The sequence below is a fragment of the Arvicola amphibius genome, chromosome 1, assembly GCF_903992535.2.
Source record: "Arvicola amphibius chromosome 1, mArvAmp1.2, whole genome shotgun sequence".
In the NCBI taxonomy this organism is placed as follows: domain Eukaryota; kingdom Metazoa; phylum Chordata; class Mammalia; order Rodentia; family Cricetidae; genus Arvicola; species Arvicola amphibius.
The window spans coordinates 135070330-135647045 of NC_052047.1; the positions used below are offsets into that span (position 1 = coordinate 135070330).

The 576716-nt window shown below is 45.4% G+C and overlaps 3 protein-coding genes and 2 pseudogenes across 6 annotated transcripts; 3 read left to right on the forward strand and 2 right to left on the reverse strand.

The window, feature by feature from the left end:
- Positions 1 to 11558: 11558 nt before the first annotated feature.
- Positions 11559 to 72534, forward strand: Zranb1 (zinc finger RANBP2-type containing 1). 2 transcript variants are annotated; one of them, XM_038314567.2, is made up of 11 exons: positions 11559 to 11620; positions 27446 to 27610; positions 28991 to 29841; positions 51892 to 52079; positions 56154 to 56307; positions 58819 to 58890; positions 59545 to 59743; positions 67445 to 67565; positions 68501 to 68630; positions 68808 to 69037; positions 70011 to 72534. In XM_038314567.2, the coding sequence occupies exons 2-11, from the start codon at positions 27570 to 27572 to the stop codon at positions 70227 to 70229; spliced, it is 2205 nt and encodes a 734-aa protein (XP_038170495.1). In that variant the 5' UTR covers positions 11559 to 11620; positions 27446 to 27569; the 3' UTR covers positions 70230 to 72534. The 2 variants fall into 2 exon arrangements, with proteins under 2 accessions (XP_038170495.1, XP_038170513.1); XM_038314585.2 differs by lacking the exon at positions 27446 to 27610 and having other exon boundaries at positions 11566 to 11620.
- On the reverse strand, positions 70730 to 207716 carry Ctbp2 (C-terminal binding protein 2). Of its 3 annotated transcripts, XM_038314543.2 has the most exons (12): positions 207589 to 207716; positions 207069 to 207279; positions 164473 to 164577; positions 110165 to 110324; positions 87355 to 87509; positions 86986 to 87130; positions 83057 to 83263; positions 78012 to 78226; positions 77522 to 77652; positions 76925 to 77052; positions 76395 to 76512; positions 70730 to 74456 (listed from the first exon to the last, which is right to left on the reverse strand). In XM_038314543.2, exons 4-12 carry the CDS (start codon positions 110220 to 110222, stop codon positions 74276 to 74278), a joined length of 1338 nt encoding a protein of 445 aa, XP_038170471.1. In that variant the 5' UTR covers positions 110223 to 110324; positions 164473 to 164577; positions 207069 to 207279; positions 207589 to 207716; the 3' UTR covers positions 70730 to 74275. The 3 variants fall into 3 exon arrangements, with proteins under 3 accessions (XP_038170471.1, XP_038170480.1, XP_038170462.1); XM_038314552.2 differs by lacking the exon at positions 110165 to 110324; XM_038314534.1 differs by lacking the exons at positions 110165 to 110324; positions 164473 to 164577; positions 207069 to 207279; positions 207589 to 207716 and adding an exon at positions 98963 to 100649.
- Positions 207717 to 222473: 14757 nt separating this feature from the next.
- Positions 222474 to 234513, forward strand: LOC121676999 (annotated as a pseudogene).
- Positions 234514 to 275296: 40783 nt separating this feature from the next.
- Positions 275297 to 276046, reverse strand: LOC119822261 (annotated as a pseudogene).
- Positions 276047 to 508181: 232135 nt separating this feature from the next.
- On the forward strand, positions 508182 to 509022 carry LOC119826905 (60S ribosomal protein L7-like). Its single transcript, XM_038348426.1, has one exon. It carries the CDS (start codon positions 508182 to 508184, stop codon positions 508959 to 508961), a length of 780 nt encoding a protein of 259 aa, XP_038204354.1. The 3' UTR covers positions 508962 to 509022.
- The last annotated feature ends 67694 nt before the right edge of the window (positions 509023 to 576716 follow it).

Below are 576716 nucleotides of genomic sequence, written 5' to 3' on the forward strand. Positions count from 1 at the left end.
TGTGCCTGAATATAATGTATGTGCACCATGGGCATGCAGAAGCCTACAGAAGTCAAAAGAAGGTGTCAGATTGTCTGGCCCTGGAGTTAAATGCAGATGTGAGCAGCTGTGTAAGTGTTGTGAACCAAACCCAGGTCCTCTGGAAGCACAGTAAGTGCTCTTAACCAGTGAGCCATCTCTCCAGCCACAAAACACTTGTCTTTAAAAGTAAATAAGATTAATCCCTAAAGAAAATGTCCGGGTGAAGCACAATTAATAAAAACTCAGAGGCAGAAACTGGGGTTCAACCTGAAGACCAGCAAAGCAAAGCAGCCAGCCACTAGCTCTTACTTTGACCTCAGTCCAAAATGGCGATCCTGCCTCCAGGAATCTCAGAATAAACCTGAGCCTGAGAGCGGTTTCCTCCCATTTTATAATCCTCTCTAGGGCTGGGATTAAAGGTGTGCACCACTGGGATTAAAGGAATGCACAGCCTGGTTTCTATGGCAACTAGTGTGGCTACTGGGATTAAAGTCTGTGTTACCACTGCCTGATCTGTAAAGCTGACTGAAGGGGCTGTTTTACTCTCTGATCTTTAGGCAAGCTTTATTTATTAAAATACAAATGAAATGCCCCTACATCTGGGTGCTCACAAAAACGGTGTAGGAAGCAGATCATGGGATAGTGATGTGACTTAAGTCTGAGGTACAGGAGGAGTCCATATGCTGCCCATCTCTCTCTATACAGATGTCTATGTTGGCATCTATCATTTAGTGAAGGTTTATTCTAGAACCACTTCAGTTCAGCCACTGCAGATGAAGGCTGGGCCTGATAATGGCATGAAGCACAGGCTAAGCAGCTGGCTTACCGAAAAGCTAGCCAGGTCTTCCCACATTCACATTTTCATCAGAACTCAGAGACCATTTGCTTTTATGTAATAATGATTTTACATTTTTGCATTTTGTTTCATCAGCTGCTTGCTGCTTACTATCTGAGTCAATGTGGTGTGTGTGCGCGCGCGCATGTTTGGATGTGTATTTGCAGGGTTTTTTCTTGATCATTTTCTACCTTACATATTGTGCAGGGTTTCATGATGAACCCAGAGCTTGCTGTTTTGGCTTGTCTGGCTAGCCACAACGAAACAAGTGAGTTGCCATGTCCACCAGACATGGGTTCTGGACATTCAAATTCTGGTCTTCAAGCTTATGCGGCAAACTTCTCCCTAGTGAGCCAGCCACCTCCCCAGCCCCATCAATGATTTTTGTTTAAGGATTTATTTTTATATGTATGGGTGTTTGCCTGCATGTATGTCTTTACCACTTGTATCTAATGGTGGCACTGGATTGGATTCCTTGGAATTGGAATCATAGATGGTTGTGAACCACCATGCGGGTGCTGGAAATTGAACCCGAGTCCCTTGGAAGAGCAGTCAGTGCTCTCCAACCCGGCCCTCCCATCCGTTATTTTTACTAAGTAAAAGTCGGATATCAATTTTTGGAATTCTGTTAGCATGTTGGAATTATGAAGCCACATTCCACACAGAGATAAGTACTTCTTTCTCTGTCATCTGGAACTTTTCTTGCTCATATTTGGATATGAAATGTGCCTTACTAATGTTTAGATTCAACAGCTCTTGTGATGAAAGTGTTTCCTGATTTTCTTGTCTACTTTTCAATTTCAGCTGATTTATTTTCAAATAGAAACAAAATTCCAAATCTCTTTCCACGGGGCACAGACAGAACAGCAATCTTTGGACAGGGATTATCTGGGTTAGTGTTGATAATCTCAGAAGTCATTGTGAATAGCATACTATTTTGTGTAACGCAATGCAACACGCTATGGTACAGCTCGCGAGCCAGGCAAGGGGCTGGAAATTAAAACACACACACACACACACACACACACACACACACACACACACACGGGGGGGGGGGGGAGGGATCATCCTTGAAACAAGAACACCAAGAATGCCCCCTTGAATCAAGAATGCTAACTTTATTGTGTTTCAGGGCAGATTATATAGGATCTCCCTGTCCAATGGCCATGCCCTAACTCTCAGCGGCAAGCACACCAGACACCACTCTCCTGCTTGGTGCTCAGAGCAGCTGCAAGTACAGGAAAACAAGTTGTTTGCAGAAAATTCAGGGTCTGGGGTTCACAGTCCCCAACAGTTTTGCTTTGTTTTTCGATACAGGGTTTCTTTGTGTAGCTTTGGCTGTACTGTAACTCACTATGTAGACCAGGCTGGCCTTGAAATCACAAGGATCCACCTCCCTCTGCCTTCCTGAGTGCTGGGATTAAAGGTGTGTGCCACCACCACACAGGGCAGCATATTCTTTTTAATATATGAAATTATATATTCAAATAAAAATTTAGGCTTAGGACTGGCTTTTAGAGTGAATACACCATCATTTTAAAGACTGCTCATGTGGTTATTTCCATTTTATCCACTGTATGTATATATACACATACATACATACATATATACATATATATATATATATATATACACGCACGCATGAGCACACACACACGCACACACATACAGACACGTATTACAGGCACATATTTTCCAGCAATGATGATACAAGGAGATGGAGTAAATCCTATGCATCAGGACAGCTGACAGCAGGCACATGTGAGTTCTCAGTTTATTCTCCACTAAGCTGATTACCTAGTACAGATTTGATTTGACCTCAAAATCTGCCAAACAACAGAAGGCTGTCCCTACAGCCTGCTGTGCCTGGGAGAGAAGAGGGATAATGTCCTCAAAGGATGTGCTTAAATGTGAGTTTCCAAGTATCCGACTCCTAGTGTTCACGGGTTTGCCTTTTTATTGGCTGGTTCTTCTCTTTCCTCCCTTAGAGGAGTGGTGGGGTTGTACTCAGGACTACACCTGATGCCTTCCTTTCTTCTCTCTGCACAAGTGCGCACAAATAAATGCACCAGGCAAATATGCACATGCCACATACATCCACAAATACACACATGAATAAAATGTTAAAAAATTTTATTGATTGGAAGTTTGAGGCTAGCCTGGACTACATCAGATCGAGGCTAGTCAAAGCAACAGACCTTGTTTCAGGGGGAAAAATTAAGTTCATTTGCTTATTCAATAATTTTATTTTTAATACCTGTATGTACTATCCTAAATGTCCAGGAAATATCAGTAATCATCAAAACAGCTAAACAAGGGGGAAGGCATTTTTATTTCATCACAATAAGTTCTAAATGTTGTGTGAAGACTAGCAGGCTGGAGTTCACTATAGAACAAGTCATGCTTTATTTATGTGAACAACTGAGTGAGCTGTGCTGGACAGAAAGGTGCATTCAACAAATATTTATAGCCATTATAAATCTGCCATATCAAAGGTCACAAAATTCTGGTTTTCATGATTCCATATTAACCCTGAGGCTACTAGGCAGGCCCTTCTCTTTGGCCCACTGTTTGAATGTGCATACTGTTTCTGATTAAATCATTTGCATGAGTCATTTTAGTTAACCTAAGAAATACTGGAATGACATCATATATTGCTCCAAATATTTTGAGACAGCTTTAGCCTGCATTATTTCTCAAATGACCGAAAGGAAAGGGATGAAAAATAGCCAAGATTTCCTAACTGCCCTGCTTTGGAATTACTTTTAGCTAATTTGCCACTGCATCATTTGGCAAATGGCAGAATATTTTCATTTCCATAAGTGTTACATGATAAGACATGCGATGAAGGATTACATTAAAAACTAATACTTTTACTCTTTTTGGTTTTTTGAGACAGGGTTTCTCTGTGTAGCCCTGGCTGTCCTGGAAACTTACTTTGTAGACCAAGCTGGCCTTGAACTCACAGAGATTTATCTGCCTCTGCCTCCTGAGTGCTGGGATTAAAAGTGTGAACTATCACACCTGGCTCAATAGTTTTATTCTTATGTATGCATTCATATCTGAATGTGGTATTTTGTAGTGATGAGGTGGCAGGCCGCTTCCTGCTACCCAGTTAGCTTTACCCAAAATAATTACATGGAAACTGAATTCTTTTAAACACTGCCTGGCCTATTAGTTTCAGCCTCTTATTGGCTAATTCTCACGTCTTGTTTTAACCCATATTTAGTAATCTGTGTAGCACCACGAGGTGGTAGTTTACCAGGAGAGATCTTAACCTGCATCTGTGTCGGAGAGGAGAGGCATGGCGTCTGCCTGACTCTGCCTTCTTTCTCCCACAATTCTGTCTACTCCGCCTACTTAATTTTCTGTCCTATTAAAGGGCCAAGGCAGTTTCTTTATTAACCAATGAAAGTAACACATAGACAGATGACCCTCCTCCATCAGTATTTGTACATTATGTATACACACATATGTACTCTTATTATGTGTGTGCATGTGTGTAAGCATGAATATGTGCTTAGGATGAGAGATGTCAGCTTATCAGTAGTAAAATAAAAAAAGGCTTATTAAAAACAATTGGGCATGCTGGACAGTGGTGACACATGCTTTTAATCCTAGCACTTTAGAAAGCAAAGGCAGACAGATATCTGTGGGTTTGAGCCTAGCCTTAAACAAAGTGAGTTCCAGAACAGCAAGGGCTGTTACACAGAGAAACCTTGTCTTGAAAGCTCCTCTGCCCACCCACCAAAGACATTAAAGAGAAACTGCCTAAATGGAAATATTAGTTATCAAAAAATATTTTTAAAATGTTTTAAAAATCCTGTAATATTCATTCATATGCCTCAATGAATTATTAAATGACAAGACCCAGGGGCAGGTCATATGGCTACCATGGCTTTGCAGCTTTGAAAATAAATCATATTTTGAGATGGTCACAACCATAAGGTAATTCCAGACTGAATCTATGCTTCTAGGTGCCAAAGTCATAGGAGTGCTAATGCTATTGTGGTAGATGATTGTGCTGATAAGTGATGTAAATTCTACATCTTGATTAATCAAGATATATTTTCTTCCCATCCAAGTTCAGGGTCCACTAGAGGGCATGAAGACCCTTGGGTTAGGCAATGTACCCTCTATCTGTTAGCTCCCTGATAGAGACAGCCTTATTTGTCTCTATATTGCCAATTCTTTTTTTTTTTTTTTAAATTTAAGTGCATTGGTGTTTTGTCTGCATGTATGCATGTGTGAGGGTGCCAGGGACCCTAGAACTGAAGTTACAGACAGTTCTGAGCCACCATGTGGGTGCTGAGAATTGAACCGGGGTCCTCTGGAAGAGCAGTTAATGCTCTTAACCACTGAGCCACCTCTCCAGGCCCCTACATTGCCAATTCTTGATACAGTGTCTGTTATAGATAGATTCGTTCTCCAGTAACCATTGTCTGATTAAACAGAACAAAGAAAACAAAGTAGTGCTAGCCAAGTACTTGTGAGGACTGCACGGATTCTGTTTACCTCACCCACATCTTCAGTAACTGTCAGGGAAATTGTATTTTGTGTTTCCTTCCTTCCTTCCTCTTCCCCCCACCCATTTTCCCACTCTTTCTTTGAGACAGACAGGCTCTATGTAGCTGTCCTGGAATTCACTCTGTAGATCAGGCTGGCCTCAGACTCACAGAGATCCACCTGCCTTGCTTCCCAAGCGCTGGGATTAAAAGCATGCACCACTATGGCCGGCCACACTTTATGCCTCTCTGTGGAAGAAGCTGGGACTCAAGAGACCAGGGAACAGATACAGATGAGAGTATATTTCGAACTCAGGACTGTTCAACTCCAAAGCCTGTGCTTGTGCCACTCACAGCTCCAGGTTCAGATGATAACACAGGTTCAGATGATAACACAGACCCTGGCATGCTTTGTCGTTTCTTCCCGCCTTCTTCCTCTTCGCGCTGTGCTGGCAATCAGGTTTTCATCAACAGTGGTAGACAAGAGATCATCTATTGAATTGCGCTCACTTAAGCAGAATCAATAAAATGGCAGAGATTCTCTCACAGCTCAGTGAGTCCGGCTTCTGTGGACACCTGGCCAGAGTTATTAGATGCGTTTTTAGCCTAGCCGCAAGGTGCTTTGTTCTTACTGCTATAGAAAACCCAGGGGAGACACACCAACGCAGTGTGCCAGGAAGCTGTTTTATTGGATATATTCAATAAGCCCCAGAGGACACAAGTTCAAAAATAGGTCGCTCCTCCTAGTACCCCAAGATTGGGGTTTTATACGTGAAAAATTTGGGTCCTCTTTCCACATAATTACATACCCTGTGCCTGGGTGCTTTAAAGCCCTAGACAGTGACGGCTAGAAAGAGAAAAGAGGCGGCAAAGGGCTCCAAGGGAGACATATGGTCAATCTTTATGCATGAGAATACATGCCATATGCCTGGGCTGGACCGCAACCAGTTCACATGGTTGTTTCCTGAGGTTCTTTCTCCCAGTCCTCTAGGGCTTCTGTTTCCCCCTACCACACTATGACTAATAATTCCCTCCCATTAGGTGAGACCTGCCGCAATACAGGTGGAGGCAGTCCCAGGGGCCAGTAGGAAGGGGTATCCATGATGTACGTAAATGTATGCACATTCACCCGAGGAAAGGAATGCACAGGTCATGACTCAAGTGGCGGTCAGATGAAAACATCAGGTGTTGGCTCTCACCTTCCACTTTGAGGGGCTTTGTCTGCCTCTGCCGTAGCCATGCTAGCCGGCCTATGAACTTCTGGGGGATTCTCTGTCTGTCTCTTCCTCCCATCTTGCCTTGAAAGCACTGGGATTACTGATGTGTGATACTACATCCAGCTTTAGTTAGCTTCTGGGGATCTGAACTCAGGTCATCATGCTTGCGTGACAAGTACTTTTATTACCCACCAAGCCATTTTCCCAGCCGCAGGCGAGCTCATTTTGTCTGATGTTTCACAAGTTTATTTTGTGTGCTCAAAGGAGACTTTATTTTCTGTGCCAGTTTCTGGCTGGTATCCAGGAAGGTACTAGTTTCCCAAAATGCAGGGTCTTTTGTTACAGATGCCAACACTCAACAAAAAAAGACTGCTCTGAATTTGACTTCCCTCAGGCTTCCAACAATCCCCCTCCACCTTCTCTCCTTTGTTTGCAAAAGTGCAAAGATGTGCTGAAAACAAAACATTTCCCTGGGCCTGGTCCCTCCGCATGGGCGTCCCCTGCCTTCCTCTCAGGATGGTGGTCTGTAAACCCAAGCATGGCTTTAGCTTTTGAAACTTGGCATCTCTCATCATCCTACTGAGAACTGTTCCCTATAAGGTCAGTGAAGCTGTTTGTCAAGTACACTGACCTTTTCATGGTTCCAATTTTCAAAATCTGCATACTTAATCCTGTTTTGGGAGCCATGTATTGAGTTCACCATATCTGCTGCTTCCAGAATGTAGCACATTCTGCAATGTCCACCTTTCTGACTATTCCTTCTTTTTTCTGCTGGGAGCGTCCTTTCTTCCCTACCTCTGGGACTTCACAGTAACTACTCCCTAGACAACTCTGCTGTTTGTGTTCAGGATCAGCCTAGTATATTTCCTTGCTTCTAACAAGCCCCTGCCGCACTCTTCTGAGTGCTGGATCTGTATACAGCTGATCTGAGGAGGGTGTCTCCCTGCATCTAGTTCCCCCTGTGAACCTTGACGTTCATACCACAGTCATGCGGTTCTCTGACTTCTGACTCTTTCTGTTGCTTCAGTTTAAGGAACTGGCAAACTATAAATAGAAAGATTCTTAAACAAAACCTTTTCTAGTGAGCCTCATTATTCATTGTATTCCACTTCTGTCCCTCCTTCCCACTCCCAAGGCTACTCAGGTTTTAGCTCCTTGTCTCCCAATTGTTTTTTTTTTTCTCCCTGCTTCTATAGTTTCCCCCTCATTTGTATTCACAGACATTCCAGGAAGGTCGTTCTCACATGGCACCTTGTCATGCAAAAGCCTTTTGGTGGCTATTAAAAAACACTTTAAGCTGGTCATGGTAGTGCATGCCTTTAATCCTAGCACGCGGGAGGCAAAGTGGGTCCCTGTGAGTTAAAAGGCCAGCCTGGTCTAAATAGCAAATTCTAGGTCCGCCAGGGCTACGCAGCGAGACCCTGTCTCAAAACAAAAAAAAAAAAAAAAAAAAAATTACCTTATTTCTAATTATATGTGTACGTGTGTGAGCATATACACACGAGTGCAGGTACTCCTGGGGCCCAGAAGGCAGAGCTGGAGTTCCAGGTGGCTGTGAGCTGAACAGTATGTGTGCTGGGAACTGGACTCCAGTCCTCTTAACTTTGGAGCCACCTCTCCAGTCTAGGCTTTCTACTATTAGTAGAATTTAGAAATCCTCAAATGGAAAACAAGCCAAACATGATGGGATTGTATTTTCAGTTAGCTCAAAAAAAACACCAACAGAAAAGGTACAGTAAACAGTATTAACCCTATTCATTACCAATGGCAGTTTTAAGAAATATATTACTTCATTTTTTAAAATTATTTCTCAAACCACAAATATACCTAAGAAAATGGCAGTTTGATCTTTGCCAAATAGCACAAGCCAGTCTTTTTCAATTTTTAAATTACATGTATGAGTGAGACTGTGCATGTGTAGACAAGTGCCTGTCCTGGCACACATGTGGAACAGGACAACCCATGGGAGTTGGTTCTCTTCTTCTACCATGTGAGTCTCAGGGACCCAACTCAGGCCGTCAGACTTGTATTGTGTTTACCACCAGAGCCAACTCACAAGCCTCCAAATTGTTTTTCCGGTTTTGTTTTTCTGTTTGTTAGTATGTTGAATCACTTAGTTTCTATAGGTATGGGGTCCCATGTGCAGACTTTGGGGGAAGGATTCCATGAGTAGTTTTCAAACCTGGATGCACGTTAGAGCAGCAGACGGATATTTAAGACCTATCGATGCCTAAATTCTCCTATTAGGGAGCCTCTCAATAGGACTCAACAGGTGGAGCCAACATCCATTTAAAAAGCTGTACCATGGACACATTAGGTGTTGCCAGGGTTGAAAACTAACACATTCCCTTTTGTGTATGTTCTTGTGGGTATGTGCAGGCCTCGGGGCAAAGGTCAACCTAGATGCCATTCTTCAGAACACCCACCTTTGTCTTTTGAGACAGGATTTCTCACTGGCCTGGAACTTGCCTGGAGCTAGTTCTGACCGGCTGGCCATGGGAGCCCTGGGATCCTCCTGTCTCCTTCTTTCTGGCACACACTTTGACTCTTACATGGATACAGGGGTCTGAACTCTAAGCACTTTACGTACTGGCCCACCTCCTCAGTTCTGAGAACTACTAGATTCCTATCAAGTGTCTTTTTGTCTTTAAAGCAGTTTTTTGACTTTGTTCTTCCTTTCGATTTAATATTTAAACTTTAATATATTTAGCAATTCAATTTGGAAATGTACTTATTTTTGACTTAGCCTCTTTCAGTGCTATACTTCTTGCCACTAGGCTAAGCCTTTCTTGTGTGCTTATTCCTTGGTGCACAGATTTTTTACTAGACATTTACTAGATTGAATTTAAAAACGTCCTCCAAGTCATATGGCTTTTTCTTACTAAAATAATATATAGCTCAGACCCCTCATGTGAGAGATGCTCATTTGTAGGTAAAATGCTATGAAGCTTTCGTTCGGGGACGCTGGAAGTATTCACAAGTGCTTAAGGAACTATTTCCAAAGTGTTAGCTGAACTATTGTTCTTACATAAGAACGTGGTGGTATGATTCTATCTATCAATGAGTTAATTATATCCTCAGAACGTGGTGTTTTATAGGAAAAAGGCTATTTCCATTTAAACTGAGTTCATGGATAAGTTCTTCAGTAAGATAGGGGTTGTTGGGGCTAGAGAGAGGGCTCAGAGGTTAAGAGCACTGACTGCTCTTCCAGAGGTCCTGAGTTCAATTCCCAGCAACCACATGGTGGCTCACAACCATCTATAATGAGATCTGGTGCCCTCTTCTGGCATGCAAGCATACAGGGAAGGAATGTTGTATACATAATAAATAAATACATCTTTTTTTTTTAAAAGATGGGGGTTGTTGAAGGTGATGGAAAAGGAAGCACTTTAATGTTTGTGGAAGATGTGGGGGAGTGGAAGCTATACAAGACATCCTTTGCTGGCCACTGTACAGTTGTACATATATCTTATCATTTTATGCAAAGAACTCAGAATACCATGGACAGCTTTACAAAGTGAGCTCCCACCCAAGTTTGGAAACATCAGACTTCAAGTAACATGGTCATCCTCTTGTACCTGATATATCCAAAACAACTACCAAATGCCCTCCCAGAATGTTGTAAATTTCCTTCAACATACTATTTAGACATCTTTTTAATTATGTGTGTGTGTGTGCAAGCGATTGTGGGTAGTGGAGGATGCTCCCCCTGGAGCTGGAGTTACAGGTGGCTGTGGCCACTCAAGTGTCTGCTGGGAACTTAACTCTAGTTCTTCGAAAGAGCAGAAAGGGCTCTTAAATGCCGGCCTATTTCTCCAGCCCCCATATTATTTCTTTAAAAAAAGCACATTTACTTATCGTGTGTGTAGACCAGAGAACTGGGGGTACTGGAAACAGAACTCAGGTCGTTGAGCCTGGCACTTTTTACCCTCCGAACTATCTCTTTGGCTGTCAACACACTACTTCTAAAGCAATTTACACTTTAAAAAGTTTGAGAATGAAAAAATGCTAGGTGAAGCCGAGCATGGTGGCGGCACACCTATTAAGTCCAGCACTCGGGAGGCGGAGGGAGGAGGTTCAGGAGTTCAGGGCCAGCTTCAGCTATTTAGTGGGGTTAGAAGCCGACTGGGCTAAAAGAGACCCCCCCCCGTATCAAAAATAAATAAATAAATTTAAAAAAGATGCAAAGCAGAGCTTGTCATCCCAGTACTCTCGGAAAGGCTGAGGCAGAAAGATTATTAGATTATTAGGAGTTCCAGGTCAGCCTGAGCTACAGCATGAGAGCCTGTCTCAAAATACTGAAACTCAAAAGAAAAAAGTTTTAAACCGCGTAAGAAAGCGCAAAGCAGCTTCCCAGTGGCAAGCAGCTCATTTCTGAGATGCAAGATTCGCGCTTGACTCAGAGCTCTGGCGACTCGCTGCAGAGCACACGGCGGCCCCGCGTACCTGCCGCCCGCCTCCCTAAGGTATCCCGCACCGGCATCCAGGGCACTCGCCACTGCCGAGCACGCTTCGCGCGCCCGCGCGCGCCGCGGCCTCACAATCAGGACGCACGCTGCTGACGTCAGCGGCCGCGGCCCGCCCCCTGAGCCGGGAAAGAGGCGTCCGTCTATTGGCTGGGTCTCCGGCGGCCTCGGGACCAATCACAGGACGGCGAGCAGCAAGGTTCAGTCCCTGACGTTGTGCGGTCGCCGCGGGGTTTATTTAGCTCTAGGGTCCTGACCGCCGCCATTCGAAGTCCTCAGCGCCCGAGGCCGTCCCCTGTCCGCTCCGCCCCTGCCCCCGAGCCGCGGCCCCCGCCTCCGCGTCGCCTCTCCGCCCCTCTGGCCGCTGGGAGCCGCGCGCGGGCCCGCGGAGAACATGTCCTGACTGAGGCGGGAGGGCGGAGGCGGCAGCAGCGGGGTGGGCGGCGGCGCCGAGGGAGGCGGAGAGGGGCCGGGCTCGGCTCGTCGCCGCGGGCCGTGCGGGAGTCGCCGCCGCCGCCGCCGCCGCGGCCGCCGGGCGCCGCGCGTCAGACGGGGAGGAGGAGCCGCGGCCGCCAGGTAACCGGGCAAGGGCGGGGGGCGCCACGCCACAGGCCCCTCGCGGGGTAGCCGCGGCCTGACGGGGCCTCGCGGGACCCAGGCTGCCGAGCCTCCGGGCGGCAGCGTTGCGGGAGAGCGCATCGCAGGCCGGGGAGTGCCGGCTGCTGCGCGTCCATCTTGGGCTTCCCGGAGCGGGGACAGCCCCGGAGACTGAGGGCGAGTGGCCCGCCCGGGTTGTTTACCGACCTGAGTTGGCCGCGGTCGGCTGCCTGGCTGGCGCTGCCCTTCTGCCCGCCGCATTCCGGCAACTGGGATTCCTCCCGAGTCCGAGTGTGTGGGTCTCTTGTTCCACTCCTCAGTAGGCCGTAAACACCCGGATTCGTCGCTATAAGTTGGTGCTGGTCTCCAAACTTGTATTTTGGTCCCTTGTCCGCTTTCTCTCCGCCTCGTACAGTGGCCTCCCGTTGTTGCCATTTTTAAGCAAATCAGGGTGAGAGTTGAAGCTTCGGGTGGCGTTGGGCACCTGAACTCCGCTCCTGGTAACGATCCCTCAGTGCAACCACCTTATGTTTTTGTTGTTGTTGTTTTGTGTTTTGCTCAGATTTGGCCGGTCATTGCACAGACCAAAGAGCTGTAACGCTTGCTTTAAGCGCCGGGGACTGGCAGTTTAGGTTAAGCAGGAAGTTTGAACCCGCCCATTATCTTGGAGACACCCTGGTGTTTTGAAACCACCTTGCTTAGAATTTTGTACCTCAGCCCTCTATTTCCCCTTTCGGTTACCCCCGACTCACTGTTATTAGTGCGTCCTATTGCTCCCAGTGTTTGCTCTCACCATACGTTTGATCTGTGATGATGTTAATAAACGTGATGTACAAGTACTTGGATGTGTTATATAATGGATGGCTCCTGTGCCCCGTGGTCTCTCCTTTAGTTGACTTTCTGTCAACTTTTGCAGCATCCATGGTACTCTTGTTGATCAAACGTGGTTCACTTGGTATACGTAGAGAAGCCAGGGGAGACCGGAGGATCTTGGTTTGACAGGGGCCATTAGAAAGTCGTCTGAACTAAACTTGGGAAAAGTAAAGCTGGATCCTGTTATTAGTTTTAATTAAACGCAGTAACTATAAAATATATTTAGAAGCCTGCTCTCTCGATTTTGAGGCATTTAATTTTGTACCTATTTTTAAATTGGTTTGTGAGGGGTTAAAATGTCTGTCATGAGACATTTTACTTTTTCTGAAAGGATGTTATTTGAATGCCTGAGAGATTTTTACTTGTTGCTATTTTAACACCATTTATTAGTGCTGTTGAGCGTTGGGACACCATTTTATTTACTCTTGAAATGTGTTTGGGATAGTATGATGAACTCATTCTTGGTAGTGTATTTTAAGATAATGGCCTTGATCCAGATCAGCGTACTGCCCATCGTTTGAGGATTAAGCTGGGCATGGTGGTGCACTCAAGTCTCAGCACGCAAGAGGCAGAGGCAGGTGGATCTCTTGAGTTCTGGGCCAGCTTGGTCTACAGATTGAGTTTCAAGACAGTCAGGACTACACAGAGAAAACCTGTCGCCCCAGAATGAAAAGAAAGAAAGAAAGTCTGAGGATTAATATAAATCACTTGTACAACATTTGAGGTAACTTGATTCATGTGTAATTGATACAGTGAGAGCCATTTTATATATTTTATATTTATATTGATTTTATAAAGTTTAAACGTTAAATGTAGTTTCAAAAGTAGGGTGCTAACTTTTGTTTTTTTTGTTTTTTTGGTTTTTCGTGACAGGGTTTCTCTGTAGCTATGGAGGCAGTCCTGGAACTTGCTCTGTAGACCAGGCTGGCCTCGAACTCACAGAGATCCACCTGCCTTTGCCTCCTGAGTGCTGGGATTAAAGGCATGCGCCACCACTGCCCGGCTAGGATGCTAACTTTTTATGTAACTTGGTTCGGTTTTATTTGAGCATTGTGATGGCTTTCCCCTCTTCCCGAGAAATACCCTCTTGTTTGAACACTTGTTCTCCCAGTTTGTGGTGGTTTATCTGTGTTCCGCTTATGCCTTGTGTGTGTGTGTGTGTGTGTGTGTGCGCGCGCGCACACACACACACACACACATACATATATAGTATTTAAACACACTCACCTCTTACCAGAATATATAAACCTACAGAAATGCGTGAAAAAAATTCAAACTCCTTACAGTGTTCAAATTTCTCAGTAGTCTGGTTTTGTTATATCCTTTAGTCTTATTTTTTTTCTTCCCTATGTGAATCTTAGTCCAGCCAAACTTGTTTTTTCCTGTGAAGTCTCTCCTGTTGATCTTTATTTAATCCACCCTTTTTGTATTCATGGTTCTCACTGTGGGCCAACTTAAGTGCTAAGAACTCTCTTGAAGCTGGCAGTGGTAGCACCTGCCTTTTATCCAGCACAGAGGCAGAGGCCAGCCTAGTCCACAAAGTGAGTTTCAGGACAGCCAGGGCTACAAAGAGAAAACCTGTCTTGAAAAACAAAATAACAACAACAAAAGAACCCCCTTGAGAACTTGACCTGGAGGGATATATTTGCTCATTTCTTGTGTAAAACTTTCTACTTTTTTTTTGTCTGTATTTTTTTGTTTTGTTTTGTTTTGTTTTGTTTTGTTTTTCGAGACAGGGTTTCTCTGCAGCTTTAGAGCCTGTCCTGGAGCTAGCTCTTGTAGACCAGGCTGGTCTCGAACTCACAGACATCCGCCTGCCTCTGCCTCCCGAGTGCTGGGATTAAAGACGTGCGCCACCACCGCCCGGCATTTTGTCTGTATTTTTAAAGGTCAAGTGAGTTTATCTATGGAGACAGTGTAGTTGGCCCTGAAAATATGGTCTAGTAAAAGTATTTCTTGTTATAGGGTATTCCAGGATATACAGTTTATATGCTTTCTACTATTGGAGTTTCTGGGATTTTTGGTGACTTATTAGACAAAATATTTGAAACTATGGTCATGTACTAAAAAAATCTTTGGTTGGTATGCTTACATCTGTTAACAGTTTTTTTTTTTTTCTTTTACGAGTACAAGTTGTTGGTATTTTTCCAGTGACTGTTATATTATTCAAACGAAAATCTCTGGTTTCCTTCACTGAGTCTGAGGCAGATACTTGGCTTTGGATTTGGTACTAGTGACAAGAAGGGAAGTCATTTTGTATTTTTATGCAAATTATTTGGGGAGGAGCAATAATCTGTAGTCTCAGTTTGCATTTTTTTAAAAAAAAATTTATTTATTTATTATACAGTATTCTGTCTGCTTGTATGCCTGCAGGCCAGAAGAGGGCACCAGACATCATTACAGATAGTTGTGAGCCACCATGTGGTTGCTGGGAATTGAACTCAGGACCTCTGGAAGAGCAGGCAATGCTCTTAACCACTGAGCCATCTCTCCAGCCCCCTCAGTTTGCATTTCTAACCTCATATGCTGGTATGTGTATTTGATCAAAAGGCTAGTGACCCTGGGGAATATGGGATGTTGCTCAGAGCTAGAATGCTTACCTAACAATACAGGACCCTAGATTTGATTTCTAACACTATAAAAATAATAAAAAGATAGATAAGCTTTAGCTTCATTAAATACAAAGAGAAATAGAAGGAAGTTAATTATATGTCCTAAACAACAAAGCAAAGAAGTGGTTTATTTAAAGCAAAACAACAACAAAATCACAGCCATTCTATACTGTCCTCTGAATTCCAATTGCAAGTGTGTTATTACAGCTTAATGTAGCACTAAATAAGGACCCTTTCCTTCATCTATACAACAGGGATTTTGGCATACATTTAAAGAATACTGTCTCAAAATAATGAGCTTATAGTTGAGAATAATTAGATTTAAAGTTCAGTAAATTTCAACATATAGTAGGAGAAATGGATAGCTATATTTCAGAAAAAATTAAGTTACTCTGATTCATCTAATATTTTTATAGTTTAGCTCTTTTAAAAAATATTTATTTATTTATTTATTCACTTATTTATTATATAGACAATGTTTTGCCTGCATATATACCTGCAGGCCAGAAAAGGGCACCAGATCTCATTATGGGTGGTTGTAAACTACTATGAGGTTGATGGGAATTGAACTCAGGACCCAGGAAGAGCAGCCAGTGTTTTTAATCTCTGAGCCATCTCTCCAGCCCTATAGTTTAGCTCTTAAATTTTTGTTTATGGTCAGCCAGGTGGTGGTGGACTCATTCCTTTAATCTTAGCACTTGAGAGGCAAAGGCAGGTGGATCTCTGTGAGTTTGAGGCCTGCCTAGTCAGCAGAGTCAATTTGAGGACAGCAAAGGCTACGTAGAAAAACCTTGTGTCAAAAAAGAAAAAAAGTTTATAAATGATATGAAGTAAGGAATTCAACTTAATTATAGTAGGAACGCTAGCTTGTCTAGGTTTCAGTCTCATTACTGGTATTCGTCTATGAAAGTGCTTTTTACAAATCCAAGTAGCCTATTGACTTGGTGAGGTTACATTAATTCTTTGAACCAGGTTGTTGGTTCAATTATTTAACTCACTTGTATTTTTAATTCTTTCTACTTATTTTATCTATCTATCTATCTATCTATCTATCTATCTATCTATCTATCTATCTATCTATCTATCTATCTATCTATCATCTATTTATTTATTATGGCTTCTTAAGACAGGGTTTCTCTCTGTAGCCCTGGTTGTCCTGGGGCTCACTCTGTAGACTAGGCTGGCCTTGAATTCAGAGATCCACAAGTCTTTGACTTCTAAGTGCTGGGAATAAAGCCCACCTGTTTGTTTTTGTTTTCGTTTGAGAGGGTCTTAGTGTTTCACGGTAAGCCCAGAACTTGCTGTGTAGACCAGGCCAGCCTTGAACTCAAAGTCTGTCTGCCTCTACCTCCTGACTGCTGAGATTAAAGTTGTGTACAATATGCCTGGCTCAGTGTATTTTGTAGATTTGTGCTTCTATATTCATGAACCTTTTTTCTTTTTCTTCTTCTCTTCCTTTCTTCTTTGAGACGGTTCTCATGTAGCCCAGGTTGCCCTAAAACTTGGCAAGGTGGATTTCTGATCTCCTGCCTCCGGAATTACAGGAATGTGCCATCATGCCCAGTTTATACTGTGCTGGAGATGTAACCCATGACCTGTTAATGTTAGGTGAGCTCTCTATCAATTAAGCTACATACCCAGCTGTGTAGTACTCAGCTGTTGAGAAGACAGCATTTTACTACTTCATGTTCTGAAATATCCTCATCTGTGGAAGGTTAGGATTTAATTCATGGTAGTATAGTTTGTGGGCATATGACAGCATTAGAGACAGGTTTTGATATTGCTCTGGGCTGTCATGTAGTAACAAATTAAATATTAGTTATGTTTTTTGTTTGCTTTTTTATTTTTTTTAAAGATTTATTTATTTTATTAAGTATACAGTGGTCTGCCTGCATCCATGCCTGCAGGCCAGAAGAGGGCACCAGATCTCATTACAGGTGGTTGTGAACCACCATGTGGTTGCTGGGAATTGAACTGAGGACCTTTGGAAAAGCAGGCAGTGCTCTTAACCACTGACTCATCTCTCTAGCCCCTGCTTTTTGTTTTTTGAAATAGGGTTTTTTTTTTTTTTTTTGTGTAGCCCTGGCTGTCCTGGAAGTTACTCTGTAGATTAGGCTAGCTTTGAACTCACTACCAACTACCTCTGCCTTGCAAGTGCAGGGTTAAAGGTGTGTGCTACCATTGCCCCAGCTAGTTGAGTTTTAAAATTTGAGTATTAATTCGGTGTATTACAGTGGAAACAGGGAAAATTTATTTTTTTTCATTATCTTTGGAAATAGGTCTTTGCAAAATTTATTAGTTTTCTAAAGTGAGTTTTATCCAGAAGAGCAGAGGCTTTGCTCATTAGTGTATTACTATGCTGGAGAGCACATTATTTGGCTACCTGTTATTTTTACAAGTAAGAGGATTTGGACTCCAACAAATATGTTGGATATGCTTACTGATCACATAGGCAGTCATTGCTTTAAAGTGTGGTCATTTCTAGGTTCTGTAATGTCTGTATATGTCATTTAGTTAGACTTTTTCTCACTTGATTGAATGAAAACAGAAGGCTTTTAAAATTTTTATTAATATAGCATGTTTTTGTTGTTTTTTTGAGACAGGCAGGGTCTTACTATGTAGTTCTGGCTGTCCTGGAACTCACAGAGATCTGCCTGCTTTGGCCTCCTGAGTCTGATCTTCTTTTCTTTCTTTCTTTCTTTTTGTCTTTCTTCTTCAATCTGGACTGTTAATAGATTAGTCTAAAGTCAAACTGCCTGTAGTGTGTCCCCACGCGCCCCCCTTCTAGGTGTTAAATTTAGTGTATTTTTTTAAAAATAAATTTTAGGTTTTCCTTACTTGTTCAACTTTTTAGACATCTTTTTCATAGTTCTCAATCTAAAAAGGAAATACTGTGAATAAAATGTGTCACCAAGTTTTTGTTTTTCAAAATGTTTTTTTAGGTATTGCTGTTGATAGTCTCCACAAGAAACTCAGGCAAGTTAATAATGTACAAGTTTCAGATAGTAGGAACATGCAACTGAGTTTGTATGCTTGAATACAGAAGGCTTGGGTTCAAAATCTGCATCTACCACTTAGCAGTTTGTGACTAATTATTATTATTGTTATTATTTTATTTATTTTTTTGTTTTTTGAGACAGGGTTTCTCTGTGTAACAGCCATGGCTGTCTTGGAACTGACTCTGTAGGCCAGACTGGAGATCCACCTACTTCTGCCTCCTGAGTGCTGGGATTAAAAGGCATGTGCCACCATCGCCTGGCATGATTTTTTTTAAAAGGTAGTTAATGTGCCATGTCTTCAGTTTTTAAAATTGGACACAATAATAGTTCTGAGGAGTGATTGGTTAATATATGTAAAATGTTTCATAAAATGCTTAGAAAGGGTTATTAGCTATTACTGTTTACTTGTTAAACAGGGCTAACTTTGGCAGAATTGTGAAATAGACAAAGTTGGCCTAGCTATTTACTCACTTCTAACGATTGGAACAAACAGTGCTTTCAGTCTGTTTTTTTTTTTTTTTTTGCACTTTCTGCATGATGCCTTTTGCTGTCTTTACAGTGAAAGAAAAAAAACTTTATTCTGTTCTTACTACTTATCATACTATAGATATCTCTTTTTTTAAAATTTATTTTTAAAGACAGAGTTTCTCTATGTAACAGTCCTAGCTGTCCTGGAACTCTTTCTGTAGACCATGCTGGCCTCCAACTCACAGAGATCCACCTACCTCAGTCTTCTGAGCGCTAGGATATAAAGGCATATGTCACTACTGCCTGGGTTTAGAGTACATTATTAAGCAACAAATTTAAAGTAATTTTTTTTCTTTGAGATACAGTCTCATTATATAACCCCTGGTTGGCACTGAGATTACTATGTACACCAGACTGGCCTTGAACTCACGAAGGTCTGCCAGCTTCTGCCTGAGTGTTGGGTGTAAAAATATGTGCCACTACACCATATTTTTTATTTTTAAAACAATTTTATTTTACATACCAATCCCAATTGTTACTTATATGTTTCAAATGAATAACAGAAGTTGAATTGATTTGAGAGATTGGTATTTTTGAACCAGATACTAAATGTGAGTTGGCATTGTCTTGGAGTATTTTTGTTTCTGCTACCTTTTCACATATACTTTTATGTGAAAGTTCCAGCTTTCTACCTCCTTCCCCTGTCAGATAGTCCCTTTTGTGTCTGATAAAAAAATGCTATTTAGTGAGCTAGATATTCTTTTCAGTGGCCTTCTTCTGGGTGCTTTGTAATTTAGGAGTAATCTGTTTTCAATCTCAACAGAGAATAGAATAATGAAAGAAGTTTTGAACATGTTAAGCCTGTTCATAGTTCTTAGAAAAGCCTCATTATTTTATGATTCTTGGGATGGGAGCCAGGATTTCAGGAATGCTAGACTGAATTAACTACCATCCTGCTTTTATTTTTACTTATTTATTTTTGTTTTAGAGACAGAGTTTCTCTCAGTAGTCCTGGAATTCAGTCTGTCCACCAGGCTAGGCTTGAACTCACAGTGACCCACCTGCTTCTGTCTTCAGAATGTTGGGATCAAAGGCATGTATATCCTCTTTTTATTTTTAAATGCTGAATTGGCAATGTACTCTAAAGGTTAATTGTCCATTCCCATACACATCTAAGAAACCTGTAATTTTTCATTTCTATAGTTTCCCTGAGTACAAGGAGAATGTTTTATCTAGTTATATCTGTCCACTATTTCTGAGTTATAAATTTTGTTTAAGATTGTAATTTGGGATACATGATTCTAGTTATGGTAAAATTGATTTTACTATAGCTGAGGTACATATATGTAGTATTCCTTACCTTCTTTTTTACACTGTCTACAATTGAAATGCTTAGAGAAAGTTGATTTTGTATTTAAAGAGACAAAGTTGGTATGTAAAGAGAATTTCTAAAATGTCTACGAAATGGATAAATAGAAACGTCACTGTTGTTATAAGCTAGATTGGATACAATTATAAATAGCTGTGTCTTCTAGGTTTTTTTTTTTTTTTTTTTTTTTTTTTTTTTGGTTTTTCGAGACAGGGTTTCTCTGTAGCTTTGGAGCCTGTCCTGGAACTAGCTCTTGTAGACCAGGCTGGTCTCGAACTCACAGAGATCCGCCTGCCTCTGCCTCCTGAGTGCTGGGATTAAAGGCGTGCGCCACCACCGCCCGGCTTCTAGGTCTTTTTTTATTCTTATCAGTGGATGCTAACTCCTATTTATTTAAAAGGGGGAGCCTGTCATAATGATTATGTTTCCTCCCCTAGTTAATGCATTCTTTTTTTTTTTTAAAGATTATTTATTTTTATGTGCGTTGATGTTTTGCCTGCATGTATGTCTGTGTGAGGGTGCCAGATCCTCTGGAACTGTAGTTACAGACAGTTGTGAGCTGCCATGTGGGTACTAGGAATTGAGCCTGGGTCCTCTGAAAGAGCAGCCAGTGTAGCCATCTCTCCAGCCCCTAGTAATGCATTCTTATCAGATTGAAATGGTAAATTTTAATGGGGCTGGAGAGATGGCTCAGTGGTTAAGACCATGTACTGCTCTTGCAAGAGGACAGGAGTTGTATTCCTAGCACCCACAATAGGTAGCTTACAACTGCCTGTAACTCCAGTTTCAGAGGACACATCTGGCTCCCAAGCGTGCCAGCACTCAACAAGTACACTCGCATAAATAAAATATTTAAAAGAAAAAGGTTTTCTGGAATGAAGATAGATATTCTGGTTGTAGTTGGGGTAATTGCCTCAGTTAAGTACTGGCACAGTGCTGGTATGGCCAGTGTCATTCTGATAGCTGCTTTTTTTGTTGTTTTGTTTTTATTTTTCTGAGATAGGGTTTTTCTGTTTAACAGCCCTAGCTATCCTGGAACTCGCTTTGTAGACTAGGCTGATCTCGAACTCAAGAGAGATTCAAAAGTATGCACCACCACACCTGGCCTGTGAGCTGTCACACTTAACATGGATTTATTTTATACTACTTTTCACACTCTTGAGAGGACTTTTAGCACATTTATTTAGTCTTAACAGGTGACTCTGCCCTAGGTAACAATGACTTATATCGAGGAAGGGCAGCTCTTTCTGAGATCTACTGGTTATATATTGTTTTTACATGTATGAAGTATTTTTAGAAGATACTGGGACTATATATAGCCCAGAGTACTTGTCAGCACGTGAGAAGCCCTGGGCTTTATTCTTCAGAACCACTACTAAAAATTAGTGAATTGTAAAAAAAATTGTACTTGTACCAATAATGTAGCACTACCCAAATAACTCATGGGTTGCCATAATAGTTCAGGTTTTTAATACAGAAGTCTGGTGTAGAATGACATACTTTCAAGTATCAAGGGATGAAATAAGTATTTAATGAACAGTTTATTCTTAGTAGTCTAGTCCCTTTAAACTGTTGATAGTTAAACTGGGGCTTAAAAACATGAAATTCTGATGTAGAATTCAGTTTTGGATATGGTAAGTTTGCAATGTATGTTAAATAGTTGAATAGATGTTCTGTAGGTAGCTGGATTCATTAATCTGAAGTTGGGTAGAGTGTCAGACTGGAAATAGAATTTGGGAATCATCAGATATAGGTAGTTTTTAACACCCACAGACTGGGGCCAGTGAGATGGCTCAGGTATAGGCATTAGCTGCCAAAGCAGATGACCTGAATTTGATATCTGTAACACCCATAGTGGAAAGAGAACTGACTTCTGAAAGTTGTTCTCTGACCTACATGTGTACTACACACAAACAAACAATAAATAATAAATGTAAAAATGTGAAAAAAAAAACAACCCAGAGATCGATTGAAATTCCTAAAGAGAGTGAGTTGGTGGTTAGAGCCCCGTGTCAAGGAACTCTTTCTTAGTGAAACTCTGAAATCAGAAGTAAAAAGAAGTCAGCAAAGATTGAGGGAGAATAGCTAATGAGAAATACAGAAAGCCAAAGGCATGTCTTGTAGTCTAGTGAGAACAGTGCGCTTAGTTGTGGGTCACAGAGCCAGAAGGCTTCAGATCAAGCTATTTGACAAATTTTATGGTTGCTTTATTTTTTCCATAAGTTATTCATATTCCATATATCAAAGTGGGTCAAAATGTTTTATAATTTTATTATGGAAATTTTGTTTCTATTGTAAATTACATTTTATGCATATAGTTTTTTTTGAGACACTGTCTCTGTGGCCCAGGCTGGTCTAAAAGTTGACATCCTCCTGCTTGTTCTTTTCCTAGAGCTGGGATTTTTGGCATGTGCCTGCACACCTGGTCAATATTTATATTTTTATAAATTAAAAGTTATTTTATGTGTATAAATAAAGTTTTGCCTGCATGTATATTGTATCTCTGTTCACCACTTGTGTGCATGGTGCTTGAGGAGTCCGGAAGGGGAATTTGAATCCCCTGAAACTGGAGTAACAGATGGTTGTGAATCACCATGAAGTGTTGGGAATGAAACCCAGGTCCTCTAGAAGAGCAGCAGTGCTCTTGATTGCTGAGCCATTTCTCCAGCCCATTTTTTATATTTTGATGGCGGATAGAATGGAAGGATGACACAGAAAAGATCATGATTTTCAGTGAAACACTTTAGATATTTTGTGATACATACATAACTTTTGTGGGAAGATAAGGGGGAAATAGGTGTAGCTAGCTTTTGTCAGTTTATAATCTATCTAGCTAGGAATCTTTCTCAGCTGTATCAAATATGAACCCCAGCCTAAATAAAGCCTCAGGTAGAAAGGTGGTACTTCATTTGCTTTGTTTAAATCAGCTTGATTTGAACTTTGAAATCTCGATATGAATGTCAACCTCAGTTCTTTTTTTGTTTTTGTTTTTTAAACGTTGGCGTTGCATATTTTACTTTTTCTAGGTAAAGTGTTGTCTTTCGTTGTATTCTGTTGGGTTCCTTCTGGTTTCTCTGGTTCTGCTACCAGCTGTGGGCTCCCAGTGCCTGTGGCTTGGAACTTCCTCCTCCTAATAGTGCTGGATGCTGGAAATTAAACTTGGCCTTGGAACATGCCGGGTATATCTTCTATTACTCAGTTATGTCCCCAGTAGTTGGGATTTTGAGACACAGTTTGACTGTGGCTCAGGTTGGTCTTGTGCTTGTTATCATTGTGCCTTTTGAGTCCAAATGCTGTGATTATAGACGTGGACTATCTTGTTCAGCTTTTTTCCAGGTCACAGACTGATGTTATCTGTATATTGTTGGTCTTATAAAACACAGTATACTGGTCTGTAGGCTTTGTCTCAAAAATCCCTGAGATGGGGTTTTTGAAATGTTTGCTGCCCTGATTGAAAATTGGTGGGAGTGAATGATGTAAGAAAAACTTCCAGAAATTAATCCTAAGAGGAAATACAGTAAGACCAATTATCAATCAAAGTATGATTGCTTGATATGACCTTGGAGTCATCTGAGAGCTTCCTATGATCAGAGGTAACTGAGTTTTAAGGATGAGCTTATCTAAGGCAATGACTCATGTGTATATCTTTGGGAGTGATAACATGTCTATAAGTTGAGGGTACATGTAGTGTATTTGAAAGTGAGTGAGTGAATGGACTTGTGTTTCAGTAGGGAACTGAGAGCTTATATTAGAGAAAGCTTCAGAAAAGAGGATTGCTATTATAACAGTCAGATGGATGTATTTAGAAAACAAAGATGCTTAGGATGCTATTATGGTAGTTCTGACCTGAACCTAGGAAGGATTGATGCCCGTGGGATGGAAGCAAATAACTGATCAGATGGAAACCATTGGAAAAAAAAATTCCATAGAAGGCAGAATTTGAGGTGATTCTGAGATTCTCATCTGGGCTCAGGGATAATGAATGGTTTCATTTGTAGAAACTGGAGAAGTTGTGATAGGATTGCCTTATGAGAAGAAGGGAAGAGGTTTAATGGGGTTTTGATAAGTTATCTGAGCCTTGGAATGGGATTAGATTTGTAGTTAGTGGGTTCTCCATGTCATCAGGATCCTGCTGTAGTACCACTGTTTTTCCTGATGATTGTGAGGAAGATAGTGATTTAGAAAGATGAGAAAAGAGAAATTGAGTGGGAGTCAAGCAGTGTTTTTTCTCACCTTCTTGTTCATTCATTCATTTATTTCAGGACAGAGTTTTTCTCTGTAGTCCTGGCTATCCTGGAACTCACTCTGTAGACCAGGCTGGACTCAAATTCAGAGATTCACCTCTGCCTCTCAAGTGCTAGGGTTAAAGGTGAGTGCCACCACTGCCTGGCTCAAACAATGTTTTTAAATTTTTTTTAATTTAAATAAATTTTGTAATTTAGAATTACTTTGTAATATTATAAGAGAACTTGAAAATCGTGTGTATGGAGTGCCACCTTTAATTTTCTATAGTCCTTTAAGATGCCTTGTGAGCATTTATAAATCTCCACAGAGTCATATTTATTAATAAGTACATATGTATAGTTTATGTTAAGAAAGTTAATTAATCCTTTTGATTAGTTTATCATTTGAAACTACTGGCAACTGAGTTTATATTCTTAAAGAGTTTGTGCTTGATTAGGGTTATTTACAAGTTTTTTCCTTTTTTTTTTTTTTCCTTTACAGTGGTGCAGGTGACCAAATCTGGAGTTTTTGGGCATGCCAGGCCAGCACTTCAGCACTAAACTACACCACCATCCCATTTTATAAGGCTTTTAATAGAGGGTTGAGATTTGTAGTATAGTACCTTTTATTTTGAGGCATAAATTAGATGTGACTTTGTTTCTTAAGTGCTTAGTAATACTTCATAAATAATACTTAATCACTAAGCAGAATAATGTAATTTAAAATTATTTTATGTGTGTTTTGCTTGTACGTACATATGTGTGCCACATGTTTGCCTGGTGCCTGTGAAGGTCAGAAGGTGTTGGATCCCCTGGAATTTGGTTTACAATGGTTGTGAGACACCATGTAGATGCTGGGAACTGAACCTGAGTCTTCTGCAAAAGCACCAATGACTCTTAGCCAGTGAACGCTCTCTCTAGTCCCAATAAAGACTTCTTAAGAAGAAATGGGCATAATTGTGACTCTTAAGACAAATGTTACTTGGTTCAAGTGCAACACATACAGTTCTGTGGAGAAAAGAATCCAAGAGCTAAAAAAATCCTTAAAAATCCTGTTATGCAGATTTTATTGTTCCAGTTTATTGAAATGAGTCCTTGAATAGAAGTTGAAAACCTAGATTGCATGCAGAATTAGATTTACTAAGTTAAATAACTTCACTATAATACGTTACCATGATATTTAATTACAGTCCTTTTTCAAAATATAGCATTAACTCTTAAGAGCTAGGGGGTTGGAAGATAGTTTAGTGGTTTAGAGCATGTACTGTTTTGTGAAGTACTTGAATTTGGTATCCAACTTTCAACCACCCTGTAATTCCTCTTCTGGCCTCTGCAGGCACCTGCACTTAAGTGCACACACACCCACACAGACACACAGATAAACAAATTAAAAAGAAAACTGTCTTACAAAACCCTCTTAGAACTATTTGCCTTGAAAATAATTTTATATACCTCATGTGACAAATCTGGAAGAAAAAGGATACTTTCTGTTAATTTAACTCCCTGGAGTATGTATTTCTATAAAAAGTAGTGTAGTGTGCGTCTCTTTGTTTTCCTTAAATTTCAGTTTGGAATTGCACAGTTACCTGTATTTTTAGGATGGACAGGGATATTAAATTGCTGTTTGTTCTTCATTTATGATAGCATTTATGATGAACAGTCATGATGATAATTATATAGTGCTGAAATTTAACACAGGGCCTTGCGTATGGGTGATATGCCCTCCACTGAACTCTGCTTCCAGGCTAGTCTTGATGTGATTATTACTATTTTTGAATTTTATTACATTAAAAATTTCATTTTGTGTGCCTTTGTGAGTTGTATACTTTGGCTAGCATGGGGAGGGGGGCAGAGGACAGCTTGTAGGAGTTCTCTCCATCTACCATGTGGATCCCAGGAATAAGCTTAGGTTGTCAAGATTGGAAGCAGGCATCTTTACCTGCTGAGCCATCTTGCTCCAATATTGTGTCAGTGACAGTTTTTTGTTTTTTGTCAGCCTTGAAAGTTTAAGTATGTTATAACAGTGCCCTCATTCCATGGAGATTAGTTAAAGTAAGATAACTGGTTGTTAGTTGAACATGCAGTACAAGCACATAAATTAAAGCAAGCACGGATTTTGAATGTAAATATTTTAAATGAAATACCATAATTGCTTTAGTATATGTTTATTATGACATGTGTAACTTTCTGCATGCTCACTATAATTTCCAATTTGGCGTGAATAAGTAATTTATTTACATTTCATTTCTGAAAAATAAAGGAACTGCCTAATGAATATGAATACTGCCACTATTGTCCACTTTATGTATGCTTGTATGATTATAGTTCCCTGCCATTGAACACACTTTCAGATTGCTGTTAGATCGTGTACAGTCAGTGTGTATAGAAATTTAAAAATCTAAGCAAGGGGCTGGGAGGATGCCTCAGTTGGTAAAGCATTTGCTTTACAAGCACAAGGACCTGAGTTTGGTCCCTGCACCCAGGTAAAAAGTCACTATTAGTGTGCTTTTGGAACCCCAGTGCTGGGGAGACTGAGACAGGAGGATCTGTGTCTCACTGACCAGTCACTTTAGCCAAGTTGGGGAGCTCCAGGCCAGTAAGAGAGCCTGCCTTTAAGGAAATGGATGGCATTACACACACACACACACACACACACACACACACACACACACACACACACACAAAATTTAAAAATGCCCAAGCAAGATAATTTAAATTACCTGGTTATGAAGTAAGGGTTGAAAAACACAAATACAATTACAAGAGAAAAAGATTTCAAAACAAATTATAAGTAATTACCTTTTTTTACTTATTTGGATCATCTTACCTTTTCCTTTACAGTAGTACAGATTAGAATTGACTTAGCACTGCTCATACTCATGATAATATTGTTGGTTGTATTAGTATATGCCTACAACCACAGGCATTTGGGAAACTGAAGCAGAACTGCAAGTTTGAAGCTAACCTGGCCTATATGTGGAGACCCTGGGTCCAAAAAATGAGGAGACATGCATGTGCACATGTGCCTGTGCCCATAAACAGCACATTATGCAGAAAACTTTCTCATGTTTAATTTGACTGACCAACCCAATAAACTAGCTGCTTTTATTGCTGTGTTAAAGTAAAATTCTAAATATAATAGTCCATTATTAAAATAAGTAAGTGTAATTAAAATACAATTGGTTAAAATTTTGGCTTTCTAAAAATACTTTTGAATATAGAAGGCTATAAGTGAAATTCAGTTTTGGTCTCCTTTACAGGAATAGCTATTCACAGTCAGACAGAACCACTTACACGTTTTGCAGTATCTCCTGAGGAAGTCAGAGTCTGAGCCAGCATGAAGATTGACTCTTGTCTTTGGTCTGATTTATCTTTATTGTAACCATGTGCAAGGTGGAGGTTATAGCATGGAAACTAAAATCTTAGTAAGTGTGATTTTTATTTTAGCTATTAAATAGCATCCTTTCTATGGTGAAGTTGTCCTCTTAGCAAAGGTCACTCTGTATATGGGGTGTAGGTTTGATAGGCAGGAACAGAATAATATACTTATAAAGTAATTTGGCTTTCTAAGGTTTAGATAGAAGGAAAAATACTTATCATCCTGCCTAGGAATCTTTTCTATTTCCTGGTTAAAATAGGTTATGGGGGAGGCACTAAATTTAGAACAGATTGAAAAATTGAGAGGTTGTATAGTGTAATTTAAGTCATTAAAATATCATTAAATTTGCCATATAAACTGTTTCACTTATGAATTAGTTGTCATTAAATAATAAAGTCTTCATTATAGTGCACTGTTAGTAAGCCCACTGTAGAGCCCTGGGAATATTTGACTGACTTGTCTCTCACTGTGTAGCCCAAGCTGTCTTCAGTCTCAAGATCCTTCTGCTTCAGCCTTTTAGGTGCTAGGATTACAGGCATGTGTCAGCACTCCCAGCTTCTAGGACCTTTTAGATAGCAAGTATGTTTTTAATATTAACTTTTAGTATATATTTTTCAAATATCAAATATGGACATTCAAAAATAGATTGATACGATTATGCTAATAGTTTTTTTAAAAGACATTTGTCCATTTGAATTTCCTGAACATACAGATGATATGGAGTTTTTCTTTTTTTCTTTTTTCTTTTTGCTCAAAATGTAATTAGATTTTGAGAATATAGAATATTTCTAGTTTATCACGCTATTTTGTTAATTGTGATCAGTGCTTTTCAACATCTTTCTTTGCTAATTAAAAGCAGTGAATAATTAACACTTTCAAGCTATTTTTCTCCCTTAGCAAAGATAATTAGGTAGGACTTCGATCTTCTGAATTAATGGATCAGATATACTATAAATAGCATGATCCACACTGTTTGTAATTTGAGAGTGGTTATGTGTTTAAGGTACTATTTGGTTTGTGTTCTTTCCCTTGCCTACAGGTCTTTTTAACTTCTAAATTAATGGTGGCAGTTGAGCTGAAATTGAGTAATTTCTATTAGTGACTTACCTATTTTTATCTTCTTCCCCTGTAGAACAAGTCTGTATTCATCTCCTCTTGTCACTTTAAGTAGTTCAAAATAAACTTTCCTTAAGTCCTGAAGTCTAAGAGCTTTTTTGGGAATTTATTGCCAATAGCTCTCTGAAAGAGAACTACAAAAGTAGCTACAAAAAGAATTCTACAAAAGTAGATTAATCCAATGAGAAATTTTTAATGTATCTTTTAAGAAATAATTATTTTCTATGTTAATTTTTTTATTTTGGGACATATTTTCAGAGGTGGAATTATGTTTCTATTATTTTAATAACAGTGTCCTAATTATTTATAGCTTCCTGCCTGACATAACTCACTTCAAGAAGTACACAATGTCAGAACATGGGATTAAGTGGGCCTGTGAATATTGTACCTATGAAAATTGGCCGTCTGCAATCAAGTGTACTATGTGTCGTGCCCAGAGACCCAGTGGAACAATTATTACAGAAGATCCATTTAAAAGTGGTTCAAGTGATGTTGGTAGAGATTGGGATCCTTCCAGTACCGAAGGTGGAAGTAGTCCTTTGATATGTCCAGACTCTAGTGCAAGACCAAGGGTTAAGTCTTCATACAGCATGGAAAATGCAAATAAATGGTCATGCCACATGTGTACATATTTGAACTGGCCAAGAGCAATCAGATGTACCCAGTGCTTATCCCAACGTAGGACCAGGAGTCCCACAGAATCTCCTCAATCCTCAGGATCTGGTTCAAGACCAGTTGCTTTTTCTGTTGATCCCTGTGAAGAATATAATGATAGAAATAAACTGAATACAAGGACCCAGCATTGGACTTGTTCTGTTTGCACATATGAAAACTGGGCTAAGGCTAAAAAATGTGTTGTTTGTGATCATCCCAGACCTAATAACATTGAAGCAATAGAATTGGCAGAGACTGAAGAAGCTTCTTCAATAATAAATGAACAAGACAGAGCTCGGTGGAGGGGAAGCTGCAGTAGTGGTAATAGCCAAAGAAGATCGCCTCCAACTACAAAACGGGACTCTGAAGTGAAAATGGATTTTCAGAGGATTGAATTGGCTGGTGCTGTTGGTAGCAAGGAGGAACTTGAAGTGGACTTTAAAAAGCTAAAGCAGATTAAAAATAGGATGAAAAAGACTGATTGGCTATTCCTCAATGCCTGTGTGGGTAAGTTTTTTTTTTTGCATTATTTTGAGTGAGATAGGAAAAGGTATTAAAAATGGCTTGAAAAATAAAGGAGGGTCAGTATTACTTCGCATTTAACTCATTTGGCATGATATAGTTCAAGTATACACATATAAAGGTCTGTATTTTTTTCACCTTGTCTGCCTTGTACCAAAGTGCACAGTTGTGTACATGCCTCTATCAACTTCAGAGAAAGCTTTTAAGTAAAAAAGACTGCTAGCACATCAGTGAGAAAGTATATACCTGAAGTTTAAAATTATTGCTCTTATTTATTGTAACAAGATGTGACAGAGGAACACCAGCTGCTGTTTCTGGATGTTTGTAAACAGTGTGAGCATCTTGTGATGATACAGGCTTTAGTCAGAAGTTAAAAATATCACAAAAATGTGTGACTCCAAGAAGTTGAAAATGACCTTGAAATTGCTGATGTTAACATGAATGTCATGTAGTAAATATTTACACACTTGGTGGAACTGATTTCACATGGCCAGCTGATTCCATAATTTAGATTATGATTTTATGTATATTGTGTTTTCCTGAAGAAACACATAATATTGGGTGTGGTGTTTGTTCAGAGATGTTAAAGGACAGAGATAGGTGGGAGGAGGATTTTCTCCAACTACTAACTTGATGAATTAATAATTTGTGGTATATTCATAAAGGTGTTACTTAATTCTGTTTTGTTTTGAGACAGGGTCTCTATACAGCCCTGACTGTCCTGGAACTCACTATGTAGACTAGGCTGGCCTCAAACTCACAGAGATCTACCCATCAGAAAGTGTTACTTGATTCTTAAAAGTTCTTTTTTTTTTTTTTTTTTACACCCCATTCCCTCAGTAGATTAGGTTTTCGGATTTCATTTAAATTATTTCCATGGGTTACTTACTTTGACATTTACTTTTGTTTAGAAATGTTTAAGTAATTTGTAAGGTTAAACTTGGTGTGGAACAATAGCATCTCCCATGTGATTTATCCTTCTGGAAGTAGTCCCATGAGTATGGAAAATGTAGAAATCTAAGAAACAGATTCTCAAGAAATCTAAGGTTTCTCAGGGCTGGAGATATGACTCAGTACTAGAGCACTTGTTTTCTCCCAGAGGTCCTGAGTTTGGTTCCCAGCACCCATATCAGATGGCTCACAACCATCCCTAACTCCAGCTTCAGGGGGTCCAATGCCTCTGACTTCAGGGGCACCTCCACCCAGGTGTAAATAGCTACACACACACACACACACACACACACACACACACAATTAAAAATAAGAAAAATCTTTAAAACAAAAGAAATGTGTAGGTTTTTTATTTTTTTTAAAATTTCACGGTTGGTTTGCCTGCTTTTATGTCTGTGCACAACATGTGTGCAGTTCCTTGGGCAAACCAGAAAGGCAATGAATTCCTTGGGACTGGAATTACAGAGAATTGTGAGTTGCCGTATGAGTGCTGGGGATTGAACCTGGGTCCTCTGGAAGAGCAGCCAGTGCTCTTAACCCATCTTTCAGCTCTGAAATCTGAAGGTTTGTTTTGTTTTTTGTTTTTAAATTTATACTGTCAAAATGTATGTTCTAGCAGCTTAGCCTCTGGAGTTTAGTCATAGTAGCACTTAGCAACTAGTCTAATTTTTTACCCATTGAGCCATGAACCATGTTCTGTTTACTTCACTGTCTTATTTCATCCCTTTTCTTAGGGGTTCTTTACTATTTTTTTCCTTTTGGGGTTAGATTTATGTATTTGGTACCTCTTAATACATTCATAATGTTATACAGTCATCTTTGCTTTGTCCTAAAACATTTTTGTCACCTAAAGGGAACCTTTTACCCATTAGGAAGTTAACACCTCCTTCCCATCCCACCAATCTGCTTTTTGTTAAAATGGATTAGCATTATATTATTGACCTTTAGAATGTGTCATTCATATTAATGAATTATGACCTTTTGTGTTAAGTGTGATTGTCTTAATTACTTGTATGTCTTTGTAATACTTAAAATCACATTTGCAGTTGTAGTTTATAGTCTTTGTAAATCACATTTGCAGTGGTAGTTGCTATCTGTATTTTAATCGTATGGTTACAATACAAATAGTGTATATAAATTTACAGATGGAAATGAACTAACTTCTTTACCTGTTTGAGGGGTTATAGAATTCTTTTAGGAATCAGGAGTTTATAGTGTCTTAAGTTAGAGGATCCCAGGATAAAAAATGTATTTAAATGTGTTGTTGTTTTTTTCTCTGTAAACACAAGGTAGAGCAATTGGCATGTTTGCTAGTATTTCATTTTTTTTTTTTTATAGCTATTCACTCTGTTTGGTACTACCATTTATTTTATTTTACATATTCTTAATTCTTTTGAATTACTGTCCTGATTTCTGCATTTTAACAGCTATGAGCTCATTTTTAAATGATCGAGCAAAATTGTATGGCCAGTATGATCTGATCTTAATTCATTTACAGGTTCCTTTGTAGGAACATGAAGGCCTGCTTGTCGGGGTTTCTGTCCTGCCTGGTTCCCACAGTCGTTAGGTCCCAAAGAAAATCACACAGAGGTCTCCATAAGTTATAAACTGATTTGGCCCATTAGCTCAGGCTTCTTATTAACTCTTAGAACTTATATTAACCTATTATTCTTATCTATGTTAGCCACATGGCTTGGTACCTTTTTCAGCGGGACAGGTCATGTCTTCCTTCTTCTGTGTCTGGACAGGACTGCGGAGGAATGGGCTTTCTCCTTCCCAGAAATCTCCTGTTCTCATTGACCCGCCTCTACTTCCTGCCTGGCTACTGGCCAATGAGCATTTATTTAAAATATAATTAACAGAATATAGACAATTGTCTCATACCACTTTGTTGTTAAGTTGTATTGGTCTTTGTGTATGGCTCTTGGTAAGGTAGATTAATAATTAGCCGAATAATGTTTTTAACTATAAGGTCAAAAGTTATGACCCTGTGTCTGTTGGATAGTCCTAGCCTGAAGTGTAAATATCATTCAACTACATTTACTTTTTAAAAAGCTTGTTTACATTGTTAGATTAATTAAGAAGACAAAACCACCTAAACAGTAAGGCTGATAGAAAGGTGGTGGCATGTACTGAAAAAGGTTGTTTGAGACAGAGTTTCTCTGTGTAACCCTTGCTGTCTGGAACTAACCCTGTAGTCCAGGCTGGCCTTGAACTCAGAGATCTTCCTTCCTCTGCTCTCCAAGTGCTGGGATTAAAGACTTGTGCCACCACCGTCCTGCATGTTCCCCAGGTTTTATTAGATGTGAGTACATTATGGGTTATTGATATTTTGTATCAAAAATCATCTCTAGACCAGGCATGGTGACCCAACCTTTCATCCCAGCACTCAGGCCAGAAGCAGGTGAGTTCCTGTGAGCTCCAGGCCATCTAGGACTACACAATGAGACACTGTCTCCAAAAATGTGTGTGTGTGTGTGTGTGTGTGTGTGTGTGTAAACAGGGATAAATTATATCCTGAATGTAAATTATGAGATGTTCTCACTTAAAATTGAAAAAGATTCTCAAAGTCAGGCTAGCTTTGAAGTTGATAAAATAAAATTGAGGAAAGTTGACTTATTGTAAAAGCATCAACAGTGTTGAACAAACAAGCTTCTGTGGTTATTGGACGTAAGTTTCACATAAGTCATGTTATGTTGTGAGAGAATGTTGGGGGGTGACAGTGCCCATTGTGTTGTCAGTAAAAGTGTTACCTGTGGCTGCCTGGATGGTAAAAGCAGAGTTCTCTTGTTTTCCTTGCTAGATAGCATGTACTTAGAGCATAGAGTAGAATACCTAATCAGTCCACAGATTTGTTCTGGAGTTGTGTTGAGACTGATTCTGGTGAAATTGTGCTCTAATTTGTGATTCATGTCAAAAGACACAAAGCTTCATGCAATTCCTAAGTTAAATCTGTGCTTATAGCACATGTACTTGAACCCTAGACTTATATTATCTACCTACTAAAATCTCCCCTAGAGTGTTTTACTATTTTAAACTCACTGCAAGGCCAGTGAGGGATCCTCCTTACTCTTTTTCTTTGAGACAGGATCTGACTGAAATGCTGATCCTTCTGCCTCTCCCTCATGGATCTGAGATGAGAAGTGTTCACCATATCTGGTTTATGTGGAACTTTGTTCATGCTAGAAAAGTACTCTTTCAACTGATCTACATCCCCAGCCCTCATTCTCTCATCTTGATCAATGACAGTTCATTTTCCAGAAGCTTTGGTTAACCCTTTATTCACCTATACCATATTCTCTCCTATTTCTTAATTACTTTAAGTCAAAATTTATTTTTATTTTATTTTGTCCCCCATGACGGTCTTACTACAGTATTCTGGCTTTCCTCAAAGTCACTGTTTAGATCAGGATGGCCTAGACCTCACAAGTGCTGGGATTAAAGGTGTGATCTACAGTGCATGGCTTATTTTCATTTCCATTGTATGTCTGTGTGTGATGAGTGCAGATGCTCACAGAGGCCAGAGGTGTAAGCTATCCTGGAGCTGGAGTTACAGGTGATTGTTTCCCAGCGTGTGTCCTGGAAGCTGGGTTTGGGTCTTCTGTTCTACTCTTAATCACTGAGCTGTTACTCAAGCCCTTCTTTTACTTAATTTCTCTTTGTCTGAAAATCCTGTTGATTCCACCTTCAGAATGTTTAGAATCTGGTCATTTCTCTTTACTCTGATCCAAGGTATGTTGTTGTCTTACTTTGTTTCTTCTGTCTGCCTGTCTGGTTGTGTGGATGGGTGTATGTGCAAGTATGTGATTTAGGAGGCCAGAGGTTGATGACAAGTATCTTTCTTGATCTCTTTTCCACCTTGTTTTTTGAGATGGGCTAGACTGACTGTCTAGTTAGTGCTCCTCTTGTCTCCCTCACTAGTTCTTGAATTATGGGGCTTTTTCATGTGCTGGGCATCTCAACTCAGGCCTTAACGCTTGAGTTGCCAGTGGCTGCCTGAGCCATGTCTCAGCTGCCTTTTTAATTTTCTATTTCTTTTTTTGTTTTTGTTTTTAAGATGAGGTCTTTCTATGCAGGCTTGGCTATCCTGGAACTCACTATTTATACAAGGCTGGCCTCTCACTCACAGATATCTGTCTTCCTCTGTTTTCCAGTACTGGAATTAAAGGTGTGTGCTACCATGCCAGTACTTTTTTTTTGTTTGTTTGTTTTTGTTTTTGAAACTAGATCTCAGGGCTAGAGAGATGGCTCAGTGGTTAAGAGCACTGGCTGCTCTTCTAGAGGTCCTGAGTTCAATTCCCAGCCACCACATGGTAGCTCACAACCACCTGTAATAAGTTCTGGTGCCCTCATCTGGTGTGAAGGTGACCATGCAGGCAAAGCACTGTGTGTGTGTGTGTGTGTGTGTGTGTGTGTGTGTGTGTGTGTGTGTGTGTGTGTATAAAAGAAACTAGATCTCAATCAGCTCAGGTTGGCTTTGAACTGACCATGTTGGCTTTACTGGAATTCCTAATCTTCCTGTTTCTATTTCTGAGCTCTGAGCAGTAGGAGTGCTGAGATAATAGCATGCAGACCATTTCTGGGCTGATTATGATATACACATGTGTTCCAGGGTAAGCGCTAAAGTTTTTCAAAGTCCTACAAGGTAATCTTTGCACTCTGGCACCCCACCCCCACCCCAGCCACCACCAACAATACATTGTTTAACCTGGGATTTATCTGCTGTCATACTTGGCTCATAGCAGTCTGGCAACCATTTCTCTTTATCTTTCATTCCCTCCATTTTCTCCCTTTCTTTCTCTTTTCTTTAGTATTAGGGAATTGAACCCAGGGCTTTGTGTATGCTAAGCAGGTGCTCATCCCTTGAGCTAGTCCTCTTTTTACTTTTGCTTTTGAGATAGGGTCTCAAAAAGTTGCTCAGACTATCTTTGAACTCACTATGTAACCCAAAGATGACTTTACTTAGGATATTCCTGCCTTCAGAGTGTCTGTGCCAATGTACCTGGTAGCTACTTTTATTTTTTTTTCCTTTTCTTTTTCTTTTTTCTTTTTTTTTTTTAATTAATAGACCAACCTCCAACTTTCCTCTGTCTGGGTCACAAAGTTTATTAAATTGCCTTCTTCAGATCTTTTCTCTACTAATTCATTGATGCTGGGATATTAATTGTAGAGGGATGGATATTTGCAACTTGTCTATTGAAGTTTTTTTTCCAAGGAAGTCAGTTGGTAAAATTGTTTATTAGTGGTATTTTCCTTTTTCTATGGAAAGTAAAACTTACACAATGTAATAAATCTTATGTTATTAAAAAATCTTAGTTTTGAAATATATATCTAGTTAAATGAAAAGGATATTGTATACAATGCAAACAAAATTAGGTTAAATTACAGTGAAGAAAGGCTAGTTTTTTTTAAGAGATTGCAGTATTGTCTATTAGGTTGGCATAAGGTTATTATATCAAGAAAATGACCATGTCAAAACAAAATTAAACTATTAAAGATACTTTTGGTACATTGTCTCTCTCTCTCTGTCTCTGTCTCTGTATGTCTCTGTGTCTCTGTCTGTCTCTGTGTCTCTGTCTGTCTCTGTGTCTCTCTCTCTCTCTCTCTCTCTCTCTCTCTCTGTCTGTCTGTCTGTCTCTCTCTCTGACAGGGTTTCTGAGTATAGTTTTAGAGCCTGTCCTGGCACTCGCTCTGTGGACCAGGCTGGCCTTGAACTCAGAGACCTGCCTGCTTCTACTTTCCAAGTGCTGGGATTAAAGATGTGCTCCACTACCACCCTGTTCCAGTACAGCTTCTTTATTAACCAATAAAAGCAACACATAAACAGAAGGACTAAGAGTCTGCAATACATTCTGCAGGACACAGAAGAAAGTGACTGACAAACTGCCAATATAGGCAGAACTGTCATTGACATTTCCTGCTTCATGGGAAAGTCTTCCAGATACTATGGGCCTGTAGGCTGAAGATGGATGCTCCAATGTTACAGAAGAACTTTATAGGTGACTGTCCGCGCAGCGAGATGTCTCTGTAATTTCTAGAGTTTGGTAGTTGCTTACAATGTACTTCCTGTTTCAGGGCTTTGTGCTGGTGATTCTTGACTATGTATATGATTATACGATACAATATATGTGTCATTAAAAGAATAAAGATTTTTTTTTAAGAAAAAAAAAAAAGGCCGGGCGGTGGTGGTGCACGCCTTTAATCCCAGCACTTGGAAGGCAGAGGCAGGCGGATCTCTGAGTTCGAGGCCAGCCTGGTCTACAAGAGCTAGTTCCAGGACAGGCTCTAGAAACTACAGGGAAACCCTGTCTCGAAAAACCAAAAAAAGAAAAAAAAGGGACAGTAACTGGATGTAGTAGTATGTACTTGTAGTCCCAGCACTTATGAATCGGAGGCAGGAAGATTGCCACAAGTTGGAGGATAGGCTGAGCTACATAATGGACTGTAAAAGGATGTGCTTAGAGTCACTGTTAATCTAAAACAAACAAAATTAAAAAGCTTTATTAAAGTAAATTATATATATTGTGGGCCAAACTGAAGCATTGATAATTGGGCTTCTTTAAAAAAATAAAAATCATTGTTCTTATTTTCTCTCCTTATTCCTAGTCTTATTTTAAGACAGCTACCTTTCATCATGAAACTTTTCAGTCTGTATGAAAGTTACAAGCAGAGTACAGGGTTACATAGCTGTGCCTTGGTTTTTCATTGTCTACTTTGTTAACATTTGGTGCTTATCCTCTCTTTCACTGGCTTGTTTCTCCCGAAACACTTGAATTAGCCAAAGACATATGACACTTTGCTCCTCAATCTTTTAGCATGTATTTCCCAATAACAAGGATGTTTTTCCTACACAGTTACAGGATATAATTATGCAGGAAATGGAGTACCGAAGTCCACATTCACCAGTTCCTCTGAATGCTTTGCCCCACCCTGTTGAATCAAGGCAGATGACATTGTGTTTAGTTGTTTTGTCTGTTCAGTTTTTTAGTTTACAGCAGTGTCAGTTTTTTTAATATTCTTTCATGACATTAACATTTTTGAAAATTTCAGTTTTGTAGAATGACTCAACTTGGAATTTTCTGTTTTTCTATAATATAGATTTAGTTAGGTATTGCTTTTAGGAGAGGGAAGAGTACTACAGAGGTGAAGTTATTTTAGCTGTGTTTCTGATATCTCTGAATAATGTCTGTGTATCATTGTCTTTATATTTTGAGATTTATTTATTTGTTTATATGAGTGCTTGCGTGCTTATAGGTTTATACTATATGTGTATGGTGCACAAGGAGACCAGAAATGGATATTGAGTCCGCTGGAATTGGAGTTATAGGTGATTGTGACCTGCCATGTGGGTGCTGGGACTAAATGAACCCAGGCCTTCTGGAAGACCAGTCAGTGCTCTTAACCTTGAGCCACCTCTCCAGCCCCTCATTGTCTTAAAAACAAAAACAAAACAAAACAAAAAATAAGAATTTAATTGGATAAAGTACATAAACATTTTACCATTTTAATCTAATTTAATTTTTGGTGCTGGGAGTCGAGTCCTGGTGTATTCTGGACACACAGTCTGTACTGAACTACCCCTTGCCTCACTCTTAGTGGTGTTGCTTTTACATTGCTATGCAGCCACCCACCCGTTTCCACCTCCAGGACTGCTTCCATCTTCCATTACACCAAACCGTGACTCTATTTTTCCCATCCAGCAACTGCATTCTACACTCTGTTACTTAACTACCCTAAGAACTGCACATGAGTGGAATCATAAGGTGATTTGATCTTTGGTAACTAGTCCATTTCAGTTAGCACAGTGTCTTTTAAGGTTCATACATTGTGGCATGTGTCAGTTTCCTTCCTTAATTTTTAATTGCTTTATATATCTTTGTGTATATGTGTGTGCATGTGCCTGTGGGCCATACAACATGAGGTAGAGGACATGTTTCAGGAGCCATTTTTTTCCTTAATATGTGGGTCTCAGGTTGTCAGGTTTGGCTGCAAGCATCCTTAACTGCTGATCCATCTTGCCAGCCCAAGAATTTCCTTCCTTTTAAAGACTGAATAATATTCTATTATATACATATGTCATGTTTTATTTATTTGTGCATGATTTACTGGGCATATTTATTATTTCATCAAATTTAGATGTTTGGCCTGGCTTGGTAGTCCATGCATGTATTCCTAGCATTTGGAAGGTAGGGCTGAGGCGAATAGATTGCTTGAGTTAACCAGCATATTCTTTGTAGTAAGTTCTGAGCCAATGTGCTCTATGTAGACACACACAGTGGTGGTGGGGAGAGAGACTAAAACGTTTTCATGTTTTTGGATTTGGGGTAATGGCTCAGTTAGGAGAATGTCTGCCCAGAATCCCTTTATTGGGACATCACACACACCAGGCATAGTGGCTTATGCTTGTAATTCCAACTCAGAAGTTCATGGTTTCCAGATGTGTAGTGTGTTGGGATGCGTGAGACCCTGTTTTTATCTTTTAAGAACTAAATATATGGGCAGTAGGTAAAAACACTTGTTGCTCATGTAAACCTGGAAGGAGAGAACAGATTCCACAGAGTAGGCATTGTGTGGCAAATATATTTCTCTTCTCTCCATCACATATACACAACATACTAGTTAATAAAAATTTTAAAAAGAACTAAATCTCCCTCCCTCCTTCCCTCTTTCCCTCCCTCCCTCCACCTCCCTCTCCCTCTCTCTTTCCCTCTCCCTCCTCACCCTCTTTCTCTCTTCCTCTAAGCCTAAGTTCTTCCTATTTGTGCTCCCTGCTAGGAATTCCCACCTAAACCTCCTCCTTCACTATTGACCATTAAGCTTTTTTTTTTTTTTTTTTTTTTTTTTTTTTTTTTTTTTTTTTGGTTTTTCGAGACAGGGTTTCCCTGTAGTTTCTAGAGCCTGTCCTGGAGCTAGCTCTTGTAGACCAGGCTGGCCTCGAACTCAGAGATCCGCCTGCCTCTGCCTCCCGAGTGCTGGGATTAAAGGCGTGCGCCACCACCGCCCGGCGACCATTAAGCTTTTTATCAGACCAGCCAGGTGCCTTAGCAGGCAAGGTAAACCATCAACACACTTTTATATAATTAAACAAATGCAACACATCTACACATCTTTACATAGTTAAACAAATATTCTGCAACATAAACAAATGCGACATACCTTAACATAGCTGAACAAATGCAACATATCTTTGTATAGTTAAATAAAAATATTCTGCAATACTCTGTGTGTGTGTGTGTGTGTGTGTGTGTGTGTATAAAATTGATTTTTATTGCATTGAGCTCTACATTTTACTCTGCTCCCCTCCCTGCCTCTCCCCTCATTTCAACCCTCTCCCAAGGTCCCCATGCTCCCAATTTACTCAGGAGATCTTGTCTTTTTCTACTTCCCATGTAGATTAGATCCATGTATGTTTCTCTTAGGGCTTTCATTGTTGTCTAGGTTCTCTGGGATTGTGATTATTGGCTGGTTTTCTTTGCTTTATGTTTAAAAACCACTTATGAGTGAGTCATTCTGGATCTGGGTTACCTCACTCAAAATGATATTTTCTAGCTCCATCCATTTGCCTGAAATTTTCAAGACATCGTTATTTTTTTCTGCTGTGTAGTACTCCATTGTGTAAATATACCACATTTTCCTTATCCATTCTCCAGTTGAGGGGCATTTTAGGTTGTTTCCAGGTTCTGGCAATGACAAACAAAGCTGCTCTGAGCATAGCTGAGCACATGTCCTTGTGGCATGGTTGAGCATCCTTTGGATATATACCCAAAAGTGGTATTACTGGGTCTTGAGGAAGGTTGTTTCCTAATTTTCTGAGAAATCACCACACTGACATCCAAAAGGGCTGTATCAGCTTGCACTCCCACTAGCAATGCGGGAATGTTCCCTTTATCCCACATCCTCTCCAGCATAAGTTGTTGTCAGTGTTTTTAATCTTGGCCATTCTTACTGTTGTAAGATGGAATCTCAGAGTTGTTTTGATTTGCATTTCTCCGATGACTAAGGATGTTGAACATTTCCTTAAGTGTCTTTCAGCCATTTTAGATTCCTCTGTTGAGAGTTCTCTGTTTAGGTCTGTACTCCATTTTTTATTGGATTAAGTGATCTTTTGGTGTCCAATTTCTTGAGTTCTTTGTATATTTTGGAGATGAGACCTCTGTCTGATATGGGGTTAGTGAAGATCTTTTCCCGTTCTGTAGGCTGTCTTTGTCTTGTTGACCGTGTCCTTTGCTTTACAGCTTTTCAGTTTCAGGAGGTCCCATTTATTGTTTCTCTCCGTGTCTGTGCTGCTGGGGTTCTATTTAGGAAGTGGTCTCCTGTGCCAATGTGTTCAAGTGTACTTCCCACTTTCTCTTCTGTGAGGTTCAGTGTGGCTGGCTTCATGTTGATTTCTTTGATCCATTTGGACTTTGCATAGTTAAACAAATATTCTGCAATACTCTGGTTATCGCATGTACACACATAAAACTTGTTAAGAGTCAAAGCACAAGAGCTGGAGAGATGGCTCAGTGGTTAAGAGCACTAACTGCTCTTCCAAAGGACCTGAGTTCAATTCCCAACACCCACAGGACAGTTCACACCTGTCTATAATTCTAGTTCTGGGGAATCTGACACCCTCACACATACTATATATACAGGCAAAACACCAGTGTACAATAAATAAATAAATCTTAAAAAAGAGTCAAAGCACAGAGTGAAAAAATCCATTATAGTTGAACTGTAGAATAAAACATGGGAGAGATAATCTGTAGGAAAGGCTGAACTATTTGAGGCCTGTTCACCTGGATAAGGAAATTGAGTTCTCAGTGTCAGGGCAGCAGCAAACCTTTGAAACCTCTGAATGGAGTGCCTCCATCTAAGTGATGGTTCTGGCCACAATATAGGGAAAAGTAAGTGGGACCAACCCTTGGGAGGAGCAGGCCAGAGGTAGAACTGGCAAAAGTTGGAAGACTTTATATCGTACTGAGACGAGGAGGAGTTAAAATAGCCGGGCTTTTGATTTGGATAGTAGTATAGCTAGAATATAAGAAAGAACAGGGTAATTTTAGACATATGAGGATGTCTCATGTATATATTGTGTATAAGGGCCTGAAACTATTGGGCAGAATACACCATTTAGTTTTACATGAATGGTTATATTGGGCAACCGTGAGTTAAGCTGTGGAACCTTCTCCTGCAGTAGGAAATAATGGGGACTTTGCTGTTTGGTGTTATTGACTGAGAAACAGCTAGCTTTGTGTTCTTCTGGATGAACTCAATATTTTAGAACATGCTTCCTCACTTGATGATTCACTGTTTTACTGGATTACCAACTCATAGCCCTCATATCATATATCACCAAGGATACCTATGAATGTGGCCCAACACAAATTGCAAACTAAAAATATTCAAAAATGTTTTTGTGTGTTATTTTTTCCCCACCTCCCCCAACTTGATTACGTGGTTATAAGCTGCTTGAACTCTGTAGATGACAGTGCTGTATCCTAGCGTCAGAAGGTTAGATACAACTGCCAGACCTTTCTAAAATGGTATAATTTTAAACAAAGTCAAGATACCATTGGGGCTGGAGACGTGGTTCAGTGGTTAAGAGCATTGCCTGCTCTTCCAAAGGTCCTGAGTTCAATTCCTGGCAACCACATGGTGGCTCACAACCATCTGTAAATGAGATCTGCTGCCCTCTTCTGGCCTGCAGCCATACACGCAGACAGAATATTGTATGCATAATAAATAAATATTTTTTAAAAAAGATACTATGAGGGTGTATGGAATCGATTTTTGTTGTTGTTGTTTTGTTTTTTTGAGACAGGGTTTTTCTGTGTAGCACTGGTCATCCTGGAACTCACTTTGTAGATCAGACTGGCCTTGAACTCAGAAATCCACTTCTGCTGCTTCCCAAGTGCCTGTGCCACCATGCCTGGGATGAAATTTTTGTTGTTTGAAAGTCAGAGAACTTTTGGATTTGACTGCAGTGGTGAATATGGGTTTGGCATATATCTCTATATAATTTTTAAAAGGATGCTTTAAGAATTCTCCGTTTAAAAAACTCTAGTTGTTTAGTTCAGTAATGTTTTAGGTTATCTTAAAATTAGAAGTCATGTTCATTTCTCTAACTTAGTAATATTTGTATGTACTTCTGATGGCTTGTCCCAAAGATGATTTCGTAATTTGTTCCTTTAAATTCTTCCATTTTTGCGTTTTTGTAGCAATTGTTTCTGCCCATCAAGATCCCCTTTCTTATGAAAGTATCTGTGAGTTCATATATTTACCCATGACTTTGTGATTTATATTTTCACAATAGTTGGGTTAATAGTCTGAATATAGTTTATTTGATATAGTTCTATAATTATTAATAGATTACTTAAAAGATATCAGGAACTTTTTTTCCTTACTTTATTGAACCTCCTATTTTTCTAAAGAGTATGTTTTAATAAACATTGGGATTGAAAAGAAGTTAGTCTTGATTATAATTAGATTTAAGAAATTATTTTCAGAGTTGGAGAGATGGCTTAGTGGTTAAGAGCTTTTGCTGCATTTGCTAGGTTTAGTTCCCAGTATTTACATTGTAGCTCACTACCATCTGTAACCCCAGTTCCAAGGGATTCAATACCTTCTGGCCTCTGGCAGCAGACATGCACATAGGATTTATGCATTTAGGCATGCAGGCGAAACACTTATATACACATAAAATACAAATGAATAATTAAAATTAATTTTTTTTCAATTTCTGATTTCCTCTTTCTGTCTTCTATTTCTCCGTCTCTCTCTGTCTCTTTCTCTCTCTCTCTCTCTCTCTTTTTTTTTGGTTTTTCGAGACAGGGTTTCTCTGTGGCTTTGGAGCCTGTCCTGGAACTAGCTCTTGTAGACCAGGCTGGTCTCGAACTCACAGAGATCCGCCTGCCTCTGCCTCCCGAGTGCTGGGATTAAAGGCGTGCGCCACCACCGCCCGGCTCTTTCTCTCTCTTGAAGATGCCTGTTCTGAGATACTATGCTTGGAGTAAAAATGGCTGGTCTGAGCTTGTTACTTTTGGTTATACATGTGAAAAATGCAACTAGGAGGCAGTTTGTTTGGTCTGCTCAAATTATTTCTGTAGTTGTCACTGCTTGTGCCTGTTTGAAGGCACGGTTAAAAACATAATGGGTTTTAAAGTAAAATTCAGCTTTTCATCTTGGAGAGATGGCTCAGTGGGTAAAAGTGCTTCCTGTGTGAGAGTGTGAGGACCCAAGTTCAGATTTCAGCACCCATGGAAAAAGCTAGGAATGGCCACAATGTGTAACCTGTCTTCTGTATAACTCAGGATTGTGGGCTTCCTGTCTTAATGAGCCTATCTCCAGGTTCTGTGAGGGAACTCGTCTCAAAGGAATAAGGTGGAGAGCAATAGAGCAGGGCACTTGATGACATTTTCTGGCTTCTGTAGACATACATACACACATGCATACTCACAAAAGATGCAACTCTTATTTGAGTATTAAGAGTTCCTTGCAAAAATTTGAGCCCAGGTTTATGATTAAATTATATCTAAGGATATATATAGATATGTGCACGCACGCGCACACACACACGTATGTGTATATATATATGTGTGTGTATATATATATGTATATATATATTTTTTTTTTTAAAAAACATGGTTACTGGGTGGGAGAGTTTCTTGTTAATATGCAAATCAATTAAATAATTTAAGCCTTAGGTAGAGGAACTGCCTAGACAATACAGCCAGCCATGTCTGCATCTTTCTACTGACCATTCTCTAGGACATTCTGAACACTACCATTTAAAACTAACTTTTCTCTTTAAGGGTTCCTGAAATTGTGCCTGCTGTCTCCAGGTCCACCCTGACCCCACAGCATAAACCATGCTGTGATGTTACACAGCTACCATAGAACTCCAGGGTAGTGTTGAGCTGGCCCATGTGGGTTCAGGTAAGTCCTGGCTTTTTTTTTTACCATTTGGCATTTTTTTCAAAGTTAGTTACCATTATGATTTTATATCATAAAGGAAAATAAGGCAAAACTTTGAAAACTGTGCCATATATGGGGGAAAAATAAGTCTATTATTTAAACATCTAATGAGCCAGCTCCAGATGCTAACCAATGGAGTTCCATAGTAGCTGTGAAGTCCCCAGTGAGTTTTTGACCTGTGGCTTCAAAATCTGTTAAGCTCACTCTGGCCCAGTTACAGGACAACATGATGTAAGCTTTCCTGCTGTAGCTGCCTCTTAAAGATTTTATTTGGTAGCTAGTAATATGTTATATGCTTTCATTTACTTAAAGACTACATAAATTAAAATTTTCATTAACATTTTCCTTATCTCTAATTGCCAGTAGTTGAATGTATAATGAAACTGGGGGTCAGTTTTTAGGCTGCTGGTTGGTTTGGAGTTAGTCTCAGAATGCTTCTAGTTGTCTTTACTTGCCTTTATAATAATACAAAGGAGGAGGAGCAAGACAGAACATGTAGTGACAGACGTGTGGGCCATGTCCCGCCACCCGGCTAGCTTTACCTGAAATAACAACACACAAACTGTATTCATTTAAACACTGCCTGGCCTATTAGCTCTAGCCTCTTACTGGCTAATTCTTACATTTTGCTTTAACCCATATTTAATAATCTGTATAGCACCACAAAGTAGTGGCTTACCAGGAAAGATTCAGCACGTCTGACCTGGTGGCTGGCTTCATGGCATCTGTCCCAGAGAGGAGAGGTATGGCGATTGCTTGAAGCATCTGCCTCACTTTCCTCTTCCCAGCATTCTGTTCTGTCTACTCCACCCACCTAAGGACTGGCCTATCAAATGGGCCAAGGCAGTTTCTTTATTAACCAATGAAATCAACTCAAATAGAAGACCCTCCCATATCATTTCCCCTTTTTCTGTTTAAACAAAAAAAGGAAGGCTTTAACTTTAACATAGCAAAATTATATATAATAAAACAGTTATCAAGTAAGAATTACAGTTAAAATATTTATATCTATTTTATCTTTTATCATAATGAAGGAAAACAACTATAACTATCTATTCTTCAACTCCATCAAAGACTCCAGAAGGATATAATATTACCTAAGCAAACAAGAAATAAGCATCTTCCAAAACTCTAGAAATGACAGAGACATCTTGCTGCCTGGACAGTCACCCAAAGTTCCTCTGTACCGTTGGGGCATCCATCTTCGGCCTACAGGCCCATAGCTTCCAGCAGACTTTTCCATAAAGCAGGAAATTTCAAAGACAGTTCAGTCACTTTCTGTTGTGTCCTGCAGAATGCCTCGCAGACTCTTTCATGAATCAGGACCCCCGAAAGATCATCTCACCTTTAGGCACGTTCAGCAGTCCTCTCTCTGAGGGTTCTCTGTGTCCAGTTTATAGAGCAGTTTCTTGCCCAAATGGCTATCAAACTCCATAAGGAGCCTCTTCAATGCCCATCTTCTTCTTGAAGTAGATTGGTGCTGCCAGGAGCAGATGTGTCTCATTGTCATGAAAAGCCCTAAGTTATTAAAACATTTAAAATGCCATATTCTGTAGTCTTTGAAAGATATGAAGAATGTCTATCTGAAATATATCTATGTACATCTAGAAAATCTAACACGACTACAAATTTGACTATTATAGATGATTATCTATTAACCTATATTTCCTAATTATACATTACATTCTTGAATGAACTACACAATCACAATACCATAATCAAGAGCAGAAATACATACACATATAACAAAATTGACCTTAAATCTCTATCAATAAAGCAAAATCTATACCAATGCAAATTATTCATATCTATATCATATCGCCCTTTAAATGTAAAAGAACATTTATAAACAATATTTGGGAATATGGGCGCAGTTATTTCTCTCCAAACTGATTCCTGCTGAATGGGGGCGCTGTTAATCAGATCTTTCATGGTGTAACCTGTGTGCTAGGAACATCTCAGTCACCAGTTGAGTGAAGTAATTTTTTGAGGGTGTTCACAGCAACCTTTCAGGAGGGTGTGGTCTATCATACCACATTGGGATAGAAGCAATCCACAGTGTCTCATCCTCTGTGAAAACAAAAGAAGAATCTCTTTTCCAAAGTATTATATCCTTAGATCCAAATTTTGAAGTCAAGATATTTTCAAAAAATCTATCTTGGATTAGTTCAGCAGCATTTATAAATAATTATCTTTTAGCAGCTGTTGCTCCTTCCTCAGCATTAAAACAATTCAAAGAGAACATAATAGTATACAGTATCAAGAGTCTCTGTGTATTTTCCATCTTTGTGTGGCTTTACTTAACCTCTATTTCATTATTTTTACTTTTATTTTTTGAGACAGGTTCTTTGTATATCTTTGTCCTAGAATAACTCTGTAGATCAGGCTGTCCTTGAACTCTCAGAGATCCATCTGTCTCTGCCTCCAAGGCATTGGGATTAAAGGTGTGTGCTACCACACCTTGAAGTTACAGAGGTCAATCTACCTCTGCCTTCCAAGTGTTGGGATTAAAGGTGTGTACTACCACACCCAACTTTCTTTCTTCTTTTTTTACCCTAAGAACGTTAACCTTTAGCCTGCATATATTTTTAAGACATTGTAAACCTTTTAGACGTTTTCTTCGACTTTGAATCTTTCTTTTACTATATATCTCTCTTTTGTGACCACATGAGTCTTTAATTTACCAAACAATATTGGTAGGACTAAAGCCGTGACTTTGACAGCTAGATCCAGCCCATTCCTTAGCTTTCTGTGATTCCAGCCTTGTGGCTGAGATACCTGCTGTAGCCATTTTTATTGCCACAACTGGCATTTCAAGGTCCCTGCCAGCAAGCAAGCTGCAGCATTCTGCTCACAGACCACAGTCAGTCAGACTGCCTGCCTGAAAGAGTCAGAGTTTGCCCTGGCAGGACGACCCAGAAAGCCAGCATTTTAAAATGGCACAGCTTTTTTCCTGCTATGGCTGAAAACCGAAAAACACGCGTTTAGCTTTTCATCAACACCATTTAAGTGTTTCGTGGTAGGACCTCTTAAAAGAGCTGCAGGGTTTTGCAGCTAAAGCTGAGTCAGGAAGCTTCTCTTAGATGAGTGTTTGTTTGCCTCTAGCAAGCAGAACAGACCCAAGAATGAAGCATCTGCCTCACTTCCCTCTTCCCAGCATTCTGTTCTGTCTACTCCACCCACTTAAGGGCTGGCCTATCAAATGGGCCAAGGCAGTTTCTTTATTAACCAATGAAATCAACTCAAACAGAAGACCCTCCCACATCAAGAACATACAATGTAAGTTTGTTAAATTAAAGAATACTGAGGCTTCAGTTACTTTTGGAGACACTGTGAGTGATCAGAAGCCTAAAGAACAGGTATAGATTTTAGAATGGATCAACTCCACCACCCACAGCCTTTGTTCTGTAAAGTTAGACTTTAACACTTAACATTTATTTGCTGCCTTTTTCTGCCTTACTGTGCTTCTGTACTTTTTCTCTTACTTTTATCCTTGATGTTAGATGTTGCTAAAAATGTAAAGAACTTGGGGACATCTTTGTGATTGTGATACCTTCCCCCTCCCTAAGCAAAAAAAAAAATGTGGTAGTTAAAGTTTAATTGCATGACACAAGTTAGGTCCTTCTAAATCTCAAACCTACAGTGAAAACTCATGTAAGAAACTCTAAACTTGATTAGTAGCTCTTTCTGAACACTAATAAAATTTAACAAAACTTGGACAGTTTCATGATGTTCTTATGAACTTTGATCTGTAATAAATTTACCAGTTCTTGAAGCTGTGAGCTCTTACGGTTAGTGAACGCTACACACACACACACACACACACACACACACACACGCACGCACACATATGTATGTGTGTGTGTGTATATGTATATATGTATATATATATATATATATATCCAAAGCATAAACAGTAAATGTTATTAAAAAGAGATATTTTGTTCCTTTTTGTGTTGAGAAGGTTGGAGTCTTATTCTTTTGCCTCCTCCTCCAGTTTCTGTTTTGTGGAACAACAGCATAGTCCTGCTTGACTTTAACAAAAATTGGGAAGAGAGAATTCAGTATTTTTGATGTTCAAGTCAAATGAAAATTCTGACTGGTTCTGTGTATTTTGGTTCTGTGTAAGTGACTGAGCTTTCTATGGTATGATACATATAACATGGAGTTCAGCATTTGAAATTCTGGATACTTTGAAGACAGGCAGGCAGTAGTAGTGTCAGTTGTAGTCCCAGGCTTAGTTTACACAGTTCAGTGTGCTGGTTGGTCTGATCTCCCCACCCCATGTGCCAGTGCTAATTTCAGACATTCTTCAGAAATATTTGTGAGGAAATGAATTCTTAAAAGAACTCCTAAGACATCAGCTATACAGAGACTTAGCTAAAGAGTGAAGGCAGTTATTTAGAGGATATTTCCTTCTTCTAAACCAAAGAAAGTAGTTACTTGATATTTAGCTTTAGATTGCTTCACATTTGTGCTGGGGGGGGAAGCATTTTAACACACAGCAATTTCATACATGTCTATACATCTGAATACATATGCACAAATCTTCCTCTTTGTCTATTCAGATAAATTGATCAAGCTCTTGGGTTACTTTTAGAATTTGGAGCATTTTATGTGTAATACGTAGTTTTTTTAGGTTTTAAACCAAAAATCTGTAGAAGTTTAGAGATGCAGTGTTTTCCTTTCCATGTCAGGAATCAAACTCAGTGCCTTTCGATTGCTAGGTATGTGCTGTACCACTGAATTAACTCCAGTCCTGGTTCTGTCTCTGATAGGACTGAAGGAGAAAACAGTTGTCTTTGTAAAGAAGCATTGTAGGGTGGGTTATAGTGGCACATGTCTGTAGTCCTAATACTTGGGAGACTGGGGTAGGGGAATTGTCTCCAGCTGGAGGTCATTCTTTGGTACATAGTGAGTTTCTAGACTTGGGCTGCACTGTGAGGCCCTAGCAAACAAAATAAGATAAAACACCTATAGAAACAAAAGGAGATAGGGTGAGTATAACTAGTTCTAAATATTACAAATTGCATTGAATTATTTTTAGACTTTTTTGTATATTTGAATATAATTAGAAATAGGAAACTCTTTAATGATAGATGATTTTAATAAGCAGCACTACTTATGTCTGTTCTTGAGCTTTGTGCTTCGGGAAGATGTTATGTTGTCTCATGCTAACTCTACTACAGTTTGGTCCTAATGACTTCTAGGGCACTTTTCTTCACAAGGATGTTTTGAAAGCCTTTATGTTTAAAGTAGATGAGGGCCAATTTTTATAGTTGAAATGTATTGACCCAAAATACAAACTAAAATTTCTGTAAGAGGCATTCTTAGTTAATAACATGAGGGTTTCGGCTGGTTTTGTTTTTATGTTGTTGGGATTGAACCTAGGTCTTCATATACGCTAGGCAAAAAAAGGGTCTACCATGGAGCAAGCTTTACTCCCAGCCCCAATATAGTGGGCTTTTATTTATTTGTTTGAGTTGGAAAGCTGCACTCTTGTTACTTAGGCTTGTTATGCTCTTAGAATCACAGGATCTTCCTGTCTGAGACACCTAAGAACAGGGACTACATAGTCTACAGCATCATTTCTACTTTCTCATGAGCCCTTAACTTGAAAAATTTGTATGTGCATGTTGTGGGTATGGTGGGGATTTAGATTTGCAGGAAAGATCCATAACTCTTAGGAGTTTGAAAACTTTTAAAGCTGACCTTCATTCCTCACAGATGTGATTTAAAAGGATTTGGGGGAGAATAAGCATCAATGTGCTTAGTGTCTTTTGTGCTCTTTATTGCACTGTAGCACAGTATTCAGGATGCAACAAATATCCAGTGAGTGTGGCAATTAAATGGTCAATTTTAAGATTGGTTGTCTTTAATAAAGAGAGGACTGTTTCATTGTACTAGGTATAAGGAGTGTCTTTATCTCAGTTCCTAATTCAAAAAGGTATTAAAATGCCTTTTTAAAAATACACTAAGAATATTTTTAGTTAATCTTAGCATTTTACTCAGAAGATGGACTTTATTTTTTCTGATATAACTTAGGAAGCACTGAAAAATAGTTGGTCTGATAATTTGTTTTACTGTATTTATTGAAAGCTAATATACACTCTCATCCCCTCCCCCAGGCTGTTTATTATCCATATTGTTAAGTAATTACTAACAATAATTTGTATTAAGATTAATAAAATGATTTAATGGGAATGGAAAGTTTATGGCTTTGAAAAAGTGTTATTTTTTGTTCCTGCTCCTAATTGTTTTATTTTAGCATATTTAAAATTGTGTAGTATAAGTTTTAACAGTTATCATTCTCCGCCCTTTCTCTCAGTGTATAGACCAGAATGGCCTTACAGAGGTCTGGTTGCCTCCGCCCCCCACACGCTGGGATTAAAGATGTATACAACCCACTTTCTTTAGGGATATTGCTCTCTAACACAATGGAATTCACTGTGTAGCCTGGGCATGTCGTGAACGCAAGTCCTCCTGCCTTTAACTCCCAAATGGAGAGCTGTAACACAGTTGTGAACTGACACATGCAGCCATTTATGAACAATTTGTAATGTGTATAAGGAAGTCTTGACTGTGGGAGATTCTTAATTCAAAATGCTGTTAATTTTTACTTAAAATGAAAATTATTTTAGAGCTACACAGCAGTGTAGAAAGCGCAGTTTTTGTTTTATTCTGCTTTAAAAATTCAGGGTAAAGGGCAGAAATAGCCATACACTAAATGGAAGCACATGTGCATCTCTGGGTTTTGCCATCAGGATGAATGCAAAGACAATAATGGCTCATTTTTTTCTGTGAAGTCTGGTTTCTCAAATTATGTTGTCCTTATTCATTTTTAATCCATTTACTGTATTCTAACAGTTCTTTAAAGTCTGCCAGAGTATGGAGCCTAGCCATGATGGTGAGGTAAGTGCCAAACTAGGCAGTTCTAGTTCTAGAAAGAAAATTTGAAATGGTAGGGAAATACTAATTTTCCTTATTTTCTCTAGGACATGTAAATGATGTCCCAGGATTCAGGAAGTACAAAGGAATGTTAAAGAATTTAGTGTGGTTACTTCACCTGTATATGCCTTTTGAAGAAAAACAGATTTAAGTGCTTTTCTATCTTGGTGCTTGTTTTAGGGGTGGTGGAAGGTGATTTAGCAGCCATAGAATCATACAAGTCATCAGGAGGAGACATTGCACGTCAGCTCACTGCAGATGAAGTACGTTTGCTGAACCGTCCTTCTGCTTTTGACGTTGGCTACACCCTGGTACACCTGGCCATACGCTTTCAGAGGCAGGATATGTTAGCAATATTACTTACAGAGGTAAGTGTGGCATTTTGTTTATTGAAACCAGGACTTGTATGTGTTTGGTAATGTTCTTTTATATTGAAGAAATAGGTTCTTTAGTTGTTGTTGTTTTTTTTTTAATTCTGTTTTTTTTATTGCTATACTGTGGGTTGAATGTAGGACCTTGTACATACTAGGCAAGTGCTTCACTACTCAGCTATATCCCCAGCCCTAATTTTTTATTTTTAATGTCACAGCATTTCTCCAAATTCTTAAATGTTTTTTAAAGGATTTATTTATTATGTATACACTGTTCTGCCTGTATATGTCCCTGCAGGCCAGAAGAGGGCACCAGATCTCATTAATGGTTCTTGTGAGCCATCATGTGGTTGTTGGGAATTGAATTCAGGACCCCTGGAAGAGCAGTCAGCACTCCCAACCTCTGAGCCATCTCTCCAGCCCAAATTCTTAAATGTTTTAAACTTTTTTACTTGTTGTTAAAAATTGTTTTAATTTTAAGAGATTTTTTTTAATGATTTCAAGATTGATTGATTTATCTATTTATTTATTTTTTTTAGTGTGTGAATGTTTTTTGTATGTGTGTGTATAATTTGAGTGCAGTGACCTTGGAGGTCAGGAGATGGTGTCTCATCCCTATGGAGTTGGAGTTATAGTTGATTGCAAGATATCACATGGGTGCCAGAAACCAAACCCATCTCACACTCTGCAGGAATAGCTTCTTAACTACAGAGCCATCTCACACTCTAGCCCCTTCAATTGTATTTTAAAGGGCACTCCTTCCCTGATGTGGTAGGTGCTTGTTTTGTTTGTTTGTTTAAAAGATAGGATCTCATTAAATCAGGATGAGCATTGTAGGTAGCCAAGGACTACTCCTTGAACCACTAATCCTGTCCATTTCCCAGTTGCTTAGATTGTAGGCCTGTTTTACCATTCACACACACACCCCAATACCTGCTTTTGGTGGGGAAGGTGTGGGGGAGTTCAGGACAGGGTTTACAGCTCTGACTGTCCTGGAACTTGCTTTGTAGACCAGGCTGGCCTGGAATTCTGAGAGATCTGCTTGCCTCTGCCACCTGAGTTCTGGGATTAAAGGCATAAGATGCCACCATCTGGCTCTTTTTCCCTTTTGTGATGAGAATTATGTGTTGCCTAGACTAGCCATGATCCCTATACATAGAACATCTAGCCTCGAAATGCATATTCATACAGTTTCCTGAGTTGACGGAGCTACTGATGTACACCACTGCTCCCAGCAATATAGCCTTTTGAAGCAGGACTTTTTTCCATAATATTTGAGTCATTGGGTTTGATTAAAACACATAGGAACTTACTTTTATTTTTTCCTTCAACTAAGAAATACTTATTTAGTGCCTGTGTTACATTCCAAGCTCTGTGGCTGAGAAGATAGAATTGTAAGGGTGTTGTTGACTCTTCCTTTATTGAGTTTCTAGAGAAGTGGATAAATGAATGGGTATTTCTGTATAGTGTGAGTAAATGACCATTTGAGTACTTACGAAAGAACTTGGGAGGTATCTTCACTTCCTGCTTAGCAAGTCACATTTCATCAAGTTTCCCTCTCCCTCGCTCTTGCTCTTCCTTTGGCCTTGCCTTCTTCCCATCATAGTATTGCAAGTATACTAGGCTAGCTCGCAACTTGCTATGAAACTGAGGATAACCTTGACTTTTTAACCCTTCTTCCACCTCCTGAGCACCGGAATTACAGGCTTGCTCTGCTGCACCTAGTTTGTACTATGCATGGGATGGATCTTGTGCAGAATACAAGGCAAGCAGTCTGCCAACAGAGTTATACCCCAAACCCCATTTCATCAGATTTCTGGAGGAGGAATAGAAGTTAGCATGTGAAGTAAGCTTGGTGGAGAATTGATTTAAGTAAACTATTTATGAAGGTATAAGGGATTATATCCATGTGACTGTGATCCCAGGGATATGACTTTATTATTAGTTTGAGACTTTATGTTTCACAATAGGAGAAATAGAATAAAAGTACAGAAAGTCAGATAATGTGGATTAAATTTTTGTCAATACACATCTGGGTATGCTTTATATAAGTATATAAATTGAAACTTTATATAAGTATATAAATTGGAACCATTATATACAGATACTGTATGGGAATTAAAAAATATGCCATATAGGTGAAAATTTGATTTTATTGGCTAGCCATTATGTTTACTGTAGTAAAATTCTAGTATCATCAGGGGAAGAGGTTGGATAGACTCAGAGAAGGGAAGTTTACCATAAGGGAGGGTAGAAAGGTAGGGTGTGAATCTGACATAAGAGGGTATGTCTATAAAAGAAAGCACCGAACCAAGTTCTTTTTTTTTTTTTTTAAAGATTTATTTATTTATTATGTATACAACATTCCTTCCATGTATGCTTGCATGCCAGAAGAGGGCACCATTTCTCATTATAGATGGCTGTGAGCCACCATGTGGTTGCTGGGAATTGAACTCAGGACCTCTGGAAGAGCAGTCAGTGCTCTTAACCTCTGAGCCATCTTTCCAGCCCCCGAACCAAGTTCTTTTGGAATGAGAAGAGAATGTTGATTGTAAGATATGGGTCAAGATTTTCACTGAGTTTTTTTGTCATGGACTTATGAACTCCTGGAAAAATGGCATTTTAGTGAAGAAAAAAATAACAGTGGAAGTCTAGTTATTGAAATACAGCTATCAGAATAGTTAACCGTATTTGTGACTTGTAAGATTTTTGTGTGTGTTGGCCAAGTGGTGGTGGCACATGACTTTAATCCCAGCACTCAGGAGGCAGAGGCCGGTGGATCTCTGTGAGTTGGAGACCAGCCTGGTCTACAAAGCAAGTTCCATGACAGCCAGGGCTGTTACACAGAGCAGCCCTGCTTCGCAAGGGGAGAGGGAACGGAAATGAGAGGGGAGGGGAAGAGAGGGGGGAGAGTGAGCGTGCACTTGTGTGTGCATGAGTAGCTGATGCTGGCTTAGAATTTACAATCCTCCATTTCCTGAGTGCTAAAAATTAAAGACATTGTAAGAAAATTTCTTATAGTTTAGGCCACTAGCTTAGGAAAAATGAAAGGTTCATAAACTCCATGAATCTTCCAGTCTTTGGACTCCAGGTTAAGTACAACTGGCCTAAGGGAGGATGGTTTGAGGTTTGAGAATGGTGGTGAAGGGAATGTTTCACGTTTCTCTTGAAATGTATTCAAGGTTCATTCCAAGTTTTTTTTTTTTTTTTTTAAGAATTTAGGGTATTCGTGTTAGCAGTGAGTGTTCCTGACAAATAGTAATTAGGAAAATACCTGATAATTGTTTCCTGTTTTTGTTGTTGTTTTTTGTTTTGTTTTTTTTCTTCATTTACTTGAACTTTGAGTTTCTGAGTTCATGGAGCTAGAATGTAGTAAAAATTTTCATAGTTACTGGCAGTCAGTGAAATCGGTGATAAAATCAAAATAAGGAGTCTTGTAGCTGTGGTAATTCTGCTGAGCTAACAACTCTGGCTCCTCACTTTAGCAGCAGTAATGCATAGGTGACATCTTTAGCAAAATACACTTTCAGTAGGTTCCTGTAAGGCATGCTGCTCCAGGTCACAATTATGGTTGGAATGAGGTTTTTAGTAAGCTTGTTCTCATCAGATTTGTAACAGCAGAGAACAGAGCTGATTGGCTCACTCAGTGTCCACTTCCACTTACTAACATATCCTTTCAGTGATTTAAAGAGTTTCCCTAGAAATGTTTTTTTTGGGGGGATGGGGGTGGGTTGAGATGTAGCCCCGGCTGCCCTCTTAATTCCTGGTCTTCCCACCTCAGACTTTCTAGTGATCATGATTACAAGTGTGCACCATCATTCCTGTTCCATACACTAGATGCAGCTGGAATGCTAGTTGGAATCTGTACCATTTGTTGCCATTCCACACTTCATAACTGGTTTGAATAGTTGTCCCATTGTTTTAAATATCCACTGGCAAGGAAATAATACCTAGTATATTTAAGATTTAAAAAATTGAATTGGGGGTAATTTTGCTAATTTAAGTGCTGTTATGTTTTGTTTCTATTCATGATAAATAAGATACAGAAGGAAGTTTCTTTCTGTATTTAAGGTGTCTCAACAAGCAGCAAAGTGTATTCCAGCAATGGTGTGTCCTGAACTGACAGAACAAATCCGGAGAGAAATAGCTGCTTCTCTTCACCAGAGAAAGGGAGATTTTGCTTGCTATTTTCTGACTGACCTTGTAACATTTACATTGCCCGCAGGTAACCCCAAAATTTATTATGAAAAGCAGTCTCTGTTTTCTTACAGTTATTTTTTTATATAGAGGTAAAAATATGTTTCTGTGAGAAAGCAAATAAGTTGGTTTTTAACATTTTTATATTTTATGTGTATGAGTGTTTTGCCTGCATGTATATCTGGCACCACATGTATTTCTGGCACCCACGGAGGCTGGAAAAGGATATTAGATCCCTGGAACTGGAGTTAGAGACAATGGTCAGCTGCCATATAAATGCTGAGGATCAAGTCCTCTAGAAGAGCAGCCAGTGCTCATAACTGCTGAGCTATTTCGCTAGCCCCGTAAGTTAGGAACTTAAGATTTGACTGTTTTGTTTCTGCTTGAAGTCACGCATGCAAGAACTGTTTCTAAGCAAATACTTTGATGATTAGAAGACAGTAAATGATTTTTGTTATTGTTGTTGGCTTTAGTTTAATTTGAAGACAAGTTCTCTGTAGTTCATGTTATCTAGAACTTGCACAGATCCCTTGTTTCATCTATATGAGTGCTGGGATTATAGGTGTGAAGCCACCATTTACCATTTCTTATGTGTCCTTTTCTTGAGACAAAGTCTCATTGTGTAATTCTGACTAGGCCTTGACCTTGCAATGTAGACCAGGCTAGCCTTGAACTCACATCTCCCTCTTGAGTACTAGGATTAAAGGAGTATGCCACCACATCTGGCATATTAAAAACAAACAAATATACATATATAATATATATAGACATACATATGTATTTATTCATTTTCTCATTTTATTTAAGAATATTCTTTAGTTTCCTATTTTTAATTTTCACATCTTTCTGCTTTGAAACTATATATACCTATTGGCTACTACTAAGAATTGGGATACATTCATACATACATACTTAAATGCACATACACACACACACACACACACACACACACACACACACACACGTTAGGTTATTTGAATTAAAAATAATGGAACCTTTGAATATGTCACTGTTTTTCATCCATTAATTTCTACTGTATTTATGAAGCGTTGTTAATGTTTTTAATTTTCTTATAGTTGAAAATGTCTGGAGATTACCTTTTGTGAATTGATATTGAATAGATACAACAAAGAACTTTTTCTTTTTTCAAGTAAAGGTTCTATCTGGTACCTGAGTGTTTTCAATCTTTTGTAATCAGAAGTATTTATAGGTGGGAAGGGTTAATAATGAAGCCTTTGTTTGGTTTTGTTTTTTGAGATGGTTTTTCTGTATCGCTGGCTGTCATGAAATTGATCTGTAGATCAGGCTGGCCTCAACTCACAGATATCCTCCTGCCTCTGCCTCCTGAGTGCTGAATCAAAGGTTTGTGCCACCATGCCTGGCTAATGAAGCCTTTTAGAATCAGTAAATTTCATATAATATACTGTATATTAAGCTTATCTCAAGGTATTAACTTAAAAAATCATTATATTTTCTTATTGTGTACATGTGCTAGCCATGGTATGTTATTGAGGTTAGAGTACTACTTACCTGAATTGGTTCTCTCCTTCCATCATATGGGTCTTGGGGATTTGAACTCAGACAATCAGACTTGACATGTGACTTTTCCTTCCAAGCTATCTTGCCAAACCATACATAGGTTGTTTTTTGTTTGTTTTTTAAAGAATTGAAAATACCATTTAAAAAATTAAACTTAAAAAACAGAAGAAACTTTAAAATTAAAAAATATATTTAATGTATAAGTATGAATATTTTCCTTGCATGTGTACATGTACACTAAGTGTGTGCCTCAGAGGTCAGAAGAGGGCATCAGTTTCCTTGGAACTGGAGTTAAGAATGACTATAATCCATATCATGTAGGTGTTGTGACTTGAACCTAGGGTCCTTTGCAAGAGCAACGAGTTGTCTTAATCATTGGGCCACCCCTCACCCCCCAGGGGCTTTTAAGGGTAATGCTTTTTATACAGTAGAGTGCTCTATTAAGTAACCTAAATAGAATCTAGAGTACTTGAGGAAGGTTACGAAAATATTGTGTGTCAAAGTGCATGGTTCATTAACTTTTATGAGAAAATTCTTAAATTTGCAAATAACAGGTTTAAGACTGGCAGTGGTGGTGCACACCTTTAATCCCAGTACTTGGGAGGCAGAGGTCAGCAGATCTCTTGAGTTCAAGGCCAGCCTGGTCTACAGAGAGAGTTGCAGGACAAGCAGGGGTACACAGAGAAACCCTATCTCGAAAAACCAGGGGGGGAAGGGTTTCTACAAAAAAGCACCCCATATGAAGAAAAATAAAAATAAAAATCTATAAGTATTTGTTTACACATTATTTTTATATTAACTTTAAGAATATTAGTAATGAAACTCAGAAAGGAAATTTTATAAAATTATATAAATATATATATAGTCATGTTACATACAACATTAAACATAGATATCTGACAGCTTCAGTAGAAAAGAGGTGTTTTTATTAGAAACTAGCATTTAAATTATTAAATATGAGAATATGAGAACTGCTTTTAAGCCTGATTTTTCTGTGCAGATATTGAAGATTTGCCTCCAACAGTTCAAGAAAAATTATTTGATGAGGTGCTCGATAGAGATGTTCAAAAAGGTAAGTAAATGATGAATAGTGTAATTTACCCTTTATCAAATCAGTTACCTGTTTCATTTTTATTTATTTTATAATTTATTTATTATGTATATAGTGTTCTGCTTGCATGTATGCCTGCAAGCCAGAAGAGGGCACCAAATCTCATTATAGATGGTTGTGAGCCACTGTGTGGTTGCTGGGAATTGAACTCAGGACCTCTGGAAGAGCAGCCAGTGAAGTGCTCTAAGACTCTGAACCATCTCTCCAGCCCATTTCATTTTTTATATAGTGTAGGAAGTGGTTCATTTTGTAGTTGTCTTGCCTTGTTTTAAATTAAAAATGTAGAGTCCTTAAGAGCAATGTCATAGTGGTCTCATATGCAAGGTCCTGGATTTGACCTGCAACCCTGAAACCAACAGTGCAAAACAGAAAAGACACTCACAGCCTTGGCCTGTGAAAGAGTGAACAAGTATATAAATTAATTAAAACTCCAAAACCTTTGGTTTTCTACTACTTACTCTAGAATGAATATATTTTTGTATTTGTTAAAAAAGATTGTAAAGGATTTGAAAGTTAAATAATTTATTCCAGAGCCACAATATGCTTAACATTTTTAGAAAGTTTACATTAATTATGTAGGCATGAAAATGAACATATTATTTAAATTCCTTCTAGAGCTAGAGGAAGAATCTCCAATTATAAACTGGTCGTTGGAGTTGGCCACACGTTTGGACAGTCGATTGTATGCACTTTGGAACCGGACTGCCGGAGATTGTTTACTTGACTCAGTACTACAAGCTACCTGGGGCATTTATGACAAAGACTCGGTGCTTCGGAAAGCTCTGCATGACAGCCTGCATGACTGCTCACATTGGTGAGCTGGCACCCTTTTCTGTTTCAGTTTAGAATTGCTTTTGCTGAGTCATTCCCTTATGATAGTGGGTTACTTTTCTGCTCATATATAATTGTCCTTTTAGGACTGTGTGTGTGTCTGGTACACAAGGAAGCCAGACTATTGGACTCCTTGGATCAGTTTGAGTTGTCGTGTGGGTACTAGGAATTGCACCCAGGTCCTCTGAAAGAGCAGCAAGTACTTTCAACTAATGAGCCATCTCAGCTATTGACAGTGGTGGTACTCATCCTTAATCCCAGCACTTGGAACACAGAGACAGGTGAATCTCTGAGTTCAAGGCTAGCTTGGTCTATATAGTGGGTTCCAAGACAGCCAGGGTTACATAGAAAAACCCTATCTTGAAAAACAAAAACAAAAGCCGGGCGGTGGTGGCGCACGCCTTTAATCCCAGAACTCGGGAGGCAGAGGCAGGCGGATCTCTGTGAGTTCGAGACCAGCCTGGCCTACAAGAACTAGTTCCAGGATAGGCTCCAAAACCACAGAGAAACCTTGTCTCGAAAAACCAAAAAAAAAAAAAAAAAAAAAAAAAAAAAAAGAAAAGAAAAAAAAAAACAAAAACAAAAAACTCCCAACCAACCAAAAAACTATTAAACCATTTCTTAAATTAAAAAAATTTAAAAGCTTTATTTTTAATGATGTCAGGAGTGGGGAGGGAGAGAGAAAGGGGTGGGAAGAATGTGTATCTGCCTATACAGAGGGGTGTGGTTGGTTGGATTTTGTGATGGCAGGGTTTTTGGTGTGTGTGTGTGTGTTTAAATAGGTCTGTATAGGTCTGCCTTGTAAGTTTAATGTGATTTCCCTGTAAGGTGGGTAGATTTTCTGGTGCTGATTTTAGCTTCTTAGCTGGAAAGCCAAATCTGAACTGTGGTAAATCTACCACCTTGAAAATCTGCTTTTAAAAGCAGCCTGGATCAGGGCATAGTGGTACTCCTGTAACCCCAGTACCTTGGATGGAAGTGACAGGAAGACTGAGTTCAAGGCTACCTTTCAGCTGTGTATGAAGACCCTGTCTCAAAAAATTTTGCCTCATATAAAATCAAACACATCAACCAAGGCAGCTTGGGAATTTTCCTTTGATAGTAATTGACTTATATGACTGAAAATAAATTGTGAATTTTAGTAGTTGATTTGCTCCTTTCTCTAATTGTGAAGCTTTTATTTTTAACTCTTTAATTTTTAAGACATTTGAGGCTAATAATAGTAGCTTTGGGGCTTATTCTGCCTGTTTCTTAATATTGACAAGTGATCTTCTGATATATTTTAACTGGACTGAGTCAAGTTCTGTTGTCTAGTGCAAGGGTGGGAAGAGGTAATAAGAGAGCACAGAAATGAGCTAGGGAGGTGCATTTCATTTCAATAAGACAGCATGAGATGCTTAGCATTGTGTCATTGCAGCAGAACTCTCAAGTAGTCTTGATTCTAATGGATGCTTTAAAGTGAAAACCTGGAGCTATTAGGTGCACAGGTCTCCTGATATAAATCATGCCTTGATGCTGTCTTCTAGAATCTGCCATCCGATACCTTTGTTTGGTGTTTTAGAGTTCATATTGAAAGCTGAGTTGAAAGCACAGGTTATAGAATCTCCTTCTGCTGTCCTGGGAACAGGATGGGGATAAAGATTATAATGGACTGCTCTTGATTTGGGGTTCAGTGATTAGTTTGCTCTTTAAACTCTACACATGACTATTACATGGCACAATGAAACTGGAGGACAAACTTGGGTCCTGATCTAGGTCAGGAGAGGAGGGGCCAAGCTAACACTTGGATAGCTCTCCCTCTTTAAAGCTGTTCTTTACTGAGTTGCTAATTTGCATAGTCCAAATCAACCAGGGACTATTGTCTTCAGTCCTTTAAAATTCCTAGTGAGAGCCTAGAAGGCAATGTTCTATTATGTGACTTGTATTACTTTTTGGTTAAGCTGTTTTTATGTCTTTATGTGTTTGTAGCTGTGCACTTCTATTGGATATCTGTGATCTGAGTTGGTTAATGTTCTCAAGACTGAATAGATAGTATTGTCCTTGCTTTTATCTTACTTTCTTGTTATTTCGAACAAATAACCCGGTGTTGTGTGATGGAACTTTCCTAGGGAGATAACACCTGTCTATTCACTTCAGAAAAGGAGCCCACAACAGAACAAAGGACAGTCCAGCTTGATGAACCAAAGAGTTTTTTATTGGGGCGGGGGAAGGGTTTTAGGAATATGGGTGAGGAATTACTTATAGGACCAGAAATGACCAAAACCCAGCTCAGCACGGGTGTCAGCTCATGGAAATAAAACCTGAAGCACACTGAACAGCCTATAGGCCACTCAGCAGGTCTTTTCCAGGAGGCTCAGTAGGTCTGAGCCTCTTACAGCAGTTTGCCTGGTCTCTGCTTCTTAGAGATTCTTAAAGATTGCTAAGTCTTCTCTTAGCAATCTTTACTGTTTATATACTCTTGGAGACAGGGCCTAATGAATCTAGTCAGTTTCAGGGACTTTCTGAAGCTATTTTGAGTTAACTACCTGTCCTAATAGCTTCCCAATAGTATTTCACCTCTCCTTAGAACATCCTGTTGTTTCACCTACCCTCCAAGATGAAAGGTCGTTCATCACAGAGGAAAGTGCTGCACAGCACCTAGACAAAAGCAATTTGAAGTGTTTATTTGGTTCATAATTACAGATTAAAGTTCATCACTGTAGGAAAGTCAGGGTGGCAGGAGCTTGAAACAGCAGGTTACATTATACATAGTCAAGAGCGGAGAACAGTGAATCTGCATGCATGCTAGTACTTATCTCTTTCTGTACTCTCTACAGTCCTGCGTCCTGCCCAGGGAACGGTCTTCCCAACCCAGTTAACACAATCAATATAGTTCCATATAGGTGAGCCTTGAGGATCCCTCATTGAGTGAGACTCCCTTTCCAGGAAATTATAGATTGTGTCTAGTGGGCAGTTAAAACTATTAATTATTTCATTGAAATGTCTATCCAGTTTCTCAGAGAAACAAATAGGGGTAATTGGTCAAAAAACAGAAAAATCATTATAGATCTTTTAGAGTCATTGCTGTTTATTTGGTAGTCATTTTGAGTTGGTTATATTTTTCAGTGTAGACTGCTGCAAATGCTGTTGGATGTATAGATGCATATATGGCTATGCCCTCTCTGGATACATATAGTTAATACTGGGCTGTCATGAATATTACAAATATTCAAAATGCATTCAAAATACTTAAAAGCAAGACTAAAATATCTAGAAATTCCAATTTATAATACATTTTCTAAAACAGTAGCTTTACTGAAGTACTTTTGCCCTCAATGTTTAAAGCATATTGTTCACTGCTTATTATTTAATTTATAGCTGTAACACCCACCACTGCAGCAGAATTATAATAAAGGATTTATCACCTCAAAAGAGAATTCATATCTCTTTTAAAAATTTCCTTCTGCTTCTCAATCTCCAGCTGCAGGGAATTATTAATCTACTTTCTATACCTGTATTTTTCTCTTTTTTGGATATTTCATATAAATGGTATCTCAAAATAATGTGGTCTGTGTCTAAAGTATATTCCATAGTATAGACAATATTTTTATTCATCTGTTTAACAATGGAAGATTAGGTTGTTTTTAGGTTGGCTCTTGTAGATAGTTATGCTGTGATATGTACACGCCTCTGTGGAACAGTGTATTTTTGTTTGCTTGTGTAGGTACCCAGGAATGAAATTGTTGGGGTATATAGTAAATATATATTTAATGTTTTAAGAAATGGCCAAACTATATTTCATAGTGTCTAGACCCTTTTAAATTTCTATCACCATATATATTATATGAATAGCATGCTTTTTTCACATCCTCACCAATACTTTATTGTTCTGATTATAGTTTTTCTTGTGCACGTGAAGTGCTATCTTTACTGTCACTTGATTTGTATTTATTTCATGTTTGATGGTACGGAATGTTTTCTCATGTACTTAGCGCTCATAAATCTTTGGTGAAATCTCTCATTTCCCTGTTTTTTCTAATGCCTTGGTGTTTGGTGCTCAGATCAGGACTTCAGGCATCCTAAGCAAATCTCCTACCAAGCTAGGCCCCAGCATTCTTTGTTTGCTCAATCTTCAAGAGTTGTGTTTTCTGCTGTAGATATACTTTATGTTTCAAGTCCCTGTTTAGATACATGATCTGTGAATGTTTTCTTCCATCCATGGGTTTTATTTTCTGATTAATGATATCTTTGAAGGACAGAAGTCATTTTTTTTTGGTTTATTGAGACAGGGTTTAGTCATTTTTTAAATGTAAATTTATTATTTTGTGTGTATGGGTGTTTTGTTGCATGCATGTCTGTATACCACATGCAGCTTGGAGGCCAGAAGAGGGTGTCAGATCCCCTGGGACTAGAATTACAGATGGTTATGATGGGGTGCAGAGGGTCCCATCTGGATACTTTGGAAGAGCAGCCAATGTTCTTAACCATTCAGCCCACTCTAGCCCTAAAGAGTCAAGGGTTTTTTCTTTTTTGGTTGTTTTTTTTTGCTTTTGTTTTATTTGGTTTGGTTTTTGAGACAGGGTTTCTCTGGGTAGCTTTGGAACCTGTCCTGGAATTTTTTCTATAGATCAGGCTGGCCTCGAACTCACAGAGATCTGCCTGCCTCTGCCTCCCGAGTGTTGGGATTAAAGGCATGTGCTACTACTACCCATCAAGTCATGGTTTTAATAAGTCTTGTTTGTTCCTATTTTTTAATTATACATGCTGTTGTTGTCACGGCTAACATCTTTTGTAGTTGGTCCTTGATGGTTAGTGTTTTGTCAGCTTGACACAAGATAGTTATTTCAATTGAGAATTTCACTTGAAATAAAGTCCCTGCCAGAGTGGCCTGTGAAGCATTTTCTTGATTAAAGATTAATATGGGTGGGCCTAGCTCATTAGAGGCAGTGCCACCTCTGGGCAGGTGCTCTTGGATGCAATAAGAAAGCAGACTGAAGCCGGGCGGTGGTGGCGCACGCCTTTAAACCCAGAATTTGGGAGGCAGAGGCAGGCAGAGGCCAACCTGGTCTACAAAAACTAGTTCCAGGATAGACTCCAAAGCTACAAAGAAACTCTGTCTCGAAAAACCACAAAAAAGAAAAAAGAAAGGAAAAAAAAATAGACTGAGCAAGCCAGTAGGCCTTAATGCTCATTGGCTTTTGCCTCAGTTCCTGACTTGCGTTTCCGTCTGGGTAACCCCATCCCACCCCCGATAAAATGTGACTAAGAGTTAAAAGATGAAGGGAAACCCCTTCCTTCCCAAGTCACCTTTGGCCATGGTGTTTATCACAGCAATAGAAACCCAAAACTCAAACTAAGACAAGGTCACAAAGATTTGATCCTCTGTTTTTATCTTTAGAATTTTATAGTTTTAATTTTTGGAATTTAGGGCTTTGATCTGTTTAGTTCTGTAGAAATCTAATTGTACAGTTTACTAAAAAGATGTTGTTCTCTATTTTTACTTATTTTTTTCTAGACTCTTGGTTTTTCCTGTCAGAAGTGTGAATCCTTTGACTTAGTACTTGTATGAAGGAGTCCTATAGCTTTTTAAAATTATTTTTCTGATATAAACTTTAGGATCTGTTTAACAATTTTTACAAAAAGCCAGCCACAATTTTGATTGTAATTCTATTGAATGTGTATATTAATGGCAAGAATATTGTCAGGTTTGATAGTATTGAATCCTCGAATCCATGGACAGGGATTTAATTTTTTACATATTAATCTAAACTCGCATGGTGCAGCTTGGTTATATGTTAGGTTTAGGTTGTCCTTATGTGCCCACTAGCTTCAGGTATTGAGAATTTTGTCTTGGGCTGGGACCCATGGTGGAAGGAAAGAACTAATTCCTGAAAGTGTTTTTTGACTGTATGGTTCTATACACCCACACACAAATAGACAAAGTTTAAAAGATATTTCTAACTATACATCTTCACTTTGAAAAAAAATTTTCTTTTTCTTTTTTGGTTTTTCGAGACAGGGTTTCTCTATAGCTTTGGAGCCTCTCCTGGAACTAGCTCATGTAGACCAGGTGTCCTCAAACTCAGAGATCCGCCTGCTTCTGCCTCCCGAGTGCTGGGATTAAAGGCGTGCGGTGAGTTTAGCAAAAGTGTCTATTTATTGCCCTTCAAACATTCAAATGGAATTCTGTGAACACTAAGCAATTGTGAAAGAGAAGTGCATATATTTCTTTTTTAAAAATGTTACGTTAGGTTTTGAATATAAAAATGCTTAAAACTTATTTTTAGATTTTTCATTTTATGTATATGAGTGTTTTTCTTACATGTATGTCCATGCAGCACATGTGTACCTGGTGCCCACAGAGGTCAGAAGAGGTCATGGTAGCCCCCTGGAACTGTTGTTACAGACAGTTGTGAGACGCTGTGTGGGTTCTAGGAATTGAATTTAGGTCTTCTGCAAAACAAGTACTCTTAACCATTGAGCCTGGAAATATTTTTAATCAATTAAGGATTAAATCTCTGAAATGTTATACTTTAGAAACTCTGAAGTTTGTAAGTTTAGTTTTTACAGAACCTTTTATTAAATTAAAGATATGGTAAACTTTTTGCTGCTGCAGCAGCTTTACGCGTCTTTTCCTACCCCCCACAGAATTTAAATGTATTGGAAGAAAATGTGATCATTCAAATTTAAATGTCTTTCTTTACTTCAGAGGTCTTTGTTTTTTGTTTTGTAGGCTGCATGATTTTAGTAAAATTTGTGTTTGCCTAGTTTATTATATGAAAGCATTTTAAAGGATTATTAATTATAAAGAAGGAATTGTTTTTCTAGTTAAGAGTAACTTTTGGATTAGTACTTAATGAGATTTTATTGACATAAAGCTGGTGACATTTATAGTTTTGTTTTTCTGATAAGGGATTTTATTACAGGCTAACCTAAACCTCTCTACATAGCTAATGATGATTCTTGAGCTCCTGAATCCGCTATGTCTACCTCCCAAATGTTAGGATTATAGGTCTATCCTACTAGAATTCATGTGATCTTGATATTCTTAAGAACATGATGGAATATTTCAAGGCATTGTATATACATATAGTGTTACATCACTGGAGAAATATGCTATCTTTGTGTTTAATACTGCAAATGACATTTTGAACACATTGTTTTACAGAGACAGACTCACTGCATAGCCCAGGCTGGCTGTAAATTCTGTATTATTGAGATTACAGATGTACAGCACCATGGCGGGCTTTGAGTTTATTAAACTAACAGATACTCTTAATAGCAATAAAACTATTTTCATCACTTGTTTATAGTGTTAGTTATAGAGTTTCTGGTTGGAGATATGCTAAAGATGTCTGTTTCCAGAATGCAGGCATTAATTTCTTTTTTTTTTCTTTTCTTTTTTTTTTTTTTTTTTTTTGGTTTTTCGAGACAGGGTTTCTCTGTGGCTTTAGAGCCTGTCCTGGAACTAGCTCTTGTAGACCAGGCTGGTCTCGAACTCACAGAGATCCGCCTGCCTCTGCCTCCCGAGTGCTGGGATTAAAGGCGTGCGCCACCACCGCCCGGCCAGGCATTAATTTCTTAATTGCCAAAAAAACCCAAGCCAAAACAAAACAAAAAAAAAAACCTACACTAGAGATTTGGAGCAGTATACTGCTGGTTCAAAGTTTACTTACCATGATTCCATTTGACATTTCCTTGGTAGGTTTTACACACGCTGGAAAGACTGGGAATCGTGGTATTCCCAGAGCTTCGGTTTACATTTTTCACTGAGGGAAGAACAATGGCAAGAAGACTGGGCATTTATACTCTCTCTAGCTAGTCAGGTAAGGTTGCACCAAGCTTTGATTTTTTTTTTTTTTTTTTTGAGAGGTAATCCACATGCTCTTAAGTTGTTCAGTCAGTCTGATCAGACCATGCTGAGAGCAATGTGATGTGAAGGAAAGATGCTTTCCCTGCTGGGTTCTAGGTCAACTTGGGTTCTAGGTACTGACTACAGAGCTCTGTATCACTGCAGAACTCTGCTGCTTAATTAGGGGTAATAACTATCCAAAACAAGACCTTCCGATGACTTGTAAGCATGGTATATCTGGAGGCTTTGTCTGTTTTACCTTCCTCCACAGTAGTTCCAGTTGTTGGGTTCAGATAGGATGGAACTGAGCTGTCCAGCTTGGAGGAAGAATGACATTATGCTGTTCCCTCATGACTGCATTTATGAGTTAAGGGCAAAGCGCAGTCTGGCTTACTCTGAACAAATAGCCGTTGAGAAGGGTCCACAGTGAATAACTTACGAAATGATGTACCACATGGTCATGTGCCGTTAAGGGTGGCTAGAGTTGGGGAGGATGGACCTAAATTGGTGATACTGCCATTTGAATTTGTGCACAGTAAAGCTGTTTTCAGAACTTGGTTTTAAGTAGGACTTTCTCAGTAAATTTAAATGATGTCATTTTATGAAATGTCCCTTGCTATCTGAACCTTTTTCTGATATTGGAGAGTAAATCTAAGATTGGATATCAAGGGATACCTTGAGATAATTGTTGGTAAGTTTGGATATGAATGATACTTATGCATAGATACCGGAGGATGCTATTAAAATTCTGTTGGACTTTGCAATTTGGGGAGTCAACCTCTATGACAAGGTTTTCTTCTTGGAAATGGATTGAGATTGAGAAAGTATTGACTTTTACATAGCAGTTTTCCAGGACTAGTAATAAATACTTTAAAGAGAAATTGTCTTTTCTTTTTGTGGTCTTTACAGCCCGGAGCAAGTTTGGAACAGACACACATTTTTGTACTCGCACATATTCTTAGACGACCAATTATAGTTTATGGAGTAAAATACTATAAGAGTTTCCGGGGAGAAACTTTAGGATATACTCGGTTTCAAGGTAAGCCATTCCTCAACAGCACTCTAGTAGTCTTGTTTGTAGTTTCTAGTTGTAGCGTCAAAGCACTCATTTACGTAGAAAAGGGTCACAGTAGTCCCCGAGTTTCAAAAGCAGTGGGAGTGGGGGTTGGGTGGTAGATAGGCACTTGCTCCTTGTGCTCTTGTGTTTTTTTTCTAGGAGTTTATCTGCCTTTGTTGTGGGAACAGAGTTTTTGTTGGAAAAGTCCAATTGCTCTGGGCTATACAAGGGGCCACTTCTCTGCTTTGGTTGCCATGGAGAATGATGGGTATGGCAACCGAGGTGCTGGTGCTAATCTCAACACGGATGATGATGTCACCATCACATTTCTGCCTCTGGTTGACAGTGAGAGGAAGCTTCTCCATGTGCACTTCCTTTCTGCTCAGGAGGTGAGTAGCATATTGTCTTCTCAGGAACCAACCTCCTGTGCCTTCCAGTAGTGGTGGCATATTAGTGCCTTCCAGTTGTGTGTGAAATGATAGGAACTGTTTTTTTTCTTCTATAAACACTAGTCAGAAACTAAAACCAACCTGTTCAAAAATTGGAAAGGCAGCAGGCTAGTTACTGGACTTCTAATAGAGAGTTAGAAGGAGCATGTCATGGCTTTTGATAGATTTCTACAATTTTGGGGGTGGGAGGGGAGACAGGGTTTCTGTGTACACCTGGTTCATCCTGGAACTCTTATAGACCAGGCTGGCCTTGAATGTCAAGAGATCCAGCTACCTGCCTTTGTCTCCCAAGTGCTGGGATTAAAGGAGTGCACCACCATGGCCAGTAGAGTGTTTTGTTTGTTTGTTTTGTTTTTTTAAGGCATGGGGCAAGGAGATGAGAGGGAGACATGACCCTTCGTCTGAGTGAGCTAGGGAGTCCAGAAACATAGGGATCTATGGGAGAAGCAGCAGTGTAAACCAGGCAGTAAGGATACATAAAATAATCCCCAGAAAGCACACATTTTAAAAAATTGACTTTATTTTATATTCTAGTAATGACTGACCACAAAACAGTACAGTACCAAGGAAAAGAATCATAGACTATAACTTGTACAATTCTAGCCCAAATGCAATTTACCCAGGAAACTTACCTTGTCATGTCTGAAGCTCATACCTTTCTTTGTACTTTCTACAAGGGTCATGTCAAATAAATGACTTTCTTGGGTGTTCGCTCTAACCCAGCTTTTAGGAGGAGGCTATTTTCTTATTTAATTGTAACCACACACACAACAAAAAACCCTCCTGTTTTTTAATGATAAACTAACAAAAGGTTGAAGTTCGCTTTTTCATTATCACTGTAGCTTCATGTTATTTCTACCAAGTATCTGACTTGCTGTGCTAACTTTGCCTTTTCTTCATTTTCCTCTAAAAGCTAGGTAATGAGGAGCAGCAAGAAAAACTGCTCAGAGAATGGTTGGACTGCTGTGTGACTGAGGGAGGAGTTCTAGTGGCTATGCAGAAAAGCTCCCGGAGGAGAAACCACCCGTTGGTCACACAAATGGTAGAAAAATGGCTTGACCGCTACAGACAGATCCGGCCTTGTACATCCCTGTCTGATGGAGAGGAAGATGAGGATGAGGAGGATGAATGAAAAGAAAACACACCTAAGGAGCAAAAAGACCAATACCATCTCAGATATGAGGTGTTTCCAAAATTAGTGTGGTATTCTAAGCAGAATATACAGCATGGAGTGAGCCACACCCTGCAGGATCTGCTCCCAAGTATCTTTCTGCTCAACACCCACTGGAAATAACGAGTGCATCTGCATGAGGAGATGGAGAACTTTGGTTGAACCACAGTTTGTTTTACAAACAAAAAAAACCCCTCACCAAACCCTAATTTTATTGACAGAACTTTTTCTTTCAAATTGTAAATCTATGAATGTAAAGCATGTGGTTGTGTAAGAAGTCGTGTACTAGGAAAGTGCACCAGCATCTCCATGTTACTGAGAACATTTCCCCAGCATGGGCACTCATAAAAAGCACATGGCAGATAACATTGTTGAAATTAGAACCTGACATCCTGCTCCCACCGTAAAAGACCCGTTGTTTCAGAGATTTGGAAACTTTGTACAAATTATCCACGGCAAGATAAAAATAAACAAGCCTTTATTTTTATTAATAATTTAGTTCCTGTTGTGCCCAATAAAATAAAAATCAAATCCTTAGGAACAAACTGCAAGAAAAACTAGCAATTTTTTGAGTGAACTTTTACATAGAAATTGTCTTGTTTTGGTTTCTGTTTAAGTTTCCTGATTTACCCCATTCATTATTTAAGTATTTATTTGTTTGGATGAGTGCCCTGTAAAGGGGGTTCTTACTCGACTCTGGGCAGGTGCATTTGTGCACTTATTCCCTGGAGGGATGGAATAGAAGCAGGCTCACTTGCCACTGGGTGTCGGATTGTGTGACAGTCACTTGGACTCAAACCTGTTCTGCTCCCAGGTGGCCATGCAGAGGGTCTTCAGAATTGTCCTGTCTTTATTGTCACCTCTGCTCTAAAGCAAAAGCTGTATTAAGGGCATGCCTTTGCTTAGGCTGATTGGGAATACAGTTCAGTACAAACAGAATAAAGATTTTTAAATGCAGTAAGGTGGTCAATGCATTGAATCATCAATTTCTCTGTGTAATTCAAGACTTTTTGCATGTTGGTTAGTTGTAGCCATTATTTAAACTTAAAACTATAATCTTAGAAAAACTTTATGGACTTATTTGACCACTTCAGGTATGTATTAGTACTGGGTAAACATTTCTGACCTATCTCAGGAACACGACACATAGTGTCCTGCTAAGCACTTAAGACTGATGTCGCAAGTAGTTGCTACAATAGCAAACACACACTTTATTGAAAAGGCTGTGAAACCTTTTAATCTTGTTTTCTGATGAGATAGTATTGAAGTATACACAACCTTCAGTTTGCTGGAATACTAAAAAGAGAAAAGTACCTATGAGCTGTTATGTCTTTAGTTCTTTTCCTTGTGAACATTCAATAAGGTGTTCCCAAGATGAAAGGTCATTGATGCTGCATGCCAAAACTGGGAAAGTAGTTTTCATAGTCGGTGACCCCATATAAATGAACTGTGGTATCAAAAATGGTAAATGTTCCAGTGGTCAGTGTTTTCCTAGAAATCGACTATTTGGTTTTCATTTTGGTCAGTGAATGATAACCAAGTCTATAGAAGGCTGCTATTCTGTGTACTTAGCATCCGCAGCATCTGTACAGCTGAATTTTCAGGAGGCAGAGATCGAGTTAAGCAAAACCTCCTCTTTCAAATGAAGAAGCAACAGAGTAAAGAGGAGAAAACTGGCCTCCGGGTGGATTTGCTTTACACCCAGACCTTGTGGTGCAGAGTCAGGCTCAGGACTGAGCCTTGTTCCGTGTACTGTGGTTTCGTGAGTGTCCTTTCCTAAGTTCCCTCTGTATTTATTTATTTATGACCAGCGACTCTGACCACATATAATTTGATGGGTATCACATTCTTCCCTGTGGGAAAGAATAAGAGATGGCTCCATTTCTTAGGCTCAAGACAGGAACGGGACTTTATGTTGTTTCTTTCTGTAGCAGCCTGGCTGGCTGTGAGAGGCCAACACATTTGGAAAATCAGCGCTATGTTAAGCTCTTGAACTATACCAACAGCCATAATTATTGTCCCAAAAAAGTGTATACATTTGTCAAAGATGATTAAACATGACTGGGTGACAGGTGTAGGTATCTTTAGACTGACTCTGAGCAGTAATACTTTTATAACTGTGTGGACTTTGGTTCTTTTTCTAGGCTGAAACCAGTACTTTGTTTTTATTCTGATGTTGTTGTTCTTTGGAGTCAGTTTATATATAATTATTTCTAAGGACTGTTTGAACAACCATGATCTAATTAAACAAAACCTAGGCACACCATGGATTCAGATTTGACTTCTTCTGTTTCTAACCTTTAGACATACTGTGCCAGACATAAAGAAGGTTAATACTGCTGTGTAGACAGTTGGGACCTCTTTTCATCCATATTTCTGACAAGACACATGATTGTCAAGGGCGTGTTCTTAATACCATTCTGCTTTCCACATGTGGTCATTTCATAGGGAAGTTAGGATGGGGAAGGACCCCCCTGAAAAGAAGTTTGAGGAAGTATAAACTTGGAATTGTGGGACTTAAAAGCTATTTTAAAATGTAAGTAGAACTTCGAAGTTCTCAGTTCGTGGCCACAGTGATAATTATCTTGTAACCCCCCCAAACCCCCAAAAGATAAGAAGACTCACATCCTACTTTCGAGCATATTAAAGTCAAAAATTGAAAAATTAACCAAAGCACTGCCTCATCTTTAGGATAGCCTACCTAATTTGGACTTCTCTGAGGTCAGACACTGTCACCACAAGAGTTGGAAACTGGCTGAATTGATTGACCATGTGATGACATCTCAAGGGCTTTTATATAGGTGAGATGTACTTAAATGTCAGGACTTAACAGAAATTTTAATTAGGTTTTATTGAAAACTGCACTGAACGCTAAATGTCCACCTTTACAATAAACAAATACAGTAACGATAAACTCACACTAAAACAAAACATACTTTTGATAGCCATTATTTTTCTGTTTGGGACAGCTTTAAAGTTTTTCTTTTGTCACAAAAACAGGAATGTACCTATACAAAGGCTCGAAATAGGCCATCTTTAAAAACAAAAAGGCAATGATTCACAAAAGACTATGAATAGAACATGTAACTAGCTGATACAAATCTAATAGGATTTGTTAAAATCAGTCACATCTAATAGCACATCTGAAGTGTTCTTGTATAAAATATCACGTGAAGAAAAGAATTTATCAATGTCTAAAAAAGTGGGTTTGTTCATAGACAATCTGACAAGTTACCATAAAAAGTGTTTCCTGAGACATAAGGAAATGCAACATTATTCTTCTTGAACCCTTCTCGTCCAAGACTTTCCACTCAATAAAATAGCTGAGGATCTGAAACTGAGAAAATATATTTGAGTACAAACAGCTTGTGAAACTTAATACTTTTTTTCTTTTTGTTCTTTTCCTTTTTTTTGTTTGTTTTGTTTTTGTATCATCAGAGGGTTTTACTGAACTCACAACCAGCTTTGCCCGCTCAGAGTTGAGAACTTCTGTACAAGAGCTTTTACTTCTTCAACCCTGTGCATGTAGATGTCTGCACAGGCACACAACGTCCTCCCCATCTTGTCAAAATTAATCTTCCTACCGGCAAAGGAGGCAACCAGCCCCTGTAGACCAAAGGGACTAGTCTTGATGGGGAATTCCTCTCAATGTTTTTTTTATTAATATTCGAGCTTTTGATGCAACATCGAGAGCAAGTTGCCCAGGACTTGCTATGCCCAAGGGACTGATGAAGGAAAGCTCTATTTATTCTTTGTGATTTGATGCACAGATGAAAAACTTAACACACAATAACAGAAGTTGGTCGTTAATAAATCACGTCCTAGTCTTTCCACACTTCCAGAAGCAGATACCATCTTCAGTATTCTAGCTCTTGTAGCTTTAACACTGTATCAGTGATGTCCAGGATCAGTTTTAAAGACCGCCAAATTCCTTTTCCTTAGTTAATCTGTTTGCTACTGTCTCTTGGTCCCAACTTTATCTGAATGATTACCTTCAGCATTCTCTGCTATTGCTCGTTGGGGTGCTCTCGATTGTCCCCATGTTTTGTGGGCTGATTGGGGGAGGGAGCTTGGGAAGGATGTGCCACTGTGGGGAGGTTGTGAGTCACCGGGATGCCTCCAGGGATGATCCCTTCCATTGCTGCAGGAAGCCCTCCTGGAGCCACCCCAACGATGCCTGGTGGATACCTGAGGGACACACGGAAACAAGGCCTTAAGTCCGGGCTAGATTTACCAAAATTCTTAGCCTTTCTCCACTTCCAATCAGATAGCAATAGCACACAAACGTATGTTATTATTTCCCCCAAAGCAAGGTCAAACTAGGTTTTTATATAGACCTGTAGAAACTAGTTAATTTTAAAAACTGTTTTAATCACAGCTGGGTTGGTTTTTTGGCATTTAGACCACAGGAAGGTATCTGCACATACTACTAACCTTTGTGGATTTTGTTTAAAATAACAACAAAAACCTAGAAATACCAAAACACTCTGTACAGGTTGGACTCAAGGTTGTTTTTGGAAAATGCCAGTCAAGTGAGGTAACCATGATTGATTTCCCTGCAGATTTCACAAAGTTCTCCAAGTTCTACGGGCTAAATTCCTAAGTCCTCTCATCTCTAAAGTACTAGTAAATGGGAGAATGGCCAATCTGTCTCCTCTACAACCACCATGGCTTTTCCTCAGACTTCTGCTTCCAGAACTGAGAAAACCATGTGGTTTGTTAGCCACTGAAGAAACTGATGTGATGGTTGAAGTCATAAGACAGTGGCTCCCAAGGCTGTTTGGTCCTGTGCCTCTCTGAATGTGCAGACATGAGGCACTATGTGCGTGAGGATGAGCTGCATACAGAGCATGCTTACAGAGGTACAATGTGAATCAACGCATAAACTCCGGAGACCCATCCTTCAGTAACTGAGGTAACAAGGATGGCATCTCACACCTCTCCAGGCCTTTGTTAAGAGCCTTCTAATCTCTGACCCTTTGCCGCCCACGGAAGATTCTAGAGGGCCAAAAAGTCTTACTAGTTAAAAGAATTGAGAGTGGTTCTTAGGGGTATGTACGAACATGTATGAACAAGGGTTCATGGTACTGTAATGTGCACAAAGTCCATGTGAGGTCAGAAGCTAAGAGTGTCCTGGGCTGGTGGCTCACCAGACTCAAGGCAGGGGCACATGTAGGTTTTCACGAGGCTAACCTGGATTAGAGTGGGACTATGTCACAAAAAAACGAAACCCCCTCAGATAGACTATAGAGATCCATGTGACCTATGTGCATATACATAGCTTCTTCAGAGCTTTCTTACATATATGTAAACCAGATCCTGTCTTTCCTTAACTTGTTCAAGTACTAGGAATAGAACAGGGAACAGGCAACAATGTCCTGCCATATTTCTAGCCGTTGTGGTTGGAAGTGGAAATCATTTAACATTACAGTGCATAGAGATCAGCCATGACAAAGGATCATTTGGCTCCAGATGGAAATGTTGCTAAATGTTCACAGAGGCAGGCTGTAACTTCTTTTCCCTTCTATGTTCAATGGAGTTCATTTCCCTAGAAGGGCAATCCTGGGAAACCCACAAACGACACTGTTGCTTCCTTTAAGGGTACCTGTTCCATATTAGGTTTTCTTTGGTCAGAAGAATCAAACCCGAAAGCGGAATCATTAACAGTTTCCTTCAGACTTGGTTTCATTATTCAAGAGGAAGCTCAGTTTGCAGGGGGCTTAATGGAGTTATCACCTTAACTTCTAGACAACTACTATGGAGAGTCTTGTGTATACTTTCTGCATGGAGTTTGCTGGGCTGGTCATGGGGCTATGAGTGCACATATAATCCCATAATCCCAACACCCAGAAGGCTAAGGAAGGAAGGTCACATGTTTGAAGCCAGTTTGGGTAACACAAACATACTGTTTCAAAAACCAGACCTAACAAAAAGCAGCTCCTCCCCCCAAAACACCCTGGAGAATTCATTTATTCCAGGGATTTAAGGTACTGAAAACAGAATACAATATACACTGGAAGGGCTAATCTAAGGACCCAGGTTACATCAGCTACCCAGGTCTGGGCTTTTCTTGCCTCCTTTTCTCCCTAAGGACATGATGCTACTAGGCCCAGTTCTCCTTCTCACCTGTATGTGGCACCATTGAGCTCGGGATGAATTGCTTGCTGGTCAATGACTGACCAAGGAGCTGAAGTAACGAAGAATTCTTTGTTGACACAGTTTCGCAAGCTTTCTGGGATGCGACCTGGAGTAAGCGGGTTATGATTAATTATACAATTATACGCATTGTTTTACAAGCATGTGTTCAGTGTTGTGTGCACACCATGGCACATGCCTGGCAGTCAGAGGACAACTCTGTGGGAGTTATTGTGACTGAACTCAAGTTTGGAAGCATGTTCCTTTAGCAGCTTGAGATATATATATATATATATATATATATATATATATATGACCACAAGACTTTCCTACTTAGTGGTTTCTGCCCAAGCCACTAAGAGGGCCTTCTTCCTGTCTTCTGCTACCCTCTGTAATTGAGGAGCTGGATTCCTCTTTGAAATTTAGCTCTTAGTTCATATAAAAACTAATTCAGCAGATACTTTGACCCAGCAGGACTAGAGACACTGGCACCATAGTAAGAGGGGGTGGAGGCGGCTCACCTGTGATTGCTCGGCGGATCTCTGTGGCAGCTGCTTCCCTCATCTCTAGTGATGCTTGTTCACTGTACCAGGCTGTGTGTGGCGTGCAGATGAGATTTGGTGCGTCTTTCAACGGGCCCTGAGCGAAGCTGGGTGAATGGAAATGTATTCAGTAAAAAATGGGAGAAGTTTAATACAATTACTACTCATTATGGAAGGCCCCGAGGCCATTCGAAACAGGAGCTGTGTACGTTAGCAGAGAGCAGGGAAGCCCTGTGTCAGATTTCATTACAAAGGAAATTGCTGAACAAGTCACAACTATGAGAGCAGGTGTGCCAGACGGGGGGCGGGGGCGCCCACTTTAGGGATCCCTTCCAGTCGGAATGAGCGCTCCAGTTTGGTCTACAGATCAGACACTGCCGTCTTGCTCTTTTGCCTCAGTCCTCTCTAATGTCCTCTGGGGAGCTTTTCACAGTACCGCAGCGTCTCCAGCGAGCCTACTACACAGCACTCGCAGAATCCCCTACCCGGGTTACTCATGTTGCAAAGTGTGTCAATTCCAAGCGCTGGGCCGGGTTCCTAGTAGGAAGCTAGAAGCATACACAGCCACACACATACCTAAAGGGCTCAGATTCGTGCACATCGAGGGCTGCTCCTCGTATCCTTCCCTCTTTGAGGGCCTGAGCTAAGGCTTTCTCATCCACCAGACCTCCTCGGGCTGCGTTCACAAGGAATGCTCCTTGCCTCATCTGCGGAAGCAAAGGAACTGGTCATACGGTGGGAATCTGAAACGGAGGCTTAAAATAAATGTATGAAGTGGCAGGCAGTTCAGGGGCTGGGAAGAAATGGAGGCCAGGATATTTCCCTTCTTCACGGGGCTACGGGGTATGGAAGGTTGGAGCTGTGCCAGTCAAGTCATTTGGCTGCCTGAAGGGATGGATGGGAGCCCAGCTGGGCCATAGCCCCCATTACTGCTTCGTCCCAGGGACACTTCTCTGCACAGCACTGTGCCCTTGAACCTGCGTCCATCCCTTCTTGTGCCCAAGGCAGGTGCTGGCAAACTCTGTCAGAGTGTAAGCTAGGTCCGACAAATCTGCTTTCCGGTTACCTGCTTAATAGTGAAGTCGTTGATGAGGTGGTGGTTATGCTCATTCAGGTTGCAGTGCAGGGAGACACAGTCGCTCTGATACAGCAAGTCCTGCAGGGTGTAGACCCTTTGCACGCCCAGAGACCGCTCTATCCCATCCTGTAAGTAGGGGTCATAAAATATGACGCTGAATCCAAAGGCCTTGGCTCGAACTGCAACTGCCTGCCCTGTGCGACCTGTGCAGAGACAGAATATTTGGGTGAGTAAGGCCTGCAGATCCTGTGTGCTGTCCCCTTACCCTACCCAGCGACCTGAGATATTATCGTCCTTGCTGGGCAAGTGCTACCAAGTTTCCATGCCAAGGTGGCTTTTAAAAAATATTTTTTTAAATTATTATGTCTGTCTGTGCTGGCTAGTCTTGTGTTAACTTGACACATGCTAGAGTTATCTGAAGGGAGGGAACATTTTCAATTGAGAAAATGCCTCCATTAAGATCCAACTGTAAGGTATTTTCTTAATTAGTGATTGAAGTGGGAGGACCTTCACATTGAGGGTGGTCCCATCCCTGGGCAGGTAGTCCAGGGTGAGATGCCAGTAAGCAGCACGCCTTCATGGCCTCCGAATCATCTCCTGCCTCCTGCCCTGCTTATGAGTTTCTGCCCTGACTTCCGCTGATGATGAGCATCGGCAGAAGTCTAAGCCCTATCTTTACTCCCCAACTTGCTTTCTGATCGTGGTGGTGTCACAGCAACGGGAATCATAACTAGGACAGGTTAGTCCCAGGACAGTGCGGTACTGTTGCGACAGACCTGACCACGTTGTTTTGAGGAGGACTGTGGAAGTCTGGGTTAGAAAAACCATCGACTGTTGAGAACTCAGCCATTTTGTAGGAGCTTGAGAGATAAGAATGTTGAGAGGGAGGAGCCTGGCAATGGTGATGCACACCTGAGGCAGGTGCTTCCAAAAAAAGAAGAAGAAAGAGGAGGGAGGAGGAGGAGATGAAGACAAGAAGGGGAAGAAGAGGAAGAGGAAGAGGAAGAGGAGGAAGAGGAGGAAGAAGAGGAAGAGGGAGAAGGAGAAGGAGAAGAAGAAGAAGAAGGAGAAGAAGAAAAGATAAAAAGAAAGCGGAGAGCAGGGCAGATGACGGAGACCTGGCTTTGTCAGGGCTGTTTGCTATTTTGAATGAAGTCAGCTGTAATGAACAAGAAATCACTGAAGTGAAACCTTTGCTTTGCTGGGAAAACTGATGCTGGTTACCTGCAGCTAAGAAATGAGTGGTGCTTGAGACCAGCATCATGAAGGTGAAATCTTCTAGGAAGTGTTTCCTAAGAGTCAGCACACAGAAGCTGTGTTCTAGAAGTGGCCGGGGTCGTCTCTCACACTGGCAGTTTAGACTTGGCACTGTGAGAGCCACTGTGGAAAGGGCAGCCTCAGGGGCAGGTGAAGGCTCATGGGCTGAGGGGTCATGCAGAGGAGCTGAGGTTTGGCACCATGAAGTGAGACTATGAGAGACTTGGTGAAAGCCCAGCTGCAGCAGAAGACCCCAGCGTTTTGGAGATGCCAATACCATGGGAGAGCCACCAACAACAGTGGCAGCAGCGGAGTGGGTCACTTGTGCTGGCTAGTCTCATGTCAACTTGATACAGGCTCGAGTTATCTGAAGGGAGGGAGCCTCAATTGAGAAAAGCCTCCCTGGAGCTGGAGTCAGAGGTACCGTGAGCTGTCGGTGCTGGGAGCCGCACCTGGGCCCTCTCCTCCGAAGGAGCAGCATACACCCTTAGCTGCTAAGCCACCTCTCTAGCCCCAAAGGACATTTTCAAACCAATATCCAGTTAGAATGTTCTAATGGATGTCATGTGCCCTTTCCTTAGGTCCAGACACCACCAATATGCTCCTGGTCCTGTTATTTCTCTCATGTTTGTTTATGTGGCAGGCTTCTGAACATGCCCGTCATTCCTTGATGCTCTCAGAATGTGAATGTAAATGGTTCTAGCCTAACGTCTGTTGGATTTGCCTTTACGGGGTATGATGGTCTAAACACCATTGCCCTAAGGCCTAATGGACTGACTCTGAAGCCCAGCCCCAGCACGGGGTCCAGGACTCTCCATATTATAAAGGACAGTAGGACAGGAAAGGACTCCGAACCCCAAATGGCCATTTTTTTAAAAGCTCAAAGTCACTGATCCCAGCAGCACTTCCTGTTTTATATTTTTTTTCCCCTCAGAAACAAAATGGTTTGAGGGATGTTGGATTGGAATTCAACTAGGCAGACTACAAAGTATACCTCATCTAAAACCCTGTTCAAGTCAGGTGCAGGGCGCACACCCTTAATCCCTGCACCTGGAAGGCAGAGGCAGGCGATCTCTGAGTTTAAGGCCAGCCTGGGCTACAGAGAGAATGCTGAGGACAGGAAGAGCTACGTAATGAGACAGTGTCTCAAAAACAAACAACAAAACCAAGTCAGGTGGTGGTGGTGCACATCTTTAATCCCAGCAGGGGCTGGTGGATCTCTGTGAGTTCAAGGCCAGTTACAGAACAAGTTCAGGGCAGGCTCCAAAGCTAAACAGAGAAAACCTTTCTCAAAACCTAAAACCAAGCTGGGTGGTAGAACAAACTTTAGGAGGCAGAGGCAGGCGGATCTGTGTGAGTTTGAGGCCAGCCTAGTCTACAAGAGCTAGTTCCAGGACAGGCCCCAAAGCTACAGAGAAACCCTGTCTTGAAAAACCAAAACAAAAACAAAAAATAAAAAACAAAACCAGAATCAAAACCAACAAAACCCATTCAGATGTGTGGGCAGGGTTTGGTGGGACAGCTCAGTGGGTGAAGTATACTCCGTGGGAGGTACACACCATGTAGTAAAACACATAATAAAATGTTATGAAAATGAGGAAGGTTAGAAGGGCAGATGCACATTCATGTTTAGTCTGGTAGCCTTCTCTTTCTCTCTGTGATGTGTGCTCTAACGAGGCCACTCTGACAGAGAGGGACAGCTGCGGTGTCAATGTCATCTCCCTTAATGTCACTGAGGACACAGCTGACCAGGAGCTGGACTAGCCATGTGTATGTGTGGCAAAGGAGCAAGCAGGCCTGGGCAGTGGGAGGAGGCAGGGAGCGTGGCCGTGACAGGGATTCAGTGACATCCTTGACATGGATTGAGGACCCCATCACGTGGCCCATACCTAATCGGATAAACAAGTCCTTCTAACTGGGAGTGCGGCCTCCGATATACTGGGATCTGAAGCCTGTGAAGGTCCAGGGCCACAGAAGGTGGCCGAGGTGCCTGGATCATCAAATCAGATCCTAACACACCATGCTGACACAGCCATTCTTAGTGGGAGTGTGTTCATCAATCACACAGAACTTCTCACTGCTTTCTACCCTGACCCAGAGCGCTTCCGCCTAAAACGCCACCAACATCCCAGTCCCTGTAGATGAAAGCCCAAGGGCACGGGCCACATATAAAACAGCAGTCCACGCAGACAAGTGTGGCCCATGTGCAAAAGTGACACGGTGTGAAACACTCCGGACTTTAATAAAGCACCTTTCTTTCAACGCTAAATTAAAAACAAAAGCAAACAGTGATAGACAAATATCTTGACATTTTTTTTTCAATGTGGTAAGCAGCCTAAGAGAGCTGTTCAGTCCCAGCTTCGGGCTCCCCTGAGGCTCCCCTGCTGCTTTTCAACAGAGCGATGGAGGATGTTCGTGGTCCCTACCAGGCTGGCGGCAGCTCTGGTTAGCTGCAAACAGCCTTCCTCCTGTCTGTCCACTCAGTTGGGGAGGTCGGGGGATGGACAAGATGTACACGCAGCCAAAGAGACTACAGCAGCCATGAAGGCAGGGGAGCCAGTAGGGGGGCACGGGAAAGCTGAAACACAGCATGCAGCCCAACTACATTCAAGTAGGAAGCACATGCGATGAGCCTATTTGAAGGCCCTAGAATGGGGGGGGGGGCACGCTTCCCACCTATTGGCTGCCTGATCAGAGACTATCCCAGGTCCCAAGAAGGGCTTCCAAGAGCAGGTGGCCACTTAAGAGGCCCAGGAAGCACAGGCGGGTAGCAGCAGAGGGTGTTACAGTGTTCATACACGGTCCCTGCATTTCTGAAGCGGAACACCATGTGAAAACACCAGAGGTATCCCCAGCATCTGATCGCTCGAACTCAGACCCTGCCTGCCCCAAAGGTGGGGGGTAGGGGTGGGATGCTCTGCAGCACGATGAGCAACCCTGAAGTCACCCAACAAATTTTTGCTCTTTCCAAACTCCCTCTCCAAAGCCCCGACCCTCACTCAGCCAGCTCTGAGCTAAAGGTGACGCAAAGTGGGAAATTTTTTTGGAAGCCAGAATCAAACTATCCCGTGTGTTCCTCATGGGGCCTTTGAGTCTCAAGAGGCAGCAACCATGTATCCCCTGCTCCCACCGCATGCTCTAGTTACAGAGCCAGAAATGGAGGCAGAGAAGCCAAACAGTTCCCTGAAGGTTATGGCATTAGTTAAGTGGTGGCAACCAGCTAGGGGTCCTATTGGAGCCTGTGTGGATAGCAGCAGTGGCTCGTGTTTACCTCCTAAGCCCGTGTCTACCACCGCTTAAACTTTCCTTGGTCCCTTACCACACTTGCTGGAGACTCCCAGGGCCTCTGCTCAAGTATCTCCACGGCAACGACCAGGTCCGAAAGATCACGTCGTGTCCCATTCTCACAAGAGATTTCCAAGCCCACAGCCCGGCATTACCCTCAGGCTTGAATCTTTAAGTGACTTCACGTTACTGCTGTGGGGTGGCATCTGTATTTCAAGAGCCTCCAGGACCTATGACCCAGGTTTGCCGGCTCAACCACTAGTGAGTGACACACAGTATACAGTCAAACCCTTCCTCTGCTTCAAGGTCTCCCAAGTGCACGCCTTCCCCGTGACAGCAGAGGGTGCACTCCTGCTGTGCACGGGCCAGCAACAGACACACTCTTGTAGAAAAGGCCCAGATCTCACCTCCGGCAAGTTCTCTGATTCTTCTCGACCCCTGCCGCCCACCCCTACCCTGCACGCACCACATCCGTCTCAAGAGGCACATACCAAAGCCGATGAGGCCCAGTGTTTCCCCTCGGATGCGAGCAGCTCCTGAGGCAACCTCACGGATCTGTTCCACACTTTGTACCCGTGTGCCTTCTCGTAGGGCTTGGTACAGCCACGTGTTTCGCCGGTACAGATTGAGGATGTGGCAGACGGTGGAATCGGCTGTCTCCTCCACTGCAGCGGACGGGATGTTGCAAACAGCGATCCCTGAAAGGGCAATGGCCAGGTCCAGAGATGAGCAAGGCCCCGGGATTCCCAAGTCCCCTGCTTAGAAATGGAGAAGTACGCCAGGGTCCAGGGCTGGGGCAAGGGTTCGGGAGGTCATCTCTCATGCTCAGGAGCCCTCGCCACTAAACCCAGACCCAACATGGCTTTTAGGTTTAAGTCTTAGCTCACAGCGGTCCAACTCCCCTTCTTTCCAGCTCTGGTGTGAGGTCCAAAGAGCCCTGGAGCAGGCAGAAAGCAATTGGATGCTTCAACCCCATGTCTACCCTGGCAGGACTGAAGGGTGGAGGAACCAGAAACCCAGACTCTTTCCCAGGCTCACTCTGGAGCTGGATGGGTCAGAAACTGGATGCACCTTATACACCCTCACATAAACACTTAACACCCTACTCACTATTAACTGTTTATACACACAAGGCAAACATGCTGACACACACGGCTAACCCTAACTCTGAAGGCTGGAGGCAGGGGGATCTCAATTTTAGAGTTATCCATGGTCCTAAAGCTTGCGATTTATCAGATTCTGGCAGAAAACAGGGAGGCAACCAGGGGAACTTGCTAATGAGCCTTTGGCCTGAGGGCAGCTGAGGCCACCTTCTACTCCTCAGAGAACAAACCTGATCCATCAGGAAGGGGTCAGCAGGGGTGTGGGCACTGAGGGTACTGAGAAACGATAGCAGCTTTCCTGCCACTCTTCAGGCCAAGTGGAGGGCCCAGTTCTTAGGAGAAAGCAGAGGCCCCGAGAAGAATGCGAAGCCCTAAGCAGGCTCAAAAGTGGCCAGACAGGGAGCTCTAAGCAGTGGGGCAGGCATTAGCCACCCTGTTGCTGCAGGTGCCATCTGGACAGCAAGGTGCAGCTACCTTCAAGGTGGCCTCGGGCTCAGTTAGCTTTCCAAGACCAGGGAATAGGAGGCTAATCAGCTAGACAGGAAGGAGATCGATCGTCCCCTAAACAGCCTTAGATCTGTGGTGTTATGTCTCACCCCGCTACCGTGGCTGCCCTGGGGTCCAGCGGTGAGTGACTGCCTCACAGGAGAACAGACAGCATGATCGGGTCATCCTCGCTGCCTGGCTGCAGAGGACTTTCCTGGGCTACAGGCATTTGCTAAGGGGCCTCGGTTGTGGGAGCTATCTTTCCTGTGAGATGAACAGAGGGCCCCGCTCATCTGGAATGACTCGGCACACGATCTCAGGCTATTATTAGACTGGAATGACACGCAAGAAACCTTAGGCACTAGGGACAATTTCCAGTCCTCTGAGAAAAAGCCCCGTGGAAGTTAAGTTAAGGTAAGTTAAGTCAGATTCTGCTGTGAGCCCAGCAGTGGCTTGTTGCTTAGCTGACCAATGACAAGCAGTGCAGGCAGGTCCCCATATGATATGATAAAGGCGGGGGGGGGGGGGGGAAAGAGTTCCGTATAAAGGCAGGAGGTTTTCTTGGCTGTAGCACCCATCACGTGGAGAGGCAGAACCCACATCTGTAAGCAAGTGTAATTATAAAAGGGCATTATCACTGAGGTGGTGGGTGCAGCAGAGTTCTGTCGACACGGTCTCCCCAGGGTAACCGTCAAGTGCCAGTCCCATACGGTTCTGACGTCCACACAAGGCCAGCTTATGTTTTCAATGAGGATATGAAGGAGGCACTATAAGTGGCTCCAAATAGCGGAACAAGCTTCTGAGGAGAGACCAAGGGTGCTCCTCTACCTTTCTTATGCATGTTCTCTGCAGCACCGGGGTCAAAAATTGGTTTCTGAGCCTGCCCCACCCTGTGTCGAGCCGATGACGGGCTGCACCTCTGGTTTACAGAGGGCTTCACACGAGACCTCTACTCTAATTACCTGCTAGGTCTACTGTAGACTGCGCCCTTCCAGGAACAGGGCACACCAGCCACCTGATGTTCTGGTCTGACTACCTCAAGGGGGCTGCTGGCTGACTGACAGGGGCCATATATATTTAGAGATAACAGACACTATTGGAGGAAAGGTCTCCTGAGCAGCCACCCAATCACAGTGGACCACGACAGTGACACACAGTGCTAACACTCACGTCCCGTTTGTACTTTTCAAAGCTCTGGGCCATAGCACTCTGAGAAAAGGCTCCTTTCTTTCTGGCCCCAGGCAGGCTGACCACGGACAGAAACTGTGTGTGAGAGGCCATGGGCTAGACAGCCATGTGTCTTCCTAACTCAGTGAATTCAGCTTTACTCCTGACAGATACATGTTCTGTTTTGCTTGAATGTTTGCTTGTTTTCTAGAGTTTCTCTATGCAACAGCCCTAGCCTGGAATTTGCTTTGTAAGACCAGGCTGGCCTTGAACTCACAGAGACCCACCTGCTTCTGCATCCCAGAGAGCTGGGATTAAAGGTGTGCGCCGCCGCTGCCGCCACCACCACCACCACCACCCAGCTCAGATACACGCTTGCTCAAGTCTCCAAAACTTTTCTCTTTTTAAAGACAGTGTCTCATTAAGAGCTAAGGTTAGCTTCAAACTTGCTATGCAGACCAGGGTGACCTCGAACTCAGATCCGCCTGCCTCTTTCTCCCCCATGCTGGGATTAAAGGTGCATACCACCACACTGGGGCGCATTTATTTTTTAATTATTAAACTCAAGTATGTGGTCTCACATCTGGCACACCAAGTTTCTTTGCTGCCAAAGAGGGGCTCAGAGGAGCTGTAACTAACAATGGGCATGGCTGGCCAGGCTGGGGGCATAGGAAGCCATCACCATCACCCAGGACCCTTAAGAGAAGCCTGGACTGAATCTGACTGCTTTTCCTTTACCTGAGATATCTACCTTCCCCTGTGAGGCTCTCCCACAAATACACCGGAGACATAGACTGATATCGCCAGGGTACAGCATCCTTTGCCCCTTTCTTACCCTGGGGCTCAGGGCCCTAACTGCTGCCCTAAATGTAAAGAAACTGGAAACGAAAACAAGCGCCCACTTCTCTCAGAGCTGCGGGCTCAGACTGTGAAGGGAAGTCAGATCGTATCAGGGCTGCTGAGGCAGCCAGCATGGCGGGCACATCCCTGGGCGATGGGCAGAGCTGTCAAGTCTAGCTTCAGGCCTGCTGCAGAGATGACTGTGTGAGGCACTGCACACACCTGGCCTTCCTGTCTGAGGAAGATTTCCAGGAGCCCTTGCAGCGAGGCAACAGCGGGTGGCAGGCCCATGCTAGGAGCATTACCAGGCCAGGCTGCTCTGAGCCATCAGCACTTGAGTTTCCAGTTCCTCTGAAGTATTTCAAATTTCTAAGCCTCATGAGTAAAGAGGTGGCATACTTCAGGAACAGACCGAATACCCTGACTCTGAGGCCTCTCCCAATGACCCCCTAAGCACAGCCTCTGCTGACAGTGTATAGCGATTCTCAGGGGTGGACAGAGAGTCCCCTGTGCCATTCAGGTACTCCACCTTCCTGCTTGGCTTCCTACCCACCTCCTGTGGTTTCCTCTGGGAAGACCCCGGGCCCGGGGAGGTGGGTCATGATCTGTGTGTTTTGGTTTTGCTCTGTGAGAGGAATTCACCTGTCTTTCTTATCTCGTCAAGATCTTCCAGTCCCTGAACCTGCTTGGATCTGGGCAAAGCTGGAGACGTTGGAAACACGAGCCTCCCTCAGGAAGCAGCCGAGGACAGCTGCCCTGCCTTCTGCCCATCCCCTGTCCGCTGAGCACGGCTCCCAGGCAGCCAGCACGGCTCTGTGACTCACCGAGCTCACCAGCAGCCTTGATGTCCACGTTATCATAACCACTGCCAATTCGCACGATCACTCGCAGAGCCTTGAACTTTTCCAGGTCTTCCCTGGTGAGGGTGATAGTGTGGTACATCATGGCACCCACAGCCTCATTCAATACCTGTGGGCAGGGACATGAGTTATGGTCAGAGCCCCTGGCTACCCACAGAGCTTTGGTGAGCAGAATTATTAAGATGGAGACACGGTGGAGTTAAGTGCCCGAGGGTGGCACAGCGGGCTAGGGGCATCAGGCGCTCCAAACATGGCATTCCTGGGTATGACAATGTTTAATGACATCAGGTGGCCTGGAGGGACCCAGGTGGGGTGGGGTGGGGTGTCACGCACCTTCTCATGGATTTCCTGAGTGGACTGTGCATCGCAGAAGGCCACAGTGGCCAGGTCCTTCAGGATGGGCATTTCCACAGTACAGTCTCTGCCATCCAGCAGTGCCACAAGGGGGCGGGGGTGCAGGGGGCCGTTCATGATCTGGGGGCGGATACCTATACGGAGAAGAGAAAAGGCGTGGTGAGTATAGTACGGGGAGGGCGTGAGGGGACACCCTGACCACCTCAGTGGTCAACGTCAAGGCAAGCAGAGAGCACACAAGTCCGGTGGAGCCAACTGTGATGTTCAAGGCAGGACATGACACAGCATCATCAGCTAAGGGCATAGGATGCAGGGGTGGTAGTGGCGTTCCTAGATCACAGGTTTAATGACTGTAGGTGACATGCTAGGCTCTGATGTGAACTCACCCAGAGGAGCAATGGTATGGCTCGCTTGAATTGCTCCATTAAGTCAAACTCTGGGCCAGTGAGATGGCTCAATAGGTAAGAACACATCTCCAAAAGGAACACAGGTTAGGCACACTGGTCACTTCCCCCCCAGGCCATTATGGAAATGGGATAGGGATGGTCCTAGTCCATCACTACGGTACCCAAGTGCATACGATTCTCTGTTGAAGTCTGCTGGCCCCGCAGGATGCATCCCAGCTCGGGCACTGTTCCTCAACTGTCTATACAGCAGACAGGGCAGATTCTGACTCCCAGTGTTGTGAGCTGCACCGCATTGAGCTGCCATGTCGTATGCCACCTTTTTGGGGTGACTTCTGGCTGTGACCTTAGCTGCGGTAGGTTCGTACGATTCAGGGTAGGGGGCGTGAGAATTAAAAATGTTAGGTGGAACAGAGATAACAAAGAGTCACAGAGACACAGGATAGTATCAGGAGGGCCACTCAGCGAATACTCAATTTTTCTTTTCACTTCTGAGTTTCCCTGTGTTTAATTTCCCATACACGTTTATACCCCAATACAGAAGGGGGGAGAAGGCAAAAGACTGCTTTAACATGATACAAAGGACAACTAGAACGGTTACTTGCTTCAATAGTTTGGAGACATCAAGCCAAATGCCACACACCATGGAGAGGGAGGTCTCTGGCCAGGGCTGTTGCCTCTCCCTCCTCGTGCTGAGGCTTGGGCAGTTCGGGCCATTATTTGAAGCTGGGCTATCATCTCCTTCCTCCTAGTCAGCCATCCTCTCTCACACAGGCTGTCCAAGGTATGGTAGATTGTGGCAGTTCCTGCCAGGGGAACTCTCTCAGATGCTATAGGGAACATGGACTGTTGGAGCCACACAGCCTTTTCGTGACCATTAATGTACCTAAAACGGGAGCTTTTTTTTCTTCTTTTTTTTTGGTTTTACGAGACAGAGTTTCTCCGCAGCTTTTTTTTTTTTTTTTTTTTTTTAATATAAGAGCCTGTCCTGGAACTAGCTCTTGTAGACCAGGCTGGCCTCGAACTCAGAGATCCGCCTGCCTCTGCCTCCCGAGTGCTGGGATTAAAGGCGTGCGCCACCACCGCCCAGCTAAAACAGAAGCCTTTTGCACAAGCGTGCTCACTTTCAGGCTCCACCTCCTTGCTGTTGAGTGTTTCCTTGACTTATGATTGATGTGGGAGGAGGGCCCAGCTCACTAGAGGCTGGAGCACCACCGGGATGGTGGTCCTGGATGCGATGAGGAAGGCAGGCTCAGTTCATGGGAGCAAGCCAGCAAGCGGCATTCTTCTACGGCTTTTGCTTGAGTTCCTGCCCTGGTTTCCGTCAGCAACGTGATCTGAGTTGTGAGTGAAAATAAACCCTTTCCTCCCCAAGCTGTTTATAGTTATGTTTTAACACAGCAATTGAACCCCAAGACAACCCTCCCAACCAAAGCTCCGCTGTCTCTGAACTGCTTGGTAGGGGCCTGGGCAATCCTCTTCTATCATGCAGGCTCATGAAGCTGGTCACACACTGTAACGAGTAGCTGAGGAACGACACGCTCTCATGAGAGCTGTGTCCAGCTTCCCCCAGTACCCTCACCGCCACTGCACGTGGTGAGATCCTCACACTATACCCGCACAGTCAGGATAGACAGTGAACCCAGGGCAGAGAGAATGTTTCTGTCCTGATCTTATGAGAACAAGCCACATTGACAGGGAATCATGGATCATCTCAGACGGAAGTGCGGCCAGATTATGATGCACTCCTGGTGTGCACCTGCTACCTGCCTGAGACTGATGGACACAGCAGGGTGCCTGAGTGGTCCCACTGGTAATGGCAAGGTAGTAAACAGAGTACACCCCAAGTCTTCACTGGTCCGTGGGTTGGTTCTATAAGAAAACAACTGGCCTCAATATTCCCTCGACCCCTAGAAGGTCCAGGTGAGATCCCCAGAGATGGCCACTGTCCCCAGGTCACAGAAGGGGAAGTGAGGTGACAGTTGTTCATATATTCATCCTGTCAATCAGTTCCAGAGCGCCATCTGCTAACCAGATGCACACTCGAGCTGAGGTATAGAAGATCCTGATACAAGCCTGCCTTCTTTTTACTAAGGAAAGGAGGTAAAATGGCCAATTCCAAAAACATGGGTTGAGGGTCTGGCAGTATTGGACCACACAGGTCAGAACTCCTTCCCCAGTCCTCCCAAGAAGCTTGGCTTTGTAAGCTGCTAGAGGGGTGGTTACATTGTACCGAGCCAGAAGTTCAGGGTTTAAGTAAGTAGTCATTTACCCCACCTTGCCAAGGAACACGGTACCAGGAACAAGCCAGAGATCTAGAGCCATCCCGTACACCTGGAGTGGCTGAGAGCCACCATTTAAGATGTCCATCCACAGTACCAGAGCATGTTATCTGTTACCCGGGTAACAGACTCCAGGTTGCCTAGTGATCAGTTCCCTCCTGATTGGTTTTTTTTTCCTTTTGGTGAATCCCATCCTTTGTTCTTTCCCTTGGCTGAGGGTCCACAGTACACTCAGGACACCTCAGTCAAGGCCTGAGGTATGAATCCCAGTGGAGAAACCTCTGATAGCAAGGCAAAAGGGGAATGGTGGGGGCGGCAGAGACCTGTTGGTTAGGGAAGGATGCTGAATGGGGTGGCAGGGTAAGTAGCAGTGATAGCATGGAACCTGGCAGAGTCGCTGAGGACCAGCTCTGTAGGAACCACCTGGCACTGGGTATGAGGTGGGGTTCGGGAACCTGTCCACTGCTATCAGGGACCACAAATCAGAGCTAGAGCCCCAATGGTCTCAATACACAGTCAGCTCCCAGCAGGCCTCTCTCCTGCCTCTTTCAGCAGTTCGGACAAACTGCACCCTTTTTAGGTGCACGGGTGCATCTCAGTGTAAAACATTTACATTAACACGACACACAAATGACCCTCATAGGTGGGGATCAGTCTTCAGGTTGGCCCCTGGCCTGGAACCACGGCTCATTCCTTCAGTAGCTAGGGGAATTTGGGAAGGAAGCCCAAGGCACAGTACTTAATGAGGATTCCTTCCAAAATGGAGTTTAGGATCCCGGTTACCAGACACTGCTCACGGCTTTTCCACACAGCCAAACCCTAAGACGGACAAGGGCCTGGCAATGCCGCCAGCCTCCCACTCACTGGGGAAACACCTGATAAGAAGGTGTCCAATAACTATGCAAAATAATTATGAGTCCCTCTGCCACCCCTCCACAGACTTGCAACAACTAGGATTGTTATGGGAACGGAGGCAGTGCCCCCTATTATATGGCCACTTTCTAGTGGGACCTAACCCTCCTGGCCCGGCATAGTTTCTTCATCTCTAGAAAGTCAGGTGAGAAACCAGAGCTAAGATGTGACGTGTGTGAGTGTGTATACCAGAGGCTTGGGTTTTACAATGCAAAACCAAAACTGAGGCCCAGGTCAAGGTGGGTGGGGGTCAAGGGTCAAACAAGCTCCAACATGTGGCTCAGCCTTAAAGCACCCAGCATATGTCTGAGCAGAGAGGAAGATGCCTCTCTTGTCCTGCCAACACATGTAAGCACCTTGTAGAGCCGTCTTCCAACCTGCCAGTGTAGGGATACACACAGCAGCAAGAGGTACTAGGAGCAGTAGAGCCTGCAGCATCTGGAGCAAACAGAACCCTGCTCCTTGCTGGGAAGCCTGGGAGAAACTTAAAGGCAACCGTTCAGATGGGATGTCTTGCTAAGAGTCACTACTTTATGTCACACCTTCTGAAAGGTCAGAGAAGAAGACCACTGTGATTAGGAAGTTCAGCTGTTGTTGGCATAGCTCTGAGCTCACAGGACTTGTGGATTCTTCGCACCAGGGCACAGGGCACCACAAGGCCTGCTGAGCTCTCCCTGCCAGGCGCTAGTGACCTTGACTCCTCTTGTAATGAGGAAAAGGAGCATGAAGGTTTACCCACCACTAAATAAGGTGAGCCTGGAATGAAGCAGGGCTGTGTGGGGACAGTCCCAGGAGGACGCAAGGACCAGCACATGCATAAGACACCACAACAGCTGCACAGTGGGGCGGTGGCCTGCTTAGAAGATCCCATAATCCCCTCAAATCTGAGGACTAAGCTGTGCCGGATTCTGAGACAGGCGTGCTGTAAAACGCCTAGGATGAAGACTCACTGGCTGAGAGGTCACCAGTACTTCTAGAATAATGCTGGGGAACAAACACTAACAAACGCACCCCGGAAGGGCAAGGGCAAGGCCCCATGAACAGGAAGAGATGGCTGATAAAGGACTGGCCCACTGTTGCTGTATAAGCCCCGAGGAGCTAGCTTGTCAACAGGCTTTCCCAGGAGAAGCCGAGGCCTTCTTAACTCAGGAGCTACAGCGCTCTTTGCGTGAGACTCTAGGAGGGCCATAAGAATGTTCCACTAAGCAGGTTGGTTTTGCTTAGCGCATCTTGTATCTTACTGGGTTCCAGCTCCAGTGAAGTGTCCAGGCCCTCATGATCAGTCACCAGGTGCATGCAGATTGCTGCTCCAAATGCCTGGGTCATTAGCTGTGGGCCCTGCAGGCTTCCTGTGACTGCAGCTAACCCAGCTTGTGTTTGGGCGTGATGCCTTGCAGACTGCAAGTAGAGTCTCCTACTCTGGTGGGGACATTGTTGTGTTTCTAGCTCAGCAACAGGAGAACAAACTCAAAATCCCCGGCTTCCACAAAGAGACCAGCAGCATCTGCTGTTACGTCAACTGGCTTCGCCCAGAACCCCGGGACAGACACCTCTGCAGCGTGTCCGGAGTGCCTGGACAGGGAAAACGACAGGTACTTTCTCTTTCCATGACAGCCTCGCCTGCGTGGATCTGGGACTGGGGATCTGTCACCTGCCAGTCTCCAGCAGCTGTGGGAGCTCTGAAATGTCTCCTAACGAACTCCGCTTCACAAGAAGCCAGCCAGTATGGAGCACATCTCTGCCGGCCACAGACTCGAAGAACATTACCAGATACTGATTGGGAAGGTATGACAAAAGGCACAGCCAAGGAAGGGCACGGGCTCCGCTGGTGTTTTTGCTAAGATGGGCTCCGTCTCTTATTTCCCTGGTGGCCTGCCTCACCGGGGTGGTCCTTGGGCACCAAGGACAGAAGATGGACATTGGGCGTGTGGACCCAGTTATCTCTAATGAGTTAGATGCTCAGTCATGGACTTTCCCACTTCCCAGCATGGAACACAGGGCCCTGGAGACCCCTCATCTGTCCTCTGGGAGGAACATTTGTCTATGAGCCTACTTCAATCAGTTGGTTTTTCCTGCAACCTTGCTCTGAGATCCCATCACAGTCCCTCACATCTGAACCTGTGCTGCCTCAGCCTCTTATACAGGTGGTCATGACACCCAGCTCTGCCTCAGCCTCTTGTACATGTGGCTGTGACGCCCAGCTTGCAGCTGCAGAATAAAATCCAGGACTTGACCAGAGATGAATCTTCAAGGCTTAAATGCACAAACCTCAAGTTAGAAGGAGGTGTTTCCTGGTAACTAGCTACCAGACCTCGGTAACTTCCTGTTCAAGGCTGAGCACTAAATCAACACGGGTCCTGCTGACTCACTTTGCCTGCTCGGCGGCTGTGACCCCTGTGAGGTCAAGCCCATGGAGAGTGTGCCTCCCTCCGCTGTGCAGTCACACAGCTGCTATGTGCAGCTCTAGGGTCCCCTGGGTACCTCCCCTGAGGCATGGCCCCCATCCCCATGCACATTCAATCTTAAGGGAATCAGACTGCTTACAGAATACACTTCCCAGACCCGGGATCTGGCATAAAGGTAGAGAATAGTAAGTCAGTCCCTAGCCACTTCTCCATTTTCAATATATGTTATATGGTTTTCAATATATGTTAACAACAACAAAATCCCTTGATTTTTGAGACTGGGTCTCTCTCTGTAGCCCAGGCTAGCCTGGAACTTGCTCTATAACTCAATTTGGCCTCACACTTGCTATCCCAGAGTGCTACCATTGCAGACACGCACACCCACACCCAGCTCTTCGACACTGTAGTGAAGTAGTGAAATCACACATCCACAAGCCAGGACGTGCAAGAAACAGTGGCCCTGTACCACGGTCACAACTATATACGTCACAGGACCTACCTCCACCCTGCTTTAAATGCCTGCATGGCTGATGCTAAAAGCAGGTTCTGCTTTTTCAATGCAGAAAGTGAGCCCAAAGGCCATGCTGAATTCTCTCGAGGTCACGGAGAAGGGCTTGATTCAGTTCTCCTGACCCTAGAGCTAGAGCGAGCAGCTGGGGCTCACAGGGCTGGCCCACAGCCCCCATTCATAGGCACTGCAACAGTGACCTAAACACCAGGCTGGGCCAGGGATGAATCCAAGAAGACACATCAAGCCTTCTAGACAGAACACCAAAGCACCTGGCTCTATTGCTACCTTAGCGGGGAAGGTTGGTCTTCAGAGTCTGTGCTCACTGAGCAGACCCACCCACCCATCAAAGACTCCCTAGTCAAGAACTGCACAGGGCCAAGAATCTCACCAGGCAGGGTTGGTACCTCCCCGCTCCACGGGGCTCTTAAGCTTGGAGGCCGAAGAAAAAACTATCACGATAGTGGCCCTCACCCAGTGTCATTCTGTAGCACCAAGGAAGAGAAAACTCCAAACTCCCTTTGATTTGACAAGGCCTCTGAGACCTACGCCTGGGGCTTGGCGGCTGGTCGTCCCCCCACCCCAGTCCTCAGCACCATAGCCTGGGGGAGAGAGGCTGTGACTGGTATGGGCGAGAGCTTTTTCTCCACAAGCTTTTCTGGGGATACCTGGTCACTCCTCACGGTGGCCTGTGAGGCAACACGTGCCGATGGACATGTCAGATAAGACACACCCTGGCCTGGATGTAAAAACAGGACTGTCTAGAGGTGGCCTGCGGCTGGTGTCTCAGATGCCTTGAGCTTTTTGCATGCACAACCCAAGGGCCAGACTTGGTATGACGAAACCATGAGAGAGCGAGGGACTCTTGGGCTTCTGCCACGGTACTGACTCAGAGGAACACCCTCCCAGAAAGCCTCAGGCAGAGAGAGAGAGAGAGAGAGAGAGAGAGAGAGAGAGAGAGAGAGAGAGAGAGAGAGAGAGAGAGAGAGAGATCTGCACTTCAGCCATAATGAGCGAGGTCAAGAGGGCCGGGGAGCAGACGGGCCCGCTTTGAAGCCTCCCATAACCACCCACCAGCAGCCTAGGTAGGGTGACCCTTCCACAAAGTAACTGGTAAAAGAACATGACGAAGGAGGGCGACAGAGGATAGAACCCAAAGTGAGTCCCTGTCAATCAAAGCTCCCAGAGCCTTTCTGCCAGTGAATCCCTGTGGCATGTGGGGTTTCCTTACTGCACATCTGCTTCTTCCACTTTCAATCAGGCCACAGAAGAAAGACGTGCTCCACCTCCCTCCAATGCACTAGCTGAGATTTCTAAAAGAGCAGCCTGGGACTTGTGTCCCAAGATACCTCTCTCCCCTTTCCTGTCACGAGACCTACTAGATTTTGATGAATGGAACCATGCACAAGCCAGCCAAGTAGGAAACCACTTTTGCAAGTGATAGTGAGCTAGTGGGACAGAGAGAACTACACACCTCTGCAGAGGCCAGGGGAACATTGACACAGGAGACCACCACTGCTCAGGACAGCGGGCAAGAACCACCAAAGACTGTCCCCTGAGTACAGCCTATGCCCCATGTTGCACCGGAGCCAGGACGCCTGAGTGGATCAGAGGCACATCCTTCCTGGCCTTAAAAGAAATGCAAGGACGCAAAATTCCAGTCTCCCAAGTCACCCATGCAGCCAGAACCTGTTGGCTTTGCTCTGGTCTCCAGTTACTGCCTTGCAGCCCTGGATGCTTATAGGAAGGTGTATCCTGAGAGGATGCAAGTAGTTCTCAGATGCTAAAACTGTGCCCATGGCAACAGAGAGGACGCCAGATGGGAACAGAAAAGAAACCTGTCCGAAGAATCTGGAAGTGGACAGGACCCACGCGGGAACATAGATAGAGCCCACAGGTAGTCTGCGAACATCAGAGGCCTATCTACCCTATCTCACCCTGATGTCAAGGTCACCTGAGACAGCTTTCACTATTTGGTCCTAACTGGTCTGGTTAGGCTAGAACTTGTGGCCTTCATGCTCAGACTACCTAAGAGAGGTGAGTGGGTCCAACCTGGAACTTGGGAACTTCAAGGAGGCCATGCCCAGCATCCTTACAACCAAAGAGCCATCCTCAGCATGCAGGGAGAGCTTCAAAGACATACACATTTGAAGGAATCATGGGAGCCCTGTGGGAGCAGTCCCCAACATGATTCTGATTCCTATCAGGATCATATGTTCCCATGGCATTAGAATTCGGCCCAACAGCACACCATCACTGGTTAAATAGCCATAGATTTTTTTCCAACTGACCTGAAGAATCTTTAGTAACAGCCCTGGCAACAAGATACTAGAATGGAGCCTTCGGGGACTTCATCAGTGCACCTACAGCAAGAAAAATAAGCAGGGAATCTGGGAGGTGGGTGTGGGTATGTGAGACTGCGTTTCTCACACGGGAGAGAAACTGAACCCCGGGCCTAGCCTCGGGCTGAGCGTGGGGCATGCTGCGCTTTGCTGGACTCAGGGAGGACGGGATGGAAAACGCTCGCCGTCACACTGGTGTTTGCTTGATGCTCCTTGGCGTCTGGTAGAAAGAGGCTCAGCCTCTTGGCCACGCGACAGCCACTGGGTCAGTGTGGGATGGAGAGCCGATCCACCAGGTGCCATCCCTCATGAAGCTCTCTGCCCAGAAGCCCTGATCCTGTGCATCTGGCTGCCTTGCCTTGCTGTTCTGAACTGCTTGGTTGATGGGGTGGGGGCAGGCCTGGCAAACAGAAGCCGATTGTGTACATACATCTAACAAAGCAAACACTAGTATCCACACTGTGTCGTCTAAAGAGCCAAACGAGACCCCTAAAAAAAAATCCCTCAAACAATGCTCCTGCAAGTATTTGACATCACCTCACCATCACTGCAGGAAGAGGAGGGTGGGGATCAATTACTTCCCAGGCATTCCAGGACCGCCACATTGGGCGGAAACAGAGTTTGGTGAAATCAAAATGAAGAATCAGTGAGCCTGACCCTGCCATTAATGGGTAACATACACAACTCTACCTCAAGATCGGAGGTTGCCATCTGGGCCCAGAGGCAAGGCAGCTGCCCAGCAATGTGCCTTGGGTCTCCGACACTTTTCCCTTGGTCTAAGGCTGTCCTCTCTAGGGCTCAGCACCTCTGCCTGAAGCCATGCCTACAGACACACCACGAAGTCGCCCGCTGCCTTCGGCATACCCATATCCGGCTGCAGACTCCATGAAACAAACCTGTCACCCAAATGCCATTCATAGAGCGGAAAAGCAGCCAGGAAGCCGAGGCCCTGCCCCCCCCCCCCCAGCCCCGACAGGGTAGTCATAATGCCACACAGAATGTACGATAAGGAACGGGGATGACAACTGCTGCTCTGGGATGGATCATTTGACAGAGAAATTTATTTGCTGGCAGACTTCCGACTGAAGGCTTGCTCGGCACTGGCTCGCTGCCATGCAAATGAAATAAAATCAATATCCTTGGGTCTGTAAAACAGTGTGTCAACAATCACACTCCAAACAACTTATATAACGTCCCTCACCCCGTACCCGGGTAGCGGTGAGTGTTTCTGTTCAAATGCAGCACAAAATAAACAGAAAAAAGGGGGGGGGGGATGTTGCACGCAGACAGCAATTCTGCAGGACCTCCTCCTTCAGCAAAACCTTTCCAGGACTTCAATGAGGAGATAATCTTTCTGTGATTATGACCAAACCCTTCCGTTGCTTAGCAACACATAATTAAGGAATATGTTTTCAGATCCGCTTTGCAAGCCCAGCCATTATCAGATGAAATTACTGGAGCAACAAATGTCATCGCCATGCAAATTAGTTGGTTGTGAAGAAAGAATGTTGGGCTGGGAGAGAAAGAAGGGCCTAGGCCCCCAAACTTATCAACTCCGCTCCTGGCACACATTCCCAAGACAATGTATATAATCAGACTTAAAAAAAAAAAAATAAGGTACAGCATTTCCTACTCCACTACCCCGTCCTACACACTAGATATTTTTAAATGTATCTTACAACTTCTCGAGGGCTCGGTAGTTAAGAGCCCTCTTTGCAGAGGATCTGGGTTCAACTCCTAGCACCGAGATCGGGCAGCTAACTTCCACCTGAAACTCTGGCTCCCAGGGCATTCGATGCCCTCTTCTGGCTCCTGGAAGTCCTGGCACATACATGCATGCAGGCACTCATACATATACTCAAAACAAAACAAAAATTAATATAAAAATGTGGTTTTCCAAATTATCTATGTTGGAGGGCAAAGGTGTAAAGAAGAAAACTGACTGCTGACCTTTGCAGTCAAGACCCTAGGGCAAAACACTAATTGTTCGGAGGACGGCCTCCAAGAAGTTCCACCACAGCATCCGATGAAAAGCACGCAACGAGTCAATCACGCTTGGCTTCCGCTTTGACTGGTTTCACCTAGCTTCCAGCCCTTCAACGTGGAAACAGTGTCTTCCCGACAAACAAGCAGGATTCCCAACCGTACTTTATAAAATGAGAGGCTAAATCTGGTTTTTTTTTTTTTTTTTCCAAACGGTTCTAAGGGATTTCAACATGTTGCTTTGTTTAGCCCACAACTGTGGAAACAGACGCGTTCTTATGGGCAGCGGAGAATCTCTGCCTTTGCTACAGTGTGCTGCTGTCTACACTGCCAGGCACTTTCACCAGCAAATTATCCAAGCACGATTTACAGGAGCCATCCCAACGGGCACTCTGGACTTTTCCAAAGCTATCCAACGGAACTAGAGAACCACCCGTCTCTTGTATAAAAACGGGATGGACTCTCAGAACAGTTTCTTGGGAAAGCAGCTCCGTTTCACTATCAGGAGAGGAAATCTGCAAACTGGGGCTTAACCTGCTACATACATCTGCAGAACTCAAGAACAGCCCACGGGAGGAGGGGACTGACCCCAGCACTCACCCTGGGGCTCCGTTAAGGCATTGGGAGGCAGGGTACAGACAGACACATTATCCACACTTTCGGCATGACCAGTGGGGAACAAACTATTCCCTTCTCAAGCTACACCCTCCCCTGACCCCTGGGAACTCCCAGCCACGAAGGGTGAGTTTACTTGGTTCTGGAGTTAGCATAGTTGAGACGATGATGGGGGCCCCTGTCCGCCGGGCCACCTTCTGGTACGGAGAATGAGGTGTGTGGAGGCCCTGGCTGACTGGTGGCAGGGCAGGTGGCTCCATGGAGGCTGCCCCAGGCTTCCGTAGGAGCTGGGGGCTGCCGTGGGGGCTGGGCAGCGGAGAAGCAGTCGTACTGCGCTCCCTCTTCAGCAGTTCCATGGGCACCGTGTACGAGGTGGAGTAGGCTGTTCTGGGACTTGAGTGAAGGGGGACAGAAGGGCCTGGATTAGTCAAGGCCACCCCAGCTTGTGAAGGGTATGAGGGAGCCAGCCGTGCTGTTAGGGCACAAGGGGTAGGAGAGCAAAACCCAGAGTTGGAGGGTAAGTGTGGGGGTTGGGCCCCGACCACAGGGGCAGAGTAAGTAGCTGCCATCTCCAGGAGCTGCTGGGAAGGTGCGCTGGAGGGGCGGCGAGCTAGATCCCCAGCTCGGGAAGATGAAGGCGGCAGAGGTCCGGCGGGGTGAAACTGCGGGCCTGTGGTACCCAGCGAGGCCAAGTCATCGGACAGCAGCTCGCTTCGGTGGCTGAAGCTACTGGAGCGAGGGCGGGGTGGAGGGCCTGTCCGGTCCTGTCTCCGAAACTGCATCTCTGTCCTGCAGCTGCTGGCTAGGCGGCTCAGGACACGGGCCTGGCCCAGGTTGGGTGCCACGGACTTGATGTCAGCATCCTCCAGGGTGGCCAAGACGGCCGGGGAGTCAAAGCCTTGCTGTAATAGGGCTGCCAGAGTGGCCTCTGCCACACCCTCTGCCCGCAACAGGGCTAGAAACTCAGGGTGCACGGTCCTCTTGCTCCCAGGTCCCTGGAACGTGGACAAGTCAGCTTCATAATTCTCGTAAGGCAGCCTGGAGTGGATGTTTTCCGGGGTAGGCCCATAGCCTCTATTCAGGGAACCTGGGGCCACCACGGTGCTGTTCTCCGTTGGAGCAGCTGGGCTGGGGTCCACAACCAGGCACGTTGGGGCCACCTGTCTGGCAGGGGTGGAGTCAACGGTTCTTTCACAGACACCTCCATTGTAGACTTGACTGGGGGTCGGGGAGTACATGGGTGCCTCTGTCCCTAACCTTGGATTAGGCTGTTCTCTTCCATACCTCCCAGGAGATGGAGCCCTGCCATGTGTCCTCTGCCCATGAGGGATGGCTTTACCCCCAGATTCCCGGTACAGGAAGCCAGTATCCTGCAGAGCAGGTAGCTGGCCTTGTACCTGCTCCCATGGCACTCTGCCGCCAAGCACTCCGTAGCTGGGCGCCGGCCTGCTGGCTCCTGGGTCCCGATAGAAGGGAGGTTCCTTGGGGACCCTGGTGCCCCTGGATGGGTCGCCATAGTCCTCTTGTGGCAGCATGGAGCCTCGGCCAGACATCACTGCCTGTCTGCTGTCGTAGAAGGCCAAGTCAGGCCCGCAGCCCTTTCTTGATGACAGCGGGCTACAGAACGCCTCTCTGGATAGGTAAGGCTCTGTGTCCTGTGCGCAGTGGCTTAGCAGCTCACACCAGGCCCCTTCTCCAGGGCCATATGGCAGAGAACTTCTCCTCCCTGGAGGCCCGGCATTCTCCCAAGGGACCTCATACCAGCCAGCAGCATCCCAGCTCTGAGAACGGCCGATACTGATGTGCCTGCTGGGAACCGGCATTGGCAGAGCAAATGACTACAGCAAAGGCGCAGGGAGGAAGCCTTTCTTGATAAATCTTCAATTACATACATCAAAGCCAGACCTGGCCGCACGCGAGCCCTTCCGAGACGGCAGGAACGACCAACAGGGGGTTTCTGTTTCAAGGTACGACTTAAATTATTAATCCTCTGAAACCTTAGTAGGCAAAAAGCGGACTCACGGTAACTTTGCCTCACTCCTCAACGGCAGCCTGCAAGGTCTGTCCTGTGCGTCTAGCCCGGACAGGAGGCTGGACTCCAGCCTGCGGGGGGCCCCCTTTCCGGTGGCTGTGCTCGCATGGTCCTCAGCTCTTGCAGCATGAGGATTAGGAGCTAAATAAAACCCCTAAAGCTTTTGTTCCATGTGACATCTCAGACTGATGAAGCTGGCTGCCTGCTTTAGCCAGGCCTAACAGGCAGCTGGGAAAGCTCCCACGTGGCTTCTCCCCTGAGTCTGAACCCCTTCCATCTCTTGTCCCGTTTTTTTTTTTTTCCCATCTCTCTTGGGGGAGCTCCTGACCAGGCCCTCTCTGCTGATGGCCAGAGAAACAAACTAGGACTGCTTAGCTGTCCATCCAGCCCTAATCCCACTGCACACGACATTAATCCACAGCGCAGCTAGAACAGATCAAGTGGAGGCGTACGGGAGAGCCGCGCGGCTGATTCCAGAACGAGGAGGCGTACGGGAGAGCCGCGCGGCTGATTCCAGAACGAGGGGTGTTCCGAGAAGCAGGCCTCTAAGTCCCTGGCTTTTAGGTTACACTGATCAAATCCTCACTGTGAGATTGTAAGACAGATTCTTTCATTCCACCAGGGAAGAAGATAAAGTGCGGATTAAGACCTGGAATTCATCAGTGTAAGACAACAAGGGCCAGGCTGAGCCGAGGGTCGGCCACCAAGGAAGAAAACTAGGGAACCAAGCCTTCCCCCTTCTCACTCTGTGGGGCATGTGCAGAGAGCCCCAATCCTCGCAGCCCCCTCCAAACCTCTGTGTCACAAAAATAAACCAAGGAGACGATCAAGAAGTATATTTGAATGAGATAATATAATTACACGCGGACACGAGACCAAAGGCGTTCCTTCACCAACTTCTCCCTCAATCTGAGATTTAACTGGAACCCTTCAACTTAGATAAATACCGGCCGTTTAAATGAAAAAGTTGCTATGTGAGCAGTATGGAGAACTTCCCGCGGGGTAGGAGTCTGGATAAAGCACCACGTCTATGAAGCAGGTTTAGGGGTGCCGTGCGCTCACCCTTTCCAGGCCCAGTCAAATCTTACCAGATTCTGGAAACCACTGATGGCTCCCTGAGGCGTTCTTATCCCTCCAAACACGCCCAGAGCAGCTGCGACCGATGCTAGACCGACCACTTGACCCAAAGACTACAGACCGTCGTGCTAATACCACTGCCCCCACTGCTGACCTAAATGTCATATTTAGTGACAGAGAGACCAAAAATCCTGTTCCGGCTCCCCATGTCCTAGGACTCGAGAAGCCAGTGAAGAGCTGGGAAAGGCAAAGACTGCACAGCATCAGAGTCCTACAAACGAAATAGGCCTTCTCCGGAGGCTGTCTGGAACCGAGAGGTTAAACAGGCAGAGGTAAGGATAGGATAACAGGTAAGGAAGCTAAGGGGACACACCTAAGCCAGGATTTACGACTCTTGACCACTAAGCAGGTTCACTGAGAATATGGCATACCAAAAAAATAAAAAATAGCCAGCAAACAGTGCCAAGCTAGGGACAGGCACCACACACACCGGCTCACTGCAGTAAATAGTACTTAACAGTCTATTAGGGTCCAGGGAAGATAAGCTGGGGAGGCTTGTCATACAGGGTCTGTAGCCTTCAGAGCAAACAACTGCTCGGTGCTTGGGCATCAGCCTTGATTGTGACATGATACTTCATTAAATCCAAGAGGCTCGACCTGTAGTGTGGCCAGGCTCCACCAGGCATAGCTAGAATAATCTGGTCTGAGAACTAGCCCCTACCCTACTGGAGTGGGGGGTGTCAGTCACACTCAAGGTGTCTTACCAGTTCACTGCCAGGAGCTTTCTAATGGTCAAGTTGAAAAAACTGCTAACTGGGGAATTTGCCAGAAACCAGCAATGACTCTTAGGCAGCCCCCCGCCCCCCCCCAGAGTGTGATCACAAGGGTGGGCGGGGCGGCAGGGGAAGACAGGCTCAGGCCTGGTGTCCCCCACTGCAGGAGAACCAGGAGGCCCAGACTCCGTTCTCAACAACCTCCAGCTGGTTCTGTCTGGAAGCCAACCAAACTCACAAAGCCTCGGCTCTGCAACTCACCAAATATTATGACAGATGTTTCCTTCTGTGAGAGAAACACCTGTACCTGGACACAGGCTTTTCCAAGCCCTCTGGAGGTTGCCGCATCCTCGTCCCCCACAGCATTTGAGAAGGTACTGATTTCCCAAGCAATCTGCCTACAAGGGGCAGGATGGGTCCCGTTTCTGAGAGGCAGTGAGTTTCATGGATATAACTTTCTTAACCGTACAAGAATCCCCTCCATAGAAGATCATATAAAGTAAAAACATGATGCTTGCTGGGCAGTGGTAACCTTTAACCCCGGCACTCGGGAGGCAGAGACAGGTAGATCTCTGTGAGTTTGAGGCCAGCCTGGTCTACAGGCTCCAAAGCTATAGAGAACCTCCCCCCACAAAGAACAAAAAGAACAAAACCATGATGCTTGTCTAAAGTAAGAAACAACCCATGCTCTGGAGGCGAAATAAACCTGACAAAGGAGTTCATTGTGGGGGCTTGAGAGACTGTTCTGTGGTTAAGAGCACTTAGCTGCTCTTCCAGGGGTCCGAGTCGATTCCCAACAATCACATAGTGGCTCACAACCATCTATAGTACGATCTGATACCCTGTTCTGGAATAAAGGTATACATGTAGATAGAGCACTTGTATACATAAAATAAATAAAATCTGAAAAAGAACAGTGCTTGCCCACTCAGGGCTTCAAGCGATGTTTGCTGGAAGTTTTGAATTCTGTGCAACACGGGGCGTGATTCTCAAAGGATGGGGACAGTTTCAGAAGCTCCGGGAGAACTGGCAGATGAGGGTCAAGGCACCCCACAGGCAGTCCTCAAAAGAATCTCCTCCCTCAAAGCACCTCATAACGGGTCAGATGTGCAAACACTTTAAGACTCTCAGAAGGCTCACCGAGAGTCTAACTGCCAAAGAGACATTCAGCAAATGTCAAGGCCATTTGAATATAAAGGTCAGTTAGCCCTTGTCCAGGTGCCCATGCAGGTCACTGCCCACCTGGTGGCATGACGCATCTGGGTAGCTCTCACCAGCTTGTGTTTATCATGGCTGGCCCCAGCCTGGAACACCGTGGAGCCACCTGCGGTATGGTGGAGCACCAACACCGGGCATTCAGGCCTGATGCTCCCTCTCCTACCTGGACCATGCAAAGCTCTGGGAATGAGGAGAACAACAAAGACCTGCTGAGGGAAACGGGGTCTCCTTGTCACCGCTGGATACCAGGATGACGCCATAGCCATGGTCTCCTATGGCCAGCAGCTTCCCAGGGTGGCCTTCCAGCTGAGACAGAGGAAAAACAAGCCCAGGCCGTGCCTACTTCCTACTTTTCAATGTGGACAGACTGTGCTCGGCTTTTGTGGGGGGAAAAAAAAAACCCTTCTGTGTATATGCAGCTCTCTAACTTGGGTGGGGGTGGCCTTTTCTCTTGTGAGAATGCCCTTTACATCTTAAAATGTAAGGTGCTACTCTACAATGCACTTTGAAAACAGCCACAGGACGCATTGTGGGGTTTGAGGCCGCGGTTATTCAAACGACGGGACTGCATGAACAGAACTGTGAACCAGGTCAGTTTACTTGTCAAGGATAAAGCGCAGAGCTTTCAACACGGTGGCTTTCTCTCTACTTACAGGCCTGGGAGCATAAGTCACCCTGCTCCAGACAGACAATGGGCGGGGGAGACGGAATTGGTGTACAGGCAGGGCATGGGCTGCAAAGATCTTCCAATGACCTGGAAGAATGAGTGTCCACCCTCTTCGTGGATCTTGGGAGAATCTGCTTCTCACGCTCTATGTGCCAGCGGGAAGGGAAGAAGCATCGTGGTTTACACAGGCCTCTCCAACCATGCTGTGGAGAATGGAGCCAGTACTTGCTCCAGCCTCCGAGGGGCACACAGAAGAGGGATGCAGGGTGTGGAGAACCACCATGCACGAGCGCATTCCACAGTCACGGACTCTTTCGCAGCCTAGTGCTGGGTGTTGATGGACAGAAAAAGGAAGCCGCAGGATCAGAAAGGCATACGGATGCTCTCTGTAGACAGAAGGAACAGGAACACAGCCAAAGCAGGTAAGCTCATTAGCAAGAGATCCAGTCACTACTCAGAACATGTCAACAGTCTGAGCAGTATGACGTAAGCCAAACTGGAGAGGTTTTGACGGGCACCCTAACACTTGCAGTTTCTGCAAGGGAAGAAGGGCAAGATGCAGCGGGTCAAGTGTGTCTTGGGCTTCTGATTCACCACGGTCCACGATCTGTGGGAAATCACTGCCCTACATATGACCACGAAGAAGGAAATGCACCAATAAGAAAGCAGGCTGGGCAGATGACCAGGTGGCCGTAAAGCACCATCAGGGAGCCTGAGCTGAAGTAGCAATGGAACCAGGTGACAGTGAAAGCAGCAGCCAAAAGACCAAATCAGAAAACAGCAGAGCATCTTCTGCCAGGGTCTCCAATGGCACCACACGTCCCTAAGCCCCAGAGAACCTAAGCATCCCACACTCAACTAGAGATGTGACGAGCACAGACAGCCATCCAGGAACAAACTGACAGGTCCAAAGAGAGAGTTGCATTTGTAGGGGGCAAATGATTAAGGGAGAGTGAATTTGACATGCAACTTGATTCTTAGCAGCAAAGTGAAGTCCTGGGCAGAGGAGACTACGCACCTACTCCCCAGGTGTCAGTAAACAGGCAGGGTCACTGCTCCAATTCACTTGCTCAAATCGCGTGCAGACTACAGCTTGGCTTTCCTGTCCGAGCATTTCTTTACAATGCCAAGCATTATCTGGAACATTTGTTTGTATTGTAGAGTTTTGAGCCACATCTAGTTGACTATTGTATATTTATTTACACCGCTAAAGTAATTGCAGCTAATCACTTAATTACTGGAAATGTGCATAATTGCCTGATCTCAACATATAATTAAAATGTATAGCAACATTATGAATCCCATTTTTTAAGACGCAGGTTTGGGGGGACCTCCGAAAGACAGTGTATTAAAAATGATCAGGAGAACGTGTGGGCAACAGCGTTTGAGCCTGGTCCTAAGCAAAACCGAACAAGTCACAAATGCATAACACATTCAATTTAAAAAGGACAGGTTAAAGAAACCAAACAGCATCTTCACTGTGGAAATCCAAACAAGGAAACCAAACACAGAACAAAATGATCCTGGTCCTGGCCCTTGTACAGGTGGCGGGGCTCTGAGGGCCCCTCCTGGCAAGACCAGCAGCTCGAAGTTCCATCAGCTGACCCATCCTAGCCAGGCCCTCAGCTGGGTTTGGTCATTTTGCTACTCAGGCTCCCTCAACAACCCAGAAGCATCTTAGGGATCTTAGGGACGCGAAGACCACACAAGCGCCTTCTTGGGTAAAGGCTGTGCCGATGTGCTTCGCGATGTGTAGTTCAGGTCCAACTCAGGAGTGGAAAAGCACTGCCCGTGAAGGCCAGCTGCCCCACGTCTGCAGCACCTGCTCCGTGGCCTTGGTGACCGAGCAGACACAGAAGAGCCACGCTTCTTTCTTCTCCTCTGTGCTCATGAGACTATTCGGGTCGGGGTGGAGGGGGATGCCGAACTTTTACGTAAAAGCAGTTCATACCACTTCCCTGTATTTAGTTATTTATGTATTTGTGTTGCTTATCATAACTCAGCTGGCACCGCGTTTGGAACCCACTTTCCACATTTCCAAAGAAACACTTGAACACAATAAAGTAAAATAAATAAATTAAAAACACAATAAAATACCTACTTCGTTATATTGTTTTCCAAATAGCATCCTCAACAGCTATAGGGAAAGGAATCCACCCAGAGCGTGACTCTACACTAAGCCACAGTGAGAAGACCTGACAAAGGTCATGGGCGAAGCAGCAGTAGAGTACAGCAGTTCTCCAAACCCAAACCCTGGGTTGGCTCTGCATGGTCTGTGACCCACAAATATTCGGGGGAAACCAAAGTAGCGCTGGCATGATCGAACAGGGTATTCAAATGCACCCGTTAGTACAATCCACAAATGGACCGCGCCAATTATGTCAGCAAACCAGAGAGAAGAAAGCCAGCGCCTAAATTATACATCAGAGGGAAAGCAGGTTGCAATCTAGGGATGAACAGCCCATGTGATCAAAGGCAGTTCCATAATTATTCCATACAACGTACTCCAGGATTGTCTGAGAGCAGGCATCAAGAAAACCAGCCGAGAACAAATTACAGATATCAAAAAGGGTCGATTACAAAAGCACATACAAATCTGGCTTTTAAGTTAGCCTGAAAGATTTTATTATTCCAGTTGATTTGGATGGAGTCCCAACGACTCTGGCTGCCCCCTCAACATGGAGCAGAGATGTTCTCTGGGTGTTTAGGTGAGTGAGGGGGTCCACAGGCCAAGTCTGGGCATAAAGAAAGATGGAGTTTCCGGACACTGTACCTGGCAGAACACGCAGGTATACCAAAGAGAGACTGGAAAGGGCCAACAGGTTTCAGTGGAGAGTTCTGAAGGAAGAATCCTCACAGGGAAGAAGCTAAGATTTTATCTGACCAGTTCCCATGGCACGGAGGGAGTCTGACCCAACTCCGGCAAGGGATCCCAGAATCAGGTAGGTGGGCAGCAGGTGTGTGATTGAAGGCAGTTCTCCAAAACCCAGGACACATGTGTTCATTCATTTAATAACAAAAGCAAACCAGACATGGTGGCACACGCTGAAAAACCCAGTACTAAAGAAGCTGAGGCAAGAGGATAGCTCAAGGACAGCCTCGTACACACAACAAAACCTGATTTTAAAAAAATAGCAAGCTGGAGCTGGAGACATGGTTAAGAGCACTGCCTGCTCTTCCAAAGGTCCTGAGTTCAATTCCAGGCAACCACATGGTGGCTCGCAACCCTCTGCAAATGAGGTCTGCTGCCTTCTTCTGGCCTGCAGACATGCACACAGAATATTGTATGCATAATAAATAAATAAATATTTAAAAAAAAAAAAACAAACAGCAAGCCAACCAGTCCACCCACCCAATGTCCCTAAGGCACAGGGAGGAATTACCCATGGGGTGAAGCATTATAGTAAAGGGCAGAATAGTTTGACAGGCTCTCTGGAAATCTATGCTAAACAGACAGGGTGAGAAGGCAAAGCTGTGTGTGCTGTGTAGCAGCTGTACGAGACCTTCAGTCCGGAGAGCTGAACTCTGGGAATAGCTGAAGAAAGAAGAGCTGTCTTGGGAACCAGGCACAAATCACCAGCAAAATGGGCGCTACCTATCCAGACCGCTGAACACGTGGCTAGGACATTCAGTTCACACCTGCAACAGCTGTGGCTTCCTTAGACCTTGGGCAAACAGGACCACAGATGAAAGGCCACCCCTGGCAAACTTGAAACACAACTGGCTCCTGGTTCTGCAAAACCGTGCACACGTGGACGAGGATGCAACTGACAGCCCCGGTGACAGACACGGGGGGGGGCGCGTGTGAGAGCGTGGTGAACGTCTGTCAGGACAGAGGACATGATCGATGGCTGGCCCAAGTTGGTTCTAGGGGGTCGCAGGAACACCTCACTCCTGTTCTTGGTTCTCACTGTCATCTGTAGTGGGCGAGTTCTGGGTGGCATCCTACAGGAGGATGCTGACCTCGCCAAGTGGACTCACTGAGGCTTTCTGGCAACCAACCTCCATGGAGCCCCTTTCTGCTAGAAGTTCAAGTCAGTTTCTACAATCAGGTGAGTTCAGACTGTGGACTGCTCTGTGAAGTCCCAAATCTTCAATTTCTGTCACAGCAATGCCACCCAAGTCTATAAAAGGCCAGTATTTGAGAGCCTGTGTCTTCAGACTAAAGAGACCTGACACCCAAAGGCAATGTACAACCCCGGATGGCCACACACCAATGGGCATGATAATAACAAGACAGCTACAAACAGACCCCTGTGGGAGACACGACTGTGGAATCTGCATCGGATGGTAACTTAGGGGACGATTACGCTGTTGTGGTTATGTAGGAAACTATCCTAACAGGAGACACATGCCATGGGGTGGTGACAGGAAATCACTGCCATCTACAGGCTCGTTTCAGATGCTTCTGGAAGCAATACACACACACACACACACACACACACACACACACACACACACACACACACACACACACACACACACCTCAAAAAAGGCAATCAAATGTTCCGTTAGGAAATGCAGCTGAAAAAAAGTACAGGCATTCACGACACTAGCCTGTCAATCTTTCTGTAGGGTTTAAAACGTGTTGTCAGATACCAAAAGCAGAAATTTAATATTTTTACTGTTTACTTTTAAAAGTCAGTTAAATGCAGAGTTCCATAAAATAAACTATAGCAGAAGCCAAGGGACACGGTTGGGTTGGGTAGGGGGTGGGATTCTTGCAAACTTTGCACGGTGCTCAAGGGCTGTCTCAAGTAAACTGGCTTTGATGTCCCCATCCCATGTGGCTTGAGCTACATCTATTTAAAGGACAAGCAATTCCATATGGGTGGCTGCAGGGGAAAGAGCGTGGGGGCGCGTGTGCTTGCCGGGGAGCTGGTAGGGCAGCTATTGCATGTGCGTCCTGTGACAGACTCGATAGGGAATGCACCTACCACACCAGGCACCAAGGCTAGCCCTGCACACACTGCCAAGAAGCCCTAGACAAGGTTAACCCTGAAGCACTGATCAGGCTGACATGGTTGCAGGCTCGGGGTTCTTTGCTACTAATTAGGAAATGACAGTGCTTAATCAATGTTTCAGAGTTTTATCCCCAGGTTTCCATTAGATTTTAATTATGTTTATTTTTCCTTTCATGAATAAAACACTTCCAGACATTTTCAAAGATACCGAGGACTTGAAAACATCAAGAGGGGCAAGAGTGGGCTTCCTCAGAACTATCTTGGAATTCATTGTTGTAAATATCTTAATGGAAAACAGATAAAAGTCTAGAAAGTTTCAGGAAGTTGAAAAAGCTGGTCCTGATATGTGGTGTCTTTCATATGCAAAATAGCCCTAGGTATATGGAAGCAAGGCACCTTCGCAGCCTACAGCCCTCCCTTACTGTCTGCCCAACCCCCCACACAAGACAGGCCCTATGGAAAGGCAAAGGACTTGCCAAGGACGTGGTGTGGCCAAGGCCTGGAAAGGTTGGTCAGGCCAAGCTATCTCAAATGAGTAGGTCGGAGAGGATCTGCGTGAGGGGCTGCGTGTCTTTCATGAAAACCCGCCAGCCACGCTGGCTCTTACCTTCACAAATTCTGTCCAATCGCTGTCGCTTGACTCTGTGCTTATCCACAAGGGCCATTCTTTATCGAACTTTGCAACTCTCTGATTCAAAAGGCAAAGCAGTCCGCTAAGAACTTAGGGGAACTCGCAGGAGTCTGCGTGCATTGCGTCACTATGAACCCTGAAACAAGGAGAAAAGAATCCTTAACTCTCCGGAGACCTCCAGGACACAAGGTCATTCACGACTTCCTGCCACTCTCTGAGAGGGGACCTGCTGCTCTGAAGTGTGGGGCTGGCTCTCCTCCCGGAACATGGGAGGGGGCTGCTTCACGAGCCTACACAAACTCCTGCTTTCTACCTTGGGTCCGTCAGAAAGCAAGCGGGCAGAGAGGGCCTTTGCCACACGCGTTGCTGGAAACAGCAAATGGCAGTGCACGGGCTTCTCGGCTACGGACAGCAATTACAAAACCACCTCAGTTATTATTTCAACTCCAAGGCCAGATACCAAGAGAAAGCTGGCTGGATCTGCCATTTATTTCTTTGAGCCACAGAAGTGCTACTCCACCACGGAAACAGCCTCACAGACAGCTCTGGAACACTGGGCTGCGGGTCCTATCACGGCATGGGGTGACCGTGCACCGCTGGCGACTGCCATCCCAGACGCGCCCTCTGGCCTCCACTAGGCAGTTTGTAAGAGTGCTTCCTTTCCATGATGGACTCGCAGGGGCCAGGCACCGAAACCACAACGTAGCACATAGCACAACAACACAACACAACACAAGCTCCCTGCTACACGGTAAGAATGAGCTTGCCCATGCCATCTTCTAGAACCTTCCTTTAACTCAGAGGGGGCTGCAGATGGCTGACTTTGCATTTACTCTCACATTCCTAGACTGGTAGCTCTGGCTGAGCCAGGAGAGAAGGGCCTGATCCAAAGGACCCTCTCTTTAAGCTCATAAATTTCAAGTCAGGTAGGCACTACAGAGTCCCTCCTTCAGAGGTCGGTCAGTCACTGTGAGAATAGAAGGGACTCATTTACTGTTCTCCCACTCTTCACTGCAAAACTTCAAAACCAATGTTGCATTAAATCGAACAACAAAACGAGAGAGAGAGAGAGAGAGAGAGAGAGAGAGAGAGAGAGAGAGAGAGAGAGAGAGAGATCAGGCAAATTACGCAGAGAAAGGACAGAAAAGGAAAGGCTCAAGGGTTAAAAATAAGCTCTCTCTGGTGCTATGTAGGCATCGATTATGCTGAATGCTACGAGTTACTTTATCAAAAGGTCCGGGGCTGGTCTGACTAGTAGAAAGGTAGGCAAGATCTTGGTAATTAATGGCTAATTTCCTAGCAATGTGGCTGGTAAGGCAGCCTAAAGATTTATAGCAATAATTACGTGAGTTTGAAGGAGAAGGGGGATAGGAAAAAGCAGTTTCTAACTATATAAATAATGACCACAGTATCCAAAAGACATCCAACTCTTCTAACACAGGCAGCTGCCTGGAACAAGCCGGTCACCACATGGACAGCTTATAGAACTGGTATCATTGTTGCTGAGCTCGTTCATAAGGGTAACCATGTGTAAGCAAGCCCCTAACTCAAGGAAAACAGAGATGGCACAGAAGGACCAGGACCTATGAACGCCAGCCACAAATGCACACAGGAAACGTGACCCAAGCCCACACTCACATCGGAGAGCCTGGGCTAGTCCTTTTACTTTACTGAGGCTGAGGCTCTGATGTCCACACCACAGTGTGGCACCCCCCGGGAAAAACACAAGCCTCATTATCTACCTCATCCAAAGGCCGAGTTAATATTAGTGGAGTGCTAAGGAGATGAAGAACCGCCAGCGTTCTCATCGGCCACAAGATGGGCTTTGCTCCCTCCTCCTCCAGTGAGGCGTAATCATTCTTTTTGCTTTCCTTTGAATTTTAATTTGTATAATTAGATGGCTTCTTGAAAAATTGATAAGCTGAATCTTATTCGTGCAATCAGAGATCAGCCAACAGCTTACACAAACGTCTGTATCTTGCTACCGGGACTGGTTCCCATGGCTGGCTTTTCTGGGGCTCTTCTGTGAGGTCCAGTGCAGACCGACCGAGTGGGGGTACCCACCCACCCGGGGGTACCCACCCACCCCATCTGCAGAGAAGAGACTTGTGGGTCAGCTAGTTAAAGCGTTGCCCAGACTGGGGGCAGTGACAACAGACAGCTACCACCCCTCCCACAACACTGCCATAAAAAAAAGAAAGTATGAAATAGACATTTTCTTCTTTTCCCTTCCAAGAAGCAAGCTATTTATGAAGACTAACATAGCCACTGTACAAACGTTAGACACAAAACATACCTTATAATGGAGCTATGCATGGTGGCCCCGGGCTTGTATCATACCAATAATGCCCACACTGCACCAGCTATACTGGCTCTGGGCTCCCAGGCATCCATCACAGATAGCCCTCTTGGCTTTGCTATGAAAACCAAGCTTGTCCTTTATTTTATGTCAGTCCTCATTTTTCCAGCCAAAGGAATTTGTCACAGTCATCTACTGATATCATCGGTCAAGATGTTCAAGAATACGAAAGCACACATAATGAATAAAAAGTAGCGGAAATGTTGTGGGTCTATCCTTTCTTTGCTGAAATCACAACTTGAATCACAGCCGGAGGCGGACTGGAGTTCTAGAACTCCGCTACAGAGCGACCTGCTGAGGGCAGTCCTGGAGACTTGGGCTCCTTGCCTGTGCAGCAGAAAGGGCATTCCTTGTATGCCACCAAGTCTAAGACAGACAGAAGGAATCTAAGGAATTATCTTGCCAGCCCTGGCCCTGCTCTTGACATTTTTTTTTAAACAAAGTTCCAATAGTAGTACACCTGGCCTAAGTCAGAGAGCAAATGCCAGTAAAGTTCAAAGTCAAGTTGGGCGGTGGTGGCGCACACCTTTAATCCCAGCACTCAGAAGGCAGAGGCAGATGGACCTCTGTGAATTCAAGGCCAGCCTGGTCTGCAGAGTTAATTCCTGGACAGCTAATGCTGTTGTACATAGAAACCCTGTCACACACGCAGGGTGTGTGTGTGTGTGTGTGTGTGTGTGTGGTCTTTTCATGGAGGAGGCGGCAGCATAAAGCAATACCTCACAGAAGGAAACCAAAGGAACACCAGGCCAAATCCCAAACCAGAGATAAAAGTAACCTCAAAGTTCTATCTGATCAAAGTGAAATTTAACTTATAGTAGTCTTCCCAAACTAAGGTGTTTCCCACAGCTTCAGTTACCCTTGATCTATAGAGCCCTAAAAGTTTACTAAACTCAAAATCACTACATTTCAACTTATACATGATACTGAGCAGCAAGATAAATCCTATGCCAACCTGCAGCATCTGGCTAGGGCTGAAACCTTCCTGTTGTCAAGTGTATCCATAACTGTATATGCCATGTGCCATCTGACCATTAGTTTACTCAGCAACTAGTTTTTTGTTGTTTTTTTAAGAGATTATTTATTGTGTGCACAGTGCTCTGTCTGCATGTATGCCTGCAGGCCAGAAGAGGGCACCAAATCTCATTACAGATGGCTGTGAGCGACCATGTGGTTGCTGGGAATTGAACTCAGGATCTCTGAAGAGCGACCAGAGCTCTTAACCTCTGAGCCATCATCTCTCCAGACTTCAGTAACTAGTTTTTGATATCCAGTTGATTACAGTGCTAAAATCCATGTGTTTCAGTAACAATTTTGCTTAATGGCCAAAAAGAGCAAGAATCACAAAGCTGGCAATTTGGTTATACCAAAGAAAAGACAAAAATTCCTTCTTCTGGCAGAAGGTGAATGTTGGTGCTTATCACAGGTGCGTATGTGTAAGAGGAAAAACACATTTTCTATAGTAAGATCTGGTACTCTCTACTCATCAGACATCGGCTGGCCCAGAGATACACAGCCCTGGAAGAAGTGGGTGATAACCAAAGTAAGCCAAAGAGACGTTTAGATAAGAAAGCTTGCATGGGACACCGTTTCGTGGCGGTGCCAAAGAGATTCAAGAACACATTTTAAAATTATCCACTCTGAAAAAACTAAACTATAAAAAGAAAACCATCCAGGATTAATGGCAAAAGAAACCACTTGTCCTTCAAAATCTAGGTTTGGGCAGGTAAGCATTTTTCACCAGTTGCCACCAAACCAAACCAAACCAAACCAAGTCACCATGCAGTCAAACCACAAGAACTCCAGGGACTGTGTCTCCATTCTACTTCATACTCTACAGAGACCGCATGGAGCAAGGTGGCTACAGCTCAAGTGTGCATCTTCAACATTGAATCTCTGAACAAAATACGCCGCTTCTGGAACCCACTTAACACCACAGATAGCATCCCTCCTTTGCGGGAATCTACTCACACAACAGCTTACAGGGTTAGTATCGTTGCACTTAAGTGGACCCACCTCCTTGTTGATGACAGACCAGGTGCAGATTTAAAAGCTCAGTGCTGAGGAGATCTGATACAGGTAGAATAAGGGTCCACACACCCAGAAAGCAGCATCGGGGCGTGTGTTCATGCACCTTCAACAGTTGGGAGCCTCCTTTACCAGACCTTCTTGCACACACAATCCAATTGAGGCACAACAAGGACCTTGGAAAGAAGGAAAAGAAGGACCCTGCTGCTATGAGGCGTAGGGCCTCTCAACGCCGAACAAGAACATCTGCAATGCGCCTTGTTTTATCCAGAAAAAGGATAAGCTAACTCTGCTCCTTGTTTTATCCAGCAAAGCCATTCCATGGGCTTCATTCAGGAGCCAAGCACAACCAAAGACGGCTAAAAAAAAAAAAAAAAAATTACTCAGTTTGCTAAGAAATTACAAATCAATTTCCAAAATGATTCCCACGGACATGTTTATGTGTTCCCTAAATCCTTTCATGTTGGAAGTAGTTCCTCACTAGGTACCATTTTCTTGAGCCTTCTGAGTGCCCGAGCCTGGAGTGATGATTGCCGATGGGGAGAGAGGATTGTCACTCCCTGAGCACATAGTAGGTTCATTCTGCAAATGTCCCCTTTCCTTTCTCTTTCTGGTGTAGGTGAGGGGTGAGAAGAGAAAGCCTCCATTTCCCAGGGTCATCCATTGAGGCCCTGGAGGTAACTAACCTATGAGGGCCCTTCATGAGACACACACAGTTCACACGGAGTCCCCGGGGCAGGCCAGTACAGTAAGAACAGAGCAGTTCCCTTTTCTCCAGACAGCTCAATGTTGGGTGACCGGGTCCATCGCTAGTCATTCAATCCCAACAGGTCAGAGACCCATCTCTACCCCACAAAGCACAAGCGCCTGCAATGCACACACAGGCAGCTGTGGTTCAGCCACAGTCTCTTTGCAATCTAAGCAGTTCCAGAATGTACAAAGACTTGGGGGTTTAGAAAGGTAACAGGTTACTTTTATCGCCTTTTACTTGCCTGTTCTCTGGCTGGCTGTGACAATTACATACCAGAAAAATAAAGACAAAAATCTCATACCATGTGGTCATATGGACTCCACCAGACTAATCCAGGTGTAAAAATGAAATATACTGTCAATAATTTAATGGCCAGATTCTGCCACTGTCAGAGTTTCATAGAATCTGGAGGGCACTCGGTGACACAAGGCTGGCCTCTATTAACTTTATATGTGACCCTAGGTTTGAGCTGCAGCAGAAGCTAGGAGAACAAGAGTTAACATAGTTTTTCACTGTGCCATGGAAAATCCACCAGGCCAAAGGCTTCCCCAGTCCAGGGAGAGGTACTGTAACTTTAAAACCATGATTTTCCTCTAATAAGCAAGTGGCATGGTCCCGCGTTGTGCTGGGATTCTTGATCCGCAGACATACATTTCCCAGTGTTAAATGCAAGCAAGCCTCGAAACTTCTGAATATTTCATTTGCTAAAAGTGATACCCAAGGCACAAGGATTTAGGCAGAGGGAATTTTTTAATCTTCCTAATTGGTTGTTTTTATTTCGGTCATGTTGGGAATCTACTTGTGGGTCTTCGCATTCTACAGAAGCTCTCTAGGATTTTCACACATTTAATTTAAAAGCCCTTGTCCTCCAAATATGCCTTGAAAATAAATATTTTAGTTAATAACAGAGACAGAACGGAGAGGATAAAAGCAAACGTCCACTCAAATTAAGAGGCACGGAAATGACGACCTGTGCTCCAGCGGCTTGGTCTGAGGAGCCTCTAGCAGGTCCCTCACCCGGGTGTGGGATACATGCTCCTTAGCTAAGGAGCCTGGCTAAACGATGTAACGGGATCGGCAAGCTCACATTCCATGGGACAGAACAGCTCGTCTCGGGGGACATATTTAATGCCAGACACGGCGCAGAATGTTTTCATCTGAACGAGTAGAGGGTGCCACCCATATCTGAAGTTCCGACGGAATGTCTGCAGAGGGGTCACCATACAGCTGCTGAAAGGAGATGGTGGGTCAGAGCCCCAAAGATCACTGAGGGCAGAGTCCACAGCCCATGACAAAAATGCACACACACAATGAATGTACCTCCCAGGTCCAGTGCTGTGTACAAACACAGGGTGGATGGCCAACAGCAGCCTGGACCCAGGAGTTGGACGACAGTGAGACCCAGCGGCCCGCATACGTAGCTTTGGGAAAAGCGTGGAGATTGCAGGCTACACGCATGAGGCTAGTTACTAAATTACAGCAAACCAGGCAACAAAGTTATATATTAAAATATACTGTGAACACAAATCATGATAATCAAACAAATACTTGGGCTTATTCTTAAATGTTGGACCATTTGTCTATGGAAATATTATTAGTTCTAATGTAACTTTGATTTGGCTCAACTGAATACTTATGAATTATATCTGTATTTAAATATATATGAAAGGCAATTTTATAAGGTTACAAATTACAATGGTAAAAATGCTCTTTTAAAAAATAATAATTAGGGGGCTGGAGAGATGGCTCAGTGGTTAAGAGCATTGCCTGCTCTTCCAAAGGTCCTGAGTTCAATTCCCAGCAACCACATGGTGGCTTACAACCATCTGTAATGAGGTCTGGTGCCCTCTTCTGGCCTTCAAGCATACAGACAGAATATTGTATACATAATAAATAAATGTTAAAAAATTTAAAAAAAATAATAATAATTAAAAAAAACTGCCCAACTTGGTAGTACATTATCCCTTAAGAGGCCCCAAGGGCTTACCTCTTGATTTGTGAGGGCCAAAACACATGTCCTAATACTTGCACCTTACTGTCTATACCTGCTTATCACAAAAGCAATGGAAAAGAAGACATGCTCCGACCCCCACTCCTGCCTGGGGTCAACCTCTGTCTTGCTGGGATCAAGAACAGCCTAGAGGAAGCATAGTGCCCAGCAATGTAGCTCTTCAGCCAGCAGAGGGCACTGCTCACCCTGCCTGGCCACCCCAGGCTGCAAAGACTGGGTAGCTTTGCCTGGGTCTCATGTAGACTCCACTAAGAACAGGGGGTAAAAATACTGTCAGCTACCCTTGAAGGAAAGGCCTGAGCACTGCATGTCTTGGGAAAGAAGCAAGAGAATCTGGAGGTACCTGGCCTCCGTCCTAGCCATGAATGAACGCTGAAGGGTGGGAATGTAACTAGAAAAGAAGAGGATGCTGTGCCAAGCCCTCCCACTCACGGGGAGCCAAGGTTCCCCCTTTCACGGCTCAGGCTGACAAAAGGTGGCCGATCACAAGGAACAATGAATGAAATTCCGGACCCGGTGTGTGGGGTTTTGACCCACAGACGGGCATGAGCTGCCCTCTGGGGTGATTTTCCATTACGCCTGCAATTCTCATCCAAAGATGAGTGGCGCACAGGGATGGTTGGGGGGACAGTGGCAGGATCTATAAGACAGGATAGCGGAGGTGTGAGGCTGTGCAGTTCTGCTAAAGCCTGGTAAGAGTTTCCATCAAACTGAAACTTGGGACTGGAGGAGAACGTGCACAAGTGAGCAATTGTTCCTTGACCCTAAAGTCCCTTTCCTGTAAGAGTCGATCCCCGGCCCCACCCTCCAGCAGATGCTAAGGAGGGGAAGGAACTTCCCATTTTAAAATAATGATATTTTATTAGTTTATTTTGGGGAGGAGCATATACCACTAGTATATGCGAAAGTCAAAGAACAACTTCTGGGAGTTGGGTTCTCTTGTTCCAACTACTTGGGTCCTGGGTTGAAAACTCCAATGTCAACCCTGGGGGCAAGTACCTTTAGATATGGGGTGTGGGGTGTCCTTCTGTGTATGTGCTGCTTTTATTGGTTAATGAATAAAGCTGTTTTGGCCAATGGCTTAGCAGAGTAAAGTCAGGCGGGAAATCCGAACAGATATATAGAGAGAGTAAGCGGAGTCAAGAAGACACCATGCAGCAGCCAGAACTTTGCTGGTGGGCCACAGCCTTGTGGTGATACACTAATAGAAATGGGTTCATTTAAGATGTAAGAGCTAGCTAGGAATATAACTGAGTCACTGGCCAGACAGTGTTGTAATTGATATAGTCTCTGTGATTATTTGAGTCTGGGCAGCCAGAAAACGAACGAGCAGTCTCCGGTTACAGGTACTAACTACCTCACTGGCCTAGATTTCCCGATCTTACATAGGGAGGTATGAGGCTAGGAGAGCTTCCACCTGCCAGCCTAACTCACCAGCTTTTCCAGTCGGGAGCCCCCAGTGATGAAGGAAAGAGGTTGCTTAACCTAGTGATGTTACAGGAGGGACAACATGTCTCAACCAACCCCATATTCTCCATAGGACAACTACCTTCTCTGACCATTACTTCCAACACAGTTGCTGTGGCAACGAGATGCCATTTAGACACAACTGAAATGCTTTAAAATGTGGGCGAGGCCAAAGGGTCCCAAGGAGCCCCGATTTCATCCCCCAGGCAACCTCACATCAAAAGAGTTGCTGGTGGCAAAAACCAACTGAGCCAGGTGTGGTGGCACACACCTTTAATCCAGGCACTGGAGGCAAGGGTCGGTGGAGCTATAAATTCAAGGCCAGTCTGGCCTACAGAGTGAGTTCCGGGACAACCAGGGCTGCATGGAGAAACCCTGACATAGAGAAACAAAAATGACCAAGTGGCATGATTCCAACCATCAAGGGACAGTCTTCAAGTTCCAGAGTAGCTGGGGTGACAGCTCTGTGACAGCAGGATCTTCAGGAAGGCAATGGTGCCTTTCCTCTACTCTCTTCCTTATCCCAAAGGGACAAAAAGGGAAACTGCTCCCCAGAGCAGTCTGCCCAGTAGCTACTATGTCACTCCATGAAAGATGCCTACAGTGACCTTCCCAAGTTTCACCCAGGGTAGGGTCCACAGCCATGTGTGATTCCCAGAGTCCACTGGCTGCCTGAAATCCCAAGGCCTGAGGAAAACCAAGTCTCTTCTTCAGAGGACAGGAAGGAGCAAAGAAATGGCCAGTGTTAGAAGTGGGCTGCAGGGCTGACATCCCAGGTGACCTGTGGGTGAGCATCTTAGAAGGTGGTACCCTGTGAGAGGATGGGAGGAAAGAGAGCGCTTCTTCTCTCATCCCTCCCACCAGGCTCTGGAGTCAGCTTGGGGACTGGATACGGTGGGGAACTCTGAAGGAGGAACAATCAAAGTGGAAGTAGACGCACAGTGTTAGTTTGGGGCAACAGGGCACTGGTCAGAGGCTGCATCATGCCAGCAGAGGATCTGCTTCCTCTTAGGGGATCCGCTTAGGCTCCAGGGACAAGAACTCACTGATCAATCCAGCTCTCATTACAGATTCTGCCAGACCAGAAACCCATATACACAAAGACATAGGGAAAGACAAAACCTGTATCTTAGCTTGATGACCAAACCTTCTCCTGCCTGAGGCAGACTCCAATTTTCCTATAAGTTGCAAAGAAACAAAACAAAACAAACAGAAAGTAAGCGAGATCCTGGGCTGGGAAAATGGCTCAGAGGTTAAGAGCACTGTTTTAGAGAACCAGGGTTCCCAGGGCTTGTATGGTAACTCCAATTACATAGTACCCAACGCCTTCTTCTGGCTTCCGCGGGCACCAGGCATGCATATGCATACATACACACATAATACACATACACATGTACACACATATGAAATAAGTCTTTTTTTTAAAAAAATATAGAGATTCAAATTACTGGACCACCATAAGAGATCTGTATTATGGGGATGGCGAATTTGCACAATGAAGCCCTGGACTTCAAATTTTACAAACCAAACTCTTTTAAAGAAAACTGAGACTCCTGATCCCAAGCCTGGCACTCGCATGCTTTTGTAGTCTCTGCTCATAACTAGCGTAAGAATCAGATCGGCAAATCGCTTCAGACATCCGATGAGAGACAACTGCAGTTTCAAGCGCGGCCAGACTCTTGTTGGTCAGCAGAAATCAACCATCGGCGAGGAACCATGGTCAATATCCGGACTGCAGTAGCATGGAGGAGAACACCCTAGCCACAGGTACCCAGTTAAGCTGGGCACATCCTGACTCCCGGAAATGAAGATGGCAGTGCTTTGTGGTTTAAATCTCTACATTCTGAGGCCATTTGTCACACTACGATAGATTAAGTAGCAGAACCCTTTATGCAGCCCATCAAATTTACTATGGTCTCTGATGGAGTGCAGTTCAACCAGAGAGACAAAGTCACGGATCCATTTGTAATGCCTGACACCAGGCTCCAAGCACCCACAGGCTGGAGAACACTAACCTACCGAAGGCTGTAAATCCCAGCTGCCCTGTGCTGACACTGGGTCCGTGATACATCCACTCCATGAACTCCTGGGGTGAACTCCACTCTGCTCACATCAGTGATACCCAGCGGCCCCAAGAGTGCAACATCCGCTGCTATTTTCACTTACCCTGGACACTTAGAATAAATTCTGGGGCTACTCTCCACATGTACTAGGGCACCCTGGGGGTCTCCACACTGACTCATGCACACCCATAAATCTGGAGGACATTAGAAAGATCTAGCAGAGCCTGGGCCCCACATTAAGAACATATCTCGCTGGGTAAACAGACCCTCGGACTCCCCTGAACTACAGCTATTAGCAAGTGTAAACTCCCAGAGCCAGAACAGACACAGGGTAACATTCAAGGTAGCCTGCAAGCGTGCCGTCATAAAAATGACCTTTCATGGGATGGGAAACCATAGGTGTGAGGTTAGATGTGATGAAAGCCCTGCCCGAAACCCACGATGAACAAAGAAGCAGGAAAAGCACTTTGTGGTGCACAAGAGTTCCCTGTGCCAAGTAACAATCTTGGGCTTCACCACCGCTGGTGGGCTCTTTCCTGACTTTTTAGAGGCGTGGCATCCCCAAAGCCTGGTCCTTCTTACAAGTCACTAAATCCAACAGCAGTCCATGCTTTCTCCTGACCCCACCTCTCCCAGGACAGCTCCACAGAAGCTTTTCTGGTGCAAAAGCCTGGAAGCAATCTAGTGAGATCCAACCCCAGGGAACAGCTGCTTCCCATGGAGCCCCACCCTATGGCTTAGAACCACTCAGAGACCACGCTCTCTAGAACCCGCTAAACTGGTTTGAAAAGGCTTTAGACAGAAAAGACAAAGGCCAGGGGTACACAGACTCGACATGAGCAAGAGCTCTCTCTGAGGGACAGGACTGTGGGGAAAAGGGGGAAGCTCCCAGTGGCTGGACTGCTTTATACCGGCAAACATTATTTGCGCATGTGAAGAGACAGCGAAAGGGTCTGGGTGCTGGGCTACACGTGCGCAGTAGTAGGCCACAGGCACCGTGCTGACGATCCTCACATCTGAGGCACCTACAGCACACAGAAGACCACCCAACACAATGATTGTCTGGGTCATCACCTCGCTAGCTGAGTTCCCCTCCAAAATCTCAGGTGCCCGCAAAGCACAGGCACCTCGACCCCTACCCCAGAGATCCTAAGACTAGGCTACTGACTTTAAGTTGGAGAGATTTACTTAACGAGTCTCGTGGCTCATTTTACAGGAAGGCTGAAAACCAACTCTGTCTTCTAAGTCATGACACCTGGCTAGACAGGTGCGAGCCAAACTAACTCCTGTGGGCTCATGAACTCTAAAGCTAAGTTCCTGTAGGAACCACATGACCTAGCCATGAGGGCCCCAAATCCCGGGTCACGCCCCCACACGTTGAGTTCAGGGAGGTTTTTCTCCTGGCCCTTTTTATATTCTGTGTTTGCCACTCTGTAGCTTACCCCACTGTGGGAAACACCAGTAATGCTCTGTTCAGCTTAGGGAGTAGCATGCCACGGGACACGGACCAGACGAGACCCAGTGGGGTAAGAAGCAAAGCGGCTAACTCAGAAGGCAAGGCAATCAGAGGGAACTCAGGAAGGGTTAAATGGGTTTTAAGAACAAAATGGATGAAAATGGCTTCAATACAATTTGATGAGGTCAGCGAGTATGGAGGCCCTAATGACAGTTGTTAAGAAAAAACATCTGGCAGTGTCAAAAGGTCGGCAGGAAGTGAGTGGGGTTTACATGGCTCTGGTTGGCTGGGCTGATACTCCTGGAAAGAGACACACATGGCTTAACTTAGCCCTAGAGGGCCAACAAAACCCCTTTCAATTGTCCTCTGACCAGCTCGGCCTCTGGGGTCCCCTCTCTGGGACCCTGACAGGCAACAGTCTTTGTTCACCCAAAGACAACCACTGGGACCAAAAAAAAAAAAAGCTCCTAAGCTTTGGGGTGTGGCAACTGGAAGGTGTGCCCTCCCTGTTGGGCCCGGGATCTCCAGCTTCATTTTGTCCTAGAACATGGTTGGGTCACCCCACTAGCACATGTTTCAATAAATCCATCCCCACGAAAACCAAAACAAGAGGTTCCTTTGGAATAACAGGAAGTCCTGGTACACCGCTTGGCTTAAAATAGGGCTCACTGCGTCTGCTGACAAAGCCTCAGTCTCAGAGCCAGCTCACCTCTCACTGTGTTCTTGCAGGAACCCAGGCTATCCCTCCCCCCCAGGGCTCAGAGGGCCTGGTCTTTGTTACAATCAACCCCTGGCCCTTTTTGTTTCCTGTTCACAAGCCCCAAAACAGTCTCAAGGGAAGTCAGGCCAGCCCCACAGCAGGGATCAGGCCTGGCACTTTCCATAATGGACCTTCTGTTATCAGTGACTGACTGTTCTCTCAGGAGTCTTGTGGTTTTTACATAAACCTGACTGAGAAAGACACAGGTCTCAGCTGGGCAGTGGGGCTGCACACCTTTAATCCCAGCATTTGGGAGGCAGAGGCAGGTGGATCTCTGAGTTAAGAGGACAGCCTGGTCTATATAGTGAACTCCAGGACAATCAAGGCTACAGACAGAAACCCTGTCTCAGGGAGAAAAAAATAAAAAGACACAGGTCTTCGTGGACAAAACTAGCATGCAGTGGGCAAAGCTGGGTACATCTGAAAGGCTGTGCAGGAAGGAGGAGGAAATGGCCTCTATTCTTCCCAAGGGTTCTCACTTTAAGGGATGCCAAGCACTAAGAAACCCCCAATGAAATACGGAGATGCTTCCCCTGATGGTCTGAACACTTCACATACAATAACTGGTCCCTTGCAAGACACTCCTGTGCAGTACTTTGTATGCGCTCCTGCCTGCGGCCCAACTGCCTAGTGCTCTCAAGGGGTCTTTCGTATTTATGTAGTGCTTTCAATTCTGGAGGAGGGGCGGGGAGGAACAGGATCTCAGGTAGGCTAGGCGGCCCCCAAATTTAATCTGTTACCAAGCAAGACCTTGAACTGACCCTCCTGAGTCCTGGAATTGCAGGCATGCAATTTATGCAGTACCAGGTGCTTGTAGGGCACCCTACCAACCCAGCCACAATGCCAACCCTGCTGTCTTTTTGAAAGGACGGTGCTTCCTTTTCAACAATGTGAAACCAAGACACAACATATACAGAGGATGGATGATAGATGATGGATAGATAGATGGGAGGATGGAGAGAAGGATGGTGACAGAATGCATGTTCAAGGCCAGACGCTGTCAGAAACTGACAGATGCAGTGAGTTCTTCTGCTGGCGCACGCAGGAGGACTACTGCAGAAAGCTACACAACGGGTAACATTCAATGTCGGGTATTAGGAAACCCGTTTCTAGCAATGTAGAGAGGGAGAGCACAGGCTGCAGGATGTAAGTCACAGCATTCAGAGGAAACTGGGACCTAAGAAGTGCCAGGATTTATTCTGGTTCACATCTACCCCTCTAGACACATAGGAAGAGGCTGGGCCAGACGCCATCACACCCTCCCCTACTCGGCAGTCCACGAACTCAGCTTTACATTCAACCTTGACCTTGGGAGCAAACGTGTGGGGAGTTGGAGCACCAGGGTAGTGGCTCACAGGCCTGCCTTCGCCAGTTTTTTTTTTGTTTGTTTGTTTTTTGTCTGAGCTTGCTGAGGGGACAGGAAAGAGTTGGTGTGTATTTGAGAGCTTGTGCAGGATTTGGCTTTGCTGATCTGTTGGACGCCAAGACAAGAAAGAAGACAGACTCACCTTTAGGACTTTACTTCACGATTCGGTGATGAGGTCAGGCAAGGCCCACCGCCCCCGTCCTGGGATCACTTCACCCAGGGGAGCCAAGACTCCAGGCCTCTTCTTTGGAACTGAACTTGTAGGATGGGTGGGTGGGAACCTGCCGCCCGTGTCATTCTGAGTGAACCGTAGAGACTGTGAACACGTGTGGCTGTGCCGTGGATCCACGCAAGCATCCCCCACAGAATTAATTTAAGGCACAAGGCGCTATTTTTACCCTCCACAGAAACACTGCCAGGGAAATCCACACAGGAAAACAAAGGCTGCGCCTCTCCCGCTACTCCACTTCACGCTTCCACTGAACAACCAACTCGTCACGCCACGCTCCGGGATCCTTTGTCTCAGAAAAGACTCTCATGAACAACTCACTCAGCACTAAAAGCTAAGACAAGACAAGGTCAATGGGTGTTTTCAATGAAAACATCAAGTCTCGCCCAGTTCGGTTGTGATACTCCTCCACCCGATGCTGAGTTCATCTAACAATCATGGTCCTAGAGGAAATGCCTGTGCTGAGGCTTCAGCAGGGGACATTCCAGAGCTTCCACTTTACCTCCGCCTACAGGAGACTTCCATGGAGAGATGCTGGATTGCCACGTGACCAGGAGGAGCCCGCAAGAAATGGCCGTAGAGTGGCACATTAGTTTTATGGAGTCACAAAAACCAAACTAACCCACTTTCCCACAGGAGATAGAAAACCTACTCAAGCAAAGGGAAGGGAAGAAGGGCATGAAGTGTGACATCTGTGCATGATTTATGCTGTTCTGCAATCTTCTAGCTGGCCCAGGAGGTATGCCTGAGGGCACCTCACAGCCAGCCCCTATTAGACCCTGGCCTTGCAATGCTGGCCTCTTACTGGATTCCTGCAGAGGCAAACAACCCTGGTATGGATCATTTTATTTGTGCTCAAAACATCCTTCCTGGAACTGACCCAAGGAGCCGAGCTAAGGCACTGTTCTCAGAGAAGGTCTTGGCAGTGTCTGGGAATGTCTTGAGGAATCTCAACAGTTTACTATAGCAAACATCTTTTTTCTCTGCTGTTTTAAAAAAAAAAAAAAAAAAAAAAAGGCTTCTTTGGTGGCTGGGGTGGAACTGCCCCCTCTGCTGGAGCAGCTGGCAACAAGGACAGGCTTAGGGCGCTCGCTCCCTGGGAGCAGAGTGAGTGACTTTTTCCCCCCTCACCCCAGCTCATTCAGTAACCAGGCTATTCTCAACCCTAACAGCCTGAGGGCAACAGGTACGGCAGTAAGAACATTCCAGAGCCCAGAGAGTCCTGAGCCCCTCAAAAGTACTCATTCGTTCCTAGAAACTTAAGAGGAGGTATCCTTTTCACAATGGTAGAATTTGCTCAGTGGCCTAGGTGTGGGAGTGGGGAGAGGGACCCCCCCAAACCTAGGAGATCTGGCTGTGTCTAGGCTCCAGCCTTACAGGACCTAGACTCCCAGGCATTTCACTTCATTTATTTTAAATGCGAAGACAAAGGGCTTTATACCACTAGGGAGGCAAGAGCAAGTGAGCCTGCAAGCGGTACAAAGGGGCTAGCTGAGGCCTGCACTCTGTACCCTGAGATCTAGAGAACTAGAAAGAGGGGTTCCCTGAACTTGGGGGTAGAGGTCACAGACACTCAAGACTCATAGTGTGTATTTATTTAACCAAAGGAGGCCATCCTTGTCTTCTAATAATTCACAACGCGAAGCAACTACAGTGAGACGGGTTAAGATCTGCAGAGGAGGAGGAGTCTGTTACATGTCCTTGGTATGTTTGAGTATGCTTCTACAAACGAAACTGTCCATCTGTGGGCTGGGGAGAGGGATCTGTTGGTGAAGCGCCTCCCTTGCAAACCAGGAGGACCAAGACTTTGATTCTCAGAAGAGCCAGGTGTGGTGGCACGCCCTTGCAATCCCAGGATAACCTGTGGTTCCAAGGTCAGCTAGCGGACCAGTATAGCCTGTTAGGTAAGTTTCAGGCCAATAAGAAACTTTATCTCAGGGGTGCGGGTAGGAGGTGGGGTGCCTAGGGGTGGTGCTTGAGGAACAAAACCTGAAAGGGTAAGTATCCTCCTCTTGGCTCAAAACATATTCATGAACGAACACACACACACACACACACACCCCTCCCTAAAATAAAACCACCCATCTGTGAAACGGGGAGAGTGTCGTTGCTCTGTACAGCTGCTAGGAAGACCCTGGGGGCAGGCACAGCTCTCCCTGTACAGTGTAGCTTCTAGGAAAGCGACCTTAGAGCTCTTGTGGAAGATGCCCATGCTGAGCCCCAGGCAAGAGCTCACTGAGTACCCACGATCCTGCTGGGCCCCTGGAAAGCTGGCTGAGTTCAGATGCCTTTCTGGACCAGGCCTCTGCAGAGTATACGCAGTCCTCCCAGTAATAACCTGGGGAGCAGTGCTCAGCACGGGAACGCCTGCCCCGACAGACCTAGGCTGCCATGGCCCACTATGCTGCGCAACTACCACTATAGCTCCAGAAAGCCCCACGAGCTAACAGCCACACTGTGCTTATCCTGTGCACCTCTTACTGAGGAACTCTGCCAGCCACGGAGCCCAAGTCGAAGGAGTGAACTTCATCACTTGCTGCTGGGGAGCACACCAGGCCACATCACGGAAACCCGGGAACCCGCAGGACACTCCTTACTCAAGAACTTCTGAGTTCTCAGTAAGCACCAAGATGAGACAAACTTCTCACCCTCTGGCTTCTGTCCAGCAGGAAAACATTAATTGCCACATACAATTGCTGGTTCCCACCAAATGAAGCTATACAATGTGCCAACTCGCAGAGAATACGAACTCAATAGTAGTGGCTTTACTGCATCGTGACCTGAAATACTTTGGTGTTTAGGAGTGTAAAGTATTGTGAATTCATTCATTCATTCATTCACATGGGCAGGACAAACTCCCAAAGTAAACAGTCGGTGGCTAGGGCTTGCTTATGGGTTTGTCACAGGGCTCTCAAAGCTAGATTCCTCTCAGAGCCTTCTCTGGCAAAACCCCCAAAGGTGGGGGACCCATGGGGCCCATTTGCAAGAGCCACTGGCCACTTCCCAGGTGGCACACTCACCCTGCACAGGGGTGCCATCCTCGGGTGACTCAATTCCTCAGCCTCAAACCGTATAAGCTCACTGTTCCCTTTGTAGAGAAATCCAGTTACTTTCGCTGCAATTGCTTGGGCAATGACTATAAATATTTATATAAATATCTAGATATACCTGTTGGAGAGTGGGGGGGGGGGCAGTGTCATCTCCTGGGCTATTTCCCTTTATGCAGTCCTCTGCCCCCTTCCTGTTAAGGCGTCAGAGGGCCATTCTTTTTCTGATGTGGACATGCCCAAGCATGGGCACGCGTGTTCCATTCCCCTCCCCCAATTCCAGTCATTGTGAAAGACTAGGAGCTACTAATCCCTCCTGGTAGGTAGATACATAAGGAAAGAGGCCCGGTGAATCTCCAAGGCCAGCTTCTTACAGGCTCAAGAAGTTCAAGGCCCAATCAGTCCACGTCCCACAGTTGTGGGCCAATCAAGACCCTTTGTGCCTTCATGCTGACCAAACCTAAATTAGGGGATGAAGTCTCTTCAGAGACTCTAAAGGCCCAGCCCTCAAGAAGACACTAGATTCTTCAGCTACCCCCCTTTCTCTGTGTGCCTGTTGCAAGTGTGTCTCCTCACCCCTAATAAATGCCCTTCTTCAGCTGCTGAGTCTGTTTGCAGTGCTTGCGATTTCTCTGCTGCTACCTGTTGAATTTCAGGCTTTTCCTGCCTTTTACCTGGCAGGGAAAAAGAACCTGATCCAGACCCCTCCACTGTATCCCTTGGAACAAAACCACCACCTTCTTCTCAGCTCAGCAAACACACGCCTTTAAAGAGAAACGATTTTGCAAGACCGTCTCAGAACCCAGACCTCAGAATGACAAATCTAAAGGTTGTCCTGGAGAAGGCATTAAATAGCTCTGGCTCCAAGGAGACCAGCTGTGAGCTGGAGAATCTCACACTGAAGAGCTTTGCTTTACAAAATTATGTTCTTTAATTAAAAACACACCTATATTTATATATAGGAAGGAGGTACTCATGCCTGCTAGTCTACATGTAGAGGTCAGAAGGAAACTCATGGGTGTAGATTTTCTCCGTCCTTCGTGTGGGTTCTGCGGGATTAAACTCAGGATTTTCAGACTCGATGGCAAGCATCTTTTCCCACTGAACCATCTAACCACCTCTTTTTAATTAAAGTTTTTATTACATTTATTTATTGTGTGGGATTGTGCACGTGGAGGTCACAGAATAACTTGCCAGAGTCGGCTTCCTATCTTACCACGTGGGTCCTGGGAATCAAACTCAGTCAACAGTCTCAGTGGGCACCTCACCTTCACTTACAGGGCTGCCCCACTGGCCCCAGGACCTTGTGATCCTCTTCTCAAGCTGGGAACAATTTAATATGTCTCCATGGTCACATGTTACTAACCACATGCTTTTTTCCATCTCTTGGCCACTTCAATTTGTCCCTTTGTTAACCTCAACTCCCCTATGCCCATAGAATGGGGGAGGTAAGGATTCTGCCTAGGGCCATAGGAAGCAAGACCTTTCTGGTTTGGCTGTTTACCTCGAAGATGGTTTGTTCTTTTCTTCTTTCTTGGTGGAGTTTTACACTATACCTTTTCAGTTTCCTAAGGTTCCCCACCCCCTTTGGTTTTACTACTTAATGAGCAGGGACTATTACTGACTGATCATCTCCAGTGCACCTGCAGCTCATGGGCTCCCTCCAGCATAACCTGGGGGTCAGGCGGCTGCTTCAGACAGACAGATCCCCTGGGGAGGTCTTCAACCAGAACCCAAGAGAAGCAGTGAGGCCCACCAATAAAGGCCTGTTTACACTGTGATAATGCAGTATGCGGCACTTCCTTGTGGTTGGTGTGCATTTCTGGGTATGTGATAGGGTTTTAAATATTGCAGAGAATCGCAGGAAAAGTCAACATTGTAATGCCCTCACCTGGCTGCTTAGTCCCTTCCTCTCAAAGCAGAGGTACTTCTGGCCAAATAGAGCAGGCTCCTGGGAGAGGGTTTGTTCCTGTAGACCTGGGTCTTGGAGGGACAAGTGAGGACTCCAGACAAAGTAGAAACTCGACCATCACAGTCCTTCATGCCACCTGAAGGGCCAAGGTGCTAGCGGAAGGAGATCAGAACTTGCTCCAACCCCTCGTTTCAGCTTTCATTACCATGGTGGAGGCAAGGACCAGTGGCCACTCCTCTACCGAGCCTCGCCAGCACATGCATCCCTAATACCAACTTCACAGTAAGACTCTGTAGAAAGTGGAGCCGTACACATCGGGACCAGCAGAAGTTCAGTGTTTCAAAAGGCGCATGGGGAATGCCAGGTAGGTGACACAGGTATACATACTTTAATAGGAAAGGAAAATGCATGGGATCACACATGCAGGGATACCATTATATGTGTGAAACCAGGAGGGATGGAGAGCAGAGAGAGAGAGACTGGCAAGACAGACAAGGCAATGCTGATGACCCCAAGGCAGCATCTTTGCAATGAAAAGGTTGAGTCTAGGTTGTTTAAGAGGGCAATAGTTACGCATAAGACATGACACTGTGCTCTGGCCACAAGATGCTGGACATCATCTGAACCATTCCATTTGGGAATCCTGAGCTGTAATAAGAACTACTTCACCAAGATTTCTACATGTGGCCCAACAAAGAGACCAGCGTAGCATCCCTTGGTTATTAATTCCTTGAGATGAAATGGACCCAGGACAGCGTGACTTAACCTTTTTCTATCAGCTCCCACAGACTTCCTTAGTGTCTCTATAAAGAACCGGCCAATGACGAGGCCACCAAGTTCCTAAAGCTCAAGGTGACCACGGGGTTTTAATGCAGAGACAGCCTCTCTCAGTGGCACCAACACATCCCTGAGAATATCTGTTACACGGGCAACTTGGCATCATCTGGCCAATTACTGAGTTTTTTCTCATAGGAAAACTGTCTCCTCTCAAACCCACACCACTGCCCCGGCTAATCATGAGACCTCAGACAAAATACAGAACACCCCAGAGACTAAATGGCTATACTTAAAACCTAGACCGCCCAAACTCCAGACTTCAGGGAACAGACACATGTTCACAGAAGCAGCGGGCCACTGGGAAATGCTACCTGTGGGAAACTGAGTGAAGAGAAATAATATTACTCACTGAGCCATCTCCAGATCTTTAAGAATTCTCAAACCATTCAAATGTTGCCATCTAGCTCTGATTGTGATAGCTGTCGCGGTCTTGTTAGCCAACTTAGTTGAAAGAAAGCCCTGACTTTGTCCCTATGCTGGATCCAACATGAAGCCCGAAGTTGAAGGCATCTTCCTTGCCCTCTCTGACTGCAGATACCTGTGCCTGCCCTCAAGGGCCAGCCACCAAGTACTAGCTACCTGTAGGAGTCCACTGTGCATCCTATGAAAACATCTCCCAAACTGGGCTTTCATCCGCCCATTTTACAGAAGGCTATCGGTTCAGAAGGCCATCCTGTGGTGGCACCCAGCACCCCATACAGCTGGAAGGTCCTCACCTTGGCTGGCATACACAATAAGCAGCAGCCACAGGGTGAGGAAGATGCGACACTCTGCAGGTGAGTTTTGTTGCCAGGCAATAAGCCCTGCTGACCCCAACTCCAGGGGATTCTGGGAAGGGTTAAGGTAGATCCAGAGTTCTGCTCCAATGACCCTCCCCAACTGTGGAGGCCACGGCGCCTCTGACCAGATGGGCTGTTTCTAGTTACCACTCATCCAGAAGTCTTACATCAAGGGGGATTACTACTCACTCAAACCTAAGGAAAACATCAACTGACACAGAGGCCCATCCTCTGACTCTCAAAATTGCAACGTGCCAAAACCTAGAAAGCAGGTGGGCAGGGTGGTGGAAGCCTGTAATCCCAGCTACTCGGGAGGCTGTCGTAGGAGAATAGCAAGTTCAAGGCCTTCTCAAATACAGGGACAGCTCAACTATGAGGTAACTCAGTGGTGGTTTTTGTCTAGCACGTGAGTGAGAGAGCTTGGGCTGAAAGCCGGTGTTAGACCAATGGACAATGAAATTGAGAGTGTTCTTCCCCAAACGACAGGCTGCGGGCTGCGATGGAACAAGAAACGTAACAAGCAGCAGGTTTGAGGCAGAGTTTCACCTGGGACGGACCCGTGGGCTCTCAAATCCTGCCCAGCACACTGTGACCTTACGCAACCTTTAATCCTGTCTCTTGGGTCTACAGCTGGGAGACAAACTCAGGAAAGTACTGATATGCAGGAAGAGCCTGGAGCAGAGTGGGTACCCTCCCTGAACACCATCCTCCCTGGACAGCCTGAAGGCTGCTGCTCACTCCCACCCGATGTCCCCCTAACCAAGGGAACACCCATCCCACCTCAGGGCAGTCCACGGTGGCCAATGGCCCCTTCTGCTGATTTAATTATCATTGAAAACCAACTTTGGCAGCAATTCTCAGGTTGAAAATTCTAAACTCCGAGTCAGAGACGTCTAGCCCTCAAAGCATCTAGGAAAACCAAAAGTCACTGTTCCAAGTTTTCCCGCTGCCTCCAGAGTGAGACTCCTAAGGCCGGGCACTCCAGTCACTTGGTCACTGCCCAGTTCATGGGGATCACCTTGCAGGAGCTGCTCCCTCCCCCACAAAACAGGAGGTTGAAGAGAAACTAAAGATGTGAAATGTATTTCCTTTTCCTCACAGTGCCCCCCACAGAGGAACTGACCCACGCTGACAGAAAAAGCTACCAAACATCACCTTTAGTTATTAACAATGCGTGAAGGTTGTTTCATTAACTGAAACAAACATGCCAATAACTTAAGAGGTTAATAATGAGAAGAATAACAGGAGACACAGACACATGCCAGTTTCTCATTTCTTTTCCTGCCAAGTCTCAAACTGCCTTTTAAAAAAGAAGTATTTTAAAGTAATCTTTTAGGTAGGCCAGGCTGGCCGTGAGCTCACAGAGCCTGTCTCTGCCTCCTGAGAAATGGGATTAAAGGTGTGTGCCACCGCCACCCGGCTAGGCTCAAAGTTGAGTTTCCTCCCACTGTCTGCCTGAGATTTCTTCCCTCAGCTTCACTTTGTGCAGAGGCTATTCCCTCCACACTCAAATGCTCAGTGTCCCAGGAGAGGTCTCTAAGCCCCGGAGGTAGTTTGTAGACTGGCAAGAGGCCCTGGTGGGAGGGAATGGCTGGGCTGGCAGTACAGGCAGGGCACTAGAGGTCCAGGGATTTGGAACTCTGGAGAAACCAAGAAGCAGACACCACATAGGCTGTGTGAACTGCTGTCTGAGGAAGGGGCAGTTCTGCAAGCAAAAGTCAGCCACTTGTGTGGCTGGCTCCGGCCCAAGCAAGCAGGAAAATCAATCCAACATGCCAAGACTCCAACTGCTGGGACAAGGTGCCGAGACGGAAGCAAAGAGAAGACAGCAGCAAAGATCCCAAGACTCAGAGGAAAACGGAGCAAAAGGCCACAGCAGCTGGCCAATGAGCCCAAGAATGGACAAGTAAGCTCACTAGGGTGGCTGAGCAAAATGACAGCAAATAAAACCTCTAGCCAACAGAACCAGGGGCTAAGAGCTTCCTTCCGAGAATGAAAGGATCAGCAAACTAACTCAACTTAGCAAATTACAGAGACGCGGACCACCATACCAAAATGGCTCCAAAACTCCTCTGCAGAGACGGCGGCCACTCCAAGCTACCAGGCCAGAACCAGAGTGAAGGCAGAAGGAATCTGGCGACTAGGCAGGAGGGTGGGGGTGGGGGTGGGGGGGGTCAGTGCAGTCAGCAGCTCATGGATGTGACAGACACAGCAGAAGCTGTGCAAGTAGACCAGAGGTTAGGATGTGTTCCTTCTGAGTTGTGAGGTTACAATCCCATATGCCACACCAGCCCCCCACCCCAATTCAGCCCATTCAAAAAAAAGCAAGGAAGGACAAGAAAGCACCAGATACCCATTTCTGGTTGTTCCCAGCTAGTAGGGGAGAGCCCCACCCCCAACCACCTGTAGGTTTCTGGAGAAGCACAGGAACAAGCCCAAGGCAACAAGGAAGAGGCCCAGGGTAGCAGGCTCTGCACTGCTGCAAAAGATAACCCAGAGAAAAGGTTGCTCTCTGAAACTCAGCGTGCACCTGACCCTACGCAGTGCTGCGCGCTTCAGGACTAATTATCTCACAGGGCCCCAAATCATTAACAAAAACGCTGATTACCATTCAGGCAGTAATTATTTAGGTCATTACTTAAACTGATGGATACAATAGATAGATACAACAGAATGGCAAACAGCTGAGAGTCTACTTTCAGAGAACACAGCGCTAGGCAAGGAGCCTGGCCACAGTGGATCCAAAATGGGCTCACTGCATCTTAAAGCAAACCATGATTGATGGTGAAATCAGTTTCAAGATCTTTTTTTCCTCACTGAAAAATTGCAGAGGCCACTGCTATTTGTACAGATTTGCAAATTCATCTTAATGTTGGTGATGCTCACTTTAGAAAAGCTCAAATATACCTGATTTCTTCTATGGGCTCCACATTGCTTACCAATGAGCATTTCACACAAAATGGACACAGGAAAGAATAAGAAATTCTATTTGTGTGTGTGTGTGTGTGTGTGTGTGTTCATACATGTGTACCCGTGTGAGTATGTGCAAGCATGCATGAGGAAAACCCACCCAGGGCATCCGTTGATCCTTGCTGCTACATACACCACCCCAGCCAGTTGGGCTGTGATGTTCCTGAGAGTCTCCCATCTCTGCCTCTCATCTATCTCACTGTATGATCACTGTGATCAGAGACACGGCATTTTAGATGGGTTTTGTGGATCCAAACTTGGGTCCTCACACTTGTGTAGCTTACCTATTGAGCCATTTCTCCAGTCCAGCAAATGCTTTACGAAGCAAAGCAAACGACGTGGATTCATATAGGGATTTGGACATAAAATGAAGGCTTGACAGATTTCATCAAGAACATTCTTAGATAATATAGGTTTGCTGAGACCAGACATATAAAACAGCCTGTGTTCAGACTTGCTACCAGGCACGAGGGTCCACACATAATGATGTATGAGTAGTTCTGAACAAAAGACTCATTCACTATGTGGTCAGAGCTGCGCTGGATGCTGGGTGATGCCATTTCATTGAGCCTTAATGACAGGAGGTTCCGCTCTTAACCGGGCAGTCTAGATGTGGACCTCCTGGCTAAGATGCTGATGAATTTTCTAAGCACCGTAAGTACCAAAGGCTCCCCTGGCTTGAGCACTGCTGATGAGCTGGGCTGGACAATTCCTTGTGGTAGAGCTATGTTCTGTGTTTGTTAGCATTCCTGACCCGTACGCCCTAGATGCCAGCAGCAGCCCCAACTCTGGATGTGCTGATACCATAAACCAGGTGTGGTGGTGTGCACCTGTAACTCCTGCACTTGGGGATGTATAAAACAGCTGGACCAGCAGTTCATGGTGTATATGTGTGTGAGAGAGACTTGGGGTGACAAAGGATCCCCTGCACATAACCTATTAGAGGAATCTTGCTGGCAGGTTTAAGACCCTAAAGACCTTGCTGGGAGCTACCCTTACAGCAACCACTGCCATTCTGATGCCAAAATAACTGTGGTTCAGGGTAGGCTGTGAAACCAAAGCACTAATTTCTTTCCCATCCTCCCGTAATTGCTTGCTGTCCCTTTAAGAACCTTGCATGCTACTTCCTGCTGCCTTAGCCTTTCTACTAGGTATTACACATCACCCTGGGGCTATTCTTCCTCAACAGTTGCTGATTCAACAAGATAGAGAGATCTAAGTAGGGAAGGTGTCACAGCCTTAAAGCTAGAGTTAAGCCAAACAGGACTAGCCTCTGTCTGGGAATGACGCTGAGTCTGCCTGCCCTTTCCTTCAACACCTGGAGGTTCTCCCCCAGACTCTGACTTGCTTTCTGACACATCTGCCGAGACATGAGAGGCCTGTCTACCGTGTGCTCCAAGGACCACAGTTGTCTGCAGAATCAGGAAATTGTCTGGCTTTAACCACCACCAAAAGAGGCCAGGAAACTGAAAGAACCTGGACCCTACCACTCTCTCGCCTGAAGTGGACTCTAAAGTCTAGAACGTTAAACCACCAGATTTCTATGTGAAACCGAGAAGTGGTGGTCCATCTCAGGTGGACCCATCGCTGAACCGAACTTAGACGTAAAGGCACTGACCACAAAATGTGACAACAGATTTGGTTTGCAACAACAGATTGGGTTCAGCAGTTATTGTCCAGCTCTTCCAGAGGCTCCAAGTTGGTTCCCAGTCCCACACTGGGTGGCTCGTAACCACCTGTAACTCTACCGCAAGAGGGATCCAATGGTTCTGCAGGCACCTGGCCTCCCGTGCCTATACTCACACATATGCATAATTTAAAATAATCTTTTGAAGAAAACAACAAAATCAAAACTATTTTAAAACAGTGAGAATGCAAAAGAGAAGAATATTTTAACAAAATCATCCAGCATACGCCTGTAGGCAGAATCGGCCAGGAATCCCTCTATTTCTGGGATGGTACGATTGGAATGTCTTCCTAAATACAAGTGTACAGAGGGTTCCCCATAGTCCAGTAGTTGGGAGGATGATCCAAGGACAGATAAGGCCAAAGAGCTGTGACCGCACAAAGATCTATATCCTACTGTAGGGACAGGCAAGGAAAGAAACGGTGGGGACCTCTAGCCCCTTTTATCCACTTTCCTGCCCTTTTTTTCATTTTCTGATGTGGGATGGCCAAGCAGCCCTCATCGTCCTGGGCCCCTTGGCCTGGACTTGACAGCCTTCAGAATTACTGGCCAGTGAATTTCTCTTCACTCTAAGTTCTAAGCTTGCGCCATTTAAGCGTAGCAACACAGAGCAGATGATGGTGCGGTAAGAAAAACCTCAGCAAACCGATTTCTTAACACAGACTTAGGTTTGGCGGGTACTGCTCAGGAGAATGCTAACAAAGTCAATTAGGCCATAAAACAGGGCTTGATAGCATGAGGGAAAGACAACCGAAAATGCCTTCCAACACTGCTACAGACGCAGCAGAATTACTACAACAACCGCAGGAGTGCTAAGAGGAAGGAGGCTATGACAAAAACTCCCGCATGTAGGTAACAAAAGTTGTAAAAGAATTCTTCTGGGCACTAGTGCCTCAAAGCCAACTCCACAGAACAGAATGGAAATCCTAATGGTAATTAATACAGCCACAGAGATACAGTTAAAATGAGCAGCAAACATTTGCTCCCCCATCCCCCCCCCCTTTTCTTTCTTGGTTTTTCGAGACAGGGTTTCTCTGTGTAGCCTTTGCTGTTCTAGATAGAACTCTCTGTAGACCAGATCCACCTCCTGACCAAACAGCCCAGAGTCTGCCCACCTCCCTTTCTGTTCCCACATTCAGGAGCTCCATAAACCAGACAACCTTGTGAATAGGAAGGAACATAGCCAGCCGCCTCTGGCACCTCATTATCTATCTTCCCCAATCTGAATCTGCCTCAAGCAGGTATGTTTCAGACGCTAAGCCTACTTCCTCCACACAGGTGGGGTGAACACCACATTATTCCTGATGGCAGAAAAGGGAGTTAACCAGACTCCGGTTTCCCTAACAAGGATCCCCTCTCTCAGCTCAGGAGGTCCCACACACCCCATACAGCTGGACCTAAAAGATGCGCCAGTGCTGCTTTGTGGTCTTGGAAGCCTTGGATTCATCTAAGAGCCTCGTTCAGCGAGCACCTCGTTCCCGCCATGCCTCTCCCCTCTGCACTTGCCCTGCACCTAGGACCTGAGAGGCAGAGCCTGCTCCCAACACAGAGCTCACTGAGCAATGGTGTGTCACAGACGCATGCGACACCAATACCAATGTCGGTCAGGGCAGGCAGTGTGGCGTTGGGACGGCCATGGGGAGGAGTCAGAGGCAGTTCTGTTCCCAGGCACGTCTGTCCATGACCCTCCTCCAGATTTCTTCCCCTGAAGAGTGTGAACTTGCAAAATGCTGTTTGCTCCCCAGACCTCCCTCTTGGCCTTCCCCCTCTAAATGGTCTGTTCTGCCAAGAATCATCTGTCCGGCTACTTCCTGCTAGCCCACTAATTACAACAACGTGAAATAACCCCACGGTGATGTCATGCAAACTTTCGCTTCCTGTAGTGAATGAATGAATAGGATAGGCCAACAGCCATGCCCAGAATGCATCATGCCTCCATTTTGGAAGGAAACCAAACTGACAGCTCACATATGCCATGAAAGCTCTGTTTACAGAGGCATTCTGAAGGTTTTCTAACTCACACAGAAAATGAGGTGTGCGGGATTTACCAAACGGCTCATTTGGTAAAGCCTGCGGTCCAAGCTTCAGGACCTGAGTTTGAATCTTCAGCATTCGGCAAATGTCTGTGTTAGTCTGTGCGCGTGGCGGATAGAGAGTAGCCACAGCACTGGATCACTAGGGGGATGCTCCGCCAGCCTATTTCCATACCCATGCAGCGAGACCCTGCCTCGAGGGAATAAAGTGGAAAGTCGTAGAGAAAGGCACTCGCTATGCCCCTCTGGTCTCTAGGCACATGCTAGAACTGCGGTTCTCAACCTGTGGGTCACACCCCTTGGGGTGGCTGCATAACCCATCCACAGGGGTGACATACCAGATATTTACATTACGACTCGTAACAGCAGCAAAAGAAAATTGTTTTCTGGTTGGGGAAAACAGGAACTGTATTAAAGGGTCGTAGCGTTCGTTAGGAAGGTTGAGAACCGCTGGACTACCGTGACTCTTCCGTAAGCATGATTACAACACACATACAAAGGCAGAGCAACATAAGTAATCATGCGGTCTCCATGTGCATGTGCACTTACACACACTTGTATCACACCACACGTATATTCACATACATGCGCACATGAGGCACCACTACCAAGAAAGACACTGATCATGTGGAGGTGGGCACAGAAGTACACACACACACACGTCAACTTTTGTAAGACATGAGATAAAATACCATCAGTTCCTGGTACATCTGAACTGAAAAGAGCTGGAGTCCCTTCACCTGTAGGGCCACAGAGACAAGGACACACAAAGACAGGGCTTTCTTTCTCTCAGCCATGTTCCTAGAGTAAGAGGAGGAGCTAGAGACAGGGAAGGAAGGATAAGTGCCAGGCTCCAAGCTGCCTGGGCTCAAACAATAGCTTTACTCAGCACCCCCCCCCCCCACCTGACCTGGCAGCCAACGCCAACCAGAGTTTAATCTTCTGAAGGGATCAAAGAATAAAGCTGTGCCCAAGAGCATGTTCTGGAAAGCCCTATGCTTGGGCTTTTCAACAAAAAGGGCTTTCTCTGGGGCAGACCAACAGGAACTTGCCCAGAAGAATAGAAGAACCCAGGCGAGTTGATGAAATCTACCTTGAAACGGCTGTGGTGATGCTGGAAACCGTGTACTATAGATTATCTCTCCTCGAGCCCTGAGTCCAAAGAGGGTTACAGCTCCGAGTCTGTCTTTTGACATCATCCATCTTGGCCAACGGGGAACAAGAACCAAGGTTGACTTTGGAGACAGGCACTAGTGGGGGAGGAACCACCTGCTGCCACTGGTTCACCCTGCTGTGAGCCTGACAGCTCCTCCACGTAAGAGCAGACCATTCTCAGGAGGTGCCACTGGCTTGGATACCGAGCCTCAGAAAGGCTTCCTATGGGGCCACTGGTTTCTAATATTATCTGAGAAAACTGGCTTTCTTTCTTTTCTTTTTAACTTATCTAGGATGCACATCTTGGTCCCAATTATCTTTTTATAATTTTTATTTAATTATTTCTCTTTTATTTGTGAATGAGCATTTTGCCAGCCAGAATAAGTGCACTGTGTAACGTGCATGGTACCAAAGCAGGCCAGAAGAGGGCCCTGAATGTCAGGAACTAGACTTACTGAGCCATCAGGCGGGTGCTGGAAACCAAACCCGGTCCTAAGTGCTCTCAGCCATTTGAGCTGGTATTACCACCACTATACAGATTCTTTTCAAGTGAACTCCACTGGCCAGTCTACTCAAGGCCACCCCAATTCTGAGAACCACTGGCCCTATAACCACCCCAAGAAACTTCAAACTTCTACAGTATTAAACCCAAAACCACCCCTCCAAACTCTGAGGTCGGGAGTATGCTACTTTGAGTGGACAGAAAGTGGTAAACAGGCCAGGCTCTAAGGTAACTGAGAGGCAAAGGCAGGCAGAGCCCACACAGCACGTTGCAAAGACGGGCGCCTTCATGAGGATCTACAGATACCTACGGGTGCCCTGGCTCCCCACTGAGTGAGCCTCATCAAAGGAAATGTTTCTTTTCCACCTGTTTTCCAATCATGGAAAGTGTGGATCTTATAGACCAATTTAAAAGAGGGGACTAGGAGCCTGGAGGGATGGCTCAGCAGTTAACAGCACAGGCTGCTCTTCCAGAGGACCAGGGTTCAATTCCCAGCACCAACATGGCAGCTCACGCCTGTCTGTAACGACAGTTCCAGGGGATCTGGCATCCTCACACAGACAAAACACCAATGCATATAAAGTAATAATAAATTCATTATTAAAAATAAATAAGAGGATATTTATTTTATTTTAAAAATAGATAAGAGGGTATTGGGGAAGACAGCACTCGCTAGGCACCTGCCCTCAATGACTGAGTCCTCTTAAACGTCCCTGGGGTCGCCTGGCTCTGTGGGCAGATTTCTCGTTCATCTGATCACTTGGTCTGCAGTAAACGTAAGTTCCACTTTGCACACCTATCAACTCAGAAGCTAGTAGGGCATATACACCTCCAGGACAGAGAAGCATGCTTGAAACTATTGTCATGGTTTAAAGCTATAGTCCCCTCAATACTGAGGATGCTATGCCAACAGGTTACATTTACCCAGAGTGAGATGCACAAACAGTGACTGGCTTTTCTCGAGATAAGAAACAGGAAAATGCCATTTGGAAACAGTCCACAGTGCATAGAAAATCATACCAACATTTAGATGTGAACACCATGATGGGTCAAGAACAGCAGTCTAGTAACCATTAATTTTCCTAAAATGTCCCAGTAAGGACTTACTGGCCTATCCTCAGAAGATTGTGTCTTCCCATTGACAAAAGACCCAAGTAACTGTCAGTGTTGCTCATCTGCATAGAATCAGCTCCAAAATCGGGGCAAGGGACTACCACAGCGGTGATTTTATTAACTGGGCATTCTCCCGAATGAAACAGTGAGACCAGCATAGAAACCACAAGCTCCTTCTTGCTGAAAACCACTTCCACCATGGGAGTGGGGGCGGGGGGGGGGTGGGGAGAAACACCAGTGAATGCACTCTTAGACCCTCTTCTGTTGCTGTTGATTTTGAATGTTTTAGGCAGAATTTTAAAGCCTGAGCTGGTGCTCTCTATGTCCATTACCGGTCACCACGCTAAACGGTACCTCAGCACTTGCCATGATCCTGTCAAATAAAATCTTCCCCCAAGTTAACATCGCTGAGTATTTATGCATCTAATACCACAGCTTTCTGCAAAGTGCACAAATCATTTTAACAGAGCGTAAATTCAACTACCATGAAGGCATTTTTACACTCTGCTTAACTTCACTAAGGGGCAGGTAAATCAGGCTTCCAAAAGTCTACTTAAGGAAACAGAAGTCAAAACTTATAAAGAGAAATATACCAGTCTCTGTGGATTAGGAAGCAGACATGTGCCCGGAACCCTCCACCAAGAGACTCTAACTAAGCACAGAGCAGTCCAGAAGGACCGTGCGTGTGTGTGTGTGTGTGTGTGTGTGTGTGTGTGTGTGCACACGCGCGCGCACACGACCTGGGTCTTCACAGCACACCTCTCCTCTCCCTATCCGTCTGAGTACTGTCTTCCTCACTACAGAATGATGTGGACTGATTGATCACAGGAGCCCGGAGACTTCCCAGCATCACCGAGGGCTGACATCTGGGCTGTCTTGAGTGTCTGTCCCATTTGGAAACACAATCCCCTCCGGCTTTTTCTAAAGTGAACCCAATGCCCTAAAGCCAAAAGGTCCCCAGATGCACACAAGCGATATAAAAAGGGATAAAGAAGGCAAAAGAAGAAATTCATGCCCACAGCAGCTGAAGTCATAAATTATTCACAGAATGAGGGAATGTTAGCCATGGCCCATCTGGAAGGGGCCTGACGTGGGTCTCAAGCTGTGGCCCAAAGGTCAACCCAGCAGGGGCTCCAGTCTGAGAAGTCAAGACCCTCTGAATTCACTGCTAACTAAGGCTTGCCGTGTCCACAGCAGGCGATCCCATGTGCATCACACCCACCAGCAAGAAACACTCAACACCACCTTCTCCCTCCATCCCTCAGTCCCCTATCCAGATGCTGCAGCACTGATAACACAACAGGTAATGGACACTCAACACCGCCTTCTCCATCCCTTCATCCCCTCCCTATCCGGATGCTGCAGTGTGATACAACAGATAACAGCACAGAAGGACACTGCACATCTTCCTCTCTGGTTAAAGAGTTAAGGCGTGACAAAGACTCAGGACAACACAGCCCATCCGAAGAAAGCGTTGGTCAAATCTGAACCAATCTGAAAGCCAAAACAGAATGACAACACCTAGCTGTAACACACCGACTAGACGGAGATGCCAGGTATCCCCACAGATAAAGCGTGTGCCCCAGTTAAAGGAAAAATAAAAATAGACCAAACAGCATAGCACTATCTGTCCATTTAGCAATCACCGTAACTACAGACCAGACAAGCAGGACCAACGTTGAGACTGGTGTGCTGGAGGCTGAGGGTCGGTAGGACGCGCTGTAAAATTGTGGTACAGCCCCAGAGCTCTACAGCTGAGAAAACAGTGAGGCATCATATTTACCATGTGATCCAACTCAAGCTCTCCAACTGGATCACCGGGCTTACAAGGTGGGACTAGGGACAGGGCTCGCCCAACACCTTTTCTCTATTAAAACTCAGGCCCTAGAGGGGCTTGGGGATTTAGGAGGATAGGTCACATGCCTTTAATCCCAGCGCTTGGGAGGAAGAGGCAGGCAGATCTCTGTGAGTTCGAGGCCAGCCTGGTCTACAAAGTGAGTTCCTAGACAGTCAGAGCTGCATAGTGAGACCCTGTCTCAAAACAACAAAACAAAAACCTCATCGAACCAAACAAGCCAAGCACACGAACAAAAACCTCAGCCCCTCTGGTCAATTGTGTAGATGGAAACGGTAGCACCCTGTGGAGGACTTCCTTCTTCTCGTAACTATTTTGATTTTGCAATATAATTGATCCTTATAAAAAATTAATAAAATGTCCTTTGTCTCAGGATACCATTTTCAGTTAATTCTGACTGTCCCCTGTGATTAGACTATGGTGACTGCTCAAGTCACATCTGCAGACTGCCTCCGTGATCGCTGTGCCCCAGCCAGGTGACTTATTTAGCCTCTACTACAATATTTAGCTCAGAGGTCAGTGAACCGGGAGAGGTCGGCTTGGGGTCAGGCTGAGCTAGACTGGGGGGCACCTCTAGGATGGTCAAGAGGCCCAGGGGATACCCCTGATTACCTCTGTTGATATTCAGCACCCATAGGTCTAAATAATGCAGGCCTAATATTTTACCTATCAGGTTCTAAGCCTAACTCTGACACCAAATCCACCCACGAGGCAGTCAGGGCAGTACACATTCTCAACACACTTGTCCCAAGCTGGACAAGAGCTGGGATCAGCCCATACTCAGTTTCCTCATCCGCAGGAAGAAATGACACCGCGTTACTAAGGCTATGCCATCTAAACTATGACTAATGAGATAGAAGGTGGTGTGCTCTGAGCAGAATCCAGGGCCCACCGGCTGCACTTATTCTCCAGCCTGAGAACACATGCCAGCCCACAGCTCTGAAGCTACCTCCCGCGACATAGGAGCAACGCAGCTGGGGAGAACGGGCCCAGTCATCTTTCTATTTTGAGCCCACAGCAGCCAAGGAAAGGTGACTGACAGAATGAGTAAGTGTGTGACTCAGCAGGAGGTGATGGAGAGGCCACCCTTGCTTGCCCGAGGGGCCACCTTCTAAAGTAGAGCCCCTACATCCAGTAGCAACCCATCACGCTCCTCCTATCTGGGAAGGGTAGACGTTAGAGAGGTGGTACTCTGGAAATAACCTTCCCGGCCCCTCAACGTCAGGCCCAAAGGCCCTCATTGGCTGCCTCCTAAGAAGAGGCTCTCAGAAGCACCTCCAATACTCGACCCACCCATCCTTTGTTCCCTGGCCACGTGTACAGTAGATAGGGCAGGTCAGACCCACTCAGGATGCTGTACTCACCCTCCGGGCCCCACCTACATACACTTCCTTCACTTTGGCCTCCTTGATCCTTGGTTAATCTTTCCCACCCAAGTATCTTGTGATTCCCCACTAATGTCCCCCCTTCTCTGCTACCCCAAGCCACCCCAGGGATGTTGACCTTGGCCACCTGTTGCTGCTGGTCAACACCTGAGCTCCGTCTTCCCCACATCAGCAAATCTTCACCAAAGTGTATCTGTCCTTGGACAGTCCCCAGGATCCATGCAAACAAAGCCCACTTCTTAGCAACGGCACACCAGGTGCAACCAGGGACATCCGACCCAGGAATGACAGCCCAACCTGGAGCTCCTCCAACAGCCCAAGTCCTAGCTGGAGACAACAAAAAGCACCTTCAGCCCTCAGGCTGCCACCCATCACCTAAGCCTTCACACTAATCTGTCAACAGGAAAAAGGAGGCAGACTGCAAAGAGATGGGGGGGCGGGGGGACAAAGAGCCACCAACATTTTTGCTAACAGCATAATTATATGAGAGAAACTCCCTCCTCTAAGATTCCTGCGCTGCCCTGACAGCAATTTAAGCAGCTGAGAAACGATGTGTAGACAGTCACTCCAGCAGGATCCCGTCTCCTCGTGTACAGGGCTGACTCTCTTTAATGACAGTCAAAGAGCTTCGAGACATATGGGTAGGGAGCTACCCCGGGTGCAACAGCAGTTACATAAAGTGTTTAGTGGAGGATTTAGCTGTTGTAAAGATCCTATTAGCCAGAGACAATTTCCATCTCAGGCTCCAGGAGTAGGTGGAAGCTTTCCTTCCGAAATCAGGGCAAAGAGAGCCTCCAACAACAGTATTGATTGAGTGCTCCGCTCTGAGGGCATGAACAACGCTCCAGGATGCAGTACTGGTCCCGTCCAGTACTGTTCTTATTCTCTTTCTCATTCATTCATTCATTCTCCTCCCTACCTCTCACCCATTCTCGCTCTAAAGTGTCTTGCTGTGTGTATGGTCCAGGCTGGCTTTGAACTAAGAGCTTCTTGTTTCAAAACCCTAGAGTGCTAGGACCTGAGATGGCCCTAATCTATTATGTATCTCATCAATCATCTCTTTCTTCACTCATTTCCTACAAGGGACCCCGCCCCGCCCCCATCATGCTGACCTAGCCATTCATTAAAGACACCTTGATACACCTTGATGGCAACATGAAGATTTAGTATGTTGTCTGGCACCGTCATGGTTTCAGCCAGCTCGTCCCTGTGCACGGCCATCATCACCTGCTATCTGTTCACTGTCTCTTCCTGCTCTTCCCAGGGGGCTCTTTCCCTAGAGCTTTCTAACACGTCTCCTGTAGCTCTGATCTAGTGTTCCCTTCTGAGGCCCATGACCCACAGGCCCTCAAAGCGGCTCCTGGCCCAAGGTGTATGTCCTGGCAAGCATGCTTAGGTACCCTCAAGTTCCAATGGAGAAAGTACCAGGCCCAAGTGGCAGTAGTTAGGCCAAAGATGGGTATGAAGCCCTCAGGATGGGATGAAGGCTCTCCCTAGAGAGTTCCTTTTGGCCCACTATCTGAGCATATGGCAAGGCAGTCTTCAGCAGACACAGGGTCCAATTATCTCTTCATTATTTCCTATTTACTTAGCAACGCTGAGATTTGAACCCATAACCCCGGTGTTAGGCAAATGCTGAACCACTAAACTAAATTCCCAGTCTGTTTTCCCCCCTTTTTTTATTTTTAGACAAGATCACAGTAAATTGCTTGGGCTGGGCTTGAACTCGCTCTAATGCAGAGAGGTTTTGATCTTACAGACTCCTGCCTCAGCCTCAGGAGGACCAGGGATTATAACTATCGACCTGCACCATCAAGTCAGGATCCCGCTGGCTTTGGTCTTGAATTTCCAGGCACCCAAAGTATTCAGATTTCTGTTGTCTACAAGCTGCGTGGTTGTGACGGTTTCCTATGAGAGCCCAGCCAAGTCCGAGTGAAGCAACCTATCATCAACTTGACACCAAGCCAGCAGGGAAGCAATGCACCCAGGAGGAGGGCTTTGCCTCTAAAGCAGAATCATGACAGCTTGGTCCAGGGCTGCTGCAAGAGCTTCGAGAATTGTGCCTCACCTGCATGTGTGTGCGCATGAACACACATGTGCCTGTGAGAGGACTGCATAGGCAGGCAGGCAAGCACGAGTGCGCTTGCGTGCGCGTGCACACACCCCAATTTCTGAATGAATGCATATGTCTTTCAGCCCCAATCTCCACCCACCCTCAAAGACATGAGGGGCCAGTCACCATCTGGTCTCAACAGTCAGCAAGATGAATCTATGGAAATGGAACAGTGGCAGGAGGTCCCACTGGGACTCCCTGTTGCAGGCCACGTCGGAGCTCCCACTGATCCCCCTCTCCATCCACGGGCCTCTCACGAGCCCTTTCTTAACATTATTTCTCCGGGAGTCTTTCGGCTTGGTGACGAAGCTAAGAGCTGCCACCTAGGAACACACCTAATTCATTTGAATACTCAAGACCTCCTTGTTTCTTCCATACAGGATCCCATGATGTTTACTGATTCATCGGGGTGAGGCCTGGTGGCCCATCCCACAATCCACCAGCTTCAGCACGCCAGAAGCTATCTCAGGAGTAGACAGATCAGTACGGCTCTCGGTGTCTACCTCTGAACTACTCATCTTCCTGGCCCCCAGCCCAGGTGTACCACTGGGAACAAGTGTTCTTTCCTCTGGGATTCCTGTACCAGACCTTAGGGGAACTCTTCAGTCTGCAAGGATCCAGGTGCTGTGGACAACCCCGCCCTGGACTCTATGCACTGTAATACTGGGGGTAACATAGTGCTCCCCTTTGGCTCCAGATGCCATGAGGAAAAGGGAAACAACGCCAAGAGCTGGAGGAGAGAAACAAAATACCACTGAGACAAAGACAGAAGGACCTACCTACTACATACATGTCAGAGATGCAGCACACAGAATGGCAACAGCTACTTAGGAGAAGGAGTGAACCGTCCATGTGGTGAATGAGAAGTCAGCCTGCCACAGGCATGGGCTGGACTGCTAGTGCGGTTATGAAGAACAAACAGGGAAGGAGCAAGTTATAAACCATAATTTGGAGAAACATGCAAATAATGTCTTTTTACCACCCAAAGACTGGCTGGAGGCATGAGTGCAGCCCCTTCTGGACCCTCCGTTGCAAAGTTGAGAGCTCCCGAGACTGGCACCAGACAACGGGAGTCTTACAAGCGACTCGGCAGGAATGTCTAAGTCACTCCAACGACCGGGAACTGCCCACTGTCTCCACGCTGTATGAGATGAGTCAACGGTGTCAGGATGGCTATCCTGGAAATACCTTAGTGCTTCCAGTCTCTAGAAGTCAACAGCCCTGCCCATGACCTCACAATGTTGCCTGGCAGTAAAACCAGAAACTGCTCAGTGGGTAAAGTGCTTGCCACATTAAGTGGGAAGACTGGAGACTGAATCCTGGCACCTCCATGGGCCAACTTGTAACTCAACTCATGACAGGGGAAAACAGGGAATTCCCAAGGCACGCTGGCTAGTTCACGAAGTTCCCTGTTTAAGTGAAAGACCCTGCCTCTGTATAAAATGGAGAGCAGCTGAGCCCTGGCACACACGCGTGCTCTCTGTCTCTCCCGGTCAGAACCCCCACTCTCACCGCTGTTCTGTGTAAGTCAGCCACCTCCAAACAAGCTGCTTGAGATGGAGGGGAGATGGCAGAGGCCCTCCCGAGCCCTCTGAGCTCGCCCCCCCCCCCCCCCCAGAGTCTGATCATCAGAAGCTAAACGGTAAACTGCTGAACTGAGCCTCTTCACTTTCCTGCCCCAAACTTGCTTTCTGCTGTAGTCGGCTGCGGCACACAGAACTGCGGGTTTCGTAAAAAGCTGGACCAGTCTCACTGCAGCTTCCCTGCAAGCGAGTCGCAGCCCTCACGGGGCACTGTTACCTACACCTCAAACCAGGCTGAAACCTCCACAGAATACGCCCGTGCCTGATTGTTACTATGATGTAACAGATCTGCCTTTGACAGACATTCCACCATCGCACACACACACACAACACCCCAAAGCAGTACTTGACCACAAAAGGATGGAGAAGGAAAAGAAACACTCCTAACGGTATCCTGCTTCTAAACATCCGCAGACACAAAAGAATCTGAACTGAGATAAAAACTTCAGATCGGGCTAACAAAGCCTGAATTTTTCTCTGAAAAGTGGACCAACTATAGTGACAGCTACACCTTGCGAGGAACAGTGTAGCTGACCAAGAGAGGACAATGTGAACTCCAGACAAGCACAAGCCAGAGCAGATGTAGACACCATCCCAAGAGCTGACCATTCCAGGAATGAACAGCTAAGGAACAAATGGGTACTTAAAGAAGGGCCAAGCCCCACCCAGTGAAATCCCCGACACATAGTAGGCTCTTCATAAATGCCCAACCAGAGAAACCACTCCTAGCAATCGAGCTACTTACTTACAGGGAGCTCATAGCGAGGGGGAGCGAGTGGCAGAAAAGATGACAGTGTTGTCTTCTGCTGGCTCATGCTCAACCAGCCACTTCTGGATGATAGCCTCCTTTGGAAATGGGGAGCACCCCAAAGATAGCCCTGTCCAACCGCCTTATCGCAAAGCAAAGTAGACTTACTACAGACAGGTTAACAAGCTGGGGGTGTGGGGGCACTCCTTCTTTCCTTATTCTAAGGGCTGAGAGTGGGTGAGAAGTTAGAACAGAAGTTTGTTTGGAAGTGGATACCAGCTTCCATGTCTGCTTAAAAGTTTCTGAGGGACTGACCTCCGGCCATAGCATCTTACTCATCGTCTTCCAGCCTGCCTTGCAAGTGCTGGACTGGACCCAGAGGGGCAGGCTTGGCTTGGCATGCACAGCCATCTCAGTCCCCTGGACTTATCTGGTAAGTACAAGTCAGGTCCAGCACAGTAGAACAGAGATGGCTCGCGTCACTGTGCAGCCAGCATCCATGTCCAGGTAAGTCCCGAGAGGACGGAGGAGGCTGCTGCTTCTTTTGCAAAGCACCGAATGTGAGCACGGGCATACGCTCAGGAGCCAGGGTACGTGCAAAACAACTCCAGCGACAGGTATTCAACACAGCATATGGGGTCAGTGACACCCAGGGGTGGCAGGCAGTGTTTGTGTGACCTGTTCCTCAGGGGACAGCATGTGCTCCCCAAGTTTAACAGGGCTCACAGGTCACCCCAGTGTTACCATGCACATATAAAGGCATTGAATGGTGCCCGGTACCCAGCAGCTGAGGTGACCAAACACCAGGTAGCCCCTGTCCACTTTCTCCTGCCTCGGCCTGGGTTCTAAACCCGCAACTGTTAAATGCCTGAAAGTATCTTGGCTGTGTCCTTCTTACCCAAGGTTCCAGGCCTATCAGGAAAGTACTTAACCCTTAAGAAGGCTAGGGGCTAAATGTTCTTTCTAACCCTACCTCCTGCCTGGGTGACTATTTTGCCACCTCCGTGTACTTGGGACAGCCACTGACTGTGGCAAGTCCTATTTTGAGCAGACTTTCCGCATTTAAAAGGCACAAAGGTTAAAGATGCTGGAGCAATGGATTGCCATTCCAGACACATTTTAAAATGCAGAGTCAAATGCCAAAGCAAGAGAGATGGTTTATCGCATGGAGGCTTACACCCGGCCTTCCCGGTCACCCTGGCTGCCCCGCCCCCGCCTCCCCCCAACACAGCTGGGCGGGAATTCACTGACCTAATATCATTGGACAGATAATTCCTTGCCTTGGGGAAAGACTGGCAAAGCCCACGGCATCTGCCGTTTCCAATCTATGCTTGGGAACACTAACTAGGAGCCTGTGCCAAAGGAGGGGGGGGAGGGGGCAAGCAGCACAAACGCCTGCGACAGTGGCTGCAAGTGAAAACGAAAAACCACCCCCAGCCTTGTGGGAAGTCACCGTTTTTGCGGTAGAGAAGCCCAGCATTTGATTCGACTAAATCATCTCCAAGCCTACGACAGAAAAATAATTGAATTAAAGAGTTGCCATAACTCATTCAACCGAGATAAAAACCCAGCCAGTGGGGAAACGAGAGGACCACGAAGACGTTGCTGCAAAGATTCGCCATCTTCTAGACAGTGAAGGGGAGGGGGGGACAGCAATATAATATGGTTCAAAGGACAGATGGGACTTTCCTAATTGTCCCCAGATTCCTAACAGCAGGGGTGGTAACTAAGCGGTTTCAATTAAAAGTTAAAGAAACAGGGAAGCAGGCGGTGAGGTTATGCCTGCTGCTGATAAGCCTCCACTCCGGCTGAGGGATGCGGCATCCGACTTCAGACAGCCAAGTGTCAATGGCACAGGAGCGGTGAAGCCATCCCAACATGTCACCATGACAAGGTGACAAATAAATCTGTCTGTCAAAGGCGCTGCCACGATCAGTCTCGTGAGAGGAAAGGAGCCAGGCACCAGGCGTGAGGCCATGTCAGAGGCAGGGCCTCTGTCGAAGAGGCTTCCTCCCTCACGGGGACCTGAGTCTGCCATGGAGGTATAAAGGAGCAGATGTGGAGCCTCTGGCCACAGCACCGGTCCATCCTGCAGAAGGCCGGGAGCTGTCTGCTGTGCCCACAAAAATCAGCTCCAGTGTGGAAGGAACTGCACAAGTTTAAGCAGAGTGTGAAAACGGGCCTACAATACATTCCCACAGCCCTCAACCCAGTGGTGCTCAAGCAGGGGCTAGTCTCACCCAGGGGACCTGGGCAGTGTCTGTAGACAACTGACTGCATTCTGGTGCTGCCAACTAGGGGCAGTGCCCACAACAGGCCCACATGGAGATAATGTCTGTCCCAAAATGTCAATGACCCCAAAGTCAAGAAGGGTTGCCTTAAGAGAATCATGAAATTCCTAAGGAATTAGGAAAGAGGAGGTGTTGATTACACTCAAGTCAATGTGGGACACCAGGGTGTGCCAACTTGAAGGCACCTGATGGAAAAGGGGAGGGGAGTAAGGGCAAGGGGAGATGAAACCAAGGACAGAATCAACTGTTTTTATCGCGGTGGGGGCAGGGAGAGAGGATGTGGCAACAGTCTGTGAGGTGGTACATGGGAGAAGCATTGGAAGTTCAAAGGTCATCCTCTGCTACATCAAAAATTTGGAGCCAGCCTAGAAAATGTAAAACCCTGTCTCCAAAATAGAGGAGGAGGAGGAGGAGGAAGAGGAGGAGGAGCGAGGGAGGAAGGGAGAGAGGGAGAGAGGGAGGGAGATCTGAGCGCCTGACCAGAGCTGCAGGTTAACACTGCTACATTTGGCATTTCCTTCTCATCTGAGAAAAGGAGACACAGGCCTCAATGTTCATCTGTCCTCAGTGGAAGAAAACCACACAGACACAAAAATCATCAACGATGATAAAAGTTCTCCATCAGAGCTGGCAGGGGGTGGCTTAGGGGCGTAAAGGCAGTTGCTGCTAAACCTCATGATCTGAGCTTTTGATCCCAGGAACCCACCTGGATAGGAGAGAATGGACGCCCGTAAGCACACAAGCCTACACCTACACACACACACACACACACACACACACAGAGTTATTAAATAAATGTAAAATATTTCTTCACGTTGAGACCAAACTGCCCCAAGTCCACTATCGACCAATCCCTACCTCTTACTTCCCAGCTGGGAAGTAGAGACACTAATCTATTCGATCAAACCCAGGGATAACAACAGCCAAATCAAGTCTAAAAATAAGTTCCCTGTCCTAAGAAGGGAGGTGGCGGCCTGTGGTCACTGACAGGTCAAGTTATGTTGACCCGGCTCCTCTGACAGATTCATGCCTATGACAGTCAATTACACGTCAGCTGAGACGTGGAAAGAGGGGCAAGGACACGGTTAAGAAACACCAACATCTCTGCGCCAAGAAACATGTCCAAGACACTTGTTTAGTGAAATGAGCTAGTGCTTGAACGCACGCACAGGGGTGAGGGAGGCCGTCTGATATACAAGAGTGCCCCCGATTTCTTCAGAGAAATTAACATTTCAATCCTGTTTTTATCTAGAAGTCATTAAACTGTGCAACATGAATTACTGGAAGTGTAGCGGCGAATTAACTCTATTCATCAGCAAAGTCCAAACACTTTAGAGCGCATCGGGAATGAAAAAATAGCTCCGCGCCCTATCTCTTCTCATTAAAGGAAACCAGTTTCGCCTCTCTCAGTATATAAAGCTGTCTTCTCCTCCCGTAATTTACATCACCGTAAGCCAGCTCACATTCTAAACTATTACACGCCTCCAATTAATTTTTGCAGCTTTTGCCTGAAAATTTAATGAGATAGTAGTGTATGAACCTGCTGACTCCCTGGTTATGTGTGTGCTCCTGATTTTCACGTTGGGTAATAAAATAATCTGCTCCAGATCGGATCTTTTCCGTGGCTGGGCTGCTGGAAGTAATGTGTAAAGCAGGGTTCTACACTCGACTTGTTTACATCCAATTATAAAATTTACTGGCCTCAAATTAAACTGGCCCTACTCATCAACCTGGAGGAAGAGGAGAAGCAAGAGGCCTGGTGGAATTATCACCAGGGACCATTTCTAGAAGCATCTCGGTGAACTGTTAGGATGGACGGCTGCTTGTCCAAAAATTCTCTGTAGCACAGAATCAAAACACATGGCGGCTTCTCGCACCCAGCCCTCAGAAGCTGCAAAGGCCCCAGAAACAGAAACTACTATGTTCAGCACCACGAACTCCTCAGGTACACTCTACCACAGGCAAACGCCACCTAGTTCACACCGGGCACATCCAGGTGTGCTGGGGTGCGCACGTGTGTGTCTGTTTCATGGTGTTTGATACTGAGTGCGTGTGAGTGTGTGCATGTGTGCGTGTGTGTGTTGTGTTATCTCTGCTTGCATAAGTGAGGGTGCACAAAAATTTTGGCTATGTGCATTCGTGGGCATATGCACATGCAGCCATGTGAGTATGTGCCTGAGTGTTTGCACATGAGTGAATCTCAATGCGCCTGCGGGAGTCAGACAGAAATCACAGGTCAGAAGCACTGAAGATCCAATCTCGGTCAAGCTTCCATTGTTACTGCCAGGAGATCTGGATGCAAAGAAAGGAGGGGATGCGGGGGGGGGGGGGGGGGGGGGGAAGAGGAGAGATAATCCTAGTCACTATTCATAAAAGACCTGCCATGTGAACCTTTATTTTTTAACTGACTTTGTGCATGTGGTACATGAGTATGGGTATGCACCTTTGTGTGTGCACGCAGTGGCCAGAGCAGGACAGGCAGTGTTTTCCTCTAGTACTTTCTACCTTTAGATACAGAGTCTCCCACTGAACCAGAATCTCATCACTTTGGCTAGGACAACGCCAGGGTCACAGGCATTCCTAACCACACCTGGCTTTTTTTTTTTTTTTTTTTTTTTTTTTTAATGTAGGTGCTAAGGGCTCTAAGTCAGGTCCTCATGGTTGCAAATTCTACTATTACCCACTGAGTTATTTTCATAGCCCCCAACTCGCTCTTTTAAACAGACCCCAAACTCCACACTAAGGAAGGCACACTGATGAAAATCCACTGCTCTGAACCACAAAATGCTGAGTTCTGGGCCTGGGACCCTTGACTCCATTTCCTCTTGTGTGTTCATGGGGATATGTCAGTATGTGCCTTCCACCCCCCTCCCCATGTGGATGAACATTAATAACAGCCGAAGAACGCACATATAGGCTGAGCAGTTAGACTATGGAAGGGTGACCCTCACTGTGCCTCTTGGGTGACCGTAATGAAAGCCAAGACCTGGAGGAAGAGATGATATGCCCACAGAGTTGTTCTGGGGCTAAGAGGTAAATGGGAGTGGGGTGGGGGAGAGATAGAGCGCAGACAGCACAGCCTGTGAGCTGCCCTTTTACACTGGTCCACCTAAGGCTCTGGCAATAGCAGGCAAATCCAAGGCCTCTCCTGGTTTGTTGTCACCCCTACCAGGCTGGATTTATGAAAAACGAGTTGGAAACTCCATGCAGTAGGAGCCACGAGCACAAAAGATCATGAGCAAAGGGTCATCTGGCAAACGTGGGGTACCTCAGAGGCAGATTAGAGAAAAACCACCCACAAACATGTGGCCCCCAGCTTCCAATCCCATACCACACTCAAAGTCCATCTGTCCGAGGAAGGTAAAAAGACCAGAATGTGCTATGTGTTCAGCCCGGGACCTAGACCTGGTTCAAATCCTACCTCTGCTCCTGCCATGTGCCACGGAGTCAGCACGCCTCACCGTTCTGCTCGCTAACAGGATTGCGTAAGGCTGTGACCCCAGCCTTGCAGGCTGCACCACGTGCACTGGCCACGAGTGTTTCCAGTTCGCACAGAGCACACAACTGACTTTGCAGAGCCAGTAGTAGGACCACTCAGGCCCTTCAAGAAATTGAAAGTTTGAAAATTCCCCTTCTCACTCTGCTTTGTGGACCACGAAAAGCAAAGGAAACCCAACATTTGACCTTTATTGATAAGTACACACATCTCTAACTCCGACTGAGCTGTTCTACACCACCCCCTATACCACCATCTCCACTATGCCCTATGCCAACCATCTGAGGAGGAAAATGTCCATTTCCAATAGTGAGGTCCCTCGTCTCCAACAAAGAAGGCCAAGCCTCACTGCCTAGAGGGGCCATCAAAAGGTCTGCATGAAACAAGAGCTTCTGGATTGTCCAAAAGCCCCCAGCTAAATCAATAAGGGAGAGAAGGAGGAAAAGGAATGCATCCCAAGGACGGCATTGGTCCACGGTCGCTCTGAGCCCAGAGCCGCAGCCAGGTTGACCTGGCTAGTTGTTCAGGTTCTTAGGACCAACAACCCAGCCCACCCTGGCCAGCGGCCTCTGCAACAGATTCCCCAAAGTCATAGGCCCAGGTCTTAGGCACCAGCAGAAGGGACCTCAAATGTGACAGGGCAGAGCCCTGAGAAGACACAGCAGGCCTCCCCGAGATGACGTGAACAAAGCAAACCTTTGCCTGTTGATGAGCAGAGGCTATCAACTGTGTTACTGGCACACGCTGATGTCTGTTTCTAAAATCCCCAAATAGACCAATTAGCATATTAGAAAGAATTTACTTCCATTTCCCTTGACAGATCATAAAAGCCACAACACAATGCTCGGTTTGAAACTGACAAGTGTATATAGCAGGAGAGGCAGGATTAGCAGCAGACAGCAGCGAAAGAAAACGGTATTTATAATGATTAGACACCTAATTAATTCTAAGAGTAGAATGTCAAAAGCTATACATGCATGTCTTTGGTTACCGAAGCTCAACATCAAACAAGTCACTTGCGCTGTGTGAAGGGGAGCCCTGACACACTCCCTAACATTTGCCTGGAGGCTGTTCCACTGGCTTTCCAGGTAAGCTCTTGGGAATGTATATAGAAAGGGGAGGGGATGGGGAGGTAGCTCTGCTAGTAAGCGGTTTGCCTTGCCAAGCATGAGAACCAAAGTTAGACCCCCCAAAACTGATGTGGCATGTGTCTGTAATCTGGGGTGTAAGCATCAGCGAGGCAGAGACAGGGGGATCAGTGGGCTTGCTGACCAGCCAGCCTAGCCTACCTGGGAAGCTGGGGGGGTGGGGAAGAGGTATAGAACAGGAACAGCAAGGGCTGTCTTTTGGAACGCTAGCATGCATGCACGCACGCATGTGCCTATGCTTGCACAAACATGTATGAGCATACACACAGGGGGAGGAAGGAGGGAGCATAGGGTAAGTGGCTAATACCACAAAATTCAGAGCATAAAATATGAAAATTAAAATGGGCTTTAATACATACAGAATATAAACATTAACAGGGTTCGAGGATGTGTGTCCATCCCCTACTGTGGCAATTAACTCAGTGTAAAAGAAGAAATTCTCAGGCTCCTGTCATGTGAGAAAATCCAAAGCCTTTTGTGTTTCCTCAACTTGACTGTGGGTGGGGGAGGGAGAAAGGACAGAGGATAATGCTAAGACAGACAAAGGTATAATAACATTATTATTCTCCGAAACTTCAAGCTCTCTCCTTACTTGTGTGATTCGACATAACCCTTTGGGGGAAGTGGGGGGAGGAGAGGACAAGAAGAAAGAACAAGAGTAAGATGTGAAACCAAAATTAAGTTAATACATGCAGAGTTGTCCTTCCGTATTCTTCTAGAATTCTCTTCCTAGATTGCAAATCAAAATCTGCATTTAAATAGAATATTTTTAATGTAGAAAAGAGGAAGCCCTAGGGTACAAGGTATTTCATTCGGTACCTATGGGCACAACATTGCATTCAGAATGAGATGTGGCATTTTCAAAGTTACTGAATAGATTATATACGCCAGATTGTCTAGATATTACTATTTTTACTAAATTCTTCTCTTAATAAGTGTTTCTTTTATGGCCAATACTGTTGTTAAAAGTAACTCGGTATTACATCATTCTATCAATTTAATCTTGAGAAAAGATTGCATGATCCCAGATCTCAAAAGCTGTGGGCGCTGATAACTCCAGCCATTATTCAGCGTGAAATTCAAACAGTCTGAATTCATTAACGTTCGTTGTTACAAATCTGCATTTTTAGACTTTGCCATAAAATGCAGGAGTCCAAACCCAGTGACCTGAATCTAACAGCCTTTCATGTGAAGTGGTGGGTGCTCACCAGCTCTTCCCGGCGTGGCTCCCAGATAAAGCCCCATCATGTACTTCTCTCCCAGGCTGGGGGGGGGGGGGGGGCACAGAGAGAGAGAGAGAGACAGAGAGAGACAGAGAGGCTGCAGTGGGCCTCGGTCCTGCTATGTATGAGATGAAGTTCAAGTGTTGGGGGGCTTGACCCCACATTCAGATGTGTTTATGTATTTGGAGATGTAGCCTTTGGGGGATAAGCAAAAATTGCTGAGTCTGTGAAGACAGAGGCCTGCGATGGTATGAATGGCTGCATGCCCTATGTGAATGTCTCATGGCCTTATGGTGCACAAGGTGGCTCCCATGAAATGACTAGGTTTCTAAGATCCTGGACCCCCAAGGAACTGCTTTTTTGTAAGCCAACAGCCTGCAGTAGACAGACAGAAGTTTCAGGCCAATTGTGGGGGTCTCAAGCTATCAACTGGGACACAATGAATGCACGTTATAAGCAGGTAGGAGTCAACTCTACTGTATGCGCTTGTCACAGGAGCAGGTGGCTAAGGCGACGGACACAATACGGTGCCAGCACACCCCCACAAAAGTGAGCAAGAATTAGACTGAACCTGGGAACACCCTGAACCTGCCTCTGCTGATGCAAAGGGAGGATGCAACCCATCCGGTAAGTCCCAGGAAGAAAACACACAGCCAGGAACTTGCTGAAAATGTTGTAGTCAAGAAAATAAGCATTCTATTGTTCTTTAGTCTACCGAGTTTTCATTACAATCTGACCGCGGGTGTGGCACCTTGGAGAGTTATGTCTCCAGATGGGGAAGCCCCTCCCATGAAGAAACCCAGGGTCCTGGCATGTACTACGGCAGCTACTGGTGGTGACAATGATTTCTTTAAGTGTACCAGGTACTCACTAAGTCCTCTTTGATATGCTTTCATAGAAACCTAACTGCATGAGATTAAACACTATTAACTCCATTTGCTATCAGAATGGGATCTCAGGAATTAAGCTCAAGACGGCTTATTTTACCCAAAGGCCATTGTCAGAGGAAGTCAAGGTCCAGTTTCTTGGACAGGTATCAGGACTCTGCCCCTCTACCCCTCACCGAGGCCCTGGAATTTTCTATGTTCCTTTGCAAACACAAGAGAGAGCAGCCAAAGTCCCCAAGGCTGCCGGGGAAAGGCTGCTCGGGTGCGAGTCCACAAAGCGCTGAGCTGTCTCCGGGCCAAGTCTAGTGCTTCTGCTCTGTGTAACAGAAGGCTTTTCTGGCTTGAATCATGCCCTACAGGGCTGCCCCATAAGCCCAGGGGAGTGCAGAGCACCAATCAATATGGATGTTCCTAGAGGAAGCTGCAGCCCGGCGCTGCGGCTTGGAGGTCATCCTTGGTTGTAAATAGCGGCAGTGGGTAGCAACTGGATCGTGAAAAAGCCTGGGTACTGCGTGCTCATCCAAGGGAAGGTTTCAAACAAATGTGGGACTAGGGCTGTCAGTTACACACAGGAAACACAAGCTTCCAGGCCGGGGATAGCGGCAATAAAGGCAACTGCCATGCTGGTCCCGGAAGGAATTTGATAGCCATCTGAGTTTGGCTACCAAGGGATCCAGTGATCAGGGACCAGGAGAGCCACTTAAGCTTTTGTGCTGTCTTCACGGTCACTACTTGGATCTAGTCTTGGCAGCAGAATCATAACCCGTTATCTATGAGGTAGCACAATTCCAGCACTCCCAAGGGATAGGAAAGCATAGGCAGGCTCCCAAGCCACACAGGGCTCAGGTTCCCTACCCTACCTACATGCAGGGAGGAAGGTTATGCCTCCACTTTCTGGCAGTGGAGAGTACAACTTTAATCCAGCTCCCTTAGTACAGTTTCACTCACCCGCTAGAATCATCAAAAAGGATAGAGAGAGAGGCTCCATCAGAGGAGACTAGCATCCTTGGCTACTGCTCCAGCAGTGACCACGCCACATAATCGGCTACCTTCCTGCATTGAAGGAAGTATCGCTAATACAACCATGTACTTAGACAGGGGTTCTTCAGCAGTGAACATCCCAAGTCATGTCCCCAAGAAGGCCAACCCAAGGACTGCCAGCCAACACTGTTGGAGACACATGGTCAAGGTCTCCATGGGATGTGAGACCCCATTCATCTCCTGTGACTCCTGCCTAAGCTTATTACCAAATCCCTGACTTAAACGGAAGTGGATTGTGTCTTTGGTCAACACCTGGAGCCAGACACAATGTGACTGGATGCCCGAGAAAAGAACAAACCTAACTCAGACTCTGGGACGCTTCTTTAAAGCGTGAGCCGTGAGAGACTAAGCCAAACGGTTACAAGAAACAGGAGGCAGGGAACTTCACCTACATTCTCATCTGAAACCCAAAACACACAGCACGGGGCATTCGGAGAGAGTTTCTCTAAGCATATCCAACGGGAAGCTCACAGGGATGCCAGAACCAATAGCCCAGACAGGAGGATGGCCCGGAAAAAACCCATGAGAGAGACACTACTGACAGTAAATACAGCTATGGAAAATGAGAATCAGATACCCCTACCAGGTGCTCATATGGCTCTCCAGCCAAGGGTTCTATTTTTTTTTTTTTAATCCTTGCATTTTTCACTAATGTTCTTTTCTTTTTTTTTTTCCGGACATATGATTAAAAACAGCCTCTGCAACTTAACCCCGTATGTTGTTACCATTTCTTTTCGACGGTCCACTGCTGAGAAGCTGATTTGTCCACTCCTTGTACTTAAAAGAAACCACTCTATGAAATAGGTGTAAATGTAGCTACTTCTCAGAAAGAGTTCAGAGGTAGGTTCCGCTTCCCTTCCTTTCACAAATGGTCACTCCCAGAAGACAGTCTTATGGACTACTGTACCCCGAAAAGGCAAATTAAATGGCATTTTCTTTCTTAAAGCTAGCTATTTATCCTCAGCTGATATAAGTCTAGGAAAACTATCTTAATTGCTCTGTGGAAAGAGTGAATTGCAAAATGCTTTCAGTTAGTTAGCAGGAAGACTTTATTTGGAAACAGCTTGGGGCCAGGTGGGAGTCTCCAAGTTTGCCAAAAATAAACGAGTCAATCAATAAGAAAAGTGAGTGTGCTAAACTGGGGCTAGACTGATGCCAAGGGGAAGGGCGGAGCCATGGGCCAAGAGCATCCTTCTTTTGGACCCTGATAAAACACCAGGCTGGAGCCCAGCTCTAGTAGGGCATGGGATTCCTGGTGGCTCCGGGAGCACTGCTTTGGAAGGACCTGAAACTGATATACAAACAAACAAACACCCTGTAAGCTCCCTCATAGCTACCATCTCTGAGGCCATCTGAAGGTAGAGCCACTGCTAGGATTTCATTAGCGTTGCCAACCACTGCAAGTTCAAATTTCAGCCCTCCTGCTCCCTACACCAGGCACGACCATGCATATCATGGAGGAGGTCCCGCCATAAAAATCAAGTGACTTGACCTGAGGCCATATTTAAGGCAAGGAAGGAAAAAAAAATAAAGAGGTAGGGAGGTGGTTCGCAATTAGAAGCCCATTTGGCTCTCGGCACCCATGTCAGGTGGCTCACAAATGCCTGAAACTCCATCTCCAGGGAATCCTACACTCGCTTCTGACTTCCGTACAAACCCACACACACTTAAAACACACATGTATATCCAAAATTAAAAATAAAAGCGGGCTTTTAAAGTAGGTGTTACCAGTCTCATGCATTTATGAATAGTCAAAAAGCCAGCAATGGTAATACTTAGATGTTAAACTATCCACAAGAAATAATCTTGTGGGGCTGGAGAGATGGCTCAGTGGTTAAAAGTACTGACTGTTCTTCCAGAGGACCCAGGTTCAATTCCCAGCACCCACAAGACAGCTCACAACTGTCTGTAACTCAAAAATCTGACAGCCTCACAGCAATGCACATAAAGTTAAATAATTAAAAAAGAAATAATCCAGTTCTGCTCTATCTTAATTTGAAATCCAGCTACAATTTTAATAAGAAAGCTCCTCCTCCTGCCTCCTCACTGTATACATACATAACCACAGCCAAGGACTTGGACAACAAAGCATCACGTCTCCCAACAAGTCAGACCCTCTCCTTTCTACTCCACGCCTCAGGCAGAAGGGTAGGGAGGTGTCACTGATGTTTGCATCTAGTATTCTCCCAGAATGTTGTCTGTGGTTCCTCAACCTACTGGAGAGACCTCGGGTGGATCATGAACTTGTGTGACCAATCATCCTGTCTGGCCTGCTCAGGTCTCCATGAAGCTGGCTATAGAGGGCCAGAGCCCACCCAGAGTCTCAGTCCTGGTCATTAGGGAAAAGAGGTGACTGTATCTACCAGTGTCCAACTGTGTATAACCCTAGAGGACTGTGGGTTCACTGACATTGCTAAATTAAGTCAGCTGGAAGACATCTTGTAAAGGAGGGCCCTGCAGCAGGAATCCCACGCTGATGGAGAACCCTGGAAAACAGACAAACTGCTCCGCGAGTGCCCGAGTGAAAACTGAGGTTGTCTTGTTTGTGTCCTCTTTAGCCTTTGAAGAGAGCCAAGAACGGGATGGGGCAGGAGGTAGAGAGCACCAACAACACAGCAGGCAGCCAAACCCATCGGGAGGAGCAGGAGTCGGGAGCCCTGCACTTGAGAAAGCAGAGAGGCTCCCAGAGGCAAGTTCCAATTGGATTCTGAAATTCTCAGGCAGAAGGGTCCACTAATACTTCCCATTTATTTTCAGGAGGCTGGGAGTGTTTATCATGTGTTTGGCTTCTGTTGGGGAAACCAAGTTACAGGAGGAACCAAGGGCTTCAGCTGTGGTCCCCTTTCCACAAAGGGTTAGAGCCATGTCTTCCCTCCAGCCTGCCCAGCCTTACCCCTACCTCCTGGCTTACAGATTTACACGTTTTCTTTTTGGCTTTCTTCACCCTGGTAACCTGACATTAGCTAAAGCAGGATCACAAGCCCTTCAAGAGCAACTAGCACCCAGGAAGTCAAAGGTCAGGATCCTGATATCTAACACACTGACACCTCAACCCATACCATCGGATCCCAAGTATGGGCATTCGTTTCTAATAAGGCAAGACTGCTCTGTTTTTCATGAAAGAAAGGTAACTTCCTGCCAGAAACAGATTAGCAGTCCAGTGTCTAGAATGGTGACCTCACCTGCTACTACTGGACAGCTGAAGTCCAGCTCAGGCGGTCAGCCTGGCCTGGTTTGCATGACAGACTATGGCAAGGCCCTCTTCTACCACATCGAGTGACCAGCAGTGGGCACTATCACCTCTGATGGACTCTCCAGGGATCCAAATCTCTATTATGATCTGTCTGTTACATGCGGTGTGGGGCTGGAGAGACGCTTCAGTGGTTGTAAGCACTTTCTGCTCTAGTAGAGGGGGCCAGGGTGTGTTCCTAGCACCCACAGCAAATCACGACTATCTTTAACTCTTGATCCAGGGGATCAGGTGCACTCTTCTGGCCTCTGAAGCCACCAGGCAGACACCCATAAACGGAAAAGAAAGGAAAAGAAAAAAAGCAAAGAGGGAGGGAAGGAGGGAGGGAAAAGGAAGGAGAGAAAAGAAAGGAAGGAAAGGAAAGGGAAAACAAGAAAAGCAGTGTGCTTAAGGTCCAGACCCACTTTCCACAAAACCGCGCCTCTAGGATTCTGCCATCATTTCATGTACAAACATCTAAGAGCTCTGATGTGACTCCCATTCGTTTACAGACATTTACAAAAGCATTTTCTTCTCTCAAGCCCAGTATCCATAAAATATAATAAGAGTCCCTCTGAGGAACTGCTCCCCAGCCCAGGGGCTCCCTGACCCAGGTAAGGCTGGGTGTCCATCTGTAGCAGGACCAGACACAGACAAGCTCTCAATAGTAACTTACAGCATACCAGCCCCGTCCCATAAGGACTGTGAACTCCTGAGCCAGCAGACACTGGCACAGGCCTCCCTAGGTAATTAACGGTTCTCAACCTCTGTGGGTCTTATATCAGGTATTTACATTACAATTAGTAACAGCAGCAAAATTTCAGTTATGAAGTAGCACTGAACTAATTTCATGGGGGTGGGTCACCACAGCATGAAATATTAAAGGATCACAACATTAGGAAGGTTAAAAACCACTGCCCTAGAGGAATAGTGAAATGTGGCCTTGAAAGGCAGAAGTCAAGAAAAAATTGAAAGAGGCTGTCTTAGGGTTTCTATTGCTATGTTAAGCCCAACGATAAGCAACCCGGGGAAGATAATATCTCAGCTTACACTTCCACATCACGGTCCATCATTCAGAAGTAGGGAGGGCAGGAACCTGGATGCAGGAACTGACACAGAGGCCATGGAGGAGTGCTGTTCACTGCCTTGTTCTTCGTGGTTTATTTAGCCTGCTTTCTTATTGCACCCAGCACTACCAACCCAGAGGAGGTACCACCTACAGTGGGCTGAGCCCCTCCCATATCAATCACGAATTAAGAAAACATCCCACAGGCTTGTCCTTTCCTTCCAAAGGACTCTGGCTGGTTTCAAGGTGACATAAAGCTAGCCAGAGCAGAGGCTATTAGGCTTTCCTCGTATGTCCTCCCCCACAGAAGGTTCATGGGTATTCTAAGTCCACCACCACTATCCCCTGCCCACCTCTACACAGATTAGTAACTATCTAAAAACCACCAAGCACTCCTATATTAAGTGACCAATATGAGTGATTGCCAACTTAATCTGGGGAAGGTCTCTGCAGTCAGTGAAACTGAACCTTAAGAGGGCACACAGGGTGGGGACAGGGGCATCTCAGCCCACATACTCTCTTCCTTCAATACCCCAAAATGAAGCTCTTTGTTGATAGGCACTAAGCAGGGGAGGCACCTGCAAGCCTAGGACTGGCCTGGCTACACTGACCTTGTTCCCACTGACCTTCCTCCCACTGACCTTGCCCCAGAAGAAAGCAAAGGAGCCACCTAAATAGAACCATTCCCATCTATAATCCAATAATCTCCCTCTGCCATTTTGTTCCCACTTGAGACTCAGCTTGGTCCCGAGAGTCACCACTTGCTATTCCTAGGAGCTGAGAAGTCAGGCTAGAGTCCACAATACATGCCAGTTGTGACCCAACTGTGACCGTCTTGACCACGGCTCGAACCTCTAAACTATACAGGAAGAATAACTAAGCTAGGCTCACAACTGACTCTCCATTTCTGAATGACACTGTCAGTTCAAGGGGAAAATATGTATTTTTTTTAAAAGCGTGGGGATGGTGGGGCACGGCAGGAATCAATCCCGTCAACGAAGTTACGATTTGAAGCCTTCTGAGCAAGACCCGTATTTAGTGTACGACAGCAAAAGGCATGTTAAGAATAAAGAATCCCAAACCTCACTGCTAGTGCAGGAGTGAACCACGCCCAATCAGAATGCTCTTTACCACATACCTCCTCCACCTCCACCCACAGTCCCCCATTGACTCCCTCAGAGGAGAAGAAAAAAAAAATCATCAGCTCACAAGACATCCCTGAGGGCTGGAACTCCAAGAGGAAAAGCACCATTGCCAGCCAGCCGCTTCCTTTTTAAGGACATCCATCTACCATCTTACAAAGTAACTGAATGGCAAGAAACCATCACCCTAATTCATTTTTATCCTTTTTAATTAATATGTCGAGAAGTCCTACTACTATTTCCATCCTGACTCCGGTTTTCCTTGTAGGATAATTTCTGCTGACTTATCTCCAGAGCAGCAGCAGCAGCAGCAGGAATCTCTTGCCACTGGACTGTATTGCTTCAGAGTTAATTACATGTATTTTGCTTTGATAAATGAAAATACCAGATGCAATTAATTGAAAGACAATCAATATGATCCGGCCATGAGACATCCCAGGGAAGCATCCAGAGGCTGCCAGCGATCCATAGTCATCTGCTAATTGAAAACACCTTCCAAAAGGGATTTTAGAAAACTCAGCTTTTACCTGGAGATATTTTACAGTAACTCACCGATATAAATGCGTCCACAAACACTACAGCTCACTTGAGGGGATGTCCGTCTTTTTGAGGGGGGTGCAGCTTCATCGGTTCACAAGCATTTACGGTGAGGAAACCCTGAAAACACAATGAATAGAGTCAGTGAGGATGAAGCCCCCATTCTGTTTACATCCAACCATCCTTTAATTGCGTCTTTCCAATGCCTTCAACTCGAAGCAACCAGGTTATTAAATGGTTTCATTAAAAATACTATTTGTCTTGCTGTAGCTGCACGGCAGATCAAATTAAACAGCGGAGCACCAGAACAAATGGACCCTTTCCATCCACTCTGACATGAAGCCAGGAGTGCAAAACCAGAAAGGTGGTAAGTGTCATCGGCGTGAAAATGTCACTTGGCTTCCTTCACAGGGCCACCCGGCACACCAAGGGACCAAACAATCAATACCTTCAAGCAAAAAGTATTAGCAAGTGTTCTAAGAGATACTGGATTATAAAGTGCATTTCATAAGCTCCTGGGTTATGCGTGCTATTAGCATAAATGCTGACAAGTGCTGGTCTCCTGCAAGTCTGAGGAACGGCTGCAGCTGTCCATTAATAGAAGGCATTTTAACTCACTACTGAAATTGATTACCCAGTTAAGAATTCAATCCTAATGTTCAATAAAAATCGCACTTTCTTGGCAAATGCAATATGAGGCTAGGTACTGCATTAAACAGCACTCACATTCATTTAAACCCAGGCTGGGGGAAATAGACGGTATCTTTCCAGTCACCTGACCTGCTTCCCATACAGGCAGAGCAGCAGCAGAGCTGGGCAGTGAAGTCAGTCCTGCGACCGAGAGAGAGAAAGCCAACTTCTGGCTTTTCCATGAAGATGGAATTCCACCAGTGGGGATTGCTATGCGACTACAGAGCCCACATAGGAAGACACCCCATTAGGAAGGCGAGAGACACACTTGACACTCATGAACTGCTGCCTCCAATCTGTGTAGTGCAATTTCTAATAGGTCTTAATAATAAAAACAGGAGTCACGATGGGAGGTGGTGGCGCACGCCTTTATTCCCAGCGCTCCAGAGGCAGAGACAGGCGGGTCTCTGTGAGTTTTAAGGTCAGCCTGGTGGTCTACAAGAGAAAGTTCCAGGACAGGCTCCAAAGCTACAGAGAAACCCTGTCTTGAAAAACCAAAACCAAAACCAAAAACCTGGAGTCAGATATTAATGGGTGAGAGCTGAAAGATCAGAGAAACAGAACAGCCAGCCACCTCAGACCAAATGGGGTATTCTGTTTCTACACGTCCTTAGACGGAAAGCCCTGAATTCCTATCTCCTCCAGCCTTTAAATTCCTCTCTGCCCAGCTATAGCCCTTCCTGTCTCTACCTCCCTAGTGCTGGGATTTAAAGGTGTGTGACTCCCGAGTACTGTGAGCCATCACCCCCTGGCTGCTTGTCTTTTAGACTGGATCAATTTCACAGGGCCCAGAGTAGCCTTGAACTCAAGAGATCCTTTTGACTCTGCTGGGATTAAAGAAAGGTGTGTGCCCAATCCCAGAGAACCTAGGCAACAATGAGGACCCTAAGAGAGACATATGTAGATCTAATCTACATGGGAAGTAGAAAGAGACAAGATCTCCGGAGTAAATTGGGAGCTTGGGGACCTTAGGAGAGGGTTGAAGGGGAGGGGAGAGGCAGTGAGGGGAGCAGAGAAAAATGTAAAGCTCAATTAAAAAAATAAATAAATAAATAAAATGTGTGCCGCCACTGACTCCCTGGCCCCTATGGCTAACTAGTGGACTAGCTAGCTCCACACTTTCAGGCAAGCTTTATTTGTCAGATCATAAACAAAATATCACAAATCTGCCCTCCCCCAATATCACCAGTTAACCTGGATTCTAACATGTGGTTAACATATATCCTTACCATGTGGGATAAAGGGAACACTCCTCCATTGCTGGTGGGAGTGCAAACTTGTACAGCCCCTTGGGATACCAATATGGTAATTTCCCAGGAAATTAGGAAACAATCTACCTCAAGACCCAATAATACCACTTTTGGGTATATACCCAAAGGATGCTTAATCATACCACAAGGATATGTGAAACACAATTAATAAAACTCATGAGAGAAATTGGTGTTCAATAAGATCTGAAAAGCAAAACAGCCAGCCACTAGTTCTCAACTTTGACCTCAGTCTGAAATCACGATCCTGTCTCCCAGAATCTCAGAATGAGACTGTCTGAAAGCTGTCTCTCCTGCCTCCCTTCCCCCGTGGGCCCTGCCCCTCCCTCGTCTTATATTCCTTTCTAGGGCTGAGATTAAAGGCATGCTCCACCCAATTTCTATTGTAACTAGTGTGGCTACTGGGATTAAAGGTGCATGTCATTGTGGCTACTGGGATTAAACGTGTGTGTTACCATACCCTGGTCTGTAAGGTTTTACTCTCAGATCTTCAGGCAGTCTTTATTTAAAAAAATTCAATTGAAATGTCACTACAGACATGTGCTCAGAATAGCTAAAACCTGAAACAAACTAGATGCTCCTCAACTGAAGAATGGATTAAAAAAATGTGGTACATTTATACAATTGAGTACTACACAGTGGTTAAAAAGAAAAAAAAAACTGACATCTTGAAATTTGCAGGCAAATGGGTGGATCTATAGGTAACCCAGACCCAGAAAGACAAATATCATATATGCTCACTCATATGTGGCTTTTAGACACAAAGCAAAGAAAACCCAGCCTACAGTCCATAACCCCAGAGAACCTAAACAAAGATGACCTTAAGAGAGGCATACAAAGAACTACATAGGAAGGAGAAAAAGACAAGATCTTCTGCGTTAACTGGGAACATGGGGATCATAGGAAAGGACAGAAGGGGAGAGGGGAGGAGAGGAGGGGAGCAGAGAAACACATATAGCTCAATAAAAACATAAAAATTAAAAAAAATTTCCTCACCATCACCACAACCAAACAAAGAAAACAAAATCCACATACCAACAAAAGCCATGAAATCACTTACTAGCTTCCCAGCTTCCCAACTAGCCTCGAATTTTCCAGCCATACAATTTCAGGAGCCAGAGAGGGACAGGGATCTCACTGTGTAGCCCTGGATAGCCTCGAAGTCACAGAGCTCCCACGGCCTCTGCCTCCAGAGTGCTAGGAGTGTCCAGGCCCAGACACTCAGATCTAAGATGCCCTAGCTTCCTAACAGGCAGAAGGTCTCTGCCCACTGCAAGAAAGGTTATGGCATAATGCAGACATTACAGGCTCTCAAGTGTCAGGAACAGAGGGACATGCACAGCCTGAGTGGTCTAGAGCCTCTAATGACAGAAGCATCCAGCACAGCCAAAGAACCACCCTTCTGAGGTAGCGGTGCTCATCTGACAAACTCCTATACACTTTTAAAAGCCCATCTCATAGGTACCTTCTCCAGCACCTTCCCTCCTGATGTTTAGTGAACGTTCAATATTCCTGTTTCTGAACACAGGAGGGAACTGAGTATTATCAACACAGCTGAACTCCCGCGTAGGGTGGCTTGTCCTAAAGTGCCAAAGGATCCCTTTCCCCATTTTCAATGATTTGCCCAGTAGAAGGAAATGTTTGTCTCTCGCTTTCTACCCCACCACACACAAACATAGATGTATAAATACACACATACACATTTATAAAATTTCCAAGTGTGGTGGCACACATCTTTTTATCCTAGCACTCGGAATACTGAGGCAGGCGGTTCTCTGGATCTCTGTGAATTCTTGGCTGCCAAGTGGAAATGTCTCCCAAGAAAACAACTGCCAAACGACAAGAAAATTACATGCCCACGTGATTGACAAAATTGACCCTTTTAGACATGTGGGGGGCAGGGGGCTGAGTGGTAACGCGCACTCAGGCTGCATTGTTTCTCAATCGCAAAACAAACTCTCCCCTTGCCTGGTCTCAGTGGGTGGTGGGCACAGGCTGTAGAGGGGAGACAGCCCACAGTAAAGGGGAGTGGGGAACACAACTGTGCCCTGAAGAGGGCTTCATAGGAGGCAACACCTGGTAGAAGATTCGGAAGAGCCTGCAGCCTTCAGCCTGAGCAAAGGGTGACAGCTTACTTAGTGGATTAAAAATGGGAAAGGGCTTGGAAGACTGTCAGGATCTCTAAAGGCAGTACCATTGTTCCTTGAAGGTTGGAGGAGGTCCTTACAGAGAGCGGAGCGACAGAACACCTAACTTTAAATTCAGATACTTGTCTCGGCAGATACTTGCTGACAGTGCGCCGTGGAGCGCTGCCCCGAGGATGCACCAGGGGAAATTGTCTTGGCAGGTTTCTCTAAGAACTTCCAGGAGTATACAGGCAGACACAGAAATGACTTAGCTGATTAAGATCACCACCGGTCCTAACTCGGGGACCACAGGATCCCAAGCAGCCTCAGTACGGGCTTGTGTAACAGCCTGTCCTCCACCCTTTTTTTGCTGTCTACTCTCAGCATGGTCTGTCACCTGGGAGGGGCAGCCTAACTAACCCACCCTCACCTACCATCTCTTCCTCCCCTTGGGGACGGGGACAGCGTGTGATGCTACGCACTGAGCTGCAGACGTAAACTGAACAGTAGGCACTGTGCGGATCATGCCAGCTGAGTAAGCAGGGGGAAGAGATGTGCACACTGGGGGCTGTCTGACCACGCATCCAAAGATGAACGTAGTACGAGGGACAGCAGCTGGAGGGGTGCAGCCTCTTCTATCGAGCCCTACTTTCTGGTCCCAGGATGATCTAGGACCTGGGGCTGTCTTAGTTCCTGCATCACTTGAGTATCAGGTAGCTGACCCTCTAAGTACAAGCCTTCTCCAGGAAGGCCTGGCTCCCTGGTATGGAAAACGTGTTTTGGTTGCTCCATGGGGGGAAAACCATGCACACAACAATGCCCCCTGCATGGCAGAATAAGTAGCCCACATCAGGCATGGGGTACATGTGCCAACATGTGCCATCTGGGACGGTCTGGGATGCTGTCACTTTTCGAGAAGGCAGGTCTCCATTCCGTCGACTACTGCCTTTGTAATAAAGCACATTAATTACTTTGGAAACAAGTTCCCTTCACCAAGAATGAAAATGATCCTGAAAACTAATTCTTCTGTTGCCCGTCATAGTGTGCAGGCAGACATATGGCCCAAGGCCTTATCCTAGCTGGGAGGTCCAAGAGTGTCAGATGCAAGAACAACCAACACCCTTTGGGCAGTAAGTACTTTACAGTTCTAGGCTCCTGGACGCATAAGCAAATTGAGGAACAGGAAACATTCAGCAGGCTTTAGGGTGTTTAGAATGTGAAAAGCTAGCTGGGTGGTGGAGTACACCTTTAATCTCAGCACTCTGAAGACAGAAGCAGGTGGATCTAAGTTCAAGGTCAGCCTGGCCTACAGAGCAAGTTCCAGGTCAGTGAGCTTGTATATACAGGGAAGAAATCCTGTCTTGAAAAACCAAAAGGAAAAAGAACGTGAATAGTCTCAATAGCTATGACTTATGAGCTGCTTTCAACTACAGAAAACTACTGGGCAAGCCTTGGAAGCAACGGAGAAAGGGGAAGAAGATGCCCAAACCTCAGCTGTCTCCACTGATGAGGTGGCAGGAAACACTATCCTGAGAGCCTCAGTGGGCACTGGGTGGCAGGAGCACCACAATCTCATTGGCTAATGGAGGGTATGGGGTAAAACAGGTGGGGAGTCTTGGCCATCGCTGGAAACAATGTCCCTTGATTTTGGGGATCTGCTACTCAATGGCTGGTGATGGCCAAGTTTTACAAGGAATGAAAGTTAGATTCATAAGCTACAACCCACACAGCGATGTCATTTTGTGACCTCAAGCTGAGTTTTCAAAACACCCAAAACTGCCCAGCTTGTAAGGAAAGAGAAGGCAGCTGCCTTGAGCAATCTGAGCACAGGCTCCCAGGGACGGGGTGGGAGGCAGTGTTTGTAGGCACTAGGTGGTCCATAGATCATACAACTACCTTCACTGGGAACAGGGAGGTAAGGAGTGCCTGTCAGGAGATCAGGATTCCCCGAGAATCAGCCCAGCTCAACCAAAGAAGCCTGACCTACTCGCCCACAAAGTCTTCAGTAAAAACTCACCGGGGCACCTTTCAATCTCCACCCAAACACCAGTGAACAATGTCTCCCCTCTGGCCTATCATTCCAAACTTCATCCAGACCAAAGTGAGCATTGAGGGGCAAGCACCTTTTTGAGAAATTCGGAAACTTTCTGAAAAACGTAGATACAAAAAGAGCTTAGATCCAAACTGGCAGTGACTGAGCCAGCTAGGCACCCTGTCCACCAGATGCAGGGGGAAGCTATCCAAGAGCCTGGGTGATGGAGGACTCTCATTGGCTAATAAAGAAACTGTCTTGGCTTTTTGATAGGGCAGGATTTAGGTGGGTAGAGTAGACAGAACAGGAAGAAGGAAGTGAGGTAGATGGCTCAGACAATTGTTCCGCCTCTCCTCTGTGAGACAGTCGCCATGCCTCTCCTCTCCAAGACAGACGCAGGTGAAGATCTCTCCTGGTAAGCCACCCCTCGTGGTGCTACACAGATTGCTAAATATGGGTTAAAGCAAAATGTGAGAATTAGTTAATAAGAGGCTAGAGCTAATGGGCCAAGCAGTGTTTAAATGAATACAGCTTGTGTGTTGTTATTTCGCGTGTAAAGCTAGTCTTGCGGGAGCCGGGCAGGATGAAGAGCAGGCCTATTCCGATCACTACACCTGGGTCCTCAGCAGCCACGACAGTCAGCTGAGCAAAGGACAAGGAGCACAGGGTGGAGTTAGCACAGCTGTCTCCAGATGTTTGGGATATAGACAGTATTATAACAAGATGGAGCCAGGACACAATCATAAGCTTCAGTGTTAAGGTTGAAAGATGGGAAGGCACGATAGGAAAGTGGGTGTTCACAGCTCTGAAGAGTCTTCACACGGCAATTGGGGAAGTCCTGGTCATTTAGTCCCTGGAACCATCTCTGAAACCTTGACACGCTATCCCTGTTACTGAGGAACAATGGGACAAGTGGTCAATACTAACAGAACAGTAAAACGTCACTGCATGGGGGCTGGGTAACATTAGGGATACTGTGTGACTTATACCATATGTTATGAGACAGATTTCAAACACTCCAAAATACGAAAGACATAGGAATACCTATAGGCCAAATGGAAAATGAAATACAAAAGCTTCAGAATTTTTAAAAAATATTCCCTAGTGAATTGTTTTTTAATGTATACATATATGTATGAGACAGAAAAAAATCTAAAGTGTTATTTCTCCATGCTACGATTAAAAGCCATTTTTTAAAATATATATGATGCTTCCGTATTCTTCAAAGAGCATGTGTTTCCTTCTATCAGGAAAATTCTGCAAGTTGCCAGGTCAGGAGGGAGAGGACTGAAGCTGGGGACAAAGATGGATGCTTCCCAGGCTGCCCCTGTCTCCTTTTCCAGCCACCTGGATCCAGACTTGGGATGTGAGCCCTTAAAATAGCTGCACTACCACACAGAATAAATTAGCAAAGAAACGGGGCAGCCTTCACAGAGTTCAAGCTACTACAAACGATGCCACCCTCTTGGAAACTGCAGTTCAGAAGTCAAAATCGCAGCGGACAGTTATCCAAGGTGAGGAGAGACAGCCTTGGGACACTGGCATTCATGAGGACAGTCATTTGTAAATGCTAAATGTTACCCTCACTCTGCAATGTGTCAATGCGTGCATGTCTGAAAAACAGCTTGAGCCAGGTATGGTGGTACACCCCTGTAATTCAAACATTTGTCCGAGTCTTTGTCAGGGGTCGGTTAGTTCAAAATGACTAACTGGAGCCAAATAGCAAATTCAAGGGTAGCCTCAGCTATACATAACAGGGCTTCCAAACAAACAGTACTCAAATATTTTATGTGAAATTAAGATTCCCAGGGCTCATCATTCTCACTGAAGCACGTGAAAGCCAGAGGCCGGTGTGGCTTCTACTTGAAGAACCACAACGGACACAGCAGCCCCTGCTGGACCTGTGCATTGGGCTGGCAACCCTTGCTAGTCCAAACCTAACAATCCTTCCGCCGGGCTCTGTTTCTTACTTGTCACTGTGTGGTAGAAAACTGACAAGGGGACTGATGGGCTCTTTCATCCAAATCACTGGTGACACAAAAGCTCCACTGGGGCATCCGAGAAATGGGACATGGTGTGCAGGGGCTATAAGATGAGATGGTCCAGTTCCCTTGGGCGCCTGCAAGTCCCACTGAGAAACCTACAAAGGATGTGTGTTATACCCGTGTCTATTTCCAGGCTAGGTTACTGGGGAGAGAAGAGGAGGGAGGGAGTAATTTGACATCTCATTGTATTACTTCCGCTAAACCTATGTGAGTCTAACAAGATAATAGGGCTGGAAAGATGGTTCGGTTAGCTTTAAAAAAAAAAAAAAAAAAAAATCCTGCCATGCATGTGAAGACCAAAGTTTAAATTCCCAGAAGCAAAATAAAGCCAGGGAGGTACCAAGAATTAAATTCTACTACTCTGACGCTTGCGATGAGAGGGAGACACAGGAGAAACCAGGGAGGTTCCTGTTGGCAAACATAGGCACTGGATGGGGGGGGGGGCGCCTGTCATCCACCCTTTGGCACCTGGCCGGTAAGAACACACAGCTCCCTGAACCCTGACCTTCTGCTGGAGCTGGTACTTCCCACCCTGGCTTTGTTTTCTCCAGATGTTACTTCCCAGGCACCCCCAAGCCACACCTGATAGGTCAGGCTGCTGACCTGGGGCCTAGGAAGAGAAAAAATAAGCCCCACCCCGCAGTGGGGGGAAGATCAGAAGTCCCTGGTCCAGCCTGGCTGAATTGAAAGTACTGGCAGCAGGCTGGAATGGGCTACGATTGCCCCAGCCAAGTCGTGTACGCTGGGCTGGCTGGCTTCCAATGCCCGGCTCGCTCAAAGAAAGTTCTGGAACTGGAGTGTTCCAACAGATCGCCAGGGTCAGTGAAGCTGCCTGGCCCAGAGCAGACCCACGGTTATGCCCCTGTTCCTCAAGCAACTAGGGGACCCAGTTGGTGGCCTCAGACTCTCTGTCGGCCTTTTATACCAGGCACTGGGTCTGTCCTCCCACATCCTCGCTGCCTCCCTTTTAAGGAGCTAAGCGCTGGCTCTGCAGCTAGCACTCACAGTAACTTCCCTGCTGATTCAAAGAATCCAAAAGAAGGAAAATCACAGGAGCGCCCTTGCTATTTCCGCCTTCATTGTCTTGGGGCTTGTGCTTTTCACTTTTCTCGACCCATCCCTTCCAGGGTTTATCCTTACTACCACCAAGCAACATCATGAAAATACCTCTGTCCCCAAAGTGCTTGGTGGCGCACAGTGTGTGGACCAAAAAAGGATTTCAATACTAATACTCCTCCCCCCCCCCCAGATCTTTATGAAACCTTAAATGGCCGTTTCCTTCAATAAGGGAGCCACTTTCAAGCCACCAGCATCACTTGGCTCCAAAGCTGCTGGGGGGGGGGGGAACACCCATGACTCTTCCACATGAATAAAAATTACATTCTACATAAATTAAATATATAATTTGATTAAACATGTTTATGTCTTTGTGATGACATTTAAAATAGAAGTAATCATTTTCTTTTTTTTTAAGAAAAACTCTTTCAAATATAATTCGAAGCTGTCAAACCAATCTTCTGCTACAGATCTTTTAAATGTCACATACCTTCAAAAGGAGATGGCAGTTTCCTTTTAAATATGCAATTCCAAACAGTGTGCTCTGAATCAAGACTGTATTAAAATACACTGCTGGCATTTATCCCGACTTAAGTAGCGCCCTTTCTCTCCTCCTCTCTCCGGGTGGATGGGCTTCTCTGCTGGGTGTGTTTAGAAGCCCCACGGAGACGTCCCTCCCCAGGAGAGGCTCTGTCGGTTAAGTGCTACAGCGTTTGGCTACAAACCACAGGGCTGGACACCAAGCCACGCTCTTCATACCTTAAGAGGGCAAAGGTGTCCTCTGCTGAGTCTAGTTCTTCCCCCACCCAGATGGCTTGCTGAACTCTGTGTAACCCAATTTTGGCATAGCGTTGATGGCCCAATTGTAAGACAGTGTTAATCAGATGCAAGGAAAACTCCCAACTCATTCTCCTAAGTCGATGACCTACATATCCAATTGCTTATTTGCCATCCCGGTAGCAAACACCGTGCTATATTTAAACCCAGCACAGCTATATCTTTTTTCTAAAATGCTTGGAGACAAATAAGCCTTATGCTCCGGCCTTCTTCCTCTTGTCGGCACCAAGTGTTTCAGGAACTAAAGAGCCCCGATGTTCCAACTTTCTAACAAGGGGTCTAAGGAAGAGCCATTTCCATAAGCGGCAACATCAGCAAAAGCAATCAGGCTGCCTCTCACCTGGCTCAAAGTAAGTGCTCAGGGATCACATGCCTTGAAGTTAGTTCAACACAGGTGACAAGCACAGTCACAAAAGCACACAGCACACATGAAGGCAGGGACCAACATCTGAGTTATCTTGAGCCACAAGAGCTGGAAAGAGGAAAGACCAGGTGGGAACCACAGCTCAGGGGCTACCATCTCTTAGCGTTTTCCACCCGTTTCGCCAGGAACGCAGGCAGCCTCAGCTGGCAACTGATTGCCTATGGGCAATGTGAGGTGGCCCAGCAGAGCATCTGAAACACCCAACAGGGAGGGCACCCAGCCCTCCAACCCAGATGCAGATACCTTCACCTCTTAAGGAAAAGCAGCGCTTGGGGTGGCTCTTACAGGATTGCACAACTTGGGGGAGGAGCTCGGTAGGCACACTTCCTTATAGAGCTCAGGTAGAGCCAGGGGGAACCAATCACTCAATCCTGAATGGGAACTAACCAATCACAAGCAGCAAGCAGTCATCTTGAAGATAATAGGATTTAGTTGGCAGGAGTGGCACAGACTTGCACTCAGGAGAGAGACTGAAGCAAGAGGATCAAGAATTGGAGGTCAATATAAATGATACACTTTGCCTAGTGGCAAAGAACCTCACAGGCTGTGTGGCTATGCTCTAGGAGGGTAGGGATGGGATAATCAGGTTGTATATAAATATTAGAATACCAATAGTAAGAATTTTTACTCTAAAAGAAAGGAGGGGAAAGGAGGGAGGAAAGAACAGGAGCGCCTACCACCAAAATTCTTTCTTACTCAGGTTCTAAACCAGCAGTCATAAAACTTAATAGTCCGAGCTGATTCCAGTCACTAGGGCTTGAAGAAATCTAGCGTGTACAAATGTCAGGCGGTCACGCTGTGTCTGTCTCTGTCTTTCTCCTTCAGGCAAATTTCCTTTCCTGGGTGGCAAGGCCCTCTCACGGCACAGGTGATTACAGCTTGAACTAGCGTTTGGTACATCGGCAGCTGCATAGAGTTGTGGATGAGCACCATCAGCCCAATCCACAAGCCCCTGCATTTGATCCTTCCCTATGGAAGGCTCCAGTGCTTGCCTTGGCCCTGCAGAGGTCACCCTCGCCCCTCCCAGGCACAGGCATTCCAATACTTGACCCTTCTATCAACTCATGAATCAGATGGTGTCTAACGTTCACACACAGCACATAAGCCACGTGTTCATGGGATGCTTTGACCTTGACGTGGTGTGACACACCTTCAGTGGAAACAAACTGTGCTTGGAATGCTTGAATCTCGACCTTTCCCCAGGCCAGTGATGCGTGCTATAGTCTTCTGTTAAGGTAGCAGCTGGAACACCTACCTGGCTTGCTGGAACAGCAAATGGAACCATCAACTGGACTATTCTCAAATCGAGGGGTTCCTCACCACACTCCTTCCCTCGATATTGTGATTCTCACTTTTTTCGAGGTCCCAGACACAAGCCAAAGTCATGGAAATGCAACCCTAAGTAAGTGCCAGGGGCAACACTTTGGGGGTGGGGAGGGTCCCGCGGATCAGGTAGCATACCTCAGAACACCAATCACACGCCTCCACCTCAGTGGGGAATCACAGGTCTGGACCGCCACACCCACCTAGCATTGTTATGTTAGGTCCTCAAAGTGGTTTCTGGAAAGAGGAAGGCTATAAATAAGCGAAATGGAATCAATCTACTCAAGGACACTCTGGTAACTCTATAAAACACGCCTCAGAAAAGGCCCCAGACAGACAGACCTCAGGAAGAAGACTGTCACGCTTCCTCGAGGGAGTTTCCCTGGGAAGCCTGGCATTTGGAAGAGGCTGGAGGGCGGGGGTGGGGGGCAGCAGGGAGGTTAGTCACGGTCCACTTTTAAGTAGGAAGTGAAGTGTGCTCTCCTCCAGCAGGCACTCACAAGCTAGTTACAACAGAAAAAGGGGTGCAAACCCTGAAACCATCTTATTAAGGGTGAACCAAGGAGTAAGTCAAGAGTCCTGGATTTGCTTTCCAAGTCCAGCCAAGCAGAAAGCCAGAGTTTTAGTAAGTGGGTAACAAAATATCTAATTTTAGCCGGGCAGTGGTGGCGCACGCCTTTAATCCCAGCACTCGGGAGGCAGAGGCAGGCAGATCTCTGTGAGTTCGAAGCCAGCCTGGTCTACAAGAGCTAGGTCCAGGACAGGCTCTAAAAAAGCTGCAGAGAAACCCTGTCTCGAAAAAACAAAAAAAAAAAAAAGGGAAAAAAAAAGAAAATACCTAATTTTTTTTTTTGGACATAGGGTCCTGATATCATAGCTGAGCCTGAGACCACACAGTGATCTTCACTACCAAATGTAATTATAGGCATGTGCTGCCACACCCCATGTGTTTTACTTTTACAACTTGAAAATGTGTACTGATTGAAGAATAAAGTATATATATACAACATGCCAATGTACATCATAATGTGTGTGCACTGCATATAATATACATATGCAGTATTATACAGAAAACTCTAGAACAAGTAAGACTAACCATGTAGGGATAGGGAAACCCAAGCTGAACCTACCAACCAGCCAATCAACCAAACAAAAAATAGTGACTGCCTGTGGTGAACTCGGAGATGGTAGAGGACATGGTCCAGACAAGGCTATCAGGGAACTTTCCAGACGGAGCGGTTAAGTTCTGTATCTTAATGGGGTCCAAGATGCAAGTGTACCTGGCAGAACTCATGGTTGGCACACTGATGGCCAACACGGGTCATGTGACTGTTCTTTCCCAACCAATCCCCACTGCAGCCCACAAATACTTTCTTTACACGACAGGAAGCCGAACAACTCTAGGTGAAGCTGCGCCCTGAGATGCAGCCTACTAATGTGACCAAGACCAAGCTGGCACGGAGAGCAGGGGTGGCATGTGCACTGCTGGCGGGAGAGCCTCAAGTGGCTGGGCTGCCCTTGCTGTAGACTGACACTTGAAGGCAAAGGTCAAAAACAGTCACTAAGACTATCAGCAGCTAGGTGAACCACTCACTCATCGGAGCAGGGCTTGTCTTGGTAACAAAGAAGACCCTGCAACAATCAAGGGCCAGCAGCACACTGTGATCAACAGACCCATGACTTTCACTCAGGGGCTCTTGGCAAAACGCTGATACAAATGCAGGCCAGTAAAATGCGAGTTCCCAGGGCTGGGGAGACAGAGACGGGACTCTCTCCAAGAGAACTGATTAGCCAGCGGAACTGGCAAGAAACTGGGTGGAAAGCAGTGGAGGAAGACACTCTCCTTCATGCACGCGCGCACACACACACACACACACGCAAATTCACCTATGTGCACCCCCCACACACACACACCCTACATACACATAATACAAAGAAGACAGAAACTTGACATCTCGTCCCAGAAAAGGACCAGAATGTGAGCGTGGCAACACACAGGTTCCCACATGGCTTTGAGGCTTGTGAAAGCCAACCCACAGGGCACCTGACTCTCACATTCCAAGCCTTGTCAGGACAGGGCAGCCTTCCTGGCACAACACCTCTGGAAGAGCCTAACTATTTCTGCCGGGGCCCTTTGGAAGGATGCTGCTAGACAGCACGTGACTCTAACAAGGCGGCCATTAAATAAAGTGACTTTTCAATCTGAAGTTCCCTTTCCAGGGTAGGTCACGTGCAGCTGTTCTTACAAGCCTCTCTTAGTACCCAAGAGGCCTTTTAAAGTATTAAGTAGAGAAAATACACCGAACTTCCCAGTTAAAATATAGTGCAGACACTCTAGAAGGTCGAGGCGGCATCCGCTCCATTCTCATTGCCAGGTGGCAGGATAAAAGCACACACTTCGATAAAAAGCTCATCTGTCGTGACCCTTGATGAGATCCTAGTCATTCACCGGGGAAGATCCTGAAATCACCTGGCGGGGGCTCATGTTAGAGGGAGGCATCCCGAAGTCCTAGGGATGGAACTGGCCTCCTGGTCTCGGGCCGTCTAACCCACTTGATTGTAAACAGATGTGTGTTAGACGCAGGCTCTTCCACACACAGAAGTCAAGCCAAGCGACTCCTGGGGGAAGCTAGAGGACCTGGGAGGCAGAGAAAAATGGCTATCTATGCAGTGTGGTCCAGAGATGGCAGGAGAGTTGGAGAGGAGGCTGAGACAGGAGGATTACAAACTTAATTGAGACCCTGTCTCAAAAAAAAAAAAAAAAGTCTAGTAGAGCCAAATTGCCTGGTACATGAGACACCCGAGGTTCATGCTCAGCCATAAAACAAAACTTAGACCAGCATTACTTTATAAGCCACAAACAAGGAAAAGTTGCTGTCAAGATATGGCATGGGATTTATGTAATGACCATTTGATTCAGACATTTTAAAATGTCGCCAACCATGAAATACAGGTACTCTCATTGAACACCTCCAATAAGGGTAAGAACACAGGAATCCCCAGCTCACAGATTAACCTGGGGCTGCCCAGAGTTAGGAGGCTGGCTTGTCACTCCACTGGCAGAAGTGGGAGGGAGTTTCCAGCCAGCCTCTGAATAGGTGCCTGGAGCAGGGTTATATTCCACACTGCTGCCTCCTGCCACACAAACTCCAAACGTCATGCCAAGCTCCAAGACCTCAGAAATCCAGACTCCGCCACAATGGCAAACCAAGCACTTCTTTCTGTAGAAAATATTCTTATCAACTCTTGAATTTAAAAAAAAAAAGCCACTAAAACATGAGTTTTCATCTGCCTAACACTTCACCAACAAAATTCCATGATATTCAAGGGAGAACGGATGATGTACAAAAATATCAAAAAATAAGAATCCAATTTGGTAAACTGTTGAGTGTTATTTTCACATTCTAATAAATTTAGTTTCAATAAACAAAAATCAAGCAGTCACTCTCAAAATTATAATGGTACAGTGCAAAATGAAACTCAGAATGCCAGCCCAAAGAAAACAACAACAACAAAAAACTTTAAGGGATGATTCTGTTCAAAGGTTTCCCTCATTGTCGGTGTATGTGAACTTGGCTCTGAGCTGGCTTGTCTGGACAGTGGCTGATGTGCAAGGGCTTTGAGACCCAGGAGGAAGGAGATGCCTCAGACAGTAGAGTGCTTGCCATGGGAATCTGAGTTCAGAGTCCCTGGAAAAGACTTAAAACCTTGGTAGGATTGAATCGGGGCACTCAAAGAGAGGGGGGAGGATAGGTGGATCCTAAGACTCTTAATCGGTGAGCTCCACGTTCAATAAGGGACCCAGTCTCAGAAAAGGTGGAGAATAGATGTCTGATGTGTCTTGCACATCAACACCAGAGCCCTGAGACCCCTTTACCCCGACTGAGGCATGCTCTGGCAACAGGTGTCTGGTATGTGTAGCTATGAGTGCAGCAGGTGGGTCAGCATGCCAATCAACACAGAGGGCATCCGCCTCACTAGGACCATCAGCATCAAGTGAGGACCGCTGGGCAGCATCACGGCATTTGGAAGGAACATGGAGGTGTTACGATGAAGGCCAAGGTAGCCCCAGACTACTCACCTTGCTGTATCTGCTACACTGAAAGCACCCAAGTTCAAATCCCAAAGGTGAACAAAGTGACCACAAAGTATGCAATTAGCAGACTGGATTTAAAAAAAAAGACAAGAGCTAGGGAAAAACACTGAAGTCCTGCCGCGGGCTCTAGAGTCTAGTTAGTGGAATGCAGGCTGGAAGTTCCTTAAGCTGAGGCCCTCCATCTGAGAACAGAGGCTTTGGTTTAGAGACTAAGCAGAACACATCTGAACACGACTGGACAACACCTGTCCATCAGTATGTGACCACCAGACCCACCTACTGAAACATTTTCAGCCTCCTAAATAAGGTAACAAATTCCACCAGTTGTTTTCACAAAAAACCCTTGAGCCTGACCCCTTCCCGAAAACAGAAGCATAGCATCTCTTGCCCAGCCTGGGAGCCCTGGGGACAAGGATGCCCCATTCCTGTGGAGCCCACTATATGGAAAGCAATACCCAAGAAACTGTCCTGGATGGCGAGCACCCACCACCACATTCCCAAAACTAGAGCTCATTCTGCACGCCTGGAAGTCTGGTTCCAAAGAGAAAGCCGCAAAACCACGAAGAGAGTTCAAAGGTATGATGACATCAAATGAGAAACTAAAAACCCCACTTCTAGATAAGACTAGAAAGTCGCATCAAAGCTGTACCCTGGGTCACAGAACATTTCCCACCTGCTGTGAGAAAGAAAAAGAGACTGTCCCCAAGTACTAAAATGCTGTGACTCTGAAGGCTCAAAGCCCACCTATGCCCTACTCAGTGGTGCCCCAACCCAAGTGGACCACATGGCAGGGAATGCAGGACCCTCTGCTTCCCATCTACCCACCCCAGCCACACACACACCCCCCCAGGAAGACTGGCAATCAGGGAATGGCTTTAACTGAGTTTGGGGTTGACCCAGGTAAGCTCAGGCAGGGACCACATTACTAGACAGACTTCCAGCTGGAGGACTCCTCTGAGGAACAGTTTCCTGACACACTAGTACAATGTTCCCAGCACCCCTGTCTGCAGGGCATCAGTGTCAGGGTCCAGCCAACTCACTCTCCAGCTATCCACGCCCTCATTTATTCCCCACCCAAGAACATACTTCCTGGGCCTCCAGCCTGGGGAAAGTGGCCCGTTAGCTATGAGAATGCACATAACCCTTCCCCCACCCATCGCCTTTGACTTTTGTCTTTATGAAGTTCACCCCCTCCACCTAGGCTGGAGCACTGAAGGTCCCTAAGGTGCCTGACCCGAGTCCAGCACTAAAGTTGTTTCCTAGGCAACAGCTGCTTTCTTTTTCAGCTTCCCAGGGACCAGTCCCTACCCGCAGATCTACCGCACAAGGACAGAAGAAATGGCTGCTTCACTTTGAGACTCACGGGGGCCAAGGCGCTGGCTACGACGTCAACAACAATCTCATCCTGTAAAGTATCTCCCTGTTGGAGGGGCGGGGTGTGTAACAAAATGACAAAGCAACACAAGATGCCCCTCGCCCTGCTGATGGGAAGCCAGGCATCCCTTTGCAGGGTAAAGCGGAGGGGTTTCCATGGACCTGCCCTACTGTGTAGCCCACCCCAAGAGAGATCCATACCTTATTCAAGTAGTGTGCCCTTAGCCCCTGTGCTCAGACTCTACGGAGCCTGGAGGCTGCAAAGTTAGGCTTCTCTGGGGATTGTGCCTTCCGGCCCCCAGGTGAAACCGAGCGTGGCTGGTGGGACAATGCCGTGGTTGTGCTGGAGGTCCATTACAATCACCTGAAACTGTTAAACTAGCCAAGGCAAGCCTCTCTCCCTGGGCCACTAACAGTTTGAGGGGGCGGGGCTACGAGTGAGTCTTTGAAGTTCCTCAGATGATTCTGGGGTCCGCGGAGATGAGGGTGAGGAGAATGGAGTGGGAGAGAGACAGCTGGGCAGAAGATCACATAAAAGGGGCTGTGGACTCGTCCCTACCCTTGCAGTCCGTGACCTCGATGTCAGATACGGGTGGTGCCCCCCCCCCACTCCCAAGTTCCTGCGGCTGAGTTTGGATTGCCTGCTGCCCTCGGGGAGGGTGATGGGATGGATCCTTGCCAGCAGGGCTCGGGTCAGGCCACCACCCCAGAGCCCTAAAAAGGATGGGCCTCACTGTGCTACCCCCTTCCCCATGACTCAACCGGGGAATAAGTAGATCCAACTCTCTAACGCAGGAGAGAAGGAAGGACAAGAAACGAAGCCCACAAGCCTGCTCTTGTGGGCACTGAGCCCTTAACACCTCCCAAGCCTCCCACTTAGGACTGACCTGCTCCAAAACAAACTCCTGAAGGGAATGCGCTCGCTTGGCCTCGCTGCATACCCTACATGCCAGGGCCTGAGGAACCTGAACCCATCTGTGTTCCAAGATGTCATCCAGAACACTATTAAACCCCCCTCCCCCAGCGACAAGTAGGAGCAAAGACAGAGCATACATCCTCCCAGAATGGTAACCGGATGGTGTAGTCTTGTGGTTTGAAAAGTGCCAGGGGATTTCAGATGGACTCTGGGAAAGCAGAGGGAAGGCCAGACCCTTAGCCTGACATTTACCACCAGGAAGAGAACTGTCAATTTATGATAGTCTCATGTATTTACTATAGTCTATATATTCTTTTTTAATTTATGTCTATATATTCTTTTACTTAAAAATCTACATTTTCCAGCTGGGGTTTCACACACTGGTCACCCAAACCATGATTCACCAAAATATAAAGGAAAACACTGGCAGTTCTGAAGAACAGTTTACACAGAAGAGAAAACAAAGAAATCAGGATGACAGGAAGAGAGATGTAGAAGATAAGTTTTTCACAAACCAAGCACAGAGGCTCTAGTCCCTTAGCCTGTGTGGCCCAGTGACTGTAGTGAGCTGCTATTCTCAGGACCAACACCCCGGCCTGCCCTTGCCATCCTGCCCTGCCCCAGTTAGCTGCAGCCGGTTCTCTTCACGGATGGGGAGTTGTGCATTCCAACATCAAGGGTCAGACTTTATCTTCTAAATGCACGATGTGCTTGGGCCAAAAACAAAACAAAAGGCCTTTCCAGGACACTTTCCAAATTCCTGAAACACACTGGATGGAAAAATGGAGCCCTGCTTCCTCTTATTTTTTTAATCTTACACTGGCTATGTTTATAATAAAATAGAATAACTTATTTATTTGCTTACCTTACTTGGAAAGACAATAAATTGGAAAGGCTTCATAAATCTCACAGGGAATTCCTTTAAACAAGGATTGTCAGCAAAAAAAAAGAAAAAAAAATCTGTAAATAACTCCCTGGCAGCCTTGAGCAATCACCTCCAGCACACATTCCCGTTCCCCCCTGCCTCTGTACTTAACTACTTGCAAACAAATCAAACTGAGACCCACACACTTGCTTGTTCTTATACCGGTAAGGTTCTGAAAACAACTGGTGTATAGGAGAGGTCCTGAAGCAAGGTTGTAGTGAATGACCTTCGAAGTTCAGAACCCAAGAAGATGGACAGTCTCACACAGAGGCTCTAAGGACTGTGCTAAAAATAAGTTTAAATAAGAGGCGAAAGGAAGCCTGGTGGATAATCAAACTGCACCCTAGCAAGAGCTGCAGTAATCAATTTACATATCACACAGAAGGGTAATTACCATGACTAAAGGGGACAGTTCTCCAAGCCAAAAGGTCACAAAGAAATTCAGCTAACTACTATCCAGAAGTGACTAAATATGTATTTTCAGCCAGGCTCAGACTTAAAACTGAAACATACCGAACACACCGTCACCTCAAGACCTTGACTTGGGTGTTAGATGCACAGCTTCAGCAAGCAAAATAGATGTGTCTGTGGACATCTCTCCCCCTCATGCTTAGCTGAACAAGTAAGTGGATTTTAAGGTCCACCGAGGTTCCCATATAGCACCAAAAAAAGACCCAGCATGATCTCTGTAGAGCTAACCGTGCTTCACTGGTGCCTGCTGGGTAATAGAGCCCAGCCTGTAGGGTATGACATTTATATGCTGAGCAGCACCAGTCTGAAAATGCTTCAAAATCTTTTTGCATGTTGGCACAGCACAGGTAAAAAGTTCTATGTGCCGAGCTGCTAACACCGAAAAGCTCACCACTTACATATGTGCGCAGGGAGAGGTAAAACATTAATCAGCTCTGCATTTAGACTCACGATCTCACTATGTATATGCAAAAGGTCTCATGGAGAGGGGAGCTGGAGAGATGGCACAGTGATTAAGAGCACTGGCTGCTCTTCCACAGGACCTGGGTTCAGTTCCTAGTTCCATATGGTGGCTGACAACCATCCCCAGTTCCAGGGGATCCAATATGCTCTTCTGACCTCCACAGTCACTGCATGCATGCAAATACTTGTGAACATAAAGTAAATCTTTATTTTTTTTTCCTTTTTAGGTTTTTCAAGACAGGGTTATCTCTGCAGCACTGGCTGTCCTGAAACCTGTAGACCAGGCTGGCTTTCAACTCCGGGATCTGCCACGCATCTGCTGGGATTAAAGACTCACACTACCTCGGCATGGCATATAATTAAAGTAAATGTTTAAATAAATATATTGTATATATTTCATTCTACTGGTTCTGTTCCTCCAGAGATCTCTGGTTAATACGCCTTCCATCAGCTAGGCAGTGGTGGCTCGTGCCTTTAATCCCAGCACTTGAGAGGCAGAAGCAAGTGGATCTCTGAATTCAAAGCCAGCCTGGCCTACAAAGTGAGTTCCAGTACAGCTAGGACTGTTACACAGAGAAACCCTGTCTCTGGAAAAAACAAGCAACAAAAAGATCTCATTATGTATAAGCAAATATTCCCAAAATTAAAAAATTCCAAATCTGAATGAAACACTCCTGTCCCAAGCATTTCAGATAAGGGGTTCTAAACCCATGCCGAGGGACCCACCAAACACATTTCCACCTCCTCCCTCGAAGGAAGCTCATTATAAACAGTAACTGGTGCTATTTCTTAACGTACATCCAACAAGAGGCCTTTCTGAAGAGGCGCCTTCCAATGATTCCATCCTCCACCTATCACACCTCTGCTTTTCTCCACTGCAGACACGATGGGTGGGAACTTACAAGTCCAGATCAGGCACTGGGGTTCCCTGATGAGCACAGCTGTCCCCGCTTTTCCAAGAAGCCAGCTGGAGTTTTCCAATTCACAAGGAACACTCCTACCCAAATGTGGAGACAGAACGGCCTGCACCCTGGCACCGTGGCTGCTGAGCCCTGAGGCTTGGCTGTGCCCCACCCCCACCTTCCACAGGACCAGGGTTCTGGCTGATGAGGTCTGTGGGCTGCTTCCTGTTGGAGATGAAGGCTCTGAGTAAGTTTGCCAAAGCCAGGAGGTAGTGGTGCTCGCCTTTAGTTTCAGCACTTGGGAGGGATCGCTTGTTGGGCACCAAATGAAGCACGATTGATAAAAACCCAGAGACAGAACAACCTCAAGTTCAGAAAAGCAAAAGAGCCAGCCACTGGCTCTTACCTCTACCTCAGTCCGAAACTGGTGATCAAGCCTCCAGGAATCTCAGAATGAGACTGAGCTTGAGAGCTGTCTCCTCCCGTTTTATAATCCTCTCTAGTTCTAGGATTAAGGGCATGCACCACTACCACCTGGTTTCTATGGCAAACTAGTGTGACTACTAAGATTAAAGGTGTGCCACTGTGGCTACTGGGATTTAAGGTGTGTGTCACTGCTGCCTGGTAAGGCTGGCCAGTGTGGCTGTTTTACTTTTCTGATCTTCAGGCAAGCTTTATTGATTCAAATACAAATTGAAATGCCACTACATTGTGAGTTCGAGGCCAGCCTGGTCTCCAGAGTGAGTTCCAGGACAGGCCCCAAAAGCTACAGAGGAAACAAACAAAAAAAAAATAAGTTTGTCAAAGTTCTTCATGCCGAGCTAAGGTATAATTTAAAAAGAGATGCATACATCTGAGAACCTATCGCCACAACTATGGAGATAAACATATCCCTCTCCCAAAGCTCCCGGCTGCCTCCCCTTATGTTGGATTAAAATCCAGTACTGAACTTGCCCCATAAGAAACCCCAACATTCAGGCTGTCCAAGGATGGAGGAGAGAACTGCCATGGAAGGGGTGGGCAGGGATGTGGCCTCAGCTGGACAACGGGGTTGATTTCTCCCCTACAGTCCCTCTCAAGCTAAGACCTGTGAGGAAGCAGACTCCTGCTGGGTCTGGCACATCACTTCCGTGAACAGTTCTTGTCCCGTGGCCCAGGAGTCTTTGAGAGATATATGTACCATGTCCACCGTTTAGCTACGAATCCAGATTCCCCTTCACCTTACAGTCTCAGGCTCCAAACCCCGAATTCTCTAAGCCGTGTCTCAGTACCTTCCCTGCAGAGCGCCCCTAAGAACTCAAGGACGTACAGGCATTAGTCTAAGGCAGGAGTCCAGGTCACTTCTGGTCTCAGCTCCCCATGCACCTAAGGGTAACACTGGGTCAGTGAGAGGTAGCTACCCAGTCCTGGACTGGTCTGATTCCTGTGAAGAAGGGAAATGGTCACAAGCCTTAAAAAGATGGCTCCAGCAATAGCCAGTGATTCCCACTCATCTTAAAAACTCATAGCCAGGCAGTGGTGGCGCATGCCTTTAACCCCAGCATTCAGGAGGCCGAGGCAAGCAGATCTCTGCGACTAAAACCAGCATGGTCTACAGAGTTCCAGGACAATAAGAACTACACAGAGAAAGAAACTCTGTCTTGAAAAACAAACAAAAAACTCAGAGATGTTTCCCAAACAGATGAAAGTAAGAGAATATATTTAAAACTATCTCACACACTCCAGAGTGCAATAGGGAAAGTGACCCAGGGTCTTGCTGTGCTGGCTTCCTCCAGCACCTGCTTCAAGAGCACAGAGTCCTTTCTCCTTAAAAATGGGTCCGTATACACATGGGGACCAGTGATGAGGGGCTTAGGGCTGAACACCAGGGATTCACGGGAACTTACTCAGGTACTCTACTACCTGCAAAGGATCAATGTGGCTGGCTGACCTTCCCACCTGGGAAGTTCTCCAGTTCCCTGGGCTTTTCACAAACCACACTCCTTGACCACAGGAGGGCAGCTGGCCCAGCTGGCCTCTACTGTCAATAAACAAATCATGACCCAAGAGCCACCCAGGGAGTCCTGGGAAGGCAAGCAGCCCCAGGACTGTGAGCAATGCACAACCCAGCTATCTCCAAAACCAAGGAAGGACAAAGAGAAAAGGAGAGGGGATGAAGCAGCCAGTGTCCTGGCAATCAGTGGCAGTTCCCTCTGGACCTGCAGCCATGGCAGACAGGACAGACACGTGTTCCCGGGGCCCTTCCAAGAGGGGCTGGCGGGACACTGTGGAGAGGTTGCGGAAAGGCAGTGAGCAGCTGTTTTGTGTCCCCAGGGAGCCCAAGGATCATGGCATGGCCTTAGATGCACCGGGCTCTCAAGTGTGAGAACCCAGAACTGCTCATCTGAGATGGGAGGGTACTCTGAGGTGACAGGTGGCTTAATGTGGCACACAAGACTTGGGTTTCAGTGACAGGCTTTTAATGCTAGTTGTCTAGGATGAGACAAAGTCTGTCCTCAAGTCTTAGGCATGCCTGGCATGGCACCAGTGGGAGGTCACCCAGGCATGTCCGTCTGCTGTGCCTGGGCTATCCTTGTGGGCATGCACGATCCTTGGCCATTATAAAGGACCCAGAAACTCCCAGCCTATTTTGCATGGATGTCTACCAACTTCTGTTAACTTCCTCAGCCTTTCTGCTAACAAAAACAAAAGAAACGACCTGGCTCAGGAAGATGGCTCAATGGACAAGGGGACCTGCTTGCAGCCAAGCCTGGACTACCTTAGTTCAATCTCAGATGGTGGAAGGCAAGAACTGAGTCCTGAAAATTGTCCTCTGACCTCCACATGCCTGCAGGGAGGCAAACAGGGAAACAATGTTTTCCAAAGCACAGAACTATTTTTTGTAACCAATCTCATTTTGCAAATCTTGCAGAATTGCACGCTACAAGTTAAGTTCTACTGTCTACAAGTATGTCTACATGACATTGCAGGGAGTTGGTACCCTTTTTAAAAAAAAAAAATGAGTAACAGCAATGACTTTGTGGGATCAAGCTCATTAGCTCAGCAGTGGCCTTGCAGTCTGGCCCTGCAACCATCTAACCCCCCCCACCACCAGCTCCCTGGAAAGCACTTGAGGGGAGCCCAACCACAGAAGCAGGGGTTTGGAAAACACTTGCAGATTCTTCGCAGACTCACAGCAACGCTACAAACAACATAGTGGGTGAAATCTTTCGGCTAAGTCTGGTGATTTCGTGGCCAGGGAAATGAGAAAGGAGCTCTCCACGAGTCCCTGTCAGCTCTAACCTCGTCACAGCTGGTGCAGCACAGCACCGTTTTAGCCCCATTCCAAACCCAGTGCTATCTAGTTAAGCCCCACTTTCTTGGCTGGTCCAAGTCGCTGGAGGAACCGCCTACTCCCCCTCCCCCCACCCAAAAAAAAAGTGTGACTGTTATTAGGACCTTCAGTAAACTTCCACTGGAAAAATCCAACGATGTCCCTTCTGTGGACATCTAGAAAAAGCATGCAAGAGGTAAAAACCACCAGCCCCTGAGCTACCTGAGCGGAGGTTCTCAGGTCAGCCTTTCTGGGCAGGATGCAAGAGGGCCGTGTGGGATGTACCTGGGCTTCATTAAGATACTCTTCAGCCACGTTCTGAAATGGACCACACACCACACCACACCTCTCTCTGCTCTCAAGGTCCTCATCTATGTATGACACAGGACACGGCTCAAAAGGCCCAGAACGGCACCTGACACACAGCAGTCCTCTCTTAGAAGACATTACCGCCGGTATCCAACGTCATGGACCTGGCCAGTGAACACAAGTCAGGCACTACCTGACAACTAGAATACCCTGGAGTCCTGTGCCACACAATCCAACCACTGTTCCAGAAGCAAAATGGCCAAAGAGTGCCACGGCCTCCCAGGGATACCCTGCACCTGAGGGTACCAATCGCCCCTGGGATTCCAGATACCTCACACTGCAATTCCACTTGTAAGCAGGAAGACACCTTAAGTACAATGAGTCAAAAGACAAGTTCACCCTCTCTGCCCACCCCACAACTACGGCCGGGTGCATCCCAGTGCTCTTCCCCGTCTGCCCCGACAACAAGCTGCACACCAGTGCTTACGGCTTTTCCTTGTTAGGTTTGCACCCTGTAAGGAAGCCCACTGACTCATTTTCCCAGGTACAGTAATGGCTTTTCTATGAGATAACGTCAACTGGGTTTGGAAGCACACGCCTTTAATCCCAGCACTCAGGCAGAGGCAGAATGAGTAGTCCTACGTGTGAGGCCAGCCCAGGCTGTCCGCCATACTCGCTACGTAGCTGAGGACTGATCCTTCTGCCTCCATCTCCCGGGTGCTGCAACAACAAGCATGCGCCAACCTTTTTGGTGTCTATGTGGTGCTGGGGATCGGATCCAGAGCTTCACGCATGCTAAGCAAGCACTTTATCAATTGAGCTACATTCCCAGGCCCTAGGGGCAATAACATCTCAGCATCCTGCTCCATCATCTTCAAATGAAGTCAAAACTCCCAGACATCCCTTCCCAAGGCTCCTTCCTTACACTCCAGAGAGACTCACACACCCCCTGCATGAAACCTAATGCCAGGGAGGTGGGGGTCTTTGGCCCAGCGTGCAAGTACCTGGAGCACACACCTAACACTGCAAAAGACAACCAAGTATGTCCTTTTCTCCCAGTGCGCCTACCCACTACAGCTCGGGGCCTGGGGATGATGACCCATCCTCTTGTCCCAATTCCATCTGCCCACTAAGCTCCAGGCCCTCCTGGAACTAAAGCACACAGTAGGAGCTCTACCTGGTCTTCATCGGGTCAGATAGGCATGTCCAGTAACCTTATGTGACACCCGACCCTGGATATCTATTTTTGTCTGATTTACTAAATTATAAAGCTTTTCCCACAGTGATGCCTACCTGTTTAACTGGGACTTGTACTAAACATAATTAGACTATCTAAAACTACAATATTGCTTATGGGAGTTGCTCCGCTCATGCATCAGCTTTATTCTGTACTTAATCTCTATTAAGATGCCTGGATGAGAGCAGATAGGTGTGCTAGACTTCATAAACACCATAAATCACGAAGTCATTGTTTTGGTGGAACAAAAGCAGCCCCCCCCCCGAAAAGAAGTTGGTGGGTCCCAAAGATTCCACTTTCCAGATATTCAAGCAGGCTAGCCCCTTGTTTTTTCTTTGGGTGTACCTAATGTACCTAAGCTTCAGTGAGTGAGTCAGGTAACAAGAGTTCAGGTCATGGCTACAATGGCTCTCAGTAAGCACCCAGAAAGCCGCTACCCGCACTTTCCTGTCCAAGGTCCCAGTTACCAACCTTGTACTCTAGCAAGTTGAGGTCCCTTATGCTGTCCCTCATCTGAAGACACCTACAAGCACCCTTTTAAATAAGTTCATGTCCCCTGTAAATTCAGGAAATTATCACTAGAGGCTCGAGACTCAACTGGATAAACTCAACATGCATGTGTGCATGCACATGCACACAACACACACACACACACACGCACACACGCGTGCGCGCGCACACCTTCAAATCTCCACTAACCCATGCCTAGATCCACATTATCTATAATACAGCCACTCTTAGACAGCGTGGCCCCAGTGGAGAACCCACCTCATGGTCTCACTTTTTCCAGAACTGGGAAGCCATCGACCCACAAAGTTTCGACAGGGTGGAAAGTGGGAAATAACCACCATCCCTTGCTGCGTCACACAGGGCTGTTAGTAAAAAATAAGGTGACAAGGCATCTGTCCAAACAGAAAGCGAGGTAGGGACCAGAGACTCAGCAGTTAAGAGCACTGGCTGCTCTTCCAGAGGATCTGGGTTCAATTCCCAGCACTCGTATGATGGGTCACAACCACCCGTAACCCCAGTTCTAGGGGATCTAAAAAGCATACACATGATGCACACACATGCAGGCAGGCAAAAATGCTCATTCACATAAAGCAGAATAAATAAATCTTTGAAAGAAAAAAAGAAAGAAAGCAAGTCAGGCAGCTGGGTGTACCAATATGTTTTAAACCCAGCATTTATGAGAATCTGTTTAAGGCCAACCTCAGTTAAATACTGAATTAAAAGGCCAGCTTGGACTACATGAGACCTTGCTGGAAGGAAGGGAGGGAGCAAGGGAGGGAGGGAGACCAACCAGCCTTGAAAACACTAAATTCAGTCTACAGACTATTCTGTCCTACACAGTGAGACTGTCTCATGAAAAAAAGAAAAACAAAATGCATTTGAGACAAGAATTCTCTGTGTTAATCCAGACTGGCCTCAGACTCAGAGATTTACCTGCCTCTCCCGCGCTGGGGTGTCCTTTCTAAACAGAAGGTATTGTTCCCAAACATGCTTACTGCCTGGTAATAATACCAGGCAGTGCTACCTGCACGGGTAGGTAGGTAAAGGTAGATTTGGTTTGTAGGCAGAGGCGAAAGTGTCTATAATTCATACATGTTAACACTGACATCAGCTAGGAGTAAGCATACCAACTTCCAAAACAGGGCATGGTGGCTTTTATCTATACTGGGGTAGGGGTGGGGGCGTAATTCAGGCAAGAGGACTGCCACAAGTTCCAGGCCAGTCTGGGCTAGTGAGACCCTGTCTCAAAACAAACAAGCTGACTTCATGCATCCATCTTTGATGGGTGATACTTGTGGTTGGACTTTGCCAAGCCAAGCCTTTAAGTTTCTTTCCTTGCTGGCATGCTGTGGCATGACTCTCAGTGCAGGCTCATCTGAATAAATACTGCTGCGCACAGACACAGTTCAATGTCAAGTCCATCTGCCCGTGAAACCAGCCCCAAGAGTAACAGACTCACACACACACACACACACACACACACACACACACACACACACACGAAACTTCCTCTCAGGTTCCTAGGAATGTCTGGTGATGTTCTAGAGGCGTTTATAGAGAAGACAGAAAGGCACAAATACATGCTTCGAACTTCAAATGTATTCATTCAATCTGGGGGTTATTCAAGCTATATAAAACCTTCTTTCAACCACGTTTGCATGCCAAATGTTCAATAACCAGACTCAAGTGTGTGGGTGTAGCGCTGGGGGAGTGGTTTGTGTTTAAAGAAAGACAGACTGTGTGTGGTTGGCAGGTTCTGGGCTGACTACAGGGAGAACCACCTGGAGGAGTTTGCTAAAAATACAGATGTTGGGGGTTGTCCAACACGATGGCGTGCAGGGCCCAGGAGACGGACTCCTAGAAGGGGTGCCCCGGGGATGCCCCTGCTCTGGCAGCTGGCCTCTCTGGAACCACCCAGCCATCAGGTCCTCTCTGGGGACTACAGGAGTCACTCATGTGAAAACCACCAAACCCACAGCCAGTTTCTTAACCCAACATGCATAGGTCAACCTGGAGAGCAAGGGCTCCTTGATTAAAGGCTCCTGGCACTCACCCAGGTGGCCTCTCTGTGCTCCTGGGAGACCCCTAACTCCACCCCCATGCTATTCTGCAATGCAGAGGGAGCAGGGAACTAGAAACTACATGAAACCCAAGTAAGGCAGGTGAGAAGACAACTTATCATTCTCAGTTCTATTAGTGCTGTTGTAACTTCCATGTTCCTCCCTCTGGGGCTACCGCCAAAACCACAGTGGCAATAGAACCAACTATGCAAACGCCACAGGTATCACCATCATAGGGGCTTACCCACACTCTCATAATCTGCTGAAGGACCTTCTGACTCATGCATGGCCTAAATACACACACACACACACACACACACACACTCACTCACTCACTCACTCTTGCACTGCAGACCCCAGTTTTCCAAGCGCATCTTCAAGGACTATCTCCAAATAAAATTCTGAATGTCATGAACTGATAAGCACAAAGAAATTGTCGGTCCATGAATGACCAGGCAGGGCTCCTTGAAGGTAGCAAAGAGTGTCTTCCACAGTAGCACATGCACACACCCTTACTGCTCACACCTGGAACCTGATGGGCAGCACAGAGGAGTGGCACTGCCTAGAGGGAGCAGCTCATGCTAAAACTGGAACCAGACTAGTGAACTTGGCATTCAAAAGGCTGAGACAGGCAGGTCAAGAGTTCAAGGCCAGACTGGGTTAAGCAGCAAGACTCTGTCTTTAAAAAAAAAAAAAAAAAAAAAAAAAGAGGGGGGATTAAAACTGGAATCTCACTACTCACTTCATAAAGACATGCATGCTCAGCCTGCTCATACTGAATGGGTGCTTTGTCAGTACCTAGTAGTGCACAGAGAGATGCCCTGGGGGTCATATCCAGGGTCTGAAGGGCCTAGATCAGAAACCCGCTTAGACATGCAAAGCCAATCTGCTACCCCAGTGAATCTGATCCAGTTACCAAAGCTGTTCCTCACCAACCCAAATTCACTCCCATGTGCCAGGCAGATGACCCACACAAGAGGCCATCACCTGTCTTCCCACGGGCAGCATAGACCCTCCTGCCTGGGGACCAGGGATATGAGCTAAGACAGGCCAGTCCACAAGGGAAGGGGCAGGGAAAGTGGTCTTTTCTGCCCCACCCATGCTGTGGATGCCAGCTCTATGTAGTGGGAATCTAGGCTCCCAGGGGAAACAATCCAACCCGGGGAAATTTCTCAACAGGCTATACCAGGCATGACCCCCATGTTGACTGTCCGGGACTGCCAATTTATTTCCCATGGAAAAGGAATCGGTCTCCAATTACACATGAATATTTTACTAGGCATTTCTTGACTTAACAAATAAGTGGTAACATGCCACTGTCTAAAAACGTGTTCATTCACTTTGACCCCAGGAACCAATAAGAAGCTAACCAACCCCAGTGTCCTTCCCTAGGCTGGTCAGTATCCTCCTATAATGGCCCCCAGTCAGTCCTGAGCCCATGGATTCTCTCAGCTTCCACCCCCTGGATACCTGGTGGAGACAACATCCATCCTCTGTGAAGGACACAATGGGCTTCCTTAGCACAAGAGCAGCGGCAGGTTCAGGTTCGTTAGTTTACAGTATTTTTTTTTTTTTTGACATAACAAGCCAATGTTCCAGTCTGTTCTGAGACTTACAAACATTACCTCACGGGACGGTGTAACAATACCTCTAGTCCACATACCCAGAAACCGAAGCCTTTTAGGGCTCAGTAAATGTAAATTCGGGAAGGGCTCGAATTTATGCCACACCTTCTAGAACAGTCTACCCCTGTGTATCTTGGTGCTTCTACTAAGTTGTAGAAGAGTGTCTCTCCTTTCCAACCGCATGTCTTCTGGAGAAAGTTTAACCATCCTGCTTGCTCAGGGGTTCTCAACCTTCCTAATGCTTCGACTCTTTAATACGGTTTCTCACGTTGTGGTGACCCCCAACCATTATGTTAGTTTCGTTGCTACTTCCTAACTGCAATTTTGCTACTGCTATGAATCATAATGTATTTCTGGAGAAATGTTTTGTCAAAGGGGTCCTGACCCACAGGTTGAGAACCACTGTCCTCCATACAGTACAAGGCCTACCGTGATCGCCATGTGGGCTGCTGGGTCCCCAGGGCTGAGTTCATGCATCACCAGTTTGAAAACCTCCTGGAACGCAAGCTTCAAGCCTGACCCTGCTCTAGATGATGAGTTAGGGAGTCGCTTTCTAAGCTTCCTTTTGCATTAACAGCTATGAACTCACATTTTAAAGTTCACAGGCCTTTTATACATGAAAAGATCCCAGTCAACCGGGGATCACTATATCCCCATGATCCCTGTACACAGCAAACTCAGCTATGAGAAGTTCCCAGTCATTAAGGTGGGAACAAAAAAACAAAAACAGAAGCAACCTCAAATGAGTTTGTGAGAGTAACTTTAAGAAGGAAAGGAATGACCAGTATACTCAAGAAGAGAGAATCTCACTTGTCTGTGTTTGAAGACAGGGTTTGTCATGGTTTAAGTAAAATGCTGCAGGTTCCCCCAAGGGGCCGGCAGTGGGCGGTGGGCCATGAGACCAGGCAGCAGGTCCCCGAAGGCAGCTTGTCAAGGGCAGGGAGCAAGTCCCAGGCAGGGAGCCGCGTGGTGGGTGAGAGACGAGATGGGTAGGCCCGAGGAAGTGGGTACTTATTTAGTGGGTTATGGACAGGTAAGGGAAAGGGGAGAAAGGGAGGTGGGGGGAAGAGCAGAAGGAGAGGGGGGGTGAGTGGAGAACGGGGGGGGGGGGGGGAAAGGGAACAAGGCAGAAGCTGCCTCTGAGGGAGGGCACTCAGAATGAAGGCAGGAAGATCTGCCTGCCTCAGTGGGAGGGAGTGGGCAGGGCTTGTCTCTTAAAGAGACATGACAGACCATTACAGGGTTTTTCTATGTAACAGCCCTGGCTGTCCTAGAACCTGCTCTGTACATCAGGCTAGCCTTGGAACTCATAAAGATTTGCCTGCCTCCGCCTCTTGAATGCTGGGATTAAAGGTGTGTGGCCCATGGTTTACATCACATTCTTAATCCTCCATTTAGTTGAGAAACGAAAGGATGCTTCAAGGGTAAGGGATGGGGTCTTCATCCCAAATCAAAAACACTGTGAAAGACCAAAGAAACAAAAGGAACTGTACACACACAGGATGGGAAAAACAAATAGATGACTAGGAGACCAGGGTGCCCCTTGCACCTCCCCTGTGGTGAAGGAGTTAACATAGGTGCCAGCCTCAGTGGCTTTTCTGCAGGGCAAAGGACTCCTGAAGCCTTGAAGCAAGCCAGGGGAGCGTACTTCCTACACCCCAGACCCACCTGAAACTGCGGCTGTCAGGGAATGGCCGCCCACTACATGCAGTAGTCAGCCAGCCAAGGCTGGGAGAATCACAGAAGTCAGGGGAACATGTGCTCAGCTATCTGCAAGACTCAGCTGTGCCCACCTTCCAGGCAAACCGGCTAAAGAGGAGGCTTTTATCCCCTCACGTTCCATCCATCACCTTTACCTGTACAGTTAAAGCCAACCCAGGATGTGCACTCCTCCCACCCTGCAGCTGACCTCTTCTGTAAAAGCACAATGGAGGTCTGTCTGAAAACTGGGGGGGAAGGGGACCTTAAAGCAGACAGTGATATAATCATTACCCAAGCTGGAGCAGGGCCAGGACACCAGGGTAAACGAGTAATTTGTTAAGAGACACCTTCCAACAGGTCACCCTCAGTCAGGGTCCAACCTACTGTGTCCCCAGCCCCAACTCTTTCAGGCTCACACCCCTCCCCAGCATAACGAAAGGGATTTCCCCGATGCACAGGCCCACACCTGTTCTCCACAGGGTAGAAAGGGCTGCAGAGCAGGAAGGTGCTCTTTGAACGAAAGCCTGTTTTTCAGGAAAATCCCCACCATAAGGGGACCTTAGGTCCAGGGCTCCTGCCTTGGGTGCCTATGAGGTGAGTTAATCACCACAGGGGCGGGGCTAGGCTCTGGATTTTTTTTTTTTTAAGGACACACCCAACTTCGTGCCATTCCCTTTCAGTTCTGGTAGCCACTTTGAAAAGAAGACTAATCCTTTTGTTCTGGAGAATTCGCTCAGATTCCTAAGGCCAGCTTTACACAAATCCAAGGCTGTAACCTAGAACTTCCTTGAAATAAGTTTGTACTGGTTTTACAGGAGTTGAGCAGAAAGACTATCCCATCCTCTGGGAGGGGAGGGGGTAGACCCCTGCCCAGCTTCCTCCAAGTATCTATGTGCAGAAATTGAGGAACAGTGGAGTGTCAGGTTCGTGCCAATCAAGCCACCGCCCCCCCCCCAAGGGTACTCCCTAGAATGGCAGTGCCTGCTTTAAGGAGACTTGAGACCATGCTAACCCAGCCTACAAGATGGGAATTTAAGTCTTAAGTACTGACAGTTAAGCACCAGCAGTTAGTTGTTGTCCTGGGGGGCATGATTTTAGGGGAGTGGGGCAGACAGAGGTCCACAGTGAGTCTATAATCCAGAGAGAATTCTACCCACACAGCCACAAGCTCCCAGAGACCTCTCACATTATAGCGAAGAGTGGCTGAAGAGATGGTTCAATGGTTAAGAGGCTGCTCTTCCAGAGGACCTAGGTTCAATTCCCAGCATGCATGGGCAATAGCTACAAACCTCATTCGTTAACTCCAGTTCCAGGGGGGTCAGATGCCCTCTTCTGGCCTCTGCATGTATTGTGGGCACAGACTTTCATGCAGGCAAAACACCCATACACATAAAATAAAAATAAGTGTTATTTTTAAAGTACAGAGGAGACTGAGCAGCTGGAACCCTAGATACTCAGCCGACTGAAGCTGCAGAGTGAGTATTAAGGCCAGCCTGCGCATCTTAGGGAGAAAAGGGGTGTGGTGTAGCTCAGTGTGCTTGCCTAGCTTGTGGGAGGCCCTAGGCTAGATCTCCGGTACAAAAGTGCAATGAACCACCAGCAGGTGGTGATGCACACTTACACACTTCGATTCTCCCCCACCCCGCACCCACACTCACACAAATACATTGATTTGAAATGTTTTTAAGTGCAATAAACTTTTAAAGACCTGGAGAGCCTACAGAAAGCACTCCCTGTTTTAGACTGTGCTGAAAAGATCATCCAAAGAACAAAATGAAAACAGGCCGAACGTCTCAGTTCCATGAGCTCTGGGAAACCTGTGTGGCAGAGGCAGGGTGAGATGGAATTATTTCTGTGAAGTCTGTCTGAACTCTGGAAGAACAGAAAACCTGCTCCTCCCCTCTGCTCTGAAGGCAGAAAGCAAAGGGGGGGTGGGAGGAGGCTCTACCCAGGGAGAAGGAAGATCCTCCAACCAGGAAGTGTGAACTTTCCATACTTCAGGGTCCCAGCTCTGTGGGCAGATCATAGGCAAGTCACCTCAAAGCACTTCCTCAGTCAGCCATCATTCCACTCTGGGAGACTCAAAGGCTAGTGTAGACCAGTCACAGCCATATACAAGTGAGGCTTCAACAGACATTCTCTAGCTATTGTTACTCTACCAAAAGAAACAACGCTGCAAGCAAGGAGTTCTGAGTTTATGAAGTCTTCAAAGACAGAAGGCCAAGAAAAATCCTGCTGCCTCTTAATGCCCAATCATAAGCCCCAGGCCTCAGAACTCCCCAGCTGTCGGGGTAATGGTAGAAGACCTAGATCCCGGCCGTTAACTTGTGTCAAGCCTTATTTTCCTGTTTGTGGTACAAATAAAACAGCACTGAAAAACACCACAAGCCCATTGTAAGCATAGTGCCCCTGTGGGCGTTTGCCCTCCGGCAGTCTATCAACGAACCTCCCTGTAACCCCACTGGAGGAGCCAGAGACACCACGATCCAAGTCCGGGACATTAAAAGGCCAGGATCGCTGTGGGAAGAAGTGGGGTCAGGTCCTGCCACGCACCTGGCTCAGTAGAGCTGAAGGCGGAGGCCCAACTGGGCGTCCTCCCCGCCTCAAAGTCTCTCAAAGGCACTGGGCAGCTCCATCGCCGGCAGGGAGGCCAGCTGGTGAGAGGGAAGCCAGCAGGATGAAGGAAGTGGGGGCTGGGAAACAGGGTCCACGTCCATCACCTAAGGACTTCCCTGCTGTTCGGATTAGCAAGTGAAAGGCGTGGGCAAGGGTAGTTTTCCGGGTGTCAGGCGCCCCATTCTGGGCGCAGAGACCGGCGGGCGGGCCTCCAGGTGCACGCACCCCAGGGACGAGCAGCCACCTGTGTGTGATTCGGGTCCCGGGATCCCAGAAAGCCAAACCTTGAGGAGGCTCCCTCCCTCTTTCCCTGAGTCCCCAGCCAGACCCCGCCCCCTCCCAGGGGCGGGGCCAGGTGTGGCGGAGGCCCTGCTCTCAGACCCAGCCCCTCTTCAACGCCTGGAAGGTCGCGCGGGACACCGGAAGTCGTCCCAGTGTCCGCCTGGGCACAAGGCAGAGTCCCAGGTGGCCCGAAACACCTCCCCAACTCTGCGCGACAGGAACAAGGGGAGAAAGGGAAAAAAAAAAAAAACCAACCCCTTCGTGACTTGGAGGAAGCGACTCGGTAGTCCTTTCTCGCAAATACACAGAAATTACTGTATTTACCCAGTTCGCAGGAGCCTCGTTAAGATTAATGGCTGTAAACTGTTTTTAAGATTAAAAAAAATATTCTTACTTGTAGACACTCATATACATATGGATGTCCGATGCACTCCATAACACTTTTCCCAAATGACTTTCATCACCAGTATCTGACCATGACACCCACACGAGCCACCTGCTCCAGCCTCCCCTCAAAAGGCAGGCAAGCTATACAGCCAGCGGCACAGACTGGTAGAACTTGTGGAGAAGGCAGGGAAAACAAAACTTTGAAAATACCTGTCATCCACCACACTCGTCAAGAAAATGAAATGGCATCTTCCTAAGGAATCCTTTTAGCCCTGGCCTCCACCTGGGTCTCCGGTGTTTGGAAACTAGTAGCCAAACTCGGACCCCAGTGGTCACTTAAGTTTTGCCATTGCCGGCAGCCCTCCACGGTCCGGTCCTATCTGGTCTGCCAGCTCCAACAACGGCACCCCCTCTCTCGCACCCCCTCTCTCGTGGAATTAGCTGGGTTCCTGAGTTATACCAGGCCACGTGATCGCCAGGGGCACTGTTGGGCTGGAAGTGGGGGTTGAGAGTTCGGAATGTTAACTTCTTTCCCTCAACCATCCCTGAGACTTGGTTTTCAGAGCTCTCTCGGCCCTGCTCACCTGGCTTTCAGGTGGGACACCAGAGTTTCAGGGTGCGAGGGGCATTACTCCCACCTTTCCTCGGGCCGAGCCCGGCGGAAACTAGCAGTGGAGAAGCACGCTTTGTTTGGACTACCGGGCAGACCACACTGAAGTTCTCCATCAGCAACGAGGGTTCACTTAAAGGGAAGGTGCAGGGACCCACCCTCTCTCCAGCAAGTCATTTTCACCTGCTCCTCCTACCCCTCCCAGTACTTTCCTCTGGGCTCTGAGATGAGGCACAGTAAATACACTTCCAGGTTTTATTATGCCCGCTTGCTTCCATATTAAGGTTTTTTTAAAAAAAAAAAAAAAAAAACTGTCATAATAGGACCAAGCAGTACAACAAAGTACCCCACTAGGTCATAAGCCAGGTCTCTTAGTTCCTTCCAGACAAACTTCCTAGGATTCCATGACTCCAATAATAAAGTTTTCGTTTGTCCTGAGCTTGGCGAGATAGCTGGAGGCCAAATTTCAAGCATGAAAGGCGCAGAGAGCCACAGTGAGGATGAACTTACAAGGCCTGGCGCTGTATTCTCATCCTCTCTGAAAGGGAGGGCCTCCCATAATACACAGAGCCACTGTGGGCTCTCTCCTAGCAAAGTCTCTAAACCAGGCAATTTCAGTCGTGAGTCAGGATGTTGTAATGCAAGAAGCATACTTCTGCTGACCAGAATCCAGAAAAATAAATAAATAAATAAATAGAATCGACACCATAAACCAGGTGTGGTGGTGCACTACATGGCACTGGCCAGGAAGGAATTCAAGTCTAGCCTGTGCTACAACATGAGCCCAGACCCCAAAATATAACATAAGGTAAATAAAGTGTATTTCCTTCTGTAGTTTACAAGTAAAAAGGATTTTTATAAGCAGAATGAATAAGAAGCACCTTCCTCCCTTTACCAGGGCTTCTCCTGGCCACTGACCAAGGCAAATGTAGCCACCAGATATTCAGGGTTAACATCCCCACCACCACCACCCAGCTTGGGGGATGGGGAAAGAAGTTCTATTATTACTTTAGGAAGAAGTCATAATTCCCTATAAAACTAACATGCCTGCTGGCCCCATTAGTCAGAAGCCAACCATTTTATCACAATTTCTGTGACATTTCAGTCCACTCTAGGAGTCATCTGTCCAATCTGAGTTAGGTCACAACTAAAGCAGGGCATTTCTAAGCACCCACTAGAGACCTAGTTAGGTATGGATGGAAACTGCTAAGGGGCCTCCAAGTTCTGATGGCGCGTTGCTAAACACCAAATAGAAGCAGCCCTGGGAATAGACAATTACCCACACGATTACAGTTTGGATGGAGGCTTTTACGAGGTACCAGGAATGCCTGTCACCTGAGCCATCATGGGCCCCACATGGAAGTGGGAAGAGGGGAAGGCTTTGAAAATGAAGAACGCAAGAAGACCTTTTAAGAAAGAAGAGGAGCTACCAACGGACCCTACAGTGACTGTCCCTAAAGGCACAGGGAGGAATTAAAAATAAACACAGCTCCTTCCTAGGACTTCAGGAGCCTCAGTGTCTGGCAATATATATTGTTCTCCTAATACCAAATTTGAAAGGGGAGGGGGGAGAAAAAGTTTGGATTCTTAACGCTTTTCTTGGAAACGCTTCTATTTGCTCTTGTAATCTTTCCTAAAAAAGAATGCAGATTGCTAAGAAGCCAAAGCATGCATTCCCTAGGAGTCCAGTAGGACCACCTTCTAAGAAAAACTCAGGAAGGGAAGCTGGCCAAATTTCCATGCCTGACCAAGGCAGATGAATGCCAGGCTGGTTCCCATCTCGTTCCCTTCTCCTGCAGAAGGCAAAACTGCCCCCTTGGCTCCCATTGTCAGCATTCCACACCAACAATGGCCTGGCTCTCTCACATTGGACATTCTATATTCATCTGTGAATCCCCCCTCTCCACAATGAGCACAGCCCTTCTTTTCATAGGAGAGGTTCTGAATGCCCAAGTGCAACCATAATTTAGGCCTCAGCATTAATAATGACATCTAAAAGCAAACCCCAGACTAGGCCCAAACATTCATTTGAGACCATCATTAGCATCACACTGATGGCGTTTGGGTGCTCTTCATTAAACCATGATCAAAAGAGCCACTGAAAACCTTTAAAAATGGTTCTGAAGTTTTTGGCGATTATTAAATATAATTTTCTAAACGAGGAGATAGGGCTTAAAAAAAACCTTTCATGACTCTATGACACATATTCCATTAAATCCAGACGGGAATAAAACTTAGCTTCAAAAGATAGGGATGGGGAAAGCCTCAAATTTTCCCTGCTTTCCAAGGGGGCTGTAACTTGAAATCACAGCCCAAGTAAATAAGGACATGTTTACCAGCACATGCACAAGTTACCCACCAAGCATTCCTGTACCCCCAAAACTTTTCAGCACAAACTTCCCGAGCATCCCTGAGCTACTAATCCACACAGACTATTAGTAAGATACCCCAAGATGTCACTAAAAGGTGTCACCGCTCTTAAAGACAAGGACTTCTTTGCAAAGGGTCAAAGTACACTATTTTTTTCTTTTTGGGAGGAGCGGGGTTTCTAGATGTGGACCTGGCTGACCTCAAGGTCAGAGATCCTGACTCAGAGATCCACTGGCCTCCATCCAGTACTGGGATTAAAGGCGTGCAAGACCACCGCCCAGCTCACTATACTTTTTAGAAGACTAAAAAAGTGTGTTGCCACCTAGACATGGAAATTTAACTGAGTTGTTCATACCCAGCACGATGGGCAATATCCCTTCCCAACCATGTGCTGTGTGAATGCTTACACTGCCATGTGGCCTGCTTCAGGCACCTGCGACACATGGCCTGCTGCTTTCAGCTGATAGATTATTACCAGTGAGACCCTGATTGAACTCACATACATGACTGTCCCTCTATACTGAAGTGATGGTGGTTAAAAAAAAAAAAAAAAAAAAAAAAAAAAAAAAAAAAAGACAACTGGAGCCATCATTCTAGCAATGCTGTAAACTCTTTTAAGTTTCTTTTTCCACTCAGTAAAAGCACTGAATGGGGGGCAACTTTGCCTTCGAAAATGACTCATGATCTCATGATGCCAGACTCTGTTGTTGGCAAATGACACACACACACCCCCCCCACAATGCAGCAGAAGCCCTCCCTAAAAGGTGTCCTTTTAAAAAATCAATAATAAGAATAGGAAAGGCAGGGTGTGGTGGCACAAGCCTTTAATCCCAGGATGTGGGAGGAAAAAACCAGCAGGTCTCTCTGTGAGTTCTAAGCCTGGTCTACAATAGCATAACACCAAGAGCTATGAAGAGACCTTGTCTCAAAAAAGAAAAAAAAATGGTAAAAAAAAAAAAAAAAAAAAAAAAAAAAAACAAAAAAACAAAAAAACAAGACATCCTTTACTGCTTTAAAGCTTCCCAATGAAAATATTTTTCTAAATTGAACACATTGCTGGTTCAGTATACGGACGTTTACCGACTGCTTTCTCAGAACAAGGAAAAACGGTACGCGTAGGTCTTCATAGTTTTGCTGCTGCCACTTGTTTGTTTCGCGGATTCAATTTTTCTTTAAAGCACTTTCTAGACGTACAGAAGTAGAATTTCTATTTGGAGCTTTTCAAGTCATGAGTGAGGTTATTGATTATTCCCTGAAAGGGTAACGGATGGAGTAGTTAATAATTATTCCACTAGCAAGTTTTACTGTTTCATTTTGTGTACAAGGGCCAGATTAACAATGCCAGGGAAAGCAAACCACTCAGCAGGGACAGGAACAGGTGTGCCTGTGTCTTAAAAGGCCAAAATATTTCACAAAGTATGTCACTGGTGCTGGCTTTTGTTTTTTTTTAACAGTGGCAGTGTTTGTTTTTTTGGTGTCTAAACTTTTTAACTTTCTTAACTCTGAAATGACACTCTTGCATTTTTACAATTTCTTCACTTAAATTGATGACTTAATCCCATACAAACTGCAACTCAAGTTTAGCAAGGAAATGCATGTGAAGGACAAAGGTTTTTTTTTTTTTTTTTTTTTTTTTTTTTTAATCACAGAGAAGAAAAGGTAATTTACCCTGCCCCTCCCCCACAAGAACACCCATACAAGGGCCAGTTTCAAAGCTCCCAAGTGAAACCGTAAATAACTCACGCCATAGTGAGCTCCCCTCAGCAGGGCACACCGCACCGCCCTCCACTCCCCCTTATTAAGGTACCATTACAAGGTGTGTGTGGAGGGAGGGAGGACATACATACTCCTTGACCTTAGGTATCTTCCCCCAAATAAGAAACCAAAACACACCTTGTCAGGTTCCGAACTAGTTCCAAACCTGGTATCTTTTAAATCCCTCTAATGGCTGCTTTCCACAGAGAAGTACCCTGGTCCCCAACCCCTGGGGCACAGAAAAACCAATCAGTGTCATAAATCCCCCTAGCTTTCAACCCTCTCTCTTGAACTGGGGCGGGTGGGGGAGGGGCGACCCAACATCAACACTTACACTAAACCCTTCAATGCTCTACAGAAATATGCTGGCTTATTTCCTTTGTTTGGTCATGTTATACTTGATCAAGTGTGAACGATTAAACTGGTTTCATTAAAGGCTAGTAAATTCACGGCTAACATTCAACTTCAATGGCGACTATAAGCATATTTTGGAAGAGGGAGGACCTGCTTCTTGCTTGAAACCTACCAGCTCATTAACTTTTCTTTGGGGGGCTATAAAAAGGGCACTGGGGGTTTTTCCAGGAGTGTGTCAGAGCCAGACAATAGGATATTCAACGTTCCAACTTTAAGATACAGTTGCTATTTAGAAAAGTAAAAAGGAAACCTTGTTTTTTCATTAAAGTTGCTGGGGCTGAAAAATGTTGAATTAGAATTTAAAATATTACTTTGTAATTGCTGTTAAGAAGTACTCTTTGAAATCAGGTGATTGAAAAAACAAGATCCTTTTAAAATCCCATTACTCAAGATGTAAAAGGTGTATTTTGAAAAATATTTCAAACCAGAACTCTCCGAAGTAGATGGGAAACTAGTTCTTTAAGAATCTATCTGAAGGCAAACAGCAGCCCCAGGAGCCGAACGCGAGGTAATTCTAAACTGTCTTTGAACCCAGCACGAGGAGAGAAGGCGGTATCCATCTCCTTCGAAAAGAGGTCCCAGAGTTGATGCATCCCGCCAAAGTTAAAAAGCAGAACCACTTTTGTAAACCCCCCACCCCAATGCAATGTTCCCTCAAAAATCACCCACCTCAGATAAAAACGCTCACATCCCAAAGAATCGCGAATAAAGGTGTTGAGCATTTTAAATTTCCAATGTATCGAGTTTTCTTACCTACCCTTCAAGTCACAACCGAGGACTAAGAAGATCCCATTTCTGATTTAAAAAAAAAAAAAAAGAGGGCAAATATCCAGAAAGATCTGTTTGCCCGAGGTTGGGGAGCCTGGCGTGGCGACGTAGGCCATTGCCAGCAGTCTCCAAGCACGCAGAGATTTCATAAATTATTTCCCCGCTCCCCTACAAAATCCCAAACGTGGAGGTTCCTTGGAGCCAACCGCTGCTTGGACCGCCTCTGGGAAAAGTAGGGGCTGGGGGCTGGGTAGGGGATGCCACAAACACGCGCGCACTCGCACCCTTGGTGTCCGCGACCATCGTCGCCAGCGGAAAGCAAGCCACCGGAGGGAGTGTGTGCGCGCGAGTGTGTGCCCGCGGTGACCGCGTCAAGCTCTCGGGCCCGCGGCCTCCGAGCCCCTGGGCGCAGCATGGGTTTGCAGGCGACCGGCCACGCCGCGGGGCCTCCCGCAGGAGCAAGGCCTGGGCGCGCCGGCACTCCCGCGCTGCCTAGCCCCGGTCGCCCGAGGCTCTAGGGAGGGCGCGAGGCGGAGAAGAAAGGCTCTTCCCGCGGGTCGGTCCGGCTCCGTAGAGCACAACCATGAGCAGGAGGCGGCCACGACGGCCCGGCCGTACCCACGCCACGCTAGGTGCCTGGTGCCCAAGGCGCGCCCCAATCAGCCCCTTCTACGAAAGTTTCTTTTTTGCTTCGCCCCACCCGAAAAGTGCGGCCCGGGCGAGGGCGCCGAGGACAGCCCGAGGAGGGCGAGGAGGAAGTGGTGCCCGCGGGAGCGCGGCCGGGCAAAGGAAATGCCCGCGCCGCCCGCCCCCGCCCTTGCAGCCCGCCCCGGCCCCCCGCCCCGCCGCGACTTTGGCGGGCCGAGCCCCGCGCGCCACTGGCGGCGGCGGCGGCAGATGTGGCCCCGGCTGCCCCAACGAGCCAACAATGCCGGGCCGGCAAAACAAAAGGGATCCGCTTCGCCTCCTTCTCGGCCTCTCACTTACACTCTCGGGGAGCCGGGCGGGATCCTGGGCCGACAGGGGCCGCGCCCCCAGGGGCCCAGAGCCACGCGCGCCCCGACTTGTACCCGCCGACCCCGGTCTCTCCTCCCCCCACCCCCGCCCGCCCGCCCGCTTCACAGGCGCAAGGCCTGCCGCACCCCGGTGTGCTCGGACTCCTGGTCCCCAGGGATCCGGCCGTATTGTCCCCGCGGCGCGCCGCGCGCTCGTCCAAGATAGCCAGCGGCCCCCGCGCGCGTACCCACCGGGCTCCAGGAGCAAGCCGGGGGCGCCTAGGAAACCGTCGCCAGACGCCGCCGCCGCTGCCCTCCGGACGCCACTGCGCTCCGGGTTTTTCTTTCCTTTTTTTTCCAATCCTGATGGGAAGGAAGGTGACCGCCTACTTCGCATTCATCAACTCTCATCACAACAACAAAAATCCTGGCGCAAAGGGCGGGCAGCAGGCGCAATCGGTAGCGAGGGGCGGCGGGCGATACCCCCCCAGGCGGGCGTCCACACCCGAGCGCAGCGTGCAGACATGGGACCGGGGGCGCTGACCAAAGATGTCCTCGGATGCTGGCCCGGTGTCCTTCGCCCTCCTCCTCCTCCTCCTCCCGGAGTGGCGCAGTGAGGCGCGGGCACGGCTCCCCAGCCAGCGGCCGCAGGTGAGGCGGGGGCGGCAGCAGTCCCAGCCCTCCCCGAGGACCGCCCCCCCGCCCCGCTTACCTCGTCCTGGGTCGCCGGCGTCCACGGAGAAGGGCGCCCACCCGGGAGGCGGCGGCGGTAGCGGCGGCTCCCGCCCCTCCCACCCCACCCGGCGGCGGCGGTGGTGGTGGTGGCGCTGGCGGTGAGGCCCCCCCTCAGCGCGGCATGGCTCCCAGCTTGGTCTCCCGCTCCTCCGGCCGCCGCTGGCTCCTCTGGTCAGCTCCCGAGCCACCTTAAAATGACACACGCACACAGAGACACACACACAAAAACTTAATCTCTCCAGCTCTGCGCCCCACCCCCTCCCGCCCTCCCCTCCCTTCCTTTCCCTTCCCTCCCTTCCTTCCCTTCCCTTCCTCCTCCTCCCGTCGCCGCCGAGCCTCTTCCTACTTCCCCACCCACCCCACCCCCTTCCCCCGCCCACCGGCTCCCAATCACCCCCCCACACACACACACATCCCGGCCGCGCGTCCTCTCGCCAGCCCCGCGGCCAGGCGGGGGCTGCGCTGGGGGTCCCCGGCCCGCTCCGCGCAGCGCTCACCCCCCAGAGGATGCTGGCTGCAACTTGGATCCGGGGAGGGAAGGTCCTAGAAGCCGAGCGCCTCCCGGCTATTTGCTCTTCTTTATTTGTTTTCTCCTCCCGGGAAGGAGGAGGAAAGCGCAGAGAAAAGGAAAGGGAAGGACGGAAGCGGCTCGGGCCGCTGCTCCGGTGCCCTCTGGCTGCGCAGGAGCGAGGCGGGAGGCGAGGTGAGGGTCCCTGCTCGCTCGCTCGCTCGCTTTTTTTTTCAAAGGCGGGGTCTCTCTTTGCAAACCAATGACACAACCCCACATGGTCCGGTCTCGCCCCTACAGATACTTCTCACTACAAATCGGCTCTCTCCAGGGATTAGCGGCTACGCGAAAGTGCACACTGGCTCAGCGGGCAGCCAAGGGGGCCGGGCAAGGCAGACACTCCCCGGCCCAACCCCACTCCACCCTAGAGGCTCTGGGGAGGCGCGGGGGTCCCGATGCCGGTGCGGTGACTCCACCCGCCCTCGCTTTCCTTCCTCCTCCGCCCCTTCCACGTGGGGCCCGCCACGTGGGGAGACGCGAGCTCCGGCGGGCCTCGCCGCGGTCCCCCGGGTGGCCCCGGCTCGGTAGGGCCCTCACCACGCCCGCGCAGCCGACCTGCCCTCTACTCGGCCCCGAGGCTCCAACTTCCTCCTGGGCCCTGCGCAGGCCACCGGTGCCGTCCCAGACCCGCGAGGTCAGGCGTGGGCCGGCCACAGGGGGCACTTGCGTTCCCCGATCCCAGATCCGGGAGACGGTGCCGGCTGCGGGTGCGCGCGGAGACCGATCTGTGTGCTGGAACTTGTGTTCGCTGCGAGAAGCCAAATGTTTTTACACATTTAAAAATTTTGTCTTTCTGCTGTCTGGATGTCGCTGGGGCTGTTTTGAAAGCCTTGCCTTGGGTCGGATCCCCAGCCTCTCTGAGGCCTTGGGGGCCCGAGGGTCGCTTTGCGCGGTGCCCTTTCACGAGTCCACAAGTGTCTCGGTATTCTGCAGTTGGAATCTGGACTCCCAACGACGATGGGGCACTGCGGCCGCAAGAGACTAGACAACATCTGGGCTAGATTCCTTGGCCGTGACCCACGACATCCGAGCGCTGTCCCCGGAAGGGAGCCAGCTCCTTGCGCCCAGGGCCTCCCAAGCTTACTACCCAGACTTTAGGCGCGCGGCTTCTAAGGAACCCTGTGGCGCTGAGCAGAGCCTTCTGCAATTGTTTTTCAATCTTTTGGGGTGCTAGCGATTGGATTGAGATGTTGGGTTGTACGTTCGAGAGGAGGGGTCTAATGTCACAACTTTAAAGGTTACAGGGACCTCCATTCAGAGAGCCACTTCTAGCGGTGTGGCCTACGGACCGGAGAAATTTATAGCGGACGTGGGCCGCTTGAGGCCTCTGAGTCCTTGAACCCAAGGCTGTGCGTTCTGGAGAGCACTTTATCTCGGCCTGTTTGCTAAAGTGCACGCCCAGATGCCGCCCGCAAGACCGGCAATGTGGGGTTTCTATGATTGTTTTATAGTCCTACTGGTTTTAAAACTAGTTTACAAACCTTTTCTGAATAGCAGCGCGGGAACGGTCCCTTTCAAACATACCTATCTTAGTTTTACGTGCCCCTAATAGGCCTGGGGCTGGTCAGTCACAAAGTAACTCACCATCTCGATGTTCGGTGAGAGAATTCACAGGTGTGCACTCACCTCTCACCCCTCTGTCTTCCAGGGCTTTGTGTTCTCATGGATTCTTCTAAGAGTTCACTGCTTCGCCAGCAACTTCACTTCAAGGTTGTGGGGCCCAAGACCTGCTTGTAAACTGACCTTGCGGCATACCCCAGGCTCCTGTGCCACCAGTTCCCGCTTTAGGAGTTGCTTGGTCCTGTGGTAGTGAAAGCTCCTGCTTCTTTGTTTCTCAGATCTTTGCCCTTCGTGGTCTTTTATTCTCACCGAGAAACCGCGGCCAGCTGGCTTTTCCTATTGCTTGTTCAGCTTTCCTCCAATCTAATTTTGAATTCCATTTTAGAAAAAAAAAAAAATACTATGGTGGACCCTGCGGGCTAGCTGAGTCTGCAAAGGAGCTGCCAAGCCCAAGGATCTGAGTTCCATCCCCAATGCCTAGGAAAAGGAAAAAGAGAGTGGATGTGGACAAAGTTGTCCTCAGTCCCCTGCACATGTATCACAATTCACACAACCATAAGAAAACACTATGCTCTTAGTATTTCAGAACTAAAAATTATTCCAAACTTCTGCCTGACAGCCTGCTTTTTAAAATATGGAGCCTGGGGGAGGGGGGCAGTGCAATGGGCAGAACACTGGACTGGCTTAGATGAGGTCCCAGGTTCATCCCTTGCTCCTTAGGACAGGCGAATCTGGCAACCACCTAGATGGTGTTGATGTGGGTAATACTTGGGCGCTGGCACAATGGCTCAGTATGTAAAGCACTTGCCCCTGAGCCTGGCAACCTAGAAAGGGGAAACTGACTCCTCCAGGCTGTCCTCTGGTCACCATGCATGTATCATGAATGGCATGCCCACCACACAAAATAAAAATAAAAACCCAGTGCTGGAGAGATGGCTATGCAGTTAAGAGCACTTGCTGCTCTTCCAGAGGGATCTGATCTCAGTTCCCAGTAACCACAGAGAGTGGCTCACAGCCACTCCTAACTCCAGCTCTGAGGGATCTGATGCCCTATTCTGATCTACAAGGGTGCCCACGTGTGTGTGCATACATACACACTCAAATAAAAATCTTTAAATGTTAAATTATTAACGTGTTGGTATTTTGGCCTGTGTGTATGTCTGTGTGTGGGAGTCAGATCCACTGGAACTTGAGTTACAGACAGTTGTGAGCTGCCATGTAGGCGCTGGGCATTGAACCAGGATCCTTTAGAAGAGCAGCCCAATGCTCTTAACCGCTAAGCCATCTCTCTAGCCCCTTTTAAATTTTAAAAATATAAAGAGAGTCTAATAGATACTTCTCTGAGGATGATGTACGAATGGCCAAGAAGCATGCTCTCAAAATGTTCAGTCTCAGTCATTAGGGAACTACAAATGAAAACCACAGTGAGATAGCACTGATTATCCTCTGGGATGACTGTCATCAACAGAAGGGGAAATGATATGGAGAAATGGGAGCCCTTGTGCAGTGCTGATGGGGGTGTGAATGGTTCCCCACAGTGGGAGTGGCAGCTCCTCAGAAAGTTAACATAGAATTGCTATACGATCCAGCAGTGTCATCTCTGACTATATGTCCCCAGTGAACTGAAAGTAGAGGTTTAAATGGTTGTAAATATACCCATATTCATAGTAACATTATTCCCAATAAGCAAAAGGTGAAAACAGCACACTGTCTATCAGCGACAGATGAATAAATGAAATATGGACTATTACTCAGCCTTTAAAAACGAATAAAGGGCCGTGTGTGGTGCTGCACACCTTTAACCTCAGTGCGTGGAGAGCAGAGTCAGGTGGATCTCAGTCCAGGAACGCATAGTGGAACCCTGTCTCAAACCAAGGAATGAAGGGCTAGGGAGACGGTTCAGTGGGTAAGAGCACTTGCTGCACAAATGTGAAGACCTGAGTTCAGATCCAAAGCACCGAGGTAGAAAGCCAGGCATGGCTGCCTGGGTTAGTAACCGCAGCGCTGGAGGGGGGTATAGTGGGGCGAGAGATGAGAGAGTCACTAGGGCTTGATAACCACCTAGTCTAGATGGGGAAAAAATGCCCCCAGTTCAGTAAAAGTGGATAGTGACCGAGCAGGACACCCTCATTCTCTCCTGGCCTATGCAGTGGCATATGGGCATGCCCAGCTGTACACACACACATATGAATGCACACCACTAAAAAGAGGAAATTCTGAATTGTCATAGTATAGATGAACGTTGAAAAAAAAAAGGCTTAGTAAAGCAAAGGACAAATAATGTCTAACTCTGCTTGCACGTGACAAGTAAAGAAGCAAAATCAGACAAAACAGAGCGGTGGCGACTGGGAACTGAAGGGGGACAGCGTTGGCATTGCTGTTCAGCATGTGAGGCGCTTGCAGCCCTGCAAGCCTGGGGACCTGGGTTGGAGCCCCAGCACCACATGCATACACACTGAAAATTACAATAAATTTTTTTTAACAGGGTAGGAAAGACAAAGGCAGATGTGGCTCACATGTGCAATTCTAGCTGGGGCAGGAGGCTCGCCATGAATTCTAGTCCATCCCGAGTGGCAGAGTGAGCCACTGCCGTGAAATGGAAAAAAGAAAATGAGGAGACAAAGTTGGGTACCGAAGGGTGGCTCCTGAGGCACAATTTCTGCACACTGGCAAAGTCGTGCTGATGAGAAAGCCAGAGGTGAATTCTGACAGACTGGAAATAAGAGCTCCGTGTTTCATGTTTAAGAGGAAGTAACATGAGTTCACAAAGGTTACAGCAAACATTTTTTTTCCCCTCGTAGTATTTATGATCAGGCTAGGCCTGGTGGCTCACAGTTGTTAAGTCCAGCGCTTGAGAGATTGGAACAAGGGATGACTGTAAGTTGGGGACCAGCCTGGCCTTCCAGGCAAGCAAGGACTGGAAAGTAAGATCTTGCCTCAGTAGGCAGACTCTATTCTCTTTTGCCTAATGGTCTGTGTTAAATCAAGAGTGTTGCTTTTTCTCAGGCAATGTCATTAACCGAGTTTCTGAGGGCTTGTAATGCCAACAGGGCACTGGGTATACCGTGGGCTTCAGCTCTTTTGCCAAGAACTCTCCATTCCCCTGGCTTCCATCTTTCCTGGTTGACCTCCACCTCCCCTGGTTGGTTGCACGTGGTTCAGACTCCCCCTCCAAAGTTTCTTTCCTTGTTACAGGGATATCCATTCCCTCTCCTTGTGGGGGCTCAGGAGAAAGGGTTCTAGCTTTGCATGAAGAGGTCTGGTCTGGTAGAGGCCCATGCCTCCAAGATGAAGGCAGGTGTGCCTAGACTAGGTGGAAGGAAGCATTTTGCCTGCTGCCGTCACCAACACCGCTGGTGGTGCCATCTTCTTATTCTGCAGTGCCTATTCTATTCCTTTTCAACCTTGGGTTCCATCTGGCCTCAATGAAAGGGAGTGGGGATGGAACATTCTCACGGTTTGCCATTAGATCATGCTTTTGTATTCCCTGCTGGTATCCAAGGGAAGGAGGGGCAGTGAGCACTAGGCTAGACTCGTCATCAACACCTGGCATAAAAGGAGGTGGTGCACACCCCATAATCCCACACTCCTCCAGACGTGCAGGCAGGAGGATCGGAAGTTCAAGGTCATCTTCAGCTGTGTAGGGAGTTCAAACCCAGCCTAGGCTACCTGAGACACTGACAAAAAAAATCAAAACAACCAGCTGGGCCGTATGTCTTTAATCCCAGCACATTGGAGGCAGAGGCAGGTGGATTTCTGTAAATTCGAGGCTAGCCTGGCCTACAGAGTGAGTTCCAGGACAGGCACCAAAGCTACACAGATAAGCCCTGTCTGGGAAAAAAAAATCAAAACAATCAAAACCAATCACTTGCTGGTGAGTGTCAGTAACTTCTGTTCTGTTTTGCTGCCCACAAGAGAACAAAGTGTAGATGGGGTTGACTCCAGCAATCGAGAGGCACCAGCAGGCTGATCTCAGTGAGTCAGAGGCAAGTCTAGCCTACATAGTGAGTCCCAGGACAACCGAATCTATGTAGAAATAGGCCCTGTCTCACAAACAAAAGCGAACAAAACAAAGTGCATCTCTCTTGAAGAGTTAATGAATTTGTTTTCTAACAGATCCTTCACCCAGATTCATTGTTACCTCGGCTCACAGGAAGTTCAAAATTAAATTCAGTGCTTAAGGATGCCAACCATTCTAGTACTATTTCCTTCCTTCCTTCCTTTCTTCCTTCCTTCCTTCCTTCCTTCCTTCTTTCCTTCCTTCTTTCCATCTATCTGTCTGTCTTTTATCCTTTCTTTTTATTTTCTATTTATTACTATTTTGGGTTTTAGTTTTTTGCCCTGATTGTCCTGGACCTCACTCTGTAGACCAGGCTGACTTTGAAATCAGAGATCCGTCTACCTATGCCTCCCAAGTGCTGGGATTAAAGGCATGTACCACCACCGCCCGCCTTCTAGTACTATTTTCAATGAAGTCACATTGCCCTTCTGTACTCGCTGTGGGAGAAGGATGGTTAATGGTGTTTGAAAAGGCATTGTAAATGTATTCATACAATTATATTTAGAAAAAAAACTTTTTTAGGGGGCAGCACTAAAATATGATCTCATGTTGCTCAGGGAGCCCCGCTCATGGCTTCCAGGGACTCTTGTGTCTTCTCTTCTTGCTATAGCAGCACCAGGATTACAGATACACACTACCATGTCTGACTGTTTTCTGAGGCTGCTGGGGATCTGAACTCACGTCTTCACACTTGTGCTTTACCTACTGAGCCTTCTCCCCAGTTCCCAGTGTTTTGCAAGCATGATTTCATCTGTTAGTAGGTCTGGCCCCTCAGAGGCACTTGGGATATTGCTTGGATGGGTGGGTGGGTGGGAGGGTTGATGGATTGATGGATGTGTGGGTATGGGAAAAGGCAGAGGGATAGACAGATGAGTGGATAGCTGGGTGGTTGATGCGTGGGTAGAAGGGTAGAGGAGCAGGCGGATAGATGGATAAGTGGATGGATGAGTGAATGGGCTGGCTGGAAAGATAGACTGGGTAAAAGGGAATATCACTCATTGAATGTGAGATCCAAGCCAGACGGTGGTGGCGCACACCTTTAATCCCAGAACTCAAGAGGCAGAGGCAAGCGAATCTCTGTGAGTTTGAGACCAGCCTGGTCTACAGAGCGAGTTCCAGAACTGGCTTCTTAGCTACTGATAAACCCTGTCTTGAAAAACCAAAATGAAAAACAAAAACAACCAAACAAAAAAACCTCATGAGATCCAAGTTATTAAAAAAAAAATCATATATGAAAGGAGATCCAAGTCATTCAGCACATACTACGTAAATCGTTTGTAAATAAAAACAAACACGCAGACCAGGTGCAGCAGTGGTGCGCGTCTTCAATCCCCGCACTCTGGAGGCAGAGGCAGGTGGATCTCTGTGAGTTCAAGGCCAACCTGTTCTACAGAGTGAGTTCTAGAACAGCCAAGATTACATAGAGAAACCCTGTCTCAAAAAACCAAAAACAAACAGACAAAAAACAACCATGCAGATCCACAGACATGAATGAATCTGTAATGTAACTTGCAGAAAAATAAATGCACTGAAACACTGTTATATAACACAGCACATTAACGGGCCTGCCAGTTCTGTGTCGGACCCAGGCTGGACTCTTTATTTATTTATTTGTTTGTTTATTTATTTATTTTTCGGTCAGGGGGAGGGAAAAGATTTCTCTGTGCAGCCCTGGTTGCCCTGGAACTCACTCTGTAGACCAGGCTGGCCTCAAACTCAGAGATCTTAAGGGCAGGCCAGTACAGATGCCTGCATGCATACTAACACATGAGACCTAGTAATGCATGCTTCAGAAGGGTCCCCATTTGATTCTCCTGTTGCCGGGACAGGGTCTCACGTAGCCTGGGCCAGCCTTTAACTTGCTGTGTGGATGAACTCTGAATTCTGATCCTCCTGCCTCTACCACCCCCTAGTGCTGGGATTATAGGCATAAACTGCCATAACCAGTTTATGCAGTGCTGGGGCTTGGACTCAGGCTTTCATGCATGATTGGCAAACAGTTTACATTCCTAACCCCTAATTTTTTTTTGTTATTTTTTTAAAGACTTATTTGTATTTATGTGTACAGTGCTTTGCCTGAATGTCTACCTGTATACCATGTATATGACTGGTTTCCATGGGGGCCAGAAAAAGGTGCTGGATCCCTAGGAGGTGTTAGCTACCTTGTGAGTGCTGGAAATCGAACCCGGGTCCTATTAGAAGGGCAGCCAGTGCTCTTAACTGCAAAGCCATCTCTCCAGCTCCCTAAAATTATTTTTCTTTATTTTTTTCTTTTCTTTTTCTTCCCTATTATTTATTTTCTTTTGTTTTTGTTTTGTTTGTTTTTGAGACAGGATTTCTCTGTGTTACAGTCCTAGCTGTCCTGCAACTTGCTTTGTAGTCAAACTCAGTGGGATCTGCCTGCCTCTGCCTCCCAAGTGCTGGGATTAAAGGCATGCACCACCACCACCTGGCACCCCTAAAATTCTTACTGCATTTGAAGAAGAATTATTCATGTCTACTTTCTGAGTACTGGGACGACAGGCCTGTGCCACCATGTCTGGATTAGAACGTGAAGTATTTTGCCTAAGATCCCTCACCACAGAGGATAGACCTGGTATTGACAGAAGTCCTTAACCCTTTCAAGTTCTTGCACCTTAGCTGGTTTGAGAATTGAGTTTAAATACTAGATAAAGTAGACTTCTGAATGCCTTTCTTAGAGTCCCATAGAGACAAAGTTTCTCTAAGTAATAGCTCTGGCTGTCCTGAAACTTGCTCTGTAGACCAGGCTGGTCTTGAACTCACAAAGATCCACCTGCCTCTGTCTCCCACGTGCTAAGATTAAAGGCGTGCGCCACCACCGCCCAGCAGCCTTGTGCCTTCTTTCTTACTTTTCTTTGCAAGGTGTAGGTGGCTCGCATTCTGAGCTAAGAGTTCAGGGATGGAGTTGCCCTTCTCCAGGCCCTGTAGAAAGTACTGCCTGGGAAACAGGGAAAATGCAAAGTCATCAATCTGAAAGTTTATTCCCCTGTCCTTCTCTTCATCTTGTTTGTTGGCGTTTTGTCTGTCTGTATGCATGCGTACTACATGCATGTCTGGTACCTATGTCTACAGGTATATAAGTACACCGTGTAAATGCTTGGTGCCTGTGGAGGTCAAAAGAGGGTGTCAGGTTCTCTAGAAATGGAGAGTTACAGATGTTTATAAACTGCCATGTGGCTGGAATCTTGGTCCTCTGTGAAAGCAACAAGTGCTCCTAACCACTGAGCCTTCTCTTTGGCCTCATCTTTTTTAAACACATTTTTTTTTTTTTTGGTTTTTCGAGACAGGGTTTCCCTGTAGTTTCTAGAGCCTGTCCTGGAACTAGCTCTTGTAGACCAGGCTGGCCTCGAACTCAGAGATCCGCCTGCCTCTGCCTCCCGAGTGCTGGGATTAAAGGCGTGCGCCACCACCGCCCGGCATTAAACACATTTCTTAATAGGCTGACCTGGATTTCTGATTCTTCTGCCTCCACATCCCAAGAGCAGGGCTTCCAATGAGTACGCTGCTAAGTCTGATTTGTGTGGTGCATGCTAGCTATGCATTCTGTCCACTGAGCTACAGCCCCAGTCCCCAGACCATTCATTTCAAATTTCCTATGAGTGGACAAAGACATTATAAGATAAATGTAGCATTTGGACAGATGTGTTTTGAACAAGGCAGCAGAAGCTGAGCCCATGCTAAATACCAGCTGCTAGTCAGGTCTGTGAGCACGGATGTCAGAGGGGACAGGCAGGAAAGTTGAACCTGCGTGTTCACACAGAACTGAGGTTTTGGGGGAAAACCCTTGCACAATAATTGAGTACTGTGAACTGGGCATGGTGTTCCACGCCTTTCATCCCAGCACATGGGAGGCAGAGGCAAGTGGGTCTCAGTAAATTTGAGGTCAACCGGCTCTACATAGTGAGTTCCAAGACAGTCACGACTATATAAAGAGACCCTATCTCAAAAACAAAACAAACAAACAAACAAAAACAACAAAAAAATTTGAATGCTGTGTAATTTAGGTTCCAGGTGATTCTCAGCGATCGCATACAAGTCCCAGTGTCAGTCTGGGGTCTCCTCAGCTGAGAAGCAACATCCACCTCTCCAAATCCATTCCTACTGCAGAGGAACGGTGTACAAGCTAGGCTCCAGCTGGCCATGCCACCATTCACGGCATGTATGAAGTATCAGCATGGCGTGGGGTGCACGGTGCTTAGAGCAAGCTCCCCTGGGCTCTGCCTAAGCTGCAGCCTATGTACGTGCATGGAGCCCCGTTCTTAGAAATACCCCGTGTTTGCTTTAATGCTCTGCAACTACTGTCTTGAAATTCTTAGTCAGGCGGTGGTAATTCCCCCACATGGGAGGCAGAAGCAGGCACACAAATGTGAGGCTAACCTAGACTACATGGCAAATAGAAGGATGACCGGGGCTACTTAGGGAGAGAGCCTGTCTCAGTATTTCCCTCCTAGACAGAAATGATTAATAGTTACTAAGAAGAGTCTTGTATTTCCTTTCGCTGTTGACTCTAACTCTGTGGCTCTGCTCCCCTCCGTAACTGCCTGGCCTACCTGTGATCTCCGCAGCAGGTGCAGTGAACAGCTGGCTGGAAGCTCACTCCCTTCACACCTCAGCAGATCCCTGTAGCATAGGGTAGCCCCACATTCTACGTTTGGCTTTATCCACCTCCAGCGCCAGACGATGCCACCCACTCACCTCTCTGACTGTCTTGAAGCACAGGGAGGTAATGGATAGGAGGGAAGCCCATGAGCAAAGGTGGGGGGCTGGGGGGGGCTCTCGCCCTTTAGAGAGATGGTTCTGGAATGTGTTCTGTGTACTTCTCGAAACTCTCGGCGTAGTCTAGCCCTAGGGTCCTTGTGCTTATTCCGGGGTAATGAATTAGCAAAACCGTGTGCCTAAATCAACAGATCTTCATTATCTCCCAGTTCCCGAAGCAAGAAACACTGCCGGAGGTCTCTATGGCTCTCCTTTCGAAAGCCCAGGGAAGATCTTTCTTGCCTCTCTGTCTGTCGTGCCCTTGCGGCTTGTGGACACTGTTCCAGTACCTGCCTGTGTCACGTGACCTGGGGGTTTGTGTCGGCGTCTTGTTTTTCTCCGCTTAGATGATCACCAGTTCCAGCTCGAGGCTCCCTGCTAATTCAGAAATACCTCACCTGAACTTGGTTACTGCTGCCAAGACTCTGTTTCCAAATATGGACCAGGAGTTAGAACCTGACCCTCACCGCGTTCTGCTCACCAGAGATGAAATATGGAAATGACTTAAAATAAAATGGTTACCTTAAATGGACAGTATTGACAACTACTGTATCACTCTAAACAAAGCTAGGTTTCTCGGGGAGATCCTAAGCCTGTGTTGACACAGCCTTTGCTAAATGAGCTGAGAATTTAACTTTTGATACAGGCCACAATCCCAACTGGGCTTTTCCCACAGAGATATTTATAAATAGCCTCAGGTGTTAATTATTAATACATATAAAACATTTATTAAACACTTTATTTATGCCAGGCGCCTATGCCAGGCACTGGCGAAGCAGAGAGGAATCCGGCACAGACTTAGCCCCTGAGGAGCTCCTGGTCCATTAGGCAAAGGCAGTAACTCACAAGTACACCCAGGAGCACTTATTAACACCTGCTGTATGCATAGCCCAACCTGGTTTTGAGGCCTTTGCTCTCGTCCCACCTGTAATCTGATTGGGCTGCCCAAGGCAGACATAAACACAGGAGCTACTGCCGAACACTTCCATGGGGGCACTCAGACGGCAAACTGAGATCTTTTCCTGACTCACCCAGTTTTCTTCTGACCACGTGGTTCATGGCTCTCTGCGGGCCTCCCTCTCTTTCTCTGTAAGGATGAGCTAATGATGAGGTTCAGCAGGAGAAAGCATTTGCTGTGCAAGCCTGGTGTAAACGTGGAAGGAGAGAACTGACGCCACAAAGTGGTCTCTAATGGCCACGTGTGAACCTTCACGTGTGCCGCCTCCCATAGCATGCATAATAATAAATAAGTACATTTAAATTGAGCAAATGAAATGAGAGGATGGAGGGATTGGAAACGGAGTTCAGGGGGATGCTCAGAATGCATGGTCTCGGGTTCAGTACCTGGTATAGAAACATAAGCTGGGCGTGGTGGTCATCCAAGCACCTGGGAGGCAGAGACACGCTGGTTGGCTACATAGTGGGTTTGAAGAAAACCTGGGATACATGAAATCCAAGATTCAAAAAGAAAACTAGTTCTTTTCTTTTCTTTTTGGTTGTTTGTTTTCAAGACAGGGTCTCATGTAACTGTGGCTGTTCTGGAACTCGCTACATAGACCAGGATAGCCTTGAACTCACAGAGATCCTCCTGCCACTGCTTCCCAAGTGCTGGGATCAAACGTGTGTACCGCTATGCCCAGCTGAAAACTGTTCCCATTTTACAGATGTAGAAACTACAGCTTAATCAAACATGGTGGTACAGGCCCGTAATTCTAGCACTCTAGAGAGAGAAGTAGGAGGATTGTTACAAGTTTGAGGAGCCCAGCCTGGTCTACACAGCAAGTTCTAGGCCAGCTAGAGCCACATAGCAAGATCTTGTCCCAAAAGACCACACTGAACCAAATAAAAGAAGGAAGGAAGGAGTCAGGCAGTGGTGGCGCATGCCTTTAATCCTAGCACTCGGGAGGCAGAGGCAGGTGATCTCTGTGAGCTCGAGGCCAGCCTGATCTACAGAGGTAGTTCCAGGACAGCTAGGGCTGTTACACATAGTAGCACTGCCTTGAAAAAACAAAAAAACAAAATGCAAACAAAAACAAAAACAAACCCACAACGGTGCCATATGTGTGCAGTGCCCTTATATGTCAGAAGAGGGCATCAGAATCCCTGGCCTTTGAGTCATAGATGTTGTGAACGGCTATGTGGAAGCTGGCAACTGAGCTCATGTCTTCTGCAAGAACAGCAAGTGCTCTTAACCACAAGTCATCTCTCCAGCCCCAATTCCAGTACATTTTTGTCACCCTCAAAGACTTGTCAGTAGTCCCTAGCCTTCCTTTTTCCGTATCTCCCAGCATCCATGAATCTACCTTTTGTCCCGTTGCCTTTTTTTTTTCTTCTGGTTTTTCAAGACAGGGTTTCTCTGTAGCTTTGGAGCCTGTCCTGAAACTAGCTCTTGTAGACCAGGCTGGCCTTGAACTCACGGAGATCTGCCTGCCTCTGCCTTCTAAGTGCTGGGATTAAAGGCCTGTGCCACCACTGCCCGGCCCAACTGTCCCTTTGCCTTTTGTATGAATAAAAATACATCCTTTTGTATGAATGAGAACACACCACTTGGCCTTTTAACTTCTTCACCTGTTCACCTGGTTGCAGGAGCCTGAATCCATTCCCTCAGGCATCCTTTTGACACTACCTACAGGCCTTTCTGGAGTCCTGGAAAGTCTTTTCTTGCCCTCGGGCCCTAGGAGTGAGCATAGCCACAGGCTACCTTGTGGTGATTTTTTCCTCTTCAGAGTATTCCATTTGGGGTTTGTCTTTGTATCCTATTGGGGTCCTTCGTGACACCTAATTCCTCACACATGGTGTATATTTTGTAAGAATCTCCATAATACAGTTTATATGCTTTTTCATAATAAATTTGGACTGAACCAGATACTAAGTAAGTCTGCTGATAACAACACACTGAGGGGTGGTCCTCCTCAAGCCCATTGCTTGGTTTTAAAAATCTTGGGGATTAGTCAGCAGTGGTGGCACGAGCCTTTTATCCCAGCACTTGGGCTGCAGCGACAGGCAGATCTGTAGACAAGGCCAGCCCGGTCTACAGAATGAGTTCCAGAAGAACAGTCAGGGCTATACAGACAAACGCTGTCTTGAAAAACAAACAAACAAAAACCCAACTCCCATAAGTTGTCTTTTGACTTCCACACACACACTGTGGCACGTCTGCCCCTCCTCCAAATGCATATATTTAAAAACAAACAAACAAAACCAAGAGGGGCTGGAGAAATGTTCAGCGACTGAGGACGCTGTCTGCTCTTCCAGAGGACCTAGGTTCAATATCCAGCACCCACATGACAGCTCATGCCTGCCCGTAACTCCAGTTTCAGGGGACCTAACACTCATGGCAAAAACACCGATGCACATAAAAGTAAAATATTTTAAAAAGTAAAAAGAATCACTCATGAGGACTCTCGACCTCGCCAATCCTGTCACTTCTGAAGTGTCATCAGGGAAGGCCTGGTGGTTCCATTTGGAGAGTGGGCTCACTGATGAGAAGGTTGAAGCAGCTCTCTGTGAATGGCTGGGCTTCAAGGTGGTCACAACTTTTCATCTCATGGGAAGGCACACATGGAGGAAGGATGAGACCCTCACTTTTCAAAAAGAGCCCCTTAGGAGGGCTGTCAGGCTGACAAGGGGCCATTTTCTTGCTTTCATCAGTGACCACTGGTGGCTGGGAACAGACAGTCCAACTCTGCCTACTCCTGAGGGTTCCCAAAGAGTTCTCAATCAGTTTCATTTGTTAACAGGGAACAGTTGTGCTCAGGGAAACAGAACAACACTTGCAAATAACCTCCTATTGCTTAAGGTCCGTTTCTTACTGCATTCAGGAAGGGTTAGCAGGAATAGCAGAGCAAGACAATGGGCTTCGTTGGAGGCAGAGGAACATGAAGAAAGGAAGCCAGGGCTCCTCAGCCATTTGCTTCTGCCAGATCCAAAGGTCATTTAAATCTTGATGGTAAAACTCAGAAGCAAGGCCGTTGTTTAGAACAGAAAAACTACACAATGGTCTGGCCTGGTGGCACATGCCTTACATCTCAACACTTGGGAAACAGAGGCAGGTGGGTTTCTGTGAGTTTGAGGCCAACCTGGTCTACAAAGCGAGTTCTGGGATAGCCAGGGCAACATAGAGGAACCCTGCCTCGAAAAACCAATTAAACAAGCAAGCAAGCAAACAAACAAACAAAAAACCCATTTGAGTTTTGAGATGATGTTGAGCACCTGCAGTCCCAGCCACTTGGGAGGCAGAGGCAAAAGGACAGCTGGAGCCTAAAAGTTAGAGACCAGCCTGGATAATATAGTAAGTTCTTTTCTAAAAAGGAAACTAGGATCGGGTATGGGGGTGGTCCATAACAAGACCCTGTCTCAAGAAAGAACAACAAGAACAACAAGAGAAAAAAAAAGCTTAGGGCTGGGGAGATGGCTCCATGTGCAGAACACTTGTTGAGGACCTGAGTTCTAGTCTAGCACCCATGGCAATGCCAAGCAGGTGTGCCAACCCACCTGTACTTCCAGCACTTGGAAGTGGAGACAGGGAACCCCCTCAGCAAGTTGGCCAGCTAGACTAGTTGAATTGATGAGCTCTGGGTACAAGTGATCCAGGAGGACACCCTCCACACATACCTGCATACACACGTGAGCCTCCCCACTCCAACATGCATATGCGCACGTGCACACTACACCCCTACCCACACATCACACGTACCTGCAAAGAAGAAAAGAGGCTGGAAAATGGTCAGCCAACCAATGAAAGTAAGCTCAGCATCAGCAAAAACCACCAATAAAAAGCAAATGCAAACTACAGTGAGGTCAGCATAATGCTGGCACTCAAGAGATGGAGGCAGGGGGTTTACCATGAAAGCCAGTAAGGGATATATAGAGTTCCACATCACCCAGGGCTACAGAGTGTTTCACAAATTAAAAACAATGAGACAAAAAACAACTCAGATTTCTTCCCCAACATCCATCAAAAGAACTAGGGGGAAAGAAGCGTTGACAATGTGGAGAAACTGTAGGGAACCCCAGTGCACTGTGGGTGGAAGTGCCAAATGGTGCAGCCTCCACAGAAACAGGATGGAGGCTTCTCAAAAGATTAAAAATAAAATTATGATATGATCCAGAACTCCAGCTTCTGGGTATATAAGCTAAGGAAATTCAAAGCAGTATTCCAAGAGCTATTTGTATACATGTGTGTGCTCACTGTAGGATTTTCCACCGTAGCCAAAGGAGTGGAAACAACCCAAATGGCCGTGGACAGATGAAGAGATAAACAGAATGTGGTATTCAACATGCACTAAAATATCAAGAAGTCTTTAAAAACTAGGAAATCCAGGCTGGGCATGGTGGCACATGTTGGAATCTCAGCACTGGGAAGAGGGCAGAAGAAGGTAGATCATGAACTCAGGCCAGTTCGGGCTCTACAGAGCCTAGTTGAAGGAGGAGAGGAAAGATGAGGTGGAAATGGAGGAAGAGGAGGAGGAGATGGAGGGATGGGGAAAAAAGAGAAGAGGAGGTGAGGTAGAAGATGAGAAGGGAGAGTGAAGGAGAGAAAGAGAAGTACAGAAGAAGGGAGAAAAGGAAAACCATGGGAGTAGATGGGGGAAGGGCGAGATAGAAGTGGAGAAGGGGAAGAAGGGATGAAGGATGAGAAGGAAGAGGAGATACTGCAATTCGTGACAATGTGGATGGACCGAGAAGACATGAAGTGAAATATGCCAGTCCCAGGGGGAGCTAACGCCATATAATTCTACTTGTACAAGGCATCTCAAGGTTACACAAGCAAAAAACGTAACACACCAGCTGACAGAAGACAGGAAAAAGGAGAAACATCATTGATGTTCGGTGGGATAAATTTACTCGGCTGGAAGGATGGCTCAGTGGTGAAGTGCACCAGCTGCTCTTGCTGAGGACCTGGGTTTGGTGTCCAGCATCCACATGACACCTCACATCCAGCTGCAGCTCTAGCTCCTGGGGTTCCTGATGCCCTCCTCTGGCCTCTGAAGGTACCGGGCATGCGTGTGATGCACATGAACATAGGCAAAACACGCACACACACATAAAAATAGAAATAAATGATAAACAAAATTAAAGAAGAAAAGACACATCGGAACTTAGAATTATAATGTGGCCCCAACTTTGAATGTTTCATGTGCGTGCATACAGAGTAAAAACTGGAAGGCTTATATCGCAAACAAACAAGGGCATCCAGGTTAGAACTAAGCTTTATATATTCTTTTTTTTTTCTTTTCTTTTTTTTTTTTTTTTTTTAGTTTTTCGAGACAGGGTTTCTCTGTGGCTTTGGAGCCTATCCTGGAACTAGCTCTTGTAGACCAGGCTGGTCTCGAACTCACAGAGATCCGCCTGCCTCTGCCTCCCGAGTGCTGGGATTAAAGGCGTGCGCCACCACCGCCTGGCTAGCTTTATATATTCTTGTGCGTTTGTCTCTATGTTCTAAGATGAATTCATACCAGTTTTGTAATATAAATAAGCAATTAAGTTGTTGTCACGTTAGTGTGTGTGCATCAGTTGACAGTTTCTGGGAGTCTTTTCTTTCCTTCCACCATGTACGTCCCAGCAGTCAAGCTTGGTGGTAGGTACTTTTCCCACTGAACCATCTTGCTGACCATAAGCAAGGTTTTTTTGTTTTGTTTTGTTTTTGTTTTGTATTGTTTTATTTTTACCCCTATACAAGGCCTCACTATCTAGCCTGGCCTCAAAATTTGCTATGAAGCCATGCCAAAGTGACTTCAAATTTGAGATCCTCCTGCCTCTGCTTCATGAGTGCTGATACTGCACACATGACATGACCCATCATACCCAGCCAGGAAATAAACTTTAAAGGAGAGAATAATGAGAATAATAAAAGCAAATTCTCAAGTAGATTCCATCACCACCACACTCTGGGAAGTGACACTGGGAAAGCTGAGTCGCTTCCACTTTTTGTTTTGTTTTGTTTTGTTTTTCTGTAACTTTGGAGTCTGTCCTGTCCTGGAACGCCACTCTGTAGACCAGGCTGGCCTTGAACTCACAGAGATCCTCCTGCCTCTGCCTCCCCAGTGCTGGGATTAAAGGCATGCGCCACCACCTCTCAGAGCTTTCGGCAATTTTAAAATAATATGGTACTTTTTTTTTTTTTTTAAATATTTATTTATTTATTTATTAAGTATACAATAGTCTGTCTGTGTGTATGCCTGCTGGCCAGAAGAGGGCACCAGACCCCATTACAGATGGTTGTGAGCCACCATGTGGTTGCTGGGAATTGAACTCAGGACCTCTGGAAGAGCAGCCAGTGCTCTTAACCTCTATGCCATCTCTCCAGCCCATAATATGGTACTTTTGTGTTTGGGATGGGGTGTGAGCCTCTGCACATGAGCGCACTTGTCCTGCTTACGGAGGCCAGACTCCAACCCACACATCTCAGTTCTCTTCTTCGACTATGCGAGTCCCCAGGGCTGAACTCAGGTCATCGGTCTTGGCAGCAATTGCACTTACACACTGAGCCATCTTGCCAGCCATTTTTCATTAAAAACAAACAAGAACCTTTAACATGTACTACTTTTATAATTGAAAGAGGAGAACAAAGTCAAAGCAAATTACGTAGTTACTGTCAACCCTTTCCCCAAGTCGCTCCCACCAGATGTCTTTTTAGGATCCTGGCTTTTAGGAGAATCAATAGAAAGCGCCCATCAGCAGGGCAGGCTGGAAGCCTTTCTCGTTTGAAGGCCCTAGTTCTGGGGGATGCAGGGTGTTTGGTGGTGCCATCCCAGAGCCAGAGAGGATGTGTGAGCTGAGCTCATGACCAGAGGAGGAGCAGGGGCTCTTGGAGTCCGTACTGGGGGAGTGAGGCCCAAAAAGACAGCGTGCCTGATGTTTCAGATGGAAGAGGGCAATGCACTTGAGTGGGAACACTCTCCTGCAAGTGGGCACGACTGTCCATTTTCAGACTCCAGACTCAATTCAGCAGCAGAGAAGGCGGGGGGATGCTTCTGCTTTGACAGAGGAGGTACTGGGCTTGGAGTGCTGCCCGAGAGCGCCCAAAGAGTGGTCTGTATTGTCTGAGAATAACTGCATTGTCCACACACTTGAAGAGAAGCCTGCTCCCTCACAAGCAGTCAATCCCGCTTCCACAATGGAGCACAGAGCCCTGAGCCCCTAGTAGATTTTGCGGAAACTCCAAGTCTGCGGATAAAATGACTGTGGTCATTCTGAAGGAAGTTTGAGACAGGGAAGGTCTATTTTTAACTTGGAGTTTAATTTGCCACATCAAGTTCATAATGCCATTATCTTTTCTTTCATTCTTTTTTCTTCCTTCTTTCCTTCCTTTCTTTTGTGAAGACAGGGTTTCTCTGTGTCACAGCTCTGGCTGTCCTGCTACTCACTCTGCAGGCCAGGCTGGCTTTGACTCACTGAGATCCACCTGCCTCTTCCTCCCGAGTGCTGGGATTAAAGGTGTGCACCACCATGCCCTTTTATTAGTATTATTGTTTTGGATTTTTCAAGACAATGTTTCTCTGTGTAACAACCCTAGATGTCCTGGAACTCGTTCTGTAAACCAGGCTGGCCGACTCACAGAGATCCACCTGCCTCTGTCTCCTGAGTGCTGGGCTTAAAGACACGTGCCACCACTGTCCTGCTTATTATTTTTTAATTACAGGTATGTATGTGTATGTTTGCTTGTGGGTATGTGCATATGAGTTCAGGGGCCCTTGGAAGTCAGAAGAGAGTTACAGGGTGTAAATTACAAGAAGAGGGTGCTGACGCCCAAACTCGGGTCCTCTGCAACAACAATAAAGGTAACTAAGAAAACGTTTACTCTATGAAAAAACCAAGGTGGACATTTTTAAGGTTCTTGACTCTATTATCAAATACTTCCCAGTGGTTTGGATAGGTTAGAGCCACTCCACTATCAATGTGTGGCCGTTTCCATCATGACCAGAGGAAATCATTTGCAATATCTTACTTGGTTTGTTGACATGTGTCTGCAAAGAGGAGTCTTGGCTGGGAGGTCTGATGGTTGTTTTTCTTCTCTTTCTTTCTTTTTTTTCCTTTGGTTGCTTTTCTTTTTCCTCTCTCTCTCTCTCTCTTATTTTTATACACATCCTCATTGTGTGTGTGTGTGTGTGTGTGTGTGTGTGTAGCCCTTGCTTGCCTTGAACTCATTAATAGATAAAGCTGGCTTTGAACTCAGATATCTACCTATTTCCATTTCTGACTCCCATATTCTGGCATTAAAGGTGTGCATCACCATATCTGCCTGGCTGGTTTATTTTCTTGAAAAATTAAAAGAGAGGCTGGCTGGATAGATAGATAGATAGATAGATAGATAGATAGATAGATAGATAGATAGATAGATGACTCAGCAGTTAAGACCATGTACAACAGGCAGGCACTGGTGACGCGCGCCTTTAATCCCAGCACTTGGGAGGCAGAGGCAGGTGGATCTCTGTGAGTTCGAGACCAGCCTAGTCTACAAGAGCTAGTTGCAGGACAGGAGCCAAAGCAGCAGAGAAACCCTGTCTTGAACCCCCCACCCCGCAATAAAAAACAAAACAACAAACCACGTACTACTCCTCCAGAGGACCTGGCACACATGTTGGGATGCTTGCAATGGTCTGCAGCTCCAACTCCTAGGTATCCATGGTCTCTGGCCTCCCTGCTACCTGTATTCCGGTGCATATATCCATATATGTGAGTACACACACACCCTACAATAAAACAAACAAAAAAAGAGAACCAGGAGGCTACTTCTAATAAGTTTTCTTTGGAAAAGCTTGCCCAGAGGGGGCTTGGGAGGGCCTAGATGACTGGGGCTTCCATCGGTGTGACAGAGCATTTATCAAGCCTGCGAGCACGGGATTCGGACCTGAGGTTTATTTACTGTAATGTATTAGTATCTTCGGGGACCATTGCACACAGATACCAGCAATTAACTCAATCTAAGAATCACCATTTTTACAGTTAATAGAATGCCAGCCCAAGACTCTAATTAGAAACATGGCCCAAAAGGTCAGCCCAACAGGGAGCAGGAAGCCTCCTAATTAGGGAGGACTTTCAACACAGACTCAGAATTGAGATGTGGAGGGTCAGACAGGAAAATACACTGATCTGTACCATGTCACCCAGGCCAGGAGCATGGCACAGACAAATGGCGTTCACCTGTGCCCGTGAAGCCTCATTTGCTCTGTTCACAAGAGATGTGGGAAATCTTAAGTGGGGAAGGGATGGTAGAACACGTGCTATGAAAAGTAGAGAAGAGGGCTGGAGGCAGCCCAGTGGTTAGCGGCATTTCCCCGCTCGTACAGAAGACCCAAGTTTGGTCCTCAGCTAGGAGTGGGGCCCATTAGGAGTAGGCCATATGAGTCCCTCCCCATCCATGCTGGAATGTCGGCTGACTTGATAGTACATAGGTCTGGTGCAGGGAACCGTAGCTGCTGTGAGTCAGGAGGCAATGGCCATGCCACATCCAGAAGACAACCATTCATAGCCTCCTCCAGCTCTTTCTGTCCCTCCCCTCCCAGATGCCGGGATTACTGTGCTTGCCATCATGGCCTGCTGTGTGTGTGTGTGTGTGTGTGTGTGTGTGTTTGCCTTAGTTAGGGTTTCTATTGCTGTGCAGACATCCTGTGACCACGACAACTTTTATAAAGGAAAACATTTAATGGGGGTATTTACAGTTTCAGAATTTTTTTCCATTGTCATCACGACGGGACATGGTGACGCATAGGCAGACATGGTGCTGGAGAAGGAGCTGAGAGTCCTGTATCTTGATCCACAGGCAACAGGAAGTGAACTGTCTCACTGGCTGTGCCTTGAACATATCTGAGACCTCAGTGCCCACCTCCACAGTGACACACTTCCTCTAACAAGGCCACACCTCCTAACAGTGCCACTCGCTATTAGCTTATGGGGGCCAATTACATTCAAATTACCACACATTGTCTCTGGAGATTGAACTCAATTCCTTGTGCTTGCAAGGCAAAATTTTAATGGACAGAACTCCCCCAGGCCAAGTATCAGGCTTTCTTAAGTGACTGGCTTTATTTCGCAATAGAGCCCCTCCCTGGGACTCATTAAAATTTCTTCAAGTTCTGAATCTTTCACCAAGAGACAGTGCCGATGCTTTGCCTGCCGTGACTTCCAAGAGCCTTTTAGATGCTCAGGACCCCCCACCCCGCATCAGAAGACAATGGGGTGACACTCTGAGAAACTGCCAAGAAGAAAACAGAGAAAGCAATGCAGACTTCTAACCAGAGACCCAGGACACATGTCTGTGTCCCCAGGGATGTCTGTCTTCCAGAAGCAGCATGACAAAAAGCAGGACCAAGCATCTGGGTGTGTGAAATGGCCTATCACTTCTTTGGGCATGAGGCTGCAGGCAGAGCAAATGCCATCCTGGGCCAAAAACATTTTCCCCTTACCCTTGCTGGCACCAAATGTTGATTGGCCTGGGATATATAGTGAAGGAATCTGTGCCCGAGGTGAGGACAGGACAGCCAAGGGCTCTAAGATGCCTCCTAGTGGTATGATGTTTGTTCCTGGTGGGAAATAGGCTTCTTCCAGGCCATGGTATCAGAGTGAGATTTGGAAGGGTTGATAGGGTTCCACAGCATGACAAGAGCACACACAGAATGTCAAGTACCTACTGGTCCCTAGCAGACAGAGTCCAAGTTTCTCTGCTGGAGTTGAGGAACGTCTGGCCTGTATTCCTCTCCTTTGGAGTCTGCAGTGGCGCCCCGGTACATTTCTACCAGGCCGTGACAAAACCTCTCTCACATGCCTCAGAGGCCACACACAATATAACGACCTCCCTGAATCTGCTGCCATCTCTTACTTCCTCCATATCCATTCTTAAACAAATTGTTTATTTTTATGTCTATGGGTATTTTACCTGTATCTATGTCTGTGTAGCATATGTATACCCGGTGCCCTCAGAGGTCAGAAGGTATCAGATCCCTCGGAACTGGAGTTATAGATGGTTATGATCTATCATGTAGGTGCTGGGAATTGAACCCAGGTCCTTTGGAAAAGCATTCAGGGCTTTTAAGCATGGAGCCATCTCTTCAACCTCCGACCCTGTCTCTTTTGTCTTCTGCCTGGAAGGCTCCCCTCTTCCCCTCCATCCAATGTTCTTCTGTTTTGTCCCCTCTCTGGGGCTGTCTGTTGGCCTGGCAGACCCTATGCACGCAGCTTAGGATGTTGTTCCTGGAAGTGTGAGTTGTCTGAAAAAAAACTCCTCTATTCTCAGAGCTGAGGGCAGTGGCTTCTGTCTCCTGAGAACTATGAGCAGACCTCTCCCTGAATGAGGGGAACGAACGAGGGTTTCCCTTGCTTTGTGCCTTCAAGAGGGCAGTTCCGGAAGGTGACTCCTGCCGAGGTGTTTCATGTGACACTGTTCTAGAGTAAGCCCACGTGGATCCTTCATAGCCACACAGGCCCCAGATCCTTCCTTGTTCTCTTGTCATTTATGCCCGTACACAATAAGAGACATTTGCAATGTGCTGGGCACCGTGATGCTACTGGGTACAAAGGGATGGGCACAGATCCTGTCATGAAGGGCTTCTAAACAAGAGGGGAGTCAGTCGGTCACAGGAAGACGGGTCTGAGAGTGGCCCAGGGAAGAGAGAGAGAACTTATCTAAGGGGAGAGGGTAGTTAGGAAAAGCTTGCAGCCTTGGAAATTGGTGTACCATCTGAGAAAAGAGGAAGTCACACATGTGACAAATGTGTGTATATAAGTGTGACTTCTGTACTCAAGTGACCCTGTTGTTTTTACATGTGTGTAAATGTCAGTATGGATGACTAATACATATTTATGTATCTATACATATGTGTATCAGGGTATGTGTGTGTGTAAGAATGGATGCCTGAATACATATTTATGTGTCCGTATATATGGGTACCAGAGTATGTGTGTGTGTGTATGTGTATATTATGTTTATGCATATGTGCATTGTAAATGTATGTATGTAAGGGTTTGCATGTATGCTTATGAGCATAAGTGTTTTATAAGTGTGTATGATCATGCAGGTGCATAAGTATGTACTGGCTTATACATATCTATTCATATGCATTTATATATGCTCTGTGTTCAGTATATATATGTGTATCATAAGTATGTGTATATTGGGAGCTTGGCATGTATGTATATGAGCACACTGCATGAGCATGCAATATGTATGTACATGTTTATTGTTTCAAACACATTCATCAAACATATGTCTATTTATATGCATTGGTTTGTGGTTTAGTATATACATGTGGCATTGTGAATATGTAGCTGCTTGTGTGACTATGAGCATGTGTATTTCCGTGTGTGTATGAACATGCATTCATATAAATGTACACTGCCTTAAACCTGTCTGTTCATATGCATCTATATGTGTCTGTGAGCTCAGTGTATACGTGTGTGCATTGTGAGTATCTGGAAGGGCATGTTGGGCAGAGGAAACAGCAGGTGGTGTGGGCATAAGGCTGGGAGTGGACATTGTGGGATATTGAGCAAGAGGTGTTGGCAACAGATGGTGAGAGGAGTTAAGTTTTTTTTGCTCCTTGGAGACCACCTGAGGACTCAGGACTGTGTCTGTGCATCCCAGAGCATCACTGATGAGTAAGAGAGTGATGTGCCCAGGGCAGGTGCAATGTCCCTTTCATACTCTTTGTGGCAGGATGCGGGAAAGCATCCACAGACAGGGGTATTTCAGGTGACGGAGAGAAAAAGAAGCCGGTACCCAGTCTCCTGACTTGGGAGGGTTTTGGCTTTGGCTGAGAAGTTGGAAAGAACAAAGCAGGAGGTTTGCCCTTAAATCTTGCTTTATCCTGCTCGGCTCTTTCCCATAACTTCTCATTAATTCCTTACGGATTCTGCACAACGCCCTGCTCTGCTGTGTGACTGCCTGAATTTCTGCCTCCTGGAGCCTCTGCCCTCAGGTGACCCTGGTGCAGGGGAGGATGGCCCCCCACTCAGGCCTCCAACATCTTCCTGGGTCTATGGAACCAGCCACAGGGCTCTCTTTAAAAACCAAGGGCTGGATTTTGAACAAACTGTTTTTGTGGGAATAATTTTTATGCTCGCAAGTATTTGTGGGTTCAATTTTGCACACAATTAACTGTACTTACAAATGCTTTCTTGAGGGCACCATTAGTCACTGGCAACTCATTCTAAAGGAGCCAGAGGCTAATTGTACCCCCAAGTGAGAAGTTTCAGGTGTAATTAATTATTCTTTAATTATTAAATTTATTATTCATTGGTTGGATGCACAGAGTTGTGCTCGGATGAACCCGCCAGCGGGAGGCTGGCTGGGATGCGGAGGCCTGCACTGCCTTCAGAGCTAACCTCTGCCAAGGAGATGTGTGCAGAGCTATCCAGGGCTTGCTGGCTGCCTGGCTCAGCATGGGAAATCTCACAGGGGTCAGTAATGAGCCAGCTCAGAAATCTTATGGCCTCAAAGACCTCCTCGCTGAGGGAAAGAGCGGGGGTCCAACTCTGCCTCCTCCTGAGCAGCCCCCTTGAGAAGCAGGCTAGCAGGGGAGAAGAGGCTGTTCCAGTTTTGAAACCCAGATGTCCATGCCAGCTGTGTGACCCTAGGCAGACGGGGGCCTCAGTTTTCTTCTCTGGAAATTGGGGGATTTTAAGAGCCACCTGTTTTACTGGGTTGTGAGGCCTGAAGCAGTTGCTGCTGAGAAAGCATTTAGCATGAGCTTCTGCCTGTGGCGATCGTGTTTGCCCTTGTTCCTTTTGTCTGCTTCATGGCAGCCAAACTGTTTTCCTCAGAGACACCAGCCATCAAATGGCGAGCCTGGTGTTAGGTACCAAAAAGCAACTCAAGGGAAGTGGGCTCATCTTGGCTCCCATTTTGAGGGTAGAGTCCATTGTGGAAGGGGAGTCACAATGGCAAGAACATGAGATAGATGGTCACCTGTGTCTGTAGTCAAGAAGTAGAGAGATGAGCCGGGCGGTGGTGGCGCACGCCTTTAATCCCAGCACTTGGGAGGCAGAGGCAGGCGGATCTCTGTGAGTTCGAGACCAGCCTGGTCTACAAGAGCTAGTTCCAGGACAGGCTCCAAAGCCACAGAGAAACCCTGTCTCGAAAAAACAAAAAAACAAAAAAAAAAAAAAAAAAAGCCTCAATTAACTGAATCATAGTCACACAGAGAGGGTTGTTTCCATGGTATCTGAATCTAGGCACGTTGGCAATCAAGACAGACCATCGACCCTTCCCTGACTCCCAAATTCATTTTAAACAGTTTATGCTGGGGCCTGGAAGGGCATTGTCTTTTATAGCCGCTGTTCAAGGCACCAGACTAACTGTCCAGAGGGGGTATGTTTACAACTGGAGAGAGAGAGGTCACAGGTAGTCATAGACTTTCTTAGACTTTCACTTTAGGCTATCTGGTCTCAAAATGGAGTGCCGTGATCCAATGGGACCAGAACAGTTGAGGAAGCTTTAAAACCACAGATGAGAACTTAAGAGAACATTTTGAGAAATGGGGCACACTTACGGACTGTGTGGCAATGAGATCGTTCCCAAACAAAGCGTTCCAGGGGACTTTGGTTCCGTGAGCTACTCTTGTGTTGAAGAGATGGATGCTGCAGTGTGCGCTTGGCCACACAAGGTTGATGGGCGTGTGGTGTAACCAAAGAGAGCTGTTTCCAGAGAGGATTCTGAGAAGCCTGGTGCCCACTTAATAGGGAAGAGAAGGTTTTTTGGTGCACTAAAGAAGAATAACTTCGTTACAGGAGAATATAACCTGAGAGACTACTTTGAAAAGTATGAAAAGATTGCAACCGTAGAAGCCATGGAAGATAGGCAGAGTGGGAAAAAACAACCCAGAGGATTTGCTTCTGTAATTTTTGACAGTCGCGACACAGTTAATAAAATTGTTGTTCAGAAAGACTATACAATTAGTGGCCATAATTGTGAAGTGAAAAAGGCCCTCTCTCTCTAAACAAGAGATGCAGTCTGCAGGATCACAGAGAGGTCGTGGAGGTAAATCTGGCAACTTTATAGGTCATGGAGGAAACTTTGGAGGTGGGAGAGGTAATTTTGGTCATGGTGGAAACTTGGTGGAATAGGAGGCTACGGTGGTGGAGGTGGCGGCAGCAGAGGTAGTTATGGAGGTGGTGATGGTGGATGGGATGGATTTGGAGGTGATGGTGGCAGCTATGGGGTGGTTCTGATTACAGAAGTAGAGGAGGCTATGGTGGTAGACCAGGCTATGGAAACAAGGTGGTGGATATGGTGGTGGTGGAGAAGCAGGATATGACGGTTACAGAGAAGGAGGACATTTTGGTGGAGGTAACTATGGCAGTGGTGGGAACTATAACTTTGGAAATTATAATGGACATCAGCAATTGAATTACAGATCCATGAAAGGGAGCACTTTTGGTGGAAGACGCTCAGGCAGTCCTGATGGTAATGGTTATGAATTCGGTGGTGGAAGCGGTGGATGTGGTAGCAGAAGGTTTTAAAAGAACAGCAGAAGAGGGCTATGGTTTTAGCAGGAGAGAGAGAGAGAGAGAGAGAGAGAGAGAGAGAGAGAGAGACACAGAGAGACAGAGAGAGACAGAGAGAGAGAGACTGCTCATTCGTTTCCTGAATGCCTGGACCAAAATAATCACACAAAACTGACAAAACTGTATTAATTACAATACTGCTTTGTCAATGACTCAGGCATAATTTTAGGTAGCTCTTACTTCTTATATTAACCCATTTCTATTAATCTATGTATCACCACGAGGCTGTGACCTACCAGTAAGTCTCCTTGTGTGTCCTTCTCCTTCGGCAGCTACATGGCGTCTCTCTGACTCTGCCTACTCTCTCTATCTCTGTTCAGATTTCCCACCTGCTTTTTCTCTGCTAAGCCATTGGCCAAAACAGCTTTATTCGTTAACCAATAAAGGCAACACATATACAAAAGAATCTCCCACATCAGAGAGCGAGAGAGAGAGAGAGAGAGAGAGAGAGAGAGAGACAGAGAGACAGAGACAGAGACAGACAGAGAGAGAGAGGAATTGTTAAGAAAGCTGCAGGTTTCTTTGAGACAGTCATTCCAACTGCAGCTGAGAGACAGTAAAACTCTGCCGCAGAAGGAATGGGGAGCCATAGTTAGAAAAGTTACTGCAGCTTCCACAGCAAACCCTTCTCGTTCAGGACTGTCACAGGCACGGTTTGCACAGAGTGCAGCTATTGGCTGATGCAGTGTACATTCCTGAGGTCTTTTGTCTGCTCTGGCTTTTGACTTTTTCTTTTTATTACATCAGACATAGTGTCCCTATAAATTGTGGTAGTGGTACCAGAAAAAAAATTAAGGAATTTTTAACTTTTCAAAAAAAAATTAAAAAAAATTGTTTAGTCAGGGTTTCTTTATGATAGCCCTGGCTTGTGTGGAACTTACTATGTAGACCAGACTAGCCTCCCACTCCTAGAGACCCACTGGCCTCTACCTCTCAAGTGGTGGGATTAAATATGTTTTGCCACCACACTTGGCTTGATTTTCTTTTGTAACATTTATTTATTTATTTTTTTTTTGCATGTGGAAATGGCACACCATAGCAGGCATGTAGCAGTCAGAGAACAACGTGTGGGAATCTGTTCTTTCTTTCCACCATGGGGGTTCTAGGAACGGAAGTCAGGTTGTCTGACAGGCTTGACAGCAAGTGCCTTTACCAGCCAAGACATTTCACCAATCCATCTTTTAGGTTTTAATTTTTATTAATTTATTTTGTGTGTGTGTCTGCATGGGCTTATGTGGGTCCTGGTGGAGGTGACTGGTTTCTGAAGTCTTGTGCTGATGACTGGGGGCTTTTTTTTTCCTGTGTGTGCTCATGTGTGTGTGTGTGTGTGTGTGTATATATATATATATATATATATATATATATATATATATATGCATGCTGAGGCCGGAGAACAATTTCAGATATTCTACCCTTCTTTTTCTCATCTCACCCAGCTCCTCGTGAAGAGCCACTCTCTGCCCCTCATGATGTTTTGTTCCTTGGATGGTATATGTATGCATTCTCTGCTTCACGGTTTACCCTGGCCTGACTATCATTCTCTACAAGCTGACTTCTTTTTTTTTTTTAAATTTTTAATTTATTTTTGTTTGTTTTTTTCTGAACTGGCCTGCCTCTGCCTCCCGAGTGCTGGGATTAAAGGCATGTTCTACCACACATTGAATTTGCTATGTAGACCAGGCTAGCCTTGAAGTCACAGAGATCTGCCCATTTCTGCCTCTAGAGTGCTGGGATTAAAGGCGTGTGCCATTACCACCCAGTTCCAAGTTGACTTCTAGGGACCATGGTACAAACCATGGTCAGGCTCTCCCTCTGCAGCAACTTCCACTCCCAGGGTCCAACTATCATCTCGGCTGGTAACTCTTCGCATTTGAAACTGGTTGTGGGGCTGTTTGATTTTAAAACAAAAACTCACAGTCAAATGGTGGTATGTACCTATAATCTCAACATTTTGAGGGCAGAGGCAGAAGGATCAGAAATTCAAAACCATTCTTGGCTATCTGTTGAATTTGAGGCTATTCTAAGTTACACGAGACCCTATATAATAAAAATCAGAGGCTAGAAAGAATGCTCAGAAGTTAAGAGCTCTTCCATGGGACCTAGGTTTGGTTCCCAGTACCTACATGGCCGTGTGATAGCCAAAGTTACGTTTTAAGTTTTAGTTACTGTGCCTAAGAGATTCATGAAATAAAAACACCTCTGATCTGCAAGCCCCTTGCCCAAGGACAGATAGTTCCTAAAATGTTGGCGACTACTGCTTATGGGAGATAACAAGCCACATGTTTTCACTCCCCTAAATAAGTTTGTTTGACCCATCTGCATGGGATGTACTAGATCACATGTGGGCGGGAGGTTCACCGGCAGGAAATACGTCAGGAAGCATACTTGCTTCTGATTAGATGTAGGCTGGAGATATGTCAGGATGTATGCTTGCCCCTGATTGGATGTAGGCTGGAGGTATGTCAGGATGTATGCTTGCCCCTGATTGGATGTAGGCTGGAGGTATGTCAGGATGTATGCTTGCCCCGGATTGGACTTGATGGGAAATACTTAAGCTATTGCAAACCTTGATTCAGGGCCATCTTCTGGAAACCTAGTGATAGACTTGGCCAGAGCCCATCCACCTGCCAATATTTAACTAAAGCTTGCTTCCAATTTGGCTTTAAATTGTGGTAGTGGTCTTATTCTCCATCGGTGGGATTAACAGCAGCTCATAACCACCTGCAAGGACAGTTCAGGGGATTCTTCTGGCCTCTGGAGGGGCACCAGGCATACACATGGTACATAAATATTCATACACAGAAAATTAAAAAAAGGTAAAGCTTGGGAAAATCCTAGTACCTGAGAGCATGATTCACCCCATCACCTCTGCCCAGCACACCAGAAACCTTCATCATGTCAGGTCTGTTTTGCTTTATTTTGTTTGTTCTTTGGAGATGGGGGTAGAAGCAGAATTTCATGTAGCAGTCCAGGCTAGCCTTGAACTCACTATGTAGCTAAATATAAGCGCTGTCTTCTGATCCTCCTATCTCTACCGTCCAAATGCTGGGATACAGGCATAATCACCCTGCTTAGTTTTAGGTGGCACTAGAAACTGTACCCAGGGTCTTATGCATGCCACGAAGTCATGCTGCCAACTGAAATGCACTGCACCCCTTGCTTTTAGGTCTGTTTTGGAAATGAAACACAGCCGCACAGCCGATCCTGCAGAGACCTCCTTCATGGCCCTGGTCAGCACCTTTTTCCTCCAGCTCTGTTCAGAGGGAACTGCTGACAGGAACCTGGCATGTCGCTTTTCTCTTCAGTGTTGACATCTTGCCCACATGTGTGCCTCTTTAAACGTTTTTGTGTTTGTGTGTGAACTGTCCGTCGGTGATGTCCTTCTGAAATGAGACTTATCCTCCAGCTGTCTGTCCATCAACTCTGTCCTTGGTGATGTGTGCAGATTCAGGTCTACAGATGGACGAGGTGATGGGTCTATGTTGCCCAAGGCCACAATGACAGAGCCTAGAAGCCCATGAACTGTCTCCACCAATTGCTCTGCATTGTGTCGTGGAGCCTGAGCTGTGGGCAAGGGGAGCTGATATCCCAATAACTTTAGTGGAAATGAGTCCATTGGCAGGCTAGTAAATGGCTCAAATAATTATTAAAAAGTTCTTAGCAGGGACTGGAGAGTTGACTCAGTGGTTAGGAGCACTGGCTGCTCTTCTGGAGGACCTGGGTTCAATTCCCAGCACCCACATGGTAGCTCACAACTATCTGTAACTCCAGTTCCAGGAGATTCAACACCATTACAGAGACATACATGCAGGTATAACACCAATGCACATGAAATAAACAAATCTTGAAAAATCTTAGTAGTGTGTGGTGGCATACTCCTTTAATTCCAGAGCCTGGAAAGCAGAGGCAGTTGGATTTCTGTGAGTTCAAGACCAGTCTGGTTTACAAAGTGAGTTCCAGGACAGCCAGGACTGATTTACACAGAGAAACCCTGTTGTAGGAGGAGGCTGCTTACTCGTTCCTGGCAGCTCAGACTCCAGAAATAATCACACAGAAACTATATTATTAAATCACTGCTTAGCCTATTAGCTCTAGCTTCTTACTGACTAGCTTTTACATCTTAATTTAACCCATTTCTATTAATCTGTGTATCGCCACGTGTCCGTGGCTTACTGGCAAGGTTCTGAGCTCGGCTACATGGCTTTTCTCTAACTCTGCCTTCTTTCTTCCAACATTCAGTTTAATTTTCTCTACCTAGCTCTATTCTGCTCTGCTATAGGCCCAAAGCAGTTTCTTTATTAATCAATGATAATCACAGCATGCAGAGGGGAATCCCACATCAAAACCCTGTCTCAAAAAAATTAGATTCATTTACTTTAGTTATATGATTTTATCACCTGCACGTATGTATGTACCACATGTGTGCTTGGTGCCTGCCAAAGTCAGAAGTGGGTGTCAGATTCCCTAGAATTGCAGTTACAGATGATTGTGAGTCACTATGTGGGTGCTGGGAACTAAACTGTGGTCCTTTGCAAGAACGTGTTCTGGGGCTTGAGAGTTGGCTCAGAGGTTAAGAGCACTGTTCTTCAAGAGGTCCTGAGTTCAATTCCCAGCAACCACATGGTGGCTCACAACCATCTGTAATGAGATTTGGTGCCCTCTTCTGGCCTGCAGTCGTACATACAGACAGAAGACTATAAACAAAATTAATAAATAAATCTCTTAGAAAAATAAAAAGAACACGTGTTCTTAACTACCGAAAGAACTCTGCAGTACTCAAATTACTTGTAAAACCTTTCAAATTACATCTATTTACTTACTGGGGCAGGGGTCACGTGCATGCCATGGTACACATGTGGAGGTCTGCAAGAGGAAAGCTTGCAGGTGTTACCACATGGGACCTGGGGACGGAGCTCAAGTTGTCAAGTTTGACAGCAGTGCCTTTACCCATAAGCCATTTCACCGACCTTAGATGGGGTCTAGCTTAAAGACACACATTAACAGACCATCTCAGGAGTCTCAAGAGCAGGGGAGGGGCCACAGTCTTGGCATGATGCACTAGCAAAGGCTTCTTGCCTTTTTATTACTTCACTCAAGATCCCCAAGGAGAACACTTCATTCAAAGTGGGCTTCATGGGTCAAACATGACTCACATATTAAAAAGTGTTTAGTGCTCAGAATTAGGACTACTTCAGGTACAGCTAGACCAAAGACCTACATGGCATCACCCTTAATCCCTTGTGTTGTCATGGTGGCTCCTGAGCTTCCAAACTCCCTGTCCATCGTCTGTCTCAGTGGTGCTCTTGCCATCTCTCATAGGCCCTGATTAGGTCACGTGCCCATTTCTTACTTTTTAATTTTTATTTATGAGTATGTTTGTGTGTCTTTGTGTATATCCACACATGTGTGCAGTTGCCTGCTGAAGCCAGAAGAGGCTGTTGGACCATTGGGAGCTTGAGTTACAGGTGATTGTGAGCTGTCTGATACGGGTGCTGGGAGCTTTACTTAGGTCCTCTGGAGGAGCAGCAAGTGCTTTTAAAAGCGGAGGTGTCTCTCCAGTTCCTGTGTTTGTTTCTGAGCTAAGCACCGTGGCCAGAGGCATGCAGTCATCTCAGTGATGTTCTTCCCTAGAGAGTGCTACTTGGAATATAGAGCCAACATCTGGGGGAAAGACAGAATCTCAAAGGGAGATGGGGGAAACCCATGATGCTCTGTTGGCCAGAAAATAAGCAAAAGCAAAGACGAATGAAGTCAAACAGGGCAGCAACAGGCGAGCCACCCAAGGGCCTGCAGAGGAGGGGGTGGGAAACGTAAAGCCTGGGAACAAACATTTCCTGGACCACCCATGGGTGAGCAAGCAGCTGCTCTAACATGGTCATCTGGTTTACCTGAGCCCTCATCGTGGGTACCCAGGCCCGGAGAAGCTACACCTGTTTCCCCCAGCTGGATTCCCATCGATTACTGTCAAACGACTAACTTCGGCCACACACTACATTTTCCTGGGATTATCCTTGCAAATGAGTTATATGAATAATAAAGTTTCAATGTTTCTTATCCAGCTATTAATCTTGGTGAGCACTAAAGTTCATTGGAAGTGCCGGTACAGTGGTTGGCACCCATTAATCAGGGGTGAAGGAGCCAGCCTGGCGAAGGATCTGGCCTGCCAGTGAAATATGGGCACTTCTCAGAAGCTGGGGCTTTAGCCTAGCATTAAATAGCTCACGTTAGGGGTACTGAAGTCTTGAGGCTGTGAGTCTGGCGGGCTATAGGCCCCTTGCTGAGAATCTGTGTGGAAAACTCCCAGATCACGCTTAATCTTCACAAGCATTGTTTTTCCCTCATCAGAGAGAAGAGTCAATCAGAAAAAACCAAAAAAAAAAAAAAAAAAAAAAACCACTCCAAAAAAGGACTTCCTAAGCCCCAATCGGCCATTATTAGCGTGGCAACAGCATAGTACTTATGCGCAGACTAGTTTACAGTAAATTAAAAACCATAACTTATCTCTGAGACACTCCATTTAGTACATGTGAGGTTAAATATGGTTCAGAGCGGCTCTTTCAATTAAATTGTTCTTCCTTAGCTCTAGTAAATGATATTAAACATAATTTCCTGAAAAGTAACAGAGATCATTATTCTGTTTGCAAATTGATACCATGTTATTAAAAATAGGAAATTTTTGCAGGGATATTGCAGATCTGGGTGTTTTTCACAGAGAATCTGCTATGGGCCCCAGGTTTTATGTCTGGCCGATACAATCATAGGATCTGCCTAGGTAGGCTGAGGCATCTCCTAGTTAGGCCTGGTTCCTGAGAGAATAGGAAGGAGTTTCCTAGGGCCCCTTCTGCCCTCTGAACATGACTCTAGTGTTCCCTGAGTTAGAGAACGCCATGCAGCCTGCTAGCTTCCCAATAGTTCTGAGCTGTTTATTTATGTTTGCCTTTATGGACTGCCATTACTGCTACATAAACTGGCTTTGTGACTTTCATGGATTTTTATCTTTACCCGCCCTTTCAGAAAGGCCTGTTGCAGTTACGGGAAGCAAGGACGGCTGTCATCTCTGCTCTTCGGCCTTGGTCATAGAACGACTGCCAGTTCATAAACCAGCTTTTAAGCAGCTGTTGCTACTCCTGGCTGAAGCATGTACCTGGTGCCACTGTGGTGTGGTCTGTACTGCGATGTAGAAGGTACGGGACACAGGACCGAGTGCTGACGACCCAGCCCTCAGAGCCAGTCACAATGTTAAGTCAGTCACTGAGCAGGGTTTGGCCAGCTGGGGGTGCTGTCACCAGCTTGGGTCCAGGGACCACAGGGCATTCCTTGGGTGGGGTGTGTGTGAAGGATTCCCCACTTTGAAAGGATTGGACAGGACATGTGTCTGGATATTCTGGCCTTAGTGAGTCACCTGAGTGTTGTGACATAGGACAGAGATTTTCAAGTTGCACCGGGGACTCCCCAAATGAGCTTCATGTGTGGTCTCTTCAGAACCATCTGATCTTCCCACTAAAGTTTCCACCATTTCAGAGGGAATCAATGGCCCCTGGGAACAAGGCCAGCTGATGGAAGGTCTAAGGCCAGGAGCCCAGTGCAGACATTGTTGCTTGACTGCTGGAGGGAGCCCAGATCACCCCAAGCCTGTGCAATCAATTACACAGCTCCTACTATCCATATCCCACCCTCCTGGGCCTGATGACATTCTCATGTCATTTACACTGTAAGCGAACAGTGTAGGAATAGAACATTGATATGTAAGGGAAATGCCAGGTAGAAATTGCCCCGAAGCTGGGCCGTGGTGGTGCACTCCTTTAATCCCAGAACTCAGGAGGCAGAGGCAGGTGGATCTCCATGAGTTTGAGGCCAGCCTGATCTACAAAGTTAGTTCCTGGATAGCTAGGGCTACACAGAGAAACCCTGTCTTGAAAAACCAAAAACACAACACAAAACAACCGAACAACAACAACAACAACAACAACAACAAAAAAAAAAACAACCAAAAAACCAAAATAAAACAAAACAAAAAAAAATGGCAATGATTCAGTGTGCAGCAGCTGCCTTCTTATTTCACGTGAGTGACGTGGATGATTGCCATAGAAAACTGACACTGAGCAAATCTGACATCAGCTAGGAGGCTTAGCCCTTGGCTCTCTTGTTTGATCTGTGCTGAATCATGAGGCAACCAGGAAGGAGGAGAGTAAGGGGAGAGAGAGAGGAGGTTGGGATAAGAGAAAGTAGGCACTTATGGAGTCAGGGCATGGAATCCATCAATATAGTCAGGCCCTGTGGGGACATTCAGCTCAGAGTCATCCACGCTAAGTCCAAGTGTTGACCTTGTCGAATTACCTCTATGATGTTATAGAAGACCTCTCCCCATTCAGCACCTTTGTGTCTTTGTTTCTTTGTCCTCTGTAAAATGGGGGTGCAGTGACTTGTTTGTACCCAGGAAAAATGTGAGATGCTAACTGAACAGTGCAGTCTCCAGGGTCTCATTGGCTTCCGTTACAAACTGCAAAGAGGCTACCCCCAAGTTCTGGGTCTGGTGGGATGGCTTGGCCTGGCAGTATGACCTTCTAGTTCCAGCGGCTCAGAAGGCTGACGTGGAAAGATTATAATTTCAAAGCCTGCCAGGGCTCCAAAGTGAGTTCAAAGCCAGTCTGAAGGTTGAGGGCAGGGCCTGTCTTAAGGTGAGACATTAAAAGATACTGGAAAGGTAACTCAAGGGTAGAGTACTCATGCAGCATCGTGAGGCCTTGGGTTCACTCTTCGGCAACCCCACCCCCCACCACACACAAACTAGAGACCAGGCTGGTATTGTTCCCTGCGTACCTGGGTCACAGGAGAGAAGATGAAGTTATTTTCTGGGAGACAGCTGATGGAAGTTGTATTAATCAGGGTTCTCTAAAGGAACAGAACCATAAAATGTGTGTGTGTGTGTGTGTGTGTGAATAATTTATTAAATCAGCTTATATTGAAATAATAATAGCTACTGTCTCACACCTGAGAGGCTGAGAACCCTATCATTGTTCAGATCTCAAGTCTGGGTGCCTCTGCAGTCCCAGTCTGGCTACAAAATCCTGGAGGGTTCCTGGAGAGCAACTGGTCCTCAGTCAACTAAGAACATATTGTGACTTTGGTTCTGAGGGAACCACCACCACCAGCAGCAGCAGCAGCAGCAGCAGCAGCAGCAGGATAAATCAACTCTGAGGCAAGTGGGAAGGCCAGAAAAAGAATACTATTTTTTTTTCTGTGTCTCCCCTTCCCTTTGAAATCTGGGATGCTACTAGCAGGTGTTGCCCATTTTTGGTCTTCACAAATCAACTAAGGCAATAAATTAGGAGTATTCTTCAGTTGAAGCTCCCTACTGAAGTAATCCTAATTTGTGGCAAATTGGCACTCAAATTGATAGTTATGAAAGGTATTGAAATCCTCAGCAGAGGGCCGAGGCTTGGCAAAGTCCTGCAGGTTCTTGATATTTCTTGGCTTGTGCCTTGGGACCTTTGATTTGGTCCTTGGATGACACAGGTGAAGGGATTTGGCCTTCCAAACGGCACTTACAGAGTTAAATCCACAAAAAGGAAAGAAGGAAGCTCCAGATGGAGAAGACCCTGAGGGGAAACGGAAGCTAAGGAGAGCCATCCATTAGGGGCTGCGTCTGCCCTCTCTGAGAGCATCTCCCGGGAGATCCATCAGTGTCGAGGCCATGGAGAAAGACCCTCAGAGATCAATGTGCCTGTGCAAGATAAGTCCTTTAAAATAACTGTATATATGTAAAGGGTCTGCTTTCTCCTGTTTGAAGAAAACACCGAGTGTTGAATACTTCCAGGCAAATGTCTTGTACCCCAAGCCAGAGAGCCTGTGAGATCCTACCGATGAACAAGGAGCTGGCATAGAGCCAAAGACCCTAACCAATCTATAAACTTAATTATGAACAACCCCAAAGCGAATGGATCATTCTTTGTATGAACATCATCCTAGTTCATTCTCTCTTGTAAGGGGAGACCATTAGTTTGTTTCTGCCGCCTGGCAGCTCAGACCCAAAATAATCACACAGAAGCTATATTATTTAAAACACTGCTTGGTCCATTTGCTCTGGCTTCTTATTGGCTAACACTTATATCTTAATTTAACCTATTTCTAGTAATCTGTGTATCGCCACGAGGCTGCGACTTACTAGGTAAAGTTCAGAAGTCTGTGTCTACATGTCTTCTCTCTGACTCCACCTCCTTTTCCCCAGCATTCAGTTTAGTTTTTCCCACTTATCTATCCTATCAGGCCAAACCAATTTCTTTATTAACCAGTGGTATCCACAGCATACAGAGGGGAATCCCACTTGACCCTCTCTGTCCCTTCCCCCCTTCCCCCATTCTCTTTTTCTCCTGACAGGGTATCACTATGTAGTCCTGGAACATACACCAGGGTGGCCTCGGATTCACAGAGATCTGCCTGCCTCTGTTTCCCAAGCAATGGAATTAGAGGTTTGTGCCATCGTGCCTCACTATTTTTATAAATTGATCTCTGACTTTCAATCTGGGTCCTTGAGAAAGCTGCAAGAGGCGTTAAAAATCAGTGTGTCCCTGGACTAGAGATGTTGTTTAGTTGGTAAAGAGCTTGCCTAACAAACATGACGCCACAGCAGTCAATAAACTGAGCATAGTGGCTTACACATGTAATCCTGTCTCGTAGGAAGTGAAGATAGGAGATACATAAATACATCCTTCAATATAGATAAATCTATGTAGATAAATATATCCTTCAGTCTATTTAGTCTGAGGCCATCTTGGTCTACATGAGACCTTATCTCAAAACAAAACAACCCGGTCAGCACACATGGCCTATTACACTTTGGTTTTTCGAGACAGGGTTTCACTGTGTGTGTAGAACTCACTCTGTGGACCAGGCTGGCTTTGAATTCACAGAGATCCACCTGCCTCTGACTCCTGAGTGCTGGGATTAAAGGTGTGTGCCACCACTACCTGGCAAGCAAGCAGTATCTTTTATTTCTAAAGCAACCAAATGAGATTCCCCTGTTGCTACAATCTAGATAAATAAGTCTATATTGTGTGTATATATTGTATGTGTATATACACATACAAATAGTTTGAAGCTCCAAATTTCACCAAGCTCCCACATTTTGCAGATGAGGAAGCAGAGGAACAGAAGGGGGTGACTTAGCTAAGGTCATACTCAAGGTGAATGAGGCAGCCGTGATTGGATGCTCACTCACAGTTACTTCCCCATCCCCTCCTGTTTTGGAACCTTCAGTGACTATGAGAGTCAGCTGGCTATTGACTTGGGGACTGTTCCCTGCTCTGCCTGTATTTCAGGGAGCCACAGGATAGGGACTTCTAGGTAGCCCATCTCATATAAGAGTTGCTAAAAATCTTGGACACCCCTCTTCTGGCTAGAATACAAGCGTGGGTGTAGTTATGGGAAGGACTTATTTAGCTGGTGAAAAGCAGCAAGCAAGACGGAATTATCTTTGTTCCTGACTTTCAAATGTGGTTGTGATAAACATGTGATGGCTGGAGCTGTGGCAACTATTCTATACTGTAGCCTCAAGAACAAAGTTTGAGGGGCTGGAGAGATGGCCCAGTGGTTAGGATCGCTGACTGCTCCTGCAGGGGTCCTAGGTTTGATTCCCATCACCCATACTGATGTGGGATGTCCTTCTGTGTACGTGTTGCTTTTATCGGTTGGTGAATAAAGCTGCTTCAGCCAATAGCTTAGCAGAGTAAAGCCAGGCAGGAAATTCGAACAGAGATATATATATAGAGAGAGTAGGTGGAGTCAAAGAGATGCTATGTAGCTGCCGAAGGAGAAAGATGTCAGAACCTTGCCCAGTAAGCCACAGCCTTGTGGCGATACACAGATGGCTAGAAATGGGTTAATTTAAGATGTAAGAACTAGATAGGGATATGTCTAAGTTGTTGGCCAAGCAATGTTGTAAGTAATATAATTTCTGTGTGATTATTTGGGTCTGGGCTGCCAGGAAATGAACGAACAGTCTCTGTTTACACCATACAGTGACTGATGACCTCTCGTAACTCCTGTCCAGGGAATCTGGTGCCCTCTCTGAGCTCTGCAGGGACCCAGCACACACATGGCAAACAGACACACATGCAGGCAAAACATTCACACACACACACAAAAAGATATGTTGTGGAATAATCTTTCTGTACACTGTGGAGATGTGTTTTTGTCTTTTGATTGGTTTAATAAAGAGATGAATGGCCAATAGGTAGGCAGGAAGAGGTTAGGTGTGACTTCCTGGCAGAGAGAAAAGAAAAAGAGATGAATCTAATTGGGAGAGAGATGCCAGAGGACATGAGGAGGAAGCAGGAGATGCAAGGTGGAAGAGAGGTAAAAAGCTTCGAGGCAAAATATAGATTAATATAAATGGGTTAATTTAAGTTATAAAAACTAGTGGGAGAAGCCTAAGCTATAGGTTGAGCTTTCAAAAAAATTTTTAAATATTTATTTATTTATTATGTATACAATATTTTGTCTGCTTGTATGCCTGCAGGCCAGAAGAGGGCACCAGACCTCATTACAGATGGTTGTGAGTCACCATGTGGTTGCTGGGAATTGAACTCAGGACCTTTGGAAGAGCAGGCAATGCTCTTAACCGCTGAGCCATCTCTCCAGCCCCCTCAAATTTTTTTTAAATAATTTATTTAATTTTAAGCACATTGGTGTGACATTGTTAGATTCCTGATCCAAACTGAATTACAGACAGTGTGAACTGCCATGTGGGTGCTGGGAGTGTTTGAACCCGGGTCCTCTGGAAAGGCAGCCAGTGCTCTTAAGCGTTGAACCATCTCTCCAGCCCTGAGCTTTCAAATTTAATAATGTCTTTGTGTCATATTTGTGAGCGGGCAGCCCAAAGATCGATGGATGGATCTCTCTCTCTCTCTCTCTCTCTCTCTCTCTCTCTCTCTCTCTCTCTCATCTATCTATCTATCTATCTATCTATCTATCTATCTATCTATCTATCATCTATGTAAAGCTTGAGAATTCACATTATATTAGGTGGGGTTCAGTCAAGAACCAACCTAGAGAAAATGAATGATTGCTGCATAGATGATGGAAGAGTTGACAAGCTGAGATGCCCATTCCCCCAAGAGTTTAGTCCCTGTAAAACCCTGTTAACTATACTCAGGCTGGAAAGACAGAGGGGGAAGGAAAGAGATCCCAGAAGTTGTACCTGGGATCCAAACTTATGTCCGAGAGCCTCTCAGGTGGAGCTAGAAGGATAAGTCTGGGAGTGGGGAGGTTGTCTTGTAAGAACAGGATCCACAGTATGCGCAGGCTCCAACACTGTTTGGAACAGCACAGAAAGCCCAGAGTGAGGGCAATAGCCTAGCCTCACCCCATGTCTACTCTCCAACTCCCCTCATTGCTTCCTATTGGCCAGTCTCTCCCCACCCCCAATCATGGCAAGAGGAACTTGCTGAAGTGTGGGCAGAGAAAGACATGGTCCCGAGTCCCTGGAGCTGACTCTTCTTAGATGCCAGTGCAGAAGGAGGGGAAGCCCCTTAGCCTTTGATGATGAGTATCAATTTGTTGCACTTAACCTGCTACATGGCACTTCCTTCTGTAGGAATTAAGTTCCGGAGTCATGGGCCTCTTGAACTTGCAGTAGAGACAGCCTTAGCATTATAATTAATCTGGGTTGGACCCAGGTCTTCCAGCTCCCATCTAGGCCTGAGCACCACACTTACGGGGTCCGAAATTCAAGCCCTGTGTGCTTTGAGTACGAAGAGAGAATGAGTCCTAGGAAGGCCACATACTTCCCACCTGGAGGATCTCTACCAAGTACAGGACAGAAAGAAGGGCAGGGAGTTGGTGATCCCCAAGTGAAATCATGGATATTAGTTATCCACCCCCAGGTGGTCTCTGAGTCCTCTGTGAAAACCAGGATGTCAGCTTCTGGCTCATCTGAGCCGGGAGTCTATGTAGTTCGTTGAGACTAACAAGGAAAGGTTTGCCTGGAAACCAAAGTGGGGCCAGGATGCCTGGGGACCTCTCCCTCTGTCTGGGGGCCTTGGGAGTTTCCTGGTACTCTAGAAAAATCTGAAAACAGAAGGTGTAGTTCCTAAGTCAGTTTACACATGAGGAAACTGAGGCAAAGACTGCCATTAGCTGTGATCGTGGTGGAGAACTTGGTGATTGGGGAAAAAATGGAGCTGGCCTCCAGGATGCTGGGATCTGGGTACCATCCATGGGTCAGCTACCCTTTCCTGCTCTGCCCTGCTCTGCTCTGCCCTTTCCTTCTTTCCCTCTCTCGTCTCTCCCCTCTTTTTTCCTCTTCTTCCTTGCACTTTGTCCATCCTCCCCTCACCATCCCTTCTTCTTCTTTCTCCATCCCCTTTCTTCACGCCGTTCCTTTTCTTCAGGCTGGTCTGGAAGTCAGGATCCTCCCACTGCCGTGTTCCTAGTGTTAGGACACACGTGTAATTCTCTTTCACCACATCTCCTGCCCATCATCAGGTGGCTTCTAGATGCTGACTTTGTCAACTCTGGTGTCAAGGTCATGGCTACCTGTATCTCTAGATAAACTTCTTCTGCTCTGTTCAGGGATGGCCTCTGAATGCCCCTTCTTCATTCCAGGATGGAGACTTCTGGGAACACATGTGGGTCCAAGTCACAGTTTGGTCCACACTCAGTGACAGCTGAGGGCCATCTTCTGTAATAAGCTCAGCTTGGGGACTGGGAATTGACAGGGGGCGGACCAGGGAGGCAGCATGATCAGGGGCCCTGGGAAAGGACTGAGTGAGACAGTCTCAGCCTGTCTCTGTTCCAAGTCCCATAATGCAGTGAGTGGAGCCAGCTGTAGACATCCCTGATCTCCAGCAAGGCTGTGTCTTGGATTTCGCTCTGGGTCGTCCTGTAGCCTCTGCTGCTCAGTTGTTTCCATGCTTAGATTAGATATCAGGCAGGAATCCCTTCCTGTGTCACAGGCTTTTTTGTTTTTGTTTTGGAAACAGGGTTTCTATATAGCCCTAGTTGTCCTGGAACTCACTATATAGAGCAGGCTAGTCTTGAACTCATAGACATCTGCCTGCCTCTGCCTGCCAAGCACTGGGATTAAAGGTGTGTGTCACCACACCCAGCTGTCACAGGTTTCTTGACCAAGCAGGATAAGAACTGAACAGCCACATCAAGGTGACACACCCACAGCTATTGGTTAGAGTTCAGAATGGGCCTAGTGACTTTAGTACTTACTCTAGCCTTGGCACCAGGCCCTGACTTCCCTCCGGTTCATTTCGTAGCTCCCTTTGGGAATGGGAAGGAAGCATCCAGGTGAGGACGCTCAAAGCCCAGGCTGCCAGGCCTCATGGAAGCCCCTTCCTGGATGCGTGCCTGCTCTACAGGCTCTGTGTTTCTGGGGGCTGGGAGTCTTACTTGGTTAAATAACACATTTTTAAAAATTGTTGTGATTCCATACTGAAGCTTCCCATATGGTTAATTGGAAGTGTTCTCACCAATATTGCAGGCTGTAAAAACTAATGAGGTAAATGGAAAATTTATCAAGTGCCACAGTTAGACACTAACGTATGGCTTAATGCTACATTCGGGCAGACACTGTCGTGTTGCTCGATGCTGCAGTTGGGCTTACTGAAGTCGGAGGGGTTGTTCATCCCCACAGCAAGAATGTGAGGGTCAGTCAGCAGGGCTGGGAGCTGTGGCATTGGGGAAGACTCCTTCACCAGCCTTTTTTGACCTGTCTCCCACCCGCCTCCTGCAACGTGACAAATGAGGGCAATCAATGATGTCCAGGTCATTTTTTTTTGTTGTTGTTGTTGCTGACAAACTACCACATACTGGGTGAGTTGTAGCCACCTTCACTTATGCCCTTCCTATACCAGGTCTGCTCACTGCTACCACCCCAGCTGTGTCGGGTCCTTCCCCTGACCCCTGGCACCAAGGATAGTTTGTAGCCTTCCTAGGCCAACAAAAGGCAAATCAAGACCCCACTTCTCTTAGACTGTTGAGTCGGAGCTTCCATCAGACCACAGATATTTTTTCTCAGAGAAAACATGTCAATGGTCAACGACAATTTTTAATTTGTCACCGTGACAAGGGTTCAGTCAGCTCTTTGCAGAAACGCTGAGTCCCAGGCCTTGGGTAGCTGTCTCCCCTGTGGGCTGCTCAGGCAAAGCCCACAACTGTGTCTTCAGGACACTGATAGCTGAATCAGCGTGCTGGGTGTTTCTCACATGTTTGTTGAATGAGTAAAATCAGATGTAGTCTTCGGATTGGCTAACTGCAATCCTCATGGACTATGCTGGAAACTTTGGAGAGAGGAGAGGAAGGCCTGGTGCCTGCCTGCCCTAATGTGCCAAGGACTTTGTGGAGAAGAAAGGCTGCACACTTCTCTCTGGTTTTCCTGTGCACATGAGCACCTGAGGCCCAGGCTTTCTCTCCATCACTGAGGACTCTTGGCATTGCTTCTCCCTGGACCACGATGGCAGCCTCCCAATGGTAGTTTGTACAGTTGCCTCCTCCCCTCTCCATCGTCTCTCTGTATTCAGGCAATGAATGTTCTGGAAGGCCATAGCACGAACCTCCTGAGCTTCAGCGTTTCTCATTTTTTGTATGTAATCAACAAGTTGTCCCACTCTGCTGGCATCGGGGCCACTTTGTTCCTGGATCTTCCCTCCAGTCACTCAGGCCACTGCTTTCCTTGTGCAGTGTTTCTTACTTTTGGGTTGCTGCAATAATACCCGGCTGATGTGGGATTCCTCTCTGTATGCAGCCATTGGTTAATAAAGAAGCTGCTTTGGCCTATAGCAGGGCAGAATATAGCCAGGCCAGAAGATTATATATATATATATGTATATATATATACATATATATATATATATATATGGCAGATTCAGAGAGACATTGTGTAGCTGCTGAAGGAGAAGAATGCCCATTGGACACTTACCAGTGAGCCACAGCTTCGTGCTGATACACAGATTAATAGAAATGTGTTAATTTAAAATGTAAAAGTTAGTTAATAAGAAGCCTGGGCTAGTAGGCCAAGCAGTGTTGTAATTAATATAGTTTTGTGAGATTATTCTGGTCTGGGGGTCAGCCAGGATATGAATGAGTAGTCTCCATCAACACCTGACAGAAACAGCTTAATGGAGGAAGAAAGTGTCGACTCATCATTTTATCTCTCTCTATCTCTCTATTATCTATATGTCTATTATCTATCTATCTATCATCTATATGTATATCATCTATCAATCTATCAATCTATTTATCTCTCTATCATCTATATATCTATCATATCTCTATCATCTATGTCTATCATCTGTCAATCAATATCTATCTGTCTGTCTGTCTGTCTGTCTGTCTGTCTGTCTGTCTGTCTATCTGAGACAAGGTATTACTTTGTAGCCATGGCTGATTTGGATTCAGCCTGCAGACCAGGCTGGCCTCAAACTTGAACCCACAGAGATCTGCCTGCCCTCTGTCTCCTGAGTGCTAGGATTAAAGACTCATAGCCCCATGACCAATCTCCTTATTATTCTCTGTATAGAGAATTTTCTTATGTAGTCCTGGCTAGCCTGTACTCACCGTATAGACCAGGCTGTAACTTCCAATGAGCCTCTTGCCTCAGCTTCCCGAATATGAGGATTATGGGTGTGTGCTGCCGTGCCTGGCCTGGCTCATGGTTTTAGAGAGTTTCAACCCTTCATGGTGGTAAAGGTATGGCAGAGGAGTTTGTTTGTGGCGGTGGGAGTATGTGGTAGAGGACCACTGTTCACATCACAGCAGACAGGAAGCAGTGAGACAGGAAATGGACTGGGGTAATAGAACCCTAAGGACCTGATCCCACTCATGTCTTTCCTCCCCAGATAGCACTGCCAACAGGTGAACAAGGGATCAAATATGAGTCTGTGGGGGACATTGCAGATTAAAACCAGCACAAAGCAGGTGAGATGCCAAGTGTTCCTGTAACTTGTACAACTGTTTCTACCCCCTTACTTAGAGGGTTTTCCCACCACTTCAGGCTCCACTCATTCCATGACAGAACTCTGCTCCCTTTAGGCTCTATAGCAAATCCAGCTTCCTTCAGGAAAACTCCTGAGTAAACATTGGACAGACCTGGTCTACTTTAAAAATTCCATAGTACAAACATTGTTATAAGTGGCAGCACTCACTGTGGGCCAGCAGGCAGTGAGCAGACAAGCACTCCTGTTAGCTGATGTAATCCCTCCAAAACCCAATGTGACACATGGATCTGTGTAGGAAGTTAAGGCCTACCAGGCAGAGAGGAGAGCCAACCCCAAGTCTGCCTGGTGCTGTCAGAGGTCCTGATCTGCCTAGCCACTAAGGGGTGACCAAGAGATGTCAACGGATTGGACCCTCTGGGTGCAACCTCCCTGTTGTTGTTAAATAAATGAGTCTGTTATTTCCCTTTTACCTGACTCCTGGTATCTATGTCGTTAGTACCACACCTTCTCACCTCTTTCTCCACCCCTCCCCCCCAGGAAGCTGTTAGGACCCAGCAACGGATCTGGGCATTTCAGAATCCTTTCCTTAAGCCTATAAGTCCACTTCCATAAAAAAATGATTTGAACTGCTGTCAGATATTTCCACTTGAAAAGATTTCCTACGGTGGTATCTGTGTGTCTCCTGAGGGGAGACAGTCTGGAATCTAGACTCAAGATGTCCCTCAGTAGGGCCAAGAAAAGCCGCACGATGGATATTGGTGAGATGTCTTACCGCTTATGCAGTGTACTTTCGGAGTGTTCACTGACACAGGAAACTGCTTGTGATACTGTCTTAGGGTTCCTCTTGCTGCGGTAAAACACTCACCAAAAGCAGCTTGGCGAGCAAGGAAAAGTTCATTGCATTTTACAGGTTCCACATCACAGTCCATCATCAACGCGAGTTGGGGCAGGGATTCAAGGCAAGAAGATACAGGCAGGAACGGAAACAGAAGCCAGAGAGGAGTGCAGCCTCCTAGATGGCTCCTCAGTTTGCTTTCTTATGTTCCCCCTGCATCAACCATCAATCAGGAGAACTCCCCACAGGCTTGCCCACAGACCAGTCTGGTGGAGGTATTTGTCAAGTTGGCACAAAACTAGCTAGCACAGATAGAATATATGAATGTCATAGGCGACTTACTGCATGCAAGTGTTTATTGGACAATGACCTCTAGCTGGTAGTTTATGGAGTATTTAAAATTGTTCATTTTAGCTGGGCAGTGGTGGTGCATGCCTTTAATCCCAGCACTTGAGATGTAGATGGATCTCTGTGAGTTCAAGGTCAGCCTGGTCTACAGAGCTAGTTCCAGAACAGTTAGGGCTGTTACACAGAGAAACCTCGGTCTTGAAGCCATCCCCCCACCAATTGTATATTTTTAGATTTATCTTAAGTGTTCTTAAAATTTGTGTATCCATGTGTGTCTGGGTGGGACAGGCACACATAAATGCAGGTACCTGTGGAGGTCAGAGGCATCAGATCTCCCAGGAGCTGGAGTTACAAGTGATTGTGAGCCACCTAATGTGTGCTGGAACCCAAACTTGGGTCCTCTGGAAGAACAGTCTAGACAGGTCTCAGGGCTTTCCAGGGCTGTTCTAGGAGATGAATGAGGCTGGAAGGGATCGGAAGACCTGGTTGGAGTGACATTCTGGCCATCTCTGACTCATCTGGAGCTAGCTCTCTCAGTTGAGTTCTGGACTGCTATGCAGAATCCTTTTGCTCCTCAGGAGCTTGCTCTTGCTTTTTCTTGACCATTGATTTTTTTCCATTCTCACCCAGTTCTGAGGTCTGTTTATAGATTCTATTCTGGAGATTAAACTTCTAGGTTTTGGGAGGTGACTGATGCATGCTCTCTGCCTCTTATCTCTTTTTGAGACTGAGACTCTTGCTTTGTTCAAGCTGGCCTTAAACTCCCAGTCCTGCAGTCCTAGTCTCCTAAGTGCTGAGTTAAGGGTGTGTACCACCAGCCTAACTCACTTTTCTTTCCTTACTAACCTGATGGGGGGGGGGGTCCAATGTGTCAGAATCACCTGAAATCTGGAACTGGCATTGTACTAGCAAGCCCCACTTGACGAAGACACACAGTGGGAGTAGATTTTACTGTGAAGAAAACCAAGATCCCCTTGGACCTGCCCAGCCCTCTTGTGTGGTCTTCTTGGTTCATCATTCACAAGGTAAAGGAACTTTTCATCTTCGTGCAATCCTTTAGGTCCCAGGGACAATGGAGCATGATTCCTTCTGCTTATCCTTCTAAATCCTGACGCAAGAAAGATACCCTTCCATGCCACTGCCTCCCAGATCCCATCAGCAGAAGAACCGTTCACCAGCTAGATTCACAGTGTCTCTGAAAGCAGAGACACACTGGTTTCTGGGTCCCATGTCCCCTTATGCGGGAGAAGGAAGACCATGTGTCTGAGGGAGGGTGAGGAACACTGGAGGTTTGATGCTCAATGGGTCTCGGTTCTGAATGTGAATGAGATGTCAAGACAGGAGCAAGCATGTGAAGACAGTTTCTTAAAACCAAAGGCTTCACAAAATTCATTCATTCAATAAATGTTTATTAATGTCTGGGGAGATGGCTTAGCCAGTAAAGTGCTTGCTCAGGTTTGGTCTTCAGCATACACACACACGTACACACACACACCACACACACATACACACACACACACACCCTAAGGAAAACACCTAACGTGGATAGTGCCTGTTGATGTCCTCTGGTTTTCACACACATGTTACACACATGCATGTGTATCACACAGACCCCTGTACCCACCAACATGTACTTATCAGGCGATCATCAAGTGCCAGGGCTGCTATACGCTTCAGGAAAAGATGTGAGCAAGCTAAACTGACCCTTGCCCTGGGGGGTGCACAGTCTTTCAGGAGAGGTGGAAATTCAGCAAGGCCACAGGTCCACAACACTCTGTGGATCCAGAGCCAGGGGCCTGGGGTCTGAATTTGGCTCATGAGAGGGCCTCTACCACTGTGGTTCTGCTTCCTGATGTCTGTGGGATAGTCTAAAGACAGAAAAGGAAGCAATCTTTTATAGTCTACTTTGGAGGATTGCAACAAAATGCTAGAGAATGGTAACTTATAAAGAGAAATAACTTGGTGCCCAATGCCAAACCCACAGTCCTGGCATCTAATGGGGCTTTCATGCTGTGTTATCCCATGGTAGAAGGCAGGTAGGCATCTGAGTGTGAGAGCAGTCATTCAAGAGGAGGCATATTTATGTGTGTGTGTGTGTGCATTGTATATGTGTAGCTGTGCATGTGGGTGTGTCCAGAAGCTAGAAGTCAATGTCGAGTGTCCCATTTGAGGGAAGGTCTCTCAGTGAACAGGAAACTCACCAATTTGAGCTTCAAGGATTTTCTTGTCTTCACCTTTACAGCACAGGAGTTATAGGTGCTCCCTATAACTCACGTGAACTCAGATCCTCATGACTTCGCGACAAGCACTTTACTGACTAAGCCATCTCTTAGCCCAGTGTTTAGGGTGTGTGTGTGTGTGTGTGTGTGTGTGTGTGTGTGTATGAGTGGTTTGCCTGCCTGTGCGTCTCTGCACCACATTTGAGCCTTGTGCCTGCAGAGGCCAGAAGAGGACATCAGATTTTCTAGAACTTATACTATAGACAGTAGAACTGAAATTGTAGACAATGGTTGTGAGCTACCATGTGAGCGCAGGGAATCGAACCTGGGTCCTTTGAAAGAGCAGCTCATGCTGTAAACCACTAAAGCCATCTCTCCAGGCCCCATTACTTGCTTTTTATAACAAGTCCATTTCTGAGATAGAGTCATTACCAAGTCCATGCCATTAATTCACGTTCAAGGATAGAGAATGCCTCATGCTCCACCACCTTTTTGGCCCTACCCCAATGTTGCTGCACTGCAGAGGACACTTTTAATCATGACACCTCCATGAACAGCGGCATTCTGTAGTCTCCGATTTTTCCGCTGCCTGCTCTCCCATACACCAAGGGCATCTGCATCCCTGGACAGCATCCATTGCCTGGGTTGCCAGGCAAGCAGTGATGGACCTGGGCTCTGAGCCCCGGCTCTGTGGGAGTGTGGCAGGAAAAGTGTCTGGTTCCAGTTAGATCAGCCTCCCTTTGATGAAGGCTAGGAGTCCGGAGGAGTCGCAGCAGATGCAGGAGGCTGCTTCTCATAGCAGACTTGGGAGACCTCAGCACCCTGGGGGGTCATCAGCTTAGAGCTCTCCCTTCAGCGGGCCACCAGAAGGGAGTGTAGGGAGGTGTAGAGGCTGGGGAGTGACACCCACCCGAGGCCAGAGAAAGAAAAAGGAAGGGAGACAGAGAGTCCCCATCCAGGCATGTGGCCAACATGAACTGGAGCCAGATCTAAGATTAGAACGGGTAGGTTTGTGGCTCTCAGACCTCCACTCGAGCTCCCAGCCCATGCTGTTTCTTGGCAGGGCTCTTCTTGTCCTGCTCTGACTCAGACCCCACCCGAGTTTGTCTCTGGAATTATCGTCGCTGTCATAATCGTTGTTCTAATAAAATACTCATCTGACGACCTATTAGTAAGGCATGTTGTTGACAGGAAATGTGTATTCTCCGCGTTTCCTATTACACTGCCTATTTCCTGCCTCGTTTTTCTTGGGAGGCCAGGAGTCACTGGAGATAATAGCGTATTGACAGAAAGAGAAAGTGGGAGAGTGGCACTGGAAGCTGGGAGGACTTGGTTCTATTTCCCGGCAGGGATCCTGCAGGAAACCCACAACTCCTTTCCTGGTGGCTTGCTTAGGAGCTCACCTGCCCCTCTCTCCTCAAACACATTGTCCCCACAACCCTCAGGACTGATGCCCGGGTCCTGTAGGGGCACCAGGCCCACCATGTCTGGGAGCTACAGTTTGGAAAGAGTTCTTGAGAGTTTGGAAAGTGTGTGGAAATAACCTTTGTCATCAGTCACCAGGACTTAGTTGAGGATGGTGTAAGAAGAAGAAGAAGAAGCCAAAAATCATCTAGCTTTCTGGGGCTGGAGAGATGGCTCAGTGGGTAAGAGCATTTGCTCTGCAAGTGTGAAGACTGAGTTCGGATCTCCAGTCCACACATAAAAAATGTACATATGCCTGAAAATACAGTCTTGTCAGGGTGACAGACAAGAGGATCTCTGGGGGTTGCTGGCTGCCAGTCTCGCTCCAAGCTCCAAGTTAAAGAGGCTCTCAGAGTGATAAAGCAGGACCTTTTGAAGTACTCTAGCCTACACACACACACACACACACACACACACACACACACACACACACACACTTCACTGTTGCCCCTGCACATTTTCTTTTGTGGGGTGGGTTTTGAGACAGAATTTCACTATCTAACAGCTTTGGCTATCCTGGAACTCACTCTGTAAACCAAGCTGGCCTTGAACTCACAGAGATCTACCTGCTCTGCCTCTGGGTGCTGGGATTAAAGGTTTGTGCCACCACTGCCTAGCTTTTTTTTTTTATTGGATTGCAAATAGTTCATTTCCACAGGAAGAAACTACTGGATGCTTATGTAGACAGTAGGCAGCCCTCAGAGCGTCTGAAAGGAGGCTGTTTTGGAGTCCAGCAGCTGTGGAGGAGTGTTTCTGGTACAGTGTTCTCCTTGATGACTCTGCCTAGGACAGACTTTGGAGCTTTGGCTGCACAGAGTCCTGAGTTGTGGGCTCCAGGATGAAATGGGCCTAACCCTGGCTGGGGGCTCCACCCAGCCCTTTCCTGGGGTCCTTTCTGTTTCCCACTGCTTTCTCCCAGATATGTTCACCACTGGATAAGAAAAAGAAAGAGGGGGAGAGGTAGCAAACATGGCGGGTCAACATTCCTGCTGCGTCTGACTAGGCCTTTTAACACTGAGACACCTCAGTCCTCAGAAGACTGTGATAGTTGGTCATGGTGGCACATGCCTTTAATCCCAGCACTCGGGAGCCAGAGGCAGGCAGATCTCTGTGAGTATGAGGCTAGCCTGGGCTACAAGAGCTAGCTCCAGGACATGCTTCAAAGCTACAGAGAAAGCCTGTCAAAAAAAGAAAAACAAAAAAAAAAAACATTGTTTGTTTAGCAACTTCTCCAGGCTTGGAGCTGGGTGCCTGAGAGCTGAGCAGGACACCTTCAGGATAAGAGAGAGAGATTGAGGCCTGTTTAGGGGATTGTCCAACCAATCTAAACTGCTTTAGGCCAGCAGAGTTTACTGAGCCAGGTAGCCCAAAGCAGAGAGGCCTCTTGATTCTTGCAGTATGTCTGAGGGGGTTGCTACATTCCTGTGTGGACAGCGCCCCCTGTGGAATGACACCCAGGTTGCTGGAGGACAGTCAGCTCCAGTAGACTGAAGGCAGGAAGAGGCGAACCCAAGATTCTCTGAGGTGTTGAATAAGAACAGACAGCAGAGGGCCTGGCTCATCTGCCAGGCCCTGCTTTCCCTGGCCCTTCTTTCGCCATCAGAATGGGCTGGACTCTAATGCCGCCCTCCCTTGAGGCATTGCCACAGAACTGGAGCTGGTCTTCCACCTGCCTGTGGGGCCTTGAGGGCCTTGTCTTGGTTTCTCCGTCAGGCTTGCCATAGCTGTCTACATCTCTACACTTCTACCAGAGGGGTCTCTGAGTTGCGAATCAGGAGACGGTTTGCTGTGAATGCCCGGTGTCTTTGGAGATCTAGATATCTGTCTAGCTTTGCCTTCCCAACCTGGGTCTTGGAAATAGAAGTCTTGCCTTTAGGGAAAGCCACAAGCCTAAGAACCCAAGAGACCAGTGGAAAAAAGGAGGCCTAAGCTTATAGGAGTGGCCTTGGGCCAACACTTAGGGACTTGGGAAAGAGGATGCCTGGGGACATAGATGGGGGCATTGGAAGCCTTGGCCGCCCCCTGAAGTTGTGTGGATCCATTCCTGTGGACGTGGCTCTTGATTAGAATGGGTCTTTCTCACCGACCTACCTGGCTCTCCTTCTCCTTATTCACTGTGGAGTCCCAGAGGCAGCATGACCTACAGTGTGCTCTTCACACACAGCTGGCACTTGCCCGGTGTGGGGATTTTGCCGTCACACTTTGTATTGAGTATGCACGTCACACTGTGCGTCATTCGGATTTACTCTTCTAAGTAACCCCATAGGGCCCAGGTTTCTTTTTATTTAAAATCTTGTTTGGTAAAACAATGCATGTACAAAGCTTACCATTCTAACCCTTTTTCAAAATCACATTTTAATTTAATTACATACGTGTATGATATGTCCTGACTATAGCCACTCCCTCAACTCCCCTTTCCAACTCTGCGTGGACTCCTCCTTCCAAAATGTCCCCTCCCATTTCATGCTTCCTTCTTCATCATTCTCCCTTCACCCCGCCCCAGACAGGGTTTCTCTATGTAACAGTCTTGGCTGTCCTAGAACTCACTTTGTAGATCAGGCTGGCCTTGAACTCACTGATATTCACCTGCCTCTGCTTCCCGCGCGTGCTGGGATTAAAGGCATGCGCTGCCACCACCACTCAGCTATCATTTTTTTTAATAACCCACTGGATCTGATTAGCGCTGCTTGAATGTGTGCGTGGCGCCATTCACCAGGGCACAGACAAACCATCAGAAGCCACACCCTGCAGAAAAATGATCCCCTCTCCTCCAACAGCCATCACTGTCAGCAGTTCCTCAGCTGGAAGGGGGCTATAGAAGCCCCTCCCCCATCCTTGCTGGCATTCCTGACTGGCTCGATCTTACGCAAGTCTTGTGGAGGCAGCCATAATTGCTGTGAGCAAGTCGATGGGAGGATGGCCACGTCCCGTGCAGAAGACAACACTTCACAGCCCTCCTCCCATGCTCTGGGTGTGATATCCTTTCTGATTCCTCTTCTGCAGAGCTCCCTGAGTCTGGGGAAGTGATCATTTTGATAGAGACTCCCCTTTAGGGCTGAGCATTCAACAGTCGCTTGTTCTCCACAATTGGACCAGTGATGAATCTCTGCATTGACCCCTGCTCACTGCAAGAAGCTTCCCTATAAAGGCTGAGAGCCGCACTGATCCATGGGTATGAGCAGAAATATCTAGAAAGCAGTTTCACCACATGGTCATCATATGTATATCCCACAGTTTGTTTTTTTTATTTTTTTAATTATTTTAATTTTTAGAGAAGATCTCAGTACATAGCTCTAGTTCACTTGGAACTCACTATACGGATCCAGCCGGTTTCAGATTCACATAATTCTGCTTCCTCCAACTCACAGAGATCGGAGATCCGCCTGCCTTTGCTTCCCAGTGCTGGGATTAAAGGCGTGTGCCCCCACCTCCCAGCAGGAGTAAATCTTCAACGCAGGCCTGTTGGAAGTTCCTGCCTCACATTTCCTCGCGTGCTAAGGCAGATGGATAAGTGAATGAATGAATGCTGCAGGTGCTAAATTGTACTAGCAAAGCCAAGAATAGCTGCTGAAATCTAGCCTGCCTTTTGATTGGCTCAGGAGTGAAACACTTTAGCATAGAGTGCTCCTGCAGATTGGTCCCGAGTGGGGGAGCTATTTCTCTGTGGGGTAATTTAGAAGACCCAGGTTCTTTCACGCGCAACTCCCAACGTCCCCTAGGACCCGAGTGAGACTCTTCTATCTTTAGGCACCAGTAAGGCTGAGAAAGCACAGGAGAAGCCTCCTTGCTGCTCCAAAGTCCCTGGTCTGAATGCGCCCGTCTCCCTGGCTCGTGGCAGTGGTGTAAACCTGTCCAGGAGCCATGCTGCAGGGAAGGGTATCTGGGAGGTGGAGTCCCTAGCTGAGCTGTTTCTAGTGGCCTCATTACCTTCCGGAAGGTGGAACAGGCATTCCTGGTTGGATCACTTGTGAATGTTGCACCAGGCAATGCCATCAATCTCTGAATGGGATGTTTTTCATGGAGGATGCTGGGGGAAATGCTTGCCCGTTCAGGAGGCACAGAGACTGGTGTGAGCACCGATACTGCCTGGACACAACCCCTTCTGCACTGGCTAATCTTGCTTTCCAGTTCCCTCCCTGTCACGGGCTATTTCCTGAGCGTATCAGTGTGGAAGCACGTTTCGGTAGACAGCCGATAAAGATCTTTTAACCTTGTATTTCCTTTCGTATTGTCATAAATAGCTCTGCAATGCCATTCCGGCGAGCCTGACAGTTCCTGCACTGAGATCTGGATGCAGCAGCCTATCTTCCTGTTATATATAAAAAAGAGTGACAGCATTCATCGTTTACAGTGACATCAATGAAGTCTGCGTGTAGAGGTTCCCACTCTATCCATTCATAATGCCTTTTATGACTTCAGGCTTTTAAACGTGGCATTCGGGTCTATTTTTCAAATGTACCACCATTATCAGCTCGGGAAGCCATTCTTCAACATTTCATTTTTCTAAGAATATCTGGAATATCTTAATTCCTGTGAGGCTTCTCCTCGGGGAAGGCTGGCAGGTAGAACTGTAATGTGAAAAAGAAGGAAACGAAGAGGCTGCCGGGTCCTTCGCCTTAGGACATTGCTGGTCTCACAGCTGCCCACTTTTTGTTGTCGTCCCCAGGTAAAGACATGGCTGTCTTTGTGTGGGGATGACAGAGGGGAGCTGTAGCGTGGGGCCAGTCCTGACCTGGACACATTGCCAGATCTGCCGTGAAGAGGGCCGAGCTCTGTTGACGTTGGAACAATTTATCCCAGTAGGGCTCAAGGTTTTGAACAGCCATGGAAGTTTCTCCTTGCTTCCCAAGAGACTTCACAGCTGATCAGCAACATCCTGAAGGTTCTTGAGAATGAGACCCAGATGAAGAATCAGATCTTACATCCTTCTGGATGCTTCCTGTCTTTGGAAGAGACGTCTCCCTTGATCTTCTGAGACCCAACTTGGTCCTCATCTGAAACTCTTGCTAGAGGTGGGCAAGACCAGTTTAGCTGCAGAGAGCTAGGAGCAATCTCTCTAGGACAGTTCCCTTGAACAGGCGCAGGACAGTTCCTGAAGCCACGTAGATGGCAAGATTTGACCACTGGTTTAAGGGAAGGAAGTTGTTGAGTGTCTTGAGCTGCCTCTCAACAGCTGCCCAGGACATGTTGTGGACACGGCAGCCCCTCCAAGGATGGGAACGTTTGCCCCGTTTTAGCCAACAACCACCCTTCACACGCACTCTCTAATTACAAATGAGGTCTTGTGGGCTTAGCCACGGTAAATAACATCGATCCTCTCCACGAAGAAGTGGAGATGATGAATGTGTTCAAGCAAGGGCTTTACGAGCCTGTGTGCTGTTTGGGAAAGGCAAAATAATTGTAAGATAGTGACTAATAGGTGGAAGGAATTGTGGTAGAAGCAGTTTTCTTGAACAAATGTCACCCCTCTTGTCTTTGAGAGATAATTACTATCTGATGGCTGTGTGTTTCATAGTCTGCCCTTGGGGTTGGCTGGAATATTAGAGGGACCCCCAAATGATCCCAAATTTGACTTCACCTCCAGGGCATTTGGGCTTTCTCCTTGAAGCCTGGAGAGACTACATTTCCTGAATGTTTATGGTGTAACCCATTCCCATGTTCCCTGGGCCTGGTCATGGGTTCAGGTCTCTGACATTGCCCGTGGTGACTACGGGAGATCATGTAACCTCTGAGAGCCGATTTTCACACACTTGGAGCGAGGCTACACAGTACATAGCTTAGGGGTGGGGATGTAGCTCAATGGTAGAGAGCTAGCTCAGGATGTTTCAGGACCCGAGTTCAACCCCCTGCACCATTAGCACAATCATACACGGCTTGCAGGAGGGTGGAGAGAGTGACTAGGTTGTAGAATCTAGGTTGGCTCCTAAGAAATTGCTGATATTTAACTTGTGTTAATGAACAGAAATATCACAGGGCTTCACCTAATACAGATTTATTGCTGCGTAGTAGATTCCCTTTAAATATAACAGATGAAACTTCTTACCCTTTCTGCTCTTGGGGAACTCTGGTGGGGCTGAGCTGAAGATACCACCTCTCGGAATCTGTGGGAGCTGCAGTCAGCTTCATGTGAAAGCCCAGTCGTGGAGAGCCTCTGCTTGATACTGTGTTTGCTGTCCGCCTGTGAACTGAGGGAAGGGCACTTAGATTCCTTGTTGGCCCTTAGTGGAGGGTGACACTGGTTTCCTGCCACATAGACCTTTCCACAGACTGCCCTTGATGTGAAAGTGCATACACACACACACACACACACACACACACACACACACACACACACACCATGGCTGATGTGTGGAGATCAGAATAGGAGTAGGTTCTCTCCTTCTACCACGTGGGTCCCAGGAACTGAACTAAAACTGCTAGCCCTTCTCTGCAAACGCCTTTACCCACAGAGCAACATTGTTAGCTCAAGGTCAAAGTCTTTTTGAAGTCTAATCTGGGGAATGACATTTATCACCCCTGCCCCCAACTCCAAGAAAAGGTGTCAAACCATGAGGCAAGATCACTGGCGTCATCTCAGCAGCGTCCTGCTGCATGTGACACTCAGCGCAGAGCGGACTGCAAGAGATGGCAAAGGCCATCAACAAGAGGAGAGAATGGAGCTCTGGAGATGGTTTCATTTGTCCATTTGTATTTTTATTAGCACATTTTAAAGAAAAAAAATGGATTCTTTGGGAATTTCACACTATCTCCCAACCCTAATCCCACCCATCTCCCAACCCCTCTGTATCTGCCCCCTGCCTTGTGGTGCTCCCCCGAAAAGGAAAACCAAAACAGAAACAATAAAAACAAGATAAAATAAAAAAATAAGAAGTACAAATAAGAATATCAATATCAATTAACAAACAAACAAACAAATAAGCAAACAAACAAAACAAAGGAAACACTTTGCTCCTCCATCTTTGCTGCCTCTCCATCGTCTCTTCGTTCTTCCTAGTGGTGTTGGGAGCTGCGGTGTATCATGCAGTAGACTCTTGGGTCCAAACAGCTTTACTTGCACATGTTCATTGTGTAATGTGTTGTTGGTCAGGCTCAAGACCTCTGGCCTCCAGCTCACCATCAGTACTGGACCCTCACTGGAACTCCCCTTAGACATCCTACTGCTACCCTGAGTCTTGGAGATTCTATAGCCATGGTTCCATAGGACCAGTCCCTTCACAGACTCCAGCGGGTCATAGATGGCGTAAATGATGGGGGCATGCCAGCTCAAAGCCCTGGATGTATGCCTGGGTGGCAGCTGAGCTGGTCAGTCTGGGCCACTGGGACCACCCCTCTCAGGTGAGGTGCAGAGCCAGCTCCCTCATGCCTGTGGTTAGGGGTGAGGCCAGCTTTCCCAAGTGTCGGTGCCAACTCTCCTATTAGAGGCAGGGCCGGCTTTCTTGTCCTGGGGTCATCCTGGTTCTTTATCCCAGAGCCAGTGAGGGGAGACGTCAGCTCTCTGGTGTGGAGTGGGGAAGCTCTCCCAGACCCAGTGAGTGGCAGGGCCAGCTCAGCAAAGCCCTTGTACTTCAACAGGTTCCAACACCTGGCTCAACACATGGTTTACATGGACTTCTGTGGTAACATGGGTCATGGACATCAACAGAGACCCCAGCTGCAGCAGGACCCAGACAGGGCCCTCAGCAGCAGCTTGGGCCCAGATGTAACCACAGTTCTGGATGGCAGTGCAGTCCTCTCAGATTGGCAGAGGCCCAGCAACAGTGTGGTCCAGACCCTGAGCATTCACACAGCCCCCAATGGCAACAGGAGCCTTTGCCACGGACCTCAACAAAGACCCTAACTGCAGCAGGGTCCTGCACCCAGACGTGGTCCCCAGCCACAACTTAGGCACGGCTGTCAGTGTGGCCTCAGATGGCAGCACAGCCTGCCCCGATCTGCCTGGCCCCAGCGGCAGCATGACCAGCATGGCCTCAGGTGGTGGCCCAGACCACGGCCATCTGCATTATCTTTGGTGGTAACTAGAGTCACGACATCAACGCAGGCTCTACTGTGGTGGTGCTGAGGACCTAGACATGGCCCTTGGGAGCAGCTCGGGCCCTGATGACTCCATGGTCATGGGTGGCAGAGTAGAATATTCAGTTCTTCATGGAGCAGGCAGATGCACATCCCTTGGACCCCAACATGCCTCATATGGTGGCCCAGACCCTAGACATCCTTATGGCCTTTGGTGGAAACAGGGGCCATGGACATCAACATAAAGCAAGGCTGTGTAAGGGCCACAGACCCAGACATGGCCCTTGGTGGCAGCCCAGGACCTGATGTCACTATGGCCTCTGGTGGCAAGCAGGACTCCCACAGTCTATTCCTCATGGCCTTTGCCTCTTTAGATCCACCTCTCTCTACAGGACGTGAACTTCTCTGCCTCTTTTTCCCAGCCATGCCTCTCCATGTGTTTGCTCACGATGTGCCCATGGCTTCTTCCCTTACACAGGGCAAACTGCCCCGACGGGCATTTCTGTGTTCATCTCCATCGCTCAGTCCTCTCTGTTTGCATCCTAATTGGAATAGATTTTTTTTTCTTCCATGAAATGACGTGGATGGAACCACCTAGAATAAAACCTCCCAGTGACCGCGGTTCTAGCATGCCTTCCTTACGGAGTACCTTTGACCTACTGTACCTTGTGCGCCTATGATTTCCTGCCAGTTTATTCTGAGCTCCTGGCCTCTAAGATAACAGCCGCCACCCTTAGGGGACCCTTTCAAGCCTGGGGGCCTTTTAAATCCAGGGGCCAGAGCCCTGGAGGTGGGGCAGTGTCAACTGCAAACAAGCGTGAAGAATTGAAAGGGGCCAGCCAGTGCTCAGATGCTTGAACTTGGCATATTGGAATGTGGGCAGGGCCCAGGTTTCAGAGACAGGTCCTGTGGGGGACAGTGCCTTTGCTTCTCCATTGACGGGTCAAAGCAAAAAGTGTCTAGGAGAGAGCCATGGGGCTTGTGGGCTAGAAAGACACTGGAGCTGGAAGGTCGCCTTCCTTCTTTCCTTTTTTTTTTTCTTTTTTCAAGGCAGGGTTTCTCTGTGTAGCTTTGGAGCCTATCCTGGAACTCATTCTGTAGACCAGGCTGGCCTCAAACTCACAGAGATCCTCCTGCCTCTGCCTCCCGAGTGCTGGGAGTAAAGGCGTGCACCACTACCATCTGGCTAGTGGGTTGCATTTCTAAGCCATTTGTTGCTCAGATATCGTGCTAACTTTTCTAGGACAAGATCTCTTCTGAGCTCCTACCCCAGTTGGAGGATGTGAGAACTGCTGTCCTCCCAGCAAAGAGGAGACTCAGAGGGCCAAGGACATTAACAATGGCTCCCTGGAGTGAACCTTTAAACTCAGGTCTATTTGAAAGGAGTGAGAGGGAAGAGTGCTGGGGATGCTGAAGAAACACCATGCTGTGTTGGAGTTGAACTGCCTGGAGAAGCATCTGGGCCCTTAAACTAAGTTATCCTCCATAAACACTCCTTCTAATTACTCAACATCTACCTAGGCACATCTACATAGACGCAGGTGTCGATGCACAAAGAGGGGCCAGTGGGAAGTTCTCTGGAAGCTGCAGAAATGGAGAGGACTGGCTGGTGGCTGAAGGATCCAGACTCGACTCTCAACTTCTCTTCCCTGCAAGGTGACCCAGTCTTTCTGAGCAGGTCTTTTTGTGTTTCTCTGATAGAGACAGTTGTGCTGGCTGTCTCCTGGGTTTCATGGTTTGTGTGAAGTCTTGTGTTGGCAACTGTGAGTTCTGGCATTGATTAGTCATGTCTGCCGTGGGTGAGGAAGGGTAGCAGAAATGTACAAGGTTTTGCATTTCCGTCTTCCTGTCTGAGGGCTTCTGGTGACTTTATGGCAATGCAAAGCTTCTTCATATCTGGTTGCTATCAATAAATCCTTGTGTTTTTCTTTCTGTTCACTACAATTTAATTCATGACCAGGTAGACACCTCAGAAAACCCAGCGTTAGTCATCACGGGTGCCCAGCAAGTAGCCCTGAAGTACTGACAGCAGAACCCGTTTGTTCTGAGTCATGCTGACCCCACTTGCCAGGGACATTTGTACCCAACATCATCACCAGAGGGAAACAGCTCAGAGCTCCAGGGCTGCAGAAGCAAAGTGAAGGAGAAGCCGGCAAGCCAGCAAAGGTATTAACGCGGTGTTTTTACACCCAGGGCGCCTCGCTGTCATCAGGAGCAGCCCCTTCATGAGATATAAGTAATTTGTGCAGGCTGATCCTGGTTTTCTCATTAATATGCAAATGAGGCATGCCAGTTGTTAGGTTAGAAGAAAGCTGTCATGTTTATTGTGACAGATTTAATGGATGTGTTTGGATTGTGCATTCAATGTGTTTTCAAGAGCATGTCTTATCTTTGTTTAGGCAGTAAATCAAAAATGTAAACAACAATTCATTAGCATCTGTCAAAAGCTCAAAACCACATTGTTTCACTTGACAATCTTCCCAGAGGTGGGAAGGAAAACCCTATATCTGACTTATTTAGATTAGTTAGAAATTGCGCTGTCTTTCCCCTCCTTTCCCTCACCAAATGTGTAAGCAGTAATGGAATGATAGTGTGCCTCTGCTTCTAGAACCAGGAGGGTCACAGGTCTTTTTTCTTTTTTTTTTTGGTTTTTCAAGACAGGGTTTCTCTGTAACTGTGGAGCCTGTCCTGGAACTAGCTCTTGTAGTCCAGGCTGGACTTGAACTCACAGACATCTGCCCGCCTCTGCCTCCCGAGTGCTGGGATTAAAGGCATGTGCCACTATCACCCAGCTGGGACCTTGTGTCTTGAGGCAACTTGCATGCGTAGCAGAGCTTTGGCACCTTGTTATGCCCCAGGGTGACCAGGTCTGGGGTCGGTTCTGTTGGAAACAAAGTGGTTGGTAGAAGCATTGCTTCCTTCCACAGAGTGTTTCAGACGAGCCACTGGGAAAAACATGAAATGCAAACACAGGAAAGGTGAAAAACAGGATTGGTACCTAAAGGCCCTGGGGAGATGACTCCGTTGAGAAGGTGCCATGTTGACGTTTTGATGCTAAAGGTTTCACAAATGATGTTAAAGATTTTATAAATGGACCTGCAATACGATTCACTGGGGAATGGTACCTGTCACCAAACCTGGTGACCTGAGTTCCGATTTCCAGCCCCCATGAGAAAACCTGGCTTGTGGCATAAATCTGTAAACCTCAGCGCTGGGAAGGAAGAAACAAAAGGATTCCTTAGAACTCTTTGACCAGCCACCCCCGCTGGATTGATGAGCTCCAGCTTCAGTTCCAGACTCTGCCTCTAAAAATAAGGTAGTGAGTGGTAGAAGATGATACCTGTTGTCCACATCTGCCTACACACACACACATACACACACACACCACACACACACACACACATATTCATATATACCATACCACACATATACATACACCATACACATACGCACACAACACAGTACACACACACACACCACACATACATACACAACACACACACCACACCGCACATATACACACACCACACACATATATACACATACACACTACATACCACACACACAAACAAATATATACCACCTACACAATACTACACATATACGTAAACACCACACACACACATACATACACACCACACACACCACACCACACATATATACACACCACACACATACATATGCCACACACACATATACCATACACCATACACACACACCACACCACACACATCACACACACCACATACATCACACACACCACACATGCCACACACATACATACCACACACCAAATGCACATACACAAAAAACACACACAACACACACACATAACACACACAAACGGCTTAGGTAGAGACTCAAGGAACTAAGTCAAAGGAAAGATGGGAAAAGATGTCTTAGTTAGGGTTTCTATTGTTGTGAAGAGACACCATGACCACGGCAACCCTCATAAAGGAAAACATCTGTTTGGGGCTGGCTTACAAATCAGAGGTTTAGACCATTGTCATCATGGTGGGAAACATAGTGACATGCAGGCAGACATGTTGCTGGAGATGTAGCTGAGAGTTCTATATCTGAATTGGCAGGCAGCAGGAAGAGAGAGTGACACTGGGCCTGGCTTGAGCATCTGAAACTTCAAAGTCCACCCCCAGTGACACACTTCCTCCAACAAGGCCACATCTCATAATAGTGCCCCTCCCTATGGGCCCATGGGAACCATTTTCATTCAAACCACCACAGAGGACTAAGAGGAAAACTAGTTCTGCCTTCCACTTTTGTTGAGAGACAAATAAGACGTGATCCTAGCAGCTTTCCAAGAGTGTCTTAATCTGTACAGATCAGATCTTACATACAGTTGTGCTGTCTTTTTAAAAAAATTTTTTATTTATTTTGCGTGTGTGCGTGTACGTGTGTGCGTGTGTGTATGTGTGTGTGTGTGTATGTGTGTGTGTACCCGCATGTGTGTCCAGAGCTTGGGTGTCATGGTGCTTATGACACACCTCATGAAAGTCAGAGGATAACTTGGGGAATTGCTTTTCTCCTTTCACCAAGTGGATCTCAGGGATCCATGCTCAGGTGATCAGGCTTGGCAGCAGGTGTTGGACCATCTCATGGGCCCATTTGTAGGATTTTTAGCATTAAAAACATGTGATGTGATTCTATTTTCATTCTCTCTTCTCTCCTGGTTTCTAATCAGATTTCACATCGCTCCTCTACTTTGTCCCAGTCTTTCTTTCGCTCACAGACAAGCTTCTCAGCAGGGTTTCAGTCCCCCTGTTCTGGATTGTGTCTTCTCTCCACTCTGGTCCTTCTGTTGCACCCCCTGCTCTTGTCTCCACCATACCTTGTAACATGAGGGCCTGCTTGTTGGGGTTTCTGTCTTACCTAGTTCCCACAGCCATTAGTACCAAAGAAAATCACACAGAGGTCTCCATAAGTTATAAACTGATTGGCCCATTAGCTCAGGCTTTGTATTAGCGCTTATAACTTACATTAACCCATATTCTTTTTAAAAATATTTATTTATTTATTATGTATACAATATTCTGTCTACATGTATGCCTGCAGGCCAGAAGAGGGCACCAGACCCTATTACAGATGGCTGTGAACCACCATGTGGTTGCTGGGAATTGAACTCAGGACCTTTGGAAGAGCAGGCAATGCTCTTAACCTCTGAGCCATCTCTTCAGCCCCCTAACCCATTATTCTTATCTATGTTAGCCGCATGGCTCAGTACCTTTTTCAGCGGGGCAGGTCATATCCTGCTTCTTCAATATCTGTACAGGACTGCGGAGGAATGGACTTCCTCCTTCCCAGAATTCTCCTGTTCTCCTTGACCCGCCTCTACTTCCTGTCTGATTGTCCTGCTTATACTTTCTGCCTGCCTACTGGCCAATCAGCATTTATTTAAAACATGATTGACAGAAAATAGACAATTGTCCTGCACCAATACCTAATGATAGTTCTGATTACTCCTTCCCATCACCTCCTGTCTCAGTGGTAGGGGCCTTCTCTCTGGGTGGAATTCTCTCTTATGCTCTCTCTCCTGGTTTTCTCATACTCTCAGGGTGTTTTTGATTGCCAGATCCTCTTTTTTGGCCCCTCCCTTTTTCTTGCCATCAGTCTTCCATTCCATGCTGTTTTCTTTCTCATAGTCACTCAGGGAACAACTCTTTGTTGGAGTCCCCTATTGGGTCTCTTGTTCTCAGTTACTGATGCTGAATTAGAGTCCTGTCTGTATCCTTGATTATCACCCCCCAGCTCCACAGTTCCAGTAAGGGTAAGACAGACTCCTGTCTCCTCCCATCCCATGTACCCTCATCTCTCTCTCACTGGCTCCCTCTGTAGCCCACCACTCCTACCTTCAGGAGGCCTCTTAGCTACCAGAAGCTCAGCAACAGTCTTTTCCACTCCTGCCCAAACCTCTTGGTTCCTTCTCTGCCCTGGAGCTGGAGAAGATCTTTCAAATGCCTGTTCTCTCATCCTTTCTCAGGCCTGTGACAGGTGGCAAGCTCCTCTTCTGGGGAGCTCTGAGCCCCTCCTTTGAACTGTGCATGTGCAAGCCGGGACCACCAGTTTTGGAGCAGGAGTCAAGATAAAAATGACTTTTGTAGAGGTGTAATGGTAGTGTGTGCCTTCAATCCCAGTGCTCGGGAAGCAGAGGGAGAAGGATCTCTGTGTGTTCGAGACCAGCCAGGTCGACAAAGCAAGTTCCAGGACTGTTACAGAGAAACCTTGTCTCAAGACAAGACAAAACAAAACGCCAAAAACCCAACCAACCAACCAACCAACCAACCAAAAAACAAAACAAAACAAAACAAAACAAAAACAAAATTGTTTTTGCAGGTGAACACTGGCAATTTGTGTGATGAGGATCATTAATAAAACCCTCGCTAAAGCCAAAACTCCATCCTCTCCACAAAGAAACCTGTTCTTCCGAGTTTTATTCCAGTATTACAGAAACACATTAGGAATTCCACCGATCAACTCAAATTTGTGAGAAGTCTAAAATATTTACTAGCAGGTTCCTTTGCACTCACTATGTAGCAACTTCATCTTCTGAGTACCGGGATTGTGAGTGTGCACTGCCACACTCTCTTTACACAGTGCTAGAGGGGAAACAGAAGGCTTCATGCACACAGGGAAATGATGCGTGAACTGAACCACATCCCCAGTCCTACTATCTGTCCCTTCACAGAAAGAGGCTAGATCCATCCAGCCTCTCCCGCCCTGCCTTTCCCAGGGACCCTGGAGATCACTTCCTAGCATTGACCTTAGCCTAAGAGGTTGGGAAGCTTTACTTCCAGCTCTCATCAAGATTTACACCCTGAGGTGAGATGGCTCTTCAGGCCAAGGCACTGGCTGCCAAGGCTACCAATCTGAGTGTGATCCCCTGGACCCAGACAGTAGAAGGAGAGAACTAATTTCTGACCTCCAAATCCAAAGTTGTTCTCTGACCTACACACACACACACACACACACACACACACACACACACACACACACACATTAAAAAATATTTAAAAAGATTTACACCAAGAACTAAAAGGGTGCACGAACCTGCCAGCAGCAATCCCATTCAGTGTCACAGTGAGTAAGCATTAAAGTAATGGATGAACTTGTCTAGGAGATGTGGGTTCACGTAAACACAGAGCTATGAGCCTCAACAATAACACTCCAGGCTTTTTCTCTCCTCCTCTTCTTCTTCTTCTTCTTCTTCTTCTTCTTCTTCTTCTTCTTCTTCTTCTTCTTCTTCTTCTTCTTCTTCTTCTTCTCGTCCATATATGAAGCAAAGATCAACATGGAACTCACCCCCAGCAGTCTTTATGTCAAGCAATTAGGAAATGGGACGATGAAAATGTTTATTCAAAAATCAATGACTGTATCCTAAGAGGGATTTAAAAAAACCACACGAGTAGAAGAATTTCCCCCCAGTTCAACTCTCAGAGCCTCCGTGGCCCAGGGAGGATCCAGACAGTAAGGGGTTAAGATATGGATTTTTTTTAACTCTCGATTTGAAGGAAGACCCCTGGGTGAGCTTTTCATTGTGTCGACTAAAAGTGTTTTAAAAATCAATATCACAGTATATAAAGGGTCTTCTAAAGAGTGTGTCAGCCCTGTCCGCAGCCAAGTGGACCGCAGTGACTGATGGAAGAGGCAGACATTGGTTCTCAGAGGCTTGCAGCCAGCAGGATGGGAGTAGCTGCACGGTTCTTCATGCAGGTGGAGAAGCTTTCTAAAGGGCGCTAATCGCAAGCTGGGTGCGGTAGAGCCTAACTGGAGCCCCAGCACTTGGACAGTGAAGTCAAGAGGAACAGGAGGTCATCCTGGGCGACGTGGTGAGTTCAAGACCAGCTGGTCTTTATGAGACCCTGTCTTGAACAGAAGATAGCTAAAACCCAAACAAAATAGTATGCTAATGGTTTCTGTAGGAGGAAGTAGTGTAGGTCTGGCCCTTCCAACAGTTCTATTTTTAGCCAGATACAATAGTTATTGTATCTCAAGTGAAAGTTGAAGGTTATGTAGTCATTTAATAACGATGGTAATAACCATGATTCATTTAGCATACACTCAGTTCCTGCTGTAAGTCAGGGGCTGGATTCTGTGCTCTAAAGGGATGGACATAAGCTTGTCATCAAAACTTTGTTTCTAGGGAATTTGTTTCTAGGCAGGCCTTCAACTTAAAATAAAAAATATTTTTTTGGTATTGTGTGTGTATTTACATACAATCATGTATGTAGGCATGCATGCCACACATAGCAAACATGCAGAGGTCAGCCGGCCATTTAAGGTGTCAGTTGTCACTTTCCATCTTGGTTGAGAGGTGTAGTGGTTTGAAAAAAAATGGCCTCCAAAGGGAGTGGCACTATTAGGAGGTGTGGCATTATTGGAGTGGGTGTGGCCTTGCTGGAGGAAGTGTGTCACCATGGAGGCGGGCTTTGAGGTCTCATATATTCTCAAGCCACACTCAGTGAATCAGACCACTTCCTGTTGCCTGTGAGTCAAGATTTAGAACTCTCAGTTCCTTCTCTAGCACCATGTCTGCCTGCATGATGGCTTGCTTCCTGCCATGATGAAAATGGACTGAACCTCTGAACTGAAAGTCAGCCCCAATTAAGTGTTTTCCTTTATAAGAATTGTCATTGTCATGGTGTCTCTTCACAGCAATAGAAACCTTAGCTAAGACAAGTGGGGTCTTTGTTTTGAAGCTGTATATAATCATGACCTAGTTGACTCACAGGTTTCTGGGGACGCTTCTGTCTCTGTCTCCCGTACTAATGTAGGTGCACTGGGATGTAGATACATTACTGTGCCTGGCTTTCATGTGGGCTCTAGGGATTCAGACTCACACCTTCATGTTTGCTCAGCAAGTCCTTTACCCACTAAGCCATCTTCTCAGCCTGTAAAGTATTGCCAGGGCAAACTCCAGGCAATGGTTTTCCTTGCTTTTTTTTTCTTGGCAGTACTGAGGATTGAACCTAGAATTTCATGCATGTTAGGAAAGTGCTCAACCCTGAACTATGGTTCCATCACTGGTATTCCAACTTATCAGCCTTGCTCCATTGGCCAAAAGTCCATCTTGTGCACATTCCTATGCTTCTCAATAAGAACTATGCCCCATTGTTCATATCTGCACTGCATATGTGTTGGTATTTCTATTGTAGTCTATAGTGTTGAAAAAAAAACCAAAATGCTGTTTGTCATCTGAATAGTTGGTCTCATGGTCCTCTACTAATACATGTATGTATTATACATATTATATTATATATATACACAATTATATGTAATACATAGCAAATTAGTTATATAATATATAACAAATATATAGTGACCTGAAGTTTGAAAAATTCCTGTCTAATTGGACAGCACAAGTGGGAAGTGATTTCAGAAGAAAGTGTGCTTGACAGAGAGGAGGGAGGCTGGGGCCTTCTGGCTGGGGTGTCATGGAGGATGTCACAAAGGCAGTCACATTTAAGATGGTCCTGATGACAGAGGGATACCGTTCAGTAGCTGGTCTGAGTAATTAAAGGGTCATAATGTTTGTGATAACACAGGCTATTATGTTTCGGCTTCTTTGTTCTTTGAGTTAGGATTGCGCTGGTTAGTGGTTTTTTATTTTTTTATTTTTATTTTATGTATATATATATATGTGTGTGTGTGTGTGTGTGTGTGTGTGTGTGCACCCATATGGATATATGCACACCACTTGGATGCAGATGCCTATGGAGGCCAGATGATATTATTGTATCCCCTGGAGTTGGAATTACAGATGGTTGTGAGCCATCACATGGCTGCTGGGAACTGAACCTGGGTCCTCTGCAAGAGTAGTAAGTACTCTCGATTGCTGAGCTATCTCTCCAGCCCCTAGTTTTTTTTTTTCATGGTCTGATCATTTATTTGTTACCCCTATAGACTTATTTTTGACTGGACTCAGACTTAGAAGTAGAAGCTCTCAGCGAGGACAGCCTTCGCCTCTTGGCAATCTGCTCCTGGCGCTTTTCCTTGGCTTCCTTCATTCTCTTGGCCAAAAGTTTAGCATATCCTGCAGCCTCCCCCTTGTTTTTCTTTGTTCGTTGCTTCTTCAGAGCAATACGCCGGCGTTTGTGTTGCAGGACACGCGGAGTCACAAGACGCTGAATCTTGGGTGCCTTGGTCCTAGGCTTCTTACCTTCTTTGTTTAAAGGCTTTCTGACAACGTACTGGCGGACGTCATCTTCTTTAGAGAGATTAAAAAGCTTTCGGATTCTGCTAGCTCTTTTAGGTCCCAGCCGACGAGGCACAGTAGTATCTGTCAGTCCAGGAATATCCTTCTCTCCTTTTTTTACAATAACCAAGTTGAGAACACTCAGGTTGGCATCCACAATGCATCCTCGGACAGATTTGCGCTTCCTCTCTCCAGTTCTCCTTGGTCTATAACAAGAATGCCCCTTACTCAACAGCAGGCGCACTCTGCCATGGGTCAGGACACCTTGTTTCATGGGAAAACCTTGTTTGTCATTGCCGCCACTGATTCGGACCACATAACCCTTCCACTCTTCCCCCAGGGCATCGGCAGCCACTTCCGTAGCCATGCGCTTCTCATAGAAGGTCCGAAGCTTGCGTTCATCGTCCACTTAGATGAGTTTCTGGCAGCCAGTGGCAGGGAAGGAGATATTCAGCTTCATCTTCTTCGCACAGCCCTCCAGCCCCTAGTTTTAACTATCAACTGCACACAACCTAGAGTCACTGGGGAAGAGAGTCTGAATGAAGAATTATCTAGATCAGGTTGGCCTGTGGTCATGAGTGTGGAAGCCCGTCGGGACTGTTAATTAAGATGAGAAGATCCACCCTGTATCCGGGTGGCACCATTTCATGGGCTGGACTCTGACCTGTGAAAGAGTTGGAGCAAGCTGAGCAAGCGCAGCAGCAGGCAAGGACCCACGCCTTGGTTCTCCCTGCGACTGTGGATGCGATGTGTGAAGCCCCCGCAGTGAGTGTACCCTGGAACTGCAAGTTGAAACAAACCCTTTCCTCCCTTCCGTTGCTTCTGGTCAGGGTGCTTCATCACAGTGGCAGAAACAAGGGTTCACTTTAGTGCCAAGGCTGGTCTTGAACTTTGCGACTCTTCTGCTGTAGTTTTCCCAGTGCCAGAATTACAGGTGTGGACTATTATCCCCAGCCTAGTTCAGATCATTTTATTAATATGTGAAATGATACTTTCCTTTTCAAGGGACGTTCTCACTTGTAGCTCTGCTGGCCTGTCTTTGGGCACCTGTGAACTAACTGGAGTATTGACCACATTTCATCAAAGGGGACACAGAGACTTAGTGCATTAGCTGCCACAAAACAACTAAAGGATGAAAGGGCTTATTTCGCTGTGATCAGGAAGTGACACTACCTCCAGGAGACAGAGACAGCCCCTCTGGAGAGCCATGCACCACCCAGCATTGCCCTCACCACTGAGACTTCCATATGGCCCTCTGACAGCTTTGGAAAGCCCTAGACACCATGGTGCACTCCAAGATCACCTCCCTGGGTTCAGCCTCAGCTCTGAACTCCCTGGCTTCTTCCTGTCTTTGCCCCAAACTAACATCTCCAGGAGCACTGGCTGCACTGTCCCCTCCCCTGTCACAGCGATGAGGGCTCCTGGGCCAGGCCCATCCCACCCTCTCTTGACCCCAGTTGTTGTGGTCCCAGGATAACCAGAAGTGACCACACACAGTGTTCAAGAGCAAGGTCTAGGTTCCCTCCAGTTCTAGGTCCGCTCCGGTTCTAGGTCCTTGTCACAGCTCCTGTTTCTCTGATGGGGGCACGCGGACCCCGCTGATTTTCTGGTAGATCCAGGTTCCCAGAATCCTGGGGTGACGTGGACCTCAGCAGCCAGTTTGGCTGTCCGTTTCCCATTGCTTACCAGCCTTTTGACCTTTGCCATGGACTCAGTTTGAAGATATAGTCCATCATGGTGGGGAAGGCATGGTGGCAGAAGTATAAGGCAGGCAGCTGGTGACTCTGTGCCTGCTGTAAGGAAGCAGGGAAGAATTCTGGCATTGGGCTTGTGTTCTTGTTTTCATTTAGGCCATGGGTTGATACAGATTATATTTAGGGTGGGTGTCCGCACTTAACCCAACCTAGAAAAACTCCTCACAGACACAGCCAGGGGTTTGTCTCCTAAGAGATGATCCTGTCAAGTTGACAATTAATATTTATCATTACATAGAGCAAGAAAGGATCGTGCCCAAAGATCCACAGCTGGTTGGCTTTGATAGAGTCGGGTAGGAGCTCCAGTTTGCTGATTGCAGCCTCTGAATCACCCAAGCAGTGGGAAGCTGGGTGCTGAATCCCTGATTGCGGTTTGTTGGTGAGAGCTAAGGTCCAGAAGAATCAATCACTTTGACCTCTACAACTCAACTCCTGTCTATCCTCCTCTCCCACTCAGATGGCAGCACTGGCTAATGGGCCTCAGAGCCACAGCCAGGTCAGTCCTTCCTGCCTCTCTCCAGAGGGAAGACTGAACTTGGTATCCTTGGGCCTCCCACCCAGCCTCATAAATGACCACCGCTCTCCCCAGAAACCTTGCGAATCTGACCTCCCAGTGTGGAGGCCACAGCTCAAGCTGAAGCCTTCTGCGCACCAAGTGCAAGCTCTGCCCTCTCTGCATCCCAGGCTGATTCTGTAGCCTCATCTGTTTGACTTCCTTTCTCTCAAGGAACTTACAATTTAATCAGGAGCGCCTAATAGTACACACATGCTAAATTGCAATCATTCATTGTATCTAGCCTGGGGCTTTTCTGTCTGTTAGAAATATCAGGGTTATTTCCTCCTTTTAAGAGTTTACGTTAAGAAAAAAAAGAACCCAACAAACTTTACAAATAATGTTTGCTGTTTAATGTTCTCTCCTCAAATATCAATCTGCGAAAAAATAGAAACTCCTTTTTTTACAATTCATCTTTAGGATGGAGTTCCGGTTTCTTCTAATGTAATGAATGTACTGCAGATAATGGTCCAACCGTGCAAATGAAAGGCACATATAATCAAAATGATAATGGAGCGTATTGTATGGCTTGTATAATAAAAATCCATACCAACATGGAAGTCATATCTCAAGGCAACATTTCTCTCCTTTGATTTTCGTAGTAATTGTACATGTAAGAGCAGGGCAGCGAGAAGTGGGGAAACCAAGGGTCTTTATTGCTTCATTAGGCAGCTGGCATTCTGACGGTCCAGCCTGTCAACAGCCGTCCCTTAATTTCCAAGGGAACTTACCCTCTACTTGCCATAAAGATTTACAGCCGCTTTCTCCTCAGCCCTCTCTCTGTGAAGGGGCACAGCAAAAGGGAATGGGATCGCAGGGGCCCCTTTGGATTGGCTCCTTCTGCCTGCTCTGGGGTTTGGGTCAATTGGGAGCTAGGTCTTTGCTGGGGCCTGAGAGAACTTCAGGTTGGATGTGCCCCCCCCCCCCACCAGCAGTGTGCAGGTCTGAGCCTCAAAGTGTGGCCGGTTGGCACACACCAGCTGGTGAGAATGGCCCAGTTTCCAGCTGGTTCAGGCGCTTGCTCAAGTATGACCTTGGCTTTGACCTCTCTTTGCTTCAGGCCTTTGGAAGCCATTCCCCCATTTCTCTTTCAGCTAACTAGAGCTGGCTTTGTCGTGTGTGCAGTTTGGATGGGTAAAGTAAGGCCTGATGGGTATGGAGACGGCAGGTCTGAAGGATAACCTCCAGAGGCTGGGTGAAGTTTTGGGAGAGAGTGGGCCTTGCTGGGTATTTTTCCCTGGCCCCGCTTCCCTCAGACCCACACTTTAGACATTCTTCTAGGACTCCTGACCTCAGTCATCCCGGGTGTGATCAGCCAAGCTTCCACTTGTCCCCTTTGTTCATGTCACGTTCCCTTCAAATCTCTGGGTGTGAACGTGGCAAACCTGCCTTGCAGGACCTATGTGGACCGTTGAGACCAGCTTCTTCCTGGTTCAGATGCAGGCAATAGCCATCTATGCCTGCTGGCCAGTGGGACTGTAATTGTACCCCTTCAGGTGGGTGTTTTCTTATCCCCCTCTCTAGATAAAACCACTGAGTCCTTGGACAAGGTTATAGAGCTGGTAGGTAATGGGAAGGGCTGGTCTAACTGGCTACTGAGGTCCATGTCACCCCAGGATTCTGGGAACTTGGATCTAGCAGAAAGTCAGCGGGGTCCACGTGCCCCCAGCAGAGAAACAGGAGCTGTGACAAGGACCTAGAACCGGAGCGGACCTAGAACTGGAGGGAACCTAGACCTTGCTCTTGAACGCTGTGTGTGGTTGCTTCTGGTTATCCTGGGACCACAACAACTGGGGTCAAGAGAAGGTGGGATGGGCCTGGCCCAGGAGCCCTCATCGCTGTGACAGGGGAGGGGACAGTGCAGCCAGTGCTCCTGGAGATGTCAGTTTGGGGCAAAGACAGGAAGAAGCCAGGGAGTTCAGAGCTGAGGCTGAACCCAGGGAGGTGATCTTGGGGTGCACCGTGGTGTCTAGGGCTTTCCAAAGCTGTCAGAGGGCCATATGGGAGTCTCAGTGGTGGGGGACAATGTTGGGTGGTGCATGGCTCTCCAGAGGGGCTGTCTCTGTCTCCTGGAGGTATTGTCACTTCCTGATCCCTGTGTAATAGGCATCCACTGACCAGCTTGTGGTACAAACTTCTAGGCCTTCTATAGAATTAGTATCTCTGGTTTCTGGGCTATGGTGGTGCTTGCCTTTAATCACAACACTCAGGAGGCAGTGACGAGTGGACCTGAGTTCACGGTCAGCCTGGTCTACAGAGTTCCAGGCCAGCCAGGGCTACACAGAGAAACCCTGTCTTGGGGGGAGGGGGAGAATTAACATCTCTGTGGACATGGCCCAGGAATCTGCACTGCTAATAAGCAAACCAACAGGATGGCCCCATACCTGATATGATGTAGAAAAAGGTGGAGGAGGTCATGGAGAGCGTCAAAAGCTTTGGGAGGCCTCGAAAGGCAGGCGTTCTTGTTCACATTCATGAAGACATGGTGGGACCTTCAGGAGGTTGGAACCTTACTGGAAGAAGCAGGTCATTATTTGTTTTAAACTTCATTTATTATTATTGCGTATGTATGGTGTGCATGGGACGGGGAAAACATGCTGTGTCACAATGCATTTTTCATACTTAACTTACTTATTATAGGTGCTTTGGTGTGAGACTCTGAGATTCCCTGGAACTGGGGTTACAGATAGTTGTGAGCTGCCCTGTGAGTTCTGGGTATTGAATCCGGGTCCTCTAGAAGAGCAGCCAGGGCTCTTCCTCACTAAGCCATCTCTTCAGCCCCCACAATGCATTTTGGAAGTCAGTCTTTCCTTCCACCTTTAGGTGGGATTGTGGGTGGATCCAGGATTGAAGTCAGGTCACTAGAATTGCACGCAAGCGTCTTTGCTACTGAGCGGTCTCGCTGGCCCAGGTCTTGAGGTTTTATAGTCTTGAGTTTTATACCTCACGTCCTGTGCACTTTGCTTTCCGATTGCTCTGAGACCAGATGTGTTCACTCTTGCTACTGAGCCTGCCATTCAACTTCCCCTCCTCAGGGAGATGTAAACAATGTGTAGCTCTCCTCCAAAGGTCCCAAGGACAAACTGAGTTTTTTATTTATTTATTTATTTTAGTAGAGCAATGGGGCTATAGGCAGGAGCATGGGTGGCCTTAAGACAGCTGCACTGGAAGGAAGGTCTGCATCCAGTATGGATGATGACTCCCCGGTGGCTACACAGATGGAGTCCCCTGCCCAGTCCTTCCCTACCTATATACTTCTAGTGTCTCCCTGAGGTCATGAGCAATTAGGGCAGACCTGCAGGCACCTGGTTTGGAGGAGCAGCTGGAGAGTCCAGTGAGGGCTTCATTACCCTCTCTGTTGCTCCTCCTATGAGGGAACATCAATGGTCAAGCCCGGCCCTGGACATCATTTGTAAGCCCCCTCCCTGAAGCTGAATATGGCAGTTTGGCTCAGAGGACAGTCCCGTACGGGAGCCGAAATAAAGCCTCCCATAAGCTGCTGCTTCTCAGCTACACAGAAATGAGTAAAGTAAATATCACAAGACAGCCATCACACCTGCCAATATGCTGTTTGCCTGCTGCTCCGTGTGGACCTGCTTCCGGGGAGATGCGGAACACTTTTCTGTTTTCAATAAGAGCCTCATTTAGGAGCCTGGGAAGACTAGTGCTTCGTGGTGGAGTGCCCGCGGACCATTCGCGAAGCCCTCGGTTCCCTCTCCATGTCCCTCCTTGTCTTTTCCCATGATGCCAGTGTCTCCTTCGGCTTTCAGGCTCATCGTAATCTCCTTGCTTCCCCATCCTGTGTCTTGGCCTCCTGGTCACTGTTTCCGGGTTCCAGCCCCGTGGAGCAGCATCCTGGAGAGGCTGGGAGCACCTGTGTGTGTGTGGGCGGTGGGGAGGGAGTAGGTGACTTGCTCAACCTCTCCTGTGCATGTCTTGGTACCCGTGGAGCAGCGGCTCCGAGGTGACTTCTGGCCCTGCTTCTGTCACTTCCGACCTCACCCCTATCCTTCCAAGCTTTTCTGAATCCAGCTGGGCCAGCAGGCTATCTCAAGCTCACAGTAGCAACTGGGCAGGTGAAGTTACTGTGCCGGTTCCCAAACACAGGCTTCCTCCTGGCGGAGAGTTGTCCGCTGTGGAGCAGATGGCTACTTTCTCTGTAAAGTGTGAGTGATTTCACAGAGGAGCTGTTATTCCTGGTCATTTAAGCCGCTCATTCATCTGCCTTGCTGTGGAGAACAGTTAAGATATACTTCCCACTGTGGTTCATTGGGGGGTGGCCCCCATTGGGGTCACCTTTGGAAGTTGGTCTCCCCTCTCCTCCTTGCCAGTCCCTAGGGCTAGCCTGAATCATCCAACATTGAGATGGCAGCTTTGAATGAAAAAGTTAATTATTCTTTATTATACTGAAGACAATTCATTTTTGTTAGTGATTTACTCTGCTCTCTAATTATAGATGCAGTGGCTAGAATGTCTTATGTTCTGTACTGCACATTTGAAAAAAATATGATCTATCCCCATCACTGATTTATGACTCTTCCCTTGGAAGTTTTCATTCCTGTTTTTGTGATAGCATTGAGGGACTCTGGCCAAGCCCCGTGCCTCTACTGGGGCTATTAAAGTTGCTGTGTACATACACAATTAAGGAATTTCAAAACACAAATTACTGCCTTTGGGGCCAGTAGCTAGCTGAGTTACCATCTATCATACCAGTCTCTCCCTGCTTCCCCCGCAGACAATACTGTATGTTCGGTAAAGTAAGTTAACACAAAATAACATTGTTTAAAATCATGCTTAAAAGAGCATAAAATAATGCCTTGTTTTGACACTGAACTTCTGATCCCTCTATCTCTCGAGTTTCACGCACCAACTACAAGTTTAAAATAATGCTGAAATTTAAGAGATAATTAAAAGCAGGGGGGAAAAAAGAAACAAAATGCTGTCCACTGAGAGTAAAGAAACACACATTTAGAAGAGGTTCAAATCTCTACCTGGCACCTTTCCCCCTGAAGAATATGCACAAAGCTGTCTGAAGTTGCAACAGCTCTTCCCTCGTTTGTTTCTGGTCAAATCTGAGTGAACCTTAGGCTTGGCAGGGCTCTGGAGCCTCATGTGCACCCCACATTTTGTCCTTGGGAACCCCATTGTCATAGAGACAATAGGCGGCAAGAGCCTGGCAGTAGAAGAGGAACTGCCTACCCAGCTCCGTGGGAGGTCTGCCTCTGACTTTAATGTCCAAACTGGGACTCTTGGCTTCACAAACCTGCTTCTGGTTTGGAGACTTGGTCCTTTTCCCAACATTATAGCATTAAATTTTTTTTTTTGCCATCAATAAAACCATGTTCAGGGCTAATATTCATGCTTTAAAAAATTCAATTGTCCGCTGGAGCCCAGTTAATAGAAGCATATTTCTTCAAAACAGATGTTGTGTGTTGGGTCTGATTTGGACGAGGCTGTCGCTGTGGGGATCCGTACAGGGGTTTCCCATCTCACTAAGGGTGGAGATGGTGGCTTTTCATCCGTAAGAGTTAAAAGCCAGGGAGTGTCACGCTACCTAGCGGCAATCAGAGTTTCCCCGTGAATCTGTTTCTGCATGTATTTATGTACCTAGAGGCACGCTTTAGGAAAGCAACCTGGAAGCATCCCTTTAGAGCCCTCTCCCCGGCTTTCTTGGGTGGACACCTATCCAGGTTAGCCAATGGGACTTTCAAATGTTGGCATCAGTCGGCGGATGCCATCCTCTTGGCAGTGTTTCCGCCCCTGGGGGGGGGGGGGAGGTTGTCCTTTTTCCACTGTTAAGGATAGTGCCTCAGTGAACATCACACTCAGCATGTATCTCTGTGCGTGTCTGTGATAATTTCCTTAAGATAAATACTTAGAAATGGGAATGCTGTATCAAAGGTTATGTACATTGACATGGCTATTCATCCTTAAAGGAAAAAAAAAGCCAGAACAGAACACTTTCTTGGGTAAAAGAAGAAAATTGCTTTCAGGCAGGGCTGCTGGGCTTCCTGCTCAGGATGTATTAGCTGGACAAGAAGGGCTCAAGGTACAGGCTTCTGGACGCTGACTGGTGACTGTTGCCCTAGAAAGAGCCTGTCACCTGCAGGAGAGGCACTCGTCACCAGTAGCTGGGAAAGCCTCCTTACCCCTGGGAGTGCTGGCACCAACATGACAGAGGGAACATTGGAGCTACAGCTCTCTGGGAAGGAAACTGCTAATGCATCCCCAAACCACAGGGTCATCTTTTTCGTGGAGAGCGGAAAGCCACGGGTCTTCGTCAGATGAAAATGGAGCAATGCGAACTGAAGCGCCACGAGAAGCAGCTGTTGCATTGTGGGTAGGATCCCAGCCACAGAAGGTTCCAGGCACTTTTGCTGGCAGGTAGGTCAGAGAGTCCTATTTTCACTGGGTAGAGTTCGGAGGGATAACCAGCCACTAGAGAACGAGCCCTAGGTAGTTGTGGCAGCCTTGGAGGAGAGCCACTGTGTTTTCTTTAGAGACAGCTGGGTCCCCAGGGGCAATTTGCTAGCTGGGTTAGATAACAGCCTTCCTGCTGGGCTGTCTTCTCAGTCAGGCAACGAGGCTTCCGCCTTCTCTGCGGGCAGCCGTCACTGTCTTCTGATAATAATTCCTTCACTTTCCTCGGGAGAACACTAATCTTCCCACTCCTTTGGGTCGTTGGGTTTGAGTAGGGTTGCCCCCCCCCCTCATCTGAGCCACACTGTTAGTACGTTATCTCCCTGATGGCTGATGTGGATAACTGAGCCCATCTGATCAGAGAGAGTCTCCGTTCTACCGGAGAGCACCTATCCAAAGATGTCCTTTAGTAAGTGGCACCAAATTCATATGAGAAAGAAATGGAAACCCCAAGTCCTATTCAAAGACGCCTTCCAGGAGGGTCATAGACAGACGTACAGAAAAGAAATCGTTAAGGATTGTAAAAAAAAGTTTCATGATTTAGGTATAAATTATAAAGTGAGACGCAAAAAGCACTTATAAAAGGAAGATATATAAATTAAACTACTTTAAAATTAAGGATTTTTTTGTTTGCAAACAGGCATAGGAAGACAAATCTTACATAAGATATTTGAAATACACACACACACACACACACACACACACACACACACTTGTTGTCCAGAGAGGATCTCTTGTAGCCTTGTAGCCCAGGCTGTCTGAAACTGCTCTGTAGCCAAGGATGACTTTGAACTTTTCACCCTCTTGCTACCATCTCCAGGGTACTGAAGTTGTAGGCATACACCACCATGACGATTTTTTTTCAGAGTTGGGGATTAAACCCAAGGTATTGCGCACAATAGGCAAGCACTCTGCCAGCTAAACTATGCCCCTGCCTCGGAAGTACATAGGTCTGACTAAGGACTCGGCACTGGAGTCGCAGTTTGGTAGCTTTGTGAGAGAGCCTACACACGCTTTTCAGCTTGTCTTGTCCATTCGCGGATGACACCTCCAGGAACTCTACACCCTTGGTAGCAATTGCTGTTGTCCGGCCAGAGCTTTCTCTTTAAAGTAGTTTTCCTCAACCTGTGGGTCACAGCCATTGGAAAACACATACCTGCTCCGTAGCAAAATTATGGTTATGAAGTAGCAATGAAAGTAATTTTATGGTTGGGGTCACCACAACACGAGGAACTGTATTGAAGGGTTGTGGCATTAGGAAGGTTGTGTTAAAGGGTTGTGGCGTTAGGAAGGTTGAGAACCACTGGGTTAAAGGGTCTGGAACCTGGAAAGATGATTCTACCTAGGGTTCCTCCAGTTCTGGCTGCCACAGTTCTTTTGACTGTCCTTGGTCTGCTGGAAGTGCAAGGTGGGATTAACATAGACTGTGGCAGACAGCGGGGGTGACATTGGAAGGAAAGATGGGACCACTCTTCTGTCACAGGGTGGGTTATGGGATATCACACAGACACACACAGAAGCTTTCGTGGAGAAGAGTGGGGCTCTGCTCTGTAAAAATGCTTAAGACGTGGGCCCGCTTCTGACCGATGCTCTCACTCATCCTCTGCTGTAGGAATTTTGGGTTTCTCTAACACACAGCTTTGAGAGCAACAGGACCATGTCAGAATGGATCAAATCACCTAAGTGCAGTGGAGACAACAGGGACAACTAGATTCCATCCAAAAGGGCCTCTTTTCTCTTAGGGAACAGTACACACTGCTTGTCAGCATCAGGAAGAATTAGCAGCAAGTTGTGGAGGTCAGAGCTTGGCCTGAGGATTGGCAGAGACCTTTCCTACTGCTTACCACATGAATTAAAACAATTGCATTGTGTGGGTGTGTGCATCTCTGTCTGTCTGTCTGTCTGTCTGTCTGTCTGTCTGTCTGTCTGTCTCTGTAGGTATGTGCACATGAGTGCAGGTGCCCATGGAAGACAGAAGAGAGCATTGGATCTCCTGGTCCTAGAGTTACAGGAGGTTGTAAACTACCTGGAAAAGGGAGATGGGAGCCTAATTTGGTCCTCTGGAAAAACATTAGCCTCTGAGCCATCTTTCCAGCTCTTGGCAGAATTTTTTTGATGGTAAAAAAATCTGTGGTGAGGGCTGGAGATGTAGCCCAATTGGTAGATTGCCTGCCTAGCAGGCACAAAACCAAAGTCCTAGGTTCAATTCCCAACATAGTGTAAACCAGATGTGATAGCATATGCTTATTGCAATCCTGGCATATGTAATATGAAGACAAGAGGATCAGAAGTTCAAGGTCATCTACATAGTTGAGTTTGAGGCCACCCTGGGTTAAATAGAACCGTCTTTTAAAAAAGATGTTGTTGTATGTGATGGATAAATATATGTTATTAATACCAATTCATGGCACCATCTTAGAAACTTTAGAAGGTTTACTATATGTATGTTTGGTGTGGTGTTTTCTAAATGAAAACAGGCCCATGGGGATGGGTGAGTCTTGGGGTGTGGCTACCATTTATAGCAATTGGGAGTGATGATCCATGTCGCTCATTGACACCCATTCAACTGTAGCCTCAATGACTCCTTTTGGAGAACCTGTCAAAACTGTTAGACAGTCTCAGACTTTGAGGGGCTAGTCACTAGGTTTGAAGGGAGACAAAGGTTTCATAATATTTGAGCCTAAGCTCATTACGCCCTCTACTAACTGTGAACTCAAATTCTCTGGACCTCGATTTCCTCATCTATACGGTAACAGGGCAGCACAGGGCTGTTCGTGAAGCTTCATGGAGACTCCATGGTGACTCGTGACCAAGAGAAATCTGGGGCGTGTGATGGCCGTTCATATTATAAAAGACAGGATGGATTAAAGGTCTCCAGAACAAGGACCGTGTGAATCAGGAGGGAGGGAGCCGTTTCTACAGGAGACACTACGAAGACTTCCAGGGAGAGATGTCCTAGGTGGACACCGAAGGACAAAGGAAACATTGATGGAAGAGGCAGTGAATGGACAGCTGGTGAAAGGAAATGTCCTAAGAGAGATGGGCTGTGAGAGTATCACTGAAGACCTGGGGACTAAGCAGTCACCTGGTATGACCAAAGCTGAGGGTCAATGGAGGAATGAAACATTGCTGGAAGGCCCTAAGGAGCCTGATTCATGGGCCAAGCCGGCATTCCAAAAAGTCCCTAGGGCTCCATTCATTGTGGCCCTGCTTTGTTGATGTCTAGAGATGGGGCAGGTTACTCGGGGTATCTCTGGGAGGTCCTGTGTTACTCCTCTGTCCCGTTTGCTAATTTTAGCATCATGGTATAGAAAAGACTAAATTAGATTGCGTAGGTAAATACACAGAAAAAGTCACAAGATTAAAATATAAAGGAGGGATTGAGTTGTTAATCATATCTCAGTGTTTCAAAAAGAATAGGCTGAGTTTTCCAGTGAACTGATGACTCCAGCATATAAATTAATCTTTTGTATAGGAAGAAATGAAAGTCGTTAAATGTCATTGTCTTATTTTAAAAGCAGCAATATCCTGGCTGATTGCAAGTGCTTAGAGGGGGTGATTAAACAGAGACCTTATCTTCGCGGTTGCAAGGAGAAAATTGGAGCGAAGCTATCCAATTATGGATGATAAAGCCAAGAGAAAATTCTGAGGAGAGGAAGAGTTGGGTCAGCAGGTTGTGCAAGGAACAAGATCACCTTGATATCATGATGAGCTAGCTCATGGTCAACATCCAAAACACTCGGCCACAGGGCTACCACAGCACTCCTACTTACTGATGAGGGCCAACAATATTCCTAAATTCCTGATTTTTGTTTTTTGAGATATTGTCCCATGTAACCCAGGCTGGCCTCAAATTCACTATCCAATGTAGGATGAATTTCTGCTCCTGCCCAAACCTCCTGAATGCAGGGAGAAGAGGCCTGCTCCAATACGCCAGGTTTAAGCAATATGGGGAATTGAACCCAGGGCTTCATGCGTGGTAGACCAGCACTCGACCCACTGAACTACCACCCTAGCTCCAAATTCTTGCTTTCATGAATCTTCTCTCTAGTTCCTCTTTTGGCTGGTGATTGCTGTTTTGTTTTTATTCCCATAGAAGAGTCGAAGGCTTTGCAAATTAGTCATAGAAAGACACACGTAGTCTTCCTTATGTCTGCACTTGGTCTCCTTTCCTAGAGGCTGTGTCCGTGAATGCCCCACAGTAGACATTTTTGGGAGCTTGTGCTGTAGATTAAGTACACCCACACTGGGGTTGCTCCCTCTTGAAATGCTGACATCCTGGCCTGGATAATTCTTTGTAATGGAGCTTGCTTTGTTCATTCTAGAATGTTTAAGGAGCACCCCAGATCTCCACCCACCAGCAGCCCCACTCCCACAACTTGCCCACTTGTGACAGCCAAAAAGTTCTTTACCTATTGTCAACTATGCCCTGGGAACAAAGACAACAATAAATCACCCTTGACTGAGCATCACTTATGCATTAGGCCGTCTGTCCTTGAACTTTGCTGAGTTCACAGTCAATCAACTGTGACTGTAACTTTTTTTCTGTTGTTGTTTATTTATTTTTTTTTTGAGACAGGATTTCTCTGTGTAGCCCTGCCTGTCCTGGAATTCACTCTTTAGACCAGGCTGCCCTCAAATTTAGAGATCTGCCTGTCTCTACCTCCCAAGGACTGGATTACAGGTGTGTGCCACTATTCCTGGCTTTTATTCTATACTTTTCTGGTGATGAAAATAATGGATCAGGTACCATTTCAGAGGTGAGTGTCATGAGCCATACCGAGTATAACTGAGAATCACTAAACCATTAACAAATGTCGAAGACCAGCTTTGACATAGCTCGTACGTTCCAGGGTAGGAGTGTGAGGAGTAGAATTATTAGTCGAAAAGAACAGAGACATAAGAGAAATAAGAGACAGAAATGCAGAACATCCTAGGGATATTCAATGAATACTGAATCTGCCTTGTTTATTTTCCACAAACTTATATATTTCGCTCCAAAAGGGGAGGGGAGATGCAAAAGACTTCATTAACGTGATGTAAGGAATAGACTTGAATTCTCCGACCTGGAGTGAATCCATCTCTACACTCAGAATACTAATTACCTACACCCTAGGTCAGAATCTCTAGTCTGTAATCACACCTATTGTCAACAACTTTGAGAGAACAAAAATAAGCTCAGACTCCTTGACCTCAGTCAAGGTGGAACAGGCTCACAACTGTGGGTTCCCACAAACATATAAAGGGCAACATGTTGTGTATGTGATTTCATAGGATTGTATGTTTCATTAGATACTGTACTACAACTGCATGCTTCAAATAATGTAGCCTCCAGGGATTGGTTATGTTTTTATTGCTGTAATAAAACGCCATGACCAGGTGAGTCAGAGGAGGAAGGGTTAATTTGGCTTAGGATTCCAGAGGGAAAGGGTGCATCATGGTGGGAAGTATGGCAGCAAGCAACAGACATAGCAGCTGGAGGAGACGCCGAGGGGTGCACATTTTGAGCAGCAATCAGGAAGCAGAGAGTGAAGTAGAAATGGCCCGAGTCTTTAAACTCCCAAAGCCTACCCCAAGTGACATACTTACTCCATGAATGCCACACATCCTAAACCTATTGAAATAGTGCCACCCACAGGAACCAAAAATCCCTAGTCTTTCACCATCTTAACATTGTTTAAAATTCCTAAGTCCAAGTCTCTTCTGAATGCAAGGCAATCATTTATTATTATTATTATTATTATTATTATTATTATTATTATTATTATTATTATATTTAGTATCAACAGGGTCTCTCTAAATAGCCCTGGCTGTCCTGGAACTCACTATGAAGACCAGGTTGGCTTTGAATTCCGAGAGGTCCACCTGCCTCTGTCTTCCTAGATTAAATCCAGATTAAAGGAGTGTGCTACCATGCCTGGCAAGGCAATTTTGTAACTACAATTCCCTGTAAAATCAAAAAGCAAACTACATACTAGCCCACACTGGCACAGAGTATATATTACCATTCCAAAAGGGAGGAAAGGAAGCATGCCGAAGAAGTAATGGACCAAGACTGGAATTCAGCAGTACAAACAACAAATTCTCTAACTCCTTGTCTCTGTGTCTGATGTCAAAGGGCTTGGATAGTTTTGCCCTCTGGCTTTCCTACCTGTGGCAAGTATCTTTCTTTTAGCCTGAATCCACTCCCTGTGTGTGGCTCTTCTGGGCAGATCTCTTAGGGCTCTGCCATTACCAAAATCTTGGGGTCTCCAATGTAACCCATTTTTTACTTCTACAGCTCTGTGCAATGGCCTCTCAGGGCCTCTTGCCCCCTCAGAACCTTCTCACGGGAGTCCCCTGACACATGCCACTTCACCTCAGCTGTTCTCACGACAGCAGGGGAAGATTCCACAACCCCGAATTTTTTATGACTCTAAAGTCATCACCTGGTGGAGGACAATGCCAAGTTTGGACCCTGAGCCCCTGGACCCAGAGTGTCAGCAGCTTTTGATTGCATCTGCCTTCAAGGAGCAGTAGGTGCCTTGTGTTCTCTCTCAGGAGCTGGGTGCTTAGCTGAAAGGGGTCTTGCTGAGGATACCCCTCCCTTTATTCTGGGGCAAGTCGGGCCTCCCTTAACTGCTAATCACCTCCACAATAGCAGCCCTCCCTTCCAACACAAACCTTGGCTGTAACCTTGAACTTGTCAGTGTCCTCTTTCTCTTTAAATTGTGCTCTTTGCATTTCTTCTGCTCGCACTTGATCTTTTTCATTGTAGACCTGCACAAGAGTGGTTAATAATAACCACAGGACAGGGTCAATATGAAACTGTCTTGAAATCTCCTCTGCCAAAGACATTAGTTTTTATTTTTAAATAGTTTTAGGCAAGTTCTTAACATACGGGCAGAAAGCAGCCACATTTTTTTTTTTGCCAAAATATCACACTAATAGCCTCTAGCCCAGTTGCTAATATTGTTCCTCTTTGAAACCCCTTGAACTGGGCCTCCACAGTCCATATGTATCTTGGCACTGTGGTTTTCAAACTTCTACTAGAATGGCCCATTAAATTCTGCTTACAGGATTCAATCACTTTTCTAGTCCAAAGTTCTAAAGTCTTCCATATTCCTTCAAAACCCAGCAGGGTCAGGTTTGCCACAGCAATAGTTTACTCTTTGGTATCAACTTCCATATTGATTAGTTTTCTATGCTTTAATAAAATACTGTGAACAAGGCAACTTACAGAAGAAGAGTTTGTTTGGTGTAGATGAAAGTTTCTGTCTTGCCCAGTCCCACAGCCATTCAGTCCCAAAGAAACACACAGAAGCTTATATTAATTATAAACTGTTTGACCTATTGTTCAGACTTATCACTAACTAGCTCTTACAATGTAAATTAACCCATAATTCTTATCTATATTTAGCCACATGGCTTGGTGCCTTTTCTCAGTAAGTTATTCTCATCTTGCTGCCTCTGTGTCTGGCTAGTGACTGTGTCTCTGATTTTCCTCTTCCCAAAATTCTCTTAGTCCGGTTACCCTGCCTATATTTCCTGCCTGGCTATTGGCTAATCAGTGTTTCGTTAAACCAATATGAGTGACAAATCTTTACAGTGTACAAGAGCATTATCCCATAGCAATTTGGGTATATGGTTCCAGGAGGTTAAAACCCACAATGATAGATTGAAAGCAAGCATGGTAGCAGAAGCAGAAAGCAGAGGACTGACATCTTGAATTGCAAGCTAAAAATTGTGCAAGTCTTTAAACTCTCAAGGCCCTCCCCAGATGGCATACTTACATTAACAAGGCCATACTTCCTAAGCCTATCCAAACAGTACCACAAACTGGAAACCAAGTCTTCAAGTGCCCTAGATTTGGGGGGAAATTTATAATTGAGACCATTATATTGCTTATCTACTCATTTATATACACATCATCCATCCATCTATCTATTCATGACCCACCCATTATCTATCCATCAACCCATCTTCAATCCATCTTCAACCCATTCACTCTTCGTTTTCCTTTCTTCTTTCATTCATTCCCCTCTTTTAAAATATTTATTTACTTGGTTTTATGTGCATGAGTGTTTTTCCTGAATGTCTGTATGTGTACCACATACATGGCTGGTGTTCACGGAATTCAGAGGGGGGCATCAGATACCCTGGAACTGGAGTTATGAATGTTTGTGAGCCACCACATTGGTGCTAGGAACTGAGCCCTGCTCCTCTGCAGGCACAACAAGTGTTGGGCCATCTCTCCAGCTCCCTTGCTCTCCTTATCCACCAGTCCACATCCCCCTCTATCCACTCATTTAGTTCCCTCTGTACAATCAACGTCTCCCGTCTGTGCAACTATCTATCCATCCGTGTTTTTTCCTTCTGTCCATCTATACATCTGTCTAGCACACAAGGTTAGGCCTCAACATCCAGGCACAGCTTTGGTGCGTTCTGAGAATGGAGTGGCGAATAAGGCTGACTTGGATGTTTTGTGACTTAAAGCTAGTGCAGTTTGGTGGGCTCGCTTTCAAACAACAAAGCCACACTTACAAATTGATAGGCTTTCCCATTGTCTCAGAATGGGTCCAGCAAGTGAAGAGCCCTAAAATGCAAGCTTTGTTGGCTTCTTAGCAAATAAATCCTCCTTTGTGGGTGTGGCCTCCTCTCTTGGGGCTCATAGATGAGATCTTGTATCACAGATGAGGTCTGGACCCCCACCAGGCAAGGGTGTAGATAAACCTGGAAGAAATCCATACGGCCATGGTCCATGAGAGTGTGGAGTACCTCAACCCTAAGCTTTCAGCTTTGTACTCTGTGTCCAAATCTGCATACAACACTTCATGTCTTCCCCTACCACCTATGCACAGAGTTTTACCTGTCTGCTGATACTATATGAACCAAGCGGTTCCCAAGGATGATAATGCTATTGTCTTGTGGCTTGGAGAGCTCCTGGGTTTCTTGTCTCCTCATCTTGCTTCTCCCTATTGCTCAGCTTCATAGTGCTCAGATCCTCTGGGGTCTTTGCCTCTTTTGCAAGTGAGTCTGCCAATCAATTCAACTTTTCTTAGTAAAGGTGAGTGTCTCCCTGAAAGAAACGCCCATGTGTACTGCAGGAGAACACTATGTTCATCTCGTTACACTGGACTGATATCAAGATCCCTCTCCCAGGCTAAGACTGGACCAGAGGCCTTCAATTTTCCCAGCTACAGAATGAGATCAGCACAGGATGAGCACCTTGGGGTATGGAGTACTTTGCAATCAGTCAAGTGGGCATGGCTCCTCTTCTTTTCTTGCCTTGATATCCAGGAAACTGATGCTTTCTGCTCTTGCTCCTTGACCCCCCTGAAACTGCCATGCCCAGTTGCCTGCTGATTTTTGGTCAGGATACTCACTAGGATCTACTTCATCTGTGTGCCATATTACTGGTGTTCTATAGTCTTTTTTGTTAGACTCTCCCAATTCCTCTGGGGCAGGACTTTATTCTTTATATGAAGCTCACTGTTGTCTGCAAGGCTGTGGAGTACTGTCTAGGTGGCATTGTATAAATAACAGCAGAAATAGCTGTAGACACTTTCTTCCTAAATAGCCATTTTCATCCTCAAGGTATTTTGAAAATATTAGCTAATTAATAAACAAGACAGAATGCCAGAGTCAACACGTGTGTTTTGAGCAAAGCAGCCTCAATGCTTCAGGGTGGGAATCTTTGTCGATTTTGCTGATGCTGCTCTATTGGTTTGGTCCGATAATTACTTCAAATACTTTGAGGATTAAATGTGCAGGCAAAACCCCTATATACATAAAATACGATAAAATAATTCACCTAAGTATTTTAAAGCTCTGTTAGAAATCCTTTGTTCCTTTTATCAAAAAATAGATTATTTTTCTCACATATGATATCTTGATTATAACTTCCCCTCCCTCTACTCCTCCAAGTTCCTCACACTTCCCTCTCATCTGGATCCACCTTCTTTCTGTCTTTCATTAGAACATTTGGCCGGGCCTTGTGGCACATACCTTTAATCTTACCACTCAGGAAACAGAGGCAGGCAGATCTCTGTGAGTTCGAGGCCAGCCTGGTCTACAGAGCAAGTTCCAGGACAGCCAGGGTTACACGGAGAAATTCTGTCTCAAAAAACAAAACAAACTGCCGGGCGGTGGTGGCACACGCCTTTAATCCCAGCACTCGGGAGGCAGAGGCAGGCGGATCTCTGTGAGTTCGAGGCCAGCCTGGTCTACAAGAGCTAGTTCCAGGACAGGCTCTAAAAAAGCTGCAGAGAAACCCTGTCTCGAAAAACAAAAAAAACAAAACAAAACAAAAAAAAAAAAACCAAAAAAAGCAAGCAGTCTTCTAAGGGATAATAATATAATATAAAATATAAAACAAAAACTAAAATACTGGAATTCTACAAAACAAGAAAATAGAAGGAATAGAGCCCAATAGAAGGCACAAGAAATAAACTCAATTTCTCACACACTCAGGAATCCCATTGAAACACTAAAAAGGAAGCCATGATACACACACACACACACACACACACATACACACACATATACACACACACACACATACACACACACATACACACACACATATACACACACACACACACACACACACACACACACACACACAGGACCTGTAGGGTAAAATGAGAGAAGAAAAAATATAAGTAAAATAAAAATTAAAAAAAATAGTAAGATTTAAAAAAAGGAAGAGCCCTGGCATGACATCTTGAGACAAAGACAAAGAACTTCAAAAGATGCTGTGGAATTCATTTTCTGTTGGTTGTCTAGTGCTTAGTGGTAAGGGCATGCAGCCTATCCTTAAGAATTACTTTACTCTAGAGAGACTCTCTTTGAAAAAGCCAAATTTTCCTTTGAAAGCACTTATCAATTGGAGACTGCTTCTGGGTTAGGGATGTGGCAAGAGTCCACTTCTTTCAGCTCTGGGGACCCATTTGGTGCACACCCGTGTGGATCCTGTACATGCTGCCTCAGTCTCTGGGCCTCTTATGAGCTCTGATCATGTTGGTTTAAAAGGTCTCGTTTCCTTTGTGTCCTCCATCCCCTCTGGTCCTTACACTCTTTCTACCTCCTCTTTTTCAGGGTTCCCTGAGTCCTGAGTGGAGGGATTTGATGGAGGCATCTCATTTAGGACTGAGTGTTTCAAGGTGCCTCACCCTGTATAAGGTCCAGCTGTGGGTCTCTGTGTTTGTTCCCATCTGCTGAAGGAGGAAGCTCTGATGATTGCTAAGCAGGGAACTGATCTACATATAGCAGAATGTCATTATGTAGACGGAGGCTTTTCTCTGTCTCCCCTGGGCCCACTGGACCCATTTCTCTCTGTCCACTAGGTCCCTGCAGCTGCTAATGAAATAATCATCTAGAGGCTTAACATCAGCTACAATTGTCTGGTCAATGGCTTATGCTATTTCTGGCTAGCCCTCTCTATAAATTAACCCATTTCCATTAGTTTATATTTTACCATGAGACTCATGGCTTGTTACCTCACATCTTGCTTCTTAGGCAGGTACTTTGCATCTCCCTGACTCTGCCAACTTTCTCTCTGTGTTTTGTTTGTACTTCCCACCTAGTTTTTCTCTGCTAAGTCATTGGCTGAAACGACTTTATTCATCAACCAATAAAAACAACAAATATACAGAAGGACATCTCACATCATCTTCCCTTTTCTGTCTAATTAAAAAGGATGGTTTTAAATTTAACATAGTAAAATTACATATAATAAAAAACAGTTATCAGGTAAGAATCAGTTATAATATCCAGTCTATTTGTATTTGACCTGTAGACAGAGAATGCACTTTAGTGTCCCAGCCACCCAGACCTGAATAATCACACAGAAACTATATTAATTTTTTTTTTTTTTGGTTTTTCGAGACAGGGTTTCCCTGTAGTTTCTAGAGCCTGTCCTGGAACTAGCTCTTGTAGACCAGGCTGGCCTCGAACTCAGAGATCCGCCTGCCTCTGCCTCCTGAGTGCTGGGATTAAAGGCGTGCGCCACCACCGCCCGGCTTAGAAACTATATTAATTATAACACTATTTGGCCATTGGCTCAGGAATATTTCTAGCTAGCTCTTATATCTTAAGTTAACATATTTATATTAATCTATGTATTAGTCACGAGGCTGTGACTTACTGGTAATGTTCTGGTGTCTTTCTCCTTTGACAGCTACATGGCATCTCCTCAACTCTGCCTAGTCTTTCTATATATCTCTGTTCGATTTCATACTTGGCTTTACTCTGCTAAGCCATTGGTTAAAACAGCTTTATTCGTCAACCAATATAAGCAACACATATACAGAAGGCCATCCCACATTATTGACAAAATAAAACATTTTATTATCTATCCTATCTTTGTGAGTCTAAAATTTTATATTTAATTTCTTTTATCATAACTAAGGAAAACTATAATAATTTTTTGAATAGTAGTATTTGGTTTCACCCTAGGTCCCTCAGCTATTTAGTCTCAGGTTCTTGGTCACCCAAGCAATGTCAGGTATGGGTTCCATCTTGTGGAGTGAGCCTTAAGTCAAATCAGTTATTGCTTGGTTACTCCCACAGGCTTTGCCCTCCCCACCCCTCCCCCCCACCCCGTGTGCTAGCATACCCCGCAGGCAGGACACCACTGTAGACCAAAGGGTTGGTAGTTGGGTTGGTGTTTACGTTTCTCCTTTGGTAGCATACAGCATAGTTTCCATACCGAAGACACTAGAACATAAGGGTGGAGGCTCTGTGTAGGTACAAACTTGACCTTCTCATGTTTAATGAGTTGTGTAGGTGTTGTCTTCAGTGATGGGGCCTTGCTGCCATTTTGTGGAGAGCAACCTATTGTCTTGGCAACAGCCTGGGTTGTTTGGTGATTTCCAATGGGACCCCTTTGGCCAGCAATTCAGTTTGATGTGACACAAACCCGACACTGGAAGCTTCATTTGGTGACAATAAATGGCCAGTTGGGGCTCCATCTCTCCCAGTATTTGGTAATTTCATTTTGAATGCCCTCATATATGTATAGATTTTAGGAAACTTCTACTATACTGGGTTTCCATACTATCCCTCAAATGGCCCTTAATTTTAGCTGTCTCTCCCCATATTACCTCCCTCATCCCCTTCTCCCCCACCCTCTCCACTGTCAAGCCCCCTCATCTATAACTATTCTATTTTGCTTTCCTGGGAAGATCTATCTGTGCCCCTCATCCTGTACTTACTCTCCATCTAACCTCTGTGGTTCTACACACTGTACCTTGGCTATCATCAACTTAACAGCTAATATATACTTATAAGTGAGTACATATCATATTTGTCCTCCTGAGTCTGGGTGACTTCACTCAGGATGATTTTTTTTCTAGTTTTCTCCATTTACCTGAGAATTTCATGATTTTTATTTTTTAAAGTGGCTGAATAATACTCCATTGTGCAAATGTACCACATTTTCTTTATTCATTCCTCTGTTGAGAGGCATCTAGGTTGTTTCCAATTTCTGACTATCATAAATAGAGCAGCAATGAACAAGGCTGAGTAAGTGTCTCTGTGGCAGGATGGAGCATCCTTTGGGTATATGTCCAAAAGCAGTAGAGCCAGATCATGAGGTAGGTCAATTCACATCTTCCTGAAGATCTGTCACACTGATTTCCATGGGAGCCACGATGGTGTGAGTTTTCACTCCCACCAGCAATGGATGAGTATTTCCCTTACTCCACACCCTCACCAGCATGAGCTGTCACTTGTTTTTATTGACCTTAGCCATTCTAGTGGGTGTAAGATGAAATCTCAAAGAAGTTTTGATAGCGCAAATAATCTCATCAGCTACAGAAATATCAGTGCAGTTTTTATATTGAGGTTATTTGGTAATCTTTCTCCCTTCCCCTCCTCCCTCTCCATCCTCTTACATTCACTACTGCAGTCAAACAAAATTCTGAAATTGAGCCCCATTGCCCCGAGCTATTGGATTATTCCCTCCACACTCAGCTGGAAGTCTATGTCTTCTTCCTGGACTATAAACCTCCCAAGGGTTTAGGCTGGCCCAGGAAAGGTGTGTCCTGGTGGGCATCATGAACTGTGCTGTCCCTACCTAGTGTCTGCCTCCCTTGGCTCTCATCCACCCGTCTGGTGGCTCAGATGCCTGGGACCATTTTGTCTTCCAGGTCCAGAGGGTGAGCTATTGCTTCCATGACAACCACCCACATACGGATATCTGAGGTCATGTGTGCACAAAGGAAGGAGCAAGCTGGCCACGATGACATACATGTTTTCTGCGTCTGTAACATTACAGGTGTGATTCCACAACATTTGGAAGTCTGTTTGCTGGGCTGCACCTAATGCAGCTTCTGTGGCTTGCTGACCTCTTTCTTGATGCAATTTTAGTCTATTTATAACAGCTTCTTGCATTTTCCTTTCCAGAAAACGGATGCTTGGCCCTGAAAACACTTTAAAAAATGTTCTTAAGGAATTAGAAAGAGCAAAAATAGTTCGATGCTTCTGTGTAATAGGAAGCGAGGGATGGGATGGTGTTCTATGTTCTCAGTCACACCCTACAACTTTCACTGCAACCACCTGTGACCATGTAGGGCTGGGATGAGATAGGACTCCAGCACTGTGGGAAGAAGACTCAGTTTCCTCTTTTCCTTCTAGCACCCTGCTGCCACTCCGAGCTGGCTTACCACCCCTCCTTATTCATCTCTGTCCATATGATTGCTGGCAACAATGAGCTGCATGGCTTTAGCCGTGTCCATGGCCATAGCCATGGTGACTGTGCTTAGCTCAGGACATTGCTCTTTTGATATATGATGTTCTCAGCCTTTCTTGACTGTGAGTTTGGGGTTAGCAATTTCTGCCCATTGGTTTTCTTCAGAAGAGGAAAATTCACGACTGTATTGATAAATGTGGACGATGACTGTTAAGAGGAGATAAATTATGCCTCTGGAATGGCCTCCGATTCCAAAGGCAGCTAGAATTCCTCCCCATTACTCATCTTCTATCTCCCCAAGATCTTGCTTCAATCCAACTCTCTCTGAGCGCATCAAGCTCACTCCTGCCTCTGAGGCTCTTCCTCCCACCATCAGTGCATGGCATGGAATAGCTATATTCAGGAGGGGCTTGCAGATTTTTGACAGATGCACCACGGTGCACAGACAAACAAATATACTTAGGGTTCTAAGACCCTTCTAGGTCCCATCTGCTCTAGCCCATGGCTTGTGAGACTTGTTAAGTCTCAAGGAACATCTGTTTCCCAGTTTGGAAAGTGGGCATCTGAGTATTGCCACTGGGTGTGTCTGACACTGCCTGGCCTGTTGCTCCGACTGGTGTGGTGTGGGTTACTGGTCCAGTGGAGCGCTGCTCTTGGGCAGGCAATGCCATCTCAGCATGACTTGTGTTCCAGTAGTGTTTAGGACTCAGTGGAAAAGGGGAGTATATTAGGCTCTTGGAATAGAATGCATACCCAGAATGGTGCAAGGCCTTCTCTCTCTGTCTCTGTCTCTGTCTCTGTCTCTCTCTCTTTTGACGGAATTTCTCTTGTAATAGCCCTGGTTGTCCTGTTCTGTAGACCAGGTTGCCGTCGAACTCACAGTGATCTGTCTGCCTTTGCCTTCCAAGTGCTGGGATTAAAGGTGTGTACCTTCAAAAGCAGCACAGGGAGAGAAAAACACATAATGACTGCCAGTCAGTGCATATGAGGGAATTCATAATAAAATGTCAATCAAATGGTAGACATGGTCATGCACTCCTTTAATCCCAGCACTTAGAAGGCAGAGACAGATGTGTCTCTATGGGTTCAAGGTTAGTCTGATCTATAGAGTGAGTTCTAGCCAAGCCAGAGCTATATAGTGAGACCCTGTCTCAAAAACATGCTGATAAAACACTATCACTTTATTCGTTAAAATAAATCTGTGCATTCATCTATCAATTTATCTGTGTAGCCAGCAAACATTAGCTGAGGGTTTTGCTGTGTGCCAAGCCTCATGCGTCCCACTGCATCTAGTGAACAAGACTGTTTCACCCTTGAGGCTCAACACACACTGTTGCTGCTGTGATCTTAATGAAAATGCTCCATAGACCTCAGAGCCTGGGGAGGCTGCGCCTTTGGCAATGAAGTAGGGATCAGGGAGGCTTTAGGGGATCTCTCTGACAAGGACCTAGAAGGGAAGAATTTAGGAAGGGGTGAGGGAAGAGAGCATGTGAGCAAGGGTAGGAGGGAGGATTTCACGGACATGTTTGGGGACTGCAGGAGAACAGGGTTTTCCCGGGGAGCAGACTGTTGGGGTGCCACTGGAGGAGAACTGTGTATATGCAGGCTTTGCATGTTGTTAGTGACTTTCTGGGGGAGATGTCTTTATTCACCCTGCCTGAAGCACTAAAGACCAAAGATGTGACTCCAAGTCTGCCTTGGTCAGCCAATGAGCTTGCAGGAGTTGCTTATGGGGGTACGAGTGAGAGGGAGACACTTCTTGAAGCATGGGTGACTCATATGCAGACATATCACAAAAAAGACCACCTCCACGTGGTGACAGCTCACAAAAGCTGCAGTCATAGAACTTCCTGCCCAACCCACAGGCAACTCTACAGCAGAGTCTCCTCTTTCCAGCAAATGTCTCCGGTTCTTAAGAATCTTGTAGGCTTCATGAGCCTCCTGAGCCTTGTAAGTTTCCTAAGTATTTTGTTTTTCAGTATTAATAAACTGCCCTTCTCTCTCTAGGAGGAAGGAACCACCCAGCCCCTGTTCTTGGTTGTCAGTTTGATTACATTTGGGATCATTTCAACTCCAAGTACCTGGGTACACCTGTGAGGGAGTTTTTCTCCCCCAAAATCTCCCCAAAATCATTTGAAGGGGGAAGACCCACCCTAAATCTGGATCTTCAGAGTTGGGAAGATCCACTTTAAATCTGGGCCACACCTTCTGGTGGCAGCCGACATAAAGGGTGCAGGAGAAGGAAATCCTTGTTTTTTACTTGCTTGTGTTCCCTCTCACTGGCTGGTCCCTTCCGTCACCGGCATTGAAGCAGGCTTCTTTGGGATTCTGGTGTACACTGAAGACCGGCTGAGACATCCTGCCTTGTAGACTGAGCAGCTACTGGATTCTTGGACTAGCTGGACCACAGCCTTTTAGCTACTTTAATAGATTTGGCTCCCTCTATGGATTCTCTTCTATCACTTCTGTTCCTCTAGAGAACCCTGACTAAAATGGGCCCTGGATCCAGTCCTTCCTACTCATCGCCCTTTACTTTGCTCTCCAGCCCTAGAAGGGCCACCTCTCCCCTTTCCCTCCAGAGTGTTGAGGATATGGCACAATGGAGTGAACCAGCAGGGGAGATGCTAATGGCTCTGGATTCGAATCCAGGCATGTCCAGACCCATGTAGTCTTCCCTACCCATCTAAGGCTGCCCCGGGTGGGGCCCCAACAGCTGGCCACAAACTCCTTCACCAGGCACTTGTTCCTAGGCAACATCATCTATCATCTCTGGGGGAGGCATTCGGCTTTGGGATCCCTCTTGGAGCACCCCTGGCTACAGCTGAGTATTGTTTCAGGCAGAGCTTAGAAGCCAAACCCAGGTTGCTGAGCTCAGCTCCTCCCAGCGAGCACCCAGCTCTTGGGAAGATCCCTCCTTTCTCCTTGCTGCCTTTACTCCAAGGTTATCTCCTCAAGTATGTACTAGTAAATGAGGTTGTTTGGCTTATGGATACAAATAGATACTGCTTTTTTGACTTGCAAAATGAATTTCCCCATGACTGGCTCAAACTTAAGTATTCAAATGCTCGCTGAACCAGTTGTCTATTTATTTCTGTTTACGCCTGCAGTCCCATTAGCAACTTTTTTCTTGTTTTCTCTTAGAATATTAAACGGTTCCAACATATTCTAAAAATTAGTTGATTAGCTTGTTAGGGCACATTTTAACTGCTAGCTCCACCGATCCAAAGGAGAAAATGAAGGTAATTTTGTTGGCAAGGGATGTACGGCACGGAGCAACTGTTGAAAGATGCGCCGTGTCAATGTAATGAGGGAGTGTAATATCTTAGTCTGCATCAATATGGAAATAACCGTGCGCTCTGACAGACCTGATGCTGAAGGCACCACCAGCCTCCTCATTATGCATGCCGGCTCTGATTATGAAAAATAGTGTGTTTTCTTTTAAAGAGGAATCTACATTATCAATCAAACCACACCAATTATTTCAGAAAGGGATCATGGTGAAACAGACAGGGGGTTTTCAATGAGAACTGAGCCCGAGAGGCAGGCGGATCTTAAGGGGTGTGATATTTTTATTTTGTGGCAGTTGTTAGTATTAATTAGGAGTGCTAACGAAGTATTTTGTGCGGTGGCACCCAGACAACCTCCTTTCCCCGCTATCATGTGGATCTTTATTACGTGTTTTAATGAGCCCTGTCTTCAGTGGTACCAATGCTCTTCTAATGATACGTCTCATCCTGTTCGACTCCTTCAGAGCTTTCTCTTGTGAACGGTCACATCAGGGAGACTTAGGAAGGCAAGGAGGTGAACAGAGGGACAATAGGGAAAATATGGCCTATGACATGCAGAAACCAAACAGAGGCATGAAAACAATGTTACCCATTGTATTAGCCACCATAGTACAATGTGCTGGTGCTGCAGTTCCCTGCCCCCTGTGTGTGTGTGTGTGTGTGTGTGTGTGATGACTCTCATGACAACTCAACTCACTTGTTTCTATCCCAGCCTTGCACAAAGATAGGTAGAAAAGTCCAGGAACTTCCTTGGCGGCTTAAGGAATAGCCTTGGGTACCATCACTTCAGATCGCAAGGGCTAGCCTTGGTTACCATCACTTCAGATTGTAAGGGCTAGCCTTGGGCATTGTCACTTCCAGATTGTTTGTTGTCCTTCATGATTGTTCCCCAGCAGTTTATGAACTTCATTAGGAGGTGATGGGTCTACCACATTGTTGGAGGCAGCCTAGAAGGTGACTCTTAGGAACTGGGGTATAACTGCTGGGTAGTCAGGAGCTGCCGGATGAACACATGACCAAAAGCAAAGGCTCTTTCACACACTCCTTAAAGCCACACACTTGGAGATGTCTTATTTGCTTTTCTGTGGCTGTGATAAAATACCCGACAGAAGCCACTTAAAGGGCAAAGGGCTTATTTTTGCTCACAGTTCAAGGTACAGTTTGTCATGGTGGCAAAGTCAAGATAAAAAGAACTTGAAGCAGGTGGACCCTTTGCACCCACTGTCAAGAAGCAGAGAGCAAGGGATACATGACAGTCCTCAGCCCACTTTCTCCTTTTTATACAGACCAGGATCCCTGCCCTACAATTAAGGTGAGTCTTCCCACATTAATTAATGTAATTAGGATAATCAATCTCAAACATGCCCAGAAGCCCACCTCCTGGGTGAGTCTAGATTCTGTCAGGTTGGCAACACCAACCATCACAGAGTATTCTTTCTTCCTTCCTTCCTTCCTTCCTTCCTTCCTTCCTTCCTTCCTTTCTTTCTTTCTTTCTTTCTTTCTTTCTTTCTTTCTTTCTTTCTTTCTTTCTTTCTTTCTTGTTTTTTTTGAGACAGGGTTTCTCTGTAGTTTTGGAGCCTGTCCTGGAACTAGCTCTTGTAGACCAGGCTGGCCTTGAACTCACAGAGATCCGCCTGCCTCTGCCTCCCAAGTGCTGGGATTAAAGGCGTGCGCCACCACCACCCGGCCAGAGTATTCTTTCTTTACTCCTGAGTCAGATCTCTCTATGTAGTCCTTGCGGTCCTGAAACTCACTCTGTAGACCAGGCTGGCCTTGAACTCAGAGACTTTCCTGCCTCTGCTTCCCAAGTGCTGGGATTAAAGGTGTGCACCACCACTGCCCAGCAGGCACACATATTTTTAATATTTTGAGTCTTAATCTGTGGTTCTGACTGGCCTGAAGAGTGAGCATGTGTTTCCTTGATGCTCCAGGACAGGATTAGAGAAAGCCTGGTCATCTTTCTAGTAACTTCCCACGAGAAATGCTGCCCATCTTGTTCAATACCCACATCACCTTTGTGCTCCACTAAGCCCCATGTGGGAGACAGGGAATCTAGTCATGAACTGGGCAGCAAAGTCCCTTTTACCACTCTGGGGATAAATCCTGCCAGTTCAGCAGGGCTGCAGTTAATAGCTGGGAGCCAGGGAATCTATAGAAGCCCTAGGGGATGAAGCCGGGACTGCAGCCTAGCCTGGAGGGAGAGCCAGGGACTTATCCCAAACCACACACAGAAAGTGCTGCACCTTGAGGCTCTCACAGTTTCCTGTGGGCCCAGGGTCACAGCCAAGTGCTCTGCATCTGCTCATGTGTTCACAGATGCCTTCGTTCAAAACACTGGATCCTGGTGTACCTGACTGAGGCCTGAGGTTTGAGCCCCAGCATGGCAAAATACAGAGTTCCGTTGATTTACACAGAAGACTCTAAAAGAGGTCCTGCAGAAACTTGCAGTCTAGTGGAAGGAATAAGATCCACTCTCTGTGGGGCTGGAGAGACGGCTCAGCGGTTAAGAGCATTGCCTGCTCTTCCAAAGGTTATGAGTTCAATTCCCAGCAACCACATGGGGGCTCACAACCATCTGTAAAAAGGTCTGGTGCCCTCTTCTGGCCTTCAGGCATACACAGAAACAGAATATTGTATACAGAATAAATAAATATTTTTAAAAAATCCACTCTGTGATTCACCAGCTGTGCTATGTAGGTTCTGAACATGGTTCCTAACGGCTGTGGGGGACATCTGCGACGGCTTCCTAAGAAGACTTGGCTTGTGTTCACTTGACAGCATTTCTGGATCACAGGTCTTGCAGCTCCCTACTTGCCACAGGCCTTGAGCTACGAGGTCCCCACTTGTCCTGCTGTTATACAATAGTGGGGGGTAAGGCACAGGGGCAGACAGCGAACCAGAGGGGATGCGTTGCAGAGGGGAATAAGTAGAGAGAAGCATGGGTGTATAAAGCTCGGTCCGTACAGAGGAGGAGGGTGGGCGTTCCCGAGTGTAAAGAGGGCACCGGTTCTGAAGTTGTTGAGGGGTGCAAGCTGGAGAGAAGACTAGGAGGGGAAGCAGGGAAGGAGGCAGATTGGACGTGAGCTGAGGAACAAGCATGTGTCCGTGGGTATCAGGGAACCAGGGCAGGTTCGGAGAAGCAGTGGATTGGAGGTTAGAAGACCCCAATGAGGATGTAACAGGGTAGGGGCATCTGAGGCAGGGAGAGCAGAGTGACTGACGTGGATGGGCAAACAGGGAGAGGAAGTGAGGAGGTCATGGCAGGGATGGGGGTGAGAGGAGGGGAGAGGAAGACATCTATGGATGGGCGCTTAGCAACAGGCTACTAATCAGTGACACCGTTGACTCAGTTGTTCCCAGGATGGATAGGCAACAAAGGAATGGGAGGCAGGCACTTTTCAGAAGGCCTCTGGGTGGGTGGGGACATACATGCCTTGGTGTGCAACATCCCTGTAGGCCACTATCTTTGTGCCTAAAATAAACAGCCGCTTTGGTAGGGTTGCTAGGTTTGGAGTACCAGGGCAGGATTTCTGGTTAATTTTTAAATTTCAGGAAAACAGCAACAGCAACAAAAGGAGTGGAATTTAAAAGTGCACGTATGTTCAGTACACAGCATGGAACATACTTAGACTGTTATTCGCTGTTTGCTTGAAATTTGTATTTAATGAGGTTTTATACCGTTTTTCGATTCTAGTAGCAGCCTATATGAAAAAACTGCCAGCATGTCTTAAGAAACCGTGGTTCCTCGTGGGCATGCCTATGTGGATGGCAGAGCCAGAAGGCTTGGATATCAGTTTTTAAAGATAGAAACAAGTAAGCAAGCCACTTAGAATGATCCAAGTTTCAAGCTGACTTGTAAGAATGGACTGAGCCACTTTGCCCATGGTGGCTTGACAGGCAGGGACAGTGTGTCTGCCAGGCTCTCTCCTTCCCAAGGTCAGTGGGAATCACACGTCAGGGTTGAGTCCGACGTGGTCTCAAAACATAGCTGTGCCCACATTTACAAGCAGGAGGACTCCCAATGGGAACAAATGTCTGATGTCCCCTCCCTGCTATATTTGTCCAGTACCCGTGAACAGAGGCATCTGTGAACGCAAGGATCCTGCGGCTGTATAGGAGCTCACGTGGGATCTTCACTGTCAAGTTGTCTGTCATTTGTCCTGAAAGGAAGCAGGATCCCCTTGGGATGTCGAGATGTTAAGGTGTTCACCAGAGGTGACCCGAGAGTATCTTAATGTGCCCCCTGCATGGATCCATGTATGTTATACAGGGAGGTAGTTTCTCAAGGCTTTGAAGAAAGGATCCTGGCATGTCGTCTCCAGGCAGAGGAATAAGGCCAGCCTAGTAACAGATCTTGTGAGGTTTGGACCTTGTGTGGACTGGGAATCCCTGGTGGTGGGTGTTGAGGGTGCCCATCTCCTGGACTTAGGGGACCTAGAGGGGCATTGTGGGGAAGTAAACCCTTGCTTCATAAATGCTGTCCCTGGGGAAGGCCTCCCAGCTACAGAGAAGGGCCCCTCCCCCATGCAGAGAAAGTCTCCAAGCCTGGACCCAGGAAGCGTCTTCAACGAATCAAGCAGATATTTTTCTCCCTGTCTGATCCTCCCTGTTGTCTGGCACCGAAACCTGCTTGGAGTCAGTTGTGGAGAGTTTAAGGTGGAATTCTCAGGCTGGGCTCTGGCTGGGTCCAAGACCAGTTTTCTCCAGATAGGAAATGGGATGGGAAGAATTGGGACTTCACAGCAGGACTTGGGTGTGTGTCTCCTGACCCTACTCAGAGACTTGATGAGGACTTTAGGGCAGGCACCTGATCTCAGTACACCTTGGTTTCCCACCCAGGAAAGTCACTGTTGGGATTGGTGGTGACTTGCAGTCAGTGAGAGGATAGAAGGAGAACACGCAGGGGAGGTGTGTGGAAGGAGAACACGCAGGGGAGGTGTGTGGAAGGAGAACACGCAGGGGAGGTGTGTGGAAGGAGAACATGCAGGGGAGGTGTGTGGCTGGCTAAAGAACTGATACAGACGGACGTTAAGCGCATCCCTTGAGCCAGGTGCTGTCTTGCAGACTTTGACCGTGGGGACTCAGTAGGGCGGGGTGACCGCTGTTCTGTGGGTGAGGCACCCAAAAGAGAAGCTCCTTTATGTTTTATTTGACTATTTGTTTTTCATACCTTTTTAATTGAAAAATTATTTTTTTCATGCACGGTATTCTGTTAACGGTTTTCCATCCTCTGACTCCTCCCAGATCCTTCCCACATCTCCATGCTCCCAATTCCTTTTCCCGTCTTGTTCTCTTCAGAAAGCAAGCAAATAGAAAATCAGAATTTAAAAAAAAACCATAAGGAGCACACATCATAAAGACACAAAATTAGAAACTATAGTATACAAGAAAAAGACTAATAAGACAAAAAATGTTCAAACAAAGTAATACGAGACAAAAATACCATTGAGCTCATTCTGTTGGTGAGACTCCATTGGAGAAAAGTAATTATTCCTATGCAAGTGGGTGTCCATTATGGATAGCATAGCTTCCCGGTTAGGAGTGGGAGCCTATGTCCCCTCCTCCTCTCAGCACTGGCACCCTCTCTGGCTTGAACCTGTGTGGACTCTGTATGTTGCCACTGTCTCTGTGAAGACACATGCACGCCAGTCCTGTTGCATTGGAAGACCGTGTCTCTAGAGTCATCCACCCTGTCTGGCTCTTATAGTCTTTCTTGCCTCCTCTTCTGCAGGCCATCTACAAGGGTGACCTGCCTGTAAGATATGTGTGTGCAATAGCAGCATAAGTGTTGTGGGAATAACCAGTTACTCTCTGATTGGATGTAAGGTTCATCGCGTGAGATGGAAACGGTGCCTGACGCTGCTTGGTATCTGGATAGGCCAGGGGCTGAGGGAAAAGCCAAATACTATTGTTCTGCTAAAGGAACATAGCAGTAAAAGACTCCTGATGACATTCTGCTATACCCATCCATCATTGCCTCACTCAGCTGTCACCATATAGGCTTCCCTTTGCAGCAGATGGGAACTAATACAGAGCTTTGCAATTGGGTAATGTGTGGAACCTGAGAGAATTTTGAGATACTCGGTCCTAAGTGGGATGTCTTCACGAGACATGCCTTGTTCCCACTGCAAGTACAGACCCATGTACCAGTCCTAGTAAACAGCAGGGCTGAGGGGCTAGTAAGTTCTATAACATAAAAGGTCCTGAGCGAGGGAGGGAGGTAGCATTCACTTGGGCTAGAGATGGGTGAGAAGGTGGTGGTGGGTTTTCATTGGGCTTTGAGGGGCTGAGAGTATACTGCTGGGTGGAGATGGGAAGGGAGAGCTTCAGACAGAGCTTAAGCAGGGGAGAGGCTGGAGAACAAGATGTTTAGGAGGAGCTGTGGGTCCTGCTGGGCTACAGCTGTCTGTAGGCTGAGGGTTGGGGTGTGTGTGCAGAGGGCCAGGCAGTCCCGGAGCTGGCCACAAGGTGGGATGGTCATTCTAGCTCACGAGGCAGCTTGAATGGCGCTTGCACTTGCCTGATGCGTGGTAAGGGAGCTGTGATGGGACAAGTCTGATGGGGGAGGAGGAGGGATTGGTCACAAATGGAGATCTCGATGTTGTGAGGGGTCATGTGGCCATGGGCATGAGGATGAGGCTAGCACAGTAGCTCTTAGATGCAGGGCTTTCCAGATGCCTCTGAGGACCCTGGGCTGAGGAAGGAGCAGGGTTGGTCCAGGTGCTTAGGTTAAAGCAATGGAAGTGCTCTCTGGACTTCAGCACAAGTTAGTTTGTTGGGAAAGTCTTGGCCTGAGGAGCTGTCTCCTGAAGGAGCAGAATCCAGGGAATTTGTTGACTGGGGAGTCAGACAGGGGCAGAAATACCAGAGTAGAGGATGCTGGGGCTGCTATTATTCCTTGGTACTCAGGTTCCCTGCTTGTGAGGCTCAGCCTAAGAGCCTTTGGCTTGGAGGAAGGCAGGACCCTGCCTGTGATCCCTCAGGGAAAGTAATTCTAAACTAAAAGGATGGTAATGCTAAGCTAATGACCTGCGGAGTTCTGTGACAAGATACCTAGAGGTTTATTTTACCTCGCAGTTCGAGGGTCAGTCATGGCGAGGCAGTCTGGCTGACAGAAGAGAGAGGCCGCTAGTCACATTACCTCCATAGCGAGCAAACCTGGTGAGAGATGGGATGCTAATGCTCGACCCGCCTGCTCTTTTTTATTCATTCTTGGACCTGTTGGGTAACAGCCTCCTCTGAGACTGAAACCTTCTATCCTGCAGGGAAGCTTCTTAAGCAGGAAAGTCAACAACTCAGAGTAGCTGAAACCTACCAGATTCCCTAGGCCCCTCCCTGTCAGAGAGTCCTCTCAGAAGAGCGGAGCCAAGCTCCAAAGAAGACTTCTAGACCAGTCAAGCTACCTGGCAGAAGCAGAAACCAGTCAGCTGCCTGGAAGAGGTTTAGGCCAATCCACTGAGGCACACGGAAAGGACACTCTCCAAGCAGCTGAGCTGCCTGCAGGCTGTGCAGTGCATTCCAGGTTCCCAGCTTTTGTGAGCTGCCACCCATGCTGGCGTGGGCTTTGGTGCTGCAGCTGCCTTCGAGTTGTTTCTGCTCCTATAAGTAACCCCTCTCCCATATTCCTGTAAATCACCCCAATAAAGCTCAAGGTTCACCATGTTAGACTTTGGGGTTGTCCATACTTTGGTGTGCCGTGGGCTCCCTTTCTGGGGTGGGTAGACGTGTGTGTTGTGAGACAGGTTTCATCACAACAGAATTCTAGTCCTTGGAATGGTTCCACACACCTTTACGGTGTGTCTTCCCAGTCTGGAAACAGTCCCATGGACACGCTCAGAGGCTCATCTCCTCAGTGACTCTAGAGTAGTGGTTCTCAACCTCCCTAAAGCTGCGGCCCTTTAACACAGTTCCTCGCATTGTGGTGACCCTCAACCAGAAAGTTGTTTTCATTGTTACTCCATCACTGTGATTTTGCTATCGTTATGAATCATAATGTAAATATCTGATATGTCTGGTGTTCTTAGACGACCCTTGTGAAAAGAAAAGATAGCTCTGACCATAAGGAGTCGCAACCCACAGGTTGGGAACCACCGTTGTAGATTCTGTCAGGTTGACAATGAATATATCCTCAGGGACATATTTTCCTTTGCTCTTGAGGGTGATTCTCAGCACATCCCTGCCTGACCCTGGGCAGATGGGAGCAGGCTGTTGGGCAGGGTTGTCCCAGAGTCCCTCACAGTCTACAGAAAGTTCCTGTCACGGCAGCAGCAGAGTCAAGTCCAATAGGAGAGAGCATTCTCCCCGCCGGATGAGGAAGGAGCAACGAAGGGATAAGAAAGGATTCTCCAGCACAGGCCTTTACCCACCACTGCACACGTTTCATGGGGACTGGGGCAAAGCTGAGGGAAGATGACAAGTTATGATAGCCGGAGCTCTACCGAGACGACAAGCCATGTGACGAGGTGGTATTTCGGGGTTGGAGTTGGGGTTAGTTAATTACAGGACTACCGAGCTCAGCTTCCCCACCCCTCACTGCGCTGCTGGGGTCTTGCACGCGTGGATTGTAGAGAAGGGGATTGTTTGATTCTAATTTCCAGCCTTGTTCCACTAATGGCTCCTTGTGGGATGATGTTAAGTAATGATAATTATCACAGAGCCCGTGCTCTGAGCCAGTCTTGCCATCTGCAGCTGTGGCCTGCGGGCTCTGCCATTTCTCTGGAGAGGGGTTGGGAAGGCTGGTCTACAGATGTTTGCTGATCGCTTCCTCTTGCCCTTTGTAACTGTAATTTGGGTCAGTGTCACCAGATGAACGCGGGTATCTTGAGCTTGGCCCTGGGGGGTCCAACAGTTTAGGCGTTTCATAGTCACCCAGACTTCCAGGCAGGGGACCTTGTGTGTCACACAGCGGCGTAAAAGCAGGTTGCAGCTTTAGGGGGGTGGTGACAATGATGGAATGGCAGGGCTGTCTTTTAAATTCAGAAGCAGGTGTGCATGCCCCATTGTCTGAGTTCTGGGGTTAACCATGCCTGGTTTTATGCAGAGCTGGGGAGTCAAGCCTAGGGCTTCACACCTGTCAGGCAAACACTACTTGAACTGAGCTACTTTCTCAGCTCCTGGCTACATTTTTCTTCAAAGATTTTTTTTTTAATTTATGTGTTCATAGGTGTGTGTTTGTGTATGTATGGGAAGTTGCCATGAGGTCAAGAGAGGGTGTTGGATCCCCTGGGTCTGGAGATACAGGTAGTCGTGAGCTACCCGATGTGGGGGTGGGAGAACGAACTCAAGCCCTCTGTTGCAGCAGCCACTGAGGCATCTCTGCAGCTCCCAGCTACAGCTTGAGACTTTCAGAGAAAACAAACGGGCAAGTGAAGGCAACAGCGTTGACAATTTTGCTTTTCCTTGGTATCCTGCATCCCACATCTTCTTTCCTCCCCCTCTTGCTCTTCCTTGGGTGGTGGTTTCCTCCTTTCCTTCCTCCTGAGCTGGGATGAACTTCAGCCTACAGTTCCATTTCCTGGTATGGCACTGTCTGGTCGCAATCGGATCATCTACCCATCATAAAATACCACTTGCATCTATTATTTTCATTGGCTCAGGATTTTGCCAGATGGCTATACCATTGTTTTCTAAATTATCACTATATTGTTGAGTGTTTAAGTGTGTTTTAAATTTTTCTGCTTTATAAATAACATGACGATAGATGTGGGGATAAAACTTGCCCATTTCCTTGGGATAAATTCTTAGAAGTTTAGGGATGAGATAGAAATGCCTATGTTTCTTGAAACAACGTTAATTGCTCTGCTTTTAAAATTCATACTTATTGAGAAAGAAGTCTGTCCCTGTAACTTCCAGGTACCAATGGCAGATTGAAGATTCTAATTTTGTTCCTCTGCCCGCCCCTCCCACCCTACTACAACAAGCTGGGTTTAAAAAGACACAAACTTTCAAGAACATTTGAGAACAGCAGTGCCGTGTGGAAGTCTGGGAACAGATGGGCCAGCGGCGACTGCTTCAGCAGATTTGAGAGGGCTGAATCTCCAGCCGGCGGCTGAGAAAATGGAAAATCCACCGAATGTACACAGTCGAGTTCTCAAACACGCGGGAGTGGGTGGTGGCAGGTGAGTCTCCACCAAGGGGAGGATTGTTTTAGCAGTCAGACCTGAGATCCCTCTCCTCTGGTGTTCATTTTCAGGGTGGGAACGCTTCACCTTGTTTCCCCAGAGAAGGGGAAACTGAGGACTGTGAGCCTCAGCAGGTGGTTGCCGGGCTCACACATTCTCTCCTTTCAAACTCCTGGAACACTGACTCTAGACTGGAGACTGAGGAAGTCTGTTTTAGAGAGGACAGACTGTTTTCCAGATGGACGTACAGGGACCTTCATAGCTGACTTCTCACACCCACCCGCGTGTGGCTTCTTTGTGTGTGTGTTTGTGTGTATGTGGTGTGCGTCAGTGTGTGTGTGTGTGTGTGTGTGTGTGTGTGTGTGTGTGCCTGCGCATGAGCAGAAACCAGAGGAAGACACTGAGCTTTGTGCTTTGTTGCTTTCCGTGTGTTCCAGTTTCATTCTGCTACTATGAGGGAAATAACCTCTGACGCAGAGCAGCCTGGGGAGGAAAGGCTTTGTTCCGCTTACATATCTGTAATCACGGTCCACTGAGGAAAGCCAAGGCAGGAACTCAAACAGGGTAGGGATCTGGAGGCTGGAGCTGATGCAGAGGCTGTGGAGAGGTGCTGTTTACTGGCTTGTTCCTCATGGCTTGTTCACCTGCAGTAGTAGCCCTCTCATATCAATGACTAATCAAGAAGATGCCCTACAGGCTTGCGTAGAGTAAACTCCAGCAATCCTCCTGTCCCTGCCTCCACAGTATCTGAGCTTGGGTTCTCTTGCTTGTACAGCAAGTGTTCTTACCCACTGAGCCTTTTCTCCAGTCCCACTCTCGTGATTTCTAAGTAGATAGTTTAGTTTCCCATTTTTTAAAAACAAAATTGACGTGTATGTGTTTGTGTGTGTGCCTGTGTGAGTTTATGTGCACCATGGGCAAACAGGTGTCTGGGGAGTCAAGAAATCATTGGGTCCCCCAGAACCCTATGAGGGTTCTGGAAACCAAACTTGGGTCCTCTGCAAGAGCAAGTAAATGTTCTTAACCGCTGGGCATCTCTCTAGCCTCCTCGTGAGTGACTTGTCACAGAGCATGAGGACATTAAGGACTGTCAGCTATGCAGACTTTCCAGCCTAAAAGAAAGAGAACAAGGCACACTTCCTGAGAACATGGATCCCTCACGCCATACGCAAAAACCAGTTTGAGATGGAGTATAACGCTAACGGTGAGGGGAAAATAAAGCTTCTAGCAAAAACTTGAGTGTGTTATCATGGCCTTCGATAGGCAAATGTTTCTTTTTTTAAAAAAGATTATCTTAATATTAATTATGTGTGTGGGTATGTGCATGTGAGCGCAGGGGCCTTCAGGGGCCAGAGGCATTGGATCCCCGGGGAGCAACAGTTACAGATGGTCGGAAGGCACCCAGCACAGGTGTTGGGAACCAAAGTCAGATCCTCTGCAAGAACAGCACCAGCTCGAAACTGCTGAGCCATCTCTTCGGCCCCCAGAGATTTCCTAAATAAGACACAAAAAGCACTAATTATAGCAAAAAAGATCAATTATTTGTAGCTCATTAAAATCTAGCATTTCTGTTCCTTTAAAAGATGTCATTTGGAGAATAAAAAAAAATCTAAGCCACAGAGTGGGACTCGGTGTTTTCAGTTTATGCCTTAGTCAAATGCTGCTGTGAAAATCCTTCAGGGAACCTGTTTATGTCAGTGTTTGAAAACTGCCCCCATCCCAACCCCAAAGATCACCGAGATCTTGAAAGTCTTTTAGAGAACTTTTTATTTATTTTCTATTTTTTGGAGGCAGGGTTTTTCTGTTCTCTGTCTCTGTCTCTGTCTCTGTCTCTGTCTCTCTCTCTCTCTCTCTCTCTCTCTCTCTCTCTCTCTCTCTCTCCCTCTCTCTCTCTCTCTTTGGTTTTTCAAGACAGGGTTTTTCTATGTAATAGTTCTGACTGCCCTGAACTTAACTCTATAGACCAGAGTCAAACTCAAAGATCTGCCTGCCTCTGCCTCTGCCTCTGCCTCTGCCTCCAAGTGCTGAGATTAAAAGCATCTGCATCACCATGCCCAGCCTGAAAGTCTTTTAGAAGTGTAAAGTCCAGAATAAGGCTCAGAAAAGAAAGCTAGAGAATCTCACAGAAACTATACAAGAAGACCAAGCACTGAAAACTAAAGCTTAGAAAACTGATGGATCATCTCAGAAGCTGGAGAAGGTCAGGAGTCGGGCAGGAGACGGGCAGGAGACGACAATACTGATTGTTCAAGGAAGTGGCTTAGACAAAAGGACCAGATCTCAGTCCAGAAGAGCTCAGGAGTTTGCAATGTGCCAGGACAGAATTCAGGAATTGTCCATCTCGTGCATCCATTTTTTTCCAGTATGCAGCACAGAGTTTTTCTTTAATCAAGTGATAAAGTAAACAGAGAAGAAATGAGAAGGGAGACAGAACGTCTTCTAGGATGGTTCCTAGTGGGCACCAGATAGGAAGGCGCCACATCATAGCAGCAGGAGTCCAGCAGGGAGCCAGGATGTCCACCAAGATCTCCTTTGCTCTGTTATAGTTTAGTTATCTTTGCACTAAAAAGCTAAAAAGATTGTTTTCCCTGCTGGAGAGCAAACTCAGGGTTTGCTCTACTCATGCTGGGCAACTATTCTACCTCTGAGCGATGAAATACTGCACAATAAAAATATCAAATTATTTAAGTTTTTACTTATATTAAAGATTAAAAACATATGCCGAGTTGTGGCAGCGCACGCTTTTAATCCCAGCACTCGGGAGGCAGAGGCAGGCGGATCTCTGTGAGTTCGAGGCCAACCTGGTCTACATGAGCTAGTTCCAGGACAGGCTCCAAAGCTACAGAGAAACTCTGTCTCAAAAACCAAAAGATAAAGATTAAAAATACATAAACATAAATATATATGTATATATATTGAATTTGTGTATGTGTGCTTGTTTAAGAGGGCATTGGATCCCTTGTAGTTGGAGTCACAGGGAGTTGTGAGCTGCCATGTGGGTGCCGGGAACCAAACTTGGGCCCTCTGGAAGAGCAACTGAACCCTTTTTCCAGTGCCTTAAAATGTTGTTCTCTTTCTCTTCCTATAGCTCTATCTACCATCTCTCTTCTCTCCAATCTATCATCTACCTAACCCATCAATCAATCTTATCTAATACATCAGCCATCTATCTATCATCTATCTATCTATCTATCTATCTATCTATGTATCTATCTATCTATCATCTATGTATGTATGTATGTATGTATGTATCTATCTATCTATCTATCTATCTATCTATCTATCTATCTATCATCTATCTGCTTATGTATCTACCTACCTTGGTTTGAGCCGTAACCCTAGATATACAATTTCAGATACCATAATCTCGAATGTCAAAATCTTAAAAATTTAAGATCTTAACAATAAATTCTGGAAGAAATAATTCAATTTTTTGAAAAAGACTTTTATGCACATTAAAAGGAGATTTGAGAAGTATATGAAAACATTTTGTGTGTTAAATTAAAAAACATTTAACGAAATGAAACAGGGAAATAATGGCGTATATTTTTGCAGCAATGAGCCCCTATGGTATACTAACACTTGCATGGGTGCACCAGGCCTGAGCCGATGAACTGTATTCATGAGGACAAAGTTCAAAAGCCAAAGGTCTAAATGCACATCACTGTGGTACTAGGTATACCCAGCTTTATAACTGTCATTGTCTGAAACCTAAGTCTTTGGAAGAGATGCCACAAAACCCATCACGTGTCAGCATTGCACACATAGGTGCCCAAAGAGCTGAGACCTGAAGATTTTCTCTTTCACAAATTCAAGTGTACAGAAGGATGTGCCTTCATCCACTGAGGAGTAGAACAGTTTTTATGCACGTGCACAATACTTACCCACAAAGTCCAAGTCTGTGGGGGCGATAATGCATTTCCTCGGAGTCCAATTTGCAAAACATGCCTTAAATGAATTTAGAACTCTCCAGAAGCCTTTACACAATTCATATCCCTCGTATCGACGAGATGCTCAGCAATGAAATATGAACTGCGCAGCAGAGAGAGAGCTGTAAAAAGCGACGCTGGCGGTTGGAGTTCAGCATTATACTCGGCGTGTTTATAAAAGCGATTTCAACTCATTTACAGCGCATTTCTTGGAGAGCCTGCACAGGGGTCAAGGCTTATCACGGATGAAATGAAGAGAGCAGAGGTGAACCAGCTGCCCTTCCTGCCGACTGTCACCCAGAGGGAAGCGACAGGGTCAAGCTCCGCAGTCATAAAAATAAATACATTGTTACAACGGGTGATGAATACCATAAAGAGGAATTTCAGGTTGCAAAAGACTGTAAAACAAAAGAAGTGCCTCTGTATTAATATTGTATTGGTAAAGCATCTTCATAAATTGTGTCTACTCACTTTTAGCTTCCTTTATTCCAACAAACTGATATCAATGTGTCTTGTTTATTATTGCTGTGATGAATATTATTTTATTATTGCTGTGATAAAACACTATGGTCAAAAGCAACTTTGGGAGGAAAGGGTTTGTTTGGCTTACACTTCAACAGCACTGTTCATCCTTGAAGGAAGTCAGGACAGGAACTCAAACAGGTCAGGTACCTGGAGGCAGGAACTGATGCAGAGGCCACGGAGGAGTGCTGCTTACTGGCTTGCTTCCCATGGCTTGCTCAGCCCTCCTAGTTTTAGAACTCAGGACCACCAGCCCAGTGATGGCACCATCTGGCATGAGCTCATTACACAGCAATCATTGATAAAGAAAATGCCCTAAGGCTTTACCTACAGCCTGATCTTATGGAGATATTTTCTTTTTTGGTCCTAGCTGTCCTGGAACTAGCGCCGTAGACCAGTCTGGCCTCGAACTCACAGAGATCTGCCTGCTTCTGCCTCTGAGTGCTAGGGATAAAGGAATGTACCACCACTTCCCAGCTATGGAGATGTTTTCTTAAGGCTCTTTCCTCGCAGATGACTTTTAGTTTTATGTCAAATTGTTTGACATAATACTATCCAGCACACAATGTAAATAAATGGTAGATATAATAACTGGTTGGTGAGTATGTTTGAATTAGCTCTTTTTATTTTTATTCTTGCTTTCTTTTTCTTCTTGTTGGAGCTGACAACCGGATCTAGGGCCCTGTGCTTGCTAGGCAAGTGCTCTACCACTGAGCTGAAGTCCAAACCCCTATTTTTATTTTCCTTGAGATATGTATCGCAGCCTGGCCCAGAACTCCATGTAGCTGAGGATGATTGTGAACTCCTGCTTCCGCCTGCCTCCGCTTTCTGAGTGCTGGAAAGATAGGTGTGCACCACCATGCTCTGCTTACATGGTGCTGTGGATGGGATTTAGGGCTTCGTGTATGCCAGACAAGCACTTTAAACTGGTCCAGATCTCCAGTCACTGAACTAACTTCTTTTGCTACGGTCTTATCTTTGCATCAGTGTATGAAATAAAGATTTACTAACATCCACTGTAGTGCTGATAACAATTCTAAAGGACAGATTTGGAGTACAAGCTAGCCTTGACTTTGCCATCTTGCCTCAGCGTCCCAAAGGTTGGGGTTCCAGATATGCACACCCCTCACCTTGTCCTTCTCTTCCTCCTCTTCTGTAAGATTCGCTGATTTTAGGAACCTCACATAAATGGGATTATACAGTATTTGTTCATTGTGACTGGCTTATTTCACTTGGCACACTGTCTTTAAGTTTTATCCATGTTGGAGCATGCATCAGAGCTTTGTTCCTTTTATTGGCTGATTTATGTTCTACCCTATGAGCAGACCACATTGTACAAGTCCATTGATCTGTTTAGCACCCCCTCTGTGAGCCCAAGAGTACCCAGGTCAGCTTTTTCTGCATTTGGTTTCCGTGGTTGGTACACTTGTGAGCTACCTCTGCTGTTCCTGTGCCTGCTCAGGGCTCTCATTTCATCTCACAGAGGTGTTCTACTGTAACAGGTCCCTGACAGCTAGGACAAGGCATAGTGGGCTCAGGGAGAAAGCCAGGAGTGGCCCCATCTCTCAGACCTGTTCCTGCAGTGTGCCCAGACATGCCCACCCTGCACCTTCCCCATGCTGCCTTCCAGAGCGGCCAACTTCTAAAACCTTCCTTGTTCCTTTCCACACATGGACTCAGTTCTCTTCAGGGGAGCTGAAGGCAGACTATGACCAGGGACCCATTCATCTTCTCCTCTCTTGGGGCCTGCACCTCACAGTGAAGATATTACAATCTATTGAGCTTCAGGTCTTGCTTCCTGGTGTCCATATGGATCACTCCTTAATCATCTATATAAAAGGAAGTTGTTGCTAAAATATCAAAAATATCTACTGAGAGACTTACTAGTTAGTATTGCCCACACTGATGTAAAAAAGCAATGCATTGCTGTCTTAGTATTTTTGTCTGGATTATTAATGAGGTTGGCGATTTTTTTCTTATGCCAATTAGTCATTGCAAGTATGTCCACCTTTGCACTTTGGATGTGCTGTGTAGGTGTGTGCATATATGTGTGTGCATATATGTGTGTGCACATGTGGAAGCTAGAGGCCAATGTCTAGGCCTCTCTCAGCTGCTTTCCACCTTAGTTTTTGAGATAGCTTCCCTCACCAAACCCAGATCTTACCTTTGGTTAGACTGGTGGCCAGCAAGCTTCAGGGATCCACTGGTCTTCTCAGAGCTGGGTTACAGGTATGTGCTGTTTTCATGTGGGTCTGGGGATCCAGACTCAAGGTTTTACAGCAACCACTTAACTAAGTCAACTCTTCCAGCACCTCAACACAAGTAATTTGCACTTTTTCCTAATGAAAAGCTGTGGGTAGTGGCTGTGGGTTTGCCTCACTTAGAAAACTACCTGCCTGTGTAAGCATGAAGCCCTGGGTTCAATCCCTATAAACTGCAGAAACTGGGTTTGGGAGTACACACCCATAGTTCCAGCACCTGGGAAGTGGAGGAAGGAGAATCAGAAGTTCAGGGTCATCTTTGATTACCTAGTGAGTCTGAGGCTATCCTGGGCTCCCTGAGACCTTGAGGTCAAGGAGACCAGGCCTGGGCTCCCTGAGACCAAGGTGATTAGAAAAGGGCCTTTCAGAGGCGCAAGCCCTGCCCCTTCACTATGAGCTCTGGCCCTGTAGTTTGGGTATACTGCTAGAGGAGGCACAGACTGCAAACTGAAAGCTCTGCACTTGGTCACAAAGGCTGTTCTCACGAGTGAGGGGCTGGTAATTGCAAAGTCAAAATCGCCAGACATGGATAAGCAGAAGTGGTGGGTGTCGACCAAAGACAGAGCGCTGTGTTTCCTTCTGACTACCTCCGTCCAAGGTCTCGTGGAAGCCACAGCCCATCCTGCTGGTGACTGTGCTTGGAGGACTAATGGGACCCCCTCCTCCCTGCTGGGGGACACTTTATCTGCTGCAATGGGCTCTGGACTTCTAGAAATTGTCTCGCTGAAAATACCCAGATGCCAAGCCACTGCTTTGACCAGAAAAGAGTATAGCTGTCCCCGCATGGCTTACGGAGGGAGGTGGGTGGATACCATTGTCTCTACACGTCCTTAATTGCCTTCTAAAGGATCGCATCATGATGGACACGTGTGTCAAGGCAAAGAACTAACGGGCATGTACTGACATTCTAGCATAATGTTCCTTATTGTCATATTATTTTATAAAAATCATTTATTTTTCAGTGCTGGGGATTGACCCCAAGGCATTGTGTACTCTAATCCTGAACTATGCTCCCAGGCCTGGTTTTTGGGGGTTTTTATTTTGTTGCTGTCTTTTGTGTTTTTGAGACAGGGTCTCATCCTGCGGCCACTACACGTGCCTTCATCTCTTGCCTTGGCCTCTCTTGTACTGAGATTGCAGGCATGAGCCGCCATGCCCGATGCCTAGATTTTATCAATCACCGTGAGTGTAGCTTACTACTCTCTCAGGGATGTGGGTCGGCTACGTTTCACCCCACTGAAGGAAGAGGAAACCCTTGCTATAATTAAGTTTCCCAGGAGCTTGTAGCAAGACTTAAAAACGTGCTTATAGAGTGTTGGCACGTAAGGAAACAAGCAGGATCCACTGCTGTATCACTGTGACAGCCGCAGAAAAGGAATCGGTACCCAAGGGGAAAGCGCACGGAGGCATAATTGACTGTTTCCAGAAAACAGAGTCCTACGTGGGCACCCTGCTTTCCTGTTCTTTCTACTTTCTCAATTTTTCTCCATTGAGGAAACCCCTGTTACCATGATAGATGTCATCTACTAGAGCAAAGGCACACGCCTCAGCCAGCGTGTGGAGTAAACCTGGGTGTCCAGGCTCAGATGAATGCGTACATGAAATACTGTCTGCACACACAGTGGAAAACCGTTCAGCTCTGAAACATGGAAGCCTGGCTGTCGCAGGGACATGGATGGAATTGGAGGACATTTTATGGAGTGAAATTGGTGAGGCACAGAAGGAAAAAGACTCTTCCTAGCCGTGGAATCTTTAAAGAGCTGATTTCAAAGGCAATAATGCAACTGTGGTTATCAGACACTGAGAAGGATGTTGGGGAGGGACAGAGAGAGGGAGGGAGGGAGGGAAGAAGGGAGGGATGCAAAGAGGACGGTTGAGGGGTACAGGGGTGCATTTCTTTCAAGGTTTCATTTTAGTTTTGGCCCTTCCCCCGTCCTCTCCCTGTGTACACAGGAGCACGTGCAGGCGCCTGCCCACAGAGGCCAGAAGACTGAGTCTGACCCCAGGAGCTGGAGCTACACCTGGTGAGCTGTCTGATGTGGGTCTGGGAACTAAACTGCAGCCCTCTGCAAAAACAGCAAATGCTTTTAATTGCTGAACTGTCTCTGCAGCCCAGTTTTCTTTTCTTTTCTTTTCTTCCTTCCTTCCTTCCTTCCTTCCTTCCTTCTTTCTTTCTTTCTTTCTTTCTTTCTTTTTTTTTTTTTTTTTAGAGAGAATCTCTCATTGATCCTGGAACTCACCAATATGGCAAGACTAGCTGGCCAGCAAGTCCCAATAATCTACCCATTCCCCCATTCCACCCCACCTCTGGGACCATAGGCACACCCCACCATCCCATGCTTTGGAAGTGGGTGCTGGAGATGTGAACCTGTGCCTGACAAGCCCTCCACTGCCAGAGCAACTGATGTCCCATTCCCCAATACCCTCCTTTTCAACAATATCTATTTTTATTTATGTGTATGTGTGTGTCTTTATGTCTGTATGCGCATCATATGTGTGCAGGTGCCACAGAGCCCAGGAGAGAGGGTTGGATTCCCCAGAACCGGAGTTTCAGGCTGTTGTGAGCTATCTGATGTGGGTGCTGAGAACCAAATCGGGTCTTCTGGAAGAGCAGAAAGTGCTCCTATCTGCTGAGCCAGGGATTGGGGTGGGGGCGGGGCGTCGCGGAGGACATTGTTTTTCCAAAAGAGGCAGCAAACAGGTCCTTTTAGCATGTGATTCTGGTCCCTTCTAAAAATGACCCCTCCCCCTCCAAGCCGTGCAGCAACAAATGGGGCGGTGGAAACTGGGCAGGGCTTGAAAAAGAACTATCTCCCCGCAGGACCTGCTTCCATGTTTGCTGGGAAACCAACGCAAGTTAGTGCGCCAGCTGCGCGCGGGCTCTCACTCCGCCACAGGAGTGTGAATTAGTACAGCCTTTCCCGGGGACAATCTGGCGAATCTCAAGAAGAGCCTCGCGCTTCTGTACAGCCTTTTAATGGAGCTGTGCCGCAACAGGGATTTCTTCTGAGGAAATGACCCCGCGTGGCTAAAAATAGAGCTGTAAAGACCATCACAGCAGAGCTTTGAACAATAAGCATCGGAAATAACGCAAAGGAGCGAGTGATATGAGTCATGGTGCACTTCCGTAATGGGGTGCTGTGTTTCTGAGGAATGTTAAGTAAAGAAATGATTATGCTGTCAGGAGGAAAAAACTAATATATATATACACACACTGTGTGTGATCTATTTTGTATTCAAAATACCTACTTGCTAATTAAAAATAATGGGAAATTACACACAAAATTGGTAACTCTTCCTCTGTTTCTGGATGGTAGAATTGGGGTGATTTATTTTTTTGTACATTGTTCAATCTTTTCATTTACCCAACAGGTGGGTCGTAGCTGTCTTGCTCCTGTAACGGATAGAGATCAGTGAGATGTGTTGGGCCAGTCTGGGATACTCAGAGCAGGGGACTGGCCCTGGGTACATCCCAGACCCAAGACAGCAGCCCAGACCTTGGGAAAAGAAGAAACACAATAGGTTGGCCATGCCCATGGAGGGCTTTGAAACGGCTCACTGTTTATTCTAGTGGGACATGGGAAAGGAGGAAAGTCTTGTTCTGGCCTTCTTGCGTGTTGTGCGGTTAGAGACTTTTACCCACATTTTCAGTGAGTTGTCTGCCCATCTGTCCATCCTTTAATCTATTTATTCATCTACCCATCCACCAATTCATTTACTTACTCACCCACACATGTTCCTCTCCATCTCCCCACTCCTCATCCACTCAGCTAGCAAAACGCTGTCTATTCCTCCAGCCAGGCTCTTATCCATCCACCCCTTCATTCACCTCCACATCTATCCATCCATGCACCACACCACCCATTTATCTGCTTATGTAATCGTTCCCTCATTCATTCAGCATGGATTCACTTAGCTGTATACACCCCCACTTCCCCACACCCACACCATCTATTCACCCACTTGCACATCTGTCGCTCTGTATACTTATCAATCTTCTATCCATCTACCTTCAAATCGATCTATTCGTTCACCAGGTCCGTCTGTCCATCCATCCTTTTGTCTCTCTATTCATTCTTCAGACATCGACTGAGGACTTATAATTGCCACACCTTGGAAGGTTGAAAGTTTGTATTGGGTGGTACCAAAATAAAGAGCTCATTCCCTACTCTTAAGTCAACCTAGGCGGCTTCCATCACTCAAAGAAAGAAGTATTATTGGAAGTAGTGGTGTGGCCTGAAAAATAGTGATAACCTTGGACCCCCACATCTGGACTTTAATGGAGAAAGGTAGGTAGGTGGGCTGGTGGGGAAATAGAAGCAAAGTTCTTCTTCTTTTTAATCTTTTAAAACAGGGTCTCATGTAGCTCTGGGTGACCTTGAATTTGACATGTAGCTGAGAATAATCTTGATCTTCTGATTCTCCTGCCTGCACCTCTTCAGTGCTGGGATTACAGGTTCGTGTCATTATGCCTGGTTTGTGCAGTTCTGGGATCAAACCTAGGACTTCATGTATGCTAGGCAAGTTCTTTACCAAACCCAGCCAGGGGATAAGCATCTTAACAGGTAAAGGCAGTTGGAAGCTCCCTCTGATTTTTAGGGTAAGGAAAAAGCTTCACACTGGGCCTTAACCTGATTCTACAAGACCTCTGGGGCGGGCGCAGAGCCTCAGTATACAGAGGGGGTGTGGTGTGGTCAGGGTCAAAGCCCCTGCCAAGCACAGCCACACAGTGGGAACTCTCTGAATCTGTGAGTTGTTGTATGGAAGCCAACATGCCTTGGAGACCAAATGGCTTTTCAAGGAATGTTCTGGATAATGCTGAAGTTGGAAGGCCCTTGCTGATGCTAGAGAAAAAGCAAGACTTCCCAGATGACGGAGACAAGTTACTCACAAGTGTGTCTGACAAGTTTACATGTCACCTGGATAGAGAAAACAAATCTTTAGCTTTTGTCAGGGATGAAAGAGTCTACCTGCCGCCCTTGCTTTGAATTTTCCTTTGCACTGACTGGCTTATTCTGTGTGTCTGCGGAGGGATCCATGTGCTGATGTGTAAGTAAGAGGACAACCTGTGAAAATTGGTTCTCTTCTTCTACCACATGGATTCCTGGGGTCAAACTCAGACTGTCGGGCTTTGTGGCAAGCGCCTTTCTCCACTGAGGTGCCTCGCAATCCTTTAAGCATCTTTTCTGCTCTTAGGGTGTGAGTCAAATGATATGTTGATACTTAAGCTTTTAGAAACGTTTCAAGTTTCTTCTAGGGTCCTCCTACTGTTATTCCTCCTCCTCTTCCCCTCTTTTCCTTCTCCTCCTCTTCTTCTTCAACAAGGTCTTCCTCTGTAGACCAGAAAGACCTGAGAATCCTTATATAAGCCTCAACTCGTGGCATCTCAAGTGCTGAGATGACAGACATAAGTTGCCATGTCCAGCAGGATTCCTTTCCAGGGCTGTAAGAGTTCATGTTCTCAGCACATTGCTCTACTTGAATATTCCAAAAAATTGGCTCTGTCATTAGTCAAACATTTGTTATTTTAAAGTGTTTGTTCCGGATGCTTGAAGAGATTGAGAGTCTTTTTGTTCTTCCTTTCTTCCTTCCTTCCTTTCTTCTTTCTTTCTTTCTTTCTTTCTTTCTTTCTTTCTTTCTTTCTTTCTCCAGTTTATTGCTCATTTGCCCCCTTTCCTCTTTGGCTCAGTTGGTTTTAGGTCATGAGCCTTATGTTCCTTTGTCAAAAATCTAAAAGACAACAGTGAGTTGTCTTTGAGATAACAGTGAGTTTATGCAGAAGGGCATTGCCAAGAAATGTGCCACCATGTCCTATGTATATTCAAGGAGGCTGAGGTGGTGGGGTTCTTAAGGGCTAAATGAGGAAGTCAGTGCCCACATCCTCCACCAAGATGTTAGGAATATTTCCTAACGTGAGCTCCCTGCCGGTGCAAAATTCCCAATCAAGCCAAATCAAAACAAGCCAAATTAAGAAATATCCAGGTTTAATGGGAGTTCTGTGCTCTCGGGTGGCCCCGAGGGGGAACCGGGAAGCCATGTGAACGCCACCACCAGGAGAAAGAAAAGGAGACCACGTGTTCCTCTTTTGGGAGCTCATTTAAGTACCCCGGAGAGTGGTCCTGGGGTCAGGACCTGGCCTGCTGGGATTTGGAGTCAAGAGTGCTAACTCTCAGGGTCAGGGGGACTAGGATAGATGCAAGGGGCTGGGGCCTAAGCTCCCAACTGAAGAGTCAGAAATTATCTTTACTCCATCACCCTAGACTACAAGCATCAGTGACAAAGCTTCTGGTGTCAGGCAGATGCCCCTGTGGAGATATTTCTGTGGAAGGTTATGGTCGCCTTGGTGGTTCTGGCAGCAGCCTTTGTGATAGTTCTCGTCAGTTACACATGCTCCCTTACACATATCTGCCCGTCAAGCCTTCTCAAAGCCATTGGGGTTGGCACCAGGACCCCGTTTGATTCTGACAACCTTTGCACCCTTTTCAAACCTGTTGTCTTTGGAATCAGGTGTGTGGTCCCCTGCTGGCTCAGCTAGGAGCCTTTAGGAGCCTTAAATTTGCTGTGTGTTATGGCAAGCTTCTGACCTCACCCACTCCCTGCTCCTGTCCACAAAGGATGAGAGGCAGCTGCGTCACACACAGGTGTTGGCCTGCATCCTCTCCCTTGGGCAACTCCGTGAGGTCAGAGGTTGGGACTCCTCACTTTGCGCTAATTCCTTCTACTTTGAATTGAGGTCTTCAGGTGTCTCTGTCTCGTTAATTAACCTTATGAGCTTTTGCAAAAACGGACCTCTCTAGAGCAGCTGTTTGGTGGAGGCTTAGAGCTGCGGTCCCCACAGGGGATGAGTCAACATCTGTAGTGGAGCAGTGGGGGGCAAGTGTTGTTTGTGCCTCTGCCTCTGCCCTAAATGCAGGGCCTCAGTCAAATGACTAACACAACAAATTCTAGCTGGGGGACAGGGGACATGCTGAGAAACAGCTAGCCTGTGCTCCTCAGAGCTGGCGGTGCTGGGGGTGGGGTGGGGGAGTGTGATGATGATAGACAGGCAGAGGATCCAGACAGACGGAAATTGGAGTTCTGGCAGCTAATATGATTTGTTCTTGCAGGCTGGATCCTGAGACTGAAAAATGTTGCTCTGAAGGACTTTCTTGGGACAACAGGGAATCTGCGACTAGGCTCCGTGATAATGGAATTATGTCAAAGGGAAATTTTCTGAGTTTGGTGGCTACACTGTGGTTACATAGAAGAACGTCTTTGTTGTTATACATATCAATACTGAGGCATTTAGGGGTGGTGGGTCATGATTCTGCATCTTATTCTCAATGAGTTCAGAAAAAAAGTGGGTCTGGGTTAAGCAGTGAGGTGGCTTGCCAAGTTAAGGTGTCTCCCTGCTAAGCCTGACAGCCTGTTTTCAATCCCAGGACTCTCACATGATGGAAAAAGAGAATCACACAGGCACACACACACACACACACACACACACACACACACACACTAATATAATAAAGAAGAGGGTGTAATATAATAAAGAAAAGTGTTAATAATTGAGAAATATAGATGAAAGGTCTATTAATATTTATCACACTTTTTAAAAGGTAGATTGACTTTTCTGGAAACAAAGCAACATTTCTTGTGCTCGGTAAGAAGACGGATGTCGCTGAGTTTCTGTTGAAGCTAAGGTCTTTTCTTGAGTAGTTCAAGCTGGAGGACAGAGTTGGCATCTGCTACCGCACACAAGCCAGGGATTACCAGGGATTCGTAGCATCTCTGCATCCACTGCAGTTCTGCAGGTGAGGAGCGTGTGGGTTGCACTTGGTATCTTGCCGTCACCGCATCCGATCGCAAGGTGCTGCTGCTGCTGCTGGGAAAGGTACAGGCAGCCATTTTCTGGGAACTCTAACTGGCTCCACACTGCCCCAACTCTCAGGTTTGTGTCCCTGCTGGCTGTAGTTTTAGCGACTCACGGCGGCGGGTGTGGATGCTGACCGCACAGCTGGCGATTCCTCTTCCCTTTGCCTTTTATATAGGTACTGCAGAGAAAAGCCTTTGTTGGTCAGGTGTGGAGCTAGAGTTAAGGAAAAATTCGTGGTCCCCAGGTCATGGAAATGATGGGTCCCCGACAGGTGACAGGTCTCACAGGAAACAGGAAGTCCAGAGTCGATGTGCGTGTTACCTTGAGGCTGCTAGGGATCACTGAGCACATTCGCTGCAGGGCTCTTGAATTACAGGCACTGATTGCACTTGTATGTGTGTACGTAAATGTGTGCATGCATCCGTGAGGCGCATGTACATGTGTGTGTTGATGTGCTTATCCGCTTGTGAGCAGGTGCCTGTGTGTGCAGGCGTGGAGGTCAGTGGTTGATGTTGGGTGTCTTGCTTATCATTCCATGAATGAGAAAACGAGGACTTGACTATTCCTAGGTATGGCTGAGGAGAAAAGCACCAAGAGGCCAAGAGAGTGTGTTGTCAAAATGGCTGAGTTATATAGGGAAGAGAAGCTGCGGGAAGGGAAAGGAAACTAAGGGACTGGAGTGGTTGAGGGTAGAGGGCTGGGTATGCCAGCTGGAAAGGCTCTCTAATAGGTACTTATGAGTAGGGGGAGACTGGCGGCCAGAGGTTCGCTTTGATACGTTAAATAGGCTCCTCGGCCATCTGTTCCAGGTTTCTTTGAGACCTAATACTCCCTATCTTATTTGTTGAGATGAAGTCTTACTGAGTCTGGAGCTCACCAGTTGTCTTGATGGGCAGATCTGAAAGCTTCAGGGATCCTCTTATCCCTGCACCTTTAGAGCCTGGATTACAGGATGTGCTACCACACCCAGCACCGCAGTGGGTTGATCTAAAGTTGGGTCCTCATATTCACACAACGAGCATTTGGCCGAACCATCTCCTGGGCCTCCACTAGGGTTGTTTTTAAAACGGAGGTGCCGTGTCTACACCAGCACTCTCAGCTGCACTGGGAGCAGAACCGAACGGAAGTTGATTTGCCACGGGATTAGGATGACGGGAGACATCAGGCTTGAAGGAATGGCGGAAACAACGGGCAGGAGTGGGATTTGTCTTGGGAACCAAATCAGAGCTGGACAAAGGACCTGGGATACAGTTAGAGCAATAGAATGGGCAAGGAGCATTTCCTCGGGGCGGAGAAACTGGTCAGGGAGGGAATGAAGATACCCTCAACATGGGTATGTGCCCCAGGCTCAGGTGGCGATACAGCAGGGCTCCAGGTCTCAAGGAGATGCTGAGACTTGCGGAGGTGAGGAACAGAGAATGAACGTGGATGAAGGGATGGAAAGGACGGACTTGGGTCCCCGACGTAGATGCATCTGATCTGGAGGAGGGCTGAGGTGGAACTGGCCTGTAGGTCAAGCTTGTTTTGGTTATAGAGGACTACACACATGTCCTCTAGGAAACAGAAGCAAGGGATAGATGAGGTCTCCCCTATATCTCTGGACCATCTAGTTGGTGGCTCTGGGGGTGTGGGATCAGAACACGCAATACAGGATACTGGCATTGTTGCTAACTTTTATTTATCTAAACAAAGGATGTTAGAACATAACTTTACCTCTGCCAGCCTCTCCTTTGGAAATACAAGGCCTCTTTCTCCTCCATGAGAGCTGTTCTCTGGATGGGGGGAGCACAGTGCTCCACACTGAACTGGCTTGGCTTGGTGGAAGCCTGCTTTATTACTTTTTTCTCTTTGCATCAAACCGAGGCGAGCTTCCTCTGATGTGGCAGAGACCTGGGCGGCAGGGCCACCTCTACTCAGAGCTTCAGAGCCGGTGGCTTCCACAGAGCAATTAACCCGAGGGCTGCCTGACCCTCACCTGGTGTCTCCATTGTCACTGTCTGCTGAGTCCTGGTCTTCTAATTAATGGAATAGGGATGGTTTTTATCGTACTAACAAAGGGATGGGGTGACCGGAGGCAGGTGAGTCTGGACTTAATGCGCTGATTTGATTTGATTCATGACCTTTACTCCCCATTTTAAGCAGACGAATGAACAACTGTAATTGTGAGCTATGTTATTTTGGCCTGTATTTAACCTTCGACATTACCTCTAGGAGGGTGCCTAGCCTCTTCGGAGCCTCAGGAGGGGCTACTGTGCTTACCCATTGCATTTTCCATCCCCTCCCCTTCTCCCTGCCAGAGTTGACATTTTCAGCTGAAATGGAACTCAGGGAAGAAAAGTAGGTAAAGAATTAAGATGCTCAGTTAAAAAAAAAATAATAAAAAAACCCACCAAAAATCCACCGCCCCTCCCTGCAAAAAACTCTCCATGGTTCCAGAAGGAGCTGCCACCTGGCTGGAATCACTAAAAATTCTGGACCACGTCCCTGTCAGTGATTGCTGGGGTGTGTTGAGGCTGACTTCACTTTACCCATGTAAGATGGGAGCATCCGCTTACCGTGGAACAGAAGTCAGAAGAGGCAAATGTCTTGATCAAGACTCCAGTATGCTAAGGCTCAGTTTTCCTTGCCCAAGACTGGGGACCCAGTTGTGGCAGGAGACACCTGAGGTTTCCTAGACATTTCTGAAAATTCTTACTCATTTTTCAGGTAGCCAAGATCTCTCCCTTCCTCTGGAAGCGAACGAGGATGCCTGCTCCCCTTAGTTGTCTTACAACCAGGACTGAAGCTCAAGTCTGAAGAAAATATACTTCTCTCGGTAGAAAATGAGGGAAGGGATAGTGCCAGAATTTGGCAGCATAATGAGGCTTTCAAGTCAGCTATCCAGGATGTGCTGCCTACCTGCCGAGGTTCCAGGAGCCAGCTCTTTCCTTTGCTTGTCTCAGCAAGCAAATGCTGGGTCTGTTTCTTGTAAGCAGAGCCGCCGAGCCTGGTACCACACTCTTCTTCGCTCCTCCCTCATTGAGCGTCTTGCTGTTTCCCAGAATTCCGCCACCTTCCTCTCATACCCTGCTGGGGTCTTTGTGTGTGTCTCTGTGTGTGCAAGAAGTCTCTTTAACTTGTGTCGTCTGAGGTCTGCATCATCCCAATTCCAGTCCTCGTATTACCTTCTCTGAAGGGCCTGGCTCACACCCTCATTATGCTTCCACAGTGCCCTGATGAAGGGGGTGGGGTGTGGCAGCCAGGCGGCTTCGATGGGCTCACTCTTAGGATGTGGTTTCACTTGTGTGTGAAAGATTGAATGCCATGGCTTAATCAAGAAAGGCACGTTTCCCATTTGTGTGACATGTGGCTCTGTGCCATATCAGGGTCATCAGGGTCCAAATCCTTCCTTTCTGGTATCTTCACAGTAATGTTACCCTTATACACATCATAGGATTGCTACTACCATGCCCTTGTCCTAGCCAGCCAGAGGGAACAGAGGCAAAGGGAGCATCTACCTCTCCCCTCAAGGGGAGGACTTTATTCGGATAAGCTGATTCAGCCTGTTACTGGCAAAGGAGCCTGGGGGCTGTAGTCTTTAGATCCAGTCCTAGGGGTCTAGCTAAGGTATATTACCATGAAGGAGAAGGGACGGTAGGTGGGATTGTATCTCTTTCCTGTTTTGGCACCAGCTGTAGACAGGTGCTGGCTGAGGCAGCTTCCTGCATGTGTCTGCTCACCCTTCAGGTGACATGGAACTTAGTTCAGCTTTTAGTTCATTAGTTGTCCTAGCAGCAGGGAAAAATGGCGACTCCATATGTTATTCTTCCCACTACTGGAGAAAGCCAGTGCGTAGGAAAATTCCGTGCTGTTGCCAAGCTAGTGAAAGACTGCACTAGACACTGGCAAGGGTCAAAGCAGTCTCTGGCCATACACACTTGCCAAGGTCCACTAGCAGTGGCTACCTGGAACTCGTACCTCAGGATACCAAAGGCTGAAATCAAAATAGTGTATGGTATAGTTCTATTTCCTATGAATAATTTTTTTCTTTCATTGTTTGTATTTCTATAGTCGACTCTAATGCCACCGTAAGCAATACTTGCTTAGTTTGGTAATCCACAAAACAAAATAATAGGGGCTGGAGAGATGGCTCAGTGGTTATGATTACTGGCTGCTCTTCCAGAGGTCCCTCGTTCAATCCCCAGCACACAATGGCAGCTCAAGACGGTCTGTAACTCCAGTTCCAGGGATTCCTATACCCTTACACAGACATACATGCAGGCAAAATATCAGTGTATGTAAAAATACATAAATAAATAAAAATTAAAAATAACAACAGCAACAACAAAAACCAGAAAAATAACTAAAATAAACACTATGGAGTGTAAGAATTCAGGTGTATTTCAATTTTAAAAACTAAGTATTTTCTTTTTTTCTTCTTTCTTATTTTTTCCTCCCAAGACAGGGTTTCTCTGTGAAACAGTCCTGGCTGTCCTGGAACGCACTTTGTAGACCATGTTGGCCTCGAACTCACAGAGATCCACCTGCCACTGCCTTCTGAGTGCTGGGATTAAAGGTGTGTGCCATTACTGCCCAGCCAAATATTTATTTTTTTAGTGTGTGCGTGTGCACGTGTGCCTGTGCATACATGTGCACCTGTGCCATGGTACATGTGTGGAGGTCAGAGGGTAACTTTCTGGGGAGCTGGTCCCCTCCTTTCACCACGCATGCGCTGGGGATTAGTCACAGGTTGTTGGGCTTGGTGGTCTTCTCACCTGCCTTCGGTTGCGTTTTGAATGAGACTTTGGTGCTAAATCAATGCAGAACACCTGTTCTCAGTGTAGGCCAGGGACTGATGCTCTCCAGCCTGGCTGTCAAAAAGTCGTGGAAAAGGACAATGAAGCTGTTACTCTACGCAGCACAAGCAATACACTGCTTATTTTCAGCAGTTATGGTTTATCATGAACTGTCCCCCTTAGACTCCTGTGTTTCAACACTCAGTCCCAAGATGGTGGTGGTCTTTGGAAAGGTTGTAGAACCTTTAAGAGCAAGGACTTGGCTGAGGGAAGTGGGTCACTGGAAGGTGAGTCTTAGGGGTTATATCCTGATCCCACTTTTGCCTGACATTTCTCTCCCTTCCTTCCTTCCTTCCTTCCTTCCTTCCTTCCTTCCTTCCTTCCTTCCTTCCCTCCCTCCCTCCCTCCCTCCTTTCCTCCTTCCTTTCCCCTCCGTCTGCCTTCCTGTCTTCTTTTCTTTTTTTTCTTTCTTTCAAGACAGGGTTTCACTATGTAGCCCTGGCCATAGAACTCGCTGTGTAGACCTAGTCTGTTTCTGTCCCTGGTCTGTAGCTGATGAAGGCAAGCTGCCTCACACTCCTGCTGCTGGGGACAGTTGCCACTCCTTGCTTCATGAATGTAGGCATGCTTTTCCTCCGTGAAACTACCAGCTAAAGCAAAGCCTCCCCCTCCCCCGTCACTTCCGGTAGGTATGTTTTTTTCCAGCAGCAAGAAAAGTTTTGAATCCATATGTTATTATTTTTAATATGTATTTTTATTTTAATGTGTTCTTTAATAATGGGCAATGTTTCTAATGTGCATATATTTGCATTTAAGAATAGTACCACATCAACACATCCATAATGCTATCATTTCAACATGTAATCAACATAAAAATTACTAATGCGATGTATTACATTCTTTTATGCATTAATCTTCAAAACCTAATGCAATTTTACCTTTATACCATATGTTAATTTAGATGCTAATTTTTTGTCAACAGTATTTAATAAGATTTAGATTTTATAAGATTCAAGGATTTACTTTCTTTGTGGCCCAGTGAGTTTAATTAGGGTTGCGTACGGGGTCATGGGTAGGACATTTGTAATGGGAGCAAGGACATATATTATTACCCGTGGCTAACCCACTGAAGAAACTGTATCTCCCCCAACCCCTCACAACCCATTCAAGGTAGAAGCCTCACGAACCCCCTTTCCCTGCACGAGGGGATGTCAGTAGGTCCAGTCTTTTGCACGTCTTGTGCAGGTAAACATGGCTGTTGTGAATTCAAGAGTGGGATGGCTATGGTACGCCACAGACAGCATCCCACAGCTCCACCTGTTCTCCTGAGATGCGGACTCAGGTGTCTCAAGCTGACCTTAAGCTCACTATGTATCTGACAATGAGCCTAAGACCTTTCTTCCTCTGCCTTCTGAGTGCCGGGTTCAGGGCACTGACTTAGTAAAGTGCTGGGGTTTATGTGTGCTGGGCAAATGCCTCAATCCAAGCCCCAAACTAAAAGATGAAAAAGTAGACTTGCATTCTTAAATTTTGCAGCAACTGAAGCGCCAACATTTTTTTCCCCTTTAATATTTGCATCCAACTTGACAAACCTATTTCATTTATTTTGGAAAGACTGACTTCACTTTGAAACAGGTCACTTTCAACACTGCAACAGTTCAAGCCAGGCATGGTGGCGCAGGTCCGAGGTCTCAGATTCAAGGACAACCTGGGCCACATGGTAAAATCCTGCCTCAAATCAACCAACCAACAAAAAGTGTACTAACTCCAAGACAGCTCAGCGTTGCTAGCATGAAACTCCACGGACTGTTGGATGAACTGTATGTCCAATTGATTAGTAGCAACAAAGCATTTCTTGCAATTTTTGTGGCCCATTTACATAGTGCTGTTGTTAAAATTAAAATCATGCCTATTTGCATTATAAAAAAACCATATGCTATTTTTAATTAATGAAAGTTAAGAACTGACTTATTCTACCTCTCTAGCCAGGCCAATATGTAAAACATCCTTCTTTGAAGGGGAGAGGGCTGATAGTCAATGATCCTACACCCAGGTGAGTCAGTCTTGGTTGGATTGTCTGGACACTGAACGTTCTTGTTTGTTAATGCCCCTTCCCCCTCCACACACACAGAGTGGATTCTAAGTTCCTTGACGTCAGCAATATGCCTTAAACCTCAGCCCTCCCCAGGTATTGGAGCCTTCGTGTAAAGCCCCAGGAGGACTTTCTTCGTAGTGTCCTCTCATCGCGGCTCTTCCTTACCCACAAGTTCCCGTGAGGAGAGGTGAAGCGAACCCTGTCTATTCTCGTCAGCAGGACCTGTCACCCCAGTCTGCTCCCACAGAACATGTTCAAGCAGTGTCGCCACCGGGGTGAAGCTGTCTGCAGTCAAGTCCCTGGGAGACTTGCCTGTGACCTTTGTGTTCTGGAATCCGCAGCATGTGTTTGGATACTGGGTGACCTGCTGCCAATGACTTGGTGTGACTCTGCTCACGTCAGTGTGTCTCAAACCTCACAGCGGCGTTTCTCCCGAGTTGCATGAAGAAGCTGCTGCTGCAATATATTTTATGCATGTGGAGTAAGCTGGTTCCCATGAGTGCTATACTCAAGTTTAACATCTGGTCATGTTTCTCAGAAATCCACTCTTTTCCCCAGCAGCACTTAGTGAGGTGGTAAAGAGCCAACGCTGGGCCATGCTGGCCTTCCAAGAGGTCTCATCAGAAGGGGCCCCCATTCCTGCTGCACACTGCTGTCAGTCATTGTCATGTCAAGCGTTGCCATGGCTCTTTCTTCTCTACATCTTCCTCAGCTCCCACGGCTTGCTCATGAGTCTCTGCGTTCCTTCCAATCCCAGGGTTCTCATTTTCTGGCTGCAACATGTGACTGCACAGGACCTGTTCACAGGAAGAACATGCTGCTGCCCAGAGTACACAGACCCTTCTGTTCTCTTTACTCATCCTGGTCCTTCTGTTTTGCCTCTTGATGAAGACCAGCCACATTATCAAAGGCGTTGCTTGAATGCTTCCTGCTTCACGACCTTTGCTGAACTAACTCACCTGGACGCACTTACAGTTTATTGTTTGAGGATTTCACACACAACACACACACACACACACACACACACACACACACACACACACACGTCTGTTTCTTTCTCTCTCTGTGTTTTGATCAAATCCATTCTCCCACTCCCTCCCACCAACTCCTTTTGTATCCACTTCACTAATTTTCCTTCCTGACTTCACGGACTCCTTTTTAAACCCCAAATCTGATTAGTGCCTTGGTATGTACATGATGGAGAACCACCACCCCCCGTTAGGCTATGACTCTTGGTAGGGGTGACCATCCATAAAAAGTTTGCTCAGCTTATCAGGGGCCTAATCTCTGAAGAAATCTGAACTTCTCCCTCTTCCAGCAGCCATACTAAATTCTCTCTCCTCCCCCGCCCAGCCTCCAATACAGTCTCAGTATGTATCCCTGGCTGGCTTGGAACTTGAACATGCTAGCTATGTTTACTAGGCTGGCCCATAACTCACAGAGATCTACCTGCCTCTGCTTCCTACAGTACTGACTTCTCTTCAATGGTCAGCTTTCCTGAGACCCGTATCAGGGCCAGTTCCGCTCCAAACACTGTTTGAGGGTTGTCATTCCAAGTCTAGGTCCACCTCCCTGACTCGTCAGTCCTTCTCCTCAGCACCACCCCGAAGCAGGCATCTTGTAGCCACTCACTCATCTGTCCCTTAACCATTTTCCAGCAAAGCTGAGCTGTAGAACACAGAGTCCCTTCTCTATGAATGGCAGAGCTCACAGAAGCAAAGGCACGCACTGAGCACCTAAATATTAACCTGATATAAATCCAGGAGATGCCAAAGGAGACTTGGGGAGGGGGAGATCTTCAAAAAATTTAGCATAGAATTTCCCTTGACTTTTCAATTCTGTTTCTTGTTATAAACCCCAAAGAGTGGGGCTGGAGAAATGGCTCAGCGGTTAGGAGCACTGACTGCTTTTCCCGAGGACCAGGGTTCAATTCCCAGCACCCACATGGCAGCTCACAACTGTCTGAAGATCCAGTTCCAGAGGATCTGACACCTTCACACCAATGCACATAAAATAAAGTTAAATAAACCATAAAAATAAAAAAAAAACCCAAAGAGTTTCAAAGAGGTGTTCAGCATGTGGTCACACTCATAATATACACAGCAACACTACTCGCCATAGGCCAAAGGCAGGCACAAAGGCAGAAGGATTGTGCTACGTTCGTCTGATGGAGTACTATGCAGCCTTAGGAGGAAGCAAAGCGTTGATGCCTGTAACTGAAGGGCGGATCTTAAAGATGCCATGTTGAATGAAAGAAACCAAACATGAGGATCATGGGAAATGCTCAGAATGGCAAACACACAGGACATTGCAGAGAATTCATGGATGCCAGGGGCAAAGGAATGAATAGGATGAGTGACTGATTAGTGGGTGGGGGGGGTCTCTTCTGGGGTCAGATAGAATGTTGTGAAGCTTGGTAGGGGTGGTGGGGTCACAAAATTGGAGATGTTCTGAACGTCACTGGGTTTACACTGTATGAAAGCCCTTTTTATGTTATGTAGATTTAACCTCAATAAAAATAAGTTTAAATGTGGTACTAAGTCTGGGGACCCCCGGGCTGGAGGATAATATGGTTTCTCAAAGACAGCATCAGAGGGGCTGGAAAGATGGCTCAGAGGTTGAGAGCACTGGCCGCTCTTCCAGAGGTCCCGAGTTCAATTCCCAGCAACCACATGGTTGGCTCACAACCATCTGTAATGAGATCTGGTGCCCTCTTCTGGCCGCAGGGATACTTGCAGGCAGAGCAATGTATACATAATAAATAAATAAACCTTTTTTTTAAAGACAGCATCAGAGTAGAAAGATGGCCAGGGGCGTGCAGATAGCAGGGGAGCCAGAGTAGGAGGCACAAGAACACTCAGCGAGAGACTAGGAGACCGACCACCCTTGCTGAGTATCTGGATGGGCCAGGCTCTACACCGGTCACCAGGGTCTGAGTGATTTGAAGTAAGACATTGACCCAGGGCTCTGGGGGGTAGTGGGACTGGGCCATGGTCTGGGCGGTGGGGAGGGGATTTATTGTGCCATGGGCTAGAGAGGAAGCTGTGTCATGGGTTTTTCCAGCAGAGGGATAGGGAGTGGAAAGATACTGGGCAGAGTAAGGAGAATAATGTTAAAATGGTAGGTTCAGAGGGCCAAGGCCCCAGGAGTGTGTGAGTGAGAGAGCAGGCAAGGGAGGGTTGATTTAGAGAAGGATGCCTTGAGGAGTCGATCAAGCCCAGCCTGGGGTTTGCTTGTGGCTTTCCAGAACAGGGGGAGGAGGGGGGGTGACCATCTTGGATGAGGTCAGTTGCTGGCAGTCTTAACTTAATTGGTTGCTTCCCTGGGAGGAGGTACACTGAGGGGAGCCTTGAGGAGTTTCACCTGCTCCAAGCTCCTTTTTGATAGATCCGGTCTGTCTGCCAGTCATGCCTTCCTTCCCTAAAGCCTGGCACCTTGTAATCAGGGATCTTAGTTTATTCCAAGCTCAGACTAAGCCCAAAGGTTTGGAGAATGTCACAACAGTTTTGACATCTTCCCGTGCCCACCCTGCTGGCCAGCAAGTACTGGCATCTGTGACTCCATTCTGTCCTGAACTAATTCAGTACTTAAGAATGCAAGCGCTTTCCAAAGACCATCTGTTTACGCTGCTGCCGAAGGAACCTGCTCTCCAGTAGCCTCCTCGCATCGGATTCAATAAATCCTGACACGGAGGGATATTTTCTTGGTGGGGCCAGCAGTTGAATGTTTTCCAAATGGCACATTATTGATATTAAATCTGATTTGTACATCGCTAGCCATGAAAGAAATGCACGAAATAATATCTCTAGGAATGAAGAGGGAATAGAAAATTCTGTCCACAAGGGCTCATTAGCAAAGACCTGAGACTCACTATACCATAAAATTCAGCAAATCTGTGGGCCCAGCAAATGAAAAGGCCCAGGTTTACTTATTTATACTAAGACGCCCTTCAAAACATCTGACAAAAAAAATCAGCTTTCTTAAGTAGCTGGGACTTTGCTCCCTTCTTGAAGCACGCAGCTACCATGAAGATCCACAAAGGAAATTGGGGGGGGAGTGGGTGGGAGAAAGAGGGAATGGGAGAGGGAGGGAGGGGATGGGAGAGAGGGAGGAGGAGGGAGGGATAAAGAGAAAGTAGGGGGTAGAGAGAGCGAGAGAGAAGAAAGAAAGGAGGGGGGAGAGAGAGGGGGAAAGAGAGGAGGGGAGGGGGGAATAGAGGAGGGGGTGGTGGTGGTGAGGGATTTGGGCTTGAATCCTGCTCTTCAGTTCTGTACTCACAGGTTATATGGCCCTGCACAGTATTGCGGTTTGAATATGAAGCAACACCTGCAGGCTTGGGTTTTGAGTGCTTGGTCTACAGCTGGTTGGGAAGCAGTGGAAATGTTAGAAGGTGGGGTCTGGCTGAAAGAAGTGAATCACCGGGGAGGGTTGTCCCTGGGGGATGTCCCTAGTCCCATCCTGTTGTACTGTCCACCAGGAGGTGCAGGACAGTGCCTGCCTGTACTTCACTGCTGTGATGCTCTGCCCAGGTATGTTAGGCTCAGCAACCAGACTGCAACCCTCAGAAACCCCCTCTTTGTGAACTGCGGCAAATCCTCTTTAGCCACTTCTGGTGTACATTTCTTCACAGCAAAGGGAGAGTAGCTAACATAAGTTAATCAGATTTTCCCCAATCCAGGGCACATAGCAAGTCTACAATTCTTGTTTCCATTCCTTTTCCTGGCAGCATCCTGTGCTCCCCAGCTCTTGTGTGGGTTCTGAGCCATGTGGCACTGGCTCCTCCTGTCTTTCCCTGTTGCTTTGGTTATTGCCTATTTGCTGACTCAAAAAAAATGTAACTTTTCAGTGCAGAGCCCTGAACAGAGTGGTGGATGTCTAATTAATGCTTTGTTGACAGGAGAGGGATCGTGTACAATATGACTCCCAGAGTGACTTAAATATTTAAAGACTCATTGAGGATACAGCTGAAGATGCCTACTGACGATTGCTGCTGGTTTTCCAGAGTTCTCCGAATTGCCATTGATCATCAGAATGAAGAGGGACAGCTTCGAAGGTGGGTGTGTCCTTCATTGGCTGCCATCTTTTTCCCCTGCCAGAGGGCTTCCATGCTGGAAAAGAGGCTTAGCGTGAGTGTCCCAGGATGAACAACATCAGGAAAGTTCTTCAATCTTTTCTAATATTATTTAAATATCAAGTGTTCATGCTGGAATCAGCACTGGTGCACCAAATGTTTGCCTTATACTTTCTCGTTAGACCTTACCTGTGAAAAATGTTCCAGGCTCATACATCCCTCATGCCGAGTTTTGCTGTTTCTAAATGATATGTTTTTTTTTTTTTTTTTTTTTTTTTTGGTTTTTCGAGACAGGGTTTCCCTGTAGTTTCTAGAGCCTGTCCTGGAACTAGCTCTTGTAGACCAGGCTGGCCTCGAACTCAGAGATCCTCCTGTCTCTGCCTCCCGAGTGCTGGGATTAAAGGCATGCGCCACCGCCGCCCGGCTTAAATGATATGTATTAACTACACATAGTAAGGGGCTTCATTATGACATCGTGTGTTGTACTAGCACATTTTGATCATATTCATCCCGTTTCCCTCCCTTGTTCCCCATCCCTCTCCTGTTAGTGTCCTCCCTCTTCCTAAGTAGCCCCTCCCCTATCTACTTTCTTGTCTCTTTTTGTGTGCGACCCAATGAGTGTCATGAGAGTTGATTTCGTGAGCATGGATGAAGGATTAGTTACAGGAGTGTGAGCAACGTCCCAGCGGCTACACCACTGAAGAAAGCACAGAACCTCATTATTGGGTTTTTTTTTTTTTTAAAGCATGCATTGTGTTCATTCAAGTGCGTTATAGTTCACTTTAACCACTCCAAGCTACTGGCTCAGTTACTTGGCCTAGGCCTGGAGTAATAGCCAACCAACATGTAGGGGTGAGCTTCTCGTGAACGTAGTGTTGGGGGAAAGGGTGTGGCTTTATCCTGGATGTGGGTGTGTCTGCCCTGACACAGACCTTCAAGTCCAGGTTCAAGAGGGTTTGCTGTTGGCCCACTCCAGTGATGTCTCTGTCCTAGGATGGTTTTACCACATGTGGAGTTCATGTGCTTGTTTGTCTGATACATTCACTGAAGTATGAAAGCAGCTGAGAAGGCACTGCATTGTGTCATTAACATAAGGCTTAGGCAAAGGTGAGCTGAATAGGCTATGCACTCTGCTAAACAGTACCCACAGACAGCCACCAAATTTCAGCTCACTCCAAATAAGAACCTCTGTTAACCATCTGCTAAGGCTAAAGAGGCAAACCAGGGGTAGGGGAGGATATGCCCTACACACACACCTAACAAAGACATGTATCTTAATATATAAAAAGTTTGTGCAGGGCAAGCAGGAAGTCACGGGCAAAACAAAACAAACAAGCAAAGGACTTGAGCAGATGTGTTGTCAAGACAGGAATTATCAAGTGGAAGAGAAACACGTGGAGAGACACACACTGCCATTACACACCAGAGAACAACGATCAAAGTAATCGTTGCCGTAAGATAACCACACACACTCCCAGAACAATGGAAGGAAAAGACAGTGGTCATGAACTGTGCAGCATCTAGAACTTTCACACATCCCTGGGTGGGGGGGTCGTCAAGGAACTTATAGGATTTCTTTGGAAAATTGCTAGTATCTACTAAAATTAGATGTAGGAGTGTACAAAAAATATTATCAGTTTTACACAGAAGCTAGAAATAGGGCTGGTGAGATGATTCATAGGGTAAAGATGCTTGTTGCCAGTTGATCTGAGTTCAATCCCTGGGACCCATGTGGAAGGGGAAATCCAACAATTCCCCAAAGTTGCCTTCTAACCTCCAAATCTGTCCTGTGTCATGTGTGCCCCTTCTCCTACAAATATATGTAAAAATTATTTTAAAAAAAAACTGGAAATATTCCAAATGTTCATGAAGATTAGAATGAGAAACTTCACTGAAGTATATCCATCCAAGGTAACACCCCACAGAAGTAAGGAGAGAATAAACTGAAGTCAGCAACGTGAGTAAATCTCACAGACATGATGAAGAATGAAGAAGCTGGACCCAGAAGATGACTACACCGTATAAAAAAGATACTCAAGAACACACAAAACCAGCAGTGAAAGAGGTCAGAGTGTGAAGGTGCTCATGTATCTTTGTGTGTGTGAACTGTGACTAGCTGGCTAGAAGCACATGGACATGTTTAAGGGGTCCATACCCCCTGTTTCTTTTATTTCCCTTTAAAAATAATATTCAAAAATCTATCATTTGAAAACTTCATGCATGTATTCAATATATTTTGATCTTATCCACCCCCACTACTTCCTTCCAACCCCAACCTACCTACCTCAGGGCTTCACGTCCTCTTTATAATATTGTTGCTATGATTAATAGCCCTGAATCCAATTAGTGCTGACCACATGGGTATGCACATCTTATTTCTTGATTCTAGTGATTAGGATATGCATAAATATATATATATGCATATATATAATAAGCAAAAATCTATTGGAGGAACCCTTGAAATCATTAGGTCATCGTTGTAGTGCAACAGTGAAAATGTGGGAGCCAGTAGGGCGTTTACAAGTATTCAGTGAAAAGCCACTGTCTTAGTAAAATTCCACATCTGCACATCTTTCAGCATGCATATAGGTAAATCTGTAGGACCAATCCATATAGACAGAGAATAAGTCAAGGGCCATACTCACTTAGTTTTCAGGCACTATAACCAGCAGTCTATACTCTGTCATCAACATAGAGCTGATGTGAGATTCCCCTCTGAATGCTGTGAATACCATTGGTTAATATAGGACTGCTTTGAGCCCATAGCAGAACAGGGCAGAAAGAGCTAGACGAGGAAAACTAAACTGAATGCTGGGAGAATGAAGGGCAGAGTCAGAGAGAAGCCATGTAGCCCCATTGGAGACAGATGCAGGAAACTTTAGCCTGTAAGCCACAGCCATGTGGCAATACACAGATTAATAGAGATGGGTTAAATTAATATGTAAGAGTTAGCCAGTAAGAAGCTAGAGCTAATGGAACAAGCAGTGATTTAATTAATACAGTTTCTATGTGATTATTTCAGGACTAAGAGGCCAGGAAGCAGCAAGGGGCTTTGTATGCTGTGAATACCATTGGTGAATAAAGAAACTGCCTTGGTCTGTTGATAGGGCAGAACTTAGGTAGGCAGGGAAAACTAAACTGAATGCTGGGTGAAAGAAAGGCAGAGTCAGAGAGAAGCCATGTAGCCCTGCCAGAGACGACACCAAACCTTGCCAGTAAGCCACAACCACATGGCAATACACAGATTAATGGAAATGGGTTAAATTAAGATGTAAAAGCTAGCCAATAAGAAGTTAGAGCTAATGGGCCAAGCAGTGATTTAAATAATATAGTTTCTGTGTGATTATTTTGGGTCTGAGCAGCCGGGAAACAAACTAGTGGCCTCTTCCAACATAGAGCGGTCTCTCATTATCCACAGGTGCTTCAAGACTCTTGGCAGATAGTAGACACTAAATCTATAGGATAAAACTATATCCTGTTTTATCCTATAGATGTGATGAAGCTTAACTTAGCCACAGTAAAAAATGAATAATAATAACCAATGATACAATAGGGCAATCTGTTGAGGGTTATCTAAAAGTTATAAACTACTTATTTCCTGAATTTTCCAGTCAATCTTTCAGTTTTCAGAGCAAGGGGTACTCTGAGAGGCATCATGATCAATATGAACACATGCAAATGGCTTCGCATTTTGAAAAGTGAAGGGCATCCAACAAATTTGACATTGGCTTTGAGTCTCAGGTACTGCAGCCAGCCCTGTTGGAATGATGTGTGCCCGTTTTTAGAACTGGCTGTCTCTGATTGGCAGAATCGGGCATTCATTGTTTAGGAAATATTATGGGTAAGTTTCAGTTTTATGTGGCTTCAGTCTTCAAGAAGTATCCCATCACTAATATTTTCAGTATTTATATTTTGCCTTCTGTGGCACAGTATGGATATCTTATAACTTTACTGGTCAATTTTGAAGAAACTTCCTTCTCCCAGGCATGGGGGCACATGCCATAAACTGAAGCACTCAGGAAGCAGAGACAGGCACATCTCTGTGACTTGGAGGCCAGTGTGGTCCTACACAGGGAGCTGCAGGCCAGCCAGGACTATGTAGAGACCCTGTCGCAAACAAAACTGAACAACCCATTTAACAACATTCCCTGTACATGCAAGGCCTGGAGAATAAAGCCGTGGTGTACATCCCACAGATGATTTCCTAAAAGCGTGCGTCTCTGCTGCTTTTTAAGCTCTGTCCTTGTTTAAATGCACGGATTTTAATTTTAACTGGTTGTGACTCCAGGGTGGGACTGTAATGTATTAAGATGGCCTTGGCAGTCAACCAGCAGCAAACAATGAGCTCAGCTCTTCTCGGAGTGCAGATGACAGTCACACACGGCCTCCAACCACTCAGCCTGGACCGGGTCTGATACCAAACCAGCAGTGGAACTAATCGCTGGTACTTTCTTCAGACAAACAGACAGACAGACAGACAGACAGACAACAACAGCAGCAAGAACAACAAAAACTTCAGTTCCCACCCTCCCCTTCCTTCCTTCTCCTCCTCTTTCTTCCTCCACCTTCTACCCCTTCCCTCCCCCTTCTTCACTTCTTTCTTCTTTTTCCTTCTCCCAATGTGAAGAGATGCAAGGAAAAGAAAAAAAAAAACAAAAAACCAAACAAACTTAATTTAGATGCGGACATTAGAATTCCAGTAAGATATGTTGGTAAAGTCTTAATGAAGAGACAAGAGGTCCAGAACATTTAACTGGACAGTGAAGGAGAAGGAAGCTGGGGAACTGACTCTTCCAGGCTTCAAAACTCTGGAGAGTTAGAGCTGTCGAGATGGTTGGTGTTGGTCAAAGAAGAGACAAGATCAGGGAGCATAGTAGATATCCTCCACACACAAACGCGAGTGCACTGGCAACTGATCGTTGACAAAGGGGCAAAGGCAATACAACGGCAAAGAGAATCTTCTTCACGGAGGGCAGCTGGAGGGTGGAAAGTGAAGGCAAGAGACTGCAGCGCTGTGGCGAACACAAACAACTTCTTAGCCTGGATGCTGGCTAGAAAGCCAGACGAGCTGGGACGGAGGGGCACGAGGACCAACTCCCTGAAATCTATGCATAAGAACGCTCGCCTGTATCGGAAAGGTCAGTCTAGCCATGGAAGGTTCCCGAAAGGCTGGCTTTTCAGTCTTTTCTGCCTCTGATGAGGCTTTACCTGCTGCCCTTTCTTTATGGTACCCAGGGGTGATGCAGAGCAATCAGAACGTGTCAAGGCTTATTACAGGCAACGGGGCTTCCGCTCCAAGCAAAGAGGACCGAAAGATAAATACTCGTTGGACTTATCTAAACAGGCACGTTAATGGTTGTTTCCTCGTATATATTTCACCTCTTGGAGTAAAGGAAAATCAATAATAATATCAGGGTTTATGTGAAGGTCAGTGGGCGCAGCACTTGGCATCTCTCGCGCTCCGGCTTTAAAGGAAGCGATGAAGCGGCTCCGTTTCTGACCATATACTGCATGGGAAGTGTCTTGACTGAGATTCTTGGACTTAATAAAAGATTTATGGGGGAAATTCTGCAAGTAATATCTTGTTAAAATAACTTCTGTGCTAACCTCAAGTGACAAGTGATTGCTCAAACTTGTTCCTACAGCTCCGGGACTTTCTTTTTAATCTTTCATTAGCTCCGTTCTCCCGGCTTGAAGTACAAGGGATGGCAATTGCTTGGGTCCATTATCTACAGTGTGAGTGTCTCTTTGTTGTCGTGTTTTCTTTTCTGAATTACAAATGAAGCGAATGTCACCATTTGATGGTAACGGACGGCATTTAGATGTACCCAGAATGTCACATTGCTCCAAAGTCAAGACCTTTGTAAACAATATTAAGTGCTAGGCTCTTAGGGGACATTTCCTGGGATGGAGAGGACAGTGGGAAGAGTCACAGCTTGGATAATGTGAACTGGCAGCCCTGCCAGCTGTCACTTTGCAAATCGAGGCACCAGGATCTCTAGTGCTATAAGCTGTTGTGTTGAGAGACCTTTCCTGAGAAGACAACACACACACACACACACACCATTACTCGCTCCAGAATAAAAACCAACAACAGACTAAAACAATGACTGGATTAGTCCAACTTGGTGAACCACTGAGTTTTTATTGTGGTGGCGGACAGGAGTAGGGGTGAGGAGTGACTTACAGAGATGACTCAAAAGCTGCTTCATCACTGAGAGCCCACCCCCACACAGGTGACAGCTCCGAAAGCTTCGTCTCTGGCGCTCTCTGCACAGCTGATCAGGAGCTCTCCTGATCCATGAGTCTCCGTTTAGGCAACCGGCCTGGCCAGTCTCCTTTTCCAGAATCATTTGCTGCTTCAATACACTTGGGGAGAGGCCCTTCTTGAATCTTGTAAATTTTAGCTTTCCCAGACACAGGAAGGTTATCTGCCTCTTGAGAATCGCCAGTCAGTCCCACCCCTCTCCTGGAAGGAGCATTTTAGTTCAACGGAAACGGATATGCACCATAAAGGAACGTCTGCCGATGTGAAGCCTGGCAGGGTGAGAGTCCCACACCATCTTACTATGTGGCGCTTAGGGAACTTGATTCTGATCGCCCTCTGCCACAAAATGGATGGAGAGCTTCCCCAAAGCTGTGTATTGAAGTCCTAACCTCTCAAGGTGATAGGATTTGGAAGTAGGCTTTCAGGAGGGAATTCAGATTAACCTCAGCTCTAACAGCGGGGTCCTGATGCTTTAGAAGAGGAAGAAAGATGGACTAGGTTAATAGTACAGCACTTGCCTCCCTTTCAGCTCCGGCACGTGATCCAGTCTCAGCCTATGAGACATAAAGTGAAGGCTCCTGGGCCTTCTGGTTAGGAAGAAAAGAGAAGACGCCTCTGCGGTGAGCCCCTCAATTTCCTTCTTGCTTTTGGCTACTTACATATGAGGAGGTGAAGTCTGGAGCTGCCTCCGTGGATAAGACCCAGAAAAGTGGGGGGCCAAACACTGGCGGACTACAGAACCATGGTGGACTCAGCCAGAACCTACTAGAAACAGCCTCCCCAGGCACTGCTGGGTTTGTGAGAGGACCAAGAATCATGTTTGAGCCACGGTCAGCTGCATTTGCCTTGCTTGGCTGAGGATACATGAAACAACACAGAGTTTTGCTTTTTAAAGGAGGTTTTTTTGGAAATTCTCTCATTCCATGTGATGCCATGCCAGACAGCCAGCCATTCAGAGAATTTTCATTGACACAGGACAATGGAGAGGGGGAACACAGAGCCTTCGGTAGTGATGTGGCTCACGGCCCATGAACAATCACCTCAGTGGTGTGGGCTTCTAACATAAAGGCCACAACATGCAGCGACATAGGCCCAGATATTCAGATAGGTCCTGAAAACCACCTGCATTTGGTTTTCTCATCTTCACTGTGAACAGCCCGGAGTGTCCTCTGCCTCCTGTGCTGCCCAGAGCTTCCCCTAGAGACGGGATGTTCCAGATCAAGTTTGCCGTCACATGTATGCACCCACAGATCAACAGTGAAGTCAAGTGATAACTGGTTGGCTGTCGACTTTTGTCCTCCTCCCCGGTCCGCTCTGTGAGGGTGATGGCTTTAACCAGCAGAGCTTCATGCTTCTGCCTCTCCTCCTCATAGAATAATCACTAATTACTATTTATTTTTAGTTTTTTGTTGCCGTTTTTAAAGAATCTATGTCTTTAAAACTATACCAGATGAGGTTCCGTTCATGGCTCAGTGCGCTTGCTTTTGCAGAGGACTGGAGTTTGGTTTCCCCACCTACATCAGGTGACTCACAGCCAGCTGTAACTCCAGCTCTAGGGGATCTGATGCCCTCTTCTGGCCTCTGAGAACATCTGTACTCACGCGCGCAAGTGTACTTGGTCTCTCTCTCTCTCTCTCTCTCTCTCTCTCTCTCTCTCTCTCTTTCTCTCTCTCTCTCTTTCACACACACACTTAATGACCCACAACTTGGCACTTTCTTTTTAAATTTTCTGTCTATGTGTGTGGTGTGTGCATATACTCATGTGTACGCATGTTTGCTCATGTGTACACATGTTTGCACATGTGCGGGCATGTGTGGCTGCTGGGAACTGAACTTGGATCTTCTGCAAGAAGTACAACTAGTGAGTAAGTTATTAATATAGAATGTAGATATACAACATTACTCAGTAACTCACTCTCAAACTAAAGTGCTGTTAAATGAGAGTCTGGTTAAGTGATAGTTGTAGCAGGAAGTTTAGCATGCTTATCTCAGAACCGGATCCACCTGGCAGACAGAAATAAGGATACAGAGAAATAGAGAGCAGAGAAAGGAAAACCAATGCAGTGAACACACATCCACGCCTTCCGAGGGGTGAAAGCCCTCCTCCGATTTCTACAGAACACTCACAGGCATTGGCGATACCTAAGTTACCTGTAATGAAACCATAAACTCCAATAGAAGAAAAAGCAGAAATGATGAAATAACAAAGAGGCAATAAGGAGACTTTTAACTCGTACAGAAATTACGTGATCTATTCGCAATTAAATGTTGGAGCAGTGCAGTCAAAGAAAAATTACATACTATCTAAACAGCAATGGAAGAGAGAGCATTCCAGAATAAAGTGGATCTGATCATAGAATGGCAGTTACTGAGGTTGAGAAGGGCCGAGATGGAAGTGAGTGGGTAGGTAGGGGCGGGAGATGGTGGATAGTGGAGTTGGGGCAACAAATGCCCGCACATGTGCAAAAAAAATTATATATTTAAAAAAAATCAGTTAGATAGAAGGAATGGGTTCTGTATCACATGTAAAGAAATGGCAAGCAGTGGGGACGCAAATTGTCCCGATTTGCTTTATGCTGTGTGTTAGGGTCCCACACTGAACCTTGCTCATATGCAGTACAAACTGAAGCTCCCAGAAAACATCCTTCAAGATGATTGACAGGTTAGAACTCCAGTGAGTGTAAAGAGCTGAAATCTTGCAGGTCCAGGACCACACTCCCCTGGGCTATCTAAATAACTATCCATTGCCCACCTCTGGGTGTGATGTAGCATCCTTGTGACTATCAGATAGGTCCTTTTGGAATGTGCAAAAAGTAGCAAAGTGAAATCACGTAACACCCACTGGAATGTTCAAAACAATTCTGTGCTTGTTTTAAAAGCATGGTAGGTACTGAAGGAGTCCGTCTTTAGAAATGTATGTGTGTGGATGCATTGAGCATATAAGCAAACTTGTGCATGTGCACATGTGTTCTCACACAGGCATGCATTGCTTCATGGTGGAGAGGCATCCCGAGAAAGGTGTTATGAGGTGGTTTGGTGGTTTGTGAATGTCACATGGCTTCTTGCATGCAGACACAGCTTGTGGAAGAAATATGCACTTCTAGCTGGTATAACATGACATACCATTTTATAGTAAGTTTAAAAAAATAAGCAGGACTATAAAATAACAATAAAAGCATAGTACATGCATAAATGAGTCACCATTGTTAGTTATCATTATCAAATGTTATTAACTACGTGCAATTATGTGTACCATTCTTCCACATGCCTGGCAGCACGGTAGACAATTTTTTATCAAAATCATCATACATATAGATAATGTGTTGAGCTATCATATCATGATGACGATGTGGCTCAAATGTGACATGTTTTCCATAGGCTTATGTATTTAAATGCTTGGTTCTCAGCTGATGGTGATGGCTTAGGAGGCTGTGGAGTCTTTGGGATGAGTTTAAGAATCTGAGGGAGGAACTGGAGAGATGGTTCAGTGGTTAGCAGAGCTTGTTACTCTGACAGAGGACCAGGGTTCAGTTCCCAGCACTCACATGACAGCTCACAACCATGTATAAAGCTCACAACCATGTATAATTCCAGTTCCAAGAATCTGATGCCCTCTTTTGGTCTCTGATGGTTCCTGCATGCACATGATGCAACCGTAGGCACAAACACATACACAAAAAAATAAATACTACTTTCCAAAGAAATCTGAGGAAAATGTCTGCTATGTAAAGATGCCAGTAGATGTATCTACTTACATATACGATTTCATGTATATATATATATATATATATATGCATAAAGGTATGAAGCCCTACCTGAATGGTGTGTACCACTAAGGGCTGTCTTTGAGGGTTGTTGACTGCCCCTGCTTCTGGCCTGAGCTCTCTGCTTCCAGATTCCCTATGCCGTGGAGATCTCACCACCCTGGATTAAACTTCCCTGGCCACTATGTCTTCCTTTCCACAATGGGCTCTACCCCTGGAGACGGCGTGTCAAAATAAACATCTTCCTTACACTGCTTCTGTCAGGTTCTGTCACAGCCGTCAGGGGAGCGGCAGAAATAAATGGCGACGGCACTAAGAAGGGGTGGGATTTTCAGCTCCATTGGAAGCACAAGAGCTCACGTTGTACCTGTGGTCTGCAAGTGACTGAAACACCAAACGCTGGGACGGGGTGTGTGTGCATGACTTCACTGGTGTGGACAATTAGGTTTCGTTAGATTGCTGGTGTGGAGGGCCAGTAGAAAAGGGAAGGAAAAGGAACTGGATAAGTGAGTCACAAAACACAAGAAAACAGAAATATTAGATGACATTCCTAAAGTTTCAATGATCTGTTAACCACTGAGCCTTCTCTTCAGCCCCTCCCTCAGATTCTTAAAGTTACTATTCTATCGTCTCCTGTGCCAGTTTATTTAAAAGCTTAGGAAAATTGGAACAGTAGTGTAATATCCCACAGATCTCCTTTACCCACCTCCAAACTCTGCTGACAGCTTGATTCATTTGCTCTACTTACAGGGATGTGTTCCTATGCATAATGTAGGTCCCTCTCTTTACACTGACGATTTCTTATCTAAACTGTTTGAAAGTAAGTTGCTGGAAAAATGACACTTTATCCATGAATACTGCAATATGTTTCCTGAAAATACTTTTCTCTAATATAGCTACAACACTATTATTACACTTAAGAAAATTAACACAGATCCCTTTCCCTCTCCTTACGTATCCCAGGCAAGTCTTAAACTCACTATACAGCTGAGGATGACTTTGAACTTCTGGTCCTCATGTCTCCACATCCCCATGCTATGATTACAAGAATGCATTCTCTCACCCGGTATGATGCAGCACTGAGGATCTAATGCAGGGTTGCATGCATGCTAGGCAGGGGCTGTATCAGCTCCACCCATCAACACTGCATAATGCTGCTCACTGCGCATACTCAGTTGCCCTCAGCTATTCCAATGACAAAGTTGATCTTTAGAGCTTGGATCTAGTCAAGCTTTCCATATCATGCACACATGTATGTGTGCGCGCGCATGTGTGTGCATGTGTGTGTGTGTGTGGGTTTGTGTGTGAGGGTGCACACATACCATGATACCTCTGTCTAAGTCAGAGGAGAACTTCGGGTGTTTGTCTTCCATTTTCATTTTGCTGGAGATGAGCTCACTTTGTTGTTTGCCGCTGTATGTGTATATCTGGCCCACAAGCTATCTCCCCTTTTCTGGGGAGTGTCCTGTCCCTGCCGCTCCTCTTGTAGAAACTCCGGGATCTTCAGGTTCCCGGGTTTGTTAGTACTTTCACCATGATCAATATTATGACCTTGACCACACATGTGGGAGGAGACACGTAGAAGTGTTTCTGTGTGCTGAGCCAAGCTGACTCTAGCATGTCTGTCCCTGTGTGAACAGAAATAAAGAAGGGGCTAAGAAAGTGCCGGAGGCCTAACCATACAGCCAAGTTGGGAGTGCAGAAAGAGCAAGCAAGGCAGACACACATAGTCAAGACCAGATCAAAAGAACAGACTGCCCTTAACACACAGGAGTGGACTTATTGTTCAAATCTTGGGAAACAGCTTGTTCCTGGAGTCGGGGTGTGTTGCTCTATTTCCCAGCCTTGCCTGGCTTTTTAGAGAGTTCCAGATCTAAATAAAACATCAGTGGCAGCTGTGGCAATAAACTGTAGGCCAGTTGGAGAAGACACAAAAAAGATCACACTTGTTGAGACCTGGGACTTGAAACCAGACAGACAGACAGACCGACCTAGACTCTGACCTGCACACTGGCTGAGGTCACTACAGGAACTTAAAAAGAACCACTGTACTGAGGAATGCAGGCTTCTTGGTGTTTCCCTGTCTGCCCATGTAAGCCACATCTTCTGTTTCCTAGCAAAAGTGTCTTCATCCCTCAGATACACAGACACCGTCTGTGAGTGGTTAGTAATGGCACCTGCTAGGTTCCAGTCCACGCTAATTTTAAAAAGGCTCAAATGTGCCCCCCCCCCCGGGGTTGAGAAATTGTTCTACTTGTTGGTGTCTAAGCAACAACTGTGTTCACTTGGGCTCATGTGCTATCCATGACACAACGCAGTCCTAAGGATTTTGGTGCCTCTTCAAGGGACTTCCCTGGGAGGAAAATTCCTATTCCCTGTCTAGTAAAAGTTCTGATGGTGTGAGCTGCACTGGAACACTGTGAGGGCCCCAGAAGTGGATCCGCCCCACCTTGACCAAAGGTCAGAGAGTTCAGGCCTGATCTTACTCCTTCAAGGCAGGAGATTTAACTTAAGGTGTGGCTACTAGCAGGATTTCTTGACCTAGGGTGTGGGATGGTAATCACTTTGTTCGTTCCTTGTATCATGATAAAAATGTCTTTTTCTTTCTTCCCTTTTTTTGGGTTGGGGTATTTAAAGATCATAAGAAATAAACACGGGTGAATTCATTATTCACTGGGCTGCCCTTCTAGTGCTGTCCTATGTTTCTGTTTCTTCTGGATTTCTGTTTATTCTGCCTAATATTCCTACATTCCCTACAAACCTGTAGAGGCTGGACCCTGACAGCCCCAATGTGTGCTCCAACAGAGTACCCTCAGTAGAGTGGCATTGAGGTGATCTCCCTGCTGACAGATGCACTGGATGGGAATACCCAGGGGTCTGGTCCAATGGCGATGGTCTGGCACCTTCCGATCTCATTCCAGATCTGCTGGTCCTTAGGATTTGCTCTTGTGAGGTCAGAATGTGGTAAGAATGCCTATGGTGCAGAGTGTAGGGAATCTTCTGGTTGCTCTTGAGAGCTGTGGGTGAATGGGAGTGGAGAGAGGTCCTGAGAGGTCTTGGTGTTTTTTTTTTTTTTTTAACCAAGGACCACTTTCCTAACTTCAGTGGATCGGCCTTTGTGCACAGCCCACACGCACAGCAGACACCTGTTCTACGCAGCTGTTCTGTTCCTCCAGCCCTTCAGCGGCGCAGGAAAGTCTACCTTCAACTCATTCATGATTCTTTCTCCTTAACTGAGTTTTAACTCTATTTACACGAATATCTGGACTTTCTAGCCCAAAGAGGCCCAAAGTTTATGCTCACCTCCCTTCAAAGTACCAGACTCTCTTCATTCCTTTGTGTGTGTGTGTTTCATATATGTTGCATGCAGGTACCCACAGAGGCCAGAAGAGGGAGCTGGATTCCCTGATGCTGTAGTTATAGGTAAGCTGCCAGATGTGGAACCAAACTTGGGTCCTCTACAAGAGCAAGGAGCCATCTTATTGAATCATCTTTCCACCCCTGTTCAGTCTCAGTTCATTCCTTATGTTGGTTGGGTGCTCCTGGTTGGAAACAATGGAAAACCTAAAGAGAAGAGATTTAAACAGAGGGGAAGGTTATTTTCTCATGTACCAGGAATTCTGGAAGCAGGCTGGATGGGAGGCCGGTTAATGATGACGCTCAGATGCTATCACAGCCCCAGGTGCTCTGGTTTTCCACCATCAGCACGCTGGCAGCTGTCCTCCTGCGCCTCCCCAAGGCTGTAGCTGGGTGCCCCGGCTCCTGGCTTCCTGGGATTCAGGGATGACATGATTGTAAAGAGGAAAGAACCCTTTTCTCTTAGGGATTTCTTTTATTACCAAGGAAAACCTTGTTCAGGCACCTTCTAGAAGTTTCACCCAATACTTCGTTAGCCGAGTTTCATCACATGCCCACTCTCCGCTGGCAAAGATGATGGGTGAATGGCTTGGATGAATTAATATTTAGCAGTCTTCATTGCCTTTCTGAAGCACGCTGTCATCTTGTGTGGGGAAAATTGATTTGACGGTAAGGTGTGTTTGGTGAGGCGGTGTTAGGGATGACCCGAGCCCTGTCTTATCTTCATCACCATGGTGCATGTCGGAAACAGCTCATCTTGGTCCTGGTGAGCTTTCTTAGGCTCCTCCTGGTATACTCAAAGGTGTCTCCTGTGTGCTTGCTCATCTCTCCAGGGCTTTATCTTGCCAAGATTTGTTCGATCATGGCACATCTCTGGAGAACCTGAGGTGCTTTCTGGGACTTCTCATACTTGGGTGTCCAAGATGTCTGAGTCAAATTTGACTCTCAAGTCTAGCCACATAAAGTGCTTTGTTCTCAGGAGAGCAATTAGGAAACTTGCTCTTTATCTCTGGAGTTTTACAATGTCAGCAGAGACATCTAGGTTGGGCTTGTGTCCAGTCACCCCTGGGGACCTATTGGGCACTGAGTCTGAATCCTCAAGTCTTGGCTCGCCCCTCCGCTGACTCTTCTTATCTGCTGTATCCCAGGATCTGCCTCCATTGCATGTGACCCTTCATCTCCGCTGAGTGTCTCACTGCTTGTCTCTGCTGCAAATGATGCAGGTCTCCTGTGCTAGGTGCACCTGACCCTTTATCTCCACTGAGTGTCTCACTGCTTGTCTCTGCTGCAAATGATGCAGGTTTCCTGTGCTAGGTGCACCTGACTCTTCATCTCTGCTGAGTGTCTCACTGCTTGTCTCTGCTGCAAAGGTGCAGGTCTCCTGTGCTAGGTCTTCAAGTCTTGGATGGATGAACCACAGGCCACAGAGCAATATGGCTTATGGCCCAGCTTTTTTTTTTATAGCCCTTGAGCCAAGGATTAGGTTTTCCATTTTTCCCCCTATTGGAGAAAGATAAAGCAAACAATTGTTCATGGCAGGTGAACATGTTATAAACAAATTTTAGTGTTCATAAATAAATTTTTAATTATCATTTATTTTTATTTTTTGAGATTATAATTGCATTTCCTACTTTCCTTTCCTCTTCCTAACCCCTCTTATGTACTCAACACTCGTTTGAATTCATGACCCTTTTCTCTTTAATTGTTTTTACATATACACACACTCCCTAAATACATAAGTATAACCTGCTTTGTCCATATGATGTTACTTATACGTGTGTGTTTTCAGGGCCCATCATTTGGTATTGGATAACCGATTGCCATGCTCTTCTATGGGGAAGACTATTTCTTCAGCTCTCAGCAATTTTAGTTGCCTGTAGTTCTTGGTCTAGGCCTTTGTGGGCGCTCTGTCTTATGTGTTAACATGTCTATTGGAGTTATTCTTGTTCATGTCATGTTTAGGCAGCCATGTTGGTGAGGCTTTCATTAACAAAGTTTTTCTGAAACTTCACAATGTCTGTCCATGTACATACTGCTGACAGCCGCTTTGTGTTGCAATCAAATGTGTCTAGAACAGACTGAGGGACTTACGATGAAGCTGTTGATTTTTCTGGTCCTGGGTTCTGGACCACCAGTGTCAGCCACTGCCAGTCATTGGTCAGGAAACTCACCAGTTTGTTTTCGATAACGTTGCTTTTACTTTCTAAGATTATTTGTCCTTGAATTTTTCCTTCATCAGATAAACCAGCTAATGTGCTATGGGATTAATATTACCCATTATGTATTTATTTTGTGTTTGCTGTATGGACAGCAATCTTTTAATGTCTACATTTCTGAGTCCCATTACATTATGGCGATTTGCATAGTTAGTTTGGTAATCGTACTCCCAGAGTTGTTTCCAGTTTGGGCTACTAAAATATCACTGCCATAAACTTTTGCATATACTTTAAGGAAGATACTGTATGCCTTTCCACTAAAGGAGAGGAGGCTATGGGGACCCAGAGTGTGGATATGCTCAGGTACAGATGGTATTTGCAAGGCCCTTCTGATGTGGGATTCCCCTCCGTACCCTATGAATGTTTTATTACCATTGGCTAATAAAGAAGTTGCTTTGGCGTATGGCAAGGGAGAATATAGCAAGGTAGGAAATCCAAGTAGAGATAGAGGAGGAAAGAAGGCGGAGTCAGGGAGACACCACATAGCTGCCCAAAAAAACAAGAGGTAACAAACTATGAGCTTGTGGTAAAATATAAAATGATAGAAGTGGGTTAATTTAAGATGTAAGAGTTAGCTAGAAATATGCCTGAGTCATCAGCCAACCACTGTAGTAATTAACATAGTTTCTGTGAGATTATTCGGGTCTGGGCGACTGGGAAATGAAAGCGATCTCCCTTTCTTCCCTTCCAGTGGTAGATGGTGGGCAGGGCTCCACTTGCTCTATGTCTTCAGTGGCCCCTGGTCCTATCGGTCCTAATTTTAGTCATCTAGTCATGATGTGCAGTCATGTGTCCCTTAATGCAGGGACATGCTATGAGAAGGCGTTCTCGCACAGTGTGATCACGTGTGAACTTCCTGGAGTGCACTGACCCAAACCGAGATGACAACGATGCCACTCACTAGGTGATGTCATCTTATGGCTGCAAAGCCTTCCGTGAGGTCCACTGTTGATTGAAACAGAACCAGTGTAACTTAGGTGGGGAGGAGGCTGTGCTTCTTTCCTGCTCGGGTGGAAAGGAGGCAAGATGGCCTCCTCCCCCTATTATTTAGCGTTGAAAGAGAGGTCTGATACCAGGGTAATAAAGCAAGGGAAAAGCTTAATGGAGAAAATAAAAACAAAATTGGCAGACACAGACTTTGTTTTTGGTTGATACTCATTAAAGAAGTTCTGTTATGCCTGTTTTTGTGGATGGGTATTGAATTTTATTAAATGCGTTTTCTGCCTCCGTTGAGATGATGGTATAATTTGATAATGTGGCACATTACCCTGATTGAATTTAGAACACTAAACCAACTTTGCATTCTTAGAATAAGCTGCTTCGTAATGGTGTTTTCTCCTTTGTCTCTATTACTGGACTTGATTTGTGCCTATTTAGACCCTTTGCAAGTATCTTCTTGCAGGGCCTTGAACCACAGCTTTCCTTTCTGGCTAACTGGATTCTGGCATAGCCTGTTTTATGTAGCATGCTTCCGACAGAGAGAACTGATGATTTAGAAAGCCCATATATTAGGGTCTGGAAAACCCTGAAGACGGCACCCTACAAGCATTGGCAGGTTGGTTGTTCAAGCCTGTCAAGTCTTGAGCGTGTAATGGTAGCACTATCCATGTGATGATCTGACCATGGAGAATTTGCTGACTCTCCTTTCTTCCGCTCATGTATGTCATCCAGTAAATTAGTAATTCCTATTCCTGGAACCACCACACATACATCCAAAATCCAGATCACATTTTGCATCCCGATGGCTCTGTGTTTGACACGGTCGTTATCTTTGTTTGGATCTCCGACACTGTCTGATCTCTACTTTCCACTCTTATTGTCTTCCTTAAGTCCAACTCATATGCAGAAACTGGAAGGACATTTAAAAAATGATCTGTCTCTAGAGTCAGCCATGCCAGTGGACAATCAAGACAGATGAAGACCTGTGGGTCTGGGACAGGAGAGGGGTGGCGAGGAGGAAACCGGATGGAGCGTGTAGGTGGCGAAGGCACCCAGCCCATGGGTGATGACTGTAGTGGAGAAGAGGGTGAGCTATGGGACCGACTGTCACAGCTGGATGGATGTGGGATGCAGATGTCTGGTAAGAGTCTGAGGAGTGGGTCACAGGAGGTAAGGAGGAGGGGTATTGAGATGTCATCCTACTGTCCTTATCTTGGCTGTTTCCTCCTGGGGAACTGACATTTCCAAGACATCAGGGTTCTGGGAGAGAGCAAAGCCACAGCGCTATTACTCTCTAAGACACCAAGGGAATAATTTCTGTTCAATAAATTAGTCAATACCAAATACCTGTCAGCCTCAGAGCTGTTATTGCTTGGTATTCTGTGTTCACAATGTGCCTCCAAACGGATGGAATAAGCTTTGGTTTCACTTAACTCCTCAGGGTAAGTGGTAAACCTAAGAGCAAATGTGTTTTCTCCACACGACCTTTTCCAAGGCACAAAGCCTGACTCGGTCTGGTCCTGCCTCTTTTGGACTCCGTCTCTTGCAGTGTCTAGCACTCCTCAGTCCTTCTCAGCCCACCTCAGAATACAGGGCTTGGCTTAAGGGGCCTATGAGATGAACTTTTCCTAACCTTCCAGGCTGTCCTTCCATTCCCACACTGTTCTCTCTGTCCACACCCTCCTTCCCTTCAGAAAACTCCTCTTCATGCACAATCCACAGTTAAAATGTCCCTCTGTAGACTACGTGTCTCTCGTTAGAATACACTTTACTCAGACCAGTGCTGTCTGTCCTCCCTCACTGTCGGATTTCCACAGTATGCGGCTCCTGTCAGGCATTCATTAAGTGTTGGCTGAGCAGCCCAGAGAAGGAACATGCACAAAACGTTAGCACAGACCATGAGGAATGAACAGAGACAGGGTCAGGGAGAAAGAGTAGCCACAGGATGCTCATTTCGACATTTTGCTCCGGATACTTGGCCTGTTATCCTTCCCTTTCGGAAGAATCCAGCATGAGGCTTGTTCATAAAATCCTCTCTACCTCCTACCTCAAAAGCCTTTCAGATTTGGTCCATAGGCAGGGCAGTGATATTTTCCCCAGTAATGGCTAGTTAATGAAGGCTCCTGGAACCTGCAAATGCAGTTCCATTGCCATTAAATAGACTGTCCTGAAGAGTCGTGCTCCATCACCCCCTTCTGTGGATGGTTATAGAACTGGACTCATTCAAGATCAATATGGGGTCGGCTCAGCAGAGCTGTTGACACACTTGTGTCCAAAGCTCCTCGCATGACCTTGTTGTCAAGTGCTCCAGGTCTCAGGAAGGGGACCAGGTGGACACTCGGGCTGGACCCGTGTCAATCTGATTCTCTACATTTAACACATGGTTGTCTGTGGAAAAGATAACTGGGCGTTTTCAGAAGGACTGGCCTTCGACCTCAGGTTCAACATTTGCCCTCCTCTCTGCTAGCGTGGTCAGTTTTGCTGAGTGCATTCCCTTTCTCCGTGTAGAGTGTGGCGGTAAATTCATGTCTGAACTTCTAATGCAGGCAGTGCAAACTCTGAGGCTTTGGCTATGATTGGATTTCTTGCTGGGGGTGGGAAAAAGTGGGAGGCAATAAAGTTGGGTCAGAATCTAGGGGATGAAATAACCAGTCCCTGCTGTCCAGGGTGATGGGAAGCAGGCATGTCTTCTGTGTGGTCACTGTGTAGCACCAGGCCAGGCCCCATGTCTTCTCTCTTCCTCCTGGAAGCCAAGAGACAGATGTTTACTGGTTTGTCCCCTTCACTTTATAAACAAGCAGATGTGGCCTGCAGGAATCAGTGGCTTCACTGAGGAGGAGAGAGAATGGGTCCAACAACTGAGTCTGCCTACCCATGGTTTTCCATGTCAGGCTATCCTGGGGCCCTCCTCAGTGACTCAGGTCACCCTAAAGACCAGAGATGGAAAATATAGCCACACTCCCTGTTCCTAATGTCCTCAGCCCCCAGGACTCACTTCACATCATACAAAACTACAGCTACTTCCCAGAAGAAACCTCTGGGGTTGACATCCAATTCTTAGACCTAGGAGGTTGAGCCCAGTGATCCGGGTACAAGTATCCTTTCCACAGTACTCCATCACCCCCTTCTACATGAAGCCCCTGGTCCTCTCTCTGCCTCCTGGGGTGCTGACTTTTCCGGTGCTGTCAAGTCTGTGGTTGAAAAACTTCACCGAGGACCACACTGAGAGTGACCCAGTTCTGTGCTGCCACCTCTCCACCCTCTGCACCTGTCGTAGCCTTGCTGTGAGCTTCAGTCAGCCTGGCCTCAGATTAGTTCAACCTAGTGGGTCTCCCTGCTGCCGGCCACCTGTCTCCTGAGAGGACCCACAGCCAACCCGTCCCACAGCAGATGGCTGCCCCCTCCCGCTATTCCGAGGCATGCTAGATAAGGCCAGGCTCAGCATGGACAAAAGAGGTCCTGGGCTTTTATGGCCAAGGTCAAAGTGTCCATCTGGACACAGGTATCTGAAGTGCCAGGGGGCTGCCACAGGACTGCTTTGGCAGCGAAGGTGCTTTCCAGAGAGTCACTCTTGGTTCCCCTCTGAGTCTTGCTTCAGAATCAAACCTGGGCTTCACGTGCGCACTTCCTTGGGCAAGTGGGCATATCACCTAATGAATGTCTTCAAAAGACCCTCAGTGGTCAGTGAGGGGGCTTCCCCCAGGAACCACTGCAGAAAGCAATTCTACTGTGTTGTTGGAGAGAAGTTTGGCCAGAAAAGGATGTGTTCAGTGAACTTTCAGGGTTCCATGTCACAACGTCCCCCCAAGCCTGAGGTCTAACTTCCATTAATATCACTGCTCCTAGACACTTCCTCTGAGCTATTGCAACGGGCCTCCTACTGTGAGGGGCTTAAATCTGAACAGCATTATGGCAGCAAGCTGTCTATAAACTAGAACACTGAAGAGGAAGCCAGGCTTTGTTTCCTGTGCTCCATGAAACTGAAACAGGCTCACTTCTTTTCAGTTCTCTTGGTTTTCTTTGTGAGCACGAAAGGGGCATCAAGGGCCGGGGAAGCATCTCAGAAAAGCGCTTGCTTTGCAAGCGTTGGAACCTGAATCTGATGACTGCAACCCACGTAACAAAGCTGGGAGTGGAAGAATGCACTCCATGTCTCCAACACACCACGAGTGCACTCTCCACGAGTGCTAGAGAGGCAGATACAGGTGGATCCGTGCAACTCTGGCCAGCTGGCTTAGCCAACTTGGCCAACTGTAGGCCAGTGAAAGACCCTGTTTCAGAAAAACAAAACCAAACCAAAGTAGACAGATTCTGAAAAGAACTGCAGCCAAGGTAGTTTTCATATGTATGTGCAGACGTGTGCTTGTACCCTCGTGCTAGTACACATGCGCACACGCACACACACATACATACACACGCACTCCACCGAGCTGACCTTGCAAGAGCTTGTTTTTAAGCCAGACCTCCCTTGAGGTCCTGTTGGTAGGTCATACATTCAGAACCAAAAACCAATAACTCCAAAGTAGAAAGAGACCACTACATGTGTTTCTGAACTAGAGATACCCATTTCTTATCCTAAGTGAGTGAGCAAACCCTTGTCTCCAAGGCCAGAATCTCAGCATTGAAAAAAACACTTTAGAAAGGGCTCAAACCTAAGCCTCCCAGGCTGATAAGGATGACCTGGGCTGGCAATTATAGTTCCCACTCTTTTTTCTTATGTTTTTATTTCCCGATCCCACACTGCTGTGGTAGCTTCCAAAAGGCATTTTTGCTTATGTTCCAACCAGGCCTTACTTAGCTAAAAATGTTTTTTTCCAAGATGGCACCAGAATTATCATATCAATTTCCTCAGTGACTGTTGAAATGGAATCTGGACCAACTGACCATGTCCTCCTGTGAGAGACACATTTGGATAAGGCAATCTGTTTTCTTGCACCGGCAGAAGATGCTGGATGGAGCTGGCCATCGGGTGGGAATTAATACTGACTAGCAATTCCGTGGCCTTCTCGCAAGCTCTGGCCCCAGCTGAGCCCGGATGGCCTGGTGTTTTTCCAGCCACAGTCCCGCCGTCTCAGCTCTTGCTTTTTGAAGGATGGACAAATGACCAGGGTCCCTGGAAGGAGGCTGCCATTGCAGATTCTCCAATTTTCCTGGGCAGTGGTGTGGTGCCAGCCTCATCTGCATGCTGCCAATTCTATGGGGGGGGGCATGGATCTAATTTAAGCACCATGTTATCTGCTTATTTTACTGACAGACATGAGGAAATCTCTTTATTATGTAAGCTTTTTAGCGTTATTACAACCGTCTCCTAGCCCTCTTGACAGCAGACAAGCCCGCAGTGCTGGAGACACCCTTCATGCAGTTTATCCTTCGGAGGCAATCAAAACTGGCATGCAAGCAGGACTTGCTGAGGTCATGGTAAAGCCGCCGGAATTTGCCCACGTGCGTCTTTGAGCCAGTTCATCTGTTTCACCTCTGTGAGGAGAATGAGTCCTCTACACTCCCGACTCTGCTTCCTCTAAATGAAATATTAATAATGTTACTTCTGCTACATTTGGCAATGTGAGGAAACATCCAATAATAAGCTGAGCGTACAAAATGTTCTCATCCACTGCAGGTTAGCAGTAATACAATGTACACAGTACAGTGTGTGTGATTCCCCGGTCCATGAATTGAGCAGGGCATTAGGGAATATTCCGTTCACCCTAATGAAGAGTTACCAGGAGGGGTGAATAAAGTGTGCAGCCAGCGCAAAGCCTTGCTCTGGAGTCAGGACTCAGTTCTGCACTCTGGTTGCAAGACTCCCGTTTGCAACTGGCTTCTTGTAGGTGTCTGTGAAGTCAGCTTAATGGGTACAAAACCGTGTTCCCAGGAGCGTATAGTTTTAGCCTGACACGTGTCTGTGGTTGTTCTGGCAGGTTCTGTGGAGTGAACTTCCCCATGAGGTTGGAGGTTAGAGCAGGAGGGGACCCCCTGGAAGAGAGAAAGCAGAAGGGAAGCCAACAGGGAGAGTCTTCAGGGGCCAGCACTGAAGTGAGGATTCCAGGAGCAGACATAGCCCAAGGGGCTTCAGTGGCTTGAACTGTGGGCAGGATCCCACCTCTCCCTGCTACAGTGAGGACATTGGGCAAATACAAACCACATTCCTTTCATGTCCCCCAAAGGTTTGGTGCTTAACATGAGTCTGTGGTTCCAAGTGCAACGTGAAGGGAAAGGGGGTTCATGTTAGAGTTCAAACCAAGATGGAGCAGGACTTGGTGGCACAAACCTTCCATCCCAGCTATTTAGGAGGCTGAGGCAGAGGGCATTAGACTGCTTTCTTAGGTGCATAAGGCCCATGTCCCATTCCCAGTACTGCAGAAAATTCCAAGTTTCAAGACCCCAAAAAGAAGGATTCTGTAAGGTGAAAGTCCTGATGAGCAAGGGGCATCCAGAACATGGCGCTCCTCTTTTTTCTCTATGGTCAGAAAGTCTGGAAAATACAGACTTCTTTTTGACAGAACGTTGCTGGGGATCTCGCTATATTTTTTACCCTGTAAAGTCTCCATGATTAATGAGCTATGGTCTCTGGAAACAACTTGGATGAAGCTTCATGGCTGGATACCATTGTTTGTAGCTATAAATGCAATACATGGGTGCTGAGTTTCCTCTGACATCTAAAGATGTTCTTTCAGGGTCATTTAGGTTGTTTGTAGAGATCATTCACATAACAGACTCCTGAGTTCAGAGACTGTCTCTCATTGTAGTCCACTCAACTCTTGTGACTGGCTGGCTCCTTATGTCTCTCAGACTCCCTGGCCAACCATCTGAGTGATGTAAACTTCGGCTGACTCTCTACAGCAGTGCATGGCTAGCTTATTTGGGAAAGGACCAAAGAGTAAATATTTCCAGCATTGGGTGTTGTGCATTCTCCTAGGCACTTATGCAACAGCTGCTACTGTGTGAAAGCAGCAGCAGAGGACAGAGGACTAAGTGAACAGAGGAGGCTTTGCTACCTGCTGACGTTTGCTAGCCTTAGACAATGTTTGTGCATCAACACTATTTACTTACTTGACGGATGTTTTACTGAGATTACCCTGTATTGCACATAGCTCTTGGTCTTAAATCAATGAACACAGGCAAAGGTCCCTACACCTTTGTGCTCTTCTGACTTACAGTTCAGCTGGGAGACACCACACCAGTGTGATGATGATCTTATTACCATCCGCCGTCCATCCTCCATCCTTTCTGCCATGGTAGACTTTCTTGCCTCCATCATCCTCTTGCTGGGTCCAGCCAATAAAAAGCATGGGCAGGTGTGATAGTGTGAGTGTAATTGGCCCCCATAATTTTATAAGGAGTGGTACTATTAGGAGGTGTGGCTTTGTTGGAGTGAGTATGGCCTTGTTAGAGGAAATGTGTCACTGTGGGGGCGGGCTTTGAGGTTTCCTATGCTCAGGATACTGCCCAGGGTTACAGTTAACCTCCTGTTGCCTGCAAAATGTAACACTCTCAGCTCCAGGACCACATCTGCCTACATGTCACCATGCTCCTGTCATGATGATAATTGACTGAACCTCTGAAATTGTAAACGAGCCACCCCAATTATGTTTTCTTTATATGAGTTGTTGTGGTCATGGTATCTCTTCACAGAAATAAAAAACCCCTAACTAAGTCAGCAGGCACGCTCTTGTTTTTCTAGAGTGAGAAATACCCAGCTCATTATACATAAGGACTCTTCTCAACTCCGTAAATCTGTGTGATTTTCTTGATGCCAAGTAAGCCAAGGAAGATTTATCTTCCAGCCTTTCTATCCTCGTTGACCTGAAGACTCTTGGGGATAGACAGTCACATGGGAGTGATGCCAACTTTTCTATTTTGACATTTTAGTCCATCCAGCCACCTGTCCACTCACCCACCCACCCACACAAGGTGGTTACTAACAATAGGTAGTAGACACAATTCCAGATATTCCAAAAGGAAAATGCAACTAAGCAGTTCAAGTGACAGCGTACAGAGGACATGAGATATGACACCCGGATTTCCTCCAAGGTCAAGGCATTTTGCCCCAGCTACAGGGTGAGTTGGCTACTTGTGGCTCAGCTTTTCTCCACTCAGGATTAGTCTTGGTCAGAGGCCACAGTCTTGAGCCAGATTCTACTCTGTCTTAGAGGTGGTCTGTCATACCCAGTGACTAATCACTGTGGAAGGTCAAATATTTGGCCCCTGATCTCAAATGAAATAACTTTGAGGGACGGTCTCAGCTTTAGAGTATCCCACAGGTACGCTAAGGGTCTGCAGAATCCTTAGATGTCACTATATCACTTTTCTTTGCTCAAAGTTGCCCCTTACTCCTATAGGTGGTGACCCAAGGGTGCTCCTCCTGATAGCCTCTGCCTTCAAAGCTCTAGCTCAGTCACTCCTGGACGCTTACTCAACTCATCCTTCCCCCTTAGGAACCTTTAAATGGTGCCACCTCCAAAGTCAAGATGTACAAATATGCACTTAACACGAAAGTCTTAATTCTTCGACAATAGATTGATAGAACCAGTTTCAACCAATAGAACCCTTTCACACTAGCATGACTCTTAACGTGACACAAACAAGGGTCACCTGGGAAGAGAAAATTCAGTTGAGAAAATGCCTCCATCAGGTCGGTTTGTGGGCAAGTGCCTAGGGCATTTTCTTGACTGATTGTTGATGTGAGAGAGCCCTGCTCAGTGTGGGTAGAATCACCCCGGGCAGGTGGTCCTGTGGTGCATCCAAGAAAGCAGTCTTGCCACGAGGTGGTGGTGCACACCTTTAATCCCAGCACTCAGGAGGCAGAGAAGGCGGATCTCTGTGAGTTCGAGGCCAGCCTGGTCTACAAGAGATAGTTTCAGGCCAGGCTCCAAAGCTACACAGAGGAACTCTGTCTTGAAAACCCCCAAATAAAAAATATAAAATAAAAAATATAAAAAAGGCAATCTTGTGTGTGTGTGTGTGTGTGTGTGTGTGCGCGTGTGTGCGTGCAGTCCTGGCTGCCCTGGAAATCATGCTGTAGACAAGGCTGGCTTTGAACTCACAGAGATCCACCTGTCTCTGCCTCCAAAGTGCTGGGATTAAAGGCATACACCATCACCTGGCAAGAAAGCAGTCTTAACAAGCCATAGGGGGAGAAGCAATAAGAAGCACTCCTCCATGGCTTCTGCTTCAGTTCCTGCCTCCAGACTTCCTACCTTGACTTCCCTTCAGGAAACAAACCCTTTCTTCCCCGAGCCAGTTTCAGTCATGCTGTTTGTCACATGTGGTGTTTGTCACATGTGAAACCTAATGAGGACACGTGTTGTGGTGCTTTGTCACATGTGGTGTTTGTCACACGTGAAACCTAACGAGGACACGTGTTGTGGTGCTTTGTCACATGTGGTGTTTGTCACATGTGAAACCTAACGAGGACACGTGTTGTGGTGCTTTGAGACTGAGTTCCCAATGTCACGACCCCAAGGCTTTTCAATGAGGATGCTTCCTTGGCCTCTAGTTGTATCAGGACTTTCCCTGTGCAGCTTTGTTTGCTCAGAGCTTCTGATTGGTTCTCCTCTCTGTGTTCATGTATGCAAAGCTCTTTTCAACACTTCTCGCGTGGGTCTATGCCTCATAACCACCATGATGACAACCATCATCACCACCACCACCACCAGATTGTCTTCTGTGCAATACCTCAATGCATAGAGTTTTACTTGGCGTACAACCGTTTAGGTCAATTGTTACAATCTACACAGTATAAATAGTAGATAGCACTGTTTGTGCATGAAGGTGCATGAAGGTTGAGCTGCGGGGAGGTTAATGAGTATCCTTGAGTAATTCCACGAGCCTGAACAACTTTGCTGAAAAGCTGTGCTTGTGTAGACTCTATGATGGGTCGATTGTGCAGATAGGGTTGCAAAGTGATTATATTTAATCTGGTAAATTTAATTCAGTTATTCGTAATGGACAAGCCAGGCCGAACTGCAGATTACACAAGCGAAGAAGCCCGTCTGAAGCTTTTCCTGCTGAGATAAGATAGACTGGTGGATATGGTTTAAGCAGTAACATTGCAGGATGTGTTCCTTGTTATTTTCCACAGAGGGGAATTAGGTAGACATTTGTGGGTTGTTGATGTTATTCCTTCTAAACCACTACTATTACACTGTTTAATGACAGTTGATTACTAGACTATAGATACATGTATTGGATCTCATAGTTTCTAAATGGTAGGCCTCGGCAGGAATGTGTGTGGGCTTTTGGAGACAAGCTTTACAGCTCTGTCCCAATTGCTCTCCGGCCTGTCAGTTTTCTGCGCAACTCTGTCGCACTTTGGGCTGTCAGAGGAACCATGGATTCCTCTCCACCCATTATTGCTATCTTCCCCCTCTTGTTGGAAAATAGAGTTTTGCAAAAAAGGAAGAAAAGAAAGCTTGGGAGATATCCCAGTCATCAAAGTGCTTATTGCTTAAGCCATGGAGACCCAAGTTGATTCCCCAGAACCTATGTAGAAAAGTCAGGCACAGTTAATCCCAGACACCTGTCATATCAGAGCTGAGCAGAAGGAGACAGGAAGATCCCTAGGCCAACCTGGCCAGCCAGCCTAGTCTAAGCAGCAAGCTCCAGGTCCCAGCGATAGCCCGTAACTCAAAAAGCAAGGTTGATGGATAGATTTGTGTACTAATACTCAAGGTTAATCTCTGGCCTTTACACACACACACACACACACACACACACACACACACACACACACACACGCACGAAGCACTAAAACAAAACCAAGAAAATGACCCACAGCTCTCTGTGTGATCCTTGTTCCATATGTCACTTTTCTCAATTTCTTGAAGGAAATAATAGGTGTCATTGCTGAAGCCATTCATCCTTAGGTCATCTCGCGAACATTAGCAAATGCAGATGCCACACTATTACACACCATAATTGGAGGAAATAATAGAGAGAAGGATACTAACATTCAAATAAGGGGAACTTCATTCTGCTTGGAAGTCCCATGGTACTTATTTAAATAAATAAGACAAACACAAAAACCATTTGGCACTACCAGTTTGCTCCTTACATGCCGAGATACGCGTATTCATTAGCTAGGCAGTGAGACAGAATGTTGGTTGCTCAAAGTTCACAGATAGGCTAATGTGCACTAGAGAAAGACACATCATTCCCTAGTAGTGACCACAAGCTCCTGAGAGCTTCTTCTTGAGATGTCTTCATGTAGTTTGGGGAGATGATTCACTGGGTAAAGCATTTACTGCATAAGAGTAAGGACCTAAGCTCAACCCCCCAGATCTCACATAAAGTAAGGTGAGGTAGTAGGTATCTCTAATTCTGGTGCTCTTATGGGGGTGGGAGGGGAGGAGGAAATAGGAGAATCAGTAGAAATTGGCAGACTAGCCTGCCTGGCATTTGCAGCAGTGAACAATAAAGAAACCCTGTCTCAAAGTGGAAGGCAGGTACTGACATGAAGGTTAACTTCTGACCTCCACATAGGAGCTGTGGCATGTGTGTGCCTGCATCCACATCTATACATGCGCACACAAGCTTGCACCCACAAGTGAGATAAACAAAATGACTCCATTCTTCCTTTCATTGAGAAAACAGTGAATGAGCTTCTACAGACCAGTTCTGCACGTGGCTCTGGCAGACAGGAAGCCCTTTTGTGGAGGTTCTCCAGGCTGGGCCAGTGGACACAAGGCCCAGCAGAATGAGTATGGGTTCTTACCTCTAGGTGCCCATGACTCTAGTAGGGATGAGAATCCCACCCTAGGGAGCTGTTAGAATAAGCTTATGGAGCTGCTGATGGTAGGCAATGTCTTGGCTTATTTGCATTTCTTTCATCCTCTTGGCACCTGACATCCCATTTCTATTCGAGAAGCTAGAAGGAAACCGTCTTCCTTCATTTTTGCTTCATTGGCCCTCAGGGACCCTCAAATCTCCCCCTGCACCCCAGTTGACAGTCCTATTCTTTTGCCTTCAGGGACTTGACTTCCACTTCTCTTGGGGACATGATGACATCCTTTCCTCCTAGGGATGTGGCTTCCTTTTCTCCTAGGGACATGACTTCCTCTCTTCTTGGGGACATGGCTTCCTCTCCTCCTAGGGACATGGCCTTTCTTTCCTCCTGGGGACATGGCTTCCTCTCCTCTTGGGGACTTGGATTCCTCTCTTTTCTCTCCAACTATGGATTTCCACAAAATTTCTGCTTCATAAGATTGCGTTTTAAGCATCAACATCTTTTCAGTCTTTCTCCTCAGCCCATTTTTCTTGACTCCAACTACCATCATCAATCTCTTGTACTCACAGAATGAAACATGAACCCTCAGCATTGAAGGTTTTTCCTGAATTGATTGACACTTCTTGTTCCCACTAACTCCTCCCTTCTTACGACTGTGAACCGCATGTGAGTGATCATTTTCTCACTGTGATCTTTTCTTTTTTTTGTGCTGTGTTTGTGAATTCTCTCCTCTTTTCATCCATCTAGAGAACGTATCTCTTTCCTTGAAAAATAAGGCTGTCTCACGTCTGGTGAGCCTTTCCCAGCCTCTTCCTTTGTTCTGGTAGCTCTCCATGTGTGGTCCTAGGATAGGAACTGTCAGTGTGCTTTGCAGTTTTTGTACTGGTTATAGAGAAAACTGAAGAATCTAGGCTTTCAAACTCCATTTGATGTGGGATTTCCCTCTGTATGCTGTGAATATGTTTTATTGCCATTGGTTAATAAAGAAGCTGCTTTCAGCCAATGACTTCACAGAGTAAAACCAGGTGGAAAATCTGAACAGAGATGTAGAGAGAGAGAGTAGGCAGAGTCAAAGAGACTCCAAGTAGCCGCCAAAGGAGAAAGACTTGAGCAGCCAGCCAGAACCTTGCTGGTAAACCACGAGCCTCATGGTAAAGTACAAAATAATAGAAATGGGTTAATTCAAGATGTAAGAGTTAGTTAATAAGAAGCCTGAACTAATAGGCTGAGCAGTGCTGTTATTGTTTTCTTTCTTTTGAGACAGGGTTTCTCTGTAGCTTTGGAGCCTGTCCTGGAACTAGCCCTTGTAGGTTTTAATTAATACCGTTTCTGTGTGATTATTTTGGATCTGGGTGACCAGGAATGAACAAGTGATCTCAGCCACTTGTTCATTTGTAATCTTTCCCCCATTTTATTTGCATTGTGTTTCTGAGCCTTGTTCCAGTCTCAAGAGTCATGTCCTGAATGGGGCTCAATAACAGCTGTTGAAACATAAATGAGTGGATGGATGATCTCTTTTATTTCATACTGTAACTCTGCATTTTGTAGACATAAAACCCATCAACATAATCCAAGTATATATAACAACTTAAATATATGTGGAAACGTTCATGTCATTTTCTCAATGCTCGGCAATCTTACCTTATATTCACAGTAAATCCCACTGTTTTAAATAACAGAAAAACTCCATCTGCTGACTAGATAGCCAGCTTTGCTAAATGCATAACTTACGTATCTCAGATTGGTCCATGAAAACCCTCAACTGAGAGGTTGCGGCGTGCCTCAGTTTCCATGGCAGTAAAACAGGAGCTGTAATAGAGCAGACATTTCAGGGCTGGGGTGATTGGTGACACAGTTTCTGTCTAGGGTCTGAACACAGCAGGGGTCCAGCAGAGATGAGTGGATGTCACTAATGTTTTGTTAGACTGGGTATGAAAAGTGGAAACCAAATAAAGTGGCACACATTGCAGCTCTCCACAGACTTGGCTTTAAGGTGTAGCAGCTCCTCTCCCAGGTATTTAGCCAATAGGGACACAGCTTGATCAGAGACACGATGGGGGTGCTGACAGTATCGGTATTTGGAACAGTCCCATCCTAGAAAACACCAAACTGCCATTACTAGGATAGATGTGCCCACCAGGCTTTATTCCTATAATAGGATATTATATAGCAATAAATAAAATATGAGTGAATCTCATTAGAGCAACATGAGGGGAAGAAGTCAGGACTGAAGGATGTATATGGCTTATTCGAATGAGACCAGCTTTAACAACAGACACTCTCCTCTGTGCCACGGGGAACCAGGAGTGGGGGCAGAGACAGGGGAAGTAGGGTCCAGGATATTAATGCCTTAGACTTCCAACTTGGGGGTCAAGTCATCTGCACAAGTTCTTTCTGTCCAACTTGGTGAAGCCACTCATGAACTATGTGCTCTCACCACAGTTTAGAGAAAGCTGAAGAGGCAAACAAAATGACTGGATCCTGGGAGCACAGCCATGATAAACCAACGAGGAAACTCTGCCAGTCGGGGAGGGGGAACAGATGCTAGGGGGAAGAGGTAGAGAGGCTGCATCAAAACCAGACCCTGGGCTTGGAGCGATGCTTTAGTGGTTAAGAACACATACTGCTCTTGCAGAGGACCCGAGTTCAGCTCCCAGCACCATGTCAGCAGGCTCACAACTCCCTGGTATTCCAAGAGATCACGAGTCCATGGCCCATCCCATGCTCCCTTTGTGTGGTGAATATAGAACCCAGGGCCTTGCACATGTTAAGCTAGTGCCTGTGTCCTTATTCTATAGACTCTTCCTCAAGGTCAGAGACAGGGTATGTTCGCTCAACCTGTACTTCCCGAGTGAAGCGCTGATTGAAGCAATTCCGGGTGGCTCTACCATCCGGCCAAGCCTCAAAGCACACAGCCGGGGGATTAAAATGCAAGGTGCACAGGCTGGGGGCCGGTGGAGCTGTGCCACGAGTGGCTCCCCATTAATTAAAGAGAACACGAGGTGAAGTCACCACCGCCTGCAAGTTCCAGACTTTGAGAAATTGTCTCAATAAAAGAGAACTTCATTTGGCTTTCGGTGAGAACCAATCAATAAATTAGTTGGCTGAGGGCAGAGGCGACCTGGAAGGGAAAAAAAGAGGAAGCCAGGTCCTATTTGAGAACAGAGAGGCAGCAAAGAGTCAGTGTGGGGTGGCAGGTGGGGTGGGATCAGCAATTTACAAAGGTTAAAAAAATGCAAAGCTGCCATTTTCCTGTGATGTATAAACTAGCTTGTTAGCCTTGGGAGAGACAGGGAGGATGGAAGAGGAGGGCACCTGTCACAGACCAGTGGCTATCTATTTTCCCCTGTTATTGTCTCCGCCAGGGTAGAGAGAGGGCATCCATCAGAGAGTCACTGCCATAGGTTGTCCTGTGTGCGGGCTTCCACTGCAGATCTAGCTAAGGATGCTCAACGTCTCTGAAAAGCATCCTTGCCTAGCTCCCAACATGACGTGCTGAACTGAGGAGCTCCATCATCAGGAGGTGGTCAGGGAGGGTAATAGCCCTGAGTGCCCAACTGGCCTTGTAAAAGTTGAGTCATCGTGACAGAATACTTTCCATCATGGTGACATTACTGCCATTTAGCATACTGCTGTCATCCATGCAGCACCTCTCGGCTATTTGGTTTTTATTTCTCACTCTCCTGGGAATGGTTGTCCTCACATGCCTTGTCTGAGAAGTGGGGAGGAGTGCTTTCTGTCCCCAAGTCCTCTGTCCCTACTCTACCCCTCCCACCCCACCAGGTGAGTGCTGCAGACCTGGGAACCCAGGGCTTAGTGTCTGGCTACTCTCCCCTACTCTATGATTCTGGGCAGATCTTTTCATTCCTTTGTGTGCTCTGCTACCCTAAAAGGGATAAATTATAGTGGCTCCCTTTTCCTCACAGGATTGCCAGGCCAGCCATTGTTTTCCCTTATTGTAATAAATTTGAGAGGCTGCGTACAAACACCGAAGATGAAACACAGTGAGTTTTTAGGAGAGTGCAGTCTGCTAGGGGTGTCCAACCCAGAGCTCTCAGATGAGGACAGCCGTGAAGGAGGCTTAGTACAAAATCATAAACTTACTCTAAATATGAAGCTTTATGTTATGATTCTACCACGTCATCCTCGAGCATGGACTTTGTCGGTGACAATGTTGTATTGAGATGCCAAAAGTTTGGAACCCCTGCCTTATTCCTCGTCAATAAAAGTCATGTCTGGGAAAATTAAACCTTCTGGACACTCTCTCCCTCTGGATCCCAAGTTCATCCTCCACCCAAACCCACTAATACTCCACAAGTTGGCACCGAGAGTCAAGGAAGGTCTTTGGAATGGCCCAGGCTAATCCTGGTCCACGCTTCTCACCCAGCCTCCTTCTCTGCTATAGCCAAGCTGGCCGCCCTTGTGCACAGCTGGGTAGCACCTTCAACACTTGGAGTTTGCTGTTTCATAAGGCTGCATGGGTGTTCTAGAATCTTCTGATACTTTCTCCTAATGTGGTCTTGTGGTATGGGAGTGAGGGGCTTCCCAGACCCTGGTGCCCTCTGCAGGATTTCTTCTAAAGTGCTTACTGGCACCGGTTGCTCTTGGGTGTCTGTGTGAGTGTCCCTTATATTTGTCCAGACTACACTGGAAGCTCTCACAGACTTGCAAAGATGGTCACCTTATTTATAGATACTGGTAGGTAACTAATTTTCAAATCCTTAATTCTAGTCAAGACCAGAACATCTCACTTTGCCAATGCAAAGACAGTAAGTATTTCATAAGCCCCTTGTCCCCAGGTCATTTCCATGGTGTCAATCATTAGCTGTGTTTCATCGTCCAACTGGTCTACCTCACACCCTTTGCTGCTGCTGGGGTGGAGAATGGATCTCAGTCTACCCTGGTTCTTGAAGGGGGATCCCTGTCCTTTTGTTAATACTAGGCTTGTCAACCCCTCACAGTCTTACCTTGTGGTTTCACTGTGTGAGCGCCACACAGGTCTTGACTCCTCATCTATCCTTTGTAAACCACTCAGGACAACCAGGGATGGATTTTAACTTCTATATGACTGGAGAAATCATTTCTTTTCTCTACCTGTGGTTGTCTCCTAACTACCACTCTCCTCTGATTCTCTTCAAAGATCCTTTCCTTTCAAAGCTTTACTAGGGAGCAATTTTGAACTTTCTAGTTTTAGATCTCCAGATGCCATGCTAGTGACAAGGTCAGGAGAAGACCTTCACCTTGCCTTTCCCTGTTTCTCCATCCTTACCCTCTGCCTTCCTCTTCCTCTTCTCTGCACTCTTGCAATCCCCTCCCAGCCCCCAGTTTCAGCTATACTGGTTTAATAAACTTTGAGACCCCTGTAGCTCTTTCTACCATGCTCTTGATACTGTAAGACTGGCACACAGATGATGGCTGGGGTATGTTTTTGTTTGTTTGTTTGTTTGTTTGTTTTAAGAAAGTCTATTTTGAAATTCAAAACAAAAAAAACCAGGAACCACTGAAAAGGGGAATACATTGAATAGTATTCAAATGGTGGAGGCTGGGGAGACAGACCAGTTGGTAAGACCCCTGCTGCGCAAGCATGAGAACCTGAGCTCAGGTCCCCAGTACACAGGTTAAAAAGCTGGTTGTGGTAACCTATACCTATAACTCCAGCAGAGAAGCAGATTCCTGGGTCTCATTGGCCATCCAGCCTTGATGAATTGGTGAACTTTGGGTTCAATGAGAAACCTTGCCTCAAAAAATAAGGTGAAGAACAGCCAAGGAAGACACCCCAACATTGTCTTTTGGCTTTTATATGTGTGTGTGCACTTACATGCATGCATGAGTGTGCACACAGACATGCAAGCACACACATACAGACATGAATATATACATCATAGTACAATATTTCAAAAATATTTTCTGAATACAAATTCACTGCTGACTCATAGTTCACCAACATATTTTACTTACAGTCGAGCACTTGACCTGTATGAGTCTATCTAAAGACAACACAGGGAATTAAGGTCACAAGAGGCAGGAAGGGAGTTTCCACACCGAAACACCTGTCTTTTGGTTCTAAAACTTGTCCTTCCTCCATCCTTCCTTTTCCTTCCTTCCTTTTGTCCTTCTTCCCTGTTTTCTCCTTTGCCTTCCTTCCTCTTCTTTCTTCCTTTTTTCTTTCTTTCCTTCTTTCTCTCCTTTCTCCTTTCCCCCCTTTCCCTCCATGTCTATGATCAGGGCTCTCTGGGCACTATGGTGAACATATGGTGATTTGTCACACCAGTTAGTTTGGATTCCATTATTTTACTGAGTCCTAGTGAATCAACAGACTCAAAAGTGTGGATGGATGGATTCCTTGTTCCAAAATGCAGGTGCTACGAGGGTCTGTGTTGTAGGAATTGTTTCCTTTTGTTCCTGTTTCTTCCATTATTTTGACATCTGGGATTCTTTTCTGTCTGTTGGGGTGCGTCTTGGAACCGTATCTTGGTGGATCTTTGTATTTCCTTGCCCTATTTCAGACAAATAGTCATATAATATTTTCAAGTAATAAAGATCTCCTCCCCCTCCCCGTTTTAGATAGGGTCTTACTATGTAGACCAGGCTGGCCTTTAACAACTATAAAACAGTAAAGGCTCTCTTAACAATGAAGCATCCTACAAATAAAAAAAAAATATTATAAGACCGCTTTTGTTAGGGTTAGCAGCAGAAGGAAGAGTACCTTGGCAGATGGCAGCCAAGAAAAGCCACAGAAATCACACCATGCAAAAAAATCTCATGCAAAAGATTTATTGAGGGGTGGGGAGTGAAAGGCTGCCATGGAATGGGGATGAGAGAAAGAGAGAGACAGAGACAGCAAGAGACAGAGAGCAAGAGCAGGCCGCGGTGGCTGGGACCTTTAAAAGGGGGCGTGTGTTGGGAGCTGGCGAAGACAAGGCTGATGGTGCTGAGCAACTGAAGGCAGGCTGGGGGTGCACCTGGTTCCTAACACCTTTGGGCTTCAAAGTAGAATCTCCCAGTCATCAGTTCTTCGTGGAGGCTGTCAGCCATTAGGGTAATGAACGATCTGTCCGTGTAGACAGGGGATTGTAAGCATGTGCATCTTGTTAAATGTTTCTTCTTCTATTGAACAAATTTTATGGATTCATCTCAACATTTGTGCTGCTTCCCAGACTACGTTTGGTGAAATGTTGGCTTGAAAACTCCTGCAAGCCGCCTGGGCAGTCTTACTCCATGTTTCTGTTGTTCAATAGTCATGGTTTTTCTGGCAGTTGTGCAGTTTTACACATTTGCAAGGTGCTCGAATTAGGTTCTCTAATAGGGGCTACCTTCTATCTAAGTTTCGGAAGAGTGTCAGATGAAGGTGACTCTTTTCTTCCCCTGTTAAAAGATATGTTTTTCATGCCATATATCCTGGTCATGCTTGCTTCCCCTTCCCCTTACTTCTCCCAGTTTGTCCCTATCCACACTCCCATCCAGATCAACACCCTTTTTGTCTCTTGTTAGAACACAAAAAAGATATCTAAGGAATAATATAATAAAATACAATAAGATAAATAAAAACCAAAAAATGGAATATGGCAAAGCAACCAACAAAGAAAGAAAAGCCCAAAGAAAAAACACAAGAAACACATATAGACACAGAGACACATACATTCTTACACATAGGAATCTCATAAAAACTCAAAAGTGGAAGCCATAATATATAAACACACACACACACACACACACACACACACACACACACACACACACACACACACATATCCAAAGAACCTGCAAGGTCAAAAGAAAAACCCTGAGTTAACATTATAAGACAAAGAACCTCCGAAGATGCTGTTGAGTTCATTTTGTGTTGGCCATTTACTGCTAGGCTTGGGGCCTACCCTTAAGTGTGGTTTGTTTCCCAAGTGAGACTTCCTTGGAAAAGACGAATTTCTCATTTGCAAGAGACTGTCAATTGAGATAGGGGCATGTGTCCACTTCTGTCAGCTCTAGGACCCCCATCTGGTGCAGACCTATGTAAGTCCTATGCATGCTGCCACGGTCTCTGTGAGTTCATATGTGTATCAATCCTGTTGTGTCTAGAAAGCTTTGGTTCTTTGACGTCCTCCATCCCCTCCAGCTCTTGCATCCCTTCTGACTCCTTTTCTGCAGAGTTCCCTGAGCCCTGAGGGGAGGAGTTAGTGGAGACATTCCTTTTAGGGCTGAGTGTTCCAAGGTCTCTCACTCTCACGTCACCTCTGGCTTTGGGTCTCAGTATTTGTTCTTATCTGCTGCAAGAGGAAGCTTCTCTGATGACACTGAGCAAGGCAAGGATCTATAAGTATAACAGATTATGTTTAGGAGTCTTTTTTTGCTATGCTTCTTAGTAGAACAATAGTATTCGGTTTTCTCCGATGTTCTTGGCCTATCTAGTCTCATATTCTTGGCCATCCAAACAGGGTTGGGTATGGATTCCATCTCATGGAGTGGGTCAAATCAGATATTGGTTGGTTACTCCCACAAGCCTCGTGCCACTACTGCACCAGCAAGCATATCTTGCAGGCAAGTGATTCTTGTAGATCGACAATTTTGTAGCTAGATTTGCATTAATTTTCTCCTTTGGAAGCATGCAGAATATCTTCAGTACCATGAGTACTAGTCCATAGGGGTGAAGGCTCTAGGTAGACACTAGCTCAACTTCTTCATGTTTGTTGAGCTGTATATGTGTTGAGTGAGGGCGACTTTTAACAAGCAAGCATGTTGTAAAGGTAGAAAGGTTGGCAAAGAGCATCAAAATACATGCATGTTTTCCTGGCTTTCTCTCTACCTTTTTCCTCCTTCTCTAGCTATCAGTTCACACCAAACAGACATTCACTGAGCAGATTTTATGTTTTGGGGGCCACCTAGGTACCTGTCAGCTGTTGTCATGAAGTCACCCCTCTGCACTCAGGAGCCAAACATGGAGAGGTCATGGTGGGGGGGGGGGAATTATGACTTCTTCACACAGGATCCTACCACAACCCGAGTCACACAAATACAAACATATGAAGGGAAGTCATGATCTGGAAGGCATTTGGGTTCTTTAGTATCTGTTCTGGACTTGATAGAAGCAAAATTTCCCTTCTAGCTTGTGAAGATGCTGCAATTTCAGGATTTATTTTCTTCTACACAAGCCAGCATTTCCTTAACCTGAAGCTGCTTTCACTGCAAGTTTTAAATAAAGAGGAACAGAACAGGAACATGTGCCCAAAAGAAAAGTCATTTGGGGATGGAGAAGGAAGGCCGCCTGTCAGTCAAGGAGAGAGAGAGGTTTTAGCAAAAGCCTAACTCACTGAGACCTTGACCTTGGGTCTTCAGAACTGAGAAATGCTGTTGTCTAGACCACTCAGCCTTTTAAGCCTTTGACAGCTCTAGAAAACAAACACTTTTCTTCTCCCTCTATCAGCTTTTTATCAAGACTAATGTCCTTCGAAGGCTCATGCAGACCCATTACCTTTTCTCCAATATCCATCTTTTGGGCTATCTCGGTGCCTTGGTGTTATCTCTGCTGGCTGCTGAAACCAGCTTGTGATGTCATACCCTTATCTAGGAAAGGAGCCCCTATGTGGTACCCTATATAAAAAAGATGCTCAAGGAATAGGCGGCCATCAAATAGGGTAAGGAGTATTTTTAAACCAGTTGCCATCTGACCTGGTTGGAGCTTGTTACCAGAAGTCTTGGAGTTATGCAGCAAAGGATCTGATGTGCTTCTGTAAAGTGCTTTCTGGAAGGTTCTCTTTGTACTTGCCAGTGCAATACCTAACAGTGTGTCCAGGTGACAACAGACAGATTAAACGAAAAAAATCTCTCTCCTCAATATGGGGTTGCTAGGGTTTGGATATGGTTAGCACATGTCCCCAAGTTTCATGTGTTGAAATGTGATTCCTATTCTGAGTTATTAAGAGTGTAGGCATTTAGTCTGACTATAGTGTTTAGAGATGGGGCCTCTGGGAGGTGATTGACATTGGATAGGATCATTATGGTGGACTCTATGCTTTAAATTACTAGAATATTTATAAGAAGATTAAAAGAGACTGGAAGACAGATTGATAGATTTTTCCAACTGATGCGTTGAACAACCCTGGGACTCTGCCAACAAGGATGACTATTATCGGATGCGGGGCTTTGATTATGGGCTTGACCCGTTAGCCAGAACAAACCACTCTTCTGTATAACTTACCCAGTCTTAAGCATTTTGTCCTAGTAAAATGAAGTATCGTGTCCAGGATAGGTTCGGAAGACTGCTGGCTCTGGAACGGAGATCTCATTGGTGCTTTTTGGTCTACCATACGCAATCATACTTTCCTACTGAGTCCATCATAGGAGAGAAACATTAAAATGTCCCTGGGTGGAGGAGATGCCAGTAAATAAGGTGTAAGGACTTCACCAAATCAGTTCCTCCTAAAAAAGCAATGAGAACACTGGGGAAAATGGTCAGAACTAACATTTTCCAAGCTCAAAAAAAACTAAACCACAGCATTTGTAATCTGGGGAGAACTCATTGAGGGAAAAAATGGCTGGAACTTGGATGAAAAGCCTGTCCTGTTACTGCCCCTGCCCCCAGTTCTGCAGTAGTAATATGGAAAGCCAACGGCCTTTAACCACAGTGAGCACCAGCGGCCTGGCAGCCGTCGGCGGCAAGGCAAGAACGTTTGAGTCCTTCAGCGTCACATCCCCAGGGACCCGCTGCTGAGGGACTGGCCCAAAGGGTTCCTGGAAGACCTCACTCACAAAGAGGTCTTTATCTATCTGCTTGATGATCTTCCCCGTGTGAACCGCTCTTTCCTCTAGGACAGCTGTCACCAACAGTCAGGCCATTGTTGAGTGTAGCTTCTCAAGAGGCGGCAGAGCCCAGTTGGGGCAAACTGTGTGTAAACCAGAAAAACTTAAAAGAGAAATCTAGGAACTGAGAAGTTCAGAGGGAGCTTTGAAAAGCCCTGGGAAAATCTTCAGACTTCAAGAGGTCAGGCAGGGGGTAGAGACTATCACATACCCAGGCAATAATCGAGGAAGTCCCCGGATGTGCAGCCTTGGCACTGAGGCTCTGAGCAAGCAGGTAGGTTTGTAAACTGTCTGCTTGAGAGTTGCAGGAATGCCCAACACGCACACAAAATGTGTGACTGGAGGGACAACTCGAGAGTTGTAAGGTCCTGTAGTTTCCTGTATGCGAACATTAATGTCTTTGCTCAGTTAGTTCAGCGGTCATCTAATTATTTAACCAAGATTTGTGAAATGCCTGCACGCAGAGGCACAAAGAGAGAGGAAGGGTCAGAAAATTTTTTAAAATTCAAATTTGATGGAAAATTACACATCCAAGAAGCTCCATGAACATTTAAAAAAATGCAAAGGGGTTTGTTTTCAAATGCTTCCTGATCAAAGTATTTAGAGTCGTGGATGAGGAAATATTAGAAAATATTTAGATATTTAGTTTATATGTGTCAAACGTGTGCACACACAGAGAGATAGAGAGAAAGAGATAGAGATAGATAGATAGATAGATAGATAGATAGAGAGAGAGAGAGAGAGAGAGAGAGAATATATCTGTGGAGTTACAGTTGGTTATTAGTTGCCATGTGGGTGCTGGGGACCAAAACCTGGTCCTCTGCAAGAACAAGTGTTCTTAATCCCCCAGGCATCTTCTCAGCCTGACAAAGAAACACTTACTTATTTTTTTTGACAAGGAAATTGTAAGAACATCATGAAACTCAGTGTCCACAGAGGCTTTTCTGTCAGAAAATTTCTGAATTCCCCAGAGACTGCGGAGGACAATAGGGACCGAGTCCACGTATCGGGGAAAAAAAGACTAAGTGGGGATTCTCTCCAGCAAAGTTATCCTCCAGACGAAGGGAAAGAACAAATTATCCCCAAAGGCAATGCAGGTAAACAAACGGAGAGGACTTCTGTGAAGAAGTACTGACGTGAACCTGGACACGTGTTAGGACAGAGGGCCCTAGCAGCAGCTTGAATGCATAGCCAAACCAGTCAAAATGAAAGAGGCTCTTTCGCTCTAATTTTTTATGTGCAGCTTTAAAGAAAATTTCACAAAGCAGTGCTCATAAATTTGTGTTAATTGACCTACAATGCATTAAAGCGCAACTGAACATAAATAATATCATAAATTATAAAGAAGAGAAGGGAACTATATAGGAATAGAATGTTTATATAGTAGTCATATTAAATTGCTATTAGTATGAATTAGACTATTGTAAATTGAGGCATTAATTATAACTCCCAGAGCAAGCACTAAAAAAATAACACCCAGAAAAGGGAGTGTGTCAAGAGAAAACAAGAAGGTTATGTGGGACTATTCAGCACCTCAGAGGGTCAAGATGAGGCATAGGGAAAGCAAACTGAAAAACAGCAGGCATGAGCCTTAGCCTGTTAGTAGCTAGAGTAAACTGAACGGATTTGGCACTCTAACTAAATGGCTAAATTTGGCAGAATGTGTAAGAATTAGTCACCTAAACCGGGCGGTGGTGGCGCGCGCCTTTAATCCCAGCCCTCGGGAGGCAGAGGCAGGCGGATCTCTGTGAGTTCGAGGCCAGCCTGGGCTACAAGAGCTAGTTCCGGGACAGGATCCAAAGCCACAGAGAAACCCTGTCTCGAAAAACCAAAAAAAAAAAAAAAAAAAAAAAAAAAAAAAGAATTAGTCGCCTATATGCTATCTATGGGAGAAATATTTTAGATTAAAAAACACACGTAGGGGCTGAAGAGATAGCTCCATGGGGAAGCGCACGGGCTACTCTTTCAGAACACGGGGGTTGGATTCCCAGCACCCCTGTGACAGTTGACAACTGTCTGTAACTCTAGTTCCAGGGGATCTGATGCCCTCTTCTGGCCTCTAACTCTGGAGTCAATGTCCATATTCTACTGAATGTGTATTACTTTCACACCATCATAAAATTTAAAAAAAATTGCAAGGTAAAACAGACTTTAAGAAAACGTTTTGCTGGTGACAAATAAAGGGTCAAGATACCAAGAAAATTTCACAACCACAAACATGCATGCTTTCCACAACAGACTTCCAATATATACAATGAAAAGACTGAAGCAATCAAAAGGAGAAGTAAACCAATTCAGCAATACTAAAGCTGGAGGCAGCAATACCTCATTCTCAGTAACAGGCAGTTACAGAAAATACACACAGATGTAGATTTGATCAGTCCCTAACTAACTTGACCTTAAAGACATTAACATAACAGCAGAGTGCATTCTCAAGGGCCAATAGACTGTTTTCTTGATAGACAATAGATTCAAACATAAAAATAGTCTTGTAAGCTTGTGAGGGTTGATATCAAGCAAAATAGAGCCATCAACTAAAATGGAATTAAACAGGGAATCAATACATTCCTAAATAGTCAATGAGCCAAAGCAGAAATCACAAGAGAAATGAAGAAGTCCTTGGAATCAATGAAAAAAAATAAAACACCCACACCACACACAAACTCATGAATGCAGGAAGAATATTACTAGAAAGAAGAGGAGCAATAAAATCCAAAGCTAGCAGATGTTAATAGACAGAAATGGAAGAGGAATACAGACTAGAAAAATAAGTTAAAATTAACGGGTAAAACAATTGATGAACTTAAAAAGAGAGAGGAGATTCCGACTATTAAAACAAAATAAAAAAGGGGCATCAGTGCCTATTAGAAAAGAATGAGATAGGAGTACTGGGGTCCGCTGACATCTACTGTGTTAACAGTAGATGCTCTCGAGGAAGTGGGCACATTCTTGCAGCTGTGTTAATTACCAAAACTGCATTCAGGAAAACAGAGAATCTGTCAGAAATGAAAGGATAGAATATTTCCAATTTCAAACTTCTCAAGTAGAACAGCTCATCGATAAGTTCTACAAACTCTAAGGAATGGTTTCCAACAACCCTCCACTAGGTCTTGTAGGCACTGAAGGGGAGGAATCCCCAAATCACTCTAGAGGCCAGTATCACCCAGATAACAAACCAGACAAAGATATCACAAACACCCCGTAACTCTTGTTAGGTGCAGGCACGAAAGCTCTGACAGAGCACTAGAAAATCAAATCAAGAAACCCAGGAAAAGGATTTTACACCAAAACCAAGTGGGACCTGCCGAAGAGTGCAAGGTTGGCTTGATGTGTGACTGAGTGTCACACTTATAAGAATAAAAACAAAACCCATCCAATCATCCCAATAGACACCAAAGCTCCACTTCCAAATTCCCCCCCCCCCTCTCTAACTCGCCAGCTTTGTTGCCTTGCGCAAATGACTTGACACCCCAAACCTTAGATTTCCCAAGGATAAAGGGTCATGGTTAGGATGACCAGTACAGCTGATCCATGTAAATGCTATTTTTTTTCTTGGAGACTATGAAAGATTCTGGTGTATTATGTTGGGAGTGGGCAGAAGCATACTTATGGGCATTTAATTAGAAAATATGTGTGGTAATCTTGAAAAATTCCAAAGGGATGTGTGGTGAGAGATGCCCAGTGGTCAGGCCTTTAAAACTCCTTCTGGGGCAAATAGGTTTTCTCACTTGTCCAGTTGAGAGAGCTACGGCATAGGATGCCAGTGGAAGCCATTATTATGTCTTAGCTGAGACTTCAAGATGAGTGAAACATCCAGCAAATCGTAGATGTTTACTGTATGTTAGTTCACTTTCTCTTTTCCTATTATCATTCTTTTTGACAAGTCTTACTATATGTACCTGACTGGCCTGGAGCCTGGAGTCATCTTCTCCCTCTCAAGGTCTGGGATTCTATGTGTGAAGCACTGTGCCAGCCCTCTCTCTTCTCTTGATAAATTTCCTCTGGAATGATCTGAATGTAGCTCATCATTATTCATCTCATTACAAACTGTAGACTTTGTCTTCTGGACCCACAAACGCCTTTGGAGGGACCCTACACCTCTCCTCTCTTTTCGCAGCTATCTTCATAATAGCTACCTAGATTTACTTTTGAAAATGTACTGCCGAGAACATATCAGAACTGACAATTTCAATGAGACAATTTTGATTTCCTTCTAATTTGTGAAGTCGTTTGAAGACGTTTGTTACCTAAGAACACTGCTGAGGTCTCTAAGGACACCCTTTCTGTCTCCCTATTAGTGTAGTTTACTGCGGTGGTACTTAGCCACTGCAGGGGGGCAGAGATGCATTTAATAGCATAGCACTGGGCTCAAGGTAGACACTTAAGAAGCAATCTCCGAGTTCACTGAGGAGTGGCAAAATATGGGCTTGTTGTTATTGATGGGAGAACGGAAAAACACGGAGCCTTTTTAAGACATGAAAGATGCCCATGTCAACATGAGCGATGTGTTCTTACCTGAACCAAATGTGCAGAACAGGTCTTTGGAGGCAAAAACAAAAAGTTATTTTGAAGGCAATCAATTTTGCTTAATTTTAACATGGCCCCATCTATGCCAAGTAATTAGAGCTTTCTCAGTAGTGTAGCAAATTCGGTATGGCAAAAATACTTGGCAAATGCTGGTTTTAGAAGTTAGCTATTGTGCCAACCTTGCTAAATGATCTAAATGTGATTTTTAAGCTACCCAATGACGTCACAGTTGTTTAAATGGGCCCGGAGAGCGGTTCATCAAAGAAAGATAGTTTTTGATGAAAAGAAAGGTGTATAAGATTTGAAGGCAATGTCAAATACTAGAAGGAAAGGAACAATTGAAACATTTGAAAGCAGATACGTTGGATATAAAACAAAAGCTGCTCCCTTGAGGAATCTGCTCTTCTCGTTTGTCCTATGCCCCCAATCCTAGTGGTGCTAAGCCCGTTACTCTCATGGACAACACAGATGTTTGTGACTGTCACATGGGGAGTTCGTATCGCTTCCCTTGAAACTCCATCTTCCTTTGACTTTGCTTTCCCCCATCAATTAAAGACACTCTGCTAAAGCAATTATGTGATTTTTCTCAGAACTATGTCGTTGAGGACTGGGAGGGTGGTAAGGCTCTTACATGTGACCAAGGCATGGACAAATTCCTTCCCAGAGTACAATCCTCAGGGGACTTCTCACGTATCTTCTGTAAGTGAGGAAGAGAGATGCCCATGCCCAAGAGATGGTGTGGGGCTTTGTGGGGTGCGGGGTGATGTGTGTGTGTGTGTGTGTGTGTGCACTGCACTCCTTGCTAAACCTGTAGTCGCTGTAAGGGCTGTAGACATTGCTGGAATAGAATCGCATCAGCAGCCCCTCCTCATCTCCTGAAAAGGTTGCCCTGAATGGGGCTGGCATCCTTCAAGGTTACTGTTTCGGAAAATATTTGCAAATAATTTGATGTGCTGTCAGCTAGCAGGCTGCAGTGAATCTTTGTAATTCAACATACTGATGTGGGGTTTCATGCCTTAAGCTATAAAAATAAGTTGGCAATGCAAAAGTTTCTGTAATGTTTATTTAATAACAGTATTTTTTTAGAAAATAAATCTTGATTATTCCATCACGCTCCAATGGCACTCTTGACTCTGCTGGCTGCCTGTGACCCCAGGCGGTTCCTTCCTTCCTTTCTCTCATTTTATATCACTAAAGAACATGCTTGCTTTTTTCTCAGGCCTTTGGATGAGCCCTCCCACCCCCACCCCGATTCCTCTGCCTGCCTGCTTCCATCCAAGCCTCTGCTTGTTAAATGACTGAACTCAATTCAAGTCTTAGGAATCTCAGCAGGGTGGCAAGTTCCTGGGCTCAAGGCCCAGAGCCGAGGACAACAGGAAGATGCTGCAGCCATCCTGGACTTGGCCCAGCTGGAGCACCCGTCTTGGAAAAGTCTGGCTCCGTCACAAAGCCCTGCTCACAGCTTCAGTTTGTAAGAGAACCCAGAGAGAATTACTAGTCAGTTTGTGGGAAAGGTGACCCCGAATTAGATCTGCAGTGGTGGGTGCTGCGGACGTCACAGTGAGGCACGAGCCGGAGCAGCGGGCAGCCTGAGCACCAGCTGGGAGCCATGAAGAGTCCGTCGTCACCACTGCAGGACGAGTCACGTGGGTGGTTTTTCTGCTGATGTGTCTCTGGAGTGAGGGCATTTCAGCTGTGGCTCCACTGAGCCAGCGAACCTTGAAGGACAGCTCTAGGGAGTTCTCGAAGGTGGGGTCAGTCAGCTGTTCCAGAGACGGAGTCAGAGAGTGTCCTAGTTTGGTTTCTGTGGCTGGGAGGAACACCACAACCGAAAGCAGCTCTTGGGGGGAAAGGGTTTATTTGGCTTCCTGTACAGCCCATCACCTAGGAAAGCTAAGGCAGGACCCTGAAGGCAGAACAGAAGCAGAGACCATGGCGGCACTGCGTACTGCCTTGCTTTCTCTGGTCTCTCAGTCTGCTTTATGTTTATTACCTGCTCAGGGATGGCACAACCCCTGGTGGACTGGGCTTTCTCACATCAATCATCATCAGTCAAGGAACCGCTCCACAGACATGCTCACGGGTGATGTGATGGAGGCAGTTTCTCAACTTACGTTCCCCTTTCTCAGTTGACTCTAGGTTGTGTCAATACAACCAGCACAGACGGTAACAGGGTCCCAGAGGACTGGAGGGTATCCATCCTAGTGAGAATGTGAGAATGCCATTCTGGATCTGTGATCACAGCCCTCCCCCGCTGAGGTCACCATGCTGGTTCTAAAGAGGTCGGCATCCGAATGAAGGGATGATCACTGTCTAGTCCTGCTTAATTGACGGCCACATATCCTGGTACACATATGTGGACCCTCATCCTTATTAGGAAAAAGGCGATTCTGAGGAGTGGCAGGGAAGGAGGCTGGAGCCCTTTTGGGATACCTGTACTCCACGAACTGTCCTCAGAGTGAAGGCAAGTCTTGCCTTTGGGTGACATTGACAGAGGCACCAATGGTGCTGGAACACTTGGACCAAGCCCTCAGTTTCTACCTCCTCAAGAGAAAGGATTCTAAAGTGTTGTGTCTATTTTCTTTTTAAACACAGTTATACTTAACTATTGAAAAGATGCTTACTTTTCCCATCTAAGTATAATCTGCCCTGCCACAGACCAAAGCAGCATCTTTATTAACCAATGGTAATAAATCATAGCATACAGAAGGGAATCCCACATCATCTTCCCTTTTCTGTCTAAATAAAAAGGAAGTAAGTTTTAACTTTAACATGGTAAAATTACATATAACAAAACAGGTATTAAGCAAGAAATACAGTTATAATATTTAGTCTATTTGTATCTGGCAAAATTAAAGAAAATATTCTATCTATTTTATCTTTTTTAGTCTAAAGTTTCATATCTGATTTATCTTTTATTCTAACCAATGAAAACTATAACTGTAATTACCTGTCCTCAACTCCATCAAAGACCTCAGAAGGATATATTACCTAAGTAAACAGTTGTAAGCAACTCCCCAAATTCTAGAATTGACAGAGATATCTTGCTGCCTGGACAGTCACCAAAGGTTCTTCTGTAATGTTGGGGCATCCACCTTCAGCCTACAGGCCCATATATTCTGGCAGACTTTTCCATGAAGCAGGAGATTTGAAAGACTATTTTACCTATATTGGCAGTTTTTCGATAATTTTCTTCTGTGTCTTGCAGAATGTCTGGCCAACTCTCATGAAGCAGGAACCTTGAAGGATCATCTTTTGAAAAGTTCAGCAGTTACTTTTCTTTGGATCCTGCATGTCCAGTTCATATAGTATATCATCAAGCAGTTCAGGCAAGAACTGTTTCTTGCCCAAATGGCTAACAAACTCCATAAGGAGTCTTTTTGATGCCCATCATTTTCTTGAAGTAGATTGGTGCTGCCAGAAGCAGACATGTCTCACTGTTGAGAAAAGTCTAAGTTCTTAAAATCTTTTAAATGCCATATTCAGTAGGTCTTTGAGGTGTTGGATTATCTATCTAACTAAAATATATCTCTGTATATCTAGAAAACCTAACTAACAAAATACAAGTTTGACTATTATAAATGATTATCTATTAATCTGTAATTTTATTTATATTTTACATTTTTAAATGAGCTGCATAAACATAATACCTTAAATAAGAGTAGAAATATACATATAACAAATTGACCTTAAATTTGTATCAATAGACCAAGATCCATACTAATGTAAAGTATTTATCTCTATATTATATCCCTCTTATTATTTTTTAAAGGAATTGACTGTGACCATTAACCATTTATAAATGAAAATAAATTTAAAAGTAATTATTTTGGGAATTTGGATGCAGTTTTTTTTCCCAAACTGCTTACTGTTGTTTGTTGTGCAAAATATTTTTAGGGCTCATGGAGACCTTTCAGGGGCTCTTGTTCCATCAAACCACATTAGCCTGGAAGCAATCCACTGGGTCTCATCTTCTGTGGAAACAAAATTAGAACCATTTTTCTAAAGTAACAAATTCTTAGACTAAAATCTTAAAATCAATATACCTTTAAAAATATATATGCTGGTTTAGTTTAGCAGCCCATCCAATAAGATATTTCTCTGTATTTAGCTTATTCACAGTCAAAAAAATTCAAAGAAAATACAATATACATAATCCAGATTCTTTGTGTAATTTCAATCTTTACCTGGCTTATTATTTTTACTCTATTACTTTTTAATATTGAATTATCTTTACTACTTTATTCTATGACTGTCTGTACTCTTTCTTCTTTCTCTCCTAAGCACATGTACATTTATCTAACACTGTGACCCATTCAGAGGTCTCTTTTTTGTCTGAATCTGTTTTATTTATCTATAATCATTTTTGGCAGGGAGAGTTTTTCTTTAATGCTAAGCAGGCATAGCTAGGACTAACACTGTGGCTTTTCCTGTTGGCTCCACCCTGCCCAGCATGGCATAGGTATGTTCACTGCCTCTGTGAGCTTTGTTCATTGCCCCAGCTCCAGGGACACAACAGGTCTATGTCACCATTAAGCAACTTAATAGCACTCTGCTCACAAAACCCATTTATGTCCTCTGTAGCAGGGCCTCCCGAAAGAGCCAGAGCCATTTATGCTACCAGTATGAACTAAGAACTTGTCTCTTAAAGAAGGCATGCCTCTGCTCGCTGCCAGCAAACAGAGCCTATCTGAAAAAAAGTGGCTACTAAGATGCTCCAATTGGCTCCCATTTTTGTGGCTCTAGAAGCCCTTTTAAAAAGTTTTCTTAGGCTTTATATGGGTGTATGTTGCTGAACGTTGGGTGCCATTATGTATACAGAGACTGCACTTTAATTTCCCTGCCACTAAGAACCAAATAATCACACAGAAACTATTTAATTACAATACTGGTCAATGGCTCAGGCATCTTCTTAGCTAGCTCTTTCATCGTAAATTAACCCACTTCTATTATTTTATATTTTACCATGAGCTCATAGCTTTGTTTTTTCACATCGTGCTTCTTGGCTACATGGCATCTGCCTGACTCTGCTTTCTTTCTCTCTGCATACAGTTCAGTTTCCCTGCCTGTACATATTCTGCCCTCCCATAGGCCAAAGCAGCTTCTTTATTAGTCAATGGTAATAAATCATATTAAGAGCATATAGAGGGGAATCCAACATCACTGGTCTCCCTTTGTGCAGCATTCCTTGATTAGCTTCTTCCTGACTTTGTTCTGTTGTATGATAGGTTTCTGTTGACTGTTTCATTTTCTGCATGCACACCATCTATAAGATGCTATATGTAGACTTGTTTAGTATAAGATATAACTTGTGTAGGACCCCTAACCCCAAATTTCCTGTCTTCGTTTTCTTTCTTTTTTTAACTTTATTTTTAATTTTTTAATTGAGCGATACATTTTTCTCCCCTTCCTTCCTCCCCTTTCCCCTCCCACCCCCCATGTGGTATTCCCCTCTGTATGCTGTGAATACCATTGGTTAATAAAGAAACTGGCTTGGCCTGATAGGGTAGAACAGAGCTAGGTGGGGAAAACTAAACTGAACGCTGGGAGAAGGAAGGCGGAGTAGAGAGAGGCCATGTAGCCCCCACCGGAGACAGACGCTAGATGGCACTTTACCCGGTAAGCCACAGCCACATGGTAATACACAGATTAATAGAGATGTGTTAGTTTAGAATATGAGTTAGCCAGAAATACGTATAAGCTATTAGTCAAATAGTATTGCAAATAATATGGTTTCTGTGTGATTATTTTGGGGCTGAGCAGTCGGGAAACAAACAAGTAACCTCCATACAACATCCCCCAAATGTTTCTTTATTGTTTCTGACCCTCTGCTCCTTCCTTTCAGGAAGTTGTCATCAAAGAGCCACCTGCTGGTCCAGGTCATCCAGGACATGGCATTTTGTAGCACCTCACTCTATCCTTGGCTCTGACAGTCTTTCCATTCCTTCTTTCATGATATTCCCTAAGCCTTACAGAGGATGATATAATGTCCTGCTTAGGGCTCAGGTCAACTTGTTCCTTATTCTTAGCCCCAGAGCAGCCATGAGTCTCTGCTTCCACCACAGGTCATTGCAGAGTTCTTACCTAGAGACCCTCAGCCATTGGTTTGGGCTGGGGTTGCAAGTATAATATGTCTTTAAAGACAGCTTTACTGAACTGTAACTCACACACCGTACAATATTCCTATTTGAATGTTAAATAGCTTCAACATGGCATATTCTTTTTCTTTTTCAGAGACATGTTCATGTACCACTGCAATCAATTTTAGAATAGCTTCATTACCTTCCAAAGACTCCGCACACCCCTTAACGGTCCTCCCCACTCTGTGTCACAGTCCTGGAATCCCCAGTCTACTCTCTGTTCCTCTGGGTTCCTCTGTGGCCATTTCATGTAGATGGAATCATATAACATGTTCTTTTGAGATACTATCTCATGTGGCCCAGGCTGGTCTTGAACTCACCATCCTCTTGACTCTGCCTCCCAAGTCCTGGTATTAAAAGTGGTACACCACCACACCCATCCTTATCACAGGGTCATCTGTGACTGGCCTCTTCCACTTGGCGCAGTGTGGTTCAGGGTTACCCATGCTGCCTCCTGCCTGTAATTCCTGCCTGCAGGAACACTGGCTTTCTTCCACGTTCTGTTTTACAGTGTTGATTAAATTCCTGGCATATGGTATGCGCTACCCTATAGGTGCAGACGGCAGTTGCTGTGGAGTAGCCCTGGCTCTGGACTGGATACCTGAAAGCTTGGGCTCCTCCCACTCGGCTCCAGGTGTCATGTGACCTTGAGCTCTGACGCTTCCTCACCTTAGTTTTGGTTTGCCATGAGAAAAACGGTCTTTGTTCACACAAACTCGGAGACTCTAGTCGAGTTTTGTAAACCTCAGCATGGTGTTTGAGTATGGGGAAATATGAACGGGAGCGGAGGCTTCCAACCTCTGTGGCAGGTCCAACTTGGCAATCCTCTGTGGAGAGGCATCAGAAGACAATTTATTTATTTGTTTATTATGTGTATGTGTGTGTACACGCGCGCACACATGGGTGTAAAAACCAGAGGTCGGCATTAAGAGTCTTCCTCAACTGCTCTCTACCTTATTTTTCGAGACAGTCCCGGAGCTGGCCAATTTGTCTAGACTGACTGGCCACTGCACCCCAGGAATCTTCGGTGTCTCCACTTCCTAGTGTTGGGATTAAAGGCACATACCACTGTAGCGGGCTTTTCAGTGTGGATTCAGGGGATATGAACTCACTGGCTGAACCATCTCACTAGGACTATTAAGACTTTTCTTGGTCCTCCCTACCCCCAACTAAAATATACAGGTGGAAAAAAAAAAGGCAAAATCAGTCTTTGAAATAGTTTATTTTCTGGTGGGGAGGAAAATGTAGCTATTATGTTAATATTCTACTAGGTCGAAATAGATCTACAACTGTGATTTCTTTTTACATTTTAAATAAGTAGACTGACTTTTTTTTCCCTCCTCAAGCAAAGTCATAATTGTATTTGTTTTAAATTTATATCCTGTCTGCTTCAAAAAGGAATTTGAGGCAGCCAGGAAAATCACAAGCTATAAAATGAGCCAGCTCCATTTTATTCTAATAAAATAAAAGTTGGGCTCTCATCAGTGAGACAACTTCTCTTTGTGCTGCGCTGTGTGCAAATATTTGGATTACTAAAGAGAATTTATGAAGCAATTACTTTTAATGCTATAAGAGGAAATTAAGTACTCATTGATTCTTGATTTATAAGCTTGAGCCTAAGATCATGAAAAAGCAAATATAACTTAATTAAATGTCCCTTGGCTTTGCTACTATTGAGGTCTTCACTCATAAAGTTAGTAAAACAAACCATTCCTAGAACATAAATGTATATTGGCTCTTCCAGTTGGGAAGGCAAATAATTTACTGGTTAAATATATTCAGCAAAGTTAACCCAAGTGAGAGATTTACCCAGTGTCCTTTGGGGCTTAAAGAGATAAAAGCTATTGTGGTTTTAAGGAAGTCATTGTCCTGGGAATGATAGGCATTCACTTGCTCTAAAAAGGAGTAAACATTTTTTTCTATTAGAATTATATATATTTTAATGTGCTAACAAAACAGGCCATAGATCTGCAAAGGAAACAGCTTCCCAGTGTATCTAGTGGCCGTGTGTTTGCAGTTATTCATGGGGACGTTAACCTGGGATAATTTAATTGAGCCTTCCAGTAATGCTGCTATTTTTCTCCTCTGAAGTGTAAGTGAGTTTTAAAAATTGGGTTCTAAAATGCAGCACTCTGGGTGATTCATAGCAAGCCAGCGAGCCGGTACGAATCCCTCTTTGTGCTCCAGGAGTTACTGACTAGAAAAGAAGGGAAGGTGAGTCTGGAGAAAGAAAACACCTCCTCAGAACTGTGAGTGCAGCGGGATCTGGTCTGGAGGAGCCTCCCTGCAGGGGGACGCGATGCCCCTGTTGGCCGTTCACCTGCCGAGTAATGGGGAAAACCCATTTCGATACATTGTGCTTTTATTTATTCTTGTGTGTGTATGTGCTCATGTGCATGTGCACCATATGTGTGGGTACGTGTGTGTGCGCGTGCGTGCGTGTGTGTGTGTGTGTGTGTGTGTGTGTGTATGTACGCATTAGCCCATAAGTTGATACCAATATTTTCCTTAATTGCTTTTCACCTTATGTATTGAATTTATTTTGTGGGTAGGTATGTGCCTGAGTGTGTGTGTGTGTGTGTGTGTGTGTGTCTGTGGAGACCAGGAAAGGGTGTTGAATTCCCTGGAATTATAGACAGTTGTGAGGGCTGACAACTGAATCCAAGACTTCTGCACTAGCAGCAAGTCCCCTTAGCCACTGAGTCTCTCCAGTGCTTCCACCTCATTTTCTGAGATAGGCTCTCTCATTGGCTTGAAGATCACCAACTACTCTAGTTTCAAAGGCTAATAAGCCCCAGGAATCCTCCTGCCTCTGCTGTCCAGGGGATTACAGGCCTGTCCCTCCATGCCCAGCTTTTTACATGGGTGCTGGGGATCAAACTCAGGCTTGTGCGAAAGGCAATTTAAAGACAGGGCTATCTCCTTAGCCTCTAAACACATTTTAAAGGTGCATACGCATTAAGGGTTTCAAAGGTTGTTATGGAAAAGAAGGCGTTGGAGAAACTCTCTTCCCTGTCGTGGAGACGGATGGGAATCTTGTCTTCAATGGCCCAGGAGGCTGGTGTGGAAGGAAAGTTGCGGTGAATGTGAAGGAGAAAGCTCTTGAATTCTGTCCCCAAGTTTCAGGATGGTGGACGGGACTCTGGGGGATGATACCTCTAGCAGCAGGACCCAAACTTTAAGGCACTTTTTAGGGAGCGTTGGTAGCTACCAGATTGTCTCTTAACTGAGCTTTGTGGATAGGTGAACAGTTTTCCCTGATGGTTGGCTACGAGGCTCGGGGGCATTTTTTCAGGGATGGAGGTTTTTTTTACCTCTCTGTCTGTTCAGTCACTGTGCTTATGATTTGACCTGGTTGGAAATATATTCTAAACACAGGAGCTGAGTGGCTCCAATTTGTGTACTGTGTAGGGCAGAAGATTAACCCAGAAACTAAAGAGAGAAGGTACAACTTAGTAAATGATTCTAGGCTGAGTGACCTAGAGAATTTCTTTTCTGACATTTCTGACAGAGCTGGTTCTGGGTCATGTTTTCTAGATGGTCACCTTCTCCTTGTGTCTCCACATGACTGTCTGTCTGTGTGTGCCTGTGTCTTGGTCTCCTTTCCTTATAAGGACACCAGTAACATTAGACTCGGGTCTATCCTAATGATCTCATTTTAACTTGGTGCCCCTGCTTTAAAAAATATTTATTTTTATTTTATTTTATTTTATTTTTTTCTTTTTTTATGGTTTATTTTTTTTATATCTAAAAATTTCCAGCCAGGCGGTGGTGGCGCACGCCTTTAATCCCAGCACTCGGGAGGCAGAGGCAGGCGGATCTTTGTGAGTTCGAGACCAGCCTGGTCTACAAGAGCTAGTTCCAGGACAGGCTCCAAAGCCACAGAGAAACCCTGTCTCGAAAAACCAAAAAAAAAAAAAAAAAAAAAATTTTCCATCTCCTCCCCTCCTCCTATCCCTTCCCTCCCCTCCCCTCTACCCATACCCACCCCTCCCTCCCTCTCCAAGCCAAGGAGCCATCAGGGTTCCCTACTCTATGTTAAGACCAAGGTCCGTCCAACTCCCCCCAGGTCCAGGAAGGTGATCGACCAAGCTGAGAAGTCTCCCACAGAGCCCGTCCATGCAGAAGAATCAGAGCCCAGCGCCATTGTCCTTTGCTTCTCAGTCAGCCCCCACTGTCGGCCACATTCAGAGAGTCCGGTGTGGTCGCATGTTCCATCAGTCCAGCTGGGTGTTTTGCCTGTGTCAGTGCACCACATGTATGCAATGCCCGCGGGTGCCAGAAGAGGGCGCCAGATCCCCAGAAACTGGTGTTACAGAAGGTTGTGCGTGCCACATGTGAGTGCCAAGAACTGAACCTGGATCCTCTAGGACAGCAGCCAGTACTCTTAACCACTGAGCCATCTCTCCAACTCCTTATCTCTGCTTTTAGAGACTCCAACCAGCGCAGATCTGTTCTGAAGTGTATAGGAGGAATTTCTGGAGGGCATAGTTCTGTCTATAATATGGGGGAGAAGCTGAGGCAAGCATACAGCACCAAATAAAAATAATAAAATAAAATAAAGAAGGAGCTAAGCAAGCAAGTCCCATCCTTCTTGCAGTCTGGGTCTTGCCCATTTTTTTTTGTCACCACTATTGCTGGTTAATGTTCTTAACCTCTGAGCCATTGCTCCAGTCCCCAAGTTAACGTTGGCGGACCAGCTCTCTGAGAAGCATGACCTGTTATGCATCCCTTGATGATTCCTCTGGTGTCGATGCCCCGCAACCTTCCAGCCTGATCACAATGGACGTCAGGCTGAAGAGACACGAGCACAGTCAGCTCCTGAGCAAGTGGGAGCTGGTGCCGGAATGTGGCCCGTGTCCCCAGTAAAAGACTGGGAAATAAAGACCAAGAGTCGATGCTCTCCACACAGATGTGTTAACTGAAAGTGATCCCCAGAAGGCATGACAATGTGGGGAAGGTTCAGAAAATGTTACTCAAACCATTCTTAATCCTGAAAATTACAAGAAAAGGAACATTTTTAAAAAAAAAATTTTTTTGGGTTAATTTGAAACAAGTTTTAATTAAATGCTGGTCAGGTTGATGGACTCTGGCCAGGTTCATCTCTGGCTTCCCAGGAAATGATCACAGGTCAGGCTTAAAAAGGCAAAATCTACAAGGCCGCCATATTTCCCATCAGGCCCAATTAGGGGGCAAGCACACATCCTGACATTTCCTGCCTGTGTACGCTCATAGCTGTTCCTGAACTGGGATAATCTTGTCATCCATGGGATGTAGTCAGTTCTGGAGACACTTGATTGTCAGGGCTGGAGAAGCAAGGTTGCCACGAGGATGCAGAGATCAAGGATGCTGCTCACACCTCCCATGGCACAGGCTAACCCCCAAAGCAAAGTGTGCTCATCTGCCCCACATAGACACAAAGGTACCATTCGCTGAGGCTGACTTATCTCACTTAGGCTAATTTAAAGGCACCCCAGGCTGGTGCCCACTCTCCGCCCCACCAATGCTTGGAAAGTTGAGGCAGGAAGATTTTTTTTTTTGTTGGTTTGGTGAATTGTTGGCTATTGTACGTAATTTCAGTCCAGCCTGGGCTAAGAGTGAGACCTCGTTTCAAAACAAAGGGAGAAAAAGATGATAAGATTAAAGTCTCAAAAAAAACCAAAAGTAAAAAAAAAAGATGAAAACAAAGTACAAAGTAAAATAAAATAATAACAATAAATAACAATAAATGCAGATATGGTGACTTCTTGGCAGCAGGTGGAAAGCAGAGCCGGGAGGTCACAGACGCACACTGGGCTGGGTGGTGGGCACGTGACCACAGAACTGCTGCTTATGTTTTAATGTAGTCAGTTGTGCTGCTGCAGGACAGTATGAGAGGGTGACTGTGGGCCAATCGTCCTTCAGGGTGGATGGGGGTGAGGAACTCAGCTTCATAATGGATTCAGGAGGGTACAGTGAAGTCTGAGGGACAGGAAGGACAGACGTGGCCAACAGAATGAAAATCAAAGCTAACAGAAAACAGGCTGAACTATGAATCTCAAAGACTACTAAGGAAAAGATGTGAATGAGGCCGTAGAAGGCGGTGAATGGGTGTTCCTAGGTTGGTTTTCTGAACCTGTCCCCCCAGTAGTACTCCATTTCCCCCTTGAAATAGTCATTTTCCCACATCTAGCTGTGTATATTGAGGTGGACCCAGAAAAAAGAATAAAGACATCTCACAACAACAACAACAACAACAGCAACAAAATAAACAACAACAAAAAAAAAACAACCAAAACCAAAAACAGTAGGAGGGGAGAAAGGAGGCTCTGGGTGATGTCATTGGTGATACAGGCTCAAGTTTCACTTAAATGAAGGAAAAGATGTTCGGGGAGGTGAGACCAGCAAGAAGGGGTGAGGGTAGCAGCAAAAGCGACGACAGTTAAATAGAAAAATGTCACAATGGGCCAGGTGTGGTGGCACTTGGGAGGAGGCAGAGGCAGGCAGATCTCTGAGTCTGAGACAGTGAGAACTGTCTCGAAAAAAAGAAAACGCCACAGGCAAGATGGCCCCGCATGTAAAGCCCGGATAGGCAAGCCTGATAATCTGGGTTTGGTCCCTGGAATCCCTGGGAAGGAAGAGAGAACCAGCTCCTGAGAGCGATCTGCTGGCTCTATAAATGTCCCACAATAAGCACGCAGAAGGATCACAAACATTCTCACACAACAGTACGTTTTTTAAAAGGTCCGGTGAAATCCCTTTCTTTTAACGCTAACAGCAACAGCGGCGTGAGCTGAAAGGCGGCGCGGCCACCAGGAGATCCCATTTATGGCGATGATGGAAACAATGCTGGTGATGACGGACGTGATTGGACCTGGGAGATGCTCACACATGCTCTCCCAGCTGGGCTACATTCCTGAACTTCCGCTTATCTACTTACATATTTTTTGCGATACTGAGGATTAGACCGAGGGCCTCACAAACGCTGGGCAAGTCCCCTGCCTGCCACTGAGCCACATTCTTAACCCTCCTCTTACTTTTCATTTAAAGTCAGGGACTTACTAAATTGTCCAGAACGACCTTGAGTTTGCAGTGCTGATGCCTCCGCCTTTCTAGGTAGTTAGGATTACAGGCACACATCATCAGGCCAGGTTTACTGCTATTTTTTTTTCCCTGAGAGTGTAGACAATGTTTATTTTTGAAAGACTTTTGAGATGCTTCTATTCTTTTTAAAAAAAGACATTGTTACTTGCCGTGTCGGAGATTTTATTAACACAAAGGATATAGCATATGATTAAGATAAAATTGCTGTCATCTTCACTAGCTGATGCATGATCATTGGACTATATAAAGCGGAGTCTCTAGGCATTCAAGAAAAACAGGAATGAAATGGAAGACTTTGAAACTCTTCTCTAGGAACCGCATAGGGAACAAAGAGTGGGAGTGAAGGAGCAGGGAGCGACTTGACTCCTGGGGTCAGATAGAAAGGATGTGCACATTCCTGTGAGCGACACAGAATCCTCCTAACTGACCATCAACCCACCACAAAGCTCTCCGTGTTCCTCAAAGAAGAAAAAAATACCACGGTCTTTGCCAACCTGTCTCACAGCTAATAACAAAAGTATGAAAGGAACAAATTCCTAAACTCCTCCAAACCAAACCTCCAAACTCACCTTAGGCCAGAGGTAAGGAAAAAAAAACCACACAAAAAAACAGTGTGGAGATAGGGCCATGAAGCCAAGACTGACACCACCCCAAGCAGCCTCAGCTTCATTTTATGGCAATCAATTTGGCTACAAGAATGAAATGAATGATTTCCAAGGAAAATATACAAGACCATTCAGTGAGAAGTGTTGTGGGATATTTGCAAGCCGTGTGAGGATTTACTACTGTGATTCGTGTAATAAAGAGCGGAATGTCCAATAGCTAGGCAGGAGAGAATGGGTAGGATTAATGGGGAGAAAGAGGAAGCTGGGAAGAAGAAAGGTGGAGTCACAGCCAGACTTGGAGGAAGGAGGATGGGCAGTACAGAGATGAAGCAACACCACATGGCAAAGGGTAGATTAATAAACTGGTTAGTTTAAGTTATGAGAACTAGTTGAAAAGAAGCCTAAGGCAAGCCCAAGCGTTCAGAGTTAATAATAAGTCTTCATGTCATTATTTTGGGGCTGGTGATCCAAAGGTAGTCTGACAAGAAAGCTTGCTACATTTGATGCATCTGGCTGGCAATTCCACCTTTCTTTAGTACACCAATCACAGCAACACACCTTCATACAGTGCGTAAATAACCTTCAGTATTTCCCTCTTTTTGTCTAAATAAAAAGGAAAGGTTTAAACTCGAACACAGTAAAACTGCATACAATAAGATCTATCATCAGGTATTGTCTAAATAAAAAGGAAAGGTTTCTATTTTAAATAGATAGATGATATTCAAACCCTTCAGAGACCTACAGAATATGGCATTTAAGATGTTTTAATAACAAAAGGCTTTTCATGACAGCGAGACACGCCTGCTCCTGGCAGCACCAATTTAATTTAGAAAGGGATGATGGGCATAAAGAACCTACATATGGAGCATGCTTTCAATGTGGCAAAGCTAGACATTTGAGCAAGAGACTGCCCTAGCTCAATTGCTGACAGTGTGCTGTCCAAATTAGACAAGCAAGACACAAAAGAAGGCAACAAGATAAGGTAGGACAGTCCTTCAAAATTCCTGCTTGATGAAAAAGTCTGTCTGATATTCTAGGCCTGTAGGCCAAAGATGGATGTCCCAGTGTTGCAGAGAACCCTTGGGTGACTGTCTAGGCAGCCAGATGGCTCTGTTGTTTCTGTCATTAAGCAAGTTGTTTGCTCTGCACTTCCTGTTTACTTAGATAATATTTTATCCTCTTCAGGACTTTGTTGGAGTTGAAGACCATATGGTTATAGTTATAGTTTTACTTGCTACCAAATTCAGAAAAGACGTTTACAGGATAGATGTAAAGATCTTTTTTGTTTGTTTTTTGTTTTTTCAAGACAGGGTTTCTCTGTAGTTTTGGAGCCTGTTCTAAAACTCGCTCTTGTAGACCATCCTGGCCTTGAACTCACAGAGATCCGCCTGCCTCTGCCTCCTTAGTGCTGGAATTAAAGATATGTGCCACCTCTGCCCAGCTTGAGATGTAAAGTTTATAAAGTTAAAAAACATAAAATCTTAAGTTGTTTGTCCAAAAAGATGTTTTAAGGCCTAAAAAGATATTTTTAGGATAATAATACAAGTTATGATAAAAATGGTTTAGGTATAAAACTTTGGACTCATCAGGATAGGATAGATAATGGAGCATTTCCTCTGAATTTGCCAAATGCAAATGGACTGGACATTGTGAATGTAATTCTTACTTGATAATTGTTCTAATTGCCATAGTTTTACTTTGGTAAGTCAAACACCTTCCGTTTTATTCAGACAATGCCTGATAATTGTTCTTATTGTATACAGTTTTACTGTGTTAGCGTTAAAACTTTCCCTTTTTATTTAGACGAAAAGAGGGGAATGTTGTAGGATATTTGTACAGTGTGTGAAGATGTATTTTTATGAATGGTGTAAAAAAGAGCTGAGGAGCAACAGCTAAGCAGCAGAGAACAGGTGGGATTTCTGGAGAGAGAAGGTGCTGGGAAGAAGAAAGGTGGAGTCGTCAGCTAGACTTGGAGGAAGCAGGATGGGCAGTACAGAGATGACGTAACACCATGCGGCAGGATGTAAATTGATATAGATGGGTTAGTCTAAGGTATAAGAAGTAGTTGAAAACAAGCCTAAGCTAAGGCCAAGCTTTCATAATTAATAATAAGTCTTTGTGTCGTTATTTGGGGACTAGTGATCCAAAGATAGTCTGACAAGAAAGTTTGCTACAGAAAAGATTACCAGAAAGTTCAAATACTCTATGATTTTAAAAAAAGGTTTTTTGTAAGGAGCCTTCAGAGGGCTGGGGAGATGGCTCAGTGGGAAAAGCGTCTGCTGCACAGTTCTTAGAATCCATGTAAAACTGGGAGCAACGTTGTGTGTCTGCAATCGTTAAAAGGCCTATGGTGAGATCAATGAATACTTCCTAGTTATAAAAATTTATATCAGATAGAACAATAACACAAACTCACAATGATCTGCCTGCCTCTGCCTCCTGAGTGCTAGTGTTCGCCAGCAATCCTGGTCCAGTATCCTGCTTAATGAGGGGACAGTACCAGTATCGGCAATGCCCACTGCAGTCAGTAGACAACACACACTGTCATTAATGTGGTTGCAATCAGACTCTCCTGAGACAAGGTTTTAGTTACTTAACTCTCAGTAGCTTAAGATGGAAATGCCTGGAACCTCTACTCGTAATTACATGATATTTTAGTATCCTTTTGTCAACTGGTATAGAAAGCTGTCTTATGGTGGTTTTAATAACAATTTCTTTAAAAATGTTTAATCTTTATTTTAAATTCTCTCTCTCTCTCTCTCTCTCTCTCTCTCTCTCTCTCTCTCTCTCTCTGTGTGTGTGTACATGTGTGAGTGCAGATGCCTATGGAGGCCAGTAGAGGGCGTTGAATACCCTGGAATTGCATTTGAGATGCCTGCAAACGGGTCCCGGGAACTGAACTTGGGTCTTCTGTGGAGCAGCCAGTGCTCTTGCCTGCTGGATTATCTCTTCAGACCACTTATTATAATTTCTTTGAACGTTTCCGAGTTAGGTTTCGTTTCCGAGCTATTTGTGCTGTTGTCGAGAACATATTCCAGCCCTTTGCCCATTCTTTCATTAGTTTGACATTGTTGGATTTGCAAATTAACAGCTCTTGTCACACACCTTGCAAATCTCTTGATCAGTTTATAGTTTGTCTTTAATCTTGTTTGTAGTGTCTTTTGACATGAAAGAACTTAAATAAGTCCGTGTAATGAAATCTTCAGTCTCGTGTATTAATAGCTTTCCTCTTGGTGTTTGTACCGGAGAGGAGCTGTGTCCAAGCTCATAAGCCTCTTCCCCCCTGTTTTATTCTGGTTATAATTTTACACCGACTGCTTTGATACACCCACAGTGCATCCAGCTTGCAGGGCCAAGGCAGTGGACAGGTGCTTGCTAATTTTCCCAGGTTACATTGTAACTGTGGGATCTAGTCCCCGGTGGCTGATTTCAGGGGCAGTATTTGGGCACTGTTTTCTTTTGTGGCCTCAGGTGTGTGTGTGTGTGTGTGTGTGTGTGTGTGTGTGTTTAATATCCTACTTTGTTTCCTTTGTCTGGCCCTGGCCGTGCTAGCATCCTGGTTCTCATGTTTGCCAAGACAGAGATTCACCATTAATCTCCTAATGCCATCTCTGTTCTTGTTCCACTCTGAAATTCCTTCTTCCGAATCATTTTTAAAATTGTATTTCAAGTGTCAGAAACGAACTTCTGTGGACATCAGAAAAAGGAAACAGGGTTCTTTGGTTGTTTGAAGCAGGGTTTCACTCTGTAGCTCAGGCTGATCTCAAATTCAGGATGATCCTCCTGCCTCATCCTCTGAGTGTGGGATTATAGGCACGAGCCACCACAATTAGTTCTTATTTTGAGTGTTATGGTTTTTGGTTCTATTGTGATTCCCCAGTCATTCCCCGAAATCAGTGGTTCTCAACCTGTGGGTCACGACCTCCCTGGGGGGGTCACTATCAGATATTTACATTACGATTCACAACAGTAGCAAAATTACAAATAGTAGCACAATAACTTTACGGTTGGGGGTCATCATAACATAAGGAACTGTATTAAAGGGTCGCAGCACCAGGAAGTGATGAGCACCATTGCTCATCAAAACCAGGCCCCCTGTACAAGCTAAGCAAGTGCTTTGGCACTGCGCTGTCCCAAGTTTTTATTTATTTTTTGAGTTCATCTTAGATTTACAGTCATATCTAAAATAATTCTGTTTTCTTCTTTTTAAATAGGTATATATTTTATTTTTCCCCTTTTCTAATAGTAGCAGCAGATAATTCCAGAAGAATATTAAATAACAGTAGACTACGCTCACCTAACAGGAGCTGTACGCTAGCCACACACCATGGCGTGCTCTATGCACGTGAGTTTACTTGGATTCTCAGAATAACCTAATCTACTTAGACTATTTTAACTGTTGGTTTGATGTCAGTTTGCCACAAATTAGAATCACTTGAAAAAAGGAGCCTCAGCTGAGGAACTGTCCCGATTGCCTTAACTGATGTGGGAAGACCCACCAAAAAATATAGGTGGAAGCCCAGGAACAAACGCCACAGCAGAAGGAAGCTTCTTTGCCCTTTTCTCACATGCTCTTCCCTCTCGCCACCGAGCTGATTCATCTGGTTGCTGCAGCGTTTCAAGTGTTGACTAAGACAGCAGCTTTCTGTGAACTCTCTAGATCTGAGGTGCCATACTGCGATTGCTCAGGCATCCAGCCTCAAGGACTGAACAATGCCTGGGTTCTCAGTTTCTCTGGTGAGAGACGGCTGCTGTTGCTATTTCAGTGTACGCTGATCTAATGAATTCATTTAATGGGTTCTGTTCCTCTTGGGAACCCTGACTAATACAACTATCACCCCCATTTCTTAGATAAGGAGCATGGTATATAGAGAAATGAAGTATCATACTGTTTACTTTCAGGTAGGAGCTGAGGAGCCAGAGTCTGAGCTCACAGGTCCCATCCCTTCAGAGTGTGGGTTAACACTTACGTAGTCGTCTGTCTTAATATTTCGCCTTATTTGTTTGTTTATAATAAGTCTAAGTCTAAATGTCATTTTTTTTCTACAAATTCCCTTTGGAATTCATTATATTTCCTAGGTTTATGAGTTGCTATTTCTGTTTTTACCATAAAATTTGAAGACAATTTAATTAATATTTCTTCAGATGTATTTCACCTTGCTTACTGTTTTCTGGGATTCAGCGCACAGGTGGATTGGAACGCCGCATACCAGCCCACGGGCCACTGAAACTCCTTTTTACGGTTTTTCTGCCTGTGCTTTGATTTGTGTGATTTCCACTGTGTGTCTTTGGACTCACTAACCCTTTCTTTTACCACATCCATTCCTACTGGGAGTCTCACCCGCTTGCCTGGGAGTCTCTGCTACTCTCATTTCCCCTTCCTCAGACTCCAGAGAGCTGGTGCGCAGGTGTGTGCCTCTGTATCTTGCTGCCATAGCTACTTTAAAGGTCTCTTTTCTAAGTCCAACATTTCTCTGTTGTCGGATGTTCTGTTTCTTTTGACTGATTGTTCTCTTGACTGTCCAGTTTTGTGTGATTTGTTATCATGTAGGTATGCTTTGAACTATTGATACAATGTGCAGAAAGCACACTCTTCTGCAGTTCTTTGAAGCGTGCTGAATTGAATTACCGATCCATTAACCTTGCCCATATTTGGTTTTTCTACTTCTCTAGGGCAGCTCTGTTTAGCTATTTCCTTAATACCACGGTGAATTCCCCGAGACACATTCTTTTTCTGCTAAGGCAGATCCTGTCTGAGATTTCAGTAAGCCATGATAAAATACCATAGCCAGAAGCAATTTGGGAAGAAAAGGGCTTATTTCAGCTTATAGTTCATATCATAATCCATCAACTGAAGGCAATCACGGCAGGTTCTCAAACAGCAGGGACCTGGAGGCAGGAGCTGATGCAGAGGCCATGGAGGGGTGCGACTTACTGGCTTGCTCCTCACGGCTTGCTTAACCTTGCTTCTTAAAGTACTCAAGACCACCATACTAAGGGTGGTGCCACCCACAGTGGGATGGGCCCTTCCACATCAATCATTAATAAAGAAAATGTCCCATATATCAGTCTGGTTTTTCATTTTCTCAATTGAGTTTTCTTCTCAGATGATTCTAGCTGTGTCAAGCTGACAAAACTAGCCAGGAGAACAGCAATGAAAATGGCAAATGACTTCATTATCATCATAAAATTTCTCTAACACTCTTGGGGACTTCTAAAGATTCCTCAAAATGCACTTTAAGAACCACTGATCCAAACCCTTGAATCAAAAGAATGGAGTCTGTGCTTGTTTCTTGAATGCTGACTGTCCTAGTTTGGCTTCTGTTGCTGTGATAAACACCACAATCAAAAACAACTCAAGAAGGAAAGGCCTTTTTTAGCTTCCAGGTTACAGTCCATTGTGAAGGACTCCTGAGGCAGGAGCCCAGGGTAGGAACCTGGAGACAGAAACTGAAGCAGAGATGATGGAAGGATGTTGACCACTGCTTGCTCAGCTTCCTTTCTCATCTAGCCCAGCTCCACCTGCCCAGGGATGGCACTGCCAAAGGTGGTCTGGAACGTTCCATATTGTTTAGCTATCAAGAAAACGCTTCACAGGCCAATCTAATGGAAGCAGTTCCTCAGCGGAGGTGCCCTCTTCCCAGGAATGTCAAAGTCACAGCCGAGATTTGTTAGCGCAATTCCTCTGCGTGCATTTTGCACTAGGTTCATTTACATGATTAGAACAGCCCTTTCTGGTAGAACTGATCACCCTTGCTCTGTCTTTCCCATACATTTGTTCCCACTCTCAACATTTTAGGACAGGTGAGCAGATGGAGAGACTGAGTCTCTTCCTTAAGGTTAGATGTTGCCATACAGCGGTAGCTTTCTGGGTAGAATTCAAACTCAAGCCTCCCCAATTCCAAAGCTCTAGAGCTTCCTATCCTATCCTTGTGTCTGAACATCTTTCCCTTACATAAAAATGTTGTCCAAAGGTGAATGCACTGCTGTGTTTTTTTTTCCTTTACTCACTGAGCGACCAGTTTGTTTTGGTTAGAGTTTCTATTGCTGTGAAGAGACACCATGACCATGGCGACTCTTTTTTTTTTTTTCGAGACAGGGTTTCCCTGTAGTTTCTAGAGCCTGTCCTGGAACTAGCTCTTGTAGACCAGGCTGGCCTCGAACTCAGAGATCCGCCTGCCTCCCGAGTGCTGGGATTAAAGGCGTGCACCACCACCGCCTGGCCATGGCGACTCTTTTAAAGGAAAACATTTAATTGGGGTGTCTTACAGTTCCAGAGGTATAGTCTATTAATATAGTCTATTATAATCATGGCAGCATGCAGGCAGACATGGTGCTGGAGAAGGAGCCGAGAGTTCTACATCTTGATTGGCCGGCAGCAGAAACAACTGTGTCCTACACTGGGCGTGATTGAGCATGTGAGACCTCAAAGCCTACTCCCATGATGACACGCTTCCAACAACAAGGCCACACATCCTAATTGTGACACTCCTTGTAGTGTCAAACATTCAAACAGACCTAATCAAACCTTCATACTGTTGAAATATAACTCTCTCTCTCTCTCTCTCTCTCTCTCTCTCTCTCTCTCTCTCTCTCTGTGTGTGTGTGTCTCTCTCTCTCTCTCTCTCTCTCTCTGTGTGTGTGTGTGTGTGTGTGAAGGTCTGGCTAGGTAGCCATGGCTGGCCTGGAATTCACTATATAGATCAAGGATGAAGCTGGCCTTGAGCTCACAGAGACCTTCATGCCTCTGTCTCTGGAGCACTGGGATTAAAGGCATGTACCACTATGGCTGTCTTTAATATGCTTTTAGGTTTCTCTGTGGGGCTGGTCCTTCCCTCCTCACTGTGAAGCATCCAAAGCTCCTTTATGCGCTCACTGCTATTACTTCTGCTAAATCACCAAGAACATGCTTTAGCGTATCACCTCACATACTTTATCCCGAGAGTGATAATACTGTAATAAATGGAAAGATTTTTGTCCTCCCATAAAGAATAGACAGTGATGACCAATCAATTTCTTAAAAAGATTTTCTCTTTATTGCCATCAAGGGTTAGATCTTGGATAGTGTAGCACACTGATAGTAAAGACGAAATACAGGATCCCGGCAGATAACTGCTGTGCACTTTCCTTTATTCCTGACAGTTACAGAGGCAAAGCAAAGCCACAGATGTCTGATAAGACCTGGAGACATATTCTCAGTATATGACTTAAGAGATAGGAACGAGGGACAGGGGACTAGGAAGAGGCAGGAAAACCAGGGGACTGAGGAAGAAATGGAGCTCCCTCTCCTGCTACTTGACTTGCCTCTGTGGATGACGGTTGAGATTTTTCTTTCTCTGGGGATTCCTTGTTGGGGAAAGCGGATGCCTGAAGTGTATACAGGGCCTGTGAAAGCTCCCCGGCAAATTAAATTCCACGGGTTTGTCTTCATTCATAATGCATGCCTTATACATCTCTGTAAATAACTGCTAGAATTTAAACTAGAAAGTGACAAAATAGTCCCAGCTGTGACTCTGAACCGCACCGGGGTGTTTGATCATTCGGAGGCCTTCCCTGACCACTACCTCCTTTACTTTAGACTCATGTCTTCCCGTAGAAATGGTTCTGATTCACATTTGGGGTTGTCATCAGAGAGGAGAGAAGGCAGAGACACTGAAACATAGTCTCCCCAGATGACTCTCGGAGAGCATAGTCCCTGTGGACTCTAGAGCAACGACTGTCATGGCAGAAATTTAAACAAGGAAAAGGCGAAACTCCACCTAAGTCCCTGCTCCCCACACTGGCCATGCCTTGAGGATATGGTGACCATCCCTGGTGAGTGTCCACAGTCATCATGGAGAGACAGACTCATTTGTGTTTTGATTTTTTTTTCTTTGTGTGCGTTCATGTGTCTGTTAAGATATGCTCAATGTCAGGTGTCTTCTTCAATGGCTCCCCACTTTATTTTCATTTTTAAATTTATTTATTTTATGTTTTTGTGTTTTGCCTGCACGTAATATGAGCACCATGTGTGTGCTGATGCCTATGGAGGTTAGAAGAGGGCACTGGATTCCTTGAAACTGGAGCTAAGGTTGATCTTGAATCACCTGGGAAATGAACCAGGTCCTCTGTAAAAGTAATGAGTCTCCATCTATCTATCTATCTATCTATCTATCTATCTATCTATCTATCTATCTATCTATCTATCTATCTATCCATCCATCATCTATCTATGTATCTATCTATCTATCTATCTATCTATCTATCTATCTATCCATCCATCATCTATCTATGTATCTATGTATCTATGTATCTATGTATCTATGTATCTATGTATCTATCTATCTATCTATCTATCATCTATGTATCTATCTATCTATCTATCTATCTATCTATCTATCTATCTATCTATCTATGTATGTATCTATCTATCTATGTATCTATGTATCTATCTATCTATCTATCTATCTATCTATCTATCTATCTATCTATCTATCTATCTATCTACATACCACTCCCAGTTCCCCCTCCCTCCTTTCCTCCCACTCCTCCCACCCTACTCCCATCTGCTTCTCAGAGAGGGTAAGGCCTCCCTTGGGAAGTCAGCTAAGTCTTTCTCATCACCTCGCTGTGGCAGGACCAAGGCCTTCTCCCCCGAGCCTAGGTTGAGCAAAGCATCTCTTCATAGAAAGTGGGCTTCACGCCATTGATAATGGCACTGGGACTTCTTTTTACTGCATGTACTGGCTTTTTGGGACCCTAGTATATTTGGATGCACAGATTCCTAGGTCTGGATGTGGGGGGGCTTGGACTTCCCACAGGGCAGGGTACCCTGACCTCTCTCAAGCAGGGAGTGGGAGGGAGGAAGGTGACTGGGGGAACGGGAGGAGAATGGGAGGAGGGGAAGAAGTGTAAATTTTTGAATGGAAAAATTAAAAAAAATGTGGGCTTCACAAAGTCAGTTCATGCATTAGGGTTAGATCCTGATCCCACTGCCAGTGACTCCACACACTGCCCAAGCCACCCCATTGTCACCTGCATTCAGGGGGCCTAGTTTGGTCCTATGCAGTTGTCATTCCAGAGTCAGTGAGCTCCTACTAGCTAGGTTCAGCTACTTCTGTGGTTTCTCCAGCATTATCTTTGACCCCTTTGTCCACATTATCACTCCTCTCGCTCTTAGATTGTAAGGAGCTCAGTCCAGTGCTTAGCTGTGGCTCTCTGCCTCTGCTTCCATCTTTCTCTGTGTGAGGGTTGTGGTTTCTCTGGGGTTGTGGAATATAGGCTGGTTATCCTTTGCTTTATGTTTCTTATCCACTTATGAGTGAGTACATACTATATTCATCTTTCTGGGTCTGGGTTATCTCACTCAGGATATTTTTTTCTAGTTCCGTCCATTTGCCTGCAAATTTCAAGATGTCATTATTTTTTTACAGCTGAGTAGTATTCCTTTGTGTAAACGTACCACATTTTCTTTATCCATCCTTTGGTTGAGGGGAATTAAGTTGTTTCCTGTAACATGATGGGGCCAGGCCTGCTTGTTTGGGTTTCTGTCCCGCCCGGTACCCCACGGCTGGCAAGACCCAAAGAAATAACACAGAGATCTCTGTAAGTTATAAAGCTGATTGGCCCATTAGTTCTAGCCTCTCACTGGCTAACTCTCACATCTTGATTAACCCATTTTTCTGATCTATGTTAGCCATGTGGCTCAGTACCTTTTTTCAGTGGGGGCAGATCACATCCTGCTGCTTTGGTGGTCTGGGCAGGAGTGGGAGTAATCAACTTCCTCTTTCCCAGAGTTCTCCTTACATCATTTCTCCTTCCTGTCTTGTTTTTCCACCTTTACTCCTGCCTGGCCAATCAGCGTTTATTTAAAACATGATTGACAGAATACAGACAATTCTCCCGCACCAGTTTCCAGGTTCTGACTGTTATGAATAATGCTGCTGTGAACATAGTAAAGCAAATGTCCTTGTGATATGAATGTGTCTCCTTTGGATATATTCCCAAAAGTAGTATTGCTGGACCTCGGGGTAGATTGTTTCCTAATTTTCTGAGAAATTGCTATACTGATTTCCACAGCAACACTACAAATTTGCATTCCCACCAGCAATGGAGGAGTGTTCCACATCTTCTCCAGCATAATCTGGCATCAGTGCTTTTGATCTTGGCCATTCTGATCAGTGTAAGATGGAATCTCAGAGTTGTTTTGATTTGCATTTCTCAGATGGCTAAGGATGTTGAGTATTTCCTTAAGTGTCTTTTGGCCGTTTGAGATTCTTCTGTTGAGAATTCTCTGTTTAGATCTGTACCTCATTTTCTAATTGGACTATTTGGTCATTTGATATCTAGTTTCTTGACTTCTTTGTATATTTTGGAGATCAGCCCTCTGTCAGATGTGGGGTTGGTGAAGATCTTTTCCAAGTCTATAGGCAGCCATTTTGTCTTGTTGACTATGTCTTTTGCTTTACAGAAGCTTCTCAGTTTCAGGAGGTCCCATTTATTAATTGTCGCTTTTAGTTTCTATGCTACTGGGTTTATATTTAGAAAGTGGTCTCTTGTGCCAATGTGTTCAAGGGTACTTCCCACTTTCTCTTCTATGAGGTTCAGTGTGGTTGGATTTATGGTGAGGTTTTTGATCTGTATGGACTTCAGTTTTGTGCATGGCGATAGATATGGATCTATTTGCATTCTTCTACATGTTGACATCTAGTATGTCAGCACCATTTGTTGAAGATGCTTTTTTTCCCCCATTTTATGTTTTTGGCTTCTTTTCCAAAGTCAGGTGTTCATAGGTGTGTGGGTTAATATCAAGGTCTTTGATTCAATTCCATTGTTCCACCTGTCTGTTTTTATGCCAATATCAAGCTGTTTTCTTTATTGTAACTTTGTAATAGTGTTTGAAGTCAGGAATGGTGATGCCTCCAGATGTCCCTTTATTGTATAGGGTTGTTTTGGCTATCCTGGTTTTTTTCGTTTTCCATATGAAATTTAATATTGTTTGTTCAAGGTCTGTGAAGAATTTTGCTGGGATTTCGATGGGGGATAGCATTGAATCTATAGGTAGTTTTTGGTACGATTGTCATTTTTATTATGTTGATCCTACCTATCCAAGAGCTTGGGGGATCTTTCCATTTCCAGATATCTTCTTCAATTTTCTTCTTCAAGACTTAAAGTTCTTGTCATACAGGTCTTCACTTGTTTGGTTAGAGTTACCCCAAGATATTTTATGTTGTTCATGGCTATTGTGAAGAGTGATGTTTCTCTGATTTCTTTCTCAGCCTGTTTGTCATCTATATATAGGAGCGTTACTGATTTTTTTAAATCGATCTTGTATTCTGCCACATTATTGAAGGTGTTTATCAGCTGTAGGAGTTCCCTGATTTCAGTGGGATCACTCTGAGTCTCTCTTCATTTAGTTTATTGTTTGCTGTTGGCTTGTTGTATATTGCCTTTATTATGTTTAGGTATGTTCCTTGTATCCCTGATCTCTCTAACACTTTTATCATGAAGGGGTGTCGGATTTTGTCAAAGGCTTTTCCAGCATCTAATGCCATGATTCTGTGTTTTTTTTCTTTCAGTTTGTTTATATGGTGGATTAGATTGATAATTTTCATAGTTGAACCATCCCCATGTCTCTGGGATGAAGCCTACTTAATCATAATAGGTAATGTTTCTTATGTGTTCTTGGAATCAGTTTGCCATTATTTTTACTGAGTATTTTTGCATCGATGTTTATGAGGGATATTGGTCTGTTAATTCTCTTTCTTAGTTATGTCTTTGTGTGGTTTGGATATCAAGGTAACTATAATCTCATAAAAAGAGTTTATCAGTGTTCCTTCTGCTTTTATTGTGTGAAACTAGTTGAGGAGTATCTGTATTAGCTCTTCTTTGAAATTCTGGTAGAATTCTGCACTAAAACCATTTGGCCTTGGGCATTGTTTAGGGGGGTTTGATCGCTGTTTCTATTTCCTTATGGGTTATAGTCTATCTAATTTGTTTATCTGGTATTAATTTAATTTTGGTATGTTGTACTTATCCAGAAAATTGTTCATTTCCTTTAAGTTTTCCAATTTTGTGAAGTATAGGTTTTTGAAGTATAACCTAACGATTCTCTGGATTTCCTCCATGTCTGTTGTTATGTCCCCCTTTTCATTTCTGATTTTGTTAATTTGGATATTCTCTCTGCCTTTTGGTTAGTTTGGATAAAGGTTTGTCAATCTTGTTTATTTTCTTGAAGAACCAACTCCTGTGTCATTGACTCTTTGTATTGTTTTCTTTGTTTCTTTTTAATTGATTTCAGTCCTCAATTTGATTATTTTCCACCATCTGTTCCCCCTGGGTGAGTTTGCTTTTCTTTGTTCTAGAGCTTTCAGGTGTTCTGTTAATTTGCTAGTGTGGGATTTCTCCAGCTTCTTTATGTAGGCATTTTGTGCTATGAACTTTCCTCTTAGCACTGCTTTCATTGTGTCCCATAGGTTTGGGTATGTTGTGCAGTCATTTTCATTGAATTTTAGGAAGTCTTTAATTTCTTTATTTCTTCCTTGACACAGTGGTGATTCAGTTGAGCACTGTTCAATTTCTACGAGTTTGTAGGCTTTCTGCAATTAGTGTTGTTGTTGATTTCTAACTTTAAATCATGGTGATCCGATAGGACACAAGGGGTTATTCCAATTTTTTTTTTTTTGGATCTGTTGAGGTTTGCTTTGTTACTGAGTATGTGGTCAATTTTAGAGAAGGTTCCATGAGGTGCAGAGAAGAAGATATATTCTTTTTGTTTGGGTGAAATGTTTTATAGATGTCTGTTTAGTCAGTTTGAGTCATAATGTCTGTAGTTCCTTTTTTCTCTGCTAAGTTTCTGTCTAGTAGACCTGCCCAGTGGTGAGAGAGGGGTGTTGGAGTCTCCAATGTTAATGTGTGGGGCTTAATAAGTGATTTAAGTTTTAGTAATATTTCTTTCTTTTTTTTTTTTTTGGTTTTTTCGAGACAGGGTTTCTCTGTGGCTTTGGAGCCTGTCCTGGAACTAGCTCTTGTAGACCAGGCTGGTCTCGAACTCACAGAGATCCGCCTGCCTCTGCCTCCCGAGTGCTGGGATTAAAGGCGTGCGCCACCACCGCCCGGCTTTAGTAATATTTCTTTTACAAATGTGTGTGCACTTGTATTTGATGTTCCCAACTGAGACTTTATCTTGATGAATTTTTTTCCTGTAATAAATATAAAATATTCTTCTTCATTGCTTTTGATTGATTTTAGTTTGAAGTCTATTTTGTTATATAGTAGGATAACTACACCAGCTTGTTTCTTAGGTTCATTTGATTAGAAAATCTTTTTCTAACCCTTTACTCTGAGGTAACGTCTGTCTTTTAGGTTGAGGTGTGTTTCTTGTATGCAGCAGAAGTACAGATTCTGTTTTCGTACCCAGTCTGCTAGCCTGTGTCTTTTTATAGGTGAATTGAGTCAATTTATATTAAGGGATATTAATGATATTAATTGCTAGTGTCTGTTGTTTTTGTTGTTGTTGGCATTGTGTATGTGTTTCTCTTCTTTGTCATTTGCTGCTGTGAAATCATTTATTGCTTGTGTTTTTGTGGATGTAGCTGACTTCCTTGGGTTGGAGTTTCTTTTCTAGTACTTTCTGCAGGGCTGGATTTGTGGATAGGTATTGTTTAAATCTGGTTTTGTCATGGAATATCTTGTTTTCTCCGTCTATGGTGATTGAAAGCTTTGCTGGGTATAGTAGTCTGGGCTGGCATCTGAGGTCTCTTAGTGTCTGCATAATGTCTGTCCAGGATCTTCTGACTTCATTGTTTCCATTGGGAAGTTGAATGTAATTCTGATGGGTCTGCTTTTATATGTTACTTAGCCTTTTTCCTTTGTAACTTTTACTTTCTTTCTTTATTCTGTATATTTAGTGTTTTGATTATTACATGGTGAGGGGAGTTTTCTTTTTTTGGTCCAGTCTATTTGGTGTTCTATACGCTTTTTGTAACTTCATAGTCATATTCTTCTTTAGGTTGGGAAAGTTTTCTTTTATGATTTTGTTGAATATATTTTCTGTACCTTTGAGTTGGACATCTCCTTCTTCTATCCCTGTTATTCTTAGGTCTTTTCATGGTATCCCAGATTTCCTGGATATTTTGTGTGAAGAATTTGTTCTATTTAACATTTTCTTTGACTGATGAGTTTATTTCCTCTATTGTATCTTCAACACCTGAAATTCTCTCTTCCATCTCTTGTATTCTATTGTTTATGCTTGCATTTGTGTTTCCTGATTGTTTACCCAAACTTTTCCATTTTCAGATTTCCCTCAGTTTGTGCTCTTTATTGCCTCTAGTTCAGTTTTCATGAACCGTTTCCTTCACCTGTTTGATTGCTTTTTCTTTAAGGGATTTGTTGATTTCTTCCAATTTTTTGTTTGTCTTTTCCTCCACTTCTTTAAGGGAATTTTTCATTTTCTCTTTAAGGACCTCAATCATCTTCATAAAGTTATTAAGGTCATTCTCTTCTGCTTCATCTGTGTTGGAATATTCAGGTCTTGTTGTAGAACTACTAGTGTCTGGTGGTGCCATATTGCTCTTTATGTTGTTGAGTGTATTATTACCTTGTTGTCTACCCTTCTCTTCCTCCAATCGGTATAGGTGGAGCCTGTGCTCAGGAAGTCCCTCTTCCTCCAATTGGTGCAGTTGGGGACTGTGACTCCATTGAACGCTCCTTCAGGTGCAGGCAGAGCAGAGCCTCCTGTCATTGCTTCTCCATGTCCAAGTGGGTCCAAGGCTCAGATGGTCGTTCTTTGAGGTGCAGGTCGGACCACAGCTCCAGTGGTCACTCCTCCAAGTGCAGGTGGTGCCACTGTTCTGGTGATCGCTCCTTTAGGTTCAGGCAGGGGCTGAAGTCTGGTGGTCATGGCAGTGGCAGGGTATCTCATAGAGAGAATGGCAGTGGATGCTGGCTGGGACTCAGGCGCCCTTTCCCAGAGGAACTTCTGGAACCTGCTGTTGTCACTCCCAGCTGCTGCTCTGATCACTGCACCGAGTGGCCAGCTGGCCACTAGCTTGTCCCATGCTCCCAGCAGCTGCTCACCTCTCAGCTCGCCTCTCCAAAGTTCCCAGTTGCTGCAGGCCTCCTTGATGAGTGTTCTTAACCACTGAGCCATCCCTACAACTCCTCTTTACTTTATTTTTTCAGGCCAGATCTCTCACTGAACCTACAGTGATGTGGGATTCTCCTCTGTATGCTGTTAATAAAGAACTGTCTTAGCCTGTGATAGGGCAAAAGAGTAGAGCTAGGAAGGGAAAACTAAACTGAATGTTGGGAGAAAGGAGTCAGAGTCAGGGAGAAGCCATGTAGTGCTGCCGCCGGAGCAATGCATAGATTAATAGAAATGGGTTAAATTAAGATGTAATTTAAGAGTTAGCCAATAAGAAGCTAGAGGTAATGGGCCAAGCAGTGTTTTAAATAATATAGTTTCTGTGTGATTATTTCTGTTGTGGGCAGCTGGGACAAACAAGCAGCCAAATACAACACTGTAGCTTAATGATTAACTTGACTGGATGGTCAGCAAGCCCCAGGGATCATAGTGTCTCCACTACCCTGGGACCAGAATCATAGCTGCTCGCCACCATGCTTGGCTTTTTAACTTGTGCAGTAGGGAATCAAACTCAGTTCCTTACGCTTGCAGACACTTTGCCAGCTGAGCCATCTCCCCGCCCCCAGATTTAAATTTTGGATTCATTGGCCGGCTACCATTAAGGTTACCATAACGGAACTGCAGACTTCAAAGCACTCCCTTAGTCCTCACCTGTCAGCAGGAGAGCTAAGGTCACCTTCACCACCCAGGCCAACGACTCAGAGCTCTGTTACTTGGAAATATCAAAATCAGCATTCCTGCTGAAGAATGGGACAATTTGCCTGTTACTTAGTCTTGACCAGATTCACGTGGTTTAGGTAAAGTGTACGTTCTTTGCCCATCAACATAAACTTAGGGATGGGGGAGGGGATTGTTTTCCTTCAGTAACGTAGCCACTGAGGAAGTGCCCCACTCTAGTGAATAACCCCACACCCAAGTGCGTACATGCAAACAACTCTAATAAAATATGGTGAGTCACTGTGCCTTTCAATCTTGCTTACTTTTCAATCACCATAGCAAAACACTTTGACCAAGGTAACTAATAAAAGAAAGTATTTAATTTGGAGCTCATGGTTTGAGGGAGTTAGATCCCATGACCATCATGGTGGGGAGCATGGCAGAAGGCAGGCAGGTATGGTGCCAAGGCAGTAGCTGAGAGCTCATAAGTCTATTCATAAGCATGAAGAGCTAACTGGGGATGGTGTGGGATTTTGAAAAACCTTAAAGCTCACCCACAGTGATACACCTCCAACAAGGCCACACCTTCTAATCCTTCCCAAACATTTCTACCCATTGGGGACCACGTATTCAAAGGTGTGAGCCTCTGAGAGCCAGTCTTGTTCAAACCACCACAGTCATACACAAAAGCCAGGGGAGCAGAGGGTTTTTTTGGGAGGAAGAAAGGGTTAAATGGGAGTGGGAGGGGCTAAGAGAGGGTAATGTGGGGCGTATGATTACATTACATTACATACATGTATGTAGTTGCCAAAGAATATATACAATATTTAAAGAAAGACCTTATTTTTCTTTTTTCTTTCTTTCTTTCTTTCTTTCTTTTTCTTTTTTTTTTTTTTTTTTTTGGTTTTTTGAGACAGGGTTTCTCTGCAGCTTTTTTTTAGAGCCTGTCCTGGAACTAGCTCTTGTAGACCAGGCTGGCCTTGAACTCACAGAGATCCGCCTGCCTCTGCCTCCCGAGTGCTGGGAAGAACCTTCTTTTTCTTTCTTTGTAAATGATCTGTACAACATTTTAAAGGGGAAAAGAAGTAACATGCAGACTACAAAGCGTGAGACAGTGAACATGAAAATACTCTTGGGTGTGAGCATGAGTGTGTGCAGAAGTCTTTCTTGAGCTCACCCTCTTCACAGCATGGGCTCCAACTTTGTAATTTCCCCTCCTGATCCTTCACTTCCCATGTGTGTGTGGATGTAGTTTTTAAAAACACTCATATTGGTAACTATGGTATAACTTTCATTTCATTTAAAAAAAAAATCTAACACCATATGGTAAGCCTCCACAAAATTTCCATACTGTCTTCATCTACTTTGTGGCTATCCCACAGTGGGTTGTTCTCTTGCGGTTATAATTACAAGTTGCTTCTGATTGTTCTTGAGCTTGACTGTATTTATAAGTAAAAGTGTGTGCATGTATGTGTTTATGTATACACATGTGTGAGCGCATTGTGGAAGTATTTGTATGCATGTATGTGGGAGTGCCTGTGTGCCTGTGTGAGTTTGTGCGTGTAAGCGTGTGATTTTTTTTGTGTACACGTAATATGTGAGTGCTTGGTAGTATGTTTGTGAGTGCATGTGTGCATGTACATGGGAGTCCATGTGTGTTTGTGAATGTGTGTACGCATGTGAGTGTGTACTTGCGTGTGAGAGTTTGTGTGCGTGCGTGTGTGTGTAGAATGTTTCCATGCATACCGCCTTCTCTCTTTTTCTTCCTCCTGCCTGCTTTGGTTAATTATCAGCCCCACCATCAGTCCCCTTTCTAACACATCAAATACTTCTGCAATTTTTCCATCTTGCTTGTCATCCTTTGTACTCATTCTTGCAAAAGAGCACGTTCCTATTTAGTGTGTGTGAATTTTATTCGCTGTAGATGGTATTGGGCCACATCATTTCTGTCCCTTTCCTTCTTCCCTGAGCAGTAACGTTAAGACCACCCACACTGCCAAAGGTCGTTGCTTTTAATTCCAGAACATTCTATGAGCTGCCAAATAAGCTATCCACTTTTTTTGGTGCTGACACCTCAAACTGGCTTCCCATTCCCACTGCTTCTAACAACCCATATCTGGCAGCTGTCCCTGTGGGAACAACCTAGACATGTCAATCTCTGCATCTGAGGCTGGGGTTGTCTATCTAGAATGACACTGTAGGATCACAGGGCTTGTACACAGTTGCTATGATGAAGAAGAGCTAGAAGGCTGCTATATTGGATGCTGTTTAATTCATTCTGACTAGTGTACATGCATGAAAATGTCCTGGATCCACATTCCTTGCAGAGCTCGTACCCAGATCAGCAGCTTCCTGGACACAGAGTCGCATGTCATCATGGTTGTAACTGCCACTGTGCTTATGAAGAATATGGGCGTCTTTGTGTTTCTTGGCCTTTGGGGCTGCCTCTTTTATTTGCTGCCTTCTACTTCCAATTGTCAAGACTTCCTTGATTGTCCCAGGCATCTCTTACTGACTCAAGGCACCACAAATAATTTCTCTTATTCTGTGATCTTTTTTTAACTTCTGCCCTATTACATTTCATGGGCTGGAAACTCTTGCCTTCAATGTGATTAAGCTCTATTAGATAATTGTTCACTTTGCACAGCCCCCAAAGCTTCTGATTTTATTGTACTGACCTGATTCTCTTCTCCACTCTGTGAACGTGTGTTCCAAAGCTTCTCCTTTTGACCTCGTGTCCTGTTGAGGAGGAGTCACGGTGGCTCTTTCGCCCTACTGCAGGCTCACACCTACTTTCTCATCTTTCTCTGTTTTGCTCGTCGTTGTGTTTATGACATGGCTATGCTTTTGTTTCTCCAGCTCTGTAGGGATCTATTTGAATGTTAGTGTTGATTTTTCAAAGTTAACTTAAGCTATTACTAGTCGAATTTCCTAAACCATGTCAGAAAGTGTGAATACTCAAATTCTATACAGCAATTTGGGGAACAATTGAGATTTTCATAACATCATCATCCTATATTTATGTAATTTCTGATATATGCAACTTTCTGGAGAGTTGAAGATTTCTCCATAAAGTCCTCATTTATTCTCATCAATTCCTAGATGCATTATCATTGTTTTTATATTGCAAATAATATCTTTTGTACTTTTTGTTTTGAGACAGGGTCTCACTATGTAGTTCTGGCTGCCCTGGAACTAATCATGTAGATTCAAACTCACAGATCTGCCCTTGCCTTTGCCTCCTGAGTGCTGAGACCAATGGTGTGCAACACAACTGGCTGTAAGTAGCATCTTCTAGAAATATTTTTCCTACTACTTGCTATCTCTCTGAAATAGTAATAACAACTTCGCTGGAAATTCAGCTAGTTATTTTATTATTTGTTGATTTTTTTCATAATCGGGGAATGAAACTACAATTTCATGCATCCTAGACAAGTGTCCTGCCATTTATTTGTTATTTAAAATGAGTATATTTTTTGATATTTTAATATTTATTTAATAAAAAATGTAAGTTAATTGTCCAGTTGTTTAGATATTTTATATTACATTAAAATATGTAATATAGTAGTATAGTAGTAATTTTGTCTTATGCTTCTGATATTTACTTCTTGTCCTAAGTGGGAAATTATATTATCTACAAAGAATCCCATGTCTCTGGCACCATGTGAAGCCTTTCTGGAAGGGTGGACATTCTCACTTTGCTTCTGTTCTTAGAGGAAATGAATGGAAAGTTTCTTTATTAAGCATAATAAGTTTTGATATGTAATCTATACTGTTAGGGAAATGTCTTCTTTATGGTAAAAACTATTTTTGAAAACCTACAAAGTAAAAAAAGGTCATTATTTTTTTATCATATATATTTTAGGAATCAGTTTTGACTGTGTGTGTATGTGTGTGTGTGTGTGTGTGTGTGTGTATGTGTGTCTCTCTCTCTGTGTGTGTCTGTGTCTCTGTGTTTTCTTTTAATGCATGAATGTGAGGACTCACACCGGCACACATTCTGAGGCTGAACCATCCTTGCCGTCCTGGCATGACTCACCACTCCTAGGCCTTGCTGCACTTATTTGGTTTGGTTCAGTTGTTCTTTGCTTAGTTCATTGATATTCGTAAGTGCAATAAGCATAGCATTCTCTAGTCACGTGTTTTTCTTTGTTTTGAAATCAAGGCTACACTAACCTCATAAAATGAACTGGACACTCCCCCTTGCTCCCCACCCTCCCTTTTCCTATTTTGTTTTTCTCTTTAAGCAGTCTTTTCTAACTTTGGGAACAGCTTATTTAAAAGAACAGATTGTGTTTTGAAAGACTGCTACAACGTACTTGTAAAAACATATGACATTTGGGGGGGCTGGGCTGAGGAGGAAAATACACCTCTGTTTATCCATTTATTGCCCTGTTATTTGATTTGCACTACTCAGACGTCTCATTTTCCAACGTCTTGGCTTAGCTTTGGCTTATGTTTTATTTTAAACATTTTAAAAATGAGGTATAGTTTACATACTGTGAAATGCAGGACGCTCGGTGTATTGTTTGATGAATATTGACAATTATAGATTCTTATGTAACCCTGAATCAAATAAACCACTCAGCACTTCCACATGCCCGTAGGCACCTCCTGCCTCTCTCCATCAGTCATCGCCGCCCCTGACGCTGGTCTTTGGAACAACCACTGTGGGGCTCCATCTGTATCTCCTACTTCTCTCTCTTCTTCAGCACCAAGGAAGTAGAATCGCATAGTGGAAACTCCTGTGTTTCAAGTCAAAGAGCTCTGGCGTCTTTGGTTCAAAGTGCTGTGAAATTCATCTGTTTTATTCCACAGATTGGCAGTCAGTTCTTTTCCATTTCCGGGAAGCATCCTGCTGTGTCCAGAGGCCAACAGGAGTTGTTAATTGAGTCACTTGCCTACAGGCATGTACCCTTCTCCCCACATTTTTATTAACAAATCTTCCAGAAACATTTTGATGGACATATATTCATTTTTTTTTCTTGTTAAGTCCCTAGAAGCAAAATGCTTAAGTCTTAGAGCAGACACACGTCTCATTTGTAAGGAACTACCAACACATTCTATAATGTTTATGCCATTTTATGTCTCATCTCCCCAAAGCAGGGGAGCTGTAGAAGTTCCAGATTCTTGTCACGGTTTGCTATTGTCAGTCTCTCTAACTTCAGCTAAACTGGAAGCTGTGATGTGGTTTCTTCCTGAGCTTTTAATTTGTATTTCTCTCAGCATTAATGACGTTAAGCATCTTTTTCTGTGCCCTTTATATATCTTGTTTTATAAAGTATATGTGTATGGCTCTTTGTTCCTTCTTTTATTGTATGTGAATTGTTCTATGGATGTTTGTGTGAGACTACTTGAATGTGATTGTGGGTCACGCGACAGTCCACTTTTGGTGTGAAAGGACTCCGGGTGTCAGGTTTTGCCTTCAGTTTTGTTTGGGACAGAGTCTCCTGCTGCCTGCCACCAGAAAGCTGGCCTGCGATTCCCCTATCTCTGTCTCCCATCTTGCTATAGGACCAGTGGGGCCACGAATGGAATCCTTCTCACCCAGCTTTACTGAATCTGAATTTCAGTCTCCATGCTGTATGACGATCACTTCATCCACTCATGCCTCTTGCCCACGTGGCTCATTTCAAAGGTTGGGTCTTTTAAATACAGTAATGTGGTGTGCAGTGATATGTCAATCAATGAGAGCTCACACATCCAAAGGTGGCTTCATAAGAGGACATCACCTAGTGACATCTGGGCTAAGATCATTTTCTCCTACTCTGTTTACTCTGTGGCTTGCTTTCCTTCTTTCTTAGTAGTATCCTTTGATGAAGTTTTAGGTTTTAAAGAAGTCCTATTGATTGATCTTTTTCTGTCAGGCCTTTTTCTTGGGGGCAGTCCCTGCTAATAAATGTTGTGAAGATATTCTCAAAATTCTTTTTTTGTTGTTGGTTTTTTGTTTGTTTGTTTGTTTGTTTGTTTTTCAAGACAGGTTTTCTTTGTAGCTTTGGAGCCTGTCCTGGAACTAGCTCTTGTAGACCAGGCTGACCTTGAACTCACAAAGATTCACCTGCCTCTGCCTCCCAAGTGCTGGGATTAAAGGCGTGCGCCACCACGGCCCGGCTCAAAATTCGTTTTTAAGAAAGATTTATTTATTTCTATATATGTGTGCTGCCTCAGTTTATGTGTACCACATCTGTGCAGGTGCCTGTGGAGGCCAGCAGAGGGCGTAGGATCCCTTGGAACCGGAGTTATGGGTAGTTGTGAGTCATTTGATATAGGGGTTGAGAAACAATCCAGGCCCTCAGCAAAAGCAGTAAACGCAGTGGTCTTAACCACCAAGCCATCTCTCCAGCCCTCCAAAATGAACTGTTGTGTATCGTGAGTGATGGGGGTGTGAGAACCATCTGTTGGAGCTGTTCATTTTCTCACTAAATTGATTAGGTACCTTGGTCAAGTTAAAAGAGTCATGTGTCTATGGGCTTGCATTTCAATTTCATTGATCTATTTGACTTCTGTCTTAGCTGGTTTCTATTGCTGTGAAGAGATGCCACAACCGCTGCCACTATTGTAAAGAAAACATTTAATTGGGGTGTCTTACAGTTTCAGAGGTTCATTATCAAAATCATGGAGGCGTGCAGGCAGATGTGGTACTGGAAGAGGAGCTCAGAGCCCTATATCTTATAGGCAGCAGGAAATCGACGAAGACACTGGGTGGTTTCCTGAGTATTAGAAAACCTCGAAACCCACCTCCGCAGTGAGGCACATCCTCTAACGAGGCCACACCCACTCCAACAAGGCCACACCCACTCCAACAAGGCCACACCCACTCCAACAAGGCCACACCCACTCCAACAAGGCCACACCTACTAACAGTGTCACTCTCTTTGGGGGCTATTTTCTTTCAAACCACCGCATGTGCCTTTTTGTTGAAGCCACCCTGCTTTGATAATTGTGACTTCATAATGTCTTAAAATAAGCGAATGTGTTTTCCAACCCTGTTTTAGACCCTACAAATTTATATACTAATTTTGGATCAGCTTAACAACTGACAAGCGCACACACATATGCATATGGGAGTTCACACGCATGCACGCACAGCTGGCTAGGCTCTTGAATGTGACTGGCTTCAGGAGTTTTAACCGTCTCTTCTCCCAATCCCCAAGCAGCATTCCTTCGTCCCTTAAAGTGGGTTCCTGCTTCCTCCTGCCACCGTTTTTACACAACTTGCTCATGGTTTATTGCATTTATCATTAATTCATGATTTTTGACCCTATTGTCGATAACATGTCAAACGTTTTATTTTATGGTCGTTCACTGTTACAATGGGGATTTTTAAACTCTTAATAGTATAGTCTATGAATTGGCTAAATTTGTTTAATATTAGCTTCTTGCAGTCCTTATAGATAATCCTGCAGCTTGAATAAAAAGATGGCCTCATCTTTTTGTGATCTGTGTGGCTACTGGAGTTACTGTCATTATTCTAGTGCCATGGCTAAGGTACTCGGGACGATGGTAGGCAGACTAAAATTGATGAGGACAGCGTTTAGTACTTTTTCCTGCAGTGTGATATCGATGGCAGGTTTTTTTTTTTTTCACAGATGTCTTTTATCAAGTTGAGAATGGTCCCTTCAGTTAATGTTGGATGAAATCTTTCCTCATGAATGGGTGTTCAATTTCCTTAAATGCATTTTCTAAATCTATTTATGTGACCAAATGGTTTTCTTCTTCATTTAGTATGATACGATGAACATATTGATTGATTTTTAAAATGTTATATTAACCTTGTGTTCCTGGGCTATAAATGGAATTCAATAAAATTGAAAACCAATAGAGAAATAAGTCAATAAAACCAAAGACAGTTGAGTTTTTGCTTCTATTTGGTGACCAAGCATGGTCAAAGTTATTTGGAAGTCTCTATTATCTTTTTGTACAATATGAAGTCATTCTGGATAAAATGTCCTCTTCTTGTAATAAGGGATTCAGTTTGCTAATATTCATTTTTTTGTGTGTGTGTCTGTGTGTGTTTCTTTTTTTACATTTTGCTTGGTTTTGATTTTAGGGTCTGTGATGGTCATAGGCTTGTCTATTTAAACACCTAATCCTCAGTTGGTGGTGCTGTGTAGAGCGGTTGTAATTCCTTTAGGAAGTGCAGTCTTGCTGAAGGAATTGTGTCATGGGGGTGGGCTTTGACAGTGGATAGCCTTGCCTCACTTCCTGCTCTTTCTTTGTTTTCTGTGTGCTGATAAAATGTGATCAGCCAGCTTCCTTTCATGCCTTCCCCACTATTATGGATTCTAGGCCTCTGGAACAGTTAAGTCAGATAAACTCTCCCTTCCTTAAGCTGGTTTCAGTGATAGCATTTTGTCACAGCAACAGAGGAGGAAGCAATATGGCATTATTTTAACTTCCTGTGGTGTGTTGGGAAACATTTCTTCCTCCTCTGCTTCCTTAATAAAATTGCTATTGTTATGGTAAATTAAAGTGAAGAGCAGGCACCAAGGCCTCCAAAGGGAACCAAATCTGCTTGTTTTACAAGCGTAAGCCTAATTCAACATGAACTATCTTGTAAATACCTACAGTAAAGAAAAACAGAACTCAAACTCAACAGCTGGAAACAGCCTACCAGTTGGAAATTTTACAACTAGGTACTTCTAGTGGGACAGACCAAATAAGGTGTGGGGGTCACATGACTGTAAGGGCTGTCTGTATTCTCCCCATAAATGCTTACACTTGACACTTGATTCCCCAATTCAGAACAGCGCCTTCCTCAACTCTTTAAATGTTATTGTGCCTCAGGCGTTTTTCTTTCACTGTGTTATAGAAGTCCACCCTTAAAAGTTGGTCAAAATCCCTAGATACATAGTATTTTTGTAGGAGGAACTGGTTTTCTTTAAATTACAAGTTCAATTTTTTTTAAAAAAAAATTGATATAGAACTGTACAAATTTCCCTTTGTTTCTTGTGATCTTGGGACTTTTCTCTGTGTGTAGTGTGTACATGTTGATATGCATGTGTGTGTGTGTGTGTGTGTGTGTGTGTGTGTGTATGTGTGTGCATATGACAGTCGATTACTTCTTCCTTAGTTGCTGTCCACCTTATCTTTGAAGAGGGCCTCCCATTGAGCCTGGCACTAACACTGGTTAGCTGAACCAGCTGGCTGTCAAGCTCTAGGATCCTTCTGTCTCCATCCTCCTCTACCCTGGATTATTATTATTTTTAAGCTTGGTGCCCTCATCCAAACTCAGTTTCTTGTTCTGCACAGCAGTCTCTTCGGCAACTGAGCCATCCCTCTAGGACTGGATCATGGTAACCCTTGTCTTCTGAGGGTTTCTCTGCTCTTCATAATTCTCCAGAGTTACTGGCATAGAGCTGTTTGAATTTATTTTTTGATGTTTTAGTCTCTCTGGTACCTAGAGTGAAATCCCCTCTTGCACCCCTGATATGAATCACATGCTAGCTCTCGTTTTGTTTGATCAAGCTATCAAAGTTTGGCTGGCCATTTTATCAATATTTCCAAAGAGCCAGCTTTGAGTCTCATTCATTTATTTCTACTGGTTTATTATTCTCTCTTTGCCAATTTCAGTTTATGTTTTTACTATTTCATCTCTTCTATTTACCTTAGTAATCTTTTTTTCCCCTAGATTTTTAAAGGGGACGCTTATACCAAAAAGACAAGGCCAAGTTTTTTTTTTCTAAAGCAACCATTTAAGGCTTTAATTTCACCCTCCCTAAATAGTATATTTTATTTAAAATATCTATGTTTAGTTTTTAATTATGTGCGGGTGTGTGAATCTGTGTCTGGAGGTGTGCCTGTGTGTGCAGGTGCCTGTGAAGGACGGGTGCTGGGTTCCCTGCTGGAGCAGGAGTCAAGGGTGTTGCGAACCACCCACCGTGGGTGCTGGGAATCACACTCAGGTCGTCTGCAGGAGCAGTGTGTTCTCTTAGGTGCCGAGGCATCTCTCTAGCCCTGCATCCCATTTTTAGCATCACCTAGTTTGAAACAGCTTCCAGTTTCTCCTGTGACTACGTTTCCACCCTATGGATTATTTAGAAGTCCACCATTTAGTTTTGTAATGTTTGGGTATTGTAAACATAGAGTGTATATAGATTTCTAAGATGATTCTATAGCAGAGAACATATCATGCATAATTTCAAATTTAGCAAGACTTACTTTGGTGGATAGAAGGCCTTCTGTTTACCTGTAGCGAATTTGCATTTTTCAGTTTTGCAATGTAGCTTGTTAAAGCGCCCACTGACTTCTATTTACTGGTAGTGTTGTTCTCTGTTGTCCGTTTTTCTGGTCTTCTGGTCCACTAGTTTCTAAGAGTGGAGTATTTAAACGGTCTTCTATAACTATACTCTTCACCCCCTACTGTTCTGTATGGTGATTTTATTTGCTAATGTGTTCTTATGTTCTCTGGTGATTGGGTACAAATACATTTAGGATGGCTATGTCTTTCTGATTAATGAACCTTTTTATCATGAAAAATCTTTCTCTGTTGTAATAGTCCTTGTCTTTAATTAGTTTTCCTATAATGTACACTATGTGATTAAGTCAATAGACATCTTTTTCTGACCTCTTACTTTTAACCCACCAGTGACTTTGTAGCCTTTGTATGTAAAGTAAAATTCTTATACTGAACAAATAGTTTGGTGTCCCTGGGTTTTGAGTCCAGCATAATCATGTCAATAAAAATCAACCCCGAGTCATCTAAAACGCATCTAGAAGCTAGCAGTAACCATGGAAGACTCTTGTTAATTTGTAATAAAGAGCATCTTCTACTCCACTGTCCACATGACCTGAATTCACCAGCCTAGTTTTTCACCTCCAGCCTCATGCTTTTTGACAGTCCTGATTCAAAAATGCTTTCTAGGCACGGAGAGAGAAAAGAACCTATTTTCCACGCCTTTGGGTTAAACCTAACAATAACAACAAAAGAATTTGATCAGGGATTTCTGGCTGCTTCTGTATAGACCTCTGCCCTTTATGGAGATGCTCTTCCTGGCTAATTAAGTACTCTGGCCATCATTAGGGGCGAAGATGGTGAAACGGAGAGACAAGATCGCATTATTTTCTAATAACCTGTAGTCTTCAGGCTGTGGCGCTCCTAAGATCAATACTTTTATCTCAGTGAGGCTAGCGCAGGTTCATTTTGTGAAACTCCCAGTGTATTAGAAGAGGCCATTGTTTCACACAAATAGAGCGACCCAGCACTTCGTTAAAATGAAATTCCCGTCTGAACCAACAAAAACAATCACTTTCACAGCAACTGCCCCCCAGCTTTGTTTTTTTGAGACCTCTCAATGTAGCTCTGGCTATCCTGGAACTCACTATGTAGATCAGGCTAGCCTTAAATTCACAGCGACTCATATGCCTCTGCCTCCCGAATGCTGGGATTAAAGGCCTATAACACCACACTGGGCTCCAACAAACCATTTTCAAATATCACGTCAGCCGCGGAATTGTGACATTCTGATGGTGGTTTTGGCAGTCAGTTTCCACTGAGCGTTAAGCTCAGACATAGACTTGCAAATTACTTCTGAGGCCTGGCAGCCCAGCAGGTATGTGATCTGCTCTCACTTATGTGAAAAGCAGCATCTCAAGATGCAGATTCTGAAATGATGCTGACTGTTTATGTGTGCACATTGGAGGTGTGCTTCTCTTTATTTGGGAATTTCATGCATTAGTACTATATTTACACACTTCTACCCCTCCCCACACCCCTCCATCTCTTTCTGTGTCCCCTCCACACACCCTATCAAATTCATGACTTCTTTAATCAATGTTACATACATATATGGACATATATGCATACATACAAATATATACATGCAGACTACAGAATCCATCAGTGTTGCTTGTATGTGTGTTTGTTTAGGGCTGACCACTTTGGATTCGATAACCTGTTATGGAGATCATGCCTGGATACGACTGATTCTCCCTCCCTCGGCAGCCATTCATTACCTGTAGCTCTTGATCTATGGGTAGGGCCTAATGAGATTCTCTCCTACACTGGCATGTCATCATTGTGCAAGTCTTGTTTCAGCGACCACATTTCTGAAATTTCATGAGTGCAGCTTCTCAGCCATATACAGAAGACACTATCTCAGAGCAGATGATCTGGCTTTCTGGCTCTTAAATCTCCCTTCTTTCTTGATGTTCCGTAAGTCTTAGGTATATATTTATTTGGTGTGTGTGTGTGCTCATGTTTACATATCACAACACTCAAGTAGAGGTCAGAGGACAGCTTTTGGGCTAGAACAATGACTGAGGTCCCTCTTGGTAGTTGGAAAAGTGGATCATGAGTTTTGATGGAGACATATGTGAGACCTCCTTAGGCCAAGAGAGCTGTCACTTGACTTTGTCAAAGCAGAGTGGTAGACCAGTTCTCTGCAGACTCTGAATCACTATAGACCCTGTATGAAAAGAAGACTTTCAGACCACACTGCCCAGGACCCTTTCTTAACGTCTGTAAGAATGAAAGGTAGAGAAGTATCACTTCAACCTCACAAAGGAAAAATCCCAGTAGTTAGTAATGCCTAGACAGAGCAGCCTTAGAGGTAGAAGGAGGGTGGTGGTGGAGTGGGAGTGAGGGGGAAGCGGGTGGGAGTTGGGTGAATAAGAGGTCAGTATACTTTTTGAAAAAAGAGGACTGTAGCAACTTAACCAGTAGTTAAGTCTACTACTTTTGCAGAGAGCTCAGCTCAGTGCCCAGTACCTACATGAGGCTGCTCACAACCAAGCACTTATAACTCTAGCTCCAGAGACTACAGCTCCATCTTCTGGCTTCTGTGGGTACTACACACACATGCACAAACCCACACACAGATCCACCCAGAATCACAAATAAAAGCAAAACATTGAAATGATTTATTTTTATTTATATGTATATGTGTATGTCTGGTAAACATCAGTGTATGTGTGTCTGGGGAGGCAAGAAGAGGGCTTTAGGTTTCCTGGGACTGGAGTTACAGGTGGCTGTAAAACTTACCTCCTCCTTCATGTGGGTGCTGGGAATTGAGCTCTTGCCCTCTGTAGGATTACTGCAATCGGTGTGCTCTCAACCACTGAGCCATGTCTCCAGCCCTTGTCAAGCTCACTTTTTGCTATTATGGATACAAATCAGAGGTCAGAGCTGAACATAGGGCTTAGGATCATTTCCTCATTTATCCCACAGAATACCTGACTTCCCAACATTTAAGCACTCTGAAATGACATTGGAATGAGTGGCATAAAATTTTGAAACTTGTCATCTCTGAAAACGATTATACATAACGCCAAATAATTGTCCTTTATGGTTCTCTGGGAAACAGGAGGGGTGTTATTCATGAAATCCATTGTTTTTTATGTGGTTATCAATGGGCTAAAGGAGAGTAACCAACAGGTTAAACAAAATCCCCAACCAATATCAAACAGTGTCACCTTAAGTTCCTTTCTTTATACTGTGCTCACCTCCAGGAATTAAGCCGGACTCCCAGACACAAACGGAAACACCATGAGAACACCATGAGAACACACAGTACCTGTCACTCACTCACGTTTAGTTTTGCCACTGCTTGTTTTGGTGACTTGTGTAGGAGAATTTCCATCAGAGAGATCAGATTGGGGTGGGGGAATTTCCTGAAAAATAGAATTGCAGAGGAAAAAAATGAATAAAGGCGAACAAGCCTTCTGTGCTAATGACTTTTCCAGTTGCTCTGATAAAAATGATCTGACGAAAGCAAATTCAAGGAGGAAAGATTTATTTTAGCTTCAATTAGTTGGAGAGGATTCAGTCCATCACAGAGAGGAAGTCGGGGCAGCAGGAGCGCAAGACGGCTGGTCACATCGTGTGTGCAGTCAGGAAGTAGAGAGAGATGGATGTTACAGGCCAGCTCCCTTTATCTTTTTATTGTCTGGGATTCTAGCCCACAGTTAAGTTGGGGCTCCCTACCCCAATTAATGGAGTCAACACCAATCTCCCAGGCATGCCTATTAGGCTAATCCTAATCTAATTTTCCTCAGGTCTGTTGGCAGACTTGTCACCTAGGCGATTGGCAAATCAGTGTTAACCATCACACTAGACTCTGAAGAAACACTGTGTGAGAGTTTCCTTCCCAGTAATAAATGCAGCCTGTAATAGCTGGGACTCAGGCAAATATTCAAAACTCTTTTCTTTGTCTTTTAATTTTGTTATCCTCACATGTTAGGGCAGGGAGACACATTGAATTCTGCATCTCATTGTCCCCAGGCAGAGCCTTCTTACATACCCTCTTGGATAAACTGCTTTTTTTAGGTATCTCTGGAACCTTATGTATGGCTCTCTTCTCATGACGTGTCCTGTACAGTCACCCTGGCCAGAATCCTGCCTCATCTTGATTCATACTCCTGAGACGTCTGGAAGTCCCTACTCCTGGCTGAGGGCTGTTTTATGTTCTTCCCCAGGAAGGACAGTACAGTGAACAAAAATGACTTTCTGTCTTTTGGGATCATTGCTGCTTGGGAAATCAACCATCAGTGAAGAACCATCTTTTTTAAAAAAGTGCACATATGTCTCTGGTATTAAAAGTGAACTGGACCCTCAAGCTCGGGACCATAGAACGGTAGTTCAAGAATCCCAGCATCCCGCGGCATCTTGTGGCAGTGCTCACTCAGGTTCCCTCGGGTGTATCAAAGGCTGCTGGCTCACATGAGTGTGCAAAAATCAAAGTAAGGAACAGAACATTTTTTTACTGCTTTGATTTTTTTTCTACCAAGCGACGGACCCAGGGTGTTTTGTTTGAAAAGCAGAATGTAAAAGCTTCTGCTTAGCTTAGATGGCGTGGGTTCTATTTTGAAGCAGTTGATCTTCGTTTTCCTAGCCAGCAGAGGCAGGGTTACATTAGCTTGGCATGAGACCCAAAGTCAGCGGCTACCCTCCTGTCTCTGATCCCTCTGAGCTGTGATGGGATCATGGTCCTTTATAGTCGTCCTGCCCCGTATCAATACAACACACTAAGTTACAGAATTCCAGTCCCGTAAGAGCCAGCAGGGGAGTGATTCCATTCCCATTGCATAGATGAGAAAGCAAGACTGAGGAGACAGACTTGCTCTTAGCTGAAAGGCTTAGAGGGGATGTTAACTGAGGCGGTGCACAACTTTGCTCTCTACCTGCAAACCCAGGGAACCGAGCAATCATTCAACTCAGGAAACCAGGAAAGCATCAACACCGCTGGCCTGGTCCAGCTCTGTTGTGCCGGGCTCTGCCTATATACAGAGAGTGTGGCTCAGATCTTTACTGTTGATTGCAGAGCTGGCCAGCAGAAGGGGTTGCTCTGTGAGGGGAGGTGACCCTGTGCCCTCTGGGAAGTAGTTTGCCTGACACAGCATTGGTTGGACAAGTTTCCTTCTCAGAGCTTTCGTTCAGAATCTAAGGATGAAAACTTCAGTCTGGGAGGTTTGAGCCCTGAGACTGGGGTCTGGACAGCATCCACCAGATGGTAGATTTCCTAGAAACCCAAGGTTGCTCCAGACCCTACTAGAGAACTGTGAGGTGACACCAACCAGCCCGAGAATGCTGTAACAGGGGTACACACCAGGCTTGCCACCGCTTTATGGGACTCATCTCTGCTTTGGTGTCTGGTGCCAGTCTGCAGTTCAGAAGCAAAACCCCCTCCATATCCACGCTTCTCACCTTTGCCTCTGACCTTGACGTGGCTGGAAGACGGTTCTGGTCTGTTCCGTCACTTAGAGCCTCTGCAGTGAAGTTTAGTTACGGCAAGGAGGGAGCTGGCCACCAGGGCTTGTGCTGAAGTCTCCCTGCCACAGCAGATCCCCTTCCTGTCTGAAGCAGGTGACCACCCTCTCTGAGACGCCAGTGAAGATGCTAGCTAGTGCTGTCTGGGTCTCCAAATAGCTCAAGACCACACTCCAGGCTCTGATCAGAGACCACAGCAGTGGACAAGTGAAGCAGAAACTGTTACAGGATGGTGGGGAGACTTCCAGCCCTGCTCAGAGGCACTGGGTACAATACAGGACACCTATGTTGCTGAGAGCGGCCTACCAATGAGATCAGAACAGATAAGAATCTCGAGATGAGTCAACAGACAGCTCTGAGCATATGGAGAGGATGAATGAAAAACTGGCCACGTTTCTTTTCTTGTGGCTGTGACCAAAGAAATGACAAGAGTTGACTAGGGATCTGGAAGGCCATGATGTCAGTTTCTTCTCTCGCCCCTTTGGAATCATGCCGACTTCATCCAGGACCCGGTGCCAACTGAGTGTAGTTCCCTTGCATGCATCCTTCGGCAGGCCTTGCTGGAGAGCGCTGCAGGTCAGAAGTTATATCCTACTCACTGCCAGCATGTTGCTTCAAGGGACCCATGTCTTCTTCCAATCACGCCAATGCACATGCCAGCCCTGTACCATTGGCATCTGAGTTCCAGCCCCAGGAGCAAGTCTGGGGACAGGGCTCTATCCTGGTCTGCCTGCAACAAAGCCATTGGTCATCCAATAGTCATGCTAGCTGCACTTCCCATTCCTTGTGGAGCCCGTACATCAGGAAGGCTAACAGGGAGTCCTGTGACCACTGGGCAGGTGGCTGTGGGGGTTGGCAGTAGCCACCACTGGCTTCCTGGGTGGCAGGGTGGTTCTCATTCAGTCCCTTTGCAGGTTTCAGTCCCTGAAAGCTTCCTCGTGCCATCTCAGATGTGGAACCTTCTGCAGAGAATGGCAACGAGTGAGCACGAATCCCATTGTTTTATGTTCACAAATTTGTTTGTGTCGTTAGTCTCTCCTATTTGGGTCTAGTGACACTTATTTTCTATTTGTGAATGACATGGAACTTTAAAAATCAGTGCATTTTATAAGATGTAATCAATCACAGGAAAAATATTAATTAAACAAAAGGCCAGAGGTATAGAAAACTCACGAAGGTTTGCAAAATACTGGTAAGATTGGTGGTGCAGACTTGAACTTGATCCCCAACTCTGCCATTTCCTAATCACATAGCTTATGCAGGCCACTTAATTATTGCTAATTACATGAGCTAGGAGGTGTGGGAGTTCTCCTCGAACCGTAATATAATAGTCAGTGATTGCTTATTGTTGCTGCTGCTGAATGGAGATATTAAAGTGCACATGTCTCCATCATGCTGGTTGCTATCCTCATTACTATGACCGCGATGGATGGGCAAAGGGGATGTTTGCCCGATGCCTGGCCCAGAAGGGTCACCCTGAGAAGGAGTCGGGATGGAGACTCAGCCTTCGGGTCGGGCAGCGAGAGGAGGTGACAGGCTCTCCCAGAGCGAGTGCTTCTCAGATGTTAGAACGGCTTCCGTTCACCATGTGCTGTGATGGGGAACACTTCTTGAGGGCATCCCCAGGTTTGGATCCTCTTCCCCACAGACAGGCTATTTCTGCAGAGCATGACTGACAACAAGAGGGGTTAGATGTACTCATGGCTGTGGGCTGCGGGTGGAGTGGGGACCCCAAGCCTGAGTCTATCAACAGTATCAAGTGGCCCTTGTGGTGCCTTAGAGGAAAAGCAATGTGTTCCACAGTCACCAGTAACTTGAATGCTTAAACCTCAGACCCCAGACAGCATTTATAACAACAGGTTGCTAGTGTCAGAGCCTGGGCCCTGGGAGCCCTAAGGAGCCAGACTTGGCTACCAGCCCTCAGTGCACCAGTTAAACACACAAGGAAGAGTGAAAGCAGGGAAGGAGATTTCTCCAGTGTGGTCATACTGGAAAGAGGACCAAACACAGAGGACCCGAGATGCCCTAATTCATCCTCCAAGTCCTGACACAAGGTAGAGGTTTGACTGGAGGGCAATAGGCATGCAAGGTGTTGTCTGTCTACCGCTGACTCACCCTTGTCTCTGCTCCAGTCTCTCCTGCAAGGCAAGTCTGACAAGTTGTCAGAACTGTGTGAAATTTTTTTCTGGGAGACTCGCTTCCTTCTGGCTGGCACTAGGGCCCTAGCCTCTCTTTCCCAGCGTGGCTTCCTTGGAAAGTTCCAATTACTTGTGATCCTTTGTCTTAATAGTCTGATGGTCAAAGGGAAGGACAAGTGTCATCTGAGGATGGGTATAATGTGAAGGAGGGAAGTAAAAAGACCCTGTCCCCCAGGGTCAGCGCTCAAAGCCTCTCCTTAGGTTTTCTCTTTTATAGTATTTTCTCTGCACAGACACTGTAATTGGTACTAAAGGCAAAACAGTAAACAGAATTGAGATCCTGGCTCTTGAGTGGCTTCTCCTTTAACGTGGGAGACAAATGCTCAGGAAGTTGTGTGTGTGTGTGTGTGTGTGTGTGTGTGTGTGTGTTCATGCACCTGTGTGGCAGACGTGTGCAATATAGCAAATAGAAAGAGGAGGGAGAGGAGCTCATGGGTGGAAGAAGCAAAGATTTTTCTTTCTGGACTGGTAAATTTTTTCCTCTCAAGTTTCTAGGCAGAGATTGTGGTAATGGTATCTTTTCATTTCTGCCCATGAAAGCCCTTGTCCACAATTTCGAACCTGTATATAATCCATATGGTCTGGACCTTGAGCTAGCAGGTGAATCGGGAAAGCCTGTGGTAGGCATGCAAGTGATCAGAACAAGGTCTGGGAGGAGCCAGTGGTGGGTAGGCTGCTGGGATCTGTGACTCTCTGGAGGACTTTTAGACCCTGCGAGGACGGAGCCCTAACTGCAAGGAACTGTGTGCATAGTGGATGGCAGAGTGGACTAGTCAGTAGGTAGGAATGAGAAGCTCAAAAGAGCAGAGTATCATGGACAGAAGCACCAGTAAGTTCAAAGGTTCCAGGGTTGGAAGGGAGTCCATGGGATCCCAAAGGGAAGTCCTATTGTGTGAGAGGAATGGCTGTATACACACCTTGCCTTCTGGATTGTAGACAAAGAACAGCTCTTTGGGTTCTAAGAAATACATTTAGCTGGAATGAAGAAGCCTGACCACACCAAATGCTGGCGAGGGTTTTTAAGGAATCGAATACATTCTTGTGTGCTGTTAGTGGGGTTATAAAATGATTCTTCCTTTTGAGACCATTTTGGCACTTTCTTAAGAAGCTAAATATAGGCCTACCATATGACTTAGCCTTTCCACCCTAGTATTTAGCCTAAATAAATAAAAATATACTCTCACACAAAGGCTATACATAACATGCGTAACAGCCTTTAAAGGCACATTTTCACCTGACTTACCTTCTCTTCTGTCCTTCATACTAGGAGATGGGTGGCCTCCTCTGTCACCCCTCATCACCGTGATATTTTATCTCACTGCAGCCTCTAGAGCAGCTGAGCCAACCATGGGCTGACACCTCCAAAACCCTGAGCAGAAGCAAATCTTTCCCCTGTAAATTGGCTTCCCCAGTTATTTTGTTACAGCAGCAGAGGACTAACATATACCCTCTGTTTTGTTTTGTTAGTTAATCTCTCTCCCCCAGCTTTAGCAAAGTGTGGTTAACACATAACAAACCACACATGTTTGAAGTCTATTACTAATGACTTTGGGCATGTGTCTAAACCCGTGAGCTCATAGACATGGCCAACTCCTTCCAACCCTTGAACAGATCTCCTTTCTGTAATTGTGGATGATGGCAGGTTTCCTAGAGCCATATATAGACAGAGCCGCACAGTATTCTCTGTACCATTTTGCTTCTTTCCCCCAGTTTGGCTAGTTTGAGATTCATCTATAACGTATCAATAGTTCACACATCATAGTGTCGAATAGTTGTCTGATGTGAACATGTCATATCTCCCTCATACAGTGACCTAAAGTGGCTCGTGGTTTTATTCCTCCCCGACCTCAGATTTTGGTTATTACAAATGAAGCTGCTACCAGCACTTGTGTACAGTCTTTGTGCGAGCATATGTTTTCATTTGTGTTGGGTAAATACTAGGGTGGAATGGCTAAGTCATATGGTGGGCCTATGTTTAACTTCCTAAGGAGCTGCCAACATGTTTTCAAAAGGGAGCATCATTTTATATTCCAACTGACAGCATATGAGAGTGTATTTCAGGTCCTTGAAATCCTGGCGGCCATTTGGTGTGGTCAGCCCTTTCCGTTGCCACTGCTCTAGCGGGTGTGTAGTGACATTGCGCAGTGGGTCTTCATCTCTAGTGTGTGTGTGGTGACATTGCATCTCCCTTGTGTCTTCTTAGGCTCAGTACCCTTCCAGTCTAGAGCTTTCTCAGTAGAGTGTCTACTTAAATGTTTTTTTAAATCTGGGTCGTGTGTACTCACTGCCTTGTTAAAAACGTTCTGTGTGTATTCTTGATGCTTGTCTTTCCTCCGATAAATTGACACAGTTATGTGTTTCCTCCCAGTCTGTGGTCTGCCTTTGGCTTCATATGGAAATCAAATTGTTCCAGTCTTTGTGCGAGCATATGTTTTCATTTGTGTTCATCTTTCCTGATAACTTTGCCTTGGACCTTTCCACTTAAGAAACAACCCTTTCCCCCCAAACAAAACCCCAATCCAAACTCCATCTATGTACAGGTTGTGTTCTGGCCTCTGCTTTGTCCTGTTGGTCTGTGTTTCCAGCTCCACGGCCATGTCAAGCTGTCCTGTTTACTAAGGCTTTTAAAATCTTGCAATCAGCTCGTGTGTGCCTTCCAAGCTCGTCCATCAAGGTTGCTCTGGACCTTGTATTCCTCCATAGAATTCACAATCAGCTCCCCAGCCCCTGCCTGCCTTCCCGTGGGAGGATGGCTCCTGTCAGTTTGGGTTTCTCCGTTACCCACCCCAGCAGGATGGTGAGCGGGTAAACAGCAGATAGGATGAGATGTTCTGTTCAGTGTCTCTGTTCTCTCGCTTCCTGCACCCTCAACCTCTACCACCCACAACTCCTAGAACAGTGGTTCTCAACCTGTGGGTCATAACCCCTCAGAAAAGGGGGCGTTGAATGATCCTTTCACAGGGGTTACCTAAGACTATCAGAAATATCAGATATTTACATTACGATTCATAACAGTAGCAAAATTACAGTTAAGAAGTAGTAAGGAAAGTAATTGTATGGTTGGGGGTCACTAGCACATGAGGAACTAAATTAAAGGGTTGCAGCATTTGGAAGGTTGAGAACCACTGACCTACGGGAATACTTCTGGTAATGAGCACGTTTGTGTCTGGCCACAGTCTTTGGTAGTGGGTCTTTCCAGTTGAATACCCCTCACTGACACGCCGTGACTCAGGGAGTGCATGGAGTTTGGTGGGCTAGAAGCCTGCTCTGCACCATGGGAGTGAATTGTATCCCAGCCGACCATAGCGACTAAGAACTAGGTTTTAAGAAAGACCCACACAGCGCCTCTTAGTCTGAAGTGTATCCTCTGGTCACCTCCCCATCTGCCATGCTGCGAAACAGCCTGGCTCGTATTCTTTCCTTTTCCCTCTGAAACGTCGGGGGCAGACTTTGTGTGATTTGAACCGCTGTGTCCTCAATCCTCCCCTCTCTGGTTTTCAGCCAGCATCACTCCAATAAAGTCTTGGTTTCCCTAGGCTACCCCACTCCGAATCAACGTCACACAACTCTGGATCTCACAGTAAAGACCCTGACTCCCTGAACACAGCTCATGCAGCAGCTAATTAATTTAATTTTTCATCAACCAGAGCTGTCTTCCAAAGAAATGTCCTTCCCCTGTGTCAGGCTCCAGCTCTCCGGAGGAGAACAGGACCTTTGTGAGGGGTAGGGATTGACCCGCGGCCCATGAGGCACAAGGTTCTACAAGCTAGCCTGTGGGAAGAGTAGGAGACCTGCCCTGTGCCCCAGGAGAGGTCCTGAGGAGGTGGGAGCCTTTAAGCTGGGCCTGAAGTCCAAAACCCCAAATCTTAAAAAAAAAAAGGAAAAAAACCATAAATACATTATAAATTTGTAGGCATGGGCATGCATATGGGCAGACGTGCCATTGTGGGTGTGTGGAGGGCAGAAGACAAGCTTGCACTCTCCTGCAGGTGTGCACCTCATGTATACTTTACATGTGTGTATATTGCATATGTTTGTCATGTGTGCAGATGGCCCCCATTTCACAGGTAAGAAAACAGAGACTCGGAAAACAGCCGGGTCCCTTGCAGATGATAAGCTTGAGCCGGCAAGCTGAAGGGCACAGCTCTGACCCTGAGCAGCCTCAGCTCACAGGCAGACATGAGCAGCGAAGGGTGTCAAATGCTTTCATGTTAAACACTGGATGGAAACATTTCAGGACCTTCAGAAGAGGCTCTGTTTTAGTTTTCCTTAGACTCTTTCAATATTTAAGTTCGAGCACACTGGAAAGGCGTAGCTGACACGTCCTCTCCATCCTGAAGGGGGGATGCAAAGGTTCTACCCTGCACACTGCCCTAACCCCGCCCCCACTGGCCCATGACAATTGCAAAGGTTCTACCCTGCACACTGCCCCAACCCCGCCCCCACTGGCCCACGACAATTGCAAAGGTTCTACCCTGCACACTGCCCCCCCTCACCCTGCCCCCACTGGCCCAGGCTGAGCACCGGCCACAGTGCTCTTCGCCCTGTCGTGCATTCAGGTAGCTAAGACTTTTCTGGGGACAATAGCACCCGTCAGTTATCTGTGCTTTAGTGTAAACAATAAAATTCTTATTATGTACTCAGAATCCACAAAGCCATTGCCATGGAAACTGTTTTCATGTCTGTATCTTTAATGAATAGGTAATGAAAGAAATGTTGCAGTTACAACTTCATTACTGGTCTAAGAAAAAGGAAAGTGTGTGCGTGCACGCGCGCGCACACACATACGTGCACACACACGCGCACACACACACACAGGGCTATAAATTTGAATTATGGTCCTTGTCACATTTTGGAGCGTGGGGAGCATTGCAGAGGCATGCTCACACTGTCATTTTGGACTGAATGAGCCAGAGGGAAGCAGAAAGCACGCGGCCCAGATCATGCCCACCATGACGGTGACTAAGGCATTGTCTTTTGGGCTTTTTGTGATTTTAATAACTTCAGTCCACAACAATTCCCTACTTAGAAAAAGCCCCACTCAGGCTGGGGAGTAGAGAGGAGGATTTACACGATATCACTTGTCTTGGACGTTACGTATGGCTTGATCTGCATCATACATGAGAAGGCCTGCCCACAATGGCTGTCTTCAGCAGGACTTCCTTATCACGACCAGCATGACAGATACGAATTGGGTTTGCTATGGAAGGGATTGCTTTTGTGCTCATAAAAGCTTGAATGATCATGGCATCAAATCACCAAGAGAAATCAATTCCACATCAATGGAAGTCCCTTAAAAATGACTGTTACAAGAATCATTAACATGGAGCTATGACATCTCCCTCCTGAAAGCTTGGTTAAAATATGTGCAGAGCTCTCAAGCTCCACCAGGAACTAGAGACAAGAAAAAGAAGAAGGGGCCAGGATACTGGCTGTTATGTGATGCAAGGCAGGACCACGGATCTCACAGGCAGGGGACAAACACACCATCAGACAGAGCTTACACCAAAAGGAAGTTTATTGGGGAAGGGAGGGGGGAGAGGGAGTGGAGTGGGAGGGGGAGAGACAGTGACCTGTCTCCTCAGAGAGATGGCAGAAAGAGAGAGAGGGAATGGGTGGAGCTTGTCTCTTAAAGGGATCTTTGCACCTGCATAGCAGCCATAGAACCCCCGGACTGGCCAGTGTACTGCCTGAATGTGTGCCAGGGTGGCCACTCTGCCTCTGCCTGGTCCCCATGGGCCGGGACCGGGTTTGCATTTGCCTGGATGTTTGCCTGGATGCTAGCAATAACCTTACCTAAAGGCACAACCATACCTTCTGGAACATTCCCTGTGGATGAAGGCCATGGCTGGAGGTCACACCTGTTCTCTCACCTCATGCATGCCCTTGCTAGGTTGTGCAGGTAGAATTTAAACAAAAAAGAGATAATCTCAGCAGCAGTTTGATCCTTACAGAGCACAATTTAGTTTTTTATTTGTGTATGTGTGTGTCTACACGTATTCAGAGGTCAGAGGTCAGAGGACAGATTTGAAGAGTTGGTTCAAGCCTTCCACCTTTTTGATGTGGGGGTCTCTCTTACTGAGCTGCCTACTCCAGTATTCTTAGCCAGAGAACCTTCCAGCAATTCTCCTGCATCTACTACCTGTCTGGCCATCATAGGAGTGCTAGAACTATAGGTGGGAGCTACCACATTTGGTTTTATGAATGGCCTCCTGAGACGGAACTCTGGTCATCAGGCTTGTAAAGCAAGAGTGTTTACTGTCTAAGTCATCTTGCCAATACTGCAAATTCATTTTGAAACCACCCCAGCATCCTCTCAGTCCTGGGGTCTACCCACTTTTGCCCAGGTCAAGTTTCCCAGTGCTTAGGAGCAAACCAGGTCTACCCACACCAGGCCCTACCATCTGGGTTTATTGTGACCTTGTAAACAGTGACAGCTCCCCACTGATTGTTTCTGGGGACTGTGTGCTAAGAAAATCCACAGGAAAGAGGGACAGTGGAGAAAATACATAGATTGCTTTCAAGTGCCCTTGAGTGGAAAATATCTATTTGTCTATAAACTGTATTATCTATTTGTTAAAGCTCTTTCGCTGAAGAGTTTGGGGCGTGAGGTTTTCTTTCTTCTTTTCCTTTCAGTGGAGCTATAAGCACTTGAGGATCATTAAACCACATTTCCTTAATGAAATTTCTAGAGGACAGGTACTGCTCTATCATGGAGAATTACACTGTCTGACCTTCCTTGCTAACTTGTTATGGAGTCTGGGAAATTCCCTTCTCCAGGGGTGGCTTTCTTCTCTGCCTGCTGTGTGTATTGGGCAAGAGAATGGAGGAGCTTACTGCGCTGATATTTTATGACTTTTCTGCTTTTCTCCGAAGCCTAGTCCAGGTGTGATGTGTGTGAGGCCAGAGCAAGAGCTGACTTCCTGCGGATCAGCTGTCTTAGTCTGTGCCCCACAGCTATAGAAGCTGGGAGTCTGAGATCAAGTTGCGTGCAGGGCTGGGTTGTGCTGAGGGCTGCGCACAGTTGATTCTTGCTGTGTCCTCCCAAGGCACAAGGATTCCGTTAATTAAGCCACTAGTCCCATTCACGAGGTCTCATTCATCATAGCCCAGTCATCTCCTAAAGGTCCTACCTACCTCCTTGTACAATCCTGCCAGAGCTGAGGGTTTCAGCAAATGAGTTTTGGGGGGACATCAGCCTTCAAACATAGTATATGTAATCTAGTGCTTAGAAAAGACATTTGAGGGGCTGGAGTGATGACTCAGCAGTTAAGAGCATTTGGTGCTTTTGCAGAAGACTTGGATTCAGCTCCCAGCACCTACATGGAGGCTTACAACTGCTTGTAACTCCAGCTCTCGGGGATCTGATGCCTCCTTCTGGCCTTCTTGGACACTGCAAATATATGGTGCACATACATTCCTGCAGGCAAACACTCATACGCTCATTCGGGACTGTTTGAAAGATCCAAGGTTTACAGTGTTACATTTCGTGAGGGAAATCCTCCAGAATGCACATTTCTGACTCATTCAACCAATCTTTCTCGAATCTGCCTCAAGCCAGGTATCCTTGCTGTCTCAGGACAAGGCATGCCTGCTCTGTGCCTCAAGGAACACATAAGCCAGTGGGCATGGGGGTGGGGGTGGAGAGTGGATAAACACTGGCTCCAGAGAAGCAAATTAATGTGAGAAATGTCCAAGAGTGATTAAGCTACCCAGAGAAGACAGTGAAGAAACAGGGACAGTGACTGGGGTCAATCCTTACAAGATGTTCCGCTGAGCCGAGTCAGAGGTTGACAGCTGGAGGTGATGAAGAGCTCAGAGAAGCCTTTGGTACCCCCAGATCAGAGCCGGGATACCTTTCATATGCTGTTGTGACTGAAGAGGGAACGTGGAGATTCAGGAGGAGATTCAGGAGGAGATTCAGGAGGAGATTCAGGAGGTCAACGGCACCACTGAGAAGGCGCTTCCCCAGGAAGCTAACACAGTTCCCTTGACCACAGGATGGTGAGAATGCTCCCGGGCTGAGTCTCTTTTCCTAGTAAGGATGAACACTAGGTGAAGAGTGCTCACACGTGTGTTTGTGTGCACATGTGTGGTCATGTATATGTACACAGGTATGTGTGCACAGATCCTGAAGATGACCTTGGTAGGGAGAAGACACTATGGAACAGGGAAGAATTGGTACCCATGAGATCTGCAACTGGGGGCCTGCAGCTGCCCCCAGCATCATGAATGCAGAATGATGTTCAGTGATGTTCAGATGCTCAGGCATTGGAAGGGGACGGCTAGGACACACCACAGCATATGCAATTTGCTTTGGGGATACCCCGGAATGCATATCAAGAGTGCCTTTAGGTGTTGGGATCATGGGTGAGATATTTTTCTCTCCTTTAAATTGCACACATATTCTAAATTCCTATTCCCCATAAGTATATGGAGAAACATTAATTATAGCTTTTTAGAAGAAACAAAACATAGATTGGAAGGCAAAGGTGCTCTCTCTTCTTCCCTCCCTCCCTCCCTCCCTCCCTCCCTCCCTCCCTCCCTCCCTTCCCCCCTTTCTCTCCCTTTCCCTCTCTCTCTGGAAGGCATTTAGATTTTAGTTTAAGATTGTTTCTTGGTGACATTCTAGTGCAACATTTGTATCAATTGCAGAGTCCTTCCTATAGCTAAAAACAAAGCAAAAAAAAACTTTTTTGGGAATGACTGGAATGCAAAGAAAGACTGTGTGCACATGGTGGTGAATTTATACACCCTGTTCACCCATTTCCCCCGGTAACATGTCACACTGGTGGAAAACAAGAAATGACCATCGTTGGCACGTCACTATGAGCCAAGTCACAGAATTTATATGGGTTTTACCAGTTTGCCCACTGATGTCATTTGTTGGTTTGTTTTTTTTGGGGGTATCCAATCTGGTATACCAAACTTGAATTTAGCCAGTTAACTCTGGAGTATTTCTTGGTCAATACACAACAATTGTTTTTCTTATCTTTCTTGTAGGGTCGAGTTGAGAGGGACCGAGGTGATCAGCAGGACTACACTGGAAAATGCTGTGCCATTTGGGTACATTAAGATGACAGTGATTACACAGGTCAGCGGGGCTAGCCTGCTGGGTGGAGTTGCAGAGAAGGTCATAGAAACTTCTGTGTTTGTGTCACATTGTCCTTTGATGCTCAGACCCTCATTGGCTAATAAGTAGCTCTGGTTACTCTGGTCACCAAGTACTTGGTCATAACTGGTTATGCCAATTTATTGGTTTTCCTGGCTTCAGGAACAAAGCGAAACAAGTTGGGTATCTTGTAGGTACATGCAACTTTAATTTTTAAACATTTATTTATTAATTGTGTGTGTGTGTTCCAGTGTGTGCCATAGCAAGTATGGAGGTCAGAGGACAACTTGGGCAGATCAATTCTTCTACCACGTGAGTTCGGAGACTCAAGTTTAGGGCGTCAGATTTGGTGGCAAGAGCAATCCCACTGAGCAATCCCACCAGCCCACACCCAACCTTTTGACATTACCAATACACAAAGTTCACACTTAATTGAATTATAAAAAAACAGAAAAATATTTCCTACTGTTTTAAGTGAGTTAGGATTTTGTTGCTGATGGTTCATTCCTGGTTTCCTCAGCAGTGTATGCTCGAGGGCTGCAGGGTGAACATCCTTGAAGGCAGCAGGTGTCACTGGTTCATGACCTAGAAACCACACACGAAGTGAAGGTGTGAGTGGTCTCCTTTGGAAGAGCTCAGAGACTCTGTTCTTTACCTCACTCAGTCCCTCTGGCTTCTACCCAGCAGTCCCTGGTATTCCCTGTGGACAACTTCTTCTCCTCTGTGCTTCTCCTCCCATGGCAGTCTTCTATGTGTGTGACCCTAATATAAGACCCAGCACGAACTTGCTTACATCTACCGAGACTCAGTTTCCAAATAAGCTTCTTGGGGAACATGGATTTGTGGAGTACGCTATTCAACGTACAATGAACTCCAATGTAATGATTTACTTAATAACACCCACCCATCAATAAAAGGTGCAATTTTTTTTTCACTAATTTTAGTTTCATAGACAGAAAACCAAGAATCAGAAAGGCAAACCTGTGCCAAAACCACCAAAAGATTCACGAGGCCATACTAAAACCACGGCTTCCTAGACTCCAAGCTCTTCTTAAAGGCTTCTCAAGCTGGTTTCAAGCATGCATTCTTGGGACGCCTCTCAATCTCACTAGCAATTGTAGAATTTGATTCTTTTCTAGAGAGTACTGTGGCTAGCACCGTGCTGGGGTCAGGATAGATCATAAGCCAAGAATAGGGGACTGTATGTATAAAAACACTTGTCCCTCCAAGAAGGGCCACAGCCTGACCTGGGAGACAGACACTCCCGGGGTCCTGGGAGCTGACGTGAGAGGAGAGGCTTCCACAGGGCGCGGTGGAGCAGGGTTGCCAGGGCTAAATGTCCTGGGCATAGCAGCCCCGGGAGCCTCCTCTCGAGATGCTGCTTAAGCTCAAGCACAGCATCCCCGTCACATTAAATCTGTGCTTTTAATTGGGTTTTTATAGGTTTTATGGTTTTGTTTGTATTTAATCTTTAATTTTGTTTTGGTTTTATAGAGGTATAAGAGCCACAAACAGAAGGAGGTTGTGTCTAATTTATAGCTTGCCCGTATTTGAGAATAATGAAAGGAATTAAGCTCATCATGTCAAGAGAGTGTGCTAGTTGGGGGGAAAAAACAGAACAAAACACCCTCCGCCCCCTTGCCTCTGGACTCCAGTCTTGCTAGCTGCCAGCAGAAAAGAGAAGCGTGTGGTGTCACTTAGTTCTAGAGTGGGGAAAGTGACCCCACGATGGATCTCACAGAGAGAGGAACCAAGAAGACCCCTCAACTAGCCAGGACTCAAAGCTACCGTGTAGAGAAACAGTTCAAACCAGTGTGGAACTGAAGCCATTCACGGGCACCCATCATAAAACAGAGTGTGGCGGGAGACTAAGTACGTTGGTTGGGATCTGGGCTCCAGATCCACCACCAGGACCTGGATCGTCTCTTCCCCGTAACTCAGTCAGCTCTTGCTTGGGGCCCACGATGGCTACCAGCAGGTCCCAGGGTGTTGAACTTTTCCACTCAGGTCCAACAGAGGCATGGCAGCCTAGAGGAAACCTGTTAGCTCCGGCCAATATCATGAGGGTGTTTTCTCCACTGGGGTTCCCTTTTTCTAGATGGTCATAGCGTGTGTCAAGTTGACAGAAAACCTAAGCAGCACAGGAGACAAACCCATGGTTGAGGTGGCAAATTCCCACCTTTCTCGCTGAATGACCTCTAGCAAGCTGCCTAGCATTCCCACCCCTCAAGGTCCACCAGGACACCACGACAGTAGTACTATGTCAGAGGGTGGTTGTCTTTATTTGAGAGAAATTAAATGAAATAATACAACAGTAGCGATTAGTTCCTGTCTGGGGCAGAGATATGACCCCCAATTTGAGCTGCGATTCACAGTAGTTTTTAGCATGGCTTTCCAAACAGAAGCAAGCAATGATGAGAACAAAGTCTGGGTAGGGGGCTCGGATAAGCACCCTGAAGTCACAAACTCTTAGTGATGGAGTTTGTGGGGGAAAAGATCAACTTCCTGAATATCTGGGGTCAACGTGTGGTTGCCTGTCCTGGTTTATTTTAACAAATAAATAAATTTTTATTTCAGTTTGACACGACCAAAGGTCCCTTAAGAAAAGAGTGTCTCAATTGAAGGATTTCCCAGGTTAGGTTGGCCCGTGGGCATATCTGTGGGGAATTGTATGGATTGTAGATTGTTAAGAGAGGACCCAGTGCTTTGTTGCAGCCATAAAGAAGCAAACTAGAATAGCGCCTGTGTGGTTATGTGTGTGCATACGTGCATATGGATGTAACACATATGTAAATCTGGGAGGTCATGTGTGTTCATGTGCATGTGGGGAAGACAGACATATGTGTGACATATGTGTGTGTGTGTATGTATGTGAGTGCGCGTGCAGGTGTGTGTGTATCTGGAAGAGTGCTGTGTGTTCCCAGATGAAGCATCTGTAAGCTACGCAACAAAGAGGCTTTGGTGACCTATAGGGACAAGGACCTTTGACTTTAGACCTTGTTAGCATCCATGGCATGATTTAAAGCTCCGAGATCTTGTCCCAGTTCTTCCAAGTCAGGTAGCACTCTTCACTATTGACTGGATTCAAGAACTTGGAAGATCCAGGGTGTATAATTTCCCAGGTACATGGAGAGGGGAGAGAGAGTGATTTTCTTCAGACAGCGGTGGAAGCCTGGGCAGCAGTCTTGGGGAATGGAGTAAAGAGTGACTTACAGATGGACAGACAGACAGACAGACACACACACACAGAAACACACAATGTGACTGAAACCAGTAGGCAAGGACATTTTTCCCCAAAAAAGATGGGTTTGATAAAGTTTGCCATGGCCTTAAATGAGTTCCCAAACGCATAGAGAGCATGGGCAACAGTATGCAGAAGCCCTGGTTAGAAGCTTCAGAAAAGAGAAATGAAACACAGTAGGGCCTCTGGATGTGCAGTGTCCTACAGAGACATCCCTAATGTGAGAGGCCCAGTGCTGCTGCTGCTCTCTCTCTCTCTCTCCCTCTCTGTCTCTGTCTTTGTCTCTCTGTCTCTCTCCTCTCTGTCTCTGTCTCTCTTTCTGTCTCTCTCTGTCTCTCCTCTCTCTCTCTGTCTCTGTCTCTGTTTCTCTGTCTCACCTCTCTCTCTGTCTCTGTCTCTCCTCTCCTCTCTCTCTCTCTCTCTCTCCTCTCTCTCTCTCTCTCTCTCTCTCTCTCTCTCTCCTCTCTGCAGGTAGATGGTGTGTGGAAAGGCACTGGCTGCTATGGTCATTCATGCGTGTTGGTGCTGATCGATGGCTCACACCGTGGAGCGGGTGGGCAGCAGCCACCTCCAGCTTCTTCAGTTAGTTCCCTCCAGCTTGCTCTCATCTTCTCAGACCTCTGGAGCAAGCCCATCCCCAGACACAGAAGCAGTAGAGCATATATTGTGCATCCACCTCCTATACACATATAGTCAAATCCCTATCGTGAATTGCATGCTCCCTATGCTTTGTAATGGTGCTTGCTATTGCCGTTATTTTTCAGCGGTATTCTGATCAATAAGCTATACAGACAGCACACGTAAGGAAGCTGGAGTGCCTGTACTCATGTTGCATGAAATCATTTTCAGGCCAAAGAGAACTTCTGGGAGCCAAGGTGGACAATGCATAACGATGGCAGGGGTGGGTGTCATGGCAGGAAGATGTGAGCTGTCAATGTAGTTCTGTGCAGTGATAGAGCTACTACATACATGAAGCCAGACAGAACTAAAGGGGGTGCAGGGGAACCTTTCAATACAGCGGAGGCTTCGGTACTCTCATCTGGCCCTTGATATACAAAACTTGATCGGTATAGTCAAGCAATTAGGCTTGGATGACCTTTATTCTATACAATAAGAGCAGAGAACACATTCATTTCAAGGACACACTGACCGTCAAGAAAGATAGACCATATATGCAAAGACATAGAACAAATTGTGAAGCATTTGGAAAGACTGAAACAATCTGTAGTATGTTCGCTGATCAGGACAAAACTAAACTGTCAGTCACTTACAGAGCGATCTCTGGGATGGCTCCAGACTGTTGGAAATTAAGTAAATTTTTCTTTCTTCCTTCCTTCCTTTCTTTCTTTCTTTCTTTCTTTCTTTCTTTCTTTCTTTCCTTCCTTCCTTCCTTCTTTCTTTCTTTTTTATAAAAAGTTGGCATCTTCATTGTGCATATTCATTGTTATTGTATTGCATTGTAGATGGAAGTTTCTGTCCCTCCTGGTCCCTCAGCCATTCAATCTCAAAGAAACACACAGAGGTTTATATTAATTATAAACTGTTTGGCCTATTAGCTCAGGCTTATTATTAATCAGCTTTTGCTTCTTAACCCATAATTCTTGTCTATGTTTAGCCACGTGGATTGGTACCTTTTCTCAGTAAGGCGTTCTCATCTTGCTTCCTCTGCATCTGGCTGGCGACTGCGTTTCTGCCTTACCTCTTCCTAAAATTCTCTTAGTCTGGTCACCCCACCTATACTTCCTGCCTGGCTACTGGCCAATCAGCGTTTTATTAAACTCATATGAGTGACAAATCTTTACAGTGTGCAAGAGCATTGTCCCACAGCATTGCACATGGAGTTTTCATATCAGCACACATTATACATTGACCGTGTTCTCCGTGTGTTGTCTCCTTCTGCCTCCTCCTGCTCCCATCATTTCCTTAGATATCTTTGCTGCTACTGCCATGTGCTATGAAAATGTAGAATTATCTGTACCTCTATAAAATCTAGGAATTTTTTATGAGAGAAATTAAATGATATCTGACTTTCTGAGACTGGTTTAATTTGTTTATATGATGATCTGGTATCCATTTCCCTGCAAATGGCGTATCTTCTTTAGTGGCTTAAAAATGCCATTGTGTATACATTCCACAACTTCTTTATCTATTATTCTTTTGTTAGATGAATATAACCCATAGGTTAAGGAAGAAATTTTAAGACAAATTAAGAAATACTTTGAATTAAACAAAAATTGAAATGTAACTTGCCAAATTTGTGCAGTACAGCTTCCTGTCAGAAAAGAGGCAGGCTCAGGACTTGAGAGAGGGCTCAGAGGGCCAGAGGGCTTGGCGTGAAATGTGAGGATATGAGTTAGAGCCTGTAGGACCCCCCCCCCCCAAATCAGGACATGGCAGTACACACATCTGTAATGCCAGCACTCCTATCAACAATGGGAGGCAGAGACGGAAGAATCCCTGGAAGCTTTCAGGTCAGCTAACCTGGCACATGCAGGGGTGAACAGAGACACCCTGTTTCAAACAAGATGGCAGAGGAGGACCAGTACTCAGGTTGTCCTCTGACCTCCGCACACAAGCCGTGGCAAGGTGTATGCCTCCATCCATGTACAAATATAAAGATAAAACTCCTTGATAAAATTTTATAGAATCAAATCAGCATAAAGAAATATACATGGTCTTGAGATCCAAGTTGTTTTAGTGTTAAAATATTAATCACTGAAATTTACATTAACAGAATTAACCCGAGTGATCATCTCCTTAGAAGCAGGAAAAAAAAATACTGAACATAATTAAACACGAGCTTTGGAAAACTTTCATAAGCCAGGAAATGATCAAGTTTCCTCTGACTGATAGAACATTCATGTGAAGCCCAGAGATGATGTTGTCTTGGTGCCGAAGCAGCGGCAGCAGCTCTTCCTGGGAGCAGCAGATCAAGGATGCCCATGGTCACTTCCGTTCACATCATCTCTGAACTCCTAAACATTGTGACTGAGCCCAAGGAAAGGCTTATAGACTGGGAAGAAAGGCATGAAATGAATCGTCTTCATTCTTGGAAGATGTGGTTGGGAACATGGCAGATCCTGAGGAATCTCCAACAAGATTCTAAGACTGTAGTAATACCCTCTCAGACAAGGGCAGCATTCTAGAGTCAGTGACAGTTTTATGTACTGACAACAGACAGAAATCAGAATGTTTAAATACCATTTACTAGGGCTCTGGAGATGGCGCAGCCAGTAAAATGCTTGTCTTGAAAGTACAAGGGCCTGAGTTTGATGCTCAAAAGCTATGTTTAAAAAAAAAAAGAGCCAGGCAATGGCAGGGCATGCCTTTAATCCCAGTACTCAGGAGGCAGAGGCAGAGGCAGGTGAAACTCTGTGAGTTCGAGGCCAGCCTGGTCTACAAGAGCTAGTTCCAGGACAGGCTCCAAAGCTACAGAGAAACCCTGTTTGGAAAAACAAAACAAACATACAACAAAAAGGCAAAAACCAAAAAGCCGGGCACAGTGACATCCACAAAAAGCTGGGCACGGCGACATGCACTTGTGATCCACGTGTTGATTGAGACAAATGGCTGGATGCACCCCAGGCCAGGGAGAGGCTGTCTCACAAAGAAGGTGACACCATCAGGAATGACATCTGAGGATATCCCCCAACCCCAAAGGAGCTAACATAAAACTGTCCTTCAGAAATGAGCTTTACCAAGACATGGCCATGGGAACCACGACTGGGTCCTGACGTGGGAGGGCATTGCAAGGCGGCAGCAGCATGGGGACTGGAAGGGAGGGGAAGCTTCTGTTGAAAACCTAGAGAGACGTTTTATTAAGAGACAGTTTAAAATGTAAGAAAGAGTCATCATGGCCAACGTGGGGTGTGTGTGTGTGTGTGTGTGTGTGTGTGTAGGGAACCAAAAAAGCAGAAAGGGAGAGAGAGAGAGAGAGAGAGAGAGAGAGAGAGAGAGAGAGAGAGAGAGAGAGAGAGAGAGAGAGAGAGAGAGAGAAAACCAGGGCATCTTACTTTTATAACTATTCCCAGGGGGTGAGAAACCTGGCCATATCTCTAAGCCATGCTTTGTTGGGAGTGGCAAATAAAAGGAAGAACATTTGTTCATAGACGGTAGGGCCTGGAGCCAGGAGGTAGAGACCTGATGTCTTAGGAAGAGAGCCAAAGCCAGTAACTCTGTGAGCTAACATTCTGGCTATAATACACAAACACACAGACACAGACACACACAGACACACACAGACACACAGACACACACACACACACACACACACACGTGTGTACACCCCTTCTATTATAGCCCGTGAGAGGAAAGAGCTGCTTTAAGGGCCACTCTGCCTTCCTTCCGGAAGCTTCCACACTCTAGGTGAGGATGAAGCTGTCTGTATTGTGAGGACTTTCTCTCCCACTCCTCTTTCCCAGTCTGGTCTTCATTGCTGCTGTTCTCCAGAGCAAGAGGGAGAAGAACGTACAGAACTGGGCACACCACTTGATCTCCGGCCAGGCTTCCCGACACACTACTCCTGACTGCGGCCACACTGTGGCCACTCCCCCAGAGCAGATCCACGCATGTGGTTGCGCATCCTCCGACTCTCACGGCCCCTTCCTTCCATCCCACCTTCCCTCGAGTGCTGCTCTGCACGGAACCTCCAGATGGCGCTTTCTCCTCTGCCGGAGACGCCATCTCCCAGGAGGCTCCGCATTTTACTTTCCCTTGTGGAGTCAGGACCCATCACCTGGATCACGTGACCTTGTGACAGCCTGGCATTGTGGACGCGCAGCTAAGCTTTTCTAGGCCGAGTCCAAATTCCTCGCCCTTCCCTCCCCTCAAGCAATCACATTCTGTAAAAAGAACCTGCCACACCACTGAGGACAGCTCTCAAATCTCAGCCCGTCTTGGCACCCTGCCATAAACACTCACTGTGTTTGCCCAGTTCCTATTCCTTTGGAGGCTCCCAGTGTCTGTGGTTGGGGGGCCACTGTGGGAAAAGACACTGTCTACCGGGGCTCCAGGGCCTAATGTTCCAGGAAGTGGGACAACTTTTAGTTTCTGCTCCCCACTCACCTGAGGTGTGTGACCTCTCCATCTGGTTATTGGGTGTCACGATATTGATGTGAGATGCTTCATCCACCTCCACCTTTGTTCCCCAGTATAAAAATATGCTGACTCCCTTGTCCTTTGGGAAGCATCCCTCGAGAGCTCTGTGAGCTAACTCTACTTACTGGCTGATTAAGGTATTGCTTAGACAATGCGTTTTAAAAATTAATGTAGTAAGATAATAATACCTGGTATTGATATAGTCTTTGGTCTGTTATCTTAATTATGCTTTATGAAGCTACTATAAAAGTGTTAAGTAAGATTACTGCAAATTAATTAATATTTATTATACTCCTGGAAGCTAAGTAGTACCTTCATAAATCAGGCAGAGGGAACGGAAGACAATTCTCCATGAATCTGGAGGAGCCGGTGCCACCGAGGCTGTTGACTTGCAGCAAAATTAACCCTCAGCTGTCAGTCAAGACTGCCGGAGCCATCGGGGACCTTTTGGGAGAAATGTGGGCAGGACCTAAGAGCCATGGATTCGCCTAGGACCTGGAGACCTATGGAATGTGCAGCGGTTGAGAGTCTGCAAGGTAAAGAGCAGCTGCTTCCCTCTCGCTGAGACTCATTGCTGGCTTCCTGACCTGACCGTTGCCTGCAGTCCATGAGCTTTCTTTCAGGAGGAGGGAGAGAAGGAAGGAACGCGATGGGATGGGATGAGAGCTAGTGAAGGTTCTGGCCTGGGTACAGCTTTAGCTCTGTCCATCAGGTTGATACACCCTGAGCAGTGCCCTTGACCCTCTCCCTGCTTTGAGTTCCAGGGTGGTACCGTATTTCGGTGTCTGCACATACTTTGATTGACATGATCAAGCATAAACATGCTTTCACACGGCCCCTGTCACTCACCACCACTTACTTTCTATTGTTTCAGAACCGATTTATGTCTGGTTCTAAAACGATTGGCCAAGCTCAACCAATGCAGGATAAAAGGAATTGGCTATTTTTGCTTCAAGTCTACCATGGGCTCAGAATAGGCTGTGTGTGTGTGTGTGTGTGTGTGTGTGTGTGTGTGTGTGCGTGCTCTTGGGTAAACATAAACCATATGTAAATATTTATATAGTACCATATGTGCAAGCCATATTTCTAGAATTTCTTTAGATGTTGGGTTTTAACTATAGCACAGTATAAGGGGAGGGATTTGATATTGGGTAAAAAGCCCGGTGGGTGAAGCTGGCTGGGGTCATGCCCACAAATCAGTATGTGCTCCAACTGCCTCAGTTTCCTCTTCTGTGATGTAGTCCCACCTCTCCCTGGAACCTCACACCTAGTTGTGTTCTCCAGGCACATGTATCACATGCTTGGAAAGGCTTTGTTCATGGTTGAATTCTGCTTCAGTCTGGTTCCTGCTTCTCGATGTCTCCACGACGGTAGGTATCTGGAGTGTCACACAGGACTATGGATTAGCTACTACACAAACAGAAATTTTGGAAGACCATAAATTCCATCTCTCTTGCAGTCACTGTTTTACCCGCATTTGGATGGATATTACTAAAGAACTCGGAGCAGGTCAAGTGTTGTCAGGGCTGAGGGATAGCTAGAACCTCCGAACATTGCTGGTGGATGTCAAATGGTGCAGCTACAGTGGAAGACAATATGGAGGGCCTCACAAAAATGAAACATAAATTACTATATCATCAACCAAGTCCACTTTTAGATACATGACCAGGGATGTTCAACGCAAGAGCTTGAACAGATATTTGTGAGCCAATGTTCGTGATGCCATTGTTCATGGTGGTTCAAAGGTGAAAATATGAAACATGTTTTTCATGAAGACATAAAATAACATAGTGTTTCTCTCATCTCTCCTCTTCCCCTGCCTCTCCCTGTTCTTCTCTTCTCCCCCCATTTTCCTCTTTCCTCTCCCATCCCTCAGAATTCCCCTTTTTACCTTCACTGAGATCCTCCTCACCACAGATCTGCATTTGTCCTGGCAAAGAAACTTCTTCTCATTTCTCAGAACATTTTCTTGCATTTATGCTTCTGCCTTGGAACTAAACACTGTTTGCCTGGGCCAAATGCACTAGAATATGTGTGTGTGTGTGTGTGTGTGTGTGTGTAGGGGGTACATCTATGTGTGTATGTGTGTTTATGTGTGTGTATTCATGATTGTGTGTGTATGTGTATGTGTGTGCTTATCTGGGCATATGTTTGTACACATACACAGTACATGTGTACACGAGTGTGAGTATAGCTGTGTACCCATGTGTGTGTGTGTGTGTGTGTGCATGCTTGTATGCTTGAACCTGAGCATGAATACAGCCTCAGTTCCTCCCCACTCCTTGGCTGGCCATGATGTTCCTCTACCTCACATCTGTCTGTCTCCAGTTCATATCCAAGTTTCTTTGCTGGTGCTGACACTGATGTTAACCCTTTACATAATCCTTCTAAAGGAACCATCGGACATTTAGAATATTTTCTGTGTGCTTCTTTTCCAATAATGTTATCACATGAAAAGCACATGACTTCAGAGAACCCCACGGAAGAGGAGGTGGAAAAGTGTAAGGGTCAGAGGGGATGGAGGACTCCAGGAGAACAAGGCCGTCTGCATCAACTAAGTAAGGTGCGTACGAGCCACAGAGACTGAAGCAGGAAGCGCAGGGCCTACATGGGTCTGCACCAGGTCCTCTGCATGTATATCCTAGCTTTTAGCTTAGTCTTTGTAGGGGACTCCTGTGTGTGAGAACAAGTGGGTCTCCGACTCTCATGCCTTCCCTTGGGACTCTTTTCCTCCTGCTGGGTTGCTGTGTTCAGCTTTGATATGATAGTTTTTACTTTGTAGAATTATATTTTACTTGGTCATATTTAGTTGTTATCTCTTAGAAGCCTGTTCTTTTCTAATGAGAGACAGAAGGGGAGTGGACTCAAAGGGCAGGGGAGGTCAGGGGGAACTGGGAGAAGTGGAAGGATCAGAAACTATAACCAGGATATGTTGAATGAGAAAATAATCTATTTTCTTTTTTTTTAAATCGATTTTTGTTGAGCTCTACATTTTTCTCTGCTCCCCTCCCTGCCTCTCCCCTCCCCTTTAACCCTCTCCCAAGGTCCCCATGCTCCCAACTTAAGAATCTATTTTTAATGAGAGAGAGAGAGAGAGAGAGAGAGAGAGAGAGAGAGAGAGAGAGAGAAAAGAAAAGAAAATGACAACAAAGGGAAAGACTGTGACTCTAAAGTAAACCTTTAGACCCTGGTGATTCTTCCTCATGAGCCAAGCTCACGTCATCCCAGTATCCTGGCCTTCCATCTCATAGCTGTGGCTCTGTGGGATACTTCTTTAGGTCCAAGTCCCAGCTTCTGTCGGCTGCGGGCTTTAGTAGTCTGTATGGGGTGGTGGGTATGAATGTAGGGTTTATTGCTGTTCAGGCAGGGGAGCCCAGTATAGTAGCTCACAGTGTGACCCTTTGGACACCATACCCACCTCTTGCTGGAGCCCAGCACAAAGGCAGCAAATCCCGGTCAAAGGAGAACAAAGACCTAGTCCATCAAAGCCCATAGTTCTGGGAAAGTCCCTAAGGCTACTAACCTTGCTTTTGGGCTTCTGTAGTTCCACTTCTGGCTAATTGGTCTTGTTAACTGAAATATGTCAACGCATGAATTTTTTTGTGCTTAAAAGCTCACCCTGACAAAGGCTTGGGACTGCACTGAGGTTCCAAACTCCCAGTGTGGTCATTGGCAGACAAATACTTTTTATTGGTTTAAACCTGAGTTCGAGTAATCCTCAATGATGGATAACCCACAACAATGCCCTATTGTCTCCAGTAAATATTTGTATTATAATTCTGTTATAGTTAACCAGTTTCCCCATGTTTTCTTTTATGTGTATGTGAATATATGATGTGGGATACCCTCTGTATGCTGTGAATACATTTTATCACCATTGGTTAATAAAGAAACTGCTTTGGCCTATGGCAGGGCAGAATATAGCTAGACAGAAAAACTAAACTGAATGCAGGGAGGAAGAAGGCGGAGTCAGGGAGACACCATGTAGCTGGCCAAGAAGCAAGAGGTAACAAACCACAACACTCATGGTAAAATATAAATTAATAGAAATGGGTTAATTGGGTTAATTTAAGATGTAAGAAAAAGCTAAGTATACATCTGAGCTGTTGGGTAAGCAGTGTTGTAATTCATATAATTTTTGTGTAATTATTCAGGTCTGGGTGGCCGAGAAACAAAGTACAGTCTCTGTTTACAAGTATATGTGTGAGCACGTGTGTGTGTTCATTTGTCTGTGTGTATGTGTGCATGTGGAGGCCAGAGGTCAATCTTGTTTTGTCCCTGTAGAGATGTCCATTTTATTTTTTGATACAGAGTCTCTCACTGGCCTGGAGCTCACCAAGTGGGCTGGGCTGGCTGGAGAGGCCCAGGGATTTGCCTGTCTCCATCTTAGTGCCGAATTTTAAATTTGTGGTACCATGCCCAGCTTCCCTCCCTCCCTCTCTTCCTCATTCCCTCCTTTCCTTCCTCTCTCACTCCCTTGGTCCCTCCTCTCTCCATCCATCCATCCATCCATCCATCCATCCATCCATCCATCCATCCATCCATCCATCTGTGTCTGTGGGGGTTATGGGGATTGAACTCTGGTCCTCATGCTTACAACACAAGCACTTGACTTGCTGAGCCACCTCTTCAACATTGCTTCTTCCTTTCTGTTCTTTGTTCACCCAAGCCTCTTAGAAGTCACAAGGAAAACTGTTTAATCGACCTCACTTTCTCCTCCCACTGGCTTTGCTCTCCTGGTCTCATGGATGCTAGAGTTGCTGGCCACGAGAATAGTGTTGTTTTCTGGGGCACCAGTGGGAAGTGAGATGGTGCCACCAGAAGCAGCTCTGGTCTTTGCACTTCCAGGGGTGGCCACCTCTGGATGTGTGGCAAACACTTCTTAGATGTCTGCTGTGAGCCTGGCCCAATCAGCCAAGGCTCTAGAAGGGGCTTGGAAAGCCCTCCTTCACTCCTCTCCCTCATTCTCCCTCATCCAGATGCAACTCTGTATTGGAGATTTTAGAGGGGAGGAGGGGGTGATATTCCCATCACTCTCTGTGTCCTCTTCTCTTTGTTTGTGGGGACCACAGAGCTCATCCCCCAGCAGGCTGTCTCCATGCTGGAAATTCTCTTGGATTTTCCAGCCTTGGGTACCAGAAGTTTGACTGCTGAGGCCTCTCTCAAGCTTGCAATGGGCAAACTCCTGAATCTTTGGATGACAGATGCATGGCACACGAGGGACGGTCTTTTCTAGTCCACACTGAGATTTTGCCCCTCCCCACATTAGTTTCTGGAATTGGTGCAGCCACTCTCTTTCATCGCTGGTTCCCTGTGGACTGTTTTTTGTTCATTCTTGTTTTCCCAGGGCCTGGGACAGTAGCAGAAATGCAAATAAACCAGTAAATTGTTCATTATTAATTTAGAGGCAGCCAAGGAGAGCCCAGCTCACTGCTCCTTCAGAATGGGATTTTATGCAAAATTCTGGGAAACTTAAATGGTTATTTGCTAAAACTTGGGAAGCCATATCATAATGAGAGCCACATACGGGTCCAGTTGGCATGTTTTGCAGAAACTGAGGTGTATGCAAAATCACACCCTCTGGGGACATTCCCAGACTATCAGTATTAAGCCAAGGTATATACCAGACACCACCTCCCCTGTGAGCTGTAAAGTAAGACATGAGGTGTGGTACTGGACCTCCCGCCCTTTGCCTTTTAAGACTCGAGGAGAGGGGAAGAATCTTCTGCAAGCAGGCGAGACAGCAAACACATTTGCAGCAACTCTGCCGCAACAAATTCATTTTCGGTTCGAGATGGTGCACCGCAGACAGGGGACTCATCGGATGTATCATTAGGGTGCTAATGAGAAAACATCACACACCTATCACCTGAAAGCTGCAATCGAAAGCCTCACTGTATCACTGGAAGAAGCTGAAAATGGAGTAATCAACATCAACAAAATCTATTGTTCCCAGAGTGCAAAATTGAGGGATTATTTCTACCGAGATTCAGAATGAAACCTGTTTACATTTGTCAGCAAAATGATCGCATTTTATACCATTAACATTTGGCAAGATGGAGCACCATCCATTAGCTAATCTGCAGATGCCCCAAACATAGATTCAGGGAAAACAAAGAGCAGTCAGAGCAGGGCTGCGTGGTCCGCACCGAGCCCAGCTCGGGAGCTGAAGCCACTCCTGGGTTTCTGCCCAGATTTCATGGGTAATGGAGTGGGCAATCCAGCAGCTAGTGGACGCTGGGAAAGATGTCACTGGGATGCATGCAGTGTCAGGAGGTGCACAGACAGGGAGCACTAGCATGGTAAAATGTGCTTGGAGGAGCCAAACAGGCTATTCATTGACTTACTGTCTCAAGGATGGTGGCCATGTGCTGGTGTATTTGGTCTAATGTTCTTTCTCCACTCCTCTTTCTTCTCCCTTCCTCCTCTTCTCCTCCACCATCTTCCTTTTCCCTCTGATTTTTTTTTTTGAGACAAGTTCGAACAATGTAGTCCATACTGACCTTGAACTGTCTTTCCTCTGCCTTAGTCATCTGGGGTTACAGAGGTACAGGCACGCCTGGGTGAGAATCTCCTCTTGAATCCCACCCCAGAATAATGGCCACTTGAGAACTCAGGTCATTCTTGGCCCCGACTTTCTCTGAGGATATGGTTTCGTGCCTGCACTTTCTCATGGCAGTCCTAGCAGCTAACGATTGGCTTTGCCATGTTAGCCTATGTTAGCCCTCGGCCTTTCCCCCTGGCTCAAAACTAGTTCTTCCTTAAAGCTATGATTCACAGGGATCACTCCGCCCTCGGAGCACCCAGCCCTCACACGATGCAGAGAATCAAAACCTGGTTGAGGCAGTCGTTGAGCAGAGAGGCCAGCTCTGTTGACTTGGGAATTAGCCAGCAGGTCCAGCTATTGCTGCAGCATTAAGTACCATCCATCCGTGAGCCTCCTGCTATGCCTTCACAAGTAGTGAAATTGCTAGTTTTATAAGTATGAAGCTAAGGAAACACTCTAAAACATGCACATAGAATTTATTAAGGAAGAAGCATCATTCAGAATCTCCCCGACATGTAATGGAAACACAGGTATTCATTGAAGAAATGGATGCAGGAATCCTGACCCCAAGAACCAGCACGCCTGTAAGGCTACTACTGTCTTGGTCTTGAAGTTGTCCTACTTCACGGAAACAGAACAAAAGCAAATAAACACAGGTCTCCGGGAGCAGAGCTGCCTCAAATACTTGTTTAACTCAAGAAGCCTAGTGATGGTAGAGACTGAGAAATATCCATGTAAAGTCCCTTAAGTCAGCAGATGGGTTGTTCATTACGTGATAGGGGAGATCTTTGGATTGTCAGGCTCGATTGAGCCAAACTCTAGCCAGAAATCTTCCAATCCGGAAGACTAAACTGCTGTACCCAACCAGTGTCCCAGTCATGTTGAATCACCAGGAATACCTGCGGTCTAGACAACACACTATCTTGCTTCAGCATGCTGTTCTTTGCCGAGGGACTTCTGACTATTACTTGGCATGCACATTACCGACAGGACAAGAAGGGACGGGCATGTCCTCTGTTTAGATGGCTAAAGCTGCAAGGAGGCTCCATGACCACCCTGGGGGAGGTAGGGTGAACCGGATAGGAACTCATACTCAGTTCTGCTGGAACCTAGCAAGAGACCCACTTCTACCAGGATACCCGATTCTTCTGTCCCTAGTCTCTTGTTTGTGTGGTTCCCTCTGCTTAGACAATCCTCATCCCCACCCGACTCCATCCACATGCTCTGTAAGTGGGACTTCCACTTCGTACCTCACCTCTCAGTCTAGAACTAACTTTTCAGAGAGGCCGCCACAGGCCACCCCACCCAAGCTCGTCAAAGGATTCATGCCCTTCTCAGAACTTATTGACATTCGTGAGTACGTGTTTATCACTGTGTATCTTTCAGCATCTGTCCATCCTGGTAGCTCTACTACAAAGGGCACAGACCCTTTCTCTTTTCTGACATGAGCCAGGTCATTGTCATCAGCCCTGGCCACACTGTATATAAAGTCCTCTCTTGAAGTCCCAACCCCAGCTTTTGCCAACTCTAAGTCTCCTTTGCTAGCCAGTCCCAAGTTGAGAGGAGACTGTGGGGGAAGATGGGGAGTGGGAGAGGGGAAGAGAGGAAGGTTAGCTCTTTTGTGCTGGCTTTTCCTGCCAGGGGTTCCCCAGTAGTACCTGTCTTGCTTAGTTCTTTCCCTAGCAGGTTATAGACTTTTCTCTCTCATTTCCTTTTCCACACTTTAAGCAGTTTAAGAAGTCACCATTGTTGCTGGATGAATGGCTCCCTGGTTAGGAGCACTTGCTATTCTTGGAGAGTACTGGGGTTTGATGTCCCGCATCCTTATCTGGCAGCTCACATTCACTTGTAGCTCTAGCTCCCGGGGACCAGACACCCTTTTCAGGCCTCCTGGGGTACCCACAAACACATGCACCTACAGACATGTAGACACACAAATACACATAAAATTGAAAAACTAATAAAATAAACCTCAAACCAAGAGGTCGCGACCACAGCTCCTCAGACTCAGAACCTGAGTTCTGCTGGCCTCTCTTCCAAGGGTCAGCTGCGCATGTCATAATCACCCCACAGTTCATGTTCTTCCTCCTCGGGTGGGGTTGTGGCTGCTATAGCCACGCCTGTCACTTCCCTATCCCCTCTCCTTGCCTCTTTCCTAGTGCTTGCTCAGCCAGTGCCTTATGTTGGATTCTTCCTGTTAAGATAGAGGCTGTAGTTTCTCCTTCCTGACTGGACCCCTGCTGATGTAATCACCATGCTTAACACCGCCAGGCTAGCTTTTACTCACTGCTTCTCCTGCATCAAAATGTGGCAAGTGTCTTCTGTGAACCCCTCCAAATCTCCCCAAATCTCCCAGCCCTATGAGCTGGGCACAACGATTACCCTCCAATTGTAAAGGGAATTGGGAGAAAAAGAAAGATCTGGAAAAATTGCCCATACTTTACTTCTACTGAGCAGCAACATTGTGGCATTTCTGAGTGGGTCAGTGGACTCTCTGGTTGAGGGACTAGGGCACGCCATTGTGTGAAAGGCAGTGTGACCGTCTGTTTCGCCTGACTTGTGGGTTTTTGTTTGGTTAGATCTAGAGTCTCGGTATTTCTTGTATTTCTCTGTGCATATGTTCCTGTGCTCGTGTGTGTGTGTGTGTGTGTGTGTGTGTGTGCAGATAGGTATGTGAATGGAGGCCAGAGACCATTGTCAGACGTCTTCCTCAATCACTCCCCATCTTATTTTTGAGACAAGGTCCCTCCCTGAACTCAGAGCCTACTGACTCAGCTAGACTGGCTGTACAGCAAGACCCAAGCATCCTCCTGCCTCTGCCTCTCTGGTGCTGGGTGACAGTTGCATGCTGTTGTGTTCAGCCCTTTACTTTGATTCTGCAGATCCCAGCTCTGGGGTCCTTGTGCTTGCACAGCATACACGGTATTGACTGAGCCATCTCCGCAGTTCTTGGAGACTGAATGGCTCCAAGCGCTATGTTTTATGTCTTTTTCTGAAGGGAAACAAGAGACTCTCTGTCTCTAAATTGCAGCGTGGTCTCCGTTTTCATTCCAGGTGCCTCCAAATGGCAGGAGAAGTGTTCCCTCAGCGTCAACAGGGGACACAGTAGAGAGACATGCCAGCGATGTGTTCCGGTGGGCCAGTTCCTTGCGCTTGCTTTTCTCTGCCGTGCAAGACCCAGAAGAGCCACTGGGAAAGGCATTGTGTTTCTTGGGCCATAATTTGGAGAGATGGGGCTTCAAAGTGCTGGTGAGCGCCCTGCTTTTTAGCAGAGCTCCGATTGCGGAGTAACGGTTATTAGGAGTTACGCTGAGCTCTTTGTCTGGGGTACTCTGGGACAGAAGAGGTTTTCCTCTACTCTGCAAGATAATTACTTCAATTCCCCTCATTCACAGGGATGTTTAATTTTATAACATTGTACTGGGCCCACAAAAAAAAAAAAAAAACCCTCCAGAGCCCATTATTAACATCCTGAAAATGGAAAGCGTAATCTCAGGACAAATAGCTAAAATAATATTTTCCCAGGGTTTTTATTTTTATTTTTGCATCGAGAAGGAGGAAGCTAGGCAGTCGTTGTCTATCTTTCTTTTATTCCTTTTAGGGTTCGGTGTGTTCAGCTAAAATGCTCCAGGAATAAAGGAGACAAACCACTGCCTTGACGTTCACCGGCCATGCCCTTGACAGAGGCACCTTGTGCTCGGAGCCCGTGTGCTCGGTGGCTCCTGCAAGATGTACGTCAATACTGCCTTTCACCAAGCTCGGGCTTAGTGACTTAGCTACTCTGTCAAACTACGAGCTCTGTCAAGATGCTACACCCTTAGTCAAAACTGCGATGGGCATTATATCGCACCATTCCGCTTGCTGAAGCTCCTGGCTATGGAAGGGTTTTGGACCTGTTTTCCAGTCTCAGTGCTGAGGGTCTGCATCTACTTTATCCCAGAGCCCTGGGTAGCCTAGTTCACATCAACTGGGAAGTAGAAAAGGGAAGAATGGCTGTCCCCTTTCCTCGGTTCCTGTGCTGTCTACATCAGGGCAGTGCATTGAAAGCCGTGGCACGAATGTGTGACTTTGTGCTGGGGCTTGCTGTGCTCATATGTCACCCTCAAAATGAGTGCTTTGTGAGTTATCCTGCAGCCATGGTGACTCAGCACTTCAAGGATACTTGTCCTGTCACTGACCTGACTCAATCCTGGCCGGGCAGCTGTCTTCAAGTGATCAGTTACAGCATCCCATTTTAATACCATTCAGTATTGTTTCATAAGTGATCATAAGAAAGTGGTTTATAAAATATGAGTAATAATTTATTGGTACAGGAGGCGCTAGCGTTGAGTCTTATTCCAAAATATGCATTAAAATTATAGGCTAGAAATGCAATTCAAAATTTAAATAAAGGGGCTCGAATGATGGCTAAGCAGATGGAAGTGCTTGTCGTGCAAGTATAAAGATCCAAGTTCAAATCCCAGCTAGGCATGACTGCTAATGCACTGTAACCTCAGCATTATGGCAGGGTGGGGGAGAGACAAGAAGCTCACTGCGCTTTCCAGCTGCTAATGGAGCCTCTGTCTCAAGGGAATAGACAGAGGAGGACAAAGCAAGACAACTGACATCCTCTTTCTTCCACGCATGCATATGTGTGCCCATGTGCACCTTTCAACACACACACACACACACACACACACACAGTAAAAAAATAAATAATAAAAACTGTAAATAAATCCATTGGCTTGGGGGGGGGCACTTGTTGAACACTGTAATGGTTACATTTGAGAGCAGAGGCCTGAGATGATAGCGTGCTTGCCTAGCAACAGTGAAGCCCTGAGTTCAATCCCTGCTACCGCAAAACTAATTCAGTACAACCTAGGAGTCGATGCTGACACTTGCCACGGCGTTTCACATCCCATTCCAGAAACCCTGGGTGGTGTGAGAACCTTCCAAGGCGACAGTGACCTGGAGCTGAGGTAGCCCCCGGACACAGAAGTTGAGAGGAGCCAGGCGAACCATGCCCCTGGGACAAGTGGTGAATATCCATGCTCATCCTCATTACAGCCGTGGCAGAATGTACAGGCTGCTAGAGTTGGTACCCTCCGCGTGCGCTCCTTCCTCCTCACCCATCCTCCCGTTCCCAAGCCTCCTCTGCTCGAGTGCTTCAGGCTTTATTTCACGTACTCACCGCACTCAGCTCAGAGCTCAGGTACTTAGAATCCCCCCATTACTATCGCTCGGGCTCTTTACTGCTCTTTTTATTTGCTCTATCATTCCACAGTCCAGTTGTTCTCCGCAGCCAGGTGGACTGTAAAATACTCTGATAACAAGCTCCCGCCGGCCGAGAGTCGGTGGCGGCCTCCATCAGTAATGAGCGCGGACTCGTCTGTCACCAGCGTGTCCCCAAACCCAAGCCCTCAGAACTGTGACACATTCTGGTCCTTCCTGGGAGGTGCTCCTCCTTGTTCTTCTAGTTCACTGCTTAGAGACAGCTCCTCTCATGCTCACGAGTTTTCCTTTAAATAATCAAAAGCCTTTCCCACCTTAGCTTCTTCTTTTTTTTTTTTTTTGGATTTTCGAGACAGGGTTTCCCTGTAGTTTCTAGAGCCTGTCCTGGAACTAGCTCTTGTAGACCAGGCTGGCCTCGAACTCAGAGATCCGCCTGTCTCTGCCTCCTGAGTGCTGGGATTAAAGGCGTGCGCCACCACCGCCCGGCCCACCTTAGCTTCTTAATTACCGCTTTTCTCTAAAGGTAGTTTAATCTATTGCTATGCATTTAATATTATTTCTGTCTACATTAACTCTCATAAATATGAAATAAAGTTGGTCTCTGTGGAATGCCTTTGTTAACACGTCGCGTTCCTCTGTGTCTTCAGGGTACACCTGAAGGCTCGGTGCCCAGGTGGACAGCGATGCTGCCTCACAGTCCCTTCCGTGGGTCACAAACGGTAACATTGACCTCTGTGGGCCTTAGTTTTCTTTGCGGTATGGACTAAAGACAGGTTCTTCCTCCTTCCTTGGGGCTCTCCTGAGGATGGCGTGAGAAGACCGTGTGAGCACCTGGCTCACAACAGCTTGGACGTTGCAGTTTGTGCCCTCCACCTTCTGAGCATTCTGTCCCTGGATTACAGCTCAGCCCTCGCTTCTTCCTGTCAGCTTCTCCTTATCTCAAGGAAGAGTGGTTCAACTGCTCTTTGTCACTGCCTGCTCTAAGGGGCAAACCATGAAAGTTCAGTGAAGCCGGCCCTGAGCTGGTGGCCTCTGCTTCGGAAGTGAGTGCTGTTCCCTAACTTTCCAGTTCAGTATCAAAACGATTTTAAAGATCGTGTTGACTCAGTAACAACCCAATTTTCACCCAGTTTCTCAACCAAGTTTGATTTTTTTATTGTTTCTTCTTCTTTTGGTGTGTGTGTGTGTTCGTGTGTGTTCGTGTGTGTGTGTGTGTGAACATCTTCCCAGGCCCAATTTTGCTTTTACGTTTATTTTCCAAGAACACACAGATGACTTCCATAACCACGGGCCAGATTTTAAAATGCACCAGGCCACAGTCAAGAGTAATATTATAGCTTTCTTTTTTCTGTATAAAACACATATAACTTACAAACTGTATGTGATCAGTTCTCAGACCTTCCACCTTTTTGTTTGAGACAAGCCTCGGCCTAGAAGCTTCACAGGCTAGCTTAGCGAGCCCACAAACCTGCAGGAACCCAGCTGTCCCCACCTTTAATCTTGCCGTCACTAAAATAATAGGTGGATACTCTTACCTGGCTTTTACACAGGTTCTGAGGATGCGAACTCAGGTCCGAACATCTTCCCAGGCCCAATTTTGCTTTTAAGTTTATTTTCCAAGAACACACAGATGACTTCCATAACCCCGGGCCAGATTTTAAAATGCACCAGGCCACAGTCAAGAGTAATATTATAGCTTTCTTTTTTTTTCTGTATAAAACACATATAACTTACAAACTGCATGTAGGGAAAGCCAGAGGCACTCAACGAGCATTCTCAACTCTAAATCCTGAACCATAAGTGATGTTTTCATAAATTTTACAGGTTAAAGAAACTGAGGCTCAGAAAGCCTGGAAGCCTTTAAAGATCAGGCAGCTACAAATTGAATGGTGGTTGGCAGCATGCAGTTGCAAGCCTTCTCCCAATACCCTCCCCTGCATGCAGATGCATTGCTGGCCTCCCCTGGTTCCCCGTGGACTTGAACCATCTGGCCTCTAGCTTCCCGCAGATGCCTGGGATCCTGGTGCCTTCGTTGGAGGCAGGATGTGCCAATGGAAGGAAGCATAGTATCAGCTCCATGAAAGGAGGATGACGAATGTGTCTTCTGGAACCATCTTCTCCCTGGGCTCCTGGCCTGCTAGTCACCAGCTCTCTAATGACAGTGGCCTTTCCATAGTACATCAGTCTTATTTTACATACAATTTTGGAATTGTTTTATCTGAGTTTATGCAATAAAAAGTAATAAAGTTGAGGCCCATCACTTTTCCACGGTATTTTTCTTTAAGATTTACTCCCTTTTGAATAGGAAGGACCTTGAGATGATAATGAGCAGATAACTCATCCATAGGACTTGAAATCTATTAGCCCAGATACCTACACATTGACAACATACCCACCCACTTCTAAATGTTATCTGAGGCGATGCACAGCAATGACTATGTAGATGCCCACCTGCCTGGGGATGGCACTACCCACAGTGGGCCGGTCCTTGCTATATCAATCAGCAATAAAATAAATGCTCCTACAGACATGTCCACAGGTCAGTCTAGTGGAGGCAATTCCTCAACTGAGACTCCTTCTTCTCAGGTATGTAGAGGTTTGTGTCAAATCGCAAGAACTAATTATGATAGCATGATGAATTGTGCTTCTCAAATCCAGAAAAAAAACCCCATTCCTTCTGTACAGTTCTTCTTTCAGGAATTATTACAGAGATGAGAAAAGTAACCAGGGAAGGTGTCTGGATGTTTGAAGGCACAGGTGTGTCTGGGTTAAGGTGAATACCATGCTTAGTACATAGCACTCTGTGCAGGTTTGCTGCCTAGGAACAGCAGGTTACGCCATGCTGCTAGGTGTGTGGCGGACTATGCCATGTAGGCCTGTGTCAGTATGCTATTTCATCAAAGCCTCACAGCTGTCAAATTCTTGGGTTCAAGATGGGATAACAACTTGGAGCCTGTGAGAATTTGCCAGATGCCTCAGCCTCTGTAGGTCCTGAGAAACACCGCCCTTAGGATTCGGTCACAGAGTTGCGCCAAACTCTACTTCATGGTGCCCCATCTCAGGAAGCTTCTTCCAGACCTGGCCTCTGGTCTGCGTGTTCCTCCCTCTTCCTAGTGACTGAGGTTATTCTACCCTGCTGGACCCTTTGCTTCTCTTCTTCCCATCCCTTTGGCCTGGCCATTTTCCTCCCTATCACACTCCCTGGCCTAACTGGCCCAAGAAATACGGCCTCCTTTCGTGACAGGACATCTCTGAATACCACATGATCATCACCTGTTGACCTCTATCACCCCACGTGGACCTTGGCTGATCCATCTATCAACGGGCAACCATCCATCCTTTTCTCAAGGCCACTAGCTCTTTCCCACTGCTCCCAAGAATGACATGTTCACGGCAGCGACACAGTGAACATTGAGTGTTGAGTGATTGGATGATAATCAGCATCACCCAGGGTCACATCAGCAGGGTAATTGATGAGTAACTGGTAGCAGCCAGGGGCAGGCTAGACACCCAAAGCCACACACCTCTACCAGGTTGTGTACAAAAAAGGCTGGGCTCTGAATGTGCTACATAGCCTAAGCTGCTTTCCAACCTGGATTCCATTCGGATGATGCTTCCTGAAGACATGTAGATCCTCAGTGCTGCTCTCCTCTGGTCACCTGGGCTTTTTCTATGAGGGCGCTGGCTATGTTTTCTTGCCCTGGTGGCACCACCAAGGACATATCCTTCCAGGGCATAGCTAGCCAGTCCCCTGTAGATGACCACCAAGCTCTGAGAAGGACCAGCCTTAACTCTTCACAAACTGTCTCTGCCCTGGAAAGCCACAGTGGAATATTCTCCGAGGGTCACACTTGGCTTCCTTAGAACGCCTGTTCAACAGATTGTTTGGATGGCAACATCACAAATCCAGTTTGTGCAAAGCCAATGATATTTGCACCCAAGAATTCAATAATGGGACATAAAACTCGGGGAAAGAGATAATCAAATTGTCTATCCAGAGTGGAGCTAAAATTGTCATAAACATTGATCCTTCATTGCAGGGGACAGGAATAATAAACAGTTACTGAAATTGCATAGCTGCGGAGATTTCATTCTCTAATTGTCAAGAAGCATTAAACATCAGCCATTTATTCCGCAGCAGAGGAAGCATGAACAGGCTTGGTGCATTCCTTCACTGGAGGTTGTCCCTAATTGTCATGCATAGTTTGCAGCAAGGTTACTGAGAAAAATTGTTTGCATTTATTAATCAAAAGGAGTCAAAGACACACAAAGATATCATCAAGGCTCCCTTGTGCGAGGGGGAGGCTGACAGGGAACATTTCTGATGAAGTGTTTGCAGAGGGCTCACAATCTGTTCAGCGCCCTTTTTCTTTGCAGGTGCAAAACCTTTCTATCTGAAACATCAAAGAAACAATTGAGAATTAAACAGAGTAAACATCGAGATGCAGGTTTCAATCTTCCATTTTTTGAAGACAATGGGAGAGGTATAATTAATTTCCAGGCAATATTTGTGTTCTTTCAAAATTCATTTGTGTACATTAGCATCTCATTAGCTGTGTAGCAAGCACGGCTTCTCCTTTCCCCCTCTCTTTGACACCTTTTGTTTTTTGAAAAATTAGAAAGTTGAACTACTCCTAAGATGTCTTTTACTCCAAAGCATCCATGCATGGATAATTATCTTGTGCAGCTTGTTTGATCAGCTGAAGAAGTCAGAACTGCTTGTGAAAAGATGGGAAGCCGGAAATAGGTGGAGAGAAAAGAGGCGCTGTAATCGTATGTAACGCTGAGAACTTCAGAAGTGTAGGGGTTTGAATGAGAAATGCTCCCCTTAGTCTCGGACATCGGAATGCTTGGTCCCTGTTTGGGAGGCTTGGGAGGTGTGACCTCGTTGGAGGAAGTATGTCACTAGGGGTGGGTTTTGAGGTTTAAAAGCTTGGGCCGTTTTGAATTTGGTCTCCAGGCTTTCTGCTTGTGGCTCAAGATGTGAGCGCCCAGGGGCAATGCTGTCTGTCATGGTCTCACCCTGTCATGGTAGTAGACTCCCCTGGGAACCGTAACCACAAAAACCTCTTTCTCCTATCAGTCACCTTGGTTGTGGCATGCTATCACAGCAATAAAAACCTAACCAATCTAAGAAGGAAAATGGCTTTTTGACCCTTCTGCTACTAAGCAATGTAGTTTAATATTCTTTATAGTAGGCCACCTTTAATATGTTGCTATTCTTCACCCTTGTTTCAACTTTTTAAAAGATTCTTTATATGAGTGTGTGTGTGTGTGTGTGTGTTGCTTGCATGTGTGTAAGTGCACCGTATGTCTGTCTGGTGCCTGTGGTGGTCAAAAGAGTACATCAGATTTCCTGAATTATGGCTGGTGTAAGCCACCCTCTGAGTGCTTGGAACTAAAACTATGCCTTCTGCAAAAGCAACAAGTGCTCCTAAGCAGTGAGCCATCTCTATGGCTCCTTATTTAGTTGTTTAAGTGTTACGTGTGTCTGCGTGTGCATGTGTGTGCATGTGTGTGTGTGTGAGCACGCGCACTTATTTGTACAGGCACATATAGAACGAAACCAGAGGCTGATGTGAGAATATCTTCCTTAGATGCTTCTGCACCTCAGTTTTTGAGACAGGGTCTCTTACTGAACTTAAAGCTCGCCTTGCTGTTTAAGCTGGCTGGCTGGTGCAGTAAGTCCATAGGATTGTCTTGTCTCCACCCCTCCCCCATTCCTGCCCCAGTTCCCGTGCCATGGGCAGACACAACATGATCCCAGCACTGGTGTTACAGGCAGATACAATGTGACCCCAGCACTGGTGCTACAGGCAGATACAACATGACCATACCGGCTCCCTCCTGCTGCTACCACCACCACCTCCCTGGAGTGATAGATCCCATGGAACCCAGAGCCAAAATCATTTCTCTGTTTCCTAAGTCGCTTTTGTCGCAGCAAGAGGACAGGTAACCAAGACACCCGTCACTGCTTCTGACCACAGAAGACACTAACACAGATCGTACAAAGCCAGGTTTCTACAAAATTACAGAAAACCCTGCAGAAGAGTATCCTCCTCTTCCTGTGGGGCTTTTTTTCCAGTGTCTGTGAGTTCCGAGGCACCTGTGTGGCCGGCTGCTTTGGTGTGTGCTTTTGTGTCCCGTATAGGCTCAGGGACACTCAGATCCCCAGCTACTGACTTGCCGGGTACCTCAGGTTGTCCCTTGGAAAGTGTACCACTTTGAGGTGGCCAGCTACTCTTAAGCAAGCGGCAGTTAAAGAACACACTGAAGGGCCCATGATCTACTTGTTTGTGCTGTCTTGGTGGGTGGATTTGAGGTCAAGGACCAGGCAGAAAACGCAGCTTTGCAGCTGGAGAAGCTGGAGGTGCAGAATGCTCCCAGCTGGGAGAGCAGCTACAGCCGGGGAGGTTCCCTAGACAAGAGGGTACATGTGCTTGGTGCGTGCTGGGGTGGAGGCAAGGCTCAGGGAGCTTGGTTGATTTGCCACGTTGATAATTTCAGTGCCTCTTTGGAAAGATTTCCTTCAGAGAGGAGAGCAGCAGCTCCCCGCAGATGTGCAGTTAAAGGACATTTACTAAGAACTGCTGTTTTGCGTCAGAGAGCCCGAGGCCACATGCTGACCAAGGACAACCTCCCCTCAACACAGCGCGCAGGGATGTAATCTGCAAAGGAAACAAGTGGATAGTGCCCGATTCTTTCCCATGCTGAGACTCAAAAGCCCGTCCATTCTGAGGGGATTACATCTTTTCTATTCGGCTAAAAACCGCAAGATTCTTTTCTTCTCCTTTTGTGATTTAACACGGCTTGCTACGAACGTGACCAAAGGTGAAGATGTTAATGCATTCAGTCATTTTATGGGAAATATTTAGTGAGTAGCTATGCAAGGAGTCCTGAACTCACATCTCGTTGTGAAGAGGAGTCCTTCATCTCAGGAGCACAGCCTCAGGAGAGAGTCACAGGCAGTCAGCAAGGAAGACCACTCCTTTACAGCAGGCAGGCTGGATGGCTCCCGAAATGTAGGTGCATCCCCAGTTCAAAAGAGCTTGCGCCAGTGTCTCCATCTTCCAGGACACAGAGATCCACAGGCTGGAGCATTTTGTCTTCACGGGGCACTGACATTTACCATGAGACACAAGCATGAAACTGAAGATAGCAGTCCTTAATGACTCTGGTTAGTGCCACAACACACGGAATGGGGCTTGTTGTACTCAAACCCGTGTTTCCAGCTTTGAATAGCACCTAATGTGTAAAACTAGTTACTTCATAACATGTCAGCTGAAATATGTTCAACAGCCATAAGTAGGGAAAACGTATGTTTTAAGTCTGATATAAAAGAAAGAAACGGCACTCGGAAATGTTAGTTTCCCTTTGAGCTACAGTCTGTGTCCTGACAAATCTACAAATCAAAAGTACATCTCATGGTCTAACTGTCTTAGTCACTGTTCTGTGGCTCATGTTTAAGGTAACTCTTTAAAGGAGAGCATTTAACTGGGGACTTGCTAACAGTTTTAGGTGATCACCATTGTGGGAAGCAGACAGGCATGGTGCTGGAGCAGCAGCTGAGAGCTTCATATCCTGATCCACAGTCAACAGGCAGGGGAAGAAAGAGAAGAGAGAGGGATGAGAGAGGGGAGAGAGGGAGAGAGGAAGAGAGAGAGAGAGAGAGAGAGAGAGAGAGAGAGAGAGAGAGAGAGAGAGAGAGAGAGAGAGAGACTGAGTCTGGCATGGCCTTTTGAATTTTCAAAGCCCACTCACTCCCAGTGACACATCTCCTCCAACAAAGTCACACTTCCTAATCCTTCCCAAACAGTTCCACTAACAGGGGATTAAGCATTCAAACACAAGAGCCCATAGGGCTATTCTCGTCCCAACTATCACACTCCCCAAGTGTCCTAGTCCCACGACACAGTGCCTCCTAGGTATCACTTGTTCTAACTCTCACTTGAGGGTCCAAGTGTGAGTTACATTCTTGCTGCCAGGCACCCGGTGTGGAGAGAGAAACCTCTGGAATGTTTTTGGGCAGGAGAAGATCAGAATCCAAAATTCCAAACCTGACACATATAATACAGAAGCTTACATGGCATTGTAACTCTCTCATCAGATGTTTGGATTTGCAGCGCTCTTGCCTGTCTTTCTGCTCTATTTCTTCTAGAATCTGCATCCAAGTTCAGAGTGGAAATAGGACTGATAGTCTCCAGAGAGGTGTGACTTACGGCAGGATTCCAGGTGGGATAAGACAAAATCCTACCCAAGCCTTGGATATTTTAAAATTTCAAATTCCAAGCTGTGGGTCCTAACACAAAAGTACCCGGAGCTTTTTTGCAGTCCAGCGCTTGGAAGCACAACCTATAGACCATCATCTTTTCACCAGGCCTGAGCTGGAGCTGGCCAGGAAGGGCTCCCACAGCTACAGCCAGGAGAGGCACTTGATAAGAAGTTGGGAGGGCTTTACCCAATCAGCGGCTTCAGCCCTTGCTCAATACACTATCATGCCCAAAGGGTCTTGGTGTGCTATCTTGTCCAAAAAGGAACATTTTTAAGTTCCTGTGTTTCTAATAGAGAGATGAAAAACCAAGAATTTTTTTTATTAAATATTTATCTCGTTAATAAACACGAGATAATCATGACATTTTATTGAATTAACTTTTCCATTTGGGTCCGTGCACATTTCACAGATACACTCTTTTCTTGATGTGAAAAGACTTAATTACAAAATCACACTAGTGATTCTCGCCTGCATGAAAATGAAGCCAGTGAAATTGCTTTTCTCCCCCCCAGTGCTTGTTGCTACAAAGAGATACAATAGAATATGACAGTTCTCTGAGAATCACCAATTGTTTTTGGATGAAGTTTGGGGGATTACATGCAATTATCCAATAGCACGGTTTTTTTTTTCCATGACCATCCACGTTAAGGGACTTATTTTAAAACAAAATGGAATCCAAACCACAGAAGAAATGCAGCTATGATAACAAATATCTGTTATAGCTCCATCCTTGTTATACGGTTGCACACGACAGTGGTGTACCTAGGTCAGAAATCAGCCTGACTAGAGCATCAGGCTGTCAACCGGAAGCAGGCATCTCAACCTGGTAGGTAGTTCACTCTGTAGAGGGACTGTCTGGAAGACATGATGCCTGCTTGCACTTCCTTTCTATGTCCCAAATAGTCTTTGTCGTCTTTTCCAGCACGGTTAGACAAAGGGAAGTATTAGGAATGTAACATCTGGTGCCAATGATGGCACAATCCTGGCTCCTTGAAGGCCCCAAGGCCACAGCAGTTGGGTCTGCACATGGCTTCCCACTGACAAGAACCAAGACCCAGCAGTGCTGCAGAAGGCCTCACAGACCTCTGTTGGATAGTGGGAGCAGGGGAGAGGGTGGACGGTGCTCACAGACTTCAGTGTGAGACGGGACCTGAGGTTGTGTAAATTGGTGGTACCGTCTAAACTAAGCCTTTCAGAGGCAGGGGAGTCTCTAACTCTGTCTAGCTGTCCTCCATTCCTGGCCTTCAGCTCTTGCCCCATTGGTCCCTTGCTACAAAGGGACCTTTGTAGTGCTCTGCCCTAGAACCCTTTGTGCTTGAGGTGGAGTCTGCATTTATGAAACCTCTCAGCCACAGTGCTCCCTCCTTGGCCACTCTGGGGCTGGGGACTTTTGTCTTCCTTTCCCAGCTTCATGACAGTTACCTGTCTAGCTCCAGATTCTATCTTTTTCACGGAAGTATGGAAGCTCACCCATGTGTCCCCACAGCTCCTTTTCAGTTGCTTCTACAGCATCTACATTTTGCTAGAATCTTCCTCTGGCAGTCATGGATAGATCTTTTGGAATGGTCTCTGCTGGGATGCTTTCTGATTTGTATCTCTTCTGTTCCACCTTCTTAGCTGGACTCCCCAATCCCCCAGAATCTGTGCTGAGATCTGCTGGTTTAAGTGGCCCCTCGTTGCCACCAGTGATGACTGAATTCCTTTGACTTGTCTCCCACGTCATCCTAGGAATCAAGACGGCCACTCGCCACTCTGGTATGCTGTCCCCAGCTCAGAAGAGTGTCCCTAGAGAGGTAGTTCAGGAAAGAACTTTATCTGATCACTACAGGCAATGATCAAAGAAAACTAATTCCACTGTGTTTGTTACAACATCAGTAGTAGAAGTCAGGGGTTAGAGTCTCCAGAGGGGCATAACGTATGCAATAAAGGGTGATGTATAATTAATGAGCACCACATCTCCACATAGAGCTTTTCAGGCCCAAACAGAGAGCAGGCAGAATCTGGTTGCCCCTTCCTTTGTGTGTAAGAGGAAGCCGGGAGAGATGCTGAATGATTTTTCCAAAGGAAACTACCATAGAAAAGAGAGAAGACCCCAACAGTGTGGAAATGAGGTTGTTATGCAGTTGTCAATATAAATCTCCGTATCTGGTCTCCACTGACCTGTCTGAGAAAACAGCCTGGAACAACTGTTCTTTGGGTCACAGCACCGTCAAAGTCACACGGGGACCCTGTTGGATTGCTTGCAGATGGTGCTGTGGTCTGGTCACGCTGTTCTGTCTCCACCCCAGTTCTGCAGTAACTTAATTTATGTGTCTTTTTGAAAGGATTAGGTCAACAGTCAGAGAGATGAGGCATGGATGACGTAGTAACACAGCAGCAGGACCAACGCCTTCTAAACCGTTCCTCTAGCAATGCCATTATAATCACGCTTTCACTGTTTGTCATCATTGACCTGAAAGCCTTATTTTTAAAAAATGTGTGTGTGTGTGTGTGTGTGTGTGTCTGTATGTGTGTGTATGTGGCTACCCTCAGTGGCCAGAAGATGGTGAGAGGGTGTCAAATCCTCTGGATATATACATACACACACACACGCACACACACACACACACACGCACACACACGTGTGTGTGTGCGTGTGTGTGTGTGTATATATATATATATATATATATATACATACATACATACAGCTATAGTGGTTGTGAGCTTGTGAGTTACCCATTGTGGGGACTAGGAAAAGAACCTGGGTTCTCTGCAAGAGCAGCAAATGCTCTTAACCCCTGAACTATCTCTCCAGTTCCCCAAAGATCTACTTTTTAAAAGAAAGTTTATTTAAAAAAATTCAATATATCCTTAAAGTGAGATAAGCTGAATATATTTGACAGGATCTCTTTCTCTCTCTCCCTCTCTCCCTCTCTCCCTCTCCCTCTCCCTCTCCCTCTCCCTCTCTCTCTCTCTCTCTCTCTCTCTCTCTCTCTCTCTCCTCCCTTTCTTGTTCTTTCGTTCTTTCATTCTTTCTGTATTATTTCTTTCTTGCCTGGGTCTCAGGTAGTCCAGGTTGGCTTCAAACTTACTGCATAGCTGAGGATGACCTTGAACTTCTGGTCCTCCTATTCCTGACTGCTGGAATTATAAGCATGGGCACCCAGTTTATGCAGTGTTGGGGATCAAAACCCAGTGCTGCATGCCTGCTAAGTGGGGACCCTACTCACTGAGCCACATGCCCAGTCCCAGAATGGTTTATGTAAGTTATAAAAGAAGATTTTCTGAAGGGTCGCAGGCTGAGCTGTCCCATCAGGCAGTGGAAAGAGGATACACGCCCATAGAGGCCACAGAAAACACCAGCTTCTGCTCACGCATGTGAAAGAAAGCTTTGGGGAATACACACATTAAATTGTCTTCCATGTGTGAGCTTTCTTTTCATCTTTCTGTTCTAAAACCAGTTCTAGGTGGATGTAGCTAATATGGCCGGTTTCTTTTTACCTCTGCCCTGCTCATTACTTCAGCAGTTCCCAGCCCGGGATCGTTGAGCTGTGTTTGTGTTGTGTCTGTTTGTGTAGCTCCAACTTGTGTCCTTGGGAATTGGGGTTTTCACTCGTTCTCTTTTCTCCACCAGAGTAAAATGTCTCAAGTGTTAAGAACCTTTTTCTGCTCAGCCTAATTGATGGAGGGCTCCCATTGGCTAATAAAGAAACTGCCTGGCCCATTTGATTGGCCAGCCTTTAGGTGGGCGGAGTAGACAACAGGAAGAAGGAAGTGAGGTAGATGGCTCAGTCAGATGCCACACCTCTCCTAAGTGAGACAGACCACTGTGCCGCTCCTGAGAGAGAGGCCAGACGCAATGAAGCTCCAGCCCAAGATGGATGTACACTAGAAACTTCCTGGTAAGGCACCACTTTGTGGTGCTACACAGATTATTAGAAATGGGTTAAAGCAAGATGTGAATAAGAGTCTGAAATTAATGGGCCAGGCAGTATTTAAAAGAATACAATTTGTGTGTCGTTATTTGGGGGCACAAGCTAGCCGGCGATCAGGAGCAGGGCTGCAGGAAAGCAGCCCATAGCCCCTCACTACACCTAATAATCAAACATATCTCTGAAGTGACCGGCCATAGCCAGTGCCGAGCCAGAGGAGCTGGAGAGAGCTTCCAGAACTCCATTGTGCCTCTCTTCGATGGCGCAGAGCTTGCTCTCTGAGAGTGCTGTCTCCAGGGCTGTCTGTCACACCTCAGGAGTGTGTGAAGTGCTTCCTATTATTTCAGACTACCACAGAAGCCCTGTGAGGCCATTCTAATCATTTACTCCCTCTTTGCAGATGGGAACCGAGCAGAGAGACAGTGTTGAGGGCTTTGCCAAGGTGACTGGTTCAGCTTGCAGCCTTGGGGTGAGACCTGGGCCCTGCAGCAACCCTGGCTGCCTGCACTGGGGCTGCAGAAAGTTGATCATGGGCCAAGGAGTGGCTGATGGGGACCCTACCTTTCCCTGTGGAACTTTTAGCTACTGATGGATTCTGTGGCGGGGGGTTGGGGGGGATGCAGTTATGGTCTTCTGCTGTGTTTCCACGGTTGATCACCCCTAGACTCCAATGGTTAATTCTAAAGTTATGGTCATACAGATGGCCCTGGTGAAACTCAGCGGGGTCCCTAAAACAAAACAAAAAGACACAAAAGTGGGTGTGGTGGTTTGGATGAGATTATCTCCCATAGGGTCAGGTCTGTGAACACTTGGTCCCCCAGTTGGTGGTGCTCTTTAGGGAGGATGAAGATGCTGAAACTTTGATGAAGGAGTGGGCTTTGAGAGTTTATGGCCTCACCCCACTTCCGGTTTACTCTCTCTCTTGACTTTGAGACTGAGGCTGAAAATGTGATCTCTCAGCTTCCTGTCTGGTCACCTGCTGCCACGCCTCTCCCACTGTTACGGACTCTGATCCCGGGCACTGTAAGCCAAGATAAACTCTTTCTTAAGTTATTTTTGGTTGTGGTGTTTTATAATAAAAACAAAACCTTGCTAATACAGTGGGAAAAGGGACTTGTAGGGAGGAGGAGGGGTCAGCGGGGGTGGGAGGGCAGAAAAGAGGAGGAAAGAGGGAGGGTAATTGAATGCATTATAAACATGAATAAAATCCCCACAGGACAAATTATAAAGACACACACATGCACGCACACACACACACACACACTCACTCACACACACACACACACACACACACACAAAATATTCCATGCTCCACAGTGTCTGCTGAAGACCACACTGTGTGCACAGGAGACCACACTGTGTGCACAGGAGACCACACTTGTGAACAGGACATCACACTGTGTGCACAGGAGACCACACTGTGTGCACAGGAGACCACACTGTGTGCACAGGAGACCACACTGTGTGCAAGGAGACCACACTGTGTGCACAGGAGACCATACTGTGTGCACAGGAGACCACACTGTGTGCACAGGAGACCATACTGTGTGCACAGGAGACCACACTGTGTGCACAGGAGACCACACTGTGTGCACAGGAGACCACACTTGTGCACAGGAGACCATACTGTGTGCACAGGAGACCACACTGTGTGCACAGGAGACCACACTGTGTGCACAGGAGACCACACTGTGTGCAAGGAGACCACACTGTGTGCACAGGAGACCATACTGTGTGCACAGGAGACCACACTTGTGCACAGGAGACCTTTTACGGTTGTGGCACACCCGGTATCCTCATGCAGATGACCTCTCTCTTACACACAGCACTCTCATTCCATGCTTACTATGTGAGGCAGTTATAGAGTCGGCCTTCACTCTGACCCCAAACCCTTGACGTAGGAAGAAAACATTAAGTAGAAACAACTCCATGGTATTGAGATAAAAATCAATGTGGTTCCTAGATAAGAGAAAGAAGACGGGATGGGGTCAATGGAGCAACAGTTTTGGACAGAGCCCTGGAAGTGGTAGACGCTGCTGAGACATCTGTAGGTCTACTTGACACCAATGTGAATGAGGCCATGAGATTCTGGAATGATATAGTTTTATAAGCCTGATCTAATGTTTAATATAAACATTTTAAACAAAACACGATTATCAACAGAGAATAAAGACTCTTCAAACATCCACAAAGCAACCTCAAGAACAGAACAGGACTAAAGCCAAGCATAAAAATGCCAACAAATTCCAAGGGGGACAGCCTTTCAGTGGTCACCTTTAGGACCTGTGCAGCATTGAAAATAGAAACTAACCATAGCGAGCAGGGCTGGGGGCGTGGCTCAGTGGGAAGGGGGCTGGATTAGCTTGCATAAAACCAGGGGTTCAATCCATAGTACTGCAGAAACTGGGCATAGCATTGCATGACTGTAGACCCCAACACTTGGGAGGTGAAGGCAAAAGAATCAGAAGTTCAAAGTCATCCTTAGCTACAAGTAAGTAAGTTTGAAGTCAGCTGGTCTTTATGGAGAAGGGAGAGATTTGGGTGGAGAGGATCTTTGGAAAGGGTGGCTATGGTTTGAATATGTCTCCCAGAGTTTGTGCGCTAGAATCTCAGTGCAGGGCAGCAATATTAGGAGGTGGGGCCTGTGTGATGTTTCTATCATGAAAGTTCCTCCCCATGAACAGGTCCATCATTGCTATTTGAGGAGGGCCTGCGTTTTCTCCAAGAGTCTAATTGTTATAAAAACGAGTGTGACTCCTCTTGCGGGTTCTGGCTTTCTGAGGCAGGGTGACACACGGTGAAGGCTCTGCTGTGGCCCTTTGACCTTGTCCTTAGCAGCCTCTGGAGCCAGAAGAAACGCATGGTTTTCTTTATGAATTACCCAGTCTGTGGTATTCTCGTACAGCAGCACAAAGCAGGCTAAGATAAGGTAAGAATGCTTCGCTTTTATCGAGTCTACTGTATCTACGATTGCATTAGAAGTGAGCGAGAAGCGCTATGTTTAGCAATACAACAAAGATGGGATGGAACTGGCAGACTGAAATAGAGGCTCTTCTTGTCTAGTGTCTGGCCTTGGTTTCCTTAGCAAGCTTCCTAGGACCTTCCAAAGACCCACCTTAAAGCGAAGTGATTTGTGGTAAAAAGTCCAAACAGCATTTGACCCTACCATTGAGGTCATTGACCCTTACATACAGTCCCGCCTCCACCCAAGCCTCGCCCAGCTCCAGGAGAGGAACAGCCACCTTCCGCTCACCTATGTTCTGCAGCTGATGGAACTTTTCAATGCTGACTGTTTAGTTTTGATCCTTCTGCTGTGATTGATATTCCTAATTTTTAAGTATTGAAACCAAAGTCTGATTTGTCCAAGATCACAGCAGGGTAAGGTTTTCTTTCCCAGGCTCTAAAGGGCATAGAAGGGTCTATGAAAATAAGTGAAGAAGCCCACATCTATTCAAAGTCCACCAGGTGGCCTCATATTTTGTAACGATGACCTTATTAGATCCCCGTGGGAACTTCCCAAGGGTATTTGCAATCTCCATCAATCTTCTGAGCCAAAAAGAAAGCCATCTGGTAATTTGTTCAAAGTCACATGGTCAACAAGTAGGGCTGTCAGCATTTGAACCCAGGCCAGAGGTCCAGACTCCCGCTCTTTTCCCACTGCCCCTCTCCTGACCTAACCTTCAACTTAACCTTCAGAGTCACACAGGCAGGTAGAAGTCACTGTACTTTGTTGGCCCCTGGGGGTGTCCTCAAGAAGAACTCTGCCTTTGTAATTTTAAAGTGATATTTATGAGATTAGCTAAGCTAGGGAACTATTTAAGAAAGAAAAATGCTATTGATTGCTTAGTAGCTGCTGTGTAAATCACCCTAGGACATAGATCGTTTGTGGGTCTGAAAAACAGAAGCCAAACAACCGATGGCAGGACACAATAGAAGGCTGCAGGAGAGACCCACAGTACAGATGCCTAGAAAATACATCATGGGCTCAGTAGGTATTAGCTCCATGGTTCTATTTTTTTAAAAATAAACATCACAATCAGTTAGTTTTAGAGAAAATCTAGGAGTGTCTTAACAGCTAACCACAGTCATGCTACATGCTAGATTAACTTGTGGTGGACCTTATTCTGCAGGAGATCAATTTATTGATTTAACATGTAGGTTTGGTGGTAGAAGCAGTCCATAGATACCGTCATACAGACAAATGAGTATCTTCAATATTTGACCATGCTACCTAGTTCTGCTTTTGTTACAGATTTTACAGCTATTAATAATTAAAAATCTCTGCAGTCTTTTGTATTTTTTTTTACCAAACTTGAGATCAGTTTCCACCCACGTAGGAACATAGAAAATATAAATTCCACATACCCAGTTCTCAGAGAGAAATAGAACTACCGAGCCCTCATGTGAGGATGCGCAGTGGGATGGCTACCTCGCTCATGCACACTCACTTCCTTCACTTTCGTACAGTGTCAAGGAATGTAGACAGTAGCTTCTAGGTGCCTTCTGGTTACTGTATGGGGCGGAAGGTAGAATGTAGGCAACAGGACATAGTAAAACTTATTCATGGGCATTCCTTAAAAGCCTTACTTAAGGGCTGGGGAGATAACTTATTCAGTAAAGTATCCGCCATGTCATACAGACGTGAAGACCTGAATTTGATTCCTAGAACCTATGAAAAAAAAAAAAAAGCCAGGTGTGATGGTGTGAGTTTGTTACCCCATAATTTGGGGAGACAAAGACAGGAAGATTCCGGGGGATCACTGGCCAGATGGCAATTTGGCAAACTGAGGATCTTTCCACCTCCCAGCACAAGCTAGATGGCTAAACTAGCCCAGTCAGAGAGTTCTGGATTCCGCAAGAAACTCTTCATCAATGAATAAACTAGAAAGCAATCGAGGAAGACACCCAGTGCTAACCTACACACACACACGTGTGTGCACATGAGTCTACATACATCTGTGTCCACCTACAAGTGTAGGCATGCGTGCTCATGCACATGCACACACACGCACACAAACACACATACATACACACACAAAGTTGGACAAAAATAGTACATATATTATCCTGATTATATGTACCCACTTATGAATTCACTATTAACGTATTGAATGTTGCTGTCACCAGCATTCCTCCTGCTTTTTCACAATCCTCCTCTCCTGGCCCTCTTCCCCTCCTGAGGTCCAGGCTTTTCTTATCATTACAGATCAGTCGAATGCTGTGCTGGGACTACCGGAGGGCTGCTATGTTCCATCTCCCCATCTCATTTCCCACTGAGCCAGCTTCCAGCCCCTATTGCCTTCTTCTGTACTGAATAGAGATTTCCTGGCATTCTGCCTTCCTCCTTTCCTTGTGCCATTATCACATACGTTTCATTTGTATCTGCTATAGATCCTACTGTACAGCTTCATAATTACACGTGGAATGCTTTACTTCTGCTTGTGCGTCTATCACGCCTGTGTGCATTTCTCATCTTGCCACACATCATGTTGTGAGCTCAATAATACAGTTTTATAATTGCTGTTTATGTGATTGTCTTTTAAATCAATTAACAGAAGGCAACAAGGACAGATCTGTTTCTACTCTTTTGTAATTTTTCCCGTCTTTCATAATTACTTATCTAATTACCTTTACTGGTGCTTTAGATTTCTCCATATGGACTTGGGTTAGAGTCCCTGCACTCGCAATCTGAAGAATTTCTGGTAGCATTTCTTGGATGCTGATATATCTGCACTCTGCCCCAAGGAAAGATAATTCTGATGTAACATGGCAGATATGCAAACTGATGTGGAGCCTGGAGACAGAGGGGTGGTAGTCCCAGGTTCAGCTGCCCAGGATCCCACTGAACAATCTAGACTCTAAGGATAAAACCAGCAGACAACAGCTTCCAACCACCGCTTACTTGGCTACGCTTGCTTATTTCCCAGTCTTCTAAATGGGTTGTTTTTGACCATTTTGTCTAGTTCTGTGCTGTTGTTGAAGAGAGATGATTTGCTGAGAATTTTTAAGTACTATCTTACTGGGTTTTTTTTTTTTGCTATAGTCTCCATTTTTTCCTCTTTATGGTTGTTTTGAGAAGTTTCCACACATATATGTATTATGATACTTTTATCAACTTGACAGAATTGAGAGTCACCTGGGAGATGGGCACCTGGTCATGTTTGTGAGGGATTACCACCACGAAGTAAACTGAGGTGGAAAAACTTGCCCACTGTGGGTGGAGCTATTCCCTGGGCCAGGAATTTGGACAGTATAAGGAAAAAGTGAGCTGAGCCCATTCTACTCTGCTTCTTGACTAAGGAGACAATGTAGCTGCTGCCTCATGCTCCTTGCTCCGACTCCGTGCCGTCATGAACTGTGGGATAGAATGAACCAGTCCCCTCTTGAGCTGCATCTGTCAGAGTATGCTAACACGGCAACAAGAAAAGCAACTGTAGGCATTGTGTGCTGAGCATATCCTCCCTCACATCTCTTCTGCTGTCTTTCTTCCTTCGGGTGCCTCAGTCCCCACAGTTAGGGGACCTTTATCTTCAGATCATAGGCCCATACCTGATTTTATGCAGCTGTATAAAATCCAAGAATCACAAATAAGAGAACACATATTTGCCTGAGATAATTTGGAGATAGGGTCTTCTGTAGTCTAGGCTGGTGTCAGATTCAAAATATAGACAGGGATGACCTTGGACTTCTACTTCCCAGTTCCTTGGTGCTATCTGTAAAAAAGAAGCCTTGGTGAGGCCAGAGGACAACTGAAGAACCATTCTTCAGGAATCTTTCGTCTTGTTTCCTGATAAAAGATTTCTCACAGGCCTGGTGTTCTGCCGGCCAGTGAGCCCCAGGGGAGGGAGGCCTAAGTTTCATGAACAATAGTGAGAACAGATGACCTGAGAATTCCAGTCCAAGAGGCTACAAAGAAGGCTACAAGGAAGGTGACCTTGGAATTTCCATTTGGAGTTTAAGTCTGTTAGGGGAAGAACAGTGGTAATGAAGGGAAAGGCATTTTGATGGCTAGAGAGCTAAGCTCAGCCTGGAATAGGATATTCTGGTGAAGGCAGCTTAGGGTGACACCACAGAAGACCCCAGTGGACAGGCTGGAGGATGGAGACTCTGCTGTTCTGGATGTTTGCAGGATCAGAGTTTTGAGAAGACTGTTCAGGTCTCTATGGATGGAGGACAAGCTAGAACAATGGAGCCGTGGTGGGAATGAGATGGATGAAGCTGTCCAGCAGCAGCCATGTGAGCAGTCACATCAGGAAGGTGGCAATGTTTCTGGAGCCCTTAGCGTTAGAGTCTGGGTCCTGACATCTCCAACAAGTTAGATTTGGCTACCTGTCCTCTATAAGTCAATAAAAGGAACAGGTAACGGTGGGAAGCTGAGAAAAATTTAGTCAGTGTGTCTACACTGGGACGAGGAAGAAAGAGGTTCAACGACACCTCTTCTATCTTCATCTTCATGTTTTGATAAGATGTTTAAGTTCAAATAGAAGGCAAGACATTTGCATCACTTACTGGCTCTAGTCAAGGTATGGTCCCACCTACCATTATTAAGCCATCATTGCTTTGGCTCCTAGTCTCTCCTATGAGGAAGTCTGATAAGTTGTCAGAGCGGTATGAAAACCCTTTCTTGGCCAGCGTCGGTGGCACAGCTTTCTCTGTCTCTGAGACAGAAGTTTTGGGGAAAGTTCTGATTTCTTGGGACCCACTGTTTCAATAGTCTAACAGCCGAAGGGAGTGTCTGTGTGCCTTCAAAATGTCTTCATCTCCACCGGGATGATTCCGGGAGCTCCAGTCAGAGGATGTAGCACCGTGTAGATGCTCAGAGGAGTGTTGAAGCTCCACCCCAATCCTATAATTAATAATTTAATTGGGTCACCATGGTACACGCTAGCTGTAAATATTAAAACTCAGGAACTGTACATGAAGATGGAAATCAAGCTTTCTCCCAAAGGAAGATCCATCTTAAAAGCATCAGACTGTTGGTTCAAAACTACGCTCTTGCTGTGCCTTTTCCGCAGCCTTCTGACAGAGGACAATGACACCAGCCAGCTCCCAAGAAACAACGGGCTTGATTTCCAAGCCAACATTTCAAACGCAGCATCTTTGAAAGGTCTGCAACACTCCACGCATCCCTGCCAAATAGGCAGCGTGTTCTGAAAACCATCGCATTCCAAAAGTCACGTTAATTTTCACACCAGGCCAAGGATCTGCGGAAAGGGAAAGGCCAGCTTCTTCAGACGTCATGGCGAGAGCAGGCTACGCTGGAGGGACAACTGCAGAGGGGACTAAGGGAAAGGACGGCTCAACAGATGTGACAAACAGCTGTGTATTTCAAATGGTCAGTCACAAACTGGAACAACCTGGGATCATCAGAGGTCCATTATGAGGAGAATAATGACGTCAGGACAAGGGATAATTAATGGCTTGCAAATTTAGATACAAAATAGATATTCATCTACATCCAACTGGTAACTTCCAAGTTCTGGTTGGTTTCAGTGGCTGAGAGTATTACCTGGAACAGTGGGGGATACTTTTAGAGAGAAAGAGGGAACAAATCATTCATCTTCCATTTTTATTTCACTACAATTGCGAACAGAGTGGCACGCTACAATTGTGAATGACACACGGAGGGTATCTTTCTCACATTCCAGAATATCTCACTGTTTGCGAGGAATTGTTCTCTTGCTGGAACTGCTCACAAAGCAACCTATTATATGGTGAGAGGGACCCTCCAGGCACCATTGAAATTAATATGAAAGGAACAATCCAGAATGCCAAGCGCAGCGCATAAAACGTAGGTAGGTGGTGGAAGACAGATAAGCAGCCTGGGAGGGGTTAACTTGAAGAATCCGAAGCTGAAGAAAGATGTGTTATGTAATTTACATTACAACCAGTCACGATTTCAGAATGGGTAATGAAAAGCTCATATAGTTAAGGATTGAATCCATAAAAAGCCACAAAAAGCTTTGCCGCACAAGGGAACTAAATGATGGGTAAACAGACAAAGAAGGAAATGCAAGAGCAGAAGGAGGATGCTGGACTTGCTCTCCCAGATTCCTCCGGTCTTGGCAACCTCACCTGCATGGTGCATGTTTCAGCTGGTCTCGAGGTGGGTTAGTTTGAAAGCAGGGTTTGGCAACCTCTGCAAGACTGACATTTGGGGCCAGATTTGGTTCTTTGTTGCTAGTGGTGGTGGTGGGGGTTGTTGGTGCATTGTGGGATATTTAACAGCACCCCAGGCTTGAGCCTCCTGTATCCCAACAGCACCCACACCCACAATCACAACAACTAAAAATGCCTCTGATGCTACCAAGCTAAAAGTTAGCTACAACCCCCAGGGAAAGCGACACTGTCTCCTTTGCTTAAAGGGAAGCAGTAGCTAAGCAAATCCAGGAACTATTTCACCTCATAATCATACGCACACCCCTTTTTAAAGATTTATTTTTTAAATTTTAGGTACATGTATGTTTGTTGGTGTGTGTCTTGTTGTGAGGGTGCCTGTGGAGGTCAGAAGAAGGTGTCACTTTCTCTGGCCCTTTATGCAGGTGGCTCTGAGCTTACGTGTGAGGGTTGGGAACTAAACACCGGTCCTCTGCAGGAGCATCAAGTTCTCCTAACTGCTGAGCCACCTTTTCATCCCCCACTTTATCATTTAAGGAAGACTAACCAATATATTGCTAAAAAAAATTAACCTAGAAGGTAAACCAATCGCACTTTAATCAAAATATATATGCATATTAGAAAAATCTCTTTGCTGATTTCTGTGCCCAGACTATCTTAAAACACCTGGGAAAGTGTCTGGTCTCCTATTCATTCACATAACAACAAGCAGTGTTCTGTCACAGATTAAAACCACACGCTGGCCTTCGCCTAGGACACAGCGACAAAAATAATTTAATTGCATGCTTCATTTGGTGACATGTAAAAAGAAAAGTGGTTTACTTCATAATGACAGGGAAGAAGAGAGGCAAGCGAGAGGCCGGTGGATAGGACAAATGACCCAGGGCCAGTTCCATGGTCACCAGGACGTCACAGGCATAAAGAGATTCTTCCCTGGTAAGCTAGTCTTCAAGTCTGCACGCTAACCGCGTGGCCGTCACTGTGACCTGGGCTCTCTTTTCCTAGAGAGAAATAGGACTAGAGCGTTAATTCCATGAGGGCAGGAATGACGGCTCAGTGACGCTCATCTTTGTATCTGTGCCACCCAGCCTGGCGTGGGCTCTGTAGCAATCAGTCAGCGAACGCTCTGTGAATGAACGAATGAGGACAGAAAGGCTCACTTTCAAGCCCACGGGTGTCAGCGCAAACGTCTTAACAAGTCCTCCTCTTATCTCTGTGCTGCAGGCAGCTCCATGGTTGGCCCGTAGTCCGTGGCCAATGACTGTGGAACCCTGCGTGTGAGGACCCTGCCTGTGTTGCTCAGGCAACAAAAGCCATCTAGCTCCTGCTCAGGCAAGCGTACTGCCTGAGTCCTTTGTCCAGACAGCAGAACACGATGTGATGGAGCCTGGTGCCATGGTCCGGTTTGCCTGCTCAGAAGTGTCCCTGTGCATCAGAAGGACCGCATTCCTCCACCATGACCCCGACGAAGACAGAGTGTGTGGGAAGGCTTCCACGCGTGCTTTATGGAAGGATAGGAAGGATAACACCACTCAGGGCTCAATGAATGATGGTACATGCAGGCTTGGGTCTTCATCATTCCAGTCCCACTTATAGGGAATTTCTAAAATAGCCACCCACGTGCAGGACGTGACTCTACTGTCATGCTGTAGTTTGGGCAAAGGCTGTGCAAATGTAATCATAGGAGCCATTGAAGAGTTTATACCAGTCTTATATGGCATTATCTGTCATTTTGAGACTTTTAACATCTCATCGCCGATGAAAAATCAAGTTTGGGCCAAAAAGCAGGGTGGCTGAAGGAAGGAGGAGAGCGTGGCTCCTGGGGGGGAAAAAACAGAAGCTCTCTCAAAGATGAGGGCCCAGCAAGTGGCATGTGTTATGACACATTAGGCTGGTGAAATGACAGTACCCAGAAGCTACTATGAATGGTAATGACAGGCAATAAAATACCCCTTTAAAACTCCAGCAAAAGATCAAGGCAGTAGATTGTAGCAATGCTGTAAAAAACCAACCGCTAGCAGATTAGCACAGGCAGGGCGAGAAAACCCAACTGAAAATTATTCAATCATACCAAATGCTGCAGGGAAATGAGGCCAAGAAAGCAATCAAAATCAAATAGAAGCAAGGTGTGTTTATATCGTTCAGTGGTTCAAACGCATTGCAGAGATGGTTCAGGGGTTCCAGCCCCAAATTAAGGGGGGAAATGCACGAAACTTTTACTAGGAGAAAACCTGCCATGGAACCTCTCTGTTCCCTTCCCACCACCCCAAGTGGTCTTACTGGGAGAACCCAGGTGCCTTGTGAGAATTCCAAGATACCCTCATAAAATACAACATACGTTGTGCGATTCCATTAAGCTTGCTTCTGCGACATACGTGACAGACCTCTTGAAATAATTGCATCCAGTGTTTTCGGTTGTAGAAGATTCCTGACTCATAGGCAGTAATTACCTTTAATGGCATTCACGGGTCTTTGATGATAAATTAGGAAACAACGGTAATTTGATAGCTGAAGTTGCAGTTAGTCAGAGGTACCCTAAATGACCTATGGAAGTTACTTTTTAAAAAAAAAAAAGAGTCTAAAATTCACACAGGTTAATTGTATTAAAAATTCCATACAGTTACGGCAGAGATGTGGTTCTATAAATAAACTCGCATGGCCTTCTTTTAATAATTGCTGAACTCCCCGTGAAGAGGTGGAATTACACATGCTCGTTCTTGAGCTGTGAGCGGGAAAGGCTCAGACACTCACTGAGCTCCACAACGTGACCCCTCCCTCACTCTATTTTCCTGGTGGTCCTGTCCAGGTGACGACCTCTCCTTCCACACTGGAGGGGGAAGCAAGGTGGTGGGTGTGTGGCTTCTTCAAGGAGAGGCTTGTTCTTTATCTCAAGGATAAGGGAGGATTCGTGCAAATGAGGTAGCTGTCCGACCAGCAGCTGGGGGTTGGCTGAGGGGAAGCAGGTCAACCATTCCAAACATCTCCCTACTCATTCCTAAGAAACTTTCTAGACCTTGGGGTTCTAGTGGAGCTGACTTCAGAGCCTAGAGACCTGGATCTGGCTAGCTTCCTACAGCACAGAGTGGTGCTGTTAAACCAAGAATCTCTTGTTCTGGGTTCTCAAGGACCAGAAGAACGGATTGTGTTATTTAACGTGAGGTGAGCTTGCCTGAGAAAGGAATGAATGGATGATGGATGAGCTGGAGGGAGGCACTGCCTCACAGAGCATCTTAACTACTCCAAAGCCAACTTGGTCTCTGAAAAGCAATTGTTTCCATCAACTAAATTCTCAGCATCATCCAGTTCTGTTAGTCTTTCCAATGTCCCTGTCTTGTTTCATGATCCCATCTAAGATGATAACCCATTATGATTTATTCCTGAGGATCCTTTGACTTTCCCAGATGGTGACAGTTTCTCATAGTGCCCCTTTTTGTGTTGATTTTGACAGTTCTGAGATTTTTGGTCAGGTACTTTGTAGAGCATCCTATAGTTTTGTCTTGATGAATCCCTTTCTCACAGTTAGATGAGAGGTATAGGTTTGTGGGAGGAAGCCTGGGTACTGAGTGATCTTCTTATCTCATTTTGTAACACGGGTACACAGCCAGTCACTGTCACTGAATGTCCTCCCATCCCAAGACCCCCAGGGATATGTACTTTTGTTGAAGGAGGACACACACCTTGGAGAACTGTGAGGTGCCTCGGCAGGAAGATGCTAGAAAGAATCCCAGATGGGACAGGCTTTTGTGGGGCTATTTGGAGTAGGTCTAGAGAAGCAGAGGTTTCTATGGCAACATAAAGCTGTTAGAAAGCAGGACAAGTCTCTGATTGGGTAGCTCAGTAAATCTCATCTGTAGGGTTGAGAGACTAGTACAAATCTCACTAAAATAAAAGTGTTACTGAAAAATGAGCACCCAAAGAGGAAAGCATTGTTAGTGATCTATTTCCCATGACTCCAACACACCGCCAGAGCCCCGTGAAGTACTCTGTGAAAATAGTGGGTTTGCTCAGCTCAACTCTGGAGGAACGTGGCTCAGGCTCTGACTGTATTAGCTATGGTGGACCTGTCATGACGGGAGTGAGTATGAAAGGGAGCAATCTCCTGGGGTGTCAGGAAGCCATGGATAAGGAGAGGGCTGGCCTCTTCCTTTTAAAGATGTTTCTGTTATGCAACTGACCTCCCAAAAGACCTTGATCCCTCTAACACCGGTTCCACCAATGACCCAATCATCCCCCCTAGACTGTGCTTTTTAAAGGTCTCACCATGAGCCATATCCTAACCACGCTAGCCACATACCTTACAAAAATCATTACCCCCTTATTATGTATCCTGCTAGATTTCTGAACCACTGAGTCAATCTGCAGCATGGCACAGAGTCAGGGGGTGGTAGGATGGTTAGTATTGCTGCCTTGTAAGTGAATGCGTGCACAAATCACACACATACGCACACAAATCACACATATACACACAAATCACACATATACATACAAATCACACATATACATACAAATCACACATATACACACAAATCACACATATACATACAAATCACACGTGTACACACAAATCACACATATACACACAAATCACACACGCGTGCATGAATGTGCACATACACACATACACAAACACACACCTTTAGTCTGATTTTCCTTCCTGTTTGCTATCAGAATCTAGCCCAACAACCTAAATGGAGAACGACTATCTAAGCGTGGCTGGAACGTGAGAAAATCTTGTGACAACTTGGATATTCCACTTTTACACAGTAAGAACTTACATTTTGAACAAGATATTCTCATTTTTGTGTTTTTTTCCTCATCTAAGAATAAATATAGCAAATCTCTCCTTCTCTCTACCAGCCTACCTACTTAGAGATGCCTACAGCTCTCAGAACTTTACCCACAGGGAGAGAAAAAGCTGCCATCGACGAAGAGGCAATGGTAATCATTGTGGCCAGTGAGAGGGGTGTTTGGTGTGAGTGTCATGGTGACTTTGTTTTGTCTCTCACTGTAGCCAGCCTGGCAGGAATGAGGATCTGCAGACACCAGTACCCATCCCCCCACCCAACACTTTGGCTATCAGGTTATTAAAGCAACAGCCCCAAGGAATTGGACTTTCCCCAGCAATCTTACCCTAGGAGAGGAAAAAGGTTGAAGCCTGTGCCAGCCAGAGGTGGAACTTGTGTCCAGAAGAGATGTCCCTGGGTTCTGACAACTTGTTAGATTACTTTGGAGAAAGGGCTGGAACCAGGATAATGATAGGTCAGTAATGGGCAGGGTTACACCTTGGCCAGGATTTCTCAGCCATAGCTTAATCACTACTTAAACCTCAACCTTCTATCAGAACCCCATACACGGACTGGGGAATGGACATTGTCTCTGCCTCTGTTGTCCTCTTCCCAAGGCAGGGGCCACACTGAATAAATCTCCTTTCTCCACTTTTCACTATTCCCTGTTGCTTTAATGGCTTGTCGAGGATGGATGGCTTGCTTGCTAGATTAGCCAGGGCCTGGGCCATGACCATACCATGTTTTGTAACATGGTCAGGCGAAATCAGGGGGTGCTTAGCCTCATTTTGTCAACACTTTCAGAACAGTGCTGAGTCTGGCTTGCTGGGAAACTGTCCGTGCCTATTTAGAAAACAAGCTGGGCTAGGCATCAGGGCCAGGACGTCTCCAGCCTCGGAGTGTCAAGGCCACCTCCTCTTTCAGTTATCCTGAGCACCTGTGATGCCGGGTAGGCCCTTCATGCCGCTCTCGGAAGCAGTCACACGTCAGGCAGCTGGCACAGCATAGCGAGCTGCACCGCGCTTCCTTGCAGCATCCACGCTCACTCTAAGTATTTCTCAGGTCACTTGGTGGTGAGTCCATCTTGGAAAAGCCCCAAACTCTGCAATGTGGTCAGCTGCAGTGTCCTTGGCCTCTGGCTGTCTGGCTTCCTCGCTTTGCTCCTTGCTCCAACAGCAAGCCTGGGAAAGAATTTCAGAACGAGCCAGTGCAAAGCAGAGTTAAAGCGTATTAAGATAGATACGCAGAAAGGAGGGTGCACCCAAGAGCATGTGCGTGCGTACATGTGCAGGTGTGTGTGTGTTTCTCAGAGAAAAGTATAACTTAAGTATTTTGTGGTAGACATATGCTCTCTGGTAATATTTCTAAGGGTTGCTAAGAGACTTTTTCTTTCTTTTCTTCATTTTTGACAAGTGATATTATAGGCTCTAGAGGTGCCATAGGTCGGATTAAATCTGATCAGAACCAGGAGCCACGGGGCTGCACAGGGGCCAGGACTCTCCCTTTCCCGGTAAATGAGGTTTCTGGCTTCCAAGATTCCTAGAAAATCACAGGTTTCCAGCTAGGAAGGCATGAAGGCCTTCAACACTTGGTACTTGTGCTGCAGTTCTTGATACTCTGCCGGCAGAGGCTTTAACCAGACTCCTGGGGCATTATGTTTGTGTATGTGTGTGTGTGAAGTGGGGAGGCTCTCTTCCTTTTCCACGACCATATAGTTTCTGTCTTTCTATCCTGCCTCAGTGGGCCTCCGAGAGGCATTTCTCTCACTGACTTTCATAAAATGGGAATTGAATACAAAACCCCACAGATAATTGTTACCTTCTCAGCCAGTATTGGTTTCCCCATCTTGTCCTCTTTCTTGATTGGGCCATAATCCCACTGTCATTTCTCCTCTTCCTCTTGAGTTTCAGGACACAAGAAGAGATGTAGAAGGCTGCCCTAGGTGTCTTAGTCAGGGCTGCTCTTGCTGTGATGAAAACCATAACCAAAAAGCAAGTTGGGAAGGAACCTACAGGCTCCACTCCATTACTGATGCTGGTCTTGGTGGTCATCCCACGGTACTCGTATCTCCAAAACGCTGGGGTCCTCTGCTGCAACTGGGCCACACCTTCACCAGTAGCCTCTCATAGGCTCTCTTCATGGTGCCAAATACCAACTTCTTTGCATGACCCCTTCATGCCTTCAAAACGCGTACCTGGGCGACTCTTCCACTACCGAGTTCAGCTGCCAACACGACAATCAACCTTGACCACCTCTGAAGCACAGCTTCTGCGTGCTAACTGTCAGGAAACACTTCCCAGAAGATTTCACCTCAGCGATGCTGGTCTCTTCTCAGTCACTGCTGATTTCTCAGCTCCGGGCCGACCAGCAGTGGGTGCCCCAGCAGAGCAAAGGCCTTACTTTAGCAATCCTGGTGTCTTGTTAACCACAGCTGATTCTTCAGCCTCTGCAAACCAGAACCACAGGATCCTCAATCAAAATAACAAATGCCTCTGCGGGAGCCTTTAAATTTCCTTCTGAAACTTTACAAACGGGGGGCGGGGGGGGGGGGTCGTCATCTGCTTTGCCCTCAACATTCTTATCTTCCAAGCTCCCATAGAACAGTTCCCCAAGCACCGAACACCTAATGGCTTTTATTGTACAAAGTTCTAAAGTCCTTCCACAATCCTTCCTAAAGCAACACGGTCAGGTCTGTCACAGCAATACCCCACTCCTGGTACCAGTTTGTCTTAGTTAGGGTCACTGCTGCTGTGACGACACACCATGACCAAAAAGCAGGTATGGGAGGAAAGGGTTTATTGGACTTATACTTCTACCGGGGCGGGAACTCAAACAGGGCAAGAACCCAGATGCAGGAGCTGATGCAGAGGCCATGGAGGAACACTGCTTACTGTCTTGCTCCCCATGGTTTGCTCAACCTCATTTCTTATAGCACCCAGGACCACCAGCCTAGGGGTGGCATTACCCACAATGGGCTGGGCCCTTCCCACTTTAATCACTAATTACGAAAATGGCACAGCCCAGTCTTATTTTCGCAAGCAAGGTTTCTTCCTCTCAGATGACTAAAGTTTGCACCAAACTGACATAAATCTAGACAGCACACTGGGGCAGAGGTGGCAGGCATTGTCTTCATGCTGGATGGACAGCAGTTGAAATGGCTGGAAAGCAGGTGGCCTCACAGTGGCACATGTGTCTGGAGACTTCCTGAGAAAGACTATTGCCCTGGCTCCATCAGCGATGACCATGATCATGTGACTGTGAGATCACCTGACCTCCCAGTGTCCAGCGTCTTTTCCTGCAGAGTAGGGATAATGTTAGGATAAAGCACATAAAATTCCCTCTTTAACCATCAGCCACAAGGACAATAGTTGCCTGCACTGACCCAGAGTCCCTGCCTGGTGGATCAGCTGTTAGGAAGGTGCAGCAGAGAGGCTGGGGATCTGGTCTGTAAATGACAGCTTTATTGTGAAGTCATTTGGATATTACCTCAAGAGCAGACCCGGGAAGATGACATGTGTGTTCTAATCAATTGGATCCTAGGGTTTTTTCAGGCACTGTCTTCAGGAAGGGGGTCTTCTGTACTGATCAAGAACCCATTGGAGCAGGGGTCCATGTGTCATCCTGGATCCAGTGTGTCTCTGGAGTGTGTGAGCTTCCTTTCTTGTTCTTGTGTCAAAGGCAGCTTAAGGAAGGAAAGAGGGATTCATTGTGGCTCTCAGTTTGAGGGAAGAGTCCATCATGGCAGGGAAGGCATGGCAGTCAGAGCTTGAGGCAGCTGCTAATGTTACATCCACAGTCAGGAAGCAGAGATCAAAGGATGCTGGTGTTCAGCTTGCTCCTTTCTATTAAATCCCTGACCCCAACACTGGGAATGGTGCCACCCACATTCAAGACAGGTCTTCCATGGTATGCAGTGGTGGCACAGGCCTTTAATCCCAGCACTTGGGAGGCAGAGGCAGGTGGATCTCTGAGGTCGAGGCCAGCCTGGTCTACAGAATGAGCTCCAGAATAGCCAGGGCTACACAGAGAAACCCTCATGGCGTGCCCAGAGAGATTTGTCTCCTAGGTGTCTCTAGATACTGTAAGTCAACCAAATAACCACCCCAGGGAGCCTGGGTGTCCGCCCTGCTCTAGAAGAGAACTAAGCTTGCAAGCCAAGTACTCCTCTGTATATTTGATTGAATGACATAGGCACTCTGTTCCATGTAGCCGGAGCAGCCCACTGATAGATGGAATGTGGGCCTGCTGGTGATCTGGAGAAAATAGGTTTCCCTTTTTTATTAAAAAAGAAAAAGAAGAAGAAGAAGAAAAAAGAAGGGAAAAAGCAGGAGCTTTTGTTCTGCCCAGTAAGATAGAGTTCTTTCACTCGGCAGTCAGCTTCTATTCCACGAGCATTCTCCAGTGTGGAAAATCAATGAAGACAATAAATGAGAGGCAATCCCATTGAGGGATGCTTACTAAGTGATTAAACGTTTCAAAGCCCAAAGACTTGCACGCTTCAGGGGGACAGATCTGAACGAACACATGTAAATGGAATTAATGCTCAAATAATTTTCTAGTTACTTAGCACAAATATGCAATTATTCGTACCGCCATAATTTATGTTTCAATATTTATCCCCATTTTTTACAGAATGAAGCCTTTAATCTATGTTCCTGATACAGCTTGAAACAGATGTGAGTGAGAGTCTAGTGGTTTGAATAAAAATGACCCCCACCGGCCCATAGGGAGGGACACTATTAGGAGGTGTGGCTTCATCGCGGGAAGTGTGTCACTGGCTGCAGGCCTAGAGGTCACAGATGCTCAAGCCACGCCCAGTGTGGCACTCTCTGCCACCTGCCGATCCAGATGTAGAGCTCTCAGCTCCTTCTCCAGCGCCATGTCTGCCTACCACCATGCTTACCCCCATAATAATGGACTAAATCTCTGAAACCGTAAGTCAGCCCCAATTAAATGCTTTTCTTTATAAGAATTGCTGTGGTCATGGTATCTCTATACAGCAATAGAAACCCTAAGACAGAGCCTCTTTGAAACTAATGTTTTTGTGGAGAGGTCTCAGGGACGTTTATTTTTGGTTCAGATGAGATGATCTCTGAAGTCCTCATCTGATCGGGAAAGCACATGGTTTTTCAAATTCAGAATTTGCTAGAAAATAGGAAGATTAAACTTCCGTTTTTGCTACAAAGACACTGACACATAAATACAAGATTTTAGGGTTTTTATCGACAATATCCTTTGATTATAGAGGGCTCCTGGAGGAAGGTGCTGAAGATGTGAACACAATCCTCCTCACCTCAGGTAAAGCACCCACAGTGACATAAGGGTGATTACACTCAGGTCTGGTGTGGGGTGCAAATGAGTTTATTGGGGTCACTTGCAAGAGCATGAGAGAGGGTTTTCTCAGGAGCCTGGGGCGATCCTCAAGCAGCTACATCATTGACAAGTCTCATGCCAGCATGGATGATGACATTTCCCCAGCTCCACAGATGGAGTTTCTCCCCTGCAGTTAACTTCCTACCTTTTGTGTGTGATCTAGCACCTTCGGCACCACGTGTTGCTGGGGCAGAAGTTCATAGATGGGGGATGTGCAGGAATCTAAGGTGAGAGTCTGACGACCTTCCTACCCTTTCCAATAAGGGAACGTCAACAGTCCATACTCACAAAGCATCTCTTGTGGGTAATCACAGCTTGTCTGATTAAGATGGTTATACCACAATAAAGGGATACGATTACATTGTCATGACTGTCTTTCTGTGTACCCACCTTAATAAGGTTTGTATCTAGTCAAAATGGTCCTATTTTCTCTCCTTGATGGAGCATGAGGGCCACCCTCTGGGTCAATCTGCACCCCACCACACTACTGCCAGTATTGTGTCCAGTGTATCACCCCCAGGCTGTGACCACATTGCCATGGCCTGAAAGTTACGATGTTTCAGATGCTTTCCAAGTATTCTCCAGTCTATCACTGCTGTGTGACTTTTCCTGGAAAGATGCCTGCTTACTCCAGACAGAGCACCAGTGACAGATCAAAGAAAGGGGTCTGTGAAAGACCAACCTGTGCTCCACTGCGGGTCTCTGCCTCTGCTTCCATCAATTGCTGGATAAAGATTCTAAGATGACATTTAAGATAGTCATCAATCTGACTACAGGGCAAGGCCACTTTGGGCACCTTCTCCTCTATTGCTTAGGGTCTTAGCTGTGGTCATCCATGTGGATTCCTAGGAATTTCTCTAGTACCAGGTTTCTTGCTAGTCACATAATGGCTCCCTCAATCAAGATATCTCTTTCCTTGATCTCTGTCTCTGTCCTTCCCCCACGTCCAGTCAAACAGTGGGAGGAGTGACAATATGAGCAAAGTGGTCAAGACCATGGTGGGGACAGCACTGAAACAGTTCACCTGAGCTAATGGGAGCTCACCAACTCTGGCCTGACAGCAAGGAAACCAACATAAGACTATAAACTAGGCCCTCTGGATGTGGGTGACAGTTGTATGGCTGGGGCAGACTGTGGAGCCACTGGCAGTGAGACCAGGATTTATCCCTACTGCTTGTACTGGCTCTTTGGAACCCATTGTCTTTGGAGTGATACCTTGCTCAGCTTTTTTTATTTTAAGAGGGAGCTCACAGACCACAAAGGGGAACAGGAATGGAATCCAGCATCCAGGTGTGAGAGCAGGGAGTGAGAGAGAGTGGGTGAGCAGGCCTGCATCTTTTTGGTACCCAAGGCCACACCCAACCTGGTTCAGCCTCTCAAAGGCCATTGGCTAAAGGAGGTTCCCCATCATAGATATAGTGAAGAGGGTCTTGGTCTTGCCTCAAAGATATGTGTTAGACTTTGTTGACTCCCCATGGAAAGCCTTGCCATCTCTGAGGAGTGGAGGCAGTGGGAACTGGGATTGGTATGTAAAGTGAGAAAAGACATTTTTTAAAAAAAAACAAATAAATAAATAAATTATAAAAAGGTCCAACTTAACCAAAAGAATGTATTTGGAATACTTACAGGAATACGGGTAAGAAGTTTCAAGACCAGGCACTGTAGGTGGAGTTTTCTTATGCTGGCAGCCACTTCACAAATAACCAACTGGGAGATTTAATATAAATTATAAATGCTCAGCCTATAGCTCAGGCTCCTTACTACCTAACTCTTACATTTAAATTAACTCTTCTTTCTTATCTATGTTTGGCCACATGGCTCACAGCTTGTTGCTTTGTATTTACATATCCTGCTTCCTCAGAGGCTGGCTGGCATCTCTTCTGACTCTGCCCCTCTTCCTCCTGGCAGTATCAGTTTGGCTGTCCCACCTATGCTTTTTGCCTGACTACAGCTGATCAGCATTTAATTAAACCAGTTTGAGTGATAAATCTTTACAGTGTACAAAGGGAGAATTCCACAGCATTTCTGCCCTCTTGTCTGACTAAAAAGGAAGGTTTGCTGCAGTCAAAAGTATAGGTGGGACACTCAAGCTGAGAATGCTAGGAGGAAGAAGGGCAGATTCAGAGGAGTTGCCAGCAGACACAGAGAAGCAAGATGGGCATGCCATGCTGAGAAAAGGTACCAAGCCACACAGCAAAGCTTAGATAAGAAATATGGATTAACTTAAGTGTAAGAGCTGGCTAGTAATTAGCCTGAGCTCTCATCTGAGCATTTATAGGTAATATTAAGTCTCCAAGTCAGTTATTTGGGAGAGGCAGTCAGGACAAGAAAATGCCCCCTACAAAATGGCACCCAATGTTAGCATAGATCCACATAAGACCAAAAAAAAAGCTTTAAAAATGTTCTAAACACATAAAAATGGAGCCAGACAGAGCTGCTCATGTCTCGCGGTCTCATGCCCGCTGCAGTGCTGAGACACATCTCCTGACAGCTGCCTGTGAGATGGAGCTGCCACCAACTACATTGAGCTAAGCAGCATGGTGGGTTCCTACAGTCTCTCACCCTCACCTCAGTACACAGAGGCTTCTCCCAGCCACTGCCTGTGGACTTGAGAGCTCCACCAGCGTGCTACATGGTGGTTGAGCTCCACCAGCGTGCTACATGGTGGTTGAGCTCCACCAGCGTGCTACATGGTGGTTGAGCTCCACCAGCGTGCTACATGGTGCTTTAGGGATTTTGCTCATGCAGACCAAAAAGGTTACAGATACACAGTAAAGACAGATTTAGATAAGAAAAAAACCCCTCTAATTGGTTACAGTGTGTTTTAAAATATATGTAGGATTGGAAGAGAAAAACAAAAGGTAGAGGAAGTCCTTAAAAAAGGAATAGAGTAATAAAAAATATAATAAGGTACGCAAAGATGGGAAATGCACCGAGCCTGGATCCCGTATGTTATTGTGTTGTCTTTGAATTTTTTTGGCTGCTGTGAGACACTGGATTATAAAAACTGTTAGATTCAATCAACCTCTATATTTTAAAGGTATCTTGACTGCAATATTTAAGTCAAAAGATGTGTTACTTTGGAGAAAGGATTATGTTTTTATTTCCACAGGAAATGAGAGGTAGTGGATTTATTCTGAATTTAAAAAATTCAGGTTTGATCAAGAAGACCCCCTACAACCTTAACTACAGACATAAAAAAATAGACCTAGGAGAACTGAAAGACACATGATGTATATTTTACCTGCTCAAACACATACCAAAAAATTTTTTGGATGACTTGCGTACAATATACAACCTAAACTTATATTAATGCAGATATGCATGTTACCTTTAAAAATTTATGTATTATCAGATCAAGAGGACCAGACACCAATAAAAATGCCCCAGGTGATCCAGCATCCAGAACAGCTTCAAGGCCACTGACTGAGAAGGTCAAGCCTCATAAAACACTCCAGCCAAGGCTTAACAATTATCCAGTTTTCTCAAGGTTCCCCAAAAGATGTCAATGCCCCCAAACAACAAGAAATAGTCTAGAGAAATATGCCCACATTCCCCAAAAAATTGGTTATAGATGTTTGTTATCACCTAAAGGGGATTAGTTACAAGTTGTTATTGGTAACGGTCAGGAAAAAAAATTGAACAAAAAGGATATTAAATTCAAAGATCTCCTTCTTAAAAAGAGGGGATATGATATAGAAATGATAGGATCAAAGGGTAGATTATTTAATCTACTTTTAAACTAAAAAAAGCAACTACTAATCTTAAATATTTATTTGTATGGATTTTTGTTATACTGTATGTGTATTTCTACTCTTGTTTGAGGTATTATGTTTATGTAGCTTATTTAAAAATATAATGTATAATTAAAATACAGATTAATAATTAGTCATCTATAATAATCAAACTTATAGTTATGTTAGGCATGTTTTCAAGGTCCATTCAGGACAGAAAAGTCCATACCCAACTGCTTCACTGCCCCCTTCTTGTGACACTCCCCAGAAGGGAACAGTACACATACTCAGTAAGTTAGTGAGGATTACACAGGTTGAGTGGGGTGTATTTATGTATTTAGGGGATATATATATATATAAAACATGGTTATATAATAATAAAATTATTATAATCATATAACAATTACATAATGTATAATATAATATATATATATACAATTAATAAAAAAAAAGGTCAAGAACTTGAAATACAAAGAGAGGGTTTATAGGGAGATAAAGGAAGGGGGAAATATTATTATATTATAATATCAACAATAAAAAGCTATTTGAAAAGTAATACACTCATCTGGGATAAAAAATATCTACTAGTTAAATAAACTAGAATATATAAATTAAAATTAGGAAAAATAAATATAATCTAAGCAAAAGCAATGTAAAGCTACTTAGTGACCTCAGGTGCCTCTCCTTCTGACTGGCAAGTGGGGAATTCAGTCCAGTATTTAAGGCTGCAAAGACAGCCATTAGTTAGAACTAAAATAGACAAGTACTTTCTATCTACTCCTGAGAGAAATCAGGAAGGAGAACACCCAAAAGATATGTTGAAAGGAAAAATAAACAAGAAAAAAAATCCTGGGAAGGAAAAAACTAACCCAGAAAATAAGAGATAAGATTACAAAATTGAAATGAAACATGGGTATCATAAAACATAAATGTAAATGTCATAAAAGTTAAATTCTATTTTAAAAAAAAATAGAAAGAACTTTTATAAGGGATTAGGAGCTGAATCCAGCTGCATGCTTTAAGGCACAGATTTAGAAATTAGGACAGCCAAAGATACTGTCAGCCTCAGTCAGAGGCTCCAGAGAGAGCTATCTTGTTGATGGGTAAGACGGGAGATTGAAAACCTGAGAAATGGGTGTGCTGATGGATCGCAAGCGAATCTGGTAGACCAAAGAAGACAAGGGTCTCTCAGATAACTCTTGGAAGGGTCTTTTTTTTTTTTTTTTTAGCTCATATCATTTTTTAATATGTTTTTTTTTATATTTAAAAATTTCCATCTCCTCCCCTTCTCCTCCCCCTTCCCTCCCCTCCCCTCCACCCATACCCCCCCCCCCTTCCAGGCCAAGGAGCCATCGAGGTTCCCTACTCTATGTTAAGACCAAGGTCCTCCCAACTTCCCCCAGGTCCAGGAAGGTGATCAACCAAGCTGAGAAGGCTCCCACAGAGCCCATCCATGCAGAAGAATCAAAACCCAGCACCATTGGAAGGGTCTTTACATTGCTTTGAAACAGCAGCCCTTAGCTCTAAGCATCCATCACAAGGTGGTGTCTGGGCAAATCCCAATCCTCCTAGACATATATCTTGCATAAGGTGACTTTTGTGTAATGTTGTGGTCTTCAAAGAGTCCTTGTTATGATTCCTGCCACTGTGCTGTCGCTCATGCCTTCCAAATCTATCTGACTTTAGGATTAGACACTTTCCCATTACAGCAGGCAGCAGGCAGAAAGAAAGCCATATTTGTGATATCAGTATCAGGCAAACAAATTCCAGGAGACCGTTGTGCTAGAAAAGCCACAGAGAAATGGTACATTTTATATATTTATATGTCAAACAATTTAACTTCAAGATAAAGTGAAAAATGTAGGAAAAGGGATAAATTGTTAAAAACAAAATAATAAAGAGAGGCAACATACTTGTCTTAGTCACTAATGACTTACATAAACTAAGAGTAAATAAAGAAGTAGGCAAAAACAAAACAAACAAAAGCCAGCTGGACCTGTCCATTTCTCTTCAAATATCCATTTATTTATAAAAATTGAGTAACAAACAAAACCTCAGTAAACTCTAAAAAACAAAACAAAACCATTAAAAGTTAGTTTTGTTCTTAATCTCCCCAATGGAATAAAACTAAAAGTCACAGCAAAGGAAGGTAAAATCAACTTCATCCATGGTATAGGATCCCACACTTCCTAGTCTACTCTAAAGGCAGAGAAGGGGGCAGGGAGCAGGAGAAGCATCAAGCCCCCAAATGCATGGTAACTAAAAATAAATAACAAAAGCAACCCAGACTGTATCCTGAAGTTCTCTGAGAAAAATGCAGTCTTTAAGTCTCTCACTACTAATCATTAAAGAATTCAAGTCTGCAGAAAATAACTAACACAAATAACAACAAACAAAGAAACTAACGAGTCAACAACAGTAAAAGCAGCAATGGATGAAGTAGAGAACAAAATAGAGCAAATCAAGGGCTGTTTTTTTTTTTTAAAGAGGACATAAGGAAACCCTCAGTCAATTCTTGTTAGACTAATCAAGACGTGAGAAAGCATAAAAACACAAAACTAGAAATAGAAAAATAACCAAAAGGAGTTAAGAGAGTTAAAAACTTGTTGCACAATTCAAGCCAAAACACAGATGAAAAGCAACAGTCCCCATTCCCAATCTCCCTTGCCAAGGGGACAATTGTATAGGGGTGAGGTTGGCATCCTTGGCAAAGGGATAGACACAGATGTTTGACCAGTTTCTGCATAACCATGAAAGTCAAGAGATTCACAAACATGAGACGTTGTTAAGCTATGCATGACATGAACACATGTTAGCTCTCTTGATACTGGGAAAAAGTGGATTTTTGTGTGAATCTCTGCTACCTTTGTTCTAGGTTAGTCTCAATAAACACATTTCCTACCGGAGAACTTTATTTCCATGACAAATCAGTGCACTACACTCATTTTTAAAACAGCAAGGTAAAGAAACCCCTATGGGTAGTTTCAACTGCTTACTGAAGTGCTAGCCAATGCAACACGACAAGAAAACCAAATGTGAAAATTAAAGGGAAAGAGGAGAAGTCAATTGATCATGACTGACACAGTATGTGTCCTAGATAGATGGCTTTTAATCTTAGTGATAAACACCATGATCCAAAGCAACTTGAGGAGGAAAGGGTTTATTTAATCATGCAGCTCATAATTGTCATCAAGAGAAGCTAAGGCGGGAACTAAAGGCAGAAGCTTAAAGCCAGGAACTGAAGCAGCTCCTTAATGAGGTTCTCTCCTCCAGATGTGTCTAGGTTTGTGCCAAGTTGACACAGACTAACCACTACAGTAAATTTATAAAGTGAAAATGTTACTAGAAGTATACTGTGATAATGTGGCTGGCTACAAAGGTGTGTACAAAACACAGAAAAGGGTACTCAAAATGAATTTGCTATAAGCACAATAACTAATTGGAAAACATAATAGAAGAAAATATTCCACTCACAATAGCCACAAATTGAAAATAACTAAGAACATGTTTGCGAAAATGGGACTTAAACCTGCAGCGTTTTTCCTGGTTTCCAAGGGCAATGAGAAATAGCGTAATTCAAGTTCTTGCTACAAATCAAATCATAAAAGCAATCCAATGTTAACATGAAAAAAGTCAGTGGAAACATGGAGCCAAGCCACAATTAGATCCGGAGGAAAAATATTAGATGGAATGAGGGTGTTTGTGCTGCCCGGAAAAATAATCCACTAAGTAAATAAAATAGTTATAAATGTTTATAATTATAGACTGCATTACAAAAACTGCTAGAAAAAATAATTAACAAAAATTGTGATGGACAAATGAAGACACAGAGATTTAAATAATATGATGTATAATTATGATATATATCAAGAGAGTGGGGAAATATGTTCAACGAACAGAAAATAGCAGTTCTACTCAAAATTATGCAATATTTCAAAACATATGTTCATATATTATTCCACAGAGAAACCTCAGAAGATAGATTATAGATAGACGTCATGGCTGTTATCATCTCTGTCTATGCTTCAGTTAAACTAGAAATTAATACTTTGGATATTTAACAACTTTGTTCTAGATAATGACACTTAAAAAGAAAATATAAAATAAATTAGAGAACCTCTAGAAATGGACATAAACCAAAGTACAGTCAAATTTGTGTGGTGGAGCCAAAATAATTTTGAGAGAGAACACTTACTATCTGAAACACATTTGAAACAAAAATTAGATGGTAGTGACATGTCCCCCATTGTCTGGGCATTTGAATACCAGGTCTCCCCTGGGTGGCTGTTTTGGGAAGCTTAGGAGGTGTGGCCTTGTTGAAGAAAGTGTGTGGCTGGGGATGGCCTTGACACTGCAAAAGACTCCCAGCATTTCAAGTCCAAATATCCTTTCCCCTGTAATGCGTTAGTCATGGTGTTAGTATATTGTTACTGTTAGTATACTGTTAGTCACAGTAATAAAAAAGTAACTAAATCAAAGGCTAAGCATTCAGTTCAAGAAATCAGAAAAAGAAGGGATAACAAAATAAGAGCTAATTTACTCTCAACTCAAGTATAAAGCTGGAAATGACTGAAGGGGGAGGTGTGAAGACAAACTTGATACATAGAACCAATTGTTGTGTCTTTAAAATTATTGGACAAATGAGCCAGTCTCTATCGAGGTCTAATCAAGGAGGGGGGGACAGAGTGAGGGACACACTTAAAATATTAGAAAAGAAATATGAATAGAAAATCATGAAAAACTCCCAAAGATTAGCCACATTCTTCATCTTTTCTGAGTTTTAATAAATCTCACAAATTATGTTCAAGGGAATATCATCACTGCCGAGCAGAAAAGTATTGGGACAGTTGCCCAGTCTGCTCACACATGAATGTGGCTTTGCTTAGGAGCTCCGTCTCCTTCTGCTGCACCTCCGTGAAGTTAAGCGCACTGGTGGTGCTAGGTTTTAACAAATTTAGATCCCTTGGAGTCACGTCAAACGCACCCAATGCCTTCTAAACTGACCATGCCACAATAAAACATTGGCAGGAGTCAGGTATAATTCAGAAGCCTCTTGTCTAATATTGATGGCAAATTCTTCCTTCCTTCCTTCCTTCCTTCCTTCCTTCCTTCCTTCCTTCCTTCCTTCCTCCCTCCCTTCTTTCCTCCTTCCTTCCTCCTTCCTCTCTCTTCCTTTCTTCTTTCTTCTTCCTTTCTTACTTGTTTTCTTCAGTCTTTCCTCCATCCTTTCTTTTGTCAGCTAACTTTTTAGGCTAGCACACAAAGCAATAGATTTTATTACCGTGTTTCCATACACACGTGTTGTTATACTTTGTTCCCAATTGTTTCCCTCCCCCATTTCCCTTCCTCCCGCTGCATCTGGTTGGTCCCCAATAGACCCTGTTTTTGGTGTTCTACTGCTGTGAAGAGACACTATGACTATGAGATTCTTATAAAGGACGGCATTTAATTAGGGTTGGCTTACAGTTTCCGAGGTTTAGTTCATATTCAGAGCACAGCAGCACACAGGCAGCTGGAGAAGCTGAGAGTTCTACATCCAGATCCATGAGCAGAAGGAAGAGAGATACTGGGTCTGGTTTGAGCTTTTGAAACCTCAAAGCCCACACCCAGCGACACACTTTCTTCAACAAGGCGATACCTCCTCATCTCTCTCAAGTGGGGCCACTCCCCAGTGACTGAGCAGTCAAATCTGTGAGCCTATGGTGGGGGACATTTCTATTAAAACCTCTACAGTCCCCATTTCTGATTTCTTGTCATATGTATTCTATTGCTCTCTCTTTCCCCCTCCCTTAAGATTTCTCCCTCCTCTCGTGATTCTTGTTCTGAATCAGGGTCTCACTGCAGAGCCTAGGCTGGCCACGGACATTCATCCAACTCGGGCTCCATGAGTGCTGGATTACAGGCAGGCACCACAACGCCTGGTTTAGATATATATTCTGTATATATTCTGCTTCCTTTTCATTTGTCGCCTGAGTACTATGAATGTTGGTGGAATAAAAATGGAGTCGCTGATGTTAAACTCCAATAAAATGTAAAAACATAGGGAGAGTTTCAAGGCCTCTACCTGGCTACACACACTGTAGGGAATCAAGGGCCCTCCTGGCATTGGCTGTTTCTCCAAGAATTGTTAGAGAATTCCAGCTATAAAAACAACATGGTCTATACAACAAAGGACATATAATTGTATTTAATAGAACAGGAAGAGAAGAATCCAGAAGCACTGAGAGCACTGAAACCCCAGACCTTGCTTTCTAATCTCATTCCCCAGTAAAAGCAGCCAAGACTCCCTGGACTAATGGTGAGACAGAATAGAGGCAGGAAGTAGTACAAAAGAACCCGAAGCATCTGTTGGGACCAGAAGACAAGACTCTACTCAAACCCAAGCCTGGGGGCCTCTCAGTGAGGGACACAGAAGCCAAGTGAAAGGAACACTCAAGGCTGAAGGTGGAGAAACTTGAGCAGCAAAATAACACAGTATTGCATTATAACCCGACAATGCAGTGGATATCCACAAACCCACCCTGGTGTGGCTGCACATGAACTGCACAGTTGGCCAGTGGCGACTAGACAGGCCTCCTTGCCAAAGAATCGAATAGTTTAGGTAGATTCTCTGTGTTCAAAAGGGGAAGGGTAACTTAGTGCTTCTGGGTATTGGTGCATCTGGGGGCCTTCTTCTGAGGTCCAGAGACAGTGGGGAGGCTTCAGCAGGCGTCTGGCACATGCCCCGGAAATGATGCAATAAACTGAACTTTCCCTGTGTGACTACAACCAGCAACAATCCTGCTTCTGGGATGAAGAAGGGCAGATAAATTTCACTATGGGACTGCCTGAAGCATCTGAGAGGCACTTCTCAAAGTTGCCAAAGTCAGGGGCTAGAGATGAAGGTGGACTGTAGAGTTCTTGACTAGCATGGAGGCAGGGGTGGGGCTTAATCCCCAGTACCATAAAACCAGCCAGCCCTGGTTGAGTGGCTCACTTTGGTGATCCCAGCACCCAGAAAATAGAGGCAGCAGGTGAGCATTCAAGGCCAGTTGGTGCTGCGTTGTAAGTTCAAGATTGAAGATTGAAAGTGTATATCATAAAACCTACTGACCAACCAAGCAACCTGATTAAAATAAAAACTGTCAGCCTTTAATCCAAGCTCTCAAGAGGCAGAGACAGGTGGATCTCTGTGAGTTCAAGGCCAGCCTGTTCTACACACACACACACACACACACACACACACACAGAGAGAGAGAGAGAGAAAGAGAGAGAGAGAGAGAGAGAGAGAGAGAGAGAGAGAGAGAGAGAGAGAGAGAGAGAGAGAGAGAGAGTTCCAGAACAGGCTCCAAAGCTACAGAGAAACAAAAAACAAAAACAACAATAACAACAACAAAACAAAAACAAACAAACAAAAAACTCAAAATAAATAAAAACTGTCAACCTTATCACAAACAGGACAATCTGGGAAACTGTCACAGTTAAGAACACTTAAAGAGCACTTGGGAGGCAGAGGTAGGCAGATCTTTGTGAGAGGCCAGCCTGGTCTACAAAAGTGAGTTCCAGGACAACCAGAATTTTTACACAGAGAAACACTGTCTTGATTTTTTTTTAAGAGCACTTAAGGAGAAATGATCACTAAATGCAATATGGCCTTCTTGGTAGGACCCTGGGAGGAAAAAGGAAACATTTGGTAGAAATGGAAGGAATCTAAGCTATGGTCTTTAGCTAATAATAACATTTCCCTCTCTGTTTGAATCATACATAAGATGTCAATCCTGGGGAGCAGTGGATGCAGGGTACATAGGGATTCTTAAATTTTTCAAATCTGAAACATAACAACAACAACAAGTCTGCTAAAGAAAAAGATGCTAGTGGCGGTGGGATTTAATGAAGGTTTTTGTGGCTCATACGGCGAGCATGTGAGTAAGCTCCCAAGAAAGTGGACACTGCTATAGTTCTCTCAGCTAATGGAATAGGATAAACACAACAGCACAAATCACACACACCACTGTTCTTTCTCCCCCCTCCCCAAAGGCTGGCTTCTGGATAAATAAGTTTCTCCAAAAGAACTTAGGACTCTTGTGACATTTAGATTGTTCCAGGAAATAAAAACAAAGAAAAAACTGTAGTGTTTTCAGATCTTTCTAGGGAATTGGTATAATCCCAACATAAAAAGGACAGAGAAAGGCACACACACAAATGCCATTTGTGAATGTCCATGCAAAGCCTGATACAAGGAGAAATGGTATTCCAGAGGCGCCAGGGCAACCCTGAGGGGACAGCAGGAACAGCTGGAATCAGAAGCAAACTTCCCATACAGTGTGGAACTGGTTTACCATTTAGCAGTTCTCCTGGTATGTTCTGGTTGACTGTCTGCCCAACATTGGAATAAGCCCATTTTTTTGCTTATATGTGCATTGCCCTGTTTTTAGTTTATAAACATCCATGGAGGGTTGGAAGGGAACACTTCAAATTACATAGCAGGAACTATGATCACGAATGGTAAATAGAACTTGCATTTTTTTTACTCAATTATCTTCTGCTATTTTATTTTATGGTCAAAATACAATACGCATTTTCATTAAAGCCCAATAAAAACAATCAAAAAGTATTTGGCTGGGGAATATAGCTCAGCTGTGTAATGTTTGCCTAACATGCACAGGCAAGACCCTAGGTCCTATTTCAGCACAATCACCATCACTAAAGGAAAGGAAAATGTATGATGTATGAAAACCTAAGATGATATAATAAAGTGACAGCAGCATATGCTAGTGGAGAATCAAGAGCGGTGGAATAAAACTTGCTTTAATGAGATGGATCAGAAAGACCTACATCTCTCTGGAGCAGAGTCAGGAGTCAACCACTACTAACACACCATTAAATACCACTAAAGTTAACAATAAGGCTTTTTCTTTTTCTTTTTGCAAGCACCCCCTTTAAACATTTACTTCCTTATAGACAAACTGTTAGGGGCTGCAGTGACTTGGTTCCTTGACTCCTAGCTGCTAAATCCTCCCCTGATATCCCAGCTTCTTTGAGGGAAGAATTATGTGTCAACAACCAGCTGAACTCCCTCATGCCAGCACCAGCTGTTCTGATGCTCCACAGACACTGCAAGGGAAGTTTATACTGAAACCACTGATGATACCTCGAGGAAGCTACAATGCAACTGCAGCTGCTTGATGCCAAAGCAGAACTCTGGTTCTGAAAGCTATTGCCTCAACTACAACAGTTTCAATACATGTGCTGGGCTTTTTGCCATGGTGAATTCCAGAAGACCCTGTAGCTTTTCTCACCCAGGTCAGCAGGAAAGGTGTGCTGGTTCATTTTTGTCAATGAATACAAAGTTATCTGGGAAGATTGGAGGGGACATTAGTTATTTTTGTCAGGACATTTTGTACATATGTTTCTACTCTTGTTTAAAGTATTGTACCTACGCAGCTCATTTACCAACGTAATGTAAATTTCTAGCCATTGAAACTATTCAGGATAACAAAGAAATGCAAGTTAATAGTTAGTCTCCTTTTACAACCAAACTTGTTGGGTATGCCTTCAAGGTCCAATAGAGATATATTTTAGATAGACAGGTAATCTTCAAATACTTCAGAGATCTACGGAATATGGCATTATAATGTTTTGTTAACATAGGGATTTTCATGATAATGAAACACATCTGCTCCTGGCAGCACCAATTTACTTCAGAGAAGATGATGGACAAAAAGAAACTCCATGCAGAGTTTGCTTTCAATGTGATATAACTGAACATTTGGGCAAGAGGCTGTCCTTACCTTGTCTGCTGACAGTATGTTATCCAAACCGGACAAACAGGACACAAAAAAGGCAACTGCTAAACTTTGCCAAGCCAAGGTAGGGCAGTCTTTCATAATTCCTGCTTTATAGAAAAGTCTGTCAGATTCTAGTTCTGTAGGCTGAAGATGGATGCCCTAATGTTACAGAAAAACCTTGAGTTACTGTCCAGGTAGCCAGCCATTTCTGTTGCTTCTTTTAGTTTTGAAAGTTGTCCCCTTGCCACATAATAATCAAAACACTAAACATACAGAGTAAAGAAAGGATATTAGGAGTTGCAAAGGAAAAAGGCCAAGTAACACATAAAGGCAGACCTATCAGAATTACACCTGACTTTTCATTGGAGACAATGAAAGCCAGAAGGTTGTGGCCAACTGTTACACAGACATTAAGAGACCACAGATGGCATCCCAGACTACTATACCCAGCAAAACTTTCAACCACCATAGAAGAACAAAACAAGATATTCCACAACAGAACCAGATTGAACCAATACCTAGCCACAAACCCAGCACTACACAAAATACTAGAAGGAAAACTCCAATCCAAGGAAATTGGCTATATTAACAAAAACATAGACAATTGATGATCTCACAGCAACAAACTCCTAAGAAGGTAAAAACACACAAAATAACAACACCAACAATGAAAACTAAATTAGCAGGAAATAACAATCACTGGTCAATAATACCCCTTAATATAAATGGACTCAACTCACCTATAAAAAGACACAGGCCAACAGATTGGATGTGAAAACAGAATCCATCCTTCTGCTGCATACAAGAAACACACCTCAACCTCAAAGACAGACAGTGCCTCAGAATAAAGGATTGGGAAAAGAAATTCTCAATCAAATGGACCTAACAAACAAGCTGGTGTAACTATCTTGATATCTTGATATCTAATAAAATAGACTTTGGACTAAAATCAATCAAAAGAGACAAAGAAGAACATTTCATATTAGTCACAAGAAAAATTTTTCAAGAGGAAATTTCAATACTGAACATCTATGCCCCAAATACAAGGGCACCCTCATATGTAAAAGAAACACTTCTAAAACTTAAATCACACATTAAACCCCATACACTAATAGTGGGAGACTTCAAAATTCCACTCTCATCACTGGACAGGTCAGTCTGACAAAAATTTAACAGAGAAATAAGGAAACTAACATGTTATGATTCAAATGGATTTACCAGACTTCTATAGAACATTCCATTCAAACATAAAAAAAAATACCTTCTTCTCCCCACTTCATGGAACCTTCTTAAAAATTGACCACATACTAGGTAACAAAACAAACCTCAACAGATACAAAAAAAGAAAGCCCACAAACACATGGAAATTAAACAATGCTCACCTGAAGCATCAATGGGTCAAGCAAGAAAAAGGGAGAAATTAAAGACTTTCTAAATTTCAATTAAAATGACCACACAACATACTCAAATTTATAGGACACAATGAAAGCAGTGTTAAGAGGAAAGTTCAAAACACTAAATACCTAAATAAAGAGGCTAGGAAAGTCCCACACTAATGAATTAACAGAACATTTGAAAACTTTAGAACAAAAAGAAGCAAACTCACACAGGAGAACTAGACAGCAGGGAATAATCAAATTGAGAACTGAAATCAACAAAATAGAAACAAAAAGCAATATAAAAAATCAATGAGACAAAGAGTTGGTTCTTCAAGAAAATCAACAAAATAGACAAACCTTTATCTAAACTAACCAAAAGACAGAGAGAGAATATTCAAATTAACAAAATCAGAAATGTAAAGGGGAACATAATAAAAGACACGGAGGAAATACAGAGAACCATCAGGTCATATTTTGAAAACCTGTACTCCACAAAATTGAAAAATTAAAGGAAATGGACACTTTTCTGGATAAATATCACCAAAATTAAATCAAGATCAGATAAGCAAATTAAATAGACCTATAACTGCTAAAGAAATAGAAACAATCATCAAAAGTCTTCCAACCAAATAAAGCTCAGGACCAGATGGCTTCAGCTTAGAATTCTACCAGATTTTCAAAGAAGAACTAATACTGATATTCCTCAAATTGTTCCACACAATAGAAACAGAATGAACATTGCCAAACTCTTTTATTATTTTATAATTACCCTGATAGCCAAATTACATAAAGACATTACTAAGAAAGAGAATTATAGACCAATCTCACTCATGGACATTCATGATAAATACTAAATAAAGTACTGGTAAATTGAATCCAAGAACACATCAAAACCATCATCCATCATGATCAAGTTGGCTTCATCCCAGAAATGCAGGGATGGTTCAACATACAAAAATCTGTCAACATAATCCACCATATAAACAAACTGAAAGATAAAAACCACATGATCACCTCATTAGATGCTAAAAAAGCTTTCAGCAAAATACAACATCTCTTCATGATAAAGGTCTTGGAGAGAGCAGGGATATAAGGGACATACCTAAACATAATAAAGGCAATATACAGCAAGCCAACAACCAACATCAAACTAAATGGAGAGAAACTCACAGCGATCCTACTAAAATCAGGAACAAGACAAGGTTACCATTCTTTTGACATCTATTCAATATGGTTCTTGAGGTCTTAGCTAAAGCAATAAAACAACAAAAGGAGATCAAGGGGATACAAATCGAAAAAGAAGAAGTCTATCTTGACACGGACTTTAAGAAGAAAGAAAAAGAAGTCAAACTCTCACTATTTGCTGATGATATGATAGTTTACACAAGCGATCCCAAAAATTCTACCAAGGAACAACTCATAATCACTTTCAGTAATGTAGCAGGATCCAAGATTAACTAAAAAAAAATCAGTATCCCTCCTGTATACAGATGATAAATAGGTTGAGAAATCAGAGAAACATCACCCTTCACAATAACCACAAATAGTATAAAATATCTTGGAATAACTAACCAAGCAAGTGGAAGACTTACATGACAAGAACTTTAAGAAATCTTTTTTTTTTTCCGCCTGGAACCATGGAGGCTGTGCCGGAGAAGAAAAAGGTTCCTGCTGCACCGGGAACCCAGAAGAAAAAGAAGGTTCCTTCTGTGCCAGAAACGCTGAAGAAAAAGCGAAGGAATTTCGCAGAGTTGAAGGTGAAGCGCCTTCGGAAGAAGATTGCCCTGAAGTCGCTGCGAAGGGCCCAGAGGAAGCTCCTCTATGAGAAGGCAAAGCACTATCATAAGGAGTACAGGCAGATGTACCGGACGGAGATTCGCATGGCCAGGATGGCAAGGAAAGCTGGAAACTTCTATGTGCCCGCAGAACCGAAGCTGGCCTTCGTCATCAGAATCCGAGGTATCAATGGTGTGAGCCCAAAGGTGCGCAAGGTGTTGCAGCTTCTCCGTCTTTGGCAGTTCTTCAACGGCACCTTTGTCAAGCTCAACAAGGCTTTAATTAACATGCTGAGGATTGTGGAACCATACATTGCATGGGGGTACCCCAATCTGAAGTCAGTAAATGAGCTCATCTACAAACGCGGCTATGGCAAAATTCATAAGAAGAGAATTGCCTTGACAGATAATTCCTTGATTGCTCGATCTCTTGGTAAATATGGCATCATCTGCATGGAGGATCTAATTCATGAGATCTATACAGTTGGAAAACGCTTCAAGGAAGCGAATAACTTCCTGTGGCCCTTCAAATTATCCTCTCTAAGAGGTGGAATGAAGAAGAAGACAACTCATTTTGTGGAAGGTGGAGATGCTGGCAATAGGGAAGACCAGATAAACAGGCTTATTAGACGGATGAACTAAGGTGTTGCCCATGGTATTTTTGTAATCTGGTCAGTTAATAAAACAGTCACAGCTTGGCAAAAAAAAAAAAAAGAACTTTAAGAAAGAAATTAAAGAAGACACCAGAAAGTGGAAAGAACTCCCATGCTCTTGCGTAGGTAGAATTAACATAGTAAAAATGGCAATCTTACCAAAAGAAGTCTACAGATTCAATGCAATGCCCATTAAATCCCAGCAAAATACTTCACAGACCTTGAAAGAATGGTACTCACCTTCATATAGAAAAGCAAAAAAACCCAGGATAGACAAAAGAATCCTGTACAATAAAGGAACTTCTGGAGGCATCACAATCCATGATTTCAACCTCTACTACAGAGTTACAATACTTAAGACAGCCTGGTATTGGCATAAGAACAGACAGGAGGACCAATGGAACCAAATCAAAGACTCAGATATCAATCCACACACCTTTGAACACCTGATTTCTGACAAAGAAGCAAAAAATATCAAACAGAAAAAGGAAAGCATATTTAACAAATGGTGCTGGCATAACTGGATATCAACATGTAGAAGAATGAAAATAGATCCATATCTATAACCATGCACAAAACTCAAGTTCAAATGGATCAAAGACCTCAACATAAAGCCAGCCACACTGAGCCTCATAGAAAAGAAAATGGGAAGTGCACTTGAACGCATTGGCACAGGGAACCACTTCTTAAATAAAACCCCAGTAGCACAGACACTGAGAAAAGCAATTAATATATGAGGTCTGAAACTGAAAAGTTTCTGTAAAGCAAAGGACATGGTCAACAAGACAAAACAGCAACCTACAGAATGGGAAAAGATCTTCACCAATCCCACATCAGACAGAGGTCTGATCTCCAAAATATACAAAGACCTCAAGAAATTGGTCATCAAAAGAACAAATAATCCAGCCGGGCGGTGGTGGCGCACGCCTTTAATCCCAGCACTCGGGAGGCAGAGGCAGGCGGATCTCTGTGAGTTCGAGACCAGCCTGGTCTACAAGAGCTAGTTCCAGGACAGGCTCCAAAGCCGCAGAGAAACCCTGTCTCGAAAAACCAAAAAAAAAAAAAAAAAAAAGAACAAATAATCCAATAAAAAGATGGAGTATAGACCTAAACAGAGAACTCTAAACAAAGGAATCTAAAATGACTGAAAGACACTTAAGGAAATATTCAACATCCTTAGTCATCAGAGAAATGCAAATCAAAACAACTCTGAGATTCCATCTTACACCTGTAAGAATGGCCAAGATAAAAAACACTAATGATAACTTATGCTGGAGAGGTTGTGGGGAAAAGGGAACACTTCTGCATTGCTGGTGGGAGTGCAAGCTGGTACAGCCCCTTTGGATATCAGTATGGTGATTTCTCAGAAAATTAGGAAACACCCTTCCTCAAGACCCAGCAATACCACTTTGGGGTATATATCCAAAGGATGCTCAATCGTACCACAAGGACATGTGCTCAACTATGTCCATGCAGCATTTTTTGTCATAGTCAGAACATAGAAACAACCTAAAATCCCCTCAACCAAAGAATGGATAAGGTAAATATGGTACATTTACACAATGGAGTACTACACAGCGGAAAAAAATAATGACATCTTGAAATTTGCAGGCAAATGAATGGAGCTAGAAAACATCATATTGAGTGAGGTAACCCAGACCCAGAAAGACAATTATCATACGTATTTACTCATAAGTGTTTTTTAAACATAAAGCAAAGAAAACTAGCCTACAAATCACAATCCCAGAGAACCTAGACAACAATGAGGACCCTAAGAGAGAGATACATGGATCTAATCTACATGGGAAGTAGAAAAAGACAAGATCTCCTGAGTATATTGGGAGAATGGGAACCATGGGAGAGGGTTGATGGGGAGGGGATGGGAGAGAAAAGGAAGGGAGGGAAGCAGAGAAAAATTTATAGCTCAATGAAATCAATGTAAAAGGATACTAGATTTAGAAAAATGGGAAAATGCTGTGGGACAATCTGTATTCTGTAAATATGTGTTACTTTTATTGGTTAATAAAAAGATGACTGGCCTATAGCTGGGCAGAAAGAGACTGGGTAGGAAGGCCAGACTAGGAGGATCCTGGGAAACAGAGGGGTGGACTCTCATGAGATGCAGAACAGAGCAAGCAGGATGCAGAGTATTTACATGAGGTAAATGAGCCTTGAGGCAGCGCAGAGGTTAATAGATATGGGGTGATTTAATTTTAAGAGCTAGTTTAAAACAAGCTTAAGTTGTCTGCCGAGAATTTATAATTAATAGTAAGTCTCGGTGTGGTTATTTGGGAGTGGCGACTGGGACACAGACAAGCTCTGCCTACAGGACTGACTGTGCAGTGATGGCTGTAAACACAGTTCTTTATTTTCATGAGAGACTGAGATAATTGTTGCAGACACCCTTGTGGTACCCTGTTTTCCCTATCAATATAAGTAGGCTGTTTGTCATGCTTTGGAAACCAACCAGGAGACACCCTCCTATGCTGCAATGTTGCAACCATTAAGTCCACTAAAAGGTTTGTCTGAAGTGACCTTTTCTTGTCTATTTTCAACATTTATCAGTAGTAAAGTAGGCTAAGCTGGCAACACAAAGAGTAAGTGACAGTCAGTAGAATAGGCCCAACAGTAACAGTGGGGATCACGATGAGAGAGGAGTTGAGGAGTTCCAGGAGAGGAAACGCTATGGTCACTGGAAGAGTTCTGAGGAAATGACAATGGCCCAAGGGTCTCAGCCCCTGGGCCAGTCAGGTAGAACACCACTGTCTGTGGCCGAGTGTCCTGACACTTGAAGTCTGAACAAGAATTGTAACACTAGAGGCACTGCCTGCTGCTGCTTGCTGTTATCCGAATGCATTAGTAATGTTAACTAATTATTAATTTTGAATGTACCCTGAAACCAAGAATTACAAAAGCTGGGGCCCTTGGTGGTTAAAGCCCAGAGCAATATCCTTCCACCTTGATTGCCCACAGGGTAAGTCATTGGCTTTTAAAGTCTGAAGAAATAGGTTCTACGGTTTCAGAGTGTAGTCCTTAGCTACTTGTCAACTTGACATAATTTTGGAATTACCTGGGAAGAAAGTCTCATACCGGGTGGGCCTGCGGGAGGGAGGGGCTGTCTTCATTAAGTCAATTGATATGGGAAGACCCAGACCAGGGTGGGCAGCACCATTCCCTAGGCAGGAGGGCCTGAACTGTGCAAGAGTGAGGAAATCCAGCTGGGCACCAACAGGCAAGCGAGAGCATGTCCACACTGATTTCTCTCTGCCTGTGGCTGTGGATATAATGGGACTACTTGCCTTAAGTTCCTGTCACAGGGACTTTGCTGCAATGCTAGGGAGAACCTGAACCAGAGTTAAGGCAGCTCCTTTGTCCCCGGGTTGCTTTCTGTCCGGTGTTTTATCCCAGAAACAGGCGTGAACCTAGAACGCTCTGTTTGGAGCAATAAAACTCCGGGTCCAGCCTCTAAGGCTTAGCAGCTCAGGGTTGCCAACAATGGAGGAGCTTCTCCTCTTCCACACATGATTCCTATCTTGGTGAAACGGATCAAGAATCTCAGTGGTATGAAAAAATATCTTCCTGACTCAGGACCAGGGAGAAACGCAAAGCAATCATAGCACGCTGTCTAGAAATGGACCTGAGTATACATAGACATTGAACACATGATGAAAGTGTCATTTCCAGTCAGTAGATAAGTGGTGGAGGGCTCAGATGGTTAGCCATTTGGGGAATATAAAGTTAGCACTCTGCTGAACTGTCTACACTGAAACGGGTGATAGACGTTTCAGAGATTGGGATATAAAAGTCTAAAACCGCGAGGGCACCAGAAAAGATGCGAGAGACATATAATCTTGGCACACTGAAGGCATTTCTAGAAGGGCAAGGAAAGAATGCATAACTGGATTATCAGGCTCCCTAGCAATTTAACAATTTTGCACAATAAAAATATCATAATTGACGTGGGGAAGATAAAGGACAAATCGGGTAGAGGATCCTTGCTGCACCCAAGGGGCAAAGCATTCATGTCTTCTGGAAGATATAAGAAAAACTGGAAACCCCCAAGATAAAGTTAAAAAGAAATGGTGGGAAGGGAAAGGCAAGTTTGTTATGGGTGGAGGCCACTCAGCAATTTGTCCTCACACACACTACGGGTGCAATAATTGGGTGAAAATGTGTTCATAGTTTTGTAAAATAGTTAAAATATGTGTATTGATAAAGATACATGAAAAAAAGGATCTTGAAAGAATATGTATCAATCTGTTAAAAGAAAGCAAAATCCGCAGGCTGTGTTCCCCTCCCCCCGTGTGTGCAGGTACACATATGTGTCCCTCCACCACACCCCCTGGATGTGCAGGTATGCATGTATATTCCCCCACTCCCATGCGTGTGCAGGTATGTATGTATGCCCCCCATATGTGTGTAGGTATGCATATGTGCCCCCCATCCCCTGTATGTGTGCAGGTATGCATGTGTATGCATGAAGCCCAGAGGACTACTTCAGCTCCCATTCCTCGTGTGCCATCCATTTCGTTCTTAAGACATGGTCTTTCTTTAGGCTGGAAGTTTCCACAGGCTTGATGAGTTGACCAGTAAACCCCAGGAAACGGCTAGTCTCCATCTCCCTGGGCTGTGCTGGGATTACGTGTGTACCACCCGGCCTGACCCTTTTCTAGGTGTCTTGAGGGTGATCCATTCATGTCTTCATGCTTGTGAGACGATCACTTCCACCGTCTGAGTTGTCTTCCCAGCCCTCTGTTCTAATTCTACATTTCTACATGTGGGGATGTCTTATGGCTTGTGTTAAACCATCAAGGAAAATAACAATGACAATTCAGAAATAAATTTAAAATTCTTCATGTTCTTTCCTCAATTCCAAATTCTGTAAGACTGCAAAATCAAAACGTCTACGCCAAGAACCAAAAGCAAGAAAAATCTCTAACTGGATTCATAAAACACACAAGTTCAGGGTCACAGGAACACTCAGTTTCCAGTTGAGTGTCAATTCATTCAGAGGGAACTTTCAAAGGCAGGATTAGGAGAAAGGCCGGAGGGGACGGAAAGCAGTTACAATCGCTTCCCTTTGTACCCTCTCCCGGGGCCAATGGTGGCACTGGCCAGGGACACGGAATAGTGAATAAATAGCTTTGGACAGGAAGTGGCCACTCGGGTAGGAAACATGGTAGAGAAAGTGTAGGAATAGAAGCTTTGTGTACTGGAGAGAGCCCAGCGGCTGTGGGACAAAGTGGGTCACTCTAGTGGGGTGAAAAACATGGGGCTTGGAACCGGGAATTTTGGGGTTGGGTATCTCTCTGGTACTTCAGATGAAAACAGATACTGGCTTTGAGTCTCGTTTTCTTTTGGAAGTGAGATGGATGCTGCCCATCTCCCTGGTACTGTGATGAAGGTTAAGTTTAAATATGGGTGAATAATAGCTCAGACATAGACACATGAGCATATAGCCTTTCTGCCACTTGTGGAGTGTATCAGCTGACAGAAGGCCGTCAGGAGGCTGTAACTCTGTTCCTGAAGACAAAAAGACCCCAGCCTTGTGTTTGTCAGATCAAATGCAGGCTGCCTGTTAGATCTGAGTTTCAAATAACAGTGAATAATTGATTTTATTAGAAGCACGCCCTGTGCAGAACAAGTTAGTACTGTTTTTTAATCATTATTCTCCTATTGTTTACTCCTCATTTCAAATAAATTGATGCCTCTCTACAGTCCCGGACTCAGCTCTCCTCTGGTTGTTAGGAAACTGTGAAGCCCTAGAGCTCAGGGCAGGGGCCAGTGGCCTTCAGTGTGTGAATTAGCAAAGATCCCTAAGGCTCAACATGAAGCAGATTCTTTCCTCCCATGATGGTGACACACCATGCTAGGTGTGACTCAGATTTCCAGAATACTATTTAACAACCCTCACCCCCCACACCACCCTGCACCAATTCTCTGAGTGCTGTTTTCTGCCCCTGGTTCACTAGGCGACAGAAATAAAATTTTAGATTTATTTGAAGTATTGAAAAACAACAAAGATAATTTAAGCCTGCCTGCCCATCTGCCTTTTTCCTTCCTTCTTTCCTTCTTCCTTCCTTCCTTCCTTCCTTCCTTCCTTCCTTCCTTCCTTCTTCCTTTCCTCCCTCTCTCCCTCCCTCCCTCCTTCCCTTTCTCTCTTTCTTTCTACGTGTGGTAAGGTATTTATGTGTACTGTGTGTGGCCTGTGTATTCAGGTGTATGTACACAAATGTGTGCATGCCTTTGGAGGTCAGAGTCAGTGCTGAATATATTTCCCAATGGCTCGCCATCCTATTTATTTTGAAGACAAGATCTTCCATTGTCTTCGTTTGCTTCCTCTTGCTGTGATAAACCCCATGACCAAAAGCAGCTTGGGGAAGAAAGAGCTTACCTCAGCTTACAGCATACAGTCCATTACAGAGAGAAGTCGGGGCAGGAGCTCAAGCAGAAACCTGGAAGCAGGCACTGAAGCAGAGGCCGAAGAGGGATGTTGATTCTACCTTATTCTCCCTGGCTAACTCAGCCGGCTATTATTTGTTTTCATTTTTAAATGTATATGGATATTCTGCCTACATATAAGTCTGTGTACCATACACATACTGTGCCTGAGGAGGCCAGAAGAAGGCATCTGATTCCCTGGGACTGGAGTTGTAGATGATTAGGGCTACCATGTGGGTGCTAGGAACCAAACCCCGGTCCTCTGGAAGAGTAGCCAGTGTTTTTAACTGCTGAGCCATCTCTCCCACCTCAGCAGTCTTCTTTCTTATATTATTATTATATATTTCATAATATATAATAATTATAAATATATTATTATGTATTTCAGGCCTACCTGCCCAGGGGTGGCACCGCCCACATTGGGCTGGGCCCTTCCACATCGAGAAAATGCCCCAACAAACTTGCCTGCGTGCCAATCCAATGGAATCATTTTTTTTCCAAATGAGTCGTTTTTTTTTTTTTTTTTTCTTCCCAGACAACCCTAGTTTGTGTCAAGTTGACCAAAACAAGACAAAAAACTCCCGAACCTAAGCAGCTCACTCACTGACTCTGGAGCTCTCCATGGCTAGACTGGCTGTCCAGAAATCCTGTCTCCGCTTCCGTGGTGCTGAAACTGTAGATGTACAGAGGGGCCTGGCTCTTTACGTGGTGCAGAGGAGTTGAATCAGGCCCCCTGACTGTAGTAACAGCCAGCGCTTTAGCAGCTGAGCCATCGTTTCAGCTAATGCCCGCCTTTAAAGAGGGAAATGAACTCAAACCTGGCTGAGCTTTTGAAAACGAGGCTCTTCCTAAACACTGGTCGCTTCCTGTCATTTGTCCCACTTGACTCTTTCTTGCTCAACTTTTTAGTGAGATTTAAGGGCTCACTATCCCCAGGGTAAAAAGAACATTAATTCAGAGTTTGCTAAAAACAGCACAGGCATCTGAAGAAGAATCGCTCCCCCTCAGACATAGTGGCAGCTACAGCCCCCATCAGCAATGGTGTACTTTCTTTGCGTGAAAATCCACATATTTTTATGGCATTCTTTGCTAAAACTCTACACTCGGATCACAAAGGGAATGCGACAAGAAACCCCCTTTGCATGCTGAACCGCAGCCACGGCTGCGACGGCGAGAGGATCAATTCCAGTTCAACAAAGAAATCAGCCGCAGAAAAACAGTCTCAAGAAGAAAGAAAACCGAGTCTCTCTGAAAGAAAAGTGGAATTTTCAGTCTACCTTATTCATTAAAGTTCAGAGCCGCGCCCCTTTAACGAGCAGCCCAAGGGTGGGGAAATTGCCTTGAACGGTTACATTCCAGGGAGCTTGGCACCATCCCCACGACATGATGTGGGATAGCAATCGTACGGAGTTTCTCCCAGTGAATGGGAAGTGATCAAAGATAACACTGCCTGGGAAAGAATTAAAAGAGTGTAACATTGCATCGAGTCCCAGCCAGCGTCAATCATCGCATGGGCGGATGCACAAGGGCCTTTAAAGGACCGTAGAGCTGCGCTGTGCCATTCACAATATAATGACCGGCTTCAGTGGGGCTCAAATAAAAATGCAGAAGCATGTGCCCCCTTCATCTAGGCAGGACCGCGGCGTGTAAGCCCAGCTCTTTTTTTTTTTTTTTTTTTTTTTTTCCTCATGGTTTATTTTTTTTTATATTTAAAAATTTCCATCTCCTTCCCTCCTCCTCCCCCCTCCCTCCCCTCCTTCTCCCCTTTCTCTCCCCTCCTTCTCCCCCTTCCCTCCCCTCCCCTCCACCCATACCTCCCCTCCCTCCCTCTCAAGGCCAAGGAGCCATCAGGGTTCCCCACTCTATGCTAAGACCAAGGTCCTCCCAACTCCCCCCAGGTCCAGGAAGGTGATCGACCAAGCTGAGAAGGCTCCCACAGAGCCCGTCCATGAAGAACAATCAGAGCCCAGAGCCATTGTCCTTTGCTTCTCATTCAGCCCCCGCTGTTGGCCACACTCAGAGAGACGGGTTTGGTCGCATGATCCATCAGTCCCATTCCAACTGGAGTTGGTGATCTCCCATTAGTTCTGTCCCACCGTCTCCATGAGTGAACGCACCCCTCTCGTTCCTGACTTTCTCCCCCAAGGTCCTGATGAGGAGCAGAAGGAGAGAGAACATGAGAAAGAAAGTCAGGACCGTGAGGGAACCTCCAGCTGGCGACAGATGGGGAAGGTGACTAAGCCCAGCTCTTTAAACAGACCTCAGAGCCACAGCCTTCATTTACATCATTTATTAAACACTGGTCTCCAGGAAGTGGATTAATTCATAAGATGCCATACGGCTGCGATTTAACAATGGAAATGCTGTCTGTAAGGAGACTAGCAAAATTGGGGCACAATTGGGGAAAAATATACAGCAAAAAGGACTTCCACAATTGCGCGATCACCTTTCCTTCCGTGAAAGGACAGGGGGAAAGAAACGTGCGGGAATTGAATTCCTCATTGTGCAGAAAAGAGTTGCTGGCATATAATGCTAGACAGAGCCATTTACTGGAAAAAGTGTTGCTTTATTTACATGCTAAACAGCACCACTTTCCAGCTCCCGCCGACAAGTAACAGTTTAGGGAGGGAAGGAAGGAAGCCAGGCTCCCTGTTCCTGAGAGAAACAACAAGACAGGGCCATGTCAACCAAGAATCCTGACTCCGTCGTTATAAAACAGAACACTCAGTTTTACTGCGCATTGCTGAGGAGATCATCTTGGCTTTTTTTTTTTTTTTTGTAACAAGAATCGTAGCGGGAATCACGAATAAATCAGACTTTGCATCCAGAAGGAGACATGTGGCCTGGAAACCGTGGACAGCCACCTGGTAGCAGGACATTTCTGGAGCGCAACCGGGAAACATCCTGTGTCCATCAGAGGACTCAGGACAAGGCCAGACACAGGACCCTGTGCACGTAACAAAGAGGAGTGGGGGAAACCTAAGGAACAAAGGCAAATGAACCCAGCGAACTGTTGGCGGAGGGGCCAAGGTGTGGAAGGCGCCGACAGCTGCAGCTGTTCCCAGCCTGGGACGAGAGGAGAAGGAGCAGCGACTTGCACAGGGCTGTCCGTTCTGATCTAGTTGTCCACCTTCATCAAGACACAGCCTCGGAGCTTCCTCAGAAAGTTGGTGCTTGCATTTTTTTCTCTGTGTTTTTTTTTTTTTTAATTTTTTTTGCTTAGGATAACTGAGACTTCAGTAAGTGCAGAAGTCTGACATGACAGGAGGTGGCTTATGAGACACCGGGTGCCACCCTCAGAGATAGTTTAAACTCTGGGTAGCTGTTTCTAAATTGTATGCGTTCTCTTTACCCTAGAAATCATGTTTAGCAACAATTTTCTAAAACACTGAGAAAGGAGAGATTGTGTTGCTGTTCTCTCTTTAAAACAAAACAGAACAGAATCTGGGGAGACAACTCAGTAGCTTAGAGTGTTTGTTATTTAAGTAGAGGATCTGAGTTTGAATCCCCTCACCCACAGAAAACATGGGCATAGCAGTGTGTGTGTGAGCCCAGCAATTGGGGGCCAGAAAAGCTTATCAGCCAACGAGACTAGCAGACACAGCCATAGGCCCTGTCTCAGGGCACTAAGATGAAAAGCAGCAGAAGAGGACACCAGTGTCCTTTTATGGCTTCTATATGTGTCCAGACTATATCACAAGCACATACATGACAAAAAATAAACCAACATGGTCGGGTGTGCCTGTACTCACAGCACAGGAACCTGAGATAGGAAGATCACAAGTTCAATGCTAGCCTGGGAAACAACAATATGAAGTTAGCCTAGGCTACATACTGAGACCCTGTCTCAAAGACGAAGACGCGATAAAGAGAATTCACAAAGGCATCTTCATGGTAGGGATTAGTGTAGCGCAAATTTTATTTGGTCTTAATAATAAAAACCCAGTGTCAGATATTAAGGGGTGAAAACTGAAAGATCAGAGAAGTAGAGCAGCCAGCCACCAGTTCTTACGTCTATGAAATCCTCAGACCAAACGGGATATCCTATTTCTGCAAGTCCTCAGACTGAATGACATGAGCTCTGGTCTCTTCCTGCCTTTTAATCTTCTCTCAGTCCAGCCAGACATATCCCTTTCTGTCTCTAGCTACCTGGTGCTGGGGTTAAAGGCATGTGACTCCCAAGTCCTGAGATTCAAGGTGTGAGCCACCACCACCTGGCTCTGTTACTCTTTGAGACTGGATCAATCTCGCGTAGCTTAGGGTGGCCTTGAACTCACAGAGACCCAGAGACCCGATGGCTTTTGTCTCCCGAGTGCTGGGATTAAAGGTGTGCGCCACCACTGTCTGGCCTCTATGGCTAACTAGTGTGGCTAGTTTTGCACTCTGATTTTTAGGCTAGCTTTATTTGTTACAGCACAAACAAAATATCACCACAGACTAGGGGTGCAGTTCAAGAGCTTAGTGCTTGTTCAACATGAACAAAGTTCTGGGTTCAGTTCCCACCACCGAGAAGACAAGATGACAATAGGGTGGGGCAGATGGATCTATGTAGGAAAATTGCTTTCTGGCAAGCTTGAAAACCTGTGTTTCATTCCTAGCACCCATGGAAAAAAAGTTGAGCATATCACCCAACCAGTCTAGCCTAAGAGGGGTGACTGGCCAATGAGAGGTGCTGTCTCAAAAACAAGGAGAAAGGTATAGCACCCACAGGGATCACACTCAAAGTTGACCTCTCACCTCCACACACAGGTGCACATAGGTGTACGGGCACACACGCGTGTGCACACGTGTGTGTGGCATATGCACAGAAGTACTAGTCTGTGCTGACAGAAGGCCTGTGTTTTCTGTTTTCCCGTGATATGCCCTTGCTGGGTGCCATCGCCAGGAAGTCTGTCTCTCTGGTCCTCAGCAGTCACTGAGCACGAGTTCCAGTATCCTGCCATGCAGCTGCCCCACGCTGCCCACAGGTAGGCAGTGTGCAGATGCTCCCTTTCTTTCTTTAAATATTAATTAATTTATTTATTTTACATCCTGGTCGTAGTTTCCCCTTCCTCCTCTTCTCCAAGTCCTCTCTCTCCTGCCCCCACACCCCTCTTCTGCCCCCACACCCCACACTCTTCCCGCCCCCCCCAATCCATTCCTCTATTTCTGTTTAGGAAAAGGCAATGTCTCTGATAAATATCAACAAAATATGGCATATCAAATTACAGTTAGACCAAGTATGCCTCCCTCCCGCCCCCGTTTTAAGGCTGGGCAAAGTGACTCAGTATGAGGAGTAGGGTCCCAAAAACTGATAGAAGAGTCAGATACAGTCACTGTTCCCACTGTTGGGAGTCCCACAAGATCCATCCATTTGCCCGCAAATTTCAAGATGTCTTTTTTTCTGCTGGGTAGTAGTACTACATTGTGTTTTCCTTATCCATTCATCAGTCAAGGGGCATTTAGGTTGTTTCCAGATTCTGTCTATGACAAACAAAGCTACTATGAACGTAGTTGAGCACATGTCCTTGTGGCACGATTGAGCATCCTTTGAGTATATACCCCAAAGTGGTATTGCTGGGTCTTGAGGAAAGTTGTTTTCTAATTTTCTGAGAAATCACCATACAATATCCAAAGGGGTTGTACCAGCTTGCATTCCTACCAGCAATGCAGTAGTGTTGCCTTTACCCCACAACTTCTCCAGCAGAAGTTGTCATCAGTGTTTTTGATTTTGGCCATTCTTACAGATATAAGATGGAATCTCAGAGTTGTTTTGATTTGCATTTCTCTGATGACTAAGGATGTTGAATATTTCCTTAAGTGTCTTTCAGTCATTTTAGATTCCTCTGTTCAAAGGTCTCTGTTTAGGTCTATACTCCATTTTTCTTTTTTTTTTTTTTTTTTACTGATTTATTTGCTCTTTTGATGACCAATTTCTTGAGTTCTTTGTATGTTTTGGAGATCAGACCTGTAGATGGAGCGGCGGGGCTGCGTCCTGCCACCCGGCTAGCTTTACATCCGAAATAATTACACGGAAACTGTATTCTTTTAAACACTGTCTGGCCCATTAGTTTCAGCCTCTTATTGGTTGATTCTCACATCTTGCTTTAACCCATAATTAGTAATCTGTGTAGCACCACGAGGTGGTCGCTTACCAGAAGAGATCTTAACCTCTATCTTGGAGAGGAGAAGCATGGCGACTGCCTATGGCGACTGCCTGAAACGTCTGCCTCACTCCCAGCATTCTGTTCTGTCTACTCCACCCACCTATGTTCTGTCCTATTGGGCCAAGCAGTTTCTTTATTAATTAACCAATGAAAGTCCTCCATCACAGACCTCTGTCTGATGTGGGATTGGTGAAGATCTTTTCCCATTCTGTAGGCTGCTGTTTTGTCTTGTTGACTATGTCCTTAGCTTTACAGAAGTTTTTCCGATTCAGGAGTTCCCATTTATTACTTGGTTTTCTCAGTATCTAAGCTACTGAGGTTCTATTTAGGAAGTGGTTTCCTGTGCCAATGCGTTCAAGTGTACTTCCCACTTTCTCTTCTATGAGGTTCAGTGTGGCTGGCTTTATGTTGAGGTCTTTGATCCATGTGGACTTGAGTTTTGTGCATGGTGAAAGATATGGATCTATTTTCATTCTTCTACATGTTGATATCCAGTTATGCCAGCACCATTTGTTAGATATGCTTTCTTTTTATGTTTGATATTTTTTGCTTCTTTCAAAAATCAGGTATTCAAAAGTGTTTGGGTTAATATCCCAGTCTTTGACTCAGTTCCATTGGTCCTCCTGTCTGTTCTTATGCCAATACCATGCTGTTTTAAGTACTGTAGCTCTTTGGTAGAGTTTGAAGTCAGGGATTGTGATGCCTTCAGAAGTTATTTATTGTATAGGATGGTTTTGTCTATCCTGATTTTTTTCTTTTTCATATGAAGTTGAGTACTATTCTTTCTAGGTCTGTGAAGAATTTTGCTGGGATTTTGCTGGGCATTGCATTGAATCTGTAGATTGCTTTTGGTAAGACTGTCATTTTTACTATGGTAATTTGCCTACCCAAGAGCATGGGAGATCTTTCCACTTTCTGGTGTCTTCTTCAATTTCTTTCTTCAAAGATTTAAAGTTCTTGACATATAAGTCTGGTTAGAAGTACTGAGATGTTTTATGCTATTTGTAGCTATTGTAAAGGGTGATGTTTCTCTGATTTCTTTCTCAGCCCATTTATCATCTGTGTAAAGGAGGGCTACTGATTTTTTTGAGCTAATCTTGTATTCTGCTACATTACTGAAAGTGTTTATAAGTTGTAGGAGTTCCTTACTAGAAACTTGGGTAGCTTATGTAAACTATCATATCATCAGCAAATAGTGAGAGTTTGACTTCTTCTTTTCTGATTTGTATCCCCTTGTTCTCCTTTTGTTGTCTTATTGCTCTAGCTAGAACATCAAGAACTATATTGAATAAACAGAGAGCGTGGGCATCATTGTCTTGTTCCTGATTTTAGTGGGATCGCTGTGAGTTTCTCTCCATTTAGTTGATGTTGGCTGTTTTATATCATCAATTTGCTTATGGCAAGATCAAATTCTTTTTTATCCTCTCTCATTCTATTCTTATAAAAGGCATTCCTGATAAAGATCAACTTCATGGGGTAACCTCTCTAAGCTCAGGTTCCAAGAAACCTCATCTGTGGGCTGCAGCTGACAAATGGTACCCTGCTGATGTCATTTCAGTCTACGTATGGATGCTACGGTGCATTATTGAGCATCTTCAAAGGGGACAAGTGAAGCAGAGAGCATGGTTGTTTGCCCTGGGATGTCTAGGGCGTTTTATTGCAGTATGCCGAAGATGTCCAAAGACTATTTATTAAATTAAATGATTAATTGTGTGTGTATAAGCCAGAGAATGGTGGTCATTGTCTTCCTAAACCCCTCACCACCTCGGGGTGGTTTTGTTTGTTTGTTTGTTTTTGAGATGGGATTATCTCATTGAGCCTGGAGCTCACTGATATGTCTAGACAGGCAGGCCAATGAGCTCCCTGGATCTCCCAGTTTCTGCTCCCCACCATTGCAAGTGTTGTGTTGGTAGATGCATGCTGCCACGCCTGACATCTATATGAGCCTGGGGGTGTGCACTCAGGTGCCCTGCCTGCACAAGTGCTTTTAATGGAGCCATCTATAGACACCCAATATTTTTCATAACCCAAATAGTTGGAGAAGGGCTGGAAGGAGATGACTCAATGGTTAAGAGCACTTGCTGCTTTTGCCGAGGGTCTGAGTATTTGTCCCAGCACCCAAGTTGGGCTGTTCACAGCTGCCTGTAACTCTAGTTCCAGGAGGATCAGATGCCTTCTCCTGCCCTCCTTGGGTACCTGCATACCCTCACACACATACGCATAAATAAAACATAAAATAAATCTTTAAAAATTATAGATGTTAAAACTTGGAAAATTCTCCTTGGCTAGTAGGGAATATGCAAAAGAACTTAAAGGGAGTGGGGTAAGCTGGTCGAAGGCAATGTTAATAAGGAAACTTGTCCCAGGACCCACATGGAAAAGCCACCAGCGTTGCATCTCGAGGCTTCAAACACAAGTGATGAATGACAGTCTGGACTGCCCAAGATTTCAAAACGCAGGGTCTGAGATAACAAAAGTCACCTTTTCTTCCCCATTGTTCAACCAAAATAAACTTGAGTTTAAATTTGAAAGCAGGCAAGTATTCAGAGCTTTAATACTGTGATTTTATTCTGAGTAATTGCCTTTTATTTTCCAGGCCTATTGTGTCTTTACTGCACCTCTTGTCACAGTTTAATCCCTCTTTAAACTTAATTTAATGCCCAATTTAATCTCAATATGACAGCTAATAATTAAGAGAGCCCATGTTGTGGAGCTCAATGTCTGGTTGTGTTGGTCATGTGTATGTGTCGTGTACGGTACTGTTTCATACCATACAATCTCACGAGTAGCATCCCTTGATATGTTTATTTCGGAGGGGGGGGGGGAGGAGCCTGTAGCCTTCATCTCTTCACAGTCAAAACACGGGCTTCCATGGAATGTTGTGAGCAGTTAAAGATAGGGAATGCGACTTTTAGTCACATTTAGTATTTAGTCACTTTTAGTCTTAAACAAATCTATAGATTACAGGCCCCTCGCACCCGCCTGTTTTTACCCCTGACCCCACACTCCAGTGTTGGGATCACAGCCGTCCATGCCTGGCTTTAACGTGGGTGCTGGGTCATGGAACTCAAGTCCTCACGCTTGTACAGTAGGCACTTGGCCAGTTGAACCTCCTCCCCAGTCTCTTGTATTTTATCATTCTTCAGTCCCCTTCTCCTTAAAACAAAACAAAACATGTTGTTGTTAGGAAATCTTCCTTGGAAGCCAATCTGAAAGCAGGCCAGGTAGGTCCTCACTGATTAATGTGTAGGGGCTGTCGTGGGGTGTGTGTGGAGGGGATGGAGGTAGAGCACTTAGAGGCAGCCTTTCTGGCCACTCACAGAGCCTATGCCTGCCACGGTGCACATGTGGAGGTCAGAGGACAACTTGCCAGAGTCAGTTCTCTCCTTCTACCTCGTTGAGAAGGGTTTCTCTTGTCTTTTCCCCTCTGTTTACTCCAGGCTAGCTGGCACTCAAACTTTCTGGGCTATTCTCCTAGGCTACTCCTCAGCCAACTTGTCCTAGCGGTGGTGATATTACAGATACCAGCCACCACATCCAGCCTTTTACTTGGGTTCAGGGACTCAAACTCAGGTCATTGGGTGTGTATGGAAAGTGACTTTTACCCACATATTCCTCTCTCTGGACCCGAGAGTTTCTTCACGTTTCCCCCTTTAGCAAGTGTGTCTGATGATAGCCATGTGGCTCATGCTTCTGTGGTTGATCCACATTATGGCAGAGATCTGTGACCTGTGCAGACCCTCTGGCCTTCCAACTGGGCACCTGGACCCTCAAGAAGGCCTACTGGCGTCCGGGGTGATGTGATGATCTGAATCTATTTGTGTTGTTGAGCAAAACAAATGGTTCACAAATTTTAATTCTTTAGTCATTTTTTGGTTTTCATCATCATTGTGAGAATATTTTACATTTCAAGATATATGTGTATTCTATATACATATACCCATATATATGTATGAGCATACCTGGTGCTTAGCATCTTAAGAAATAATATCAGAGGTGGGAAGGATGTGTTGGTGTTTAAGATAATGTAATGCACTTGCAGAGAGCCCAGGTTTGATCCTAGCACCCAAGTCAGACTGGCTCTCATCTGCCTATGAGCCAAGCTCCAGGAGCCGTGAACATTTGTGGTCTCAAAGAGTGCCTGTACTCACAAGCACCCCCCCCCCACAGATAGACATCATTAAAATGATTAAAAATAAACCTTTGACAAAGAAATAATATGAGAATCAAAAGTTAACTTGGTGAGCGGGAAAAGTGGGAGCCAATGGAAAGAAAATGAAGAAAGACAAAGAAAAAATCTAGAGGTTCAGACCTGTCATCTCATCTGTTCAAGAGGCTGAGACAGGAGGATCACAACCCAAATGCTTGCCTGGGCAAGAGAGAGTTCAAGGCTAGCTTGAACAACTTAAGTGAGTGTGGTGGTGGTGACTGAGGTTTCTGTCCTGCCCGGTCCCACAGCCGTTTAGTCCCAAATAAGCACACAGAGGTCTACATTAATTATAAACTGATTGGCCTAGTGTCTCAGGCTTCTTATTAACTCTTATAACTTATATTAGCCCATAATTATTGTCTGTGTTAGCCACGTGGCTTGGTACCTTTTCCAGCGAGACAGTCACATCTTGCTTGCTCTGTGTCTGGCTTCCTCTCTGTCTGGGTGACGAGTGCAGACTGAAACTTCCCTCTTCCCAGAATTCTCGTTGTCGCCTCTACTTCCTGCCTGGTTGCCCCACCTATATTTCCTGCCTCACTACTGGCCAATCAGTGTTTATTTAAAATACAAGTGACAGGGTACAGACCATTGTCCCACAGCATAGTGGTCTTAATGTAAATGGCCCCATAGGCTCACAGGAAGTGGCACTATTAGGAGATGTGACCTTGCTGGACTTGATGTGGCCTTGCTGGAGGAAGTGTGTTACCATGGAATGGGCTTTGAGGTTCCAGCAGCTCAAGCCAGGCCTGGTTGTTCCCTCTTTCTTCCTGCTACCTGCTGGTCCAGATGCAGAACTCTCAGTTACTTCTTCAACACCACACCTGCCTGCATGCTTCCATGTTTCCTACCATGGCAATAAGGGACTAAACCTCTGAACTGTAAGCCAACCCCAACTAAATGTTTTCTTTCATAAGAGTTGCCATGGTCATGGTGTCTCTTCACAGCAAGAGAACTCTAAGACAGTGAGACTCTCAGAATGAAGGGAAAATGAGGGCTGGGGAGGTAGCTTAGTGGTAGAGCACTTGTAAAGTGTCCATGAGGCCCTGAGTTCCAGACCCAGGACTGAAAGGAAGAAGGAAAATGCATGTTAGATGGGAGATGTTTGATGTGACTGTAAGAATCAATGTTCTACAGTGTGAGGTGTGTTGTGGTGTGGGACTTAATTTTATAGGTGGTGAATGTGTTCGGTGCTGACTGACCAAACACTCCCTAGCTTGGCTCTCCCCTTTCTAGCCTCCAGAGTAGAGGAGGGAGACAACAGAGAAGGCATGCCCCATGGGGAGGAAGATACAGGGGATTCTGAACCCACAAGAATGAACACAAAGCTGCCTTGTCTCTATCTCTGGAAGGCAAAACAAGGCATTTATGAGAGACATAAGAAAACTTTCTGGCAACAGTGGTGCAAGCAGACTGGGATATGAAGCTGGGAGGAAGAAATTCTCACTCAGCTAAGCTTACTCTCGAAGAGAAGGGCAGAGCCAGAGATACATGATCTTTGCATCTCTCATTTAAAGTTCTAAGACTCCTTGGGTCCAACAATTTTTTTAGCAAAGAAACTTGACCTACATCAGCTGAAATGTAAATAAATGCTTGCTCTGTGTTTGAATCCTTCTGGGAAGTAGAAGGCTTGTATGCCAGGTGTGGTGGCAGACATTTGTCCCAGCACTCCGGAGGCAGGGGCAAGTGAATCTCTGTGATTTCGAGGCCAGTATAGAAAGTTCTGGGCAGGACAGCCAAGGCTATGTAGAGCTTCAGTCTCAAACAAATAAAAAAGTAAAAGAAAGAGAGTAACACTGGTATCAGCAGGACACAGTGGTATGCCCCTGTCATACTAAAATGTGGGAGGTGGAGTCAGGAAGATCGGGAGTTCAAGGGCAGTCAATCACTAACCAAAAGAGCACTGTGGGTGTCCTGAGGCCAGACTTCTCTGAGTTCCAGATGTGCTAACTGTACTGTAAAGCAGGAGGACAAAGAACCAGCAACACCCTACACATCTAGTAAAGAAAGTTCCTATAGATGGGGTGGTGGTGCACATCTGAAATCCTAGCACATGGAGGACTGAGGCGGGAAGATATGAGCTCAAAGCCATCCTGAGATACATAGTAAGATCTTATCTAAAAAAGAAAAAGGAAGGAAGGGAGGGAGGGAGGGAGGGAGGGAGGGAGGGAGGGAGGGAAGGAAGGAAGGAAGGAAAGAAAACAAACCCCAGTTCTTCCCCCCTCACAGATCACAGCCTGGGAAGCGCTGAATGCTGTGGTCCTAAGCAAACTTAGAAACAATGCCTGTGTCCTGAGAAATATGGCTGTCTCCACAGTAGCCGTACCACAGGCCTTCTCTGCTCACCACTGAATTACACAGGATGAGAGTCCTACGGGACACAGTCCCTGGGAACAGGTTGCCTTACTATTACTGGATCGCATACCCTGCATACCCCCTGGCCCTTGTCACCTCCCTTCCTCTGGTTGGTTTCCTCAGTTACCTTGCCCCACCCTGACCCTCCTAGACACATGCAGCATAGAGGCCAGTGAGACAGAAGAGGGTCAAGAGGACATCCCGTACCAGCTCTCCCAGAATACCACTCCCCTTGTCTTCCTTGAGGTCGCCTCCTCAGATTACTGACTTTGGCTTGCTAATTCTTCCTGCATTTGTTTTGTACAGCGTCTCTTTTAAAGGTTTATTGAGACCAGGATCCACCCGGCCCTGTACTGAGTGAGGGGATGAGCCTGGATGGGATTCCCGCCTTTGAAACAGCATCCAGGTCTAAAGAAACGCCTTGCAAAGGTATTTGATTGACTAGCCACACAAGTTGGGAAACCCTCTAACTTGAGATGGAAAAAGAAAAGATTCCCATTAGTTCTAGACACGTAGCTAGACAGCCACGCCCTCTTCTGCTCACTTTTCTTTGCCACACCTTTTGCTAGCTTGCAATAGCCCCTCCAACAAGAAATGAAGGGTTCTTTCCCAATTAGCTTCAGACTCATATCTTTCTACATAAATATGTGACCATAAACCTATTTTTAGGTAAAGTAACTTAGAGGCAAGATTGGAATTTTAATATCATTGCTGCCCAATGTTACAGCCTCCTTTTTTCCTACTATTCTTTAGGCTTCCCATTTCTTAGTAATCATCTCTAAGTATTTTTAAATTTTTTTCTACATAAAGTCAAATAAGACAAAATGAAATCAAAGTGGAGCCACTAAAAAGAAAACAATTATTCAGCATTACCCCCTTAGAATTTGCTTTATGAAAATATTTTTAAAGCTATTAGTCATGTTGAAGTTCTAGCTTTTGTTAATATATGTATTTTGTGCAAAATCAGCGCCCTCCACATTCCCGGCCTGGATGTTATACACACAAATTAATGGATGTACTTAAATGAATTTGATTAATATGCAGCAGCTTAAGATCCATTTTGTATTATTAGCTCGGAAAATTTCCCCCTTGAATGCTGCTGAATCAGAATGTTGCGTTGGCTTAGGAAGCCACACACACATACACACAGAGAGCAAATAATGTAAAGCTAAGATTTTTCATAATTACCATAATTCCCTCATTAAGATATTAGCAAACTGTCACATCCATGAGACAGCCGCATAAATGCATGGAGTTTTCCATCCTCCTCGTGCATCCAAGAGGCACATGCCAGGGAACAGGCTCAGCCGAAACCCCACTTCTGCACTTTATTAGAGAATTTTGCAAAGTCCAAACGGCTTGAGTGTTGTATAAATTTATAGTTGTGCTTTCGCATTCATGACGGTGGCTTTCAGCAGGTTTTATCTGAGAGCTTTTCCTTGGGACTGCAGAGAGCAAAGCCTCAAAACTAAAGGAAAATAAAATTGAAATGCCTTCACAATTGAGTGATTTATACATTAAAGTATTTATTTTAAAACAAGATTAAAAACATTGCACTCCCAGAAGCACTCTCTCCCGGTTGGAGCACTCAGATGGAAAATTTCATCCATTTCAAACTGATTTTTTGCCTGAACGGTTCGCACATATTTTCCTAAAACCTAGTCATATCAAATGATTTATTTTACTTTAACAACACTGTGCAAGTAGGCAGGACGACTCAAGTGCTGGGGGCATAGAATGTACTAGACCAATTAGGGGCTTGCCTATATTTTGAATTTTTATGCTTGCCCATCCTTACCCTCTAACTCTCTCCAGCAGGACTTGCTCTAGATGAGGATTTGTGTATATTTATGTCATAAGAGTATTTACCCTAGTTTGAGATCTAAAATAAATTTTATTTTGCTTTAAAAAGTGTGTGTGTGTGTGTGTGTGTGTGTGTGTGTGATATGAATGGGCTTGGTTATGTTCAAGTTTGTATGTTGTGCATGTGTGTGCAGAGGGCTGTGGTTAACTACAGGTGTCTTCCCCAGATGCTCTTCACCTCTCTTTGAGACATAGTCTCTCACCTAACTTGGAGGTCATCCATTTGAGCCAGGCTTGCAGGCCAGAACGCTCAGGGATCCCTGTCCCTGCCTCCCCAGAACTCGAAACACACACACACACACACACACACACACACACACACACACTGCTATGCCTGAGTTTTGACATGGGTGCTGGAGAGCCAAACACATTATCCTACCCCCTGTTATGCCTTTTATTTTACTTGTGTGTGTGTGTGCGCACGCACGCGTGTGAGTGTGTGTGTAGGTATATAAGCCATGGCACCAGTGTGGAGGTCAAAGGGCAAACTTTGGTAGCTGATTCCCTCCTTCCACCTTCTTTTTTTCTTTTAGCAAGGAGTCTGGGGCACCATATACTAAAAGCTCGCTGGCCCATAAGCTTCCTGACAAGTCTCCTATCTGTCCCCTCCCAGCTCTCAGTAGGAGAGCTAGAACCACAAATGAGCACCAGTGCATCTGGTTCTTGCACGGGTTCCAGAGATGAACTGAGGTCATCAGGCTTGCATCGCAGATGCTTTTACCCACTAAGCCACTTTGACAGTCCTTGTCAAACTGCGAGAAAACCCATTCCCCCCAACACTTTCAATAATAATCAAATACGGCACGCAAAGAACACTTACCTTTTTAAATGTCCCCCTGAAAGTCCTCAGCATTGTCCTGCCACACCGGCGCTGCTTAGGGCTTAGAGATAGTGCTGTTCGGCATCTGATTGGCATTGACCAACCCGCCATGGAGCCGTGTGTCTTTAGCACAGCAGAGATGGGAAAGAATGGTAAGGTCTGCCTGGATCACAGAATTGCCACACAGGAGACAAGGGATGTGCATGGAATATGGAAGCTGAGCATGGAGGGTAGAGGGGGTCTAGAGTGGACGGGAGATGACACACATGGAGAGTGGAGGATGCACACGGAACACATCACACATTCTGGGTCCTATGTTGATGGTGGCATAGCTAAAGAGACAATTCAGTGAGCGGTTAGTTCCTCCACTGCCTGCTATTTGCTTCCTGCATTCCAAGGCAGTCCCCCTTTCTCCACGAATAACAGCTCCCTGACAGAGGCTCAGCTGGCTGAACCTTCTGCAAGAAAGTTTCGTTGTCTTGCAATCGGAGGGAAATTTTCCAGAAGCTCGTCTTGAATCTTGCTATTTCAGGAGGCTGGCTCAGCTCCTGGATTTTTTTTTTCTGCAGTCCCATCTATTCCATAAATTGGCTAGGCATGACGGGAGGATGATTGTTGGGGTCAGGCATTGGGAGGAACAGAACACCAGGTGTTGCATTAGCAAAGGTGGCACCAGTCCCTGGCTTAACCGTGTACTTCAAGAGTGTGGAAAATAACCGTTCACGGTTAACACCAGAAGTGCTCATTAAACTGACTTTCTGTTGGGAATGAAGCCTCTGAAATGTCACAGGCTATCAAGTAGCTCAAATTCTATCAGGATTATGATACCCACTGAGTTGCAGGCTATAAGAAATGATACTTGAAATAAAGGCTTTGCGGGCAAATTAAAATAGTAATAATTTCAGCTAATGGAATGATATCTTTTTTTTAAATCCCTTAATATCATTTGGCCAAAATTACATATTTGGAAAAAATGAGCCACTCAAGAAGACTTCCTAATTGTACATAATGTGCCCGAAGGCATATTGCGGATGTAATTCCGAGGCCTGGACACAGAGGAAGCCAGCTCTGATGATAACACTGTGCATTGGAAATACATTGTAGTCGCAAACAGTCATAATGTGGAGTGATTTCCCAGAAACAGAAGCTGGGAGAACGAGGCGGCTTCCACGCTAAGCTCTGTAATACCAGCTGCTCTCTGGAGATGGCTCCTTCTGTGTGTGCGGACCTCTTGCTATGCCCCTCAAACGATTCCCGTCTAATGGAGGCATCTAATAGCTCAGCACTTTGTAAACAATAAAGCGTATTTTCCTGAAACTCAGTTGAGTTGGGAGCTTTCTTTGTTTAGTTTAGGCCAAGATAATATTCCTGCAGTTGGTTCGTGTTCGTTTATGGCCTCACCCACAGATCAACAGGAGCCTGAATAGAGGGCTTAAGATGGAGAGAGAATTACTCAAGCCCCACCAGAATCTCCGGGTTAAACTATTAACATGGGGCTGAGGTGCAGCTCTGCAGTAGAAAGAGCGTGGCTGTGTGAGATACTGGGTTCAAGTTTAAAATCATGAAGACAAACTTTAAACAGTTATTTCTACTTGCAAATAGGGGTGTGTGTGTGTGTGTGTGTGTGTGTGTGTGTGTGTGTGTGTGTTGATGGGAACTGTATTCAGGGCTCCAAGAAGCTGTTGCTTATTTTTAATTTTACATAATTGAGCTACAGCATGCTGTCTGTCGGTCCATCCTTCAGTGCTTTTGCATTTATTATAGTCCAATGGCCATGCGATTTTGCACACAGTCTCATGACGATGTACGTGTGATCTTGACAAATGACTAAAAATCAAAGCTCCTGTCTGACCCGTTCTGATGTGTGGTCCAACTCGGGAAGTAAAGGGGAGACTGTGAGTTTGTGTGGAATGCTCAGACAAGATCCCCAGAGCCAGCTGGTGAAGGTTCATGAGTAACAAATCCACGGAATCACTATGGGGTCCAGAGGGGCACAGTACTACAGTACTGGTGACCACCACCCCCTGGGCACTCCCAAAACCATATGCTTTCTTCTCCTGCTTTACTGTTTCAGAGGCAGATACGGTCTCCTCTACCAGGTGGCTTTAATCTTCCTGGGATAGACATACCTGGCATGCCTGTTGTGAGCTCAGGCCTCATCTTGGGGTCCCTGACCTTCAACATGGCTGGCTCCCCTCCCACCTTTCCACTTTGCCATGCTCTGGGCCAGCTGCTCCATGAACGGGTAAACAGTGGGGCTTCACTGCCTTTGGAGTCATCGTACCTTCTGCAGGCTCCTTAGCAGCTGAGTCTGTCTCCCCCATCTTGCTTCCCTACTTGGTCACCGTCTCTTTACACTATCTGCAAGATCTTCAGGATCAGCTTCAAGGTTGCTGTTTTGGTCACATCTAAGCCGCATAGGAGCACAGCCGTGGGCTCTAGGTGATCGCAAAGGTTGTCACTAGCTTGGCCATATACCTCGAAGGCAGCGAGCAGAGCTGGGAGAACAACATACAAAAAAGATAGCTGCTTCTCCAATCTGTGTGACAAGTCGTGAGTATTCCCGGACAATGTTCAGATAAGCTCCAGACTCATCTGTGCAGAAGATGGAGAGGCAAGTCCGTGTCTAAGTCCGGGGCAGGCCTTAGAAGAAGGTCTCCTCGGTAGAAACCGCCAGGTATCCCTGGAACTACGAGGTCCTGCTTCAGGTTGTTTTCCAGGAGTCACTGCATGACACCTCGTACTGACTGTCAGGAGGGCACAGCCAAGGTTAGCAGGCATCTTCATCTGAATTCTATGGCTGTGAAGAGAAACCACAACCATGGCAACTCTTAGAAAGGAAACATTTACTTGGGGCTGGATGACAGTTCAGAGATTTCCTCCATTATCATTCGTGGTGGGGATCATGGTGGCAGGCAGACAAACATGGTGCTGGGGAGATAAAGTGAGAATTCTCCATCAGAATCAGCAGGCAGCAGGAACAAAATGCCACACCGGGCCTGGCTTGAGCATCTGAAGCCTCAAAGCCCACCACCAGTGACACACTTCCTCCAGCAAGGCCACTCCTACTCCAACAAGGCCACACCTCCTAATAGTGCCACTCCCTGTGAGCCTACAGGGCAGTTTTCTTTCAAACCACTACAGCAGGCCTGCTCAGCTGCAAAGGAGGGGGGGTGGCCACAGACTGTACTTTCTCAGAAGTCAGTGTAGTATGGAGACCAGTGCAAGGACTCTGGCGAAGCAGAACGTGGGTAGATTTGGCATCCATTCGACGTCATTAGCAGTCTGCTTTCCTGTGTCCCACTGCACTCTGAAGAGGTCCCAGATGGCATCCATACTCCCTTCAAGGAGAAATAGCCTAGGGTAGACTGGCCTAGATCTTAACAGGTGACTGCGGTGCAGCCTTGCCTTCATACAGGGAAGGTGCAGAGTAGGCCCTGCGCGGGACCTTGAAGATCCAGGATTTTATTTGCCATCACGAGCTAGGACTTTTTAGCCGTCCATGTCTCCTGCAAGGATGCTTGACAACAAGACAAGTTCTTTGGATTTCCTTGTTTTGTTGGGAGGCTTCACATCAAAAGAGGGACAGCCATGGTCACAGTCATATTTGGGGATCTAGTGGGCAGCAAATGTAATAGGTTCTGCGCTGGACTCGGGGGATTAAAGTTGAAACTGATGGCTGCCTTCAAGTGTACCAGTACTGGTGGACCTAGCTCTCAAAGTTACAGGATTCTTCTTCTTATTATTGCTATTGTTGTGATCTTATGCCTTTGTCCGAGGCCTTCCTCATATCCTCCTCTTCCTGAGAAGAAAAACAGTAACATTTTGGAAAACAAGGAGCACTGAGTCCTGAGTCATTGATCGAGGTCAGGATTGATAAGACCAGAGAAAATCCACCATTTTCTTCAACCCATGACTCTTTTTAAAATTCACTGGTGACATCATACTGAACAGTGTGTGAGTCTTCCTGTTTTTAGACAATATTGTAGTGGGGCTCTCCATGGACATATCAACAAGATAATGATTTGAGATCTTGGGAGGAGCACTTCACTATAAATGATAGGCGATTATCAGGCTGTAGGGAAAAGTTCTCCTAGGTCTCGCTGCCCCTGACTCATTGGGGAAATTATTGCTATTTGTTTGGATTCCCTTTGCTGAATGGTGAGTGAATGAGGTACCTTTTAATTCTTGTTTTTGGTCAGTCAGTACTGGAAGGGATAAGCCCCTACACATCTAACTTATGTGGTCCCCCACGGTGTCCTTTCCTTTGAAAGAAGATGAAGAGTTATTGAAGAATGGCCACCAAAAGAATTTCATGCAAAAGATGAACAGAAACATTTGTTTCTGCCAGCGGTGCAAGATTTTCTCACGGTAGTGCTCTCAAAACACGAATCTGTGATAGTTTAAGAGCTGAATACATAATTTAATACTGCCCAAGGCAGCATTAGCTAAAGCAGATGTTGGGGATGCGTGTTTCTATTGGAGGGTTACACTGCCTTAATTCTGTCCCTTGCACCAGGCCCCTCACTCCGCACTCAGCCCACCCCAGGTTTCTACAAGGACGGATACAAACAATGGGTTTCTTAAAGGGACTCTACCTGTTCCCTATGCACGAAGCGCACATGACGCCATCCGAGATGGACACGATGATTTCCTTTGAGGGCAGTTTTTACAAATTCTACTGTTGAAAGATTATCGGATGCCCAAATCTTCTCCTTGAAAACCTTCAGGGGGTTACTGGTTCCTGACAATACGTGGATCCCTTACCATAGCTTCTCTTGACCTGTGGGAAACGACCCCATGGGGGGGGGGGTGTCAAATGACTCTTTCACAGGGGTCTCCTAAGACCATTGGAAAACACAGATATTTATATTATGATTCATAAAGTAGCAAACTTAAAGTTCTGAAATAGCAATGAAAATAATTGTATGGTGTGGTCACCACAACGTGAGGAACTGTGTGAAAGGGTTGCAGCATTAGGATGGTTGAGGACCCCTGCTCTACAATATTCCAGGAAAAAGGTTAAATTCTCGCGGGGATGGCCCCGTGTGTGCTATGTGACACAATTCCCACAAAGAAGCTGAGGTTGGAGCTGAAAGTGTGGTGCTTTTGGAACGATGGTCTTGAGCCAACTCGTTTTATCTGGTCGGTACCGGCTTTACCCGAACGTTTGCCTCACAGGGCTGTGTGGAAGACCTTAAGGGGTAGTGGTGGTAGAACCCCAGACACTGCATTAGGTGTGGCCTAAGACTAAATCACATGATCATTTAACCTGCAGGCAGCGTTTTTCATGCCGAGCCTGTCCCTGCGGACTAGCCAGCTCCGATAGAACAACCTCGTGTCTCCAGCCCACGACGGTCTGAAAGTGAAAGCGGGCACGGCTTTAGTCTCTTTCCCCTTATCCTTCGGCTGCTTCTGTTGTGGCGGTCAGCTTGAAGTACTTTCACTTGGTGCTTCTGTTGCTGTCTGTCATCCTGTACCTTGGGCGCATGTTGTCACCCGTGGCCTGAGCTTTCCCCACTTGCTTCCGTCGCTGTTCCTGTCTGGCTCATTCATCTTAGCCTTCAGCTGTTGCTCTTTCTGGAAGCTTTCCTTGGTCCCCAGGGCTGGGCTAACCCAGGCTGCCTTATATCTACATTATATGCCTACCTACATTAGTTCTCTTATTGGGATGTTATTGCTTGTTTTACTCTCCACCGAGCCCTAAACTCTATGGAGGGAGGGAGGGAGTTGGTATTGCTCACTGTGAAGTTCCAGTGCCCTCCACAGTGTGCGCACATACTACGTGCTGCATAAACACTCACCAGGTTAAAAAGGACTGATATGGCCATTCAATGGTCTTGCCGAGTGACAACATCACACCTGCACTGACCTTTTCAAAACGACCATACTGTCTGTACATTTGAATCCATGGTTTCAAGCACCCCAAAAAATAGGGAAAAAAATGTATCTAGAGTTCAACAAAGTGTCTAGCTTTCCCAAATAGTAATAAAAACACACCATGAAGATCCTTTTACAGCGTTTCCTTGTGTGAGAGCCCGGAACTGTTGGGTGAGGAGGAGCATTTTCCACAGGGACAAGGAATACAGGGACCTTTTTATGCTAGTCCTGGAAAAGCTTGCTCTCCTTTTCCGCAAGCCAGGGTAAGCTATTTCCACTCCCCGTCCCCTGCTTTCCCTCCAAGATCACGTCTCCTAAGCGCAGGCTCAGCTAAAACCTCATTCTGACACTTGCTTTTCTTCCAACCCCTCCCCCCATGACTTGCACACGTGCCCACAGTGCATGCAAGGCCTACTCACATAGAGTGCTGATAAAACTTAATTAAGAAACAAACGAGCACATTTAATGTCATCACTGTGCTATAATTATTTCCTAGACACCTCTTCACAAATTTTATTTTTAAATTAATCCATTCACTATTAGTGTGCATGGGAGGGCACCCATGTGCCACGGCAGGCATGCAGAGGTCAGATTACAGCTCGGTGGAGTCGACCCACTTCTTTACCCACTGAGTCATCTTGCCAGCGGTGCTCTGCCCTACCTACTAAGCCATCCGCTGGCCTTCCTGTCACACATTCTAAAATAAAGTTTTTGAAGTATTTTTTTTAAAGAGTGAGATGTCAGGGACCTTATGTAAAGACACGATCCTGGCAACTGGAAAATGTAATTTGTCTGTATCTTATGTACAGTGGAGGTCTATGGTGAGGGCTCAGAGCGTAGTGGGAGATCTCAGCTGGAAGGACTATGTCAGATCAAGGACAGGTAGACAGGGATCCGTTTGTTTGTTTGCATCTATACACCAGCCGCAGCTGGGGACAATGGGCAGGCAGACTTGGCTAGAGGCGGTGATAGCCGTGCCAGACGATCATCTCCTCTCTGACCGACAGCACACAAAAGAGGCCATGTGTCTGCAGGAGGAAGGCAAATCAGCCCTCAAAGAAGCTGGCCCTCTAGATACCGGGAGGATTATGATTGATAGCGCTCATAGACTAGATGATGTCTGCATTGCGGATGGGCAAAGTGATGCTGGTGTGTGCCCAGAGGCCAGGGAACACTGGCGGGCAATGTGAGCAGTTGCTGGATGGTGGTATAGTCAGTCAGGCTCTGGGCATGCTGGCAGGTCTCAGACAGAGGGGTGGGCTTCCCTGAGACTGCTACAGCAGGTGGGAGTCATATGGGAGCGTGAACACCTTAGTCTCCGAGCACTTTCAGCCAGGTACCCACCCCTCCAAACTCTCCGGAATGCCTTTCCAAGCCTTCCGTTCCTCTCAAGTTTGCGCGCAATTTCAGATCTGTAGCACGTTGTCAATATTTTTCTTTTCTTTTTCCTCCAGAAGCCATTTTTCAGGGTGTGTGGGTTAAAGCCAAATGAGACATCTGTCAAAAACAAATAAACAAACAAAAATAAAACCCCGTTGCAATTTTGAAGAGATTCCCTGCTTGTCAGGCCTAGGGGAGCACCTTCTCTCCGTCTCTGTCTGCCTTCCTTCATCTGGCACAGAGTAACATCCCCTCTGTCCCCAGGGGCTCGGAACAGAGGAGGAATTCATATCAGGGCCATTGTTTAAGAGCAGTGTATACAGCTTTCACGAGACAACTTTTGCTTCCTGTCCAAGTCGCCGAGAAACTGTCCTTCCTCAGTCGAAAAGCCGGATGAACAGCGTCCTTAGCTAAGAACATGAACGTGACCTTTGCCAGATGTTTTTATTCTCTAGCGTTCGTTAGAGGAGAAGTTGGTGCTTACAATACCTGCCATGGATGCTCTTGCCTGCTGTTTCCAAGCTGCCTGAGGCTTTCTTGTGTGCACAAAAAACTGCCTGTTTCTGTCATAATGAAGTCCCGTTATTTATTCACCTAGCACTGCTGAGGAAATTGTTTTAAAGTAAAAACACAAAATGGCTTGTTTCAACCACAAACTTCCCACAAGAACAGAAACCTTACTTCCTAAGTGGAACCAGGCCCCACTCCATTCTTTACCCAGCAGAAAAAAATTACATGGCTTTTAGCTTTAATGGCCTTTTAGGCTTCTCGCCAAAGAAGTTCCAGAAAGATTTTTGCTGGTCCCGATTTGCCCTCTCAGCCCAGTTCTTTTGAAAGCTGGGAGGGGAAGGACTGGAGAGCCTCCAAGGCAAGCTCTATGAAAAGGAGCTGGAGGCCAAGACCCACTCCACAACTGAGGGGAGAGGAGAAGGAGCCCCACCATCACAATGGATCTGACCCAGTAGGCCTTGGATAGCGGGCACAGCTTAGCTGGTGGAAGACCTGTGTGCATGTGCTATGAGCATCTCAGAGTTCAATATACAGGGCAGGAAGAGTGCCTGCCTGCCCGTGTGTGTGGAGATGTTACCCAGGGCTTTCTGTCTCTCTTATGCTGGTTCTTCTCTGCTTCTGTACTCAAGAGCATGACCTTTTATCTCTTAAAGATCCGAGCTTTGGGGCTAGGGAGGGAGCCCAGTTAGCAGGGTGCTTGCCTAGCATGCACAAAGCCCTGGGGTGGATCCTTAGCGCCACATAAACTAGGCATGATGGCATGTGATCTCACCTCCACCTGGAGGTGGAGGCAGGAGGATCAAATCGTTTAAGGGTATCCTTGACTACACAGCAAGTTTGAGGTCAGCATGGACTACATGAAACCATGTCTCAAAAACAAACAAAGAAACAAAAGATACAATCTTAATGTTTTTACATCTTTCCCATCGCCCAGCCTAATTTTATATCTGAAATCTGTTTCAAATACTTCAAAAGAATCTCCAAGCTACAGAAATCTTAGAAGAACCTAAAAATACTTAAGCCAAGAGACACACGGGTGTTTGAGAGTGACATCTACCATATTTGGCTGGATGGTTCCTTCCCACTAGCCCAGTAACCTCGATGCCAGCCAGAAGTTGAGGAACAATATTCTTATAACCACTTACCTCCCAGGGTGACCTTGCCCTGAGCTCCCAAGCTCTGGCTTTCTGTTTGACTCCCCCTACTCTATTTAGCTCCTACTCAGCCTGCATTCAGTTCAGTACCAGCTTCAAAGAACTGGGACTTGCTCAGAAAGATCTAAGGCAGGGGAGCATGGCCAGGAACAGTGCCGTCCTTTGTCTGAAGCCATGAGGGCCTCTTGGAAGGCTCCAGAAAAAGAGGGGAGCAGGGCCTCCACTGTGGTGAACAAAAGCACCAGCAGGAGGTATGGCTTGGGTTAAGATCTGCAGAAGCTGGGCATGTGTGCACCAGTTTGAATTGCACAAACATGTAGAATCTGTTTCTCTCTCCTTCCTTTCAGTCAGGTGGGTCCCGGAGGAATAGGGAGAATGTCTTGTTGATGCTGGTGGCTGTGCCGCAGGCTTTGTTTCCCCGCTGGCATACAGGTTAAGTGCGCTTTTGAAGCTGACAGGACTAAATAAAAACAAAAGCTTTAGGGAGTGTGGATTTGAGAGACTTCTTTTTTTAAAAAAAATAAATTTTTAAAGTACTTAAAGGGAGGGGCCTGCTCCCTATTATCAGTGAGTGTTTTCTGGGATTTGTAGCTGTGTCTAAATGCTCTGGGGGCGCTTATCTTGGGATTATTACAATGTCTGGTCATGTGGGAGTGTCTCAGCACCAACCAGCCCTGCTAGCCTCTGGAGAAGTGTTAGCGTGAGGGTTATCTAAACAAAAGATGACCTGTGAGAACCCGAAGCCTGAAATCTTGGGGACAAGCTCACACCTTGGGTCCCCTCTGAGCAAATCTGAACCTGTGGTCAGAATATAGCCACAGTTCTTCACCTGGCCAGAGCAGCGCTCCTCCTCCTGACCGTATCACTGCTGCCGGGATAAAACAGGAAGAGAGAGAGCCGAGGAAAGACAACCTTCCAAAACGCCATGGAGCCAAAAGCCCCGGCAGCCCAGGCTTTTTGAACACAAGACAAAGCACATAAATCATCTTTACCCTCCACATAAAATAACAATTAGTATAAGACATTAAATGTTCATAAGCACAGACAATGCTTTTCAACAATTTCCAATAAATGGGGCGATCTAGCCACCTCGATGATCTCCTGATTGTTTTTCCTGATACATTGTATTTGCTGTTTCACCTCCAGGCATTCCATGGTAAGAGTCAATGGCAACTCTGTCACACTGGGAACACTAACTCTGCGGTCAGGGGAACAGTCCCAGAGGGACTTCTCTTTTCCCTCCCCTCCTCTCTCTGTGGTACATAGAAGATGGTGGGAAGTACCCTGAGGGTGTCCTCCATTCTGTCCCATGTGGCAGCTATGCCAGAAAGTTCTATTGTGAGCTGGACTTGAGAAAGGGTAGTTCACAGGAAAAAGGCTGCGTTTGCCATACATGTTGGAAACATGACAAAGCCAGCCTGCCGCAGAGGCCTTCTGGCCTTCCCGGCTTATGGGAGCAGCTGGGTCTTCACGATACAATGTATGGCTTGGAAGGTTTCAACCAGGCCAGCCAGGCAGACCAGGAGAGTTGGCTGTCCCCCTCGAGCCATGGCAGGAAGCTCCATCGCCACTCTCTTACACTTCCTGAGACAAGAAAGGCCACCTATGCTGCATCTTACTAAGCAGTATGGGTTGTAAAGAGGTGGGCAGACATCACATGGCCAGTTGGGAGGTAAGCAGAGCACAGGGGATGGAGGAAGGCAGTGTCACCGTGGTCTGGGATAGGGGACCGGCACTAAGGGAGATGGGTACACTGAGGAAGGTAGCTGCCCTGTGCAGGATGCTGCAGGAGCGAGAAAGGCATCTCTGTGAGTGGACAAGGGTGGGTGGAGGTGGCTAAGGAAGCAAGCTTGAGCCTTACAGGAGTGAGGAGAGCATTCACAGGGGCTATGACTAAAGAGATACTTTGCGTATGGTAGTGGAAGCCCATGGTTGTTTGCACAGATATGTATATACTATAATTTAACAAGTTTATGTATAGAAAACCATCACTTGACCCCTCTCTGTCTCTCTCTCTGTCTCTCTCTCTCTCTCTGTGTATGTGTGTGTGTGTGTGTTGTACATACATTACTTAATTCTGCCCACCAAGAGGAACTGGTGACCCTGACCCTGTGTGCTGGCTAGTTTTATGTCAACCTGACATTAACTTGGGTTATCTAAGAGGAGGGAACCTCAATTATGAAAATGCCTCTATAAGATCTGCTGTAGGGCATTTTTTTAATTAGTAATTGATGAGGGAGGGCCCAGCTCATTGTGGGTGGTGCCATCCCTGCACTGGTGGTCCTGAGCCCTATAAGAAAGCAGACTGAGCAAGCCAGGGGCAGCAAATGAGTAAGCAGCACTCCTCCATGGCCTCTGCATCAGCTCTGCATCCAGGTTTCTGCCCTGATTTCCTTTGATGATGAACAGCAATGTGGAAGAGTAAGCTGAATAAACCCTTTCTTCCCCAACTTTCATTTTGGGCATAGTATTTCATCACAGCCATAGAAACCATCACTAAGAAAGACACCCATTGAGTATCAAATTTATATACATATATTACATATATTGATAAATAAATCTATCACTTTGCATGTTTATTTGAGTATATGTATTCCCCTGTTCTGCCCTGCAGGAATGCCTAGAAAAAGAGGGGGATCTCACAAACACCCAGCTGGCTTTTTCTTTTTTTGAACATTCTTCTTTGCTAAAAGAAACCACGGTTAATTTAGTGCTGTACATATAGAAAACCAGTTGTGCTTAGAAATACTATTTGGGCCCCAAAGTAAGAAAATGTCTAAAGGGGCTGGAAAGATGATTCAGAGGGTAAGAAAATGTCTAAAGAAAGGGATGGAAAGATGATTCAGAGGGTAAGAGCTCTTGCTGCTCTTCTAGAGGATGTGAATTTCAGTGCCTAACATCCTCATCAGGTGGCTCACAATCACCTGTAATTTCGTCTCTAAGGGATCCCAGGCCTCTGGCCTTGGGAGGCATTTAAATGAATGTACACATACCTCCCCCTGACAGGCACACACACACAGGGGGAGAGGGAGAGAAGGGGAGAGAGAGAGAGAGAATTTTTAAAAATCAATTTCTAAAAAACGGAAAAAGAAAAGAAAACGTCTAAAGAACGGTGACAACAGGCCTAAGAACTGGAAGCCGGATCTTATTGGCTAAATCCAGTACAAATGCAGACCAAATTAAATAACCTTTGTAGTGGATTATAATTCACAGAGTAAGACAGGAATCTAAGAGTCCAAGCAACATAAGCAAGGGGAAACAAAGTGAGATGGGGAATGGGATGTTCTCACCTTAAAACACTTAGGAGTTATAAATCGAAGCAGAGCTGCGGGTGTGGAGCTGTCGGATTGTGACTGCGGCCCCTGCAGAGTGGAAGAGCACGGCCTACCCTACGCTTTGAGGTTCACAGATCTGCCAATGAATTGTAAATCTTCTCACCAGGGAATATTAACCCAAATAACTAGGCTGTGATCCTTACAGTGCCAAGGTCACAGGAGTCAGAGGGAAGGCTGCGGGATTAGAGAGACGTGAGGGCTACCACCTGTGCCTCTGAACCGGGCCTTTGGCTAGGAAGGGCAGTCCTGGGATGATTAAAAACGTGGATGCCGTCTGCCGGTCAACGGTGGTATGTCAACATTAATTTCCCGATTGTGTGGCTAGGAATGCACCGTGACGTCTAAGTACTCACGTGGGACAGCTTTTTCTGAAGATTCCTAGAAAGATGCCTTTATGTCAAGCCCTTGCAATTTTCTGTAAGTTTGAAGGGTTTTGTTCTCTCTCCGTCTCGCTCATCTCGCATCTCATCCAGGCTCTCTCTCATCTCTCTCTCTCTCTCGCTCCTCCTCTCCTCTCTCCCTCCCTCCCTCCTTCCAAACGCTCCCTCCCTCCTTCCCTCCCTCCCTCCTTCCCTCCTCCCTCTCTCTCTCCCTTTCCTCCTCCTCCTTCCTTCCCCCTCTCCCTCTCTCTCTCTCTCTCCCCCCTGCTCTCTCTCTGGTTCTCTCTGGTGTGTGTGTTTAAGTAGTTGATCAATTGCTTCTTTCTTCAATGTACATTGATTTTTCATGATGAAATTAACTGCGCTCAGTTCTGAACTCTACACACCGAAAAGGAGATGGGCTTTGGGAACATTGATAATAATTCAGCATTTAAGCCACAGTTTCTGATCATGTTCATTATTACACACACTCAATTTTCTTTGTTAATCATATTTTCTCCCTGTTTATCAGGGTTGGTGCATGAGAAAAGTTTCCAGTTAGCTATGAACTCCAAATGGACACATCTCATCACACTGAAGACACTTCTTCAATGTGGTTTTTATTTTGAAAAATGCACCAGTGATGCGGGTTATTTCACTGCAGCATTGCGAATGAGACATCGCCTTGATTTAGCAAACTTCTGCTGGAAGTTCTCCTGAAACATGCATGCACAGAAGCAAATAAAAAATTGGCAGACAAACTGTCCTCTCATTTTCTTTGTTTACCGAAAACTTTCATTTCTGGGTGCTGGAGAGACAGATCAACAGTTAAGAGCTCTTGCTGCTTTGACAAAGGGCCCAGGTCTGATTTCCAGCACCCACTTGGCCACTCACAGCCATCTAAAGCTACAGTTCCATAGGATTTGTTGCCCTCTTCTGGCCTCTACAGGCATAGCACACATGTGGTGCATATACACATGTGCAGGCAAACACTCACACACATTAAAGAAGATGAAATAAATCTTGTATATAAAGAAAGAAATTCATCATTTCTCTCAAAGTTGTGCTGTGGCATATTTGCAGGGGAAGCTTTGAGTCACCCCCTCTGGGGGACATTTCTGGTCTGTTGCAGAATTGTCCTGTTATCCTAAAAGAAAAAAAGAAGATGCTGTGTAGGGATCAACAGTGAGGTACAGGCTTTGGAAATTGGTACCATTCCTTTTATTGCTTTACTGAATTTGTTTTGTTTCTCAGTATATTATGGCCATCTCTTTTATGTTAGCCAACTTAATAGTTCTTAATGCCAATTAGTTCAATGTTTTAGGACTCTGTATGTGAAAGGATCATATAATTTACACATTTCTGCATCTTGCTTTTAAAATTCAGTGAAACCTTGTGGTTATTCCTCCAAAGCGGCTGAGTCACATTTACACAACCTTTTCTCTTGGTTTGTTTTTTGTTTTTTGAGACAGGCTTTCTCTATGTATCTCTGACTGTCTTGGAACTTGTTTTGTAGACCAGGTTGGCCTCAAACTCACAGAGATCTGCCTGCCTCTGCCTCCCTGGATGTTGGAATTAAAGCATGTGCTACCGATGCCTGGCCCTTTATACAACTTTTAAGGTGGAGCATAGTATTGTCTAATGTGTATATGTTATACATTTTCCAGCCCATTCCAGGGAATACTTAATTTCCTTATTTATATATTTTATTAAACCATGCATGTCTAAACTTCTCTCATGTATATGTTCACTCATATCCTGCTTTTATTCATTTTTAATGATTTATTTATTTTTACTTTATGTGTATAGGTGCTATGTGTGCATGTACGTCTGTGTACCACATGCATGCAGTATCCTCAGAGGCCAGAAGAGGGCATCTGAATCCTCTGGAACAGGAGTTACAGACAGTTGTGAGCTACCATGTGGTGCTAGGAACCAAACCCCAGTCTCTTGGAAGAGCAGTCAGTGCTGTTAACCCTGGTGCCACCTCTCCATCCTCTGCATTTCTTTTTATATATTGGGTTTCTGGGAGCAATTGCAATATGCAACTCCACATACACAGACTCAATAATAACTATTTCAGCAGACGAGATGATATTTTCAGATTGAAAGTACTGACATAAAATAGTGTCAGTTCAGTCCTAATTTTCCTTGTTGCTATTCTCTAAAAATATGAAATAAAAATATCTGCACAGATTTTATGCTGTATTATGTATAATAAGTTCTAGAAGTGATTTGAAATATATAGAAGGGTGCCTACAGATCATCTGCAAATACTAGGTTCTCTTATCCAAAGAGAACCCATATCTTGACCATCAGAATGGTTTGGTATGTACTGAGCATCCTGAAGCCAGTGCCTAAAGATAACTGAGGAGGTAATGTACATTCAAAAGTTTGACATACCAGTAGCATGTAAGGCTATAGCAATTTGTTATGTACACCTAGATTTTTATGCTCATTCTTAACAGTACTCAAGATGTTAGACAACTTAAGGTTGTTTTTTCTAGATTTCTGACTGTAAAGGCATTCACTTGCTCAGTCAACAAGTACCCAGTGGACTCCTACAGACCAAGTACTGTGGTTGGCACCAGGGACGCAAACAGTAGCCAAGCTGGTCACAGAGCCGCATGCTAGCAGAGGCAGACAGACAGTAAACATAGGGCTACATGGGAAGTCAGAGGAGATCTGCTGAAAAGACAGCAGGAACAGATGTGGGTAGGGAACCTGCTACTGCATAGACACCTCAAAGGCAACAATCCTATCAGAGACAAGCAAGCGTGGGGTTGGCTCAAGGGGAGAAGAGTGGGTAAAGTCTCAGAAACTGGAACACATCTGGTTGGGGAGGAGAGTTGTGATCACAGAGGGCTGCCACTATTGTGCACCTCAGCAGCCCTGGCAAGCCACCTGCAAAGACACCAATCCAGTAACTCCCTGGGCTGGGCTTGCTCAGCACCCAGGATGCTGTCCACGGCAGCAGCTGACTAAGGACACACAGAACAGAAAGAAAGTCCCTTTCTGCCCCCGTCTCCCTCCAGTGTCTCTGAACAAAGAACTGGCACCCAACCCTACATCCTTTATGCATTAAAAAGACTAATTTCCCAACTCACATTTTGTCTGTTGAGGCCAAATTTGTTTTCTCAAAGTTTTTAAGGACCTGTCTTGTCTCAATTTCATCATTGTTTTTCTGATCTCTCACTTCCGGACATCTGACCAAGGCTGGAAAGGCCTCCTCAGCTTTGGACAGTGAGTACGGACACAGGCTTTGGGGCCAGCCTGGGTCTTACTTTTGCATTCAAGCCTCTGGACTATCTATTTGCAGTGCACTGTAAGATGGGGCTCCAACTGTGTTTTTTTTTCAGATGGCATCTATGCTGATACATGAGTCTTTTCTCTGTATCGTACGCTTCCATTTGCTGGCATCTGCGTTTGGTTCTCTGTTCAATCCTGCTGTCCATTTGTCTATCCCTAACTGATACCCAAGAGTGGATCGCTGAACCTTGTGTTCTAACCTGGCCTTCTGTGAAGCAAGTATATGCACTGTTCTTTTCCACAACTTTCTTAGCTATTCTGGAAATATTTACTCTTCCATAGAGACCTGGGCATCATTCCATTAAACTGAAAAAAGACCCTCATTGAGGTTTCATTAAAATTAGATTTACAGGCAGGCAAGATGGCTGGCTCAGCAGGTAAAGATGCTTGCTGCTAAGTCTGTTGACCTGGGTCACATGGGGTGAGAGGAGAGAACTGAACTCTGTGAGTTGTTCTTTGATCTCTACATGTACCTTCCGATTCATACATCCACATGTGCACGCGTGTGCACCCAAACATGGCACACCAAACAAATGTTTTAAAAAGGAACCTACATTTATTCTATACCTTTAAAAAATGTTTAGCTTTTTAAAGTTGTATGCATTTGTGTGTCCTTGTGTAATATGTGCACATGAGTGCAGGTGCCTGTGGATATCAGGGGGGGTCGGACCCCTGGAGCTGGAGTCCCAGGCAGTTGCGATCTGCCTAATGTGGGTGCTGGGGATTAAATTCAGGTCCTCTGCAGGAAGACAGGATCACTCTTGATCACCGAGTTCTATCTCTACCCCCATTACTTTCTATCTCAGTTTGGGGAGTTGACAATTTGCGGGATTAAGTTCTAATCCTCGAAGAATTAGAATCTGTTCAGGTCTTGTTTGTAACAAGTACTTGGAGTGTTTGCTTTTCTTCTTTATGCTTTCCTTCTTTATATCCCTCATTCTATTGTTTAATTCATTCATCCATCCATTCTTGGACCTTTTATTACAGTGAATGGAAGCTTCTCTCACAGTCGTATTGATGATTGTAGACTCGTCGATAACTGTGAAAGAGATATTGGAGGCTTCTGTGGCACCCCCGCCACCTAAGAAGGAAACAGCCCAGACAGGAAGCTATTAAAGAGAGTTCTTAAAAACTGTGATAAAGATGCTGAAATACAGCTCTTCACAGTTGATGCCTTCTGGTGGGGGGTGGAGGGTGAGGGGTTGGGGAGCGGCTGGCCACTGGGAGTTTGACCTTGCTCCATTGAGTAGATGGGCAACACAGACTGGACTGGTGGGGTTTTGATCAGGGTGCACTGTATGAAATTCCAAAATAATTAATAAAACATGAAAAATAATAGTTAATAAAAATATGATGATGGAAAAAAGAAATATGGGCTTCTGTATTCCTGTTGCGTGTGAACTATGCCAATGGGCTTAGATACTTTAAAGTGTTTAAGAGAAAGGTACTTCTAGAGGTGTGGGATGATTAAGCAGGGCTTGACATCTTAGGACCAGCTTGTTCCGTTCACAAGCTTGAGGACTGGTTTCTAGGTTTTGAGAGAAGGCTGATGCTGACACTCTGGCTGCAGGAGAGGACCACAGGGGAGACTGAGTCTGTGTGTGGGAGGCCCCGCACCCATGGTGTTGCAGAAAGGCTACACTCCCCATCTTGCCCTCCGCCCGCCTGCCACGGGTTCCCCTGGCATTAGCCAGCTGGAACTGTTGTGTGAGCCCACCTTAGATATTACCATATCTATTCCATTAACTTTTTTTTTTTAGAAAAAAGACCAGATCCCTTGGGTTTTCCAGGCGTACGACCGTGCCATTGTAAACGCAGGTGATTCTGTCTCTTCCTGTGTTTATAACAGTGACTTCATTTTCCTGGCATATGACTTTCCTATCGTTGTTCTAACAAAGGATCCAAATGGAGCGGCTGAAACAGCAGAAACTTATCAACCTACAGTTCTGCTGTTCGAAATCCAAGACCAGGGCATCTGTTCACAGGGCAGCTGTGCACAGCTGTGTCTTCCCCCCAGCTCTTAAAGATTAGATAAATAACATCCAGCAGCAATAACTTTGTTTTCACCGATAGAAGTGCAGGTCCAACTGCCAAGTACCTGTGAATGTCACCTTATATGGAAATAGGCTTGTTGCAGAAGATCCGATTTGGCATCTTGTGAGGCTGGGAGGCATTTGCTTCAGTGCCTCCCCTGCTCTGGGATTTTGCCAGCAGTCTTTGGTGTTTCTTGGCTTGTAGAAGCCCTCCAACCTTCTTATTCCCAAGGTTCTCTCCCTCCTCTCTCTTCCTCCCTCTCTCTCTCCTCCTTCCTCTCTCTCATCCTCCCTTTCCCTCCTTCTCCCTCTCCTGTGTGTGTACACAAGTATGCATGCCGCAGCACATGACTGGAGGTCGGAAAACAACTCTCAGGAGTCTTTTCTCTCCCTTCACTCGGGTCTGGGGATCAAACCCTCCTCATCAGGCTTCTCCAGGGAGCTCTTTTACCATCTAAGCATCCCACTCCCTCTCCGTTGAAGCTTTAAACAAACCTCCATACTGCTGTCTACAATGGCCTTCTCGGTTTATGTTCCCATAGGCTGCGTAAAGTGCTCCCCTTACTCCACACCCTTGCTAACCAGTATCTGTGCCTCTCATTAATCTGTGTCTTGACAAGCACAAGGCAACATCTCACTGAGAGCATCCCCCTGATGAGGAGCAATGTCAGATTGAAGAAGCCTGCCGTTTTGTTTGGTTCATTGTTTATTTGCCTTGCAGAATAAACTTTTCCAGTCTGACATGCTTTTTTTAACTTAAATACTTTTTATTTAAAATACGCATACATATGGAGGTCAAAGGGCAACTTTGAAGGAGACCATTTTCTCCTTCCAACATGTAGGTCCTGGGATTTTACTTCAGGTCGCCAGACTTGGTAGCAAGCACCTTTAACCACTGAGCAATCCTGCTACCCCTACTTGTTTATTTTTGTTGCCTATGTGCTAGTTTTCCATGTCATAACAACAGCAACAGTAGCTGCTGAGCCCCACGCCAAGGAGTGTTTTACTTGTGCTTCTACTAGCAATTCTGTGCTTTCAGGGTTGCACGTAAATCTTTAATCCGCTTTGTTTATTTTTTGTGTGTGGTATAGCAGTGCAGTTTCGTTCTTCTTTGAGACTCTCTTCTACCAACACTATGCACTGCGGAGAGCATCGTAGGCACAGAGTGAAGTCCTGAGTGAACGCGTATTGTTGATATTGACATGGCCATGTGAAAGACCCCAGTGCCTCACCCCATGCAAGCAGGTGAGTCCTACAAGGATGCTAGACCTTCCTTGGGTCCAAGTGAAAAGCAGACAGTGTTTGTAGAAACTGCCCAGCATGGCTTTCTCCCCACAGTGTTTACAACCTAAGACTGCTCCCCTGTAGAGCCCCTCCTAATGAGATGAGCGAAGCCTGTCTCTTTACTCAGTTGTATATAATGCACTAAAAGCTTTCTCTGTAAGAGAACCCAGACCCCCTAAAACTAGCTGTGTCTATGTGTCCATTGTTTCTTCGGTGTCTGTCCTTTCTCTGGTCCTTCACTGCCTCTTGTCAAGATTCCAGAACTCAGCCTGTTCACAGACACAGTAGACCATCTTTTCTCGCAGCGTGTTCTTTCAGTCTGCTGAAGCTATCTGGCTGTGCGCATATGTACAGAATCATTTCTGACCTTCTATTCTGTAGCATGGATATTTATAGTCTGGTATTTATGCAGTGGAATAATCCCTTTGTTTCCTGTGAATATTTGTCTCTGTGGTTGGTTTAATAAAGATGCTGACTGGCCAATAACTGAACAGGATAATGTTAGGTGGGAGAAGCCAAACTGAGAGTGATGGGAAGAAGAAGGGCGGAGTCAGGGGAGACGCCAGCAGATGCAGATAAAGCAGGATGTGTAGAGAATGAGGTGATGGGCCGTGTGGCAGAGGGTAGATAAGAAATATTGGTTAGTTTAAATGTAAGAGTTAGCTAGTAATAAGCCTGAGCTATTGTCAGAGCATTTGTAATTAATATTAAGCCTCTGTGTCAGTTATTTGGGATCTGGCAGGAAGGAGAGAAACTTCTGCCAACAAAAAGATCTTCTGTTCCCTTTAATTTTCTATTTGACCTAATGATTATCTGAGATCATGATTATTCATTAACAAGATTAACACTGAACTATTTATAACATAAATCTGAATATAATAATGTTGTCTGTAAACAATGCTTTTAAAAAGATTTGTTTATTTTTATTTTATGTGATTTTGCCTGCATTTATACAAGTGTAGCACATATGTGCAGTGCCTTCAGAAGCCAGAAGAAGGTATTGGAGTTACAGACAGTTGTGAGGTACAACATAAGAGCTGGTAATCAAAGCTGGGTCCTCTAGAAAACAGCCAGTGTTCTTTACCATGGAGACATCTCTCCAGCCTTGATACACACTTTTTGATTTTAAGATTTTTTTAAATGTGACTAAGTAGGACACAATATAGCTTTTTTTCTATAAGTGATTCACATATTAGAGGGAAAAATTATATTCTCTGTGTGAGATATATAAGGCTCAATTGTAGTTAAGTTTACTGATTATCTGGTTGATTCCTTCACATACTTGGTCTGTCTTTAGTGGCTATCTATCCCACAGCACTGGTGCTTTTGAAACCAACTTTTCCTGTTGTTGCTCATCCTTGCAGGTTAGATAGTTAACCGTTTCATTGCTGGGATATACAGTTGTGACTGCCACTCTTCTTTCTGAGCTCTGTCACTATCATCACACACATCTCCTTGTGCAATTTGAAATTTTCTATCTAGAATAGCAACTTGTGATATTAATACTATCATGCCAACGTTTTAAAGTGTGTTCCTTTTTTTCTTTTTGACCATTAATATTTCCAGTGTTTCTACTTTACTTTGCTTCTCACTCTTCCTTGCAAGTAACATTGAGCTGAGTTTTGATGTTCAACCTGATTCTTGGTCTCTTCTTATGGTTTCTTGGTATTTCTAATCATATCATAGCTGGTATTTTTGATTCTGGTCCTTTTGTGTTAGTATTTATCTTAAATCTTATTTATTTTTGTTTATGTGTATTGTGTGTGCCTGCTTGTTTATATGTGCACCATGTGTGTGCAGTACCTGTGGAGGCCAGAGGAGGGCATTGGATCTATTGGTAACTGTGGCATGTGGGTACTTGGAACCCAACCTGGGTCTTCTGCAAGAACATCAAATGTTTTTTAACATCTTAACAATCTCTCCTGTGTTTATTTCTTTCTAAGTTAAATTATAATAGGCTTTATTTTTTCCATGGTTAACACAGAACTTCAACTAAATATTTCTAACCAAATAATGGTCATTGACTTTCCCCCAGAACTCTTAATTGGGGATGTATTTATAAACTGCTGTTTGGAGTGAAAATACCAAGACATTTCTCTCACTAAAGTCTACTGTTTCTGCTCTCATTTAGTAAGGTGAAGCCATTTCCAGGATTTTTTTTCGGTTACTTTCTAATTTTTATATTGGTAGGGTTTAGAGTTTATTCATTAAGTATAAACAACACAAAATGAAAAGGGAAATTGGGTTGGAAAGGTGATGAAAACTGCCTTGAGTGGTTCTTCAGGAGAAATCGGGTTTGCAACATTGTTTTCCTGGTCTGAAACATCTGTCCATCTCCATCTGCTTAGGTATGTCGTGACACCTGTTCATCTTTGTCTTCTCAGGTGTGACATGATACCTATTCATCTCTGTCTGCTCAGGTGTGACGTGACACCTGTTCATCTCTGTTTGCTCATTTGTGACGTAACACCTGTTCATCTCCATCTGTTCAGGTGTGACACCTGTTCATCTCCGTCTGCTCAGGTGTGACGTGACATCTGTCCATCTCTGTCTGCTCAGGTATGATGTGACACCTCTTCATCTCTGTCTGCTCAGGTATGACGTGACACCTGTTCATCTCTGTCTGCTCAGGTGTGACGTGACACCTGTTCATCTCCGTCTGCTCAGGTACAATGTAACATCCTCAGCAAAGCTTTTTCATGTTAAAGTTATACACTTACCAGTTCTACTTCTCATATTTGCACTCGTGGTTGATGTTTTAAGTGGGGCCTCTGCTTCCACGATACTGGATTACTATAGTTAAAAAGGAAAACAGCAGAGTGTTACATAATCATCACACATCACAACATTGCTTATAATTACTCTCCCACTGTCTCTTGGGATTTTTAGATAGACAATCATATACTGTGCCAGCCATGATGATGACCAACATTAAAACTGTAGGTGTTCTTTTTCTTGTCTCATTACAGTGATTAGACCTGCAGCATGGTACAGAATAATTATGCTTTAGCCAGGAGGCGGTGGTGGCGCATACCTTCAATCCCAGCACTCAGGAGGCAGAGGCAGGCAGGCCTCTGTGAGTTTGAGACCAGCCTGGTCTACAAGAGCTAGTTCCAGGACAGGCACCAAAGCTACAGAGAAACCCTGTCTTCAAAAACCAAAACAACAAACAAACAAAAAAAAAACAAAAGCATAAAAGAAACAAGAATAATTGTGCTTGGAGGATTCTTGCCTTATTCCTAACATCAGGTCAAACACCTTTAGTGCTATTAATTCTATTAATTGATAACCTGTTGCATTTGAATATATATATGTACATATTTCATATGATTTTGACAAAGCTTTATTTTGTATCTTTCCCCCCCTGACAGTTATTTTCTTTCATTCGGACATCTTGCCATCTCAATACATTATATTGAGAATGACCTATGGTTTCCCTATCTTGAACTGCACCTGTCTGGTTTTGAGATATGCTCATTTCAAATGTGTATAAAAGACACCCCAAATGTTGTGTTTAAAAGAAAATAAATATGAAATACGTCTTGGTTGCATTAAAAAGTATCAGATAAGCTAATTAATGTTCCCAGAGAAGAAATGCTTCATGATCCAGCAGGTCTGGGAAGCACAACTCTGTTGGAAAGTCACAATATTCCGTGTATAGGGGCTGGAGAGATGGCTCAGAGGTTAAGAGCATTGCCTGCTCTTCCAAAGGTCCTGAGTTCAATTCCCAGCAACCACATGGTGGCTCACAACCATCTGTAATGATGTCTGGTGCCCTCTTCTGGCCTGTAGGCATACACACAGACAGAATATTGTATACATAATAAATAAATAAAATATTTTTAAAAAAAAAAACAATATTCAGTGTATAAAGGCTCTGAAAGCTGCTGCGGGGATGAAGCCCACTGCTTCTGCTCAGTCTTTCTTGAACCACTTTGGGCACTGGGAACAGTCTTAAGAGGAAGGGAGACAACTCTTTAAGTGCTCCCAATGACTGTCTTTAAAGAAATACCAGCATTGGAAATGCTGTTTTGAGCACAGAAACACTTCCTGCAAATTATTTATAGTGGCAAAGATTAAGAAACAATAGGACATGTCTCTGTAAATTATAATGGAATGGAACTTTCTGCAGTCAGCCTGATGTGTGCAAAGATTTTCTTAATGCTATGAAACACATTCGTATTATCTGGAAAGTAAGATAAAAAATATACTACGTGATCACAGCAACATTAAAACTAAAGCAACGATAGAAAACAGAAAACAATAGCTAGAGATCAATTTACCAAGATACCAAACTGCTATCCTGGACAGTGCTTAAAATTTATTACCCCCTTTCCCATTTTAAAAGCATGTATTAGCTTTTGTATTTTAAGAGAAATGGCAATATCAAAACAACGGAAACCTGCTTCCACCCAAAGGGAGAACCAAGGGGGGAGTGTGGCACATGGAGAGCTGTCGGGGTGGGGGGGATGTGGAGCACCAGCCTCTGTTTAAATTCTTTTTGTCCTCATGTCTGGGCTAGTGGTGCCCCTAGTGTGCTTTTGAGTGTGAGCAGCCTCCAGCATAGTTCAGCACTAACTTCCAACTTTGCACAGCAGGCTGCTATGATGCACACTTACTGTCTACTCCATTCCCATCCACACTCATCCTTGAACTCTCTCCCATCTGGCCATAGGCTCCTACGAAGATGGAGGCAGCGTCTGATGAACCTCCATGTCCTACTGGCAATCCCCACAGGCTTCATGCATGACCTGTGCCAACAAATGCTGGCCTAAATTCTAAAATAGCTGAAGTAGTATCGCTCTTTTTAGGTGCTTGCTCAAGTCATCCTTCCCCACCCAGGATCAAGCACAGAGTACGTGACCGCACCATGACAGTTCCAAGAATAATCCTGAGAGACCATTAGTGGGATGGTAAGTGGCAGCTTCAACTCAGCATATTTATCAACACAATTACATAAAGGATTACAGAATTGCTTATCTCTTCTAATATAAAGAAGACTTTGTGATCCAATTTAAAGACTGAAGGGTTTAACCATTACTCAGGGCTTGTATCTATACCAAAATGGTGGGGTGGGGGCTTCTTCTGCCTGCAGCATCGATGGAGTAATCCAGAACGCCCTTGGTCACTACATCATAATGGAATATTTTTATTTTCTCTGTCAAACGAGACAAAGCTGAGTTGTCCTACGATATCAGTTTTGATAAGTAATAACTTGATCGTGGGAGCAAGGTGACATGGGCTAGGTTTTCACGGCATATCAGGCACTAGCTCTAGGCCATGTGTGTGTCATCCTACGTCATTCTTGTAGTTCTATCTCACCCCAGGTGATGATTTCTGTTGAATCAGATGAGCAAGTGAGATTCAGGGAGGGTAACTCCAAGCATGGGACTTACAAGCAGTAAGTCTACGGAAGACCTAGAATTTGGGGCAGAAGCCACCTTCCTCCAAAGCCAAACCACTTGTGCTAGCTGCATGAGAAAACCTGAAATTAGTGGATGAAATACACAGTACTTACTCAGAATGACAAGGAAGGGGCAGCTCCCATTGGCTAATCCCAAAGCTGGACTTGACATAGGCAGAATTTTCTACCCTCTTCCTAAAGATTGGGTTAAAAGTGGGGACTCTCATGACAGCCACCCGACAGCACCCAAAGCTACTTCAGCCCCATCTGCAGCAGGTCAGAGCTTAGAACTCACAGCACCTAGGCCCCACCCTCTTGAGAGCAGTGGCAGTCACGCTTCCTTTTATCTGTTTCTTGTCTCCTTTAGTCGAGTGCTTTCTCTGCTGTCCTCACTACCAAGAGGACTTGGAGTTACCTGTGCACCCCGCATCAGTCAAGCTACCCAGACACCTTGCAGCTGAATGTATCATCAAGCATCATTTGGTGAAAACAGTGATAAAAAATTTGGCTCTTGGCTTTTGTTTCCCCCTCTACCCCCGTCCCCTTTGGCTTTAAACTGACCTTTTGGTTTAATCAAACAGCTCTATCATTGATAGATATTGGATGATATTGGATGATTGGATGATATTTCCTGTCGTTCTTCCTGAAGCCAGCAAGTGATCCAGGAATGAAAATCAGCAAGTTCTCTCTGGCACGGTGTCAGGCCTGACTGGATCAGGTTCAAGGTCACCTTTGGCTAGATAGTGAGTTTGAGGCCAACCTAGGTAGGCTACATGGTCCCCTGTCTCAAAAATGAAAACAATGAAATGGGAAGGGAAAGAAAAGAAGCTAGCTCTGCGATGCATGTTGCAGCTGGGATCATGGGATCACAGCTACCCTAGAACCCAGTAGTGTCGCTGATGAAGCCCCATTGTCCTACGAAGCTTCTGACCCCAGAATGGAAGCTCACACCCACAATCTCCAAGAGCTTCCAGCCCTGTGGTATTTATTAGTTGGCTTCAAATTACTGCAGTCAATAAAATTACCATTGTTGGTTCTCACCTTTCAGAAAATTTGTGTGAGTTAAACACTTTGACAATATTTATTTATTCTGCCATCTGTCTCACTAGCTACACATTCTCAACAGCCTGGCCCAGAAAGCTTTCCCAAAATCACCTGAGCATCATAAAATTAGTCCATGGCTGTCAGAGTAGCGCATGGAGAACACAGCTGCTGTCCTGCTGCCTGATTTAATGAGGTTCTGAAAGCATGGGGATGAGGATGCTGTCCCTTGGTTACCATGGAAACAGAGGTGCTCAGAGCAGGTGTCAGCAGCATCAACATCAAGAGGAATCAGCTGATGGCTCGTCATCTGGGGAGGCGTGGACCACGCCCTGGTGGCTGCAGTACTGGATATTCACTGCTCCCCACGAACAGACCTAACACTTTCCAGAATTTATTCTGAACATATTGTGTTGCCATATAAACTTTGTCAGCCTAGAGGATTTACATTTGAGGATTTCAAAATTAGAAGTTTGAAGCGCTTCTGTTCTTTCAGATCCCAATTAATTGGCGATCTGTTGTTTTGTATAAAAAGAAAGAAACAATATACCATCAACCCTGCGCCACCTCCCTCCAATCTGGGGAACTAGTTACTCTTCTTCGCGTTGCAACAAAGTATCTCACAGGAGGATTTGAGGGTGGAAGTTTTTATCTTGTCTCCTAGTTTCAAAGACATTTCAATTCATCGCTGTGGGAAAGGTTAGGTTGTGGGAGCAGCGCTGCCTGAAACGTCAGGAGCAAGGTGCAACTGCTTGTTCTCATGAAGGCAAACGGGAAGCACAGAACACAATCTGGGAACAGAAGGGGCTATCATTGTCAAAGTCTCACCCAAAAACCCACTTCCCATGGCTTGCCCTACCTCCTAATGACTCCACTATATCTGGTCACAGTGCCACCTGTTGGGATCCCAGTGTTCACACACATGAGCCTGTGGGGGGGGGGGGGCATTTCACCTTTAGACCATACTGCTGGCTGTATTTGATTTTATTTAAACTTCTTAAGGGGAAAAATTTAAAGCACAGAATAGAGGACCTGGTGCTTCTGGCAAAATCTACCTTTTATATTGTCAAAGCTGGTTTTCCTCCTAAGTTACGCTATCTACATGAAACAACACAGTTTGTAAATATTAGTCTGGTTAGTGTTTTGAGTGAGGTCTCAGATTCCACATCTCTTGGAAAGAATAAAGAAAGCTTTAATATAAAATTGAAGCTTGCTCCAGCTCATTCTACATTCATGGAATCGCCTGCAAGCAATACAGTAAGGGCGGAGTAATGAAGGCATCAAATGGAGATCTTACTGGGGAATGGAGGCATGGACACCGGTCTGCAAAACTTCCAGTTTGAAGCTGGGGAAATGGCTTAGTGGATAAAGCATTCGTTGGACAAGCGTGACAACCTGAGTTCAAGTCTGCAGCAGCCAGATGTGGTTATGTGAATGTGTAACCAGAGAGACTGGAGACAACCAAAGGAGTCCCTAGAAGCCCAAGAGCCAGCTAGCCTGTCGTAAACCGCGAGAGACATCTGCCTCAAGCAAGGTGGAAGGTGGAAAGCCACACCCAGGCTTGTCCTCTGACCTCTATACATATGGTGCAACACTTGCACACAGATACACACATAGACAGAGGCACACACACTAACACCTGCTATATGCACATACCACACACACACACACACACACACACCAACTAAAAAAATACCAAGATTAGCAAACCAAAAACCAAAACAAAGAACAACAACAAAACCCAACAGCCACAAAACCCAAACCTAAATGAAAAACCCCATGTGTTCATTAGGATGGGTCTGTAGCTCTGTATCCACGCTGTCTGTGCAAAGGGCCAAGGAGCACGCATTAGCCAATTAACTTGGAGGAAATAAGGCCACACATATGCTATTTCATGTAGAAAAAGAGCAAAGTGTTCAGTTCTTCTGCTTTTTGGTTGAACTGCCACATACTCTTTGTTCTCTAGAATGTGATGATTTAGGCCAAAAAAAAAAAAAATCTGCTTTCTGAACAATTCAGATAATTGCCTTACCTCAACACTTAGCTCAAGTGGAAGAGGCTTGACTTCAAAAGGCAGGTGGTCAAATTAGAGTAGGGTTCTGATGGACTTTATTTTAAGCTCTTTTCTGAAAGAAAAAAAAATAGATATTTACTGCTTAATTAAACATCAGATGCAGTTTGGAAACATGACAGACCTGCAGGCACGCTGAATATCTTTAGACATTAAGTGAAGGATAGAAAGATCGTTTTGAAGTCTGCGGAGGAGTCATTTGATGTACTTGGCTTTATGCATAGGGGTCGTCCAATCAGGCGTTCTTGTCAAGCTGATGGTACAGGTTCCATGCTGGAGGAGAGCTCAGAAACCCTAAACCGAGGAACAGTGTGCACAAAGTGACGCTTGTTACACGACTCCTTGGCTGTCGGCCTGCGTCAAGTCACTCGGTGCCAGTGTCCTGCAGTGTAAACACAAAGCAGGAGGCTGGCAGCTGGAGTTACAGCCGGCATTTTGTGGGACACACTATTGACTCAAACACACGTAACCTGCATGGACAGCCGAAGCCCGGGCATAATAAGAAAATAAAAGAAACAGTGCCACCATTAGACCTGCCTCCTGTAGTAGAACATGAGCTGCGTGTTCCTGCGCCAATGTGGCTGTTGATTCACTTTGTGAACATTCTCTCAGGTCTCAGGTAGTGCTTGTAGTGTAGAACAGCTTTCTGTGCCCACGTGACTTGAGCATCTCGATCGTCCGCCTGGAAGGGTCCGTAATTGAAAGTGAGTTGCCTGAAGCCTTGTTTAAGGGACCGCAGTGCCAGCATTGCTGTGAGAGGTGGTGTGTGCCACCGAGGCTGCGGGGCAGACCCTGGGTTCAGAGGATCTGTTGAAGGGAAAGCGGTGACAGGACTGTAGAAGAGCCAGAAGTTGTTGATTGCTGGAAATATACTGTTATTTCTGGCAGGGACCCCAGAGTCTAGCTGGCCTTTGGGCCTTGGCTCTTGTGATGATTATTCATAAATCCAGGCTGCAGATGAGTCACCGGGGGGAGCTTCCCTGAGATGGATGCTCAAACCTTGCTACTCAGTCTCCCCACTTCTGTTGGTGGAGATCGTTGCGTACCCCCAGAGCTCTGCCTGCCCCCCAGAGCACTGCCTACCCCCAGAATGCTGCCTACAGAACCTCTGACTGCAGGGCAGACAGCAATGTAATCAGGAAGTCACGAAGCCCACCCTAGCCATCAGAAACAGAGGACAATGGCCAAATGGCTCCAACCCTGCTGTGTCATTGTGATAATGTCCTGCCTTCCATGTGCCTGGAAACTTGACAGATAATGATGGAGTCTGCTGTGAGCATGGCTGTGAGCACTGGGCATGCTCCGCTGATGAGTCCCTCAACTCAGTACACAATGCCTAGGTTAGAGACCCAGCCACATCCAGTTGGGCCTGAGAGCTGGTCTAGTCCAGCTTGGGCCTGGCAAAGCCCTCTGCAATATGCATTTCAATGGTACTTTTTTTTTTTTTTAGCTCTGGAGTCCTGTAGTCTCTGTCCCATCCTCCCTCCCAAGTATGCCTGCTTGTGGGGAGGAAGTAACAGCAGACAATATGTAAATGAACATATTGCAACTCAGTTTGTAAATAACAATGTCACTTTATAAAGCAGCCCGTGGTTTTCTTAGTCATCACGAGGGGGATCCTGGCAACCATGGGATTTTTGTTTGTTCCTTTGGGGGATTTTTGTGGTGGCTTGGTTTTGAGACATATTTTCAATTTATAGCCCACTCTAGCCTTGAAGTCATGGCAAGCCTCCTGTCTCAGACTCAGGGTTACAATTAAGAGCCATGATGCTCACATTTTTCCCTTACCCCATCTTAGGAATGAAACCCAGGACCTCGTGTGTGCTAGGCAAGGGCCCTACCCTGGACTGCAGAGCCTACTGGAGTCTGATACCAGACCGTATGTGACTGGGAGTCATGTAGCCACCACCCAGTCTTTCTTTGTCACCATGAACGCTTCCACTATGAGGGCTGAAGACCTCCCCTCCCAAAATGGTTCAATTTCTCAGGGGGAACTCTCTCCATATCGCTCCCTCTTCTCCCCTCCAATCCCCCAACCTTGCAGCAATGTGAGCCGCCTGGCCTCAGATCAAGCTGTGTATCACTCTCAGACTCAATAAGAGAGGTCTCTTTTTTTTCCTGCTGGAGTGTCCTCCTGGTTTGGGCTCTCAAAGCAAAGTGTGGTGTGACACGGGGCCTGGGGTGCCGAGTATGCAGAGAGGCCTAAGTAAGGTGATGGGGGAGGTAAAGAAAGACTTATCATTCCTGAGCATGCCCCATAGCCCCTCTGACTGGGGTCAAACTGAAGTCACTCAAGAACTATACCTTCAAGAAGGAAGTGGCCTTCATTTTTGGGCACAGCAAGCCATAAAGATTCCCTGGGAGGGGCACACTTCAGAGGCCGAGGCTGACAAATAGCCTTGGTCACCAGAGGGTGGTGACTGGGCCTGCGAAGCACCTGAACAAACAAACGCTTTGAAGTCACCCTTATCTGCCGCTTGTCCTCTGGGCTACACACCCATCTGTCTTAGTGTCGTCCCCAGAATTTACTGCTCCTGTCCAGAGAGCTGTTCATCCTGCCAGTCCAGACCGAAGCTACTGCCCTTCTTTTGCCTTGCCTCCTATTCCCTTCCTTTTTCTTAAAAAAAAGAAGGAATGAACGAAAGAAAGAATAAGAAAGAAAGGAAGCCATCTTTTACCCCATTTATTTATTCCTGTGGAGAAAGTTGGATGTAGTGGCTGTGTCTTTACAGCACCCAGGTTGGGCATGAATTTAAGATACTCCTGCTTCTGCCTCCCAAGTACTGGGATTACAATAAACTTTCTGTCCTTTGTCTAAACTTTATTGACATTATGCTTTCAACAGCTCTTTGCCTTCACCCACTGAATATCCTGCATGTGTATAAAATTTGCAGAACTTTTACATTTTTCTCTTGTTAATCTTCTATTACCTGGGTTCCGGGATCTAGCCAAGGAGCCACATAAGATCTGAGGGATGGATGTGATGGATGTGCTCTCTCTCTCTCTCTCTCTCTCTCTCTCTCTCTCTCTCTGTGTGTGTGTGTGTGTGTGTGTGTGTGTGTGTGTGTGTGCCTGTCTGTCTCTCCTAAACACATACTCATGGAGATACAGAGACAGAGAAGAAATGGAACAGGAAAGCCAACGGAGGCTGCATGCTGCCAAGGCCCTCTAGGATCTTCGTGGAACCTGCCTAGAACTGGTCAGGAATAGACAGGAACCTGGGTGTATAACCACCAAGCCCCTCTCTCAGCTGCACACAGTCCTGGTGGGCCAACTCCCTGAAGTTCCTTAACTGCCTGCTAGAAGGCTACGCACAGGCTGGAGAAGCTAGAGGAGACCGAGAGACAGGTTGAGGGGCGGAAACAGAGGCTGAGCTCCCCAGGTGCACATGGTCCTAGCCCACCACCCAGTGACATAGGCAAACCTCCTTTGACAGCCCTGGCTCTCAGCTCCATGCAGACGTCCCTATGGCTGTGGTCTATTTGCCTTGCTCGTTCTCCCCATCACTTCATTCACAAAGGAAGTGGACGTCCCCAGATGCAATCTGAGTACCTTGGGAAAATGTTCGGGATCGGGCAGTGGAGGCGGGGACGGACACAGTCTGGCTCCTAAGGAATCCTCCTCTGTGTGACTTCCCTTGTGCGCATTCTTCCTCCTGAATGCCTGCTGTAGACCCCTCTGTTAAGCAGGCCGCCTTCCACTTAGTTCTTGCCTGTCCTGCTCGCCTCCCAGCCGCGATCTGACCAATCATCTCAGCCACACTTTCACCGCCATCCCATACTGCCCTGCTACGCCATGTGTCTGGAGAAGACAAGCAAAACCTGCACTGGTTTTGTGCCCTTCCCTGACTGGCCCTGGGGACATCGCACACTGAAATGGGAGCCTGTTGACTATGATGCCTGAGAAGACTGGGAACTGCCCTTAGAGTCCCGTTTCTATCTCTCAGGGGCACTGAGTTTGAATCTTGGCTCTCTTTGTGTATGTTTGCCCAGTGCTTCATGGGACCCTCTTGTCTTGCCAGGTGACCTTGGCATCCCTGTGTTCGTTGGTTTTTTTTGTTGTTGTTGTAGTTAATGTGACACAAAAAGTCATCCGGGGAAGGGAAACTTCAGTTGAGGAATTGCCTCCATCAGATTGTCTTGTGGCACTTTGGCCAAGACATTGGCTCAGGGCCGTGAATGTATCATGTGGCAGAGAAAGGAGGAAACCAGCTTAGTTACTGGGTTACGATCTAGTTAATCCTGGGGCTTTAGCTCAGGCTTGCTCCCTACCCACACTGCTCTGGATTTGGTCCGTTTCATATTTCCAACTTCTGGGTCTCATTTCAAGGATTCTTGTCTCTCTCCTCCGCCAGCCTCCCTCTTGACCACTTCCTGCCCATCCACTAAGGCCACAGCCATCTACTCATGTTTACAAAATCCTGGCTCCCCCTCTCTTTTCTCCTCTTGTTTCATATTCCTGCTGTCACGGACACTGAGACCCTGCCTCCTCTCCTTGTCCCCACTTAGCTCACAGCCGTCACCCTTTTCCCCTTCACCCAACAGCATGATCTCCACCAGGCAGATTCAGTGGTTATCTTTGTACGCCATTGGCCTTACATAGATGCTTGTGCCAAGTAAACAAAGAGATATGGAAGTAAGCAAGTATACACAGTCTTACAGGGGAAATCTAATTTCCCACCACCAGACTTCTTGCCTCTGTCAGAGAGCTTGCAAGACCTCACGTGATTACATCTTGCACTGTCCAACTCCTGAGACCTGTGCGGGGATCTCATGCCCCACTAAGCTTCAAACTGGTTGTTTCTTGGTGTCTGGTGATGGGCACATCATGGCTGGAGGACACCAGATAAGCAATCTTCTTACAAGCTATTAGCCTTCAAATTAAACCTAAGGTTTGTGCCTTTGAAAATATCCACGTATACAAAGGAAAAGTAACTGTTATCTCTGGCATGAGACGGCACTCAGGCCTTCACCTGTCTTCGCTGGCTGTGCGATAATTCCCCTTTTCATCCAGGCTGTTGTTAAAGTCGCCAAACAGAACAAAAGCAGGAGCCACGGAGGCGGAAGCCACAGATGCTTGCTCTGATGAGCTTCTGCTGACATCTCTGAGAGCGATGAGCTGCTTCCTCCACTCCTACTTTTTGGAACAAGGAAACCTTATTTAGCAGGCAGAACTGCTTCTCCGAGAAATGTGGATGAGTGCGTGCTTCCCCCCTTCTGTGAAAATGCTCAGTGTTTCACATTCCGGGTAATTAATAACTCCAGTTCTTTCTGTTTATGTGCCAGTGTGGCATTTACACAGCCCTGCATGTTCTTTAGCACATTTGACTTGAACAACATGACAGAAGTGGGCAGGATATTCAATGCATCGCTCCTTCCACGGGTACCTCATAGGAGCCCAGTGCCAGGCTGGGTGCCATGGGAACCAGAAGAGAGTTTGGCAAGGGATGCTGCCACTCTGGGGTCCCTCCTGGGCTTCTAGAGGAGATAAACTGATGGAACAAGCTACACAGCACCAAGTAATGTGACATGAGCTCACAAGGTCCTGGAAGCCAAGAATCACAATCATCATTTGTAGCCTGTGTGCCAAGAAGGACTGACAGGATTCCAGGGACACAAGACATTAGACAGCAAGGTCACACAAGGGCATTTGGAAATTGAGAGCAGAGTTAGGGACTGGAAGATTATATCGAGCTATTCCAGACCACCAGGGTCCCTTGAAGATGGTACATTTGGACCAGATCTCATTTGCCAGTAGGACTTCATATGATCTCTTTGAAAAGTATGTTGAGTCAAGTATAAATCCTTGGCATCCTTGGAGAGTTTAGTGACATCATGAGAATGTCACTCTATACAGACGACTCTTGACAGAAGGCTTTCTTTACCTCTAAGGCTTTGTCTCATTCCATATTAACTTCAAGGCTGTGTCTCCTTGTTTAGTTTTACTTGGCCTGTTTTGTACTATAGTTTGGATGCTGAATGTCCCCACAAGACCCTTCTATTGAAGTCTTTTTCCCAAGGATGGTAATACAGAAAGAAGGTAGAATGTTTGAGAGGTACTACTGCCTACTGGAAGTCTTTAAGTCACAGAGGATATGCCATTTGAGATGACTGTCGTATCTGGCCCGTCATCTTTCTCACTTCCATTTGTTGATGCTATGGCTCAATAGGTGGCACCTTATCAGAGTCTCAAAGCAATGGACTGACTCAATCTGGGCTAGAGCTTCTAAAACTGTGAGCTAAATAGCCTTTCCTCTTTGTAAGGTAACAGTCAAAAGTATTGCATTACAGTGACAGACCCCTTACACATTTGATTGAAATAAAGCTATACAATCTCATAATAAATAATTTGTAGGCTGATAAAGTGACTTAATGGGAGAAAGCAATTGCCAGGCAAGTCTAACAACCTGGTTTTATCCCTGGAACCTAGGATGAACAGAGAAGACCAACGCACAAAGGTTGTCCTCTGACCTCTACACATGCCATGGCAGGTGCATAATTGTGTATATATATATATATATACATATATATACATATACACATATACATATATATACATATATACATATATACATATATATACATATTGTGTATATATAACACAATAAATACAACAAAAAATAAATAGATTAAATAAAAATGTGGAAGATAAAAAACATTGAAGAAAATCAGCCATAACTCCATTATCTGCTGGTAACCATAATGGCTAATTGGGCACATTTCCTTATATACTTTGCTTATCTGTTTATTTTTAACATCAATAAGCAAATATTAATACACAGTTTGGATCCCTTTTCCACTATCATTAAAACATTCAAAGAGGAATAAAAAGATTTTTTTGCTTATGTATGTGTTTGTTTGACTCAGTGATGGAGTACTTGCTTAGCATGCAAGAGGCTGCGAATTGAATAAGGATAAAAGAGAATAAAGCAAAAATAAAGACAAAAGTAAGTCTAAAATGGCACTGTTGGATTGTATGCTAGCTCAGCTTTCCATCGTGTTTGACACTTGGATTGTTCACTTCCTAGGCAAACCTAATTAAAGTTGAAAGAAGGATTGGAGAAGTCTGACTGCATGTTGGGTTGTGTTAGCACAGATTCTTCAGAAGGGGGTCATGTGACTAGTGAGAATGGCGTCAAAAGTCCTAGATTTGCACAAAGAAGTGGCTCTCTAGGTTGTCCTTCTAGCTACATCCACTGCAAGACACACTCTCCCCAAACTAAGAGATTGGAAGTGTTAGCCAGCTTGATGTCCCTGACAGTTCTGTGAGTCAGGGCTTAGCTGGCCAGTTCTCCTTCCCTGAGATGTTATGGACTAAGGTTTTGTGGTCGTGTTAAGACAGCAGCTGATGAGAGAGCCCAAGTGTATGTCCCATATGCTCAACACAGAGCTGCCTGAAAGGCTAAACCCAACAGACACTCTGACTTTCCCATATGATTTCTGGAGTTCTTTCCTAGGTCTCTGTCCCAGGATAATCAGACTCCTTACAGAGCAGTTCCTGATACCACAAGTGAGCCATGGGCTGCAAAGGCAGGGTAGAAACTTCCAGTCTCATGAGGGCAAGTATATCTTCCCCTTCCTCCACACTCTGTCCAGACACGTAGCCCACCCACATTCAAGGGGGAGGGGCTGAGACTATATCTTGATGGAAAGAGTGTCAAAACAGTTTGTGGCCACCTCTTATTTACCAAGTTGTCAATGAATATGACAAAAATATTTATTCCCTAACTAAACTAAAGCTGAGATATGGTAAATCAGTGTGCTAATTCCAGACTTAACCTTTCACATAATCTTTTAGTCATTTGAAACCCCCCCCCCCACTCTGACTCTGAGTCCTGATCTTTTCTAGTAGTTAGATCTGTTTCTTACCTGAGGTGCTGCATAGGGTATTGGAATTGGAGCCCTTCTTCCTCTTTGGGTCAGAGCCATTCTATTCTGCAAGGCTGTGAGGGCTTCTCAGATATCCCGGTGAGGGGCAGAATCAAGAGAGCTTAGGTAGCATCAGGACTGAGTTGTAACTCTCTACACACACCGTTCCTCGTCATGCTCGTCTTCCGTAAGCCCAGGTAGCACCTGTTATGGAAAGGTTGGATTCTAGGTTGCTGGGGTCATGAGGCAATTTCAACCAAGCAAAAAGCCAGGCATCTTCTGTGCACCATTCAGTGCCCATTTAAAGCCACGAGTCCCTGGCACTGTTGCTCAAGGGCAAAAGGATGCTGCACGTGAGTGGGCAGCATGCCATGCTATGTGGGAATGAGAACAGGCAGCCAGGGGCTTGTGCGTGTCCTGCCGTATTTGTTAAACAAACCTTCCCCAGCATGGAAACAGCTGCCAGTCCTGCTCTTACAAGCCTGGGGTGACAGGATTCCTGCAGTCATTCATCCATCTTTGAGAAGCATCACCTTTCTCTTTTTTTTTTTTTTTTTTTTTTTGGTTTTTCGAGACAGGGTTTCTCTGTGGCTTTGGAGCCTGTCCTGGAACTAGCTCTTGTAGACCAGGCTGGTCTCGAACTCACAGAGATCCGCCTGCCTCTGCCTCCCGAGTGCTGGGATTAAAGGCGTGCGCCACCACCGGCCGGAAAGCATCACCTTTCTGACCTCTGGGTTTTTAGAGGCACAGTCTACCACCACCCCAAATATAGCAGAAGGGAAGGCACTGACATTGATGTATGGCTCATTCCTCATACAGAAATGAATGTTATTCCTCGGATTGGGAGCCATACGTGGTGACTAGAAGAATAAGTGCAGGTGCTGAGAGCTAGCTTCCTCCCTTGTCTAAAAGTGATGCTCTATCCTGTCCCCATCAGCGTGAGTGACTCTTTCTCCCTTTGAGTGGAGGAAGGTTATGTCCATCTAGCTACCTGTGTTCCTCCTGATTTCAGCCTCTCAAAGCCTAGAGGATTTCCCAGGTCAATAGCTCGCACCTTGGACTACAGGAAGACCAAGCCACAGCCTCCTCAGTCCTGGAAGGGACATGTTCCAGGCAGACAATGGGCTAGGATGGATAATGGACACATACAACTATGACAGGGAAGCAGGGAGCAGGCGACAGGAACTCGGGGGCCAGGACCCCTTCAACAGCCCCCAAACAGTGTAATCTAGGTTTTGAAAGCATTCATTTCTACACCGGCCACAGGTAATACGATGCATGCCTTGCTTACCCCAAGGGAAAGGGAGAATGGGAGACCACACGAGCAGTATCTTGTTGCTCCGGAAGCCGACCTTGGGGTTTCTCTAATGTGGCTCATGTCAAATAGCACGCAAGGGTCCTGTGTATGTAGAGCATCTGGGAGGACTCAGCAAGGGGTAGACAGACCTCAGTCGTGTGTATGCCTGGGTGTGTGTGTGTGTGTGTCTGTGCTTTACATGTGTGCAGGTACACACAGAGAGATGAGAGAGGACACTGGGTTTTCTTGTCCATCATTCCCCACCTTTTCCTCTTGAGGCAAGGTCCCTCACTGAACTTGGAACTTGTTGGCTTCTTGATAGGTTAGCAGCCAGGGACAGCCAGCCATCTTCCTGTGTCTGCTCCGCCCCCAACACTTACCCCCAACCCAAGCCCTGGTGCGACAGGCATATGCACTCACATCCCATTTTTATGTGGGTTCCGGGGGGTCCCCCAATCTGGTCCTCATGCTTACACAAGCACTTTTACTCATCAAGTCCTATCCCCAGCCCCTGAGACTTTTACCCTTTTGCCTTGAAGTGCTGGGGAGATTTTGAAGAACCTTAGTAAGTAGGAATCAACCCTGTAAATTTCTCCTAAGACTTCGATGCTGGTTTGAAGCAACAACCAAAACCATTTTTTATGTCTCTCTGCACAGAATGCAGCTGGATGGAGGCTTTTTATCCTTCAGGTTTCACCAAGATAGGTGCAGATCCCAGGTGACTTGCAGGGGCACATGGGTTGGTGCCAGGTCCTGGGTAGCATCAAGGCCTTTCCAAGCTGTTGCCTTTGTCTGGTTTACGCTGCCGGTATCCCTGTTCTTTACGTCACTGAGAATAGTTACATAGGAATGGTCATAGGAAGACCCTTTATTTATCTTGATGGTTAATGAGCCCTGCAAGTGGAGCTCTTTCTCATGGGCACTAATGCAGAAGCACCATACTGCTTGCATGCCTGGCAAACCGGGCCTTCAGGCACATCTCCAAGACATACCTGTTCCCCAAAAACAGAAGACTATGTCCAGCCCTTCATCTAACCACTGCACTCCTGGAGTCTGTGGTAAGGGCTTAACCCCCAATGGGTTCTAGAGCCTGGGTTCTAGCATCTACAATCCCAGGTTGGTAGGAATGTAGCGTGTGTGAGTGTGTACGTGTCCTGAGCTGGTGCAGCTCCTCTGAGTCTCTAAGGCTCCCCATGGCCGAAGACACCTGCACAAGACACCCACTATGGAGAATGGTCTTGCAAACTCTCCCTAAGTCATGCAGAAGTAACAAGCCTGGCATTCTGCATGTGCTGCTCTCAGAGACAGGAAGAAGGAGTCTCCCTCTTAAATAGATCCCTGGTAAAACACCTGCTTCCTGTTAACACACTGGTCTCACAAACTTGAGTCTTAAGTCGGGTTTTCCTTACTTAGTCCTTCCAAGCTAAGCAATGCTGGCACAGGTGACTTATGGATGACTTATAAAGGAAACCTGAGGGGGAGTAGGAACCAAGAAGCAGGGTGTCCAGGAGGCACTCCCCTGTTACTCCAGGCTCTGCATCGTCCCCTTCTCTTCCTTCCCCTCCTCCTCCCACTTCTTTCTGTCTGGCCTATCTGTCTGTCTGTCTCCTGAGTACTAGGACTGTGCCACCATGTCACTCACTAGCAAATGCTGGCTGCTGCGGTCAGCAAGGGCCTGACTCCTGTTTTTTCCCCTATCTTAGAGAGTGTAAGTCAGTACAATGGCCACACCGTCGCTGAGACAGAGGGCTCCTGTGCCCTGCGCTGAGAGAACTTCTGCTGGTGGTGCCCATCAGCCCTTGCTCGAGTAAACATCATCACACCGAACAGGGAAGGGACGTTCAGTTGCCTTTTTTACCTCATTGAGAAGATGGACAGAGGTCCTACCAAGAAGCAAGTCTCAGGCAGCTAGGCAGTCGGATCACAGCAACCAGAGCATGCCACCCTCCTTCCCAACGTGCCGGTTTCCAGGAATGATTATGTTTTAGAAAAGTATTTAGCAATATACTCACAGAAACTGTGATCAAAATATCTAAGAAGGACATGCTGTTACCACCTCATTCCCTACTGTCCTCACTGTGTAGAAATGAAAACCTTTTTCTCCAGAGGCAGGAGAGAAGGCTAACGGTAGAAAAGGCGGCATTCCACAAATGAGACCCCTAACTGATTTCATAAGTGTTCACAGCACACGCAGCCTCAGTGGAACTCTGGAGGGCAGAGGGGGCCTCTGACATGGAGCATGGGTTGTGGGGGGGGGCATGAAAGACATCCAAAAAATCAAAAAGGAAGAAAGGATAGCAGGGGAGGGGAAAGAGAGACAGGGAACACATAAGAAGATATTATTCCCCCAACCGCACATTGCAGAACCCGAGCCAGTCCTCCCACATGGGGAAGAACAAAGCTCTCGTTTTTCAGCCACTGAAGAACGTAAGAAGGGGATGTTGGCAGAACTTCTTCATACTAAAGAGCAAGTCAATTATTAGGAGGTTTCAGAGAAGTTTCCGCAGTGCACAGTCTTCCTCCCCAGTTAACGGGCCTCTGAGCCCCGGATGGAGCTGGAGGACGGAAACACGCTGGTGCCCATCTCTTTCCCACATTCGCTCATTCCTCCACTATTTATCAGGTCACCTCCGGAGGCGGCCGGAAAAAGCGGCCTCACGAATCCTGAGGAAGAGAAAAATCTGTGTGTTTGTTTTTCACTGCTGTAGCAGAATACCTGAGGTTACCAAAGAGGAGAAATGGTTATGGGGCTGGTGGTTTCAGTCCGTGGTCAGCTGGTTCCATGGCATCCAGGCCTGGGGTCAGGCAGAAATATCATCGTGGAAGAGCGTGGTGGGGAATCTGTTCACATTGTAAAAGGAGAGGGAGAGGGAAGAGGAGAAGGAGAGAAAGCAGGGACAAGCTTCCTCTTCCTTTTATGTACTTACTTCCTCCAGCCTTCAAGGGTACGTGCCTACTTCCTCCAACCAAGCCCCACTTCCTATTCCACCATACTCTGAACATATTTACTGGTTAGGTCAGAGCCCTCATGATCCAACCTAAGAATCCAAGACCTGGAATCAGGATTACTCAGGCAGGAGTCGCCAATTTGATAAGAACATGTTTTATAAGGTGCCATGAAAACGCTGTCTCCTGGGGTTTTCTATTCTCAGACGTGATCTGCTCCACTTGGCAGCATCTGTGTTGATGCTGAAGTCCTTTCAAAGGTCAATTGCCTTTTTTCTTCTTCTTTTTCAAGTTCCAGGACAAAGTTGGGATGGGCACACTCCTTACTTTGCCCAGCTCAGACCAGGTGCACCCACCTTCCAAGCCCCTCTTCATTCCTCCAGGTGCTCCAGCCTGGCCAATAAGTTATGCGGCCTCCAGCAGGCAGGGCCATCTGCAGAAGGTGTGAGTAGACCACAGAGCCTGATGGATTTTTGTTCAGGTGAGGTCAGCTTCTGTCTTTTACTAGCTATGCCTAGAGCTTCTCTGCTTCGCGGTGCTAGCTCTCTCCAACGCTGCAGCTAACTTTGTAAAGCTCATGCGCGTGCGCAGGACCGAGTGTTGTGGCTTAGTCACGATGTGGTTCTCAAGAGAGGAAAAGAGAAAGCAGCTTGTGGTTCTCTTCCATGAGTGCAGAACCTGGGCAGGTGAGGAGATTCTGTGCCCCACGCCCCACACACAGGAAGGCAGTGTATGGTGGTTGAAAGGAAATGCCCCTCAAAGGGAGTGGCACTACCAGGAGGTGTGGCCTTGTTGGAGTAGGTGTGGTCTTGTTGGAGGAAATGTGTCACCTCAGAAGTGGGCATTAAGGTCTCATATATGCTCAAGATACCCCCTAGTATCTCAGTTCACTTCCAGTTGCCTTTGGATGAAGGAGTCTCAAGCTCCAGTACTATGCCTGCCTGCATGCTGCTTTGCTTCCCACCATGACAGTAGCAGATTAAACCTCTGAACTATAAGGCAGCCACCCCCATTAAATGTTTTCCTTTATAAGAGTTGCCGTGGGGCTGGAGAAATGGCTCAGAGGTTAAGAGCACTGGCTGCTCTTCCGGAGGTCCTGAGTTCAAATCCCAGCAACCACATGGTGGCTCACAACCATCTGTACTGAGATCTACCGCGCTCCTCTGGCATGCGGGCATACATGGAGGCAGAATGTTGTATACATAATAAATAAATAAATAAATAAATAAATAAATAAATAAATAAATCTTTTAAAAAAAGAGTTGCCGTAGTCATGGTGTCTCCTCACAGCAATAGAAGTCCTAAGACAAAGTGCCATGCCTGAGGCAGCATTGAAATGGCTACTACAGTAGGCTAAGAGCTGGACAGGACACGTGACGTGGCTTATCCCCAAACCCAAGGGTGAAAGCAATGCCCCAGAAGATCCATGGCAAGGATGTGACAGTCACAATTCAGTTGCCACAAATCTTAATCTTAATCTTTTTTCAGAAAAAAAAGTGCTCCAATCAAACATAAACCACCCATTTCTGGAATGCTCATAGACATCCCAGCAATCCCTGTGCACTGGCAACTTCTGTTTTTCCCATAGGTGGGGAGACTGAGGGTGAGTGCCGAGTCACAGAGGGGGAGGGGTAAGCACAGGGTCAATAAGCTTAAAGATCTCCCCAACTCAGTGTCTTCACGCTACCCTCTTCTCAGCTCTCAGTGCTGCAGAATAGGAGTGTGGGCTAGTCTCAGATGGACTCAGTTCTGTTGATCTTAGCTAGGACATTGTGTACGAGGTCACCTGGCAGGTTGTCTGAAGGGTCACATACCTGTCTGGTAGTTGACTGGCCACTGGCTGAATGACCAGGCTAGCTAGCCATCTCCCGGTAGACTGGCATGGGTTCCTTTACCTGTGGGTGACTTGGAGGTGGGTTTGCTAATGTCGCAGTACTCAAAAGGAGGCCTGAGGTCAGCCTGGCAGGGAGCTTTCAGAGGGAGTAGATAGAGGAGGTCAGACTAATTATGGTTGTTATTGTACCCTGCCACAGCAAGCACCTTGCTCAAGACACACAGTCAATGCATGACAGACCCTCTGCCGTCCTGGGGGCTGACAGACCTGGGGCAAGCATTGCCTTACATGCCCCTAATGTGTTCCAGACACACAGATTCCCTCCCTGCATGGCCTTGGAAACAGCCTGGTCCTCATCAGATCCCCGAGTTCCTCTGGTCCCAGGAGCCTCCCGTCTCTGCAGCTAGATAGAAATAAATGCGTAAATGTGTTTGTACAACCTTTGGGGAAACAATGTAAATGTCTTAGACACCAAATTGACTTGCAGAAAAAAAAATCCACACGTGTGTGGTTCCTGAATGATCCCATGCCAGCATTGCTGTATGATGAAGTCACAGTTGGTAGATCTCTGTCCTCCTGGCACAGTCTTGCAGCAATTTGCAGGGTGTCGCTTGGTTTAGCGTCCCAGAAAACAGCAAGGAGCCCTTTGGGGTGCCCAGCTTTCAGCAAATGAGCTCTTTGTCATGTCTACATGGTAGGATCGGCTCACCCATCTTGCGTCACACACCTGGAAAAGGGCAAAAATACATTTTCCAAGTCAGAGAGAGTGGGGAATGGGGGAAATGTGTTCTTTGTTATTGCAATTAGTCACGCTCCGGAATATCCTGGGGAAAGTCTGCTCTCCAGTTATTGACACAGTAAAGTGGCGGAGGTTACAAAGAAACCTGTGGGCTCCATTAATTATCCTCTCCATTATTTCTATTTCCCACTGCCTTTTCCTGACAGATGTAAGATCACAAAGTCAAGCCCTGTTCGAGCTGAAGGCATCCCTACATCCACAGAGCATGAGCCTCCTGCTTTCCAGACACAAAAGGATGCTGGACACTCAACCATGTGCACAGGGTACTACGCAGAGGAGGGGGCGAGGGGTTTATATGTCTTGGGGTCCCATTGTTCTCATTAAGATGGTCTCTCCTTTATGTTATATCAGCTTCCAAAGCTGTTCACATCCTCCTCCATGAAGCCTTCCTAGATGGATTTCTCCCTCTGTGTTAATATGTAGCCTTTCAAGTACCTCTAGTAGATTTAAGTTATTCTTCCCAGAACTCCACTTTAAATGTCTTTCTAATAAAATTCGTGTATGAGTGTGTGGGTGTGGGTGAGTGAATGTGTGCATGTGTGTGTGCATATGTGTGTGCATGTGTGTGTATGTTAGTGTGTGTGTGTATGCATACATGCATGCATGTGTGTGTGCATGTGTGTGTATGTTAGTGTGTGTGTGTGTGTGTGTGTGTGTGTGTCTGTGTCTCTCTATGTGTAGGTCAGAGGACAACTTGCGGGAGTCAGTTCTCTTCTCACACCATGTGAATGCCAGGGATCAAACTCAGGTCACCAGGCCTGGTGGCAGGTGCTATTACCTGCTCAGCCATCTGCCCATTATGTCTTCCTCTCCTTCTTAGAACCAAAGCAATCGTTCTTTTATAGTGAGCTTCTCACAGCTTCTGTGCTCATTGGTAACTGCCACCATCCACAGGGGATAGATTTTCCCAAGGTTTTCTGTTCTTTCCTCCTTCCTCCAGGGGCAGCTGGCAGCCAGGAACTGGCTGATACAGGAAGGTCAAGTTCATGCCGTCACCCTGAATGTAGGAACAGTGTAGAAGGGGCCTGTGGGAATCAGACACCCCCCCCCATACACACCCCTCTGCTAAATCCTTACTTCCATGTGGCTCTCTTCCAGGAAGAATCCCAGAAAGTTTTGGTTTTGTTTAAATATCATTCATCTTCTGAGCCCCCTGAGAGGCCTCCTGGGGCACCCCTTCACATCTTCCAGGGTGTTTATATCTGTAAACTGGGTGCTCCGAGGATGAGTTTACTGCATATAGTTTCTAAAGTCTAGACGACTAAAAAGAAAGAAAATAAATCTTTGAAAAGTGCTCACAGTTTCATGTTTTGGTACAGGAAGAAGTCAACCACATTCCCAGAGACAGACTGCATGACTGTCTGAGTATGGGAAAAGCATTTAAATGTCCTTGTTGTCCTAATCACCTGTAATTACAGCAGCAAATTCCCAGTGCCACATCGAGGTCACTGGAGTGATGACTCAAGCCCACTTAGGAGGGGCTATGCTAGAGTGAGGGGCCCCTATGAGCAGACTCAGTCTGGGCTAGAGGACTATGAGGACAGCTTTCACTCCTGCCCCATGATGAGGCAGCTGGCCCTTTCAGAGTGACAACCCTTAGTAGACACCTGAGGAGAGAGTCAGAAGGACCCCTGTGAATTTCATGGCCAACAGACTCTACATGGAGGTTTCAAGTGGAACCTATACAGTTAGTTCCCTCATCTATACATGCCGCTTATGTTTCCTCCATGCTATATGGCTATGGCCATAGCCTAGTCTCTGCTAATCTTTGTAGGACTAGGGAATGGATGCTGAGTCCACAGTTAGGATCTAGCAGTCTAAGAACCAGAGGGACATAGGGCACGTCCTGACCCTGAGGTAATCTTAGACTCCAACACTGCATTCAAGGGAGGGTTTCTCAGAGAGCTCGGTTCTGTTTGTTGGGGCAGCTGGCCCAATCCCTGCGTTCAGGGGCGTGGCTGCTCCAGCGGGGTAGCATTCCCCTTAAATAGGATTGGGGAGCCGGAAGGCGCCCCGCTCTTTGTGCTGCCCCGCGCTCACCTTCGGCTCCGCTGGACCCTTGGTTCTGTAAGTTCCCTTATCTCCCCTTGTATTAAAATTGAGTAATTATAAAAGGACTATTTTTGGTTATTTCCAATCTTTGCCGCATCATCTGTTGACTCTGTGCCAGGGCTATTCTATGATGGAATCAGTGAGCTTCTAAGCACAGGGACCCGAACTCATTGCATGACTGGAAATCACATCATGTAACCCAAGCATGGGAAAGAGAGAGAGAGGGGGGCGGGAATCTTTCTGTGTTCCCAAGTGAGTGGCAGAGGTCTCAGATCTTCAAACTCCATGGCCAGCTCTTCCCATTTGGCCACCCCTTGCTGCTAAGGAGCTACAGATCACTCTACTGAGCTTATAGTCACCTGCTGGGGGCAAATAGAGTGAGTTTCCATGATCCAAAGATGCTGAGCAGCAATGGCCAGCCATGGCCAGCCCATGTGCACTGTGGTGGGCAGAAGTCTAAGAGCCCCCTCCCTATAGCACAACCCCTTCCTCGCAGACTTGAACCAGCACTCCGGTAATCTTGACTTGTCCCCAGGGATCTACAGCTGTGATTACAGTTGCTTATCAGTCACCCTTAAGACAAAATATTATCTAGGTGACTGTGACCATCAGAGAGCTTTTCTCCAGCTGGTTGTAGAAAGAGAAACAGGTTCTGAGGTATGACCAGGATTCAGTGTACTGTTGTTGATTTAAAGGAGGGGAGGGCTGAATGGAGAGTCTGAAAAGAGTTCCAAATCCTATAGAGATGCAGCGCAGCCTCCTCAGAGATATGTGAGCTCCAATCCTACAGCCGCAAGGGACCAAGTTTATTCCTGAGATCTGAGCAAGCTGGCACCTTCCTTAGGGTCTGTGGATAAGTGCCCAGCCAGCTGATGCCTTGATTCCCTTATAGTCCTTAGAATTCTTAAGCGTCTAAGGGTACTTGAGACCTAAAGCGCTATCAGATAAGAACTGAGTGTTGTTTTTTTTTTATTTATAATGTATATAATATTCTATCTATGTATGCCTGCAGGCCAGAAGAGGGCACCAGACCTCATTACAGATGGTTGTGAGCCACCATGCTGTTGCTGGGAATTGAACTCAGGACCTATGGAAGAGCAAGCACTGCTCTTAACCTCTGAGCCATCTCTCCAGCCCAAATGTGCAGCCCAGGCTGGTCTCGAACTCGTGATCCTCCTGCCTCTGCCTCCTTCAGCAAATCCTTCTGGTGTGGGCCACCACAACCGGCCTGAGTGTTGTTTAAAGCCACTAAGTTTGAGGAAATCTGTTACCCAGAAGTAGATGGATTTAATCTTTGAAAGCTCTTTAAAGCGTGGAACACACAAGGGCTAGTTCTAATTCCTATGGACTGCACAC

What these genes read in the sequence shown, in the direction of transcription:
- Zranb1 (XM_038314567.2), top strand. Translation starts at nt 27,570, where the DNA reads ATGTGCAAGGTGGAGGTTATAGCATGGAAACTAAAATCTTA. An exon ending in GCATGGAAACTAAAATCTTA is followed by an intron (nt 27,611 to 28,990) that starts GTAAGTGTGATT and finishes AATTATTTATAG; the next exon opens with CTTCCTGCCTGACATAACTC. An exon ending in AACATTTACATTGCCCGCAG is followed by an intron (nt 56,308 to 58,818) that starts GTAACCCCAAAA and finishes TTTTCTGTGCAG; the next exon opens with ATATTGAAGATTTGCCTCCA.
- Ctbp2 (XM_038314534.1), bottom strand. Translation starts at nt 100,649, where the DNA reads ATGCCGGTTCCCAGCAGGCACATCAGTATCGGCCGTTCTCAGAGCTGG. An exon ending in TATGCTAACTCCAGAACCAA is followed by an intron (nt 87,510 to 98,962) that starts GTAAACTCACCC and finishes TTCTCCGTATAG; the next exon opens with GTATCCGCCCCCAGATCATG. An exon ending in ACGACTTCACTATTAAGCAG is followed by an intron (nt 77,653 to 78,011) that starts GTAACCGGAAAG and finishes TTGCTTCCGCAG; the next exon opens with ATGAGGCAAGGAGCATTCCT.
- LOC119826905 (XM_038348426.1), top strand. Translation starts at nt 508,182, where the DNA reads ATGGAGGCTGTGCCGGAGAAGAAAAAGGTTCCTGCTGCACCGGGAACC.